This window comes from Pholcus phalangioides, unplaced genomic scaffold (assembly GCF_987345545.1).
Source record: "Pholcus phalangioides strain wild (caught in Gottingen) unplaced genomic scaffold, Ppha-v1.0 ptg000001l_1, whole genome shotgun sequence".
Lineage (NCBI taxonomy): Eukaryota > Metazoa > Arthropoda > Arachnida > Araneae > Pholcidae > Pholcus > Pholcus phalangioides.
In genome coordinates, this window is record NW_028301594.1 from 20,126,976 (window position 1) to 20,570,767 (window position 443,792).

General features: G+C 32.8%; 2 long non-coding RNA genes across 3 annotated transcripts; both read left to right on the plus strand.

Moving 5' to 3' along the window:
- The first annotated feature begins 31,460 nt into the window (after positions 1-31,460).
- Positions 31,461-253,801, plus strand: LOC149090039 (uncharacterized). The gene is made up of 6 exons (XR_016193156.1): positions 31,461-31,581; positions 162,672-162,705; positions 218,293-218,360; positions 218,919-218,997; positions 236,374-236,635; positions 252,414-253,801. It is a non-coding gene; the product is annotated as an uncharacterized LOC149090039 (long non-coding RNA).
- Positions 253,802-260,478: 6,677 nt separating this feature from the next.
- On the plus strand, positions 260,479-441,861 carry LOC149090040 (uncharacterized). Of its 2 annotated transcripts, XR_016193161.1 has the most exons (7): positions 260,479-260,610; positions 275,248-275,305; positions 291,621-291,837; positions 299,542-299,634; positions 351,093-351,135; positions 398,856-398,900; positions 441,606-441,861. It is a non-coding gene; the product is annotated as an uncharacterized LOC149090040 (long non-coding RNA). The 2 variants fall into 2 exon arrangements; XR_016193162.1 differs by lacking the exon at positions 291,621-291,837 and having other exon boundaries at positions 260,482-260,610.
- The last annotated feature ends 1,931 nt before the right edge of the window (positions 441,862-443,792 follow it).

Sequence of the window (443,792 nt, forward strand, 5' to 3'; positions counted from 1 at the left end):
ATGTCTTAGCAGATATCATCCAATACGGTATGCGTATGTCATCATCATCATTATCAAGGAGTCCCCACGTGTTCTTTCTCCATGATTCAATCCATCATCGTTAAACATTTGACGGTGTAGGTTTCAGAATTGTAATTGCGTGTCCGCCATGAGCATGATTAAATTCATTTTTCCTTGTCTTATTTTATTTTTAATTATTTTTTGTAACTCAATTAGATCAAAGGTCAAAACACCCAAACTCACTCTGCTGTCATTTTCATTTCTAACATTTTTATATCATGATTTTTTTTTCCTTTTTCTTCTTCTAAGTTTCTCCTCACGTTAAGTTTCAAATAAAATAAATGAAATTTAATTTTTTCTTGTCCTTTTTTTGTTTTTGTTTTAAGGAGAAAGTTTCTAGTTTTAATTTACGAAACCTAAATGAACACTTTTTCTTTGCTCTTATTTCAAGTCATTAAAAGACTGCGTTTTCTTTCGTGTCGTCGTAAGAGACGCAAGTTTTGTTTTTTAATTGAAGTTTTTGTGATTAAAAAAATAATAATAATAAGTAGAATTATTCGGGAATTGGAAGAAAATTCATGAATAAATTTTTTCATTGAATGAAAAATTATGCTTAAATGAAATTGGAAAGAACTTAATTTTTTTTGAGGTTTTATACGCCATAAAAAGTTGAATTTCAGATTTCAAGAGGGAATGTTCCCGATAAACATGGAATTTTCGCTATTTGGAGTTACGAATGTTTTGATCTGCGGGTTCCATACTTTATGTACAGGGTGATTATAATTAAAGTTCCCATACTGTGAGTATTTTTTCCCCAAAATTAGCTTATCCGAAAACATCCAAATTTTTAGGATATCCTAAAAATTTGGATCTTAATGAGACCATGGGAGAGATATTTATGAAATTAAAAAAAAAAAACAAAGCTCAATTTTCGACCATCAGGTGGCACTCAAGTGGCACTTTTTTATTGCATTTCTCTTTTCAACTCCATCAGAACGGGCGCTATATAGGTCTGAGTAGTTTTTTCAGTATAGTGACACTGCTCACAGACCAATGTAGCATCCGCCAGTCGCCAGTATACTAACACTACTCCGACCTATGTGGCGCAGTATTGTTTTTCACTATTTGTTCGCAACAATTTCAGTTTTTGGTCAAAAATTAAACTTTTTTATTTTAATTTCGTAAATCTCTCTCCCATGGCCTCATCAAGATATTTTAAAAATTTGACTCTATTCGGATAAGCAGTTTTTGAGAAAAACTATTCAGAGTACGGGAACTTTAATCAAGGACATCAAATTCACATTATTTTGGTTTTCATTCGACCTTCGCATTAAAGAGGTCAAGAACTTCCATGAATGCTTAAGTAGAAGTCATTATTACCCCAATAGATTTTTCTGTAGTTTTCTTGGCTAAAAACTATGAGTAATGCAATGAAATGCTACTATAATATGATGCACACCAATTTTCAATGAAAAAATATTTAATTTCTTGAATAATTATGGGTAATTAAAATCAAGATTAAATAATTATGACTAATAGTATAAAAAGTTTTATATAAAGTGTTTTTCACTCATTTTCAAAGATTTCGAAAGAATTACCGTAATTTTTTACGTGCTATCCGCGGAGGCATGAAATTCGCATGAGAAAATTTCATTCATCAACAATAACATCTTAAGGAACAAAAGAGGTTGAATGTCTGTTTCTGTACGGAAATATGTCGTGTTTTCATCTATTAGCATATATATATATATATATATATATATATATATATATATATATATATATATATATATATATATATGCGTCATTTATAATATAAAAAAATATATTTTTGAAATTTAATTTTCAAAATATTTATTTCTATTTAAACCTCTAAGATAAGACGTAGCTGCCTATAATCCGCACCAAAAAAATTTGATGTTTTTAACGCATGCATTCTTTGATTATATGCAGGAAAAAGCAGTGATATACACTTTTTATTCGTTTCTAAACTACGAAAGCATCATAAGCAGCGATATGTATCGAAATTTTATTGAACAAACGGATGAAATAGCACGATAATAATCGTTTTCTTAACTTCTACATTAATTCAGAATTTGCTGTTTTAAGAAATTAAAAAAAAGGAACAGTAATTATGGTAGATATTCAAAAATTATTTTAAAAAATGAAAGGAAGAAAGGAAAGAGCCTGAGAAGATAAAGAAGAAATGATAAATAGAATTTTATTTTGCTGAAAACATTTTGAAGGCAAAAAAAAAGGCAGACAACTCGCTGTGTTGTCAAATTTTTCCTAACATCTGGGAATGCTCTACTACTACTACTACTATTATTACCGTACATCACCTCTCGTACATATTCCTCGCAGGAATTTCTAACGAATTGGCACATGCCGAAATGTGTGTCTGAGTTGTATGTGCGGTCCGTAACGTATTTACAGTATGTTGTCAGCGTTGCGCTCGTTTCGTGTTCTTGCTGGCACTGCCATCTTCCATATTTTGAAGTAAAGCTGGTAAATGCTTGAAATTTCCCATGTAATGTAAGTATCGTGATGTAAATCTGCCTGCTCTTTGCGGAGAGACTTTTTTAAATGGGAGACCGGGGCTGAAGTTGGAAAACCGCAGAAAACAAACTTCAGCCGACCACCGCTATGCCGTCAACGGGGTTTGAACCTGGATCCTCACGATCAGAATCCAGCATGATGGCCGCAGAACGGCACAGCGGCTCTTGGAAATGCTAGAAAATATAGAAAACTAGAACGTGTACGTGAACACGCGAATTTTGACATGCTTGATCTTAGCATTCCCAAGCTGCTAGGATCAAGCATGTCTGAGTTCATGTTATTCACATAGGAGTTCTGTTTTTCTGAGGATAGACAAATACGGCATTTGGGGCTCTAGAAAGTTGAAGTCTTTTGCTATAGAATATTTAAACAATTCAATGAAAAAATTTTCAGCCATAATTTTTTTTCAATGCTTTAAGGGGTTTTCTTATATTCTTATATCGTGATATAACCAGGGCCGTCTTAAGAGCATAATAGCCCACGGGGCAAGTGATGTTTTTGAGGCGTTACCTGGAAAACTCTCAAAAATATTAACCACTTCTCATTTTTGTGAGGCCCCAGGGCCCATGCTTTAAGACGGCAATGGATATAATACTTTTACATGACTGTAATATTTCCCAGAAACATGCTCTAGGTTCTAGCATGATAAAAAAAAAAAGAGGAAGATATATATTAAAAGAGACTCATGCCGAATGAGCAATCTTTTCATTAAACTTAACGCCATCTTTCATTACTTCACCCCTTTCTATTCAGAATTCCGTACATGGCGTCTGGCGACATTTTCTCATTTATACGGTTATGTTTTTTTCTTTAAAAAAACCCTCCTCGTATCCTTTGAATCTTCTCCGCTTCGAACTTATAACTTCCATCGATTTTTTGGCGCATTTATTATACTCCCCTCTTTTTTATTTTTTATTTTAACCCTTCTGGCAAGAGAGTTGAAACTAGTAGAATGTTTTCACGTACGGACAAGACAGCTATTAATTAGTTTGGCGACTATCTGGAAAGCGGCCATTACACTTTGGTGTGATGTAGGAAAAAAATAAAAAAATTCCAAAGAAAAAGAATTGTTAGAGAATTGAGAATGGAATATTAAGAGAGAGAAAGAAAGAGTGTGTGTGTGAAAGAGGAATGTTCCAAAAGATAAGAATCTACCATGTGCATTCGGCTTGTTTTGGCAGCTTGTCAGGATGTTTCTCACCTTTGTATTAGCTGTGTGTGTGTGTGTGTGCTAAAGGGGGACTCTTCCCTGCTATTAAGAAACTCCATGGCTCGAGATGGACTGGACTGACTTGTATTGTAAGTGTTTTTTTAGGCAGGAAATTGCTTTCTGACTAAAGTGAGAGCCAAGAAATAAAGATGGAGAGAAGATTCTTAACTAAAACAAACTTCTCATTTGAAAATATACTGGTTGGGCGTTTTTCGAGAGCTTCTCGAATAATATTTAAATTAAAACTATTTTTCTTTTTCCTATCTCTTAAGATAAATAAATTTTACTTATTTTGGTAGAGTTTATTTGTTGTGTTTGAAGGAAATCCTAATTTATTTCAAAGAAACGACTGAATGTGTGTTTGATCATCTCCAAGGACAAGATATGTTGAAAAAAAAACATCGAGAAATACAGTGAAACTTCGCTACAACGATTATTCGAAATAACGCCGAATTCCTCTACCGCATTGGTGTTCAGCTTTAAAGAAAGTCGGGGGGGGGGGGGAAAGGCACACTTCAATTATTTGTGTGGGGGGTGTGCCGCGGACCACTTAAGTGATCTAGAATAGCACCGCTGGTAACATAAAGGATAGGAGAATGTGTCTCTGTTCGCTCAATCTGATCTGAAAATATGCTGTGGGCCGGTTTGGTGCTTTGGAACTTTTCCAAGGATCGCTTAAGTAGGCCTAATCTGTAAATGCGCAGCGGATCAATTAAGTGATCTGCACAAAAGTTTTCTTACCAAGGACTGACTTTCCACCATTCGAATTAACAGGAATTGATTCAACTGACATGTAAAAGGTATTTTATTTATACATTAACATTTTTTATAAACCGAAATAATCATTTTCTTCTAATTTTTGGCTTACACCTCTGACTTGAATTTCCTGAAAATGTCTCGCGGGTAACTTAAATGATCTAGGCATAGGCGTACGCAGAATTTTCTCGACGGGGGTTTCGGATTTTGTACCTTCTGAGGGGTGGGGTTTACGTTTTTCCCTGTAAAATAACACTATAATCTTGGCTGGGGATGGGGGGGGGTTAGAACCCCAACCCCCCCCCCCTCTGCGTACGCCAATGGACCTGGGAATATGTCACGGGTAACACAAGTGATCTGGTACTACACCACGGTCTCTTAAGTGATCTGAACATGCTCTATTATTTCATTTTTACAAGATTAGGTTTGAGATCGAGTGCCATATGAGAAGACCCCAAGGGCCACATTTACCCGTCAGCCATTTGACCCGCGGGACAGGGGTTGAGCATGTATGGACTAAACGATCATCGTCAAGGACAAGATATGTTAATAAAAGCATCGAGAAATACACTGAAATCTCCCTACAACGATACTCGATAGATAACGATGAATCTCTCTACAACGATACTCGATAGATAACGACGAATCTCTCTACAACGATATTTTTTTTCCTCGAAAATGTTTGGAAAATTGCCGCATTTGTCTATTGTCAATCTAATCTCGATACAGCCACGCTCTTTACTACGGTAAATCCAGTAGTAAAAAAAACTATATTTTTTTGGTTTTTGCTGAACAAAACATTCGAGTGTATGCGATTGTCTTTTACAATAAAATTAACTTCAGCAAAATAGAATATATTATTTTCTGTACTTATTAAAATACACTTGATTTGCACAAAAATAACCTGATGATGGTGTCGACAGTGTAATAATTTACTAAGCACAAGGGCAATGGAAAAATATATAGGGCCTAAAAACAATAAAACAGGAGCTTTCAACGCATGGCTCGCTGGCCACATTTGGCCCACAAGCTTATTGTTGAGGCCCGCCGATCATTTTAAGAAAATTTCTGAAAACATTGCAAAACGAATAAGTCTAGATTTAATGAAAGAAATAATTTCTCGGAATTGATGAAAGAAATAATTTCTCGGAATTGATGAAAGAAATAATTTCTCGGAATTGATGAAAGAAATAATTTCTCGAAACATATGAAAGAAATAATTTCTCGAAACATATGAAAGAAATAATTTCTCGAAACATATGAAAGAAATAATTTCTCGAAACATATGAAAGAAATAATTTCTCGGAATTCATGAGAAATGTTATGAAGGAAATAACTCTAGAATAAGTGAAAGAAGAGAGTAATTCCGGAACAAATTTATGAAAATACTGAAAGAAATAATTTTTTCAAATTTCGAAGCAAATAATTTTGGAATTAGTGGAAAAAATAACTTATTAATCAATGAGAGAAAAATTTCGTGATTTCTGATAGGAATTATTTCACAATCAATAGCTCATAATAATTCAATATATCACAAAGAATCATTTAAAGTGATTTCAGGTTAAAATTAATATCAGAATTAATTAATTTAATTAATAAAAAATGTTTTTGAAATTAATGAAAGAAAAAATTATTTCATAACTAATCAAAATTAATAATTAAAAAAAGAAATAATTTCGGAACAAATAAAAGTCTAATTATTTTTGTCCCTGTTAAACTCGGGGCCCTAGTCTAAAGCCGGGATTACACTATAAAAGTTTGATAATAGTTCTTTTATAAAACTTAAAAAATCCAACCAATAAGCATATTTGTTACATTCGAGCAAATGCAATCGATTATCTTATTGGTTGCATTTTTCAAGTTTTATAAAAGAACTTTTCTAAAACTTTTATAGTGTAATGCCGGCCTAAGAATTGCATGAGCTTGTGGTCTGCGGGCTTCGTGGGATGTTTCAATTTAGCCCGCCGTATCTAAAGGTTGAAGACCCTTGCAATAGAACATTATTATTGTTGTGTTATTTATGAATCAACCAGAGTTTGCACTTGAATACAGCAAAGAGTCGATTGATTGCTGTATATTCAATTCATGCACTCAGGTGCATATAATTGAAATTGCCTTAACTGTCTAAAGCATAGTTTCTCCCAACCTTTTTTGTCCCATCGCCCCCTTCTTCAGAAATTTTTTTCTCTCATCGCCCCCCCCCCAATGCAATCTAACCCATAGGATCCTATGTTATACCCGTAGCTTCTACCGCCCCCCCCCCTGGAACTTTCCATCGCCCCCAAGGGGGCGTTAGCGCCCACGTTGGGAATCACTGATCTAAAGCCATAACTCTCCATCAGCAAGCCACGATACTTTCAGAATGTCTCAATGAAAGTACAGTATAGGAAAGCGAAAATAAGGCAAAAAATAAACAAAATTTCCGACATTCATCGCTAGAGAGTGCTTCCGATGCAAATTGTATGGTCAAATCCCATTATAACAAACTCCAAGAGACCGGAGAAATCACTTCGTTATAAAGGAATTCTGGGTTTTTTTTGCATTGTTTCTAAGCAAACATATCTGGGAATTAGAAAAGTGTTCGCTAAAACGAGATTTTCACTATAACGGTATTCGTTAAAACGGGATCTAACTGTAGTGTGCTAGTTTTTTTGCAAATATGTGGCCCAACTATTCAAGCTTCATGGCAGGAACTGGTTGATCAAAACATCTCCAGCAGAAACATTTACTTTCCTCCTTCTTTTACTAAAAAATATGACTGAGTTTACAAGAACGTGTTGCTTTTGCAGGTGAAACTCTTTTTTACAAACACGCAGATTCCACACCATTTTTTTGGCCTAAGGACAGACAGGGCAACAACTTTCTAATTATAAGTTGAAGCGCAGGAGGACCGTAAAAAAAATATATCTTTGTATTTTGTTACACACTATATTTTCACTCTCAAAACTGGTACAGGGTAATTTTTGAACGCCTTTTGAGCATTTTTTTTAAATTGAAGCCATGCCTCTACGATGGACGATTAATGAGATAAAGGCCGCATTAGCACTTACAGGACACCCTGTACATTATTACATTTTACATGCCCGAAAAATATTATGACTGAATTTACTTTAAAAAAGTTTTAAAAACAAATTGATTCATTTTTTTGCATAAACAGTATCAAAAGTGATTTAATTTCTTTTTTTTTTGGAGAGAAAAAATGTGGTCACCAATTAAAAATCTAAAATTAGTCAAACCGCTAATTATAATTTTCCGTGCTGTTGGCGTTGGAAAAAAAACGTCGCCGAGTTGCAATCCACCTCGCTTATGGAATCATAGCCGATTTACGGTACGGAACCGGACGGTTGGGCAGGACCCAGGATAGGATGGCCAGATCATGCTACTGAGAAACCAGGACGCAACGCTAATTCACTGATAAAAACCGAGACATCTCGATTTTTTTTTGGTAGGCACTATAATGTCGAATTGTAAGACACTGGATAAAATTACCTATTGGTACTAAAAGGTAAGTAGACAAGTACTATATGAAGATTTAGCATAGTTTAGTTCAGTGTTCTTCAACCGTTTTCCCCACGGTAGACCGCTGAAATTGAAAATTCTCGCAAACCGGCATAAATAGGAGAAATTATTTGCGAACCGGTGAGAAAAAAAACTAAATCGAGGGAAATTTTTCCTAAACTTATGACTTGCTGTTTTTCATATTTTTATACTTTGCTGTTTTTAATGGTGGAAACCGCTTGAAGCTAGGACCGCTGCTGTCACCTATTGAATACAATAAAAACTATGTCTTGTAATTCTGAAAATAAACTGGTTGTTGGTTTCAAATCAATTTGAAGAATGAAAATGAACGACATGTAGTATGAAACTGTAATTTCTTTAAAATTTTAATCTGCTTATCGTGGTAAATTTTAGGCACCAAAATTACCGGTTACTATGTTTCTTGATGTTTACAAAAAGTGATTTAGAGCCTAACACAAAAACATATTAATTGTTATTTTATCACGCAATATAAAACTAATAATATATAGTATCATAGCACATTTAGTTCGTTTTCATGTTGCATATCGGTTTAAAACGAACAACAAACTTTACATTAAAAAAAACATAACAGATAGTGCAGTTTTTATTTGATAGATGGTAGCACGGACTCTATATTTTTGTGATGGATATTTTTCGTTGAAGAGAAATGCGTATAAACAGTGAAACTTTCTACCATTTTAGAGAGACTCAATATCGTAGAATTTTTATCCCTTCCGGAAACTTTATGTACTGCATATTAGACTATGGGAAATGCGTTCGTTACCGCCCATCGGGTTTCTGGTGGTTTCTGTTTACTATGACCATATGATTTATAAGTTTTTTTGAAAAAATATATTTTTACGTTTTTTATGCACTCAGCAGTCTTTTCTCTTCTTTCGTGAATACTATTGGGGATATACTATTTCGCTGGAAGTGAGATTCTCCGTTTTTCGGAACTAACTAAATAGCTCAGTTGCAGTGTATGCTTCTATTTTGAACCCAGATGCAGAATGTGAGAGCCCATGATCGCACCAGGCTGCTAAATATTAAAAACGTGAAAATAGATTGAAATACGTTTACTACACATTTGCATCACGGATACCAAAGATAGCATTTCTGTGAAATTTCAAGTATGTGTGTAGGAACAATTGCACATCATTGTTGATGAAGAAATGTGAAAAAACGAAAACGTTAATTTTTTTTTGCCTTTTTTTTTATACAGGATGTCCTGTAATGTGGCCTTTATCTTATCAACTGTTCGCCGTGGTGTGTGGTAGGGCTCTTACTCAATTTTTTTTTTCAAAATGTGTTCAAAAAGGACTCCAGTACCAGTCTCAGCAGTGGAAAATACAGTGTGCCGTAAAATAAAAAATTAACTTTTTAATTCGACCACCCTGTCCTCAAAAATCCAATTAGAAAGTTGTTGCCCTGTCTCCCCCGAGGCACAAAAAAAAAAACCTTTTCTGCAGGTATGCACTGAGATCGGAGAAAAGTTGAGAATATTTTAAATGACGGGAAGAAGCATTTTCCAGTAGTATATGCTGTTCATTTCCAACTTTTCTCAGATTTTGAATTCAAATATGCCAATGCATATTGCACTTGGATGTTTTTGCAAAATGGATTTTTTTTGTTGGGCTCAGAAAAGACAGAGCAATAGCTTTCTAATCCGAAGTTAGAGGACAGGGGTGGAGGAGCAGGTCTGTCAGAGTATCGTGGGCCCCCGGACTAAGTGATTTTTCTAATGTCCTAAACATACCACCCATGTTAACATGTTTACTCTCGAAAATTTCAACCAGATCTCATTTTTATGAGGCCCCCAGGCCGTGCCCGGGTGGGCCCATGCGTTAAGACGGCACTGTGCAGGGGACCATATGAAAATTTAGATGTTTTTTATTTTTTGACACACTTTATTTACACTAAGTTAAAACTGGCACAGAGTGATTTTTGAATACATTTTAAGCATTTTTTAAGTTAGACCCATACCTCTAAGACGAACGGTTGATGAGATAAAGACCGCATTAAGACTTACAGGACACCCTGTATATCCCCGGGGTGGGGCATGTGGTCGAAAAAAATTCATAGCGGGTCAAAGTTTTTAAATGCCCTGCGCATGTCGAACATTAGATTTGCACAGCTCTGGTTCATGGGTCACCAGTTCAGGACTCCTAGCACAAACAAACCAGAATAGATACTCATGTGAGTGTTCCTGTTGTATCTATCATCTAAAAATACAGTAAAAAAAAAAAACAAAAAAAACAATATATTTATTATTTTAATGCATTTATGGATAAGTTACTAGCAATGATCTTCTCAAGGTGCCTAGGAGTTCAATGTGACTTTAAATCAGGAGTTCAACCAACGCTATGCAGGCTGCAACTTTTACAGGAATTTCAAAATATTTTCGAAATTTCGCATTTTAATTAGATTTTCAATTCCTGGCATTCAATTCTATGACAAACAGTACTTTGTGAAAGTTTCCTTCACACTCCTGTATGCAGGGATTTCCACGTGGATACATTATATCTATTATTATACACATATATGCGTATGTACGTACAGTATGTGCAATGCAAGTTAATTAGCATAACATTCATCACGGCATTAAAGTCACAGAAACTGAGATTAGTGGACCTTTAGCAGTGCATTACCAGCTGACAGAACTCTCTCGCTCTCTCTTTAGGAATGCTCTTTTGAACCAACCAGAGTCCTCGAATTCAGAAGCTACTGCACATAATCACGAGGTGCAGCAGCATAATCACTGCTCTGCTGCTACTACATCATGCATGGCTTGATAATGTTAAGCAGACGGAGGAGACATACACACACATACAGTATATACAGTAAACGACGTTCCGAAAATGCGGGAGGAAATAATGACGGGGAAATTCTACGGATGTGTGTGCTCTCTCTCTCTCTCTCTCCTGCTACTACTACTACTACGACTACATACTACTACCGGTACCGTCGTTCCGAGAGTTCTCCTGTTCCCATCTACAAGGCACCCCCACCCCCCAACATTGAACATCGAGCATAGTTATCGATTGACAACAACATTAGATGCATATCACGCCAGAGAGAGAGAAAGATACATACTGTGCGTATAATGTACCCGACACACGACGTGTATCATCCAATCAGATGCCTCTCCGGTACCATGACGTCACGGGAGACGTTTTATTGATTTCTGCTTCTTCCAGTTTTGCGGAAATAATCAGGATCTTCTCACAGTAGTTCATATTTGGCCGAGACAGATGGCGTTAGCGGTCTTTCCTCGCCATTTCTTGCAATGTCTGCCTTTCCCCCCTCTTTTTACCTCTGATGATCATCCTAACGCGCCGTTCAACACCATCGTCACAGACAAAAGCAATTAAAAGACTCGCTTAATTAGCTGTAATTAGTTTCAAGGGCAAGGCGTTGATCCTCGGTGACAATGACCCAGTAAAAGGATGGGTGGGTGGGGGGGGGGTGTTACGTACGGATAACGCTCGTAAATTTTTCCTTCTCCTTTATTTATATACAGGGTGTCTACAAATAACTGAGCAGTTTCGCGTTCTTTTTTTAATTTTGGCAATATTGAACCGGATCCAGTCTCGCCACTCTACGCGATGCAGAGCCGAGCAGAAACCGGTTTTTGGAAGTAAAATCTCCTCAGCCACACCGGAAAAACAGGTTTTTTGGATGGCTCTGCGTGGTATAGGGCTGTAAATGGGGAACCAGCTTTTTGGAGATATAGGCAATCGGAATGTTTGGCTTAAAACCGCGAAGGACAGTGGTTTATTGCATCACCGGAGACGCTCGGCTTCCCATGGGACAATCACTTCGATGTTGAAATCACCTTGTGGGATACAGCCTGGGTGTCTCTCGGCTCAGTCGATTGTTGTATAGTCAATAAGATGGAGCGGAACAACGAAAGACCGTACGCTGTTCTTATCTTCTGCGAACAGTATGCAACAAGATATACACTCATTGTCAATTGAATTAGAGATATCTGCCGTGTTGGCGAAATGGCACTGCACTCACCCCGAAAAATTAATCGTGTGAGAAATTCGCTCTCCATATACCACTGTCCTACGTGTATCACTGGCGAATCTCCTTTGCCACCTTCCGGTCCAGGACATGAAAATTCTTAGCTCGCCTGATCTCAATCTCTTTGAACACATCTAAGATAGTATCAAGAGATGAAACACATACACACATTGCAATACTATACATACATAGATATATGTCATGCATTATGACTCCGCAGTGGTAATGGACTCATATACGCTTAAGTAGTAGTAGTATTGGTAATGGATCGATGTGATCAAATCACTAGCATCGCATGAAGACACAAAGAAATGATATCAACAAACAGGCAGCTACCTTTATTTCATCCGCTTATGAGTGTATAATAGACATGCTTGAAAATTGGCTCATGCGGCAGTTCGAGAAGGACACTATAGACCAGAGCTGGACAAATCTATTAACCGAAATGCCGAGGGCATGCGAAAGTTTTTACCGGGCATGTATTTTTTTCATCCACGTGTTCGACAACAACATTTAAAATATTGATTTCGGCATTCATTATTTCAAGTCGGGCATGTAAATTTTTGGGTGTCTGTCCAGCCTTACCACATACAGTACAACTAGATAAACATTTCTCAACCTTTTTTTGACCTAAAAGGATCAGTAAAACATGTGAAACAATTTGTAGAAAACGCTTAATTATTTGGTTACACGCTTCCATCCGGGATTTTATATAAATTTGAACTGGTTGGTGGTAATTAGTTGAATAAGTTTTTATTCAAACTGAATTTTAAGTTAATTGAATTTAAATTTCAAGTTTGATTGAGGATCGTGCCTGTGAGGACTACAGGTTGAGAAATGTTGAACAAGGTGGGGGGGGGGATGCGTCTCTACCCATTTCCATAGCGATGTTCGAGCACCACTGAATAAGTGGCATGACTCAATATTTCCGAATGAGTGAAGGCCTAGATGCGATAGGCCTTTACGGAGATAAATATGCAGTCTTTAAAAGACTTGGCTGCACAACCAAAGACATCAAAAAAGAAAAAAATTGTATATTTTATGTAAAAAAACTTCAGAAACAAATAACACTTTCTTTTCTTTTGAATTACTTCAAATATATTTATATTTAAATATTTTATAATTAAATTCAATATTTTGTACTTCAAACAGATACAATAACCAGATTTTGAAACTTAAAAATTAAAACTCATGCACACGAACACTTGGCAGTATCCCTTATATATGTTTACAACGGATGGCGTTACTATATCAACAAATAACAAAACCCTATTTTTCAACCAAAACTCTGAACCACTTTTATCAAGGTATAGGACATTTTTTTAGGGTTCAATGGAGAGTATTTATCAAGGAATCCGGCATTGAGTGTAGTTTTATCTACTTCTGAATGAAAAAAGGAAGAGGTAACCACACAGGGCCGTCCTAACTCATGATGCCGAACCCGGGAGCGTCGAGTGCTTAAGGGGGGGGGGGAGACTCCCTGACAGGAAGATATGATGTTATAATTTTGAAAAATATTTAAATTGGAAGGTTGGTATTTCCAGTAATGTATAAAAGGGGGGGGGGCATCGGAATACTGCTTTGCTCGGGGGGGGGGGGGAGGCAATGATATTGTTGAGACAGCCCTGGATAACCTCTTCCCAGTGAACGGCACTTAGCTGTTGCTGAGTAAACAATTATGACTCTTGGCATTCTAATTGAACCGTCCTATATAAGTTGCATTGAAGAGTTTACATTATGATCTAGTTTGCGTCAGATTTACCATGGGGGGGGGGGGGTTTCTTCTGGTTTTGGGGTGTTCGAGATTCACTGCGAGGAAGTGCTCGCGTAAAATGGTGAACCCCATCCTATGGCTTTTATGGCCCGATCTTATGGCTGGTAGGAAAACAATACATATATTTTTTACATTTGACATTCACAAGGTATAGTGAATTACTATATTGCAGGACCACAACTGGGAGGAAGGGAAGATGGTGGGTCTATTGTCACCCATCAGTCCGATTGGGGCTTTTTCAGATAAACGTGGGCCATGGTGGATGATACGTTGCAACCCGGAGGCAGAGAATATATATTTGTGTCACATTACGTTGAACGATTGATTAAAGAAGGTGATTTGGTGCTCCTCAATGAAGGCCGCATTAACAGCATCGTAGCCCCCCCCCCCCGGGAGACGCAATTTTTCTGAAGCCCCCTCCCCTATCTAGCTGAAGTATTTGCTTACCATTATACATGGGCCCCATGACATGGGCTCATACGTGGTCCGGTACCTGGGGCACGAGACCCTGTTGTTCGTCTTCCTCCAAGCCGTAAGTTGCGGCTTTGCTTGTGCTCCGGGTGCTGGACTTCTGGAAGTACAGAATTGCATTTCTTTTACCACTCATCCAACATTGTGAAGGGTGCTAAATTGCATGCCCATTTCAGCTGGCAAAGTGTCTGGTTGTATTCCTGTGCACATCACACCCTGTGATGTGAACAGGGATGTGCATCCACATCATCATCAATAAAACAATCTTCTTTGCGTAGAAAATGAAGCATGCGCAGATTCTTTTCCATCACATCATTTCTTCTCAGTGTATGGGTATCCCTAAATTATGGATGTTGACGGAATTGTGCTTGTTTCATTTTCTTGCTGGTTCCGCTATCTGCTTTCCATATTTTGAAGAGAAGCTGGTAAATGTGCTTGAATTTTCCTGCTATATAAGTATCGTGTGCTGTAGGTCTGTCGGCTCTCGCAGAACGACTTTTTCAAATGGGAGATTGGTTCGCATTCACGTCTTGAAGTTGGAAAACCGAAGAAAACTAACTTCAGCCGACCACCACTGCGCCGCCAATGGGGTTTCGAATCTTTATTTTCACTGTTAGAGCCCAGCGCGATACCCACAGACCACACAGCGATTATAAATTGTATACTGTAAATTAATTACAGTCGGACCCACTTATAGAAAAGTCGGGGAGAAAAAAACAGCCAAAATATTCGTTATACGCGAACTTTTATATCCGCGCTGGCATGATGAGCATAGATAAGCAAAAAAAAATTCACGGGAAATGGAAAAACTTCGTTATATGTGAAATTTCGCGATATCCGTGTTCGTTATAAGCAAGTCAGTCCAAATGTATATTTACCCAAAAATTGAAATTAATTTTTAATAATTATAAATTATTTTATTAATCATGATATGAAGCAAAAAAAAACTGGAGAGTTACACGCCACCTGGTGCAGATCCAGCGCAATATATTGAGGTGGGCAAATTAATGGAAGCAAAGGACGTACTGTGAATATGCGCCCCGCATTTTATAAGGGGGATAAAATCATTATTTTCCATTGTATTTCTGTCTTTTGGGGAGATCGCCCCATCACCCCTCCCCCCCCCCCTCTCTGAATACACACCACTGACTTGAAGATACCGAATTACATTATTTTAATGAATATTGAGATAAATTAAGATTTTCATGAATCGAAATGATGAGGAAAATTCGCAAGTTTCTAAGAAAGGTTAGTGAAAGTCTCACGAATACAAACTTATCCTTCGAGGAGTTTTACCCCCTTCATTCAAACTCTTAAACCCCTCTTTTTTTTTTTCCTCGTGCTGATCGTTAACCCTATTTCCTACGGCACTGTCCTCATTCTACAACCACCTTGAAAAACTTCTTGAGAAGAATGATACGCGATGCAAAAATGTTTTTTTGGGTAAGAAGGGGGTATATTTTCCTGAGACATACTATATACATAAAAAAAATGGGAGCGGGACCTACTTCCGTTCGATGTGCCCTACAGTGGGTCATTGCCGTTTTATGAACCCCTTAAGTCTTTTTTATTTCTCTCTCTCAGTCTAGCATGTGTGGGCCCAATTGTATTCCACGTTACCCCTTTTTTTTACATATTACATACAAGAATATTCAAGAGAAATAAGGGGGGGGGGTTTCCATCATAGGAAGGGGTGGTTGAGACTTGGGCCCCACCTGGTAGCGCACAGGAGCAGGGTCGACAACCCGCACCTTATGCGAAAATATTGCCTAAAGACGACAGGATTTTTTTTTAATGGAACAGGGAGGGTAATAATAATAATAATATACTCGATAGAGAGAGGTACCTATATCGATGATGGGAGGATTTTTAGTATTGGTTGGAGGAGGTAATAACACTAACCGTGAAAGATCACGTGGTTACGGAAACCAAACAAAGTTTTTTGCATGGGGCTTCATTCGTAAAATGTTTGTGTGAGAAACGCTCTACCTCTGGTACACGTTCTATCATAGGACGATATTTTTGTAAATAGTGTGAACGAAATTAGGATAAAATATCACGTAAAAAAGGTAAGAATTCAAATTGCTATTATATCTGTAATTTCTAGTGAATTTTATGACCTTCGTTAAACAGAGGTTTGCGGCAGGAAAGTCTCGAATTACGGTTAATACCTAATATTTTCTCATTATATCAATAACTGTCTATCACTAGTAATTGATAAATGCCGCTTTCATATATGGTGGTTTCAAATATCCTGTAATTTTTTCTCGCACGTTTGAATTAGTGGTTCTCAAAATGCTGTCCGACGACACCGCCGGTATCCGCAGGAGGTCCGCTGTGTTCACAGAAAGGTTTTTCTAAACGAAACAGATTTAGAAGGGAATTATCAAAATTGCATTTACATTTACACCACTCTCGATAGTGACTGGGGCAGGGGGGTCCCTTGAGATTCCCTGTGTTTGGTCAAGGAGTCCTCAGCTGGGTGTGTGTATTTAGGGCAGCGACTAGGTGTTTGGTCAGCCCGGGGAGGGGAGCATTTTGGCACAGGTTAAAGGGCGAAATTTGCTCCTCCCTTGGTCTGGTGCCCAGGGCACCAGACCTGCCTGTTCTTCCCCCCCCCCCTAATTGTGGCCCTGTGTGCACCCATTAAGAAAAAGCACTTTAAACTAGTTCGAATTCAAACGCTTCGTATATATAAAACTAAATTATTAGTTTAGTACAATTTAGTTCCATAGTCAGACTATTTTCATTAAAAAATATACAATTTTGATTAAAAAAAACTAAATAGTTATTATTCACTGAAGTTAACTGGGAAAGCCCGAAATGACAATAAACATCGTTATTATCAGTTGAAACTGATATATTTTTAGGGCACGTGGGCTCTATAATTCAGAGCACGTAGAATCAACTAATAATCATAATTAATATATAGTTAACTGATGATAAATATTCAATAATGTGCTATGATATGCTAGTAATGATTAATTATTAACAGATTCGCAAAAGTTTGTGCTGATTAACCACTTGTAGCACGAAATGGACTTTCACCGATTGGTTTTGTGGTTCAATAGAAGCCCAGAAAAAGAACATTTACGAGCGTTTTTCGGACATTTACCACATCGCTTCGGTCCTGTTGGAATGTTAACATGGGAACGTATATGTGTAGTTTTCAAGTCTGCTTCGGTAAATTCAAAGTTTTTCAAGTAATACCTAGGATTTACTGGTCTTCGGGCTTGGCTTTTACTTATTATATTCCAAATACGGTATATAGAATTTATCTGGAAAAATAAAATGGTTTTATTAAAATTGGAGGTTTTGCTTGGAAACTTCGAAGATATGTTTTGCTATTACAAAGATTTAGACACATTCTCTACGTTCGAGTTGAGGTATAAAGAGTTGATTTTCAATGAAGAGTCGCTATATACAGGGTGATTTCTAGAAGCGTACTTCCAATTAGAAAAATATCCAAATAACGTGTAAAACTCAGATACATTATTCATGTTGCAAGAGGTTGTATAGTTATTAAAATTAAATAAAAAAACTTTTTATACGGGGAGAACCCTGCTCTCTCTCCCCAAATCCCAATTGCAAAATTGTTGCCCTGATTCTTATATAAATTTATAAAAAAAAATCATCGTTACTTTATTCGATATTTTCAATCTGCTGCTTCGTGCTCACAGGAATATTCAAATATACTTTGACCTCAGAAGACCAAACACACCCCGCTTCCCATCTCATTCCCATCTGACCATCATTGAGATATCGAAGCGTTCCCGGAGGATGGGTGTGTCTGCAAATTTTATTAAATATCTTCAGGATAATAAACAAAAATATTATATATATACTGCACATATACATTCACACATAATCAATAATCAATGTTCGTCAATGGACGGATCATAATATACGGAGGAATAAAAAACAATCAACTATGGAATCTACGTCATAATCTTTCGAAAGTTCTTGATTATCCAAATATACTGGATTGTGCCTGATTTCATGCCCAGAAGGTATTTATTCATAGACACCCGAGTGGTTACATTAAGCACATGAAATACCTTGAATACTATTACAGAAAAAACAAAAACAAAATTGTCAATATTAAAAAAAAAAATTGGCTGTTGCACTTCACGATCCTATAACTGCAGTTACAGGATTTACGTAGATTTGAATAGTTTAAAAATGCCATATATTATACGCAAAGTTACTTTTCTATCATTGTTGGAGAATGTACAGAAATGTCTCCTCCACACATTGGTATTTCCGTTCAAAATGCGAGAGTCAAAAATTGTTCTTGCTTGATTTACCAAGAAATAGGGTGACGTTAGCCATGGTCCATGAGCCATTCTGCTGGAAATTGTAGAAACTTTATGAACAGCTCACGAGTAAAAATCGAATGTTTAGGAGCATCAGTGCCGAAACGAACGCAAAATATACGACGACACCTTTATTTGAAAAATATAAGAAACTCATGTGTTGCTTTTGAGAGCAATACTGCCAAATGAAGGGCTAAACAGCTCCATCTAAATTTTTTTTTCAAGTTTTCGCGTTTTGTTGATTTCTCAGTTTTGTCTCAGAATTTCCTTCCTATGACAGGAAAACATGGCGCTCGCCTCTCAAAATGTTTGAAGACCCCTGCCATTTAAAAATCCATTAATCTTATTAAAACGTAAACACTATGAACTCACCGTGCCATTCAGAATGCTCAAATTAAACTCTTATCGAAATAAATTTTAATGAAAATATGTTTGAATCTTCCATCAAATTTTCAGGTGGATTCAGGCACATTCCCAGCATTCAAGTTAAGGTATAAGGAGCTGATTCAATGAATAGTCGAAATATGCGCGAGCTATGGCCAGTGTCCGAAATCTAAGCAGCTGAAAAGCTTTCGGCCACTTCCTGGACTGGTCAGTGTTCAAAGTCTGAATTATTTAAGTACGAAGCTTTCAGACTCCAGACGTTGACCACAACAAACATATATGTATATATACCTAAAAAAAGTTCAAAATTTCATGAAACCGAGAAGTAACTGAAAATTTAAAACATGAAGCGAGATTTTTGTCGATGAATCATATCATATTTGTCGATGTCTCATAGTTTCATAAATTCTTTATTTGTCAAAAATTCCTTGCTACCATATACAGTTGAAGCTCGTTATAACGACACTCCATGTTATAGCGACATTCCATTACTCGAATAGGTAGACCAAGTCCCAAATGTTTTCATAGAACGATTATCATATGCGTTTTAATTTCGATATAACGACCCTCCAATATAAAGTCCGTTTTTGATGGGACAAGGGAGGAGGGATCGTTATATCGAGCGTCGACTGTAATAAACATTTCAATCCTCTGTTTGCAAGCGCCGTGGTCTAGCACACTGTGATCATCTAATTATACTGGATTGTAAATAAATAAATAAATAAATAGATTGTGCCCGATTTCATACTCACGAGGTATTTGCACATGGAAACCCTGATTATACAGGGGGCCCCCATCCTATTTATATTCCAGGGGATTTTAGTTATGATAATTTCAATTTGTGTATCAGAATTGCTATATGGTGCTCTTTTCTTCTGATGACAGGAAACATGGTGTTCACCGTCAAAAAAAATTTGATGGTCAAGTGTAAGAATCCATTAATTATTATTTATACAGTGCACAAATAACACTATAACCTCACCATGTCATTCAGAATGCTGAAATTAAAAGCCCCATTGAAATGAATTTGATTGCAAACATGTTTCAATCCCATCAAATTTTCTTTCTGAGAAAGAAATAATAATCTACGAAAGACTACAATTGTGTGTGTGTGTGTCTTGCGAATTAAGATAATAAACTCTTAAAGAGAAAAGTAATTTTTAATGGGAACTTAGAGAAGAATTACAATTACTTGGAGATAATTTCAATTAATTAACACTTAAGATCAGTAGCTTGATTAGTATATAAAAGCTGCTGCGTGTTTCTGTAATTCCGGAAAATATTCCGATGCAATTAACAAAAAATAATTAACGAACACATTAGATAGTAGATATAGAACATAGTAGATGCAGTATATAGTTCAAAAAATTTCAAATTTCAAGATCTTTCGTTTCTAATTCATACGTGCGTTCATTTTGTGAATTTATTGTTACATGTATTAAAATTTTTTAATTCCATAATAACAACAACACAAATATATAATAAGCGATTTTCACACCTAAATTCATCAAACCAATACTTAATTACAAATTACAATGTTATACAAATTAAAAATATTTCATTCCTGTCCATGGCCACCTGCAATTAATTTTCTTCAGTCGATTCCATAAGTATATTTAAAATATTTTCGTAATAAGAAGTGAAAAAAGGAAAAGTAGTATGGGATATTTATAAAATGTTTACTATTTCGAATTTATACTGTTCTAGCTATAATACCCAGCGCTGCCCGGGTTTTCTTCAATAACTGGGAGGATTGGAAAAAGTGACAAACCACTATGAAGGAATAATATGTTATAAATAATACTGACAAGCATTAAAGAAGTGACAAACCGTTGTAATGGCATATACATGTCTGAAACGCATTGCTAGCGAACCACGGTAACCAAAGTAAACATTCCGAAAACAATTGTTGAGGCTGAGAAACCATTGTTGACCGATGGTTTTTCGCCCATTTCGGGCATTTGCCCAGCTCTGACGAACTTTTGAAGTAGCCCATCGTTCAATCCGGATTCTGTTTGGTATATATATGAAAAATTTGGCGACGATCGATCTAAAAATTATAGATTTAAACAATACAATTCTTCATTTAAACAATAATTCAAAATTATCGAAATGCCGAATTCTTGTTAATATAATCACGATATTTTTGGTCGGCAAGGAAAGAATTAAATTTGAAATTACAGAATTTTTTTCTAAGAAAATAATTTTTGATAATTATGTCGAAAAAAGAAATTTCAGCATGCGAATGCAATTAATATAAAATTTTTTCTATTTTTAAATTTTTTTTTAAAGAGAGAGGGAGAGAGAGAGATTGATTGATTTTAGGTTGGTCGTGAACTAATTAGCGAAACATAATTTCTCAGTTCACTGGTTTATGAAACTTGGAGATTTGATTAATGATTCAATTAAGATGGATTAATTAGTGATTGAAATACCAATTTTGTGATTCTGATAGGTACTTGAATAGGGTCTCGAGTAAAATCGGAATTTTTTTCCCTCTTGATTCTTTAGAATTTATCCTATTTTAATTAATGTTTTCAAATTAAATTCATCTCTATGTGATAGCACTGACCAACCATACTTCGTGTCATCTGCGCTATGAATCGATTACGATGAAGTATTAGTTTATTAGTATTAGCAAATGTGTTTATGGACTCTATCATGGATTTTTTTTTTCTTTCTTTTTTTTGGTGGATTGGTTTCTTCAGAAAGTTAGGAGAAATTTTTTGGCTCAACACTATCATAAATTTTCTAAACTTTCCATGTTATTCGACCATATTGATGATTTTTCGGGTCTTCTAAAAAAACTGAAGTTGTGAAAATGATCGATTTTATGATATTGTCGGGAAATTGTTATTATCATCTATTTAAATTTTATCTATTTATATGTTTACTGCCAAAGCCCGAAGTGCGGCCAATTCGCGAACTGATCAAGAGTTTTGATTAAAGTCCGATTTTCAGAAATGATTCGAATTTTGGCGGGCCAATTCGGGAAGTGGCTGGAGATTCCAGGCGAAAGTTCGATATGTTGATGTAAGACTGTCCGGTAGGCGTGAAATCCATTTTTTCCTATTGCCAGTGTGTGATACATGGCTATATATATATTGACTGTATTGGATTAGCCATATGTGACGAGAGAGAGAAAAAAAAGATATATTTGAGAGAAAAATACAAAAATAATATTATAGACAAATAGTTTTTCGAGGGTGACTTCACTTTCCGCTATCCATGCAAAGGTTTTTTACCAGCTGGCTGATGCGAAAATATATGGAAAGAGAGAAAATTAAACTGTTCCTATGTGCGGGCAATCGAACCCACGTCCTTTCGCTTTCCAGGTGAAAGGACTAGCAAATGCGTTTATGGTCATAAATAGTTTTTCTGTCAAGTTTTGAAGAAAAAAATGATTACCGCGTCGTGAGACACCAGATAGGATGAGTTGCCATGGCTATCGTGATCATAATTATCACGAAAGAATACGCAAACTTGACGATGACTCCGAATCATGTGTTTTGTCATCGGACATTGGGCACAATATCAGGAATTCCCGGCCATTTTTAAAACTGACTGGCCAAACCCCAAAATTCGGACATTGGCCAAGTCAGTTTACAAAGCAATTGGCCAATTCACGATCTGGCCGGCCACTTTTCAAACTGGTCAATTGCTCAGGCAGCATCGGAATATATAGGCTATATATATATTATCTATTCCAGTTTTCATCTAATATATTTGATGTATTCCATTTCACTGTTTCATCAGTTAAATTAATCTATTATTTTGTCCTCCGTGCAGTGAAATCTCAATATATCGATACTCTGCGGACCAAGAAAAAATATTGTTGTAGAGGTATTATCTTATATCGGGTATAGTTGTAGCGAAGTTTCACTGTTTATCTAAAGAATGATGGTGACATTTTGTAATTAAAGACGTAGAATAATTAATAATATCTAGGGAAATCAACCGATTTATTAAATTACAGTTGGATCATCAGACTATCCATAAATATCATATATTTACGTGATGTAACCAACACTTTACAAAAAAAATATGTTTTCACATTCAATAGGATTATTTCCCTTTCATTTCATTTTTCTGCAAGATGAAAATTCATTGATTATTGAATTATATTAAAAGAAAAAAATTCGATTATCATACTTTTAGTACGAGAAACTATGTGCTGTAGTTTCTAATGAATAATAATTCAAAAAAAAAATATAATAATGGCCCATGCAATAAATTTTCATTCACCCGTTGGGGCCTTAAGGGGTTCTAATGAATTTTTATGTGCGAATTTTGTTACGTAGTATTTGTATTTGAAGTAGCCTACATGATTTTATTTGGATATTGGTGTTGTTTTAGTTCTTGAATGAAAATTACGTATAGCTTATACGAAGACGAAGTTCTGGCGAATTTTTTTTTTCCTTCGGCCATTTTTCTTAATGAGAATTTTGCATCACAGTGGCTTATTTACCGGAAATTACGGTATCTCTCAACATGAGCTTAATGGAAAATTTGTTATTATGTTTTAGATAATAATTACCGTAGAATGTATTTGATAAATCTCATTGAACTTTAGGATGCATTCATCAATCAAAATTAAGATAAAAATTGGATCACACAGGAGTTTTACTTGATCTATATATTGAAATCTGAATTTGATGTCACTAAATCTGAATAAAAATCATGATTCTAAAAGAATTGATTGTTAAATGAATTTTAATCAATAGTTTTGGATGATAAAAGTTTTTCTTCTTATACGAGTACACAGAGGAACCTCTCGATAACGGACACCCATGGGACCAAAAATTTTGTCCGCTAGCGGGGAGGGTCCGCAATATGCATAGTCACCAATCGTCTCGATAAAGAAAGTTCGATTGAATTTCCCCACATTTATCACTTTTACCGTCGATTATGCATAATTCCCAAATGAGATTGGGAAGTCTGATAAACATGGAAAAATGTACAAAATTTCTTCTTTTTCATTAAACCAATTAATTATTTTTACCCGTACAGGACACGTGATCTACACATATTATTTTGCAATAAAAAAAAAATAAAAATAAAATAAGTGTGAAGATACAAACATTCATAACAACATTATTAGTCAAACAAAATCAACATGATTATTCCAATTCACCATCCTGGGCCATATTCATGTTCAGTTAATTATTTAATTGACGATTAATAATATTTACTAACGCGAGCTTGGGATTGAGCGTGATCTTAACTAAATATGATAAATTCTAGGTTTATGATCAAAAATTAATAAATTAGAGTTTGCCTGATGTTTCTGTCTGCTATCTAGAGTGTCCGCTAACAGGGAGTGAAATGCGTTAAAGTCCTTTTCCCACGGGACCGGGGATCAGAAAAGTGTCCGTTAACGGGTAATGTCCGTTAGGGGAGGTTCCACTGTACATTGTTCTTGTACTAGAGTCGGAATTCAGACTTGAAATACAGGAAACCCTATCTGATACAGCGCTTCATTATTTTCGCATTCGGATATTTCGTGGCGTTCATTATACACATTTGAATTTAACTAAAGTAATAACCTAGATAAATTTGTTGGATATTTTTATAATATATCGCCCTTCTTCGTTATCTACCGACATAAGAGATATAACGAGCAGGATAATGTACAGAGAGGAATTCCGATGTTATTTATGGACTTGGAAAAAATTACAATCTAGAAAAATTTATTGCAATTAATGTCACACTGATACATTATATTCCAAAATCCGAATTGTTCTTCCTACTCGATTCCTCATATTTTTATTTGAAAAGAATCAAAATATTTTGTCCTATTTTAAGGTGATAATTATTTAAATCATACTTTAGAATAATTATTAAAAAGTGTATTTAAATAGTAATCGGAATCGTTGAAAAAATTTCAATAGATTTCTCTCTCGGAATTCTTCATTCATAAGACAACTTCATATTTTATTGCATGGATATGTTGCGGTAAATGCGATAAATCCAGTTAATATGAACAGCAAATCAAATATTATGCATAATCGCCGACCAATTTGGTAAGTTTGATAAATTTCCCCTAAATTTATCAGTTTTACCGGTGATTATGCATAACACCGAAGCGTCGTTGGTAAACATGATAAATCGTACTAAATTTATCACATTTGCCGGTTGTTATTCATAATCTTCTTTTTGTATTGGCATGTATGAAAAATCGTAAAAGTATGAAATCGGTCCCATACCCAAATAAGACTTATTATTTAGAATGGTTGAACTTGTGAGCTATTCCAAACAGGATATACTGAACTCCGATTTAAAGAATTTTTCCGAACATCCTCGAAATAACTTTTATAATTAGCTCCTATTTGACGAATTCTGAAATCATACCCCTATATAAGAAATTTTCATTTAAGAAATTTTATGATCGTATCGCGATAAACCTAACTCCTATCCAACAAATTGCCCGGTTATACAGTCGAATCTCATTATAACGAAATTTCGTTGTAAAGGAATTCTAGGTTTTTGCATTGTTTCTATGTAAACCTATGTGAAGGATTTAGAAAAGTGTTCGTTAAAACGAAATTTTCGCTATAACGGTATTCGTTTAAACGGGATTCGACTGTATTTATGAAACATTAGACCCATTTAAGAATTTTTCTCCCATGTTTATGATATTCAACAATTACACTAGGGCATAATTACACCCGGTGACACATAATCATTACAATAAATATTTAGTATTTCAAGTATTTATCAAATTAACCATGTACACTTGGGTAATGTGGTGCATAATCGCCTAGAAAAGTAATAATTTTTTTAGCATTTATCAAATTTATCAACGACGCCTGGGCACTATGTATAGTCGCCGGTGTGTGAAAGTGATAAATTTATAAAACTTACGGAGACGATTGGCTAATTACGCTTAATATAAACGATTTATCACATTCACCGTAACTGATACATAAACACCAGCTCATTTTACAACACAATACAAAATGATTTCAAAATTCTGAAACATATTACGAGATTAGAAGTTGAGAGAATGTAACATGTCATATTATGATAATTTTTATATGAACAAAAACAAGTAAATATGTTTAATTTCTTTAGTTTAAGGCCTTTTCAATGACATTAGGCCGTCGGCGAAGTTATTCTGCATAGCTCTCATACGACCCGCGAAAGAAATCTTGCACATGATATCGCTACAACACGTAAATTTTGCTTACCTACGTAATAATCAATAACAATTGAAAAAAAAAAAGTTAAATTTATATTTTCTGGCTAACACGGAGGAACTTATCCAGAATAAATACAGTAACACCTCGGTAAGCCAATACGTTGTCACTCCAGTTTAGTCGTCATTTTTCTTCGGTCTCGTCCAGCTTCCATAGATAACACTGCTATTGAACTCTCGATCACTCGTCGCTTTTATTTCGGTTAACTCGTCACTATGGAAAAGTTTGAGAGAGGAACAGATAATTTCTATGGCTTCCTTTGAAGAACGAGCTTGATAACAACATTGCTGTGTATGTTCGAAAGTGACCACAAACGCCTTATACACCAAAACGGAACAACTCAAACAAAGAAAGTGACACCGAGGAAAGTTCATTTTCCGAGTAAAAAGACAGAAGTTCTTGAAGCGCTGGGACTGTTCGAGCTGGACCTAATTGTTGCGTAGGACCCCCATTAATTCGAGCCTTCAAATTTAAACAAAATATCTTTGTTGATAAACCAGACATTTTTGATGTGTCTGTTTTGCCCTGCACAGGGACCCCCTCCCCCTCAAATCAAAATTTGGCCCTGTGTTCGAGATTACTTCATGTTTGTACCATGAGCTACTGATGAAGAATTCTCAAGCCACTAAAAATTAAATGTGTCATGTACATGTAAACATTTATGCGCATAATGTGCAAATTGTGATGAAAAGAAAAATGCTTACTTATTTATTGTATATAACATTTTCTCTGATCAGTGTAAATTAAAAAAAATACTGTATAAATCGTAAGTTTACCAGTGCACTTATACAATAAGTTGAATACTGAACGCCGGAAATGTTCAGAAATGCTCGTTTTGTCTTTTATTATTTTATTATCTATAAATTTTATTAATATTTATTAATATTCATATTCTGATAAATGGTATATTATTTTAAATTTATATAATAATAGTTTAAATTTATAAACATTTAAACTGACGGCACTTCGTTTAAGTCGTCACTCCGCATAAGCCGTTATAATTTCCCGATAACTTGAGTAATGACTAAGGTTTTACTGTATTTAGATTATCAGTTTATGGCCTAAGAGAAGCTCCTCTTTACAGATTTCAAGACTTTTTTTTTGATAATTTAAATATTCAGAGTATTGCCCTCCGTGTACTGAATTCCCCATCTGGTTGCCCCAATCCACATCCGAAGGGGGTTACCGACCTCTGACATCAGCTGCCCACATTATCGGCATATCCTCCGATCAAAAGGAAGTTCGCTACCGTTCATTTCCTTGTTTCTGTACAGACTTAATAGATGGCGCTTTGTACTCGATATTCCGAACTATTTGAGCTATCGATCCGTCAAAGCTGTTGCCCGTATCCAAGAAAAGTCATGTACCTCGCCTTTATGAAAATTGATTCTTTTACTATTGCTTCAAGATCTTTGCTAAATGAAACAAGCAAAAACAAATATTTATTCGGATGCGATATCCGTATTGCGCAGGGCAGAAAATCACGTATTGCTTCGATAATATAATTTTCTTACGAATTAATTTGATTTTATAAAATTTTAATATTGAACGTGGGTTACACTGAGATTGCTGCTACTTTAAACGCAACTGCAGTTTCGTGCTATCATCTCGTTGCAATTCACGCATATACAGGGTGTCCTGTAAGTGCTAATGCGGCCTTTATCTCATCAATCGTCCGTCGTAGAGGCATGATATCAATTTAAAAAATGCTAAAAAGAAGTTCAAAAATTACTCTGTATTGACTTTGTGAGTGAAAATACAGTGTGCCACAAAATAAAAAGAATCTAAATTTCTATACGTACTCCCTGTCCTCTAACCTCCAATTAGAAAGTTGTTGCCCTGTATTTCCTGAGTCTAACAAAAGAGATCCTATGTTTTTTAACTGCAGTATTCATTTGGAAAGGGGAACATAAATGAGGGAAAGAGGAGTGTAGTCCGTTAGTTTTTGCTGTTCTTTCTCAACTTTTCTCAGATTTTTGAATTCGAATATCTCATCGAATATTGCACTTGGAAACATGGAATTATTTCTGTTGGCGCCTCAGGAGATACAGGGCAACAACTTTCTAATCGGAAGCTAGAGGACAAGGGAGACCGTATAAAAATTTTGATTTTTGATTTTGATACACACTGTATTTTCACTCTCAAGAATGGTACAGGAAATCTGAACGCCATTTGAGCTTTTTTTTTTATTTTTTTTCAAATTGGAATCATACCTCCACTACGAACGATTGATAAGATAAAGGTCGCATTAGCATTTACAGGATACCCTTCGTTTCAGTGATTTCACTTATTTTGTATATTCATTTATGCCAAAAAATTATTCATCCATAGAAACGGAATTATTGTAATCAATACATTTTCCTGTCCCTTGTGTTTTATTTTAATCATATATATAGAATTCAAAATATTTACATATAGAAAAGTGAAAAATATTTAAGAGAAATATTTCAAGAGTTTTGTGCTCTTAAATCTTCTAAAAATAATAATAATTGTGAAATGATTATTATTTTTTTAAATATAATTCATAAAATTGTATTATATTCATCAATGGTATATCAGCTCTATAAGAGTGGTTTTTATTATATTAAGAAATGAATACACACACAACACAAACTCACATAGGCATTTATACCTCTACGGTTCACCCCCATAAAAGTATATTGAATATGTTTTTTTAAATACGGGTGTAAATGGGTAATGTTAGCATATTTTTAATTTAAAAATACACCAGCACAGCAATTTAATCAATTAGAGTGAATTATTTTAATCAGTTAAAATAGTTAATTATAAGGATAAAATATGCCGGTTTCCTTTATTTTGTTGTTTACTTATGAATTGATAAAATTTTGTTTAGCAAAATTTGAATAGTTGTTTTCTTCAATTTTATTTCCAATTCCCTCAATTTGGTGCGATTTTATAAATCTCAGGATGCGTAAAGTTTCAGCAGCCCAAAAAAATGGTACCAAAAGGAATCAACTCTTTCTAGATTAAAAAGTATTGTGCTTATATATATATATATATCCGTATTTGTACTGAAATGACACTAAACGATGGTTTTCTAAAACACCAAAAACATTAGGAAAAGAGATAGGCATAATAAAGGTTTTTCACCATGTATTTGCCATGTATATTCCATTATACTACGGTCCACATAAAAGGTAAAAGTCATTAGAAAGTTAAAAGTTATAAAAAAAAAGTTAAAAGTTTTAGTCAATGACTATGCTGATTTGAATTTGATCTGATTTGAATAAGCCACAATAGCTAATTAAGGGTGAACTGTACAGTTTGCCTTTATTTTATTGTTATCTATAAATCGACAAATTTTGTTTACAAAGTTGAATAGCTTTTAACATGAATTTTATCTCCAATACATACCCTCAATTTGGTACGATTTTATATCTCCGAACTCGTAATTTCAACAGGTGACAAAGATATGACCCCAACAATTAATAAACTCTTTATGGATTAGAAAAAGATATTGTATTTATAAAGCCGTATTTGGTACTGAAATTACACTATATAAAAGATGTACTTCCTAAAATACCAAAAAAAGTAAAGAAAGAGAAACTTTTAAATTTTTTTTACCATTTATTTACCATATATATTCAGATAGACACAGGTTCATAGAGTGCTCAGGAATAGAGTGATAGATTAAAATGCATATTTGATATGAATGAACATCATAGGCGGACTTCAACAGGTACAGTAACGTCAGTCCGTAAAAATGTCGAAATACTTTGACTACGTATTTTAAATTTCACTGCTTAGTGAAGCGCAAAAACTTCTATCAAGTTGTTGATATATGTCCCATAATATAATTCATACGCCTCTTTAAGAAAACTCACGCATAACATGCCTTCATAGGCATCGTAAAAAGCCCCAAAGTCATTGAATAACCCAAACTACTGTTCACACCAAAATAAGAAATTGAGATTCAATAAATATGTATTTTTAGTTTGAATTTCTTGTAAAATTAAAAAAAAAACAAATTCGTGATTTTAAAGTAGCAGTATTGTATATGAATTGTATACAAATAAATAAATATAAATATTCAGTTTCAATTTTCCATGAAATTTTGGAACAAAAATTAATTCCCAATTTTAAGTTGAAGTATCAACTGCCAGAAATGTACATGGACTTTATGTGAACTGCATATGACTCAATAAACGTATGTGTATTTTCAATTTGAATTTCTAACAAAATTTCAAAATCAAAGTTCATGATTTTAGATTAACCCTTTACATACCACGTTACAAAAAATAGAATAAAATAATGATAATAAATAATAATATAAATATAGATATATAATAATAATAATAATAATAAATTATTTGGTTGATCACATTTCAGCTCTAATTAAACAGAAAAATTTAAACAAAGTACAGTTGGTCACACAGTTACTTAGTGAATAAGAAATTATTTCACCTGGTATTTAAAGTACTATCGGTAGACAAAAGGGCAGAATTAAATAAACATACACGCAGTTTAAATCTCTTATAAAACTTTGAAACAAAAATTCATAATTTCAGATTAAACTAGCAAATTTGTTTATGAATTTATGCTAATCAAGTGCCTAAAATGTGTGTGTGTGGCCTATTGTTTGGGCATCATGAACGTGAGAAACGTAGCACGTGGGCTCGTAGAGGTAAAAGATTTCTATTTGTCATATGAATTAATTGACACCGATCTTAGGTTTATGGTTCCAACCGGTTCCTCAGCTATAAATTGTATTCTCAGCAGAGTCGGGGTTTCACATCCTCATACATTTCACGCAATTTTTTCCCACGTTATATATCACTAAATACTTTTATTACATGCTTTAATACATTAATTTCGATTCTTCCCGTTTTTATATCATACGTATAATATAGTAATCTAAGTGTGTTGGTTGAATATGCATAGCTGTACACGAGCCACAAAACCTATAATTTTTTTTTTGCTCCGTGGTTTATTGCAGAAAACGTATACTTATGCATAAAATTTAGCGATGGACACTGAATACTAAATGCAGTTTCACAGTGGTAAACTTATTCTACGATTTGCATTCGTCGAGAAGTAGGGAGGAAAAAGACTTCCTCGTCGCGAGAAGTCGCTAACCTAAATTAGCAGCCATTAACTGAGGCTTTCAGACCTTCAATTATTTGGTAATATCCTATAGTGTGGGGCATGGAAACACAGGAGCAAAAAAAAAAAAAAAATCTCGAAGAGTCAATCAAAGTCCGTATTACATCCAATTGTGTCTCACAACTGCACGGTTGTGTTCCCGGGTAAATAAATTTTCACTGGACACGTCTGAAATGTTTTTATTTATTTTTTCGGTGTGCGGAAGAGGATACCGGCTCAATAACTTCATTGGCAGAAAGACAGGTATGATTGATACGTTCGTTTTATGGCTAAGGCATTTGTGATAGTCATTGGCTTTCTTAATTATCGATCAGAGCATGAATCAAGCCTAAGGCTGGACAAATCTCCGAAAATTTACATGCTGGGTCAGGCATGTAACTCAAAATAATAGATACCCGAGTCAATGTTTTACACCATGCCCGAGAAATACTATCACTGGATTTACTTAAGTATATATTTCAAATTTATACTTCACTATTATAAATACGAAAAACTGTGTTTAGCTAAGACCCCTGCTGTCACTTATTGTGAATAAAAACAAAACAATCGGTTATAATTCTTAAAATAAAATGATTGTTGGCTATAAACCAATGACAGTATGTAAATGCACAACATGTGGTACAAAACTAAAATTCTTCTTATATTAAGCGATGGTATTTTTTCGGCCCGAAATATATACTGAGAAATTGAATTGGATATATATTGAGAAATCTGGATGTTATGCCGAAACTAATATTTGGAAAGAAAAGTAATCACTTTTCTTTCCAAATATTAGTTTCGGCTAAAAATCATAGTAACCAATATTTTGGCGAGTGAAACTTACACCTTCATGGAGCATGAAAACAAGAAATATTTTACTGAGAAATTGAATTTTCTGGATGTTATGCCGAAACTAATATTTGGAAAGAAAAGTAATCACTTTTCTTTCCAAATATTAGTTTCGGCATAACATCCAGAAAATTCAATTTCTCAGTAAAATATTTCTTGTTTTCATGCTCCATGAAGGTGTAAGTTTCACTCGCCAAAATATTGGTTACTATGATTTTTAGTGTTTACAAAATGTAATTTCAGCGTCAAACATAAAAATATATTAACCGATATTTTGAGGTGCCTAAACTTTATAGCGGTATGAGCATGAAAACTAATAATATATATACATTAGAGAATTTTTGTTACGTTAGTTTTCATGATGTATACCGGATTGAAAACAACTAAGTTTTCTTTAAAAAAAATGACAGATAGTTGATTTTCTATCTGATAGGTGGCAGCAGAAGTGACATCTTTATGATAGATATTTTTTCCCGATATTTTTGTGTAGAAGAGAAATGATAAATATTTTCTACGATTCTAGAATCGATCACAAAATTTGTATCTCTTTCGGACATTTTACATACTGTATAAAAATGTCATATATAATTTTTGCTGGAAATGAGGTTTCCCGTTTTTCCGGAAAAGCCCAGTTGTAGTATTTGGTTCCATTTCAAGCCCAGTTATAGTGCATGAGGGCCCGTGATAGCACCGGGCTGCTAATTATTAGGACCGTAAAAATATATTGAAATATGTTTCAGTATACATTTGCATCATGACTTTCACAGAAAGCATTTCTGGGGAATTTCACGAATGTGTATAGAAACACTTGTATCATCGTGGATGAAAAAATTAAAATCATTCATTTTATATGCCTGCGTCGGGCATTTGGTCGAAAAAATACATGCCCTGGGTATCTCGGACGATAGATATGCTCAGTCCTGATTAGGTTTGTGTTTGAGCCAGAGGTATTCTTAAAAAAACTGAAAATACTGTGTATAAGTAATTCGGATAAGAAAATTAAAGGGAACATTCCCTCCTTAGCAAAATACAATGAAATGCCTTCATTAAATTAGATTGCTCTAAAGTTATGTAATTTTAGTTCCTTAAATGATAATCTCTACTACAAAAATTTTTTTTGCTCATTCTGAGCAAGCTTTTGGACAAGAGAGTAAAATAGTATAAAAATTCAGTACCATTGTAGCCTGCAGACTGTGGAGACTGTAGATATAAAAAAAAGCCATTCAGTTATGCGATTTCATCCATTAAAATGTCATCCATATATCCAATACTTCACATATTATGATGAAAATTAAACTTCACTAGGAAAAAGTTTTCCCCATATAACCAGTTTTTTTCTTTTATTCGCGGTATTCAGTTAAAGAGGTTCAACAGTATTTCCTAATTTTTATATTTCAAATAGCATATATTTATGGAGTAAATCTGCGATTGCGACTGCATTTGCTGTTAGATGTTGCTAAACCAAAAAGGTTCATCTTTTATAATCATGAATTTTTTTAACAGTTTAAACGTCATATTGATTGATTTCTAAATGCTTGAAGAGAATGCAAATAAAATATACAATTAAAAAGAACATTTATTAATTCTCATAGCATATGAAATCAAATAGCTACGCATTGTAAATGTTGATATCTGAAAAATTATGTTGATATAATTCAAATTAGAGAATTTAGGTGGCGTAGGTATTTAGTTATTTTCTCTGATTCAGAAATTTTCAATATGAAACGAGTTTAATTATATGATGAGCATTTAATTCAAAATTTCACATTGCTAAGTATTCCCATTGTTATATGAAGTTTACTCGTGCTTCTTGATCATTCAATACTGTACCGAAATACTTAATTTATAAAATTTTCCTTAAAAAAATGGGTAAATATTTTAGAGTATTTCTTAATTTTTATACATTTTAGTGAATTGCGTGGGAAATTTTCATCATGGAAATTGGGTATTGCTTCTCAACAAATGAAGATATTCCCTTTTCAACCAAATTTTTGATTAGTTTTTTTTTTCATTTCAACAAGAGGCTAAAAATAAGCAGGATTTCCTTTCAGATTGTTTTGGTGAATCTCATTTTCAAAGTATTTATTAATTCTTTTTTCCCTCCCGAAATTCTAATTCCCAATTAAATGGATGTTGACTTTGGTATTGTATAACCGAAACGTTCAGGCGTCAAAACAAAAGACTTTTAGCTTGGGAATTTAATTAACTAATGGGCGAAGATGTGATGGAAAAATAAGTTTTGTGAAAAAAAAGAAGAAATACGTGACGACAGACATACTTTCTTAATTATATATGCTTCAAACTTTTGTCTTGATGAAACCTAGAGATCTTCTTAAGCTGATAAGTTCATTAAGTGCATCGCTGTGCGGCATCCCTTGTTCAAATTCAGCAACAGTTTAAGAGAAAGTGAACAGAGAAGAAAAAAAAAAAAAACAGGAGATATCTGGAATAGCTGTAAAACACGTGAACATTATACAGCTGAAAGACGATGTCTTCAAGTCCATCCTCTAGTGGGAACATGAGGAAAGAAACGGTGATAAGTTTAGACTAAAACGAACCAAAAATTGTTAAATACAACTTACGGAACGCAGTAAGAGATAGACACGTAGAACATAGCATGGGATTAATCTTAGATTTGCATGGAAATTTACATACAAGTATTGCATCTAAGGTATGGTGCTATATTTTTGTCAAAATCAGAAAATAGCTTGAAATTAATTACTTTTGCAATACGTTATGTGTAAAACGATCATGTCTCGTTATATAAAGCTGATACCATCACAACTAGAGATTATTTTGGTTGTAAATCCACATTAGTTACTGTTCCTCTTCGACACGTAAAGTTGAATAACTTGTAGGGATTTAAGTTTAAAACTGAAATTTTATGTTTATGTTTATTAATTATGAAACTTTTATGTTTAAAACTGAAACTACTCTTATCCATGAGCATTATGAAGTTTTAAATTTGAATAAAATAGTCCTTTTTTTTGCCAAAGAAAATTTTTTCAGGAGTTAATTGACTTTTCTGTGGATTTGAGTTAGCAGATCATATTTTTTCTCTGATAATTTCCAAAAAATATGTAATGTAATTTAAAGAAATGCTGAAGTTTTTTCTTTTAAACCATTTAATATGCATAATATTTTCTATTTAAAACGATATCGACCTAAAGGTTATATGTCTGAGAACTTTTAACGTTCGTTAACCACAATGTCATTCACGCTGTATCGTAATCTGTATTCGCGAAGGTTATAATACGTTTGTACCAGATAATATATAAGGCTCCAAAGCAGCTTTTCAACTCAATGAATATATTTTTAGGTTGTTCTTAGAATGAATGCCACTGCACTTGCGTTAAAAAAAAAAAGGCAAAAATTACATAAGATTTTATTGAAAAAATCACTATCCCATAGAAGTCTATAGGGAACGTTAATGAGTGATTTCAACTATTAGTTAACTACATTTCAGAATTAATTTCGAACATTTAGTATACATTTTCTAGAACATATTTGGTTGCATCACATCGGAAGAAGTAGTTTTGTGTAAGTTGATTTTTGTTAAAGAAAAATACGCCAATTCACAGCCTCAAAAACATAATTTGATGATTTTTTTCATTATCTGCGCCCGTGCTTCATTTATTATTAGGAATACGATATATTTACGTTTTTCTTTCACAAAATATAATACTTTCTTATAAAATGAATAATTTTTACAATAATTACCCATGTTTTTGCATTTTTCCTTCGTATAATATCTCCAAATCATCCAATTGTTTAATTAGTTTCACTGGGAATCTTATAGTTTTCTCTGACTCTCTACGGCATGACCGTGCGTAAGATTCAAACGATATAAACTAAGGTGAGGAGATTCGACCCATTCTGAAGATTAGACCAGTGGTTCATAACCATTTTTAAGACTTTAATGACTTCAATTGACTTTGTCTTTGACTATTTGTACGACCATCTCGTAAGCCCAAGCGACCCCAGTTTGGGTCACGATTCATAGATTAAGAACCGTTGACTATTGAACCAATGGCTCTCAACCTGAGATCGCCCTCCCACTTGCGGTCCTAGTATAATTTGAAGAGACCACGTGCGTGGGAATATGATCAAAGCGACTGTATAGAGCAGTCTATATAGCAGTATATACGGGAGCTATGGGAAAAAAATGCAGATATTAAGAAATAAAATAGATTAATTAAGAATGGGGGGGGGGGTTACTACTTTAAAAATTGGGCAAAAAAAATCATTAGAAAGAAATTATTATAAATAAATTTATCCATAGAGAGTGTCTCGCTCCTGGATATGAGAGTATTGAATAACATTTGGGAAACCTTAAGAAGAAAATATGGTCGAAAAAGGGGGGAACAGGGGCTACTACTAAACCACACATGCAACTTGTCCGTATTCCTCTGCGGAACTTCTAACGAATTGGTACATGTTGGAATGTGTGTGTTCGTGTTGTGAATCTAATGTGAAGCTTGTTTCTGTGTAATGCTTGTTGTAGTGCTGCCATCTGTCTCCCATTTTTCGAACTATGAATGAAGTGTAATGATTGAAGATTTCACTGTTGTAGGCCTGTTGGTCTCTGTGGCGAGACTTTTCAACGGGAGAGATCGGCTTGCATTCCCACCTGGGAGCAGGGTCTGAAAAAAAAGTGTGGGGTACTGGACTAAACCAGTTTTCCTTAACCTTCATAAGCCCTCCCGTTTGGACACTATCTTCTTCTCGTGGCACCCCCGTCTTATCCAAGGTCCCTAATTTTATTCATGAGCCAGACTCTTTCTACTTATGAACTGAATTTTAATCAAAACTAAATTTGTAATGAAAAAAAGTGTAAATAAGATTGATATCCCTGGGCCAGGCACGACTCCAAAAAATGGGTGATCACCCCCTCCCAGGAGCCGAATTACTGTATATGGAGAAAAAATAGGTTAGAGAAAAATACGGGACGATCTAATGTACCTACACAATAAATCCAACCTCTCGACACATCACCTTGAGTTCACGCCTACCTTGAACTAGAGTTCAGTAAGCTTCCTTCTTGTTGAAGTTTTATGCATGGCCGTCTCACCATAGGAAGTCCTCGGGCGATTTGATGTCGTGGGATCCCATACTTACCTGGAAGAAGCAGCTTACATGCTTGCATTTGAAAATCATAGTATCAGATCTCGTTCTGTAGCAACCCCCCATGAATATGAGGCCCCCAGGTCATGCCCACATGGTCCCCATAGGTTAGATGACCCTGGTTCTATGGACATTCCACTACTGGATTCTGAAAGAAGTTAAACTTTTCCCACCACCTTTCCCTTGAAAGCTTTATTTCTTCACAGCTTAGATTATTCCCCTAGATTATCCCAGTACCTCAGGAGGGCCATGTGGAACCTAGGTTGAGAACCACTGAATTAGACCAATTTCAAAAAATATCCTTTTCAACAAGGGAATAATATGAGCAAACACGGTACTTACATTAGAAACAATAGGAGGAAATTGGAATTACAAATTTATAAACAACCCGATTTTCTTCCAATTATGGCAGCTCCGTATTAAATTTACTTAACAAACATGCTTTTGAAAATTTATCGTCACGTCCGTTGACCTTTTGAAAATGCCTTAAACGAAATGAAAGCGTCCAGTAACAGGAGGAGAGTTTCTGAAGATTCGTATTAGGTCAGACGCGCTCTCTCTCTCTATAGCCGCTGTCCTTCTCTCCTCCTACTCTTTTCCGTTCACTTTTACTTTTTATTATTATTATTATCTTAATTAACGGGCATTAATTGCTTAAGCCGTAATTAGCGCCTTCATTTGGCTGTCGCTCAACGATCTCATCAGAACTCGCTTTTCGCTTCTCTCCGTGGGGGAGAGGTCAAGATAATGTTCTCACCTCCACTCCCCGGTTCGGTTCCGGATGCGAGCCAGTCTTTGGAATCTGCCGACATCGGTAAGTCGAAATGAATTTGACTTTGCTTGAGTCCGACGCGATGTACATACATATATTCGATGTTTAAATGTGTTTTGGTCGAGATTCAGGCTGAAAATGAAGATAAGTCGGTTCACAAAATGTTAACATAATGTTCTGAGCAATCGCACGTGAAATGAGTGATTTCTAAGGGCTTCAGACATCTCTTCCATTAGGGCTTGGGCTTTAGAGCTTTAGCTAAGGCATAAAGACGGTCATATTGAAAGTCTAATTGAGAAATCTCGTTCAAAATCGTCGAACGCCATACCCTCTCTAAACCGTTCGCATCTTCCATAAAGATTTGTCCGAACCAATTGCGATTCTAATCAGAACATTCGACTTCATTCGAAACGACTCGTTTTGGTATCCTATTGTTGAAATTTATTCGAATAATTTGAATAATATCAATTTACTCCATGCAATATCTAAATCAACTGAATGTTGTTTAAATTTACGTTATTTAAAGTATTTTCTGTAATTATTGCTTTTTCTTATTTATATTTCATGCACAATGTCATTCAAAAAATTCTAATTGCAATTTAAATCAGTAGTGCTGCATTTATACGTTCTTTCGCACATGTTCAGTAATTATTGCTTTTAACTTATTTAACTTCCTTATAGAATGTCATTCAAAATTTTTTAATTGTCATTTAAACGAGTAGTGCTTCAATCAATTCAATAGCTTTAGTATAAAAGAAGTAGCAAATGCAGCAGCGCCCCTATCGGCAAATTGGGGAAGGCATTTCATAGAAAAAAAAATCTGTCAATCATTTACAAAAATTTCCGACATTTTGACAACACGACACATGATTTATACCAAATATGTAGTTGCATAATTACGTGAATGATTCTCCGTCCATGTGGTAGTGAATATGTGCATAAGTATAATTAAGAAACAAGGGAATTAACAATATTCGTCAAATATTTTTACCATCGCGCTGTCAAAAAATACTTCTGATATTACTATAATTTATATTTTTAAAGCTCGAATTCTATTTTAAGCAATTAACCGTTTTTGAAAATGATTTGTCATTATTTTACAAACGTCAATTAACGAAGAAGATACCTCGAAGCATATTAATGTTTACTTAGAGATTTTTTTTCTCTATTCTTTTGAGAAAATAAAAGATACAGTGGTTTTATGACGCAAAAATCAAACCTGGGCTAAAAAGCTACTTGGGAAATTTGTTTTAAATGTGGCATAATTGGTAAATTAAGAAAAAAAAAACTAATATTTAATTGAGTTTTCATTTTCGAATGATTATAAAATATGAGATGTTTGAATTTTTTTTAATTTTAAATTATTTTAATCGTATAAAAAATGAAGTATTTCCCTAAAATTTCTCTCAAAATTATTTTTATTATAGGAAAAATAAATAAATTTTTAGTTTTTCAAGTACTAGTAGGTAGAAATAGGTTGAAACTACTGCATGCTAAGTATACAAATCATCAACATAGGTTTTAATCCTCTGTGTTTCTGGTGAGATATACGTATTAAAAAAGAAATCTTCAGCTTATTGTTTTTTCTACTTGTATTTTGATATTCATCTTTCAAGTCGAAGTACCTTTCATGTTTTTTTGTTGAATACTGATCTTTAAAAATATTTAAAAGAGTATCAAGCAATTGGAAAAAGATATAAAGCCATTGCATCGTAGAAAACGCATTTTTTTAAGGAAACGAAACCAAATACGAATCTCAAATCTGATTGTTGAAACCAAAATTACTCTTTTTATTGATTTACAACATGTATTATTTGGAAATCCTGATATAGAGGGTTTTCAATACTCGTGGAGCATTGTCTGTGTTTTTATAAAACTTACCGTACAAGTCGGATCCGGTTTGGTGCTTGCGCAATTGGGTAAAAATTGTATATTTGTATCGGGAACGAACACTCCAACAGGAAATAAATTTTATAAATGACAAATTATATCATTCACATCAACGCTAAATTTTGATGCATTAACCATCAATCGATGATTAATTCCGCATCTTATAAAAATAAATTAATCGCTTACAGCATCAAATTCGGAAACCGGTATAAGTGATGGCATATTCATATGCAGTGTGAATATGAGAATTATGATAATGTTTGCTATATATTTATGAGTGTTCTCAATATGTGTCAATTGTATCGAATATTAATTAACACAATAAATAACCAAATTTTTCAATCTGTCAAAGATTGACTTGAGGTAAGTTATAAATCGTGTTTAATGCGCTGTTGACGCCATCGTATTTAACGATGACTGATGATACTGTATCAATCAACGCGGCATTTTGCTGGTGTTCGTGACATCTACGAGGATTTCTGCGGCGAAACGAAATGCATGTGCTTAAAGAGCTTTTTTGGAGAGCTATTTCATCGACTGCAAAAATATTACTCCATTAATAACCCCAAAAAAATAAGGAAAATTTTTGAGTTATTTGTAATTTTGATACATGAGATAGTTCTTATTTGCTCATATCTTTAATCTATTAAGTATAAATTTTAATGTTTTAATAGGTATTGGTTATATATTTTAAATTGTTCTGTAATTAAACAAGCCAATTTAAAGAAAAATGTTTTATTCAAAATAATTCTGTATAATCAATCAGAACATCGAATATTTGTACAATAAATTTTAGACGTTATCAGATTTTTCATAATAAAATCCGTAACTCGTGCTTCATCTGAATTTGGAAATTAATTTCTTAAGCTGTGAAACATTAAATTTAATATTTTTGAGAACAATAATTTTTCTTCCTTTGAACTTATTCATTGATAAACACGAGAAAACGATGGAATTGTTCAAATTCCATATGAGTGAAACAAAAGCGTTTTATAGTCATATGGGTTGCATAATTTCATAAATCATTTTTTTGAGTTATGCACGTCATGAGAACAATGGAAAATGTCTTACATATTGAATAACAGCAACAACTCCCAACTTTGCTTATACGATCCTTACTGTAATTAAATCTGAGTTGAGATTCCCATTGAGTTCCATACAAAGCAAATCTTTAAAATCAAGGTAACTCAAAACATAGAATTTTGAACTGTTACTTTTGTGAACTGGACCGTCGATACATATAGTCAAGCTACATAGCTTCCAAATGTGTATGAGTTATATGTAAAGTATGATACTTTGTAGAGTCATTTAAGAAATTCTTCACAGCCGCTTTGGATGGCTCGCCTAGAAAGCTGTAGAACATTTTTTGAACTTTTAATGATGCGACACACGTAGAAGATTTCACTCGAGCTTCATTTTTCTGAAACCAGTTGTGACCATCAGAAACTGAATAAGATGTAATTTTGCTCTTTCTCAAGAGTAGTACGTTTTTTTAGAGTAGTTACCTTCCACCAATTCTTAGTGTATACTTACTTAGTATATTTTTATCGAATTTATTGCTGATCGACTAACAAATAGAGATACGCTAAGCCTTACGATATTTTTTTTGAAATTGAACTAAATGAGAGAATTTTTCAAAGGAATGAAATCATAACAGAAAAATGAGTAATACCTTTCAAACGCTATATTTTTTGGAACAAAAAAAATATAAAAATACTTGTACCATTTATCTATTGTTAGTTAGAGATCAATACATTAACACAGCATTTCTCAAACTTTCTGAAGCCAAGGGCCACTAAAATGTCAAAAATAATTCTTGCACCAATAGTTTAAAAAATGTGGGCTTAATTTATTATAATCGAACCTATTTTATACTATATTCAATATTAATTGCATGCAATTAAATAATTTTCAATTAATCAATAAATTTTCAAGTCTTCCTGCGGACCACCTGTCTTATCTTCATAACCTCCTGTTCTTGGACCATAGGCTGAGAAACGTAGCAATAGCATATATCATTAGCAAGAAGTTTTTTACATTTCTCCTGAATAACAGTAGGACGGTTTTTTTGCAATTTTCACATTGCATATGAACACTTGGCATTCAAAAATTGAATTGACAAAAAAATATGAACGAATCTTTAGGACTAGATACTGAAAAAAGAGCAGGTTCATGGCTGTAAGCAATTTTGTATGAAAGTGACATGAATTGTTTTTAGATTTCTTTTCTTTCTTCATCTCCAGTTTTTCAACTTTTACTAATCTTAACTAACTTTATTTTAAATGAATATTCAAGCTCGTTTATACTAAATTTAATGTATTACACACAAAAGTTGATTCAAGTGAAAATAATCGAGATTTTATTTTATGTTTCCTGGTCAGTTTCATCATTGTTCTCGAATGACGGTCCAGTGTTTGACTTTACAATTCGTTCACTTTCTACTCAAAAATGAATTTAAAATTTAATTTGAGTATTAATAAGAAATTTTTTGTTTAATTAAATTTCACGCAAAAATTTTTCATTACGACAGTTGTCATTGTTATGATCATAAATTGAAATAACTTTTCCAAAAATTTCGTTCTTAATTCATACTGAATTCCTTCATTTATGTTTTTGAATAAGTATGTAAATCATACTATAGTGTACATATAACATAACCCTACGATAAATCCTTTTTTCTTTCGAAATCTTAGTTTAATGATTCCGTACAAGAAATACGCACGAAACAACTTAATTTCTCGTCAAATATTATTTAGTCGATTTTAAAATGTGTAGAATTAATAAAAATGTTTATTATTATCAATTCTACACTTATAAAATGTATAATATTTGAAGATTTTGAAACAGTTCTAGATTAAAATAATGTTTAATCCTCGACAAAGAGTTTCTAATTAGAGCTTTATCCATATTTTATTTTTTAAGTTCTCTATCAATGTTATAATTTATTGCTAAAGTTTTAATTTTTTTTTCGCACGTTTATAAGAATTTTACTATAATTTCTGCATCATCTTGAAAATATTTTTCCTTTCAAATTTGATACTTTTTGATTTTTATGATTTAAAACAAAAAGTAGCATTGATCGACGCCGAAGTTTTTCACGTGAGAATCACTTTAAACCGCAGGCTATAGGAAAAAAAATATCATGCGTTTTATAGAATATATAATGTGAGCAATCTAACTTTAAAATATTCACAAAAGATTATAATGAAATTACTTTTTCCGAGGAAATTTTGTTTATCAGCTTGTCGAAAAATGTAACAGTTAGTTCAATTAAAGTGGTTTCTATAATAAAAATGTTATGAATTTCAGCAAGAAAAGTATACACGAATTTTATAAATGAAAGTATAAAGATGTAGGTTATTAAAAGAGCCAGCAATTGAGATATTGCACAATAGCATGTTTTAAAAAATTGATGGAGAAAAATTAAAATGAATTTTACAAAGCCCCATAAATACCTACCAACCTATAGACAAACAAAACCGCTTGAAATGAAAATCTTGTCTTGTGCCATAATTTTTCTTTTTGTTATGCGAGTGTCTTTCAAAGCAAAACCTCTTTTGTTTAACGTATTTTGTAACGTATGTTCAAATCAAAATATCATGCATTATTTTATACCCCAGGTACTAGGAATTTTTAAATTTAAAAAATGGATAGTCATGGTATTCAGCAAGACAAATGATATGCTATTTGCAATAATGGGTAGGGTCAGACTCCATAAAAATTTTGAGAGATGGAAACGTTGCATTGAACGTTCATATTATGAATTTATCGTCTCCACTTCTTCCGGATTTATTCAACTGGACTTATTCCTCTAGGGCTACATAAAAACATTTTGTTTACAAGATAACTCCATACAAAATCTAGTCTTGTGAATTGTTTCTGTGAACAAGATCACCACCGTAAGAGTCTATGAAAGAGTGAGACAATCCTTTGTTCACCGTATTGCAGCAACACCTTCAGACGCTATTTTGAGCACCTTTTTTTAAATGCAGATGTTGTAATGTCAAACTCTTTACATAGTATAAGAATATTTTTCTCAGTTGAAGGGGATCAACGTCGGTATGTTACTCAACTCTTACCTACCACTATGAGTCGAATGAAACCCTTCTATCGCAAATATAGTTCGTCTGGGGTGTGCATTATCAACAAAATTTTTCTTGTTAACCCTGGTCCCGTGTATATTTTAATATATATGATCGAAAAACCCATCACACCTATTTATTTTGTCAATTTATTTTAGTATTTTAGAAAGTGCATCTTTTAGTGTCACTCCAGTACAAAATACTGCAAAATAAGTACAATACTTTTCTATTTAAAAAGGGTTGATTCCTCGTTGGTATTATATTTTGAGAGGCGATGGAATTTTACGTGCTTAGATGTTTATAAAATCTCACCGAATTTAGGTGATCAGAAATGAAATTCAAGATAACAAATATTTAACTTTTCTAAGCAAAATTTTATTTGTTTAACCCTTTCAGACCCGAGCATTCATTCTTTGGAATTTTTAAGGTGTTTTTGCGTTTTTGATTCTCAAAAAATGCATTAAAATCAAATGTGAGCAAATCTTAATTTTTTCCCTTCAAATTTACAATTTTTTTTGCGAAGAAAAATTTACACTTCATCCAAATGTTTTCAGCTAAGATGATGCAGGGTATATTCATCTTCACATACTGGTGTTTCCAGAAATATTTTATAGCTAAATTTTATGTAATCAATCACACTTTCCCTGGAGGCTTTTCCTCCCCTGGAACCCATCTTAAAAGCCCCCTGAAAGTACAAATTCAAGTGCTGCCCTCTGATAAAAGACTCCAAAGTTCATATTCACCGTGTTTATAACTCAAATCGTACACAATCCTTCATGTCAAAGAGCTCAATTCCCCGAGATTTACCCTTAATTATCTTAGCCAATGAAAAATCCACTCTAATTAATTAAATTTCTGTGTCCATGTATTGTTTCAATTATAAATATGGTAATAGCACCCAGTTACACACATTCACCATTTTCCAACAAAAAATTTTCAATTTTTTTTATAATGTTGGGGGGGGGGGGGTCAACCATAGAAGGATTAAAAGCATTTATAGAATATCCCACCCCAAAAATCACACTAAGCTCGTATCACACTTGAGTAAAATCCTTAGTAGTTGTCTGTTGTAGGAAAAAATAATCTTATAGCTCATTTAGTCGCATTTATCCTTTAAACGACATAGCAAAAATCACTAAACCCCCCTGTCAAATACCATATATATTTTTTTATGAAGTTGGCTTTCTTCCGAGTTTCAGCAGATGTAAAATACGGGGGAGGCAGGGAAATGCATTCCATTGAGAAATCAGAATTCACAAAATATCTGGGGCTTGCCATTGCTAAAATTAGAGGCAAAGTATAGAAGGTGAGAGATGTTTCGTCGAGAATAATACAATATTTAATAAGGACTAATCCTACTTATTGAAGTTTAACCCTTTCCGACTCAGTGTACCCAGTCTGGAAACACCTAAAGATTGCCTTTTCTAACACTGAAAATAAACGATAAATAAAATGAAAATTATCTTAGGGACTACATTGAACACAACACCACACAAGCCGATCCATACTTTTGACTGTATATTTTTTCTGCCTGTGTATATTTTTTGAAAAAACCCTTATTTTTCAAAGAAATGGATTCAAATTTCAAAGAATTTTGTTTTTTTGATATAGAAACGATTTCCATGGGGGATTTCTATGTTATTTTGTTTTGTTTGGCTGTACACTAATTTCTTTATTCTGTACAAGTTTAAACTTTTTAAATTCAAAGTTTACCTGAAATCAAGTCCCGAATTGAAGGTTGGGCACACCCACAAAATTGAAACGGGCAAGTGCAATCTTTACGAAATTACATCCGCGTACTCCTCTATTCTTGAATACACTGCCTACAAATTTTCTTCGTGAAATTCCAACTTTAAAGGGTAGCGTGCCGTAAAGGGTTAATATGAAGGATAAGGGGAAGTATGCACATTTCAAGTATAGGAATTCTTTGTGCAGCTTCTCCCGTAGTTCTCTAGACCAGTGTATCACAAGTGTTAAGCTAATTATTCGAGATAAACGCAAGAATTAAATTTAAAAAAAAAACAAATTTTACATCGTAGTAATATGAAATACTTATAAGCGCATGTCGGCAATATATGTAGGGACACACACATAAATTAAGCAATATTTTTGCGTTGTCGTCATCATATTTTAAGGGGGGGTACCTTACTTTTTAACATGGTGAAAAACTACGCTCTAGTAGAAATGCCATTAAAAATGATAGTGATATCAATTATTTTATTTATAATATTATTATAAATAAAAATATTGAATAAAAATAATATACTTAGCTATTGATTTATTTCAAATTATACACATATACTTTTGATTGTTCATGCCGATAGAATGTTTCATATATCTCCAGTTTACACGGGAGTAATTTGGTTCCGGTAACTATAACCCCTAGGTTCCGGTGTCTATGTACCCTAGCGTAATTGGTGAATTTAATAAATATGAAAAGAAATTCCAGATGAGTCTAGCATGTGCGATGATGTAATGATAGCAAATTTTACGATCGTACCCCGGTAATGATACAATACATGTACGAATTATCACGTATAGTACATCAAAATGGATATGTAAAACTTTGTATTCTGGCAAACGCAATCAAATATGCATATTACGGTAAATGTGATGAATCGGAAGTTATACATAACAACCGGTTACTATGAATACTTACCTATCGTCTTGATAAGTTTGATAAATTTATTGCTTTTACCAGTGAATATGCATAATACCCAAGCTTCGTGGGTAAATTTGATAAATGAAAACATTATTCCTTTTACCGGTGATTACGCATAATAATCAATCGTTGTTGGTGAGTTTGATAAATCCTTGAAATTTATCACCTTTATCTATGATTATACATAACTACAGAGGCGCTGATATGAAAAAAATCATTGGGGGGGGGGGGGGCTGGGAGTCGTTGGTTGTCCCGTATAGACGTGACTCGTGCGCAGGAGAGGAAGGTGCATGGCATTGTTTTTAAGAAATGACTGGGGGGGGGGGGGCTCAAATGGCCTCAGCCCCTAGGTTCTGGCGCTTATGTATCCTAGTGTAATTGGCGGATTTTAACAAATATGAAAAAGAAATTCCAAATTATGTGTGATGTTCCTAGCATGTGTGATGAATATAGTGGGACTCCGATATAATGAGAGCAAATTTTACAATCGTACCCCGATATAATGATACAATACATGAACGAATTATCATGTACATTATATCATATAGAGTGAAACCTGTCTATAACAATAAACCTGCCTATAACGATATTTTCTTTCGTCCCGGCGGAATTCGTATCTAATACAAAATAGCGCAAATGCTTAAACTGTCTACAAAGATAACCTGTCTATAACAATATTTTTTCCAGGTCCCTGGAGTATCGCTATGGGCAAGTTTTACTGTAGTACGGTTTATCATGTTTCCCTACCACACGACGGTTGGGTAATTATGCATAATCGCCGGTAAAAGTGATCATTTTTTAGTACTTATTAAATTTACCAACAATGCTTGGGTACTACGCATGGTCCTAGGTAAAAGGGGTCAATTTAACGAAATTTATCAAACTTACTTAAATGCTCGGCAATTATTCCTAATAACCAATTGCTGTGCATAATTACCGGATTTATCGCATTTACCGTAACATACTGTATATGCCAAATTTGAAATAAATCACTTATTAAAGAATATTTCTTTCGATATTGCTAATGAAGCATAGTTTTCATTCGGTTAAAAGGTAATAGACCACCTCTTAATACAGAAAAAATATTTTTTCCAATATCATCATAAAAAAATAATAAAATAAATGTATAATACAATATTACCAGAAATCTTTTAGTCCAAATTTTCTGAGCTTTTTTGAGCTCTTTGTGAAAAGTGTGGTGAATCACTTACTCTCTCTGGACAGCAATAGCAATTTAGTTTAGCAGTAGCAACGTTTAGTTAAAACCTGTCCGAGATTTCACTACGAAAGAAGAACACGATACGTGCAAGTGAAGATTATATAAATATTATGTTTTCATATCTTCGCATTCGTGGGACATCCATTCTACACAGAGTGATTCAATCAACGACAACCTACAAGAGAACGGTTAGCATCTTCTCTTGAAGTTCCAAAAAAGTTCAATTTTTCCACGCACACATACAACAGAACAGAAAATTTCTAATTTCTCTCACGTTTGACGATATATTTTTAATCTAACATCAAAGTATAAAAATAAGACAGATAAAAACGTTTATTATGAAATGTAATAGAAAAATTGTTTATCTCTCATCCAATACGATAGCGTGCATTTAAAAAATTATAGTCCCTCCGCTTAATAAAATCACATAGGAACTCAGTTTTTGATAATAATAACCGAATGATAAATATGTCCTAAAAAAGTCAGGTTTTTAAGTACGGTGATCATTAAACGGGATGTATGGTGAACGAATATGAGTGAACTGGGACAACTGTTTTTCTTCCCACATAATTGGTTACAAAATGTTTAATCGTTCCATTTTTTTTAAAAATTTATTCTAAAACGGGACTACTTATTTTTTGCTTTTAAGCTAAAATGCTGCATTTTTTATTCAGCCTTTGTGAGGCGTTAGAATGAAACTGTCTAATCTGTATTACGAATCCCGATACTTTTTACAATGTATAATACGTTTCATAGATCCCTTGAGAAAGTCTCTCGGAAAGAGAAATTTGAATCTGGTCAAATGAAAGAAACTGATCAAGAACGGAACGGAAAATTTTTCTTCTGTCATACATTTGGCTTCACTATTGAAAGGCCAGCAAAAGCAGTTCTACACTTGCATGGACTACAGCGAATACCACGGACTGATTATGACATTTAAGTACGGGAAGAGAGAACACCATCTAGCATCCTGTATAGTCTTGCAGCCTGATTACCATAACTTACATGGGAAAAAAAGTTTTGCCTTAGCTTCAGAATACTCAAAAAAAAGGTAGCGTAAACCGGCGTCCTGATACCTATAAATGATTTTTTCCCCGTGGTCCATGATATTGGTCTATTCCATTCTTTGCAAAAGTGACAAAAATACTTTTATGATAACATTACCCACGACTATAATAAATGGCGTCGATGCTGTATATGTATACTATATATTATAACATACGCGATACTCTACACAAATGTTTCTAACATACCTGAAAATAATTATTGTAGTAATTTAAACTGTTTCAAATAATCGTGTATATCAATAAAATGAAATATCACACCATTATTGATGGGGGTTCATTCTTATTTATTTATTTCGATTAAAAACGTTCATAAAAATTCTAACATTATAAGGTTTAAAAGTTTTTGATTATGTAGATGTTTTACATGCATATGTCACATATGCATACCCAGCTATTGAGTTCTTAGTCATCGATTGTAATTGTGTGACCTTCCCCAATATTATTGAAATACACTCAAATATTTAGAAAAAACTAAAAAACAAAAAAAACCACGTGTATACATACCGTGTGGAGCTTAAATAATTGACCGGCCACGTGTTTACTTCAAGTAAACAATTTAAAGAAAACTATTATTTAAAACACACCGATTTTTTTACACCGTAATTTTAACTTCGCTGCCATCGTTTTCAAATTAGTATTTACAAAGCCACAAAGTTTACTGAACAAATTACTTTTAGAAACATAAAAATAGTCACGAAACCCCAGTTGGTTTTACCACTTTTTTTTTTTCTAAATTCAGTTTTTTGTGTGTGTTATGATTCGGCGTTGATTCTGATGATTTCTTAAAGTCACGCAGATTTTAATTTTTCAGTTTCTCGAGTTGAAAATGGCTCGTGTATAAATTGTAAAATGTTTTTGTTTTTCCAGTTTCGTTTTCCGTTGTATGTTGCTCGTTTTTTCTACTGTTTGGATAAATATAAATACTTTTGTCATTATATATATATTAAGTAGAATATTAAGTAATTTATTTTATGGAAGGGGCAGGATCTTAAGAACAAAAACTTAATTTAACTAGCCAAATGCGTCAAAAACCAAATAACTTGACATTAGATGATTAAGAAATACATATTACAATGAATTATTATTATTCATAATAACCAGAGGTCAACGGATCTTTCAGGGACCTTGGAAAGGTTTCATGGGGATCCGTGAGTGCTTGGATGGAATAAAAATCAATATTATTTTTACATTATTAACTTCTGAATATCATAGTTGTAAAGTTATTGGAAATATTGGGAGGATGGGTGTTCAAGATTAAATAATTCCATAGATTACTTACAATAGTTTGCTATACTTTAATTACTTTCCATAGGTAATTTACAAACTTAATGTCTCCATACTATGGTGAAGGTGTTGAATGTTGAGGGCGGGAATGGCTCAGGCCCATGGACAGGATACAAGTTTGCGCCTATACTGAATATTATTCTGCGGCTTTCATCTTTTTGGCCAAGGGGGTTCTTGGCCCTCGTCTCATTGACACAAAGGATTCATGGAACACAAAAGGATAAGAACCCCTGTATCAAAGGACGAAATTCTTTAATTTTCAATTTAAAAAACCCCATCTATGAAAGATGTGTGTAAGCAACGGAATGTTAACTAAAAATATGAACGTGTCTGATATGTAACTTAGGTGAGATTGAAAAGTAAAAATTTGAATTAAAACTTCACATACTTTCAAACACATTCGAATTGCGTGTTTTGTTCGGTCACCGTGCAAATAAATGCGATTCTTTTCATAGCCACAGTATTTTAGACAACGCCACTCTACTACATTATTCAATGAAGAAACAGAAAAGAAAAACCTACCATCTGCCTTATAGGCTATTACGAATGAAATAACTTTTTGAAACTTAATCTGAAATTATACTTTAATACAAAATCAGTATGTATACACTGCCTATTCACACTTCTGTTTTCTATTGGTTGTCTAGAACAGTATTCTTCAACCCTTTTCTACTTGTGTACCAGTAGTACGCGGACTGACATAAACGGGAAAAATAATTTGCGAATCGGGAGAGAAAAATACAACAAAAATTTCCTACCGTTATAACTTATTATATTTTATCATACGTGAAACGTCGTTGAACTGGACAGCTGCTGCCACCTATCAGATAAAAACAAAAGTATTTCTTATAATTCTTCAAGTAAAATTATTGTTGGTTTTAGACCGGTGGGCAACATGCAAATAAATAGCATATGGGTATGATACCTCATTTTTAATTTTTATGACGTACACCAGTGTAAATTTCGTGCGTCATAATTTCGATTACTACGTTTTCATGCAGACATTTTAGACACAAATAGCAAAAACATTAATTGCGCTGGGAACTCTGAGTGCTACTTATAAAATAAAAACAAACTAATTGTTATAGTTCTTCAAGTAAAATTGATTGTTGGTTTTCAACCGTGTGCATCACGCAAATAACAATATTATACCTCATATTTTTTATTTTCATGTTACATATCGGTGTAAATTTTATGAGCCATAAATACCAGTTACTATGTTTTTATGTTTTCCACAAAGTGATTTTGCGGCAAATATAAAAAGTAGTAACAGGCAGTATGATGCATAAGATTTTATCATGGAATGAAAAAATATTTGGTTTCATTCCATGTACTACATATTTTCAAGCTGCACACCGATATAAAACCAGTGGTCAACTTTACTTGCAGAATTTGTAACAAGTAGTTTCGTTCTTATTCAATTGGTGATTAGCATTAAGTTTTCTATATTTCAAACTGTATTTATGCGCATTTCTCTTCTATATAAAAATATCGAAACGGGAACGTGAATACAATTTCATACAGCTCGTTCATCAATGTTCTAGGCACCATAATTCACCATTCTTAGGTCAGCATTTTATTCATATAGTGTCAATATCTGCATTTTTACTGTCCTATGTTTTTAATGTAGTTCCCAAGGTGGTGGATCTGTTTACTGCTGGGATTGAATGAGTCTGAATTCTTAGTTCTTCTTAATTGTTGAACTTGAAGGGAACACTGGTCTAGAATCAGTTGTCTAAGTTCGCAAGATGTCTACACATTTTACACATCAGTGATTTCGATACTATCAATGTGCATACCTGGGGTTACCAAAAATAATAAAGAAAATAACTCTTTTCCAGGATTATGGAACTTGCGCAGCATAGAAATATTTTGAATATGAGGTCTTGGAATGCAATCAAAATTTCTCAGACGGAGATTTATTGTGGGAAAACCGTCCTTCTAAATCTCACCATTTGTAGTGACTGATAAGCTTAAAACTTTGAAAAGGAAACACTTTAGTATCAATTCTATACGACAATTTTATCTTCAATATGCGATATTTACAGGAAAAAAGAAATTACCACATTTAGTTACGAAAACATAATTACACATTTCACATCTCGATCAACGAGTTTTGTATTACCAACACGGGTTTCCTTCAGATTTGGTATGCATGTTGTTATAACTCGAAGGCAACCACCTAATAAGCATATTTGTGGAGCTACATGATATGAGCTTGAAGTTTAAGAAATCCCCTAAAATACCTAAAAAGGGACGTCATTTAATCCCCCTCTCTTCAGCGATTGCAATAAAAAGCATTTTCTATTTTTAAGACGTTAAAAACAAAAAATGCAGTAACCAAGTATACATACATATAGGAAAACAGCATAAAATACATATTTAAAAAAGTATCTATAAATTCGATCTTGATATGTTTAAATTTTGCGATTGCCCTAAAAGTTGGGTATCATTTTGTAAGGATAGGCCTGAAACCTAAGGAACCTGTTACATCCAACCTGTTATAATAGAAGGCATCTACTTACAGGGAGTTTAACTAAAGTAGGCATCAGACTTCGTTTCATGGAGAAGCCACGAGAGCTTCCAAATTTACAAAACTCTACTTAGTAATAGCTTTTTTTTATTACTATTTTGGTAGAAATGGGACAATGTGTCTCGGAGTTATGTCCGCATTTAGGAAGCTCTGAAAAGGCGTGTAGAAGATTTTGGATAATCAGGGAAGCTAGAAGTTTCAAAACATGTGCACAAAAAAGTTCTATCTGATCAATTTATTTGGCATCGCGTTCGCATAAGAAAATATATTCTTTTAAATACAGCTCTTCGAGCAACAAATCCGATTTTGTTGCATACAGCTATCACTAGGTATAATGACTCATTAGAAAAGAGTTTTTCTTGTTTTTGCTTTTATATGAATATTTCAACCATATATCACTGCATTGTTAAAACCTAGTCGGACTATGAAAATATCATGGCGTCAAACTATAGCCAGATTATTTTGTCTCATGATGTTTTTCTGCAATTTTCTTCTTTTGCACGAGATACAATTCAAGGATATAATTGGAAAAACAAGCTACAATACAGCCTTCTTTAGAAATAAGCTGGTTAAAATAATATCTGAACGTTTTTCTTTATAAATTGTAAGTTGTAGAATGACACGTGACATTGTCACACGTGACTTCTCTTAAACTAAATCATAACATATTTGACACTGCATTACCCAAACTGAGAGATTTTATTCCAACGATGATGTTACTAACCGTACATATCTTGCAATGACCGTATTATCTGTACCACAACTTGCATTTCCTGCGCTGATATATAATGTTTTACCTACTATGATGCAACTACCTACTCTTGCAACTTTATATATTTTACTCGAGTAAAATTAGAGACATTGATTTGGCATGTATCGCACCGCGTTATTATTGTTTAATAATGTGTATTTTTCTGTGAAGTATTTGTGTCGCAGTGCTTTTTAATTTATGTAGGTGTGCATATGTGTTGTTGGTTTTACTTTTTAAATATATATACAGCTCTGTATTTTTTTATACAACTATAATAGTTTTTCCGAATGGTCAGCTTCTTATAGCGGACAACAACTAAAATTAACACTCGTCAAAAAAGTGTCATCGTGTGCGGTGTTAAAGAAAGAGAGACAAATGATTGTTATACACAACTCGATAATCATTACATAAAACCATTTTTAAATTTATGCCACTACAAAAGAAACTTTACAGTTATTTCAGCTTCTATTTTATTCTGTAATTGAAGCATCACTCTATTTTTCATTTAATGCAAAAATTGCAACGCCCGATATTTTTTCTTAACTCATACTTTCGTGATGAAGATAATTGCAAAACACGTAAATGGACAGTATTTACGAAAAAAAAAAAGGTAATCCGTAAGCAATAGGAAAGCATCTGTTTGTGTGGGCAATAACCTAATATTAATTATTTTCTAAAAAAAGGAATGAGATATTATAAGTTTAATTCGGACTTCAGTTTGCTTCTTTACATTACCATTAGAAAAAAATGGCTAAAATAAAATGTTTTGTCTGAAGAACTAAAAAATTTCAATAAATGACAGAAGTACTAAATAAATTAACTGGATAAGAAAGTAAGAAAAACTTATGCTATTCATATATAACCTGTGTATAAGTTCTGACACTATAACTATTTTAGAAAGATAGAAAAGTACTCCAATAGATAGTAAGGAAAATCGAATTCTCCTGGATTTTATCATAATAAAATGATGCCTAAGTTTTAGTAAAATCCCTTAATTCTAAAATTCAGTTGAACTTTTTTAGGAACAATATATTTCAGTTATTTATTTCCTCTTCGAGAACCGAGGCAATACCCCCCATCATATCAATATCATTAATCATTAATATCAACAATTGAATGTTCTATTTCACATAGATACAGTTATTTTGAAATAATTATTTTTGAAGATTTCGGCTGCTTTAAATTCCCCCAATGCTCTTTCCTTATCCTATAGCCTTTATAAATTAGCTATGCAAATCACTGAAAATTCATTTATTTTCATACTCTTATAATTTTTATAAGTGCATCAAACTTGAAGAAAATCCGATTCTTTGTAAACTTAGATTTTTTTTAGTTTGGAAATGATCTAATTATTATAATTATTAAAATATTATATATATAACACAAAAAAAAACCCACCACTCTTCCTTCTTAAATACTAACGAAAATGGAGAGCTTTTGAACGTTTAGTTAGGTTTTTTGTTACACACACACATATACAGTAATCTTTGCAATTAAAATAAATTCACAATAATACACCCATATATTTTATAACCGTATATAAATACGATGAGTGAGTTAAGTTTATTTAATTGAATATAACAATGTGAATTTCTCAAAACTGAGTATTGACTTACAGCACTTTTGTGTGTACACACATTTAATTTGTTTTTCCTCTCTTAAAGACGTTTATATGTTGTTTAGTTAATTTCTACGAGAACTCTTTCATTCTATACATACGTTTTAACTATATAAGGACATTTGTACACATTTTTTTTTATATGCACACATTCATGTTTTTAAAATAAATTGAAATCTTAATTAGGGCAATTATATTCATAAAATTCTAGAAATTTTAAACAATAAATTTTTCTATCTTTACTCTGTTGCTCAATTCTGCTCATCTTCTATTTACTCATTGAAAGAAATAAGGAATACCTTCGAATGTTTTATAAATAATCAAATTAGTTCGTATTTTTGCATCGCATTATGAACATTATATATTTATACAAATACAAGAATACACACGATCTTTACTAGTTCAGATTTCAAATCAGAAAATAACTTTTCTTCAGGTTTATTATGAGGAATCAGAGAACACTGTCTCGTAGCGTAAACTAATTTAACAATAATCATTTTACGTCAAAGCTGAGAATTAATTATAGAAAATCTTCATATTCGAGGAAACATAATTAATAACAAGTGATAATTAGCTCTGTGGATTAATGTCCTTAATTCTATTTTTCTTTGATTAATGACAGATTAGTTGTGAAGGTTTTTTTTTTTTTGTAGATTAGTTCTGTACTGATATTTTTAGGATACTTTTATGATAATACATCATTTCAATATGTAAACAATAGGCACAGGAAACTAATTATGCTCAATTAAACCTATAGCCATAAAACAGGTGTTTTTATGTTATTTATTATCATACCAATTACCAGCAAAAGGAATATTAAATGTTTCTAGCTTCATGGTAGAAACACTATCTCTAACCAACTCCCAAGATTCGAGACGAACTGCGTGTAACAAAAAATAAAAAAGTGTACGAGGAATCATTAATTGCAATTTGATATGCTGGAAGTAAGCATGCAGCTTTAAAAAATAATTATAGTGTGTTAGAGCTTTATACAGGAATATGAAGAGTTTAAGTTTTTTGTTTCATGTCCTATTTCCGACAACACTTCTTTCTATCAAAAATTCGTATAGAATCTCATCGTAATTTTAAGTTGACATCACATTTTATCCGAAAATTTTCATTAATGATTACCATATTGAATATGGATAATTTTCTTCAGTATATAACTCGTATACTGCACGTACAATATTTTTTAAAATATGTATATAAAATCTGAAAGAAAGGTGAAATTCAGGTAATTCTAAACCAATGGTTCTTAATCGGGGCTTTGTGTACCACTAGGGGTGCGGGAGGGCATTTTTCGGGGGTACCAGATGGTAAAAAAATTGCAAGATGTTGACTGATTATTCAGGAAAGTTGAAATGATAAAAATGAATTTTTTCAATTCTTAAAAAAATATGAATCATACCAATATTTTGACGCCTCATCTGGCTTCTACTCGCAGGAATGTGTCATACGAATTTTGCGTTATAAAAATTTCTTTTTCGGTTAGGCGATCGTACTTGCTTCCCATTTCTGTTGGGAAAGAGTACCATCATTTACCTCAACTATTTCGTGGTTTGTTTACATTGGTACCCGGTGTTATTAGCATGTTGTGCTTTAATTTGATGCTGTCGTGAATATGACTCAGGAAAAGCGTCAAAAAATATAGTCAACCGTTAAAGAAACATTAATTTATAGTTGTTGAATCAATAAGTCGAGAACTAAATATTCAATTAATCTTTTTTCTTTCACCAACCATTAAAAAATGGTAACTTTTTTTTTTAGTTTCGTTTTTGAATTTATTTTAAAAAAAAGTAAAGGCAAAAGCTATAGCTACCAAAAAGCTATACCATTAGCTATAGCTGAAAAAGCATTAAACTATAAATTAAAGAATTCAAATACCAATTTAAAATTAATAAATGGATAATAATTAACAATTAACTACAGAAAAAAACTGAATTTTCTAACAAAAACGCATTATCCACGGGGTGCGTGAACAAAAAAAGGTTAAGAAACAGTGTTATAAAGGAAAAGGTCAGAAATATATGAGTATAATATTTCACTGAAATATGCAATATTTTATGCTATGCTTTGAATATTTTTTATTTTCATTTCTATTATATAAAAGTTTAACCCTTTAAGAAACATTGACGAGATATATCGCCTGCTTAAAAGCCTATATTTTAGTATTTTTGCAAGTCCAGATATTTTTTTAAAGTCGATCACTCAATGGAATATTTTTCTCTATACCCCTTAGTTTGCACTTGCTGAAAATCGGAAGGAAACCTACTACTTACATTAAAAACAAAGGCATGACATTTTGAAGGGCGGGGGGGGGGGGTCTAGTGATATCTGCTGTGTCGCTTAAAGGGTTAAGTTTGCCCCAAAAATTTCAGATTTCTAAAAATTCATCTTATCGCAGAGAGAAGCAAAACATATATTTTCAATTTTGGATATCCTTTATCTAAAATTCACTTACTTAACTCAAATTTCCAATATCCATCGTTTTCGTTAATTATTTTGTGACTACTGTAAAATCTTTAGTTCTGGATTTTTGTGGTTACTTTATCTTTTCAGCTTACAAATTTGCTTAGATGAAATCGAAGAAAGTACTTAATTAATTACCACAAATATCGAAATAAATAATTAGATCATGGGTGAACAAATTTCTAAGCTTCCCACCAATATGTTTATTATTTTCGTACATGAATATATTCGGGAGTCGAAAATGTGAACGAAAAACCCTAATGAAATCATATTTGCTCGAGTTTTTTGCCGGGGACTTTATGATTGCAGTCCAGTGTGTATTAGTGTGCTTCTATTTCTATCAATAATTGTTCTATATTTCCTAATTTCTTTATTTTCTTATACATAATTACAGTTTCTGTATCGTATTTTAAAATATCGGAACATTTTTTCATGGTATTAAGTGGCTCAGAAAACAATTCCCATATTTGCTAGAATGTAGTGCTCGAGCTGAAGTTTGTGCACACATGATTTAAATATTCAGTATCAAGTTTTATACAATTGCATTCGCACCTCTTTTTGAATAGTAATGAAGTTTCAATAAATAACTTTCACTTCTTCCTATTAATACTTGTATATAAATATTATGCATCTATTTAACCATCTATTCATCTACCTGTTATGACTCGATATCATAGCTAAATTTATTATTTTATTTTTTTTTTTAAATCCCTATATTCGAAATTTATATCGTCACGTTTAATGATTCCATGTGATTCGGTCGGTTACTAATTTAAAATACAAATTATCTTATTTCTCATTATATTTATTTTATTCTTTGGCTACCTAGATTAATTACAGTATCATATATTGCATATGTCAATCTTGCTGTATTTATCAGTTGGGGCTGAGTTCTCAAGTATAAACGGTTCTTTACATGTAATTGATAAATTATCTCATTATACCTTCAAATCAGAACATTCAACCTTTGTCGTAAGTATTCCAATTCATTGTTTGTGAAGAATCATGAGAATATACTCGAAGAAGACATGCACATTTTCAGAGAATATTTTCTAATGCAAAATAATTAATTCAAGTATTTTTTTTTCTAATAACATAATTACTTTATTATATCGTAGAATTTTTTCGCAGAGTTATTTGAGAAACTTATAATATATTTTTAGCATCACATGCAGTACACAATAGAATTTTAATTTCATCTCAACTTGATTTTTTTCTTATTGATGAAAACATGATATGTGTGTAAACATTAAGTACTCCAATCCGATACTCACGTATGATTAGGCTTCAGTATTTTGTAGAAACTAAAGTTTGATAATATACACACAAGTATAGAAAATGAAAAATTCAGAACCGTTTCATTAAGTATTCAAAAAATGTATTGCATTGGAAGTTCTTGAATTGAAAATTTCAAAAATAAAAAATTTTATTTTCAATAATATATGAGATATTGATACTTCAGTAAATATTATATCAAACCTATAAATATACAAGTCGGAAAAATTCTACATAATTTATTTCGCTTTTCCTGCAGACATTTTTCCTAATTTCACAGGGACTTTTATCTTTTCCTAAACTTACTTCACTACATACTTGAAAACATACTTCACAACAAAATGAGTAACAACACTTACGTTTTACCTTTGAAAGAGTTTATAATTAATTTACAGCGGAGTTACAATATATATACAATGTATAACAAATTTAGATTTTTATAATAAATAAATTGAAAAATTCAAAACATCAATGTCTAATTAAGACTAAGCATAAAAATGTAGCAATATTTTTTGAAACCAGATCACAATATTTTTCTGAAACAAGTTAGAATTAATTTCGAATTTTAAAAACGTGTATAATTCCATAGTATGAGATATTAAAATGGTAATATCAGCGTGATAATATATAATTATATCTGAAAATGTTTTACTGAGCACTGCACATATTCAGTCCAGAAGAGGAAAAATTCATGAACCACGTATGTTACGGTAAATGTAGTGTAAAATGTAAGTCGGTTATTATACATACCCATCGTCTTGGTAAGTTTCACCGACGAATATGCATAATACTCAAGTGCCGTCGGTAAATTTTATAAGTACTTGAAATTTATCGCCTTCATCTCTGATTATGCATAATATCTTAGTGTAATTGGTGAATTAGATAAATACGAAAAACATTCCAAATGAGTCTAGTATGTATGATGAATATAGTCGGACCCCGATATAATGATAAATTTTACTATCATATCTTGATATAATGATATAGTATATCGGAAATTCATGTATATTCACGTAATTCACATTACAAATACATTATTCATGTATGCATTATCAAGTATAGTAGGCGTATACCATATAAGTACGATTTATCATGTTTACCAACGACGTGACGCTTGGGTATTATGCATTGTCGCCAGTAAAAGTGATAAATTTAGGGAAATTTAATAAACTTTCCAAATGCTCGGCGATTATGCATAATAACCAGATTTATCAAATTTACAGCGGAACGTATGCGATACGCCTACATCGTATACAAAATAAATTCAAACTCGAATTTTTTTATCACATAATTTTCACAATTTCTTTGATGTTTACACATATATCTGTATGTAGTTTTCGAATTCATTCAAGAGAAAGTTCATGTGAAAACGCTTTGGTTCCACATTCTCTATTTTTGATAACATTTTTCACAATAAACTTATTCTAAATGCAACCGAGTTATCATTAACTCTCATGAAACGCAATGGGACTTTTACGTGTATAATCTCATAGGTTCTAAATTAATATTTTGAAAGCTTGCCATGAGAGAGGATAATATGTAACAATCCCGTAAAAATCTAAAATTTTCCTTTTTAAATGGAAGATTTCCAGTTTTATCCGAATACCAAATTTCACTTTGCGGCAACCAATTCTCTCTAAGTAATACTCAAGAAATTTCCTCGGAAATATTTTGCGCAAAAATGAATTCGAGCCTGAGAAATATACTAAGTTATAATTATCTGATTCATATTTTCGATTTTATACGCTGCGAATTTCGCTCGTTATAGTAATTTTAGGCAGTGAATAAGTCGTAAATAATGGCCGCAGCGAATTCGAAATCGAAGTTTCCTCCACCCCGATTTATATTTCAGGAATATATTCTTTCGTGTGCTTAAAAATGTCGATTTTCATTTCCATTTAGTTTAGCGCGAGGTTTCCGAACGCCTATTTTCATTCGACTGGAATCCGAAATCCAATTCATTTCCCAGTATTAGGAGTTACCGAAGCAGATAAACAAATTCAAAATTCGAACATCAGCGTTATATTTATATATATGTGTATGTATGTATATATAAACATAAGGCTTGGCTTTTGCAACCGGTCCGTTCGCTTGTCAAGCAGCTAGCCCGAGCTATATCCAAAAGGAATGAAACGGAGCTAAAAATTAACGGAGGTTGGGGGCCTCCCATTGCATCAAATTCTCACCGATACTTCATACAAAATTAGTTTAATGCGAACGAATTTCTCCACCTCATTTCACGGAATTCTTTTAACTTTCCCGCTTTCAAGCGAAATAGTTCGAGGAAACCGAATGGCGTTTTCAGAGCCGAATGAATAATTTCATGGGAAAATACTCCGGAAAATTTACCAATAATTTTCCCTTTGCTTAAACGTTATAAGGGAAGTAAGTATTCTCTGGAAGTTTAAATGATCGTATGGGTATGTGTGCGTGTGTGGCAATTAAACACCTGGATGCTTTGGTCTCATGGGGGTCCGTCCTGTACCGTTTGAAATACTTATAAGAATTACTACAGCCAAAAGTTTTCTCTCTCTCTCTCTCTCTTGCCAATCTTTCTCTCTGTCTGTTTCCTTCCACCAAAAATCTTTGTTTCCGACTGCAAAAGAATTTATGGGTAACCAACTCTAGGGAGGCCCTTACTATTCCGACCTGCCAGTTTGAAATTCCTTTTCCCCTAATATGTTTGGATTATTCTGATCGTCTCGGGGCTTTCCTACGAACTGAAACCATTGCTTCACTTGCTCGACCATTGGCTACTTGGGAGTTTTAAATCCGGCTAATTAAGTAGCATCATAATCATTTGGGAGGGAGAATTCTCTTGGAGAAACGAATTGAATATTTCCTGACTGGCGTGTTTATTTATATTTGAATGAATTGTTGTGCGTATCTCGATTCGTTCGAATTTATTGCCAGGATGCTATATGGGATAGGAATTATGCATCTGTGTTACAGATATTTGTTCATTCGTTCTTAATGCACGGGTTAAGTGAGGTGTCTATCTCTTCTTCCAAAGCAGGTATCTTCAACCTGTTGCTTATGAGCTTGGGGCATCCGATGGTGCTCGTTGGTTGTGGATACCTTTAGCCCAGAAAAACGTATTGAATTTTTTTTTCACAAATACAGATATAAATGGGTGCTGTCAGCATATTTTTAATTGAAACAGTATTCAGCAAAAAAATTAAATAATTATAATGGATTTTTTAATTAGCTAAGATGACCAATTATACAAGAATAAAACAGTTTTCTTCGATTTTAAAGTTATCTATAAAAAAAAGTCTTACTCTTCCAATTTGAATAGCAGTTTTTTTCAGTTTTATCTACAATTCCCTCTATTTAGTGTGATTTTATAAACATCTAAACACGTAAAATTTCAGCAGTTCTCAAAAAATTACACCAATAAGGAATCAACTCTTTTTAAATAAAAAAGTATTCCATTTATATGTATCCGTATTTTGTACTGAAATGACACTGAAAGTTGTACCTTCTAAAATACCAAAAATGTTTGGACAAGAAATAAGCATAATGGATTTTTGACCACGCATATTCAAATATACTACAGACCATAGATGTTAGAACCCGTTATCCAAGTTCTATTAAATGACTTGTATTATGCTGATTCAAATTTGAGAACATGTAAAAGTATATAGATGCTGTTCTCTTCTGATGTCGGGCATCACCAGTGCTGTCAAACATATCGAAACACGCGAAGAACACACAATTGTTCTTCATTTCAAACATTGTAAATAAGCAAGAAAATACTATCAAGATCATAGTCATTACGGGGGGAAAAGGATAATGTTATTAGCATTGTTATTTAACTTTCAATGAAATATTCCGTGGTTTCCATATCACAGCATGAAAATACTTTTATTTATAATATTTCATGGAGATGAATAATATCCTTCACTTTTCTTACACATTTTGTGTTTACTTTTTTCTGCCAACTATCTTATATGCTGCGCAATGTATGGGGGCAGATAAATATTCTCTTTTTGATGGAGATTGCAAAATAATTCATCGCGGCTATTTCGTGTTCGATATGTTGCATGTAAGGGAAAACATTACAGTAACTAACTTCCCAACTGATCGAAGAAAGGAACTTCATGGATATCTACGTTGAGATTAATTTTGGTATATCAATTTCAATTGGGGAAAATGAAGAAAAAATAAATATGACAGATATTTGGGTTGACAGGATAACGAATTCATAAAATCTGAAAAAAAATTAAATTTTAAAATACATATACAAACACAATGTATTAATTATTGAATTCAAGTATATCGTCCAAATGAATCAATTAAACCTAGCATAACGTATGATACTGCTCATATAATTCATTTTATTTTATCTAGATTTTTGTCAAAAAAAGTTATTGTTTTGCGTTGAACGTTATATGTATGAATAATTTTAAAATTTTAAATTTTTCTATGGATGTCAATTGCATTGGAATAAAATATCTCTCAGTAATTGAACTGAATCGTCTATATAAAAGATTAGCAACAGTTTCTTCATATAAGGATGCACCCGAACATTCATGTATTTCAAAAACACAGGTAAATGTCATGTGTAAAAAAAAGAGAAAAAATCAGGTATATTTTTTATGAAAGAAACTCGTGCAACAGTTACAGGTCAAGCAATTGTCCATTCTTCTGCACACGGGGCCAGAAATATTTAAAATAGGGAGCCTCGTAATGGTAAACGTGTGAGAAGATACCCTGAGATCATAGATGATTATAACCCGAAAGCTGATTGGAATCAAGAGGATGACAGAAGTATAAGACATGAGAAATTGCAAAAATATAGAATTCCACATTCAAATTTAAAATGATCGTTGTTGTTGATGATGATAGCATATTCTAAAATTTTTAATATCCTAAGATTTTTCTCTCTCCTATGCATAAGCATTTAACATGACTTACACAATAATTACTAACTTATCGCATTTTCAAAATTTCGGAGTTGGGATGACAATTATGAAGATGATGACAATTTATTAAGGTGACTTATGTTTTTTAAAATGCATTTAACGTGGTTACGATGAGTCTAATTCCCTTTTTCATTAGGCATTAAATGCAATTGATATCAAAATATGCCTCATCGAACTCATTAAAATTTCATTAAACTAGTTGAAATGACAAGATAAATTTTGCTACTAAAAAAAAGAAGTATAAGCATTAAAAGTATAATTCTCTCTTTAATCCTATATACCTATACTCTACATTCAGGACCAATTTTTCCAAAGTAATAGTAATGTCCCTAAAGGATAATCGCATTAAAGCTTAAAATTTAATTACGGCTTACAGCTTTCTTATTGGGATGAATTCGATAAGTTTCGATTATATGTTGTTTTTTACGTATTGTCATTTTCGGAATTCCATATAAAAAAGAATTATTAGTATAAAATGAATTATACGTAATCAAGATTTTTTTTTTGTTAGGATATAAATGCATTCATAAAATTACGTTTTTTCATTTACGCGATCGATCTAGATTACTAATTGAAATTTTCGTACACATAATGTGTTTTTACTTTTAATTAATTAAATAATTTAAATGATGTCTCTTCTTCGAAAATTGTGTATAAAAACTGTTAAGGTTTAATCTTACAGCTGAAAATTTGAAAAACTTACCATAAGATCTCGATCAAATGAGCCCAACAATATTCTAAGACAACGATAATTTATTTGTGATTATAAGTAATATTTTTAAATTACTATGATTCATTTCTTATTGAAGAATGAGTAAACAAATAAAATGGCATATAGGAGAGAATCTAGGAATATAATCACATTGTAACATAAAAACACCTTAGTGCTGAGAGGGTTTTTCCTGTGTACTTGAATCATTAAGAAGCATTTAAGAACACTGATCATCACTGCAAAGAAGTTTTAAAAAAATTCTCCGCATTGTTGAAAATGCATTGTTTAGGAACACATTTCGAAAGTCGTCATATAATACATTCAACAATATATTATATGATTAATATATTATAAGGTTAATGTATTTTCAACCTAAACTGTATTAAAATTTGAAAAAAAAATTTAAAAGTTCAGAAAAAAATTGTCTTAAATTGACATCCAAAAATGATAAAAAAATATTCCGGAAAGTATTAAAATTTTAAAAATAAAATGAAAAATATCAAGACACATTTTTTGAAGTTTGAGTCGAAAAAATTGAGTCAGTTTTAAAATAGTGCAGAAATTTTTACACCGATTCTGAAAAATATATAAGGGGAAAACTGAAATATATTTTCTTATTTCTTCTTCAAGACGTCGGCTGCTCATTTCTTATCCTGACCATATGTCAGTGAAATTCCCTGATTAAAAACCTTCTTCACTTTCCCTTATGGGGGTTTTGTGTCAATGACCACACAAATATCGTTCAACTTCCCCCTGAACCCCAAGCATTTAGCATTACACTTTTTTTTTAAACATCATTTCCCCATCCTTTCAGTGCGAACGTAACAACCCCACCTGGTTGTTGAAGGGGTCTATGACCAGATCTAGTGTCGAGAAGGTTACGAGGGGTCGAAAACCCCATGACAATGCTTTTACATAACGGGATGAGGAGCTTCGCGATCCATTCCAACCCTCCTCTTTCCCCTCTTTTTAAAGCATTTGAACCCCACAGTGTTTAACCCATTCTTCTGGTTTCCTGTCTTGTAAGAAAAGAGGGGTGAAAAATAAGAAAAGAGGATGAAATCGAAAAGAAATGAGAAGAAATTTGCTCCGCTAACCCTTTCTTCAAGGATGGGAGAAAAATCTTGTGGGAAACCGATTCCTTTTCTTCTAAGCCGTCAAAACTTTTCGCCCATGTGATGGTGGTGGTGTTCGCTTTGAAGGGATGATATAACGGGAATATATAGATTTTCTTTCTTTATGTAGGAGCGTTAACCCGCGTTCGGATTTTCACTTTCTTTAACCTTTAAATATGATGGGAAAAAGGGTTACCTAAGAAGTCTTTACACCATCAGGTTCATCATCCTACTGACCCTCAATGGTGAGAAAAGTAATATCGAGGTCTATGTTTGAGACACTGACTCAGAGAGAGAGATCCGCCGTTATACTCTTTCATTTCCAATTTTATTTTTTGATGGGAAAATTTGTACCATACATGATGGCTAAGTTCATGGCCCTTATATCTTGCAGCAGGGCTCTCATAGAGGGATCTTTGACGGGCCTCCCGGGCCCTCGGGTTGGAGTCCACCATTGAGGAGGCCATGTCTAGGTTAATCAGTATTATGGAAATTGTAAACTTTCTTACTTTTCAGGACACTGCAAATTTTTCCAAGGAATTTCTGGGAAATAAGGTAAATTTAAGAATAGACTTCACATTCCCATTACATTTTCCTCAAGTCGGGTCTTTGTGTTTTCCCAAGTTGTTCTTGGGTGAGTAGACAAAATTAGGGTCATCAGTAAGTTTCCAGTGAATAAACTCGATTAGTCCCTGTGGTGTCGAGTGGTCATATTGACGGGCTCGCTTCGAACCCCACCGTCGCCACACTGGTGGTTGGCTGAAGTTGGTTTTCTGTGGATTCCCAACTTTCGAGGCGCAAATGTGGACCGATCTCCCAGTTAAAAAGTGTCGCCACAGAAAGCAACAGGCCTACAACGATATAGCTATTCAGTCATTAAATTTCACTCATAATTAGAAAACTGTTGACAGATGGTGGCACTACGCATCACAAGCACTACACAGAAACAAACTTCGCTACACGTGCATTCCAGCGAGTACTAATTCGTTAGAAGTTCCGTAGAGTAATGTAAGCGAGGTGCATGTGCGGTTTAGTAGTGAATAAACTCGAATGTTCCTTATTTATAAGCCAATAATTAAGAAAATGTGTAATTGTCATATTACTTTTTTTTTAATTTTGAATTGTTTATAAAGTTAGATTTACAGTAAAGCCATTTTAACCGGCATAACAGAAATTTATCCATCATTAATGTTAGCTAGACTGATGCAAAGACGAACCATCTCATTGAAATCACTAATCCCTTGTAAAATGACATTCCTTTTTTTTACAGTAGTCTTTCTTCCAATTTTCAGCAGGTTCAAATTAAAAGGAATGAGAAAATGTGTTCCACTAAGAAATCAGCTTTACATAATATCTTTGCTAATGATTGCTGCCTTTTAAGAGGCGAGATATCTTGTCAATCCGGCGAGAGGGTTAAAGGGTCATCAATTTTGATCTGGAATTTCCCCCGTCTATTAGTTCACCTCTATAAATGTGTGGTCCCCATTTCTCTAAAGGACTGTTGTTTCTTCTTTTTTTGCTTTTTTTTAGGAATGAGGTGCCCTCAAGAGAAATTTTGTTGTGTTTACAGTAGGATTCATTTACGACCAAAATTAAATTTCGACACGAACTCGAATGTTTGAAACAACGAAATATTTTTCATTCAAATCTCTTTCCAAGTTATTCAAGGGATGAAATACAACTCCAACCCGTTTCGATTCATAATTTCAAGAAAACCTTCAAAAGCATTTGGAAATGAAAACTTAAAGTTTAAACCATAACTCTTAAGAAGCAAACTGTAAAATTTTCAAAAATCCTTCCTTTAATGCAACTTGAAGAGGAGCAACGTAGTTGTGTCTCGAGATGACGATAGAACAAAATTTCCAAATAAATTTCCTCCACAAAATGCTCATTCTTCACATAAAATTTTCAAAACCGCCCTCCTCTAGAGCATCCGACCCTTAATTAAGGTTTATTCCAGGGGACGAAAAAGGCATTTTTGGAGCTTTTGCATTATTAAATACGCTGGCGTTGCTTTTCTCGGTAATTAGGGTAAACGCAGGTAAAATGCACTTCGGTGCTCGTTCCTCCCTGAAGTACGGAATTCTGAGATAGTTCGAAAATTAAAAAAAACAATAATAAATAAATAAATAAATAAAGTAAATAAGATGCAAACGTATTTTAGTGGCGTTTTTTTTTTTAAATAGTATAGTTGTAGTAGTAAAAATAATGATAAACTCGAAGCCTAATGACGAGTAAGTGGGTTGTTACAACTCGTGCCATTTTTTATTTCTAGAACCTTAAGGTCGGTTGTACTGTACTGTATTATTTGTAGTAGTAGCGGGAAAAAAAAGAAGATGGTCTCATCAAAAAGATTGGTCCATTGCTTCTGTCCGTTCCGTACGAGCCAATAAAGCAGAAGAAGACGACGTACAGAGCACAGAAGAAAACTAGCCCACCTTAAGTGCTTGCCGTTAAGGAGAGTTTATCGGAAAGTAGTTGTCACGGTCCTATGCACAGATTCCAACGACGATACCAATTACCTAGTCCAATTTTTTGTTTTTTTTTAAATTCTTTAAAATTTTTTTTTTTTACCCCCGATGAAAAACATCGCAAACTTCGTCCGGGAAAAATTCCCAACGAATAATAAATATTTAAAAAAAAAAATTGGGTATAGCGAAACTTTTTTTTTTCCTCTGGGACCGTCCAAAAGTAATTATGATAATTTAAGAGACGAAGAAAAAAAAGGGTAACCACGCCCATTTTCTAATGACGTCTTAGTGGGCGGTGTTGGAATTAGGGCGAAAAAATAAACGTCCGCTAAATTCTTTTTTTTCTTCTTCTTCTATCAAGTATGCGCCAGAAAAATGCACCTGCGCATAAGGGGCTATGTAGGTGTATTTTAGTACTTTTTTTTTTTTTTGTTTTTCAATTCATCTGCAGTTCCCTTTGGATTTCACGAATCCTCTCTGTGTGCCAAGTACAGAGTACTGCGTCATCAATTTTTTTTTTATATTTTATTTTGTATATTATTATTATTCTCTCTTCTTTGCTCTTGTCTCATTACTATGATGAAGAAGAAGGAGTCGACCTCTCCTGTTTTTTTTTGCATGAATCCTTTGAAGACGCTCCGTCGGAATGGGTTTTTGTGGAATTTTTTTTCCCATTCTGTACTCCGTTGGAAAATGATTTTTTTTTCCTCATTTCTCTAGTGTTGCCATCGTTTTTCTTTTAAACTTTACTATAGACGGATTCAGCTCTTCCACCATTAATTTAAAGAGCTTTGCTGCTACGAGGCGCGTATAATTTTTTTTTTCTTTTTGACTAAAATTTCAGGTTTGCTTCTTTTCCATACGTTTTTTAATCTTTTTTTATCTTCTCTTCAACCCATTAGTTTCTATCCATAATTTTACTCGCCTTGTTTTTGAAGTTGGACAGCCGACATATGTCACGTGGGACAATGAACTAAAAAAAAAAAGAAAAAAAAAAGAGTTATTTTTCAAATTTTTTATTTTGCCCTACGTAGGGACATTAAGGGATACTTTTACAGAAGATTTCAATTTTTTTTTTATTCCTATTCCAACGTGTCTTTTTGTTAAAGTCAGAAAAAAAGTTGAGTGAAAAAAATGACGGTGTTATCTTATATATCTTTTTGAGCTATTTAATAGTTAACAATCTGAATTTAAAAAAAGAGTAACAACAAAAAGATATAAAAAAAATTACGTTCAGCTAAGTTTTTCATTTATTATTACAATTTTGAAACACGTTTTTTTTTTAACAATCAAACTATTAAGATGGGAGAAATGATTCAATATATCTTTCAGTTTGTGTTAATGGTATGAATGGGCAAAGTTCAGCTTTGTTAATTATACAAAATTTTATTTATTAAAGTATTTGTATAAATTTTTTGTGTATAGTTTGCTTAAATTTCACGTATATAATTTGTGTAAATTTGACGTATATAATTTGTGTTAATTTCACGTCTATAATTTGTGTTAATTTCACGTCTATAATTTGTATTCATTTTATCTGTATTATCTGTATGAATTTTATTTACATATGAAATTGTATTTGTATAAATTCTGTTCAATCTTCTTTCACAATTTAATAGTTCATAATGTGAATTAAAAAAATCTAGGAAAATAAATTACAGCCGGCTAAGTTCTTCATTTGCTACGAGGCGCGTATAAACTTTTGTTTTGACTGAAATTTTAGGTTTGCTTTTTTTTTTTATAAGTTTTTTAATTTTTTGTATCTTCGCTTTAACCCTTTAGTTTCTATCCATAATTTTACGTTAGATAACCGTAATAATTTATTTTAATTTTTAAACGCTATAAAAATTTTTCAACATTCAAACTATTAAGAGAGTAGAAATGATTCAATATATCTTTCAGTTCGTGCAAATGGTATGAATGGGAAAAATACAGCTTTGTTAATTATATAAATTTTATTCATTAAAGTATTTGTATAAATTTTATCTATCAATTTATTTAAAAAAAGTTATGTATCAAATTATTTCCATAATTTTTTTCTATTAAATAATTTGTATAAATTTTATTTAATCTTCTTACACAATAAACAGTTTCTAATGTGGATTAAAAAAATCTAAGAAAATCACAATCGGCTAATTCATTTTGGTAATTTTTTAATATAATTTTTAAAAGCTATCAATTTTATTTGACATCAAAACTATTTAGCTGGAAGAAATGATTCAATATATCTTTTAGTTTGTGTTAAGTTTGATTTTCGTTGAAAGCTTTTTTTGTTACTGTCATGAATATTCAAAATACTGCCATGTTAATTTACAAATTTTATTTTAATATTTGTATAAATTTTATTTATCAAGTTATTTCCAAAAAATTCATTCATTAAGTTATTTCCAAAAAATTCATTCATTAAGTTATTTCCAAAAAATTCATTCATTAAGTTATTTGCATAAATTTTTTCTTTTAAATTATACGTTTATATGTCATTCAACATTCTTGCAAAATTTAATAATTAAAAAAAACAAAAACTAAGAAAAAACCCACAACAAGATAATATGTTCATGTATTATTGTAATTTTTAAATTGTATAAGTTTTTTATAATTTTTATAGTATTCAAACTATTTAGATGGAAGAAATGACTGAATATACCGTTTAGTTTGTGTTAAATTTGGTTTTTTATGAAATCATAATATTAATATAGTATATAATGAACATTTTTATTTAATCAACTAAAGTTTTGTTATTTTATATAATTTTTGTTCATTAAATTATTTATTTGTATAAATTTTATTTCTCAAGTTATTTCTATAAATTTCATTCGTTAAATTACTTATGTGTTTATAAATTATTTTATTTTATATATGTACAAACATAAATTTTTTAGTGTCACTTATTGCGTTACGTGATAGAATAAGACGCTTTAATGTTCCACACTTTATATTGTTTCCAGAATTTACGTGATAAACTGCTTCCCGTACTCGATAATGTTTTACCGCAACTGCAAAAAATCTTGGCAAACTGTCAAGCGAATTCTTATGTAACACTCTTCGTGCATCCGGTTATAACGTTTTACTAAATATTATTCCAGGCCAGCGATGACCTTCCCTTTTCTAACCTGTGCCAATGTCAAGACCATAAATCTTACGTATGCTACTTTTCAACGCATACATTTTTACGTGTGTCACTTTTATTTTAATTATCGCTTTCATATTATGTATTTCACTGTACCGAAAATTTTTAATTAAATTTGTAGAATGAGCAAGTTTTTTCCATGTTTTTCTTAATCAACTCGTATTCTTTGAAATTTTGAACATCGTAAATGATTTATTTTTGACTTCAAATTTGTCGCTACGACGTTAATGACGGATTTACATTAGAAGATAAGCCGTTTCTCAACCTAAAATTCTTTTTACCCATTTTTGATTGACGTTGATTGCATTTGCTTTGCCTAAATTTTTTTTCAAATAATATTTATGTAAATTTTTGTATGAAGTGAAAATTTTTGGGAATTGAGTTTCCTGCGTGTTATAGTATTGTTTTGAAACATAGTACACAGAGAAATTTAATTTTTTATGACTTTCCTAAATGAAATTTTCGAAAATTTTATCCTGATTTTCAATCTAAACTTTTTTTCCATGACCATGAACAGAAATCTTTTTTTTTTTTTTGAAGACAAAAAAAATGTTTTTTCCCAAATATTTTTGCTACAAGTACATAGCATTCCTCAAAATTGGGGTGACCAGATGTCCTGGTTTTTTCGCTATTAAATTTACTGTTTCGAAAAAAGCCTTCGGGGTCGTCTATTTGTCCCGGCTTTTATTTGCGCAATCAAATATCGAATGAAATAGAATCATTTTCAAATTCAGTCAGTCCCACTTAATTGGGTGACGGATAAAATCCACTGCAACCAAAATTTCTACCATAAAGACAATGTTAAGTTTCTGACTGACTGACTGAGGTAGAAGCATTTTCCTCAGGGCGTACCGAGTCTATAGACTCCCATAAGCTCTCTGTTCGATGCTGCTCCGTACGAGCTGCACGAGATGTTAAGGTTCCCGTATATATTGAAAATTCCATGTATACGTGACGTCCAACATTCATAGACCTATCCTGATGTTTTATTTATCTTGGCATCTTTATGTAGAAGCAGTGTGATTATATTTCTGTAATGCATTGTAAGTTTGCAAATTTTATACTGTATTGTCCTTAAGGGTTTCTAAAATGTCCCGTTTTTGTCCAGGTTCTTATTTATGGATTCCGTATTTTGTCATGGTTTTTATCGAAAAATTCTGGGATTTCTCCCGGTTTCTCAGGTGCCTCATCTGGTCACTCTACCCAAAATTATAATTACTAATTATTTTTAGTAAATCTGTTTAACCAATTTGTATTAGATAAAAAAAAAAATTAATCTGAAAGTTACATTAATTACGAAAAAAATCCGTGCTAAATTAAGTCTCAATTTTTTAAAAAATCCTCAAATATGTTATATATATGTATATATATATATATATATATATATATTATATATATAATTGCACAATATATATATATATATTGTGCAATTTAATCTTAATCAAGAATTTGAAGAGCGGTCAGAAATTTTCACGAAAGTTCCTCACATTCAAAAATTTACAAGCGTATACAAGTATACAAGCTGAGTAGCATATATGTCGCCAACTAGCCCCTTTTTTGAGTAATTTTAGAAAAATGTAAAATGTAATTTTTTATCAAACGATATGAAATTTCAGCATATCTAATGACTTCTGTGCGTGCTTGTTAATTTCATCTTTCTTAATTCATGAGCTAAAATTTGCTCTTCTATTACGTTCATGTGAAGTAAAATATTTTTATATATTCTCTGCTTTCTTTATCACAAAATTTAAAACTTTGAAGCTTACTTGAAATTTTGGTAATAGAACGTATAACCGATACGCTTCTATATTTAATTTTTCACATACATATTCGAAATACAGCCCAGTTTCATACGACTTGAATCTGACTTCACTACCTCCCGTTAAAAAGCAATGCGAATAAAATTCTTCACTTCAGCTAAATGTAATTTTTATAAGAAAATTTCTAAATTAAATTATGAAATTTCGTAGTATTAAATGTAGCGTATCATCAATATGTATACATATGAAGTTAATTCGAAGTGAAATGTCTTGTGTTCCGTAGATTGGTCTGCTTCGGTTTTGAAAATATCTAATTCATCCTTGCAATAGTAATTTGGATTCTGAAAAAAAGTTTCTGTAACAATATTTCTGTTATGCAAGTTTCTCAGTGCTGTGGATGATGATTTTCAAACAATATGGTGAAATGTCACTTCGCCTGAAGGGATATTGCCTTATATTTCAGCTATTAACTCTTTCAGACTTGAGTATTTGAGGATGTTTTTGAATTTTTAGTTCTCAAAAAATTCATTAAAAACATAAATGTCAGCAAGTCTATATTTTTTGTGCTCCATAAGAAAAGAAATAATTCACCTCATTCAATATTTTTCCACCAAGATGATGCAGGGTATATTTCACCTTGACAAGAAATTTTTCCAGATCTTCATTGCTAAATTCTATGTAATAATTTTTCCAAGCGGCTTTTTCTCCTGGAAGCGATATTAAAAATCCCTGAAAGTGTTGAACTTTAGGTGTAGCTCTCTGATGAACGCCCCAGAAGTTCATATTCACCATATTTCAAACTCAAAACTCACGCATTTCTTTGAATCAAGGATTAAACCCCCGAGGTTAAAAAAAAATGTCTACAGTGGGGAAAAGCAACCACACCACATTTGTGTGCATGCAGAATCTGAAAGGGTTAAAATGTGAATAACTCAGAAAAATCTCAAATTCATGCCTGCTGATTCTTCTCATTACCATAATCAGTATCCGTATGATAATAAATAGTAATTGGAAAATAGTATAATCACATAAAAGCCTTATAAATAATAGAAGTTAAATAAACGATTGGCTATGCAATCACATAGCTTTCGGCGATGCATCTTCTACTGACACCTGAGATAATCATAATTTAGTAGAATCGGGAACGTTTCACAAATCTATAACTAAACTTTGAAATACTTGAGAATAACTATGAGGTGACTGGCTATGCAAAGATACACTGTGATCACCAAGTCGAAAGTTTCGATTTAGTATTTAGCCGATGTTTGATAACCATCAAGTGAACTGAACTAACTCTTTTGCCTCGAGCAAGTTTCGGTAACTTTTGGAGCTCGATTAATCTGATTTCTTGGATGATTTAAATGCTTCTGAAGTATTTGACCAGAAAATGATTTATCTGCATCTATATAGATTATATTCTATTCGTTTAATTAATGCATTTATTCCTAAAATCCACGTATCAAATCAGATTGTTCTTTTCTTCTACTATCCAGTCAAAATCCATTTAAACTTTTACAAGAATATCTAAGTATTTATAATAAATAGTCGATTACAGAAATTTATATCACTTATTTTGCTATTTTTAAGATATCTTATAACTTCATAAATTTTATACAATGTATTTTTTTTTTTTTTGCTAAATACAAAATTGAATGTTCAACCTATTCTCTTATTCGAATGTTTTCAAAAACAGGGAAATCAAATACTTTTTTTTGAAAACACACACAAAATGATTTATTTTTAATTTGCTACAAACTCAATGATATGAATATCAACGAAGATGATCACTTATCGTTTGAATAACAAAAATTAAATAAATCTATATGAAAATATAAAATGATATTCTTATTTATTTTTTCATTAATTAAAACTAGTAGATATAGTGTGAATCGAACTACTGATATTTTTCAAGATTGAAAAAAAAATTTCGCGTTTCAAATTTTTTTTTCAAATTTTCAATTTATTTTTTTTTTGTTAAGAAATAGTTTACTTCGTTCAAATTTTTTCATCCAAGATGATTCAAAATATATTTATATTCACATACAATTTTTTCCAGAATTTTATTGCCAAATGCTTTGTAATAAATCTCACTTTTCCTGGAGGCATTTTCTTTTAGAACTCATCTTAGAAACAACCTGAAAGTTGAACTTTAAGTGCTGCCCTCTGATGGAGGCCCCCAAAGTTCATATTCACCATATTTCTAACTAGAAACTTATCCAATCCTTTAAGTCAAGGCTTAACTCCTTGATGTGAAAAAAAATTAAAAAAATTACAGTTAGAAAAAGCAACCCACACATTTGTGGCACCAGGGTCTAAAAGGATTATGAAAATGATGTTTCGTTTGGTTAACAAATTATTTCTATGTTTTTAAGACCGTAAGATCAATACATTTGTCAAGACGAATATTTTTGCCAAAAATATTGTTACTACAGGTATTTTTCCACAAAAGATTATTACGTCGCGGGTTTTGATAAAAAATAATATAACATGAATTCAATATCACTGATAGGAAATTCGGAATCCTAAAACGTTATTCTTATTCACAATTTTTGCTATATAATTTTTGGGTATATTTTGGTAAACTTTTGGATTGTTTTGGTATCGTAAGTGAAACCTATAGAATATTTTTGTTGGATTGTCCAGAAGGCTCACTTTTATGCCGTAAATGAACACAAACATCATATAGATAGTGCTTATTAGTCTTCCTCTTCAGTTAAATATTGTTTAGTAATTTTTCGAGAAAAAAGTTGGTTGAAAAATAGCCTTTTTGAATGCGTTTCTCATAAACCTCATTTCCAAAAATACACCATAAGTAAGTGAAAATATATGATATAGTAATTAATACTATTATGTGCTTATGGATTTAGGGAAAAAATAACCTACGGCTCGAAATCCAATTTGAAATCTCGATTTCCAAAGTAAGCCATTCCATTTTAGAATTTGGTATTCCATTTTAGAATTGGTATTTTTAGATCATATAAATTTGAAAATGCATTCAAGTAAAGTGCTTTCTGTGATTCAATGTTTTTCCCCTGTCTAGTGCATTTGAACATAATTTGGCTTTTTGAGTTATTATTTGAAAATATTTTTTGACATTTTATTATCCGAATTGATATTTTTCCGAATCAGAAAGGTTTAGGGATTTTTATTTTGAATTTTTAACTTTTTGTGTAAATTGATATGCTCACAGATCCAAGTTTTGTGATCTGAAAAATATATGGAATATTAGAAATAGCATTTCATTTCGATTATTCAACTTGAGAACTTTTTATGAAAAAAATATTTAACACGATATTAATTGTACGAAAGAAACAACGATAATAATGAGCCACAAAATACGAAACCGATTTCGCTGGAATTAATTTAAAAATTTGAAATGAAATTAGGCGTTTTATTTTTAAAAAAGGTATAAGTTAGATAATACGTAAATATGTGGATGGTGTTTTGGAACAATTTTTTTTCTCTCAAAGTTCTCTATTTATTTCTCCAATTTCAAGCATGTTCTTGAAGTAATTGGGGAATTTGAAACTAGCAATTTATGAAAAAATATTTCATGTCAGGAAAAAGTTTTATCCTCTTTAAAATCATAAACAATTTTCAGTATTAGAGACACTGCAGAGGTTCTGAATAACAATAACAAGTGTTTCGAATTTTCTTGAAGAAAGATTTCAAAATGAATCGTTTTGAAAAAATTACGTATTCGTACGTACATAATAATACGTATACGTACAGCTTTAATGAAATATAAAACAGTATTAACGAGAATATATAGTTTTTTTAGCAAATCATTTCTCGATCAGAGCTGTTTTGTAACCTGAATAAGATATTTTTTTGCAAAAGTGGTTCAATCATGAAAATTTTCCCAGTACCACTAATAGGAGTGTAAGCTAAAAATCTTGTAGATATAATAAGTCGGCTAAGAGTACTTTTGCACATGCCACTTTATAAACGATATTTATTTAACTTTAATTCTTGGAAAAAATTGTGATATGTGTTTAATGGATAGAAATAAATTGTGTGTGTCTGCGTGTAATTGTATTCGCTGAAATTTCACTAATTGCGAAAAGTCATGTGAATTTTAGTACATGATTTAAAAAAAATTCATATCCCGTCATTTAAAGGGTGTAGTTTCAATTCATTTACCTTGTTGCGGAGTTGAAAAGTAGAAGTTGAATTTCATAACTAACGCAATTATTTGTTTTAATTTTAATGCACACAAATGCAATACTTTCAATTGTACTTTTTCCTCAAAATTTTTAAACTTGAGAATTATTTTAAATGAACAATTTACAGGCAACTGAAAGAGGAATATGTTATATTAATCATAAGTATTTTTCAAATTCAGAAGGATTTTGAGATAAAAAGAATGCTTTCTCTCTTCAAAATATTTAATATTCAACTCTATTTAGTATATCCGCACGCACTAAAAATGCATCCGCATTATTTCGGTGAAAAATTTTTGTTGTTTCTCCACATTGTTTCAAAACATTAACTAAAAATGCGAATTCAAAATCTTTCTAAAAATTACAGTGTACAGAAAATGTAGAATTTGGAAATTGTTTACACGGTTTCGAACTCAGATTTTGATTAGGTATGTTATTCCACTTCACAGCAAATTTAAGACATAGTTTTGTATGAAAGATTTTAAGTTTTTACATAGAAATTTCTTCTACTTAATTATACAAACACCCCTCTCTTCATTCTCCTATCTTATATGTTGAAGTTGTTATAGTTCCTAATACTTTTATTTCAAAGTTTTCCTAGAAGTTTTGAATGATCTCTCTGTGGGATAGCATGTCATAAAACTTGTAGTTCTTTTTGATACCGTTGAGACTGAAAACACAATATCCACTTGAATGGTTTATCCACTTTTACATTCAGGCAAAGTAAAGTTAAACTGCTTCATTGAATTTGTTTACTAGGTATGGAATAATAGAGTAGTAGATGAAATATAATGTATATAGTTCTGGGATGAAGTTTATTGAAAAATTGCGAAGCCAGAGCTTCTTTCCATACACACATTTCTACTGCAAATATTTTCACATATTTCGGGAAACAGATGGATGGAAGATGAATAGAAGAATTCAGTTTCCGCTCAGGAACTTTTATTTGCATTGTGCTTGAGGGTGTCAGGCTCAAAATGTAAAATTAAAATATTTTATCAACTAAAACGGCATATACTGTATTTCGCGGTTTTTCTAGTGCAGAGTTTCTCAACCTATGGTCCACGGAAATGAGACGTGTGGTCCTCAGTCAGACTTGAAAATTTAATTATAATCAAAATCAATTATTTTGAGATATTTAACTGATATTCATTAGAAAAAATTTTTTTTTTACTCATTTCAATTTTTAACCAAAATTTGAATTCAAATGCTATCTAGCATCTATCAACTTTCAATACCATCAATGTTTCTAAATTAAACACCTTATTCAACAGTACTTATTAATCTCATTAGCCTCATACGTTTTCTTTCATATATATTTGTCAAAACTCCGCATCTTGTCTTTTGTTAATTTTTCTGTTTGAATCTACAAAATCGAATTTGTTATAAATACTCAAATATATAAATTAAAATTGATTGCTTTGTACCACGAAATGTTTATTAGTCACATATTTCAATTATATTTAATTTATTTTCTAGGACTTTACTGAGAGTGATGAAAAAAAAATTAAAAAACGTGCTTAGTAGAATTTTTTTGGTGAATATTAATACTATTTATTTAATATAATTAATTATTTCCCCAAAAATATTGAATGATTATTAACACCTATCTCTCAATAACTATTGACTAGGATTTTGGAAAATTTCTCATTCATGTGTTTTCTTTGATGTATAACGAATTTTTAGATATAATCAACATCCTTCGGTATGCTAATTATCATCATTCAAATATAGCCATGCATATGTTATACAAATGACGTATTCTGTTTGTTTTACGCAAACTAAACTGTGACTACATGGAAATATACGCGATTTTTTTTGAAGCTATGTATACACAGTGTAAACGGCTGTGAATGCATATAAATATTATCCGAATATATAATCCGATTTGTAAAATACTAAATGTATATTTTTGAAGTTCGTATACTGAAATCATAAATACAGGAAATCAGATGTTTTAAGATAATAAAAATTTCAGCTATTTTACTGGTCCTCGGATTCAGAAAGGTTGAAAAACTCAGCTCTGGGTGTAATAATGAAAGGGCGGGACACGAAACGAATTATCCACTGAATGTCGGTTTATCCTCTTTTCAGGCATCCTCTTGCACCTGTTCGATGGAATGATACATATATATCAAAGTAGAAATTAAATTCTTTCCATACATATATGCTGAATCTATTGAAAAAAAATCAGTATGTCTTACATAATATTTAAATACTGTTTAATTCGGTGAAATTCAAGACTTATCATGGATATAATCACTGCCATTGTATCATGTCATAATTTTTTTTCTATTCTGTATGTTTCATTTGCTACTACTAAGAGATATTTGACTGAGATTTTACTCAACAACGACGCGTTAACACGGATTTCCTGCTATTTAACATGGTGAAATCTATTCTCTACTAGAAATATCATTGAAAATATTATTTAACCATTGATTTATTTTAAATTCGGTACATATATTTGATTTTATATGGTGTGTTATGTCAGTAAAAGTTTTACATATCTTTAATGCTTTTTTTTGCAAATTCTCAAAAATGTATTATGGACATCTGGCGGGCATAATAACATGGCATTACATCAATGCAATTGAATAAAAGTTGATTCAAAATATTAAAAAAGAAACTGAAAGAGTCCACAAAATTACAAAAAAAGTCGACGAAATTTCATTGAATCAATTTTATTTAAAACTAAATTTAAAACTAAAACCAAATTATAATATGTTTCTTTATAACCCAAGTATTTATGAATGGATATTTTAAAATATTGGATCTTGAATGGTTCTTTCAAATATATTTTGTCCTTTTATAAACTTAACAGTTTCCTTTATTTTGATTTTTTTTTCAATTACATTGATGTCATGCTATTTTATTATGCGTGCAAGGTGTTAATAGTACATTGTTTTGAAAATTTCTAAAAAAAACACAAAACAAATATTGATATATAAGATATGTAAAAGCTTTTATGACGTAAGATAGCATATACAATCAAAAATATATACACCAAATGTGAGATAGATCAATGGCTTAAATAATATTTCTAATTATATTTCTACTAAAGCATAGTTTTTCACCATGTTAAAAGGTAGAAAACTAATCAACAATATATGTGACCACATCAACAATAATTTCAAATGCATATTTGATACGTTTTCGTGCACTTCAAGACATGATGCTTTATTAAAAATTTTGAATGATTCAAACGATAGGTAAATACAATAGAACTCGATTAATTCAAATTCTGGATGATTCGAACTTTTACTAACTCCCCTTGAGTTTATCTAATTCAATGGTAAAACTTCCTTGTTTGATTCAAACTTTTTTAGAATTTTTTTGGATAATTCGAAGTTGGAGGGAAAGAAAATCATGATTTTTGTATGAGAAAAATTAGGTTTGGCAAAATTCTATAAGAAGCCAGATTTTTCTTTTCTCGGTCAAGTTAATAAACAACAAAATTTTTAAAAACTAATAAAAGTTTGAAAATTCTGTTTTTATCCACTTTTTTAAATATAACTCAATGCCCATTTTAAACGTCGTTCAGTTGGACTGCATCGAGACTGTGTATCACTTAATACTAATTATGCTTTTCAACCTATAGGATCAAGGTGCAACATTGAAAATCTAAATTTTTTTTTGTCGTCATTAAGAGTACTGAAAGTATCGGAAAGTATAGAGATTGCTATACGTTAATCCAAGTATATTTCTTTGATAGCATAACAACGATAAGAAAAACAATTTATAACGGATGATAATGAACTGTTTCCCGTAAATCAGGCTTTGAACATGGTCGAGAAATTCTGTCGTGATGCTGATTCCAGAACAGTGGAATAATGTATAGCAGATAAGATTAGTTATTGTAATTGTAAATGATTAAAATATGGGAAACATTTTCGTATTTTATGATAAAATTTTAATAATTGATAATTATTAGCCTCTGTGAATTTTGATGATTGCATTGCAATTTGTGGTCACTTTAGAGATCTGGGATAGATCAATTGGATAATTCGAATTTTTTTCTAGTGGCTTTGGACTTCGAATCAGTCAAGTTCGACCGTATTTCAATGCATCAGCCGGAAACCTGACAAAATTTCAATCGTAGGAGAGGAATTATACTAAATACAAATAATACCGAAAAATCTGAATTTATGCCTCAGATGTTCCGAAACCATATATATATATATATATGAAGAGCCTCCATATTCTTTTATTTTATAAGCGAAGTATAGCAGCAATTAATCCCCGAAGCTTTAAAACTCGTATCATGCTAATGAGAAACGAAAAATATCATCTGGTACCCACGGCACCCGTAATTTAGGCACAATCCTCCCATCATTTCTCTATAAATCATAAGTCAGCTCGAGCGGAAGGGCTGGTCCTTGATTTGCGTCCGAGATTTCATTTTGTTTTATTCAGGGCACGTCTGTCTCTACCGTCTAGCTGTCTGACAGCCATGCGTGTATTTTTTGAATAATATTTCATCTAAAAAAAACAACAAAAGAAATAGAGGAAAAGAAAGAGAACGTCTGTATACATATAAACGTCTAAAATCGTAACCATTGAAACCAATAGCCGATGTTAATTTTCTAAGGGCCCAACCCTTAAAAAGTACGTATTAAATTAATTCGGTACCCATTTTCTTTCCCCCCCCCCCTGCCTGTTCTAAAAAGGCCGCCTTTCATAGAACCCGCACGCGACGTCTGCAAGCAACAGTGTGAAAATGTTATATTATTAAGGAGGAAAAAAAAAACCCACCACCCATGGGCCAATCCTCCATTTTGAAGTGTATATTCGTGATACAGTTAATTCAGACTGTAATATAAATTATGATGCTGTTGATTTAGTTTCCTGTGGAACGCGTAGCGGTTCTTTTCTTCAAGCATATATAGAATTAAAGAAAATTATATGAAAGGTTATGTGAAGGGAGTGTGGTTCTACATAATAATAATAATAACTATTAGTTTCATGACGAAAAACGGCGGAATAAACGTTTGAATTCGAAGGAAATTACTATTACCCACTCTGGAAGTTCAATTTTCTATACTTAGTAAGAGTTTGATATCTGCGTTCATGTACAAAGGCAGAGTGTTGTGAATATTAATAAATAAAGTGTAATATCTCGCTGGTGTTCCCTACTCTTTGTTGCTAACCATCTTGTCATCTCTCCGAAAGCTTTAAGGATGTTCCGAGCATCTCAGAAGATGTTCCCCGATTGTTTGAGAACAGCATTTATTTTATTGGGAAGGGCGTGAGTAATGATGATGCTCGCGAGGTATGAATCGCACCTGGGATATTCGCATATAATGGAATTGCAATTGATGCATGAGACACAGCATCCTTAACAAGCTTTGACCAGTTCCAATGCGGAAATGTTTGGAACTATTGATGTACTTTTATTATCTCGGAACATCTGGCTCCCTATATTTACAATTTCAGTATTTGAGCTTCAATGCCTATTTATTTTTGAAAAAGACATTCAATATTTTACAATTCAAATTATACAAATATATTGGTAATTAGCATGTATTCATAATTGCTTACGCTGTGTATAGTTTCCGAAAATCGCGTATATTTCACTTTATCCACAGTTTTTTTCGTGTAATACGAACAGAATACGTCATTTATATAACGTATGCATAACTATTTTTGAATGGTAATAGTTAGTATATATACCGAAAGAAGTTAATTATATCAAACTTATATCAAAGAAAACACATAAACGAATAGAAATTTTTGAAAGTCCTTGCCAATGGTTATTGAGATTAACATAATTAATTGGAAACACTTGAGAAGGCTAATCAGTGTTAGTGAATAAACACTAAAAATGAGGTAAAAGGATCTTTTAAAAGAAGGAGGTAAAAAAATACCAAATTTTTCAGGTGCTATCTGCTTTTGTAATACAAGGATAGCGACTTGAATGCTTTGGCAACTAAAAATTTCAATAATGAAAAGGCACTTGCAATACGCAAGTCCATTTTCAGAAAATATTGATGTACATTGATTGGCTTCTAAACCCTCAAATTCTCATTTAGCTATTTTTTGAAAGATAATTATAGTAAATGAAACACATTAATATATTGATCAGAAAAAATAATTCGAAGCATGTGTTGTTGATTTTCATCATTTTTTTTTCTATCACCTATCTCTTGGTGAAGTCCTAGAAAATAAATCAGATATAATTCAAATATATGGCTGATAAACACTTCATGGAGCACTTAATTATATTTTATATGCTTGGGCACTTATAGATGATATGATTATATTGATTCAAAAGAAAATTTAAAAGAAGAATAGATGCAGATTTTTTGGATAACTGTATAAAAGAGAAATTATGAGATAAATAAATAGTGTTGAAAAATTTTAATATAAAAGTATTGATGGCGTAAAAGTTAATAAACATAAAGAAAAATAATAAACGCATTCAAAATTGAACTTTATATGAAAATTGAAATGAGTAAAAAAACCAATTGGTGCAGAATTTATATCGGCCGAATATTACACTAAAGCGAGTGATACTAAAGAAGGGTGAAAGTTTCAATTGCTTACATTAAAACTGAAGAAAAATTAATAAAATTTAAAGATTTAATTTTTTAATTTTTATTTCATCAGTCATTCAATCTTTATCAAAAGGACTAAAAATGTTGAGATCTATACGCATTTATTACACAAATGATTATTATAAAGTCTAATGATTGTTCTTGAAAAATACAAACTTAAAAGGAATATTGAATAAAATATTTTAATATGGAGAATTAAAGATTTATCAGTATCAATATCTATGTGATGATCAGAAACATCATGACAATTAACACTGATAGTATAACAATCTGAGAAAAACTAATAAAGTCTCCAAGTATGTGTGTGTTTGCACTAAAATTCAGTTGAATATCAGTAAAAAAGTCAGAGGAAAATAAATTGGAAAATTTCATTGCATAGAAAGATCTTAAAATGACTAAAAAAATACGAAAAAAACAAAACAAAAAAAATATTTCTGAAATACTAATAAATTAATTTTATTACTAGCCTTTTAAGTATGAAACAGAATCAAAATTCTGTGAAACGTACTCTGATTTTATGTTTCAAGTGGATTTGCGAATTTAAGAGTGCTCAAGATGTTCAGTGTGTGACGTATCTCACCCAAGATGAATTTGGCGGACCGTAAACAAGCAAAATTATTTCTTGGAGGGCTAAATACGAGTGACGATCGTTCATGGAATTTATACCGAGGCCTTCATGTACATCAATCTGTATTCGTATTTCGTAAAAATTTCACATCCTATATCGAATTTTAGGAAAATTAGGAATATGACGAAAGACGTCACTCTCCCCCTTGTTAATATGGGCACCCGTGAGGGCAGAGATGAATTTTCTTTTCCTGAAACATCGATATCTCCTCACTAAGCGAGTTTTGTCGTATTAAAATTAGGTATGTTTAATATTGCTTTACGGGCCCGATAAAACTTCTCCAATGGGCCAGATTAGTAGAATAGGAATTCTCGAGTAGGAATTCCTGGATGATCCGTACTGTTTGATCGATCCGACTGTTTGAACATATCGATAAATATATCTCGATTTGTTTTTGTGAATTTTTTAAATATTTCTGTATATTATACCTAATATACATTAGCCGTAACCGTGTATATTAGCATCGCTAGGTCACGGGAATTTTTTAGACAGGAAAAAAATAACTCAAAAAACAGCCGACAGGTAGCGTTAAGGTAAACAAGTCAAAGAAAAGATACGCAAATAATGAACATAACGCCTCCAAATCGTTTATTACAGCAGTATGTGGTCCACATGATCACCAACCACAAAACTTTATCTTTCGCACTCAGCATCCTTGTTCACATGCACGGTTTACAACGGTGTATTGGTTGTGGATTAGGATCGCAAGTTTTGTGTGACCTAGCGATGTCAAAAGTGCAAACAGTTTTTTATTTCGGTTATTTTTCCGGTTTTTATGAATTTTTAAAGTTTCCACGGACTTTTTGGTCACCCTGTATTCTAAGACTAAACTGTGAGATGATGAAAATGGGAGTGAACAGTCAGAGGTGTCTAAATACTTCTTAAGCCTTCAAATTGATAAGGAATCGGAACCACTGAACATTGATACATCAATTGTGCTGACATTTCCTAAGCATGAGTAAAGTTATGATGTACTGTGACAATCGCAGTGCGACACCGAATATCTTTTCCTCGAAGCACTGCACTGTCATCTGAGATGCTTGCACCTGCTGTCGCAGCTCAACCTAATTCCGAGGTGGTTTCGAGGTTCTCTCGAACTGTCTTTCAAATATTTCTCTATATTATACCAGTATTTATTCAACTAAATACACATCATGTTCTTGAATACCTAAGAGAGACCTCTGGCAATGTTGCCGATATCTGACAATCTCAGGCAGCTCTTTTGCATTGTTAAAGACGACGTCCACCTTTTGCATATGCAAACATTTGATTTCAATTTTCTGGTGTAGTATCTTTGAAATATTTAGCATGGATGAATATTTATTTAAATGAACATGGTTGTTCTCTCTCTACCGAAGTACACTTTTACACGGACTTTTTCTTTTTCGTTTAAATTGACTTTCACCGGTTTAAAATTCTTGAAACTCCATTTAATAGAGATGAAATTAATAGAAAATTATTATTATTATTATTATTGGAAAATAGTGTGTGTGTGTGTTGCAACAGAAGAAAAAAGTGAAGAGAGCTTTTGATGTATCATTTACGTATGAACTTAGATGAAATTGTTGTTTTATCGAAGAGAAGGGGCATGAAGTGTGCATGGCAATAATCGAATTCATATTCATCGCTAAAATTTTGGACACACAATCGTGAATGCATATAAATATCTCATAAGGCCGGCATTACACCATAAAAGTTTTAGAAAAGTTATTTTATAAAGCTTGAGAAATGCAACCAATAAGCTTTTCGTTACATTAATGCAACCAATAAGCTTTTCGTTACATTAATGCAACCAACAGGCTTATTGGTTTGTTTTTTTTCAAATTTTGTAAAAGACCTTCAACCAAATTTATATAGTGTAATCCCATCCTCAGTATCGATTTTTTTATACTTCACCTATTTTACATTGATTTTACAAATTTTGAAACTATTATTTCATTTCTTAATAATAGATTCCAAGCTCAAATTCAACTTATTTTATATGGGAAAAGTATTTTTTTTAATCTTCTTCAATGCATCACCAAAACGTAGTTGGTCCATAATTTCCAGCAAAAGTTCCAAAAAATTTTTTAATTATGATTATATCAAGAAAAAAAAAAATTTTAGCAGTGGAAGTTTTATAGTTTTTTGGGAAAACTGCTCCAGCGAAAATTTGATTTAAACTGATTGAAAGAAAGACAGATGGGAGAAAATTTTTATGAACCGAATAGTTTTGTGAGTCGTAGGAAATGTGATAAGTAAAAATGAGAATAATGCATAATTAAGGAATATTCAAAATGGTGGTTCACATTTATTTATTTTTTTAAGTTTTAACCCTTGAATTTGTAGTTTTCCATATTTTGCAATGCAATTTTTCAAACTCGTATTGCTGATAGTAGACACAAATTTACAATTCGAATCATGTTTTAAAAAAAAATGGTAGGAAGCATGTCATAGCACATACGTATATAATGCATTTTGATATTATTAAAAAAATTATATTTTCTCTTTTAAACCTTAACTTGGAAGAAAGATTAACATAAAATAAAAATTTGAGCGTTGAAAGGTTCAACATGGGTATCGTCAGCGAAATTTCGACTTATATGAAAATCTAGTTGAGCTACCTATAGCCTGACGGATATCCACCCCATTTATCAAATTTTATAAAGTGGATGCAAATTTTCTCAGATTATCAAATAAAATAACTTGAAAAGTAAAAAAGTCTTGTTATTAGTCTTTATAAGTCTCACTACTGGATGTTTGAATCCATGGCTCCCATAACCCTGCAGAACCCCAAAGCTAGGATCTTCAACTGATGAAAAAGCCGGAATTTGTTTTCACTGGTTCCTTCATAAAAACATTACGTGTAAAAGAAATAAGATTTTTCCCGAGCTTCCGAATTGAAACTCCATCAGCTCACTTTATATGAAAGTCCTACTTAAGACGGGAGGCCGCAAGAAAAAATTTGCTCCGAAGGGGAACCAATGGGCGAGAAGGTTAAGAAACACTGTTTTAGAAAATCATTTGATATAAAAAGCTGAAACTCTACATATCAGTTATTAGAATACCCAACGATGTTTATAAGCAAAATAATTCACCACACATAAATTGCATAATTACACACACGTGTAATTCGTACACTGTGCTATCAAGATTTAGCGAAGTGAATGGTCGACTGAGTAAGTATATAAGCTTCATCCATCTTCTACTATTATACAAGTTGGGTTGGTACCTTACATGAAGGTGTGGTAGATGGCTGAACACCGGCTACTACTACAATGCTGATAACGTATGCTGATAAAAGAATTAAATATCACACGTGTAATTTATAGAAGCTCTAAAACAAAAACGTGACTCTCGGTGAACTTGTAACATCTAAGAGGCACGAGTATATGCTCGCGTATATATTCTGGAGAGGATATTCAGAACATTTTGTCGCTTGATAACCTTTACCAGGTGGCCGAGGTAAGGTTATCCACGAGGAAGAAAGCTCCCCACTCTTGATTTAGGGCTCAGGCCTTCCGATTGAGGAGAAAAATCCTCCTGATGTGCATCATTTAGTAACAAGTGTCGAAATTCAACTATAAATCATGGAGACTTTTTTGTGTAATATGAACTTTGGTAGTGTACTATTATCACATAAATATCTCATCTGCCAGTTAATATACTCAGATATGTCAATCACAAAAGCCATCGGTTTACCGAAAATGCGTAAATCTGATAGTGAGATGTTTAACTATTGTTCAGTCGAGTCAGGTCTAGTTATGAGATCTACGGTAATGCATTTTTAAGACCATTTTGCTCAGCTTTAAGCGAAGGTTGATCATGCCGGTCTTCTGCGAAAAGAAGTATTGACTGAAAATGCACAAATGCCCATAAGAAAATCGGGAAAAAATCCCACTGTGAAAATTTTCCTTTAAAAGTAGAACTTTTTCAATTTTAATGTTAAAAATTATTCAATATAACTCCAAAAAAAATCTCATTCAATACAAAAGAAGAGCTAGATTCCTTCTACCTGAAAGCATTCCTTTAACTTTTGGGCTTAACAGTTTTAATTTCTCGGAATTGTTTACAACAAAGACACGAATCAAAAAATTATGAATTTATTACACGAAGAACTGATAATAAAATAAAACACTGCACAGTATATGTACAATCCAGTGTTTAAAATTGAAGTTTAATGAAGAGATAATGTATTTAAATGCTTAGCCCTTGAATGCATAGCTTTGCATACATGCAAAGGGCCCTTTAAATGTTCGTTACTGCAGCCAATTTGAAGATAAAAATTCTGAATATGGTGAGGTCATATGATTTCCAGTTCACGTTTTGAATTTGCTGGTTGATGTCCTAATTAACGACAACAACCCTTTGTTGCAGAGTACGTGTGGCTGCATGTAAAAATTGAGGTTTTATGTTGAGATGATGCATTTAAATGCTTAATAAAATTACAGAATGTACATGATTCCAATATTTATTTACACCATTTAATACCGTATATTAGAATCAGTTATCGTAATGATAGTTTTTGAATCAATTGCGAAAAGAAGTCTGAGAAATCACGTTCTCACTGTAGTAAATATTTCTTCCTGGAAGGCTAGTGATAGGCTTTATTCGTATAAATATGTATAATTTTGATTGCAGAAAACTTCATAAAAGTATTAATAACTAGTTAATAATGAATTAATTCGTAACGAATAATTGTTAATAATTGCTGGTTGTAATAGCAATTATTGTGTTGCGGATGAATTATTTACTTTCTTTGCGATTACGGATTATATCACACAAATACAATAGCCTAAGGTAAAAACAAACAAACATTTTAAGGAACATTTATAAGGAATTGAAAAGTGTGCCTCTGGTGTATTGGTTAGCGCACTTGCCCGGTATGCAAGGGGACAAATCACTTTTCTTTCCAAATATCAGTTTCGGCATAACATCCAGAAAATTCAATTTCTCAGTAAACAAACATTTTGCTACAATTTCGTGTATAGTTTTATATACATTGATGTTCATAGAAATTATTGAGGGAAAATATTTCATTTTCTTTCCCTGGGCTGGTTGTGAGATATATTTTCAATTTTTATTTCCAAGTCCAAGTTTCAAGTGGTTTTTTATATCATATCGAAATTAGATGTGTTTTTTTTATCAAATTATAAATTTCTGTCATATACCCTTATTGTTTTTATCACGAAATGAAAAACTTTGCCTGGTTTTAATTTATACAAAATTGCCACGCTTTTAAGACAAAAATATTTGTCTTAAAAGCGTGGCAATTTTGTATAAACTTATTGTTTTTGTTTTGTTGTTTTTAAACAAAAACTTGTTTTTTCCCCTGAAACATATTACAGTCAAATCCCATTATAACGAACTCCAAGAAACCGGAGAAATCCCTTCGTTATAACGAAGTTTCGTTACAAAGGAATTCTAGGTTTTTGAATTGTTCCTATGTAAACTTATCTGAGGGGATTAGAAAAGTGTTTTTTAAAACAAGATTTTCGCTATAACGGTATTCGCTGAAACGGGATTCCACTGCATTTAGAAATTTATGCTCATCTGCAGTGGTGTGTTTTGTGGCCACTGGTTTGTTTTTGCGGTAGGCCTACTCTAGAAAATTTGTCTCACAAAAAGTATAAAAATAAATCTCATGAAAAGTTGGTAAGAATTTGACATCAAATACTCCCAAATCGAATTGTCCCGAAAAATTCTCAGCATCTTTCTTGTGTATTTCCGAGCGATGAGAAAAAAATTAGACTTCAGTTGTTTTGTATAGAGTTTTCTTCAATTTTTGCTTTTAACTTTAGGATAAAATACTGTATAGATATTGTTTTTTCGAATAATTTAAAAATATAGAATTCAGCTTGTTTTTGAGACATGTGTGTGGCTTTTGACAGAACCAATTTAGCCAATGATTTCGCACTAAAACAAAAATTGATGACAGTGAAATAAATAAAAATTAAATAGTGCGTTTTTTGGTCAGTATGTAAAGATTGATGTAATATCCCAGTCTATTTCACGAAATTCTCTTCTGATGGTCAAAAAACAATTGGCGGGTGGTCTTGAAAATGAGCCATATTTTTTGCATTTCAGAAGCATGTCACACACTAAAATTTGGGGGGGCCTTCAACCTCTATCGAGTAGTGAGTGCTGCTTGTTCCCATTATCAAATGAACAGCGCCCTTACGGCAACTTTGACATGCGTATAATAGCCTGGAATCTGCATTAAGTGTAATCCTTGAAAGCAATTTTTACAGGGTGTTTAATTGAAGCGTTGATCAAGTGCTCATGAGCATAAAACCGAGCATGAGCTTTGAGCACTCTTGGTGCTCACGAGCAACAGGTTGAAGATGGCTGCGCTAGATATTTATCTGCATACGTTTTTCTAACTAGATTCATGTAGGGTTTCTGTACCGTGCTTTTAGGGATGTTTGTAAGCACTGCTACGTTTTGAGTCGTCAGTTTCAGTTAAACTCGATTCCCCCTTTTAACCGGCATAGCAGAAATCACTACACCTCTTGTGAAAGAAATGTATTTTTTTTTTAAGAACGCTTTCCTTCCGATTTTCAGCAGGTGCAAAGTAAGGGACCTAGGAAAATGTCTTTCATTGAGCTTTACAAAAAAGGTGAGAAGGTTAAGACCTCACATTAAGATACAAGTTCAGACATCAACTTTCATGCAGCAGGTCCATCTACTCTCTCATCATCTTCTAGACTGAATTTTTCTGATTTAAAACTTCCTGAAATACTTGAACTGTTTAATTGATGTAATTGTAGAACATTATCTATATATTATTCAAAACTATTTATACAAGGTTAAGCAGCATCATCTTCGTTTAATGGGTTAGAAGACATGAAAGTGACTAAAATTCAACTTTTTATCATCCATATTGAAGACCTTGTATAAATACCTAAAATACAATCAAACTTGGCTATAATGACATCGAAGATTTCACAAAATTTAGTCGTTATAACCGAGGTGTTGTTTTAACCGAAGTTTATGTTTCAAGACTTTTTAATGAAATAAAAATGCTTTCCGTGAAGTTTTTTTTTTCTGTATGGTAAAACTGGTTTGTCTTACTGACCAATTTATAGAGAAAAAACACGGGGAATTGGGGGAAAATTAATACGGGACATCACAAAACTTGTTACGAAATTACCAAAATAACCCTTGGAGAGAAAAAAAATTGCTACAGCAAGTGTGCTAAAATGTAATTCACAGAAAAAAATGAAACTCGGAAAATAAGTGAGACGAATAAACTAAAACTATAAAATAATGAATATTTATAGTCATATTCATTATAACACAATTTATATATAAACCATGCAAATTACCTTTATTCCTACAAAAAATAGTCGGGAAGGGCAATATACGAAAATGTTTCGTGTTGTGGTTTCGTCAAGGAGCAAGTCGGAGCATCGAACATGAAATAAATAATTTTTTACAACATTAGGTATATATTAAACAACAGACGAACGTTCCGTGGACGTAATCAGCTCTAATCTTAAGAATTTCTTAGGGTAAACGTCATTGGAACGGAAACAAAAGTGACGAAAAATTTGTTATATACGAAGTAGTTGCTTTTCATCCACTTTATAAGCAAGGCTCATTAACACTATTCTTCATTAGAATCAATTCAGTCTGCCAATTATTAACGTTATAGCCGTGGTGTCGTTATAACTGATATCAATATAACCGAGTAAGCGGGACATCCGAGTGGATTTTCTACTTCTCCGCATCGCTTTTTATTTTTGTATCATGAAAAGACTGAGCAGCACAAGTGAAGTATATGCCTACAAAAAAATTTCGGAGCATTTGGGATTATCTAATAACAAAACTGTTGATGGTGTCCTCACATTGAGCTACATCGGTTGCGTGAAAGCTTTATCTACTTAAAAAAACAGATTTTGCCATTTTAAAGTAATAAATTATACCTAGATACACATAAATAATACCTACATTCACACAAGACCAAACCAAATACAAAAAAAAAGTACTATTTTATGCGATTTTATGGTGATAAGTTGAAATTCTACCAACATCAGAAGCCATAGGACACACGCTTAAAAGAAAAAGGGAAAGAGGTGCCGGTCACACACATCTCAAGTCTCACATCAAGCACGTCCGTCTCTTAGCAAGGGCATTGCATTCCATTTCCAAAAGCCAGCCGATGGTAGAGATTACGGGTAAATATCAGGCTAGAGAATGTAGTGACATTTCTTTTTTATGGTCGAAATCTCGGGGAAGATTTACAGCTCGGGTGAAACGAATCACTACCAAAAATCTCGTGCTTTAAATTACCGAGCCGAAAAATTCTTGAAGGAGACGTGCGTGACGTCACGAACAGACCAAAAGAAAAGAGACCGGGGGTCGAAGGATGCGTTTTATAAAGCACCGAGCATGTCACTTATCTGTATATCCTCTCATATTTTATAGCCCTGCCCGAAACTTGGGGGTCACGTCGTAAAACTCATTCCTGTAATTACTTCTATTACTACTGATGTCTATATTTTCGATAATCTCTATCCATTCATGCTCGTATTAGTACGAATTGATATCAGGACGTATTATCAAATAATGAGAAGCTATTACTACGACCTCACTTGATTTTTTTAGTGGCGACATGGCGATGATTGTCGTTATGGAATATAATGGACGTGTTTTCTCAGAAAGAATTTTCTATGGTTGTCTTCTCTCACTTAACTATCTTGTGATGCATTGCGCCTTCTTTTTATCACTTCTCTGTATTTGTCAAAAATTTCGAGTTATATATGCTGTTATCTACAAAGTCACATTGAAGATGATATTTGTTTAAAAGTCCAGGCCTTTGAATCATTATAAATCAATGGGATTCTTTAAATGTAATCGGTATTAAGAACCTAACTCGGATGATAAGGATATTGCAGATTTTTGGGGGATTAAATAAATACATAACTTAAATAAAGCCATAAATAGTGAAGTTATTTTTAACAAAAGTACTGCAATGTGTGTTTATAGTATCTAAGACTTCAAAATCACCAGCGTTTGCTCATAAATGATCAATTATACAAATAATTACAAATACAAGGCCACAAGAGGCAAAATGCCCAACGAGGTGACTGCGAAAAAGATGCCCATAACAAGTATGGATGTTATATATACAAGATTCATCGAAAGACTGGTTATTTGTGGAGATGAAGATTACAAGGAAGAAAATTCATCACTGCCCCCACGGGGACTCGAACCCGTGGGGATTACACAGATGTAATCTTCATCTCCACAAATAACCAGTCTTTTGATGAATCTTGTATTGGCAAGTGGAGAGGACGTTTCTATATGCATGGATGTTATATGTTACTAAAATACACAGCAACCCAATTAAAAATGAAATTATAAAAATTATAATTGCATTTAGCAATTAAGTTGAATTAGCAATATTAATTATAATTGCATTTTAGCATAAATGATCAATTAGAGGGTAATGAAGAACTTATTGGGAATCGCAATGTAGATAGTTCATGGAAAAAGAAACGTAGAACGTAACAAATATATTTAGCTAAATATTCATTCGCAAATATCATGACAAGTGATGAAAATTATCTTCATTCATAATTTCAGTAAAGATTGTCGCTTCAAATAGACTTCGTTGAAAAAAAAAATAGAAACAAAGTTACAAACATAGTTACACTTGAACATAATCACTGAATCACATAATCACGGGGTCCCCGGCCGTGACCGGGTAGGCCAATGCGTTAAGACGGTCTTAGTGACTGGCATATGCACCTCGTAAATACTCCTTTGATGAAACTATTACGACTGCAACTGGGGAGCGCCATCGTGTTCGCTTCGTAACCATGGTATGCAATTTTTGTCTAATTCAAAATCTTAAAACCTGTCTCATCGTTGCTTTTCCCAGAAAAATAAAAATCTTATCACCCCACTCATTAACCATGTAATCCCATGTTGTATCTGTAGTTTCCACCGTCCCACTTCTCTTCCCCCCCCCCTAACGGGTGATATCGCCCAATCTTTGAACACTTGCGTAAACATCCTGTGTACTAGTTTTGTCGCGACAAAAGATATTTACGCAAATCATTTTATTACACCAAATTTTTGAAACAAGTTTATGAAAACTGCCTCGGATAACCCGAAACTCGCTTAGTCATGATTCGGATAATCGAGTCCCAACAAAATCTGAATTGTCTTTGGAAATCTCTTGATTAGTGGGCGATGACATCTTTGAAGCGCGATTAATCCCATGCTCATGTCTACAACATTGCAAGTATTTAATGCATTATAGAGAGAGAACCTATAAAACAACATTCCTATATTTATCATAGGGTAGATAATAAATATGTTCCATCAGATAACCTCAGAAAAAAACAAATCTGTTTCTATGTATATTTCTGCACAAAATCGCTCATTATCATTGTTTTCAATTAAATAACTTGACCTATAAACATCCTAATAAACGTTAAAATCCTATCGATTATGATAAAACGGTTTTCGAAAATTGAGTTAATCTCTTTCGTACATTATGCTTTGATGGGAAAACAATGCGTATAACAAAGCAACGATACTATATTTCATTTTCTCGTAAATTTCGGTTATATGTTATATGGAGGGTATAACATGGGGTATATGTATGTTTCGGTTATATGTTCGGTTGACAGGCACATTCAGATAATATGGAATACCACTTTAATTTTTTCGATTATTATAATTTGAAACATAGTAGAAATCTGAAACCTGTATTTTTCTATAAAATTTGGTTTCTCCTCTTTGCATTGACAAGTTTATGGTATTTAAAAATAAATATTATTTTTATAATATTTTAAGTAATATGGAGTTATTTAGTAATATGGAATAGGGTTGAAATTGAAGAAAAACAATTCGAATTGATCCAAAAATTTAATGAGTGATAAACAATGAAAAATGAAAATTGCATAGCTTTTTTTAATTGTTGACGATTGGGATGGTGCCATAGTACATTTACAAGAGTCCCAAATGCAATCTTCCTATTCTGCTCCAAAGCAGTCAAGGTGGCCCCACAGAGGATAGGACACACATTATTCTCCTCGAGCTTTCATCTTCTATCTTACTAATCTTACTAAACTTTCCATCTTGAGGAGATATTCCAGTCCAACTCAGATAATACTTGTAGCATGCCCTGACATTATCTATGCAAAAAAATAAAAAATAAAAAAATAAATAAAAATAGCGTTCCATCTAACCGGAGAGAATCGCTAGCTAAAAATGAGCACAGAACAATAAAATACAACACTTGTGATGCCCATTGTACTTAGTTTCAAATTATTTTGCACATATCCAGTAATTTAATAAACACTTTTGAAAATTTTTCTGAGTAAATTTCTGAATGTGGGGAAACATATTTTCCTGTAGCGGCCGTGATGATGGTGGCAATCGAGCGACACTGACTCTACTGTATGATGGAGACATTTTGAAGTTGTTTATCACTAGAGCCCGGATTATAAACACTAAAAAAAAGTGGCAAAATATGCTCTAAAAATACGCAAATACGCACTTAAAAACTGCCAAAATATACATTTAAAAATTGCCAAAATATGCATTTAAAAATTGCCAAAATATGCATTTAAAAATTGCCAAAATATTCATTTAAAAATTGCCAAAATATTCATTTAAAAATTGCCAAAATATGCACTTAAAACAAGGGTACTCAACTCTTAAGACCACTTCATTGGTTTGAAAACACATCACGAGAAATTGGTTTCAAAATGTGCCGGGGGCCACTTTAAGTGACCTGGAACTGAGCCGCAGGTAACATAAGTGATGTGGAACTGCCCCGAGGGCCACTAAAATGCTCTGAAACTGTACCACGGGCCGCTTAAGTCATCTAGAACAATGTCGCTAGTAACATGACGTAGAATTTTACTTTATTGTAGCTGCCCAGTAATACCAATAACAAAAGATTGACATTATTTCTAAAAAAAATTGTACACTTTTGACATAACTCTAGAAATAGTGTTACAATAAAACGATTGATATCTGGAAAAATACAATATTACAAACATCTCTATTAATTCACAAAATCCCACCTGCAGCAAAAGAAACCGATGTTATGAAAATATTACGAGCAATATTCATTTGAAAAATTATATTTAAAAAAGTGATCGAGCTTAAATAAATCTTCAAAAATATGCACTTATTCCGAAAATTCTTTGATTTTATGCATTAATATGCATTAATGCTAAAAAAGATCAAAGTATGCAAATGCATATGCACATAATCCGGGTTCTATTTAACACTGTTCCAATTTGGTGGCCCATACTTTGAGCAGAGGATACCTGGCATTCCACATTAACAAAAAGTACCAACGTATACTATTATTTACCAACTTATTTAGTAGACGATCTTTCTTAAAAAGTGATTCCTTTGAATCATTGTAAGTCCAAGAGATTAATTAAATCGATTTAGATAATTAATAATAATTGAATCAAATGCTTTCTGCATTTTGGTATAATTTGTTTTCTGAATACAAGAATTTTCATTCACTTTGTTCATTTCACAAAACAATATTCATACATTGATCATTGGGTGGATAATAAATATTTTTCATCATCAGATGACCATAGAGAAAACATTTGCATGTGTGTATACATAAATATTTTTTTTTCTCGAAAATGTCTCATTTTTTTATTATTTATTTGATTGCGTTATTTGATCGAATATTTAACATCATAATAAACCTTGAAATCTGGTATAATTAGAACAGCGTGTATTACGAGCAGCATATAAACATTTCTGACAATAGAGTTTTGTATGTTGTTACGTTTATAGTAAATACTACTAAAACAGTGCAGAATGTACCGTAGTTCGTTTTCTATCTGCGTGTATATTGAAAAGGAATTAATTTCATTGTTTTATTTCCCAAGGTTATTTGATGGTTACGTTGTTTTATTTTAATTGAAATAAATACCAAAAAAATATTTTTCCTATACACGCATGAAACAACTTCAAATTCAAGAAGTTTGTGATGACTCATACAATGTCAAAACTTGAAGGTTACATAAGCACAATTTTTAATTTAAAATTCGATTTTTCAAACTTTTCATAATGGTTCTCATATATTTAGGAAATTCTTATATTTCTTATAAATTCATGGATGCAATGGATATCCTAAGGGATCACCATGGCGATTTAAAAACATGTTTCCCCTCATGTTATATTTCCTTTATCTAGTAACGTGTTATTTTTTTAATAATTTCAATATGAAAAGACACAATTTTTAGAATGTTAAATGATGTAATTAGGAAATATTTGACAACTATTCTGATAAGCGAAATTCAACAAGCAAACCCTTGTGAGATTGTACATTTCACATTTCTCAGATTATTGAACGTTCAATAAGCGTTTAGTAAATAAATCATACTCATTTTTTCACATCTTATAGACAAAAATTTCACTATCAACGTCATTCAAAACATCGCTCACAAATCGGGAAAACATAATATTCATTTTGTTTCCATGTTCTTTAATAAGTTTTGGAATTTTATCCCCATCGATAAATTAGCTTAGTTATGTTATGTGCTTTCAATTCGAGAGAAAGTACCTATATGCAATCTAATAAACACGCTGATGTGAATGAAAGAAACAACGTTCCTTCATTGCGAGACTATTGAATTATGTACGTAGTGCACCGTATAAACGAACTGTACAATCTTTCCGAATTCACGTACTATTTTAAAAAGTCATCGCATTCATTGAAATATTGTCTCCTGAAATCTGTTACTCGTGTATTTTTCGAAGATACATGTTTTCTGAATACTTTTCAAAAACATTTTACAGTAGAATGACCCTCACGAAAAAGTGAACTGAACCTTCAAAAATAAAAATAACTAACATATAAGTAAATATTCATTAAACTGAGATTACACTATAAGTGTTTGATAAAAATATTTCACAAAACTTGAAAGAAAAAAAAACACAACCAAATAAGCCTATTGGTTACATTCGCGAGAATTTAACCAATACGCATATTGGTCGCATTTTCTAGTTTTATAAAAAAAATTATAATGCAACATTTATAGGGTAGTCCTGGCTTTAGCTGTGTAAAAGAACTGAAAATAAGGAGCTTTGAAGATGATATAGATTGAACATTGTAAAATATGTGAAAAAACCACCCATAGCATCTCCGCTTCTAAACCATATCACTCAAAATAAGTTCCAATCCGCGATATGAATGTTCATGTTTCTTACACGGGCATATCTGTTATATTATCTAAAATAGTCTAAATTTTTTCATTCGAGGTCAGTATCAATAAATGCGTGAAGTTCCATGAGCCACACTTCTGTCGAATAAGTTTGATGCAGGTTCTTCGATACAAGCCCCTTTGATTCATAAGTTCTTCGCACCTGTGAACCACAGGGGATGGCCACTCCCCTCTAACTGGTGACAAAACAGTGAAGAAATTATGATTGGTTAAAGTTAAATTTAGGAATTATTTTGCTAAAAATAAAAACAAATACTAATTAAAATTATCATGAATTAATAAATATATAATCACTTATTATTGAATAATTATTTAATAATTTGACAAATTTTTAGAACATGTTCACCCCTGACAGTTTAGTCCAAAACACCCAGGATAATGGATGGATGGTCTGATGCTAAAAAAAATACCATCATTGGTAATCCATCAATAATTTATTCCAGGGTTTCAGCTCTTGACCAATATTAACAAAACTTTTTCTGGTACACTTTAATAAATCATTTTCTTATTGGTTTGAAGTAGGAACTGGTCGGTGAAAATTTATGACCAGAATTTTCAAAAACATTGAAATCGCGCGCGCGCGATTTCTCTATAAGTTTTTAAAAATACCAAACTTTCATAAAAATGCAGGAATGCCCAAAATGAATAAGAATTCCAGTCATATATTCGGATTTTATTAACTAATTTCTAATCAAAGTGTCTTGGTGAGCCACTAAAATATCGTTGGTGGGCTACGGGTCGAAGACCACCCGCTCTAAACTGAAACAACATTTAATATTATAATTAAATTAAACATTTGTAGCTAATTCCGTTTCTGATAACTGTTGTATATCCAGCATCGTATACAAAAATTATAGCTGCTTGTTTTTATAAAAGAAATCAAATCAAATAATCGAATAAAATATTACATTTAACGGTTGCACACCAATCATAACATGCATGCAACAATAATATTTAAGTTTTTTTTGTGTGGATTATTTAGTTTATTGCATATACTGGATGTGTACAAAGACTATAGAGAACAAAATTTTTGATTATTACAGTAATGAAATAATCAACAATTGCACTGGCTATATGAATTTTCGATTTTCGATACCGTACTACAACAGTAGCAGGAAGCGTACTTTTTGAGATAACATAGATTCGCATGTTAGAACAGGGGTTTTTGACCTTTTGTGTTCCACGGACTCTTTATGGCAATAATATGAAATCCACGGTACCCCTTCGCAAAATAAAATGAAAACCATGGACCCGTTTACAAAATAATTTCCAGTATATTGATATGCCAAAAAAAAAAATTAGTTGTTCTTTTGTCCAAGCTCACATATCTCCTTGAAATCTCTCCAAGGACCTTAAGGGGTTCGTGGATCGCTGGTTAAGAACCCCTGTGTTGGAAACAATTTCCATATCACTAAATTGCTAATATTTTGATTTGTTTCACTTCAAAAGCAGAAAAGTGACATTTAGGTTATTTTCGTATTATAACTCAAGTAAACAGACATATAAATACGAAAATTAACACTAGATTCGTTAATAAATGAACATATTACTTTTATAATCAGCAAAGTAACGATCTCTTTGCTCATGTATTGTTTAAATAACCATTTAATGCATAGATTTCCAATTTTATACATGCAACACTACTCGATACTGAAATTAAAATTGTAAAGCGAGATTTCACGAAAAAGAAAATCTGAAGATAATAATCCAATTATGGATGTTAATCACAACTACAAGTTGAGTTTCATCATAAAAAAAAAGTAATATTGAAATAAGTTCGAAAAAGAAAAAATTATTGTTGCTTGATTGTTTTTCCCATCTTTGAAATCGTAATTTAATCTAGCAACATAGAAAAATTCATTCGAAAATGATAAAAGACGTTGTTTTTGGCAAAACAAAAATGTGAAAATGGAGACACGTATACAGAAAAATTTTCGTGAATTTTCTGAAAGATTTTCCAGAAATCTTGACAGAAGAAAGAGTATTATTTTCTGATAACATTTTTTTAGAAAAATCTCTCGGAAATTATGATTATCATTAAGTACTTTAAAGAAAACAAACGTTTTATGAACTGAAAATACTTTCCGAGAGAAGTAATAACACATAAGAGGAAAATATATAATTAATCAGAAAACGTGAATTTAGAAGAAATTTTCGATCATCTTCACAGTTCATTTGTAGATACATATTTGCTTTACTTAATGAGGAAGCATGAAATTTAAGCATTTCTAATCATACTAAAATGATCTGAAAGACAATGATTAGATTCTTCCCAAGTAGAAAAATAATTTTAATTATCAATGAATACATTAATGCATTTTTAACTGCAGCACAATGTAGGGAAAAAAATAAATGAAAAAAATCAATTCCATTGTTTGTTAGAAATTCAATAAGTATAATGATTCTGTATGGCATGATTATGCTTCTAGGTTCTTTCCATAAACTCATAATATACAAATACATGCTGTATTTAATATACCCCTGGCATACGCGACTATCTCATATTTTTCTTGAAATGAGATAAATTCTTGATTTTTCTAGCTTCATTCTGCATACTGGATTAAAGATCTGGAAATCGTCTTGAAAACTCTTTAATATAGGAATTACCGTATGTTTTTCGAACCCATTTCATTATTAGATTATTTGGGGTGCACGAAATGCTGCAGAATTTATTACAATTATCGACCAATATCATCAAGTATCACTACTGTGCAATTTCCTTATTCACGATATTCTGTCACGGAACAGTTCGTGTTAATGTTCCGTTAAATAAAATCAAGTCATTTCGTGACATAAAAAGTACTATAAGGTTTACATCCTCTAGGGGGATTCTTAGAAACTTTTATAAACCAGAAAAAGGAATTTTACTCTAAGAAATTTCGTATATTTTGAACATTTATTGTTTGAACAAGCTGTTTTCAATGCAATTTCTTTTAAAGTTTGAAAAAAACTAACTATGAAAGAACTGTAGAATTTTGTACTGGCACAAGATAACACACATAATCAAAAATATGTGGAATAAATTTTAAATAAATGAATGGATAAATGAAGTTTTTAATAAAAAAAATATCTATACATAACAAAGTTTTTTACCATGTCCAAAAGTAGGGAAAACTTTAATATATTTTGGGGGGTGGGGGAAGATAATTCGACATCCTAATAAACACACAAAGAGTTATAGGATTTGCATAGATGCTGTAAAATATTTTGATAAAAAACAGAATTTCAGAGTTATCGGAAGAAATAATTTTAAGAATTAGTGGAGGAATTAATTTCATAATTATTGGGAAAAAATTGAGAACACTTTGAGTGTACGAATACGGTAATTTCTAACTAAATGAAAAATTTTCATCATCGATGAAAATTGATAATTGTTTGAGAAAATAATTTGAAAAGAAATAAAAGAAACAATTAGTAAATAGCATTTTCAGAATTGGTGTAAGAAATAATTTGAAAATTAATGAAAATTTCTATTTGCTATAAGAAGTTTCTACTTAAAAAGCCCTGTTTGATTCGGGGAAAGTTGGCGCATCCGTTGAGATATCACTGTACATTGTCCTCGTGATGCTGGATGTTATCCATATATCGCAATATGGCTTTGTGGCCTACGGAGTTTATGGAAAGATTTAGTTTCGCCATTACGGCTGAAAGGTTGAAGGCCCGTTACTTAGAAGAAAAAGAATTTCTTCGTACAACTTTAGTAAAAGGTAATCCATTTTCAAAGTTGCTAATTATTTAACTTTAAAAAAATTATTGAAAATTTAGAAAAACTCAATTTATTTTAAGAAATATATACATTTTTTGTTTTCCTTAAGTAATTATTTTGTATTAGTTAAAATCTTTCAGGAAATATTTTCTTATAACTATGTATAGTATAATCATGGTCCTACAAGGGTACAAGCATATGTCTGACAAGCCTCCAGCCAAGAGGGAATGATTTCCATTATTCTTTTGTTTTTCACACTATGAATTTACTCTAGGAGGGTCCGTGAAAAATGTAGCCTGCGGATCTCCACAGAACCAGCTTAGAGGGCCCCTGCTGCAGGATGTGAGGGCCACGAGTATAATGTTTTTTCCTCATTAACCCTTTCAGACCCTGCACAAATGTGGTGGTTGCTTTTTCTTACTGTGGATTTTTTTAACCTCAGGGAAGTTGTCTTGACATAGAAATATGGTAAATATGAACTTTGGGGGCTTTCATCAGAAGGCAGCACTTAAAGATGAATTTTCAAGAGATTTTTAAGAAAGCTTCACAGGAGAGAAAGTGCCTTCCAGAAAAGTGCGATTTATTACATAAAATTTAGCAATAAAATTCTTGAAAAAAATTGTACGTGAAGATGATGAATATATCTTGCATTCTCTTGGCTGAAAAAAAATTGAACGAAGTGATTTATTTATTCACAAAAATAAATAAATGAATTTGGAAACAAATTAAAGACACATTGATTTATGTTTTTAATGTATTTTTTCGAGATCAAAATGCAAAAATATCTTGAAAATTCCAACAATTGAATGCTCGGATCTGAAAGGGTTATACCACTTCAAATTAAGTTGTATCAGGAAATAATCCGAGATGTTTTAAAATTTGAAAGCGTATTGGAATTTTTTTTTTTTTTGTAAATTTCGTTGACATTGAAGCAAATATTTATGTATCCGGGAACGTTAAAATATATAAAATTTTTGATGACCAGTGCTAACACGAATAAATATTCCATTACAGCTCTGCCATTATAAATAACACAGAAAATTTGTCGGTTTTCTCCCTAAAATGTAAAAGCTGCCTAAAGTAATGGAGAATCGTTGTTTTAAGTAGCGGAGATGAAGCGACATCTTAAAATGTCGAGAAACTAGTGGTTTTGTTGTTGTCATTCCACGGAGACACAATCTCAATCATCGCACGTTGCATTTTCAATTGACTTTCGTCAGAGGTGAATAATTTTGGAAGAGACAAGCGCCAGTAAAATTCTCTCTCTCTCTCCTCTCTTTTGCTAATAATTCTCAGTTAGTCCCCCGCAGATAAATCTTAATTTATTGGGTGAAGAGGCGAAAACTGGTTTGTTAGTATAAGAGTCGTAAATCGTCAATCAAGTTAAACTCGCCTTGTGAATTATAAGCGATGCTCAAGATGGTAAATATCATTTTGATATAGTTGATGATGACTAATTTTGGGTTTGCGATTTTTTTTCCTTGTGAATATTTTAACACAAATGAAAACCAATGTCTTCTTTTTCATGCACATATGATATCAAATATTACAAATACAATAGACGCCGCTTATTAGAATCATGGACAGTATTATCATTTGAGAATCGTTTTCACTTTTGCAAAGTAGGGAACCGCCTATTGTCATAAAATGAGCACAAATTAATTTATGGTTATCAGCTACAAGCTCAAAACTTGCCAGATCGAAGTTTCATGAAATAATGCTCTTTTATAAGATGAGCTCGCGATATTGATATTGTACTTCATAAACTATGCTTCAGTGCAACTGAAAATAAACAGACAAGCACAATCATCAGAATAATTGAAAACAGAGTATGCACATTTCTTTTTTCTCTGCAAATCATTTCATAGCAGTTTTATCTCACATAAAAATAGTCACTGTGCGTAATAGTAAAAATAGTCAATATGTTGTCATACGCACCTGAATTTTTAGATAAAAAAAAACGATAGCTGAAAAAATTATCACAATTATAAACAATATAGATATACATGATAAAATATTATACAGTGCCCATAAAATGTTTTTATTGGTTGTCTTATTCTAAGTATAGATAGTTTCTCGATTTACTCCAACATGTTTATCGTTTTTCTTTAAAAATAAAATACGATAAACTTAACGATATACGAAATACGATTTATACTTATATATAAATAATACTGTGTATTATTCAATCGTTTGGATCGTTATCCATCAAACTGGATTGGGGGGGGGGGTTGTCACGATTCCTAACATTAAAAAATATATCATTCAATGCAAATAAATACAACGGAATTGGTTAATGGGATAATTTTTTCTTGAAATAAAAGAATATAGGGTAAATGTATGAAAAAAAAAACCCCCACATTTTTTGGACTCGATTTTTTCTGATTGCAGTTTTTGAGATTTTCCGTAAGATTAAAAAAAAAAAACAACTACTGCATCAAAAATTCTGAAGTTTTTCAGAAATGTTTATTCGACATGTGTTATTAAACTGAACCTGAAAAAAGGATATGTGACCATTCCTTAGAACTTATGAATTTTTAAAGTTTAAAAATACATATATAAATTTGAAATATTCATATTTTTTTGAAAATGCTTCCCGTTGGTCAATTGCAAAATCGGAGGTTCATTTTACTCAGATGTCAAAATTTTAATCTTTCGGATGAACATGAAACTGCCATCAGAAAATCACATTGAAAGTTTTTTTGTTATATACACATATTTTGTCACTGTAAAATTCATTATTCCTTTCTGTTATTTTCAAAGAATGAATTAACCGATTGACCCGAATTTTTTTGCATTTGAATTGCAATTGAATGAAATATAAAAGCCATTTTTTAAAAATCGACTTCCAGGGATCGTGAAATAATGCAAATTCTCATGTAAGGCACTTACAGCAATAAACACATATTTTTATAGTGAAATATAGAGAAGTGTACAGTCACACATTATTTAAACATTTAATAAGAGAGAGATACGTTGTTTTATAAAAAAATGTCTTTGTAAACGTATCAAATTTTATTTAAAACCAAAAAAAATCAGATTTTAATGGAAAAATTATCAACATGACTTTGTCTTTGAAGCTTTTGTAAATTGTCGAAACACCACAAAGACTTTCTCTGCTTGAGTTGCATAATTTCTTAGTAAACGGATGTATCCGCCGATGCACATACGACATGTGTTAGTTGCGCCTTAAACTCACAGAACCCACACGAGAATAATCAGATATAATCTATGTGACGGATATTTATTGCTCTTCCTTTTATTTTCCTTCATCCCGAAGGAGTGGTTACATCTGCAGATGTATCTGAAATGTGATTTCGAATGTCATAAATTTTGACATGACCGCACAAGATATGACTTGAACTAGATCGAATGATAACTGATTTCATAAAAAAAGAAAAATGACAAGTCTCTTTTTAGAAAAAATATATATAATAGCAAGAAACTACGCCTCGTTCATTTGTAATTGTAATCCAATGATTTACGTTGTCGTCTATACATGTCTTGAAGGTGCAGCAGTCGCTTTTGAACTCCCTTCTTTCCACCCTTTGGGAACTTATTACGACATGTGCTGTTTTTTTTTTTAACTTGAATGTGTCAGGTGAACAAACACAACAAGTTTCAAGATTGGTATTTCAGAATTATAACGGATGATTTCCGTGACAGGATCACTTGATGCGTAAAAGGATTCTTTTTCTCTCTCAAAAACTTCATTGATCAAAGGTTCATATTTTTTTACAAAAATTTTTTGGCAAGACTGATGAAGTTTATTTTCAAGTGAAGGAATTTTTCAAATTGATCATGCTATCCGTGTAATTTAGAAAAAACGAGATATTTGAAAAAAGAATAGGGAAGTAAGCTGGATAATGAATAAAAACAAATGACCCTAAAGAGGGACATTAAGCAAGAATATCGTATTCATGGGATTTATAAATATAGCCAAAGAAATGTGTATAAAAATTATTTCTGCAGATTCTAACTATTAGTTTTAGGAAACTGGAAATGCTGAAAATCTTAAAAAAAAAATTTATAAAATGTGTAATTTCAGTGATTTCATGCGATCATGTCTTGAAGGTGCAGCAGCCGCTTTTGACCCACGTCTTTCCACCCTTTTGTAACTTATTACGATATACGCTGTTATTTTTAAACTTGAATGTGTCAGATGAACAAAAAAACAAATTTCTCAATTGGTATTTTTAAATTATTACGGATGGTTTCCGTGACCGTTTTACTTGATGTACGAAATGTTTTTTTTTTCTCTCTCAAAAACTCCGTTGTGATCATAGATTCATATTTTTTTAAAGAAATTTGTGAAATACTGATAGAGTTTGTTTTCAAGTGGGGGAATTTTTCAAATCCATCATGTGATGCATTTAATTCAAAAGGAGCGTTTTATTAAAAAAACAATAAACAACAAGAGCATGGAAAAAAATGGCACTAAATAGACGCTAATAAAGAATATCGTATTCACGGGATTTATAAGTAGCCTATAAACAAAGTTACAAGTATCAAAATTTTATTTCTACAGATTAGTGAATTACACAAATTTAGAAAAATGAAAATGCTAAAAAAAAAAACCTAAAAAAAGTGAATAAAATTATGTGTAATTTTAGTGATTTCATATGATCACGTGTTGAAGGTGCGACTACCTCTGTGAACCTCCTTTTCTCACTCTTTTGGAACTTATTACGAGACACACACACACATGCTAGTTTTTTTGTAAAAAACCCCCAAATGTGTGTCAGGTGAACAAACAATAAGTTTCGAGATTGGTATTTCTGAATTATTGCTGATGATTTCCGTGATAGGGTATCACTCTTGATGTGCAAAATAATTATTTTTTCCCAAAAACTTCATCGTGATCACGTTCATATTTTCTTCACAAAAATTTCTGAAATGCTGAAAAAGTTTATTTTCAAATGGATGAATTTTTCAAACTGATTATGTGGTCCATGTAATTTAGGAGGAGCGTTGTACTGGGAAAAAAAAGTAAGCACAAGATTATGAAAAAATGGCCCTAAGTAAGCGTCAGTAAATCTTTTACCGGCTGAATTGAGAAAAGAAATGATTTTTTTTTTGAATTTTTCTGCTATTTCATCATTCTGATTCTTAGTTTAGAGATATCGATCATAAAATTTATGAAAAAAAGTTTCCTACATGCTTTCTAGACTTGCCTAGGTCCATAGAAAGAACATTAAAATTAAAAACAAAAAATTAAATTTTATTCATCCTTATAAAAATATATTTAAAAATAGATTATTTAAGAAATTTAAGTTTGTAATACAAGTGATGAAATAAATACATTTTTCTTTGTTTTGAAAACTAAGTTTCGAATCTTACACTTTCAGGAAAAGAAATTCAAGTGCTTCCGTGTAAGAAAAATATTTTTTTCTAATTAATGAAACTGATGTTTCCTAATTCGGAACATTGGCCGTTACGGGGTTAAGAATACCATATTCATGGGATATATAAGTATGACCAAACAAAACAACTCGTATCAAAATTATTTGTGCAGATTTTGAATTCCACTTTTAGAAAACTAGAAATGCTGAAAATCCTCAAAACAAAATTTAAAAAATTTTGATGATTTCATATGATCATGCTTTGAAGATGCAGCTGCCGCTACTCAAATCCTTTTTTCACCCTTTTGGTACTTATTACATGTGAAACTTTACTGAAAGAAAAAAAAACCTGAATGTTTCAGAGGAATAAACAATTTGAAGATTGATATTTCTGAATTATTACAATGATTTCCGTGACAGGATTACTTGATGCGCTAAATGTTTTTCTTTTCCCCCCAAAAACTCCGTTGTGTGATCAGTTTCATATTTTTTTCACAAAAATTTCTGGAAGACTGATAAAGTTTATTTTAAAATGGAGGAATTTCTCAGATCGATCATGTTATACGTGTTAATTCAGGAAGAACAAGTTAGTAAAAAAAAACATTATAATAATAACAATAGTTGGCCCAGAATAGCAAGAACATCAAGAACCCATTAAGTAGGAATATCGTATTCGTATAAGTATGACCAAAGAAATGCGTACCAAAATTATTTCTGCAGATTTAATTCCAGTTTTAGAAAATTGGAAATGCTGAAAATCATCGAGAAATAAATAAATGCGTACTTTTTGTGATTTCAATTTTATGATTTATAAACATGAAATTTTCTTAATTTGGTTGATATTTTCGGGATATTTAACCTTTTATCTGTTGACGGTACATTAAAGTAGGCCTTCTAGGTTAGATAACTTATGTACAATTTATTTGGGAAACAGTGTTTTTTATTTTCATTGTTTTTGTCTTCAGTTAGAACTGAAATTACCTATCAAATAATTACGGGGTAATTATTTTCATTATTACTATTATCTTTTTATTACTTTGCATAATGTGGTAAATAAATGGGTCGATATATAACCCTGTATTTAAAATTCCGTTTGATATTTTGTTGAAATGTAAAATCATCGATGCTTTTAAGAAAAGTAGTTTATTCATATTTCGTTTGAAAGACTGCATATGACAAGGAGGGAGTAATTTTTGAGGATATTTTGATACTTTTGATTTTAAACAGAAAATGGAAGGTAAAAATTTCCATTTTATATAGGAAACCGAAAATTTTCTTTGATATCGTAGTTCGTATATCGGATGTGTTTTATTCACAAAAAGATATAATAGCTTGAATATTACATCTGAAATGATTTTTTTTTAAATAATTTTTTTAAAGTATATATCGCTTTATCAACAGCTTTATCGCTTTATCTTCAGTAGTTCCTCTGTTGTAAGTGGTAATCAATTTTGATAATCATTTCTTGTAAATGCGAAAACTTCTCGAACTCTGATTGAAATATGTTTACGAGTAGAAGCAAGAAACTTCGGAGTTATACTTGGTAATTACTGCAGTAGAAATCACTTTCCTGAAATATATTACACTCCTATATCGGTCCCCCCCCCCCTCCTCAAAATTACAGGTTCAGAACTCAGCTTGCGACTTGACACTAATAGACCCAATATATGTCTCGGACAAAAAGGGGATCAGTTCGGAATTATTTGCCTTACGATAAATCCTAATATTATAATCCCAGTAAATACTATATTGAAACTTATTGAAAATATAAATGATTTCGGTATTATATAAAACATAATTTTATAAACAAATTTTTGTACAGAAATGTAATTTTTCTTTGCTAGAAATGTAATTTTTCTTTGACAAAAATGAATTTTTAACTAAGTCCCAGCAATTCACATTCTCTCTTGCACAGCTATACAATATATTCTCTTCAATAAACCACTTTTTGTTATTGCATCTATTTATTATAATTGGTTACAGTGATATGGAAATGAATAAACAGGAAATTATGAATATATATATATCTGAAGAAAAACTATATTCTCAAAATTGTTTCCATAAGTAGTAAGACTTCATGCTCACAAAAACTATTTTATTTCAAAAAAAATAAAAAATACCACATGTAGCCAGTACAAGTGGATTTTGTGTTGAAAAATTAAAGTTTTTGTTTTTTTAAGTATTTAACCTTTTTAGTGTAGTTTTTCAGGATCGACACTAAAACAGATTTTTTCCCCTCTGCGAATTCATGAATTCTTTATGCGATATTTCAAAGTTTCGGTTTCACGCGCTCAGGGGAGTGTAAATATTTTTTTAAATTTCTCTTCTGTAAAAAAAACCCCACAAAAAAGGGAAATCAGCATGAATTTTTCTATCGTGTTTTCTGTGTTTTGAGGTAGATATATGTATATGTATGAACAAAAATACTAAATTATGACAGGAATTTTATAATGAGTACAAAAAACCACAAAATAATGTTTTTTTTTCGGTTTTTGAGCAAAATAAAACAAAAAAATTTTAAACAACTTTAAGAAATAAATATTTTACGACGAACATTTATTTCTATTCCACAGAGTCCACAGATTGGAAAATACTTTTTTAACTGAGAAAAATACAAAATAAAATGAAAAGAAAATCAGAAAACTTACTTCATCATGTGAAAGATAGAGTACGTACATTATAAAAATGTGTGAAAATGTTCATTCTGATAAAGATTAGAACAATGCATTGATTGAAGAAAAAAAACACCGCCTCACATTTTATTAAGCTTTTGGAAACAAAATTGGGAATAAATATTAAATGGTGATCGATTGTTTGGAAATTTCCCACTAAAAAAGTTAACTGATGTAGCAAGTTATCACTTGACAGACTTTGACAGTTAATATTTTTGACATTGAATTTTTAATCGATTTTTTCGAGTAAAAGCCACGTTTAATCTTGATATTTATTATTTTGCAAGTCGTATTATACCATTTTTGAAACTGACCTAATCATTCATTCAAATCTTATGAAAAATTCCATCATGAGCTACTACATTACATTCCTACTTTCATGAAAATACGTTTCTTCATGTAAAATATTCAATTAAGTTGCATGTGGTGTATACGAACCCTAAAAATTGATTCTATAGAGCTTTTAAAGCTGCTTTTTTTAGCCGTCATTGACAAACCAGGATCAAATTCTTCCAATGCATTCGTACATTTGAATTGTTAAAACTTTAAAGAAAATCATTTACCGATGTCATTAAAAGAATTAACAAAAGTTATGTTAATTTCAATTTAAAAAAATACCGATGTTAAGTATTTAATGGATGGCCACACACACACACGAAATTCAAACCTCCAACGTTCATTTCATAATATATGGAATTAATGATAAAGTGTGTTAAGTTATCTATTCTGTTAAGCTGTCCAACTATTAAATCGTATACAAAAGCCTCCTTAAATTGATTTCATAAACAACGTTTAACGATCAGCTATTATAAAATAATATAAGCTATTCTTTAATTGATCTGCACTGGGGGGGATGCAAATGAACCAGGTTAAGCGAATGATTCATGATAATCTAAAATTGAAGCTGGTATTAAATTTCCTTTTGAAAAACAGACTAAACTGCTTTGGTACCGAGGTTATTATTTCTTTATATAGTCGATCGCTTGTAATTGCTAAAAGAAGTAAATTGAATAAAAATATTTTTTTTTATCATTATTCAAGACCATTCAGTATTTTTTGGCTTGCATTTTTTAGAAAAATGTATAGTAGTTTGAAAGTTTGGGAAAATTCACATTGTATGACTGACATCCTTGAATTCAAGAACTTCCGCTATGAATGGATTTGAAAAACACGCATTTAACTTTAACCCATTAAAGACGACTTTGATTTTTGGAAAGAATAAAAACACTCTGAGTGGAACCACTCCCACCATTTATTGGCAAAGGAAAACAATTCAAATTTCGAATGGCAAATTTTCTTATCAACCTCCGTCAATGGGTTAAATCACATTCCTTTGAAGGATTGCTTAGATTTTTAAAATATTTTAAACAGTAATCCCATCTATTTGTATTTTCTTGAAGGGGGAAAAATCTGTGTTAAGCATTTAGTTGCTTAAGAATTTGATATTTTCTGCTATCGCTAGGCATTTTGTATCTGAATCATAAGTTTTGATATAAAGATTACAAATGTAGTTTTTAGAAAATCACTACGCGATTTCAAAAAAAGGCTCCAAGTGATAATGCTCATGAATTAAAAAAGAAATTTATAATGAATTGTGCAAATATATATATATTTTTTACTTATACAGTTTGAAAAAAAAATGAAGGGACATTGTATTGAATTTTACATTGTTCAGGTGTGATATCTTGAATTGAACGTCAGCCAAATTTTTTCAATAAAAGTTCTGGTGTTTAATAATGCTGCTTAGTAGTTTCTTGTGAATAACACATAACGGTACTGTAGTAGTTACTAAATATACAGTATTAAGACATCAGTTCTCAATCCGCTTTGTAAATAAAATCAAGATTTTTTTTGATAGATAGTCAGAGTTGGGATTGTTATTGCGAATCTGATGTGAACCATAATATATAGGCTACGATTATAAATACCAGAAAATATTTTGATGGATTATTTTGATTGTTGAAATATTTCCAGTTTCTGAGTATTTTTGTCTCAAAAAAAAAATCGGAGCAGAATTTGATTTTGTTTTTTGGATTACATACAACTATTTCTTTAAGTTTCATAAAATCCTTTTAAAAAATATGAATAACAAACATGTACTATATACGGCTTCAGGTTTTGTTTCGGAGAACCTTGTTCTTAATACCGCGGTGAATTTTGGCAACATGATTTTGAAGTGTTTACAGTGATTTCGTAATTTCGAGTAAAAGATGAACAATTTCTTGAGAAATCCTTCTCAATTTTTTTTGCTCTTTTTATGGTAATTTCAACTCCGTCTAATAGACGGAAATACAGATAGGATAAAGGTGTTTTCATCATTTCGCAGCGAAGTATATTGCGTATCTAATATATTAATAGCATATTATAACTATAGATTTTGTTTTTGTTAAAATTTGTAAACTTTGATGTGCACATACATATATTTCTTTCCTTTTTTTTCTCACCGAATATTTCATAAAATAGGAAATAATTATTATTCAGGGAAAATGTTTCATAAATTTGACTGTAAAAAATATATATTTAAACAAAAATAAATTACTGATTGCAGAATGCTCACAAGTGTTGAATGTATAACGCTCGCAAGAGTTGAATGTATAATACTCACAAGAGTTGAATGTATAATGCTCACACATTTATGGAATAGATACGTGATGAAAATGGTCTTGAGACCATTTATCGATAATACTGTTTACTTCATCGGTATTAACAGTATCATCCCTAAAATCTTTTCTGAATAAAATACTGAATACAAAGAAAGTTTACTGTTGGGAAAAACATTTACGTCTTTTTATAAAAAAATTAAAACTTCAGATCGTGAGTTTATAATATATAATTTCTGAATTATGTTTTAGAACAACTTTTTCCCAGTATAGTAACTTTCACTAAGAGTCCACAAAACACAAAAAAATTGGTTTACCCATATGAAAATTTTGTGACCTCAGAACTACTATTTGCGGATTTTTAAGCATTGATACCAATGATTAAGTATTGATTTAAAATATATATCTGAAATAATCGCATCTTTGCAATTTAATAAAAATAATTTTTGGTATAAAAAATGCATCAATGTATGCAATGCATCGTACATATAAAAATTTCAAACTTGAATAATATTGTTTTTGAAATGAAATTTTTTGTATTCATTCGAAACTCAAAATTGGGAAAATTTATGAGACAAGCAATAGAGCAATTATTTTCGCATGAATAACTAGGAGTTATCTAGGAGTTATAGAAGGAAACACATTTAGCCAAGTATAAATTTATTAACATTTCTTTTATTTGTTTCACGATTTCCTGTGCAGTTCTCATTTCATAAAAAAATGTTATTGATAATCACGTGTTCATAATAACATGGTCACACCATTTCTAACACACGGAAATGATCGAAAACTAGTTTGTAGAACTTAATGCTATATTATATAAGATAACTAAAATAGCACCCAAAAGATATGAGAATCGTGACGTGCTACAAAGGAGACGTAGAAAGCCATCAGGATGTCTTGTGTTAAACAGAAATCCACGTATATATTTCTTTAAATTGGCAGCTTCGAAAACCGTATTCCAAAAGATGTTAAAAAATTAGTTTTTATTGCTCTCTATAACACACCACGTCTTGAGAATGAACAAGAAAAACTATTGGTGAGAAGGGTGTTATCAACGTATGGTCTTGGAAGCTTGTTATCTGAATAATACTAACCACTATCAGAGGGAAAAAAACCCGCAGATGGTCACAATCGATGGCAAATAAAAATTGTATAATGCCAATTCCCGCAAATCGGTAATAAAATTTACTGCTTTTACGGATATTATTATTACAAAGCAAAGTCAAATTGGTAGAATCCATTTTTCTTTTATAATGCTTAACTACGTTATTGCTATGGAAGAATGATCAGCTGCTTCAAGTTGTGAAGACCTGATTTTCCGAAAACTGCCCGTTGGGCAGGATTTACGATCCTCCGTTATGAGTAAAAGTGGGGCCTGAAGTCTCTATCTAATCCATCCGGTGGACCATTAAATTTTCAAAACTCGTGATTGTTGACGGAGGCCAATTTGGGACCAATAAAGGAAACGGGAAGACATTTTAATCCTATTGAGGAGATAAGAAAATTCTCCTATTTCTCTCTCTCTCTCTCGTGAGAACCTCGGTGCCTATAAATATGCGTTTGAGGAGGTGGAGTTTTATTTTGCACTGTTTATATGTGATCGAATGGCTTCCGGGAAAAGATTCCGACCAACAAATTACTGCCGCAAAATAAAACTGAAATAACAGTGTAGAACTAATGGGCTGAGTTGTTTTTTTCTCTCCTTTCATAGCGGGTCGCTTTCGAAGCTCCGAATATACAGTCAATATCTTATTTTTAGATTTAGAAATCTTGAGAGGAAATACGAGCTGAAATAAACCCTTGAACTAAATTAGTAGATTCATGTGCTCAATTAGGATCACACGGAGGCTGCACAAAATGATCATGAAATGTCCGAACTTCAGAATTTTCAAGTCCATTATGTTTTTGCGTTTTGCCTTAAAGATATTGAAAACATATCCATATTATTATATAGATATCAGAAATTTATTGAAAAATTGGGAATACACCTATACTTGATAAATTCCTATTCAGCATGTATACCACAAATATTTTTAAATGCAAAATTCATAAAAATTTAAGTTTTTTTTTTATTTTCTCGAATACTTTTATGAAATAAAGAGTTATATAGGAATAATTAGTTTTAATACTTGATATAAATAATGTATTTATAATTAAAACTACCACCCAGTAGATATTTTTACATTTACTTCAAAAGATTAGCATTTTTATAACGTTACCGAAATAATAACTGTTAGTAATTGGTTTGCAAAATATAATTGAGTGCACTAAAATGAATTGAATAAAAATAATTATTTAGTTTCAATGTATATTTTTGATTCAATCTATGCTTTACTATAGTTTCATCCATGAAAAATTTGGTTTTCTGTGAGCAAGACGCAATTTTCATTTCTCTCCTTTTGTACATAGAGCATCGAATTTGTGTTTTGGACATCGAAACAAGTGTAATAATTATTTATTTTTATTAACTATTAGTTAAAACTTCCAGTTATAACACTGTATATAATAGGAATTATGGAAAGTTTGGTATGAAATGTATCGATGGAAATTAGGTTTGTTATCGATAAAAAGTTTATAATTTTTTTTTACAATCAGAACCAAGTGACTTTCTTGACTTATAAGACTTTCTGACTAATAAGTTACTTATTTGTGAACTTTAGATGTTGTAGGAAAAATATAAAGTTTTAGTCTGATTGGTAACACACACACACAAAATTGATCAGAAAAAAAGATAATGATTAATTTTCTGTAATTATTATTATTTTTATCTTAATTAATCACCCTTTCCTGGACCACCTTTATTTTGAAACGGAAATTACAAACATAAAAGATCAATGTGAAGGAATTCATTCCTCTTGCAATCAGGTATGGCACTTTAAGTGATTTTAATACAGCTCTCGAATGCTTGTGAAAACTTGAAATTCTTGTGATGCTATAACATTGTTTGCTTTTTTCATGCTTTATAAAAATACGTAAATTATTGTTGAAAAAATTTGAAGAAATTTTCTGGATAAAACACTAACCACAATTTAGGGACTTCTTAAGAGCTATAAAGCTCTTATTTTATTAGGAAAGTTTATTAAACAGCGCGAATAATAACCAAGGTGTATGAGATATCAAGTATCTAAATTCCACTTGAAAGAAAAATTTTCTTTCATAGAAGTTTCAAAATTCTGGCTTTACTTCAAAAACTATATACACATCAAAGATAAAAAATTTGGACACTTAAGAATATCTGAATGTGCAATTTTAAAGCTGAGCTAAATGATGCGGTTGGTCATTTCAGATCAACCGTTAAATCAGTCTCATCATTCCGGTAGACTCTGAACGGCTTCATGCTGAAACAGTGTCCGTATTTTGTTATTAACTGTTATTTCAAGTAAATTTGAAATTTCAAAATGTTTTTCGAAAATAGTTTTAACGTAATGAGAAAAGATTAAAATTTTTCGTGATTCATATAATACATTGCTTAAACAATTGAAGAAATATGTATCATTTATTTGAATTGATTTATATTTGGTTGATGTGACCAACTGTCGGGACACAACTCTTTGGGAATACCTAACAATGTTCTTTGTCAATATTTTATTAATTAAAATGTTTGAAAATCACATTCAAATAAAAACTACGTCTCTCTTTGTTTTGAGCAGTGAAATTTCATAACTCATATTATTACGAGTATAATAACTGAAAGTTTCAACTAGTTGATAAATTATAATCATTACATTCAAGTGATTTAAAATTTCTGTGAATTTAAATGTACGAAAAAAGAGAGACGGAAAATGCTTCTCATTCACAAAGAAACTAAAACTTTCATAGATGGAATTCGGTAAAAGTTAGATGAAATCGCAAAATATTTGGCCAATAGCATATGAAATTCACAAACTAATTGGATGCAAATAAGTTAATTTATCACGGAATATTTAAATTTCACAAATTTAAACTAGATGTACATTTGGAATTTTACATTCCGATTTGCACTATGAAAATAAATGTGCTCGCGTGTGTGTGTGTGTTTTTTTTTGGAAAAGTGAACACTTTTCTCAAAAGTGAGGAGATGAAACCAGCTGAAGTGATCATCTTTACCGTATGCATTCGGCATCTAAGTGCTATAAATTTTTAAATTTTTAATAATGTAGCTAGAATATAGGAACTAATTAACTACATATAAGATGAATAAATGTAATTATAAGGATGTGAACAGAAAATAATCATATGAAATTACAATGCAATATTCACTTTTCTGAAAATGAAGTTCTTTGATTTCAAATTTTTAAACTTTTAATATGGAATTTCTTTGGTTTGTTTAAAAAAAAACTCCATGTCAAAAGTTTAAAAAAACTGTTTTCCTTCTCAAGTATGAAATTTGTCTCCTATAGTTTTAGATTTCTTTTATTATATGAGATCTATTTTCAAATAAGAACCCCCCTAAAAATAAAACACATTAATTAAAAGCTCGATCTACCTATGAAAGAAAGTTTTCAAGTTTTAAAAATGCAATTGGGTAAATGTGTGTATTTCTGAAATTTCTCCAACAAAAATTTTTCTTCCTTAGTAATGATTATAAAGATAGTCCAGGTTCTTTAGTTCATTGTTCGAATAGTTAATTAACGTAAGATGCTAATGATTTTGCTTCATGGGAGTGAAACAGTGAAAAAACATATTCCACATATCTGGTATACCCTACTTCAATTTAGTATTCAAAATTTACAGAAACTTTAGTTTTTGAAAACGGTGGATTCATTAAGCTTTGAATGTTATTTTTTAAAGTCTTTTGGTCTATGTGTGTGTCACCGACAACAACCAAGGCATGTTATTTTCAACATCAAAAATAAAAAGTTTGAGAATTCCTGTACAAATCACTACTAATAATTCATTTTCATAAACAAATATTTGAAACTCTTCTGACTCAAATTCACAATCATAAAAACTTGGAATGTGAACACAGACTTTTGAACAATATGTTGTAGCGCCGATCACTGTTTTTAGTCTATCGGCGATTGATATTCAAGTTTTAAAGGCATATTTGCGGGGTTTCTTATTGAAACTAATAATTAAGTTTATATTTTTTGAGTGATCTACAGCCGTGTTTCTTTTACACTTTATACCTAGAAATCGCAATTTAATGCAACAAGTTAATATTCTAAGAAATTGAAAAGTTTTTATTATAAATTGAAAATTAAAAATTCCAAAAAAGTATATCGCTGAAGCACTCGTATAAAACAAATACGTAGAATGTGAAGTCTTGAAAAGAAGATAGCGACTCAGTAAAAAAAATCATTATTAGATATTTTTGCATATAATAAGACAGTTTTCATTATCAACATGATCTGATACTACATTAGGCTTCAAACAACCATGTATATATACCACACAAAATATCATTAAAAATGCTTATAATCATTTGAAATCTATCCTTTTCATAATTATTGTAACAAAAGTTGTCTGTGTGATAAACAAAAGGATCATTTTACGCGAAAACAAATAGTGGATTTTTTTAAGAGAATTCTGGGACTTAAAACCACATATTTTAGCAGTTCAACCTCATATCCAGTCAGGCAAAATTCAGTTAAAATTGTTCTATTAATTTTTTTCACTGTGTACTTTATTAAAAAATTAAGCGGAATAGCTTTTTTTAACCTTAATCTCTACTAAAGACAGTTTACACTTTCTATGCGTATTGTGAAAATGAGGTGGAAAAGAAAAGCATATTAGAGAAATTCAATATCTATCTAGGAAAGAACTACTTAGGTACTATTACATTAAGTTTAAAGATTTTGCACTAAATATCATTCAGTTGAATAGTTTTATTCACCGAAATGGTATCTATTTATCATGTTTGTCAACCGAATCTGGACAGGACTTAAAAAAAATGATTCCACAACATAATTTTATTCTCTTGTTCATTATTCACTTACAGAAATTCGAATATAGTTTATTCGAATTTCTGTATATATATTGTCTTTCCTAGTAAGAGATTGTCTTAGACTCAATAACATATGTATTTTTTTACTCTCGTGTAAGACACACCTAAATTTGGACACAAAAATCCACGGGAGAGAAAAAAACTAGTTCTACTGTCATGTAAAAACGGTACATTTTTAAGTGTGTAGCCATATAAGATTAATGTAAAGAAATTCCTGAAGCTGCATATAATTTAAGAATAGTGAATGGAATGGGGGAAATTATCATTATAGTAGCTATTTTTTTTTGTAACAGGACTACAAGATTTTTGAAATGGAATAAAAAAAAGATAAAATATATTAAATTAAATGTTAAATGTAATGTTGAATTAAAATGTAAACTTAATGTAAATTAATGTAATTAAATGTAAATTTTCAACTGACTAGTCGAAAGAGTTTAATCGTTTAATCAACTGATTAACCAAATTTTAACCGACTATTTTAAAATTCTAAGCATTCATAACAAACGTATACTATTCGTATATAATTGATATAATAATACTTTATATTATTAATTGATACTATAAAATTAATGTTGAAAGTGAGTGCAGAGTGTTTTTAAAACGTTTATATGCAAAAAGTATGTTTTTTATAATTTTGTAATATAAGTACATATAGTAAAGAAATTTATTAAAACTGTTTTGTTGTAACACACACACACACACACACACACTGGATATATAGATTAACCGCTAAAATGGATATCTATCTAAAGCAACCGTCTTACTGACTGAATAACGTAACACTGAAAGAATTAATAAATGGATAATATTATGGAAATTATTTAAGTTACAAACTTTTTTATATGACGCATAACACTGAGTTAGATGCAGTTTATATTATTCATTTACACTGATATCTTGGTAGTTTGATTATTTATTAAATATGATACTATGGGAATATTTAATTTATAAAATTTTAAATATACGAAACCACGAACAATATATAAAATTTGAATTATAGTGACGATGCTTGAATTAATGTTTAGTTATTTTTTCCTCAACGACTGTAAATTTAATCTGTTGTTTTATCTCACACTAATTTTTTTCGGAAATTGATGAGAAATGTTCTTAATTTTCCTTAATTCACATAATTTCGAAAACTTAATAGCTTTCATTTTAAGTTATTATGTTTTTCGGATACACTGTACATGCATATGACGGAAATGAGCAGAGTATAAGCATGGTTAGAAGTAGATGAGATCGGAATTCGGATATTAATCTATGGCGATTTTGTATTTTTCTTGATAATCTGTCTCAGGCACTGCTCTCAAGTTAGAGAACTTGGACATACAGAGATTGAAAGAAAAAAATTCATTGAAAAAAGGTGAATAAATATCGTCACGAAAAATGATAGCCAAATTTGGCAAATTCATAATGCAATCACATGGTCAACTGTACTTAGAAGCATAAAATAAGTACTTTTCTGTGCTTTTGAAGATCAAAAATCATAAAAGTTTATTTAAAATGGCAATGATACGACGATTCACTGAATGGTGCCTATTTGAACGTGCCTAAATTTTAAAAAAAAACGAATTATTTCGATTATTAGTGATTGAAATGCAAAATTTACGGAATTTTCCTAATGCAAAGTTTCGTGTTAAACTTTTGATATGAATCTGAAAATTCCCATCAAGAAATATTGAGTAATTAGGTTAATTAGTTAAAATAAATTTATGAACTTTTCAGTAAAAAAATATATCAATTTTTTCCCCGTACATAAAATTATCGATCTGTCAAGTTGCAGACACTGACGGAATTCACTGGCAGTAAATGACCTCTCTGCTTTTTCCCCCCAGTACTGACGACTACAGGGGTCAATGTTTGCCACATCGTCGGCTCCCAACATCGGAAATACAGTAACAGCAACAGGAAACGATTATCATTTTTTTTTTATATTCTGAAGTCAAATTCATTGAAAAAAAAATTCATTGGTAAGGGTAAGGGAGAGAATGTTAAAAAAAAAAAAAAGAGTTTAAAAAACTATATCCAACCCAAATACAGGGCCCCAAAGAGTTCAACTACCCTTCGAATACTAGTAATGCAACAACTACCATACGAAAAGTTGAACGCTCGCGTTGCCTCAACTCTTCCCGTGCATTTTGTTGTTTTTCCTCTGATTTTGGGGAAAACAGGAGTCTAAAGGGGGGAAGGGAGGATTTCAGAGAAGGAGTTATAGTGCCAAAAAAGTTTTCGAAGAGTGGAGTGGTGGGGGGGGGGAGGGATTCGGTTGTTCCAGGACGGGTCGTTTACCCGTTGGAGTACGTGGGAATCCACCTGGAAAAGTGTTTGGTCCCTGTTTTGGGAATTGAAAAAAATACAGGATGCGAGTTTTGGGTTCAATATACCGAAAAGAAAGGGTGAGGAGGTCGTTTTTCCTGACTTTACCCGTTAGTTTCTTCGAAAACTTCATCCTTTCTATGATTTCCTTTTTTATAAGGAGTAGTTGGATGTCTTGAGAAACCCTTTTATTTCTTTCCGGTTTTCAGTTTTATCGTTATACGGTCTTAAATTTTTTACAGGCTATTTTTCAGATTCTGATTGACTTTCATTATTTATTCTTTCAGTTTCTTTTTCTGATTTTTTTTTCTGATCTGAAGTTTTTCTTTGTGTGTTTTCCGGACTCACCCATGTTCGTAGGAAACAATGGAAATAGAATTGGAAAGAAAACTTGAATTTTGTTCTTCCTCAAAAATGAGTGATTTTGGAAAAATGAATTTATGGCTTCAATGCAGGCAAATTAATGATTTTTTTTCTATATAAAAGTTTAAATTTCATGCATTAAGGATAAAGAAAATCATGCATTGAGAATGTATAATAAATTAAATCATATTCAAAAAAAATTATATTAAATTAGTGACTGTTGTTCCAATTGGAAACATTAGTCACTAAATAATTATTTATTTTTCTAGAAAAAAATTATTTTATTTTATCCGCTAAAATTATTTATTATTTTCTATAATATGACCCATTAAATATTTCTGATAATGGAATTTACCCAGATCTTAGCTGTCTAACGTCGAATGTAGATGGACTGAAGTGAATTTTCGCAATATGCAACTACAGAAGCACTAGGACATCCCGTAAAGTAATGAGAGCCCCCTCCCCGGGGGGGGGAAGGGTTAATTTCTTCACGGGAAACTTGGAGGTAAAGCCCAAATGTCAATGAATTGAAGAAACTAACGACGAGAATACCTACCCTGCAAGTGGAAGAATACCTATTCTTCTTTCCTTCCGACTCTGCTGTGCTTGGGCAAAGTCGTTTGATAACAACCGATCGCGGGTCAAGGAAAGGGTTTTGTAACGGGCCATGGACCAAAATGAAATAAAATTGTTCTCTGTTTCGAATTTTTTATGTTTGAAATAAGATAAGGCAAAACCCAGTGTTGTCTCCTTTTTCTGTGCGATCAATTTCCATTGAACGAATAGTTGTTCAGTTTTCAGAGCAGTCTCTTTTGTTATACGTGGTAGAGGAAGTCCCGATCAAGATACACTGGATTAAATAAAGCCACTTTTAAGAAGGACTGTTTCTGGTCAAACGTCAGTGGCTCCTGACTAACATTTTTATTTAGTTCTGAATTAGCTGGTCCAAGTTAAATGGACTCAGAAAGCTACTTTTTGTGAGCGAGTCATGGGTTGAGCATGTGTGTGCGGTCTAGAAGCTGTACTGATACAAGAATTCTGCGATTATAACTTCCATGCAAATTGTTCAAGTTCTGCAAAACCTATTTAGAAAAAAAGATGTTAACTGTGTCAAGAAGTCATGGGAAATTTTATCATCATCTTTATGGAGCAATCAAGAAAAACACTGCTTTAAAAAAAATGTTCCTTCTTCATTTTCCTTTATGTATTATTTTTAATTCAAAAACTCGTAAATTCTCCGAATTTTTCTGAATATCTCCCCCCCCCCTCCCCCACCAACCGGAATTCTAAAGAGGGAGTCACTGGATACACTTGGACATCTCATTTTTTTAATATTTTGTGTGTGTTTAGTTACTTTTTCCCACGTTAAACTTTCGAAGACGAATTAAATGTAAGTTGAAAAATTTAGGTATGTCAGTCTGATACTTTTAATTACTGTTCAATTGATTCATTTAATGTTTCGGTTATCTATCATTTGTTATAAAATATAGAATCCTTACCCTAAAATAGAAAAAAAAAAACAAATGATATAGATAAGAAGAACAAGTTGAGAAAAATTTATATCTTCTCAAAATGCTAACTATATACTGCTGTATAGTAGTAGTGTTTTTTGGTATAGTTTTTAAATCAGCATTTAATAATAAATATTTAATGTTACATCTATAATGAAGAAATAAAACAATACATTGCTCCTCAACTTGCTTTTATATACTTATTTCCAGATTTATCACGCATTTGTGATTTTTGATGGGAAAATTTTCAACGGAAACTATGGATAAGAAAGAGCCATTGTTAAATATTAAATAACATAATTAATTGAATCCTAAATAGTGCCATTCAAATATTGTTGATGATAGTAATGATGGTAAAATTTTCTGCTGTGAGTAATTTAAATATTTTAAACTCACTTGATGCCCTATACAAACCTTTGAGGCTTATTAATTACTATAATTGATATTTGTAATTCTAATTATTATCAGATCTTATATACATAAAATGATGGATAAGATCAGTTTTTTCTTCGTCGTAGAGTAATTTTTATCCTAGAAAGAACACACTACCTATTCCTATTCGGCTGAGGTCAACGTACCAACTTGATCGGGGTTTGAATCCTGTTAAGGGGTTATGACCTTTTGAGTTTGGCTTTAAACTATTGGTATTATATTGGTATAATTTGTTCTCCCGTTCATAAAATGATACTTTATTCTTTACAAAATATTTTTGTTTGAATAAAATTTTTCATGATAATGATTGCTGTTTTATACGTTTCCAAAATATCAAAATATATTGAAAAAATGAATCAAATTTTTAATTAAAAAACAGCATGTTTTTAAGGGGTGGGGGTTAATGCATGATCTTGGCTTCCAATGCTTTCCTGTGGGAAAAATCTTCTTTTAAGGAACATTCAAAAATTTTCTATTCACTTTAGGCACTCAATTTTTTTCTCACAAATGCTAAAGATATTTTTATGCAATTTAACGCGACCGTTTGGGATTTTAATTATTGGTAATTTTTTTCCGGAATTTTAACTTCAACAACATGCAACTTTTTCGAAAATCAAAATTTTCCCATATTTTGTGCAATAAAATTTTTCAAAATAATTTTAATAAAAAAAATCCACATGTTAAAGTATATAACACCATTGTGTTGAGAGACACAAATTTTCAAGACATTTGAATGAGTTGTTTTTTATTTTAAAAAATGTTCTTTATCTGACAAAAAACTTAGTTTTGAGAAAAGAGCATTTTAGTAGAAAACATTAGCATATAAGTATAATGCCTGCCAGCAGTTTATATTGAAATATTTTAAAAATATTTCTAGTACAGGTATAAATAAAACTTGCATATAGTTAAAAGCAGAAAATTTCAAATTAAAATTGAAAATTCGAAAATGCATATTTTTGAAAATTTGCATGCACCAACCCCTTGAAGTCTTTGGGAGATGATGAAATTAATTTAATTATTTCTTCACTTCATTGAAAAAAAAGATAATAAAATAAGGTTTCATCTAGTATATTGATGTGCGAATACTAGAGGTTATCTCCACTTGCAATATACAAACCTCTAAATTTAAAAATGTGTATTTGAATAAATTATTTACCATTCATCAACATTGTTCAGATGGTTGTTATCCGTTGCAATGTGAATCAATTAAAGTATAGTTTAACACATATTTACATATTTATTTAAATACACCAAGATACAGAAAAAGAAATCAAAGTACAGCATGGTAAGATGTAGAAATTATGTGTTCTTTATCGATTGTTTTTATATAACGAAAAACTTTAAAACTATTTCTTTTACCTCTACAATGAGAAAATTGGTTCAAATTTGCATTTATTTTTGTCTTAAATATATATATATTTATAATTCTCCTTTTTTTTTTTTTCCAAAATAATAAAAAGCTATTTTCAGGCAGTGCACCATATAATATAATCAAGTAATATCGGAATGTTGTTAATTGTTTTTTAAAGTTATTTTAAGCTCACAATTATGATACTTCACTGACACAGTTTCGAATGATCATGGTTATGATGAAGTGCAACTTTTGTTTTTGTGTGTGTGAGATAATTTATACGTTCATTGAATTCATATTTACAATATATAATTTATACACGTGGCTAGGTCTAAATCGTAGTTTCACAAAATTTTAGTTCCATCGCCCCTTCTTCAAAAAACTTTTTTTCTTATTGCCCCCAACTCAAGTCAATCCATAGGATCCTATACTACATCCAAAGCTTCGACCGCCCACTTGGACCTTCCCATTGCCCCCACCCCCAGGGGTGATATTCCAACTTTGGGAAACACTGATCTAAATAATAAGACAAACGCAGCTATAAAAATAGCTTTTTACGAATTTTTGCCCACATTTTTTTCTACCCTTTTGCCCCATAAATAAATCTAAACGTAGGTAAGCTACTATTCATGCGAATGGTTATTAACCAACAATTTCGTGAATGCCAAGCTAAAAAATCCAAATGAATCGTACGAATTTATGTGTTTCATTCTTGCAATATGGAATTTGTATGCCGTGTTGAAACACACATTGGTCAGTCTGAATCCATATTTCCTAGTCAGATAATATTAGCCCATGCAGAGCCATCCTCAAGGGTGTTGGACAAGTGCGGTCGCACCAGGCCCCTCATTTTGGGTTAGCCATCGTACTTACGATAACAATAATTTTTTCATAAATTTTGAATTGTGAATTCTGTAATTCTGCATTTTCATTTATAAAGAAATAATATTGGAATTATTTCTTTCATAAATTCTGAATTTCCACCACTTCTGGAATTTTCTTTAAATTTTTTCATCTTTTTTGAAATTCCGGATTATTTGAATTATTTCTTTTGTTTATTCTGAATTTTATTCAGTTCTGAAAATATTTATTTCATTTGTTCTGAATTTTATTCCGTTCTGAAAATATTTATTTCATTTGTTCTGAATTTTAATCAATTCTGAAAATATATATATTCATATATATTTCTTTTATTTGTTCTGAATTTTCATGATTTTTATTTTCGGAATTTCCATGATTTCCATTTTCGGAATTTTTGATTCTCCTCTCCCTGAGAATGTATAAATTCGGTGCTAAAGGGAACCGAAATTATTAAGACACCTCTGGTAACGCTATTGTTTTTGCACAGGGCCCTGCATCCGGTATGGGCGGCCCTGAGCCTGACTATCAACTTGATACATATTAAATATACCCATGAATAAAAAAGAAATTTAGAAAATGTTTTGATCAGCAAAAATAAACTATTTGCATTAAGGCTAATTAAAAAACAATATTTTTTGAGGTCATGTACAGAATGTTGCTCCCATGGAAGTGAGGCCAAAAAATGAGATGGCAACTTATATGTTTTTGCTTCACGGATATCTGAATTCATTAGGTTCAAGGCTATATCCAAGTAAAAATTTCACACATCCCTTTCTTGATTTAAATACATTTTAGTTGCAACCTGTCATATCACAACGGTTGGAAATCAGTATCAAAGTTGTCCAGATTACTGCATCAAATGTAATTTAATCAAAAAAATATTTTGTGTCACCTCTGTCAGATTTTATGGCACCTTGAAGTGCTGCTGCACACCCACCGCTCCGGAATCAGCTATATTAACGCTTGTACTTCATATAAATTGTAAAGAAGGCAAAGTTTTTAAACTTTCAAGACAAAAAAAAAGTTTTAACCAATCAGGGCAGTTATATATATAAAAATATAGCTGGATCACCCTTATATCAGTCGCTGGGCCTAGTGCGGAAATAATTTCGGGGTTCCTTAGCCTCGATTTTATATACATTGCGGGAGGGAAGAGGAATAGGGCATCCTAAGATTCATAGAAATTATCACAGAATGTACAAGAATGCTGAAAAAACATCTACTCACCAATGAAAATTCAGAATTAATGAGAGAGAAAAATTCCAGAATTGCGAGATGAAAATTCTGAATTAATCAGGTAAAAAACCAGAATGTATGAAAATTCAGAATAAATGGAAGAAAAAAAAATCTTTGAATTGATAAAAATTCTGAATTAATGAGAAAGCTTTTCTGAAACTGTGTGTGTGTGCGTGTGTGTGTGTGATTTGATTCTGATTCAGTTGAAGCTTCGAAACTTTGTTTACTACAAAAGAAAGGTATTTGATGCTTGATGTATGCATATTTTTTTTCACTTCTATTACTAGTGTTCTCTTACTAAATGCGCCCCCCCCAAACTACTGGGCCCAGTGCGACCACACTGACAGACACCCCAAAGGGTGGCTCTGAAATAAACCATATATTTATTGAAGCTTATTATTTTAAAAATTTAACTAATTCATAATTTATTTTATGGTTTTATTTATCAATCCACCTGGAAGATTCCCTTTTTTGTCCACGCATCTGAAAAGGGGTGGGGGGGACAGGATGTGAATTCCGAGTTGAATGAACTAAAAAGAAAGGGTGAAGAGAGGAATCGTTTTTTTTCTATGATCCCGGGATCCTGGGCTATGTGGCCTCTCTTTATAATCTGCAGCGATTTTATTTTTGGGAGGTTTTCTTACTGGGAACCATGGAGCGTCTTTTTCAACCCTTTTTCCTCTATTATCCGGTCTTTACTGAATAAGAAGGAGAAGAAGGTACCTATCTCTGAGAAAAAGATTTCGAAAACTGCCTAACATTAATAAGATGTTCACATAAGCCTATAATATGATATTTGTGTAATCAAAAATGAAAACTATTCCTTTTAGGTGTTAGGGGAGGGGGGGGGGTCCCATTAACAAACATGATATTCATTGGCCCCTGAGCAAAGTGACATTCTGGGGGACCTCATACATAGCTGGAAGCAGCAGCTTATATACATCCATATAATTACTGCCGAAAATCATAGTTCCAAATCTCATTATGTAACCCCCCCCCCCTTCCTTTATGGATTTATATATATTTTTTCCCCCTTGGCTTTCTTCACCTTGGGACACAGGGCCGTCATTTCAACTTTTTTTCGGGGGGGGGGGCAAAGACGTGCTCAATGTATGTGTGTGTGTGTATATATATATATATATACACACACACATATATATATATATATACATCATTTTTAGTGTATTTTCAAAAGCCAGGGGTGCAACGCTCCCCTCCCCCCAAATGACGGGTCTGTCTTGGGATTCCCCAGGACCATAAAGGGTCACATGTACTACTTACGGTCGTGGGAGATCCTAAGGGAGCCACGGGTGAAAATCAAGTGAAAGGGGGAGCCGCGATAGGTGGTTAAAGGGGAAGGCACAGACAGCTGTGAAAAAATTCGGCTGTGAAGAAAAGAAACTTTTAAGTAATATTTAAGAAAATATGATGAGAGGAAAAATATGTTTATTTTTTTAATCCTGGAAATCTTCCCTTAGAACTTGGACTATCTTAACGAATGGGTCCATTCGGTAATTAACTGGGGACGGGTGGGGCTCACTTCCATAGGAAACCTACTTGATAAGATCTAGAGCTATAATTTAAGACTAATTGTGCATTGAGCGGTTACTTCTAGCTATGTACGGGACCCTGAACAACAATTTGCCCTGGGCTCATCGTGTAGAGCGTGCAATGCACAGAACCAGTACAAAAGGGCAGCTCACTGAACTCTAACCCGGGATAGCCGGGGATCCAGGGTGGTATTTAGGTTCGTTGGATCGCCCCGTATATTTTACCACACACCAGTTTTTCCTATATAGCGCGAACTTGGTGTCGTACAGATTGATATTAAAGCAGAAAAAGCTCCAGACTTGAACTAAACTAAAGTGTTTGGACAACTATTGGTAGATAGTGTCCGATTCTACATAGGCTCATCTGATGATGATAGTAGGCCTATATCATATCTGAACATAAATCGATTTAATTAATTTTTCCCCTTTAATTAAAACATAATTTTCACCTGAGCTCAGCTTTTTTCCTTATTTTCACCACTGCTTACAATAACGGGATTCAAACACGTTTATGATTAATATTAGAGATCAGTTGCAGAATGAATGTAGGGGTATAGATACATAGATCTATTTTATATATATTGGAGAAATCTTCCTGAGCATAAACGCTGTAATCTATCATATAAAACCAATGGATTAAATTTCAAAGAAGGAAAAAAAAAACATGCACATATAAATTAAGATTTCATGGTTCGGTTCCTTAAAACCCATAGCACAACCACGATGCAATTAAAACGAACCCATCTAGTAATTAATTTTACTGTGGGTGGTATTATACCATAGATTAACGTCCCTGTGTTTACCTATGGTGAAAGGAGCACGGGAAAAAAACTCGCACACAAAAAAGTGTAATTTTCTTTTCTCTTGAAATAAATAGTAGTCTAATGTAAAGGGATTATAGTTCGAAGTTTTTAGAGGGAAAAGACTGAAAAAAATATTTTTTTTCCCAATTTTTTTCCCTTTAGAAGATAATCCTCAGTGAAACATGAATGGTGATTGGTTGGAAAGAAAGGGCTGACTCCAAAAAAAAGAATTTAATGGAAAAAAAAAACTCTTAAATATCTGAAAGGGTAAAAACATGCTTCAATGTCATGTGACGTGGACATACCTGTATAATAAATTCGCGGGGACCTACGTAGCCATTGGATGACGTCGGAATGCTAATGTACCGTACTTTATCTCAGTACAAAATATGGTGGAGGCATAAATTAAGGAAATTAATGTTTAGGATCAATCACACACACACACACACTCTCTCCCTCTATCTCATCCCTTCTAATATACACACATACACAACACTAAAGTATACAGTACTGAATGGACACACCCATTATCCCGAGGCGTGGCTTAAATTCGCGTGGGTGGTGTCTTCCCGAACTCTCAAGTCTCACGTCCAACCAATCACAACACCCGATCCGATCGATCGTCCGTATCCATGGTGATTCCGAAAAGGAGAAGAACAAAAATTCCAAAGCATGAGGAAAAATATGCGAGAGAGAGGAGATAGAGAGGAGATAATAGTGAAAAAAAAAAAAATTGAAAAAAAAAAAAAAAAACCCTTAGAAAAACTGATGCCATTCCTTAATTACGAAATGTCGAGCTTCATATATTTTTTCCTCTATTCGTTATCTTTTTCTTTTTTTTAAATGTTTTTCTTTATTTGTTAGCTTGTATTTCTTCCTCGATTTTTTTTTTTCCTTTAAATTTTTTTTTTTTCCCTCGCTAGCGCAATTAAAGAAGAAGCGGAATTTTCTGCCAATAGCATCATGCTGCTGGAATTAAATGAAAAGATAGCGGGTCCGGGAAATGCTTTAGAATGAGACAGGGGAGCAAAGAGAGAGGAGAGAGAAAGAGAAGCTCACTAAATAATGAGTATGGAAGCGTGTGCCGCAGATCTCTCTCTCTCTCTCTTCTCTTTTTCTATCTTGCCTATCTCTCAAAGAAAAAGCCATTAATATTGGGTAAAAAAAAAAAAAAAAAGAGAAGAAATAGAAGATGTTGTCTCTAACCCTTTTTCTTGCGAGGAGAAATCCAATTACAAGAGGATGGAGGGAGAATCTTGGTACATATAGAGTTCTTTCCTCTTATTACGTACTATCTTCTATAAGATAAGAATATCTCTTATTTTTTTCCCGTTTCTTATTCTCTTTCTTTTATCTCTGCTTATTTTCATAGGACGTATTTTTGTTGAATTTTTTTTTTGTCTTTTTTCCCGTTCACATCATCTGGTTTTTAATGTGTGTGCATGTTTCTTTTCGTCTCATTTCTATCTTTTATCATTAGATGAAGAGAAGAGCTTTTTTTCCCCCCTCTAATTTTGTTTTTCTTTTCTGTATTTATTTTTTGAAATGTTGTCATAAATTTGTCATTTCTCGTGGGATGTCGATTTGATTTATTCTGTTTTTATTATTATTATTATCATCATCGTTCTTTTTTATTCACTGATTTTCAATGAAATTTTTTCCCCCCGTGTCGAATTTTTCCGTTTACATTTCTTTCTGGATTTTGTGGTTAATTTTATTTATTTTTTTCTCCCCATTTTGGTCTTTCTAATGGTTAGTGGGAAATTATTATTTTTTTTGGTTTTGTATTCACTGAATGCGGTTTTATTCATTTTTTTTTAATAATTATACATTTCTTCAAGAAAATAATTGGCATCATGCCAGTGAATTGCTTGCAAGTCATTGGTCTGGAAGAAGATATACTTTTTTTTTTTCTTCTCATCATCTCTATTCATGATTGTAGATTCTCGATGACGAATGGATGAGATTGGTTTCTTATTATCCCCGAATATTATACTTATTCAATTCATACCAATTTGCTATAATATTATTTGAACAGTGCTTCATTTTTTTTTACATCATGGAAAAAAACATGTTATAGAAATGAAATGCTAGATTGATGTCTAGGCGGCTCAATAGATGGCGCCGTGTAGCAATAATTTGATTCACGGCACGGAAAGGGGGGTGAAGTTTAGACACATTCTCATTATTACATTTGAATAATCGTTGAGAAATTTTTATTCTTTAATTTGAGAGTCACTAGAAGCAGTAGGATACTTGTTTTCATTTGAACCATTTCTAAAGGAGGAGGAGGGGGTCTGTCTTCTAAGACAGTGGTTCCCCAACAACCATTTTTTAGTCCAGGTCCCTCCCCACTTTAGAACAAATTTCCTTTATGATTGCCTTACCCAAGCTCCTCTACCCTCATCCGGGAGCGAGAAAATTTCTACTTATTAAGTTGAATTTAGAGAAAACTGAATTTTTATAATGGGAAATTTTTTTTAATAAGATCGAACTATTCCTCTGGAACCCCGGCCAGGGCACGGATCCAGAAGGAAGGAAGGAGCATCTCCCCCTTGAGTTGAATTATATGGGTAAAATGGATCCGTGTAAAATACAGGACAATCCAACGAACCAATACAATAAATCGTCCCTCCAGACACATAACTATGGGTCCGCACTTACCTTGGTGAGCTCCTTTTCATGGGGGGGTTCTATGCATGGTCGTCTCGACATCACGGGTCGTCGGGCAAAGTGATGTTCTGTGACCCTATATGCCTACTTGGGTGGAAATAACCGTAACAGGTTGCATATTTACATACTGTACTTACATTCGAAGCTCATAGCACCAGATTTCATCTTGTAGACTCCCTATGGACACGAAGCCCTCCAAACCATGCCCATATGGATACGAAGATTAAGATTTCCCTGATGCCTTAATTCTTTGGATAGCTCTGCTGCATTTTGAAGGTAGTCGCATTTTTTCCCTAACTTATTTCACTCGAAAGCATTATTTCTTCACATCTCTGCGGCCCCTTTCACCATTTGTGGTGGCTCTTCTTCCATCTGAATCACACCCGTGGCCACCCTTAGAATATCCCAGGACCACGAGGATCCCATATGGCCCCAGGTTGAGAACCGCTATTCTTCTATGAGATAAACTTTTCTCAACTCTTTCAGCTGCCATCTCAGTAGCAAGTGGGGAAAAGCAGCTAAGGAAATCCTCCAAAAGAAAAAAAAAAATTAAATGAATCGGTTACTGATCCGGGAGAAGATCCTTCATGGGAGTTTCGGAAAGTCATCTGTTACTGGCCTCAAAACCCTTTTGTTACCAGAGTGTTGAACCCAGTTCTGCATCCTGTTCTCTCGAGAAGGAAAGAGGCAAAATGAGGGGATTCCTCTGCATGTCCCATTCTTTCATCGCACTCTTCTTACGTGCAGAGAGAGAGAGAGGGTTCATCACAATACTTCATAGTTTAAAATCTGAAAGTTCTGGAAATCGAACTTTCCGAATCTCTCATGAAGGATCTTCATTTATTTAGTGATCCTACATGGTTGCACAAACTCCGATCCGTGGACCAACGAGACTCATTCGCTAGTTTCAACAAGCCTACTAAAAAAGGATTTTAAAAATATTTTATCACTTAAAAACACGATTGCAAAATTAAATGTAATTAACACGATGATATACGTAATTAAATATAAGTAAACTATGGATATTGATCGGCATTCATAAAGACCTCTACATTGATTTAAAAAAATATATGTTTAAAGTGATTACATCAGCACCATTTCGATCATATTTGGCCCTTAGAGAAGTAAATTAGCTCCTAAAATATTTGAGGTTTTGTTTTGTGCTTTTTCAATTAGCACTCAACAGAGACCGCTTTTATCAAACACTCAAAGACTTGCTGCGCTTTATCAGAATCTTTCACTCCATTTTTTTAAATTTCTACTTGGTTTTGTAAACAAATCTTTCTCATCTCTTAGCATAAGGGTGCTCAACCTTCTGAAATGGAGGGGCCAATCTGGAGCAGTGCCGTCACAGGTCGCTTATGTGATCTGGAACTGCACGTTGGTCACTTAAGTGCTCTGGAATTGTGCCGGGTCATTCAAATTATCTGTAAACATGCCGCGAGTCATTTAAGTTATCTGAGAATATGTTTCAGGCCACGTAAACTGCACCACGGTGACAAAGTCATCCTGTAATGGACCAAAGTTCATTTCTGTATAATTATGTTTCACGTCAGATGATTCCGAAGATCACATTTGGCCAGAGGGCGATGGGTTGAGCTTGTTTGTAATAGCACCTCTTGTGGACCTCTTTCCGCGTGCGAATTCGGAAGTCCTTATGTCTAGAACAATTACAAAATCTTATTTATGTGAGTCATATTTTAATATAAAAAATACATGGTGGACGAGAAGTCCTGGAGACATTTAACAAATTTATAACAATTCAACTAATCGTCATAAAAAGGCAGGGCCGCAACTAGGGGGGGAGCAGGCGGGTCTCGTGCCCCGGCCGCTGGACCAGAAGGGGTGCAAATTTCATTGTGAAACCTCTCCTTCAGCATTACAAGAGAGCGTCAAAATGCGTGCATGCCCCGGCGTGGCCAAGAATCCATTTGCGGCCCTGTCAAATTCCACTCACAGGTGGCGCGGTAAAACGAAAAACTCTACATGACACTCATAAAATGCAACGCAAACAGTGGATAATTGATGTTTGTGAAAATGTGCGCTACATAAAAAACTACCCTATTTCAAAATGAGCACTCTTCTCCACCTTTTAGGTGCAGCCCAAGCTAAAAAGGGCGTTCATATTCAAATGTGGTAGTTTTATGTAACGCACATGGTCATAAACATTATGCACTTTTATGTTGCATTTCATGTATGTCCAGTTTATCGTCTTCCAGTGCCACCTGTTAGTGAAATTTGAATCAAGATTAGTATTTCAGAGTAAACTGCACCTTTTTACGTCGATTGGTTGATTTGTGATTAATTTTAACAATGCGCTCAGGACTACTTATATATCTACCCTGTATTATTTCATACAGTGTCCCACAGCAGACTGACGGTTTTCAAAATGGGATAGCAAGAAAACGGTGGCATCTATTCTTGCGGAATTTAAACACGCGAAGTAGTTAATTTCAGCTACGCCATTTATGTTGCAAGGGGTTGTGTGGTTATTAAAGCAAAAAATTAAATTTTCATTAAGTCCCCGTGTGCCCAAAAACCCAATTAGAAAGTAGTTGCCCTGTCTCTCCTGATACCAACAAAAAAAAATTTCCACGTTGCTGAGTGCAATATTCACTGAGATATTCGAATTAAAAAAAATCGGAGGAAAGCTAGAAAAGACAACAAAAACGAACGGACAACGCTTCTTTCCAAATTTTTCTCAGATTTTCGAATTCAGATATCTCTGCGGATATTGCACTTTTATTCGGTTTTTTGGGCACACGGGGACGGTAAAAGACGTTAATATGTTTATTTTAATAACTATGTAACTCCTTACAACATGATTGACGGAGCTGAAATTCCCGACTTCACTCATTTATATTCTGCAAGAATGACTTTAATATATATGTCACCGTTTTCATGTTATCCCATTTTGAAAACCGTCCGTCGATTGTGGGACACTATCTAGCTTTAATCGGTATATCCCAAACTGGGCAATATTGGGGGAGCGGTGCAACAGTCCTAGATGGGGACGATAGAAACTGTGGGCGTAATATAGAATCCTATGGGTTTTCTTGAGTTGGGGGCCGATGAGGAAAAAAATTGTGGAATGGGGCGATAGAACAAAAAGTTTGTAAAATTATAGCTTAAAGCATATTTTATTCATTTTTCTTCCGATTCTATATGTTGAATTTTATATTTTTCTGTAAAGATAAAAACATGAGGGTGAAAAAATATAAACAACATAAAAGAAATGTTGGGGAATGTTGCGATCGTTCACACGGGATATCGTTAATCGTTGCCAAAACATGGAAGTTTTAATGGAATTGCCAATTATCGCTGAAGATATTGAAATTAAGGATAGGTGAAAATCTTATTAAAATAAAATAAAATTACACGAATTGAACTTTAAAATCTGGTGATATTACATTTTATAACCTTATTTTTCATAAGGTAAATTGGGATGCCGAATACGGCAAAAATGCGTTGCTATAAACCGGCAAATTCACCAGTTATTATCACCACCAATGGTAGGTAATTAAGGGAGATACTGGGAAATGCAGTTGAAATGCAGTTCCCCGAAAAAAAAGTATGACAACTATGTTTGATAAATATTCATATTTATGGTCTTAATTATCATAACGTAGTTCATGAAGCTATGAAAATTATCTGCATTCATAATTTCAGTGAAGATAACAGATTGTTGAAAGAACGGGGCTGAACAATTGTATGAAAAAGTCACTTCAACCAGAAACACATGAACGTCCCGTTAAAATACGGGTCATAAATTTACACTATTAATAGCGGTCTGTTGACTATTAATAGCGTTTCAGACGGTTTGCTGGTCCTTGGGTTGAAAAAAGGTTGAGAAACACTAACCTACATTATACCAGAGATTTAACTCTTCTCCCATTCGAAGCATTTAAAGAGTGTTATAGAAATATGCGTTTTGAGATCTAAACTCAAGGTAAAAACAATTAACGAGCGAACATGGCTTTGACAAAAAAATTAGTAAATTGGATAAATTAGTGAATTTTTTCTTTAAAAAGAATCAGGCTTAAAACAGCATTTAGGGGAATATTTTTCCGTTTCTCTTTCTCTAGATTTTGATTGGAAACAGATAATTCGAGGCCACACCAACATCATCCTCTTAACGCAATTACACGACCACGACTCCAATCATTAATCCTAACTCCAAATTATTGATTGAAATTTTCGGATCCTTTAATTAACTTGTAAATGCTATTTTTTCCTCGATCGATTCGTTCCAACCAGTAATTTTTTTTACTCTCGTATTTTTTGCGAATCTTGTTAATGTCGAATTCAATAGAGATAATATTTACATTGCATACAAGTTTTCGGCCTAAGTTATTGATATAGGACTATATGTTACGGTAAACGTGATAAATCCGATTATTATGTTCAATGTCCGAGTATTTTGGTGAGTTTGTTAAATTCCGTGAATTTATCACTATTACCAGTGATTATGGGTTGTACCCAAGTGCCGTTGATAAATTTAATAAGTACTAAAAAAAATTATCCAATTTTACTGGTGATTATGCATTATACCCAAGCATCGTGTCATTGGTAAACATGATAAATCACACTATACATTATACATGATAATTCATACATGTATTGCATCATTATACAATACAATACAATACAAATACAACGCCACAACAGGCAAATTGCCCAACGAGTCGTTATATCGTGGTATGATTGTTAGATTTGTTATTATTGTACCGGGGGGTCCCACTGTATTCATCACTCATACTAGACTCATTTGGATTTTTTTCATATATTTATTAATCACCATACATTCACCAATCACACTCGGGGATTATGCATAATCACAGATAAAGGCGATAAATTTCAAGTACTTATCAAATTTACAAACAGTACTTGTTTGTTATGCATTATCGATGATAAAAGTGATAATTTTTTTAGCATTTATCAAACCACGCTTGGGTATTATGCATAATCTTCGGTAAAGTAACAATTGTTCTACTATATATATATATATATAGTCCTATTTATCAAATTCACCAACGACGCTTGGAAATTATGCATATTCGCGGTCAAAAGTAATAAATTTATCAAACTTACCAAGACGATTGATAAGTATGCGTAATAACCTGTTATTATGTACCGATTCATCACATTTAGCGTAACATATATAGGCTACTCAATATTTTTATAGTAATTATGAGTAGGGGATACCTATTGTTCCGAGTAAATCGGCTTGTTTCTAATCTCATCATCAAATCTGAGACCTTAAATATCCATAAACAAACGTGTTTATTGTTTATTTGGAATTTATTTAAATAAACAATTTTCAACTGAAATTTTACTCAATTTTTATTTGAATTACTGTACAACAAATATTCCTACACTGTTGGTAAAATTAAATTTCCAAATTATTTTCATACAAAATGCATTATGTCTGTGTTACTGTGTTAACAGATTCATATACAAGATTTCCCAAATTCATTAATAAATGCGTATGAAATTTTCGACCATGGAATTTCAGTTGATCAGAAATATTAATTAAAGAACTATATATTGTGTTGACAAAAAACTAGTGTATAATTTCAGGTATTTTTTTTGAATGGTAATTATAAAATATTTCTAAAATTTTGCGAAATTAATATATGTGTTACAGTAAATGTGAATAAATCCAATTATTATTAACCGACCATTTTGGTATATTTGATAAATTTTGCGAATTTGTAACACTTACCAGTGATTATGAATAACTTCCAGCTCTCGTAAGTAAATAAGATAAATCATCAATTAATTACTTAAATTCACCTGACATTTTGCTCAAACTCAGTATAGGATGATGGATTGGATATTGGATGGATGGATATTGGATCGGTGATATTGATTACGTTTGAAAATATTGATAAATGCGAAGAAAGCTAACATTTTTTTTTACAATGCTGATAATAATTTGTTTTATTGTGACTTCAACATTTATTTTCATTTAATTTAATTTTAATGGCAAAATATGTGTAGCGCACCTATCACGTACGGGAGAAACTAAGTGATGGAATTTAAGTGATACTTCCCAGTATGATTTATCATACTTACCAACTTCAATCGGGGGCTATGCATAATAACCGGTAAAAGTGATAAAACGTCAGAAAATTTATTAAACTTACAGAAACGATTAAATTATGCATAATTACCTGTTATTATGTATGTGTGTGTGTGTATATATATATATATATATATATCGGCAAAAATTAAATTTTCATAAGGGGCCATTCAAGTATTACGTAAGCAAATTTTTAGCCATTTTTGACCCCTCCCCCTTGTCAGCAAAATTTCGTCATCAGCTCTGCCCCTCTGAATCCTAACTCATATTTTCATAAGGGGTGGTTGATGACGTAAGCAATATCCAAACCCCCCCCTCCCCCCCTTGTCATCAAAAGTCAGCAAATCGGAAACCCCCCCCCCCATCGATGATGACGTAATACTTGAACGTCCCCTAATGTACATTTATATATATATATATGATTTCATGTCGTATTTAATTTATTATTTTTCACCATCACCTACAAAAAAAATAATTTCCCATTTTCAACTTTATCTTTAGTCATACAAAATTTCAATTATAATTGTATTTCATTGGTCATGGAATTTTGAATTAACAGTATTTAAAAATATCTATTAAAGTTGATTAGATCATCGTAAATTTGAGATAGAGCAGTTTAAGAACGACTATAATTTTAGATTGATTCAGTTATAGTGATTCTTCATTACCAGTACAATAATACACGAAAATTAGCAGTAGATTGATTACACCTTAGGAATTTTCTAAACATTCTACTGCTGGTCGTAATGTGAAGTTTTCCAAAATAAAAGCTTTCGCGGAACCCTTGATCCTTGATGCGACTATTATTCGGAACCCTTTCATGAGACTGCTTCGTGGAACCTTTGATGTTTATGAAGCCGTTCCACGTACTCAAACAAATTTCAAACATTTCTTTAACATACAGGATGTTTCGCAAAGATTACGTAAGTTCAACGATTCAAAAATCCTCATTCCTTGCGGATAAAAATTTCCAGCGAATTTTTTTTGTTTTTTTCATGACTAAAAATCTCCTGTTGAAGAGGAAAATAACATGATCCATCGCACAGAGGTTAGAGCCCTGTCAGATTATTGGGAGGCATATTCACCTATCAAGAGCTTTGATTATAACCATCACCTGAAGAAAAGCTTTCCCGTACAAGAACTCTGACACATGCTTCCAACTGGATAATCGCGATGCCAATCATTTAATCATAGGGGTGTTCATTCAAGTTGCAGTGAATATCTGCAGAGTACGAAAACAAGCATTTTTAAGTGAGCACCATGTACAATAGCAGAGCAATACACGAGAGCCCAGGACAAATCTCATTATTACTATTTTTTACACTATAAGTTCAATATAGAGGAGAGCCCCACCGAAGTCTAGAGGGCCTGGCTCGAGTATGGGGGGGGGGGGGAGCCACATTGTCTTTTATTCCGCCTGCACATACCAGTGCTTCTGGTATAAGAATTAAATATTACAAAAATTCCAATAAATTACATAACGAATTAAACGTGAAAGTATCGCTGAGTAAAATGGCTGTCAGTTTCGAGCAATGGAGCACATAGTTCTCCAAAGGCTGTCAAATGTTCTTTGCTTGCCACATGATGTTACATGGCAAGTGATTTTTGGACTATTATAGCAGGAATGTGTTATCAGGGGTCCTTTACCTTTTTCAGCCGCTACGCAAAATCAACAAGATCAGCTTTGAGACCCATGGGAGTGTTCTTCGAAATTGGTAAAATCAGTGCATTTATAACAGACTGTAAGTCAGGGGGTCTTCAACGCATGGCCGTCGGAGATTTTTCTCGTGGCCCGCCGATTATTTTCAGAAAGTAGTTGAAAACATTGAAAAAGAATTGATTCTCTGTAATTAATTAAAGAAATAATTCCAAAATGAATTAAAGAAATAGTTCGAGAATTGGTGAAAACAACAACTTATAAATCAATAAGAGAAATAATTTCGTATTTTCTGACAAAAATGATTTCACAATCAATAAAAGAATAGTTGCATAGTTATTGAAAGAAATGATTTCAAGGTATATTGAGAAGGAAAACAATTTCAGAATTACCGAAATAAATAGTTACAGAATCATTTCAAATGATTTCAAATTGAAATTAATCTGATAATTAAGTAATTTAATCAGTAATTAATCAAAAACACTTTTTTTCAGAAATAATCGGAATTGATAATTAATAAAATAAATAATTTCAGAATAAATAAAATTCTTCAATTAATTTTATGCCTATTTAACTCGGGGCCAAATTGGCCCTTTCTATTAAGATGGCACTAAATCACATGAGTTAGCGGCTAGCGGACTTCGCGGAAGTTTCAATTTGGCCCGGTGTCAGAAAGGTTGAAGACCCCTGCTGTAAGTGGATTCGTGCGACTCATCTCGGGGTGCCCTGTAAATCAAGTTTGGGTCGGGACCAATAGATATAGAGCCCATGGCTGTCAGTGAATTTGAACTAAACAGCTCGGAAGCCCACGGGACCCATAGGTTAAGAACCCCCTGGTATAGTCTCAAATATTCAATTCACTCACTCACGTGCAATGATGATCAGTCGTGAGATAAACATTTTAAACTACACCATTTCATCAAGGTTGAAAATAATGATTAGCTTTAGGCTATACGGATATCAGTAACAACGCTCAGTAAAAAGTATTTCCCTTCAAAAGCTCTCAAGGGTTCCAGAATTTTATAGGGTTCAATGACGTTTCATTCCATTGGATTGACGTTTCATTCCGCGAAATCTTAAAAAAACCACTCGCGGAATGAAACGTCACTGCACCCTATAAAATTCTGGAACCGTTGACAGCATTTGAAGGGAAAACTTTTTACTGAACACTTGTTACTGACATGAACTCCGCGAATGGTTCCATCTATCACTAGAACTGTGTTTCTCAACCTGTGTTCCTCGGACACCCGAGAATCCGTGAGTACTTGGTAAGGGGTGCGTGGGATCATTTTAAAATTTACTATCATTGCATGAATGACATATTTTGACATATTTTTATGATCTCAGAGAATTACAAAAAATAAAAAAAACCAATACATTTTGGATTTTATGGGGGGGGGGTCGAAATAGCCCTTTTGACGTGAAAGGGATCCGCAAAGCATTGACCGGCACCGCGGGGAATCTGCGGTGCATTGATCTTTGCAAGGGGTCCGCGAAATCAAAAAGGTTGGAAAACACTGTCCTAGATCGCACTATATCATTACGTCTAAAAGGAAAAAATTCTGCAGTAGTTTCGCTGATGCCAATGATGAAAGATAAGAGAGACCACAGATGTCTCTTGACCTACTAATTTTTGTTATTAACCATATAATTTCCAACGCTGTGCAATATCTGATAATATACAGTCTACGCTGCTTATTAGAATCACAGATAATGTTATCATTCGGGTATTATGATCACTTTTATTAGGAACGGACCAAGATCCTAAATGATAAAAATTTGTTTTTTGTTGTCGGGACTTTGGATAACGTTATCAAATTGCGCATTCTGAAGCCTGAGGTTTAACCATTTTATTAACTTATTTTTTTCTCCTTTGAGTTATTGTTATCAGGCTACAAAAGTATGTAGGAGGCTAGAAATTATCCTCCCCCCCCCCCCCTGGTGCACAGACATTTCCGCACCTGATATCGTAAGCACTCCATAATATTCTCTGTGATCTATATACGCGTGGAGCTGCTTTTGCAATGGATCTCCTATAGTGAAGGTATGACGAAAAAAAACACTTTTCTCCAATTGAGGTTCAGTTTTTTTCAGTTGACCAGATTCAGCCCAAGTGGCGTGATAGTATAATATACCACCGTGAAGGTTGCCGTCAGGTCCCAGGTTCGAAAAGTGGGAAGAATATAGATAACAAGATATTTTCCCTGACAAACTTGAGGTGACCACCGATAAATGGCGCCTTCAATTTCAACCAAACCCGTTAACAGCAGTAAATTGCATTATAGTGATATGGCCAGAGTTGGTGTGTGGTGAAGTAATTGACTACATTCAAATTTATTTTCCCGAGATGCTTCTTCAAGGAATCTATGAAACGTATTGTACATTAAATAAAATATCGTAATTTGTGACACACATCTAAAATTACAATATTTTTCTTCTAAGCCTAACAATGGCTTCGAGTGGCAGAAGTTCTATTCTAAAGCCTAACATCACTGAATAACAAAAATGCAGGATTTTAGCGCAAAGGGAATAAAGTGGTTCCGTTTTAGAATAGAATAAAAAAAAAATGGGAAGATTGAAAATTTTTTACAGCTTTTTGTGTGGGGTAAAGAAAAATAGTTGTCCCATTTTACCAATACCCGTTCAACACAAACGGGATGCATGGTCACCGCACTTGCAAACATAATTTTTTTTTTTTTTAAAATAGTTATCAACTGATTATTGTTATCGGAAACCTAGAGTCCCGATGTGATCGCATTAAGTAGCGGGGACTGCATTAAGCAATACCATCCAAAACATTGTGAATATCAATTCACTGACCAATGAATTCTTTCACAAATTAACCCTACTGGGGGAGGGGGGGGGGACAAGAAGAAGGTAGAGAAAATCCAAAAAAAAGACTGGTCAACCTCGGTCCTCTCTACTACCATCCGTAGCACCGCATGAAATGAGACGACGGAGGCTCAGAGCCTCCATCAAGAAGATCATCAATTTTCGGGCTTGTTGCTTTAATTAAATTATTCGTGCTCGCTTAATTAAAAAAAAAAGAAGAGAAGATGGAAGTAGCAGGCAAAAAGATTGATTTAAAAGACGCGTAATGAAAAAAAGAAGGAACAGAATGGTAAGGAAAAGAAAGTTAAAAAAAAGTCGCGAAACTTTTTAATATTACACTGAGAAGAGTATTATGAGATAAGGTTAGGTGTAAGACGTATTAATGGTTCGTAAAGTTAATAAGACGACACAGAAAAAAAAAAAAAAAAGACTTTCAGTAGTAAGAGAATATGCGGTTTGTAGTTTGTGGCCCGCGGGTAACATTTCTTTTTTTTTTTTTTATTAAACAGGACCACCGCCGTGGCTTATTATTATTATTATTATCATTTTATTATTATTATTGTGTTGGGAATACTTTGGTGGTCTTGTTATCATTTTTTATTATACACAACAAGGTAATTTTTTTTCCGTTTTTGTGGTTGCCGAGTTGTAGTTAGGTGATTTTTCTTTTTTGCTGAGTTTCAAAAACTGTTGAACAAAATGCATTACCTCATATCTTTTAAAAAATAACGATGTTATAGCTAAAATAATGTGTAAAAATTTATTATAGTTTCAAGTTTTTTTCTTTCTTCATTTAATCATCAAAGAGGAATTATTATTTGATATTTTATGTTCATTTCATGTATGTAAATCATAAATTTTATTGAAAAAGGCTATCATAAATTTTTTTGGGTTCTATAACAAAAATGAATGAATCCACTTTAATGAATTATACTCTATAGGCCTACTGCGGTAAATAATAACCAATTATCAAGACAAGATTGGAACTTTCGATTCTGCATTACCCCATTCCAATTTCCATGCAAGTAAAAATACTTTGCAACATTTTTATGCATTTATTAAAAGGAAACAAAGTATTTTATAAAAGAATCTTAATCTAGTCATCTAAAGTCATCTTAATCTAAATCTATATAAACTTCGGACACACTTTAGACGTCATACTGTACAAGAACCGAAACCAAATAAACTCGTTTTCAATTTATTTTTCTGTGTTTAGAGATTCTAAAATATTTAATTCTCTACCATATAAATTTAAAATCATTATTGACAAATGACAATTTAAACTATGTTTGGCATTGGAATATAATTCTCATTATTAATTCAGTATTATTGAAATATATTTCTTTCCTACGTCGGGGAAAATGTCAATTTTTATGTTTTAGCAATTCCATTCCTGTTACCCTTTCACACATTTTCTTGAATTATATTATGTTGATTTTTTCTTTTACTTACTATTCGTACTTGCACATGTATTATTGTCACTCTTTTCAAGAACTTGGTTCCAGCTCAGCTCCCGAAACGCTTGCATTTGATTAAATTAAGAAATAAAATTTTTGAAAATGAGTATTCGCATCATATACCAATGTAACAAGTATGCCAATAACATCGAATATACTTAGAGACATGACCGTGTTTTTGCACGTACAGCACGTGCAGCTCAAAACGTTTTATGAGGTTGGGCCGGGCGGACCGAGTGGCATAAAATAAGACCGCCAGAAGGACGTTAGAAACCCTAAAATTGGACCTGCTTATGGCTTACAACATTTTATTCAACACTGGTAAGATTTATATTCACTATTAAATAATTGTATTACAAATTTTTCTCAAGTTTTAAGGATCATCTACAATTGTTTACCTACATAATTATCAACTCTTCATCATAATAGTGAACAATTGTAAAGTCATTATCTTGTATATGATAATCGTTAAAAGTTCTAGTTTATTGCATCACAAAATATTAATATCGTCATTCAACTTAACTTACGCAATGGCTTTTATTTATTAAAAATACCTTTATCTCTCCCTTTGACTACTGAAGATACTTTAAGATACCACTTATTTATTGACCGCAGTAACATCCTTTACATACGTTGTTGTGTGTTGGTATTTTGAAGTATAATGTCTGTATGACTATTTCGTAATTAACAAATATGTCCTAGTACTAATGTACTAGGACAACTAGTTATTTATATATGGTTATTTTATAAAATTCAGTTATAGATGTCTCACCCCTGTAAAAGTGTTTACAGTATTATACATATATGTAATGCAAAAAAACAGTATTTCTCCAAAACGTTCCCTAACAAATGTGCAAAACAAATTATAGCTTTTTTTTTGTAGTGGCTTTTTTTTTCTTTATTGGAACACAAAATATTGATATTGTCACTGATGGGCTATGATTTATTAACGACCTATAAACAAGAAAAAAAATTAAAAACATTTCACCACCCACTTATTCACTCATTAAATTCACACTCCTCCCTATCAGCCAATTTTGAAAACTTCTAAAAACTAAACCAGAGAATAGTGAGACTGGAGGATCCAAATTTTAATGAGACAATGCTGGAACATCAAAAATAAGTATAATCATACACCGAAATTTTCGTGAGTGTATACATAAATATAATGTTCAATCGAGATCGTCCTTCAACTCTCATCGCGAGCGACTGTCATCCAACAAGATTATGAACGATTGAGTTCTCAAGAAAGAAAATGTCTACATCTCGTGACGATGTTAAGCAAGAGAAGGAAATAATAATGAAAGCAGCAACAAAATATAATGGATTCACAATGATGATAAATCTATCTGACTTTGAGAAGAAAGCGAAAAAAAAGTGATTCATCAATTTCCAAGACGAGGGCACGCTCATGTGAATAGAAATCAGTGAAAATGATCAGCGCATTGCAGGATGTACCCACTGACTCCAGATCCTCGTTAGGAGCCATTCAAAACATCTTGACTCAAATCTTCAACGATACAGAAAAAAAGAGAGAAATCACTCTCTGATATGTAGCGTGGGACTAGCCAAGTAATGATAATTATTCAAACAGCTTGCTAAGATATAATCCTACAAAAGCATACCATTTAAAAGGATGAAAAAGACAACCCAATCGCAAAAGCTCTCCGACCATTCGTCATTTTTCAATGAATACGACAATTGATATCAACGTGCTACTGTCTTCACGCGTGCGAAGGAAAATAATCTTAGGAAAAACAGAATAACAATAAAATAATAATTTTATTATTTTCGGGACTGTAGACGGTCTTCATAATATCCTCTGATGATCTCGATAACAGCACTTTTTTTTTCTCTTTTTTCAATGGTCCAAAGAAAAGAAATAAAAGTGAAATAATTGCTGTGAAATTATTCGCGGTTAGTAGAAATATTATTTAAAGGTATATTGTGATCTTAATAAATTATATAACTCATTAAAACTCTTGAAACTACCGACGTCAGTCGATGCTACGAAGAGGTATTTTGAGTTCGTTAAAAAAATACCTGCCCCGTTACTCTGCCACAGACCTTACAAAAAATTTATCTCTCTCGCTCTCTTCCTCTTTTTTCTATATAAATTTACTCGTCATTAAAAATTATTTATCCCTATAACAATTTTTGTGACAAAATGAAGAGAATAAGTGGTATGGAGTCTCGTTTGTACATCGCATCGCTAGAGGTTTCAGTCATTGGATCACAATATATTGATATTGCCTTTCTGATTTATTAACAATCTATAAACAAGAAAAAAAATTTAAGAGCATTTTACTACTCACTCATTCGCTCATTAAATCCACACTCCTCCCTATTAGCCAATTTTGAAAACCTCTAAAAATCAAACTAGAGAATAGTGAAGCTCAGGACCCAAATGCTAATGAGACAATACTGAAATATCAAAAATAAATATAAATATACTCCGACATTTTCGTGTGTGTATGCAGGGTGTCCTGTAAGTCCTTTTATCTGATCAGACGTCCATTATAATGGTATGGTTCCAATTTAAAAAATGCTTAAAACTGTGTTGAAAAATCCCCCTGCACCAGTATTGAGAATGAAAATAGTGTGTAACAAAATAATAAAATCAAAATTTTTATTTGGCCACCCTGTCCTAAGAAAACAATTAAAAGTTGTTGCCCTGTCTCTTTTGAAGCCAACAAAAAGTTTTCAAGTTTCTAAGTGCAATTTCAGTTAAAAAATCTGAGAAAAATTGGGAAAGTTTGGTGAAAACGGAACATTTTTTTCGAATTTTCATCGAATTTTTTTTTTTTTTTGAAATGTTCAGTCGAGACCGTTCTTCATCTCTTCATCGCGACTATCATCCAACAAGATTATGAATGATTGGGTAAAATAAAGAAAATTTCTACATCTCGTGACAATGTTAAGCAAAGGAAGAAAATGATAATGAAAATAGTAACAAAATATAATGGATTCACAATGATGATAAATCTGATATCCGACTCTGAGAAGAAAATAAGAAAAAAAAAAGTGGTTCATCAATTCCCAAGACGAGGACACGCTCGTGTGAATAAAAACCAGCGAAAATGATCGGTACATTACAGGATGTACTCACTGACTCTAGATCCTCGTTAGGAGCCATTCAAAAACATCTTGACTTAATAAACGATACAGAACGAGAGACAGAAATCGCCATGTAGCGTGAGACTAACCAAGTAATGATAATTATTCAAACAGCTTGCTGAGATATAATCCAACAATAGCATGCCATTTAAAATAATAATAATAATAACAACCGAATCGCAAAAATCTCCCGGACCATTCGTCATTTTTCAATGAATACGACAATTGATATCAACCTACTACTGTCTTCACGCGTGCGGAAAAAAAATAATCTTAGAATAACGATAAAATAAATAATTTTATTATTTTCGGGACCGTAGACGACCTTCGTCATATCCTCTGATGATCTCGATAACGGCAAGAGAGAGCTTTGCGTTCTTATTCGTTTATTGTTATTTTCTCTCTCTTTTTTCAATGATCCAAAGAGAAGAAATAAAAGTGAAATCGCTGTGAAATTATATTCGGAGTTTATAGAAATATTGAATGTGTGTGTGTGCTTTAGAAAATGGCCGGAAACTGACTTTATGTTCACTCCTCTGGTTATGCACACGAGGTCCTTGATAACAGCGGGAGGTGACGTGTGAATGGTGGAAAAAAAAAAGGCTGAAAATGCATGGACCGTTAGATACACACACACACACACACACACCATATTTTTTGTTTTGTCTTTCTAATTAGCGTTTCAACCGGCATCCTGGTACAAAAAAAAAACTGTTATCATCAGTCTGATCTCTATATAGATAGATTGGCAAGTCATACAACTATGAAGGACTTTCCTGCACGCTACAAGGCTATCTATCTATTCTGCCAGAAAAGGGGGGGGGTTTGTACTTATACACTACCTGATTTACGTACATAAGTACCTGTTACGCTACCCATGCTGACTATGACGTGGTTTCGTGCACGAACCAGTGGAAAACCCAGACACTAGGCATTATTAGTTTTAATATCAACTACTGTGTTTAGGATTCGCTACTGCCGAGTTTGGCACACTGGTTTGATGCCACACCTCCGTGATTGTGATGATGACGTGATTTTTGGTTGGACAATCGCTATAAATTGTTGATATCCTCTCACAAATCCCCTTCCAACCTTTTCTGGAACTCTCCAAGCGTGCTGTCGCCGCCTTTGGTTGGTTTGTGTTAGGTTGCCACCCATATATATGTATTCTGTTTTCCAAAACATTATTTGGAATGCATCTCGTGTTTTCATAACAGTCATAACAGTCTAAGGGGGATTGTTTGGATATCATATTATATTATGTGCTGCGGCGGTATTTCGTGCAACCGGTTAGAGGGGTACTGGTTACATTCGCTTGCTGGAATTGAATAGGGGGGATTGCCAAAAGTTTTAGAGACAATAACGGTATGGTGGAAGTTAGGAGTGGATTGTGGTGATCTCAAGGGAGCACAAAGCCCCCCTTGTTGACAGTTGTGTAAACCAGATGGCGTAAATCGTTATAGTGAGGAAAACGGGGATGGTTGAGAAGGGGGGGGGTGTAGATTTCGAAAATCCGTCGTGCTAATGACGTATAGATTGTTCGGATATTTATTCTAGGTACATGTCCAGTGCGTCACTAAATTATTTAGGGAAAAATCACCGGGCACCAATCACGTGTAATTATTTTCGCGATGATTATCTCTGCTAACATACACCTGATGAGAGTTTTTGATTCAAGAGAGTATTCGAAAATCATGACCCTTCCCTTTTCGATATTAACAAAGAGCTCTCTTACTCTCTCTCTCTGACCGAACATTAACTTCGACTTTGGCCCACTTTTTCTTTTTTTTGGGTGGTACCTAGTGAGTTCAGTTACTGTAATGAGTGATCCCAGGTGTTCGAGTATAGACGTGGCTAGTTTTCTGAATGTTTCATTTCAAATTAGTTAGCAGCAATCAACGGCTTTAATTTCACATCCAACATTGTTGTTTATATATATATATATATACTGGAGTCCTTTTTTCTTTTTCTAAAATAGCTGCTATGTTGTGTGAACATATATTACCATAATTAATTGCTGTTGGTTCAACTAAGCAATAGCCATAAGTAATGGGCATTAATCAACCTTTTCATATATATTTTTTTTCTATGACATTCTCCTCTAAATTAAAATCGAAATTTTTCACAAAACTTTCAGTGGTTTTTATTTATTCGTGCTTGCTACAAATGTGTGAAGTGTTTTTATAACTGTAGATTTTTTTTTACCTCAGGGAGTTAAGCCCGGACTTGAAGGATTGCGTGGTTTTTGGGTTAGAATATGGTGAAATTTGTAGACTTTTCATCAGAGGGCAGTATTTAAATTTCAGTTTCAGGGTTTTTTTAAGATAACCTCCACGAAAAAGTGCCTCTGGGGAAGGTATGATTTATATCACAAATTTAAAAATAAATTCTGAAAAAATTCTAAGTGAGGATGAATATACCCGGCATCATCTTGACTGAAAACATTTGAACGAAATAAATTATTTCATCACCAAAAAATTTAAAATTTGAAAAAAAAAACTGAAAAGATTTTCTGACATTTATGTTTTTAATGCATTTTTTGTGACCATCGAAAATAGAAAAACATTTTGAAAAATAAGAGAATGTTTGAAAAAAAGAGAATGTTTTTATCTCAAAGGAAGGTTATGAAATAGTTTCATAAAAACCACATTTCAATGAAAAACAATTAATTACTGAATAGATTTAATAATGAAAGCGAAACTTATTCAAACAACTGAGGTATATAGTGCAGGAGACTGGAGAAAATTGATACATATTTTGATGAGATTAATTTTTTTTTTCCTTTTTCTTGGCTTCTCTGACAACTTTTATACAATATTTCAAATTCTTACAAGTTATTTCATGTCTTCAGCTTTCTAATTTTTTTTTCATATAAATATGTGGAATGAATAACTTCTCAAGAAAATATTCAATCACTCAAGTAATATGTAAAGTTGATACAAATGACGAATGTGCCAAAAAGATTGACACTAGTAAAATATTTTTGGAAGAAATATAAGAAAATCATCTTTATTACTCACTATAAACATACGACTGGCCAATTTTGGTTAAGGAAAAAAACTGGTGTTGCAATGATATGCAATGAAGAAAATATTCGTTTTTCTTTGGGTTCCATGGAACAGTATAGTAACCAACAAGGTTTACACGAGAATTAAAACATTATAAACTTCGGCAATGAATAACTTGATGTCTTTTATGCTTTCCTGTGTATTTTATTTTATTTTTTATAATTAAAAACCATGTTTTTGACGTGAAAGTTTAATTTTATTTTGGTAATTTTAAAGAATTTAAATGTGTAAAGGGATCACTTTTCACTATCATGAGAGAATGTATGGTAAGTGATGAGGAACCGTTTCACACCAAAGTTGAAATAATGCACAGGAGGAATGTTTCATAAAAAGGTTGGATAATAAATGGAAAAAAATTTCATACCAAAGCTGAGCAAGAAATTGGAAAAAATTTCCTACCAAAATTAAATAATAAATAGAAAAAAAATGTTTTATGCCAGAATATTAAACCATAAATGGGAAAACATTTCATACCAAAATTAAATGATAAATAGGAAAAATGTTTTTTTTTTACGAATGATGGATAATAAATAAGAAAACTTTTCGTACTAAAGTTAAATTATAAATAAGAGAAATGTTTCATACCAAATATAAATGACAAATGTGAAATATGCTTCATAATAAGGGTGAATGAGAAATAGGAAAAATGCTTCACACCAACATTTAGTAATGAATGAAAGAAATATATATACATATATGCCAAGATTTCACTACATAACATAGGAATTCATAATATAATGCTCAATAATACTGTTTCAATGTTCGTATCTAGTTACTTTCATGCAGTTTACTTGTACTAGCATGATTTGTTAAATAATGAAATATTATACATGACATTTTTTTTTGTAAACTAATTTTAAAATGCACGGATTTTTTTTCTCGTATACACAATCAAGCTAAACGTGCATCCGTACTTTCATATTAACATATAATTTTTATGAGTTGGAAAGAGATGAAAATTCACTCGATAAAATATTTTATAGTACATAAATCTTGATTTAACAAAGAATTTTTCCCCGAAACGTCAAAATCCCGCATAATGCATTACTGGAATTTTCCCCGAAACACGAGAGACATTATTTTGGGACAACAGCTCAACGTCAACGTAAGAATTTTATAAAGCGACTTTTAGTGTTGTATCAACATAATCTTCCAGAGTATTTCTTCCCTCCCGAAGTGTTATAGCAAGCAAACCTCCACTAGGTTCGTCGATTGAGAGATTGAAAATTCCGCTCACGGTATATATACACCATGATAAAGTAATTAAAGCTTTCTCGAGAGACACCTGAACACACACATATACTCGTATATATTTCTCCGAGTATATGTGTATGTGTTTAATACCGTGTGGCATTATTCACTCGGCATCAAAATAAACTATCACACAGCCGAAGCTCAGTTCATTAATCAATGGTTATGCTTTCGAAGTCATGAATTAACCACCAGGAAACCATAACTATCCTGGCATTCGCTCAGGCGGTAAAATAGCGAGAGAGAGAGAGAGAAGAGATAGCGGAGGGCGAGAGCAATGCAGCGAGTTTACGAAATGAAAAATTGCTTCGAAGATCTAATCCTCGGAGAGGATATGATTAACATTATTTCACAAACGGTAGCATTAAATATCGGAATTGCGAGCGAGCGTTGGAAAAAAAAAGAACTAATATTTAATAAAATATGAGAGCAAGAAGGGCGAATGTGAGGAGCAGCATTGTGTGTGATACGCATACGTAATAATAAAGGTTGCTTAGAAATATCCTTGCATATGTTCAATACGCTCAAATGAACGATAAAAAAAGGGCTGTGCTTGATAAAATAACTTAAATTATGGAAATTTTTTGTCTATAAAGGATGCTTACATTATGTTTTTTGATTTGTTATGCAGTGAGTGATTAAATGAATAATATTTTGGAAAATATATACTAGACTCTTAATAAGATTTTTAATAACCCACATATAACAATGGAATTACTGTATATTTACATGAACATGCGAAATATACCTTATTATAATAGACAGTGTTAAAAAATGATTGTAATAATAAATAAATTATTTTCATTTTGCCAGCTAAAAATAAGCACTTTTAATATAATTTTACATTTCTAACCAAGTGATTAATATATCGATCGTTGTGTCGTTTTGTTTGTTCGATTTCTAGATGTTCCAGATTTTTTTATTTCATAAATCGGAATGATATTAGGAAGGAAAAGCAAAAACTAACGCGCAACGCTTCTGTTCCTAGTTAATACTGGTTTTTCCACCAACTTTATTTCGATTTTTGAATTCGGATATCCCAGCAAATATTGCACTTAGAAACGTGAAATTTTCTTTGTTAATCTCAGGAGAGACAGGAAGAAAACTTTGGGTTTTGAAGACAGAGTGATCGAATAAAAAGTTAATTTTTTTAATTTTAATAACTGTACAAACCGTTGCAACATGAATGATGTACTGAGTTCTACCGTTATTTGATACTTTTTCTAATTGGAAGCATTCCTCTCTAGAATCAACGGTTCGCCAATAAAATGCGCGGCAAGGGGAATTAAGTAATCACTAGGGTTCGGATTTCTATGTCTGCATATATTTTTTTTTTTGCGTATTTTGCTATTTTTACGTGATCGAGCATATTTTCACAGTTTTAATGCATATTTTGCATATTTCAATAATTTTCCATAAAGAGTACATTTTTTCCTCGCTATTCCAATCTCGCTTCACACTAGCTTTTGCGGTTCCTGCCTCTAACGAGAGCTCCTATGGCTAGGATTTTTATGCAATAAAAATGGAAACTCGTTACAGAATGGTAAAAAGTCCTGAAACTCGGGGTTTTTCAACCAATAAGCAATGACATTTAATTTTTGAAGCATAAAAATACTAACCCTTCAACGACATTGGTGTGTGGCTGTAAATAGATTAATCATCTGAATCGGTAATTCGAGGGAGAAACTGGTAAAAATTGGTAAATGGGGTGAATTTTTAGCTTTTTTAGCTGGCTCACAAGCCAGCTCAGCCTCAAAATATTTTGTATCTGTATTTGTTTATCTTATAATAATCGGAAATGAGTAATTTTGGATCCCAAAATTTTATTTTTGCCAGTAATACTGAAAACCCAGTTCCTATGTACAAGAATTATTTTAACCCTTTAAGCAGCATTGACGATATATCTCGTCTCTTTTAAAGCGTTATATTTTAGCATTGACAAGCCCAGAAGTTTTGCAAAGTTGATTTCTCAATGATAAACTGTATGCTCAGATGGTAAAATGTTATAAGTAACTTTTTCAAAATTTCACAATGGCAAATTTGCAAACAATATTTCGCCAAAATGCAATGCGTTTTTTGAGTTATTACAATTTGCCTTTCTCATAAACCGGAAAAGACGAAATTTTGCCACCTTCCAAAATTTTGAAGAGTGAGAATCAGGAACCCCATAGTTTGGGAAAATTGACTTATGCCATTTTTCCATGTGAGCGCAGAACTTTTCCCAATACCCCTTACTTTGTATCTGCCAAAAATCGGAAAAAAGTTTACTTCATTAGAAAATATATCGCATTTTATAGGGAGTTTAGCGATTTCTTCTGTGCCGGTTAAAGGGTTAACGATAGCGTTCTTTTCCATTCACATCAATTCACCGAATTTCCTTCCACTGATTCAAAAATAATTTGAAATTGAAAGTCAACAAATTGTACCGAATCAAGACACAGTACAGGATGATTGTAATTAAAGTACCCATAGTCTGAGTAGTTTTTCCTCAAAAACTGCTTATCTGAATACAGCCAAATTTTTAGGATATCTTGATGGAGCCATGGGATACAGATTTATGAAGTAAATAAAAAAGTTCAATTTTTTATCCCCAGGTGAAAAAGTGGTGCTTATTTTATTGGATTTTACATTTTCCCATGGTCCATATAGTGCATATACCAAATATATAAAGTTTCAATGCAATACGTCTACGAGAACGGGCGCTACAATGGTCTGTGAGTAGTTTTAGTATACTTACACTGCTCAGACCAATGTAGTACCCGTCAGTATGCTCACACTACTCCGACCTATGTAGTGACCGTTCTGGAGGACTTATTCCATTGAAACTTGGTATATAGGCTATATGGTCCATGGGGGGGGGGGGAGGTGGAGAAGGAAAATAAGTGCCACTTCTTCACCTGGTGGTCGAGAATTGATTTTTTTTTAATTTCATAAATCTCTCTTCCATGGTCAAAAAGATATCCTAAAAATTTGGCTGTTTTCGGATAAGCAAATTTCGAAAAAAAAAAAAAAATCTACTCAGCGTACGGGAACTTTAATTATAATCACCCTGTGCATTTCCAAAGTCGGAAAAACATTAATATTCACATTTTCGAACAGAAATGAAATTTATTTCATAATTAGATGTATTATATAATTCACCATTAAAGAAATTTTCCGTCATTCAAACAAACTTTTTTGCCAAAAACTTAGCTCTCAATGAAATTACTGGAACTCACAAAAAATATATTCCATATTAATTATTACCTAATATAAAAAAACGAAACATGGGCCTATATCTGTGTAAAAACCTTAACATGGCGTGGAAATTCACATTAATTTCACCACTCAGTAATACAATTATTATATTGTAGATAATATAGATATATTGCTAACTACATCACATATATTCAACTTGAATCTCTGGAAAACGTCTATTCACCTATTTTTAAGGTTGACTACACATAAAGCATCTGCTTCGTATCCGAAAAATTTACGATTATGTCTCCTGTAGGCCCCATAATTTTTAGTTCCAGAGAATTAGAAATGATATTAATTCCTTAAGGGAATTTAGGATCTAAAAAAAAGAGGATGAGGTTTTTTTTCCCCTTTCCTCCTATTATCGAGAGAATGCGCGTATCTTTCACCAATCATGAATGAGGCTTTATTTATGCGAATTATCTTCTTGAAAGAGAATTGTATAGGAAAAGAGGAAGAGATAATGTCGAGGCTTTTTCCCAGACACTAATCTCAATTACAGCGTCTACCAGGGATTTGGAAAAAAAAATGATGATAGTAATAATCCTTCGAACAAAGAACAGAGACAGGTACTTCTGGCATATTTAAGATGGAAATTTTCCTTGTTAACTAGAGGATTAACTATTATATATTACTTTAGCCGTACATGAGGAAATCTTTGCTGCCGAGTGCATATGCGTACGTACGAACACGTGTATTTCATCTTAAAAGATATTTTTTATTACTTCTAGATCTTTATATTATTTTAATCACTTTTTCGAGCTCTCTTTCTATTGAAATTTATGTTTTTTTTATTACTAAAGATTTATATGAATTTACGTTTTTTTTAATGGATTTCTAAAAAAAGATCAATACTTTTTTTCCATTAAGTCATTTCGCAACTCATTAGCGTTTCTGAGCAAAGAATAAGAATAGATATGCGATTTGTTTTGATATGTGGCTTTTGATAGTAAATTTCAGCAAGTGATTTCACACGTAATGGATTTTGAAGGGAGCAAAACAAAATACAGTGATACCTCGACTAACGAAGATGATTCGTTCCGGAAACACGTTCGTTAGCCAAAAGGTGATTTTCCATAGGTTTCTATGAGAAATCGTTTGACTCGTTCCAGCTCCTGCCCAAAATTTAAGGATAAGCATTCTTAAAAGACCAAGGAATGTTATAAAAAGACAAAAACTGATTAAAGGCTAAAATTAACAGCTTTGGAATTGGGTAAGGGAGAATCTATAGGGAGAGAAGATATGTTAAAGACCTTATTATTTTCCCAGTATGTATACAACCAACACCACCTTTAGCTCGTGTTGACACAACCCAATCGAGTTCGTAGGTGTCCTCATTCATTTGTGATTTGATCAGCTCATTTCTGTGCTGATACATGCAGATGGAAAAGGTAATTTCCTAGAATGTCCAGACTGCTGAGCTTGATGCTAACAGTCTTGCACTGAAAGAACGTGTGCTCTGAAAACATAGGTTTTACTTTTTTGTCAATGCATATCCTATTAGCTGAATTTTTAATTTTTCATGAAATGATTCAAATAATTTCGGAAAAGAGAAGTATAAATACATTGGGAAAAAAATTCCGAGGTGGACGTGAGCTAAAATCGGGCTCTAGTGACATTGAATATTGAATGACCGGACGCACCCAGTTTCCCATCTCAGAGAGATATCGAAGCATTCCCCAACGATGAGTGTACCCTGAAATTTATTAATTTATGGGCAAATAACAAACTACAATATTTCATATATATACATATTTGCATAAAGTATCTGGAATAAAAATTGTAATCATAATCATCATTGTTCACAATTAATCAGTTCGTAATCGTACTTTTGTCCTTCTGTAGATAATCACACAATAATCTTGTCTTGTATATGATAGAATCGGGAATTGAATTTATCTAATCTATGTAGAATATACTAATCTCATTGATTTTCAGTACAAGCAATCACGCCGGAATAAGATATAAATTGCCGTCTATATGGCCGGCGCCTCCATTTCATTCACACCCGCCAGTAATGGATCAAATAGCTGACCTTTGTCTTCTTGGGTGACAAAAATTTTGATGATGATTGCTGCGAAAATTCAGCTCACGACGAGGCTATTTTGCTAGACGCGCGCATTCATACCAACGAAAATGTTCATTAGACGAGGCAGAGAAAGCATGAAAAAGAAACCTTTCGTTAGCCGAGGTATCACTGTACGTCAGAATGATTTGGTCAGTATGGTGGATGTGACAAACATTTTTAACAGCTGAAAACGATGATTAGTGATACTGAGGTTCCAATGAGTAGTTGTAACTCATTAAACTATAATATGAAGTTGGTTTTATCTGAATAAAAATATCTAAATAATAATTTAAATAATAAAATAAGTGAGGAAAAAAGAACTAAATAATAAAATACGTAGTGAAAATATCTCTCCGCAAAGAGCAGGCAGACCTCAACACGATACTTACAAAATATGAAAACTTAGGCATTTTATCATTCATTTTCGCTTCAAAATATGGACGTCAGATGACATTACCAGTAACAAAACAAAATCATTTAGTCAATATGGTATATTAGATAAGATCACGCATATACACAAATATGCACACAACAATGTGCTGCATGTAACCAATTTCATAGAAATTCCCCAGATGAATATTTACGACGTACATGTAAGGTTGAGATGCAGTTGCACTTGATAATAAACATAGATGAGTTCATAAAAATGGGTCATTTTCATTGCGTTTTAAAAGCATGTCCGACGCTACATACCGCTCCCATAATCTTTTTTTTTTTAATATACTTTCATGAAATCATTGTGAACTATATATAATCACTCATCATTCATTCAATTCCACCACGCTGAATGTTGTTAGAAAATTATATGACAAAATTTAAAATCTCTACTAAATTTTAATTGGTGAATTTTGGGCTTTCCCCGGAATTCAGCATCCAAGTCATAACCATCACCCAATGTAATAACACTAGTATTAATGGGGATCAACCATCAATGGTTCTAATTCCCATGAAAACGTATTGAAATTTTTTGAAGACAAATTCGGATATAAATTAGTGCTTTTTAGCATATTTTTAATTGAAAAAAAATCAACACAGGAGTTAAATTAAGTAGAGTGGATTTTTTAATTAGCACAACCAATAGACCCATTAAGTTAATTATAAAGTTTTCCTTTATTTTAATGCATCTATAAACTGATAAAATGTTACTTAGCAAAGATGGATAGCTATTTCCTTGGGTTTTATCTCCGATCACCTCAATTCGGTACAATTTAATAAATCTCTGAACACCTGTAAGATTTCAGCAGCTCTCAAAAATGAAACACCGAAATCAATCCTTTCTAGATATAAAAATATCGTTCTTATAATGTCGTATTTTGCTCTTGAATAACACTTAAAGATGTATATTCTAAAATATCAAATACATTGAAAAAAAATTGATGTACACTCGATCCTTATAACATTCCAACGTGGAACGTTTTCCCGGTTATTAGGGCTGATTTTCGTCGTCCCAGCTCTAACTAATTCTCATAAATATTTCTGGTTTAAAGCGTTTTCCCGCACACAACGCTTTTTCATGACAGTTTTTAGAAAAAAATAACTTTGTAAAAGGGATCCACTTAATGGGTTTTTTAACCATGTATAGCCATGCATATAGTCAAATTTACACCGAACCACAGAAGGTAAATCGACATGTTTTAGACTGTAATTGCAGGATTTAAAACCCTACGAAACCGTTTAGCTGATGATTCAAGTAAAGCCTAATCTCTATACGATTGATAACATTTAGACAGGTGTGAGTGACACTATACTTTCATTTTGGGGAAAAAATCTACATACAGTAACTAACGTGCAACTTTTAATCGACTTATTGTTGACTTTGTAAAAATAATCAAAGTATACCGATTACGTTAAAAGGCAGACTCGATATCTCAGCAAATTTCCCCCATTTATTATTATTTTTTTATCATTTTTGGCCCTGCAGAAATAACTTCTCGTGTTCCATAGAGTAGACCTATTCCATGAGGCTTACTAACGTAAGTAAAAACTAACAAACATGTGCAATTAAAGTTTCTCTAAATTGTACATGTTTGTTAGTTGTTACTTTGCGTTTGTAAGCAACATGGAATACTCTTTGAAACACGAAGAGTTGCCAAAAAAAAGAGATAAACAATGACAACATACGAAGGCCAATTTGAAAACGCAATAAGCTACCAGTAGATGCCATAAGATATCAATGCAAGTATTAAAAAAGAAAGGGGGAAAAGATTTCTTCACACGTTAGTACACTTCACAATACATGTATATACATGCATTTAAATAAAAAATAGATAGTCAATAATCCCGTTTTAAAATACCGTTATAGCGAAAATCTCGTTTTAACGAACACTAATACACTAACACTCTAATCCCTCAGATAAGTTTACACAAGAACAATGCAAAAACCTGGAATTCCTTTGTAACGAAATTTCGTTATAACGAAGTGATTTTCCCGGTCAATTGGGAATATAATGGGATTCGATCGTGATAAGAAAAAGGAAAAATAGTAGTTATAATGATAGATTAGATTAATTATTCACAAATAATGTCGATAAAAATAAGTCAGATTTTGGTTTCATATTGTTTAATTTCGTTCATGTAGTGGGATTTTGAAACTACCATATTTTCTATAACAATAAAGAATGTAGCAGACAGTGCAAAATTCCCCCCATGTTGATACAAAATTGTTATTTTAATGTCAACAGAAGAGCTTAAATATGCACAAAAGAATAGTTCGTATCTTTCAGGATGACATAATATTAAAATTATAACAACTGCTCATTTATATCCAACGAAGGAGAAACAAATACTATTAGATGCATAAAAGTGTTTAAAGCTATGGTTAATATGTATAGCCAAAATCCAGTATTGTTGTATTTCTCTCATCTTTAATGAATATATGATGATATTTTTAGTGATAGAACTCTTGTGTAATATTAATCAGAGAAATGTAGCATTTTACTCAAATTTTACTTTTATCAAAAAATTTTTTCGTTAAAAGGTTCGAGTAGGGCAAATTAGTTCTTAGAATTTAAAATTGTGCGTGATATTTATTTATAATATTCATCGATTAGCAACAGCTTTACTCAAGTTCTCCATTCTTAATTTTTAGCTATGTGTGTATAACAATATGGGAATGTTTCCAAAAACCTTATATTCGATAGAGCGTTAGGTTCACTCACTACCCAAAAATGATACATTTATATAAATGTTTTAAAACTAAAAGCTTCTCTGGTCTTTCCGTAAAAAGAAAAAGCAGTACATTTAGGATAAAAAAAAAAGAGTACAGTTTATAAAGTTTTAAATATTTTTTCAATGATGAAAAATGTGAAATGTGAGGAACATACCGGGTATGGAAGAAGAGGAAGGAAAAAATTACCACATGCCATTATCTCGGAAATGCTGGTTCAGCAAAAGAAGATGCATATCATGAAACACGTCTTGAATATTTAAAATACTTTGAATAAGTGCTAATGGCTTTCGGTATATAATCTCGCTACCAAAAACGACACTATCAGCTTAAAAAAAAAAATAACGGGAAAAGATTTCTCTGAGCTGTGAGGAAAACCCGATGAGCCAATCCAAAAGAGTAATAAGATTTATACGGTGGACATATATACGCAAAGTGAGAAAAGTGAAGCGAACACAGACAATTTATGGGACTCCATCATCCTAAGCGTTAACAGAGCCATTCTATGTGATGACCACTATAATGATGATGATGAAATTCTTCCGTTCAACTTCTTAATTCGAGAGATTTTTTTTTCCCCTTCAGCGTGGAAAAATCTGGAAAAATGTAGTTTTCTAGATTGCGTTTTTTCTAATTGGTCAAATCTGAGGGGGGGAAATTGACAACGCAAACGTTATCTATTTCTGTGAAGGGGGGAAAAAATGTCAAATCTTGGAAGTCTAATGCTATAGCATTAAACATTTTTGAGTTTACGAAGGAAAAATTTAATATTTTTCAGGAAAAGTGTCTTTTAAGGTATTGGATATCTCTACTGGTTGTTGAGCTGATTAGTTGAATCATAGAACATAATGCAGCATCAGGGCCGTCTTAACGAGTTCGAAGGAGGATGGGGAGGGGGGGGGGTGTTAACAATTTTTCGGTGCTCCATTGGATTTAAAATTCATATATTTAGACGGAGTCAGTTTCCAAAAAAAGGCGTACATTGTTGTAGAATTTACAGAAATATACCGAAAAATAGATACAATAATACATGCTCACACTGAGCAAAATTTTATGAAAATTCATTTTTAATGTAGAAATAATTTCATAATGGAAAAAAATAATTTTACAATTTTAAAAAATGTGAAATAAGTGAAAAAAGTAGTTTCACAATTTCCGAAAATGTGTAAGTTTAATTAATGAAAAAATAATAATTTCACAATTCATGCAAAAAACATTTTTAGAAGGTGAAAATTCGATGAAAGAAACAATTTTTCAGAATTAATGAAAATTCTGAATAACCGAAGGCAAAAATTAATTAAAATAGTTAAATTCATGGAAATTAGTATTTGATGGTAGAAATTATTTCAGAATTAGTGAATATAATTTTAGGATTATATATAGGATGAATATAATCATAATACATATCCTTATATTTAGGATTTATATATACATATATATATATATATATATATATATATATATATATATACATTTTTAGAATAAATGAAAGAAATTATTTAAAAATTATTGAAAATTCGAAATTAATGAAAGTCTTTACTTTTTGGGGGTTGTGAAATCAATGAAAGAAATAATTAAATAATTTTACTATTTCCTGCTTCCTTCGCGCACGCGTTAAGACGCCAATGTAAAATATATAACACTTGTTTTCCAAAAATATTTTGTTACTATGAAACACACGTGTCTATTGTTCTACTCTTTCAGTTCTGTGTTTTTTTCTCATAATTATTATCATTACTATTTTGCTCTCTGCATATAGCAGTACATATTTTATTTTTCTACATTTTTGAATATTGAAAATGATTTAAATACTGTATTTATAATTATTTTCGATAAAAAATATCGAAAGTAATTCTGAAATAAAAGACAAAATAAAACTTCAAAGGACCACGATTTAATGAATTTTCGTGAAGTTCTTTTGTGCATGTTTGTGGTTATTTAGACTTCGATTTAGTGATTTTTTTTCGATTCAATGAAGACATCGTTGATCTCGTCAGATTCTTCAAATTGCGTTCAATTGCATTTTATTTCGTGTACTAACTCTTCGTAGTTAATGAGTGTACATGCGAGGTCATACACGAGAGTAAAATATTGGTAAACTTGATTAATTGATCATGATTTAAAATTTTTCACATTAAAGAAGTGAAGAAGAATGAATGAAGGAAAGTGGAATGTGTAAAGACAAATTTCTCACGTATTCCTAATTCCAGTTATTAATGCGAATGTATGTGAAAATACATAATTAATTAAATAGGTACTCAATTCAATGTTGAGTACTTATGATTAATTTAATAATAAAGAGAGTATTCCAATGTTGTTTTTTTTTCTTAAACGGAAGAAATTAGCCAGAGAAAATTTATTATAATTTTGATTGTAATTAATCAATAGTTTTGAGTTTTAATTGAACATTTCCGAAAGATAAATAAATATAACATTTACGTCGTGAAATAATTAAAATTTTATCATGTACTATTTCTTTTGGTAAGTAACATTATATATAATATCTTAATAGGTACCTTGCCATATTAAATAAAGTAATACTGTAATAAATTATATTTTAATACTAATATACTTAATTATGAATTTAATTTGTTAGAAATATTTTATGGTAACATTAATGCAACTGCAATGATATTATTCTTGAAATTTTAAAATTTAAATTTACGGTGATGTAGTAATTGAATGACAACTTTATATTCTATCGATAATTTTTGTTTGTTTTCTTGCTTTTCTATCAAAAAGTTTTCTTTTGTTTTCTTGCTTTTCTATCAAAAATGTTTCTTTCTTATAGTATTTCTCATTTTATTGCAGATTCAACAGCTATTCCAAACAAAATGAAAAAAAGGTAATTGTAGAATGATTTTCCCTCTTTAAAAATACTGAAGATCTGTATAATTTATGTATCATTTCATCAGGAATTATGATCAATGTTTTCTGTGTGGCTTAAACCTGAACCCTGTGTGTGTTTCCTTCAATACCTGAATAAGTTGCATCACTACACATTTAGAACTGACAAATTAAATAAGTGGAGGAAAATGTGATTTTATTGATAAATGAATTTTATGTATTTATTTCAGAATTAATTTATATATTGATGCTGTGGGGTTGAATCAAAATGTAGGAGTGATGTCATTCCAAAAAGATTTTAAATTTGCCTTTCAAAAATTCATCACATTGTATTCAGATGTCTATATTTTGTTTAAACTGGAATATTAAAAACATAAGAAAGCTATGAATATAGTAAAAACAGATGTATGTTTAGTCCTTGGGGTTCACTTATGCAATTTCTTTTTGAACTTATTGTTCTTTATACACATCCGTTTAATCATTCATAAATTAATTTCAATCATCGGTGTGAATTTTGCTGGTATTTCGCACACATTTTACGCTCCAATATTTCTTTGGACCGGCAGCGGCACAAAGTGCAGCACATCCGTCGTGGCATTAATTTTATGAGAATATACAATCTCCCAACAGTGTGATTTTTCCATCAATGTCTCACTGAGATCCATGGTGGATAAAGAACGAGGAGAATGACTCCTTACATTCCTCTTCCATGAGTCTCATAAACTCTTCTCGTGGCGCCAATCCAAATGCGTGTGCTCTTTTAATCAATTTTTCACAGTTTGAAATTAATGTACCTCGACACTGGAACATACCACCGCTGTCATCTATCTGGCCATCAATGTTGATTAAGTACGCTGCGATATTCAGGTGATTTCATTCTGTTGCAGCATCGTATTACGGATCCCAGCTGAGCCGAAGAGAAACAACTCCAGATCGTAACACTTCCTCTTGATAGAAAGATATATTATTATTATTTTCTTAGCAACTTTTGGCATTACAGCTCATCAAAGAGAATTTCTAAATATTAATGTTGAAATCAACATCGGAAACATAGGCGGAGACAGACTTGAAAGTCTGGGGGGGGGCACGATGATTGCTGGGGGGGAAGCATGATGATGATGTCAATTCATATATACGTAAATACATTAGATCAGGCGGCTTTACCTTTGACGATGGGTGGCATTGCCCCCCCCCCCCGTATCTCAGCCCATGATTGGAAAGCAAAGTCTGTTCTTGCAAACTCTGAACAGAACAGATCACTGGTTCTCTTGCAATCCGGGCAAATGCACTGTAACCCAGGCAGTTTGCGAACCGATGAAAAAAAAGTTGGAGGAAAATTTTCTAACCTTCTGAGTAACGTTGAGTAACGTGAGTAACATTGTTTGAGCCCGGAGTACTACTGTCATCTATCAAATGAAAACGAACTTATTTGTCATAATTCTTAAAGTAAAATTGGTTGTTGATTTTAAACCGGTGCGGTGTGCAGCATGGAAAATGATGAATGGTATATTGTATGATACCATATATTTTTTTTTTATTTTTGTGATACACACCAGTACGAACTTTCGATGTTATAACACTGGTAACTATACTTTTATGAATTTTTTGTATAGATGGAAAAAATTGTACCAGGATATTTTGCTGTCATTTATGAAATAAAAAACAGAAACTGTGTGTGATTGCTGCAATCTTCAAGTAAAATTTATCGTTGGTCTCAATACCATGGGCAGCATGAAAATAAATAATACACCGGCAATTTTCATGCTACATATTAGTGTAAATTTTAAGCGAATAATTCCGGTAACTATGTTTTTATGTTTACCACAAAATAATTTTGCATCAAACATAAAAGTGTAGTAACCGCTATCATGGTGCATAAGGTTTATATCTGTATGCAGCATGAAAATAATTAATTTCCCGATATACTATCCATGTGCTATTCATTTTCAATCTGCACACAAGTATAAAACCAACAGTCAATTTACTTGGGGAATTTATAACGAATAGTGTTGTTCTTGTTCAATAGATGGCGGCAGATACTCTAGTGCATAGTTTTCTCTATTTCAATCAATATTTATTCATATTTATCTTCTATGCAAAAATGTCAGACTGGAAAATGGAATAGAATTCCAACTCATTCATGACTGTCTTAGTCAATATAATTCATCATTTTGACATTAGCATCATCAATTTCTGCATTCGTTATCCCACGTTTTTAATTCAGTTTTCGGGGAGGTGGGTCTGGTGACTCCCGGGGTTGAAATGTGCTTCCAGGCGTAATTCTCATTTCGTCCTAACTTTCGCCATCATTTGATGGTGTGACAAAAATTGCCATCATCGCTATCTTATTCATACTAACCATGCCTTCAATGCACTTCGCGGTTTCTGAGACGTACAGAGTTGCAATAACTTTCATTCGATTCTTCTATTTGTTTTTTGTTACTAACACGGCTGAACAATTTTGTTTGACATGAATATAAATTTCAAAAAGCATTTTTCTCAACCTCAAAAATGCAGCTTCCTGATCCTATAGTTGCTTCAAGAATTCTGTAAAATTTGGACCAGTTTTTGGTTGAAGAACACTCCACTAACCAATATAACACAACCACTTGTACATGGTTACAATACAGTATACTATGACTTCTTATTTTCGCTGCGCAGTGTCACTTCAAGAAGCAATTCAAGAAAATAGGATAATTTGATTCCTATACATCAAAAACTCAGAATCTTCAGTTCATAAAATAATGGATAATTCTATGATCATTTCTAATCAAACATTGTCGGTGATTTTTTCTTTTTCTAATTGTACAGGGTAGGAGAAACTGTCATGGATACATTTTAAAACTTAATAACAAATCAACCAATTGAGAGTGTGGTTTGCACTTAAATTTTTCACCATGACCTAGAGTTTATTTTTCTTTTGATAAATTCTGTGGTCAGATGGCAAAATGTCACAAGTCACTTTTCCCAAAAGATTTAGTTGTTCGCATTCTGGAGTCTTGTTCGTCAAAATTTTGGAAGGAGACAGAATTTCGTCCATCTCTCGTTCGGTTTATGAGAAATCAACGGAGGAAAATTGCAATAAGTCAAAAAACCACAGTATCACATTTTTTACAAAATATTGTTTACAAATTTGCTCTCGTGAAATTTTGGAAAAGTGACTTATTACATTTTACCATGTGAACACGGAATTAGACAAAAGTTCAAATTTCACACACGTGTGGCGCTGTAAAACGGAAAAAAACTCAACATGACGCGTAAAATGCAACACACACAATGCATAATTAATGTTTATGTTACTTTGCGTTACATAAAATATATTTCAGCATGAGCACCCTTTCACCTTCTAGATTTAGCCCGAGATAAAAAGAGCGCTCATATTGAAATGTACTGGTTGTACGTAAGCAAACTTCCATAACATAAATTATTAGTTCGTGTAGCATTTTATATGTTATGTAGGGTTTTTCGTTTCACATCGCCATCTGTGAGTGAAATTTGAACTTTTTTTTAAATTTATCAAAAAAAAAACAACAACCTCTAGGCCATGATAAGGGGCCGTTCAAGTATTACGTAAGCAAATTTTTAGCTTTTTTTTTACCCCCTTGTCAACAAAAGTCAGCAAAACTCTAACCCCCTCCCCCCTTGTCAGCAAAATTTCTTCATCACTGCCCCTACCTCCTAACGTATATTGGTGGGATCAGAAACGTACGCTTGCGCCTCCTCCCCCGACGAAAAAAAAAATATTTTTTTTAATGCAGAAAATATAAAATATTTGAAAAAAATTAAAATTTTGAAAGAAAATACCTTTATATATATATATATATATATATATATTATTATTATTAAAATCGCTTTCTGTTAATTTCAATGCTATTTTTGAAGAACTCAAAAATTTCTCTTCAAAAAATTCATTGCGACCCACCCTTTAAGTCATATATGGTCAACCCTTGACACGCAGGCCAAATGTGGCACTGAAGGTTATCTGATGTGGCCTGCCCCCCCCTCAAACCTAATTTTGTAAAAATGAACTAAGCCTAAGCGGCACATTTACAAATCGCTTAAATGATCCGTGGCACAATTCCAGAGAATTTAAGTGGCCCGTAGCACATTTTCAGATCACTGAAGTAAGCCTCAAAGATCACTTTCACATGTAAAGATCACCTAAGTAACCCGCGACACAGTTACAGAACACTTAAACGATCCGTGGCACATTTACAGATCCTTTGAGTTATATGTGGCACAGTTTTAGAGCACTTAAGCGGCCCCCAGTGTGGTTCTACATCACTCAGGTTGCCCGTGGAATATTCCCAGATTACTTAAGTGATCCGTGGCATAATTACGAATCACTTGAGTGATGCGTGGCACAGTTCCAGAGCACTTAAGCGGCCCGGAAACATTTACAGAGCACTTGAAGGATTCGTGAAATATTTAGAGATCATTAAAGTGGCTCTGTAGGGGACTTATCAATAGGAAGAATGTTAGTTCAGGTGCCCAATAATTATCGAAATCTTTTTTTTTTCGTTTTTGGCGCACCGAATAAGATGCCATTAAGAATGTTTCATTTCTTCATAAAGGTTGGTTGATGACGAAAGCATCATCCAAACCCCCCCCCCCCACCACCATCGATGCTGACGTAATACTTGAATGACTCCTAAGTATTTTAGTGCAAACCGCGCGTTCTCTTATATCAATTGGTTGATTTGTTAATTTTTAAACTCTGTCCAGGAACTCTCGTCCACCCACGTAGCTATATTTCTTAAACTATTCACCAGATTATTTGACGCTGATAACTTTATACAATTTTAATTTATTAACTTTTTCATGATTGTATATGAAATCACGAAGCTATTTAATATTCCTTAAACGTATCTTCGCAACAATTAATCACGTAATTTCAATGAATTCAATTTTCTGATGGCACTTGTATAACTGGCATTCCTTTAAAAATATTCTTTATTATATTTGAGTAAATGCTGATTCTTATGAGAAAATTGTCAACATTTAAAAAATTAAAGAAAAATTTATTTCCTAATTAAAAATCTCTCCCATGTTCAGATATTCAATGAGTGACACTGTGGATATGGCAGTATTGAAATAGATTAAAATGCGATAATTTTATTGCATGAATTTTAAATAAATGTCGAGTTCGAACTGTAAAAGAGATAACAACAGTTCGTGTATTTGAAAACACCACTCAAATTTCTGAAGGAAATCAAAAGTCCGCTCGAACGTGAATTTTGAAAGAATTCATTCGAAATAAACATGATTTTGCGGCGATTTATTTTCAGTCGAAATGAAACTGACTTTTAATCTCAATTTTCCAAAATGAATTTCAATATATCTCAGCACACACACACATTTTTCGGAAAATGAATTTGAATAAAAATGACAATGATAAGTGAAATCTATGTCGTACATGTCAGTCAATATTAAACAATCGTCCCAGAGACGCGCATTGAAATGATTTGGAACGCGAATTCCGCGCGAAGAGAAGAGAATATGTTCTAGTGTATATTCTACACAGAGAATATATATCTGGAGGCAGCGAGTAGGACATTATAATGAAGTACCCTTCCTGATTTCAGTTCCATTGTGCACACACGCATATGCGTACATACCAGAGACAAATATTCCATTAGAAAGGATTTGGACAGAATCAACGGTAGAGATGGAGAGAGAGAGCTAGGGAAATTGCAGAGAGAGCCACAGATGGAAAGGATTCATTCCAGAGGAACCTTAGTCCCATTCAATGATCGAGTTTTGTCTATCTTTAGAGGAAACACGACACTGTGTGATTATTCTCTGCTGTGTGTAAATTCATTCGGCATTCGCAAATGTCGAATTTCTATTGAACCTTTCTGCCATCATGTGCATCGTGTATCGCACGAAATGCAATTCATGGTCCTAAGCCTACAGGAGATTTTCCCTCTCTCTCCTCTCTCTATCTATCTATCTGCCTGTCCCTCTCTCACGACATCAAGAAAATGAGCCATTTGTGGTTACCTTCAACTAATGCATGCACATCTCATACCAGACCTTAGAAAGAGATATTATTATCATTATTATTAAAAGATTATTCGATGTTTATTGACTTTTGCATTTCGATCGTTCGTACATATTTGTGGAAATTCATCGTGGAATTATTCGTTGCAATCAGGAAATCTGTAATTAGTAGTATGGGAGCAGGAGAGAAATAATAAAATATATTAATGCATTTGTAATTTTTAATACACTCTTTCCCATGCGCCATACTCTTGCACCCAGTTCAACCGCACTTGGCTTAATCAACTTTCAAGATGCAATAGCACCAGATTGCTCGCTGCATCTCTAACCAATATTTTTAAAAGAATTGCTCCAACTGAAAATACATGTATTGATTGATATCAAATAGTATATCTTATTGCGATCTTTCTACGGGAAAGAACGGGGAAGGAGGGACTCCTCGATGCATTTGCATCTTCAGGTTCAGTCTTTCTAAGAGCCGGTCTCATATTAGACCAAGTCTTTCCGCAGAGAGCAAGCACACTTCACTCGATACTTACATAGTATGAAAATTCAAGCATCTGCCATTTTTCCCTCCAAAATATGAAAGACAGAACCTGATGGCGGCACCAGATTACAACAACCCTATATAACTCTGACAAGATAAATACTTTAGGGCATACAAATATTCGGGCATGTACGAATTCGTTAGAAATTCTGTAGAGTACAAAGTGCATGTACTGTTAAGTAGTAGTAGCTGTAGCTAGTTGTGGATTCTCGGCGCATTTTTGAAGGGGTTAAATTTGCAATTTACGAGAAAAGAACTATGGTACCAATTATCGACAAGAATATTAACTTATATATTTTTATTTAATTATGCAAACTGCATCCCGATACGTTAAATTTTTTGATTTTTTATGACTTTTTTAATCCGACCAAATTCAATTGGCCAAGCTGTATACATGTATATGGTGGAATTATCAAAGAAAAATATAAAATAATTATAGCTTATATTGTCTTGTCAAGATATAAGGTGTTGAACAATCTTTCAAAAAAATCATACTTAAAATATTTCCAAATTTATTCGTGCACAAAACTTAAAATTTCAAACGCTCCCCAATTAAAAACAATTGCTGTCTCACCACAACAATTAAGAAAAAAAGAACCAGTGAATAATCAGTTCAATCATCAGATATCACAAAAGTTAATAAAAGAAAATAATTCTAAAAATGAATTTCAGACATGCCATATGAAAACCTAACTGAATTTACTTCTTAAAATTTCCGAAATGCTTTTATCTTAAAGCGTATATAACTAGACTTTAGCTGTATTTGATGTTTAACTTTTCAGTCTCAACCTATTAAGCCTAATATATGTCTTATCCAAAAAATTCTCTAAATAGTAAAAAAAGAAATGAGAATTTTTTGAAGGAAAAAAAGGGAAATTAAGGACTTCAATAAAAAATAAATAATTCCAAGGAAGTCTAATGAAGAAATTTTTTCCTATTGGGAGATTTCTTCTTCCCGTTGCCATGTATTATAGCCTGTATATGTGTTATTATGTGATGGAATCATCAATAGAAATATAAAATAATTATAGCATGTATTGTTAAGATTTGTAGTGTTTTAAAAATCACGTTTCAAAAAATATTCACAATGTTACTTAATTTATGTCGTGCCCAAAAACTGATTTCAAACGCTCCAAAATAAAAAAAATACAGTCGATCCCGCTTATAACGTTTTTTAAAAAACCGTTGTAAACGGAAAAACACTGTAAACAGGAATACTTAAAGAAAATTAGAGTAGGTACCACGAAAATAAGCAGTACTAAGCAGGAAAACGTTCGAAGTGAGAATGTTATAAGCAGGATAGACCGTAATTGTTGCCTCGAAACAAAAAAAATGAGAAAAACAACAACAAATAATCAAGTTCTATCATCAAATACCACAAAAATTAATAAAGGAATTCTATAAATAAATTTCAAATATGCCAAACGAAACATAAATAAATTTACCTATTTAAGTTTCTGAAATACTTTTATCTCATCGCGTATAAAACTAGATTTTAGCTGTATTTGATCTTTTTAGCTACTAATTTTTTAAGTTTCTTTAACACAAGACGACCCTATCGCTCTTGGAACAAAAAAAAAGACTTGGAAATGGATTCAAAATTGGTACGCAATATCTAGGACCTTCTTTCAGTCTCAACCTAATAATCTGTCTTAACTGAAAAATTCTCCGGCATTTTTTTCGAAAAAAACTAAAAAAAAGAAGTGAAATTAAGAGTTCGATAAAAAGGAATATATACTTCAAAAAGTAATTGTAATGCAGTTTTTCCTTATGGGGAATTTACATTTTCTGTCTCTCCAATTGCCATTGATACAGCCTGTATATATATCAACGGGAAATATAAAATAATTATAATATATATCTTATTACTAAGATATGTGGTATTTTACACGCTTTTGAAAAATATTCACAATGTTATTAAATTTATGTCTTGCAGAAAAACTGATTTCCAACGCTATAAAAAATGATTGATGTCTCGATGTAAAAATTTAGAAAATTAAGAAAACTAATAGTCACTTTCAATCATCAAATATAACGAAAATTATAGAAAGAAAGTTCCATAAATAAATTTCGAACATGCCAAGTGAAACCTAAGTAAATTTACTTCTCTAAGTTTCTGAAATACTTTTATCTTACAGCGTATAAAACTAGATTTTATCTGTATTTGATCTTTAACTTTTTGAAGTTCTTTAATACGAGACCCTATTTTCTTAGAAAAAAACAACTTGGAAGCGTCTGATTTATTCGGTAAGCAATATCTAGGACTTCCTTTCAGTCTCTACCTAATAATATATATATATATGCCTTATCTAAAAATTCCCTAAAGAATAAAAAAAGAAATGAAAATTTTTTTGAAAAAAAAGAGAAATTAAGAAGTTTAATAAAAAAAAAATAAATATTTCCAAGGAAGTCTAATGGAGAAGTTTTTTCCTACGGGGAAATTTACATCTTCTTCTTCTTCATCCCGTTGCCATGGATACGGCGCCTCATCATCTCTCAAGACCGCGCCTCTTCTCTCTTCTCTGTCTTTGGTGTCTGTTTAGAGATGATGAGTCTCTCTCTTCCAATGTATGTGTGTATATTATGGAGCGTGCTATGTTTACTCAAGATCCATCCATACACAGTGAATCTCATTTCCAATTCCTTTTTCTTTCATCTTTTTAGATTTGCATTCATTTTCTTTTCCTTTTTCCCCAATTTACTCTGATATTCGGGGAATCTTTGAATTTTGTTTTGTTCATGAGCTAGATTCCTTTGGAATCCAGGAGAGGAAAAAATTTCCGGGATACTTACTTGTAATATTCAAAATTAAAAAAAATAATAATAGTAAGACTTGCTTTTAAATTACATCTACATCCTTTATTTATTCTTTATACTTCGTTCGAAAGGTTTCTTCATTATCAAGTATTTTCTGATTGAATGTATATGTATAGATAATTTTTTTTTATTAATTTTATTTCGTGGAATGACAGGCCTTGCATTTTCATGAATTATCTTTATTTATTAATTTTTTAATGCATTATTACTATTGTTATTGTTAGGGAATGAGGAGCGAATGAAAACTTTTGATGAAGTTGATTGAAAAGAACTTTTTTTTTAAATTAATATTTTTTTGTAAATGAATCAGGAAAGAAATTGAAAATTTAGAAATTTCTTGTTTTGTATTGACTTTGGTGTTTTTGTGTAATTGAAATTTATTTATTTTTCATCCGTCCTATAACAGTCTCTATAATTAAAATTTTTAGATTGAATTGGATATACGCTAAATTTTTCTCCCGTTGATTTATGATAATGTTTTCTTTTATTGATGAATTTGCCATAAACATGGATAATCTTGCAAATATTTGGTGCTGTTTGATCACGTATGTTTCAATAGTACAAGAAAATATATATATTTTCTTTATAAAGTATAAGAAGTTAACAAATAATATTCCATTAAACTCCACTCCAAGTTTATGTTATGCCTGTTAATTGAAGAAATCTTCAAATTTAAGGAAATGAAAAGCAAATATATAAAATGATGAAGAAATATATCAAGGCGTATTTAAAGGGACAGTTTTTTCCAATTGCATTTCATCGGTTATTTCTATCACACTTGTATTCATGGTATCGGTTCGTTTCGGAACCTACAAATAATATAAAACTTATCCAATTTAAAGAAGATGATCAAATTTATACGAAAATTTATACCTGTGTTTTTAAACCCTTGGCCATATGGCCCTCTTGCGGTCCAGGGTAGGTTCAGGATCCAGGATTATATGTCGGGAGAGGCAACCCTTATTTCACGAAACAAGCTAATTTTTCCCATATAATTTGGCTCTTGGGAAGGGATGATCTCTCCCCCCCCCACTTTTGAATTTGCCCCTGGTCCAGGTCTTCAGAGATCGACCTTATTTATACCGTAATATTTTTGTTCATTATAAATTTAGTTTTTACTAAATCCATTAATTTCAATAACCAAAAAGGGTCTTGCTCTTTGATGAGGGGGAGATGGATAATACGGGTGGGGTGTATAAAAGAAGAAAAATGGTGCAAAGGAGGCTGAAAGAATTCATGATTAAGAGCATGGTTTCAAAAACATTTTGTTCCATAGTTTTCTTTTTGATTTTTTTCCTTATAATCGCCCCCCTAAAAACCCAGTCCAATCCAGAGGATCCTATGCCAAACCCATAGTTTCTACCCCTGATCCTAGATCATTTCATCGCCCGCAGAGATGTTTCATTGCCCCTTCCAGGAAATATTCGAATTCGAAAAACGGTGGAAAGTTTGGAAAAAATGTAGGAAGAGAACGGTTTATCCGTATTTATATATAACACTGCTTTTTCATAATTTTTTTCTCAATTTGAATTCAAATATATCAGTGAATATTGCATTTAAAAACGTGGAATTTTTTTAGTTGGCATAAGGAGAGACAGGACAACTTTTTAACTGAGTTTTTGGGCACGCGGAGACTGTATAAAAATTCAGTTTTCTATTTTAGTAACTGTACAACCCCTTGCAACATGAATGACATATCCGAGTACTACATGTTATTTGGATAATTTTTCTAATTGGAAGTATGCCTCTGAGATCAACTGTTCGCCAGTAAAATGTCATAAGCCCTGTTACCTTTGCTCAGCAAAGGTACTTATACAGTAAAAGTCCGTTATAACGAGTACGGCTTATAACGACAATCTCGATATAACGAGTGATTTTTGAAGAACTAATGCTATACAAAACATCCGCTCATAATAAGAAGGCCGTTATAACGACAATTGTTCCCGTGATTATGAGCTGTCGTTATAAAGGCCTTCTACTGTATTTTCAAAAATCAGCAGAGCTGTCCATGGAACCAGGGACATCTTAATCAATGTATGCCATATGGGCTTGGCCTGGAGATTCGTGTTTGTAAGTGGGATCTGTATGATCAGATCTGGTACTATGATTTTCGAATGTGTGTAAATATCTAAGTTGTTACTTACAGCTAAGTATGGGGCCCCCTAAAAATGACTTTACTCGGGGATCCTTGATGGTGAGATGGTCATGTATAGAGCCCCACCGTGAAGGAAGCTCACTAAACTCTAGCTCAAGGTAGATGCGGATCCATGATAATGTGTAGGGTTGGGCGATTTATTATAGGTTAGCTGGATCGTCTCGTATTTTACACAGAACTATTCCTCCCCTCCGCCATACAATTCGATTCATTTCCCATTCTGTATCCGTGCCTGGCCCGGGGAGTGGGTCCAGAGATCGATCTTATTTATAAATTTTTTGTGCAACAGATTTAGTATCGACTAAATTCAGTTCAATAAGTAGAAAGGGTCTCGGTCCTGTAAAAGGGTAGGGTGCCCTGGGTAAGACAAGCGGCCATGAACAGAAAATGGCTTAAAGGGAGCCTTGGGCCGAATGAGGTTGAGAACCACTGGTTTAGAGGGTCGTATTTGGCCACAGGTGACACCGGTGTACAATTCATAGATTTCAAACCGATAGTTTTAAAATGCTATAAAATAATCCTCGAACAATATCAGTTCAAAACTTCATTTAATTCACCCATTTATCGAAATCTCTGTTTTTAACATTAGCAAAGATACAAAAGTTAATTTTTCTTTTTTAAATCATTAATCATTTACTGGGATTCTTAAAATTTAATGACGTAAATATTCTCTTCCAACCCAAAAATCATTTTAGTTATTTCCACTTTAGTTAATCTTCGTTTCTCGTGAATCTTTTTTTTTTCCTCTCTCCAGAAAATTAAACAAAAATGTTTTAAAATAAATCAAAAAGCGCTGTGATTGTGTCGCTCAAACTTCATTTTAAGTGTGCATTTTTTTTTTTTTTTAAATATTTCCTCTCTTTTCTTTTATGCATCGGCATCTCGATCTTTACTAAAGCCATTACATCCTTCCCTTCCAATGGCCATCAACTTCTCCTCGTTCCCATCTTCTAGATTAAAGTATTCCGTGCAAAAGTTGAATACAAAAAAAGACGGGGAGGGGGGGGGGGGCAACATTTATTTTTTTCAGAATTTTCTCACTTTTTTTCTGCCTGGACTGGAAAAGAAAGTTCTGGAAAACAGGAAAAAAAGGGGGAAATGAATGACAGGTTTATCCCCCTTTTCTTTACTGTTTTCTTCCCTTAACTTTCTATTGCTTGAATAAGACAGAGGGATGAGATGGGAACTAAGAAAAAAATAAAATAAAGTAAAAAAAAATCAAATTTATAGTAACTTCTTTTCCTCTTATTGTATATTCTTACTTTCCAACCTCTCTCTTTGTCCATTATTTCTCACTTTCCCTTGGAAGTTTCTGAAACTTTTTTTTTTTCCAACAAGACACTCTGGTAAAGATTTAAATTATTTTAAAATAAAAAAGAATATTGTGCCATAGATAGGAAAAAGGTAGTTTTTTTCCCTCTATGTTTCTTTTATTTTACTATAGCGAATTTCAGAAATCAGAAATAGTTTATACGTTCGTCAGATAATTGGCATAAAAGCTTAGATTTTGTTTCATTGTTACTCCACTTTATATGGGTAGTCCCTGAATGGTGTTGCAGCGATATATCGAATTTCAAAAATTGATGCCGCATGAAGCTATTTTCTTATTTAAAATGGATAATGAGAGAGAGAGAGAGACTACTCAGACTGATATACTACTGTCAAAAGAAAGAGAGACAATACTCTCTCTCTCTCTCTCTCTCTCTCTCCATCCTTGACAGTATTGTCAAACTAACAATTTTGTATAACGGGCGTATGCAGGATTAACTTTTGAAGGGGTCATAGCGGGTTTGGGAGTGGTACAATGAATTTATTTCAGAGAAAATTCTTGGTTAACAACCTTCAAGAAATATTTTAAGTAAACAGAAATTCATTAAGGTAGGATATAAATGTATTCTCTCTGTAAAATGATCAAAACATTGAAAAAAAAAACATTTATATGAATATTTTATTTACAAGATATTAAAAAAAATAAAAATAAATAAATAAATATATATATATATATATTTTTTTTTTTGACCATCTCTGGGTGGGAGCCTGATCCCGTGCACCACCATATGCCTCTGCTTGGTATGATAATTACTTTTGTCAAGTCCAGTTGACCCGTCCAATGTCCAAATTTATAGCTTTGGCCGGCCCCTATATATCGATCCCTATGATTCGGATCATCACCACGTTGGCGTATATTTTGTGACACAATTATGGTCATTTATAATTATGGTTAGCTATGGCAACCCTAACGATCAAAGGAATCGAAATATCGATATATAGGGATCGGCCGAAGCTCGGCAAAGGAGCGAAATTCGGACATTGGCCAGATCAACTGAACCGGTCAATGTCCGAGGCTTTGGTAGTAACATATACAAGACACTCAAAGGTCTTCAATCTATTTGGCTCTGCGAAAAACATGAACCACATTCCCAGATATATTTGTCATACATACCAGACCATAAAGATATTTTCAATAAAGTTTCTTATTTCTAACACAAGCATCCTATTCAAACTCAAACTTTAATTAACCTTTTTTAGAGAAGTTCTCCGCTATCTGAACTTATAGTGAGCAATAAAAATTCCTAATAGCTAACGTTTGAGCTTATCTTACGTTAAATTATCTAAATTTGAATTTTCTTCTTCTAATAACTTAAAAGACTAATTAGCCCGAAAAAATATTTTCCCATCTCTCATTCTCCTTGAAAAAAATCATGGAAATATCTTAGATTCGTAAAATTAAAAAAAAAAGTTATTGCAGACAAGATCTTTTAACGATCATGAGAGAAATTTCTGAACATTTTTAACCCTTTTAGAATTACATTTTTAAAAGTTTCTTCCTCTTCTTGATTTTATATACATTTTTTTTTTAATTATTATTTCATCTTTAAGATTCTTTCCTGAATAAGCAAGAGTATCCATCACTCTTTTTAGTCTAAGGAAGAAAGCCATTAGGACGGTAAAAAAAGCAGGGAAATATCTTTTTTTCCGTGATCGCTATTTCACAATTTCTGAAAACTTTTTTTTTTAAAACATATTTTTTAAAAATATCAGCCGTTTAAAACTAAAAAGTTCACTGAACTTCATGACGCACATCCGTCGATGAGGAGGGAAGAGGGTGAATTGAAAATCAATATGTGTACATCTCTCGTCAGGCTGAAGATATCTACCCGCTTTTGGTCCTGGTTCGCTCGACTGCCGGTAGAGGGAGTTTGCCGAATAATATCTGGAATAACATTAAATAGGGTTTATTATCGGGGATAGGAAAAATACACCGATGTTTTGGCAACAATTTTTTTTACTGTTTTTTTATAGGTCCTTGAACTCTAATAATGAAAATTCGAATGTTGGTTCATTCCAGAGAAAATATTTGTCATATTCGTCAATGAAATATTCAAAATTTTCAATATAGCATTCTAAGCTCATTAAATTCTCGTAAATAACAAACTTATAATTTTCAGACAAAAAAATGTGTTACAAATTAACATATTATGTTTTAAAATAATGTGATAGTGAAAACAAACGTCCTTTATATTAGTGGTTCTCAACCCGGAGCAGTATGAACCCCTTGTGGTCCTGGGATATTCTAAGGGGGCCACAGAGAGTTTTCAAATAAAATAGGTGGGAAAAAATTTGTCTACTTTTTGAATCCAGCAGAGCTATCCATAGAGGGGAGCTGCAAGGATGAGATTTGGTACTACGATTTTCAAATGTGTATGTAAATATGTAAGCTGTTACTACCAGCGAAGTATGGGGCAACCCAGAAGATCAACATACCCGGGAACCGCAAGATGGAAACTCACTGACCCTAGGGTAGGAATCGATTCAGGGTGATGTGTCAGGAGTGTCGATTTATTGTGTAGGTTCATTGGATTGTCCACTATTTTACATAGGTATAATATACTTACAAAAATAAGTCATATATATATATATATATGTATATATGTATATATGACTTATTTTTCCCTCATAACTCGGCTCTTGGGAGGGATGACAGCCCAACTTCTGGATCCCTGAATGGCACAGGGTTCCAGACATCGATCTTATTAATAAACGTTTTGTTTATTGTTAATTTGGTTTTGATTAACCCTGGAATGGTATCTAACGTCTAAGAGACGTAGTATAGGTATCATTAAGCATAGTATTGTTAAACTCAATGCGATATGTAGAAAGGGTCTCGTCTTGTATGAGGGTAGGGGTCCTGAGTAAGACTTGGGCCACGAGAAAAAATATGGTTCAATCGGGCCCTATGATTATAGCTTACCTCCGGGGCTCGTGAATTCTAATAGAATTGATACATTTAAAAAAGAAGTACCCTATATATAGTGGAATAAATCGAGAAACTATCCATACTTGGATAAGACAAGTGTAATCTTTCTTAGGGGCAGTGTGCATTATATAGTAATGATTATTATTTTTTTGGTGATATATACTTTTATATTGGATTGATGGATTTTGGTTATAATTGACATCCATATTTTTTTGGGCATAATTCTTTCAGCCACCTCCGTTGGACAATTCGTATTTGTATTTCGCAACATTGAGTTTTTCTCAGTAATTGAGCTATAATTATTGAGTCTTTCTTAGTGTTGCAACTATTATGTTCGCTCAGTAATTTATCACTAACTAGTGATTGTTCTCTCACTATGAATAGTGAATGTAAAAATTATTTGTTCGATATTTTTTAATGACAGGTGTTTTATGAGTACGCATGGTTGAATTACAGAGTATGTTCAAAAACATGTTTTTAATCTATTTTTTTATTTAAGTTATGCAATATACCATAGCAAATTTCATGAATTAAGCCTAAGATTATAGGATTACATTATAAAAGTTTTATGAAAGTACTTTTATAAATCTTGAAATAAGCAATAAACCTATTGCTATATTCGAGTAAATGTAACAAATACGCGTATTAGATAAATTTTCTCAATCTTTGTAAAACATATTTTATCCAACTTTTATAGTGTAATCCTGGCTAATGAAAACTCTGTGTAATACGAATGCATTAATATTCGCAATCAGAAATGAAATTTTCATTGTGTTTCAAATTAAACTGAACATTAATATCCAGTATATTAATAATTGGATAATTACTACTTTTTCTAATAAAAACTAAATTTATACTGTTTATTTCAGTCCTATATGTCGATGCCATAGTTTGCGAGGAAATCGCTAGATGTCAGTAGTGTACGTGAGAATCGAATGAGGGGTCTAACAATACTATATGCACAGGAGCCTCACTTCCAGGGCCTCCTGTTGTATTCAAAGAGTAATGAACCCCCGATATCCCGTAAAAAATATGGAGAGGTCTTTGGCACCGGAAAAACTGAGGTACCGGAAGGGTTTTTCATTCTAGGGGTCAAAGCCCCGATTTTCCCAGATTTCGTGTAGTGGCATCCGTTTATGTTTAAAACATTATTTTTTTAAACTTTTTTTATTAAATTATAAAAAAACAATAACAATAAACTGCCAAAAATTTTTATTAATTATTTACTAAAACCAAAACTTTATAAATTTTTAATGGGGTAAAGTATTTATTCCAAAATAAGTGATGAAAGTTCCAAATCAAGTCATGTGTTACCTTTCCAAATTAAACAAGTATTTGTTTTAAGAGAAATCATACAATTTAAGGGCATTGTATAATATTTTATCTTGTGTATATATTGTTTATAATTTTTGTGATTGTGTTTTTAATTTGGTTGCTGTATTTTTAAGATATATGACATCCATATTTGTTATGGGCATCTTTTCTTAGCCATCTCGTTTGGCATCTTGCCTGTTGTGGCGTTGTATTTGTATTTGTATAACTTTAATAAGTTACATCAAATAATTATTTTTAAAAATGTATCTGTAAACTTTGTACATTATAATCAGTTCCTTGCTCTCTCACGGTCTAACCGAAAGATACTCAGACCACATCGTCATATGGTAATATCGGATCACTGTCTTCACGGACTGGATACCTTAACAATTTATTTAAAAAAATATACCATATCACAAAATACATTATAATCATTACAAATATAAAATCATAATCTAAGTATAAATTAGTTGCAAGATCGCAATCTACGTATATAATCAGAAATCAAACATGTAATCCTATACCGCATATTAAATCTTAATTCGAATATAAAATCCTAAATCGCATATTGAAATCAATAATGAATCAGATATAAAATTCATAATCAGTTTCATCTTCAATTTAAATCGTGCAATTTCGACAGCAATTATACTATTCTTGTGCCATCAGCATACTCTCTCACCGATGGCGAATAAGTGAGAACTTATTTATCAATCCTAAAAGATTCTAAACAGAACCATATTGAAAAATGTATGATTCTCAGAAATAAAAATCTGATTACAGAGGTTTTTTTATACAAAACAATGGTTTTTCAACCATTTCTGGGGTTTTGGAAGCAATACTGTTATCAATGTGGAATCACGTCATTCATTGAGCAGTTAGAAAAAGCGAGGGGAATGGCATATTTTATATCTTATATGAGCTTTGTTATATTCGTATATTCAGAATACATGTTACTAAGGAATTAACATTTCTAGTAGTACAGGAACCGATACACATTATAGCTGACATAACTTAAAAATAATTTATAAATACAGATTAGGTCTGATGATCGCTTGTAATATCCAACCCATAATAATACTCACAAGTTACTTGCAAAAGAAAAAAAATCATGAAAACTTGTACGGATTTAAAGTTGAAAAAAATAATATATATAAGACATGCTAATTTTTACTGATCTCTGAATAATCTGAAACAAAGGAATACTGAGGAAATACCAATGATGATCATTTCGGATAAAGTTTTTTATGGAAGTGATTTATATAGCGTTTCATTTAGACGAGATATCTTTTAATTGCAGTAATTTTTTACCATAATTTTCCTGTTTTGCCTAATAATGTTGAGAAAATGTATTACGATTGAAATGAATCAAAATACATTTCCTAATGTTCTAAGGACTAATGGGGTTTTTTTTCGTGCTAAATCTCTACCTTATCTTAGTGCGAAATTGTATGGTAAAACCCAAATAAACTTTCAAAAACTGAATCTAGTCGATTGCAGTTATCGAATAAAGAGACGAAAATGAAACATTCCTGCAAGACTTTACATATCACTGTGATTACTGTCATTACATGTTGCAGATCTGTGTATTCATTAAGCTTGTTTCTACGTAGAGGCGAATACTATAACCTAAAGAAATAAGTGAAATTTTAACGCAGTTGAATTTTCACTACTTCAAACAACTAGTTGTAGGTTAATAACTTTCAGTATGGTTTCAAATAATGTTGGAAAATATGAAGGAAATTTGATTATATTAGTAAATTTACCTTTTGTGTAAATATATTGTTTATTTTTTTGATATAAATTAATAAATTATTTTGTTGTGATTTTATTTTATTTTAATTGCATTTCACATAAATTCTTTAATTTAATTTATGCTTTTAAATTTTTACTTTTACTTGAAATGTTTTAGAAAACTAATAAAAAAAATCACAGAAAATTGAATTTCTTTATTGATTAAAATATGTGTAGACATGTGCGCTGAATTATCGCCAGAACTTTCCCCACTGGACTTATCCTGTTGCCGAGATCTCTTCAGGCCCAGCGTCGTGGCAGAGTCCGGAACACTTTATTTTGTGTAAAAAAAACATACAAAGTTTTTACAACATATTTTCCCTGGACAATTGGGTACTATCGCGCGTGTGTGGCACATGTGCTGTGTGGTCAATTGGGTACATGCGCTGAAAAATGGTAAGAAATTTAAATAATTGTTATTATAAAACATCTGGTAATCTTGATTTCACTGTTTGCAGTCTAACAGTGCATTTGAATGTACAAATTTAAACAAAATTCAAGACAACTGACCAATGTTGCTATTCTATTTATAATAGCAAAAACAAAAAAAAGGAAAATAAAACTCGTAAAATAAATTTAAAAATATTTTCTAGTTATACATGAGCAGTAGAAGTTGCTCATTTTGACTTTTATGTGCCATAATGAAAACTCAAATACAAGGAATTCAAAATTTTGGAATAAGATAATGCAAATTCAAATTCTACAAAATCGTATCATGGGAGGATTGCTAATAAAATACGTATTTCCCCTATGCTACGATACCATTCTGATGAAGAAAATCTGATACAATATTTATATAACGAGATCAAAGATCTCAAATACAAATACAAAATACGACAATAGGGGGGACCCCCTATTAAAAATATGGTTGTAATAGCCTAAATACAGCAGCATTCCAAGATTAAACAAACGCATCTTAAGATCAATGTGTATTATCGCTTTTTTCTTTTTTTAGTGTTTAAAATTCATTAACGGATCAATAGTGAGACGAAATTACAAATTATGTTTTTCAATAAAACTTACCCTTTGGTATCTCTTCCAGCGATCAAAATATTTATAAAGTTTTCAACACAAAATTTTTTTAAATCTCTAATACAGTGCGACCACACTATAACGATATTTTTTACATCCTTATAGCGAGCGTTGTAAAGTTAAATACAATATTAATATTTATTTTGTACTGTATTTAACTTTACAAAAAAAATTTTTTTTTTTTTTTCAAATCTTATTGAAAATTGTGCCTTTAGTCTTTCATAAACTTCTCTCTAAACGATATCCCTCACCATGATAAATACCTTTATAACGGTATTTTTTTAGGAGATTTTTAAATCCCATCACGATTTTTTTCTCCATTTTTTGCTCAAAATAACTTTCAGTTATCAGCTGTTTTTGTACTTCCGAGGGCGTCTATAATAACATCGGTATTCTCTACTACCTGGTCCACGGAAGTATTAATAAAGTTGCGGCTATATGCTACTTTTCTGTGTAGTGTACAACAGTGTGGTGCTGTAAACCCCATTATAAGACAAAACATCTAAGTGAATTTTATTAATCATTTATAATTGTTACGGCGAAAAGATTCTTTAAACCCTCTATGGTTCACCCCTACATAAAAACGTACTGATTTTTTTCTTTTTAAATACGGTGGAAATGAGTGTTGTTAGCATACTTTTAATTGAAACAATACATCAACACAGCAATTTAAGGGGGTTGGTGCAGGATCTTGGCTTCCCATTCTTTTCTAAGTGAAAAATCTACTTTCTTTAAGGAAAATTTTTCGATTCACACTTTAGGCACTCAATTTTTTTCCCTCGCATACTATGGATAGAATATTTTTATGTAATTTTACACGAGCATTTAGAATTTTAATACCTGGAAATTTTTTCTTGAAATTTAACTTCAACAACCTGCAACATTTTGAAAAATCACCAAAATTTACCCATATTTTGTGTCATAATTTTTTTTTAAATAATTTTAATAGAAAAATCCTCATGTTAAATTATATAACACAATAGTGTTGAGACACACAAAGTTTCAAAACATTTGAATAACTGGTGTTTGAAAACATATTCCTTTTCTAACAAAAAACTTAGTTTTGAGAAAAACGCATTGTAGTGAAAAATATTAGCATGTGCAATGCCTGCAGTTAATATGAAAAAATATTTAAAAAAAAAGTTCTACTAAAGGTAGAACAAAAACTTGAACACAGACGCAGAAAATTTCACAGTATTTGAAAATTGAAATGTTCGAAAATGAGTTTTATGGAAAATTTTCGTGCACCAATCCATTTAACTAATTAAAGCGGATTTTTCTGCTTATCTAAAATAGTTGATTGATAATAAAATATAGTTTTTCTTTATTTTTATATTGTCTATAAACAGTTGAAATCTTAATTAGGAAATTTGAATAGTTTTTACTTTGAATTTCATTTTCAATCCCTCAATTCTGCGTGATGATTTTACAAATCCCTGAACACATAGAATTTCAGGAACCCTCAGAAAATAACACGAACAAGGAATTTACTTTTTCTAGATTAAAAATTATTGTATTTTGTACTGAAATCACACTAAAAGATGTACTTTCCAATACACCAAAAACACAGAACAAAAATAAGCGATTATAATGTGTGTGTGTTTTTTTTTCAAATATACAGAGGTTTAAGTGCGATTCGTAGTGGTAGTGAGAATGTCGATTTAAAGAAGAGATATCAAAAACAGAATAAACTTGGTAGCATGTGAAGGTAATGCTGCCTTTTGATACAACGATAATTCCTGTGCATCGATCTATTTGTGGTCCACTGAGTATCATTAACTCGATATTTCACTATTTTCTATACGAACGTTTAGAACAAAGATGTCTAAACTGTATTTGTTAACGGGGCATTTAACCATGATATTAAGATCAAATACCTCGCTTCAATCCAAAAGCATTTTAGTGGCAACCAAAATTGTTCAACATCACTCACAGGTTGAGGATCGGTGCTTTAACTTTGACAACTTTCAATATAATTTTATCCCTAAAATATCTCGAGACACCTCTGAGCGATCTTAATACATCAAGTATAGTGGCAAACAGTATTGGAGTTATTAGATTCGTGTTATGCGTGATCTCTACTGCTTTTGCTAAATTTTTATCATCCGTATAGTGTTTTATCATCCGACAGTGTTTCTCAAAGTCTGTGACGTGACTCCTAGGGGCTTCGCCACAGAGTTAGAATAATATATCTTTATGATATACGATATATCTTTATTATGATATATGATATACCTTTATTATGATATAATTTATTGTTATGATAATATATGAATAATTATATCTTTATTCTATGGGCTTCGCCAACCTTTGCCAAGGACGCCGTGGTGAGCTGGATATATCGATGAGTGTGTGTGTTCGTAGCCTAAAATTGATTCTTTTGTGCATACAAACACACACAATAACACATAATATCTTCTAAACCCGCGGTTTTCAACCGGAACTCCAGAGCCACTCGAAGAAAATAAAATGAATCAGCAAATTTTATAAATAAATTTAAAAAAATGAAGCCTACGGGACCCCGCCATAGAAATTAAGTAGTTTATCAAAAAACAGTTTAGAACCGCTGTTTTAAACTGTTCTGGCAGCCGCAAATAAACCATGACTACGGCGAGGAAGCCGCGGGAAAAGCTTGAAAACTTTTGTTGTAAAGCAGTGCTTCTTAATATTTTTTAGGCCATGCCCCATCAAAACTCTAATTGCCCTTGAAAAATCGGACTATCCCTTGTGGAGCGTGGGCCCCCAAATCAAGAAATGAGCAGTGATTGCACACCTCAAGACACTATTCAAACAGTGAAGAGTCATTACAGTATGATTTCTTGCCCAATCGATTTTTTTAAAGAAAATAGCGGTGTATATTGAAATTATATATTCTTCGTATAAACATTGTTATTTGAACAAAAAAAGAACTAACTAAAATCTTGTCCGATATGTGTTATTGTTTGTTATGTCATTATTTTTTCCACAAAAATGTTATTTTTCCAAAAGCCTGTTTTTTTTTAATTGCATTGATTATCATGACTTATGTGTGATCAATAGAAAAAATCATATTATTAGTAATTAAAAAGGACGATAAATAAATTTCTCTATTGAAATCTTTAAATTTTTAAAGAAACGATCTGAAATTACTCATAGGGTATTCAAACAATGTCCTAAAAATAAAACTGCTGAAACATAAAATGATAAATCTTTGAATATTTAGATTTCTTTCAGGAAAATGTTAAAAAAAGGAAAAAAAATTCCATTAAAAAAACTATTTTGTCATCATTTTAAGTACCATGGCTAAAAAAGCATATTTTTACTCTTCTGATGTTATATGTTTTGACTGGTATAAGCAAACGTATTTGAAGAAAATCATAAAAAAAAAAATTCCTATTTACAGCTTACCTACTTTATGATACGCATTTTCGAAAATAATAATTTTTTTTTTTTTCAAAAGCAAGTCTTTTGTGCATCATAGACCCTCATTAGTTCGATTAAATTATTTCTCTTTTCCTCGAGAAACATCAAATTCATCTCCAAGTATTATTATTAAAATATGAAATTTTAAGGAAAACGTACTTCTGGAAATTTTCAAATGTTCATAAAAAATCATTTCTGTAAATTTTGAAATTTCAGTATTGCTTACTTTACTGTATACCGGATGAATATTTTCACATCGGCCGAATGTAACTTCGAAGATTTTGAGTAAGAAATTTATTTATCATCATTTTAAAATTTTGATCATAAGAATTCTTCAATTGATCAAAAATCATTATTTTCTTAAGGACCTTCTATATTTTAACATGGGGAAAAGCTATGCTCCAGTAGAAATGTCATTGGAAATATTATTTAACCATTGATTTATTTCAAATTTTGGTACACATACTTTGGATTGTCAATGCTATTCTATGCTAATATAGAATATGTTTCATATCTACCTATCTCCATTACTTAATTTTTTGCAAGTTTAAAAAAAGTGCACTATTTACAAATTGTACGTATGATTAATAGCATGACATTAATTTAACTGAATAAAAATTGCCTCAAAGTAGAGGAAAGCGACTGTTCAGCTCTCTCATAACATGACGAAAAATATTTGAGTTATGAAAATTAAATTAATCTCTGCTTTAGTTTTAACAATTTAAATTAAATTTTAAATAATATTGAGTCAATGAATGATCAAAGTCAAATATTAATATTTTTCATAATTTTATGAACTAAACAATTGTCTTTATTTTACTCTTCTGATTTTTATTGATTTTTTTTTTCAATTACATTGATGTCATGCTATTTTATCACGTGCACAAGGTCTTAATAATGCTTTTTTCTTTTTAATTTCCAAAGAAGTAAGCATTGGAGATATGTGAGTTCTGGCATATGATAGCATTTATAATCATATACACGTGTACCAAATGTGAAATAAATCAATATTAAATAATATATTTAATGATATTTCGAGAGGAGCATAGTTTTTACCATGTTGAAAAATTGGAGACCTCTTAAGCAATAATCAATGCAATTTTAAAACTGTAGAGGCATTTAGAAAAACAAAATTTGGCAAAAAATATATATATGTATGTATTTTTGGATATTTCAAAAATCTTTAATTTTTCAGTATTTTTATTATTGTTTTTTATAGATTTTCAAATTTGAAGGAATATCGTAGCCTATCCACTCTCTGAATTAGAGCGATCCGGTATTTCTGCCAATATTAAGAGAAAAAAAAGGATTTTCCCACGTTATGTTCCTTATTATGGGATTATAATAATTAAATATTGTTAAAATTCTCGCTCTGGTCACTCCAATTTACTTTTTAGAAGATTAAGCTCATAATTATAACGTATAAATATAAATCATGTGCAATCTTTATGACGGCAAAGGAGAGGAGGGAATAAAGGGTTGTGGAACACACTAGTAATGACGTCACGTGTACGAAAACGCTTGGAGCGCCATCTTGTAGGAGAATCGCAAACTGATATCTGCGATAACATCTACCGCCGCCATGTGGGCGTCATCATATATTAAATGGGAACGTTTTTGATAGGACGTTTCGGGATATTGATTTTTTTTGCTCCCTTCCCAACATTATCTGGAATTTTCTTGACTTCTCCCTTTCCGTCTCTCGCCAACTTGGTAAAGACCAAATGCTGAAAAAAATAAAATAAAACGATAAAAAAAAAAAACCCCTTAATGCTTTCCGAAAAATATCTACTCTTCTCCTCCTCTTCTCATCTGGGCAGTGGCGTAGCTGAACGTTTTCCATTGCGTAGCTGGTAATGGAAGAGGCCTTTTGCTTACAGAATAATTCCCTCGCCTTTCATCTCTCTCTCTCTCTCCCTCCCGAACCCACTTCCAATCCACTTTACAGACTTCCCATCATGCTTTGCATCACCTCGTGGAATTCTGAGAACCTACCAAAGCAAAAAAAAAAAAAAAAAAAAAAAAATTAACATAGAAATTTACTAAAAATCCATCTAAAAAGTTTGCCCTTTTAAGAAATATTTAAAAAAACAAAAATTGAGGCGGTAGAGAATTTTGACGCCATACTTACCGTCACCTCATTTTTTTAGTTCCTTTTCTTTTTACTTTTACTCTACTTTGAGAGAAAAAAAAATATTCTCTCAGATTTCATTAGTCAACCCTTTACAATATGATTTTTTTACCCTTAAAAGTTAACTAATAAATAGGTTTTTTAAAGAAAAAGTTTTCTAAAGTATTCAAAAAAAAAAAATTTTTTTTGTTAAAGAAAAAGAATCCAGTTTTATTGTTCATATCAGCGTTTCTCAACCTATGTTCCGCGGACTAGAGGTAGTCCACAGGCATACTTGTTAAAATTATTTTCCCGTTGTAATCGGTATTAGTAATATCCATATGGACTCATAAAATTAAGCCTTCGGTTCACTGAGGTTTACATATATCATCGAGGAGATTTTAGCAGGGAATTACGATCCTAAATACTGGATGTCGCTAAATTTCGCCGAAAATCACAATTTATTGCTTTAAATGCAACTTGCTAATTACTGCTAAAATTGCTGAAGGGTGGTATAATAAACGACTGCTACAAATCACAATTTGAAAAAAACGTATTTCACGAAAAATATGTCTAAATGATCTGATGTCCATATATGATTGGGAAAAATAAAATTCTTTAAACCGGGATCTTAAATAACAATCCGTAAAATACGGAACATCGCATATTGCCATAAAGAACATTGTCAGCAGTAGTCGCAATCACCAATCGTAATTAAAATTAAAAAAAAAAACTGAGGACAATACGTTAAACCTGACAAATATGTGAGATGAATATTTATAATTTTTACCATAATTTTATCATAATACAAGTATAATTACAAATATAAATACAAGCGTATAATACTTTTTTTTCATTTCATGACAATATTGTGTGTGTGTGTGTGTTCACGACCTTAGCAAATATTACAAATCCAATTAAGTATCATTGAAAAAACGAGTCAAATGTATGGAACAAAATCGAACCAACGAGAATTACAGAAATGCCCCGTAATACGGGACACAATTAGTCCGTCAAATTGCTTCGGACTTTTCACAGGTTCTTGTTTTCAGAAAGGTTGAGGAAACACCGGTATGCGTCATTGAAGTGTAATTTTTATTGAATATTAGAAATTGATTTTTACAGAAAATATTCATTTCATTATTTGTTTTTATGGATTTTATTCACACAAACAATAAAATGAAAAAATCTCTCCCCACGTAGAAACTACTTTATTTTTGTGTTGAATGAAATAAATGATAAAGAAAATCACACTTTTAAAATGATGAAATTTAATTCATTTTCAGATGATCAAAATGAGTATTTCAAGAAAATGATTTAAGGACATGTGAAATACGACATTATTTTTATTGAAAAAGATAGGACATTATTTTTTATTTAATTAATTTTCACATTGATGGAGAACCAAATTTTGTTTACAGCAGCGGTTCTCAACCTTTTTTGGTTGATGGAGCTCTTTCCAGCATTTAATTTCTATGGAGGAGCAGTGCAGGCCTCTATTTTTTTATATAGAGTTGAAATTGATTATAACGGATACGGTTGTGACGACACCTCGGTTATAACGTTATTAATTGACGATTCTGACTAATTCCTATGGAGAATAATGTTAACGAACCTCTCTTATTACATCAATTGACACGCAACGACTTCGGTTATAACGGCAGAATTTTTTGTCGTTGTTCCGTTTTATCATAATTAGGGTGATAAGTACACGGAAAAATTCGTAATTTTGCCCTCCTTGACTTTTTTTCTCATTAAAAAGTGCCTTTCTTTTAAACAGAGCTTCCTTTATTCATAAACCTCACTAAAATAAAGGACGGATGTGTGTGTGATATAATTATGACCACGAATATCAATATTAATCTAACATGCCATGCTCAGTGCCGTCTTAAGGTGATTTTACTAAAAAATCAGTATCGACACCTAAAATTTTCTTTGTGTAGTTACTAAATCACAGGCTGAGAGCAGCATAAAATGTTTGAAAATATAGCGGTCTTATATCTGCCAACATAAAAGAGGATCAGTACGGCCTGAGAAAGTCAAAAGAAGCCTTATTTTGAGTCTTTTTCTTCGGGGAAATTTTTTTTTGCGCTTCCCTGTCTTAACGCATGGACTCACCCTTGCATAGTCCGTGGGCTTCACGTTTAGAAAGGGCTTCATGAAAATTAGATCTGGTCAAATTTTTGAAAGTGAGTATAAAAAATTGGACAGCAGGTATTTTTCTCTTCCTCTCTCTCCCTCCAGCCGAGTAGAGTACCCAAGAAAAATCCCTTTTCCATGAGCCTGTGATGTGGCCCTGACGTGAAATACATTTTGAATCACTGCGGACTTGCTATATATAACACTGCATTTCTCGCCGATGTTTATTTTTAAAGAATTGCCGATTTTTCTGACAATTGGCAACATTTCAGCAAGAACTGGTGATGTTCCGTATTTATGATCTCAATTTCCCGTATTTTCCTGATCAAATATGGTCACCCCAAATTTCATAAAACAACTTCATGCACAGTGCTTGATTGCATCTGATTATATTTTTCCTACTTAATAGGTCTTAAAAACTTTGACCTTGGTTGTAACGACACCTCGGTTATAACGATAACATTTCGTTAAAATCGAGTTTGATACTATTTAATTTCTTACTTTTACTTACCGGACACCACCCAGGTTCTCTCGACATTCTTCAGTTTCAGCCCTTGTCCCGGTTAAGGGGCTGGGTGGTGTCGGGGAACTTTATTTTCCATGTACATAGAATACATAAAAATTTATTTTACTTTCTTCGAGCGGCCTCAAAGCCCCTGAAAAGTGCCCACTTAGCACCGGTTGAGAACCGCTGGTTTATAGGACCATTATGAAATCACTGATCAGTTTCCGCTCACATTTCCATTCTACATTCGCAACTTCAACCATGGCATGCTACCCATTCTTTAGACAGGCATTACATTCTACGCTCAAATATCACGGAATTCCATACATAATTCTCGGAAAAACTCTGAAAAAATGTTCTTTCGGAAGCAATAGTTCCAAAAATTTAAGAGCATTCTACTTATTTCTTTGGTGGTGATAGAGGGCATCGCCGGAAAATTTTAAGCGTTCAAACTGGTATCATCTTTTCATTACAGCAGTGTTTCTCAACCTATGGTAAGCGGATCAGAGGTGGTCCGCAGGCAGACTTGATAATTCAATACAAACAATGAAATATTATTCAATTGTTTTAATTGATATTAATGACATCCATATGGGTTCAAATAAAAATTGTATATAATATTCATATTAGGTTCACTATACCGAATCAAGGAAAATGCGGAAAAATTGCGATCTTAAATACGGGATATCACCGATTGTAGAATAAAGGCAGTTTACGACAAATGCGCTATTATTGCTGAAATGGGTGAAGGGTGGGAAAGTAAATGGCTGCTATAAGTTACAGTAAACAAAAATGTATTTGATGAAAAGCATTCAAACGACAAGATGACCATATTTCATAAGAAATATAAGGGAAACTGGGATCTTCAAAAATTAGGTAAAATATGGGACGCGTGGCGATTTTCTATGAAAAACGTTGTCATAAATCTTCAAAATCCCCAATTGTAGTTAAAATCACTGAAAAATTCGGGCAAAAACGTTGGACATGACAAATATGTGAGATGATTATTTGTATGTTTGTTTATTCACAATTTTAGTAAACATCACAAATTTGAATTAGCATCGTTGAAGAAACGGGACAAATGTATAAAATAAAAAGGAACAACCAAAAAAGCAGGAATGTCCCGTAATATGGAACACAACAGGTCGGTCAAATTGTTTCATACGTTTTACTGGTCCTTGGATTCAGAAAGGTTGAGAAACACTGCATTATAGGAATGCCAAAGAAGTAGCGCCCAGATGTAATGCTTAAAAGTGTTAGAAGCTATATACAAAATGAATATATATGTTTATATATCGTGAGTTAAAATTATAAAATATACTAATAAAACAGCATTTAGTGATGTAATTACAATATGTACGTTTTCGATAACAGAATATACCTAAAATTTTAAAAGATGTGAAAATCATTCAAACCAAATTAAACCAATTCAAAATCAAATTAATTACTGTATATTCTGTGCTATTATTCTTAGGTTCAAATTTTATTTTTGAGTGAACATTTTTTGATACATGGCCTTAAAAATACCATAAATAATACCCTAAATGTAAGAAATTGTTTTTCAATATTGCCAAAACTACAATCGTCACCAAATATATTACATTAAAACCAGAAAACATTTGAAAAAAAAAACGTGAATTCGGGATTTATCGTTGTATCTGTCACAGTGAATGAGATAAATGTGGTTATTACATATAATAACCGGTTATTATGCATAATTATAAAACATTTTGGTGAGTTTGATAAATCTCCCTAAATTTATCACTTTTACCGGTGATTATGCATAACACCCAAGCGCCGCGTCGTTGGTAAACATGATAAATCGTACTACGTATATGATACATTTTAAATACTAATAATTACATGTACTGTATCATTATATCGGGATACGATCGTAAAATTTGCTATCATTATATCGGGGTCAGACTATGTTCATCACAAATGCTAATGCATAATCACAGGTAAAGGCGATAAATTTCAAGTATTTATCAAATTAATCGTACTATCTCAGTTTTCTTCCTCTCAACGACACTTGGTTATTATGCATAATCTCACTGATAAATATGTGAAGTTTACCAAAACGATTGGTAAGTACGCATAATAACCGGTTTATGACATTTACATAGCATATCGATTATTGTTGTGGGAGTTTTCACTGTACAATAACTTAATTCAATCGGAAATTTTTTTTTTTAAATCTTGAAATTGAAATTTTGACCCTTTCTTAAAAAAATCATCCTTTGAGAAAGAACAGCTTCTTCACCAAATTTCAAACATGATAACATTTCTGTCTCCAAAAACACCAGGAGGAAAAGAGGGAGGAGAATATATAAAAAGAGGGAAAATTTAGGAAAACATGACTAATAATACACATTTTAACCTGTATCTCGGAATGCGATCGAAGATCCAAAAGAAAAGCACTATTTCAGTTTCTCTGCTCCTTTTTTTATTTTTAATGAGATATGGCCTATTTTTTTATACGGCTCTCTATTTAATAAAAAAAAAAATGGCCATTGAGAAATACGAAGTACGAAGGCAGGTGGAACGACGATGTCGAAAGTGCCAGATGACCTGTAAGTTCCTGCTGTGACGATCTCTTTACACCTGCTCGGCATCGTTCAGTGCGACGCTAAAGAATCACACACACACACACACTCACTTGAGAAGTAATACATATGTGTACATACAGTATAAGAAGAAGAAGAAGAAATGGTTTAAAGAAAACAGAGACATCAAAAAAGAGAAACGTCATCTCTTACAAGAACGAAACGAAACCACCAGGAATATTAATTTCACAATCAAAGTGCCAAGCCTTAAGTTGATGGGAGTTGGGGAGTTGTCTCTTCCTTTTCTTCTCCTTGAAAGACATCTGCAATGAAAAGATATATTTATATAACATGGAAGAAAAATGAAAAAAACATTTTCTTCTCTCTCTTGCCTTTTTTGTTATATCCTACGTAGAGGCGAATTTATGGTTTTGCCGCCTGAGGACTACACGAGTTTTTCCACCCTTCGCCTATTCCAATCTGATTTTCCCAACCACTCATTTGACACCCCTGAGCTATTATAGCCCGCTTTGTCCCCGCACCTGTGATTATGCGTTTGTCTCCAAGTCACTCTTTTGGTCATTCCCACGCTCGCACACTTTCTAAGTCACTCTTTGGGTCACTCGTTGACCTGATCCCTTGCTTTCTATGCAGTCTTTTGGTCGCATGATTGCACATTGTTTTGGTCACTTACAAGCTTGCATTGGCATGCGCAGGAGGGGGGCTTGAGTCTAGATTATAGTGATATTTTGCCTGAAAAAACGTGCCCCCCCCCTTCCCAGAAAAAAAATATTAATTCCCTCACGAGAAAATCGTGTGCACGCTTATGTCAGCTTGCACACTGTTACTGTTTTGGTAACACACATGCTTAAAAACTCTCGATGTCACTCTTTTGGTTATTCACTGACTTGTTTCCTCTCTCTCTTAGTAACTCTTTTGCAAGTTCAGTGATCTGGTCCTTCCCAATGATATCTGTCACTCCCTTGGCCATTTATTGACCTGGTCCCCTCACACTCTGTCATTCTTTTGGACATTCACTGACCTGGTCCCTCGATATCCATGCCACTCTCTTGGTCATTCACTCATATGGTTCCTCGCTCTCTATGCCATTCCTTAGGTCAATCACTGGCCTGGTCATACGCTTCCTATGCCACTGTTTTTATCACCACATGCTTGTATTGGTGTACGCAAGGGGAGGCCTGAGCCCATATTATAGAGCTGTTTTGTAGAAAAAGAACGTGAAACGCCCCTAAGTCAGAAAAAAATGATGGTGCCCTCCTCACACCTTGAAAAAATTCTGCTTACACCTATGCGCGCTCTCACATTGTTTTGGTCACTCACATGTTTGCAAATTCTCCAATTCCTCTTTGAATCAATCACTCCCTTGCTCTGTAAGTCACTCTTTCGGTAACCCATGCTTACATATTTTCTAGGTGAATATTTTGGTCACTCAATGACCTGAACCCTCGATCTGTAAGTCACTTTTTTGGTCACTCTTTGACCTGATTCTTTTTCTCTCTATGTCAATCACATGCTTGAAAAACATTTTCAGATTAGAAATAAAGTATAGGATGATATCTATGATGATCTTTAGCAGTTTTATGGCTGAAAAATGTAGAAATTTTCAGTCCTTTAACATGTCCTACCAATATATTCGTTGAATACAATTAGTGTTATCTATAAACTTAAATAAAATAGAATAAATTTCAAATAGTTATTATTATTATCATACAACATACAAATATAACAATATAAAAAAGAGAGGAAAAATAAATTTACCAAAGGGTCAAGTAAGATGACTCATCCCGGTAAATGATAATTGAATTAGTATGGACAAAAAAAATTCTTATTTTTCACACTATAAATAAAAATTTAATGAATTCAAACTGAGTTTTATACTTGCATACATGTATAATACAGAATATTACAAATAGGCTTCAATACCATTTGAAGTTATTTCCTCTGAAGCCTGAAAGAATTATCCCGTCTGAACGTATTTTTCCCGGTGGTCCCATATGAAACCATAAAATCGGGATCAGACTGTTCATTGAATTTAGACAAACGTTCACTTTAATTTTCATTGCTTAACTATTTTTAAAATTCAATTTCCAAAGAACATTGAAAACTATTTCCAAAGAAACAAAACAAAAATGAAAGAAAAATTTGTTTTCTTCTACATCTGCGACCACCTACTTAAGAAAAAAAACCAGGAAAAAAAGAGTTTGTGTAGTGAGGTGGTCTAAAAGAGTTTCTTAACCTTTCTTCGCTCGTGGCCCCCTTTGAGCTATGTTTTCTTCTCATGCAACCCCCATGTCTTATCCAAAGCCCTAACATCATCCAGCCGCCCCCCCCCCCTCATAGATCGAGTTAACAGATTTTCTGGGATCCCCCGCACTTATTTGGAAGTGTAACAGCTACATAAGCTTACATATTTTACGCACTCACTCTCGAAAATAATGGTACTGTGCCCGATTTCATAACGTAATCTTCATATGGACATGAGGTCCCAAAGCGATATCTGGATGTTTCCATGCGTTATTATGGACCTGGTTCTATAGGCAGTTCTGCTGGATTCGGAAAGTTGTCACACGTTTTCCGACCATATTTTCACTTGATAAAACTTTATTTCTCAATACCGAAATTTTTTTCACATCTCTCTGTGATTCCCCCACCCCCAAGTAATAATCACCTGTGATTCCCCCTCCTCATCTACTTAAATATCACCCGTGACCTCTTTGGGACCTCCCAGGACCTCAAGGAGGTGCCATGTAGCCCCAGTTTGAGAACCACTAGTATAAAAGTTGCATAATAAGATGTCGTTAAAAAATTTCATAATAATATTGTTGCACATTGTATATTTAGATCCCAGCAAGCTGCATTTCATTCAATAGTTGCTGGAGTGTGAGTCATTTGATCATTGGTGTAGGAGCCGGGGATTTTGTTTGCGTTCGAGCGAAATCGATGTTTCACTGTTTAAAGCAGGTTTGAGCATCCCCAGAATTAATTCACAAATGAGAATTTCCTACCTAAAACGCAAACCGAGCATCCACAGCTCTAGAACACTTCCGGAACCTATTCGTAAGATCTTAAGATGAACGAATATGGTGATCTATATTCCCCAAGTGGCCCAAATCGCTTGTGTGAGTTAAAGTTTGGAGAATAGAAGGATTGGGAAAGAACTTGAATATATTGACACAATGCTTTTTTTTCTTCTGTAACTTTCAGACAATTATTTAGACCCACCCCCCTTTCCCAGGGGGTATGTTGTTTCACTGTTATAAAAGATCCCATGTTCCAAAGGAAAGACAATAAACATTTATTGGTGCATATGATCTGTAAAAAATAATTCATGATCATAATGGTTGCAACAAAGATTTGCTTACTTTTCAAAAGTCGGGGGAATCAAGTTCGGGTTTCTCGATGATCAACTTATTACAGCCCTCGGAGTCATCTGATGTGGCCCGTTACCTAAAACCTAATTTTGTAAAAATGAACTAAGAAGCACATTACCAGATCACTTAAGTGACCTCTGGTGCAGTTCCAGATCAGTTAAGTGACCCGAGACATATTGTAACTTCAATTAAGTGGCAACCACACAGTTCTAGATAACTCAAGTGGCCCATCACACGTTTTTAAACCAATGAGATGGCCCGCACTCTCTAAAAGGTTGAGCACCTTTGGTTCACAGAATGCTCTTTTATCCAGGCAACACCCGACTGAGATTTGTGAGAATAACGGTTGTCCTACTGGTACACTCCACGTCCATCGGAATGGACTACAGCAGCGTTTCTCAACCTTTCTGGACCCAATCTTCTCAACCTTTCTGAACCCAATCTTCTCAACCTTCAAGGACCAGTAAAATATCTGCAGCAATTCGACGGACCACTTCTGTCCCGTATTATACATTTCCTCATTTTTAGTTTTGCATTTTTTATAATAACTGCATATTTTCCTTTTGTGCTCATCGTATTTCACCAATTAGAGAATATATTTCAAAATATCTTGTTACTCTTAAGTCATTTTAGGCAACTGGAACAGAAAGCATAACTTTCCCAATATGAAGAGGTCCTTTAGACTATATTTTGAGACATCTATAAAAAGTCTCCATTCCCGTGGTTCGTATTTGAATTTCAAAGCATTCATTAAGCCCAAACATCATTGTAGAATGTCATCATGTCATTCCCAAAATAAGTAAGAAAAATTCGTTCCCCTTTGCCTATACTCCAATTTTTGTGTCTGGCTGCAACAGCTTATATATCAGTTAAATTAAACATGCATTGTGGAATAACTAAAAAAACTGTGCCTTATAACAAATTTACATTTTCAGTTTTGAATCTCCCTCCTCCATAAAACTTTAGAAATAGATATTTCCGTATAAGAAAATTTCTCCTTGTAGAACAGTGTAATCAGTCTCTGGACAATCGGACTGTGCAACGCAAATATTTCATACGAGGCTCACTTCATAAAATGATTGTTAAATTTAAATTTTTCGAATAAATAAGTAAGTAGAAGACAGTCTGGCTCTTGGGTTAAAGTCGGGTTACTGTATAAAAGATGGGGGGGGGGGGAGGGAGCATGAAGAAAATACGATCCCACTGGAGGAAAGGATGGCAGTCATAGGCGAAAAAAGGTTAAGAATGCTCTGATGTATGACTTTTATGCGTCAGTAATGTTCTTCGAGGTTCAAGTTTAAACTTCACGGGGCTGGGGTGGCTCAGAGACCGATATTTCTGTAGAATAAAAAGCCGTATATGTACAGAAAACTTTAGATGAAGAACAGGCCTCGTTGGTTCTTCCGTAGACCAGGAAATTCAAAACTTGAACACGTATATGTTCAACCGAAAAAAAAAAAGCGTAACAACATAAACGTAACGCTAAAATATACATAGGTTTTGTCTTCCATCTCGCTACATCGTTATCTAGTGAGTAAAGGAAAATCGTTAAAAAAATATATGAATAAGTAAAGAAACCCATGCGAGAGAAAAAAAAAAATGCAGTGAAAAGTCGGAAGAAACTCAATTATGTTGATAGGAAAACGTCAGTTATTTTGCCCGTTATGGACAGGTGATAATAAAGGCTATCGGAGTAATAGTTAGGAAATAGACGACCTTCTCTTTCTTTAGCCTCGGGTCGCTAATTAGTGATAACAACAACAAAAAAATTGTCCAACCAAGTCTTTTTTTTTTTCTTTTGTCTGTCGACGTCACTGCTTGTTTCCCTTCAGCAAATATCGTCCATGGTTTCCTGGGCCATCAAACATCAGTCAGTCTTCCGAGGGCCATCTTTTCGTCAAGCCATCTGCTGTTACAATTTCCCAAAAGAAAATCAGCATAATCATTTCTCCCACTCCCCAGAAGAAGTGGCTGGTTATTGTGACCCGTGGCATTTCTTGCTTGTTCTTTTCTTATGATAACGGTGTCGTCCCCGTTAAAGTGAATTTATCTTTTCTTCTTCTTTTTTTTTTTCGGCATCTTATTATTCTGTTCCAGACACTGGATCTACCTCCTGAGTAGAGAGAATTAGACCTCTTCTTGTTATTTTCTTTGCTGTGAAGGCCATCTTGAATTTGTACAGCGCCATTAGCACTCACCTACGGACAGATGTTTGATGTTTATTCCTGAGTAATAATTAAAATTTAAAAATAATGTTACAAGGCTTTCTGAGTACGTTTTCAATTCCTATTTTGAACAGCGTACCGTCAATCATCAAACTAAGTAACGTAGAGAAAAGTTAGCAAACTGGAATGGGCCGAACTCGATCATGACAATATCAATTATCATGAATATAACGTCAAATAAGTACAGGTATCCTTCGCTTTACGCGATTTTGAAAAGTTATTTTTAGAAATCGCAACCAGCTAAAGTTGGCCTGAAATATGATGCTAATCCTAAAAAATGGGCTTGCAAATTAATAATATGGCTTAGGTAAAATGACACCATTGGATTTTGTGATTTAGATGAGAGGAATGTGCGACAAACATTCAAATCGAATTCACCAGGTCTCACTAATCAACATCCTTTGATGTATCGGTCTATAAGATAATCTGATCAATCAGTTCTGCACATCACAAAGAGCTTCATCATGCTAATTGATTTTCACATGCGGGTATTAATATTATGAGAAGTGTGGAAAGAGTTGAAGAGATTATATGAAATATAATATTACAGTCGATCCAACTTATAACGTTTTTTTTTTCAAAAAATTATCATGAAAAGGCGTTGTAAGCGGGTGAACGCTTCAAACGGGAAAATCTCAATGAATTATTAATAAGAGTTGGAACCACGAATATATGTCATCTAAAGTCAAAATAAGTACTAAGTGGAGAAACCGTCGAAGTGAGAACGTGATACGCGGGATCCACTGTATCTTGAATTAGAAATTTTGATTCAAGATACCAGTTTTCCCTGATCCGAGATCAATAACTATATTTTAGTTCCGTAACTTCTAAGAACGAAATAAACTATACAAAACGTACAAAACGTGAGTCATTTTATTAATTTCTTTAAGATTTATGATTCACTACCATCATCAATGTGATAAGTGTGACCTCATAGAGTAAGAAATGATGTTCAATAGAAAACACCTCAAGTGCCCGAATGCCTTCATGCAGAACATGTTTAGATGAAACTATTATTGGAAAGCGTGTCGAACCATAATACATGAAAAAGATTCATAGAATTCTACACGAGTTAAAGATAAACATTAACTTGTAGGTGATAGTCACGGCTATTTTAATAGTCTATTACGAGTCACCGTGGATCTCGGATCATTCACGTTTCGGCAATTTCTGGTTCCTCACAGGGATGTTTGAAACTACTCAAAGAAAAATAATGTTCGAAACATTTATTGGTTTTTTCCATGACAAGTTTACTTCAAGTAAAACATTTATATTTCTTATTTTTTTAGTGTATCTAGAATGAATACATGTTATCGGTTGATATTTCAATTTCTCACCACGTGATAACTGCGAAAAAGAGAGGCACCCCGATGAAAAATATATAATAAATCTCAATAAGCTTCATTTTTATGAGACGTGAAGATGCATTCCATATGTCTTGTTGTTTGCGTTGTTTGCGGACGGCGCGGCAAGTCTTACATCAACTCTCATGGGACACCCATAAAAAATAAACTTCCACATAACATTCGGATAATAAATTGCCGGATCATACTCTGGAGACGTGTGATCAGTGGAGAGATCAAGACCACATGACCACGTACAACTCCTAAGATCTTCATTTTCTCCCTCAACGGCTACGACTGTTTCGAAGAACTTTTTTTTATAGGATGAATCTTACTAGCACTGTTATTGCCTCCGTCGGAATCGTTAAAAACGACTGTAGACCAGGAAAAGTAGACAGACTAATGGAATGTGAATGCAAAAAAAAAAAAAAAAAAGGATAATGAGAGATTTGTAGGCTGTGCTGGTAACATAAGAAAAAATCTCAGCTTGAAATTTCGTCTGGGAAACGAATGACTGAGTGGGGCTGAATCACGCCAACATCGCCGCTGACCTAGAGGTCATTGGAAATTGTGAATCTGTGGAGTGCAGAAAAAAGTGGTAGATGTCACCAGTTCTTTCTTACTGTTCGGAAAGATTTTAGTTCGATTTCGTTAAGCTAAGTCGAAGGATATTATAGAAAATAGAATCAGGAAAAGTATTTTCAGATTCTCTGGAAATTGTCTGATTGAAAATTTCTGTCTTTATATTTAAACCAGTGAAAGTAAAATTTCTCTGTACTCTTTTGATTAAGAGAAAAAACAAAAGATGGTTGAGAAACTCGTGCTTATGAATAAAATGTCTCGAAACTGAAACCTCATGTAATCGTGATAGTATTGGTGAAAAATCTTGATTTTTTGTTAGCCAAACTCGTTGCAATGATTCTGGTTATCGTGACACCTCAGGTATAATATATGATAAACAGGAATCCCGCTGGATCTCCATAGATTAGAATGTTTATGGAACTTGATTTATGCATAAATATTAAATGCAACTACCTCAAATATAACAGCACTTTTTTTTAGGAGATGGGGAGGTATTTTCCTCAGAAATTCTTGGAATTCCACCTGAACAAATAAGTGCTTGCCATTGATAAATGTGATGTTTAAAAACGGGATTTATTCATTACTGAGCATTTATTGTACAAAGGGGTTTTCGAATTTCCAGAAGCCGCGGATCCCTGTTAAGAGATATCTTTTCTTTTCAGCATCCACAGCAACTATCTCTTCAGCGATCATGTGATCCTAAATTCTGTAAATTCATTTTTCTTCCTAAGCTTGCTTTGGCTTTTGTCTAAAAAAGACTTCGACAGCCCATTTCAGAGCCTGCTTCAAGAGTAGAAAAAATACTTTTTTTTCATTATATCAATTCAGATTCAAAAGTGAATTATAGAGTATGTTATTATGAAATTTTTTTTTGGATGACATGGTGGGTGATTTAAAACTTTGTTCATTTCTGAATAATTTATAATTATCAGTGTGAAACAGCCACTTTGTGTGTGTGTGATAGAATCTAATAATGTTTTCATATGGCTTTGTGAATGTCAGTTTTTTTTTTATACCTACTCAGTTCCTCTTAGCCTTCTGTGGTTCACCCCCATAAAAACTAATTGATATTTTTTCCCACAAATACGAATGTAAATGGGTGCTGATAGCATATTCTTAACTGAAACAATGCATAAAAGCAATTTAATTAATTAGAGTGGATTTTTCAGTGAGATAAAATTTTGCTTAGCAAAGTTGAATAGTTTTTGCCTTGAATTTCATTTCCGATTCCCTAAATTTGGTGCGATTTTATATTCTTCTCAACTCGTGAAACTTTAGCAACTCTGAAAAATTGACACACCGACAAAGAATCAATTCTTTCTAGATTTTAAAAAAATGTATGGTACTCATGTATCCGAAATGACACACTGAAAGATGTATTTTCTAAAATACCAAAAAAATCAAGAAAAGAAATTATACTAATGGGTCATTTGATTATGTATTTGCCATCTTTATCCAAGTATACACTGGACCATAGAGATTTAAATATCATTATGACAGAGTTCTAATGTGTATATTTCACGATCATCATATCCTTTCAAAACTATGCTCTCTTCCTGGATGTAAATCTGTAACTTAAACGTATCCAATAATTTCTACTTCGCTTGAACAATATATTTCTCTTAAATTCGTAATAGTCGGATTTTTTTAAAAAAAATAGCGACTGATCAAAATCAAGCATCTGTTCAGAAATCAATTCCACGATAAATAACGAGCATTAATGAGTGCTACTACTGCAATTATGGATCCAGACAGAGGGAGATACAAAACAAAAATTTGTAAAAAAGGTAAACATCTGTTTATATTATTAAAGAATCAAAAAACAGCTGCTTGAAGTAAAGTTCCTTCAGGCATAAACAGTCTCAAAAAATACATGTGACAGTTTGAAGGGTCAGTTAAGTGCAGTTAGTTTTGATTCTATAGTGAATGGAAGAGCTATGAGTTCGTCCTAAATATCCAAGCTTATCTATCACCTATATCAGTCTGTGCTGCAAACACGTCCAAAATGAAATTGAATAGATATATGTTTTTCGTCGGGATATATAAAACACGTTCAAGTAGGGGCATTTCTTATATCAGTGTTTCACAATTGGCGTATGCAAACGAGCCTACGCCCATATGCAGATTAGCATTATGTGTGTGTATATGCAGATGTTATATAGCATCAGGAACAACACCAGGTGGTTTTTGTTTTGGAGGACGATTCACTTAATCTAAAAAAAAAAAAAAATTATAATAGATAGGAAGAGGGTGGCCAGGTGGTGACCGATGGCGAGTTGAAAGATGCAAAGAACGGAACTTGGTTTTATATTATTTTTTGTTACCGTTATGTTTCTACGTATTTTCCCTTGCTGCCTTCCTTTTTTTTTACTTTTTGTTCTAAATATGCAAACGACTTTATTTGTTGGGCTAGTGATTTAGATCTTGAGTCCGCTGTTGATTTGTTGAAGCTTCTGGAGCGGTGAGTTTATATATGTCTTTTCATGGTAATTCAAAAATTATTATTATTTTTTCGTATAAGGAAGATTTATGTTTCCCTCCCTGCATCTTTTTTCCCTTCATATTTTGAATAATGTAGTACGGTTACTTTATGTTCTAGAATATTTATATAGGTATTTATTACTGTATTATAATCGCCATATAATTCTCAAATACGGAATTTGCTTCAGTGTATTGGCCGCATATAGAAATTTCATTCAACAAAAAAAAATGAAATCTTAATACAGGGGTGCACATGCGCGACCTACGGCCCGCGCGTCAAATGCGGCCCGCCAAGGGGTTCTATCCGGCCCGTGTTCCGGTAGAAGAGTATCGACACACGCGCAACGCGATAAATACCCAGGCAACCCATATTTCCTTCTTAAAATTAAGGGGATAACCAGAAAAAAATTGTCGAATTCGCTGATTGCAGCCAAAAGTGGCTGATTACATCCAAAAAAATTGTCAAACGCAAGTAGAGTTGCCAATTACAGACAAAAAATTTGTAAAAGGCGGGTAAAGTATCCATTACACATCCACAAAATTGTCGATCATTTGATCTTTTTTGTAGCACCGCAGTCATTTTCTGCTTACGATGGGGTAATTAGACCGAGACCTACAACTTATTGCCGCTTCCGAACGGCAGCTTTATTTATTTTATTTTATTTATACTCACCGAGAGGTTGGTGCGCTAACCCCTTGATGTGATACTCCCCGCGGTAGCAATCTTTTTCTGTGGTCATGTCACCGTTTTTGTTGTACCCCTGTGCAAATTGTCGAAATCAAGTAAAGTTGACAGTTGCATCCAAATAATTTGTCAAAGGCAGGTAATATTGCCAATTATAACTGAAATTGCTGAAAATCGCCAATAAAGAGAAGGCTACTGTAAGTCGCGATAAACTGAAATGTTATCCACCAAAACAAAACGTATATATATATTTGACAAATATATGAGATGAATATATTTTATATGACTGTAATTATGATAGAGAGTCATAATTAAATCATAATATAGTCTGTAAATCAAAAATAATCTTAATACCTAATTTCAAAAATTGGAATAATAAGAAAAATCGGAACATTTTATTAAAGCTTGGACAGCCAAAATATCGGGAACGTTCCATAAACTACGGGTCATATGGTCACCCCTACACATGAAGTTTTTGACCCGCAAGTGGCAGGAATACCGTATATCCGGCCCGCGGACTGAAAAGGCTGGGCACCCTAGTCTTGAGACTTGAAGTGGGCTGTTGATGTCATTATTGTAAAAAAATTCTAATTTCTCTACTCGAATAAATAAGATATCTATATAAAAATATTTTTTAAAGTTTGATTTCTTAAAACATTTATTCCTATTCCATCTCTTAGGAAACATCTACAGATAATATGCAGTGGTGTATTTTTACCCCATTACGAATTCAAAAAATTTTTTACGTATAAAATGGATTTCACGCGCGAAAATACGGTATCAATGCATGTAATTATTTTCCATTGAATTATTTCCTTATTTTTCGCTATAATTGTTATTTATTATTTTTAAACATCACTTTTGTTAATTTTTCAAATGATCTTTTGATGCCGAGATTTTCTAAGAAACTTACGGATGTGATTCCTCTTTGTTTAAACCTAAGATCTCTTTAGATGCAACACTATATTTCTGATGATCTCTTCTATGATATAACATTTGAACTTCTTCAAATTTACATTAAACCATTAACTTTTTTGTTTTAGTTCCACTTGATTTTATATTAAAATGCATTATTATTTCTTTCTCTTTAAAATGATGAATTTCTATTTATTGTGTTAAGGAAAAAGTTGATGTCACAACGATGTGATATGCAATGATTATGACATTTAAACCAAATTTCATGAATACAATGAATGCAATACAGTTGAGTCGTTGGATAAAGAATTTTATACGCGGTTAAATTTTTACGGGGAGGCTCATATTTTTGTTTGTTTGTTCTATATTGAAAATTATTCCTCCATAATTAATTTTCTATGTATAGAATTTTTTGATACGATGTAACTTCGTTATTTAAAGACTCGACTACATTTTAATAACTGTTTCAACTTATTAAAAGCTATAGTTTCATGATAAAATACTGTATATGATTTGCAGCAGCAGACTAACATTCAATGAACGTACGTATTTCATCATATAGTATATCCCACGCTATTAACAAAAACAAAATTGTCGGTTTTCAAGAGCTTTTGAAATTAGTTGTAAATAAAGCAAAGAAAGAATGTTCATTTAAAGTGCAATAATATCTGAGGAAATAATTTAGTGTGTGGTATTTTCTTTGGAAAACAACAATATCTTAAGAGCAATTTAATACTGTACTTTGTTGAATATTGTTATTGAAGTGTATTACTGCGATATGTAAGTATATTATTTGCGATATGTGAGATGTCTTAGTCCGAATAAATATCTTTTTCGTGTTATAAGAGTAGTTACAATGAATAATAATCGGTAATAATAATAATCATCATTCGTATTTAACATGATCATTTAAATAATTTAGAATTTTATGTCTTTTCAATGAAATTCTTTCTTGAAATAATAATTATTAATTATATATATGTAATTAATCCACTGTTGAAGAATCCAAAGTTTTCATGCTTTCAATTTTTATACGTATCGTATTATAAACTAACTATACAAGTTGTTTTTTAATTATAACATTCTATAACACTTTGTTTTCTTTTGTTATTAGAATAGTGTATTCTTCTAATAAATTGTAATTATACTGCAGATTTTGAAGCTTTCGCGAATGTAAATCTCTTCTCTGGTATTCTCAACGCAAACAGCATATATAATTTTATGAATTTGACTAGATTGCATACAATGTATCAATTTTGAATCGTGATGATTAATAACAGGTGATCCGTTCAATTTCACATTTCGGTGAAAAGCTGTGTATTTTCTTGTAAGTAATTGATATTAAACAATCAATTCAAATCAACTTTTTATTATACAATTATTATACGCACACTGCAAATACATATATTCAAATGCTACATACAATATATTATATCGTCATGAAATATCTAATATTCTGCTATACTACTGTAAAAGAACTATAATAGTATATAACTATATAGTATATTACTATGTTATAGTAATCCATGCACGGTATGTCAGTTGCGTGTTCGAATGTGAATGAAATTTTATGCATGCATGCTTCCAATTACCTATATAATTCTATATATACTTTAGTTTACCTTGAAGACTACTTTCTTACACATCACTAGAGCTCAATAATATTGCTATTTATAACACGTGCTTATGTTCAAAACATATAATAATAAATCTAATGAATTTTCCAAATTACACAAATGGAAAGAGAATCAGATTGAAATTTTAAAAATAATTGGTTTTGATTATAGAATGTATTTTTGGGAGCTTTTCAGTAGGTTAAAGAAACTATTGAGAAAAGACACTACACCACTCACCTACTGCTGCAGAAGACTGACAAAATCTCTCCTGTTAGACAGTGAATTACTAAAGTTTTATACTTATATACATATATTTGGGAACTGCTTATCATTAGTGGAATGTCGTAGATAGTTTACACAAGTCTAATATTTGGCAGTCTTTTATCTTGAAAACAGTTTCTGCATCTCAAATATTAGACAGTTCAGCTGACAATATATTCTACTAGACAAGACAGTCTGGTAGGCAATATCTAATCACTGGACAAGACTGTCCAGTAGACGAAATCTCTGCTATTAGACAGTCAATAGCTAAATTTTTGTACGTAAAAAAATATATATGCTTTTAGGAACTGCTAATCATTAACTTTTTGCAAGGCCGAATTCAGATTTGGATTGATTTTCATATTTTTTTTTCCTTCTATTTCCCTTTCTGATCCTTTAGTTTATAGATATCAACCGAAAAATCCATGAAAAATGGTTTTTTTTCGATATGTTTTCTCGACTTGCCTATGTCCATAGAAACAAAAAAACAACGTCTTAGACAGTTTCTAGAACACTAATATTTGACGATCATCTTAGAAACAGTCTCTAAATCTCTAAGATTGGACAGTTTTTAGATCTCTGAGATTGGACAGTTTTTAGATCTCCAATAGTAAACAGTTCATTAGACAATTCCCTGCAACTAGACAGTTCTTTAGACAATATCTAATACTAGACAAGACAGACTGTGATAAACAATATCTACTATTATACAAGATAATCGGCGGACAAGATCTACTACGAGACAAGACTGTCTGGTGAACAAAATCACTTCCATTTGAGATTCAGTAGACATTTTCTAGATTTTTAGTATTAGACCGTTGGTAGAAAATATCTATAATTAGACAAGACACTCTAGCAGACAAAATCCCTGCTACAAAATAAGAAAATTCATTAGGCAAAATACCTATTAATAATTGATGATTGTTCAAAATGTATTGCTTCTCATAGCCAAATACTATCATGTTACTAACCATGTAAGTATTTTTCCGAAATTGCTTATCAGTTTTAGTGGTTCGAAATAAGAATTTATGTTGCATGCGTATTGCGTACCACGTACAACATGTCAAAGAACACTTTCATTGGCATTTATCGATAATGAGATATAGAATCAGGTTGTCTTATATCTCACACAACCAAAAAAAAATACCACGGATAATGTCGAGCAATCAGATGTACCTCTTACATACCATAATGTGATTTAGTAAACAATTCTATGTTTCCTGCAGACTACAAATTTTTTGTGCATAATTTGTACAAAATAGAAAAAAAAACTATATTTTTTTTACAAATTCTTTGAGTGTAATAATTTCATCATAGTTCCGACAGCTCTAACATCGTCGAGAAATTTTTCGGAACCAAACGCGGTCTCCTGTCACGAAATTATCCGAAGAAAACATTTTGTTGCCTTCGTTGCCTTCATACGAATACCCTACCATTATTTTTCAAATACTTAGTTACATAGTCTGTTCTTTGGGATATTCTCCCGATGGTAAATTAAATCGGAAAAAAATACATTCTTCTTTGAAATTTAAAAAAAAAAAAAAATTATTCTACTGTTTTCAGTGAAAAAAATCGAATATCATTTGACTTTTCTAGCGAAGTAACTGGTATTAAATTTTTGTATATAAATAAAATATACAAGTAGACATATTTGGGAACCACTCATCGTTAATGGAAATTAAATGTTGTATTCGAATGCGGTATTTATTGAATTTAATACAATGTCGTATAAAGACTTCGGAAATACTGTACTAAATACTTTATTTCCCAATTTTTTGCATATCTTGTTAGTAAACCCTCGTGGTCATAAGAATGACCTCGATTTTCCGTTGATTAACAAATTACTGGTCATTCGAGGTGCTTTTCATTTATAGATTTCGAAAAAAAAATAAATACGTAGGCTACTGTTAAACAGAACGAACCGAAAACGAGCGATATGAAATACTTTGCTGGTTTTAATCCACCATCGGTATGTACCAAGAGCTTTACGTGTTTTGTGAAAGTACTATTTCAAAGTGCGACTTTTTTTCAGTATTGGGAAAAAATATTGAAATTAAAGTAAATTACTTTATAATTAATGCATACTGCATCCATTTGACATTTTATTGAATCATATATTTTTCTAATATAATTTTTGCACAAACTATTAGCGTCTTAAGGTCCTTATTATGCGATGCGATTTTTTTTTATTATCCGAAAAAGGTCCCGGGGTCCCTATTGTATCTTTGGCATTTGCGTGATTGAATGTTGTGCATTTCTTTTTCATAGGATTTAATGCTACAAACATGCATCACTAGCATTAAATTCTAAATCAAATAAAAGAACTGCATATAATTTGGGCATTCAGGTCAAAAAATATCATCACAATACCACAAAACATCACCAAACTATCAAAAACCACAAAGTATCACAATTAAGATCAGCTCACGAAATATGGCAAATGAAAAGAAAATATCCAGTATAGTATAGCTAAAATAAAATTCCAACGTGATGTAAAATGACAGTATAAGATTTTTGCATACACAACATTGCCATACTTTCCTACGCATAATCCGCAGATTGTACGTTGAAAAATCATCTGAATTTCTGAGCGAGAATGATACGTACAACCCTACTTATTGTCTTATAGCCTTTTCCTTTCTTTTTTTTTTCAGAGAAGTTGGAATGAAATAAATATTTAATTATTTGATCATTTTTGTCGCACCACGGGTTTTTTTTTGCACATGGGGAGATCGGCTCGCATTCTATTCGCGCCTTGAAGTTGGGAACCACAAAGAACCAACTTCAACCGACCACCACTGTGGTGACGGTGGGCTTCGAATCCGGGACCTCGCGACGCGAGTCCGTCACAGCGGCTAATACACAAACTGATTTTTCACAAGAGGAATCCACTATTGAAATTCATTTTATTCATTTTATCAAGTTTTTTTAATTACCAGCAAAAATAACGGGTCGAATGATATATAGCCCCCACATCCCGTTATGCCAGGAACATGAATGTGCAAATTTTCACTTTTTTTTCCCTTCAACTGGTTGGATTCCTTATATTGCTATCCAAGAAACACCTATTGAAACATGCTACAAAGCTTTTTTTGGACAATAATCTTTACAAAGTAACATGGGTAGAGCAGAGGCGTGGACATGAAAATATTGAAGGGGGTTGAAAGTTATTGCCAGTCGTCCCGTATAAACTGGACTCAAACCCCGCATGTACGAGGGGAATCGTACGTTGCATTGTACATACATTCACTAATTATTGGGGGGGGGGAAATAGCCTCAGCCTCGAGGTTCCAGTGTCTATGACCAATAGGTGTACGGGGAAGGGGCGTAAGTCAACCAAAAATTAAGAAAAAATATTATTTCAGTAAAAAACTAAAACATCGAAAGAAAATACCACTTACATGTTATATTAACCATTTTCTGTTAATCTGAATGGTTTTTGAAGGGTAGTAACTCAAAATTTCTCGGTGAGAAAATTTTTGTGGCCCCCCAATTCATAAGATTTTTCTGTGCCTCCTCCAAATTGTGTACTCGCGTGTACACCCCTGCCTAATGGGGTAGATAGATAGATGGATAGAACCGCTCACAGCCCCGGACTGATGCAAAGCACCTTACTTCCGTTACTTCAAAAGATACATTTTACGCATGGATTCTATTTTTTTATTATCAAAATTTATAAATTTTTGATAATTTTAGAATGAATTTCTCTAATTTATAATTTAATTAACATCAATTTATTTTCACGTGATCTTCCAACATTGCAGGATTTTTAGGTAATGTCATGAAACTTATCCGATTTTTTTTTTGACTGAAAAACTAATCAAATAAGTACGTTTCAACTATAAGAAGTTTGCAACATGGATACAACATGTGTATACAACATTTTGTGTCACCTAACGTTATTGAAATCTATTACATCGACCGTTTCTTCGGGGGAAAAAAAAGATAAAAAATAGTTTTCACTTTCTTCTGCATAAACTACCTGTCACCACATAAGAAATAGGTAAATAAAAAAAATATTAAGATTCTTTATTGTAAAGGGCACCTTACCCTAGTTCAGGCCCTTATTTAAGCCTCTCTCCCACCTTCGAAAAAAAAAAAAAAGCTCTCTTTACTCACTACTTCAATGGAACTTTTTTTTAACGTTGAGTGAAAGTGAAACATTTTGCACAACATGACGGCGCCTAAGCCTAGTAACACACAGAAGGAAAAAAAAGAAGGTAAAAAAAAAAAAAATTCTGCATGCTTTTATTACCCGCTTTGCAATTCAAGAAAGGGGGTCCTAAGCACTAGTGATGCAAGTGCAATTCCCCCGTCTTATAATACTGTTATCCCAAGTTTTCCCCCTAGGGGCAAAAATGGGGAGAAAAGAAAATAAGGAATTGGGTAAGGGGGGGACCTCCCATTGTGTATGAGAAAAAAGACAGGTAAGAAAGTGAAAGTCATGGTCATGGTATATCGATACCTCAATATGTAGTCGGTGATAAATGAAAAGAACACGAGAAAATCCAAATAGGAAGAGAAGTGATTCACGTTAACTCAAAGTTTACTTTTAAGAAAATTCCTTTATTACTTTTTATTATGTGCTGTTATGAATTGTAATACCCTTCATTTTTTTTTTAATGAAAGAATCGCGTTTGGGAGGATACAAAAAATTCAGTGTTTTGTGTAATAAAATAGATACAGCATTTTGGAAAAAAAGTTATATTCGTAATTAATATTTTTCGTGAAAAGTGGTATTTTGATTTTTGTTTTTCAAGGTACAAGGTCCTATAAGGCAGTAGAAAGCCAGTGGTATTTAATCATTTCTATCTGTACAACTGTTAAATGCATCGACACCATTTATTTTATGTTTACTTGCTATATTCCATAAATAGTCGTTGAACACACAGTTCCTTGGTTTATGTTTTGCATTGTCCTAAACTAGTGTACTTATTTGTTCCACTTGTTTCTCATTTTTCTTAAACAGATCGTTTTTCTGTAAATTAATTTGATTTTTCTTGAACCTGTTGAAGTTCAAGAGTACATTGTTAGTTTGAATCGTTAGTTTTTTTTTTTCAATTTTCCAGAACTGTTTAGCTTTATAAAGTTTGTTTCATAATTTTTTTTGGAATTTTATGATGGAAGTTTTATACAAAAGAAACAAATGCATAATTAATCTGTTTTATAAATTATTTGTTTTGATTATTTCAATTATAGTGATACTTTCTGCATCGATTAAAAGCTTTAAGGGGTCTCACGACCATTGAAGTCGAATTTTCAATAATGACTTCAAAAATATTTCATTCGATTCTAAATGAAATACTAAAAATTTGGTGTTAATCGGTTAATTTTTTGTTTCATAATTAAGGAAAGAAATACTGAATTATCGTGTAAACGTATACTGGGAAAAAACTATGAACGCGATTTTCTGAGATTGCGGATTTAGTAATTGATTAATGGGATGTATTTTTTAAAAAAATGTTGAATTTAGATTTTTGAAATTTATATATTTTTTCAAACTTTAAAAATTCATAAAATTCTAACGAATGGTCATATATCAAAGTCCGAGGTCTATTCTACTAACACATATCGAGTAAACTTTTCTGCAAAAATTCAGAATTTTTGGGGCAGTCGTTTTTTAAATCTTACGGATGAGCTCAGAAACTGCAATCTGAGAAAATCGCTATCAAAGTGTTCTTTCTAGTATAAGTTTGCACTATAATTCAATATTTTTTTCCTTCAATTATGAAAGAAAAAATTAGCGAAATCGATTGAAACGAAATTTTTAATATTTTACTTGCAATCGAATTACATATTTTTTGAAGTCATTTTTGAAAATTCGACTTCAAGGGTCGTGAGACCCCTTAATTTCCTTCAATACGTTATACCTGCTAATATATAAACACACAATTGCTTTATCCAAGGTTGAAAAAAAATATATATATATATATATATATATATATTCGTTATAATTGCATACGCGTGTTTCTTTCAAAATATTAGAACATCATAGAAATTTGCAAGTGCATCTGATGAAATACTCAAGTTAGAAAGCGCAATTTCAAAGTATGTCTGAGATTTGTGTTTTAGCCTTCCCGAAGTTCTTGAGAAATACTGGAGTAGAACCTTCCATGGAATGTATTGAATGTTGACCCCCCAAAAATATCAAATACAAATACAAATACAACGCCACAACAGGCAAATTGCCCAACGAGGTGGCTGACCCAAGAACATCATGGATCCCCGAGCCATTTTTTTGGAGGCCCTACCTACTACTACTACACCACACATGTGCCCCGCCCACACCCCCCCAATGAATCGGTACATGCGGGAATGTGCGTGTACGTGTAGTGAAACCTGGCGTGAAGTTTTGTTGTTTCTCTGTAATGCTTGTTATGTGTAGTGCTGCCATCTGCCACCATCAAAACGGTTTCGCCATATTGTTTTTGTTTAAAACATTTTCTTTTTCAAAATAATTAGAGCATTTCATCAAAAACGCATTAATACATGAAAACTTTATGTGAATGGACAGCACCTAAACACTTGAATCGATGTTATAATTCTTTGATTTTATACGTAATCTGAAATCCGCCAGGCCGAACATTAAGGGGATATGAAAGGGCATTATTCCAAACATAAAATTACGAGTACAGGTGCTTCGACATTATTAGAAAGCATGAGATGATATCGCAAGAATTCGCTAAACAAGCGTGTGACCAACCCGATGCACACGTTCTACAAGTCACATGCCATGGTATCAGGAGTGACACGTGAATGCTTTTCAAAAATTGAAGAAAAATTCTATTCATTTTTCAATCAAAGAAATTCACTCCAACTTTTAAACAATCCTCCTTTCTTATGAACGATGGTTTTGTAGGCTGCCAAATCTATATTTAGTATGGTAGGCACTCTTAAAATAATAACTCTGTATGAGATGACTTTCTATCCAATTGGGTTTTTCATCTTTGGGCATAGTTTCTGGACGTCCCATGTATATAATATTCAAGATCATCCTCATGGTGGGACATTCATTGCGTAATAATGCATGACATGCATAATGGTATATGCACGTGGTAATGATTGAAGGAATTACCACGAAGTCTTGAGGAGAAGGGCTAAGCCCTCTTACAAAGTTTATTGGGTGAAGAATTGCTCGAGCACCCTGAGTCCTCAGGTTCCGGTGTCTATGCCAACATGGTGTAGGTGAGATGAACTCTTATATAACTCTTGTATCGATGATACTCTTCCGTACATACATGAGCAATCTGCATTGCGATAATCAAATTTATGACAAAAATAAAAACAATTTAGAACTCTAAAGAATGAAAAACTGAACATTTTTATTAAAATAAAGAGGACAGCCGAACAATATTTTGCAGGAACGCGGAGAATGTTCATGTCCCGTAAAAACCGGACTCATCGTCTGCTTGTTGTACGCCCCTAAATATTCATCCACCTAGATTTGTCTCATCGTCAAATGTAATGCGTATTGCTTATAGCGAGAATCTTACTATTTGATGAGCAATTTCCAATGCACCTTCAATGAGCGAATGTTGAATGATGAATGACGATTCTTATATATCTAGTCCCTAGATATAACTTTAGAAACAAAATTCCTAGGCAGCATAAAATTTATGCATTCCTTTGAAGGTATCACTGCATTTATTTGCATGATCTTACAGAAATATCATGTCTTATCATATCAATAGTCTTTTTCTAGATCATGTAAGAAAGATCATGACACATTCAATCTCTATATACTTGAATTGCTCAAAATTTATTTATTTATTTATTGTTGCGATATAAAGCATGAAGGCGGCAAATCCTACGTTTTGCTCCAAAAACTAGGATTTACTGAAATGAACTGGTAAAATTCCAAAAAAAAAAAAAAAATGTCTGTAGAGGGCTCACATCCCGGGCTTTTACCAAACTATTTATCAATAACAATAGACGAAGCCCATTTAAACAGGTCATTGAGTTTAAGTTTTCAGATTTTTATAAATTTTACTTATAATAAGTGATCGTCACTGGCTTATTTCTGGCAAATAATAACGGTAGTTATCTGCACTTTCATCCTGATATATCGGAGCAATCATTGCGGTCATTGGTATATATGACCTCCCCTCCTATCCTTCCTACAAATGAGGAATATCAAAATATTCATTTACCATAAAATTGCACTTCTGTGTAATGTACTCATACAACTTATTAGCCGTAAATAATGGAGAATACACATAAATTACGAATGTGCGCAATTTTTATCTAAATTCTACTATGCGAAAGATAAAACCAGAGATTAGTCTACAATCTGTAATTATGAGTAGAGTCCCGTATACATAGAAAAGAATAAATGTACATATGCAAATGCATGTTTTAGCCACTTTTCATAGTTAGTGCACATAAATGCATAAAATCACCGAAATTTTAGAATATGTGCGTATTTCTTAGCATTTTTTCTATTTATCGCATTTACTAATGTTTACGAGATTAATTTTTATCTTTTTATTCCCCAAATTTGATAATATTCCTTTAATTTTTTGAGGGAAATATTTCACACCATTGACTATTACATTTTTTAGGGCACGTTTTTAGGCATTTAAAAATGCATATTTTTTGCACTTTTATGTGCATGTTTTCTTCATTTTTGAGCATATTTTTCTTGTGCATAATTTTTGAGCATATTTTACATTTTTAGGTCATGTTTCTGCATTTTCAAATTCACGTTGTATCCATTTTTGAGCATATTCTTTCTCTTTATAGAGAACTTCAGCATTTTTAACACATGTGTATATTTTTTTTTATTTTATGTACATTTTTCATTATTTGTATATAGTATGTATATGTTCTTTGTGGGGCATATTTCTCATTTTATGCATATTTCGGTATTTTTTATATTTTACAAACATTTTTAAATGAATTTTTTAGCACTTTTGAATGCGTGTTTCATATATTTTTTCATTTTTCATTTTTTTTTTGCACTTTTAAGTGTGTATTTTTTCCATTTTTGCGTATATTTTTAATTTTTACTGCCATACTTCGGTAATATAAAATGGATTTGTGTGTGTGTGTTTTCATTTGTCACACATATTTTTCATTTCATGACATATCTTTCTGCCCTTTAAAATTCAGATTTGTCTTTATTTTCAGAGTGCATATTTTGTCACTTTTTAACGCACATAATCCATGCTCTAGTTTCTGAGTTATGTGATTCACATGACCCATTCATTACAAAATAATTATAAAATCTAAAAGCATCTTATCATTATTCAATTATAAGAGGCTTATAAATTCTCAATTTCTCTTACTTTTGCAAGTTCAGTGCGGTTAATCTTAGTTTAACCAATCTCCATGTCTCTACTGTACCATTTTTGTATTATGGCAAAAAAACCTATTTCTAAATGGTTAATTTTATACATAGGCTTATATGGGCAGGGTGCAAGGTAGCAGGGCGTATGACATTTTACTTATGAACCGTTGATTCTAGATGCATACTTTCAATTAAAAAAAGTATCCAAATAACGTGTAGTACTCAGATATGCTATTCATGTTGCAAGGGGTTGTATAATTATTAAAATAAAGAAATAAACTTTTTATACCTTGTTCCTAAAAACCCAATTACGAAGGTGATGCCCTGTCTTTCCTAAGACCAACAAGAAAAACTCCACGATAAAACGGTTTTCTCGCATATGTGGTTTTTTCCTCAACTTTCCTCCGGTTTTCGAATTCGAATATCTTAGTGAATATTGCACGTTGAAACGCGGATTATTTTTGTTGGTCTCAGAAGAGACAGCACAACAACTTTCTAATTGGGTTTTTGGGTATGGGGTGTGTGTATAAAAAGTTAATTTTTTTATATTAATAACAACACAACCCCTTCCACCATGAATGACATATCTGAGTACCACATGTTATTTGGATATTTTTTTAATTGGAAATATGTCTTTACGATCAATGATTCGCCAGTGAAATGCCTTACGCCCAGTTGCCTATGCGCACTATATAATATGCAGTAATTAATTTGTGATAAAAATTCGGGTAGGGAATTTAGTTTAATTTTTGTGAAATATCTCGCCAATCAGATGAGTATTGATATGTTCTCTTCTGTTGCTAAATACTGTTCGTTTTCTTTAGTTCAATTGATTGTGCTTGAACGTTTCTGACGATCATTGCATTATGTTTTATGAATATAATGATAAAAACAGACAAAAAGGTTTCATATTGTAGTTGTACGTATATACTATGTAAGAATGATACGATCATTTCCGATTGAAAAAAGAAAAGAAAAGAGATTTTCTCATCAGAAATTCAGATTCACATTACGTGCGATACATAAGAAATGTGCTCTCGAAAGGGATCATTCCGTATATAGTTAATTTGTGTTCTTTCTAATGGGGTTCTAATGTGTTTTTTATTCAGTGTATTTTAGGGGATTACTCCGCCTATTGGCTCTCGATTCCCTCGGTATACTCGAGACAGTCTTTTGACTTGTGCACGTGCTCGTGACTACACCAACGATTTCATGCTCGTTCTGACTAGCTCAAGAAAAACCTGCTATTTTGGTTGTTATTATTATATTTATTTTTTCTCATGGTCGTTGAGAAAAATCACGTTTCTCCTACCACATTTTCCAGGATTTCCATTTATCCACAATAAAAGCAACAAAAACTGTCGCCGGAAATCTTTAAAAACTTGGATGGTTAAGCTCGTATTTTTTCATGTTATTTTCTCGCTTATAGTATGTATATAAAAAATACGTGTTCTGAATGTTCAATTATATAATAAATAGTTGGGAAAAGGCAAGCTATATATATGGATTTTTTTGTTGTTAATTTTTTGACAGATATTTTTAAAGGGAGAAAAAATACGGTTTTGTTCAAGGTTTCGTTTTGTAGCCAAATACGTAGAGGTTCAACATATGCAATGTGCGCATTGCTCGCTTGAATTTGGAAACCGAAATGAGTAACGGAGATAGCATGTGCACATAATTTCATGTTTCCAAATTTATTTTGAACTGCCCCATTTATACTTCCTCCTTAGAACTATGAATAATTATTTTGAACATTTTCACACACATAAACATGTTTTTCTATTTTAGTATGTATTCACTCCTGAAAATAAAATCCCACAGAGGATTGGCATAAATGCAGTTTGCACGATATGTACTCTTTAAGAACGCAAATGTATTTATGGTGTTTCTCAAAATTGAGATGTTAGTTCGTGACACTCGTATATATATTTTTCTTAATTAAATTCTAATCAGCCTTTAGTGAAACAAAAGTTTGGTTTTTAACTTTATTTTTGTACTATTTATGAGCACCTCAAATAAAAGTGTTGTTTCCAAGTAAATATACTTACTCTATGAATCATTTGAATTTTTCTGGAAGTGATGAGGTAGAAATTTTTACAAAACTTTTCTCATGCAAAACTGATTGCAAACGCACATGGTTAATTAAATTCCACATTTTATTCAATTTTAATCAGGTATACTGATGACTTATGACAACGTTTTTGATGGCAATTGGCGACTTCCTGTAATTTACCTAATTTAAGTAAGCTTTATTCAGTTCCTCTTATTTTTCTGAATGAAATGACATCCTGTCCTTTGAATTTGTTTTTGGTGAAATACATTCTTGTTTACTGAAATTTATAGCAACTATTTATTTCCCATCTTCACCGACTTTAGTAGTAGTTGGCGCATTTGCCGTAGATTACATTTTTTAGCTAGAAATATCCCGTATTTAGGATCGCAATATCCAGCATTTTCGTTGATGCGGTATGGTGAACGCAAGTATGAGTATACAATTTTTCTTTGAACCCATACGGATATAACTAATATCAATTAAAATAATTAAATAATTTATCGTTCAGTGAGAATTGAATTCTCAAGTCTGCCTGCGGACAACCTGTGCCATCCTTGCGGACCACCAATTGAAAAACGATGTAATAGCGTATCTTAAATATTAATTTTGAAATATCAAAATAAGCTAAGTATTTATAGTTGCACTGTGTCAATTTGAAGCTGGTGTTCTTGTATATAGGACGATGGTCAAATATTTGTCAGATAAACTTGAAATATAATTATAACTATACATTTTTTGTTTGAATAGGTGAATCCAGATGACGTCTTGCACAAAAATGAACGCCATCTACAAAGATGAAAAGGGTTTCATATTTCTTGAAATGTGTGTGAGTAAGTTTTTAATTTCATCATTCGAATTTCTGACTTTTTCAATAGCTGTCTTGCAACGAATCCACGAATGTAATCTCCGTCACGTCCCTTAGCTCAAGTAATCGAAAATCCAAATAGGTAACATAAAAAATTAAACAGCATGTAATAGCTGTTCGAGTAATTATACTCCGGATGCGATAACGCATAATCTAAAAAAAAAATAAATATTAGATACGTTATCACACGCTTTTCACCACGATATCAATTCCAGCCGCGAGGCTCTACTGATGGTCATCAACTGTCACCTATTCATTGGCTCAACGACGCTCGCAAACCAGCAATTAACGATTATATCAACACGACATATGAACCTTATTAATTTCGTTTTTAATCAGTAGCTTGAACATACAGACTCTTACACTGCCTACTAGAAAAAAAAATCGTAATAAATGAATAAAAAAAACGGAATACATTCATATGGAAAAAAGGTAGCGAAAAATCGTTTTTTATAGGTGGCAAACATGAGATGGACATTTTTTTTTTCTCTTTCTCTCTCAGTCAGACTTATCTAGAGAAGTGTCTTGTATAAAAATGTTCACTCCACTCCCAGGAATCGTGATCAGAGTTATACAGCGATACCTCGGCTAACGAACGCCTCAGCTTACGAAATTTTCGGATAACGAAGATTATTTTTCCTGATTTTTCTGCCTCAGCTAACGAATGCGGATTCGGCTAATGAACATTTTCGTTAACTCGGATATGTTCGCACTAACATCAAAGTTAGTACGTAGAAAGATAGGAAGTTTGAGTTGAGAGTTGAAGTTTACCCCCAATCATCCTCAGAATTTCTGTGTCAACCGAGCTCGAATAAATGAATGTCCACCTTAGAATCTTTTTTTCAGATGTACCGCTACTACTCTTTCTGAAAAGCTGAATTTTCCCATGCAAAATGAAAGATTCAGGTAATAGGAAAAGCTTTGAAAAGATGAAAAGAAGCTTGTGTTTTTAAGACAGGTGTCCTTTCAGTGGAAGAATTATCATAAAAACTGAATACTCTGGACATTCTAGGAGCTTATCTTTTCCATCTGCATGCACGAGACACAGAAATGAGCTGTCGAAAACACAAATGGATGGCGACACCTACGAACTCGGCTGGTGTTGGTTGTGTACATAGTGTAAAATAAGATCTTTCTTCAGTGTCTCATCTTTCACAGAATCGTCATTAAATAAATTTTGAAGCTGTTCATTTTAGCCTTCGGCCAGTTTTTGCCCTTTTTAAGCTCTACATGGAATTGAAAAAATATATATAGAAAAAAACTTATCTCTAAATTTTGGGCCATATCTGGAACAAATTAAACGATTTTCCATGGAAACCTATGGGCATTCGCGTTTCAGCTGACGAAGATTTCGTCTTACGAACATGTTCCGGAACGAATCATCTTCGTTAGCCGAGGTATCATCACTGCATTTCCGAGCACAAAGTGACACTTGTGATATCATGCGAAAGATGACGGCTCCTAGAAGAGAAAACCATACATAGCCTGAGATAACATCTCTCCTACAGACGTCCACCGGTCGCCATATTCGCTTTTATATATATATATTTTTTCCTAACAGAAAACACAACCCGATACGTACGTGATTTGAGTTCTCAAACAAGTCGCCGCAGATGCTACCTCTTCCGAAAAAAAAGAAAAAAAAATTATATATATATATATATTTTTCTTTTTTTTTCCTTTTAACTGAACAATCAGGGGGTGACATATTTGCAACTTAAAACCATTAGGAACCATTACATTAATGAACTAATTCATTTGCTGTGGAAACAGAGGGGTCCATTTTTCCAAAACGTAAAGTTGCCTGACGGATTTTATTATGCCACACCAGTCTTTTTCCTATACTGATGGTCGAGAGCTGGGAGGAAGTCTTTTTCTCAGGTGCTGGTCCAAGAAAAAACGAACAATAATAATAAAAAAAAAAAGATTGCGACTTGTAACTATCGCGGGCATATTAAAAATGATCTCCTAACAGAGGTACAGATGATTGATGGACGAAGAATTGATAGTAGAATTACGTTGCCAGTGCCAAGAGTAGACGAGGAGCTGATGGTTAATGCCACCCGTACGATTTGGACCATTCTCTTAATAGTTATGTTGTAGATCTTTGGCTCCGTGTGGGAAACTGAACTCATAAAGTCTGTTCGTTCCCCCTAAAAAAGAGAGAGAGAGAAAAGAATTGTGGCCAACTATTAGATTTTTTCGTCAGATATTGCGAGAACATTCAATTAAAACTGATACAAATATGTTCTCGATTTCTTCCTGGTTTATCCAGCTTATTAAGGATCCCCCAAATCAGCAGTATCAAACGTATCTAGTAATTTACTGATTAAGAGACAAGATTATAAAGAAGTATTATGAGGAAAAAATATATTACAGCTGCCCGTTTCGGCCCCCCCCCCCTCTTATGATAGCGTCACCAAATGTCCATTTTGTGTCCTATTTCTGGAATGACATTGACGTGTTTTGAATGTTCTAAACCTTGGTACGACCAGGAAGTGTGGTTATCTTATTCCTCGCAAATTCTGAATATATGCTTTCTGTTACATCTCCAGAATATGTTCCTACCGAGCAATTAAATTCACACACGACCATGATGTACATTATTTTCATATTCAGCCAAGGTACTCGAGTGTGATAAATCTAGAGCATAGTGACAATAAGTGTTTTTTATACAAATAAAATACTATTTATTTTCCTTCAGCTAACAAGCAGTGCTTGAGAAATCCTTTGAAAAAGAAACATGCCCGGTTTTACACGTGACCGAAAATAACACATACCCGAATCGATATTTTACATGCCTGAAAAATATTACTAAATATTTTTACTGGATATTTACGTACGTATTTAAAAATTATTTATTACTTATTAAAACATTATTTCTAGTTAAAAATAATGCACAAAATAGCTTCATGTAGCAGTTATTCGCATAGTTCTCTTAAAATAGAAATCATAACGAATACACAAATTTTTAATATAAATATTATTACTACTGTGATTGTTGATGTGATGGAACCCAGCACAGGGTTTCGCAACCTTATTTGTCTGTCCTGTCATTGTCAAAAAAAAAAAATTTCCATCGCTCCCCCCCACCTCTTGTTAAGGCATCTCATTCGATTCAGGGTGATTGCCATTGTCAATTTTCAAACTATCGATGCTGATCCTCATAAAACTAATGCCGCCACTAAGTTAAAATCTAAGATCAACAATAATAATTTTCCGCGCTGTTGGTGCCTGAAAAGAAGTCGGTGAGTTACTGTTCACTTCGCTCATGAATTCATAGCCGATTTACGTTCCAGGACCGTACTTGGGCCGACGCGAGGGACGCAGCAGCACCAGGATGAAAAATATTAAGGACCGTAAGAATAAAATACATTAAAATGCACCAGTTCAGCAACAGAAAAATTTTATATATTTGTCACAAAAAAAAGGTTTTTTTTCTTTCTTATGAAGCGTGAATTGAGTTCGTTTTTCTTTTTTTATTGATATAGTGCACAACAACAAATAAAGGAAAAACAAATTCCACTTTTGTTGCGATTTTCTGAAATAAATTACACTGTATAAAGGGGGTAAAATAATAACCAGTAGGTCCTAAACAACAATTATTTAGAAGCTACCATAAACAAATCTTATTATACAGTGTGCCCAAGAAGTTCTTACCCAAACCTTTTTCTTCTTTTTAGGTGTGTGTGTTGGTGTGTACCTCAGGTCTTAGAGAAAAATAATAATTAAAAACCATTTAAAACAGTTAAAAATGTAGCACACATGGGCGAAGAGGATAGAAACACACACACACACACACTTGCCTTATTACGCATCCATGCAGTTATTTTGCAGTCACAAAATCACTGATACCGGCTTGTGGTAATTTGAGTAATATAAAAACTAGTCTTCTAAGACCTTTATTTCAAATTCGCCAAGGAAGGGATGAAAGAGAAACAATTGAATTGGCACCAATAAATCAAAACACGAAAATGTTTAATGTTTCGAGATTTTTTTTTTCTATGTGGTAGCGTTGGACATGTGGTTGAAAAACATACATTCCCGGTAAAAAATTTTTACATGCCTCGGACATTTCGTCTATATTCAGTTCAGCTAACCAGGTAGAATCAGAATTTTTCGTGGAAGGATTTAAAAAAAAACAAACATCATTACGTTAAAGATTTTGTTCAAATCAAAATATTAACGTCCGTAGAAACAAAAAAGACGGCCAATATTCAGTTGTTTTACTTGAAAATCAAAGTTATTTTCTTTTCTTTTTGTTCTTAAACATTATGCCTACATCGGGCCTACATCGAGACTTTTCTCACATCGCTGATGAACGTAAAATGCTCGAAACAATTTCATTGGAAAAGAAACGGATTATAAAAATATCAGATCGATTCCGGCTTTTTTCATGAGAATGATAAATTATTTTTGTTTTTGATCGTCTCAAGTATTATTCATTAGCAGGAGTTTTCAACGTGAAGCATCATGCGAAACCCTTGGTTGTTATAAGGCTGTTCAGTGGAACCCTTGATGATAATGAGGCTGTTATACGGAACTCAAATTTCTGAATATTTATCCAGAATAATTGTCTCTCCAGCTGTCCCCACATCACCCCCATAAAAGGGTTAGGACTGACAGAGCTCCAGCCCGCCCCCACCGAGATGAATCTCCTCATTTTTTTTGTCACTCTGTAATTTCATAATAGTGAACAAAAATTCGAAACGAAAAAAGTCTTTCAAAAATTCAAATTTTATAAAGAATCGAGTGTTCTTTTTTTTTTTAACTGGACGTTTTCACGTTAAAGAAATTTACAGGTTTTTAATGTTTTTCCCCCCCCCCCCCTTTGTCTTCGAAAACAGGAATTTTGAATATTTCGTATAATGATAAGTGAGGACTCTCTGTACTTTTTTTAATGCATGGACCCTTACCCGGTTGGGGAGGTGACGGCTCGGATGCATAGGAAGGTATCATAATTATTTGACATCCGGAAATATGCTTTTCAAGAGAAAGAAGTATGTAGGCTGTGCATTTTTTTTCAGCCAGCACCTGAACCCGGGATGCCGATGATGCTCTTAAGATGGCCCTAGAATCTATGCGTAGCTACGAGATTGGTGTCCCGTGAGTCTATTGGGAAGCATATTCTTCTTTTGGTTGCAAAATGATGGATCATTCTACAGAAATACTTAGTTCAGTAAAATAAATTAAAGGTAATTTTTAATGGTGATATTTCTTATACATATTTTCATGTATTGAATGCATTACCATAAACATATGGGGATAAATTGTGAAGTTGTCCATTCTTAGATGAGACAACCATAATTTTTTATATAGGCAGTGTATTTATATTTTATCATATTTATTAGTTTTTTTAATTGCTCTTATTGGGTTGCTGTATTTTTGATAATAATGATGTCATATTTTTTATGTCACCTCGTTAGGCAATTTGTCTGTTGTGGCCTTTGTATTTGTATTTGCATAAATAACTCAATAATGAAATCAAGCGCGATTTCAGAAACGCCATTTGAGCTATCGTTTTTCCGTCTCAAAATTCTATTCAAAATTATGACTTGAAAAATTCAGGTCAGTACAGAATTATATCTTAGAACAGTAATAAAGTCAATAAATTTTCTTACACATATTTATTAATGAAAATACTTTTTTCAATGCAGTAAGTTTTCTCGCAATGCGCACAAGTAACGCTTTTATTACGCATCGATAAGAAAACGTCAGCAAAAAATTTACTCCGATAATCTTCCCAAATCTATTCTCTGATACCCGTTCCACATACTTCTGCATGACAAAACAGAATATCTAAATTATATAGCATATTCATATAAAAGGGTGAGAACACGATCGGTAACACCTGCTCTACTATTATAATTCCAGTTATTCCGCGAGATCTTCCAAGGACGAATGTCATAAGCCTGGAGCAATGAGGAAACTATAAACAACAATAAATAATAATAAATGATAACCACAAATGAAAGAAAAAAATAGAGTAAAATATTCTCTCTTTTTTTTATCATCAGAATTATATCCCAAAGATTAACGGAAATAGAAACCGTTAAAACAGACCAAAAAAAAAAAAAAGTTATGCCAAATGTACATTTTCTTCCCCCCGGCAGGCAGGCAGGCAGGCAGGCAACAATCATTAAGGTGTGATCATTTACAATTATGGTATTATTACCCCTTGCCGTAAATAGTGTTTTTATACACGGGTATAACATTTATATGAAAGAGTTGATCACTCTCTCGAAAAACGATTTGGTGTATAATGATATTATATTGCCGGTATTAGAGAGTAATATTGATCGGGCATCTGTCTTGTCAATTGCGTGACATGTAATCCAAAACGTCACATCTAAGGTGATCGCAACGACACCGAATTCTTTCTCGTCACGTTCCCCCATCAGCAGTAGAAAGTAATAGATCATTATAATGATGTTTCTATGTATCAGTCATTTCCATTACGGTATTTTCTTCATCTATATTTTATTTTCCCACGGTGGTTCGCCATAGATTCAATTTTTAAGGGGGTTAATGGCAGACAGATGTGAACTATTCGTACATAATGTGCATAATTAAAAAGATGAAACACGTTCGAGAAGGAAGAAAATACGGGGTGCACACATCATACATACTCAACCCATGACCCATATGTGGCCATCTGAGCCATTTGATGTGGCCGTCTAACCTAATTTTGTGAAACTGCTCCGCGGGTCACCTTAGTGATCTACAAATGTGCCGCTTGGTTCATTTTGAAGGTGAGAGATTAAGTGACCCATGGCATTTTACCGATCACTTGAGTAACCCGCACACAGTTCCAGATCACTCAAGAGTACCGAGGCACATTTAACATTTACAGATCATGTAACTGACCTGCAGTGCAGTTACAAGGCACTGGAGTGGCTCGCTGTGCAGTTCCACATCCGCACAGTATTAGATCACTCAAGTGATCCGTTGACATCCAGTTTCAGATCCCTTAAATGGTATATGATGGTGTTCCAAATCACATAAGGGGGCTCGCGATAAATTTTAAAATCAATGAAGTGGCCTTCATTGTTTTGCTGCAGATTTTTTTGTATCTATTTGTTGCTGATATTTATTGATTTATTACTGATTTTACTTGGATTCATTGATTTTAGTACTTGGGATTGGTTTGTTTTGACAAATTTTGATTTGATTATATTAGCGGGAACTCACTGGCGATGTGCATGTTGCACCTTGCCCATATATAAACATTTACTGCAAGTGATGGCTGTCGATGTAATTTTAATATTCAATAATCTCCTGAGGCACGGATAATTTTTTAAGGTTCCCATGGAACAATGTGCTGAAATCACCTTGTGTGATAGAACCTGGGTGCCTCCCGGTTCTCTCGGCCCACATTCTCCTAAAGGTTGATCACTCTTGATGCACACATTCTCAAAGTATTTCTAACCTGAGTTGTCTACAGTCTTTGCAACCGGTCAAAAAATTGCAAAATTTCAGTAACGCCTCAATGAAAGGAAGGGAGAATTTTCGAAGCCCCTTTAAGGACCGAAAATCTCCACATAGGTTATGGCCTCAAATATCACCATCTTCTTAAAATAGTTTTTCCCAGCAAAGTGCATTTTCGTGAAGTCAACTCCACAATCTTTTCAGTGAGGAAATGAGAATGGTTTTTCTCGGGAGGAATGTTGCTTAGATACCCTGCCACATGAGAGAATGTTGAGCAGTTTGGTGACATGTTTGCAAAAAAATTAGCATGCGCACCACAATTTGCATAGAAGACACCCTCTACTAGTGAATGTGTGAACCTCTTTTCTATTTTTCGCCGTAAAAAAAATTATTTTCCGTCCTTTCATTAAGTCATTCTTAAAGTTTCGGTTTCTCAACTGCTATAATGAAAAAATACCGTGATTAAATGGATAAAATCCTTCGGCACCAAAATTTCTCCCATAGGGACAATGCTAAAGTTACCCGCTTAATATATATATATATATATATGATAATTTAAACGCCTTTTCCCCGTTTAGCCGAATATTACGCTTCACACGTCAACTGCTAATAACACAAAACCACTACACATACAAAGCGAAACATTTTTGGAATTGATGAAAAATATGTCACTAAGTTTAAAAAAAAAAGTTTGAGTGTAGGTTCTGGGGCCTCACAAGTATTTTTTTTGTTTTCAATACGTATATCCAATTAGTTTTTTGTTCTCTGTTGAGCCAATAGAAGGCGCTAACTTTCTTAATGAAAAGTAAAAGTCATGTATTATGATCATTGTAATTGAATACAATTTTCATTTCATTTTTGATATCTGATTTATTCGAGAACCTTTATTAATATTGACACTTCATCAGTTTTCAATATACAAACTATACTAACGTTGTAAAATGGCAATAGAATTGTTCCTGACTTCGGATACCTTGCCTAATCGGATATTGTGTACTGGAATCGGTGAGATCTGATCAAGCGGTACCCCAACTGTATATATAAATCTTCTTGATGTTGACAGATGTATATATGTTACAGACCGATTTGTTCATCCTACAAGTGGTTTTATTGTTTCAGCTCGACTGTGTATATTTTACTTTTTTGGCTGAAACCTTATAATTCATATTCTCTTCTCAAGGGCACCACTAATCAGTTAATCTCATTTTGAATATTTTTTGAATTTCTAATTTTCAGTTTCATTGTATGAATTATCTTCGTGAGGCGTCATTTACACACGACCAGGTTTTAGTTTCGATTCGAAATACCCTTTCTAAATCTTCGCTTAAAGGCAGACAGAGAATCTTTAAAAAACCCAGAACAATAACCTTATACATAAGATATGTGAAATACTATATATATACGTTATCTTTTATGCGATCAAATGATAATAAATAATACCCTATTAGGAAACTCTCATTTCAACGAAAGTTAAGCTTTTCGGTGTGAGTCGTGCATGACTAATGGAATTTGGGTATACTTAGAATTCCCAGGAAAAACTTTCTATTTCGGTACTCTATAAGCCTAATGCTCTTTAAATGATCTCCATCGAGCTTTGGAATTTTCCATAATTTCTATATTTGCTTTTAATATCTTAGAGGCTACGAAAACATTTTGCATATACGCGTACTTTTCCGCAGAGTAAGTACATTTCCACAAGCACAAACTGTTCAATTTTCTAAAAATTGCCCAGATTAGTTTTTCGCGTTTTCCTATAAATATTTACTTCCTATCTTATGATGTTATTCTTATCCATACTGATATGATCGCACACAGAAATGCTCTTCAGTTTATACATAAGCATATTACAGTCAAACTTGATTAAAATTATACCTCCGAAATAACTTCAGTATAAGCACGGATTCCCATAGAGAATAATGGCAGTAAACTTCGCTTTTAACGTCAACAAAATACAATTATCTACGATTTAATGATAAATTTTGGCAGAGCTATTCTTTTCGCTTTTGTGGTTTTTTTACTGAAAAATTTCTAAGAAAATGAGCTCATCATATTATTGAAAGTGAAGAGAGTTTCTCTGAGGGCAAAGGGCCTGTCGTCGCTGCGAGTTCATGTTCTCGACGTTTCTCGGAAGCTAGTAGTTGTCATCATTAGAAGCTTATCATCAAAGAGTAAAAAATGAGCTTCGTTCAAGTCGTACTTCTCGTTTCCATAATATATTCAGATTTCGGATGTTTGTTTTGATTTCTGTTCGCGAAGAAAATTTCTTGTCCTCGATGCAAGCTATTTTTCATATTTATTCGTTATTTGTGCAGTTGATCCTCGTTAAGACGACCTCACTTAATGGTTGAGGGGTTCATAGCTTTTGATATGAACAAAAAGCTTCAAAAATATCAAGGCTCCCATAAAAAGTATGATAAAAAAATATTATTTGACCATCGGTTTATTTCAGATATTTATTACCGATATTTTAAATTACGTGTGCTATACTATTTCACAACACAATGTTTTATTTAAATACCCCTCCAGTAATTTTTTTTTTTTTTTCAAATTTGCAAACATGAAGGGAAAAAATGGATTGTTATCATCTTTGGCTCATGATGAAACAGCATGACATCAATGTAATTGAATAAAAATTAATTCGAAATAAATGAAACTGTTATCTCAGTTTCCAAAACTTTTTTGTTCTATCGTCCGCTTCTTCAGAAAAGTTTTCCCTCATCGCCCCCGACTGAAGCCAACCCATAGTACTTCATGCTATACTCGTAACTTTTACAGCCTTCTTGGACCATTTCATTGCCCCTCAGGGGACGATATTGTCCTTTTGGGAAACACTGGTACAACTTGTCATGGAAAATTTTTAAATTTTTAAAATCTTTAAATTTGAATTTAAAATTTAGTTTTAAATAAGACTGAATCGATGAAATTTCATTATATTTTGGCCTTTTACTGAACAACTTTCTTTATTTTGAATCAGTTTTTATTCAATTATATTGATGTCACGCTATTTTTATCTCACTTAAAATTCGTCACTGGGAAAATTCGTCGACAAGAGCTCCCATAAGTGAATTAATGAACGAATGAGTGAATGAATGATCACGTGAGCAAGTCAACGAGTGAGTGAGTGAATTGAATAAGCGAGTGAGCAAATGAATCACTGAGTGAAAAAAAAACGAGTTATAGAGTGTGCTAATCTTCCAGTGAGGGAGCAAATGAGCCACTGAGTGAACTGATGAGTCAGTGAGTGAGCAGATAAGTTAGTGAGTCACTCATTATATCCTCCCTCACTAGGTCACTCACTTGCTCACCAGGTCATTCTTTCACAATGTCCCTCACTTGCTCACCAGTTCATTCACTCACAATGTCCCTCACTTGCTCACCAGGTCATTCACTCACAATGTCCCTCACTATGTCAATCGATCACTCTCTCAGCAGTCTCAGTAGGTAAGTCACTCACTTGATATCCAGGTTACTCATTTACTTTCTAAGTCACTCACTTACTCACTAGGTTGCTAACTTGCTCGCTCTGTCGCGCACATTCATTCACCGGGTTGTTAACTTACTGACTAGTCAGTACTCTGTCAGTTAGTCACTCTGTCACACACACTCAATCACCAGGTCATGCTTTTATTCACTAGGTCAGTCATTCTGCCACTCGCTCACTCACTATAGATCACTCAGTCTACCAATAGGTTGCTCACTCACTCACTAGGTCACTTACTCTATCTCTAGTTCGCTCACTGTATCACTCGCTCACTCACCAACACTTACTACTTGGTCACTCACTCAATAATTACTGCATCATTTACTGACCCACTCATTCGGTCATCTCTCGCTCACTTACTGGCTCACTGACTCGTGTCGAATTGTTGTATGTGAATTTTCAGTAAACCGATTGTGAGACCTTTTAATACGAATATATTATTTCTTATGTTGGATGCAATGAAATCAATGTTTTATCGGTTAATATAAAAAATTCGGTTGATACAAAATATTTTTCTATGTTATCTTTTTTTTACTTCGTCTTGAAATCGACTGCGTTAGAATAAAGTAACAGTTTGATAATTACATCTGATAAATATTTCAAGCCTTATGAAAGACCTCAATTTCAGTTGTATCGGCATAATTGCCGCTCTTCAATGTCATTAAATCCGAATTTGACTCTACATGTTATTCCACTACTGTTTATGAACCAGTTCATTGTCTCTTTCATGAGCTCTCTTTAAAAAATAATAATTAGTTGAAACAAACAAGCTTTCACAAAATAATAATAATCCAGAATATGAAAAAGACGGGGGCTACCTTTTTCTTTTCGTCTAGCTTGGTGTCAATGTCCAGACCACCATCGCCTTTTATTTTTCTATCCCAAGGGGCTCCTCTTTCACCCTGTATATATCTTAACTAAGCAATCTGTATTCAGTTACAGTTCACTCATGGCATCGGAGCCTACTCTGGAGCAACGAGAGATCGCTCTCTTTCTCTCTCTCTCGCCAGTAGCATGAGAGGTATTTATGTTCGAGGTATTCTTGACATTAAGGACATCATTCAGGGAAACATATTTTAAATGTTTTTCCGCTAATTTTAGACAAGCGATAGCTGAACGTGAGAAGAATACGCGACCTGTGCAGTTGTTACTGAACGGTAGGAGAAAAAATATAATAAAAGAACTGGTTCGAAGAGGAAAAACTTCACATTTTAGTTATTAAAGCTATTGTGACTACTGTAGATTCTCTCTTTCTATTTTCATTTCGTACTCACTAAGGGTATAGATGGTCAAATTAAACCAGAACTCAACCCCCCCCCCCCACTCCTTTCTGAAAGAATACTCATGAAAACAGGTAGGCAGTGTATACAGTGCACGTTGGCTACGAGAGTTGAAGTAAAAAGACATCGCATTTGCATTTTGAATGAACAACGACATGCAAACACATTCGGTCCGGTCGAGATGTGGACCGAATATTTATTTGAATATTATGGAAAATGATTCTTTTTTTTTATTGACATATATATATATATGTCGAAATATATCATCCATTGTGCATGCGTTATCGCTCGGTATTAACGAAGTGGAACAAGGTCCAAAAAATAATGTTTGTGTAATTCGATCGATTCTATTAGGCAAATGAGGTGAAGGTTGCTACCTGTTCAGTTGCTAAACCAAAAAAATAATAACCATAAATTTGTTTTTCCAGTATTAGTTGTTTAAATCATGAAAAAAAAAATGTTTTTCCGATTTCATTTATTAAGGAAATTTCTTTAATATGCATTGAAATCTCTATTAATGGGCATCATATATTCAGAAAATGGTTTTCTCACAGAGTGGCGAATTTGTTCAATAGAGGTGAGAAAATATGTAGAAAAAATTCCGGATTTTAAGGAAAAGAATGAGCCTTGAAGGGGGTGGCTCTCCAGAGAGCATTCACAAAACTTCTTGTCCAAGTTTTCTTTTTCAAGTTTTTGAATATACAGTCCACGCCGCTTATTATAATCAAGTATAATACTATCATTCGGGTATTATTTTCCACTTTTTGCAAAGAACAGAACGGACCAATATCAAAACAAGAGAAAAAATTCGCAAAAACTTATCGGGTCTTCGGATAACGCTATCATTTTTTCTCCTCAGTATGTTTTTTCGCGCATTCTGAAGTCAAGGTTCACCCAAACTTATCGTTATCAAACTGCAAGACTATGTAGGAAGTAAGGTGTTCTCCACCCCCCCCCCCCCCCGTTGATAAGCATTTGCGTACTTAATGTCGTAATCATTCCATAGTATTCTCTGTGATCCATTTACGCGTGTAGCTGCTTTTGCAGTAGATTTCCTATAGTGAGGGGAAAATGCATGACGGAAAAAAAAACGACTCTTCCCTTCACTCCTTGATCAGTTTCTTTCTATTGACCAGATTCAAATTTCTTTTTCCAAGAGACTTTCTCAAGGAATCTATGAAACGTATTGTATGCATTAAAAAAAATCGTAATTCGTCATATGCATTAGCCAGTCACAACGACAGAATATCAAAAATGAAGGATTCTAGCTCAAAAGGAAAAAACATGCCCGTTTTAGAAAATGATACAAAACAAAAAGTGGAACGATTTTTTGAACATTTTGCGACCAATAATGTGGGAGAGAAAAACAGAGTTGTCCCGTTTTAACAATACTATACGGCCCATTCTACAAAAAGAGATATATGGTCACCGTACTTACAAACTGAGCTCTTTCAGATATAGTTGTCATTCGGTTATTGTTATAAGAAAATCTTAGTCCCGATGTGATCACATTGAGCGAAGTGGACTGTAATATCAAAATTTTCCCTCAGAGAGTCGGTTCTTGAACTGGTTTCAGTAGTTATAAAAGCAATAGAGACAGTAATATTTAGAGAAATTATCCAACACGGTTGGTTGAAAATAAGAAATAATTTTATTGAATTTTTTTCCATGCAGAGAAAACTGAACAATTTCATAATAATTAGACTTTTAAAGGATGTCAATTTAAGAAATTAGGCAACTTCAGAAGTTATTATGTTGTTTCATCTTATTATTATGAAAAATAATTGATTGGTTAAACAACACAAAAACCTTAAATTAGAGAAACGAGAGTTTTGTATGCTTGAAATTTGTATGTAGCCTTATATGGTAACTTCGTGTAAAATATTTTAGAAAAATTTAAAACGCAAATCAAATAAGTCTCTTTCTTTTTGTAGAAAAAACAGCTAAATATTTGAAATCTTAGTTAAAAGTTTTAATAAATGAAATCTTAGTTAAAAGTTTTAATAAATGAAATCTTAGTTAAATGTTTTAATAAATGAAATATCTGTTCAAAATTCAGTAAGTCCAATCTCAGAATATTCCCTGATTAACTTTAATATGTGAACAATTGTTACATTTTTCACATGTATGATGGAAAACATGGGTAACTTCCATTCACCGTGAAATTTTCACAACTGGTATAATACTCCTGAAATTAGCATAAAACCGAAAATAAATAAATCCCTATTAGTATGTCATTTATCAACGATGCCGTAAAAAGACGTAAACTTGACCTATTTTGCAGAATAATTCTTCTGCTTTCAGTTATGTATTTTCTTTCTTACCAGAACCAGACTCAGAATTTTATGGTGATGCCTGGACTCCTAAAGCGGCCATATCTTTTTCTGTAATTCTGGAAATCACATACGGTGAAACTTGCCAACGTTGGACACCAACGTCTATGATTATGGTTTTCCATCGGCTTCAATCAAAACCATTCCAATGGGAAATTATATATACGTCCTGTACACGGGCGTCTAATGTGACCGATTTTACTGAAATTTCATCATCGATATTTCAAGCCTGGGTGTCTCGCGGTTTCTCCAGTTTCTCCATCGATATTTCAAGGGTGAACCATTTATGTTGTATATCATTCATTGTATTCATTCGTGGAGAGACATCTAAATATGCAAAGTTCAATAATTTATACTATTATTAGTCATGCACTTCTAAACTTGTCAACAATGAAACTGAAGTGAATTTTTTAGTCTTATAAAGTGAGTGTCCCTAAAAAAATGTAATTGTCGCTTGTATGGCTGCATAGCAACACAATCTTTTACCATTTCAGCGAAATGCCGCCTCTTCGAAATAAATCCTGCATCTCCTGCATTTCTTCCCCAGCGAGATTCTCTACATGTGAAGGTACAAAGTTATTTAAAAATAAATTACAATGTAATAAAAGCAATAAATTCTTCACGTCTCTTGTTACATATAAGACATGGAGAAATCTACAGGGGAAATAAAAAAGTACAGTTTTCACCACCACTGCAAAAGAAACGTGACTACATTCGATAGTATACCTCTCCCCTACCCCTTACCCCCAAGGAGCTGAGCTAAAGATCAGAATGGTCATCATTATTGTTATTATTGTTATTACAACAGATAAGACCGCCGCATTGTAAAAGGGAGTCGGATAATTGCGTCTGTGAAAAAAAAAAAAGCATCGCTCCATCCATCACGGATACGATTCTTATACGATCATGCGATTCCGTGCGACGTTTAGCGTTTGCCCTCAATTAATCTTGTCGTGTTAATTCGTGCGTACCTGTACATATGCTGTACCCAGATATACATAAGTTAAAGGTGGAGTAAAAGAGAAAATGAAACATAGAAAAATGCTGTCGCAATGCATCGCTGCGTTCATTTGATTGACGATTGGTAGGCGTTCCTTTTTCTTATTCTCTGCCCTGGACGAATGCGTGAAATAGCATTAGTTTAATATTATACATATGTGTATGCACAAAAAAAAAGAAAAAAAAGTAGTAGGAGGAGCGTTTGATGCACGAAAAACAATTATAAGGTAGCTTCCGCTCCTCTCAATAGGTAGTCTTTAATATTTTTGTTATCGATGCGAACGTTTGAATAGAAATTCGGTCATATACGTTGTGAAGAAAATGAAGCTCTACGGTTTACGATGATAATTATTAACAAGGTTATTGTTAATCCGTTTCTATACCAAAAATATAGGACAAGGCCAATAAAAAAATCTCAACTTTCATTAATGCATACTAAAATTATGATATTGTCGTTATTCGATAGCATACACTGTTCCTGTTTTATCTCCTGTACAGTGAAAATAAATTAAATATCGAAATATTCCGTTATAAAATCTTTATTTGGATTAGAAAGGCGTCTATAATATTGAAAAATTCCTGGAAAAATATTGGGAATTTCTAAACTGTGCAGGTCTGGGTTCGAATCCCGGTTCGGGTATGGATGTCTACTAACACTAACAAATTCCCTGGACGGATCATGCTGATCCCTTGGGAATACGTGAGGATCACGTTATTATTTAAAAAAAAAAAATTCAAAAATTATTCCATGTATAAAATTAATAAAATACTGAAACTAAATGAAATACTTCATTCCAGTCCTATCCTAAGAAATTTCACAATTACAAACCATTCAGTATCTTGTCATCGATGAGCCTCATTATCGAAGAGAATGCATTTTTTTATTCATCGACGAACGGAGTCTTATTGAAAACCGTCAACGGTTCAATCAATATCGAGCGCAGAAGCTGAGAAATATGTCTCATGGCTACTAATAAAACAACAAGAGAAAAATGTAAATGAGGAGGAACGAGTGATAGCCAAGATATCAAAGAGATGAAAAGTGAACAAGCCATTTTTTGTTTGCTCCCCACTCGTTATTTCGAACATGTGCGGCAGAAAACTTTCCAAGAAGTGGCGTCTCGTTCCTAAATCAATGGGGGAAATTATAGTGCCCCGAACAATAGGGACTCAAAAATCATTATCATGAAGTGTTTCGTGACTAGTTGAGATTCTGTATCTCGTAGAGCCATATTTGCTATGCTGCCGAAAAGAAGCAATAAGAAACAGAGTGTGCACAGTTTCCCTTCATATACGTATATAGCGTACGCGCACACACACAGGTATAACGAGATGATATCCTTGCTGTTTCCTGTGGACATTTCATGCCTCATGAAGTAGTAATTTAGCTTTTCAATGTCCCTGTTAGACATTTTTATAGCGCGAAATTACTGGCTACGCCATCAAGGATATCTTTCTCGGGACCCAAGGGCCACCCATCGGGGTTGGTGAGTCCTCCGTAGTTTTCTTCTTATGAGTCAAAGACAAGATGGTTCTTTCCTCCCTTTTCTTGCCTGACGTCGAACTAGTATTCCTGTAATTATACCTTTTTTATGTGTATTTTGTTAAATTGCGTACACAAATAGAGTGGGCGAGGGTGCATCAGGGACTGGGACCTCCTCTTGCGTGGGAAAAAAGGGACTATTTAAGGGAGAGGGGGAATGAAAATCTTGATTGTTTCCTTCCTGTTTATTAGGCGAAAGATAGTGAATGAAGAAAGATAAATGATTGGATAGAGCTATTGATTAATTTAGATTTTGATTTTCTCTATTTTTAGACAGACGGCGTTTTCCATAACGCGAGAAGGTCATCAGCGAAAACCACACTGTGGGAAAGAAAATGAATGAATATTTGCATTCGCGAAGGAAATGGAGAAACCAAAAAATGATTCGTCATCGATAAATATCGTGAATCTAAGCTGATTATGCATTCAAGAAGTCAATTTGTCATTACCGGAGACAGTGGCCTGTCATCATAATTACGACAATCATTCTGGAATAAAGATGGCGTTTTTCGAGCTCATTCTCTAACAATGCAGTGTAAGTAAGTAATATAGGTTTATGATGACCTGGCAATTATATTGTGTGTATAATGAAGACATGAATCATGCATCTCAGAAAAATACCTTTCATAAGCCTCTTTCTTTCTATTCTTCTCTGAAAGTTATGATAGATGCCTGTGAAGAAAATGATAGGTTGATACGTTCACTTATTTAACTTATATAACAATTCAGACGTATATATAATCTACCACTAAACACGATATAGAGGGATGCATCAGATATCTATCCCAATTCTAAGAAGAAATTTTGACAGATATTCGTGTTTGCAGTGCTATGAATCATGACACAGACGGGAAATGTCACCAATGTCCACGATCGGTTTAATGTTTTCTGTTGAACTGCCGAAACCACAAATTCTAAATAATGGGAAATTTAAATTTACATCAGTCTCAACTATTAAACCAGGATACTTTTCCGAGTTCATAACCGATAGGGACATTATATTAAATACAAATACAAACACATAGGCCAGGAGGTGGCTGGAAAATGCTCACAAAAATATATATGTCAAATATAACTAGACTATAGCAAACCAAAATAAAAGCATGTATCACAAAAACAACTAATAAGTAGTCATATATAATACACTGCCTATAAAATATTATATTTATCTTATTCTCGAAGTGTAGATTGCTTCTCGATTCAGTCCAATATGTTCATAGCAGTTCTTTTTTTAAACGTGTAAATAGTATCACGTGATACTGTCATATTTTGGTTTTGTGTAGGATTCCAATGATCCCTGTCAATGAATACGGCTGTGCCACTTTTAAGATACAGTCATACTCAGTTATAACAACCGTGATTGTAACGACCCTTTTCGGCTATAACGTCACTAATTGGTGGTGCCGGAGGATTCCCATAGAGACTAATGTTCATGGCATTGCTTAAAACGTCGATAAAAACTCAACGACTTCGTATATAATGCCAGTTTTTTGGTCCCACTTTTATGGTGTTTTCCCAAGAAATTCCTAGATCAGAAATGAATAATAATTATAATTATATATTATTTTATAGCCATATTTATGATTATAAATAAATCTGATAAATGTAATATGGATGCATATGACTATAAATATACAGTCGAACCCCCGATGTGACGCCCCCATTTCTCTCGCAAATTTCTGGCGCTATAACGAGTTTGACGTTGTATCGAATCACAAATTGACGTGTGTAATCCCTATATATGGAAGATTTGTTCACTGAAAAATTTTGGCGTTAAGTGGGGTGGGCGCTAAATCGGGGGCGTTACAACGGGGTTTGACTGTATCTGACTACAAATATTCATCTTATATTTGTCATGCTCAACGTGTTTTTTTAACGGGAAATACATTCTAATTCATTGCAGACTTGTGCTAGCACAGAATTTCTTGCCAAGGGTTATTCACACTCAATAATTGGTTGCTTCTCGAGCAATGGTAACATTTCTTGTGAGAATTGACAATTCCCTGAAATTATTATCCAATTTTTGTGTTTTTCTCGCTAAAATACGGCCATCCTTATAATTATGAAACTACTCCATGTAAAGTATTTGATTGTGCCTGGTAAAATTTTTCATACTTGAGAAAACGGCTTGAAAACGGGAACCTCTCAGTGATAACAACAAAATTCCGTGGAATCTTCGATGTCGTCATAATAGAGTTTGACTTCATATGAAAGTCTGTCAGAATGAACAGCCAGAAATGACTTTCAGACATTTTATTTTAGAAAGAGAACTGTAGAAATGAAGAATGTCTGTGTCTTATACTGTATCTGAAGGCTTTTTAAGTTTAATCCTTGTCCGAAAATTTTAGGACAAAAATAAGACACCCTACATCAATTTCAACTAACAGTCTTATAGATAGCTTGAGAAAATACGACAAATACCATACAAAAAATTTCAGCATCACTCAAATGAAGGAGGAAAACAAAATGCACAGTCAAACCCCGAATTTTTCAAAAACTGTTGGTCCCATCCAATTTGTGGAATCGGGAAAACACAGAGACTGATTACAGAATACAATCGGATCGGTTGTAACGAACTCCAAGAGACCGGAGAAATCACTTATAACAAAATTTCGTTATAAAGGATTTCCGGGTTTTTGCATTGTTCCTATGTAAACTTACCTGGGGGATTAGAAAAGTTTTCGTTTAAACGAGATTTTCGCTATAACAGTATTCGTTAAAACGGGATTCGACTGTATTACCAATCACAAAAAAAATTAAAAAGGAAATTAATTTTCAAAAAATGATTTTTTTCCTCCTAATTCTCATTCTCTATAATACACACCACTTTAAATTTTAAACTGAACACATTTGAGAGTAGGAGTCTTCAACCTTTCACACAGAGCGGGCCAAATTGAAACTTTTCACGAAGCCCGAGGACCACCAACTCATGTGATTTAGTGCCATCTTAATGAGAGGGGCCAATGGGTTATCGAGTTAAACAGAGACAAAAATTGATTGAAGACTTTTATTTGTTCTGAAATAATTATTTTTTATTTCTTATTAATTTCGATTTTTTTCCGAAATTGTTTTTGTCATTGCAAAAGTTTTAAGTTAATTAATAGTCAAATTAATTAAAATTCTGAGGTTAATTTCATTCACAAATCACTTTAAATTATTCTAAAATTATTTCGCTCCTCAATAACTAAATCATTTGTTTCCATAACCATGGAATTATTTTTTTTATTGATTGTGAAACAGTTTCTATCAGACATTACGAAATTATTTCTCTCATTGATTTATAAATAACTTTTTTTTCTTAATTCTGGAATTATTTCTTTCATTAATTCTGGAATTATTTCTTTCATTAATTCTGGAATTATTTCTTTCATTAATTCTGGAATTATTTCTTTCATTAATCCTGGAATTATTTCTTTCATTAATTCTGGAATTATTTCTTTCATTAATCCTGGAATTATTCCCTTAATTTAATCTAGAATTATTTCTTCTATTTATTCTAGAATTATTTCTTCTATTTATTCTAGAATTATTTCTTCTATTTATTCTAGAATTATTTCTTCTGTTTATTCTAGAATTATTTCTTCTGTTTATTCTAGAATTGTTTCATTTATTCTAGAATTGTTTCATTTATTCTAGAATTGTTTCATTTATTCTAGAATTGTTTCATTTATTCTAGAATTGTTTCATTTATTCTAGAATTATTTCTTCTATTTATTCTAGAATTATTTCTTCTATTTATTCTAGAATTATTTCTTCTATTTATTCTAGAATTATTTCTTCTATTTATTCTAGAATTATTTCTTCTATTTATTCTAGAATTATTTCTTCTATTTATTCTAGAATTGTTTCATTTATTCTAGAATTATTTCTTCTTATTTTATGTTGTAATTATTTCTTATTTTATTTTGTAATTATTTTTTCTTATTTTATTTTGTAATTATTTCTCCTTATTTTATTTTGTAATTATTTCGTCTTATTTTATTTTGTAATTATTTCGTCTTATTTTATTTTGTAATTATTTTTTCTTATTTTATTTTGTAATTATTTCTTTATTAATTCCGAAGTTATTCTTTTAATTAGTTCTAGAATTAATCATCCATCAATGTTTCCAAATATTTTCTGAAAGTGATCGGTGGGCCACGATAAAAAAACCCCGTGAGCCAAATGTGGCCAGCGGGCCACACGCTAAAGTAGACCCCTGTTTTAGAGTGTTAGGCGCACCCGTGTTTGTGATCAGCACTTTTCTTTCAAGAAAAAAACATATTTTCTCATAGCAGCTACAATAGCCAGAATTTAATATCTTTACATATAAAATACACCCTAAAAAAGGGTTCACAATTTTTTTGTTGTAAACCAAAATAATATAAAATAGGTTTGTTGCACTCCCTTATTTTTTGCCCTTTGATGCCGCGTACCCTTTGAATCCAAGTGTGGGAAAGGGCACATTTTTTTTTTTATGTTCTTTCTGTATTTTGTGATATTACGAGAAAAAAATTAACGGTATAAAAAAGGAACTTGGGTAGAATCTTACAGCTTTCTTTAGAAAATTCTACGCCATCCTTGAAGGAGCCTCCTTTTTTTATATTTTTCGCTACCACCACCAGCCTATATGTATAGTGTATGTAGAGCCAAGTGTTAGAGTTGAGAGAGGGAGGCCCTTCTCTAGGAGGGCCTAAAGGGTACGGTAAGGTGTCTTTTATTGCAGTGGAAAGGGGGCCCTAACCAAGGGAACTGTCAAGACTTTTTCCCCCCGTCTTTTGAGGAGAACTAGGTGGATAGCTGCACGTACTGAGTTCTGCTTTTAATTCAGATCTTTCCCTTGGTCTCGGGTATTTTCAGTAAATATTAAGAAACAGATGTCTTTTTATAAGGTGCATTTTTCATCTTTACGTTAAAATTGATAACCATACAGTCAAACTCAGTTACAACTATTTAGATTCCACGAAATTCTGTCATTTCGACTTAACGTTTTCAAGATCTTTTTTGACAAAAAAATTAATCACAGGAAATCAAATACTTTACAAGAAGTTTTCACGTATTCCCCCGCACATTAGCCGGCATGCTGTGAAACTCGGGGGTGGGGGGTGCACCTTTCTGAATGTTGGGGCCGGTCCATTCCCGGCATGCATGTAAAAGAGAGGTTTCATAAGGATCACAAAATGTATTGAACCAATTCAATGGATTTTTAGAATAAAGATATATAAAAGTTTTCCAGAATCTGTGTGACTTGGATTTCCCATCATGTCGGAAAATACGAGTATTCCCGGTTCGTTCTCAGGAATTTCTTGGGAAACGTCATTATATATAAAGTGGAACTAAGAAGTGGAGAAAAATGTATCGTTAAATACGAGGTGGTTGATTTTCATCGACGTTATAAGCAACGTTCCCTAACATTATTTTCCATGGAATCAGTACGGACCCACCAATTACACCAGGTGTCGTTATAACCGAGGTTCACTGTATTTGTGTGCATCCATAGCAGAATGTTAGGAATCATTCCAAAAGAAATTAACAGATAAAAATTAGGTTTTGTTACCTCATAATTTACAAATATCCAGGTTTTTATGTGAAATATGAAAAACAAAAAAATTACCATTTTTTTAATTATTAAAGTTTTCAAATACACAGTTGAACTCGGTTCTAAACGAGAGGAGAATAGGTCTCTAGCACATTAACTCGTATTACGAGAAGTCGTTACGCAAGAGATAAATTCTGTAAAAGATTAAAAACCCAAAATTAATTAGTAACATTACGCGCAATTAAAACCCATAATAAAACATAATTAATGTACCGATAAATGATGCTTAATTAGTTGATGAGCATCGTCATCCAACAATCACATATGAAATTTCATCGCAGTACAGTATATACAGTATACACCTCATTATAAACTGACAAAATTCTAGTCTCCTTATTTGAAGCTTTTCGTGGAGGAATTTCATCATTTTATAGATTTGGAATCTTTATTGTTTTTGGTGGGCTAAAAAAATTAGATTAAAAACATTTAATCACCTACTCACACACTTATCGTTTAGCCATTGCATATTTTCATTAGAAATAAAGAAAAATTCGATTTGATATGGAATCATAAATTTCCTCGTACTATCCGAACCTGAGCGATCGTAATGTTCGTGAGATAATTTTATGCAATTAAATATCGAACTAAATATGATTTTAGAAATATGGTGCTTATATTATTCATGTACTTGAACAAAGCAGATTCAAGTGCGTATGTAAATTACTTTCAAAGCTAGTCCATATCAATATCATAATCACTGCCCAACAGGATTATCGTATAACTTGTCACTTTTTTTCGATGGCTTACCGTAAGGCCCGCTTTATAAAATAAGCTTTCGTTACTTGCATTATTTTTTATTACGTATCGATTTGTCTTCGACATCAATCTTTCAAATATTTTACAAAAAAAAATGTTTTTTCTGTCCTTGGTTATTGAACCTGCAATAATCTGGCTATTACCTGAAATAATGGTAAATGCTATTTCAATATATCTGTTATAAACGTTTTATTTCAAAATTAATAGGTTAGACCTGCGGTTCTCAACCTTTTTTGATTCGCGGGGCCCTTTCTGGCATATAATTTCTACGGCGGAGCCCGTAGGCCCACTTTTTACTTATTGATAAAAGTTACTGATTTATTTTTATTATTTAAAAATATTTATATAATTATTTTTTTCCCTTCAAATTTACTGCTTTTTTATTTTCTTCGAGTGGCCGTGGAGCACAGGTTGAGAAACAACCGCTGGGTTGGACGATGCAATTCATTTTTATACACTGAACGCAGCAGGATCTGATAACACTGTGACTCGAGATTTCTGATAACAATAACCGATCAATAACTATATCCGAAAGAAATTCAGATGTGAATACGATGACAGTGCGTCCCGTTTACTTAAATGGGGCAACTCTGTTTTTCCTCCCTGCATAACTGGTTGCAAATGCTCTTTGTTCCTTCTTACTAAAATCCTGTGTTTGTTATTATTATTATTTAGCTATTACGAGGAGTTAGAATGGAACTGACTAATATGTTTTACGAATAATGCTAATTTTTGTAATACACAATATATTCAATAGATTCCTTGATTTCGGCCAAGTGACTGTGAATCTGGCCAACTTAAAGAAACTGACCAAGAACTATTGGAGAAGGGGCTTTCTCTTCAACTAATTTTTCAACTCATTTGTCTTCACTATAGGAAAGCCTTTGAGAAAGCAGCTCTACATGTACAAGGATTTTAGCGGCTACTAATGCGCGATTAGGGCTTTGTTAATCGAGTACGGAAATGACTGTGCACAAGGCAGTGGGTAAAAGTTCTGACCTCCTATATTGTCTTGGAAGTTGATAATGATAACTTATAGGGGTAAAAAATAAATCTGATTAAAGCATAAGCATCAAAATGCGCGAAAAAATCTTTCTATGAAAAAAAAGAAAGATTATATATTATCTTTTTTTTTTATAGTCCCGAAGTCTCGATAACTATAAAGGAACTTTTTCCCATGCTATGATAATGATCCGTCCTGACTTTGCAAAAGTGATAACAATACAAAATGATAACATTCTCCGTGATTCGAATAAACGGCGTTTACTGTATTTTACTTTGCATTTTTTCATCCATAAAAAAAAATATTTATTAATTTTTTTCCCTCAAGAAAAAAATCGATTATTCTAGGACTTGATGCGCAGTCTCATTCCCCTTACCGTTGTTCGACATTGTATTAATTCTAGTCATGCTTATTTTAAACTATTCGACGCTCTGCATGCCATAAACATATTATTTGCGAGGATATATTTTTAATTTTAAAAAAATTCCATTTTAGGGTAAAAAATTGGTGTTTCGTAAACACCGTAACACCCATTATGTCCTTCATTTGTCTTTTTACTTCGTGGCTCGAATGAACATGCACATCCTTGTGTTATTAGTTACATTACATATTATGCCTATTGGCTTTTTTTCAAACGTGTTCTTTATTCATGCCTGTTATTTTGTTTCCAATGGAATTTAATTTATTAACTATCTTCAAGTAGGCCTACTATTTGCACGTGAGGGAATAAAATAAAATTTTAAAAATTGAATAATCACAGTTTATATGAAGTTTATGTTGTTCCGGCTTCTTCAAAATGTGGTAAGATAATAAATATAGTAAGGAATGACCCTACAGTGCATACTGTTGCCGATTGGCAACATCTACTTTAAATATGTTTCGTTTCCCGTTGACAATTGGCAACTTCATGTGAGTTTGAGACTTTCATTATTCGCATTTTTCATTTTCATTCGAAAGCCATTGATAGATGGCAGTAAAACTCCTCAATTAAAAAAGAAGTGTAAATCGTAAATCTTCTGCAACCTGTCAAAAAAGAAAATCATGTATTGTAGAGTCGAAATGATTTATTTGCATTTCTTTTTTTTACGTTGAAGTTTGCAACCCAATTTTTTTTAGCTTTCTATAGTTTGAATCACAAAGAAGGTACTTATGTACTTGGAAAGTAATAATACTTCAATGCATTTATTTTATATGCGACTTTAAGACCCTTTATAAGGAGTACAATTCGGAATACATTTTTTTAAATATTTTTCCCGGCTTTCTATAGGCTTAATTAATTATGGAAAAAATTACCAGATCAAAATAAAAAAAATCATTCATTGTACGGTTAAGGGGGCACTAATCTTATTTTTGTCTATTTATGAATGTATTCTTATATTTTAATGTAACTACAATATAGGTACAGATTTATATAATGTGTTGATTTTGTATTTTATATATGTGTATAAAAAATCAAGTATTATTTAATAATCTACACAAAAAAAACGTGAAAATAAATTCATTTTTAAAAGCTATAAAAGTTATCGAAATCAAATTTCTTCAAAAAAAAAAAAATCTGTGAAATCTTTCTGTAAAATAAAAAAAAAATAAAGAAATATCTAAGATCGTCCCTGGAACAGAAATCTTAAAAAATATGAAAAACTGATATTTAAGGTACAGAAAACGTCTTGAGAGCGTTTTGGTTACTGATCGCAAAGAGGAAACAAAATCTCAATTTTATGGCTACTTACGTCGCATCGTCATGTGAATAGGGAAAAGAAATTATCGTAGATATTGTTTCATTCACTCTTTTTATATTCTTATAATTCAAAGCAAGACGTTAGAAATTTTTATCTATATTTTCTTCGGAATTAAGTGTCTTCCGATCTTTATTCTGCAATCTTCTTATAATAATTACAGCACCGTGGAAATCACTCACCTGAAACCACCTGATGATAAGAGATTAATTACAATGAGATTCTCTCATGGAAGAATACTTTTCTTTTTCATGCTGGGTGTAAATATTTGTACTGGAATAAGGTCAAATGAAGATTGTCTAAAAAAATACATATCCCTGTGGCAAAAGGAAGTTTAGCTTACAATGAATCCTCACTACATCGATACCCGATATAACGTTAAATCCCTATACAACGATTTTTTTTTTCGTATGTTGTTTGGAATTGCCTAGTCTTATGTTGACTCTTCTTGATACAACTATTTCTTTTACTACGATAAATTCCTCTATAAAGATATTTTTTGAGGTTAAAACTTCGAAACCGCTGCAACGATGTTTTTTATATTATACTCAAAATCACCTTCGATATATTTTAAATTCCTCACCAGAGTTTGTTCTTTCAAAGGTTTCTAATAACATCAGCATTGTGCTCATCTACCGTCCGAAAACGCTTATGAAGTTGCCGTGAAGTTACTTTCTGTGTAGTACACAGAAGAGCCGTGCGGGAAACTACACTACATGATGAACAATAAACTGCTTTTTTTTTCTTTAAGTAATCAATTAGAATTATTTGCTGCGAATTTTTATGGTTTACTCATCGTATTTTATTTTGTATTTTATGTAATTTATTTTGTATTTTATGCATTTCATTTTGTATTTTATGTATTTCATTTTGTATTTTATGTATTTCATTTTGTATTTTATGTATTTCATTTTGTATTTTATGTATTTCATTTTGTATTTTATGTATTTCATTTTGTATTTTATGTATTTTATTTCGTATCGTGCTTTTTATATCGTAGTACTGACAACGCTAGTACAGAGGAGACGCCAACATCAGCACAAATTTAATGGCACCTTATGATAATGTGACTTCTCGATATAACGATAGCTCCTCTGCAATGATATTTTTCTTAGTCTGCAGAGTATCATTATATCGAGGTTTTAATATAATTCTAGTTTGCCCTGCAGGAAGCGTAGAAAAAACTGGGCATTGCTGTATTCAATTAGATTAATGTGACTGCATAGAGTCATTCGGTAATATAGAATGATAAATAAAGGCCAAAAAGAATCCGAAATGTTATCAACTCCTACTTAATGATTATTGAAATTTTCTGCAGCAACGGTATGTTCAGTCAACCTACGTGCTGTCAATTTTTATTATCGCTATGGGCTATCACCTTTTACCATTTTTGTTTTATTTTTTAAGGTTACTGACTAATAATTTAACAAGCGAACCCTTCAATTCCATCGTGTGGCTGATAAACTACCATCATTCGATAATAATCCATGATAATAAGTTATTCTTCTCGACAAAAAAAAAACCAATTATTTTCTCGTGTTCTATTCCGTAGTGAATCTGGTGATTTTAAATTAAGAACAGTGCAAAAAGATTATAAATTATCATGGTAAAAACATGATTATACTTGGAGAATTATATAATTATAAAACTATTAATATAACTATTAAATTATAAATCTATTAATATAACTATTAAATTATAAAATAAAACCTCATGTATGAAATTTTTCTTACAATTCTTATTTAATAATATTTCACAGCATTTTTTTGCAGAATAAATGAAGAATTCCCATCAAAGGATCTTTGACGTCACATCTCACATTCGTCCGTGTACAGCGCGTTTGGGCTAAAGGTATCCAAATGTAATACAGTAGCCTACAGTGAGAGACCCAATCTTGATTAGTTATGCATTCTAGTTGCATTAAAGGGAGCAACCCCACAACTTTATTTATAGGTGAATAAAGTTCGATGTGAGCACCATTCGTTGTGTAGGTGTCCAAACGGTATTTAATCTCTTGCTAAGTGTTTAAATAAAATTTTACGTGCTATAATCAACTGCTGCAGGTGCTGTTGATAAGAATTTGGGAGACTTCACATTCCATTTCTACCACAACGTGTAAAACGTGTTACTGATTTAAATTCAGCTAGCCAAAGCACGACTGAATCTTCTTTGTAACGCCCATATTCCGAGTTGAACTTGAAATACCAGACGGATACCCACGTTAATATTCCTTACGGAACCTCTAACATAAAGGGTATCTGTTGGAAAAGTATTAACACCCTCCCATAGCCCACCAATCTATACAACCCACTTGACCAAACACGAAAACACTTTTTCAAAGTGTGTAAAAATATGAGGGTGTAAAAAGAAAAAAAAATACAAACTGACACAAAACAATGAAAAAAATCAAACACAATGCACGCCACAGTCAGAGATGAAAAAAAAAATGGAAAAGGAAAAGGGGAAACACCAGAAATGCGAATATGGTAAACATACACAACAAATGCAAACAACACGGCCTACAATACAAACACCGGTTCCCGTTCCGACTACTACTAAACCACACATGCACCTCGTCCATATTCCTCTGCGGAACTTTTGAAGAATTGGAACATGTTGGAATGTGATCATTTTTGTCGCACCACTGTCATTTTCTGCACACGAGGGCTAATTAGAGACCGGGACCTACAATTTGTTGCCGATTCCGAACAGCCGGCTCTTTTCACACTCATCGAGAGGTTGGTGCGCTAACCACTCGATGGGGGACTCCCTGCGGAAGCAATCTTTTACTGCGGGCATGTCGCCGTTTCTGTTGTACCCCTGTGTCAGGAAAGTTTTCTGATAAGGTCGGGTCTGGTATCGAACTCGCGACACCTCTAAACATCCTTTGGTACTTTAGGCGAGTATCTTTTTGACTACCGTGGCTACCTACTGGACTACCGTGCCCTTGGAATGTGCGTGTTCATGTTGCGAACCTAACGTGAAGCTTGCATCTGTGTAATGTTTGTTATATAGTGCTGCCATCTGCTACCTATTTTTCTAACTATGAGTGAAGTGTCTTGATTGAAGATTTACCGTTGTAGGCCTGTTGCTCTATGTGGCGAGACTCTCTAACGGGAAGATTGCCTCGCATTTGGCCCTCGAAGTTGGTAACCACAGTAAACCAGCTTCAGATGACCACCACTGTGGGGTTCGATCCCGGGTCCTCGCGATGTGAGTCCGTCACTATGACCACTGGGCAACCACAACGGCCGCATTCCGACTGGAAGTCAGCTACTGTGCTGTGAAAAGTGTCACAAAGCCGACAGTTGCTGAACCTTGACAGAAAACTTGGATAAAATAAAAAAAACTTGGGCAATCCCCCTATTGATGGCACAGAAATTCCATTAGCAAAGCACCCTTGGTTCTCTCATTATAAGATTTCACTTTAGAGTATCTTTAGTCCGGGGACACCCTTTTTTAATAATAATATTTATATTTTGAAATCTAGATAATAACGGTAGTGAAATTAACATTAAACATTATGTAACTTGATATAAATGGCACGGCCATTAATGTGACATACGTCGACCACTACCCAACTCTCAACTTCCCTTCTCTGATATTTCTATGGTGTTTGATCAGAACATGATACATCCAAAAAACGACTTTTTGATCTAAATGCATATTTTACTAATTATAACAAATTAAAAGTGAGATAAATGCACAAATACGTGCGTACGGCTAAGCAACATGCTGATGTATGATATTTTCATACATATATATATATGTGCTTTATTTTTTATTTTTAAATGACAATGAAAGCGCTTATATATAAGAAATGTGATTTTGCAGTTATGTTCTGACCAAACACCACAGATTTATTTCTTATTTCTCTACAGACGAAACTCGATTTTACGAACTGCGCGTTTTTAAAAATAAATCGTTTGGTCCCAAACAATATGATATCCCTTTCGAATGCCTTTCCTATTTCACGGACTAGTTTTCCACGTCCGCACGGGTGTCGAAATGCAGTCGACAACAAGCGTCGACTGCATTTAGGAATTTTAAAGATGTTGAACAAAATTATTAAAGTACGATCCTGCATTGAGAGAGAAGGATCTCATTGCCAACGAGATGCACCCTCTTTTTCGCACCTATGAATCAATTGAATTTTGAACGAAAAAGAATCGCCTATGTGAAAACACAATAAATTTCCATATATCTTACGATGAAGGAAATGATACTATTAAAAAAAAAACTTTATAATTTTCAAGGCAAATTTTCAAACATGACCATCAATCACGAAATTTATTAATTTTTACAAAAATATATCAAAATTTGTTTTTTCCCCCTGTCATCGAAAATTTGATGAACAGGTAAAAAAAAAAAAGCGCAAGGTTTGTCCAACATGCTTTGGGATTTGGTTCATGATAAAAGAGTTCCAGAGAGGGTAAGTCAAGGTATTTCTCGAAGAGAAGGTAGGAATCATCCCATTCTTCTCGATCCCTTCCTAGAAGAAATCCCGAAAAATTTGCCAACTTCCTGTTACTTAACTTCCGTTGCAGGAAAACCCTTTCCATTTCTAACGTCAGTACAATGCACGACTTTTTATTACTATTATTATTTCAAGGTTAAGGCAGTCAAAGTTCAAGTTCAGGATTGTTCCTTGGTTTTTCTTATTGTGAGAGATGTATATAAACTCTCCCAACCTATAACGGTTCCCTTTTTTTTTAAGGACCATCAGGAAGAGGTGAATATAATTTTTTTTCTCTCGCGGAACTTATTCAATTCTGGGAGATTTCGGGAGGGTAAAGAGAGGGGGAATAAAAAGCCTATTTCTCAGCTTTATTTGCCCCCCCCCCCCTCCTCCAGGGGAACGAGACTGATAAGATTGTATGTACTACAACATTAGGAAAGCGAAGGGGCGAAATTTGGGAAGAAGAAAGTTTTGAGGTGAAATTTGGGAGAAAGTGAGGATTCGTGGGAAAATCCTTCGTTTTAATGGGACCAGGAACTGCAGGTGATCTCTGGTAGGAGGGAGGTTAAGGGAACGTAAAGCAATCCTTTCCTAGTAAGATTTTGCTTGAGCTGGTTAACTCAAGATGGAGCGTCTTTTATCTGATTTATTCAGCTCGCGAATCATATTTTCTATGTTTTTATGATTGTCGAATAAAACTATCCAAAAGACGATGGATTTATTTAGTCAAGTCACACTTAATTCTTTGACGGTGAATGGTGACAGATGACTCAATAACTATACGATGATAATCAATGCAGAATTTTGATATTTTAGGTACCGATGCTTCAATAAATTGAATTTGTATTTGGGTAAATTTCACGAAATGAGTTTCGCACCCTTTGGTTCCCTCTACATTATGACGAATGGAATAATATAATTTTATTCATGTGCTTACCTATTTATTAACTATGGGGGGGGGGGGGGTAAATGTTTTCATCCTCTTATTCTTACTCAAGAGGGTCTCCATAGTGAAAAACTATCCTCCAGTAGAAATATCAATAAAAATATTATTTAACCATTTATTTATTTCATATTGTTCACACATACTTTTGACTATACAGGGTGTGGACCGACAAACTCAGAGGGTTGTTAGTAGACATCAAGAGGAACAAAAATAGCTATGGAACATGGTGCGGCAAACAACGTTGAGACGGTGAGAATCGCGGAAAACGCATGCAGGCTCTGAGTCCTGAGGAGACGAAAGGTAGATGTCAGTTGATCGCCGAATGCGTTCGTGGTTCGCTCACCATATATGACGTCTGTGGGCACACCGGAGGATCTCATAGTGTGGATGGTCGCCGCTGCGGCAGATATCAAAGCATATCTGGTATCTTCGAGTGTGTCCGGGTATCGTTTTTACGTCGTTGTAGACTGTGCAATGATATCAGTGGCCGCCACTTCCAACAACTGTTGTAATAATTAATCAAATACATTTTTTTGTAGTTATTATTGTACTTTTGTCGTTGAAGTGTGGCGTCGAAACCTGCATGCGTTTTTCTCGATTTTCACCCTCTCAACGTGGTTTGCGGCACCATGTTTCATTACAATTATTGTTCCTCTTGATGCCTACTAACAACCCTCTGAGTTTGTCGGTCCATTAACAGAACACCCTGCATATGCTGTCCTGTGCGAGTAAAAAGTTTCACATATCTCTAAAACCCATTTTTTTTTACAAATTTTCAAAAAATCAAGTAAAAATAAAAAGTAATATAATAATATATAATATATTATCTGTAAATATTTTTCAAAAATAAAAAGTTTTTTTTATCAGATTGTGCACATGATAAAATAGCAAGACATCAGAAATTGAATACACATTGATAAAAAATAAATGAAATGTTCAGTTCATTGAAAAAGATTTGAAATCCATTCTTAACCCTTTCAAGGGCAGACATTTTTTTCAAAATCCATAGAAATCATGTAAACAGGTGGTACATCATTTATACCACCGCCCTTCAAAGGGTTAAATGCTTGGGTTATAAAAAAATCATTTTAAAAATTAAAAATTTAATTTTTAATAAGATCGCGTGAATAAAATCTTTATTTTCTTTATTTTGAACCAATTTTTTTTTTTCGATTTCATTGATGTCACTAGTTTATCATGCACGCAAGCTGTTGCAAAGGCATTTTTTTGAAAATTTGAAAAAAGGATTATTGGAGATATGTAAAATTTTTTACTGCATAGTATAACGTATGCAATCAAAAATAGGTGTAACAATAAATTTAAATCAAATCAATGGTTAGATAGCATTTTAGGGATATTTCTAATAAATTTTTTCACCATTTTAAAAGGTAGGAAACCCCTAAAAAATTACAAAGTAAGAAATATTTATTGTGAGAAATTGTTTCAATATCAACAATGAATGAGCGAAATATTTTCTCGATTTCTGTTCAAAAGAATTGAATCAAACTATTTTATTTGTAATATTGGTAATTTATAATTTTTATTTTAAATTTATGTGCATTTATGTTTTAAAATGGCCTTGAATTGGTGCATTACGTTAGACCGCATAAACAATTCTATTTCACAGTTAATTGGTACATAATAAAAGTTTTTTTTAATAATAATGGTAACGATATTATACACAGTTTTTTTTTTCAATTTTTACATTCGCTGTCGCTATGTATGTGTTTGACAGAAATATTTTTGTCTTTAATTTTTATTTTACAGGTATGTGTACTGTATATTGCATGCATATTTGACAAAATTAATTTCACATTTTTTCCGTCTATTTTCAGATACTTTCGTAAACGTCTGTAAGTATTACAACCTAGTCAAGTAATCGGTGACGAAAAATTTCATTAAATCGGAAGTGAGAAGTTCCTGCTTCAGAAGAAAAATATCTTCAATATTTTCTATGTATAACAAAAAATATATGTTAAAACTTCAAAACATGTTTTTATCTGCATATTTTGATAAATTGGGGAGATCGTAAACTCCAACAAAGAAATGGAGGTGATGGTACGTGTCATGACCTGCGATATTTATAAAGGAATTTGGAACCACGTCCAACTCATCTTCAGAAAGGACATTTGATTGGCTTTCATGCTTTTCGTGGACGTTTCTACTGAACTTTCGGGGGTATATGAGAATATTAATTTAATACAATAAGGCACCCGCGAACACCATGGAGGATCTCTCATTCTGAGCATTGCTATTGCTGTAAGTAAAAAATCACCACACCACACGTCTTATGAGGATCCTTCTGCAAGTTTTAGATGAGCTTCGAAGTTATTTTGATAAGTTTTAATACGTCTCAGGGGTCATTCAAGTATTGCGTCAGCATCGACGAGAGGGGGGTGTTTGGATTTGCTGAGGTTTGATGACAGGAGGGGATGGTTAGAATGGTGAATCACCGCCACCCCTTATGAAAATATGAAATGTATTCTTAGTAGCATCTTTTTTCCATCTTTACTATCTATACCACTCCATTAATTAATGCTCAAAACTGAAAACACAAGCTAAAAATATAGCGTTCAATCTATAATCATGTGAAAAGTGATTCCCGTGCATACATAGAAAAGTTCTCAACAACGATGGCGATCAAACTCACTATATATATATATACTCTAAGGACAATTCCAATCAGGGGCGTAAGCAGGTTCCACGTTTCGAACAGTGCATAACAAATCTTGGGGGTGGGGGAGGGGGGGAATCAAAAATTATCTTTCTCAAGTGAAATTTTGAGTTTTTGGCCTTCAAATAAAAGAAATTCATTAGACAACATTTTATTATATTTTCTTTATTTTATTATTATTATTTTGAATATACTTTTGATCGTCTTGGGGAGAAGAGCCACCTGTGCCTCCCCAACACTGATCATAAGCCTCTGATTCCCAGCATGCGGTAGGGGGGTGCAGTAGTGCTTATTTAGTTTTGCTGAGAAGGAGGGGAAGGGGTAATAGTTTTGCTTTGATGACAAAAAAAAACAAAAAAAACGGGGGGGATCAAAAATGGCCAAAATTCTTCTGATGTAATGCTGAATGGCCCTTTATGTCCCATATTGTTTATCTTAATGTGCGTAATCACCTCTACGTTTTTGTTGAAAGACTGCGATCACCTACATCGATTGAATCTATATTAAGAAGAAATTGAGGTTATAAGATATGAATATTCAAAGGAAAAATTTTTGAAAAAAAGAACCAAGACAGTTTTATTTATACTTTTTTATCACATTTTATGTTTAAAAAAAAGGAATAAAAAATGTATTGAATATTTTCTGATGAAAGTTTTTAAGTTTTGGCTAAAGTTTCTTAATCAAAAAAAATTAAAACCTCATTAAGTAAAAATAATTCAAGATACTTTCTATCGACAACGATAATATAAGCTTAACACCCCCCTTATAATAGGAAAACATATGGAGGTGATGTATCATGACCTACAAATTGTTCATCAATTGCAAAAAAAAATATTTATTTTGTGCTTGGCATTCATTTTTCGTTTTTTTTTGTTGCTGATCAAAATAGTTAGTTTTGGTAAAAAAATATGTAATTAACGCATACTCATGATTATATTTACTCTTAATTCACACGCACAAAACAATCAATATAAACTTCAATATAAGGTCAGCCCAGGCAGTGGCGATATTGAAAATGCTGTACCTCTTCCAAAATTCTTTGACAGTGATTCTTTGACATAATCAGATTAAAGCAAGCCTTCTATGAAAGCTTTTCTGTAACGTCGCTTCATATTTTCAATTATGCCTTCGTCTTCCATAAGCTGCATAAGTAGAGTTGTATTCGCTGGGAGAAAGAGGCATATTATTTTGCCATCATCACCTTTGAGTACACAAGAGGGGTGTGTCGGGCATTAACAGCGGTGCTTTCTGCGGGAACTGCTTTTCTGCCACAGCTCTAAGTTGAGGCACGGAAACATTGTGGAACCATTCTGAAAAATGACTTTGGTCCATCCAAACACTTTTTTGGGCATAATGGGCGCACATGCAATGCGTTCATATTCCAATTTTTGAAAGCACTTGGTTTCTTTAGATTTGCTAATTACAAGCAGTGGGTAATCTATGATTGCCGGTGGCATTTGCACAGACCGTAACAGTGATCCGATCTTTTCAGACCTTAAAATCTGGGGCTGTTTTATCCTCATTTTTTTAGATGATGACGGATAACAGAAACTGACGGTTAATCGAAGTTTTAATGTAATAGCATTGAACAGATAGCATCGCCCACGATAGTCACTTTTTCTTAAGTTATAAGAATATTGTTGCTTTTTACACGTCTCTATTAAGTTTTCAATACAGCACATTACTACGGCTCTATCAATTGCTCAAATGTGTTATTTTTTCCATGCAACGAGCCATTCAAATTTCGTTTGAAACTGATAAAAAATTGCCATTTTTTCAAGTGATTACACACTTCAAGAATTCCACAAATGATCAAAAGAGAAATAATGTATGTATTTGTAATTACTCGACCACTTAATCTGATGGTTATGTAAAATCAGAGCTTGGTAAAAGTTCGTTGAATAATTTCATTTTCAGTATTTATGTTGATATTGAATTTGTTGTCAATAAATTATACTCCACGTTGTGTTTCTTGTTTTTCCCAACATCACACATCACATTCGAGATAACAATTCGATGAAAAAAAAAATCCCAAATAACGTATAGTCTCATGATTATATTGCAGTTAAATAGTAGTGCTTCTCAATATAAAACTAGAAACATTTTAGGCTCAATGAGTTTAATTATCAAAAACTAGTATAAATGTGATAAATCCGGTCACTATGCACAATCGTCATGAGCATTTTGGTAAGTTTCATAAATTTCCCGAAATTAATCACTTTTACCGGCGATTATGCATAGTGTGCAAGCGTAGTTGATAAATTTAAGAACTAAAAAAAAAAATTATAACTTCACTGGCATTATGCTTAAATACCAATTGGAATTATGCATAATACCCAACCATCGCGTTGGTGGTAAATATGATAAATCGTGCAATATGATATAGGCTACTATACATCAAAATTCATATATGTACTGTGTCATTATGTCGGGGATAGGATAGTAAAATTTGCTATATTATATTGGGCTCGACTGTATTCATTACACCTACTAAACTCATTTGGAATTATCTTTATATTCATGAAATTAACCAATTACACTAGGGTAATCATGCATAATCACAGATGAATGTGATAATTTTTTAGTATTTATCAAATTTACCAACAACTCTTGGGTATTGTGAATATTCGCTGCTAAATTTACCAAGGTGATTGGGAAGTATGCACAATAACCGATTTATCACATTTACCCCATAATATATATTTTCGCGAATTAGATTTTATCTTCATGAATGTTGCATTCGAGTTTTGCACATTATTTAGATACTTTTTCTAATTAGAAATACGCCTCTAGGATCAGCGGCTTACCAATAAAATAAGATGCGTGCTGGTAGTTCTATGCACCCCGTACATCAATAACTTAAAGAATACTTTCATACATTAAGATGTACCATATTTACTTGACGATACCGTGCATTTTATTTCCCAACAGCAAAAATGTATAGTATTCACAAATATTGTCACACACAATCCCAAATTAATAGATTCAATAAGTAAGTGATTAATTCGAGCAAATACGGTAAAGTATGATAGGATGCAATCGTGTAGTATTAATATTTGTTTTCGGACACATTTCACGTTTGAAAGAAATGAGAGGTCCAGAATAGTGCTTCTCAAATTGAACATATTGCCCCATGGGAGGAGATGGAATGGTCTATGGGGGCGGTAAAAGCTACGGGCAGATTCCCATAGGTTGGCTTTAGTTGGGGAGCGATGGGAGAAATAATTTCTGAAGTGGCGATGGGGGAACCAAAAGCTTGGGAAACTATGATCTAGAACCAAGAACTACACACCATTATCCACGGTTAGTTACGAAAATGCAAATAAGACAGAAGAGAGCACAAATAAAATATTATTGAGTTGAAATGAAAAAATTCTTGCTATACAGGGTGTCCTGGAAGCAAGACCGCAACTAGATACTCCACCAGCCGGAGAAAGAACGCATTTTTTTGCGCTCCCATGTAATTCAGAAGGAGCAGTGTTAAATGCTGTATTCGGCACCCTCTCTAGTCCAGCGCCCGGGGCACCAGATCCACCTGTCCTCTCCCCCCCTCCCAGTTGCGACCCTGCCTGCAAGTCCCAATACGACCTTTACTTCATCAACCGTTCGTCATAAAGGTGTGATTCCAATTTAAGAAATGATCAAAATGTGTTCAGAAACTAGAAGTTGAACTGGCAACTAAAACTTCCCCGTACTAGTTTTGAGAGTGCAAATACAATGTATCACAAAATAAAAAAAATCCAAATTTTTATATGAACGCCCTATCTTGAAAAATCCCAATTAGAAAGTACTTTCTCTGTCTCTTTTGAGGCCAACAAAAATATTCCACGTTTCCAAATGCAACATCCGCTAAGATATTTGAATTCAAAAATCGGAGAAAAGTTATGAAAGAACAGCAAAAAAGCCCATGGACACACAGCGCTCCTTTCCCTTATTTTTTATGCTGTCCTTTCCCAACTCTCTCTGATTTTTTAATTCGAATACCTCAGCGAATATTACACTTAGATGCTTGGAATATTTTTGTTGGCCTCGGGAAGACAGGGCAACAACTTTCCAACTGAAAGTAGCACAAGAGGAACCGTACAAAAATTTATATTTTTAATTTTGTGAAACACTGTATTTTCACTCTTGAAACTGGTAAACAAGTACATAGGCGTACGCAGAATTTTCTTAATCGGGGGGGTTCAATTTCTTTCTTCTAGGGTAAGTGGGGGTTTACGATTTTTCCTGCAAAAAATAACATAATCTCGGCTTGGGGGGGGGGGGGGGGTTAGAACCCCAAACTCCCCCCCCCCCCTTTGTGTACGCCAATGAAGGGGTAATTTTTGAACAAATTTTGAATTCTTTTTTTAAATTTTAGCAATTCCTCTACGACGAACGGTTGATCAGATAGATAAAGGCCGAATCAGGACTGACAGGACAACCTGTGTAATAGCTAAAGCTATAATTAATGATTTATGATAAGCAATCATTTATAATTAGCTATATTTTTTATTTAACCAATAAATTAAAAAGTATTTCAGGTAGAAACATCTAAATTACCAAAAAAATTCATATGAACACAGAATAAAAATAATGATTATTGTAATACTTTCTGCTTCACTCCAAGAAAATATTTCTTCCTTATCAATTGAATTAAGTAAATCAGTGCAAATCAATTCAATATCACTATTTGCATAACATAAAAATCAAAAATTATCAAAAAAATTTGAAAATTAGACAAGGAAGAATAAAAATTTTAAAGGAAAAAAATAAAAAAAAATTTGAAGGAAAAAAAGTAAAAGATAAAAAATTTTTAAAAGAAAATAATTTAAGGGAGAAAAAACTTTAGAAAAAAAGAAACTTTGAATAAGAAAAACTTAGAAGAAGAAGAAAAAAGAAGGAAAAAATAAAAAATTATAAAAAGGAAAAAATTTAAAATTTAACGAACAAAAATTAAAAAAACAATTTAGGGAAAAAATCAAAAATTGAAGAAGGAAAAAATTAAAAGATTAAAAATTGAAGAAGGAAAAAATTAAAAGATTAAAAATTTAAAGGAAAATAATTTAAGGGAGAAAAAAAATTCAAAAATTTACAGAAGAAAAAATTATAAATTTAAAGAAAAAATTATAAATTTAAAGAAGAAAAAATTATAAATTTAAAGAAGAAAAAATTATAAATTTAAAGAAGAAAAAATTATAAATTTAAAGATGAAAAAATTATAAATTTAAAGAAGAAAAAATTATAAATTTAAAGAAGAAATGATTAAAAAATTTAAGAAGGAAGAAGTTAAAAATTACAGAAGGGAAAAATTGTGAATTTAAAGCAAAAAATTAAGATTTTGTGGGAGTGGCAAAAAAAGCAAAAATTTTAGGGAAAAATAAAAAATTTCAAAAGGGAAAAATTTAAAATTTGGAGGAAAAATTGAAAATTACCGGGGGGAAAAAACTGAAAATTTATTAAAACTGAAAAAATTATAATTTAAGGAAGAAAGAAAATCAAAAATTAAAGAAACTATTAAAAAATTTTAAATAAGAAAAAAAGGAAAAAGAATCGAATAAGAAAATACCAAAAATGTAAAGGAGGAAAAATTAAAAATTTGAAGAATGAAAAAAATTAAAAATTTGAAGAATGAAAAAAATTAAAAATTACAGAAGAAAAAATTGATAATTAAAAACAAAGTAGTTAAGAATTTGAGGAAGAAAAATCATAAATTTAAAGAAGCATTTAAAAATTTTAAGTAAGAAAAAATTAAAAAACATGAGTAAGAAAAAATCAAAAATTTAAGGAAAAAATCAAAAATTTAAAGAAAAATATTGATAATTTAAAAAAGAAAAAAACAAAAATTATTAAATATTCATGACAATACTCACTTCAAGTAACTATTAGAAAAAAATCACTTTACAATTTTTTTTACATCACTTCAAAAAGAATGTTAAAAAAAACTCGAAAGGATTTTTAAATAAGGACGACAAATGTAAAATACAAATACAAATACAACGCCACAACAGGCAAAATGCCCAACGAGGTGGCTGATAAAAAGATGCCCATAAAAATATGGATGTTATATATTTGAAGAGAAACAAAAACAGCAACCCAATTAAAAATGCAATTAACACAAATTATAAACAATATATACACATGATAAAATATTATACAATGCCCATAAAGAATACTTATGGTTGTCTTATTCTAAGAATGGATAGCTTCTCGATTTACCCCAACATGTTTATCGTATTTTCTTTTCAAACGTGTCAATCGTGTTAGAATTTACTACCCCTCGGGTTAAGCTATTTAATTCATTAGCAACCCTATTAGAGAAAAATTCCGTGACACCATTACCTTGCATTGTCCCTCACCAATCGATACTGGTGTCCCCTTGTAAAAGCAGTCGATTGGCGGTGTACTAAAAGTTCATGGTCCATCTTATCCATCCCATTGAAAATTGTAAACACTTTGATCATATCTCCTCGACACCTGCGTTCATCTAATGTAAACATATTCAAAAAATGAAGTCTCTCTTCATAACTCAAGCCCTGTGTGCCAATAAGGACACGCGTAGCTCTTCTCTGCACCCCTTCAACCAATTCTATGTCCCTCTGTAGGTATGGTAAAAGAATATAAAAAATATGTATATTAATCAATTTTGTTTTCTTGAATTCAAATAACCTTTAACAAGGAGACTGCTCATACATGAGCATTTGGTTTTTTTTCTTTCTTTTTTTCGCTTTTCACATCTACAGGCACATCATGCAATAGACCATATAATTTTAATATGTAGTCAACGAGATTTCAAATGCAAAACGACACTATTTTTTTAGTGACTAGCGAGAGGCTCAGATCAGACGCGAGTAACTATATGGGAAGTACAATGTATCAGAAAATTTGTTTGATCTAAGATAGGTTTAGGGAGGGAAATCAATGAGGGTATATAACCTAACCTTTCAAAAAACTTATTCGTTAAACGGCACTCTACACAACCTTCTTTCTCAATCTTCAAGGTTAGTCCCACGAAGAGGCTTTTTCGAAGGGGTTTTTCGCCTCTCAGGCAGCAAACAAATGCTCAGGGACCACGAAGATCGGGTTGAACACGATTGTAAGAACCCTGAGGGAGGGTTCACTAGATGAATATTTAAAAAAAAAATGCCTTAGAAAAATATATAGAGAAAAAAAGCTTGCACTATGCATGACGCAACTTGGTGTTCACCGCGCATGCTCAATCCGAGACATGGAGAGAGATACGAAGAGAGAGAGAGACAGAGAGAGATGGGGAGTAGTCGTTTGTTTGGAGTAGATAGAAGCCTGTACAACGCCGATCGGCTCCAGCGGCAACAATATATGAAGCCGTCTCCAAATTGCATAATCATCGAAATGACGAGGTAAGCTGCAATATATATATATATATACACACACGCATATATAATTATTACATGCATTATTATTGCGGTCATGGCGTACGGGCCAGCGCTGATCCGTCTAGTCGGAAACGATGACCGCAAATTCAACCGACAGGTGTCCGTTATCCTCTGGCCGATCGCTTCCGCTGAATTTTCACCGCTAGTCGGCTAAGCCTCGTGGTGCTGGACGCTGGAATGACCTGTCACGATGATGCACGGCCCATGAATATCCAATAAAATCATTTATTTAAGATAATTCTGAAAGAAAAATAGTTGTTATACTAAATCTCCGAACTAAATTTTTTTATCGAATTACGAATCCCTTTTCGTTCCATATTGCGAAATATATTTCACTTTTATTGAAAAATACTATCAGCAAAAAAGTTCGGTATCTCCATGCTCCATCAAAAAATTCACAATTTTTTAATAAATCGATAGCTAAAAATCACGAAATTTATGTTTCGTTTTTTTTTTTCAGTTTTATAATTTTACCAAGTAATGTGATTCATATAAATCCCGCTAATTTTAAAATTCATCAATTTAAGCTCGTATCAAAATTAAATCCGGTGATAAAAAAGATTATTATCGATGTGATTGAGACTCTTGTTTATGTACAAAAAAAATGTTATTGTTCAAACTGAGCACGTGAAATGCGACGATCGATCACGGATCTGTAACGACTAAAATCCACTGAGAGTTGAAGGAAATAATTTTTTTTTTGCAAGAAAAGAAATTAATCAAAACAAGAAATTGAGAAAAAATACGAAAATTGTTGTGTGAAAAATTTTTTTTTCCTTATTTTGTTTAAATATGTTATTTGCGGATAATCCATTTTTCGAATAAATCAATATTCGCAGCTGTTCTCACCCGCTATTAAATCATAATTACTCGGAAAATAGTTAGTTTTTCATTATCACTAGTAAATTATGAAAGATATTTTCAACCGGTTACTGTAATGAGAAAACAATTACTATTTATAAACATAAATAGTAATTTCTTTCCCATTACAATCATCGGTATATTTAGTTCAGCTTAAATAAAACATAAGCATCATGATGTGAACGAACACAATGATTATACTGATGTACAAACTCAGCCACGTGCGAATTACTACTGTAATAACTACATGATTAATATTGAAATATTTTATTTATTTACGTATTACCCTGGAAAACATGAACACTGAGCATTGAATAATACACACAAAGCATGTAGAAATATGTGTAAAAAATCAACCAAATACAAATTGACAATTACTAAAAAGTGAGGCATGCTAAAATAAACAAACACGTAAAAATTTTAAAAAGGCAAAAAGATTTGAAAATAAATAAAAAAGTAAAAAGATGCTGAAGTGAATACAAAAAATATAATTTTTTTTTATAAATTTTTAAAAATGAGAACAAAAAAATGAAAATAAATAAAAGAATAAATATGAATAAAAAATGAAGATAAATAAGAAAATAAAATCAAAAAATATAATTATTTTCCCCAATATATTTATTTTATTATTTTATGTGAAATAATTTCAAAAAACTTAGCACGATATGGATATTACAAATCTCAATATTTGGAAAGCTGAATGACTGATCACAAATTAAATAGAATATGAGTGACAGAGCATTGTTTGTAATGATTCCTGTTTCTTAAAATTAAGTGATAATGCAAAATTTAGTCGAGATCCTTCTGAAACATTCCCGGAAATGGTGAACTTGGTTTTTGTATATATATATTATTCTAATAATTAAAATTATTTATTACATGATGGACATCAAAATCTTTTAGGCTTTGTTTACTTCAAAATTTTCTTTTATCATTATTTTTTTGTAAACAAAGCATGACTCGATGGATTTAATTGACTCAAAACACGGCAATTATTTTTTTAAATCATGCATCATCATTGTTTTTATGACAAATCATCATGACTCATACACGTTAAGGATGAATAAGGTAAATAAGAAAATTGGAAATTAAGATGATATATTGCTCTTCAAATTTTTCGGTACCAATTTTAGCACGTTGTTTGTTTTTTGTTTTTTTTCCAGCTAAAATGGTTTTTTTTAAATCTATTCTAAAGTAGTTTACTTCTATTTAAAGTGGACATTATTGGGAAGTATAAAAAAAATTGTTTCATAATTTTATTTTTTATCCTAATTTTATTTTTTTAACATCTCCAGTAGCACGTCAAGTGACAAATTGTGTTTCTATTTTCCTTCAATGTGTCTGTTTACATAAATCAGTTCTCATGAAAAAATTACAACGAAAAAAAACCACATTAAAACTCACATTGATCAAATATATAAACCATTTTTCCCACCTTCTTCATTTCAATGGTAAATATTTCTAATGTTTGACAGACAGATGCATTTTCAAAACCTGCTTGTTTAATATACCAATTTGATTATTCTTATTTCCGATATATAGGCAAATTATATCAACGAAATGACAAAATATAAACACACACATATTGCTTAAACTATATTATAAAAACAATTAAAATTTCTCTCCAAAATGCAATTAATTTTAAATTCAGTTGACACTGAAATTAAAGTGTGAGAATGGTATTAAAAATCAATATATATATATATATATATATATATAATAATAATAATAAAAATGACTGTTCATTGCATCGAAAAACTGAATGAGAATTAAGTTCTAATTTGAACTCAATTTCGAATTTCGGTGGCAAGTAATTTATAACCGTTGCTGATTTATAGAAAAGCGAAGCAATATAAATATTGAGCATCCTGTACTTTTTATGAAAAATTACACGTTTTTTTTTATGATTTTTCTGATAGTCTATTCTTAGTCTGAAAGCTAGAAAAACTATATTGTTTTTAGCATTAAAAAATATAGTTATAAATATATTAATGAATGTTAAGAAAATTCTTTTACGGTTTTTTTTTATTTTACAATTTATAAAAAAAACAAAAAAAAACAGAAAAACAAATGAAAGTCATGTCCTCATATAGAGGATGCCGACAAGACTTCAGCCTCCATGTGCAAAACAATCACTTGAAATTTCCATGAGCTTATTGATTATAATAAAATCAAATTTTATAGCTAGCGATTTCTGTTCTGTAAATTTTTTTAAAGTTCAAATTTGACTAAAAACAAAATGTAAACATCTCATAATATGCATGTGCTAATACGAAGAAAAATCACACATAAAAAAATAGAACTTTGATAAAATTGAATAATTCGTGATTATTTTTATAAATTTGATAATTCGTTGGTTGCAGTATTTCAAATATATTTGACATCCATATATTTTTATGGATATCTTTTTTTCAGCCACCTCGTTGGGCACTTGCCTGATGTGGAATTTGTATTTTTATTTGTGTTTGAATTAAACTAGTTGATTCATTCATTAGAAAAAAATTCCAAGGCTTTCCCCCATATATTCATTTTTTTCTATCTACATCTTATGCGAAATACTGTAGTTGTTAACAGAGATCATTCTAAGAATCTGAAAATGAATGATGATGTTGTAGCAAAACAAATCTAATTTGTCAGCTCTCTAAAACTTTATATAAAATAAGATTACAAAGATGATTTTTTTTATGGGTGGGGAGATTTTGAAGCTCTCACAGACAGACATTGATTTAAATGTTTTGTACCATATCTCAGTGATATTGCATTGATATAGTTTTCTTTAAACATTATTTTTTTACAAAATATAAAGCTCAATTCCTCTGCATTTAATGTATAAAATAAATGAAATGTAGCGTTCAGTTTGAAATCGAGTGCTTCAAAAAATAATTATTAAAATTTAAATAATAATTTTTTGGAATAAATTATTCAATATAAAATATTCAATTAAATTTGAAATTATACTTTAAAATATCAGCTTAAAAAACTGAACGATGAAAACCTGGATCAAGATAATGCAAACTGACACGTCACATACATATGTATAAATAATGTGTAAATAATCTAGCTGTGTGCACAGAATATGATAAAAATAAATTTTCCGATTCCTATAAATTATGATTAGATTATTTTTCTGTAGTTTTCAAAATGCATATTATTGTTCAAAGCATCGTAGAAGCTGTCAAAAATAAACTTGCTTAAGGGGACGAGAGACGTTCAGAAGAAAAATTACATTTCTTCAATGTTTTCAGCTAATGTGTTTTAACCCTTTGATTAGCAAGCATTGGAATATCCAGAGAAGGAAAATTTGGAGGGATGGGATTGCATTAAGCAAAAGAGGTACCCTGAATGCTATTACACGACAAAAAAAAATATTATTGTCAATATTTCAAAAAATATCGGATGTTATACTTCAGGGTACACGCTTTATTTATACGATTTATATAGTTTTAAATAGTATAAAAATGGCATTTATTGTGCTCCAACTTACTTTTCAATCATTGTTGTAGAATGCACAGCAATATGTCTCGACCGCACATGGCATTTCCCTTCAAAATGCAAAGGTCAAAAATTTTTCAAAACAAGCTCAAAATAAAAATGCATTTGTTTGAAAAAATATTACTCAGTCGCTTTTGAGAGCTAATAAAGGGTTAATGTTTTTAGTTTATGTTAAAATAGACTAAACACATACAACTGATGCATTATTGTGAATTTAAATCAAATTAATTGAACTTAATTTTGGTAAAATTAAGTGTATAATGAATAATTTATTGATAAACAACTTCAGAACTGAAATGACATATTTGTCCCCTGCATTTCCTTCTTGTTGAAACCCGTTCATTCTTTTTGTTTTGCTTCCACAGACACACACACACAAACATTTTCAACCCTGCATTTCAAGATATCCAATTTTGTGTGAGGAAAAAAAAACATTAAAAAAGAATAATGTTGCCAAATGACATAAATGACATTTTTTTCACCATTATATCACTTTTTATGCAGTAAATATAACCAATTTGAATTAAATATCGATGGATTCATAAATGGATGCGTGGATACTTCATAAAAAAACAAATGGGTCGAATTTGGAGTAAATTTAATGAATTTTGTTGAAAAAAAATATCATCTATCGACCATTTCTATGGCCTGCGGATAGGTTGACTTTACTTATGGGTAATTAGCATATAATGCAACAATTCTCGTTCAGTTACTACCTTTCTAATTGTTAACAGAATAATTATATAATTGTTTTACTACTTTTCAGTTATTAATTTTGTTCGATTATTTCATAATTTAGCATTCTAGAATGATTCTAGAAATCATTGCAATTTTTTTTAAATTTTGTATGTCTACACAGATCGTTTGAAATCTGATTCATGGTAAGTGTATCTCAAGTTGTGTACCGTATAGAAGTCTATCTTCTCACTTTTTGTCCAGTAATCAGGATTTAAAAATTTCATTCGCCAGAAAATATGTTACACTACAGTACTGGTTGTGCAACTGACTGTTGGCAGATGAAATTTCCGACTGAAGACAGTTGTAGGGAAATATACCGAATGGATGCGAACAGGATGCGAGAGGCCTCAGATCGGGTACGAAACTGGTGGAACCTCCATGAGAGAAAAGGGGTTTTTTGAGATAGGTATACACCCGTTGGGCCCACCATGGGAGGGCTTTCCCATCAGGGTACCCCTCCCCAATGATGCCCGCGTGGCTTTGGCTGAGCTGAGCTGAGCCCAAGGGTGAACGACCGGATACTGCCAGGTGAAAGACTGCCTCGTTTAGATTAAAAACGATCTTTTATTTATTATAACTCCAGTTGGAAGACTTGATACAGTGAGATTAATAACCCACATATTTCCAGCAATCTTGAAATAATTTATCCAAGATAATTGTTTCGTAGACAAGAACTTGACCTGTTGAATGATTTTAGGAACTAGTAAAAACAACAGATGATGGGAAAAAAATTAGGAGGTTTTTAATGGGATGCAGGGTAGGTCAAGCACTCCCCGTTCCCTATAACATACGATCCATAGATGCCGATCATAGCCATGAGGCCATTGACCTATCATGAAACCCACATTGGACCAAAGGGAGAAACTGGGATATTTCGATACTTCCGATCCCCCCATCCCTTTAAAAATTTAAATAAAAATACAATTTATTCAAAAGTTTAAAAAAGAAAATAAAAGCGTTGTCTATATTGTTATCAGAACAAATATAAACACGTCATCAGTAAATGCAATACAATTCATTGACTCAAATTTCTCTCATCGTTATTCCTTTTTTCCATTCTTTTGTGATACCCGAATATATTATAGACAAAACATTTTTTTTTCTTCAATATTAGTATATTTATACATTTATTCGTCCAGGCCGGAGCTGATTTAACTGAGAGCTGATTACCTGAATTAATAAAGTACTTAGTTTTTTGGCCACATCGGGAGAAAAAAAAAAGTTGACAAATTACAAAGACAGATGAATTCATGAGAAAATGATGAATTAAACAAAATGTTACAGAAGATCTGGAGAGAGAGAGAACAAAAAAAAGAGAGTATTTGGTACAAAAATAACTGACTGTAAGCAAATGCACAAAAATGAACATATATGGTATATATATATACAGATATTATATATACAGTCGAATCCCGTTATAGCGAACTCCAAGGGACTGGAGAAATCACTTCGTTATAATGAAATTTCGTTATAAGGGAATTCCAAGTATTTTCTATTGTTCCTCTGTAAACTTATCTGGGGTATCAGAAAAGTGTTCGTTAAAACGAGATTTTCAGCATAGCAGTATTCATTAAAACGGGATTCCACTGTGTATATATATATATATATATATACACAGTGATACGTATATATATATATATATATATATATATACACACACAGTCGAATCTCGTTTCAGCGAATACCGCTATAGCGAAAATCTCGTTTTAACGAAGACTTTTCTAATCTTCCATATAAATTCCCTATAGGAATAATGCAAAAACCTGGAATTCATTTATAACAAAATTTCGTTATAACGAAATGATTTCGAAGACAGGGCAGTAACTTCCTAATTGGAAGTTAGAAAACAGAGAAAACTATATAAAAATTTAGATTTTTTTTTATTTTGTGATTCTTTAACATATTTTGAGCAGTTTTTAAATCGGAGCCATACCTTTAAGACGAACGGTTAATGAGATGAAGGTCGAATTAGGACTTACAGGACACGCTGTATATACAGCAACAATTAGCAATTAGAAAATTTAAGAGCATTTCAAAAGATTGACAAAAAAAAAAAAATAGGAATGATCAAAATAATTAAAAAAAACAAAAAAAAACAACAACAACATAAAAACGATTATTTTTTGAGATCAGTATTTCAGTATTTTCCACTTACGAGAAAAAAGTCAAGGTTTCACTGCTGCCATCGAGTTCAGTTCTTAGAATCTAATTATACCATGCGGTTCATTTTCTAAATGAAAGTGGCTGTAGCAAATAAAAAGTTTTCTCATCTCCGACAATTGTTTTGGAATTCATTTTTTGCCATTTTCAAGACGCAGCAAGAGAGTGTTGAAAATATCACCATCATGAATTGGTAGAAAATATGGTAGGAAATAACATTTGAAAATTTGAAATGATATTTGGGACATTGGCAAAATTTATACCGTCTTTTAAGTTGATTTAACAACATTTTTTTAATATGAAAATTATCTGCAATCAATGTTTACTAATAATTGAGTGACATGATTTGTGAGTAATCCAAGTTACGAACAAAAAATGTTCACTAACAATTTTCCAACTTGTTTCAAATAGGCCTATAAGACTTACGAACTTGAAAAGTATTTTTTTTTCTGAATAGGATATTCTTCTACTGTGAACAGTGGTAATTTATTTTTATACGAGTAAACTAGGCTGGTCTGATTAATCGGGTTGGTTAAGCGATCAATTCCTAATCGCAGTTAAAAATTGTAGTTGAGTTAATCGCCTCGATCAATCCGATCATATAATTCGATTAAATTTTTATTGAAAGTTAAATTATAAACTTGACTTATTTAACTAAACTGATTAGATGCCTTAAATTATGTTCCTATATATAACGTTTTAGATAAATGACCATATTTGAAATTATTTGAACCAATATTTTGATCAAAATTTTCGACATGAGGAAACTCAAATCGATTCATAGAAAACTAGTGATGATTTCTAAAATTACTGATTAAAAAAACAAGATCAAAGTTAAGAAATTCCAGGACATGACAATTATGTTCAGCATATCGTCCCATTTATACCAGAGACATGAATGTGCAAATTTTCACTTTTGGGTTTATCACGCAAATGTGCATCCCCTAATCAAACACATTTTAGGAGAACAATTTTTTTAGACTCACATGGGCAAAATAAACATTCAAAAGGCGTTTTCCAAGTTCCAAAAATTTGCACATTCATGTTTCTAGCAAAGGGAGAAGACATTAAATACCTTCCAGCGAGGGTGCGGCCTTTATTTCTTAATCTTTCTGTATTTGTTTATATCCATTCAGTGAATAGGTGCGTGAGATGAATAGAATATATTTTTATAGTATTAATTGATATTATATAATTATCAGCAGTTCATTTGTTATGAATGAATAGCATTTGAAAATATTCAATCAAATTCGATTAATCGATTAAATAGTATTGATTAAGCAGATAAAAATTTTTAATCGATTCCCAACCCTAGAGTAAACTGATAGAATGTGGAACTAAAATCGTGTGGTCTAAAAGAGACTTTCATTAGCTTAAATGAAAAATATGGTTCGAGATAAAAGTAACTTTCAAGAATGAGTAACATTCGCAAGTTGAAGGGTATAATTCTTTTTTTTTTTGGGGATTTTATTTTCTAGGATCTTGTATCTTTTTCTTTTTTTTTCAGAAAACCAGTGAGTTTATGTTCATCGCTGATTCATATTTCGAAATATGTTTCAATCTTTATCTTTCTGCTTCTCTTTGTACGAAAATCTCTTAATGGAGAGGGTGGGAGGAGGGCTGGTTGTTTTTGCTCTCAGATCATGCTGTAGGTGGTACCAAACTATGAAAGGCATGCGAAAATGCAAGAATTATACTTTCAACTATTTTTGCTGACCAATAAGTACAATCAAAAGGGTACAAGACCTATGCATCTCTGTTTATGCTCGTAATTACTTTGCGATCAAGGACGTAATATTACGTCCGAACGCCAGTGGAATAAATTCAAACATGTTCTCTCTGTTTTCTTTCCTTTATCTTCATCATTATGAAGCTTTGAGGTAATTATATAATTTTTTCCCCTTCGTTTTTTCTGTACCCTGATAGTGATTTTTTTCCCACATATGATTTATCTTTCTTCTATACGCATATCAGACAGAAAGAGAACAAGTAGGGTGAGTGTGAAAAGAGAAATCTACTTTGCACCCACTCTCATCAACTTATCTATTATACTACTTTACGGTTTCATTTTTTTTTTTTCATCCTTTTCTCTTCTATCTTTTTTTCCTTCGCCTTCTTTTCCTTTCTCTGATGTCCAGTTAGGTTAGGGCAAGGTTACCATATTTATATCGCTGTCAAATATAGATCATCCGAGTTTCTTTCCAATCGCTTGTAAGCAAAAGGGTTAATTTTTAAAAAATGTTCATTCTCTAACCACACTCTATAACTCACGCATGTGGTGATGTGTACGCATGTGGTGATAAAGAAAAAATATTTTTTATGAAAAAAAAATTTTTTGGTCTATTTGAGAGATACTTTACTTAAAAGTTTCTGCTTGAGAAATCAAAACTGTATTACAATTTAAATGAACTGAATCATTTTGTTAAAGAAAATCAAGTTGATTATTAAACTTATGATGGGGAAACTTGGTCGAATTTTTTAAAGATCTTCAATTGAATTGATCGAGTCAATCAACTCGAATAAAAAATAGTTTTCTAACGATTATCGATTAATCTGTCGGATAAGCCCTAATTGTTACACGTTATTTAACTCCACGCTGAATGACAATAATACTAAGAAAGTAAATAAGAATTTATATTTAAAAACTGATAAATGTTAAATGCATGCAATACATCGGAACCTCAAAAAGTAATTTAAATTGGCATCATCTGATATTTCTTCATCGACCAGTGCATATCGATATTTCTCGCAAAAATAAGAGAATTCATGACGTAAAAGTAAACACTGATTATACACTTCACTCAAATGGAAACAAAATAAATTATTGCAACAGAACTTCACACGGAATTGTGATTTTTCATAGCATTTCTTACTCCAGCGAGGGACAAGATAAGTAGTGAACCTTCACTTCTCTATCCTACAAGACTCTCTCTCTCTTTCGTTATTAATGAGACAGATCAGGCAAAAAAAAGATTAACGAAACATTTTTTTTTCAATTACGTAACGAACATTTGCTCATTGGTCAACGTAACACCAAAACGTAACCTGTAACACATCCGTCTTAAAACTCCGGTTCATTCCTTCTTCAATTTTATCCATTTTTCTTTTTTCCTTTTACATAAACTTCAAAGTTATAACGCTGAATTTTTTTCTATGATGATGATGATGATAGTAATAATAGTAATAATAAATTGATGATTTGATCCGACACTCTACTTCAACGTGGGCGTTTCAAAGACCAGCTTTAGGGGAAAATGTTTCTAGAAAAGGTGAGAAGAGAAGAGAGAACCAATGGCCAGACAGGATATAAATGATTCCTACCTAACTATTAATAAATGCACAATTAACAAATCAACAGCTAGCCTGATTAATGAATAGTACTTTGGGCGGTAGCGCGGCAGGGATGGTGATGATGATGATGATAATGATAATTAACGATTTTCAATATCGTGACTTTGTGCTATGTTGGATAAAGTGGCCTTACTTGTACACACGAATTCGCTGTTTTGGGTTTTCGACATCTTCGACCCTAAAGTTCGAGACTCCACTTTGATTCACCATTTCTTTTATGATGAAAAATGTTTGGCTAGATTATACCAGACATTCTGATTTCCTCCTCTAATATTTTGTCTATATTTTGGTAATGGATAGAAATAACTCGTTTTAGTTTTTCACCTGCGAGCGTTCAGTGTTAAAAACTCTGAATTTACATACGAATAATTCGCTACGTTATAGAAAGCAGGTGTCTTTTTTTTCCGTGCATTTGCTATAAGGAATATTCAAAATCATTTATCCCTTTTAATTACATAGCAATAATTCTTCTTTGACATTTTATATTGTAAATTATATATTATATTATTACATTGTATATTAGAACAGAGATATCAAGAGAGAGATGACTCGTATGGTTAAGGGCTTGAATTGCTTGATATCGGTTTTTTTCCTTTTTTTTCCCGACTATCTTTCTTGTCACTTTCGTTTATAATGGTACTGAAGGTAACTTTAATTTTTTTTTTTTTTCGATATGAAGTGTCTCAAAATAGTGAAAACATTTTGGGCTACTGTGTCATTTTTTAAGCAAAATTCATGTAATATTCGAAACACGATTTAAAAAAATTTCATGAATAGAAAGTTTTATGATTTTCACAGCGTATTTGGCTAGTTATGCAGAACATGAACTAAAAACTAAAGCATTTTATGCTATGCTCAAAAGTTACACTGAAATCTGTAAATGTACATGTGAATTTTTTTTTAATTTCATTCCACATATGGTGAATATAATTAGACAAATATATATAGTATACCTTAGAGTTTGGTTCATAACTTCAACAATATATAGCAAAATACTATATTAAAATTTCCCAATGATACAATGAAAGGGTTTTCAGAAATCACGTTTCAAACTCAAAGAAAATGTCAAAAATATCATTCTTCGTAAAACACGTTTTATGTTTTTATTCACGTATTACTTGTATGTAAAAACGAAATATTAAAGTGGACGTAACTTCGATTCTAAGTACCATATAAACAAAACAAGGTTTAATTTGGAGTTATAGGAAACAGGACTATCATAAAAACTATAAAAAAATTTGATTTTTTTTTTCAAAATGACGTTTTCAACGTAGTTGTATACTTTAATGTGTAAATTATATCCAGGGTGGGATTGGGAAAATTATAAATAAAAGTTCGATGAATGATATATAGAATCGAAACGACATTTGGGTGGGAGAGGGTAACCCAGAGGAGGTTATTCACCCCAAATTTAAAAAGGGCATTAAACCCTTCTATATCCTTTGAGTCTCCCCTTATTTCCCTTTATTTGAATTTTTAAACTTTTTTCCCGCCATCTATTGATGGAGTTTGAAATATTTTTTCATATCAACAACCAACGCGCGAGCGATTAAAGAATTTTCAATTTATTTTCGACACAGAAAAATTAAAGATTAATTTTTCCTTAGTTTTTTTTCTTTGTCAATGTAGACAATGTCAGCTGAAGAAAATATATCTCAACTAGCCTAAAATGAGTGCTCGGTACTTTCAGCTCTTTAAGAGGAAAAAACTACATACTGAAATACAATAGAACCTCCTATAATGTACCCCCACCATAATGGACTTCGCTTATAATAGACAACTGAAAACGATGGTGGAAATTGTAAAATATTTATCTGATCAGTTTAAAAAAGTCGTTTTAAATGTTTAAAACAGTATTAAAAAAGTATTAATTTCGTTTAAAAAGCGTTTTTCCAAACAAGCGATTCGGCATCGACTGTCGTTGTGTTTTGCTTAAACCTAGATGCGCTGCATAACGCATACCGCTCACTAGCCTGAAATGTTTAAATCAATGCAGTGTGTACGTGCACATCTTTTTCAATTCGACCTATGTTGAATAATGTTTTTTATTTGACGCACAATAAACAATATTTTTATAGCCAACAACTGTAGGTACCTCCATTGATGTACATCATGTAGCATAATACCCCCCCCCCCCCTATCAGAATTATTTGTTGATTTTCGTTATAACGGACAATTTTCAGCTCCTATTAGTCCGTTACAACTAGGTTGTAAGGTACTTCGAAATGGGATGTTGAGAAGTTTTTATTTACTTCTTTTAATGCATTATTTACTTTTGTTCTTATGAATTCCTAGAAGTCTTCACTTTTTCTATTATTTTTGATACTTCAAATTCCAAATTTTAGCCTTAATCAAAACATTCATTAGCGAATTTAAAAATGAAATATATGGCGTGTAAAAAAAAAATTTAGCATAAATTTAATGTGAATTTTTTTTTAAATAAGGTATTCGAATTGTGAAACAATATAACAGCGTTGGGTGTATTTTACAAGAGAGGAATAATTTATGAAATTACAAATGAGGTTATATAAATTGCTTCCATTTGATAGCTTCATAAATATGTTATAATATTTTCACAAATAAAAATAAAATAGACTATGTTAGATTATCTTGAAAGATTGAAATTTTGATTCCAGAAATGTAATTTAATTTTTTTCTGCTTGGTAATACACGCATTTCCACATAGTAATTAATAACAGGAAATTTATTCATGAGATGAATAAGGAAAGGCCTCAAAGCGGCATAGTGCTGGGAAGAGACATTACATGATCCTAATCATTTATCATGCTTTCAACAAACACTAATTACCAAATTTACATTTAGCTTTAAATATGATATTCAATTTTAATATTTTTTTATAATATGTTATCAATTTTTTAAATTGTTTGCTGGTTTAGTTTGTATCATTTTAAATTTGATTTTAATTAAAAAAAACTATCTACTAAAAATTTATGTATAAAAACTTTATTTTCACAACCAGAAAAGAAAAAATTTCACTCAAACGTCTACACTACTGTTAGTAATTTAATAATTGCAACATTATGAAGAGAAATGTAATAAATAGCCCAAAATCTACTGGAATTTTAATTTTTAGAAATAGAGCAGAGCAAATGAATTTATTGCGGAAATTAACATCCATGAATTTTTTTTCTTAATCAACGTATATATTTCAGAAAGAATCGAAATAACACAATAATGTTCAACTACTTTTGAATTGTAATTCACTGAGACTCACATATTTAAAAATATGTGTCAAATTTATTTTTTTTTTTTACAGAAAATAATGAAATACACGAATATATAGCTAATGACTTAATATCAGAGCTAACAGAATAGCATAATGATAATTTCACGTTATATAAGTTACGATGAAAATCTTTGAAAGAGAAAAGATTTTTCTTATTAATTACTCTCACAGCAATCCTTATAAAAATTCCCATTCATTAGCATGCCTATAAAACCTTCATAATGATTATTATTATTATTATCATCATCACCGCAAATTTATTTTATCCAATATGATAAAAGCTTTAATTAAAGCATTATCTTCTGTTATTTGCTTAATACCTGCACTCCAATGTCAAACAAGATTCTCGAAGAAACTGGGACGTTCATTTCAGCAGGCGGTGGAGATAATCAATTCCAGTGCAACAACACTTCATTACTCCACTGGAAGATAATGAAACCATAAATCAAAGTTCAATTTCATTCACGGGGTGGCTATGTTATGTAGTAGTTGTTGTTGTGAAGAATTCTCCGCTGTCGTATACCACAAACAAACCGTTAATCCGTTTCGATGACAGCCAAAATGCATCAAAAATGAAAATCACGCGCGTCGGAGGAAGGTGTAGAAATTTTTCTTCGCCGTGAAGTAATTTTCAAGAATTTAGTGAATCGTTATTCGTATTAATCATTTTTTTCTCCCTTTCTGTTCTGCGCAACGAATCAAATTCTGTTGATTCTGTAATTTATAAAAGAATTTTTCTTCTGATATTTTAGGGACGAGTTATCAGCTAATCAAGTCTTTCATGGCGGAACCGAAACAGGAATGCTGCAGGTATGTGTAATGAGGATTGAGTTGGAGCACGTCTTGCATTATAATCATTATTACTCTTAGCATCATTTGCTAACAATTTTTCGGTGGAGATATGTCACTGATAAATTATTATCTCGTTCAGGAAAACTCCATGATGCATCAGAGATTCACTGCCGTCCATAATAAATAACGCGGTTCTTTCATAGAAGGAGGACTTGGCCTATCCTTTTCAGACCCCGCATGGCATTGTGGTGGTTGCTTTTTCCTCAATGTAGAGTTTTTTTGTTAATCTCAGGGAGTTAAGTCCTGACTTAAAGAACTCTGTAAGTTTTGAGTTAGAATGGGTGAATGGGAGTTTTAGGGACTTTCATCAGAGGAATCACTTGAAACTGCACTTCAATTATGATAAAAAAGGCTTCCAGTAGAAAGTAACTCCGATAAAGCTGTGATTTATTCCATAAAATTTAGCAATAAAATTCTGAAAAAGAATTTTGTATGTGAATCTGAATATGCCCTGCATAATTTGGCTGAAAAAGTTTGAACGAAGTGAATTATTTCTTCACAAAAAAATTGAAAATTTTCAGAAAATAAATATTTTCAGACATTCATGTTTTTAATGAATTTTTTGAGTATGAAAAATGCAAAAAGAAACTTAAAATTGCAACAAAAAATGAATTCTCGATTCTGAAAGAGATAAATTATATTTAATCAGTGACTAAATTACTTACGGAAATAAATTAGTAAGAGGAACATGGATTTTTTTCTCAATGAAGCAATAAAAATGATAAAAATCCATGTATTTGGATTTGATCGTGAATTTTTTTTTTTTACGATCACATTTACAAGTGTGCTTACATACTGCGTATAAATAAAAGCATTAATACTTACGAATTTTATAAATGATAAATATCAGATTTAAAAAAAATAGCTATTTTGGATATAAAGATATATATCATACTGATTCAATAATTACACTTAAATAATCAAAAGCATTGAGGTGAGAGAGAAAACATTATATCGACGATCCAGTTCAAAAAAGTAACAACTCGAAATTCTTTGTTCTGAGACAATCTGCATTTTAGAGATTCACTTCCTATGGAAATGAATGCGAATCAACGCGGTGAAAGCGTACGAGCAGAGTAGGGAGTTGTGGTTTACAATATGTAGAGCCACCTTCTACCATTCTTATGGTGTGCATAACTCAAAAATGCGGTTTTTTTACTTGTTGCCTTTTTGAACTGGGCCGACGATACATTATAAATGAAAATTCATTGATACTGTAGTTTTCTTTCGAAGATTTTTGACTTTTTTCCAATATTTTTGAAGCGACATGCATGTACTCACAGCCCACCATTTAAGTTGGGTTCTGTCTCAAACAGGTTCACCAACATTAATGAAAGATCCATGTTTTATTAGTAAAGAAGATCATACAGAAAAGTAATGCACGTAAATACAGTATGCACGCATATTGGCTTTTGAAAGAGGCTGTTATTTTGCAGAGATATAATATTCTCTCTAATGTGAGTGCAGCGAGTACGTTTTTAGCAAGCAAAGCTATGTATGCTAATGATACTGTATTGCTAATGATATTCGTCATGATATTCGTCATGATATTCGTCATGATATTCGTCGTTTTTCTTATTGACAAAAAAAAATGTTTTCCCTACCTGGATATATATTTCCGAAAATCTACCAAGATGGAGAGGAAGCCAAATCAATTGTCGACCCCAGAAAACAATTCAGAAACAGAAATCATGATCTTGCAATTCAAGTATTTTGTAATGAGCTATCTGTGCTAAGAGTACGAGAAAAAATAAATTTAAAAAAATCGAAGAATTCTTGTCAAGACAAGGTAGTTTTAGATGAATTTGCTGAGTCTACACACACGAGTATTGTGAAAAAAAGAAGAAAGAAATTGAATTAAATCTGTGGATAAAAAAATTGTCTGCTTACAATAAAGAAATTTCAGACTGACTAAAAAATCATGACCACTTAAAATAGAAATGTATTGAATCATTATAAAACACTCTGAAGTGATGAAAAGGACTCAACACAAAATTTAGAGAGTTTTGAATATTAGAAAAGAAAATACATTTTTTGTAGCCTTAAAGAGAAGAGTCACGAATAGAAACTGTGATAGAAACATACTCGGGGAAAAGATGAAGCATATAATTTATTACACTTCAGTATTTAAAATGAAAACCGAAATACTATTTTTATGAAAAAAATTATTGTAGGATATTTTTCAAGCAGACATTTATGCCTGGAAAGGAAAATAGTGCCAATTGTTTGGAAGAGTTCTTAGTCCATCGATGATTTCCACATTTTAACATTAATTTCATTACCTTAAAGATAAATCACTCTCAAAAACTATACCACAAAGTGTTGATATAGTTAAAGTATCATGAAAAATACTTGGATAAATTGATCAACTAGACTTTCTAGAAAGTCAAATTGAAAAATATAATTTTAATCTTTCCAAAATATGATTTCTGGATAAAAATTTGCTTATATGGTATTGCCGATTCAGAATCAAGCATATGCGTCGTATTTAATCACATTTTTAAGCTATCAATCTGATACTTTTATATGCAATGAATTCTTTTGTATTTGTATTTTGTATCTTTTATCAGGTACCATGTACGAAATTGTACTATACGACAATTTGAGCACTTTCCAAAAGCGTTTGTCAATTTCTTATTTAGTAATTTTAGTCATACTTGGAGACCCTAAAAACTTCACTTAAGGTTTTGGTCTTCGGGTCAAGAGAAGAAACGATCGATCTAAATTTGTCTTAATAGACTCACCTTTTTTTTTACATTCAAGTTTAATGCACGTACTTCGGATGGAAACGGTTTTTTCATGTACAACGAACCAAAGGTTTCCATCGAAGTGAAGCAGAAAAAAAAAGAAGAAACAATTCAGGGCAGCCCCGAATATAAGCCGATAATTACACCAAAATTACACGAATTGTTGCTTGGAACGTGACAGGGTTCGGTAAGATACATGGAATAGTTTCTTACTGGCTACTCGTTCATCACCCTTGTAAATGAATTTACCCTTGATATACTTTCATTCTACTTAATATAAGGTTTCTGTTCCATAAATATAGATCTGACACTTTTCAAACTGAGTCGAAACTTTACTTTTTGATCTTAATCTTTTAATTGATTCTCATCAATTTTTTTTAAATTGGAGAAAATAATTGATCTATTAAATGACTATAAATTAAAATAGTAATAATAATGGTGTAATATATATATATAAAAAAGGAGCTAAGATTGAAAAACACTCAAGTCATGTTTCAAGGACCTTATAATATCAAAATAGCGAAGCGTCATTCAAGTATGAATCGCGTAATATAGTTTTATACTTTTTGTGATGAAAATCCTGATTGTCATGCTTGCCAGACCAACGTGAATTTTGTCGTTCATTCTGTATGAGAACTGACTACCAAGACTTTGATAAGCATTACTGTTTATCTACTCATATATTGTTTGTCCATTTATATCGTTTATCTACAATCGTTTTCTCAGGTGGAAATCCTTGGAGAATGATTTCAGGGTTGATTAGAATTTCGGAAGGAATTGAATAATTGGGTTCAGATAAAATATACTTTTATGTGTTTTTATATTTACACACAAATAAAATCCTAGTTGTAAATGTATAAAACTTTGAGCACTGTTTGATTCAAGAATTGATGGGAAAAAATTATTTTTAAATATGAATGAAATTTATAATTTCTTACGAATATCATTTCCAATAAAGAAGAAAAATATAAGCAATTGTTTTTCAAAATTAAATTTTTTTTCGAGAAAAATTTAACTTCAAAGGACAAACCATCAGAAAATTGTATTTTATTTTTATTTTCGATGATGTTATAATGAATAGAAGAATATGATAGATCAGCGTTTCTCAACCTTTCTGAAAACGAGGACCAGTAAAATGTCTGAAATAATTTGACGGACCGTTGGTGTCCCGTATCACGGGACATTCCTGTCTTTTTTGTTGTTCCGATTTTTTTTTTATGCATTTGTCCCGTTTGTTTTTCAACAATATTTATTTGAATTTGTAATGCATACAAAAGTCGTGAATACACACCCATGGCGTTTTCATAATATAACATATGATAATTCTAACAAAAATTATAAATATTCATCTAATATATATATTTGTCAGGTTTATCACTTTTTCCAAATTTTTTTGGATTTTTTTGGGTTTTTAGTTAAGATTGGTGATTGTGTCTACTTCTGACAACGTTTTTGATTAGCGAAGTCCCGTATTTTACGGATTGGTATTTAAGATCCCAGTTAACCGAATTCTATTTTTTTTTAATGAAATATGGTCATCAGATCATTTAAATATTCTTATCGTTCAATACATTTTTGTTTACTGCTATTTGTAACAGCCTTTTATTTCCACGCATTCAGCAATTTTAGCAATATATAATCATCAAATTCCATTTAAAACAATGAATTGCATTTTTTTGCCAAATTTAGTTACATCCCGTATTTAGGATCGCAATATCCTGCATTCTTATTGATGATGTATGGTGAGTCTGAGTATGAAAGTATAATTGTATTTGAACCCTATGGATATATTACTGATATCAATTATAGCGGGTGGATAAGTTAATTATTAAGTCTGCGCGCAGACCACTTATGCCATTATCGCGGTTAGCCTCTGGTCCGCGGACCATAGGTTGAGAAACACTGTGATAGACGATACTATGTATATTATAATATCATAAAAATACGAATTATTATATATATATAGGTGGAAAAATATTTCTTCTTGTATGTTCAGATTTTTCTTTCAGAAGGCAGGTGTTTCCGAAAAAAATTATGTCATAAATGTCATCTTACAAAGGTTTTCATTGCAGTTCTTGTCAACGCGACAATTTTTTTTTATACGTAATATATCCAGAAATGAGTGTGTTTCTTCACAATTTTCTGCTGAAAAAATTGTATCTTGAGTATAATTATGACAATTTCTGAAAACAAGAAAAAAAATTTTTTTTTCATGAATGGGTGGAAACTGTACAATGTCAACGTCTATATTAATGTCTGGGTGTTTTCTTATGACATTCGAACTGTGATTTGAGAAATTTTTCCAATGGGCAATCGACAATGTCATGAATTTGATTGAGATGTCACACAAGAGGAGGCCCCCCTCAAGAGAAAAAGAGGGTATGTCTGAGAATGCTGTGGTATAGAATTATAAATGAATAAGACGTAGGGATAGGATAGCCTTGATTCATTATTTTTCCACCTGCCTTACAGAAAAGAAATGTTTACAGGATCTTCTTTTAACCACAGAAAAGCATTCAGGTCTGTAAAGAACAGACTAAGGATATCTCATTACATTCTACGGAGTAAATTGATACTGTTAACTATAGTTTTATTTGAGCATAAATGAAGAACTATTCTAATTTTTATGGAGTTTGGTAGTACTCCTTTCTATAGTTTATCCATTTATTTCCCTTTTCTTTTTTAGCGTCTAAGTTGATAAGTATAGCCCGGATTATATGCGATAAATAGTGGGAAAATATGCGCTAAAAAACGCGGAAATATACAATAAAAAAGCAGATATATGCTAAAAATAAAAGTACCTCTGCACTTGAAAATGCCGAGATATGCCATGAAATAAAAAATATGTGCGAATAATCGTTGATTACTGTTGATAATTTTCATATTTAGTTTCGAACTCTGTCTGCATTTATCCTGTGTGTGTGTGGTTTTAATTCTCAAATTTCTCCATTTATATTCTAAGAATACTATCTGAAACACTCATTCTTGACCTTTTTACTTGGTCACAGACCCTGGTGATCTTCAATTTACAATACTTTCGAATAATCAATGTACGTGAAATCAGTAACTCGCGCACACACGCACGCACGTCATGGGATTTTTTGTATCTTACATACCCTAAGATTGTTTTCTCGCATTCCCAAAATTGTGTGAAACCATTGTTAAAAACACTGGTTCTGAAACAGTGTTTTGCAATCAGCACTAATTGCTGGTCAAACACTAAGAGAAATGATAGCTTTCCTTTCGGGTGATTTCGTAAACAAGTGGCTCTCTACCTAGGGCCCACGTGTAATCTTCGAATATTTTCTAAGGGGCCAAGTGGAGCTATAATAGGCGGTTGAGTGGGTCGTGGAGAGCTGTGGAGGAAAAACAATTCAGAGAAGGAATAAAAGTTTCGAGTAAAATCTGTGGTGTTTGGTCAGAACTCGGTGTCTCCAAAAAATTACTTTTTGATGTAAAAAGTAAGTCTTGGTAATTATAACTAATTAGAAATGAGATAAATTCACAAATACGTGCATACGACTGAACGACATGCTGATGTATGATATCTTCATTTGTATTTGTGTGTATGATTTAATTTTGATTTTTAAATGACAATGAAAATGCTTATATCTCAAAACTGTTTGTTTGGAGTTACCATGTTCTGACCAAACATCACAGAAACATGGTTAAAAGCGTGTGACTGGTTCCAACATCCAGCAGAACTGTCCATGGAACCAGGGCCAACTTAATTCATTTCTCCCATCCGGGCATGTCCCCGTCGCTTCATATGCTCAGATGAGGCCTACATGGTGAGATCTAGTGCTATGATTTCCATAGCACAAGAAAATTTTAGTCACTGCTCGTGGGGCCCATGATGTTGGGGCGGCCCTCCATAGAGCCCTAACAAATGGAAGCTCCCTGAACTCTAATACCATGGTTAGCAGACCCCCCCCCCCTCCTTTTTTATTAAAAAAAAAATTCACTACCTATTTATTCGAACAATTTATGCAGTAAGTTGAAAAGTTCTCGCTTAAGATCGGAAAGGGCTAGATAAGACTGAATGGGGGAGCCACGCGAAGAAAACAGAAGCCGAATTGTTCCACGGGAGGAAAAAGGTTTTGAAAGATCACTACCACAAACCTGGGATTTCCGATGTAAATTTCCTTGCAGAACCCTTGATAGTTATAAGGCTATTCTGTGGAATCCTTGATAATAGTGAGGCTTTTCTGCGGAACTCAAACAAATTTTTGAGTATTCATCCAAAAAAAGTGTATCCCTTACTGCCGTCTCAATAGCATCATAATAGTGAAGAGTTTGAATCGGGGGCTCCACCAAAGATCTCAGCCCAGGGGCCCTACTGTAGAATGTGGGATCATGGGTACATTCGCCGGTAGAACTCATGTTGGAACTAACGAGGATGGAGCCCCGCCAGACTATTGGGAGGCATATTCACGAATCGAGAGCTTTGATTATCACCATCATCAGAAGAAAAGCTCCCGTAATGTTTATCTGAATTGTCGGTGAATATCTCCTGAGGCATCTATCCTTAATGTTTAAGTGAGCATCATGACCCCTACAAGGGTAGGGCTGGCAGAGCTATGGCACGGGGGCCTGGAACAAACCTCAAAATATATCTCAGTCTTGTTGGGGGAGGGGGGGGTGCTGGCTCCAACAGGGGAGAATGGTGATGAGGTGCTCAAGGATAAAGGAAAAATTTTATTCCAATATGGCATGTACCTTCCAACTTCATTTTTTCCAAACAGGGGCAGACATTGTATTTTATTTTATCTCCATAGACCTGTTTCTCTGCGCACAGAATTTCGATATCTGTGCGGAATGACAAAATAATATGCTATCTTATACAATATAGATTTTTTTTCTGCGCAGCAAAAAAACTGTACACCGAAGCATTCTCAGACTCTAAACGTTCCTATTTTGTAAACTTATTCACCACATGAAAAAAAAAATGTCCTTTTCTTAGCCACTTTTATCCATAACTAATAAACGGGTAAAAATAAAATTTTATAAGGAAAAGTATGTCGTCTAGAAAATATTTAAAATATCTATATAGTTCAGTATTATATTATACGTAGGTAGAAAACATCATTGAACTTCAACTCTTACTGCCACCTATCAAATAAAACACACAACTGTTAATAATTCGATAGAAATTGATATGTGACCGGTTTTCAATTAACATGTCGCATAAAAAACAATATGATATGATATTAATAAATGTTTTTTAAACAATAATATAATTTAAATTTTCAAATTTGCTGCAAAACTTTAACAGTTGTTATTTGCGTATAGTAAAACAATATTAATAAAAACCACTTAATATATAACAGCTTATACGATTCAATGATAATTTGTACAGATAGAGAACCACAGAAGGCATTGAGTAATTTACAAGAATTAATTGATCAAGTCAAAACACACGCATATATCGGTAGAGATAATGATCTGTCAATGGCAAAATGGTTGCTTAAAAACAACCACCGGTAATTTTTTTTAAAATTATCTATAACCCTTTATATATAAAATATTCTAACTAATACAAAACAATATCAATACACTGTTAACAGTTTTCAGCGGTTAAAACATCTTCTACCTCATCAGATTACACTTACTTTCAAAATAAATCTCGTCGATTGGAGATATTCTCAATATCTACAAAATATTAAACAAATCAGTTTCACATTGATCCACTTTGCCACAAATTACAAAAATTACCAATGTTTTACAACATAAGTTTACAGCACATTTTGCAATATATTTCCATTTAGACAAAAATGATATGTGTATATACATGAAAACTCCAACAATGTCACCAAAACCATTCAATGTGATTTCTAAACATTTGACAAACATACTTAAAAATAAATAACTATAAAATAGAAAAATAGAGTAGAAGGTTACAAATGGTCATTTGAATTTGCAGAACATTAATACACTCCTCATAGTCCCATCAAAATCATATTATGTAACTTTTGAACATCTGACAATTATATTAGATTAAAAAATCTATGCTGATTAGGTCACATCAAAAATGGTTATATAATTCACAAAGCGTTCATATCATATACCTTTCAATTACTTAATTTTATGAATGACTGTATTTACATAAACTATTCTCACTCTACCAATGCTAAAAATTGAATTGATTGGTAGTGATTAATATTTCCAGCATTTTACAAAAATTTGATGAAATTTATTTATAGTAATATTTATCTATACTCTCTGTGGTACATTATTAATTAAAATACAAGATCTTTTCAATCATAACTTCAGTATGATTAACCATTATTGCTTGTTCTACTACAATTAAAATTCCTTTCTAAAATTTGTAACCAAGAGATTCTTTGGTCTTAGCTGTGCTAATTTCTGTTCAGCTGGGTAGGTTGGATGCTGAGCTGATAATATCCACTTCTGAAGCATCTTGCTTCTCAAAGTACTTTTTGGCCAGTTTCTTTATATATTTGTAGATTGATGGAATTTGAAGATCAGCGTGCAGGTCGTTAGTCTGAAGTATTTTGGAGCAAATGTGAATCTCTTGAGAATATAATTTTGATGTTTCTGGAGGTTGTAAATATAGCGTCCATGCCACTTCGGTGTTTTAATTGGCATATATGCCGCTGGGTACTAAAGTGATCTGATAATGAGCAGCTTAATTCATTTCCCACAAAATTCGATTTCAGGTCGTGGACCACATCAGATGACTCCGAGGGCCACAGCTATCCTGCAGGTCATCATAGGTTGAGCTTGCATGCGATACAGCCTTCTACATAAATTCAAACAAGCTTTTATTTTGAACGTACAGAAAGAAGGCCAAATTTCGAAATTTTGTCTTGCCGTCGTTCATGGAAAAAAAAAGTTCCCTTGGCCTTCATGATCACGTCATATTTCGTGTATAGTTAATGTATAACCTCCTGGGAATAGCAACATGGTGACGAGAACACCTTGCGGGGGGAAAAAAAACTACGCTAATTTCAAAGTAACAGGCCTCTCACGGACATACGCAGTTCCAACCGACACCACAGGTATAAAATCTTAGGGTTTTCGTGCAGGTGTGCTTCTTGAAGACATTCAGAAAGAGATGGAAGGGAGGGTCCACTGTCGGTGTCGATTTCCATTTTTCTCTTATTAAGTGTAATATTATGAAGCCTCCCCTCGTCTCTGCTTGGGGCGAGAGACAATTTCGGGTACCTTTTGTACGGTCTTTCTCCCTCCTCTCATCCTTTTCTAAGTAATTATTATATAACAGGTCCAACATTTCAGTTTTCTTCGCCACCTCTTCCCTCCATAACATACATTAGAGAGAGAGGAGAGATGACACTTTCTATCATCTAAGAGCGTTTCTAAAATTCGGAAGACATATTTCTTGTAAATGTAGAGTTTCCCAGCTTCTTATGAAGACAAATTTACCTGAATTAGAACGTGGAAAGTTCAATGAGTGGGTGATTGATTTTCTTTTAAGTTATAAATTTTTCATTGCACAGCTGTCCTTGATTTTACCTCTCAAATATCGATATATTTTCATATATTTTTCGTAAGACTACTGAAGAGTCCCGATAATTCGAGTCTCCATAGTTCGAGGTTCAGGATAATCTGAGGTGCTGAAGTTTTCAAGAATTCCTTCTCAAAAAAAAAACTCTCTCTCTCTTTTGGTTTTCCACAGACAACATGCTATAACTTATTTTGTTTGATTCTTCTAATGAATGCAATTAATTCCATTAATGAATTCAATTAATAACTTAATTGCATTCATTGCTTTTCATAACTCAACTACTGTCTTCTAATGAATGGAGTTAATTTTAGTTTTAAGGGGTCTTGATCCCTATGTTGAGGTTTTCGGTGGAGCCCCCTCCATGTCAGAATTTTTCACATGCTCCCTCTATAGTAAAGTCATGATGTAAAAAAAAGCCACAATAATAAGATTTTTTGCCGGGCCCCTGTCATGCTTCCTTATAAATAGACCATCGGCTTTGGCGGCCCTAATTAGTTAAGAATAATACGTATAGGTAAGAGTGAATACAAAGAGCAGCCTAAGTACAAGAGTTAGATGCCTGAGTAAGTACAAGAGTCACTTGAGTGATCTGTGAATGGGCCCCAGGTCACTTGAGTGATCTGTGAACGCGCCGCGGATCACTTAATTGAAGTGGAATGTACCACTGCATAAACGGACACGGCTCTTCGAACGGGGTATTATCAATAGTAAATGGGGGGATTAGGTTTCGCCTTCCTCCCCCTCACCCCATCCTTGAAAATTGATTTTACTTTCGCCATAGAGCCAGTCTTTTCAAACCATTATTAACATAAAAACCAGTAAAATGCCTCATTAAAGGCACGGAATCCGATGGACCACCAACTAATAATACACTGGTCTAACCTTACCTATGTGAGTGTGTAGAATTACTAAAAATCAGGGCCTGTTTCTCGCATGGGCAAACGCATATACACAGGGCTCAGAAATTTTCAGGACTCCTAATTTGGCTGCGTTTTGTATTTTTAGGCAGAGTCCGCATGCTCCCTTCCCTTTTATACGGCTCTGTCTCAAAGAAGACAGCATATAAGCCCCCCCCCCCCAAAAAAAAATCATATTTACCCTGCGCCCAAACTTCTTATAAAGAACAGGTCCTGCTAATATTGATCATATAAAATTTCATTTCCATTTTTTTGGAATCAAATTTTCAAGTCTACTTGAGGACCCATCTGCCTGTCCCATCTTTGGGTACCCTGATCGAGAAACGCTATCATACGCAGAGTGAAAAGCTTACACTTTACATTAAAACAATCTGTTATCAACAGCATCAAGTCCAATCTTTTCAGTCTGAAAATCTGTTAATATTTTGATGTACAGTATGGCTGTTGAGATCCATTTTTTAACTCAGTTGAAATCAGAAAAACTTTCAATTACTATTTTATATTTTAGTTCGTAGAAACTAATGGTGTATATTTTTAATATAAAACATTAACATATTGTACTAAAATTATATTACGGAAATACGTAGGAAAAACCATGGTAAATTTCAAACTGTAAAATAAATTTTATGGTTAAAATATGGCTATTGCGATAAAATTCAAACGATAAGAAAAATCATCACAATAATATATTGAAAGGAAAATAAATTAATCTTTATATTTTAATAAGAACAGTTTTCATTCTATTTCACACGTTTTACCATCTTGCAGACGTTTGTGACTTGTGTATCGATATTTTCTCCCAACCTTTCCCAATTAAACTGAACCTTATTCAGCACTTTCCTTTCTATTTATAGAATTAATGCACTTTCAGTGTTTCATAAATTAAAGCAGTTTCAAATGAAAGGAAAAAACACCGAAAATCTTCAGTTCGAGAAATTGAGGGATTAGATAGTATCTTATAATATTGGATTAATATTTTCGATATTGTTTGTCAAATAATAAATGACAGTTATATCTTCTCCGCATGAAAGCTTTTCTATACTAATAATATATCGGATATATCTCAAATATGTATTCTTTTCATTAAATCTTTCATAAAACTTTTGAGGATGATATTTTCGTGAAATATTCCATGTTAAAGTTTCAAAGTCAAACATTTTGTTATTGCAAAATTGTTATTTCAGTGTTTGAGTATAAATACATCGATAAAACTAAATTTATTTTGCATTCAACGTTATTTGACAAAAATATTTTTCGCCATATTAGGTAGCATATGTGAAGAACAAGATAATTTTCTTTTTTACCGACACGCAAGATATATTTTATGCTTACTTCACATAAAATATATCTTGCCATAATTTGGAGGAACATTATTAAAATAACAATAAAAAAATCTTTCATATCGTCAACCGAAAGATTAGATGGTATCGTATAATATTAGGCTATTATTATCGATATTACATTCCAAAATAAGAAATGGCAGTTATCTTTTCCTCTCCATAAAGCTTTTCTATAATAATTATGTAATAATTTATATATATCTTAAATAAGTTTTCAGTAAATTTGCCATAAATAGGATGAGAATGAGATCATAATGAAATATTTCATGTTAAAGTTTTAATATCAAACATTGAAATGTTTTAATCAAAAATTGTGTTGTTGTGGAATTATTTCAGTGATGGAGTATAGAAACATCGACATAATAAAATTTATTTCACTATCTACTTTATTTGAAAAATCACTTTTTAATGCATTGCCATATTTAAGCATATGGAAGATGCTTCAACATATTTTCATTTTCTATACCGCGTTTATGGGGAAAAAATGTTTCTTCACACATCAAAATGTGCCCAAAAAAATTAAATTACCAAAATAAGTAAAAAACATGGTAAATTTACACTAAAATGAAATTTGTGGTTAAGAAATTACCGTTGCGATCAAATTCGAACAATATAATATTGTCACGATAATATTTTAAAATGAATAAGTTAGTCTTTATATCGACGATCCAGTCAACCAAAGCATTGTAATGAGAGAAAAAAACATTATACCAACGGCCCAGTTCAAAAAAGCAACAACTCGAAATTTTATGTTTTGAGATAATCTGCAGTTTAAAGATTCACTATCTATGAAACTGAATGGAACCAACTCGGATTTTATTACAGTAGGGAGCGTGTAAGCAGAGTTGGGAGTTGTTGCAGTTTTGCAATATGTAGAGGCATTTTGCACAATTCTTCTGTCATGCTTACCTCAAAAATGCTAGTTTCTCAGTCATTGGCTTTTTGAACTTGGTCGTATATACATAAATAGCTAATTTTTTCATTTCATTTCATACTTTTGCTATCATGCTTACGCTTGTGCGTGTCGATATTATTTCCTAATGTTCCGAATTAAGCTGAACCTTATTCAGCACTTTCCCTTCTATTTAAAGAATTAATGCACTTTCAGTGTTTTCTAAATTAAAGCAGTTTCAAATGAAAAAAATTTTCAATTCCAGAAATTGAAGGATTAGACAGCATCTTATAATGTGTATTGGATTATTATTTTCGCTATTACTTGTCTAAATAAGAAGTGGCAGTTATCTTTTCACCGCACAAAGCTTTCGATACTAATAATATATCTTGAATACGAGTATTTTTCTTTCTTTGAATTTCCCATAAAACTGGTGAGAATGAGATTTTCTTGAGATATTCCCTGTTGAAGTTTTAATGGTAAACATTTTGTTATTGTAAAATTGATATTTCAGTGCTTCAGCATAAATACATCGATAAAAGAAAAATTCGTTTTACGTTCAACGTTATTTGACAAATATATTTTTAATGCATAGCCATACTGGGTAGACTATGTGAAGATGCATCGAAATATTTTTCTTATTATAGAATGCATTTACCGACATGCAAGAAGTATTTCATGCTGGAAATTTTATGCTATTAACTACTTGCCATAACTTGGAGGAACATTATAAAAGTAATATAAAAAAACAAGAACTTTCAAATCAAAAGTGAATCAAAAGATTAGATAGTAGATCCATCTTATAACATTGGATTAATATTTTTAATATTACTTTTGCTGGCCTCTTTCCCCTCCTTTCCCATTGCCTCTTTCCCCCATAAAGGTTCTCTATAATAATAATAATTCGTGTGCATCTTAAATACGTTTTCAGTAAATTTTTTTCATAAAAGTAGTGAGGATGAGATTCTCATGGAATATTCCATGTTAAAGTTTTGAAGTCAAACATTTTATAAATGCATCATTGTTATTTGTGATTGAATACAAAATCATTGATAAAATAAAATTTACTTTATGTTGAAAATTATTTGACAAATGTCTTTTCGATGCCATGTCATATAAAGATATTTATCGACATCCAAAAAATATTTTATGTTTACTTTACTACTAACCATCATTTCGAGGAACAATGTTAAAAAAAATATTTTAATTACGAAAATTCAAGGCTTAGATAATGTCTTACAATATTAGAATATTATTTTCAATATTACTTGTCAAAGTGAGAAATGGCTGTTATCTCTTTTTCCCCCCACAAATATTTTATATTTATCAAATATTTAAATTAAGTTTTTAAGTAAATTAATAAGAGTTTTCAGTAAATTTTTCATAAACTGGTGAGAATGAGATTTTCATGAAGTATTTCATGTCAAAGTTTTTATGACAAACATTTGTTACTGTAAAATTGTCGTTTCGGTGCTTGAGTACCTATACATGCATCGGTAAAATAAGATTTATTTTACGTTCAACGTCATTTGACAAATATCTTTTTTTAATGCATTGCCATATTAGGTAGCATATGTGAAGATTTTTTTCGAGATATTTTTCTTTTTCAGAACGCATTTAGCGACATGCAAAAAATATTTTTCTAAAATACTGGTTTACAAACTACTTACCATCATTTTCAGGAACAGTATTAAAATATTAATGAAAAACTTTTAAATATTGGATTATTATTTTCAATATTAGTTGCCAAAATAAGAAATGGCAGTTATCTCCCCCCCCCCATGAATCTTTTCTACAAAAATAATGCATATATTTTGTATAAGTTTTCAGTAAATTTTTCATAAGACTGGTGAGGATAAGATTTTCACGAAATATTTCATGTTAAAAGTTTTAATAGCAAGAAGTATTTTGCTATTTTAAAATTGTTATTTCAGTGCTCGGATATAAAAACATCGACGAAACAAAATTTATTTTACATTCAACATTATTTGACAAATATATTTTTTATTCTTTGCCATATTAGGTAGCATATGTGAAGATTCTTCAAGATGTTTTCCTTCTTAAAAATTATATTTTCTTCTCTTAAACGCATTTATCGACATGAAAAAAAAATTTTTTTGTTTGCTTAACTACTTACCATCATTTTGGGGAATAATATTAAAATGAAAAAAAAAAAAAAAAACTCTTTAAACATTTTTAAATTTGCGTTTATTCCCATCTACCTATTTTCCGACCAAAAAAAAAAACTTTCGACGAGAATTTAATGGAAAAAAGCGCTATAAAAACAGTTTTCTCTTGAAAATCAAAGAAATATGTGTATATAAGTAGAGATTCGAATTTTTTCTTCTTAATACCATTAGGGGGTAGCCTATCTACCAGAGAGAGAGAGAGAACGAAAAATGAAAATGTTCAAATTTCGCGTTTAGAGAAAATCCCGGAGAAAATCGAACACTAAATCCCCACTCTCCCTGGAATCTACGGTTTTCGCTTTTAATGCTTCTGAAATAAAAACAGTTTTTTTTTCTCCCACGTCGAAAAAATTTTAATTTTTTTTTCACCCATTCTCATCCCGCTGTATAAGATCCTATCGCATCCTCTCCCACTCTCTTATAGTCCTGGAACAAACCACTCCTACTCCTATTGGTTGTCATTTAATGATGACCCACCAACTCGGGCAAGGATTGGTTGAGCGGAACCCCTTCGCTATTCCCACCCACACATCACGTGATGTTCCCCCGGCAAAAAAAAAATTTTTTTTCGTTGCAAAAATGTGGGGATGATGCATTTTTTATTTGTAATTATAATATGTGACCCACCCACTTTTTTTTATACCTCCCCCAACCCCATCATATATTTTTTCTAACCTTAACTCGTTCGTCTCATTCCAGACCCGGACTCTGAACTTCCCGGAGTCACTTTTCCCGGACAGTTTTTTTGTCAACCCTTTGAAGCGGCAATAAGGTTTCACTTTGTGACGTCACGGTTGCACTCTCTTGTGTGTAGGTTTTAAACCTTTGCTGAAAGGACTAACTGTACGTTTTTTTTCTGCTGGACAGAATGGTGCATCTTTACGATGATGCGACTAAATTTCTGCAAACATATCCAGTGAGTATCAGTTTAAATTTTTATAGAAAAAAAATTGTTAAGGTGCAAATTAGTTTTAGAGAAAATTGAAAAAATCTCTAGGATCGTTTTTAAAATTTACGCAATATATCTGAATCTGCTGCAATATAATGCAAATATATCTGAATATGCTGCAATATAATGCAAATATATCGCAATATAACTGAAAAATAATAAAAAAACAAAAAAAGAAAATTTCGATAAGAGCGTGTAAAATCATAGAATTTTTCCTAATTAATATTTCTTCCAATCACTTTAAGTTTAAAATAACAATGCATTTTTAAAAAAATTGATAAATGTTACAAAAAATACAATATTTTAAATAACTATCTGTTATGATTATAAATACTGAAATTAAAAATATTTTACGAAAATAAAATAATCAAATTTCTTACTTGGATACATAAATATATATATATTTTTAGTTAAACACCTATTTCAATAATTTCTTTTAAAAAAAAGAGTTAAATTGTTTCATGATATTAGTGGTGTAAGTATTTAAAATTAATCAAATTTTATAGGCGTTTTCGTTGTAATGTTCTTTTTCTATAACATTGTGATAATTATCGTGTGCAATTTTACGAGTCTTAATAAACGCTTAACGAACCGAGCAATGGAGTATAAAAATATATAGTTATTAAATGATAACTAAAAATATATAATTATTTTAATCACTGCGCATATGAGATAGAAAATATATTTTATCTTTCTTTAAAATCTTTTTTGCCGTGAAATAATTTCAAATGTTAAATTTTTTCAAGTTTGAATTTACTTGGAGATCTTATAAGTTAAAAGTACCACTATCTGAATCTTTTGCTTCTTACACTGCTAAATTAGAACTGACATATCTATGATAATTAAAAGGCATTAATGCCTTTTTTAATTAACCACGTAACTTACATTTTTTGTTCCAGTAGAAATTTAATCAGTTTTATTGATAAGGATAAAAATATATAACTATTAAGTAATATTGTGGAGTTTTTTTTTTTTTACTTTTAATTTATGCACAGTAATTTATTATTTTGTGCTCGAAAGCGTTTTTTATATATTTAATATTATATTATTTTTATATCTATGAGCAGCAAAAAAAAAAAAGAGACGAAAATTGGCAATGCACAAATTTGACGTTTTATTGGTCAAATGTACAAATTTAAGTCTTTATTTTATGTTGAGATTCATTACAAGTACAATAAAGAATTCGATCATATTTCATATTACTACATTCTATTTCCTGAAATTAGCTAATAAGTTTATGGCAATAGAGTTTATATGCGGTTATAATTTTAATGGTTCTCAATATAATAAAAATTTGAGAAAAATATATAAATATAAACACATACATTAAAACAATAAAATGCATTATTCACTAATAGAAATTATTAAAATTGATAAATTTGGTTTATAGATTAAATAGCATTTTATCGTTAATAAAAAAAAAAGCATATGTAAAAGAAAACATTTAAAACGTGTATCTAATTTGGTATAAAAGTGAATTGATAAGAAGTGAGATTAGCAGGTTGAAAATGCAAGTATTATTTCAACTATAATGTGGGGAGTGATTTAAAATTTTCTAAATTCTGTAAAACATAATAATTTTTAAATTCTACTCATAACGTGAATTCAAAAATGAAAGATGCATGAAATGATATTAGAAAAAAGTAAATAAGAATCATCATCATGTATTCAAATTCCTTAAAAATTGTATGAAAACTGATTAATTCCAGGTACTGAAACCAAAGCTGTTAGTATGCATTAATGCTATTTAATATGGCATTTTTAATCTAGTAATGTAAGAAGTAAAAGATGCAGATATGGATATTTTTATGGATAATTTATAAGATCTGCGAGGAAAATTAAAATTCAACTTGAAAATTGAACATCTGAAATTGTTTCCAGCAAAAAACACAAAATATATTACATAAAAATAATACGATATCATTAGTTCCCGACATATTTATACGCACAATTCTAATACAATACGAGACACAAAATTCTTATAATACTATTTTATTAAGAAGTACTTATCAGTGAAGGAACAGTATTCTCTTGTTTAAGAAGAATCCCAAAACATTTGAAGGGAAATATTTTTAAGTAATACTATGTAATTGAAGACTTCCATCACAATTATGCAAATTTTCAACGAGGGAAAAATAAATTTAATGTAAAAGAAAAATTCTAACATTAGCATTCGCAGTTCCCTCGTGGCTTCCTAAAATTTTGAATAGACGCTGATGGAAATTTATTTTTAAAAAACTATAAAAAGTCTTTCACAATGTATTTCTTTGTAAAAAGTAATTCGCGACTAAATTACGTGAAAACGATTTTTAAAAGAATCGAAGTTTTGAATATTTCTTTCTTAGGAGGTTTACTTTTATCCTTAATTTGCAAAATATAGAAAATACAAATTTTTTATTTTTTGTCGTATTATTAAATCAGAATTAATATTAATAATGAAAGTATAATAGTCCAAATTTAATTACTGTATTTAATATATTTTAAATCGGTTGTTATATATACGAAAATGTAAGTAGACAATTTTTTTTTCTAGCTCTGTTCATGGATTTAAATCAACTTTTATATAATACATGTGTGAAATAGATCACACATGTTCAACCTATATCCTGCGGCCATACGTAGCCCCTGAAATAATCTGATGTGGCATAAAACCTCAAACCTAATTTAAAAAACAGAATAAATTAAATCATTGTTCATGTATGTACTGTTGGGTTGAACATCGGTTATCCCACATGTTGCTATACAAAAAATTAAAAATTTATAAGGAATTGAAAATCTTGAAATGTTTTATTCGATTGTGACACAAGCGACCAATTACCAAACTCTACAAGTGACCCACGGTACATTTTCAGATGAATTAAAATGGCTCGTGGCATATTTCTAGATTAAATAAGCCATCCGCAGTACATTTCTAGATCACTTAAAATGGCTTGTGGCATATTTTCAGATCACTTCAGCTGACGGCGGCATATTTTCAGATCACTTCAGCTGACGGCGGCACATTTCCAGATTTTTAAATGACCCACGGTGCATCTCCAGATGATTAAGCGGCCCGCAGAACATTTACAGAATACTTGAGCGGGTCGAGGTACATTTCCAAACCAATCAAGTGACCCGTGGCACGCTTCCAAACCAATGAAATGGCCGGCACTCTCCAAAAGATTGAACACCCTTTCTTTAGATCTTGATGCATGTATTACAGTCAGATAACAACTGTTCAACAAAAAGAATAAAATTGTCGATTTTCTGAAACTCATGTCTTAAAAATTACCGACATGAAATTTTTATCATGATAATGAATCAGCTAAGGGTGTATGTAGGTATTCAAGAAGTTATTAAGAAACTATATAATACCATTAGCATCGTAATGATCTTTTTAGGTGCTCCTTAACCTTCGTATAATCAGTTCTTAAGATGATTTTTTTTTTTTTGGTCCAAATTCTATGGAAGAACATTCTAGACAAGATCAGAGAGGCCAGATAGGAAAGAACCAGAGAAAAAAGGGAGGGAGAGAGGGGAAAACTTTCGTGTTGATTCGCGGCACAAAACGAAAAAACGCTCTATACTTCCTATACACCCTACTTGAGAGCGTCTCTCGAAATTCTCTCACCACCCTGTCATTACGCTGCGTATAAAATCCAGGTAAATGATGAGACGAGACACAACATAGTATTATTATTACAGTATGACTTGCGAAAGGCCCTTTCTTCCCAGGGTGGAGTGGTGTTGAGCCACCCACGGTTAATTTTTTTTTTTTCAGTCTCCGTTCCTGCGCCCCTCGATGACACCTATAGGTGTAAAATTTTAATCTCTTAAACTTAGGGTGTGGTTCCCCCTTAATCAGCGGCACCTTTTGAAGCTTGTGTGTGTTCTGACGCCGTTAGCGTGTTAACAACACACACACACACACAGTTGTTGCCTTTATCTAATCAAAGATTCATCAAGCGCGGAGCCGTTCACTGATTCTTTTTTTTTTTCAATCAAATTTCGTGATGGAAGCGTACGAATCAATTTTAAAGATTATTTGCGTGTCCGTTACCGGACACGTCGTTTTCCTGTATTTTTTTTAATAAAAGCGATATTAATCGGTAAAATATTGTTCAGTGATTTTTCGGTTGTATGACTTGAACGCCCATCATTTATGAATATTACATAGAAACATTATTGGGTTTCATTTCTGTCCTCGTGATTGTCTAGGGCAGGAGAAACAAAAAAAGCATTGCACTTTTAAGAAGATGGCAAACTTTTTATTGTATTTATAAATAACGGATTAATTGATCATGGTGTAGATTAATCGATTTAATAATTGCTTTATTAAATCAATTTCGAAACCTAGATTTAAATTTATAAGAGAGAAATCAAATACACAAACAAGGCTTTATACTACAAAGTCCATCCCATAAAAAAAATCCTTAAAAGAGGAATAGTTTTTAATGAACGTAAATTAAGATAAATGTGATCGTTCAGGTGTAAAATATTTATAAAATAGTAAGCTTTATTATGTATAAGTTTCGTGCTTAAACTTCTGGACAACAGCAATTTCCATAAATTTCAACCTAATTTCTATTAATAAATTTGCTGCCACATTGAAAAATTGCATCATAATTACTATTTAGTGTTTATTAACTCCTAAAAAATCCCAGCGTTTTAATTTTAAAATTAATTTATTTTAATTCGGAATTTTAAGAGTTGATATCTTTAGGTTATTATAAGTGTATACTGTTCCATATTCCTGTCTTGAAGGCATGAAAAAAATGTTGAAAAATATTGATAATATTAAAATGAAAAAAACATGGTATTTATGAAAGTATTTTTCTGAAACATTATCAATTACATGCTTGGTTAATAACTTCAATTCTCTCAAGATATAAATTAAAAAGTTTAGTGTGTACTTGGGAAAAAAAACAATACCAATCTCTCATTCTATCGCTATATATTTTTGATTATTGAACATTAATTTATAAACCAATCTCAAGTTAAAGTATCGTGTATAATTTATTAAGTTTGAACATGGTTCGGTGAAAATATATTCCTTGTTAACTCTGATAATTTATAGTAATCTTGAGACTTGGTTTTATGGTTCACCACCATAAAAACCTATTGAAATCGATGTAAAACAAATCGATGTAATTTGGTGCTGTTAGCATATTTTCAATGGGAAACAATACGTCACAATACAGCTACGTAACTAATTAGAATGGATTTTTTTTACTCATCTAAAATTGTTAATTAAGGGTAAAATATACAGTTTGCGTTGATTTTAATGTTATCTATAAACATATAAAATCTTCTTCCTTAGCGAAATTGAATCATTTTTGCCCTGAATTTCATACGATTTTAAAAGTCTTTAAACACGTAATATTTCAGCAACTCTCAAAAACTGGCACCATCTAGGAATCAACTCTTTCTATACATAAAAAAGCATTGCACTTATACAGCCGTATTTCGTATAGAAATGACATTAAAAGATATACTTTCTAAAATGCCAAAATAATTGAGAAAAGAAATCGGAGTAATGGATTTCCTGACCACGTATTTACCGTGTATATTCGAAATACACTGATCCATAGAGTTAATTAGTTGGATACGTTTGCATTGCCACTTTTCAGTTTTCAAGCGCCGAAATCAAAACTGCATGAAATAATAATAAATCAAGGTATATAATGAAATTCGTTTCGATTTCTAAAAAAAAAATAGTTTTAAATTCCAAAATAATATCGTAAATCTATCATTTTGACTGAAATTTGAATTTCCACAAATGCGTAGAACAAAAACTCAAATGCATATTCGATTCTCTTGCTCCACACTTGAAATTTCGGAAATCTTTTCGCATTGGTTCCTTGCCGCCATCTAGTGTTAAACTGAATAAAAATTTGAACCCCAGTTTCCTTAAATATTTACATATTCATCGAAACCCCTACTACCATTCACCTTCCCCCTCCAAAAAAAAAAAGAATACCTCCAGCCCTACACCTTTCTTCTCGAGCACCGCACCACACATACCATGATAAAAGTGCGACACCTACATCCAGCAACTGCGGATCAAACCAACTGCCTGCTTTGCCAGCACACCCCCCCCCCCTCCTTCTCACGTCCCCTCTCTTCCACCAATACTTTCCAGGTTTTACCGCTAGATGGCACCAGGAATGATCTTTCTCTTAATGCTCGTGCCGACTTGGATTTTGCATGCTTTATTTTAAAAACCTTTTAAAAAATTTTATAAAATTAAAATCACACGTATTTTCACTGATCAAAAACTCGAAGAAGAGAATTCATGAAGCTCCTTAAAGAAAATTTATTTCAAAAAATCACATTAAAACAATATTCAATAATATATAAATCCTTTTAAACTCATAATCTTCATTTCAGAAGTGGCTTTGTGATACATTTTTATCACGCATTAGTGTATAAAAAATCGCTACAACGATGCTCGATACAACGATAAATCCCACTACAACGATATTTTTTCGAATCTTGTTTGACTATAGAACTATAGATGTTAAACTCCTCGCGATACAAACAACAATATCCTTTAATACGATAACCCCCCCCCCCCCCACCCGCGCTCATAACGATATTTTAAAAACGCTGTACAATGATATTCTTTATATTTCTCCCAAAACCACTTTTTTTATATTTTTAAATTCCCCGTTGAGATGTTTGTTCTTTCGAGGGTGTTTAATAACATTAGTATTTTGCACTATCTGCCCTCCGAAAATGTTGATGGTTCCCTATAAAGCTTTTTTCTGCGTAGTACACAAAAGTGTTGTGCAAAAAAAAAACTACATTGCAGTGTGAAACAGAAAACTGAATATTATTCATCAATTATAATATTTTGCCACTAATAAATTTTTTTTTTGCTACCTCTATGATAATGTCACCTCTCAATACAAAAGATAATCTCTCTACAACGATATTTTTTCTTTGTCCGCAGAGTATCGTTATATCGAGGTTTCACTGTAATTAAATAAATTTATTCAAAATTATTTCACAACCATGAGTGAAGGTGACACAAACTTAATAAATTAGAAATGATATAAATTCATGCACAAGCTAGATAAATGCGGAAAAATGTATTCTCATTAAAACAATTTCTACTATTTATGATCTTTTCTATTGGTGCTCTTCGTTCCAGAAACGGTGATTCATTTATCGAATTATAATTCGAGAAAGTAGAGTAAGGTGTTAAGATATATTGCTCACGTGTAATCACATGTATTTTCAGGCATACATGTAATCTTTTTTTTTTTCTTAGGTCTAAATTACCTTTTCCTTTTCAGTTCGAATGCTACTGACCTTTTCTTAGTTAAGGCCTCGTGTTCACGATCCCTTTTTTTTGTTACCCGAAAAACTGATTTTCTTTTTCTCCCTCAAAGAAGAAGAATAGAGTTTTTGTTTTTTTTTTCTTCGGAAGATAAGAAAAAAAATGTAATGTAAGAGTACATTTTAGTAACAAATTGCTTTGCTGAATGACGTTTTTATACCAGTTTTAGCTCTTCTCATTTCTCCTCTTATCCACGTCCACCTTAACCATATTTAGGGTGGTTTTTTTTTGTACTTATGAAGGGGAAGTTTGGGGGATTGTTTCAAAAACTCATCATTTGTGATGACCTAATACTTTTGTGCTTCCTGATCCTATACTTTTTTATCTTTCTCTCCCTTTCTGTGAAGGACTGTGTTCGAACTATAGTCCTGTTTGGCTGGGGTTGATGGAATATCTCGAAGTTAAGAAATGACTGGCTATCCTGAGAGACTATCCTTGAGGTGAGTTTTTTGAAATTATCAACTAAAATACTTTTTTTACCGTAACTTGCTTCTAATATTTCGCAGTGGCGGGTAATCCGCATATGTAAATTTCTCTTCTTTAAGTAAAAATATCATCACATAGTCCACAACAGCGTATAATCCGCAAGTGAAAATTCCATTCATCAGTAATAAAATCTCAAGGAATGGAAGGATTTTGTTTGTCACGTTTTTTTGCATAAAAATGTCAATTTTTCTTCTCACATCTCCCACCATCCAAAAATCTTAAAAAATTATTTTTTTGTCAATTTTTTTAAATATCTGTTTTTATTCCATCCTCATAAAAAGAAATTGCAGATGAGATGCAGTGGTGTACAATGCTAACTAAGAAACTTTGGTGTTTTTTTTTAATGGTATAATCCGCTAGTTATACGCAGGAAATATATGATGCATAACTTTACCCGAATAGCTCAATAATGTATTAATAAATAGCTTTTACACAGTGAAACTACCCCTTAACGGTCACCCATCTCTTTATAATAATTTTATTCAATTTCTCCAAATAATTTTTATATTTTAAAGGCTTCAATAAATACCCGTTTTTTCACGGTCACCCAATTTATACGGCCAAATTTTTCTGTCCCGTCAGTGTCAATGAAGAGATGTTTTATTGTATTTGCAAGACACAGATCTCTCTCTCTCTCTCTCAATAGATTTCGTAGAAAAAAATTTCTATTGTAATTACTATATCATCTCTTTGGTCAGAAATTTGATCATATTCCTGTTTTGATTTTTGTAAGAGTAAATGTAAGATAGATGGTAAAGAAGGAATAACTGAGAGACTAATCAAGCATCACTTGAATTATTCTAATGAAATACAGTAGAGCTCCCATATATATGTAACAACTGCAACAAAGTATTCTGTGTTACGAAATTTTGCCAGCACGCTCATATTTTTCTTCAGTTATTCTATATATTGAAAATTATTTATGTGCAATGAATTTTTTGATTGTGAATGGTGCGACTTCGTAATATGTAGAATCGATTGCATCAGTAGCTGGAGATATATTCCTTGAATTTGTGATAATTTAATTGGTTTGCTAGCCCCAATTAATACTGAACTTTAATCCATAATTAAACATAATGCAGAGAATAATTACTGCTAAGTTGAAAAACTTCATTGCATCCAAAATTCGGTGAACAGAATTTTGTTTTACAGGATAGCAATTTTCAATTAATTGGCAAGGTTACTTAACTACTAGATTCGATTCAGAGCAAAAATGAGTGTACCGATGAATATTTCGTTGCATGCAGACTATAATCAGTTCTTTCAGTTTGTTCAAGGAATTCTTCAAAAATTAATTTGTATAAAAATTTATATTTCATCATACATAAATAGCCACTCAGCAGCAACAGAGCAACCTCGCAAAATTTTAGTGAAAAATCTAAGTGAAAGGTAATTTCATCTTTATTTCCTTTTCTTCAGACGGTGAAATACAGAGAATAAATACAAACTTCTGTTCTAAAAACTCCATTCTATTCAAAAATTCATTATATCGAAATTTTTTTTATAAATAAGTGATTTTCAATCAGTTGGCAAGATAAGTAACTAATGTAGAGAAATTATGAGCGTGTCGATGAAAATTTCATTGAATAAAGACTACATTTATTTATTAATATTCTCACGCATAATCGGTTCCTTCAATTTTTTCACAGAACTCATCAAAAATTAATTTGTATCTCACCATTTATCATACATAAATTATCATTCATCAGCAACAGAACAACCTAGCAAAATTTGAATGAATTCTTTGTAAAAAAAACTAAGTAGTTGGCAATATCATCTTTATTTCAGCAGAAGGAACTTCTTCAGAAGTGAAAATCCGATTTTTGGGAAAGAAAAAATTCTTACAAATTCCAAGAGATTTTTATTTCAATCATTTCCTTCATTATGTGAATTTCAATATTTTTCTTAATCAAATCAGTTACTATTTTTTTCGAAAAGAATATTTTTTTTCTAGAAGCAGAAAAAAAAATTCTTACTTAAATAACATTGATTTCAATTCCCTATTAAAGATATATGTCTGAAAGAAAATGAAGAAAACTTGATAGAGAGAAAATAAAAAAAATAAAAAAACATGTGGGCCTATTTATAAGCGTATAACACGAGGGTCCAGTTTGAAACGAATGGACTTAACCTGGGAATCGGACAACCAGCAATTTCGAAATCATCACGCGGCCACCGGCCCTTGTGTACACTGGATTCCCCGAGGCAATGGCGAAGTTCACCGACAGGTCTTTCGATTTGCTTCTTGTTCGATTTCGGGTTCGGTCACCCTCAGCTAATTGATGGTTGCGTCTCGAGGATCAGGGTTTCGTGGTCATGAAGGGGTTGGCTGTGTGTGTTTATCCCATCAGCTTTGACACACCCTTACTCTTCTTCTTCTTTTTCTTATGCTCAAAATGGGAAATGCAATTGAAAAATATCCGGCGGCGGAGCAGCAGCAGCAGTCTGAATGTTACCACATACATCCTTCGGTTTGGAATAACCTCAGTGCAATAAACGAAATTTCCCATTTATTTCCAGTCCACGACACTAAAGAAGAGATTATAAAAATGCGAATTGTCGAATTCTTTCTTAATATCATGAGAAAATCAGCTTCAGTGCCGAAAAAATCTTCATATTTATGAAGAGCATATTTCAGTTAAAATACGGGGTGATAATTATTGTTTAGACAAACAAAAGAACTTGTTTCAAGTGAATTATAAGAGACAGAAATTCATATATAGTAGGCTTAACATTTGGGCCAAAATTTACATAGGCATAGAGATGCATTTCCAGAACAGAACCAGTCCCTGGTTAATTTACATAATAAATTTCTATATTAAATTGACCGTTTCGCTCCGAGATCGTTTTGGCCAGTTCTATTTATTCTCATGCACATTACATCTGATATGTTTGCATCCACTTCATAATAAGTTCTCAAGAAGAAGAACTTACAGTCTTCGATGGAATATTGTTAATTTTATGTACGTATTTGACATAAAACCAAAATCTTGCCTACATTAACGTTTCATATGACTATTACATATTGGCAAGCAAGAAGTCAGTCATATAAATAATTTAACTATTTTTCCTGTCTAAGCAATAATTTTAACTTCATATATTCGTATATAAACTACTGACAGGGTAATATATAACCGTGCTTACACCATGAAGTTTTCTATGTAACGAAATTTGTACTCACGGTTTCCTAATTTGTTTCAATGAAAATTATAATTTCTATGTCGAATTTTTTGATGGAGTGAAGTGGCCTTTTCATATGGCTATTCGACTAGACTTGTTTTATGAACAGAATCCCAAGAAAGTCATCAAAATAATTATAATTCAGCTTAATGATTCCAGAAAAGTGTACCATCGATGGTAACCCTGATTTCCATTCCAAGATCATTTTTTCATACTGTCCCTGGGGTTAATAAATGCGTGATAGTCGAATTCGGGGCTCAGAAAAAATCTCCCACACAATTTTTTTGAAGTGCAAATAAACAATCTCAAAATCGATGTATGCTGTGAGCGTTCACGTGAGCTGGTCATGGGGCCATTTTTCATCAACAAAACGAGCAAAAATGGAAAGTGCGCTGATTTTTTTTTTTTTTCATAAATTTTTTGAGTGCTGTTTCCAATTTATGTGTTTTATGAACAGAATCACAAAAAAGTCATCTAAATAATTATAATTTAGTTTAATGATCCGAGAAAGAAGATGATTCCTTAATGATTACAAGAAGTTGGAAGGGGAAAGTAAAGTGCAGAAACCGATTATAAATTGGGACATTTGATCCGGACAACCTGGGCATTTGACATTTTAATCTATTTGAAAGGTCTTCCTTCAGCTAGAGTGTCTTAACAAATTCTGAAGGTGGGGGAAGGGGGTGACCTCGAGAAACTTAAAGCCCATTTCGCCCAACTTATACGGTACATTAAAAATTGTATAAAGGCATATCTCATAAAAGAACATTAATTCGCGGATACCCAGTTTTACTCGAGGCCATATTACCGGTCCACACCGTATATTTGTTAAAACACCACTGCCTGCGACTCTTTATTAACTATACAATAGAATAAGAAACATTATAAAAACCCAAATCACAGTCACGCAAAGCAGAGGCCAAACAAAAACAAAAAAATAGCGATTTATAAAGTCATAAATCGAACACTGACATCCGACGGCAATGATCGGATATAACGCGTCCATTTTCCGTGGCTAAGAATTACAATAAGCCTCCTGTCTAAACAGATAGGAACAAAACTGTTAAAAAATTGCATTTAAAAACCAATCTGACTCCTGGGCATAACGATTAATCGAAGGGACCGAGACTTAATAATTATTATTAGTGTATCTTTTTGTGTCTCTTGGTGCCACCAAACGCTTTAAAAAACCATCACACGTTCTCTTTGCTGCAACCTTTTATTTGACACTCTCCCGCTAAAAAAAAAAAACGGTAATAATTATCTCTGGGATTATTGAGACAGCACGGAACGTTTGTGTTGGATTAGAAAGCAACAAAAAAATAAGTTCTTTTTTCTCGGGCTTTCTAATCTGTTCTTCGTAACTAGCGATTATAACCAAGTTAAAGACAGACTTTAAGGTATAGGAATGATTGATCGATAACAAATTTGGACATAATCAAGTGATGGTTTGGAAAGAATATCTGATGTATTCGAAATTCTTCCATGATGCAAGGTACATATGTCCATTCACTTTCATTTTTGTTTGGATGATTAGCCAGCGAAAAGAATAATGTATGGCATGATGTCGCTCTCCACTTGTTAATGCAAGATATACAGAAAACTAGATGTTGTGAAGATATTTATTTTTTGAGATTTTTTAAAGAAGGAAAAACCCAGGTCCCTCGTTTGCCGGACGTGTGCTCTCACCACTAAGCTACAGAGGAGATAGAGATTTGCCTTCATTGGAGCATATAAATAACTAATTTGATACTGTGTAGGAGTTGAGACTGATATTTTTAATAGTGTACACCTGTGCTTCTCAATCTGAGGGCTATAGCGCCCGAGTGGCATGGTGGTAATATGCTCGTCTTCCAACGTGGAGGTTGCCGTCAGGTCCCAGGTTTGTCTGGAAGAATATAGACAAAATATTTTCCCCTAAAGAGCTTAAGGTGGCCACCGATGGATGGCGCCTTTATTTCCAACCCAACTTGTTCACGGCAGTAAATTGCGTATAGCGATATGGCTGGCGTTTTCGTGTGGTGAAGTAGTAACCTCGGGCCATGCGTCGCCCATGTGGTAATTAGGATATTATAAGTGGGTCACTGGTGAAAAATCTGGTGGAAGGGGAGCCACAAAAAAGGTAGTTAGGGGACACCACAGAGAGCTGTGAAAAAAAAAAATTCTGCTGGGAAGAAATAAGCTTTCGAGTGGGATAAAATGTGACTACTTTCAGAATCCAGCGGAGCTGCCCATAGGAACCTGGACTATTTCAAAGCATTGAAACAACACATGAACTCAGAAATTTGATTAGTCAGAGAGAATTTTTAATTAGCTAATATGGTTGACTACGGGTGAAATATACAGTTTGTTTTGATTTTGGTGTTATCTTATAAATAGATAAATTTTTGCTTAGCAAAGTCGAAGAATTTGGAGTTGTTTAATAATTCTTTGAACACGCAAAATTTCAACAGCTCTTAAAAAATGTTAAGAACAAGGAAATCTGAAAAATACAGTTACATAAGTAAAAAAAAGTATTTGACTTATGTAACTGCATTATGTATTGAAGTGTCACTAAAACATGTACGTTCCCAAAATACCAAAAAAAAGAGGAAAACAAACCGGTATAGTAGGTTTTTAACATATATCTGCCATATACAATATATTCAAATGTACACGGGATCTAAGTCATAAATGTTTAGCAGCGAGCTTTTTTTTAATAGATGATAGTATTTATTTCTGCTCAATCGTATAGCGAAATATTCTACCTCAAAATAATGAATCGTATGTTCACAACACACATCAGTCAACGACTGACCGTGTTCATTCAGGGGTGTATATGCAGCAATTTAGTCCAATACATTTTTAACTAACTGTTTGATGTATTTCGGAATTTTTCATGCCTAGAAAACGGGCACATATTTTCAAAACCGTCATTTGTGCCTTTATTCGCATTCGCTTTCGCATGTTAGTGACTACTAAATCTAACAGGGTTTTTCACCATAGGCAATATAATATTTTCGAAATAGCATAATAAATGGGAGATTGGGCGCATCTAGTTCTTCAGGTTCCAGTATGTGCTTGCAGTATACTTGAATTATTTCTGCTACGAAAACAAATCTCACAATTATTAATAACAAAAAAAAATTTTCTTAAATTTTTCTTCAAAAAATGAAATTTGAAACCATGAAAGTGTTACAACACGCATATTTTCACACTTAAACATACCCACCTGTGTAAATATTAATGCAATTTAGCTCAGGGAGACAGCTTTTTCTGTTTTTTTGGTGCGTATTACAGAAGATGTTTTCTCAAGGTCTATTATTGCTTTAAACAGAAAAAAAAGAATGTATCTGCTTAAACGAAATCCCATGATTTGAAACATTGGATCTTTTGCTTCAAATGTTTTGGACTTTTGTTGCTTTCTAATGATGGTGAAATGAAAAAATTTTTTTAAAAATGAGTAGGTCCTCTGCAATTGTAATGTCTCTATGCTACCTCTACATTCTGCATATAATAAACTTCTATATTATGGATTTTTCGGTGCCACAATTTTTTATTAGATTTCAGTCATGACAAAAATCGTTCGTCCTTAAAAGGCCACTGAAAAAAAAGCAAAAATCGTTGAATTTCGGTTCTATAAGTAAATTTTTTTCTGGTTCAATAAATGATCAAAAACTATCTCTTTCTCAGTGTGATATCATTTTCCACTCCACACACAGTGTAGTCTATCGTCTATATTTGAATCCCTCTTATAACAGTTACTTCGATCCACAATAGAATCAGTTACGCAGAAAATTTGTTATACAGAAACAATTTTTAATTTAGTTTAGGGGTTGGTAACCAGGAGTCATTGGAGAGATTTAAGGAGGTACGTGAACTTGAATGAAAAAACAATTCATTGTTTTCATGTTGCTACATAATGAAAATTATTCTGTAAAGGGGTCCATGGCTCTCATTTCATTGCACAAGGGGTCCATGGCCTTCATTTCATCGCACAAAGGGTACATTCCCTGTTGTAAATTGAATGAATAAAAATGTGAACATTCCAGTAAAATTTTCTTTATGCAGAAAAATTCGTTATACAGAGGTTCGTAATGAAGTATGTAGACTGTAGTAGCCTGTGTAACTTGACTGCAGTTCCAATTCATTTGTTTAAAAACCAATATAAATTTCCCAAAAAAATTTCAAGTAACAAATTTAACTTTTCAAAATACAGAGTATCGTTCCAGCAGACATCCTTTCCCTCTGTCTCAAACACGAATAAGTATTGAAGAAACCTCTTTTAAAAATACAAACTAAAAAACACAATTTCTCTGATCCAAATTACATCAATACTTACACGGGCAGGTACGTTTAACATACATTAGGTAATTCATTTCTGTAGTTTTAAATTTCATTTTTCAAATAAAAAACTTGTTGTTCTTCACAGTAATCCCTCTCACAAAACGTAAATCATCATCGTCTTATCATCTTTTCAAGAAAAAAGTTTACGGTTGAGGTTTAACTCTCACCAAAAAATAATAAGCCAAGAAAACCAAAGTAGTAGGAGAAGAAGAAAAAAAGGTAGAAAATCTGGTAGAACTGCCTTTAAAAAAAAAATTATTCGGGTCCCTGAACTCTATGCATTAAAGATGAAGTTGCGCAATGGCTCCCACCCGTGTGATAATGGTTAGCAAAAGAAAAATACTAGTGGCCTAACTCTCTTCACTTTTAAACAACATATAAAAAATATATAACTTTTTCGATTTTTGTTTCTTACTCTCCCAACTCCCTCAAACTCGTTCTTTTTTCTTTTCTTTTTTTTCTATCGTTTCGAATGCAATTACAACAAAAAAAAAACAGACTGAAAGTAAAAGAATAAAATGCATCAACTAGTGAAATCTACCATCTGTGTTATTAAACTTAATTTCTCTCCCGAATTCCACCACTTTTACAGCCAGAACTTTTGGGACGAGTAAAACTTTTCCTAAAGCTCTCATTGGTTATCATTTGAGTAATTTCAGTAATTGAGTAATTTCATTATTTTCAGTAATTCCAGTTATGTATGATTATCATCCACGTGTGTGTTTTTTATGCTATACACACACACACACATGGTTAGTGTTCAGACACTAACCTAGGAATCAATTTAAGCTCGCTCTTTTTTTTCATGCAGTGAGTTGCAGATGCTTCCGAACATATTAGTCTCACTGTCCCCTTTTTCAGAAACAAAACTTCCCATCGACCATGATTGCTTAGCCAACCCATAGGATCCTATGTTGTATCTGTAGCTTCTACCGCACCCTTGGTTCTTTCCATCTCCCCTCGCCTCCCCCCAAGAAGTGCTATTGTCCACTTTGGGAAATGCTCAGTTGCAGTTGTACGAAAGAGCAAAGGAAGTATCCGAATATATATTCTAGAAACCTTGGTGTCCGAGGTGAGATAAAGGGGTCCGCCACCCGCAAAACGTCAGAAAGTGACTTTCTTTCTTTCATACCGCACATGGTCTTGGCTGTACCAACAAAATTTGCCAGTTTCAACCATTGCTCTTATGGGGAACAGGGCCATGTATGAAGTTTTATTGTATATATTGCACATTATTTACATAGATGTACATATTGCAATGTCACAACAAAGCTCAATCCTGTGTGAAAGTGACTGAAATATATGAAATCACTTGATAAATTTTACCCTACGATCAGTTCACCCCCCCCCCCTCCCCGAAAGGATATTCTGAAAACGACAATTTGAAAAAACAAGTTCTTTAGCTATTTCGTCTTTTCAGAATAATGCTATACAATCCTGCTTCTCAATGATATCATTTCGAGGGATTTGCATTTCTATCGATGTTGGCTTTTTTTTTTTCAGTTCACAAATAGATCAAATATTCTGTGCAGAAAGCTCTTTGTTCCAAAGTGAAACAAAAATCGGTGTTCTTGCATAGGCTGTTCCAACTTTGTGAACTAGTCAGTTTGACTCGCATTACACTGTATGGACTCGTGTCTAGTCTCCCAATTACTCAGAAAATCGATCGCAACCTTCCGCAAGTGCAAATGTGCATTGTGATGTAGGGAATGAAAGATTCATCTGTCAGATCAGATTTTGCGCAATTTTTTCTTCGCAAGCGTTGCAAAATATCGGAGGTGGATTAAGGTACATTAATGCACCAGGCGCAGAAGAAAATATTGAGCCCCTTAAATTAGACAAAAGTGTGAAGTTTATGTTTTACGGTGTGCCCTTTAGAAGTTGGGGTCCGAAGTGCCCGCGTTCAGTACGCCCGCCGTTAAATCCGCCTCTGATGGTGTTACATTTATTCCACATGGGATAACTATTTACCACAATGAATCCTCCATTATCGCAAGAGAAATGTATTATTTTCGTTGGACTTTGATTCTGTTGTTCTAATTTTTTTTTTTTGTATCGTGAGGATCATCGATTCCCCCACTTATTTGGCTACAATTCCACCTGAGGTGCAAAGTCTCTAATCCATGATTCATCACGAGCAGCTTTTGAACATAGTAATGTTTTACCTTCAACGTCGAATACTCTTTTCCAGTAAAATTTTAAAGTCGAGGTGGTCGTCGAGACCATCAGAGCACTTAAAGTGCCTGTACATGACATTTCTTCAATTCCATATCACGAATACTAGAGGTAATCAAAATTAATCCAATTTTTAGCCATTCCACAGTGATGGCAAGAACTTGCATTTTAGAATGACCCAAGCAATTTTATTTGCTGTAAAAAATTTAATATTTTTATAGAAAATACTTTCATGCAGTTTATAAACGTGTGTAATCTGTCATACCATGAATCGCAAAGCATGAGAGTGGCCGAAAGTTGTAAATTTCCGAATTTCAATTATTTACACATCATGTTCGAAAGTATAAAATAATAATAATAATGATTAAACCCAATGATAAATATATTATGCCTTCTTTGAAATTAAGATATGTGAAGACACTTGGACCCAGCCTAAATATAATATTTGACCAAAAAATTCGTGAACACGTTTGAGTTTTTGGCATTGAAATAAAAAGGGGGGGGGGGGAGAGAGACAGAAATGAATTATTATTGTTTTTTTCTATTTTTTGATGTAATCCTAACAAGACCCAAAGTGTTCCTTGTCATGCAAACACATTCTGGGAGGCTTGACGTCATCACTGCCTACCTACCATTATTACTACTGCCCATGATTCCTTAAATTATGAGTTATTTTCTTTCCCTTCTTCGGTTTAGTGCTTCAGGATGGTCTCGGTGGATGGAGCAAGTTTCGTCCTCCCATTGGACTCCTAACTCATGCACAACTAATATTAAGGCTCGCGCCAACTACTCTTTAACATTTTTTGAGCCTGAAATTATATGGTAAAGAACAGAACTCTTTAAAGGAGGGAACCTTTTTTTTTACTTTTTGCCCGTAGCTTGAGTCCGTGCAGGTGACAGGATAGGGTTGAAATGACACTCAACTGTTCAAGTGACCGATTCAATGAGCTGCCTGATCCGATCCGTTCCAGAAGGACGGACTCGGTTTTGCATCACGTGTGTCCAACGCTGCAACGGGAAGGGCTTAACGCTTCTCTAACTACCAGTTGGGTTTTCAAAAGCATTTCCGACGTTTTCTACTACAAGTTTCAAGGATGTTTCGCTGGAAGTCGTCAATCCATCTCGTGCATGTATGGTTATGAATCTGACAGCACTCGGTTGGTTGGTTAATCTGTCCCGTGTCAATCGCTACACCGGTGTGAATTTGTTCTTCCCTCGTATCAATGTGCAAAATATAAGTTGATTCCGTTGAAATTACTAGCAACACACTAATTTAAAAATAATAAATTCCAATTAATTATAATTATTTGCTACATTAAATATCCAGAGGAGAACGGTTTTGAAGGGGGTATATATTAAGCAAATGAGAGAACTATCCTGAATGCTATTACATGAAAGTCAATATTTTTTTTTTTAAATATGGGACGTTGCACTTCAGGAAACACGATGTATGGAAATGATTTACAGATTTGAATAGTATAAAAATATCATTTATTGTTTGCCACCTTATTTTTCCATGATTGTTGAAATACGCACAACAATGTGTCATCTCCACACACGGTATTTTCCTGCAAAATGCAAGGGTTAAAAAGTCGTTGACATATGCAGTTGTGTGTGTGTTTTTTTTTTAATATAAGAAACCCACATGTTTCTTGAGAGCAACATGGCCAAGTAAAAGGTTTAACAGTTGTATCACAAGTGAGTTTCATTCCTCTCAAAATTTCAAAAGAAACACCGTAAAAATCCAATTGCGTAGGTTTTTGGCGAACAGGCAGGAAAAGTATTCTATATAGTTGCAATTTCATAACAAAAATTATACGAAGGAGAAAAACAATTAATTTACATTTATCAATACATAACTATGCGTTATAGAGATTATAAGCACTTGCATTCAAATAAATTTTTCAGGTTTATTCATTTACTATATTTTCGCAATATATAGTTATTACATTAGAAAAAAAATGATCCTCCTCATCCTTGACTTGGCAAACTGAATTTACCATTTCTTTTTCTCTTCACATCAATAACAACGAATACCAACGAAAAATGGACGATTCTTTTCAATTTTCTATTTTATTTCCATCTAAATAACTTTCAACATGAAAATTTTCGGAAACATTTCACACAGCACTGAATGAAATTTCCGTGTGATATGCACACACAAAAAAAAAATTCAACATTCTTCAACGCATAATTAAATTGCACGTAAGTAAATGGAATGAGATTTTATTGGGTTCAGGGGTATTAAAAAGTCACGGGTAGCAAGAAATTTGTTTTTACTACGAAATTTGATTTTTGGTACGTCTTGTGCAACCGTTTTTATTAAATTTATTACGTTCTCTACACCGGTGGAAAAAATGATACTTATTTTATGTATCTTGCGGCATCCTTGATCGATCACACAATAGGGTGCATAGCTAACGACACAAATTTCACTGGCAAACCGTTGATCCTGAAGGCATACTTCCAATCAGAAAAGTATCCAAATAACGCGTGCATCTCAGATAAATCATACGTATTGCAAGGGGTTGTGTAGTTATTAAAATAAAAAAAAATAACTTTTTATACAGATACCCTGTACTAAGAAATCCAACTAGAAAGTTGTTGACTTGCTTTTCCTGAGATCCAAAAAAAAAAAAAAAAATTATCCACGTTTCTACGATTTCTAATCACGATTTATTTGAATATTTACTGAGAAATTTGAATTAAAAAATCGGAAATGCTAATTTCAGAATTGATAGAAATCGGAATTTTAAAGAGACGAATATTTTCAGAACTAAAGAAAATTCAGAAAATATCAGAATCGAAAAAAAAAATGTAATGAGTAAAATAATTAATTTCAGGAAATATACAATAATTATAATTAATAAGGTAAATGATTCGAGAACTGAAGAAAATTCAGAAAATTTCAGAATCGAAAAAATACGATTCAAAAGAAATAGTTTCAGAATCTATAAGAAAAATTTAATTAATGTGGTAAATGGTTTCAGAGCTGAAGAAAATTCAGAAAATTTCAGAATTGAATAAGAGAAACAATTTCAGAATAGATTAAAAAAACTAGAATCACCTAGATGAATCATTTGAGATATCTATGAAAATCGGAATTAGGCTAATGAGGGAAATAATTTAAAAATTCATAAAAATTAAATTTAATGATTGGGAAATAATGCCGAAATTGATGAAAATGAATGAGGGAATTCATTTCAGAAATTTTTTTTATAAAAAACACGAAAAACACCAAATTCAAAAACACTAAATATTTAAAAAAAAACATTTTAATACAAAAAAAATCGAGGAAAATTCCAGTGTGTTGTGCAACAGATACCAAAACTTTTATTTATAATTTTTCCCCCCTCTGTACTTTTTCACGAATTTCGAACCAATCGCGTGCAGCGCCATCAACAAATTGAATAAATTATCCCTTCTCAGTAATTACCGCGCACCTCCCGGAACGTTCGACTTGTAGCGTATGGGGAGGGGGGAGTGTGAAGAGACGGAGGACGGAGAGCTCATTATAACCCTCTCTCACTCTCTCGCAGTATTGATGTACACGTGTGTATGGAAAGAGGGGGCAGGGGGTTGGCGTTGGGAATGGTTAGTGAACGCGTATAGCCTTTTTATAACGAAAAAATAGTGGGAGGGGCTTCCTGTATCAACGACCCGGCCCACCCACGCTTTACCCCGTGCTGGCTGTTGCGGCCTACTACATACTTACAGGCATCATCATCGACCCACGATAAAAGGGGAGTCTGGAGGACAGGGGGGAATATAGTGAGCGACCAAGGCATGCGCGAGGCGAGCGACGCGATTCATTCGCCCCGCATCACATCAAGGGCGCACCTTTGAAATTTGCCGCAGGCATTCACTGTTGGAGAGATGGGGAGGGGGGGGGGGGGTTGCGGGGGGTCAGTCACTCACTCGTGCCATTTATTATTATCCATCGATTCTTTTATTTTAAAAAAAAATTCATTATTTTATCTTTTTTTTTTTCAGAAAAAATTCTCTGCGATTTTTCTTTTTTGAAAGAAAAATATTTCTCTAAATCTCTCCGAAAAGAGGAAATTTTTTTTTCTCTTCTTTCTTGGAAAAAGTTGTCTTAAAAGCCAGTGATTAAATATATAAAAAAATAGGGAAAGATAAATAGAATCTGAGACGTTGAGAGAGAAGAACATTTTTCAAACATTTAAGTCTTCTGGGATTTTTCTTTAAAGTGGTTTTTTGTTGTTTTTTTTCAGTTTTTTAAAGTTTTTTTTTTTCGAAAGTAAAATACTCGCCATCACATGTAATCGTAAATCAATACTGCGGATTTTTCTTTTTTTAATAATGGTTACGTAATCCATATTTGTGGCTTCGAGAGAAGATTTTCCAGCTGAAAAGTTTAAATTCTAGGTTTCAACTCTCTCTCTCTCTCTTTATGTGTGTAATAGATAACATAATATTATTGATTTCTTAAATCTATCATTTTTTTGTCATATGATTGATTTTTGTACTCCCCCCCCCCCATTTTTATATATATAAAAAAGAAAACAGCAAAAGTTCATAAGCTGCCATTTATTAATATATCCCTCGCCATTGCTAAAATATTTTATTTTCTTTAACTTGAGAATTTTTATTTCAAAAAACTATTTCAGTTAAATTTATTTTTAAAAGAATTTTTAACTTCAGAAAAAAGGAATTGGCTATAGAGGGATCGATACCGCGTTTGTATAACTCCTGAGAAAGAAATTGGAATTCCAATTTTCCGTGGTGTTCTTGCCCGATGTCTGCCTGCATTTCTATGCAGCCCAAATTGCGTTAACATTATACAAATACAAATACAAATACAACGCCACAACAGGCAAAATGCCCAACGAGGTGGCTGATAAAAAGATGCCCATAAAAATATGGATGTCATATGTTTCAAAAATACAGCAACCCCATTAAAAATGCAATTAACACAAATTATAAACAATATATACACATGATAAAATATTATACAATGCCCATAAAGAATACTTATGGTTGTCTTATTCTAAGAATGGATAGCTTCTCGATTTACCCCAACATGTTTATCGTATTTCTTTTTAAACGTGTCAATAGTGTTACAATTTACTACCTCCGGGGGTAAGCTATTCCATTTATTAACAACCCTATTAGAGAAAAATTCCCTGCGACACCATAACCTTGCATTGTCCCTCACCAATCGATACTGGTGTCCCCTTGTAAAAGCAGTTGATTGGCGGTGTACTAAAAGTTCATGGTCCATCCTATCCATCCCATTGAAAATTTTGAACACTTCGATCATATCTCCTCGACACCTGCGTTCATCCAATGTAAACATATTCAAAAAATGAAGTCTCTCTTCATAACTCAAGCCCCGTGTGCCAATAAGGACACGCGTAGCTCTTCTCTGCACCCCTTCAATCAAGTCTATGTCCCTCTGTAGGTATGGTCTCCAAAACCTTACCGCATACTCCAGTCCAGGACGAACTAAGCCTCGAAAAAGCGGAAGAATGACTTTAGGCGAACGCGAAGAGACCTTTTTGAAAATGAGACCAAGCATTCTATTCGTTTTTTTGACAACCGCTGAACAATGTTCAGAAAACTTAAGTCGCTCGTCAATGAGAATTCCCAAATCGGTGACTCTAGTTGCATCCGGGATAGTGACACCATTCAACTCGTAAGAGAACCGTGGGTTGTTCGAACCAAAATGAGCGACCATGCACTTATCTACGCTAAACGTCATGCTCCATTCATTTGCCCATGCTGCAATCTTGTTTAAGTTGGTCTGGAGCAACTCCCTATCGCTTTCATTCCCGCTTACCCCCATTAGCTTCACATCATCTGCGAATTTGCTAGTAATTCCATCGATACCCTGATCGAGTTTGTCGATAAAAAGTGAAAAAAGTATGGGGCCAAGGACACTTCCCTGAGGAACTCCACTTGTGACGTCTGTCCAACCAGAGAATTCCCCGTTCACCATAACTCGTTGCGACCTATCTCTTAACCACGATTCTATCCAATTCAGCAAGTTGCCCCCTATTCCAATCTCGTGTAAACGCTTCAAGAGTTTGCCATGTTGGACCCGATCGAATGCCTTCTGGAAATCAAGGTAAACAACGTCGACATTTTTGCTCTTACCCAAAGCCTTAGTCACGTAATCATAGAAGCAAAGGAGGTTAGTTACACATGACTTCCCCTTCCTGAACCCATGCTGATTATCCGACAATACATTATTCTCGTCTATCCACTTCACAAACTGCCTTTTGATGATAATTTCCAAAATTTTCGAGAGGGAGCTCGTCAAACTCACTGGACGATAATTAGACACCACTTCTCTACTACCCTTCTTAAATATCGGAACAACGTTAGCCAGTTTCCAATCTCTCGGGACGATACCCTCAGCAACACTACTCCTGTATATCTGTGCGACTGGCCCCAACAATTCATTAGCACCTTCCCTGAGAACCCTGGGATAGATATCATCTGGTCCTGGTGCTTTGCTTGCACATACATTTCTTAGAAGATTTAGGACCTCCACGTCTTCCACTTGAATATCGTTGAGCGTTTTATTACCCCATGCAACACCCGTATATCGAATATCATTATCTCCATTAAAAACCGACGCGAAAAAGTCATTGAAAGCACTACACATGCCTACATTGCTCTCTACCTTAGAGCCTCCTATCGAGAGGGGACCAACTGTCCCCTTACATCCATTATTGACGTATCGAAAAAATGATTTTGGGTCAGAGCCAATGCTATCTGCCAACCTAGATTCAACTTCCTTTTTGCTATCCCTTATCGCTTTCTTCAACAGTCTTCTTTTATCAGTAAACAATGATAGGTCACCACGTCCACTTTTATACTCTCTGAATGCTCTTTTCTTTTCAAGATAAAGGTTCCGCACGCTATCCGTGAACCATAGAGGGTGTGATGTACAAACACGCTTTTTTCGAACAAAGGGTATGACGTCGTGCAAAACAGAGGACAGCTTCGTACTAAATTCTTCCCATTGACTTACCACCCCTACTGATTCCAACCGGTCTTTGAAAACTTCCGCTAACCTTCCTCTCAAAACATCAAAGTTAGTTCTCCGAAAACAAGGAACCAGTCTTTTGTTATCAACCTTACCCGAGGAAAAGTTACAGTGAAATCTGACGATACGATGATCACTGGAAGAAAACTCTTCCCCCACCGACACATGTTCAACTAGATCCTCAAAACTAGTAAGAACTAAATCCAAAATAGCAGTACCCCTTGTGGCTTCTGATACATGCTGATACAAAAAATTTTCGAGCACCAACTTAAGAAAGTCTCTTTCATACTGATTTCCAGATGAAAGGTTCTCCCAATCAATACCCGGGTAATTGAAATCCCCTAGTATGAGAACCCTCTGTCGCTTACACATGTAGGAAATTTCATCATGCATTTTGGCAATGTAGCTTTGATCCCTATTCGGTGGATTGTAACAAACCCCAACAATAAGTTTATGACGTCTTTTGCTCTCAAGTTCAACCCATATGGTTTCAATATCACTTCTCTGCACGTTACACTCTCTAGCCTTCAAACAGGATTTCACGTATATCAACACTCCACCCCCTTTCCTATCAGATCTATTTCTCAAAAAAGTATCGTATCCTGAGATGTGTAAGAAAGATTCATCCCCATCGTTTGCCCAAGATTCTGTAATGGCTATAAGATCCAAGCCCTCCACAACTATCATAGTTTCTAAAAAATCTTTCTTATTACCCAAGCTCCTGGCATTTATTAACACACATTTTAATTTGCCCGGTGGTTTGTTGTCAATCGAGAAGCCATCCAAGTCAGAGGTGGGTAATTTCAAGTCAGTACTGTTGTGATTATCATTAACTAACGAATCATTAACTACGAATAAACATTCTAGTAGAGAGAATCACAGTGTCATTACTGCTTTGAATATAGGCCTACTATTATTTCAGAAAATCCTGCAGTACGATGAAATAAATTTTCCTGCCACATCACTCGAGAATCATCAGGCTAAAATATGTAAAAATACTCAAAAATAATATTGAAATATTTTGCTTTTAAGAAAAATAATGCCTGTAAATTAGCAGAAATGGAATATTGAATCTACCTACAGGAAGTCCTTTCTGAAAAACCACCTCTATAAAGGAGCCACGTCCCTTCTATAGAAGAAGGCCTCCGCGCGAAGCTCGTAAAGTCACTCAAGAAGGCCATCTCACCTATAGCCATTGGATATACTACATAAAAGAGTAAAGATGACGCATGTGTTGGCCTGATATATCAAATGGCTGCTATAGATGGTGTTGAGCGAGTTCAAGCCATATGGATCTCGTTTAATTGTACGGCTCATTTGAGTTACCCTACTGCATTTTCAGTAGTGTTTCATGGCAGAAAGCACACTGGAATCCAAATTAATCTACAATTATTTTATCATGAAGAAAAATATGGATGGAACAGTTTGAGGAAAAATAATTGTAAATGACGCTTCTTTTAGAGTATGTAATCGCGTGATAAGCCAAATAAAAACTATCGGTAGTTTGAGAAAACATATTTTGCTAATGTTCGTACTAAAATGCATGGTTCCTAATACTTTTTGAACGTTTTATTTGACGTTAAGAATTGAATCAGATTCAGACCACGTGTTTCAGACTTTTAATTTCATTTTATACAAAGAAGCATTTCACTAGTAATTCTTTTCAATGCTGTACAGAGATATATAAAGTAAGGCTATGAAATGATAAAAATCATTTATCTGTGCCTTTGTAACCCGAAATGTAATTTTTTTTCCAATGCTCCTATATGAAAGGGCTGCCTCTCTGAAGAGTCAGATAACAGAGGAACGAATGTTGTCCTGTTCTTTGAAAATTGAGTGTATGTATTTGTCTAAAACGTCTAAAAACATCTCATGTAACCTTAAAGAGAAATAAATGTTTTATTTTACCTCCAAGATTCGGAAACGCGATGAACTCAGTTAAGGAGTGTCTGTCACCCATGATATCATTCTTATAAATGTTTTTAGAAAGGTAGCGTTTTCACGGCCCATCCCTTATTGTGATACTTTCAGGGGGGCCGAACCATCTAAAACGGCTGCCTTAATACATCACCCTGAGGCGACTTTTTGCTTCCATCAGCGCATCTTGATCTGTTGCTATCTCCCCTCTGAGACACTCGAGATGCGCATTGTGATCGATTATAATCAATTAGTTATCTAGCCAAGGCCTATCGATTTTCGTCTTTTTTTTCCCCCTTGCTTCGTCTCTTTTATATCATCCATCGCAGGAAACAGTTTGCACCTGGTAACCAATTAACTTGAGACCACTCACCTATCTGTTTTTGTTTTATACGAGTATCCGGAATCCGCGGTGAAGGAGGAGTGATGGATTCTGGAATCTTAGTGACGAGATGTGAACATTAGGATGGTGTCATCTCTATTGGATTGATGCGATGAGCACGTGATCATTTCTCTATTTTTTTCTCATCATTGGATACAGATAAATAGATATTGATACCTCACCTTATGAGATTAACTGGTTCATGTAAGTTTTTCACATCCTGAAAAACAAATTTTCTTATTTAAAATTATCAGCATTCTAGTATCCATAATATCCAACAAAAAAAAATATTTTTTTTCAGAAAATTAACTTAGGTTGAAACTTATCTATTAGACTATTTCTATGGTATGTGTACGTTTTTCCGGTACCAGCATTTATAGCTACCTAACATACTGGAACCTAACATACTGGGCTGCTTGTTCAACGTGGCTCTGCAAAATCGAATAAAATCGACAAAGTTAACAACAAAAATTGTGATCGACGAAGATGAAGATATTAAAGAATGGAAAGCAGAACGACCACCCATAGCAGCCCGAGAATTCAAAGAAAGGTATAGTAAATTGATACAAAAACTTGTGTCAACGCAGAACAATGCCCTTTCTCACAAGAGCAAACTGGTCACATGCGCTGAGCCCACAAACTCTCTCTCAGGGACCAAAAATTATTCAGAATATTTAATTTCTCTTTGGTGAATTTTTCATGGTGTTTGCGAAATCGAACACTATTGTAGAGTACGTAAATGCTACAGCATATTTTAGAATCTAATTTGGAAGTATCTATGCATAACTATTACGTTACAATACTGAATACGACGCAAAAATTACTAAAAAGAACACAGAGTGGTGGGGGGGGGGGGGAAACAAATGTTTTTCTGTTTACCCAGGGCCTCTATTTGTGAGGAACAAACAGGTCCTTTGTCGTAATAGAAAGCCGGTATTTGTATGATGTCTGTTATAATTTCGCTCCGGTAGGTCTACTGGCCTCTAGGTTTTCATACAAACACATATAGTAGACCTATACATAAATTGATGTTAATAACAGAAATAATGGATTCAGAGACAATCTTAGATTGAGATAAACTTTAATATACGTAATTTGTATATAGCAGTATTTCTCATTCTCAACCTTTTCGTGACCACACTACATATTTAAGTATTTTAGTTTAAGTTTTTCTCCCCCTCCCCGTTCATCATCAGAATATACATGGTGCATAGGAAAGTCCCTGTATCCTGAAATTACTCTCGAGCTGCTGATCTTGTAAACATACTTCCGATTGCAAAAAGTATCCATATCTCGTGTCGATTCAAGATACATCATTTATATTGCTAAAGGTTGCGTGGATATTTAGAATACAAAAAAATTATTTTTTTTTAAAAATTAAATTCATTTTACCGGGCATGACCATTTCTCTGGCCACGGCAAAATACTGCTCTGTGCTGTTCTTTTATTTCGTTTAAATGTTCATTTTGCCGCTCTTTTGAGTTGACAATTTTTATTTTTGAGTCATAAATTTGATTATCGCAATACAGATTGCGTATGTACGATGTACGTACGTATATCGATAGAAGTTCATCTTACCTACACCGTATCGTGCATAGGCACCAGAACCCGAGTGCCCAGAGGATGCTTAAACTACCCCCCCCCCCCCCAAGAAGCACAGGGCTGTAGCGACTTCCAAGAGGGCTGAGCACCACTCCTTCTCTACCTCTCCGTCATGGATATGCAATGCTATTGTGTTTTATACTTATGCGGACGTTTCTCTGATACCCGAATCTCGTACGTGTGGGGCATCCAGCTGATTCTAGCCCCCAAATATGAGAAACAAAAAACAAACATTATATTTAAAAAATATCACATAATTATTACTAAGAATTATCATAATTTTTATTAAGTATGCCTACAATACTTAATATAGGTTTTGTAGCCTGCATATCTATGATTCATAAGAAAAGGATCAATCAAAAATTATCTCATCTGATTTATTTTGTACCAAAAAAGGGTAAAATTAATTCTGCAAACTGAGAATGAAATAGCTCATGTTATTACTTCACGTATTTGATACGAACGGAATAATATTGATTGAAAAGGTAATTTTTTCCCTGAGAATCAGAATCAAACGAAGATCGAAATTTCCACTTCGTTGTGAATTTCAAAGCCAATTATAATTTTCCCGAAAACCTCCTCTCTCTGTAGGAATTTCCCTCCTTATTAATATAACGAAGCGAATTTTCACGAATTCACAAAGAGAAGGCAAAAGAGGGGTAAAATAAACCTCACCGGAGCTCTTCTGTATCATTTGGTATCGTTACTCTCATGCATGTTTAATTCGTTCCGTAATCAATTCTTGCATTTGTAATTAATTGAATATTTTACCAACACAAATATTTAACCCTTACATAAATAGTCGGTAAACATCAGTTTTGATGGGAGCGGCGGCGGGGGGGGGGGGTGGTAAATCGGGTGCTGGCATGAGTAATTAAGTGGAAACACAGCGAAATGAGAGAAACGTTCAAATCAAGAGCACAAGGAGAAACGTTTGTTTTCCAGCAGCAGCAGCATTTAACGAATTTCGCAAATCGGAATTCATCGACATCAAGTTGTATCGTGTAATTAAATAATTAGGGAGGTTTAGTGTTGTGTTTAGATAATACATATATTTACATACCTTGTACGTAAACATACTCGATCGGGTCTAATGTGTAGCCTGTAGCCAGCCGGTGAAACGGAAATGCAACTAGTAGTAAATGACTTCATTATCTTCTCGAAAAAAAAAAAATATTGAAGCATTCCAATTAGACATTGATTTGATGTGTGTTCAGAGTAGCTCTATTGATGAGAAAATAATGCCTTTTTCCATTTGAATAAATTCTGATTCCCTGAAAATCAAGTCAAAGCATTTGTGACCTTTCACGAGGGGACGGTTAACTGTGCTTTCAGGATCTGTTCTGAATTTTTCGAACTACATATAAGGTTGCTAGAAAATCGATATAGGTTGCCCATATCAAGTTACGACTCCAGATTCTACCAAAAAATTAATCAAAGGGATTCCCACAATCTGGAACAGAGGTTCTTGTCCTTTCGGCTTCCACGGACTCTTTGTGACATTAAGATGAAGTTCACGGACCCCTCGTGACAATCAACAGTAGTCTACTGTGCATAACAATATAAAAACAGTAAATAAATTTTTCTCTCATCCAGGTTCACAGACCCCCTCCCCCCACTCCCTGAAATCCCTACAAGACAAGGGGTCTGTAGACCTCCTGTTAAGAACCTCCGCTCTAGAATGTGGGGCCTGAGTTCGTTCGACGTGATCTATAATTATTTCACTAATGACAATTTTCGTACTAGATTTTTTCAACTAATTTTGTCTTCAACTGTTGTTACCTTAAATAAATGGTTCCACGTAGAAAAAATAAAGTTTTTAAACAATTCCCTCTTATTCTTAACCCGTTTAGACCTGGGCATTCATCGTTTTGGAATTTTCAATTTTTTTTTTTTTTTTTGCATTTTTGATACTTAAAAAATGCATTAGAAACATAATACAAATACAAATACAAATACAACGCCACAACAGGCAAAATGCCCAACGAGGTGGCTGATAAAAAGATGCCCATAAAAATATGGTTGTCATATGTTTCAAAAATACAGCAACCCAATTAAAAATGCAATTAACACAAATTACAAACAATATATACACATGATAAAATATTATACAATGCCCATAAAGAATACTTATGGTTGTCTTATTCTAAGAATGGATAGCTTCTCGATTTACCCCAACATGTTTATCGTATTTCTTTTTAAACGTGTCAATTGTGTTACAATTTACTACCTCCGGGGGTAAGCTATTCCATTTATTAACAACCCTATTGGAGAAAAATTCCCTGCGACACCATAACCTTGCATTGTCCCTCACCAATCGATACTGGTGTCCCCTTGTAAAAGCAGTTGATTGGCGGTGTACTAAAAGTTCATGGTCCATCCTATCCATCCCATTGAAAATTTTGAACACTTCGATCATATCTCCTCGACACCTGCGTTCATCCAATGTAAACATATTCAAAAAATGAAGTCTTTCTTCATAACTCAAGCCCCGTGTGCCAATAAGGACACGCGTAGCTCTTCTCTGCACCCCTTCAACCAAGTCTATGTCCCTCTGTAGGTATGGTGACAGCAAATCTTTATTTTCTCACATTTTTAATTTTTTTTGTGAACAAGTTCAAATTTTTCAGCCAACACGATACATTTTTCAGAATTTTATTGCTAAATTTTAAGTAATAAATCACACTTTTCCCGGAAGCACTTTCTCCTGTAAAAGCCATCTTAAAAATCTCCTGAAAGTTCAACTTTAAGTGCTGTCCCCCCTCTGATGAAAGCCTCCAAACTTCATATATTAACCATATTTCCAACTCACAACTTGCGCACTTCAAGTCCGGTCGTAACTCACTCAAAGAAAAAAAAATCTACAATGAGAAAAAGCAACCCACAGGGTCTGAAAGGGTTGATATACACTATTAATTGTGCATAATGTCTGGCAGTTTATACGATATACACCAAGTTCAGACTATCAGTTCGACTTATTTCTGTCTCACCAACTTTCACTAATACTCATCGAGATTTCCAATTTGAAGCGTTTTTCCAACGTTTATTCATGACGTTTTATTGAAAAACGTTATAAGTGGAATCCACCGTATTTTCAGAAGGCGTGAACCTAATATTCGGAAAATTCGCAAAGAGCCAACTCGTGACTCGTCTTATTCCATTAGCTAAACGTAGCTAATTTCAAAAATAGGAGATGGCCTCAATGATGCAGTGTTTCTTAATCAGGGGTCCTTGAAGATTTGTATTTGTGGTATTTGGTATTGGTATTTGTATATTTTAGGGGGTCCCCATGACCTTGAATAGGGCCGTAGTGAGCTTTTTCGGGACTACGGGGAAGAGTTTTCCTTGAGGCCCTTCTCGAAAGGGTTATTGCAGTATTATGCAAAATAAGTGTGGATTTTTTTGGGACCCTCTATTCGGCTCGGGGACCCGGGGCAGTGCCCCGGTTGTCCCAACGTAGTTACTGCCCTGCCTTGAATGACAATCCGAACAACTCATTGTTTTTACATTTCTATATGCTGAATATTATTTTGTAAAATGGTTCATGGCCTTCATTTTAGTGGCACAAAGGGTCCGCCTGCAATACTGTGTCTCGAATCCGGATAAATTAATAGTGGGCAATTTCGAATCTTTATGGGATAGTTATTTGCTGCTATCTAAAACAGCAGATTTTTTTTGTCTCAGATCTTAGTCACAAATTCAGAGAAATCCCTATTTTGAACATTTTGAAACGTCTATGAAGTAAGATTGTATTTTTGGGCTTCCCTGAGGCCCACTATAGTATAAATGTCTACTCTGCACGAGTCCGGCTCGCCCAAGAAATTAATATCCTAGTTTTCCCCTACAGATTAACAGGTTTTTAAATCTGCGGGTTTTTCTTTTTCCTTGTCTAGGAAACAACGGCCCTATTCTCTCAAGTCACTTCTACGGCTATACTATATTATAGGCAAAGGGGAAGGACAGTTCCCCCCATAAGACAAGGAAGACCGTTCTTTCAGGACTTATGTCTTTAATTGGTTTTCAAGACCTCAGCCGCTGAAACATCACTCCTGCTTTGGTTCCCCGAAAATCGCCTCTAAAACAGCCAATTCTAACATCTCTTACATGTTGAATTTGGGGGGAAGAAGTCACAGTGTGTGTCAGTTGGATTCCTTCTACGCCGAAGGATTCAGTCTGGAACCTGATAGAGGGCCCCCTCTTATAAAAATGAGCATTTTATACAAGAGGAGGCCCCACGATGACGGGTGTAATCTGGTGTAACTCTCATCCACGATTTTCTTGCTTCTTCTCTTCTTTTTTTTCGGCTTCTGTATAGAAAATAAAAGGCGATTTTTTGGGAAAATTGAGGAAATTTGCTTGAGTTCGTGACTCTCTGAAACAATCTAGAGGAAAAAGAGGGGAATTCATCTTTGTTTTATTTTTTTTTTTTTTGTCTTTTACGCTGAGTTACCAGTAGTTTTATGTGTGTTTCATCCAGTGAATTCACAAAACTACGGTTTCTTCATCTGTAAAAAAAACCTTTTATTGCTCAACAGTATTATGTTTATACACGGAAGTTTAAATTTGCTTGACCGTACACACAGATTTCCTGTCTCAGATTCATTTCAGGTGCTTTCAGAGTTTATCTTCAACACTAGTTTTCTTTTTTTTCCTTGTCTTCGGGGTTTATTACTTGATTTTATGTAGTTTTACTTGGTCTTTTTTCTTTAATTTTATTATTATGGACCGTTTTTACAGTTTGAATTTCCGGAGGGATAGATGTTTTCTCTTGGTTAATTTGTATCACAAGCTGGAACCACCGAACGCGGTTGAAACTCGTAAAAGAAAACAGATGGGTAGAATTTTCATGATGTATTCCAGCTTGTTCTTGCAACGAAACAGAATTGTTACGTACGTATTTCGGTTAGGAAGCAATGAGATAAATATTTATTATCATTTCAGCTGTAGAGAAGTACACGGCCAAAATAACAATATGGGATAACAGGAATTGTACTGAGGACCTTTGTTGATCATTATGATCATTCCTAACTCATGCAACGGGCGATCTTGTTCTTTATCAATGTATAGGACATGCACGCTCCACTCACGTGGCCCTTGGAACCATCTGATGTGGCCCTCGAAGTCAAAGCAAATATTTCCGTACCTTAATAAGTATTACAGTAAGTAGAGAAAAATATATGAATGTATTATTTCAAAGCTGGTGAGACATATAAAGAATTCTGGATCCTCTGTGAGTCAAAAATTTGATGACAAGATAGAGAGGGAGGGATGTTACTAACACTAAAAATGTTAATCGTAATTAGGGCCATCTTGAGAAGTTCGAAAGCTCCGGGCCTGAACATTTTGAAACTTCTCTTTCAATCTCCTTCCCTTTAAAAATTGTCTTTCCGTGGTAACATGCTGAATTGGTTCAAATTTACATGAAATTGAAGAAAGAAACAAAAATTTGATGAATATTTAGTAAAAAATCTTCAATGATTAGGGGGGACCCCTGTTTCACTTAAGGTCTTGAGACCGGACCCAGTTTGACCACCTTCAAGAAATCATAGATCCTTATTACTATTTGAAATTTTCGTCAATGAATGAAATCATTTAATTTCATTATGACCGTGACCGGTCACAAATCCATTGAGTGGCTATCGATAGGTTGAACACCCTTTGTATAAGGCAGTGGTTCTCAAATTTTCGTCTTTCACGGCTCCCCAGTTTAGCAATAGTTTAGCAATAGTTTAGCAATGAACCGCTTCATTGTATTGAATAGACACACATTACTGAAGACAGCTCAGCACGGCACCCCTGACAATGACTGGCGGTGCCTCAAGGAACCGCGGTGCATACTTTGAAAACCACTGGTATTGGGGGTAACCTATGAAAAACCCATTTATGATTATTATGACATGAATATAATCTTGTGAAAGAAGTCTGAACCTCTAGGAGACAGTTGTTCTACGATACAGCATATCACACGACAGTCTTATCACATCATTGCGTGGTTGCGGATCTTAACATCATTGCTTTGACGGAAACATGGTATAATGTAAACATGAATTATGAATATGGTACTAAGTCTATAAGGAAGTACGAGCGCTAAGCAAACGTGAATGTTTGAGGGGGGGTCCCTTATGTGTAGCGTTCTTCGAGGTATAGTTACGTAGCATTTTTATTATATAAAAATTATGCGTAATTACTATCAAAATAAATTCTGAAGGAGGATATGCTATGGCATTTGCTGACTTATGGCATTTTCATCATGGTATTTAATTTTAGCTTAAAAATTCAACAAGTATCGCATTGTATGTCTTACTGTTGAATGTTGACACAATTTTTGTTTGAAAGGCCATCTTGCATTCAAGAATATTATTTTAGTTTCAGACGTTTTCAATTAAACTGCCTTCACCTCTTCAAACGTTTACAAGTTTGGCGATATCCTCCTAGGTAGGCCTGCTTTCGCTTATAGTTTTGGGAGAAGGCCTATTCTACGAAAAAGGCGGAACGAGACTAAAATATAAGAGACAGCCAATTTTAGAGCCCTGAAAATTTTCTGGCGATGCGTGTTCCTCTTTTTGTGCCTTGCGAGAAACAGTCACTGTCTGTGACGTGCATTTTTTTCAAGCTGAATCCATAGTTTGAAAATATTCCTGATTGACTTCTAGATGAATTCAGTCAATTTCGTCATTATCTTCCTCCACCGTGCGACGAACTTTAATTTCTCATCCAAGAAACGTCAAGTATCTCTCTCTCCAATTTTAATCTCATACACTTTTTTTAAAAATAGGTGTTCAAATTTAAAAATACTACTTCAAAAATAAACATGAACAAAATTTAGAATTATACATAGAGGAAAAAAAAAAGGTATTTAAAAAAATTTCCTATTAAAGCACTTTCTTAAATCGTCCACTGAGAAGAAACGATCAGACTTAATCACTCCTAGCACTGGAAACAGCGCTCCTCTCTCAAAAATACATTATATATTTATCCAGTATAATAAGAAGCGATTTGTGGTCTTTAGTTCCTTGACGGTGGAAGAAGCTTGTCCATGAAAACCATTCTGACAGTTCCAGCAACAAGTACACGCTGTTGTCATTACCTAACCAGCATGTCATCCACGCAAAGAGAAAAGAAGAGCGGTAAAAAAAAAATCGTTCATAATGCCTATTAAGTGTGTTGAGAACAACACATATACATTAAGCAGCTGAAGCGTTATAAATGCTTCATGTTCTACACATTATTATATGTATTTTTTTTTTTTCCATTTTGGCGGTACTTTAACCACGTGTCCAATAAAATGGGAGGAAGTAAAATAAAATAAAAAAGAAAACTAGAAGAAATGAAACACCAAACCAACGAACCAACCTCGATGCCATTGCAAATCATTGTCCAAATTTTCTCTCTCCACTTTTTTTTTTCTTATGCCAGGGTTAAAGACACGTCACAAGTTAAACCAGTAATTTCCAATGTTTCGGTCTGTCATTTACTCACTTAATGGCTCTTGAAAAAATAAAAATAATAAAAATAAAAGAATCCCGAAACGAATGGATTCCTTCTCTTCTTTTTTTTTTATTTGGTAATTGGCTTTAGCATGAGAAGTCCAGTGTTAAAAGTCTGTCATCAGATCAATGTTTTTGAAGAAATATCTACCTCTGTGTGGAGGGTTGGTATTTTACTTTGATGGTTGTGGTTAAATGGTAAAACGACTCGAAACGAATGAACCTTCGTTCTGCTATTTCTGCCCCCTTATTTCTTTTTTTTTTTTGGCTGAATGTCTCATCTGTTGGTCGTTTATAAGATATTGATGTCTAACCTCTACTACAAATTATAAAAATCGTTAGATATATAGAAATGAAACTTTTCACGGAAACTGGAACATCACTAATGTTTTCTGTATGTGCGTATTCGAGTTGATGTGTTTTTAACGAACTTGTGGACTCAATTATGATTCTATGAATTTCGTGGTATAATAGTGATGCGGAACGGACCAGGGCTCTTTCTTCCAGTCCCTCATAAAATAATATGTATTTTGTTAGAAATACTTTCAGATGTTCACTGTTTCCACTGTATGTAAGAAAAATTTCACCAAGTAATTTCACTCGAAGTTTTATTTAAGATTCAAGGGTACGCAATATGACTAATTGGTGGTTAGTCATATTGCGCTATCAAACAAGCGTACTGGGTAGGGCTCGTAGCTCTATACGAATGCTTGGGTAGACATTTGTATGTTTTCTTGTATTTTGGTCAAAATTAGGCGCCCTGCCGATATTTCTCCAGTCTAATTTTTCCTGGAGGTCGGCCACGTAACTTACATAAGGGATTAGTGATCCTTAAAGTTACGTATTTAATTTATTCTTAAAAATTACACATATCATCAAGACCTCAAACATTGAAGCGAACTTTTCTATTTGAAATGATAGTTAACTTTTTAGTTCTCTGCACATACCAGCAATACTGGTATTCATGTAAGAATCAATTAACATGATTCAGTGCAATATATTGCAAAAAAAATGAAAGTAGCTGTACGGACTAGAGAAGTACGGTATAGGCCTGCATTGTTCAACTATCACTGATGACTTCCACTGGTTACAAATGCTCAAGATTTCAAATGTATGTTAAGTAAAATGAGCTTTCTGAGCCAAATAAGCTCTTTTTCGTACATTTCAGTCTTGTAAGTCGGTCATTTGCTCAGAAGTCGAAACATTTTTATCGAATATTCGGGACTTGGATTACTCGCAATCGCAAGACAAAACAACATTGTATTTGCAATTTTAAATTCATTTGCTATTACTGAACGAAGAAACGACATCTAATTATCAGCCTTAGCTAAAATCCACTTTGAATACAAGCATTGTACCCAATACTGTATCTAAATGTACTTAAAAAACTAAAAATTAAAGCAATTATATTTTGGATATAGACACAGAAGATTATGGACAATCCGGCCTAATTATTACAGTGATGGAAAGGTCAGCCGGATAACAGAAAAACGGAACAGGCCGAGTTCTATAAATGCTCACTTCATACCCATACCCCATTCATACCATCAAAAGCACCCTTTTATATGAATGATTACGCTTCCAACTAATGGTAAAGTAAATTATTCATCATTTTATTACAGAGAATTATAGTTGTACTTTTTAACTTGGATGGACAGTACGGAGACCGGTTAGTTGCGAACCGGATAGTCGAGAGTCTACTGTATTTTTGCATCAAAGAATTAAACGTGATTTAAATTAATTGTTTTCTCAAAAAAACGTTTTTTTTTTTATGATTTCATCAAGTTAGGTGTTCTTAATCTTTTCCTTACGCCACATCCCCAGTCAATTTAAATTTGAATATTCGCGCCACTTTGAATAATACGTGAATTCAATAAGTCTCCTATCATAGAACGGAAATATAACAAACGTTAAAGTACCTAAAAGTGAATTATGATCGTTTTTAAGCATTTCAAGTCTTATAAATATTTTATTTGAAGTAGTATCCTACTCATGCGTGTCTACATTTAAATAAAGCCATAGTGTCGGTCGGATTAGAATCTTCGCTTTTGTATTGTTAACTATTTATATGTATTATACGACTTCCTTTGTTTCGTGCCATTTTCGTTTTTCTATGATTTATCAATTACCTACTCCTTTTGATATCAATAAAAAGAGGAAACGATTATGAATTTAAAATAAATAATAATAAAAACACGATCTTCAAGTGAGTATAAGAAACATAAAACGAGGAGGAAAATAAGTCACCAAACGACAGTTTTGTGCGTCAACGCGTGAAGTGACGCGTCACCTTGCGGTTGAATACATGAATTTATTCACCAAATAATCATCGGTCCTATCGCCATCTAATCTACCATCGTCATATAATCGGTGTGTTGTTGCGAAAGTGAAGTGTCCGGCTTCGCATCTGCGTCGATTTCCTGTTTCCCACAGAAAATTCCAGAAACTTTTCTCAGAAGTAAAGAAAAATACGCATACACACACAGAGAAAACAACTTCTGTTACATGTTCATCGAAGAAAAACTAACATTGCCGTATGCCCCTTCCCTTTATATTGTTTTGGATTTTTCCATCCTACACCGTGGAGAAGGAAGCATATTTGAAGCAATGGAAATTTTTTTGATCGAAATCTGTTCAGTTAAGTTACGAGTAGAAAGAATAGTATTGAACACTCTCTAAGACAAACAATTGACCTTTTTTGAACGATTATATGTTGTTAGAGAAAAATCCGAACTTATTGTTTCGATTGTTGAAAATTCAGACGTTTTGATCAACAATGTACATAGTCGAAAAATAAACAAAGAAAACATTTGTGTGGAAACTAACGATTTAATCGTTGTTATTCGGTGGTAGGCTACTGTGGCCGATATGGTAGACTACTGAATGGACAATTAAACCAAAATAATTCGCATTATTTATAGAAGACAGTAGACGTGCAAAATCAGATATGCAAAAAATTATTTAGACACTTATATTACATTTATTAGGCCTACTTAATAGCAGTCATTTTCTGTGCTATGGAAAATCATTCTTTCGATTTGATACCCATTCATTTACGATGAATGAATTAATATTTATATATTGAAACATTAAAAAATAAGGTTAGTCATTTACATATCGTGACAGTTAGTTCATGTTCTGACAGTTGGTCAAAGTAATCTTGTAAATCTCACATGTTTTCAGGGAAACAGAATGGTTCCATGCATTTAATTTCCCTCTACATTCATTAGCACCTAAATTTTATATTGATACATAAAAAAAAATTATTCAAATTATTACATCCGCAACACTATTGAATAATCATTGTTAGTCAAAAAATTGACTATATTAACAATCAACCATATTAATAATTGAACGACGTCAATGTTACGACGTTCATTTCAAGAGTTTCAGTTTACTGATGTTGTTCTAAAACTCTATATGCTAGTAGTTCTTAGTCAGTGGTGCGGGAATGCATTTTTGGGAGTGCGAGATTTAGGAAAAAAAGTGCAACATGCTGATTGATTATTCAAATATGCGATGAAAATTTAAATTTTCAATTTAAAAATACGAGAATCATACTTACATTTTGACACCTGAAATTTAGCTTTCGCTCGCGAAGAAGTGTGTTGCGTGCAGTGTGAATGTTCCCAGCTGGAAGGGATTATGAGGGGACACACTCATATATATGCAATTGTCAGATGCTTTTACCAAGTTTCTTTTTCTGTAATCCTATGAATGTGTGTGTCGATGGTAGTTTAGCGCAAGATAATTTCACTGAAATTCGAGCCAGTGCACAAATTCAAATGGAATTTCAAACTTCTGATTTAGAACAATTTTTGTGCTTTGGAACCATTTCCAATGCTAGGAAAAACGGCTTTGCATGTACTTTTACTATTCACCATCACCAACCTTTGCGAAATAGGGGGTTTTCATCACTCTGCTAATGAAAGCAAAAGCCACGAATCGTTGAATGTAAGTGATGTTACGCGGGTAGCGCCCCTTCCCTTCCAAAGAAAATTCAATATTATTGTGGAAAAAAAAAAAATTAGTCACTAAAAATCGACATGCAGAGTCATTTTAATTTTTAGTGTGGTGTCTGTGAGAACTTTTCTGCAATAAATTAGTTTTGCAATTACCTTTCAAGTTCAGATTTCTTTTAACTATTAGCTAGTGGATAATTAATTACGAAATGGTTAATTTTCAACAAATAGATAATATATCATTCAAGGGAGGGGGTGGAAAAAAATGTTAAGAACCACAAGTAAATGCAGTGTTTCCCAAAGTGAGAATAGACTACAGGGCCCCCTGGAAGACACTGCAGTAGATCGGAAGGGTCATAAAAGAAATTGGTACAACATAGAATCCAATGGATTGACTTAAGTGGGGGGATGGGGCGAAAAAATTCTGAGGAAAGGGTGGTAGGACAGATAAATCTGTGGTGTTTGGTCAGAACATGATAGTTCACATTTTTGAGATACAAGCAATTTATTTGCCATTTAAAAATCAAAAATAAAGCATACACACAAATACAAATGAAAATATCATACATCAGCATGTTGTTTAGCCGTACGCACGATTTGTGCATTTATCTCACTTCTAATTAGTTATAATTAGCAAGACTTACTAGTAGATCAAAATGCCATTGTTTGGAGTGTCATGTTCTGACCAAACACCACAGAAATATGGGAGACCGATTTAATTCACACAATTGTATCCTTATATTCCAGCCTTTCTTATTTACTCTTACGGATATTTTATTACATAACGCAAAATATTTTTTTACAGACTTCCGAATTTCATTTAGATACACAAAAAATCATTTAGACACGCTTATATTACATTCATTAGGCCTACTTAATAACAGGCATTTTCTCTGCTATGAAAAAGCATTCTTTCGATTTGATACCCATTCATTTACGATGAATAAATTAATATTTATATGGGATGCATAAGAGAGCGACGGCTCTTGACCAGGCCTGCACAAAAAATGAGGGACAAGAAATTAACATTTTTACAGGTTTGTGTTGTGGAAAATATTTTCTCGCTGATTGTGTAGAGTATTCAAACGTGTAATTCATTCAGAATTTCGGTCATTATCCACTGATCACGTTATGGTAATCATTACGCGAATCGACTGAAAAAATATTGTGATGTCCAATATTATCATACGAGAACTCGAAAAAACAGGAAGCACATAATATTTATTATTAGCAATCAGTGTTGATTCTTGATACTCTGACATGTCTTGAAATGTTTTCTCCCTCCAAGTTGGATAAGTGATTTCTCTCTGAGATAATCCGGTCTACAAAGGTGTCTAAGAAAACAACCAATAATCATTGTATGTTTAATCCTTGAATTTGTTAGTTGATTATCGAAGCGTCCGTCCATCGCTTGGAAGCATCACTTAACTAGTTTCCTGTACTTTCGCTTCCCCCCCCCCCCCAAATGTAATTTACAGTTTACAAAGCAGTATATTCAAAGGCATGAGGCATACAAAATATAAATAAATATTAAATAGAAAATAAGGTAGTGATGTTGATTTTACAAAAAGCACACACACACAGTATAAGAAAATAAGAATATTGAAGTGTTGGGAGGGTTAAGGATCAACTTCCTCACCGGTAATTTTATTTTACTTCTTTCCCCTTTTGGAAAAGGTAAGCGTGACAATCATTGGACCGTGTGTCTTAGTTGTTGTATTTTTCCATCCTTTCTCCGACCAATAGCGGACAAGACCGTTGGCATTTGTTACACACGAGTGACCGCACCTTTCGTACCTGGATAGAAAAGAAGGCCTGCCCGGAGGCACCCTATACTCGGCGAGGTTGGTGGCATTGGTAGGACGCGGACAATAGTTGGTGGATATCTTCTATCTCCACACAGGCCAATTTCGGTTGGATGGTTCGAGCCCCCCCTTTTTTTTATTTTGTAAGCGTTTGACTGCCACCCCCCCCCCCCCTTTGGTTCTAAAAAAAGATAGAGAAGAATAAATATACCCGTGGACATTTGTATTTGGGGTCGAACCCTTTGTGTTTTTTTTTTTAGTTAGAGAAATCACGATGAGTGACGGCTCGATTCTTGCTTTGTTTTCATGAGCATACCCCCGTAGTTAAATGGGAGGGTGGTACAAAAACCCTATCACCATAGATCAGGTTGAGATATTGTGCATACAAAAGCTATAGATGTTTTTTTAGAATTCTGTGGAGCATGTGCTATTTATGTGACCAGCACAATGATAAAATTCTACTTATCCAGGGTATTTGGGTATATTGTTTTGTCTTAACTGCAATTGTTTCCGGAAGGTTGTCCGTGGAACTCCGGAGGTTCGCCTGAAGGTGCTAAGGGGTCATCAGGTATGTAATGAATACATTCGAACTTGGTTAATTCGAAGTGAAAAGTCACTGGAAAGAAGTTCGAATTATCGAAATAATTAATTCTGAATCTGTAAAATGACTACAAATTGGAACTTAATCCTAAACATTCACATAGGATAATAATTATCAATTATTAAAATTTTTTATCATCAGTTACGAAACTTTTTCCCAGATTTTAATAATTTATAATTATAATAATTTATCTTAGCTGCTACATTATTCCATTGTTCTGAAATCAGCATCACTGCAGGGTTTCTTAACCATTGTCAAAGCCTGATTTACGGAAACAGTTCATCATCAGCTGTTACGAAACTGTTTCCCAAATTTTGCTTATCATTCTTACGCTATCAAGGAAATATAGTTTTATTAACGTATGTATTACAAAAAATTTGTACTTTCCGATACTTTCCATACTCTTAATGACGACAAAAAGATTCAGATTTGGAATGCTACATCCCTTGATCCTATAGGTTGAAAGCATGATCGGTATTAAGTGGTACAGTCTCGATATATATGCACTACAGCTGAACGATGTGAAAATGAGCATTAAATTACAGTGGATACCGCTTATAACGTTTTTCAAAAAACTGTTATGAAAAACGTTATAAGCGGGAAAACGCTTTAAACGGGAAAACGCTTTAAACGGGAAATGATAATGAGAATTAACTTGGAGACCACACACGAAAATAATTCGTACTAAGCGGGATCGACTGCATATAAAAAAAAAGAGTAGGGAAAAACCGAATTTAATTGCATTTGTCCTCAAAGATTTGTTGTTTAACAACTTGATCGAAAACAGCAGTCTGGTTTCTTGTAAAATTTTCTCAAACTAAATTTGCTGATACAAAAAAAATGATGATGTTTTTCCCCCCCCTCAAACTTCGAATTAACCAAAAATTTCGAAGAAATTTCGTATTAAACAAGAAATTTTAATATTAAATTTAGAAAGTTCAAAGGAGATTGCGTAAAAGTTGGAATTATCCAAAAATTCGAATCATCAAGTTGCACTGCAAACAACACTGGTCTACAGGTTTACTGTGTGACTGTCAAATATGTAAAAACATGTATTTCACGTATGGACTTGAACGGTGCTCTACGTTCTCATTAGTACTCTGGAACAACTATAATGTTTTTAAGCTATGAAATATCCATTTGTTTTAAATAAATTTGAAGAATTGTGCCCGTTGCTTCGGCAAAACGTTGCATGAGACGGGTTATTTTTGCTCACAGCTAACACATCAAGGAAATAGACTTTTTCTGAATCACGGTGGAGATCAGATGACTTACTAAGTCAGGCACTGACTTTCCAACTAAACATTAATAAAGGTCGCAAAGCACTTCCAATGTGATAACTTAAATTCTAAAATATAAACCTGAGACTATTTTTTAAATCGAAAAATTGCTCATCTTTATATTACAATAGGCTACTGTACGATTTAAAAAAATTACTTCCAGTCTGTAAACAAAACACATAGGCACATACATATGAGTGAAGTTCTAAATAAAGATGACAAAGTACGTGCGTGCAGTAGAAAGCTCAAGGGAAAGTTCGTAAAAGTTCGAATTATCCAAAAGTTCGAACTTCGCAATTCGGCATGTAGGCCCACATCATCTAAAATGAAGTTATTTATTTTTCGATTTAATTTTCTCATCAGACTGACCATTTTAAATAAAATAGTCGCTTATTAAATGTCTATGAAGCTGCAATAAAATGTACATATAGGCCTATTTATAGAGTTCCGAGTAATTTATAAATTATTTTCATTGCTTCACTTTGAGAACTACCCAAAAAGTCAAACAAAATCAATATTAGAAAATTCTACCAAAAACATATGTTACTGTGAGTGACTGCCTGAAAATTCATTAGTACTTCGTTCTGTTTGAGCAGCAGATATTCAGCCATTTATAAATACGAAATTTCAGTCAAGTTTTTCAATTATCAACAGTACCTGAATCATCGAAATCATTGCTACTTGTAGACACGGCTATTCAACAATGTAATTTGATCCTGTATAAAGCAATGTATTGTATGTATGTCTCCTACTGGCCTTTACCGGATGATTTTAATTGCAATGTTAGGTTATCATGGGTTTCCTAATGATCCTAGAACCCTCGGTATGTCAATGCTTTTTGAAGACTCGCCTATTGGATTGGGTCACATTATTGATTCCTATGAATTCTTTTTCAGAATGCATTGTAAGCACCTTGTTAAGAATTGAGAAATTTAAGTATTTTTTGAGGGTGGGGGATTTTCTTTTACTTTTATTTTCCATTGCAATACATAAAACATGTCTTGAACTGCTGTCTAGAAATGTATGTAACATCAAAATTTGCAACCTGCTCTGATTGATTATTCAAGAAATTGGAAGAAAAATCTGATGTTTTATTTGTTTAAAAAATATGAATCATATCCACATTTTTCCTGTTTTTACGCAGAAATGTGTGATGTGAAGTTTGAGAGAACTTACAGAACACACAAGTGTTGAAAAAAGCACTGCTCTAAACTGAATGAATGAACGCCAGGGTCTCTGCCACCGGACTTATCCCGTTGCCGAGATCTCTTCCAGCCCAGCTTCGTGGCAGAGTCAGGAACAAAGTGAGTGCACCTAACAGTCTCAGTGTGTAGCTAGTGTTGTGTCTGATACTTCAAATTGTGAGTGAAGTGTAATGATTGAATATTTGTAACGTTGTAGGCCTGTTGCTCTCTGTGGCGAGACTTTTTAACGGGACGATCGGCTCGCATTCGCGCTTTGAAGTTGGGAACCACAGAAAACCAACTTCAGCCGACCACCACTGTGGCGCCGGTGGGGGTTCGAACCCGGATCCCCGCGATGCGAGTCCGTCACTATGACCACTCGATCACCACAGCGGCCACTGCTCTAAACTGTAATTTCATGTAACGAGCAGCGAGAACACGAATTGCTAGTATAGATTAGCAATTTTGTAAGCCTAGTACATTATTCGCGGCAATTAAATAACCCTCAGGCTATCCATCAGTACGAAGTACGAATACCCATGAATATGAAAAAAATATTTCTCATGAAAGGAAACTCCCAAAACCCGAAAAAGACCCTCTGAAATTTTGTCACCCAGTGTCAGTCCAACTGTCGAAATGATGCGTCTAGATGCACCGCAGACGCACCTGCTTCTTGCTTAATGCATTACATACATGTAAGTTGTGTGTCTTAGTGTGTTTTGTGTGTGTGAATCGCAAATGTGGAATGCAACTCACGCACACCAAAATCACCACCACCATGTCTTTAAATCCATCTTATTATTTTTCTAGTCTTGGTGGAAATTAGTGAGAGAACAAATTTCCGAAATGATGATGATGAGAGACCGAGAGTTGCATAATATTATTGCGGTTGGTCGAACCCCGCGATGCCCGAAGGGGGTTCGATTCCTTTCCCAGAGAGAGAGAGAGAGTGTTTCAATATTGAACAGAAATAATTTTCTTTGACTTGTAACATTGCGTTCGGCGGCTCGCGCTAACACCTGGGCGATTTGTAAAACCAACATTTTTGGTTCTCATCATGTTTAAATTCAGTACGCACAAGCGTGTATGTACGTCTCGCTTATACATTAAACCAACCTGCGCAGTGTGCAATCGATGTAATCTCATCTTTATTTATTCCTCTTTTTTTCCTCTCGTTATTTATGACTTGTTTGTAATTCCTCTTTCTCACGGATTCCCGATTCCTATCATGTAAAACTCGAATATATATATTTTTTTCTTGCTTTTTTCCTACGGGGATTTTCTTTTACTTTTATTTTCCATTGCAATACATAAAACATGTCTTGAACTGCTGTCGAGAAATATATGTAACATCAAAATTTTCCAAAAACTATAAGCATCATCCCCTCATAAATACGATAAAACAAACAAAAATTCTGAAATGCGGTGCTATTGCGCACACACACACACACACCATTATTTATTGTTTACAACTGAGGGAACAGAATATAATCAATGCCTCTTTCCATCGCAAATTCTCGTTACAATGTTCCAATCGATTCTGGATATAAATTAGAGTTAAAATTACGCTGTATACATGCAAAAGATATATACAGCGAATTCCCGATAAGTCGAACTCTGTTAACTCGAATATCTCTTTAAGTCGAAATTTTGACAGCCCCGGAACCTTTTCTGTATTTTAGTATTAAAACTTTCTCTCAATTCGAAGTTTTCGAGAATGAAAGAAATTTTAAAAAATCGTATTTAGTAATATACTTTAGAATTTAACAACAGACTTTAACATTTAGCAGTAAAATTTAGCAACAGAAATTATCATTTAGCAGTAAAATTTAGCAACAGAAATGATCATTTAGCAATTAAATTCAGGAACAGAATTTAGCAATAAAATTCAGCATTTAGTAACAGAATTTAGCAATAGAATTCAGCATTTAGCAATAGAATTCAGCATTTAGCAATAGAATTCAGCATTTAGCAATAGAATTCAGCATTTAGCAATAGAATTCAGCATTTAGCAATAGAATTCAGCATTTAGCAATAGAATTCAGCATTTAGCAATAGAATTCAGCATTTAGCAATAGAATTCAGCATTTAGTAACAGAATTTAGCAATAGAATTCAGCATTTAGCAACAGAATTTAGCAATAGAATTCAGCATTTAGTAACAGAATTTAGCAATAGAATTCAGCATTTAGTAACAGAATTTAGCAATAGAATTCAGCATTTAGTAACAGAATTTAGCAATAGAATTCAGCATTTAGTAAAAATTTAGTGATAGAATTCATCATTTATCAACAGAATTCATCATTTAGCAACAGAATTCATCATTTAGCAACAGAATTCATCATTTAGCAACAGAATTCATCATTTAGCAACAGAATTCATCATTTAGCAACAGAATTCATCATTTAGCAATAGAATTTAGTTGATTCATTTAGCGGATTCGTTTGTCTGCTTGCAAAAAAATTGATGACCTTCTCACGAAAGAAGGACAAAAAAATAGAGATACACACACTCGAAAATCATTGCATTGTTTGACAGAAAATAATCTTATATATACACTTTATTTACAATTTATTCTACGAGTGTCATGTATGCGTCCGTTTCCATAATACAGTATGTACTGTACCAAAAATGCTGGTTCAAGAAATTTATTTATTGATATTAGCAGTTTTCATCAATATTTTAACGAGACATGTTGATGCAACAAATAATATTTCATGGAAAATCGAGACTGCATTTAGGGCTATTTACAGTGGATCCTCTTATAACGTTTTTCAATACGTCGTTATGAAAAAACGTTGTAAGCGGGAAGACGCTTTAAACGGGAAATCTTAATGGGAATTTGTTAGATTTGGAACCACGAAAATAATTCGTACTAAGCGGGATCGACTGTATGATGCTTAATAATGTCTATATCTTGAAAAAATAAATTCAGCCAACTAGTTTTGCAAAAAAAAATCCCAAGGTTTAAACAATTCACAAAAAAACGTGATTATTATTATTATTAAACATGCATATAAAGAAAGATTTCTTGTTAATATAGTCAAAGAATTAGCAGATTTTGATAGGTTTCCCCCTCCCCCCCCCCCCCAAAAACATATTGAAAAAAAATTGTTTTTAAAAAATGGATGTAAATTGCTGCTGTTAGCATACTTTTAACTGAAACGTTAAAATTAGAGTGAATTTTTTTAATTACATAAAATTAATTAAGGGTAAAATATACAGTTTGCCTTGATTTTAATGCTGTATAGAAACAGGTAGAAACTTTCTTAGCAAAGCTGGATATATAGTTTTTATATCTTGGATTTTATTTCCAAATTCTTCAGTTTCTGTTCGATTTTATAAAACTCTGAACCAACACGGAAACAACTCTTTCTAGATAAAAAATAAACATTGTATACGTATATAAAGAAATTTTGGTCTGAAATGACACTAAAAGATGTAGGCTACTTTCTAAAATACCGAAAAAATTGGGAAAACGAATTGGTATAATAGGTTTTTTTGGACCATCTGTTTGACATGTATACTAAAATATAGTATATATACGGATCCATAGAGGGTAATCTGCAGAATAGAGAAACATATATTAAATTATTCACAGCAATGGTTTTTAATCGTCGTGCCGAGTAGTTAGAATAAGTGTTCCAGCATTGCATCGGAAATAAAACAACATAAATGGATAATGATAAAAATGTGTTACATAATTATAAAACTTGTAAAACATTTATTTCTATATTTTAATAGCAATTCGTTCAAAAGTCCGATTGAAACGATGAAAATCGTTGATCTATAAAAAACACAAGTGAAATACCATGCTAAAATACGGAATACAGAGACGCATTTGTTAAATAAAAAAAAAACAATATATTGCGAGAAAAATCTTTTGAAAAATTCATTGTTGAAACACTCGTTAACTCCATACACGATCATTAAAAAAACAGTATACCGAAAACAAAAAAAAAAAAAAAAAAAAATTAGTTCGTATAAAAATATGAAATAAAATTGATTAGAATCAGTTCAAGTAAATAAAACAGCAAGTATAGTCAGAACAGGAAAGGAACAAATTACAGTATATTTGTATAGTTACATACGAAACACAAGAACACTGGGGGTAAATACAAAAAAAGAAAATTTAATTAGAATACATACTTCCCAGGAAGAAAGAAAACATCAAGATTTTCATTGCTGTAATAAAATTTATACGATGCCCCGCGGGGACGTAAATAGCCAACTGACTCCACAATTCATTCCCCCTCTTATCCCCTTTCATTAACAAAAAAATAAGAGGAACAGAAACAATTAACTCGACTTGGTTAATTGAGTTATTGAATGAAAGCATTAATAAATCCCTAGTAGGAAGGGAAAAAAATTGAATCTTTGCACCTGTACCTCGAGGCATAACAAACAAGAAAAACATTTTTTTTTTCCTTTATTCCTTTATGAATCCTTTTTAGAAAGAGTTTTCTTTTTTCCCTCATAACAACCTAGGATCTTCTCATTATATTCTTCTTCATTATTCATGACTCATTTTATTGAGCATCTAGTCAGAGTTGCCATGAAATCATCAAATCTATTTAAAAAAAAAAACTAATACTGTATATAAATATTTTAATCTTCAAATTTTTTTTTTTCAAAATTGATTTTAAATGATAATTAATGTTTAATCTCCGCTCTACAATGCAATTTTTAATCAAATACTGATGAAATTAATTGATAATTTTGAATTAATAATAGTGATTTTGAATTGTATTTTTTTTTTTTTGTTTGATAAATATTGAAATTTTAATTTTCTAGATATATTTAGAATAATTAATTTTGAAAGTTGATATATTTATTACTTGATTTAGGTACTTAATTTTTCTGTATATCTTGTGTAATTACGAATAATGCCAACAGCTACGGATGGGACTATCATTTTCGATGTGGGTGGAAATTTTTTTTTGAGCATTTTCATTTGAAAAAATTGAAAACTCCTTTGAAAAAAAAAGTAATACAAATTCCCCCCCCCCCCGCCTGTTTTTAGGCATGAGAAACGCGCTGCACAGACCAGCGAAACCTGACGAGTGGCACTTAAAGTAATAAAAATAGCCATGGAAAATTTCATTTATTAAAAATCATTTTGGTTTAGGGTTTGAGTGTTGAGATTGCGTTGACTGAAGAGACCTTAAATATGGACCTGCAAATTTTTTTCAGGTGGATTGTAGGTGAATTTATCGGTATGCTTTCTTCCGTTTTCAATTATGCCATTTAAGAGATAATATATCCGAGAGAAGACCTCGTAAAATTTGTTGTATTTTTAATTTTTGGGGAAAATTTTTTTTTGTAAATATTTTAATCACTCACAGCCGAAATTTTACAGTTCATTATCGCGGAAAATACAGAAAATGCCCTCATAAATACATTTAAATTACAGCATCATTCAAATTATTAATTTTATTATATGACGTAGACAATTTTGCTTGCTTTAAGGGCAGCAAAAAATTGCTTCCCTTAAAGCAAAATCATTGCTTTGCTACCACCTATTATGTAGAATTCAGAAAAGTTTGGCTCGCGTGTATGTGTGTGTTTTCATGGTTTTTTTCACTTTATATTTTCAATTGACATTCCGTTATATAACTTGAGCCATTTTATCGTCTGCAGAGAATTCATTAGTTTTTCCACAATTCGTTTTGGTTTTTATTTTTCATTGCAACGAATAAATTTGATTCGAATTATAGAACTATCAGTTAATGGTCCGATTATTATTTATTTTTTTTTTTTTTTTTTTTTTGTGAGTTGATATAAGCGACTAAATTATTCATAACCTGGGGAATTTGGAGATAAATTAGAAAAACCCTTGAATCAAAATCAAATCGCTAGTGGTCCGGTTTGACCGATGCTCGGGTCTGGTACCGGGCCACGGTCTCTCGATTGTGAAACACCAATTTATATGAAATGTATACAAACTATCACTAAAGAACGCTAGTAATAGAACCTGGTTCGGTCTAAAACCTCAAAAAAGTATGGTGTAGGCTATCAGTAAGCAGTCTTTCTAGGTTAAATAATATATGACCACTATCTTTTCTTGTTCAGAAATCAATTTCGAATATTCTAACTACAACATCGGCTCCGACCCAGGACCTAAAAAGTCTATTGCTATCTAAACATTTAAACCACAGGCGGTAAAACATATCCTTGGAGTTTTATTATACAACTCTTTACATGACAAGCACCCTTTCTTATTGTATGGGTGTAGAAAAACCAGGTTAATAACCCTAGCCTCCGATGTAGACTCGTTTCAATAAAAAGAGGAGGGGGAAATAGGATTTTTGCTAACCCCTTTCCTGCCAGGAGGATGCTGCTGCTGATCAAGTTCCGATGCAAGAACGGGGTTGAATTTTTTTATGGGGTGTTGAGGGTTTTGTACCTATGCGCGCTTGTGTAACCCCTTCTTTTGGGTGGGAAGCCACGTGTCAGACACGGGGGTTTCACCCCCGTAAAGTTACTATTTGGGTACCAGAGCCATTATTATGATTATTATTATTGCTAGGGTACCATGTCTCTGGTCTAACCCACAACGGAAGCCTTTAGACACTTTTTAGCATCTGTGTGTTGTATGACAATGGAACTATTCGCCTTCCATTGGAATGGCTTCACCCCAGACCGAACAAGAGTATCTTCCCTCGTGGTGATCGACCTATAGAAAGTTTAGTGAACTTCCTTTTGGGAACCCTTTATATATTGTATGATCCTGATTTAGTTGCGCACGTGTGCATGACGTGATTCGTGGACTTGAACATGCAAAGAAGAGATTTGTGTCAAACCGAGATTTAATAGGATTTGAAATTTTTTCGGTTCACCCATAAAACAGAAGGTGAATCGGAATATAGACCTTTATTTCCATGTTAAATAAAACAAAATGGACGTAGAACCGTCATTCGAGATAATATATATATGTAGCATGTCATGTGACACATTTTTGGTTATCCTAATAAAACGAACTCCTAGCAGTCGTATGTATTATACACCAATATCTGTAGCGGTGCATGTGTGGATTCGAATCCTTACCGGGGCATTGCTGGCTGTTCTCAGCTGTTCGAAATCAGTGCCATAATTGGAGGTCCCGTCCCATCTCAAGGCACGATATTAAATTACCATACAATGGAAAATGAACCTTATAGAATTAATTTTTAGTTGATTTTTCAATCACTGTACAATACGAGCAATCAGTTACTCTAAACATTTTACACCATTTCTGTTTTGCAGTAATTAAAATTTGGTGAAAATATGCTAAATTTCGTTTATTTCCCATCAAAATTTAAAACTTCTCTTACTGTTAATGAATCTTTTTTCAGTATAGCCATATTTCTCTAATTTTTTTCGCAAAAGGAAAGCTTCCTGGATCATATTCCATTTAATCTAATTCCAAGATTCATTTAACATTGATTTACGAAAGAGAAAATGAAGAATGATTTTAAAATTTCAAGTGTGCAAGTCAGAGTTCTTCAATCTCTCGAACATTGTGCGCCAAATTTAAACTTTCCACTTATCCCGCAGACCACCAAGTCATACCGAGGTTATTAAACATTGTTGACCAAATTATAATTTTTTAATTTAATGAGAAATTATTTTTTTTACTAAATTTCAATTTTTATTTATTTTGGAAAAACTTTTTAATGATTGTGATTTTTTTTTTTTTTTTTTGTAAATTATTTCTTTTATGAATTCTGAAATTGCTCTCAATAATCCTGAAATTATTTGTGTAGGTAGTTCGGCAAATATGGCATTTCTCTCAGTAATTCTGTAAATATGTTTTTCATTAATTAAATCTTTTCATCAGTTACGAAATTGCTTCTTTCACTGAGGTGTTTTCAGCATTTTTTCAAATTCTTACGTACATACCTTTTGGATGCTGACCTTTGCTTCTCGAAATAATTATATGAAATCGTAGGTTCGAAAAAAGTATTCTACCTCAGTGTTCCCCTGAATTCGTTACGAATTCAAATTTAATGCATCGAACGCACAGAATTAGTAATCAATCTGTAGAGTACATCCTACAATGCCAAAGGCAGTACAGGTTTGAGTGGTCAGCACGATTCAACGAATTTTTTTTTTTCATAATTTAACCGTTCTTCTATGTAAAGTATCTACTTTCGTAAAAACTCGGCGGGCCACGCAAAAAACTCCGAAGGCCACATTTGGGCCCCGAGCCATGGGTCGAAGACTTCTGGTATAGGTGAATCTTATCAGTTGTTTTAGAAATGGTCGTGAGAATGTAATTAGTTTCTACATTACCATTGATCCTTTCTGATCAAATGAAGCAATTTAACATTAATCAGAAAATCCAGTTTTGATCATTATGAAACATTCCGATAAAAAAATTTCTTATTAACAGAAGGCTTTTAATGTCGCAGCAGCCGCGAAATTACAAAATAATGTGCAATTCTTGTTGATTAATGCATTGCCCCCCCCCCCTCCCTCCATTAACGTTCTTCTCCCGCTCTTCTGTCACATCGAATTGAATTCTTTTTCCATAATTATAAATCGAAGATGATCAATATGGTGGTTACTATTAAGATTTTTTTTCTCATCAACTTTTGTATAAGGGGTTTGTGATTCGCTTTGGTCGATTCTTTTTCATTTTTGGAAATAAGAGAAAATAAATTGGAAAAATAAATATTTATTCGTTATCATTTCTTCTAATGTTGACGTAATCATTTATGACTCATTTTTTCCAATCATTGATTAGTGACACAAGTTTTAATTACTTTAATTCTTTATTTTGTTTTATGCAAATGAAAATGGTGATCCCGCTTATAACGTTTTTCAAAAATCGCTGCTAGAAACGTTATAAGTGGGAAATATCTATAAAAATTGTAAGACAGTTTTTCACCGACCATAGCTGTTTTATGCTGTTTTTGTTTTTTAAATTTATTTGCAAACATTACGGTTCATATAGAGATTTAATAGGAAGAAATTATGTATTTGTTATTCCATTAAATATTAATGTGCATTATACGGCATGTAGTTCGTAGGGAAAAAACAAAAACTATATATAGAAAAAAAATCTTACATTTTGATATTGATGTATAATGCATCTTTGAACCAAGGATGGTGTTTGACGTGCTGGGAGGTAAATTGAATTTTTTTTTCTGCTGTTGTAACTCTCGAAAGCAAAGGGTTATCATCTGGAAATTTAAGAATTTTTATTTAATCCCCTTGCACTTAGAGCTTTTCTTTTTAATTTGCTCTGACGCATTCTGACTCGAAAAATCTTACGATGTTACTGCTTCATTTTCCGAAATTCCAAAGGTCATGAAAGCATCATATTGGCTGTTCTGTGAAGAATTAAATTCGAAGAAGTACAGTTGGGAAATCCGATTTTGCTTACCTGAAAAAGCCGCCTTCTAATGTTACTTGATGCTGGTTATCTATCAATAGATTCAGAGGTGGATGAGAAGACCCACCGTTTCATTCCTTTGTTGCATGCAATCGTCTATAACACCACTATGAGAAGATTAGTTTTCTGGAAGAATCCTTTTTTTTTTGGAATCGATCTAATGAAGCGAATTTGAATAAGACCGCAAAGGAAAAAAATTGACCTCTTCTGAGAACATTTTTCTAGTTCTTATGTGTTAGTCTCCCTATTCAGTGGCATAGCTTCGATCACCCTGGTGTAAGTGAACAGTGGTAAGGGCAGTTTATGTTCTGCACACTATTGTTGGACAAAGTGAGAGAAAAAGAAAAAAAAGAAATATTAAAATTATTATGTCTAGCCCTTAAAAAAAAAAGAATGAAACGTACTTTCAGTCAATTCTTCATGCCGAAAAAAATAACCGGCTTCCAAAGAGCCATAAAAGAAAAGTCCCACCTCTAGTTTTCACATAATAGTTAATCGCTAGCACACAAATAACCACCATTTTAGTTTCTTTACCTGTGAAAAAGGCGAAAAAGTACGCTGTTTTCAAGGGAGGAAAAAGGCCGATGTGAACTTTTCGAACGTTGTAAGCTGGAATAGCAAAGAATTCAAATGTTGTATCCAGGAAAAGTCAACATTATCAATAAAGGAAAAAAGTTAAATTCTCAAAAATTAGCCGTACTAAGCGGGAAAACGTTCTAAGTGGGATCGACTGTAATTATTGGGTAGTAGGCCTTTATTCATTATTCATCACACGTGGTTATGCTCCATCTAATCTAAAATATTTTGAAACTGACACAAACTTCAAGGAACAAGATAGAACATCACACAATAATACCTCGGCTAACGAATATGATTCGTTACAGACTCACGTTCGTTAACCAAAACGTGATTTTCTATAGGTTTTTATGGAAAATCATCTGATTCGTTCCAATTTCTGCTCAAAAATAAAGCTTTTCGAAACACCAAGAGCTGCAATAAATAAGACAAAAACTGACTGATGGTTAAAATAAACAGCTTCAAAATTGGATAAATGAAAAACTACAGAAAGATGAGAGAAACTGAATAGCTTTTTACGCTAATATACACAATGTTACACCAATATACACAATTTTACACTAATGTGTACACCAGCTGTAGAAGAATTAAAAAGAAGAAGAAATTGAAAGACTAAGCTGGTGTTGACACAACCCAATCGAATTCGTAGGTGTCCCCCATCCATTCGTGATTTTGTCAGCTCATTTCTGTCTATGTTAAATGCAGATGGAAAAAAAGCTTTAGGAATGTCCAGACTATTCAGTTTGATGCGAAGAGCCTTGCACTGAAGGAACGCGTGCTCTGAAAACATAGGTTCTTTTTTTTTCAATACATTTTACATTAGCTGAATCTTGCCATTGATGTCATATAATGCCATTCTATTAACGATATTATGGTTTGATTTGGGATTTGCCTTAGCGATTTTATGGTGAAAATAGAATTAAATCAATTAAGACACGTTACAAAGCTTTAAAAGAGTGAATAACCCTGAAAAAAAAGAAGAATGAAATAACACATTTCATCGTTTTCACCTGCATATATAAAGCACTACGCATAATACTATAAAATTAAAGTCATGTCATAAATTGATATTTACAGTGTTGCTCTAACATACGAGTATTGCAAGTTGTGATTAATCCTAATCCAAATTACGGAAAAAGAAATATTAAGTCCAAGAAAACGTTATAAAACATAGTAAAGTTGGAGTGCTTCGAACAATTCAAAGTTGACAGCTATGCTACACTATATTGTACATTGTATCAAACTTGCAAGCCTGCTGTTCTACAAAGAATACATTGTAAAGTGCTATTCTAGTTGATTCTTATATATGAGTATATATTTTGAAAGCGTGCAACTATGGGGATGTCCATTAGCCTATTCTAAATGAGAAAATTTGCTTCTATAGGCCTATGCGAGTTTTCCTATAGTTGCAGCTCTTAGAAATCAATAGACATACTTTAAATGATATGCTTTAAATTCACATTAGAAAAAAGAAAAAAACGTTTTCTTTTAATATCCCCGCTATCTAGATTCAAACTCTTTTCGGCTTGCTTTCTGCTGCATTGATGCGATTCAACGAAAATTTATGCTCAACAGAATGATGAATGAAAGAAAGGAAAAGATGGTCTTCTATGTTCCTACTTGTATTTTTAATTACTCGGAAAAGAGGAAAAAAGAGTTTCATTAAAGCCACTTAGTTGTAGTTCGTTTTCTAGAGGAAAAATTCTTATCTAGAACATTCAACATTTTTTCCCATTGTCCATCTATCTCTTCAGAAGAAGAGAGGTTCCCTTTCTGGCAGGTGATTTCCTTTTTTTAATTTACCTTATAGAAATGTATGTGTGTGATCAACTCATAATTATTGTTAATTCAGAACTGAACGTCGTCTCTTTCTTCTTCGTTATTATACAATAACTCCCTTATTCGAGCCTCCTTCAACTTAATTTAATTTTTTTTTTCTCTTCCGTCGCTTTTTTCCAGCCATGATGAGTAAAAATGTTAGTATAGGAAAGCGTCTGGAAAACGGAGGATATCTCTGAAAAAAAGAAAAAAAAAACATTTTCATCTGCTTTTTTCCGATATTATCAGATTCAGGGAGAGAAAGAGTGTTTCTTCATACAACTTGCGTCATGGCCGCATTCATTCCTTTGAAAAAAATAGAGAGAAATATTATGTTTTAAGATGGAAGTGTAATCATCGAGAAAGTGATATAAGAATCATAAGTCTTCTGTCCATCCAGGTGGTGGAGATGAAAGCATATGCTTTCATTCAAAAACAAAAAAGATGAGTGTAAGTAAGTGCGTGTGTGTAGACGTTATGAAGCCGCAGCTTTCATTTTTTTTCTATTGTTTGATTATAAGAAAAAACATGGATGTAATACGTGTTTAAGAGAATAGAGGAATTAATGTTTCTCCTTTGGTGAAAAAGAGAGAGAGGATGGAGAAAAAGAAATGAGGGCATCGTATCTCAAGGTGTAAGAAGTGATTGATAATGACACCCACTGAAAAGACTTTGTGTGCTGATGAACATGAGGAAAAGAATAAAAATCTAGGGAAACATTGTATGAGTTCGAGCCATGACGGATTAACCAGAACAAAAAAAAAAGCCGGTTCTTAAAATATTCTTTTCTTGCTTGAGCTATTTGGTAGGTACACTTTAACGCGACTGTTACATTGTTCTTAGAATCAGTCGGTTGCGCGTGCGCAAAGAAGATAAAGACGTGGAAAACAGAATTAATGAAGGAAATATCAATCAACGTCTTATGGAGATAATTTCGGACCTTGTTTATAATGACCGGGAAGATCGATTTGTTCATAATAAAACTGCGTCTTTGAGTGAAAGTTCTTTTTTTTTCTGTTTGTGTATGAAATGCATGATTTGATTTATAGTTTCTGCATGTAAAGAAAGGATTTAATAGCATTTGTTTTGTCAGTGAATCATCGTCAATGATACAAGAAGAGCTTTGAAGGAAAACTAAATATGGTTGTTGAACTTGTTATTCATAATAAAGGTCAACAGTCTTTTCTGAGCAGACAGTCAACTTCTTTTATGAATGCAATAGGGCCTACTTCTTTTGTACCACTGATTGGAAATATAATACATAATAGCCCACACACAGTGCATAAAAATATGACTACATTAAAAAAAAGAAGAGAGGATTAGGGTGCTTAAAGAGTTGGTTTTTATCTCAAAAAACACACTGATTGTGTTTTTAGTTAATCCTTCAAAACTAATTTATTATGAACATCTGTGGCAGCATTTCTCAACCTATGGTCCGCGACGATGGCATAGATCAGAGATCTTCAACCTTTTTCAAGTCGCGAGCGCTGCCTGTATCCATCATCAAAATAAAAGCGCTCTTAGGCAAGTTTAGAACAAGTTTTCTTACGAAGGCATAAAATGTGACGATGATTTCAATCCTTGAATGCAATTTGTACAAAGTGTTTAATTGGAATGTTGATCAAGTTACTCGCGAGCACGAAATCGGACACGAGCATCGAGCATTATGGGTATACCTCGAGGAGCACCGGCTTGAAGATTCCTGGCATAGATGGTCCGCAGTCAAACTTGATAAAATTATTCACCCGTTTCAATTGATATCCATATGGGTTCAAGTAAAATTATATCTTCTTACCTTGGTTCACCATAGTTCATCGAGGAGAATGTAGGAAACTGCGATCCTGAATACGAGATATCACTAAATTTTGCAAAAAAAAAAAAAAAAAAAAAAAAATCGCAATCCATTGCTTTAAATGCAATTTGCTAATTACTACTAAAATTTCTGAAGGTGTGGAAATAAAATGTAATCTGCTGCAATTGTAGAGAACAAAAATGTATTTCCCGAAAGAAATATTCAAGCGATTTGATGGCCATATGCCATTGTGAAAAATTAAATTCTGTCAACTGGGATATTAAATAATAATCCATAAAATAATCGCTAATTCATCAAACTCATCAAAAACATTGTCAGAAGCAGGCACAATCCACCAATCATCATAATTAAAATTCCAAAAAAAGTTTGGGTAAAATGTTTGGGCTAAAGAAAAACAAAAACTTTTGGATTCTTTATTAAGGATGATATTAAGGATGATACAGGCTCTACTGCTGCGTCTATTTGCAGTTTTTTTTCCCCAGAGAGATTGAAATATGTATAAATGTTCAAAAAATCAATTTGTAAGAAAATATTTCTTTTGGTAATTTATAGATGGTGTATGCGAGTGTGTATATATATATATATAGAAAAGTCTGCATTTTTTTTCCTCCAAAAATGTGACAAACTTAAAATTCCATTATTGAAGAATGCAACTTTTCACGTGTGGATTATACGCCACTGTGGACCGTATGATGATATTTTTTTCTCTAAGGAACAAAATTGACATCTGCAGATTTTAAATCGGCTCAGGTTATACGTAGGAAATTACGGTAGGCCGGCCTACTCCAAGAAATACGGTAATTTGATTTTTAGAGAACTCTTATTTGTTTCTGAATTAGCTTTAGCATAAACAGCAAGCAAAGTAAAATTCTGTGTTAAAGATTTTGTTTGTCTTTAATTTCAATTAGGTTCAATTGCCGTTGAGGACCTATCCCATTCTGAACTAGCGTGGTAAGTCACTCTTTTTTATTCGATTTCAACTGACATGACACAATTTTATTGCATTAAACATGCCATATCTTTCATGCGTACTATTGTTTTTCCAAATGAATCTATATAGCCTACTTATACATAAGAATCAACCAAAAATTATCTTCTGAAGATGTTACGGTTTTTATTCATCAACTGCTCCCCCCCCCCCTCCGCCAGTACTAAGACTATTGCTATAAAAATTAATCAGCAACTTCATTTTGGAATTTTTACTTATTTCAATTCATTGCTTTCGCTGCTAGAACGAATTTGTTCATAAAGTTGGTTAGATATTTGCATTAACTACAGTTTCCCCACTGCTTTTCGCTAATGGCCATAAGCGTAAAGTTCTTAGATATATTGGGGGAGGGAGTCACTTGAACCAAATATCGAGGGCTCTCGGTTCCCATGGGTCCAATTCAAGCGTATGGATTTTTATATTTTCAGGGTATAAATATGAGTATATCAGAGTTATACAGGGTGGACGAGAAAAGTTCTGGACACATTTTCATAATTAATAAAAAAATCAGCATTTGACATAAAAAAGTGTGGTTTGCATTAAAATACTTATCATGGTCTAGACCAGCGGTTCTCAACCATTTCGGACTCGCGGAGCCCTTTTCAGTGTATAATTTCTATGGCGGAGCCCTGTTCAACTCGAGGAGCCCTTTTTAATATATTATTTATATGGTGGTACCCTTTAGGCCTCTTTTTTTTTGTTTGTTTATCAAATTTATTGATTTATTTTATTATTCTCGGAGCACCGGTTGAGAACCGCTGGTCTAGACCTTTTTTCGGTAAATCAAAAAAGTTTAAATTTCACTCACAGGTGGAGCTGTGAAAAGAAAAACTCGACATAACTCATAAAATGCAACACAGCGTTACATAAAACTACTATATTTCAACATGAGCACCCTTTCATACCCGTTTAGATGCAGCCCGAACTAAATGAGCACTGATATTGATATGTGATAGTTTCATGTAACGCAAATTGTCAAAACATTAATTATGCACTGTTTGTGTTGCATTTTATGTGTTTAGTTGAGTATTTCGTTTTATAGCGTCGTCCCTTGTGAGTGAAGTTCGAACGTTTTTGATTTTCAAAAAGAAACTCTTAAGCCATGATAAGTATCGTAATGCAAACTGTACTTTTTTATGTCAACTAGTGGATTTCGTGTTTGTTTTTAAAATGTGTCCAGGACTTCTCGTTCGCCCTGTATAATTTGTAAGTGCGAGAAATTTTTGTGGGGTAGAGATAAGTCTAACAATAAAATTCTTGTGTGTTATATGTTACGATACGTTATCGGTAATACAATTTGTCTTCTTTATAAGTCATTATTCAGATTATTAAAAAAAACTATTTTGTTTGGATCGAACGACATGTTACGAATCGAAGTCGATGTATATGTATAGATTTATTTTGCGTGCACGATAGCACTAGTTTATGATACATATGTTTGTACGTATCATGTGTTTTAGTGTAGTATTTGCTTTGGTCTGAAAAATTATGTTTCAGCGGAATTATCAATCATTTGCAAGTTGATAACTGGGTACGTCTTCCACCAGTGTACTCGTCCCTCATGCAAAATCGAATATATCATGAGAAGTGTGGGGGGTAGGCGGATAAGAGAGAGAGAGAGGTTTATGATGGAGTTTCTCCCACTCCCCCGTACACGTTGCAGTGCTCAGGGAGGGGTCGTTTCGTGTCAAAAGGGGTGGGGTCTTGTGCAGGCGAATTAACGCAACACAGCAGCTTCCCGAATGGGTGGGGTCGCAAACGCACGCGACGGCAAAACTCCCAATAGTACTCGAGAGAGCATTCCGATTAGGATATGATCAGAAGCATAATGTCGATATATTATAACCTCCTCGGCACAACAATGTCATGCACTGTGTTCCGCAGCAACCCTGGGAGCCGTGTATCAATGTCACGAGATAAATGATAAAGATTATTGCGATACATATATATATATATATTTTCATTGAGACACACACACACACACAGGGAGAGAAAGAGAGAGCACAAGGGGTAATGGTAGAGGGAGACTAGAGAAGAGTACATATCAGCATTTTAGATGTTCGTGACAAGTAGTGGAATTAGAGGACTACTTGACTTTTAGGAGAAGACTGTCGAGAAATCTGCACGCGATGGAATTTGTCCCATTAATAGTAATCTTTATTGCCTGCAATCTCTCCGTTACCCATTAGTTGCATTTTTCTTATTAATGGGTTTCTAGAATGTACTGGTAAAGGAAATTACAAGGAACCAGATACAGTTAAATAAGTCTAAATGAAGGAAAAATACAGTATACGAAAAGGTACCGTTTTTAGGTTACTTTGACCTTCACCTAAAGAATCTCTTACAATGATAGCCCGTGTTCCCTAGAACAAAAAACTCATTCACTCGTGGGCATTCGGTCTATGATTTTGAATATAAATGAATGTACACGATTTCTCTTTCCTGGAAGGTCATCTATTGTCCATTCATATTTGTGATTTATAGAAATACTGCGGAAAATATATAAACGTACTCATGGGTTTTAAAGGTTACTCGATAACTTTGAGTTATTTATTATATCACGATAAAAATCCATAAATTCAGTGGGTTTTATCATTTGACGCTGACTAACCTAGGTAATGACTATTGATGCTTTTGAATAAAATTTCCATAAGAAATAACTTTAATTTCATCAATTTCCATTAGTTAGTTACCTACACTTAGTTCTGTACAGGCATTTCGTCGTAGGATTTCTTTTTTATGCTACTTATATTGTTCATAGAATTGAAGACAAAGAAAACCCTAATATGCAGTATATATTATGTTGTTCAGTATTACGGCAAGTAATTTTGTTCACCTTTTTTGGGTGAAGCTTATAATTGGGAAAGGTGGTGCTTTTTTTTATCCATTGCTTTTTGACAATACGGCTATCGAGTAATTTTGATAATTCATGCATGTACATAATAGTCCAAATGCATAATTGAACTGCCTAATAATGATAAATATACATGCATGTTAAATATGTACAGCAAATACAATACCATATAGGCCTATTGTATTTACATATATTTAGACTGATGCGGGAAATATTTGTTGCTCTAAATAAGAAAAAATATTTACATAAATTTCAAAACAACATTGATGGCCCATGATGTAAAAAGACATAGATGTAAGTAATGGCAAGAATTCAACTTTTCAGAACCAAATATAGGGAACGAAGTATTTCATAAATTTTTAAGCGTGTACCCCTTAAAATTGATACTTATCTACCGTCAGAACATCTATATTTTGCCCAAATTAGTGTTAACGTTACCTCGGTGAAACACAGTCCTTTTTTTACACGTTAACTGGTAGGGTTTTTCTGCCCGTCACCATGACTTTTTCTGTCAATGATTATAAACTTCGTCATGCTGAGTGTTCTTTCTTCAAAGTAGCCTACGTATGAATTTCTAATAATATGGTATACAACGCCACCTCTGGAGACATAAAATTGAATACATAAGCAGGTGACTTAGAAAGTAAAAGATGTTATACTCAGGTCTGACGTTATATTCTAACACAAAACAATTGAAAGAAGAAAAAAAACTTTATCAAAATAAATTAATTTCCTCATGTAGCCGGTTATCGATTATGAAGTGGAAGTACTTAAGTCATTTTTGTCGCAAAGCTTAATAATGTGCAAAAGAAACAACTTTACGTATACGTTAAGATACCGTGTTTATTCCATTCACCGCTTCCAACTCTACCCCACACAATAGCCAAGATTACATAACTTTCCCAAAATTGGCGAAACTCTTGAAAATGAAAGATGAATTTTTAAATCAAATCATTGTGAATATATGTGTAATGAAAACATGTGGAATTTAATTTCCGTTCAAATAACCTATTTAATGCTGATTTACTCGGTGGAACAATTTTTTTTAATATTCCCAATAGTCACTAAAATGATACTGCAATTTAATATATATATATTATGTATATTATTATATATATATATATTTCGTGGCAGCTTTGGTGAATCCCGCTTCAATGTGAAGCACCATGGCAAATCTTTAGAGAATCACTGCACTATTGCCTTCGTACATGATTGTAAATGTACATTTAATAATCCCGAAATGGATGGGTATTAATTTAGTAATACTATGACTTCACAGCCGAAGGGACATAAATCTCGTAGTTTACTCAGTTTAATTTGTAGTATATTAAACCTTTATCTACCATATTATGAAACAGTGAAATAAGAATATAACTGATAATGAATAAAAATATAAATGATAATATCTATAAAAATATAAATGATAGTATATATAAAAATATAAATGATAATATATATAAAAATATAAATGATAATATATATAAAAATATAAATGATAATATATATAAAAATATAAATGATAATATATAAAAAATGATCATCAAAATTATCTGGTGAGTCATTTTGGTTCTAATTAGGAACAAAAAAAACGGAAGCTGTTTTCTAAAAAGCCAGTATATAATAAATTATCTAGCCTGATACTTTTAACTCTCTACAGTCCCGTGTAAATTTGAATATATATGGTAAATGCTGTAGATCAGTTTTTCCCAAAGTAGGCAATACCGCCCCCTCGTGGGCGATGAAATGGTCCAGGAGGGCGATAGAAGCCCTCTAGGCGATAGAAGAGGGGGTATAACATAGGATCCTATGGGCTTGGGCTATGAGCCTACACTTGACTTGGGAGGCTATGAGAGAAAAAAAATTCTGAAGAAGGGGGCGAGATGGGGGGGGGGAACTCAAAGTTTGGAAAACTATGCTGTAGATCATAGTTTCCCAACATTTTTTGTCCCACCCATCGCCCCCTTCTTCAGAAATTTTTTTCTCCCATCGTTATACCCGTAGATTCTACAGTCCCCCTGGAACTTTCCATCGCCCCCAAGGGGGGCCTTAACGCCCACGTTGGGAATCACTGCTGTAGATGGTCAAAAAAAAAAAACCATTATACTAATTTCTTTTCTCAATTTTTTGGTATTTTAGGAGAAATACATCTGTATAGCTTTCAATGTCATTTCGGTACAAAATTTGGCTACATGAGTACAACACTTTTTTTTGATCAGTAAATAAATCATGATTATGTATAATTAGTGATTTTTTATTTATCAACTAATAAAAGAGAGTATAAATACCGACTTCTACAAATAGTAGAAAAAGCATTTCTCTGTTACGTCATGTGGAAAATCTCATAAATCATGAATTTTTGGAGTTTTTTCCCCCAAAAATGTGTCTAGAATATTTATCACCCCTTTAAATAAAGAAAAAAACAATACAATATTTTTTCTTATCACATACTTTATTACAAAGGAAAAATAACTTATTACTAATTACTGATAATATTGAAACACACTCGGTTACATATGCAGATCGTGTTTAGTAAACAGCCCCTTTTGTATCGGAAATCGGAATTCATATCTTGGGAACCCTGGATGACGTTCATCCATCCATCCATCCGCAGATGACGTCACAGATAGGGCGTGTCGAGTACCGGAAGCGCTATTATAGCAATAAGATAGCTCTCGCTGGTGCCGTAATAATAGCCAGAGATAATACTAATGGTGTATTCCACTAACATCTACCACCTCCTGGCCAAGACAAAGTACATACTCTGCGGACCCTATCCATAATTTATAAAGTTAGCTTTTTCACACTATCGTTGACCAATCGAAGTTGACCACTCTAGCGTGGCCTCGTTACAGGAATAGGCAAAAAAAAAAAAAAAAACGGGAGGGAGGGGGAAAGGAACCATAAGAGGAGGGGGGAGGGCTTCGATATTTATTTGTTTATTATTGTTACTAAGATTCATCTTTTTCTTGAAGGAAGAGGGCGAAAAGTGACTTGAGCGTCCAATCAATTTTTATTGGTTTTTCGTAACTATTGTTGTATATGTGTGTGTTTATCCCAATAGACGTCTTTCTATACAATAGGGTCTTCCTTTTAGGCGGCTTGTCACGGCCATTTGCGCCTTGCTTTGTGGAATTAGGGGGGGAGAGAGTGTTATCTTTGTTTAGTGAACGATTTGATGGGTTTTCATAGACTTTCGTGTGTGTGTTTTTTACCTTCTAGAAAATTATTTATTGGTTTAGTGAATTTCAAAAGAGGTGTTTTCTCTCCGATACGGCCAAGTGGGCACAGTTATTAACGATTAATCAATATATGTACACACGAGACAAAGATTGATTTGATGAATCGATGAAAGAAAGAGATGATGACAAGCCTGTGGAAAATAAAAACATTTTACCGGAAAAGTTTACTCTAGAGATATATATTTTCGCTTTAATTAATATTACGGTGTTCAAGTTTAATTTTCGGCTATGAAGTGACACTTTTCCACGGCAAAGTGATTAAAGGCTAGTTTGCATTTTATAAATATTAATAAAAAGTTATTTGTATAATGTAGTTTTTTTTAAATTCTTTTTAATATATATATATATATATATATATATATATATATATATATATCTGTAATTCAAAATACTATTAATAATTAGTAATTTTTACATCATTTTTAAATAATTTCAGCGTTTTTTTGTAAACTTTTCTCTTTTCTGTGAATGCAACTCGTGTAGTCTGCAACATTTTTTTTGGAGTTTCAAATAGCGTCAAATGGCTGCAAAAAAAAAAAATTCTAGTTTGTGAATTCGCCGCTTGAGGCGCTGTCACTGGTTTCATATTAACGGGATTGTTGACCTGACATATTTAGGGTCTTTCGCACTGCTTTGCGCTCAAATACATTGTATCAAAGCAGCCCTACTTACACAGAGCCTGTTTCTCCGATGGACAAACTAAACACGAGCCCACGGCTGCGAAATTGGCAATTTTTTCATTATATAGACACGGGTCTCTCTCCTTTCCTCCATGCCTATGCTTGAAAGGAACACTACATATAAGGGTCCTCCAAAAATTTATATTTACCCAGGGCCGAAACTTATAAGAGACAGGTCCTGTACGTGCATACTGATATTATTCTCGGGGATAAATATCCAATAAAGTAGTGATTCTTAACCAAGGGTACAGACCCATTAGGGGCACATGGAAAGGTTTCAGGGGGTCCGTGAGCTTGGAAGAGAAAACAATTAACATTGTTTTTTCAATATTATGTGCTGAATATTATTCTGCAAAGGGTGTCCGTGACCTTCATTTTATTGGTCGAGGGATGGTTCCGCACAAAAGGTTAAGAATCCGTACAATAAATAGAAAAAACCGTTGTGTGGTCGCGTGGTGATGGCGACGGACTAGCATCGTAAGGACTCGAGTTCAAACCAGGCTAAAGTTGGTTTTCTGTGGTTCCCAATTCGGAGACGTGAATACGAGCCGATCTCTCCGTTAGAATGTCTCACCACAGGGAGCATCAGGCCTACAATGGTACAAATATTCAATCATTACACTTCACTCATAGTTTGAAACGAAATAAATAGAAGCAATAAAAAAATTGCAGGCAAAATACTAGATGAACACTCAGACTGTTAGGTAGGCCTACACGTGCACACGTCCGGCACAACTCTTTGGGCGTAAAGTAATGTTATTGTAAATTGCCCATGGCGATAGGCCAGAGTTGTGATCAGTTTGAAAGGAAAAAGAAAAAAGCATCCCCTTAAAAGTTTGAATTTTTTTTCACCTTCCGGAAAAAAAAACTTCAGAAGTATGAAGCGTTGCATTGATATGCGAATATTTTATATCGACTTGCCTAACAAGGAAAGGGTCCCAAGACGTCGTCCTCAAAATAGCATTCATTTCACTCAGAAACACATAAGAACAAAAATCTTAGCGGCGGAGTGCAATTATTAAAGCCGCAAAAAATTATTAGAAATGATAAGAACTGCTACTCATCGCCTCTCGCGCTTCTCGGCGATGTCTAAAGAAAACCTCGTTTCATTTTTTTATCCTTTCTATCCTCGTAGTTCTTTGTTCAAGAAACAAGTTATTTCTGTCTCTATTTTTCTCTTTCTTTGTCTGTAAAAAATTGCTGAAACCTGATCATGTGTTGTTTGAATGACGTCACTCTAACACTCTAGGGTTGCGGGATTTTTAATTCATTTTTAGCCTCTTGGCGTTCAAAATATAGACATTTACAATTCTTTTTGAATGACCCATAAAAATGCCGCCGGAGTATTTTGGATTTTTGTGCATATGTAAATGAGTAGAATCAGTGGTAATTTTTTTTTCTTCAAAACTTTATGAAGACGTCACCTTGAGACCCTTTCCTTGTAAGTCAGCTTCGATTGTTAAAAATTATTAAAATGCATACGAAGAAATTATTTCATTATTATTACTTACGTAAGATCTAAATTGAATAGAGTGAATCTATTATAATTCAGCGACATATTGGATAGTTTACTATACTACCCCTTGCCCTAATATAATTTCCTTATCAAAAATTTCATGAGTCATTGTTTTATTTGGATCTTCACTTTTTTTCCCGACAAAAACGTAAATCATTATCGTGTGTCCATAAATACTTCCACCTCAAGAAAATTTAATATTGCACAATATCACGAATGGAGCAATCATTACTTCAGAGAAGTTTTAGCACTTTCACAGTCGGTCGGTAATAACGTATTTTCGGGTCGAAAATTTTTATTTTGCTTCTTCTTCTCCCGCTGCCAGTCGAAACTCTTCATGTCTTCCGAAACAGCTGTGTTTTCCCCCATTTTTGGGTGTGGTCTTTGTCTTATTACAGCTCGCACAATCCTCCCCCCCCCCTCTCCACCCTCACCTCGATCTCGATCATGCACCACACGCTGCTTGCTTGCTTGCCTGCCAGCTAGCCATCAGTGCGTTCTTGTCTAACTGAGTTGACGAAGCGAACATGCTGAGAACGACGAGTTAAGTGTATATGTGCTGCTGCTGCTGCTCAGTGTTAGAAGTAGTATAATGTGTATGTGTGTGTGTGTTTATAGTACGTACTCTCTGTCCTGGACGTGGGTGAGGAAGGTAATCATATGCTAATGCTCCAAGCATACATTCGTGTCCATTTGTAGTTTCCCCTCCACTGCACTTTCCGGTGCAGTCTGGTGTGTTTCTGTGTGTCTCCCTAAAACTCATCCGACTCACTCACATATACACATACGTACGTTACCTACGAATAACACTCTGCAAATGACAGTATTGATCCACAACCACGAGAAGAAGAAGAAGAAACATTCTTTGATCTTTGACACGGTACCATAAGCATGATTCTCTCTCTCTCTCTCTGGCTCTGGAAAACCTTCTGTTTCGAGATTTTTCCTTTGAAAAGAACATTTTATGCAACTTTGCGTGTTCACTACACTTTGTCATTACCGTGGTTGTGTTGACGCATTCAATCTGGCTGGTTTTTTTTTTTTAACCTATTTTTTTTATATCCGTGTTTGCTCATAAAAGCGTCATTTTTCAACGTCTATTTAAGGTTAAATTATATTCCGTCGATTTTTTTTTTTTTTTTTGGTTATGTTATCAAATTGCGTGCTCACGTAAAGGAACTAAATTTAAGTTTTATAGAACTCAAGTTCGCAATATTTATGAAGGTGCTGTGAATAACTTATATAAATGCATTAGTAACGTTCATTTATATTATAATTAAAAGGACTGTGAAATTTTTTCCAATCCAAATTAGTGCAGTCGACGCTCGTTTTTACGAACTCGAATGGATTTGAAGTTCGTAAATAGGAAAAACCTTCAATGAAGAGTGGTAATGTTTGGGACCGAACATGTTGGTTCATAAAATCGTGCGCTGACTGTAATTAGCGTCGAATTGAATTGAAAATGGAATGCAAATACGAACACAAAAGCCACAACAGACAAATTGCCCAACGAGGTGGCTGAAAAAAGATGTCCATAAAAAATATGGAAATTAAAACTAAAGTACAGCATCCTGAAATAAGAGCAATTGTCACGAAAAAACTAATACACATTAAAATAAAAGTAATAAAAACTAACGAATATGATAAAATAAAACACACTGCCCATAAAAAGCTATGGGTGTCTATCTAAGTATGGATCGTGGATAGTTTCTCGTTTCATTCCATTGAAGCATCGTATTTCTTTTAAACTTGCCAATTGTGGTAGAATTCTTGACTCCTGGGGGTAAACTACTCCATTTATTCACAACCGTTCAGAGAAAAATTTCCAGTGATACCACAACCTGTTGTTCTCAGCAAATCGGTACTAGTGTATCTTTATCGAAATACTAGATCGACGGTGTATTAATGGTACAACGTATCAATAGTACGACGGTGTAACTCATAGTTCTTCCTATATATGCCTTTGGCAATTTTGAAAACTTCAATCATATCTCTCCATCCCCCAACACCAGTGTTCTTTCAATGTGAACAAATAATAAATGAACAAGATTTGCTACGAATGTAAAATATTTTAATCTGCGTGTTTTTAAACTTAGAAAATCATTTATTACTGTTCTCCAACCCAAGATAAAAAAATTACACGAACTTTTTATTTAATTCAATTACATTACAATTTGTTCAATAAATGAGGTACATAACTCCAACAGAGTTCATCAGCCCTGGGTTCCCGTTTATAAATTTACTAGAAAATGTCGTCGAAAAGATAATACTTTCTTCTCATTAAGAAATATACCTACAGATTTATAAATACTTTCCCCCCATGAAAAAACACGTCAATATATTCTAACATTCGAAAGAAAAAAACTACTATTTTTCCCTAGTTTTAACGCTATAAGTGTTTCACACATGCAAAAATAAAAATCTCATCACTTTTTTAAACTCGTATGAAATCAATACGCATAATTACAAATGATAAGATGAAACAAATTAGCAATATTAACAAACCACCGCGCACGTCAAAATAATACGAAAAATTAAATAATTAAACAAACGGCACTCTTCTTAACTCTCGAATGAATACTTCACTTTTGAGAATTTCTTAACGAAAGATAATATATTTTTGATGAAAACTACTTTTTTTCTTTTAATTAGTTAAGAAATAACATTTTCTACCTCTTTCTCGCGAATTTTTCTTTCCAAAAATATAAGTTCATTAAAACACACACACACAAAAAAGGAGCAAAATTTCAAGTCCTTTATTTCACTTCCTTTAACTGTCATCTTAGAATCGAGTGTTTTCCGCGCCTTTAAATTCCTTTCCCATCCTTCCGTAAAATCCACAAGTAGTCGCAAATTACTGCAGACAGACGGGCAGTAATTAGCAAAGAGCGAACATGGGGGGGAGTAGGTGCAAGAGAAAGAGAGGCTCGTGAGAAAAAGGGGAATTCAGCTCAGAGAAAATTAATTAGTCGCCCCTTCATTTCCGCTTCTTTTTTTTTTTAATGGGGAATTTTAATTCTTTATTTTTACGTGAGCGTCGTTAACTTCATTATCTTTACTAGGTCACTGGAGCAAGTTCAATTTACATAATTTTTTCTTTTAATTTTAATTTGTTTTCACTCCCTCGCTTTCTCTCTCTCTCTCTCGACATAAAACAGACCAGTAATGTTTAACAACTGTTTTTTTTTCTTTCCCAAGGTATGAGCATGTTATGCTTCCCATCTCTCTTTATTTTTAAATTTGTTTTTTTTTTTCAACGTGATTACTGAAATTGATATTAACAGGTTACATACTGCTAGAAAAATATAGATCTTTTTAAATTTTTTTTTTTAAGGATTGTTGGAATGTGTTTGTTTTCTCCTCTTTTTAGTCCTGCGGAAGAAATGGTATTTTGGATTTTTAAATAGATATTAATACCGCAATTAAAGAACCCTTATAAATTAGCTACGATAAGAGAACTCGTTGTTTCTATAAACAGAAATGTGTGTTTTGCTATGTTTTTATTTACATTTTTTAGGAAATACGTGTTTGTTTATGGTTTTCAAAATTGTTTGTTTTTTATTTCTTGATTGATGTTTGAAATTTTTGAAGGAGCACAGCCTTTCTATCGCCTCGAGGAGATTAATTACGTCACCTTCTTTGCGAAAGCGGTGGGATTGGCTTGATTTCTGTATGACGAGAGGGGGGTATAGTCATCCATTATGTTTTCTTCTCCCACGTTCTGACTGTACAGGGTGTCCTGTGAGTGCTAGCGCGGCCTCTGCCTCATCACCCGTGCGTCGTAGAGGTATGATTCCAGTTTAAAAAATGCTCAACAATCGTTTAAAAATTATCCTGTACCAGTTTTGAGAGTGAAAATATAATGCGCCACAAAATAAAAACTCCAAATTTTTATACGGTCCCTCTATGTTCGAACTATGATGTTTAAAATGTTATGGGCAAATTATTATCGGGAGTATGATTTAGAAAAATAAATAAACTTTTGACCGTAAACTATGTATATTTATTCATTCATCCTACTCTTCATTGAAATATATAATTATATTTTTAGAAGTTACTGTTTCCAATTATTTTCAAAAGATAGAAAATAGAGCTATCCAAAGACCAATAGATAGAGTTACCACATTTTAAACCTATCGGAGTGTATTTGTTTGATGCTGTTTTCTTACTTGATACTGAAATAGCTAAAGAAAGAAAATAACCTATAGAAAGAGAACATGCAAGCATACACAGGGCTAGTTTTGGATTTCGATTCCTTTTTTCTATCAATCTCACTTTATCTTGTATTTAATTTTCTCGAATTACTTCTGATATTTTTTTCTTCATGCAAAGGATTTTTAAATGAAAATTTCGCAATTTTCTGTGGCTTTCCGGTCGAGTCTTTTGGGAATTCTGGTACGTATTGCAATTTGAGAATTAGGCCTCTGTTTTGACACTCGGAACCAAGTCATGGTCATTATCTTCATAAAATCTCTGATTCATCACACCTTTCCTTTTATATATATATATATATATATATAAATAAATGCACATATATATATATATATATGTGTGCATTTATTTATTTATTTATTTTGAAGCAAGTTTTTTGTGTATGCGGTAGCACGCAATGGGAAGATTCCTGCTTATTGTTCAACCAGTAGGCTAATCATGGTTATTCACAAAAGCCAAACAAGGCCTTTTCGTGCAACTCCTTCAACAAACAAACTTTTTTTGAGAAATGGCACGAGTTATAGTGGAACTTTCCGTGCCGTGCATTGTGTGTGGCATTCATCCTCCTCTTTACGTATCTTTCCACAGCAAACAGTAGCACCAGCTGCTTCATCAGCTACTGTTACGATAGGCCCACAGTAGTTGCCAGCTTTGATGATAATGGTAACCAATAGAAGAATGTTTGGATGTAGATCGTTATAGATGGCGTAGGGCTCAACAAGGCTCGATTCGTCTGTCGACAAGGAAAGGATTAACTCGAACACGGAATTGAATGACGTTTTTCGCACGCAATAGTCTTCACTTTTGAAATTACCACAGAAAATGTGAGAAAAGAAAACCAAAATCACACAATATAAATTTTTTTTTCTTTCAAATGAGAACTCAAGTAAGATTTTAAGACAATAACAAAATCTATTTCAAAAAAAAAAAATTACAAGTATTTATATCAGAATTTTCGAAATACTATCGAATCTTTGTGAAACGAGCTCACTTCAAATATTTTCCATCAAAAATGTTTGTTAAATAGAAATAATTTCTAATACATAAAAAATTTACAATAAATATGAGCATCCGGTAAAACTTTCATTATACATATGAAAGAATATTTTGTAAATAAAAGTTCATTATGCAATTTTTTCAATCAACACTCATTGAACTACGTCAGAACCGCATTCCACATTTTCACTCTAATTTTTAATAGATACAGGCATTATATAGATCAGAGGTTTTTTAACTTATTTGCCCTACCCATCCCCTTTCCTTTTGAGAGAAAAAAAATTTTGTCTCTCAGCGATCCTTTCCTTAAGTTAACTCGTATCCAATAAGTTATAACTAAAACTAACCCATATGGTGTGATATAAGTAAATGAACCAAAAACAAGCTAATAATAACAATAAAGATAACAACAGTAAAGCTAGCTCATAGGATCCGATCTATCTATCGTCCCTTCTCCCAGTCCTTTCCAACGTCAACCGAAGGCGATATCCCCACTTTGGGAAGCATTACTATGATTTCTTTTTTCTAAAACACATCCCTTGCACACCATCCCTTAGCATGGGTGTCCGTGGACCATCTATTGGAAATCGTTATCGTGATTTCCTGTATAATCCACGGATGCCAATTTCGCTACTTCGATATTAATAAAAATATTAAAAAATAATAATAATCATATATTGCCTGCAGTGGCGTATAATTCACGTGTAAGAACAGGAGAGCATCGATTATCCGAATGCCGATCAACCGGAACATCGGTTAACCGAAAGCGTTTCAGCCGGCAAATGTGATGCTGTCCAATAATTGTTGTCTTCATATTGAAACGTTTGCGAGATATAGCGGCGAAAGAACGAGTCTCAGCTCAGAAGCAAAAGAAAATTTTGGACTTTCCTCAACTCTAGGCCTACTTTAATGGCCATTTTGAACTCGTCAAACTAGGCTATTCAGTTGTCTATGTTATTTGTAAGACGTGCACAAAATGTATACAGTTCTGTGTTTAGTATCACTGTTTCTTTGTTTCATATTGTTCCTATGACACTGGTACAATTTTTTTTTCCGTGAATGATCGGTTATCCGAAAAATCAGTTATCCGAACACCCCCCAGTCCCCAATTATCTCCTGACAATCGAATCGATACTCTACTGATTTTCATTTATCAGTAATAAAATATCATAATTAATGTAATGGAACGTCAGTTTTGTGGGAAAAATACCAACATATATTTCTATTCACATCTTACGTCATCTTAAAACTTCCTTACATACAAATTAACTTTAAAATTTATATTTCAACCCCTTAGAGGAAAACTTAAAAAAAAATTCCGGTATTTTTTTTAAAAGCATAATCCACGGTCAGAAAATACGGTAATTACGCGGAGCTACTGTAACAATTTTTTAATTCTTATTTATTTTCCCTCAAATTTCATTGTGTTTTGAAAATTTTCCACGAGTACATGATGTACACTAAATATTTATATTATAACTTTCAAATCGAATCTTTGTGGTTTTAAGAAAATCATTAATTTTCATTTATTAATTTCTCAAACTTGGTTATCCGAGTAATACGATCAATTTTCTTTTTTGACAACGGAATTTCATAATTTGAACCTGGGCATCCGTGATGGAATTTTCGAATACGGCCCCCCGTGTCTCATCTCGATGTGTTGTTTCGGGGGAGGGGGGGGGGTGAAAGAGATATGAAAGGGTTCGCCCAAGACGGTATATCAGATGGGAACGGGTGGGTGAGAGAGAATCATGAAACCCTGGATATTGATAGAGAACAGCCTCCCCCCCTCTCCCCAGCCCCGGTACATCCATAGCAATGTTATTTTGGTATGCATCGTGGAACACCGGTAACGCTATTGGCCATCACCCATGGCAACGAAGTGCTCCCCTCGCCCCCACACTCCAACCTTCGTTACATTATAGAACGGCGAATAGTTGCCTCATCTGGCGCCCCCATCAAGACAACTACACACACGCGCGCATATTTCAGAAATGTTACAGTAAACCTTTTTTTTTTCTAATCTATTATGAATTCCAAGTTGAAAACATGTAGTAAAAATGAAATGTGAATATTAAAATGCATGAGTTTGTGGAGGAGCACTCTCGAAAGATACGAGATGGGAGGAGAGACAGACAGAGAGAGAGAGAGAGAGATTTTCTCTCCTCTGTACTCTGTGAGAAAGCTGAGGGTGATTGTGGGAGGGCGTAAGAGAGCAAATGTATTGCAAATAAATTCTGGAATATTTTATCGGAATGAAAAAAAATAATAATAAAATTGGAATTTTTCTATTTTTTCCCCCCTCCATTTGGCTTTCTGCTGTCAGTTTTCTGTTTATATCATTCAGATTGTTGAAGTTATAATGCTATGTGTCGTGATATATTACTGCACTAGTATTATTAGTTAGTTGGGCTAGTATTATTACTCAATGCACTGAACTGAAATTATAAGAAAAAGATTAATGTTTTTTTTTTTGTACTGATAGAAAATAAAATTTAACTGTATATTTAAACATTTCTATCGCTCATCAGCTCTGGATATCATACCATGTAACTGTTATAAATAGGCTTATGTAGGCCTACGTTAAAATTAAGGCTAGAAATCTATCACAATTTTGAACTGGTTAATCACAATAATTTTTAAATTGGTCAGTCAATTTTTTTTTAATTTTCGGTCAGATATTTTTTTAATCGACTAATCAAAAAAAAAGAATTTAACAGATTAATCGGATTTTAATCAAATATTTTCAAATGCTAGCTATTTATATATATATATATACTATAGATCTCGCTTATAAAGTTTTTCAAAAAACCGTCATTAAGGTGAAAATTACATATTGAACTGAGATGCATTATAAATAAATTCTGGAATATTTTATCGGAATGAATAAAATAAAATTGGAGCTTTTTTTTAATTTTTTTTAAATTCTATTTGTCTTCCTACTGTCAGGTTTTGTAATATTTATACTGTTTATTGTAATAATTAATACATTCGACTGAAATTATATGAAAAAAATAATGTTTATATTAGACTACTGATGGAATAAATCTTAACTGTATATAAAACTAAATAATTTTTACATTTCTATCGCTCATCAGTTCTGGATATCCTACCATGTAACTGTTATAAATGAGCTCATGTAAACTAATTAAGCTGAGAAAAATATGACTATTTCATTCCAAATGTACTCTAAAACATTCAGCTGATTTATTTGTAAAAATTAAGGCTGGGAATCTATCAAAATGTTTAACTAGTTTATCAAAATTTTTTAGTTGATTAGTCAAAAAATTTTAATCGATTAGTCAAACATTTTTGGTAGATCAATTGAATATTTTCAAATGTCAGCAATTTATAACAAACGTGTGGCATCCCTAATAATATTAATTATTAACTTATATTAATTACTATTTATGCATTATGGTTATATTGTTTTATTTTCTATATAATTCTTATTATTGTTAAAAATTTTATAGAATATTATAAAAAATATTATTTTGAATTATAAACATTAAAAATAATTTTTAAACATCAGTACTTGCAATTTATATAAGTAATATTATTTTAATACTTTTTAAATAATAATTTTTGTCTGAACCAATTTAAGTAATTTTTTACACATGCACTACTTAAAAATGTGTGGGCCGAGAGGTATACTCAATGACCAAAGAAACAGCATATAAAATTTAGGATGTAATTTTGGTTTACTTAAAATTGTATGAATCAATATAACAAATTAAAAAAATTTTTAGCGCCTTATTTGCCATCTTGTACGTTATTTACTTATTTGCCTTCAATTTATATAAGCTCATTTGTAGTATTTGCAGTGACATCCAGAGCTGATGAGAGATGAAAATATAGGTAGATGAATAGAGAGATGAATAATTTTGTTTTGGAGTTCAGTTTTGTTGCATGAATACCAAAACTAATGATTTTTTTTGTCAAACAACAACTTCTCTCCATAATTTCAGCTGAGCCATTCATTTTAAAACTTACTATAATATCAATGCGTATATAGTATTATGATTAGGGATGGGAAGAATAGTGACTTGGTCGAATTACCGAATACCGAATATTCGGCTAATGTTTTGGCCGAATACCGAATATTCAGCTGCGAATATCAATTGTCTTAAAATTGATAACAGTTATAAATAGAATTTGTGTTTTTCAATTGAAAATACAATTATTGGTAATTTTTCAAATGATTGATATTGAATTTTAATTATGCAATTTATTATTTAAATATTAAAAAACTGGTAATTGAAAGATTTTTATTAACATGATACTGACAAGCAAAACCGATTAAATATTGTATTTTAACATTACTTACAGAATCCATTCTTTTTTTCAGTGCTTGTTAAAATTTTACATCTAATTAAGAAAATATCAACCATTATTTACTCTCAACTAGTAATGCATCATTAAAATATTTTATGACTTGTTCCCTTATTTTTCCTCATTAGCTGTTCTTTGCCCCTTTTTCCTCTTTCAGTAGCTCAATACTTAGCTTGTCCAGATACAATTCCTCAGTTAGTGAATTTGTGTAATTCATGCTCACTTTCACTTTATCGCAGTAGGATTCTATTGCTATTCAGTTATGTGTTTTCCTTATCCCAGAAATTCACCCTGACATAATCTCTTTCACATAAAAGCATATACATCACACAATAAAATAAAATCGGTATATACATTTTTAATTAATAGGAAAAATCAAATTAATATAATTTTTTAAAATTAGTTTATTGTTGTGCTTATATTTACACAGATATTTGGCCGAATACCTAAGCATTATTCGGCTAAACCGAATATTCGGCAAAAGGGCCGAATAGGCTTAATATCGAATGTCAGCTGAATATTCGTCCTATCTCTAATTGTAATGCAAGTATTATAACTGGTCTGGGATTCACCGAAGTTTGGCATTTTCTTTACCCAAGATGGGTGTCTTCCTTATTTGTAATAAGAAAGGTTCCAATATGTAAACGTTGATATATTATGTAAATTCATGACATTGCTGACGAATTTCTATAAAAATAATTTAAAATTTATTTCAATCTTATATTTTTTCTTCCGAATGGTCACCATGGTTATAATACAAGTAAATCCCTAGTCCGAATAATTTTCATGCTCCCATATAAATGTGGTTGGAGATTTATTATAGCTAAAGGCCTACTCTTTTTCCGGAATAAGTTTCGGACTACTTCATCATGTCCTCAGAAAAATCGTAAAAAATAGCTGCAATCGTAAAAACTTGAATAGATGTTATAGGCCTCTTTTTTTTTTTGCAGCATAACTTTTTTTTCTTTCTTCTTTATAAATTAACGTAAAAGGAAGATATTTTTATTAGCAGCCTTGAGTTGACTTTTATGCTGTAACCCTGCCAGTTCCACTGAATTTACGGCCTGCATTCCTCGAATGTGAACGTATCTAGAATTGTGCGCAATGCGCATAATATATATTGGAGTTCATTCTATTATATTAGTCTAAAAGCCCATAATAGTTTATGTATATGCTTTTGGATAAAATTCCACTCCCCCACAAGAATTGTCAAATATTAATTGTGAATTGAATCTACTATGCTGTTCATCAGTTATAAGTGTTTATACATTCACGTTTATAAGCATTTATTTTGCTTTGTAGGAAATCATTCATGTGTGTTTAATGTTACTTGTCTTTTAAAAATTTACTATTCATAAAGGTTAATTTAGTTAATTTTTGTGTGACGTTATCGGAGAAAAGCATTCATCTAAAAGTATTTTATTTTAATTGTCCTATTCTGTTATAGTGTACAGTGGTCGGCTGAAGTTGGTTTTCTGTGGTTCCCAACTTCAAGGCGTGAATGTAAGCCGATCTCCCCGTTAAAAAGTCTCGCCACAGAGAGCAACAGGCCTACAACGTTACAAATATTCAATCATTACACTTCACTCACAATTTGAAGTATAGGTGGCAGCACTGAAATATCATACACAACACTAGCTACACACTCAGACTGTTAGGTGCACTCACTTTGTTCCAGACTCTGCCACGAAGCTGGGCTGGAAGAGATCTCGGCAACGGGATAAGTCCGGTTGCGGAGACCCTGGCGTTCATTCATTCGTGTTATAGTGTACACAATTTATTCATTAAGTTGTAGCAATAGTTTTTTATATATATACATTTATAGACATTGATTTATTTAGATTATTGATATCCCTTTATATTATCACATCACAGACATTTTTGAAAGTCAGCTTGCCAATTGTCGGCAATGAAATTCTGATTTTTGTTTGGTCATTTGATCTCTGAAATTTTGGTCATTTTGGTGGTTCTTAAATGCGGCCAAACTCGGTTGCAACGACAATTCGACTATATCACCAATAATTCGTAGTCACTTTTGATTCCCATAGATAACACTGTTAATAAGCCTTGCTTATATGGCGTTGATGAAATCACAACGACCTCGGATATAACGACACATTTCTGACAGTGTTTGTTTCCTTTTTTTAATGGCGTTTTCCCCAAGAAATTTCCAGAATTATTAGAGCACATCACACTGAGACAATTTTTGTCGATTGTTCTATTTAAAAAAAAGTATTTATTACATATTTGATGCTCTGGCTTGATCCTTATTGACACGATCCGTACAGGAACATTATCGTATTTTCTCGTAATTTTGACCTCTCCAACCTTTTTTTAAATAAAATTTACCCGTTTTCTCAACGAAGCTCACTTTAATTCTCAATTTTCACTAAAATCATGGACGAAGCTGATTTGCATAGTATGTAAAGAATGAAAAAATTAATATGACTGTAAACATTCGCCTCATATATTTTCAATGTTCAATTTTTACCCCGCATGCAAGGTACTTGAAATCACTGTAAATTTGCTGTATCACTACATTTCTCGTCTTGGGTCGTTTATAAGCAATAATGATTTCCGCTGCCACTGGCAAAATTTTTGGCAAGAATTGGCGATGTCTCGTTTTCTCGATGACCCCAATTTCCCGTACCCCCCCCCCCTCCCAACCCCCAATCCAGCGTTTCTCAATCTTTCAGAGCCCAAGCACCAGTAAAATGTCTGAAACAAATTGACAGACCACTTGTGTCCCGTATTATGGGACATTCCTGCAATTTTGGTTGTTTCGATTTCTTTAAATATCTGTAACGTTTTTCAAGTTCATATGGATTTTTAATATTTTAATAAAGTCGTGAATACAAAGTGTTTTCATAAAAAATATAAATTGTTTTATGATAATTACGGCAAAAAAATATTAATATTCTCTCAGATATTTGTCATGTTCAGGTATTTTCCGCGATTTTTCAGCAATTTTAATGGTAATCGGTAATTGTTCCTACTTCTGGCAATGTATTTGATCACAATTTGTGATGTCCCGTATTTTCTCCCATTTAAGATCCCAGTTTACCGCATTTTGCTCAGATGAAATATGGTCATCGGAGCATTTGAATATATTTTGAATGAAGATATTTTTATTAGCAAATACTTTTTATTGTGGTTTGTAGCAGTCTTTTATTCCCCCCCCCCTCCCTTCTGCAGCAATTTCGGCAATAGTAACTGAAACTGCATTTAAGGTAATAAATTGCATTTTTTGGCAAAATTTAGTGATACCCCGTATTTAGGATCGTATTTTTCCCGATGATGTATGGTGAACCTAAGTATGAAAGTGTAATTTTTATTTCAACCCATACCGTTATTAGTCATATCAATCACAGTTGTTTTTTTTAATAATTTTTCAATCTCCAGTTAAAATTTAATTACTAATCATGTCTGCTTTGCGGACTACGTAAGCCATCGTCGTGAACCACCTTTGGTCTGCGGATCATCAGGCTGAGAAACGCTGCCCTAAAACCAAATATGGTCTCCCAAATCATAATGAAATAACAATTTTATGCACAACATTTTCTTGTTTTCCGCATCTGATTACGTTTGGTCAAAAAGGTCTTGAAAACGTCATCTCTGCTACAACGACAGAATTTCGTATAATCTTCAATGTCGTTATAACCGAGTACGACTGTATCGCCTCATGGTGCCCTCACCAACTAAAATTTTTAACTTGTATTTTTTCACTAATGAAAGTCTCTATTAATACGTCATGACATCGACTCCACGTTTGGATCGAAAGTCCTTCGTAACCTTAACATGTATGACGGTATATACGTCTGTCTCTTTCTGTGCTCTAATTAGAGCTTGAAGAAGCGCGCACACACGCGGCAGATGGCTCTCGGCCGATTCCCTTTCTTTGTGAACAGAAAAAAATGAGGTCTATATCTAGATATCAGATATTGGTAACCTGAACCCATTTTGACGTATGAAGAAACACTGGAAAGAAAAAGAGGAGAAACTAAGTAATAGCAGCATTTCTTTTTATTATATACCAGTTATTTCCGGCATTTTAAAGTGATGTAAAAGGTAGAAACTAGTGGTAATTCCTTCAAAGCTCTGCGCTTGATAAAAGGAAAAAGGTCGGCTCGGAAGATCGATTGTTCCCAGCAGCATCAATAGATCGGTTTAATCTGCTCTTATTGCGTTGCTATAAAAATCGCCCCTTTCCTTTTTTTCCATTCTGGAGATTAATGGCACTATTGTGTTTTAGCACACGTAATATGTGGATAAGGGGGGAAGAGAAGCTGGCCTCTCATTACAAGAAGTACCATAGTTATCTCTTCTCTATCTCTTTCTTTTATATTTTCCTACTTTGATCCGGGCGTTGCACTATCGAATGCAATCGCGTCTTCTATATTGACCGATTATTGCGTCTTCTCACGTGAAACTTATTTATATATTTAACATTTAATTACATGAATGCTACATTATACGTTGGAAAAGGATTAGTGCAATAAGATTTAGCAGGTAAAAACGGAAAAATCTTGATATTTCAGGCAAATATTCACAAATCATGATCTATCAGGCAAGTTTTTTTTCGCATCAAACAAGACATTCAATCTCACGCTTTGGCTTGATGAAACAGTCCTTATTTGCTTGATGCATTGTGATTTTTATAGCTCTACTCGATACACTCTGAATTTCGTAGAGTTCTACTTGATAAACTTCTATTTGACACATCAATACATAATGATTTTTATTATTTTATTTGTGTGATAAATCAATACATAATGATGTTTATTCTTTTAATTGATGCATCATGATTTTTATTATTTTACTTGATACATCATGATTTGTGCAGTTCTACTTGATGCATCATGATTTTCGCTCTTATACCAAACACATCACGATTTGTATTTTTCTGCTAGATACACCAGAACTTATTTATTTTTAATTATGTACATCGATTTGACTATTTTTGTAATTTATCCCTCAGGATTTGCATACTTCTATTCGATAAATCATGATTTGCATATTTTCTACTTGATCCATAGTGATTTACATGTGTTCTTCTTGATCCATAGTGATTTACATGTGTTCTTGATCCATAATGATTTACATGTGTTCTTGATCCATAGTGATTTACATGTGTTCTTCTTGATCCATAGTGATTTACATGTGTTCTTCTTGATCCATAGTGATTTACATGTTTTCTACTTGATCCATAATAATCTGTATGATTTCACTTGATAAATCATAGTTTGTAGTTTTAAGCACTTGTTAACGTCTTGCTCGGTGCATTGGAACTATATTCGCTCTTAGTCACAATTAAAATCAATTCACACAGATATACGTTTCATAATTTATAGCATTCAAATTCGAATATATGATGCAATTTATGAACTCGCGTAAAAAGGACAATCGATTTTCTTCAATGCTACAAATAAAAAGTAATTTTTATAATAAGGCATTCTGTCAACCTCTAATTTCAATAGATCTCACAAATATAATCTGATTTCGGTTTAAAATTCCGAATATATTCTCTCGAGTCCATCGTCTTATCCATTAGGCCACAAGGACACAGCCATCAAAATAAGGAATCAGCATTCGGTTGGTAGAAAAAAATAAAATATTCTTTCTTAGAAATAGACAAAAAAAATAAAATATTTTTATCGAAAATTCCAAGTTTCTAATTTGATTTTCTATCAATCGAAAAATCGATAATTCTTAAGGATAAATTCTATTAGCGAAAATGGTAACAAATTGATTCCCAAAAGCACAGCTGCAACAGCCTTCCTCCAAAAAAGGAAGAATTCTTTCTTTTTTTTTTTTCTATTTTCCTATGATTTTTTCCACAAATCACTGAACATAGGGTCGTTCAACTTGTGAGGGTCACGTAGGGGGGTCTGTGCCCCTCTTATTCAATCGCATGTGGTTTTTTTTTCACCCTTTCGCCACCGGGCCGAATCCCGTAAAGGAGCCTCATCTCCGCATCCGGTTCTTTTTGCCCTTTCTTCTCTGCCGTGAATAAGAAAGATCATAGGTGAAATAATTATGCAGTTTCAATATTTTCAGCAACATTTGCGAAACGCTCAACATGAAATTGATCCAAGTTAAATTTACACATAGCTTAGGCCTATCTCATAGAAACGAATGGATTGGGAATTTTTGAGGAAAAACAATTCATTCCTCAAAAATTCAGCATAACTGACGAAGTTTAGTTATTTTAAATAGTTATTTGTTTAAAATTTCCTGTATAAATATTTGCAATTCATGAATGGAATTCTCTTGAATTGGCAAATTATGTATTTTTGAAGGACCTACAAACAAATATACCACGTCAATAATTCTTCCTAAAATAGATGCTAACGTATAACAACAGTTTCTTAACCAGTTATAAGCAGTGCTATTCACCAATATGCATCCAGATGGGTGATTCCCACATTAAAAAATTTAATTTTACTTCTCCATATTTCGGTGGGGAATTAAAATATTCCTTCAAATTTTGGGGTTTCTTTTCGATGGAATTATTTCTCTGTTTTTTCATTGAAAAGTACCTTTTTTTATAGAATTAACTCTTGAAATTTTGAAGAGGAGTGACATTACTTTTCAAACTTTTTTTCGGAATTCATTGAAGTAATGATGTATTGAATACATTATAAGTAATGATATATTTTGAATATCATGATATATCTTTAAAAACAATTCTGTAGGTGAATATTATTATTACTATTGAATAATAACATAGTGCAGTGGTTCTTAACCAGGCATCCTTGAAAATTTTTCAATGTGTTCGTGAGCTTGGATGAGATAACGATTTTCCTATTGTTTTTGCATCATCGTGTGCTGAATATTATTTTACGAAGGGATCCACAGCCTTCATCTTATTGGCCGAAAGGGTTCGTGGAATTTTAAAAATCAAAAACCCCTGGTACAGTTTAAAAATCGTTTTTTGAATAATAGAGCGGCAACAACACGTTTTTACAAAAAAAGGACGGTTTAAGCAAGTTTTTTTTTTTTTTGCAACATTTTCAATACATCTAAAAACCTTTTATTATTCCGAGATTGTTCCTCGAGACCTAAATAATCATTATGATTTTATACTGTGCTGTATATATATTTTTATTGAAGTATCAATGAAAACTTTTACAGCATTTTACATGCCTACCGTTGAACAAAAAAAAAGGCTCTTGTTAAACCCCAGGGTTCTGCGGAGCACTAATAAGAAACTTATGTTCTAGTGTAGCGTTTCTGAACCACAGGGCAGTGACATAATCATACCGTAAGATAATACAGATCCTATATTAGCTTTTTTTTTTAATAAGTTGGGTGTGTTTAAATTAATGTGATCTTAGTTGATAATCATATAAATCAGAGTTTCTTCATATAATTCAGAGAATCTTTTTTGTACCATTACCCCCCTTTCTCATAATTTTTTTCATCACCTCCCCCAACTGAATCCAACCCATAGCTCTATTCTATTGTGAACTATTCCATCACTCCCTGGTGAGTTATATTGCCTACTTTGGGGAGAGATACTGGCATGAATTGTTTGTAATTATTATATCAATTGATTTGTTTATTGATCATTTATTCATTGTCTGGATCAGCCATCTTCAGCCTGTTTCTCACGAGCACCAAGAGTAGGCTAGTCAATGCTCATGCCCGATTTCGTGGTTCACGAGTACTTGATCAATGCTTCAATTTTACACCGTATAAAAATTGCATTCATGAGTTACGATTATACAGCTTTCAAGCGTATATGTATGTCAACGTTAACCGTAGAGGTGCTCTTCACATCTGATAATAAGCATAAGCAGTTCTCGCAACTCGGGAAAAGCTGAATACCCCTGGTCCAGATTTTAATTTACCGAACCACGGTCTCAAAATACTCAAACCACTTCATTAGTATATACTGTAACTGTAAATAGCACGAAAAGTATCAATATCAAAAGTAGGCTTGTAGACAATATCAGAGCTCAAGCCATTTTCAGTCAAAAATATTTACCAGCCCATACACAATCACACGCGTTAATTTTCTATGTAAGAATTTCGATTTCCGACAGATACACTCTGACTATTGTCCTACGAAAGATGTCTCCGTTTAGAAACACGTTCTTCACGGTTTCCACCTCACCTCGACTTTTACACACGTCGTGTACGTACTTGGGGCGTACCGAGTTCCTAGACCCATAGGGTTGACCATCCTACTTTGCGGACGACCCGTCTCCTTTGGTTTGATTTTTTATTTTCTTATTGTCTGGAACAATACAATCGAAATAAAAAGATTGTACGCGAGGGCATTTGCTTTATACACCAGGCACACAAAGTAATAAATCATGTCCTCGAAATGCCTGCTACACCTTCGAAGGTATACAATTTCTCTGGATTCAGGTTCAGCCCAAAAAGGCGGGGCGCGCAACGAGCTGAAACGGGCCCGAAAACGCAAAGAGAAGAAGCATCTCTCTCTCTCTCTCTCTCTCTCTCTGTATTATTGCTATTATTACATTCATTTTCATCTCTGTGGGTTTTTATTCAAGAAGAAGAAGAGCCTTTGGTGTTGGTTCGATGCCGGCCCCCCATCCATCAAAGAGCCACAGAAATTCTTCGTTTCCTGTTAATTGAAAAGCAACCCTCGTGTTCTTTTATAGAGGAAAAAAAAGTCTCCTATATATGGTATAGGAGACCATGCAGCGGTGGTCGAACAAATTATGTGGGCGGCAACGAGCTATTACATCACTGAAAATAGCAACATTGTATTGATAGTTACGGCTATACTTAAGATGGATGAAAACCATACAAATTGGGAGCTTTAGCATTTACTGGATGAATCTATTTTCTAGATTTTCATGGGCTTTTCTTATCTCATATCCCAGGGTTTCTCAAAGTGTGGACGTGGCTCCGAACGGCGTCGCCAACCATTGTCAGGGACGTCGTTTCGAGCGATATTGATTTGTGTGAATATTTATGGTTTGAAGAGGTTATTTTATACAGGGAAATATCTACCAAAATATTCTGGAGAGCAGCAGATAAACCATGAATTGGGCAAGGGAGCAAAGTTTGAGAACCACTGCCATATCCCATAGCATTAGATATCGAGAAAAAAAAAGAATTTTTTTTTTGTAATAGCCTATAGTAGTAGTCAAATTCTCAAAGTAGAAAATTATATGCATAGCTGACGTGACATAATCGTTATGATAAAATTAATGAATCGAAATCAAATTTTCACGTTAGATAAGACAGTGCAAGTAATCAGTCCAAGAGTCATCCAATACTTATATGGTTTTCATAATTCGGATAGAAATCGAGCTTCAGTATTTTGAACTAAAGAAATGACCAATTGACAAGATTATATGATTCTCAAAGTAAAAAGAAGATATAGAGGTCATTGGTTTGTATATAATAGCAGTTAGTTCTATGTCGTTGAATTTCGTAGCCATATCTAAATGCTATAGTCTACATTGTATGTTTTTATCATTGCCACTGCCTTATAACTAACTCTTACTATGGGCTTAATCTATAATGGAGCCATTTCATTCTAATTCCATACAGTGGGGCTTCTGTGATCCCTGCAGAAGAAATAAAAAGAAAAACCCTAACGGAGGGAGTCAAGAAAAGTAAATGTAGAAGTTTTCAAAATGCAAAATATACTGTTCAACACACATATAAGTTTCATAGCATTTCCCCATACTCGAAAAAATGTACACAATAGCCTACACTTGAAAAAGTTCCTTTGTATGTGCATCAGTTTTCAATAAATATTGAGAAATGCCTTCCCCCCCCACCTCCAAAAAACTTCAAGAAAATATTGAGTATCTATTCAATTATAATAAGCTTCTTAATGAATGAATTGTTACGCTCCCATAATTATACTGAAAACATCAACCTTTCAAGTGGTACAGAGAAGAAATCACTAAACACTTAATAAAGGCTCATGTCTTTTTCAATAAAGAAGGCTATATTCGGATTTTCAGCAGGTGTGAGCTAAGGGGATGTATAAGGGAAAAACGTTCCCCATTGATAAATCAACTTTACAAAATATCAAAGTTTGTCAATGCTAAAACAAGAGGCTTTTAAGGAGGTGATAAATCTCGTCAATGCCGTTTAGTGTTGAAAAAACTGTTGTAGAGTTTATGCAATATTCCAGTACAGGATTTGTCTGCATATCAATTGAACATTTTATGTTTCAAATTTGGAAAACTTAATCTCATAATGTAAAAAAAAACATTAAATCAAAGAAGAAACAGATGCTAAACATCTTGTTGATTTCTGCACATTCTGGAGAAGAACGAGAGGAGACTAATCAATTTTTAAAACTGAAATAGCAAAATACTGGCAAAGAAAATAAAAGCATAAAGGCACTCATGCCAAGAGTTATGCAACTTGCAGTTCGAAAATACCTTGAAATCTGGTCGACAAACACCATGATCTGAAATCTGCCTTCCCAAAACACCTTTAATTGAACATATGCTTTACGTTTTGGGACTTCTTGAACGACTCCGCTGGACAGGGAAAATTTTTTGTTGTCTTATACAAATGCCACAACCAACAAAATGCCCATCGAGGTAACAGAAAAAAAAAGATGCCCATAAAAAATATTGATGTCTAATATATATCTAACCTATATAAAAAATACAGCAACCCCCATAAAATCAATAAAAACCAATAACTATAATTATAATGAAATATAAATATACTGCCCATAAAAAGTTATGGCTGTATCATCTAAATATGGATAATTTATCCCAATATGTTTATCGTATTTCTTTTCAAACGTGTCAATCGTGTTAAAATTCACGACCCCACTCTTATTTTTCATAGATTCATATATTCAGAAAAAAAAAATTTCCAATACCAGACTCATGACTGAACAAAACAAAAGACTAGTATCTGGCGAAATCATTTTGTATAACTCATTTCTTAGCTTGGAGAGATTAACATCAACCCTTCAAAACTTCAAACACCAATCAAAACATGCTAATCAATCAAAATCGAGTAATTATATTCAAAGTCCAAGTGGGAAAAATCCACGGTTTATCTCTATCGATCTGAAGAAGAACCGGAATCTCTCCTCCTTGCATTCGAACACCTGATTTATAATTAAACCTTTACTCTTCCATCATCAAAAGGTCAACAACTGGAACAACTCTTGTTAATTAAACTATATTAAAAAAAAAAAGAAGAAGAAGAAGATTAAAAAAATCCAAAAAACATTGTTTTTACCTTCCGATACTTCACTTCTTTTCTTAGGATATCGTTTGTAAAAGTTAGTCGGAATCGTTCCACAATTAAGAGTAAGTTCATCCTTTATCACTTAAGAAGTGTTAGAACAAAAAAGAAAAGTCTTTGGAGGATTAAAGAAGCAGAAAAAAAATAAAGAAAAGTATAAGAAGAAAAGGGGGGAAATTAACGCCGTGAGGGGGAAAAAAATTAGATAATGCAAAAAAAAGGCGAAGGGTGAAAAACATCGCTTTCTTCTTCTCCTTTGCGTTTCTTTTAATCGGGAAAATCTAATTTTACTCTAGGGAATTTTTACACGAAGGTGATTACTAGTTGTGGGTAGTGGCGGCGGCGGCGGTGGCGGCGGCAGTAGTGTAGAGCTGGTGTTACCCTTAATTAACCTTAAAGCCATAATACCCTTTTCTGCCTTCATGCTTCGTTAGAAATCTAACACTTCATTTCAGTGTTTTTGTGGGTGTTGAAAATTATTCGCTCGCTTTCACCCTTTCTTTCTTTTTTTTTCATTTTTCACATTCTTTTTCTTTTTCGTAAACTGCTTTTTTTTGTTATTCCGTTTGACTTTTTTTTTTTCGAATTTGTGAGAACTTGTGGCAACAGTTTTTACGTTTATTTGCTAAGTATTTTTCTTTTCTTCCAGCTTTCCATTATTTTTTTTATCGGTTTTTGTCTCTCTCTCCTGAATCGAAGCCTTGATGCTTCCTTAATATGTATTTAGTCTTAGTAAAGTATTATGAGAGAAATGGGTTAGGTTTGTTTTGTTTTCTGCTTCATGTCGGTAGGTTAGAAATTCATTTTTAAAGAGAACTAAAATACTATACAGTATTATGGGTTATATAAAGAGTTTAAAATATGCACAATAAATTGTAATGATTATTGAAAGATGACTAAATATTTCTATAAGTCGAAATATATTCTCAATAGAACTAATACTGTTTGAGAAGCTTTCGCTGCTTCGAAAAATAAATTTCAATTGAAAATTTAGTAATTTTTTAAGCCGTGATGCCTTCTTAAAAAAATAGGTCTTTCTCAAATATTTTTCATTTCAAATTTGTATTTTTAAATTTTGCATGTAATTGCTTGTATTTTTTTAGTCTTGCAAATGCTAAGAAATTTGTAGGTTCGTTTTCTTTTTTTAGTTTACATATTCGTAAAAATCGTGTTCGGTATTTTGCTATAAGAGCAATAGGATGCTTCCTGGTGAGGCCAAACATACCAACAGGGATGCTGCAACTAGATACCGGTCAATCGGGGCAAGCAGGCATTTTGGAGAAAAGAGAGAAGCCATTACACTCTTTAGAAGCTATGGGTATGATGTTGGATTCTATCGGGTGACTTGAATTGGGAGACGATGCGAAAATAAATTCTGAATAAGGAGAAAAAATATAACAAAAAGTTTCGGAAACATCTAGACGTAATAACATCAAGCTCAAAATATTCTATGTTTTGAGCTATCTGCATTTCAAAAGATTCATTTTGTATGGAATTGAATGCGAATACTCTCAGATTTAATTACAGTGAGAAGCGTATAAGCAGAGTTAGGAGTTGTTGCTGTTTTGAAATAGGTACAGGCATTATCCACCGTTCTCATGGCGTGCATAACTCAAAAATGCAATTTTCTGAGTCGTTGCCTTTTTGAACTACAAATTTGAACCGTGAGATTTGCTATTACTGACCTTTTTGGAAAAGTTATATCACATAATATGATGCTGCTAATCAATGCTTTTGAAGCTAGAACAGAATCTTAAATGAAAAAGGCACACTTTAATCGCACATCCATTGCATACATAAAAAATAATTTTTTATTCCCATTAGAGGATCAATTAATTGTCGCTGTAAATTGTACTGAATTTTAAAAAAAAGTAAAATATACTCATGAGTGTTAAAAAATTTGAACGTGAAGGAAAAAGATGAAAAATTATGGAAACCAACTAATTGCAAATAAAATGTGGGTTTTCGTTATTAGTGCAAGAAAGCGGAAATGATACATTGATAATATATAGAATCTGTAATTTAATTGTTATTAATCAAAAATACTTGGAAGAAACAATTGACTCTCTCCCTGAAGAGAATAATATCTGAATGGATATTTTTGATTGATAATATATACATATATATGAATATTATACATCAATATCATACCATTGATCCCCTAACTATCGGAAAAGTTATTGGGGAGAAAACTAATTTCGTAAAATATCTCGATTCAGGGAAATCCGTCTTTTGTAGTCAACCCCCTAGAAAAATAATCCAGATAGAAAATACATCGGAAATGCGGATGTTTTAAATTAGGAAAAGAAAAAAAAAAATTGGTAGGCGATGTGAAGGGGCAAGGAAAAGAAGCCAGTTGTTGGTTGGGTTGCACGAACATGGGTGAAAAAAAAATGCATTCAACCAAGAGATAGATATAGGTGAAGCAAGGGATATAGGGGGGCGAAGGAAATAGAGGATACGTATTTTATTGTGTTCGGTGGAAAGAGCCTATTGGTCGAAGGGGCCTTAGGTGGGGGTGGCATTGGATGTCATTCACATTCGTGTGAGGGCGAATGTTCAGTTTAAAAAAAAAAAAATGGTAGTGGAAAGAGGGGCTTCCACACGGTGGGGAAGGGGAGAAGGAATTGAAGATTTACATCTCTACTCCACCGCAGTCCCATTTTTAACCCTAATTTATGCAAAAAATGCCAGAAACATTCCTGACTAAGAAAAACAATAAACCGAAGAGAAGGAGGAAAAGCCAAAGAAACCGTTTTTTTATTCTTTTTGCTCTTTTTTTGGAGAAAGAAAAACTTTCTTTAAAGAAGAAACATTTCCGTTACTTTGAAGAAGGATAGTGGTAGGGAGGGTGAAAGGAGTTTCTTGGTATGTTGGCTGCTCCATTGCTTCTCTGTTCGATTGTTTATCCTCCTCCTTCTCCTCTCATTCCTCCCTCCGACGACCATTCATTTGCATAATGCACTTTCTTTATTTCTTTCCTGCCCCCCCCCCCTCTCTCTCTCCTACGTCTTCTCCCTGTGAAAAAAAAAAAAGAATTGACTATCCCTTTCCACCGTCAGTTTGGACAGCGTTGAAGAAGGCTATCCACCAGCAGGACTGAGGGGGCACTCAATGGAATTTTCCAGGAGAAGTAATGCGAGAAGAGGGTTTTCTTCTTTTCTTTTGGTGGGTTGTGGCTTTATTCCAAAATAATGTTTCATTGTAAAATTTGACGTCCCAGAAAAAAAAGAAAGTTAAAAATTCTCTGCATTTGCATATTATCACTTGACGAAAGTAATCGAAGTTTCCTGATGAGAAAAAGATGAAGGCTGTCTTTTAGATGTTCGATGTGAGTCTGTCTCGAAATCACAATATTTATATTTTTATTCATTGAATACAAATACATATGAAGGGGAAAAAAAGCAACGTTTCATTACAATAAATTAGCTCTTTACTGCACTGTGTAGCCCATAAGATGCAATCAATCAATAATCAATTTTTCCACTTGGCATGAGACGTGGCATGAGATAAAAATTTCCTTTATATTCGTGTTTTAGTCTGTAGAAACTAGTGGTAATTTTTTACTTGAAAACAGATTAAAGACGTTCAGTTTTTCATTACAACAATACAAAATTTAAAATGTATATATATATATATATATCAATTTTCTATTAAAAATTATAACATTAGATGTGAGATAATCTAGGCTCGAAATTTAAGTCCATGTACACATATGTACATGTGAAGAGAACATGAGAACATTTGATTTGGCTAGTTCATAGTTTCCCAAACTTCTTGTTTCTTTGTCCCCCCATCTTCAAATTTTTTTGTTCTTATCGCCCCCAACCCATAGAATCCTACACTAAACCCATAGCTTCTACCGCCCCCATGAACCATCCCATCGTCCCAAGGGGGCGATATCTAACACTTATGGAAACACTGGTCTAGTTCAGCAAATTAATTTCCTTTTTTTTTCAAATCTCAAATTCGGATAATGCAGTGGAGTCCAATCTAACCTTTCTATTTTTCAAAATATTTAGAGAATGCGCCATTTTACTACAAATTGAAAATATTTCTCTTTAAAAATATTTTTTATGACAACTAATTTTTATGTAGAGTAAGTGATCCAATTACGTGGAAACTTGACTTGCATAGTTATGTATAAATACTAAAATGAGTTTTTAATTAACGTTTTTAAACGTTGAAACATTAGAAAAATATGTCGATGGAAAATAGTGTAGTCTATATATAATGAAATGCTTATCCCAACTCCCCCGTGTTCATGTTAATTTACTCTTCGTTGAAAATTATTTTTCGATAATTTGTAAATTTGATACAATTATTTTCCTCTAATTTTCGATGTAACTAGTTTTTTCATGGAACAAAACGATTTTGTTACATGGAGACTAGAGCTCAATTAATTAAGAGAAACTACTTAGAGAAAAGTTGAAGTTTGTTCCCCTGAAGTATGAAAAGTTATGATTATTATGATATGAAAAAAAACAAAACAAAAATTGCCTGAAATAAAAATTTTCAATTATTATTTCCTAATATTAAGTTTCATAGTTTTTCAAAACTGAAAATCTCATTTTCTTATTCTTTCCCTTTTGAAGTTGTTCAATAAAAGAAGGCACGCGTGCCTACTGTATTGTATTACTTTGATACAGTTGCTGGGAACTTTTTTTAAGATACATTCTTCGTGAATCTTCCTACTCAGAAAAATCTCTACTCCAGTAGTTAATAAAAATAATATAGCTAGCTATAAATCACTTAATTCGGAAATATTTTAGTATTTTATGTTTGTTTTCGGTAGCCAATATCCCAGTACATGCATAAAATAAAAATGTTTCCCCTTGTGTGTGTGCTCAATATTAGTTATTTCCCTGATGAATAAAAGAAATTGGTTCCTTTATCAGTGTAAAAGTTCCAGTTTCTCTTTAATTACATCGTATTCTCTTTCAGAACAAAATTATATGAAAATAAATAAAAAAATGTCGTGTGTATATATAACGGTAAAGCGAAATTTTTATATGCACGCATTATTTTTTTTTTTTTGTTTTTAATCGAAATTTAAAACAGTAAATTTTAAAGCGGCTATCTGAAATCTTACTCGAAGAAACTTCAAAACTGGAAGAAAAGAGGGGACCGAGAGGAGGGAAAAGAAACATTTTCGATATCTGCAGATGTCGTTTCAAGATTATTAGACTGGATTGTTTTTTTTTTAAATATATTTCTCATATAGCTCCGGGAAATGGGAGATAGGGAGAAAAAAAAAAAACGAATGATGTTGAAAACATCGTAGGTACTGTACATACATAGGAGCACGGAGAACCTAGAGTTATGGAGGTATACCCAATAACAGATAACAGGAGCTTCTTGCTCCGTGATGAAGGAGATACAGGAGAGCGAGGGAGCAGTACCTTAAAGAAGGGATAAAAGAAATAAAACTTATGGTCTGTGCCTATCTCTGCAATAAGTTGAGGGGAAATTCTTTAGTAAAAATTTTATATTTTTGAAGGTATCTATTATTATTGCTATTCTTGTTATTTTAATAGAATATGTTTTAGTTTTTATGCTACATTTATAAATTCTATTTATCAGGTGTCTTCAACGCACGATCCACGGGCCACATTCAGCCCTTTGAGTTTTCTTTCGTGGCCCCCGATTATTTTCAGAAAATGGTTGAAGACATTGTAAAACGATTATTTCTAGAATTAAAATTAAAATGATAATTTCGGAATCAATGAAAGAAATCATTCTAGAATGTCAATGAAGGAAATAATTCTAGAATGTCAATGAAGGAAATAATTCTAGAATAAATGAAAAATAATTCTAGAATAAATGAAAAATAATTTTAGAATTGATGAAATTTTATTTGGAATTGATGAAAGAAATAATTTCGAAAGTGAGAAAATTCAAAATTAATGGTCAAAAACTTTCCCGGAATTGGGGAAAAAACTACTTCAGAACCAATCAAAACTGATAATAAATAAAAATAATAATTTCAAAATAAATAAATGTTTTCAATTATTTTTGTCCCTGTTTAAGTCGGGGCTCCATTGGCTTCTTCTGTTAACATTTCACCATATTACATGAATTGGTGGCTCATAAGCATCGTATGAAATTTGGATTTGTTGGCCCATTAGAGCAGGAATATATATTATAGTCCCGGGTATATTTGATTATACATAGCAAAAACTCATGGTCAAAAATCCAATTATACCAACCACTTTTCTCATTTTTTTTAAATTTTAGAAGGTACATACATCTGTTAATGTCATTTCAGTATAAAATACAAATAAACTTTTTTTAATGTAGAAAGAGTTCATCCCTTGTCAGTATCATTTTTCGAGAGGTACTAAAATTTTACGGGTTCAGAGACTTATAGAAGTGCACCAAATTAGGGAATTGGAAATAAAACTCAAGACAAAACTATTCGACTTTACTAAGCACGATTTTATCTGTTTATAGATAACATTAACAAAAAAATATATTTACAATAATCAGTATATATTTACTCTTGATTAACTCTTTTTCCTTTAATTATTCAAATTTCTGTGTTGATGTATTGTTTCAATTAAAAATATACTAACGGCACCAATTTACATCCGATATTGTAATTTTTTTTTGAGTAGGCTTACATTTTTAGGAGTGATGTATCATAGAAGTTAAACTATTTTTAAAATGCAAAAGAATGACACGTTCCAAGAAATCAATGATTGTGATTTTTTTCATAGCAATTCTCGATCATATTTTAAAAAAACAGTAAGCATTTTACATTAAGTTTTAAATAAATTTTAGTTTATTTCAAATGAAAGTTTTTTGATTATCAATTGATTACTTCTAAATTTCCAAATGATATATAAAATAGAGCCTATATAACGATCTTCACATAAAGAAATATGTATTTACCGAATCTTTGAGCCATAATTTAGCAATTGCAGTATATCATAATAATATTCCACCAAAATAATAATATCTCTAAATCTAAACTTTTTCCTTCAAGTTAACTATGATGAGATATGCAAGCCGTAAGTTTTATTTATTTTATCCCTTCTTTAACAAATATTAAAAGTTATTCCTCTACAACAATTTTTTTGGATGAAATAAAGTTAATTCATTGTACAGTATGAAGATTCAGTTGAAGGTATATGGGGTAAGCATGGTCGATAGTGAGCATTTACGGTGAATTTCTATGATTATTTGAAACTTCAGGTCAATAATTAAATAATACGAATCTCCTGGAAAAATTCACGATTCACTCTTAAAGTACATTATTTTAAACATTTGTTATTTTCAATTTACTAAAATTTAATTGAATTGTATAAATGTGTTGTGTTTTATTTCAAAATAGAGGTTTGCGCTTTTTTTTTTTTCTTATTATCTGTATGGTTTGATTATTCTTGAAATTATTGATTTTACGAAAGAGTAATTCACTAATGGTTTTGGATGAATGAATAAAATGAAAACCATTGATAATAGTTATCATGCAAGTAAAATAATAGAAGAATAAATGTACAAAATTTCAAAAAGGATATAACCAGCTATTTCGGTAAATTCCAAAGAAACGACACGTACATCACTTTCATTATGAAATAACCGAACGAAATTGAAAATATTTTTTTCTACTCCCACATTTGCACTGCTTTTTCATACATGCATACCCTACACAAGCTCGGAATGGTATTATAACCGTTAAATTACTTTGATCGACTGATAAATGCAATATGCATCCTTATTTGTTTTAATAACTTTTTCAATTAAATTTATGTAGTTGAAAATCTAGTGCAAAATTTCGTTTGTAAAAAATTGATTTTCTGGAACTCATCAAACTTAATGAAAAAGAGGCCTGTGTGTGTGATCTTTAGAAATTCAAGTATCCCCCATTCACAAATACAATTAAAATTATTTTAATAAATGACCAATTATAATTTTCCAAAAATTCGACAAAAATACAAAAAAAAAAGAGGTGCTAAATCACAACTCATTTTAATAGTTTTCCTGAGTACCTCCTAATCACTATGCGTCAAACTGATTACCTGCGTGTAATCTACAGATAGTATGCTAAAAAAATCTGAATTTCTCAGTTCTGATTATACATCACTGCACATTATCTCTAACTTTTTTTCTGAGAGGAAATAGGAACAAATATTTTAAAAATTAGTTTTTTTAAGATTCACATAGATGCCTATAAATGTGAGAGTAGAAAAATAGGCATAGAAATGTGACCTCAGTAACCCCTTACATTCCCTAATATTTCATTATTATTCGTGAATGAAATTTGCATAAGCAGATTATGTGATTAATTTTTTTCTCATTATAGTGAATATTATATCTTCGGATTATGCACAGTAAATACTGTCTTTTTTTTTTAAAGAAAAAGAGTCAATCAAATTTCATCCAATCAACTACTTTCCCCAGGTATGGAATCTCAACTTTTTCTTTCTCATCAATTCGATAACTTTTCAGAGTTCTATATCGAACAAGTAATTAGTGTAAAACCGGTTGAACTTTTAAATTTAGAGAAAGTCCCTCGATTTCTTTTGAAATTATTCTGGTACTATTATTTTTTTTTTTTTTTTTTTTTTTGCTGATCTTTTCATCTTCTTCTCCTGACTGTGGAATTGGTAATGCGTTCGCCCCTTCCCTGTCGATAGTTCTTTCTGTGTTGCTTTCGTATTTCTCTTCGAAAGAAATAGAAGACCTTTCTTTTCTCTCTCTCCGCTTCTCTTATTCTCATCCCGAATATCCAATCTTTATACATCTCCTCCTCGGGAAAAGATCTTACATCTCCTTCTCCTTCTCCACCCTTCAGCATCATCATCATCATCTTGCTCGTGCTCTTCATCTGGTTATGACCCTAAAACTCAGAGACTCCACCTCTCTTCCAACATCTTTCGCTCTCAGTGCTCTTTTTCTTACCCCCCCCCCCCCCATTCTTCTCTGTATATCTCGCCCTTTTTTCCCCTATACATTCTGAGGAATGTTCTTGATCATTTCCTCTTTCTCATCTTCGTATCCCTATGGGAATTTTTTTTTTACCCTCTCATTGGGGGGGGTCTATAACACAGTAAATTCTTGGTGTTTAGAGATTTCATCCTATATCGAATTTAAGAATCCGGTGATATACAGTAGCATTTAGACTACTATTTTCCAGATGAATATTTGAAATTTTCATGCAGTCTGAATGAGTCAGATGCTAGCGATAAAGATAATTGATTAAATTTACAGGTTAAAATTTTGTGAAGGAATTTTCAGAAAATGAAATATGATGCAAAAATTCCTATTTTTTACCATTTAGTACTTATTAGCATTTGCGAAATGCCTGGCTACTTTTGCATAACGGCCAGATTCCTGAGCAACTGAGTATATCCACAGATGTCACAATTTTAAAATAATCAATGACTCGTTTTTTTAGATTTTCTATCGATTTTATTTAATGCATGAAAATAACTCATTGTAACGTATCATGCAATTAAGAATCAGATGTTTTTATTTTCAAATAGATTCTATTCAATTCGGATTATTTCTGCAAATTCTAAAAAAAATTATTTTATTCATTTCTTGATAATTCATAACTTTTTTTAAGTTTATTAATCTAATCGGATTAGACTAGGATTGAATAAAAAAATTGAATTGGTTTTAATAATAGGTTACTACCACGATTAAAATATATTAAAATACAGATGAATCTAACAGAAGTGTGCTAACAATTTTGTTTTTTGGTTTTTTTTCTTCCATATTCTTATTAATCTAGTTAAAGCAGATTTTTCTATCAGTTTTGCCCATGAATACAGTATAATTCTGGGGTTTATATTCAAGTGAAATAAAAAATTCGATTATAAATTGAAAATAATGAAAACAATCGATTATAAAGTATTGTATAAAATAATCAAGTATTAGGAATTGTTTTTACCAATGATTCACTACAGTGGGGCCCATGAAAAATCTGATCGGGGCCGACCAAAGATCCTAAAGTAGAGACCCTGCTGCAATAGGCCTATATGGAGACCATGTTTTAACCCTTTTAATGCTTGTATTTTTATTTTTTAATTTGAAATTTACCGTGTTTAGCCTCGTATGCGTCACGTATTTAATTTCAAATTCATCATTATTTCCAATGGAGTAGAACACAGAAATTATTGACGATTAAAATATATGATTCCTTTCATTATATTTAATGTCAATCAAGTGGGATAATTCATTTTCGAATTATTGCAGCTCATCAACGACACGATACATTGAAGGGTTAAATTTTGAGTCAGTCCTTTAACGGTTTGATTTTTAGCATCGGTTTTATTATTCGGAAAAAAGTGTTTTTTGTTCATGAAAGCACTCGATTTCCTTCCCCCGAATAACTGAGATTCAAAACTTAATGTAGAAAACAAAAATTTGAATTACTTCAACACATACGCTATGAATTTTATTTTTTTTTTAAATCATCTCATTTTGAGGAAGAATAAAATATATTTTTATAATCTGAGTCTATGGACATGAGCAAGTCCAGAAAACACTCAGGAACATTTTTTTTCATGAATTTAACATATTGTACATGTGTCTAAACCAGCGGTTATCAACCGGTGCTCCGTGTGAACTCCCCAGGAGCTCCGCGGCAGCTCGAGAAAAGTACAAAAAAAAACAGTAAATTCGGAAAAAATAGTTATAAGTATTTTTGAATAATAATAATAAATCAGTAACTTTGATGAATAAATAAAAAAAACAGAAATTGTATACCAGAAAGGTGCTCCACGAGTCAAAAAAGGTTGAGAGAACCACTGGTCTAAACTAAAGGATCATAATGGGAAATAAAATGGAAAAATTATAAAAATTAATCTAAATCTGAATTCGGCCGGTAAAAGATTAAAAGCTAAAAATTATTTCGGACCATAATATGGTTCGCAGTATTAAATATCATATTGTATTATACGTATATTATACTCTATTATTTCATATTCTATAGTATATTCTGTTATTGTGCATATTTTATATCATATTCTGTTATTGTGCATATTTTATATTATATTCGGTTATTGCATATTGTATATTATATTCTATTATTGTATATCGTATGTTATAATATCGGCAATACTATACTCTACTATACGGATACAGTACAAATACAATAAATATTCTTTTTGTTCGTAAACGTAGATGAAATTGATAACGAAGATCGCTTAATTTCGGTTGATTTTTATGGGGAAAATATATAAAACTATGAATTTTTTTCTACCGGATGCATACCGTAGTTTAGAGTTTTCCTGAAACTAATCTTTGATAGTGCTCTCGAAATTCGGTAGTAAATTTCGGCTTTTGACTTCCTGAATCTAGTATCGTAATAATGGCAAGGTCTTTCCTTCATAGCGAAAGACCATTTAGAATCTAAAGGAACGAAAAAAAAAAAAATTAGTAAGAGACTTAAAACTGCCCTCTCTTGTTCTTCTATATATATATATTTTTTTTTCTTCTCTCTCCTAAAAACTTCCCGGTCTCTGATTCCTGATACTGCTTTCAACTTTTCCGGTCCGACTTTTGCTGATAGCTTTTCGCTTCATCTACCTCCTCCTCAACTTTGCTCATTCCCATTTCTCTTTCCCTTCTAAGAAATTTTTCTTTGGTTATTCCCTAGTTTCTTCTTCCTCTTTTCCCATTCCTCATCGCCTCTCTTTCCGGTCTTTTCTCTTCAAAACCCAGATCAATTTTTTTTTTCTACTTCTTCTTTTCCCCTTAAAGTCAAGGGAAAAGATTTGAAATTAAGATTTTTTTTTAAAGAAAAAGAAGTGAAAGAGGAGTAAGAAAGAGAGCAGAAAGGCTTGAGGTATGAAGGAGGGAAGGATAGTAAGAAAAGAAGAAAAAAAATCTTGAAAAAGAAGGGGTTGACGGGGTGAAATCGAAGGGAATTGTCTGTTCCTTGGAAGCATTCGTCTTCAGCCTGATTGGACCGAAGCAAGAGCCAAACTGCTGGGGAGAAAAAGATTGAAAAAAAAAAAAGAGAAAATTTTATTATTTTCTTTTTTTATTCCTATCCTCTCATTTTCTTACTTCTATCGAAATAGGAAACGTCTTCTAGAGCCAAGAAATATTTCCTCCTCTCAAGAAGTTTTAGTTTCCTTCCATTCTCTGGAATACGTTTAAGGGATAATTTCTCTGTTTTCTGCATACAATGGAGGTTGTAAAGTATCGGGAGAAGAATCATCGTCAATGGTTCAAAATATAAAAAAAAAGTAGAGGGAAATTCTTATTTTTCTTGAAGAAAAAAAAGGGAATTTTATGCCTGAGAAAAACCAGAATCTTCATACGTGCTTGAATAATGCATGAAACGAAATCTACAATTGAAATCTAGAATTCTAAAAACAAATAAAACAAAAAACGGAATCTCAGAAAACCTATTCTGATTGAATTTCATTCGATTAAAATGCATATGTATTCCGCAAACGCATATCACTTTTATGGACCTGCAGTTGAATTTCCCAATCAAACATCACACGCATCGGCGGTCTTTTCCGAGGATAATGTTGAATTCTAGAGAATCATTCGATTTAAAACATTTGCATAACCGAAATGTAATCACATTTTACTTCTTCAAACGCTATTAGATCAGCATCGATTTATTTTTACTAATGTTTGTTATTAATTACAGTGTTGTCCTTAGCAGTTTTGATCTATAAAAAATTCAATAGATTTGATTAAAATCAATCAATGTGATCTGTCTACTCCGTTTCTACTACTTCCTTTTATATTTGATCAGGTATGACGAAAATGTTTACAATTATGTCGCAGTTGTGTACTGTCGTTTCAAACTTGCATACTAAATTCTGTTTCCAATCAATGACATTTGTGTAAAAGTGTTTTGAACTTCCACTGCTCCCCAAAGTCAATTGGGAACAATCGGTGTTCGCAATTTGTATTTGTTCACTGCAAACAATGTGAAAATAAACTATATTCGTGTCAAGATTGACAAGATTATTTTTTTTGCTGAAATTAAAAGCAATCACGTTAATATTACAAGAATATAAAAATTGCACTCCTCACATACATCATAAAACTATGCACATATATAATTTGTCACGTTTGTTTTTTTTACTAGAATTTTAATAGATCTTGCTTATTATCTTTATTCTATTTTGTGTGTCTTGTTTGTATACATTTCATGTGTGCATTTTTCTGGGGTACTTTTTAGTGTATTTTAATTATGCAAAATGTCATAGCTGAATTATGCTGTCATAGCTGAAATGATTAGGTCTTTTCAACTAATGCTTTAGTTTTGTAGTTTTGCACAAAATTTTCAGATGGTGCGATTTGCATAATTTGATTTCAAAACGCAAATTACTACAAATGATGCTCTTGAAAAAGATAAATCCTTTTAAACTAAAATAATTTTCGTTCAAAAAAAACAAATTTTTTTTCAACAATGTTTTAGAGCTACTTATAGAAAATAATTTAGTTACAACTAAACTTTACTCTGTAAAATTCTGTTTTTTCTTTCATTTCAAAACACACATAATAAGACAAAAGTGCAAAAACCCCACTGAACGACATAATGCAAAACAATATGTAATTATTACGTAACTATATACTACTATGGGAACAACACAACAAAGAGAAATAAAGAAAAATAAAATCACACTTTGTAAGCTATAGAGATAGAACAAATACTGTATTCGGATTCGGGACTTCTATTCGGTCCTCTTGCAGAATATTCATTTCAGCCGAATAATGCTTAGGTATTCGCCCGAATATCTGAGTAAATCTAAGCACAACAAACTAATTTTTTAAAAATTTTATTATTTTTTCCATAAATCGAAAATTTACTGATTATATTCTATTTTGTGGTGTATATCCCTTTCTGTGAAAGAGGCTATGCCAGGGCGAGTTTCTAGGATAAGGAAAGCACGAAAATCTGAAAATAGAATCCTGCTGCAATAAGGTAGAAGTGAGCTTGAATTACACAATTTTACTAACTGAAGGTTGTTTCTAGACAAGATGCGTATTAAGCTACTGTGAGAGATAAAAGGGGGGTGGAGGCAAAGAACAGCTAAAGAGGAAAAATAAGAAAATAAGTCGTAAATTTTTATGGCACATTTTTGAGAGTAAATAAAATGGTTGACATTTTCTTAATCAGATTTAAAATTGTAACAGACGTTGAGAAAATCGATTCTGTTATTAATATTATAATACAATATATGTACAATCACCAATAATTTTATTTTCAATCAAAAACACCAATTTCACTTACAATTGTGATGTATTTATTTTAAGAAAATTGATATTCATATTCAGCCAAAATATTAGCCGAATATTCGGAATTCGGTTATTCTGCCAAATCACTATTCATCCCATCCCTAGTATAAGCGCTGTTGAAATTTTACGAAATCCTTCCACCAGGTCTAGATGAGATATTAATTAAGAGAATTACAAATACAAATACAACGCAACAACAGGCAAAATGCCCAATGAGGTGGCTGAGAAAAAGATGCCCATAATAAATATGGATGTCATATACTTCAAAAATACTGAGAAAATTGAAGAGATGAAAATATTAATTAAGCGAATTAGTAAGATGATGCATTACTAAATAGAATTAATAAAATGAGATACTAATTAAGAGAATTAATGAGATATTAAGATGTTTGATAACTGTGTATTAAAAAAATTTAATTATTTATATAACCTATCTATATTATTACTATCCTCCACATAAAGTATGGAATAGCAATGATTTTAAGGAAGCGTATTATGCTTAGGTGAAATCGGAACGAAAAGTCATCTTGTCTCCGCCGTGACTCGAACCCAGACCCTCCCGCATACCGGGCAAGCATACTACCATCTACACCACTGAAGACACGACCCTGCTTTCCTTACTTCACGCACTGCGGCGTGAGGCTTTCTTATTTTGATTTTCTTATGATTTTCTTACACATTGCAAAACAATTTTACATTATAATTTTACATAAATTCTCACTCTTATATAACAATGTTCAGAATAACAACGGTGTATAGGCATTACCAAAAACTATCCATGATTCCCTCTCAAACATCATTAATGAAACATGTATATGCATTAAACATTGGAAAATACTATAATAGTAAAATTAACAGCAGGCCTATAGAATAAAAAAAAACACAATCTTAAATTCATTTATATCTCATTCATACAATTTTGTATTTCCAATGTCACACATAAATTTCAATACAATAGCATTGCTTGCAATACATTTTCCCCACTTCAAACAAAACTGCATTCAAGAAAAATCTAATCATTCAAAAAAAAAACCATTAACTATTACTAAATGTCTTTAATATATTCAAAAAAGTGAAATAAAAATATTTTATTAAATTAGGTCATTATTTTCCATCATATTATGTGTAAAAAATAACAACCAACGAAAGGTCGAACGATCAAATTAAGATTCTCTTTTTTGCGAGATATATTTGCATAGTTATTTTATTGTGTAACAATTAGATCTGGGGGTTTCGATTAAAAGTGTGTAAATTGACTTTATTCGCGTGGTAATGGAGCTTTCGCATATGTTAACAGTTTATAACACCGCATCTAATCCATAATCAAGGAAGGAAAAAAAAAATTGATCAAAAATGGAAAATGATAGGCCGTGTTTCCTCAGGATCACATCCGTTCTCTCCCTATTTTCTCCACTGAATATTTCTAATTTTTTTTTTTTTTTAAATATAAATTCTTCTCATCTGTCCTAATTTTGGCCATAATCCAAGAAATTTCTATACTTCTCCCAGTGTTTCCTGGAACAAGCTCATCATCATCACCACCACCATCATCTTTTGCAGACTCTGGTGATCCTCATTTTTTTTTTCTTATTTTTTTTAATTTTTAAAAATTTTTTGGTATGGGTTTTTTTTTCTCAATTTCTCGTTACTCTTCCTCGACCCTCTTTCCACAGATCGAGGTTTTTTCTCCCTCCTTAACCCTCCCTCCTTCCAAAGGAAATTAATTCTACTTCTTTTTTCTTTCCTTATACGTAATTCTTTAAAAAAAAAAAAATGTTAATCTATTTATAATGTATGGAGACCTCATCACACCCGTGGCTGAGCAATCCCTCAAGAAGATATCGGACGACTCTTTGATTTTTGTATTATAACCCCCGCTACCTAATTTTGATTCGGAATTTGTTGGGAGGACAGGGGAATATAATTCGATTTTTTTTTTTCTGGTAAAATTTTTTGGAAATATCTGTAATTTTAAAGTATTATAATTCAGTTAATTTTTTTTTGGATATTTAGAAATTGATATTCGAATTTTATAGGGTGCTGAGTGGTCATCAGTCACCTGTTATTCCGGAGAGCGGATCATAATATATTTTAAGGAATTCAGTAACCTTACGTTATATGTTCATGTCGGAAGAAATAGAATGATATACAGTCGATGCCTCGATTCCAATAAAAACTCACGTTATATTGAGCTGTCGTTATATCAAACGTTTCAAAATAATTATCTTAAAATAATTCATATCCGAACGGAATAAAAAAATATATAATAAATATATAACTTTAATAAATATATAATTTCATTATAATGTAAGCAATTGCAGTGAAAATGCATCAGGTTAGAAAATAATAATAAAATTGCAATAATTAATTACATGCACGCACCTAAAATATCAAGGGTCAAGGTAAAAAAAATTCTGGGAAACAAAATACACGGATTTTGTCTATTTCTTTGCGAAAAAGAAGCGGGGTAGAGCTGATTTCAGACGTTGTATTTGATTGAATAATTTTTGTAGGTCGTTTTATTGGGTGGAAAATAACATGGAATGAATAGGAAAAATATTTGAATTATTCGTTATAATGAAACCGTCGCAATATCGTGTGGTCGTTATAACGATCGACTAATGTATAATAAGTTTCAATTTTAGTGAAAATTTTGATAATGGTTTCAATAAAAAATTCAAAATATATCGGAATACACGTTATGTAGAGGAACTACTATACCTACACTGAACTGAATGTATATAAATTGAGCATTTCTTAGTGATTACTGAAACATAATCTTTCTCCAAGTAGGGTAGTGACGAAATTTTGAAATTTTAGAATTAACTGAAATTAAATTCTACTGTATCACTCATACGGACCCGTTATAAGGAAAGACATATTCACAATAATTATTCATGCGTAATTGAGCGTTACATATTTACAAGTAATATCCATCTCAGGAGGCCAATTTGGAAACTATTTTGAACGTAAAGAGTTTAATTGGAGTAGGTACTAAGTAATATTTCAATGGTTTTGAACAATTGAATTTAAAAAAAATAACCCATTGGAATTTATAGTCAGTATTCAGACAAAAACAAAAATAATTTCTTATAAACAATGTATTATATTTTTCTGGTATTTTTTAGTTTTTTCATGAAAATCACTTTCATTTTGGGTTACTAAATTTTTAATACATCCATAATTTATATGAACATTTTTTCGTTTTCTTTTCGCCCACCTCGTTAGATGGTTTGTCGATTGTAGCCTTTGTATTTGTGTGTAATAATCATAATCTGTATGAATATTTTAAAAAAAATTTCGCAGAACGTAAATGTTCATAAACCCTTTGTAGGCATAAAATATTATGAATCTGAAGTTCAATGGAACTGAATCAATACTGCATTGTACGGATTGATTTGTCTGATACAATACACGGTTGATGTACAGCTTGAAATAAATATCGAAGGGTTACGAATATTGCAGATGAAATTCGAAGGTTGGTGCGCTAACCTTTCGGACATCAGGCGGCCAGGTGGTATGATACCATTGTCAATACAGACCTTAAGAGACTAAGCCTACTACACAACGATAAAAAAAAAAAAAAAAAAGAGTAATGGTATCAAGATCAAGGAACAGCAGGCGTAACATGCACATCCGGGAGCTCCATGGCAAAGGGCATCATTCTTCTTCGGAGATTTATTCATTGGATATTAGTTTGAGTAGTTTTGAACTTGGAGTTCAATGTGTCCTCATTGCCCAAATGCTACTCGGGATCAGTAGCTACCAATGTTGAAAACGAGAAAGGGATGATATGGAAGGGGGAATTTCCTGTCTAAAAACATTGACCCTAAATTCGGTATATCCGAGTCATTTCAATGTTACAGTAGTCTCCATTCAAAATAGTTTAAAAAACCAACCCTTTTTACAATTTTTTTTTTTATTATACGTCTAAAATACTGCGTTATATCCTGTTAGGTTGAAAAAAAGGGAATAATATGTGTGTGAAAAAAAGAAGGGGGAACCAAAGGGGTGAAAAAATACGTTTAATATAATAAGGGATTCCCGGACCCACGGGGTGAACGGCTCCAGGTGGAGTCAAGCAACGGGTTAGAAGGATAAAAAACTATTGGTAACATATTTTTTTAACGTAACTATCAAATTTATCCTTTAGTGAAGTCTTTCGTAGGTATCACTTTTTTTTTTACCAAAACCGGGGTGTCAAAAAAAAAAAATAGGGGATGTCGAAGAGCGCCTTATACGTGCATGATTTCATCGCTAATAGTGTCATTTCTAACTTGAATCTCTACCAAGAGCACGTGCTCGGGAAAGAACTGATACATAATGTTTAAGAGTTAGTTTCGAGTTGATGTGAAATTAGTGATTCGTATGATGTTCGACTTCATGGTGATTCTCTCTCATGTAGAACTTCGTTATTTTCCAGGTTGAGAACTATTTTGCTTTGTGAATAATAGGAGAGTTGATAACGGTGAGTAGAGATTTGGATAAATACTAATTTTTTAATTTTTGTTGAATAAGATTCGGTTCGACGAGACTTGTTTCAAATTCAAGTGATGTTGAATTCGATCAGATGTATTTTGATCTTGATGCTTAAACCTCATTTGTTAGATTTTCCAATTTATATTTTTGTTCAATTTATTTAACTTATATTAGTTCAATTTATTCAATTTATATTGGTTCAATTTATTCAATTTATATTAGTTCAATTTATTCAATTTATATTAGTTCAATTTATTCAATTTATATTAGTTCAATTCATTCAATTTCTATTAGTTCGATTTATTCAATTTCTATTAGTTCAATTTATTCAATTTCTATTAGTTCAATTTATTCAATTTCTACTAGTTCAATTTCTTCTAGTTTTCAATTTTTATTAGCTCAATATTTTTCAATTTGTTTATTGGTTCAATATTTTTCAATTTCTCTATTAGTTCAATTTCTATTATCCTAAATCACTAGCAGTGAGACTCAACCAAGATTTTCTATCAATAAATAACACAATTCTTAAGGTATGTAACATTCCTTTTAACACAAAGACTTAACTTTTACTCATTCCACAAATATACAATATATTTGATGGTAGAAAGCCAGCAGTAATTTTACAAGGATAGTGACGGTGAAATAACTTTCTACTAATTTGAATTCGTCAGAGCGCTCAAAAGTCTTCTGACAACTACAAATTCGTCAGCAAATCTCGTATTTGAATTTTTTAATGAAATTTATCCTATGAAACACAAACGCGGAATCTCATTATTAGAGCCCGGCAGTTCAGACAAAATTCCATAAATGCCATTGTTGCCTTTTCAAAATTTTTTGGAAAAAATGTCATTTTTGCCTTTTCAAAATTTTTTGGAAAAAATGTCATTTTTGCCTTTTCAAACTTTTTTGGTAAAAATGCCATTTTTGCAATTTTCGTGCCAAAAATGCCTTTTTTAACATAGTTTTACGTCTATTAGTGAATTTCAGAGACCATAATCTGTAAAACTTGGATATTTTGGACATGGAGAACTTCAAAAGAATTGTGCTTTTTAAAATTTTCCAACACTCGGTATAAATTATCAGAAAGCCCTCCTCCTCCTTCCAGCCCCAATTAGACATAACCAAGTGATCTAAGAGATTGGTGCTAGAATGCATTAACTTTGCTTTGACCGGATGGTGTTAGACGTGAATGACTTTGTTTCAGATGAACGCAATCCATGTTAGAGAAGCAGAGGAAAGTTGGAAATTTGTTTCCCCCACAGTCTTCACATATGTCTCGCTCAGGCTCAGTAATATGACTGCCGTTGAATGTGTATAGTGGACCGATGATTGTCCTAAGAGGTCATCAGTTGATATCATAGCTCACACAAGGCGGGATAAGAGCAGACAGGGCTCTGGGGCCCATGTTGTTTTGATTTTTTTTTTCACCATAAATGCACTGCAAACAACCATGGCTATTTATTAAACATGCATATATAGTATTCGATTAAATTGGCAAGAGTCGCCCTCAGGGGTGTGTGACAAATGAGGCCACACAGGGCCCCGCGTTTAAAGGAGTCATACGTGGTAATATGAAAGAAAATTAATTTTTTCCTTTTACAAAAATAGAACAAGATAGTCATATTTCAACTATAGAAATCATGAGTATTCCAAATAATACAACAAATAAACGAGAATCATTCGCAGCTCGTTTAACCCCACAGATCATTTTCTCTACCGTCTGGTAATGGTGGCCCTGGAATTGGCCTAATCCTGAGGGTCTAGTAACATTTCATTTTGGACTTGAAATCAATTTAATTTCGATAATAATATAATGCAGTTATTATAAACTGTAATTAAAGCAATAGACGGATTAATTTGAACCAATGTTTGTAAGCCCCCCCTTTTAGACCCCTTAATATCTTTGTTTTTAGTTATTTTTTCTTCCTTCCAAAAATAGTAAATGCCGTTTTTAGTGCCCATTTTAGGCATTTTTAGTGGCTTTTTGGCCTGCCTATTTCAATAATTTTTAGTGCCTAAACTTCCGATCTCTACTCATTACAAAGTATTATGACCAAAAAATTGCGTATTTATACTTTGTAAAGTCAAAAAAAAAAAAAAATTTAATCACTTGAATGATGGGTCAGAAGTCTTTTGACACAAACAAACAACTAATAGTCAAATCCACCATATCAATGGGCATTGCGATGAAGTATAATAAATCAACTCTTCATTGGAAAACCTTTGGATTGCAAAACTACTTGGCAAGTCTTTGGCATGGAATCAATGCGCTTGCCCCGTGGTCAGTGGGTATTTTTTCCCATTCCCTTTTCACACAAAAGAAAAAACCATCGAATTTACATCATTTCTGACTCGGACTCGTCAATCGAACTCAATCAATGTTTCAATCACTCAATTTTTGATGACGTTCAAGTTATTGACTGACTTCATCACTCATAATACTCTAATTTTTGCCTTTCAGGTAATATCTAAACACTTTTGTGCTATATTTATGTTCAGCCAACGTTTTACTAGTGATAAATTTGCATTAACTCCGTGTTACGAATTAAAATCATCAAGTTCTTTGCCCAGTAGACACATTTCGAGAATCTCTCTTTCATTACATTTTGATTGTTCTGTCTATCCTACATATCTGCTGTCTTTTTTGGTCGTATTGAAAGAAAATGACTTTTTACAGGTTTTTGAGATTATACTAAACATGGTTCTAAAAATTATGAACTGCTTTTAAATACCAAAATTACTTGACACTTGAGCTTGACTTCACCACTTACTGAAAAGACGTTATTCACGCTTTACCGAAAAAAAATCCACCGAATATGTTCTATGTTTTAGGGTTTTCATTATGTGTTCTGCATAATCCTACTATAAATTCATGTTAAATAAGAATTAATTACTGCCACATTTGATTAAACTGTATTTGTCAAAACACTTTCGATCCACCCAGAAAAAAATAATTAGACAATAGAAAAGTTCACTACAGTTGTCGATAAATATATTCCTACTGCTTTACATATGTCAACGTCTGGGCAGTGCATGTAAATGAGTTGGTGCTACAAACATTATTTAACTTGTAAAAAGACTTTTGAGCACTACTGTATTTATAAAATGGAATGTTACAGATGAAAATAAATTTTCCTGATCTGGTAATTTTTATTTTTTTGGACCCAATTTTTTATATTTACCCAATTTCATATCTTGAATTCTGATCCATAATTTTAACTTCTTTTCTGAGAGCAGTCCTTGCTTAAATCTTTTATTTTTGTTGCCATTCTTATGTGAACATTTGAGAACATTCTTAATCAAGTATACCTACGCAGCAATATATTTATTAGATATAAGTTTGTTCATCATTTCAAATTGCTGGGCAGTAAATGAAAGCGATGGCCAGAAGGTGGCACAAAGTTTGCACATCAATCAATGAAAACTAGATTTAACTTTTAAATGTGCATGATTTTTTTTTTTTCGAGCTGATAAATTTTTCCATGTTACTGATGCGTATTGAAAGCCGGAAAAATCATTAAAAAAAATCTATTTCGAATTGTACTGCTAAAACAGGGCCTTAAAGAGAACGTACAGGACCCCCAAAAATTGCGCACAAAATGAATTGTATTGAACAATATTACTTTCCTAATATATAACTACCTTCTTTGTGATTCAAAGTGAGAAAAAATTTTGATTGCAAACTCCGAGATAAAAAAAAAACGAAATGCAAACAAAACATTTTAACAAATCGCACTTTCGCACACAAGCAAAAAGTTGTTACCGTTAATTTTGGCATCTACCAACAAATTCGAAACAACAAAATTAAATAACTATATCCTTTCAAAACTTTTCAGAGATGCTACGAAACTCAAAGTTTTAGCAATTACAAACGAACCTTAATTACTATGAACAACCTTGCGAGAATTAAATGCTTTCACTTCTGAATAATAAACTTAAATAATTCATTTTATGGAATATTTTTCTACTCAAAATTGACTATTCTAATGCTGTTCTTCTACGGGAAATCGTTCAACATACAGTAGTTGCTTATACGAGATAAATGCCAAATAAAAGAACAAATGATGATAAGAACATAAGATGTAATTAGTAAATAGTTTAATCATTTTTTCTTACCACTGTCATTTTCATACACGGGAGAAATGACGGCTACTACGACTACTACTACTACTCGACCGTACATGCACTTCGTAAACATTTCTCTGAGAGCGGTAACTGGCTGGAATCTGCCAATTTAGAGCATCTGTAGTTCCGTAATTCCCATTGGGATTAGATCCCTGACTTGAGAAGCGCTAATCACTCTATTAGATGCAATTAGTCAAGAAAGACAATAGGAAAAAAAAATTAAATGTATACGTCTTTGTAGTATGCGTAATATCGTTGGCACATGAACAAGTGAAGTCATAAATAGCAGTTGTAGCTTATATCTGAAATAAGGTGGAAATAATATTTGAAGGTTATGGACAGACTGACTTGTATTAAATCTTATTGAAGAAAAGTCTTTATGACCTAAATATGTATAGAGATTGCTTCATCAAATACTTTAATCCTTCAACGCATGAATTTTTATTTTATAGTTTAAAATTTACCACATATAACCACGTTTGTACTATGGTGATTCGCCATCTATTTTTCATTACGTTTTCAAATTCAAAATTCACTATTAGTTTCTACTGATTTAACACGAAAAAAAAAATTTTTTTTCCTGATGCATTGAAAATTTAAACTGTCAAGGTTATAAATTTATTCATTTTTAAAAAACTTTATCCAAATAGTTGAAAGGCCTAACGTAAATGGATTTAAACAAGTATGTTGTTTGATTCATGTATATTCCTGTAGTTATTCTAATAAACCTACATAGTAAACTTCAGATTCCGTCATTGTTGAATCTTACTTATCTGTTATGCTAATTATTAGCCTTGTGTGGAAACCGTACTCGACATGTTTGTTACAATGTGTATTATTCATATGTGCTACATTCATCTGGGAGTTCTATGAGAGGTTCGATTTCATGAGTACGGCATACACTTGCAAATTTTAATTAGGTTCTTAATTAGGTCATTTAGACCATATCATCGACTAAATATTATATCATGTTGGATAATTTAGAGATAGTGTGTAACCTTTGACAATTGTCCACATTACATCATTTCAGATGTTGCTTCAGGCGTTATTTTAAATTCAAATTCTTGACGTACAGATCGTTTCTTTTTTCTTAAATATTTTTTTCATCGTTGACATGAATATTTTTATTATTTCTGTTTCCTGATCAGAAAATTACAGCTTTTTAATCACGTGAGTTTTAAGTAGTCTTACTCTATAGCTTGATAACGATGTACAGCTGATAACGTTTTCAAAAAATCATCGTGAAAAAACGTTGTAAGCGGGAAAACGCTTTAAACGGGACATTTCATTAGGATTAGTAAGAGATGAACATAAAAAGTTAGATCGTACTAAATGGGAAAACGTTCTTTGTGGGAAAGTTATAAGCGGGATCCTCTGTACACCATTTGTGATATGGTTGTTTTCTCGGCTAAAATATAATTTCAACGGGAACAAAATGGGAATAACTTCATACAAAATAATTTTACGCAGCTACAAATTGCCTAAAATTTTCTGCATTTAAAGATAACTTAGGGGTTTGCAAGCATGTTAACAGAACATTTTAAGAACATGTGTACTGTGAAATCTCAATATAGCTATACTCTGCGGAGTAAGAAAAATTATCGATATAGCGGAATTATCGTTATAGCAAGAGATAATATTATCATTATGTGCTAAAACATTTATGTTTTTGTTGACATCTTTTTTTTCTGAATCAGCGTTGTTAATACCATCAGGAAAAGTATCTTTTGAGCGTTTATTCGCTTTAAAAAAATTGTAATTGGTTGCATGATCAATAAAATGCAGCAAAATGCACTGCCCCCGAGAAGAACAAAAATAAGTAATGAAATTAACATTGAATTCAAAAGGATTTTGAGTGAAATTTAAAAAATAATCTCTTCGAAAATATTGTTATAGCGGGATTTATCGTAATAAAGGATATCGTTGAATCGAGAGGAGTATAACGTGTATAACATTAGCCTATAGGTAATTCCAAACAAGATTTGAAAAAATATATTGTTGTAGAGGAATTTCTTGTAATGTCTAGTATCCTTGTAGCGAGGTTTCACTGTACATCCCAAAATATGTTTTTCTCTGAAAAATCATAATTTTAACTATTATTGTTTAAATTTAAGTTTCTGATGTTAATTTGGGAGATAAGTAGGATTTGGGAAGAGGAAATTGAAGTCTGTTACAAGGATGTCAGTCTCCGTACTGAGATCTGCGCAGCGAAAGTCTAGAACTCTGACCGCTCGACTAATGCCAGTATCAAAAATTTAATATTGGTTATATTTAGCATTCTTCCCAAAATTGATAAGAATTAAATTCAAGTTACTATTTTTGTTCAGGGATTTTCTGCTGTGAATATGAATAATCCCACGTACACAAATTAATATAATTAATTGACGAAACATTTCTGTTGTAATAAGTTAAAGCTACAGAGATTTTTGTTCAGACCAAACATTGAATTAGAAGAAGAAAAAGAAAAAAAACACAAGTATATTCATATCAATTTACGTAATGCGTTTACGAATACAGTATAAAACAATTAAAAACACTGAAAGTCTCAAAAAACATAAGAGAGCTCCTCTCACTGTAAAAAATAATTATAAAGTAAATTATGTATGCACTTTATATTCATTATCACTTTCGCCACATGCTTTCATGAATAATAGAGATAAATGGTTTCAAAATATGTTAATGAAGTATAAAAAAAGAAAAGCAAACACACATTGACTACTTAAAAAAAGCAACTCATTAGATTTTCCCATGTATTATTTTAAAAAATTATACCAGATTAAAAGCTTTATTTATTCTATTTTTCACCTTTTATTACTTGAAATGGAAGTAATTACTTCGATACGATTTCTTTTTTGTGATAAACATCGCTACATTTTTTTCTCTTCAAATATCGTTTCTTTTTATTAGACAAAGAAATAAAGTTAATTTATTAAAGTTAAATTTGTATTTGAAACAAAAAGACTCAAGTGCCGTCGTATTTTTTCAAAAAATTATACATAAAAGACATAACTATTAAAAAAGTTTTATTCCCCATAAGATATTTAAAAAAATTAAGATATAAATATCGGTTAAGAATATTTCATATTTAAGAAATTGTTTTGTTTTTTTTCTGTGAAAGTTTAAACTGTTAATGCATGAATTCATATTGTTGAATTTAACATGTTTTATATATAGATTGTAAATTCATGAATACACTACTATTTTATTTCGCAAATTTTGATTTAAACTCTACCATCATTTATATAACTGAAATAATTTAAAATATAATAATATTTATACATAACAATATTCATTCGTAATTATTTAATAATTTATAATTAATTGATCGAAGATCAGCTGCAAAATGTATCCGAGGATTGAAGTCATAAAGGTACAGTGCAATAATGATGCTAGAGTGCGCTTTTTAGTATTTATGAGAAATGCGAGTTACTTTCGCATCCACAACAAGCGATTTTAAAATATATGATGTCGATAAACAATATGTTAATTGTAGCCATATCCGTAAATTACTGAATGCCATTATTGATATTTTATGTTATTTTCCATCAAAAAAATAATATGCATTTTTGATTGTTACATAACTTCGTACAGTTCAAATTCATATGCGAAAATAATAATGCGCATGTCGGTTTAAGAAAATCCGATTACGCATCAATACTCATGACTTGCAATAATCATTTCAATTTATTATTGCTATGGTGAAAATATGATTTCTTAGTTTTTTGTGTGTTTGCTGAATATTTTAACAAAAATTATGAAATTTTATTGAATAATAATAGTTGAGTGGTCCTTAAGTTAATGCTCTGATTTCATCGATTGGAAATTACGTTTTTGAAATTTTTTTACAAACTACAGATGTTTCGAGACCATTTCATCATTATTTGACTTGTTGCAGAATAATGTTTTAGTTTCATGCACTTTTCTGAATATCATGGAATTTTCTCATTGAGTGAACTTTTTATGCCGAATCAGTAAACTTGAACGTTGGGAAAAGAATCTGGATGAAAAGAAATTTTTTTAGGTTAACACTCATAAAAAAACATAGCTTTAAAGTAATAACTGATTTCGGCAAGTTTCAGAATAATTTCTCAAACAAATCAAATTGATTTTCACATGTTCATTTAATTCATGATTATAAAAATGGGGCAATTAAACGTGAAATCAGAAAGAAAATTGTCAAGTTAGGCTTTTAATTATTGTTATTATCAAGTAAAAAATGTTTGTTTTATCCACTTAAGATTACTCATTCTATTCAAAAGCACCGACTAAAGCTCTGACGGATCATACTAATTACCCTAGACAATATAAAAATCCATCGTTAGTGAAATCACACTAACAACTTTACGTGCTGACAATAGTGTTGAAAAGATACAGCATTTAGACTGTTATGTGTGCATTAAACTCTATTTTTTTCTTCAAAATAATAATAATTTTTATTATAATTTTAGAAGAACACTTCCGTGTGCATGATAACAATTCATAAAAAATTCAATCTCTGTAGCCTTTTCGAAATATATTAATACCCACTAAGTAGGAAATCTTTTCTGCATACATCGCCAAATTAATTTCTTTGCAGAAATATATAGGCCTATTCCAGAGAAGTAAAAACGATCTCACACAGTACACTCTCTTACTGTCAGTTATTCTATTTTTTTAAGAATATTATCAATTCACAATGAAACAAGTGAAGAATGAAAAATTAATACAAATAAATGATAAATTCCAAATTTGTTGAGATAAAAAAGATATAAATACCAATAATTCAACTAATTAATTTGGTGCAAGCAAAACCCTCAAAATTCTTTCTTACTCGTGACAAAGTAATATAAAATACATATATTTACTCACAAATGCATATGCAATTCAATATGTCTATATGATCTGCTGATTCTACACATAATTTTCCTCCCCAGTTTTATAATTCTTTTTATTTCCATCTCTCATTATTTGATTTTATTTTGTTATCTAATGTTCATACCAATATCTTTTTTGTATAATTATCCATACCATCCTTTAAGAATAAATACATTATTCCATCCTTTAATTCGATTTTTACACGGATAAAATGACACTTATATACACTTTTTTTTCATCGAAAATATCGGGAAAATTAAAGTGAAAAAATATATATATACATATATACTATAGTATTATTACACACAATAAACCGTAGATTATTCATAGTACCCCAGCATCGTTTGCAAATTTCAGAAGTTTCCCTAAATTAATCAATTTACTTTAGATTATGCATAATACCCAAGCGTCGCGTTATTGGAAAGTATGATAAATCGCACTTTTACATATATTGTATCATTATATGGGGGGTACGATCATAGAATATGTTATAATTATATCGGAGTCCGACTATATTCATCACATATACTAGACTCATTTGGAATTTTTCTCATATTTATCAAATTCAATTACACTCGACTATTGTGCATAATCACAGATAAAAGCGATAAATTCAAGTGTTTATCAAATTTACCAACGACGCGTGGGTATTATGCGTATTCGCCAGTAATAAATTTATTAAACTTACCAAGGCGATTGCTAAATATGCATAATAACCGGTTATTATGCATAATAAAGGATTTATCGCACTCACCGCAACATATATATTTGAAAGAGGATTTTCCCCTTAAATGTCCATATAGTATTTTAATTTAATCTATTTAAAATTAAATTGTTGATTTTCTTTTACGTTGAATTCCAAGTAAGCCATCGGATACGAACTATTCACGTGATCTATGTATGGATGGCACGTGAAGTCATTCAACTTCCTGTAAACGCCGGGTATCGAGTTCTTTTTTTTTTTGCTAATATTTTAAAAAGCGTAATTCAAATATACATATAAAATCCTCGTTTCCCTCGTTATAAAAAGCCAAAATAGGCAGTAATATTGTAGTAAAGGAAGAAGAAGAAGGGGTTGGTTCATATAAAGCAATAGGTTGTGTTCAACGGTTTTTTAAGGGTTAAAGTTAAAGTAAAAAAAAATGTATGTATATTTTTCCACAAAAGCATCAAACAGATGTTTGAGTGGTGAGTTCATGAACCTCTTGCCCTTGCTGTTGCTGCTATGTGGGTTTGCAGGATGAGGTCTCGAAACGGGGTTGGTAAGATGGGGTTGCGTATGTGTGTGTGTGATGTTGCTGGGATCGACTTCTGAAGGGGTTGGTTATGTTGGGTGTGAAACAAAAAATTTTTTTATAAATTTTATGAAGGGTATATTCGGCGTTCTTTTCTGGATAGATAGGTTTGTAGTTCGTCCCTTTAACCCATTTTCGTCCTCTACGGTTTTTGAGGTTATCGAACTTACAGTTTTGGCGGATTTGTACGATATCGAACGCGTACATCCTGCCTGTGCCGTTGGTTTTGAAAATGGCAGAAAAAACTTGGCGTATTGCATTTTTCGGAAGAAAAATATTCATTTTTTTTTATCAAAATAATTTTTCCCCCCGGATTTTGGACTTTGATTTTATTGAAATAATTTAGAGTTTGAAGATTAATTTCATTTTGATTGTATTCAGTTCTTCAGTGCTTATAGAATAATATTTCTTAATAATTTTGTGTTACATAGTGTATACCACTTATAACGTTCCCACTTAATGTTTTCCTGTTTAGTGCGATTTATTTTCGTGGTCCCAACGGCTACTAATGTCCATCGAGATTTCCCGTTTAAAGCATTTTCCCGCTTCTAATGTTTTTACGTGAGTTTTTTTGAAAAATTTTACAAGTAGGATCCACTGTATATAAAATCAGTGCGTTTTTAAGGTACATTTCAAACTACATTTATGGCGACTGACACCTTCAAATGATAAAATTTCTTAGAAAATGTGAAAATAATTTTTGAATTATATATTTGAAATAATTTTATTCACAAAATCAAAAGCTGTTTTGTTCTTGTACATGAGAGAAGTAGAAACAAGGTTATTTACAGTTTCAATGGCAATGAACAATTTGCACGCGCTTTTTATGGAAATTCATGTTTTACGTAACTTTATTGTTCAAAAAGTATAAAATATATTTTAATGAATTTTTTCAGATAATACTAGCTGCGTACTATGAATTAAGAACTTGTCTATACGTTCTCAAATTATAGCTGTTTAAAAATCACATATTGAATTTTTGTGGAAATTCGCGAATTGTTTCATGAATATTGAAATAATTTAGAAAATAATTAGCGCAATGTAGAAACAGCACAGACAACTATCTTAAAAAATGCACAGTATCAAAAGTGCATGAATATATTTAATAGTTTTTAGTGCACAATGTCTGGTCTAAGTATTAAAGTCAATTATAAGAACTTTATACATAACAAGGCTAGAGAAATCGCACAAAAATCTATGCACGAGAAAAAATTTTCAGGCGCCAAAATTTTTTTTACTCGAAGAAAAACGTCCAAAATAATGTTGTTTTTTTTTTCATTTTTCAGGGCATAGTGATCCTCTTTCATGTTGGCAGATATGCTGCTACAAATTTCAAACATTTTGTGCTGCTCTCAGCCTGTAATTTTGAAACTACCCAAAGAAAATTCTAGGCGCCAATTGCAATTTTTTTATTCACCGTGATGACCTGATGGCTGGGATTTGTCTAGTCCTCATGTACAATAGCTCAAAAGTTATAAATATTTCAAAATTTTTACTGTAGTCAGTTTTCTGTTACAGTAAAAAAAAAAAAAAAATGCTTATGGAATGAAAAAATAAATATTAGAACAAAATATCGACGGCCGAGTTCAATAATGCAACAAAGAAAATTGCATTTATAAGTTACGCACGCTATAAGAACGACAAGAGTTCCTTCAACAAAAAAAATTCACAACAAAAATGTAAAATAAGTTAGTTTTCAAGGTTTATTTGAAAAAAGCAGATTCAAATTTTTTATTTTATATTCTTTTCTTTTCGATTCATAAGAACGAGATAAAATGTTTATTCATTCTTTTAAAATACGCGATTTAAATTTCTCTCTTTCTCTGAATTTTTAATTCTTAAAATTTTTTAATACTTGTCATAAGTTGCGCAAGCTTTTGATTTACAACGTGCAAATTTTGTTGAAGAACGTAATTGAAATCTTGAGTTCTCACATCCTCACACTGATTTCATAGTATCCTTATTACGCAATATAACTCTACCCAGTGGGAAAAAAAATTGTTAAAACTGATCGTGGGAAATGATAAAATACGTTTAAAATACGTAATAAAAATAAACCACACGAACACCTGAGAAACTTGATAAAAAAAAGAAGAGATGTATGTATGTATGTATATGAAGAGTAGAGGAAGATCTGAGAGAGAAGAGGTTTACGGGCACGTAAACGACTTTTTTATAGAGATTCAGTGAATGGCCTCGGGAATATACGACCATCGAAAGTCCCTTTAATTATCTGCTAACGGTACCGTAATCTTCCGCAACTTCTGCCCTTGCAGCTGTCACTGATAGCAGGCTCCACAAGCTACAAGATAGGAACCGTGATTTAGGACCTGTGACATTTTTAGTGCTTTCCAAGTTAGACACTTTTCCTAAAGAGTCATACGCGTACCTTTTTTCCTTTTTCCTTTCTATCTCATAGGAAAAAATATATATGTATGAAAATAAATATAAAGACAGAGAGTGAGAAGATAGCCTACCTTCACTAATCCGCCGTGAAAAATGAGCTATTAAAACCGCAACCGCCAACCCGTACCGGGTTAAGTGCACGTCGCGTCGTAAGTCTTTGGGTCAAGTGTTTAGTATGACTTTAAAGTTCGACTCCTGTGCTCAAGACCAGAGAAATAATAGAGTCTAACCAATAAATAATAAGAATGAAAAGGTTCGTGGATTAACCATCACGTGGTTGTTTGAATCCTGAGAAGAAAACAAAATGTCTTCATGGGAGCAAGAAAAAGGTGACTGAAACTTTAAGGCAAAGGTGCATAACCTCCGGTCCACTGGCCACTGTCCCGCCAAGCAAGGGCGTAACGGGGTGGGGGGGGGGACTATGGGAGCTGTTTCCCCCCCCCCCCCAAAATGTGAGAAAATGACCGAAAAAAAGGGGAAAAAGATGGCCAAATCTATTGTTCTATCAGTTTGGTCCCGACGAACGAAATTTCTGGCTACACCCCTGCCGTCAAGGGTTTCCACCCGGCCCTCGAAAGTTGTTGTGGTAGAAAATTATCAATACACACAACATTATGAATACCCAGGCTAATCATGTTTCTTTCATAAAAATACGGGATATCGTCAAATTAGTTGTGGAGTTAAGTTGGCAATTACAAAGAAGAAAATTGTCAAAGACGAGAGAAGTTGCCATAAAGCCAAAAAAATCTCCTTAAAATCAAATAAAGTTGCCAGTTACTTTTGAAAAAAATTGTCAAAAGCAAGTAAAGTTGTGATGATAATCAATCTAATTTCAAATGCAAGTAAAAGTTGCCAATTTCAACCGAAAAAATTGCCAAAGGAGAGTAGAAGTGCCAACTATCGCTAAAATTGATGAAAAATTTCCAATTGTGGCGAATGATGGGTACTTCAAATCAACATAAGATGTATTTTACCAAAAAAACGCATATGTTTGACTAATATGGGGGATGAATAGTTTTACTATAATTAATTATGATAGAGTTATAATCACCATGATGTAATTTATAAGTAATGGAATGGAAAATATATATAATCTCAATTCTTGATTTTAAAAATTCAACTAAGCCTTGTTGAAAATAAGGGAAAAGAACGGGACATTTTTTCTAAAAAAAGTGGGACGGTCAGAATTACGGGAATATTCCGCAACATACGAGTCATATGGTTACTCTTTATATACAAGTTTCTGGCCTGTATGCGGCAAGAATATCGCATATCTGGCCCGCGGACTGAAAAGGTTGTGCAGTGTGCGCCCATGCTTTAAGGGGTGTCTCATACATTTCAACACAGTAAAACTACATGCTTTTCCAGAAGTATCACTGAAAATATTAGCGATTGATTTATTTAAAATTTTGTAGACATACATTTGACTGTACAGTAGACGCCGCTTATTAAAATCACAGATAATGTTGTCATTTTGGTATTATTATCACTTTCACTAAGTACGGAATGAAACATCATAATATGGGAAAGAATTCATAAAAATTTATCAGGACTTCCGTTTGTGTTATCAATTTTTTTTCTTTTTGCATACGTTGAATCTAAGGGTTGAACCAGACATGTTTTTCCAATAAGTTATCGCTATCAATCTACTAGACTATGTAAGAGGTAAGAAAGCTCCTTCGTTAACCAAAATTTCCGTACTCAGTTCGCGCAATGTACTAATCGGGCAGCAATAGCGGCTACAATCTATGTTTGTGTAGTGCTGCTTTTACAAGGCTTTCCTATGGGGAAGGCGTGTGCGGGGGTGGGGGGGGGGGAGATAACTTTCTTCAGTTCATGGTCAGTTTCTTTCAACTGACCATATTCACAGTTTCTTGGCCAGAAGAATTTCACAAAGGAACCTGTGGAACTAACCGTACATCATAATCCGTAATACGCACATTAAAAAGTTCTGTTCTATAATTTCTTACAATTTCTAAATTAAAAAAAAAAGATTATAGCTTAAAGGGGGAAAAATATCCTCTTTCATAACAATTGAAAATAAAAACACGATTTAACATTTTGAAACCTGTTACGTAAAAATAAATCAATGGTTAATATTTTGAATGATATTTCTACAAAGGCATTCACCATGTTAAAAGGTATAATACCCCGGAATGTAATAGAGGGATCGTTATTTCCTGTGCTCTGAACGTAATATTTCTATAACATGTTCGTAATATTTCTAACTAATTTGAAAACAGCCGTTCAATGAGTGGTGCAAAGTAGGCCTATTCTTTGTGGGAAATTAGAGTTCCACTGAAATGAATGCAATTCTCAGAAATCAACATCTCATTAAACATGTTTTTCCATGTTTAATGAAGATCTTGAAGAAGAAAAAAAATTATTTAGCTTTCGAAAAATTGGAACATTAGAATTCATTTCGTACGATGAAAAATAATAGGTAGGTTTATAAGTTTGCAGTAAAATTATGAATATTAAAATATATGGAGGAAAAATTTTCTCTTCCTATAGAAATGACTGCAGTCCACGATGATAATAAATGACGTGGAAAATATGCATATTTTAACTGTTTCTCTCATTTGAAGCCCAAGTCGATATAAAATATTCTGATTCCCTCTCTCTCTCTCTCTCTGTCCGTCTGATCTCTTTCTTTTTTTTAAATCCTAGAACACGTTCATAGATGAGAGAGAGCGCAAAGGAAAAGACATCCATAATAATGATAACAATTATTATTATTATTCAGCGAAAATCGAGACATTTTCCGCGAATAATGTATAGATATATATTTTATCCACGCTTTTTTTTTTGGAATAACGGTCGGAGAAAGTATCACGTTCTTATGAAAGATAACAAGATAAATAATTGATCAGTGAGAGTTTTTCTTAAAAAAATGTATTTTTTGTGAATTTTAATACTCCTTAGTGACACCGGGAAAAGAAATTGGAAGTTTTAAAAAAATCACGCGAAAATGTAAATAACATTCGACAAGAAAAAGAAAATTATAATAAGTGCAACGTCAAAGATGTGGACTGTTTAAAAAAAAAAATGAAATTTTTGGAAGGAAAATTCGTCGGTAATTCATCTAGGTCTTCTTTTCATCAAGAAGCGTGTAAAAGTTGAATAGACTGACTTGAATAAATATGTTACATCGTTTCATTGTGATTTCTTGCAGCAGCCTTTAACGAAAAATCCCTTTTTAATCCCCCAGATGATTACACGCAGAGCCTCTTTTTTCCCCTCACAAAAATGTGGAAAAAAAAATTAGTATTTTTATTTTAAATTTATATGAAATTCAAAAAAAAATTTTTTTTAACAAAATGAGAGAGAGAGAGAGAGAATCCTTCGATTGTGTTTCGCTCGCGATAAAATTGGAGTAAAGGTGAAAATTATTACATATTTTTTTAAAATATATATATATATATATAAGAAAGAAAAATTAAATGAAGTCAAAAGACGGAATATATTACGGGGTTGGGGAGGGGGTTAGTAATATATAGGATATGTCAATGTGAGAAGAGTTTCTCTTCCCGGAGAAATTTCCAAACAATTATAAAACGGGATCTCGTTACGGGAAAGAAATTTATTTTTATTTTTTGCTTTCTTCTATTTTGCTCTTTTCAAATTTGATATTTTGGTTGTCAAAGTGCTAGGAATATAAATTACAATCTTTATTCTGCTGATTGCTCGTGTGAAGAGAATTTTGGTACGAAAACATTATGAAAAAGTAATAGGGGATGATGTTTTCATTGGGAAAACATGTTTCGTTTTTTGGAAATTGTCGTTGACATTTTCTGTATTAACGGTAGATGTTCGATTTTATTAATGCATGCACGTGCACGTACGTCTAAAGGAATACCCCATGGGTCTATGATGTGTTCATCTATTTTTTTATATTTACTTATATATATATTTTAAATTGCATACACTATGGATTTTATTATACAGGGTGTCCTGTAAGTCCTAATTCGGCTTTTATCTTATCAATCGTTCGTCGTAGAAATAAGGTTCTAGCCCCTAAAAAACACTCAAAATGTGTTCAGCAATCACTCTGTACCAGTTTCGAGAGTGAAAACACAGTGTGTCATAAAATAAAAAATCTAAATTTTTATATAGTTTCTTCCCCCCCCCCCAAGTCCTCTAACTGCCAATTCCAATTATAAAGTTGTTGCCCTGCCTCTCTTGAAGCCAACAAAATGAATTCGATGTTTTTAAGTGCAATATTCGCTCAGATATTTGAATTCAAAAAACGGAGAAAAGTTGGGAAGGACAGCATAAATGGGGGAAAGTAGCGTTGTCCGTTTGTTGATGCAGTTCTTCCCTCTTTTTTCCTCTGAGTTTTGAAATCAAATATCTCAGTGAATAATGCACTTCAGAACATGGAATTTTTTTTGTTGTTGGTGTAGCCTCTAGCGCTAGGGGACCGTTGTATTTCTTATAATATGACACTGTATTTTCAGTCTCGAAACTGGCAAAGAGTGATTCTTGAACATGCGTTGAGCAATTCTTAAATTAGAATCATACCTCTACGACGAACGGTTGATGAGATAAAGGGAGAATTAGGACTTACACGACACCCTGTACATGACATTATGAAATGACTCATCGTGAAGAATAAGAAGTACCGTAACAATGGGCTACTTTTTATCGTTTTTAAGAGTTCATTAGGAAAAAATCCTGCTATGCATATCAAATATATAAAGTGATTTTTGAAAATCATGTTGATATATTCTAATATAGTGTGAGAACAGTTTTGTTGCCACATAAAGCCAACAGACTTTTTTTTTAATTTTTTATGAATTTTTTTAAAATTGTTGCACACAAAGTAACTCTCTTCTATGGGTTACATTGCACCACAAAATATGTGTAACGATTATTTCTAAGCAAGATAATGTTTTGAAGCGCTGCTGACCTACTTAAAATTTATTGTATGATATAATATTACGGGTAATTGGAAGGAATTGGGTTTGTTTGGTCCTGTATTCAAATTCATAAAAATGTAACTGATCTCATTTAACGTGAAAAAAGCAACTAATATGAGTGAAATTCGGTATTATTTTATTATGAAACACGAGATACAAATTTGGCTATTTGTATCAATCGCGCGAGCTGAATTTAGCATGAAACCAAGTGAAAAACTACTTTGGGTTGTTTTATACGACTTCATAGGTATTATTTAAACAATAATTAGTTTCTAGATACGAATAAACAGCATTTACTTTCTAATTAAGTCGTTTTTTGACAGGAAAGTGCAGCTTTTTCTTAATAGTATTCTAGAGAAAATCAGGCAGCACAGATACGTTTAGCAAACGATGTCCAAAATATCGAATGCGCCACAAACATGCATTGAAATGCATGATTTGACCTATGAAATCTCCTGTCGGGCAAACTCAAAACTCTTTGGAAATTTTCATCAAAATAGCCGCTAGGCAACATTGAATCTTTTTTTCTGGGTTGATACAAAGTAGCCCCTGTAGGTGCAAAGTAGCCCCATGTTATGGTAGTGTATGATCTCAGTTCTCAGAATAAATTTTACCATCTTATTATGATTAATTTTCCAAAAGGGATTTCCCATCCTCCATCTAGTTTCGACTATTCGTACCGTGACTAAAGGCAGTTGTCGCGTCATTCATGAAGGTCACACACTCACGTACAAAAATCATGAAATAAAATGGCATTCGTTGCATGGTCTAATGACCATTTTTCTAGGTATGAGTTATTGTCCGAATGATGTATTTTCAGATGACGACAGCAAAGAAGATACAAAAAAAAAAAAAAATTACATAGATATGTACGTATGTATAACCCTTTAGAAACTGGTCTGAGAGGACAAGAGATGATTTTTTTAGGGGTTGGGCCACGTGGGGGTCAATCGAGACGATATGTGGTAAAAGAATATATATATATATATATATATATATAAAATGGAAACTCGCAGACAGAATAACAATAATGGTTTAATGGGTTTTTGCTCGCTGAAATAGTCATCACTGCATCATCATCACCATAATACGTTTTCTATTCCCTAGCATTTCATTCTTTTCTGACTTTTTTCATTTTATTTTTTCCTTCTTTAGTCTCGTATGACGTTTTGATGTCATAATTGAGTGAATAGCGATTTGTACTTTTTTGGACAATGAGATCCACTAGAGAAAACCACTCTTTTTTTTCATATTTTTTGTTTAAATGTTTTTCTCCTCTCATACAAGACCACTCACCGAGACGGCTTCCGCTCGGGTGAGCGATGTGGTTTTATTCTATTTTATTTTTATTTATTTTAGCAAAGACCATTATAACGTCAGGCAACAACTCACTTTCAACTTAGGAACAATTTTCCAAAATATATATATATAATTTAAATATTTAATGTCTATGGATGTCAAAACGGGATATAAGACACAAAAAATTTATTTTTTTGGTCTCATGTGAAATTTTTTGTTCATGTTCTTCTTGTTTTCAAAACATTTCTATTCAACTGCTGAAGGGTCTCATAATTTTTAGCAGGTCAGAAAATGCTGATGAACAATAATGTAATTGAGCTGGAAATAACCATACTTATTATCAATCGACTTATTATAAGTCTAACATATATATGATTCAGTTGATTATCCCTTTTTTGTTATAGTAATTGAGAGATTTTTTTAGCAAAACTTGTTTTTATTCTTATTTCAATTTTGAGACATTATTTCATAGTTATATGTGGGCGTACTGTGCGCAGGATAACCTTAAATCTGTTTCGCGAGATAGCAAGAGTTTCTGCAATCTGGTACTGGTATGTGCAATTAAAATGAGACAAACAAAACAAAATAGTTTTTTACATCATCTTCGAAGTTGAATTTGAAATCAAATTTTCAAAAAATTCAGGAAAAGTTCAATTGAAAATTTTATTAATGAAAAACATGAAAGACATACCGCAAAAACGGATATCGACGGTTCCATCACACAATATCCTACTAATCGGGGTATTCGATTGTCCGGTAACAATGAAATTGCTGTCTCACATCGTTAGTGAGGTTCGGTTCGTGTGTTGGGAGCTGATGAATGATCAACATTAATAAAGCTTCTGGAATAAATCAAGCATCAAAAATGAAATGAGAGAATTTGTTTTTATTTTATTTGAATAAAACTGTATATGAAGCCATGTCGTTGTGCAGATTTTCACTCCCATCGAAAAAAGTTTGCGCCACCTATGATCGAAATAGAGAACAAAAGCAAAAAATAATAATAATCAAATGTACAGGAACCAGATTCGGCAATAGGAAGCCCTTAAATCTAGGTTTCTTATAAATTTTGATTTGTAACGTTAATTTTTTAATGTATTATCTGATAAAAAATAAAATTCATATTGGTTAACATGTATTTACAGTTATAGTGCAAGTTCCTATGTTCGGTTACCATTGTTAATTTCTCCGTTACCCGATTAAGGCAGACTGACTGTATCAGAAATATTTTTCTCATCGTTTTACTTTTTATAATAATTTAGATCAGTTTGATAAATTCCATGTAAATCTGTGGATTAGATTTTAATTTAACTTACGAACAGTGCACGCAACTGTGTGAAATTATTAACTAAAATTTAAATTTCTTTAACCTAAATTTTTAAAGAAGCATTTATCATTTTCCCAGCACGCTTTCTCCAAATTTAGTTTTGATACAGCGGAACAACAGGGTTATGAGGTTTTTGAAACTGTTAAAGCTAAATGATGTTTAAAAATGTTTTAGCTTTTTCGGGTAAAAGGAACTTGTCTTTATTTTTTGAACAGAATCTTAAATTTAAAAAAAATGAAATTATATAAAAAAAGGCAGCTCCTCAGGTTAAAACGCTTTGCTTGCATTGATAAGCCGTCCGCTCGAGAATCGATACAGCCATAATTTAAATGGTTTCAAATAAACTTTATAATTCAATGTGAGCTCTCTCTCTCAAATTCTCAAATTTTATGTAAATTGTGCAGATTAAGTGGAGCTAAACTTTACATGGATGAGTGTATTCATTGCATAGGATATGTCAATGTGACAAAACAATGTTTGAAAATCTTTATTTTCCAAATAATCTTCAAATTTCTTTGGACACACTCACGTTCCTCAAGTTAGCCATCACCCGGCAAAACTTCACAAATTTCGAATAAATTAAAATTGATAAAAAAAATCATCTCAATAATTTATAATGAATATTTCAAATTTATACAGACACGTTTTTAACGTTGCAATGTCACATCACGACATGAAAGGACAATGAAATTTTGTAGAACAATGAAACTTCTTTTTTTTTCAATAATAACGAGATCCTCGCGTACGAGTAATTTTCCCAAATTACCATATTGTATTTATTGCGTGACTAAAATACGGTTCTTTTTCTTCCAAGATAGCAAGAAAATATCAGAATTCATTCAAGTTTATAAGCCATCATTGTTATATATTGTTATTGAAGATATGCTTCGCCTATAATATATTATCTCATTTACATAGTAGTTAATATAAGTTTATCTCTGGCAGTGTGTATAGATAACTATTATCAATATTTTCCCCCTTCTGGTTCTGTCTCGGCTGGTACCGGTCAGTACAGTAAGCTATGTATGTTTCCAGTAGTCGAAAATGCCTTTGTTCATTAAACATAGTTTGGACTATTTCACAATTAGACTGCATTATACATAAACTTCTGATATGAAGCTTATTCTAATCGGATGTAGATTGATCTAATTCACTATCCGTTCTGTCGCTCTGCATGCAAATGAGGGCCCGCCACTGCCACCCCTCCCACTACCAGAAGCAATTTCCTCTTCTCTCGGTGCATGTGTACAATTGTTCTCTAATGCTATTACGATAACCTGCTCGCAGGCACGCACGCTCGGACCTACACCCATGTTTCCGTTTGGCTACTGCCCATCCACTCCGCTGCCGTCTCGAAATAATTTCCTGAGTTTGGTTAATTCAAGGCAGGGGAGGAGTAGTCCGTCCATGGGTCACTTACTAATTTCATTTTGCTACTGGACTTTTGTCACGGTATAAGACTGTACTGGTGGTGGTGGTGGCAGTGGTGGTCACGTGTTCGATTGCGGACATCCGTTCTAACGAACGCATGTTTCGAAACAACTTTATAAATTGTTTGTCGTAATATGGGACTCATTGATCTTTTGATCAAGGTCCGGTGTTTCTATTAAATCTAATTTCTGGATTGATGCCAAAAAATAAAACTGATATCTGTGCCGCTATTGATTCTAATATCTGAGAGCTTCTTTTCATTTCAGTTTCAAAAGAAATTTAAAATTGATAAACAAATTGAATTAATTTAAATTTTGAATGTACAATTTTAACTTTGTTTCAAAGAAATTATTTTTTATAGATTTTCTCGACTGAATTGTTGAACAATAAGTACAACGGAGAAAGAGCAAATAAGAATTTATGGTTTCATTTATTTATTTTTAATGTGATCCTCACGTATTCCCAAAAGATCGGTAAGGTCTGTACAGGTACATTGTTAGTGTTAGTAGACATGCACGTTTGTGCCCAAACCGGGATTCGAATCCAGATCTGCACAGTCAGAGGCTAGCTCCCTAACCACTGGACTGCCAGGCTGCAATTTGTTCTTACTTCTATCGGATTAATTGTTTAACCCTTTTCTACCTGATTATGAAAAGTAGAATAAGAAGAAATATATAATAAATATATGTATAAATATAATGATAATTATAAGCAATCACATTATGTGAATTATTTGATTAATTTTTTTTTCATTTTAGTTGTAATCAAAGATTAAAAAAAACAGATTCTGTTTTTCTTACAATTAGTTAGTACGTAACAAATTATTTAACCTGGTACTTTAAAGTGCAGTCAGTAGGTGAAGAGTTAATAAAGGGATGATTTTTTTATCAAAAAATTATTTAGACCAATTTTTTTTTTCAATCGTAGTAATTTACTCAATTTGTTTTTCAAAATTTTCATCTCGAAACAACTTCTTCATGGGAGCAATTCTCATCCTTGACGTAATTGGTGAAAGTGTGTCCCGAATGCTTGAATTTATTCTTTACACTATCTGTTTCCAAAAGAGCCTCTCCGCAGAGAGCATGCAGACCTACAATATAATACTTACATGACAATGAAAATTTAAGCATTTCCATCTTCACTCCTAAATATGAGAGGCAGACGGCAGCACCAGCAAGAAGGTTACTATCCATCCTACTTTTTGATGTCATGTCAAGCGTGCTCCTACGTTTCGGAAAATTGGTCTTTTTGCTCTCTTTTTCAGGTTTCTGAAATTATTTTTTTCTTTTTTTCTGGGAAATTTTTTCCCCACTCTGAAACACGTATTTCTTCATTGATATAAGTGGTTTTGCCATTTTTCCCCCATATGTATTCACCATATTTTTCAATAGTAATGTTTTCTGATACAAGAAGTTCTATCTATTCCGGTACCACATGTTAACGCCAGGCCAGAACTGTTAAAATATAGTTATGAACTTTCGGTATGACCTCTTTTTGCTTCATAACTGAAATATTCACTACTATAGTATAAATCTGTGTGATAGACCTACTCTGTGTAAATTATGAATTAAATTAAGGTTTTACACTTTTTTTAAGAGACCTTTTTGTCCGTTTACTAACCGTTGTTTAGAAAGTCATTATAGTGAAATAATATTCAGAAGTAAATTCACGAATTATCTTGGCGCAATTATAGTATTATTACCAAATGAACAGGATTTGATTTTTTTCAATGAAAATACATGCAAGAATTTTGTTTTTAATTTTTTGAAAATACGAATTGCTTTTGATGAGAGAGATACACACACACAATTATGCTTGCTTTAGTGCGTTTACCTAAACACTCGGTAAATGAAATGTATCTTGTAAAGTAAAGGGAGCGCTCGCTAGCTTGTGTGTATGTGTATGCGTGCGGACATTTTGTGGCTTGATTTCATGCTTCCTTAATCGTTTGCATCTCTCTTAATTCATTTTCATCATCGTGTCCTTTATGAACGACAAGCACTTTCATCTCTGTTCCACCCAATGTCCCATGTTAACGCCACAACTGCCAAGATATCGTTAGGAACTTTGCGACGACCTTCTTTTCTTCACCCGTTCACCCCTCTTGCATTTTCTAGTCAGTCCTAACAAACCTACAGCCATCCGTGCTTCCCAGCACGTACATGTAAATGAGCAAAACTGCAAAATTTGGCATCGCTTATGTTTTCTTTTTTTCATTCATTTTTTTTTTTAACCTCTTCTTTCACTGTTGTTTATATTAGATAGACCAATTTATCTTTCTCAGCGAATAATGAATGCATTGTTACGTGAAAAAATATTTATGATGGCTAAGAATCCCCTTATCGGGCGAGGAGATTGGCTGTCATCTTAACTACAAGAACGTGTTATGAGTACTAGTAAGTTTACGGAAAAAGGGGGCAAAAAACGAGTCTCAAAACTAAAAAGATACCCCTTCTTCTTACTACCTTAGTACAGTGTTTTAGTACAGACATCCAGCCAACTATGCGATGGCAAAATGCCCGAGTACACTTTTGAATGATAGGCGGAACGCCTTCGGATGTATGGTGAAGAATATGTCTATATTATTATTATTATTATTCACATACGTATTTAAATAGTATTAAGTTGACGGAGATGACGACGATGCGGAATACTATTCCCTGCATTTTAATAGAGCTGATGTACTTGGCACGACTGACGAGAGCACGATACTTTAATGCGATGAAGATGATGTTTTTGATGAAGGATTATAATAATGCATCATCAGTCACTAAGCAAGAATGAATGGGTTGCTCATTTTCTTATTGTACTGACATTAAAGTACCGTGGGAAAATTGAATCTCTACAGTTTTTTTTATTAATTATATATTTTCATCTCTACATATTCATTTTATACCGAGGAGCCTAAATCAGTTGCCCAGGTAGAATTCCTCTGTTACGATGCATTTATTATGAGGCTACTGATTCTCAAACTTTTGTCACCTGCCCCTTATCATATAATAATATAACTACTACTATCAGGGCTACAACTAGTTGATTGGTCAGCTGAGGAAAGCCCCCTTGTAATGTTGAAGGAGAGGTTAATAGATGAAATTTGTGGCTTCCTCTGGTCCGGCGCCCGGGGCATCAGTTCCGCCTGCTTCCCGCCCCCTAGTCGCCGACTTGACTACTACATTGTACACACACACCACGTAAAAATTCTTCTGGGGAATTTCGGATGATAATAGTTTAAATAGGCCTACTTATAAACTAAAACTCATCAATTTTCTCGGCTCGGCAATCTTTATGTGGCGCCCTTAAGAGCCACGAAGAACACTTTGAGAACCACCGCACTTAGTCCATTGTGGTGAAGATTGCATGTACGCTAACGGTTTGGTGGAACGAAGGTCACTTACACTACTTTCAAAACCCTTCAATAAATTTGAAGGGAAAATTGATCAGTTGGAAGTTGGGAAAAGAGCTGTAGAACAGCGGTGTGATTCGACCATTACCCTAAGCCTGCTTCCCAGCCCAGCTGACCCATACCTGTTTGAAATCCATAAAATATATACAGCAAATGTTCAAATACTTATTAACTTTTTTATATAATTAATCTCATTGATTAATCAAATCAAACCTATTTAAATCAAAAAATTTCGTAAAATACCGAGAATGAGTTATTTTAACTTTTAGTAAATTTTTCTTGCATTTAACACACACACACAGACTGAAACATTGACAATACTAAAACTAAATGCAAGTAATGATAATATAGTCCATATGATTAATATAAAAAAATCATTTTTTTTAATATTTATGATGAATTAAAATCACAATTAATACAATTATGCAAGTTTAGTAAAAACAAAGAAAATAGTTCAAAGAAAGCAATTTGAGCATATTCTTCAGATAAAATTCTGCTTTTAAACGTAAAATTCTACATCATAAAAGCATCACAGACGTACTTACTTACTTAGCGAACATGGCCTGGCTCTGTCGGCAGTTTAAGTACATTGCCACGTAGGGCTTGGCCGCTTTGGAAAAATTGTATCTATTTTTACATAGCATTTTAGAGTCAGCAATATTCCACCGAAATATTACCGACAAACGATAAGAATGGCACTTGAATATCATTTGCATCACTTCACAAAAATTTTCGAAAACGGAAAACCGTAGTAGAATTTTTTCAAAATTATAAATACCGTTAAAAGAAGATTAAGAAAGATTATTTGGAACCTTATTTTGCTAAAAAAAAAGTGTTAAATGCAAAAATACTACACTGTAAAGCCAAATTAGACCCATCTTGGGTACGCAATAATGAATTATAGAATACCAAATTTTTATAGATTTCTTCTAGTATTTTGACGAGTATTCACGGTAGCAACAATTTATGTAACTTCATTGAAAGCATTATGAAGTCGGTTCTTTGACCCTACTTGGACTCCAACATGGGCGAGTCTCAGTATAAGGTCGAAAGGAAATGCTCTTATATGGTGCGGCGATTAAGAAGAATGAGCTACAATATAATATACCGCGGGGAATCCCATTTTCACAGAGCTTTTGTTTCTAGTGCTTTTTTTTTTTTGCTAGTCTCCGAGGAAGTAATAAAGACTGCTTGCCATTACGATTGCGAAGCAGGCATCCGTTGCGACAGACATACTCTGAGCATACTCGCTGTGAATCACGCATCGAGAATTATGGTAAATTGTGATCTCGTCTCTTGTCAACAACATGCATTCAACTCCTTTTCTTTGGGGGGGGGGGGGGGGAACCATTTTACATTGTATATTGGGTCAATGTGTGTCACAAAAATGGATAAGAATTTTATTTCTTGTGAAAACGCTCACGACGAAAACTCGGAAGTATCAACATTCCCTCACACACAAATAGGAAAAACTCTAGTCCCCGTTTCCCAACGTTGGAAACACGCCCCACGTGATTAGTGGGGCTATTTCTCAGAATTAATGAAATTCATATTTGTTAAGGAAATAATTTAAGAATTAATTAAAATTCTCATTTAATAGAAAATGATTTCAGAAGAAATAAAATTCCCCAATAATGTAGGACTCCTTATTTGACCCGAAGCCCTGTGGTCTTTTTGGATCCACCAGTTAAGACGCCACTGTGTGAATGGAGCTACCACGTTTTATGACTTGTTGGCCATTAGGCTTCATGAAAATTTTGTTCTTATCCCGCGCACTGTCTGAGAGGTTGAAAACCCCTGCTTTAGATCTCCCTTGACGGACACTCCTCTTTAGCGAACAACTCCAGATAACGGTCAGTTTTTTTTCTTTACAATTTACATCGATGGGCCTCATTTTGCTATCTATCCATTAACAGTCTTCGTTAACGGACACAATTTTCTACCCCCATGGTTATCCGTTATCGAAAGATGGATAAGTTTTGCTAAAAGTTAATCTCACGAAGAAGGATTTCTTTTGATACAGAAAAAAATTAAATTTTTTGTCGATAGAGGGCGCTATGTACGAGCAAATGGCTGGAAATATGCAAATCGAAGTCCTATAAAAAGCAGGGCGACCGATTAATAGCTCATTTCTGAACTTTCCTGCTACTCGCGCTTCATAAGGTTTTCATTGTGACGGTGACATTTTGTGGATAAAGCACTATTGGTGAAGTTTTATGTAATTCACGAATCGCCGGCTGAAGCTTTACGAACGTTGTAGACACAGGAAAGATAGAAGAAAGGCTCAGTTCCAATTTATCTTGATTTGTTTTCGTGCTGCACCCTCTATCAACGAAAACTTGAGCCTTCCTGTTTTTTAAACAGAAAAAAATCCTTTCTGTGGGAATAACTTTTAACTATAAATTATAGCAGCATTTCGCCAAGTTGTCGCCCTCAATATGAAATATTCGATGATTTGGTGCTCATTGTATTCAAACAAAAAGCTTCACATTTCCATCATTAGTGTTGAGCCTCGTGTCGCTTTCACCGACATGTGTCAATTCAATATAATGTATCTTTCGCGTATACAAAGACTACTTTTTATCGTTATTATTATTTTTTTAATCGCCATGTTTTAACACAACGCAAATATATGTACGGACATGTCTGTCCATACAACTGAAATACATCCAACTTACACGCAATTAACACCGTCCATAAACCAGTAGTCCGTGAAACCATTAGCCCGTAGGGTCATTCCATTGAGAATGTGGACCCCATTGACTAATAATAATAATACATAAAAAAAAAATATTGTTAGAAAAAAAAAAATTATCGCGAGGTATATCATAAAGAAAAAAATGACGCTACACGAAATTACAGGGTACCAAAAAAACGTAGTGTGCGTTTTTTTCTGCGCTTTCATTTTTTCTTTTTTACAGGGTATTTTTTCATGTCGAAGTGCTTCACGCAAGTACTACCTTATGCTGTTTTTTTTCGTTCATATATTTTTTTTATCTTCATTTGTATTTCAGTAATAGCCACTGACCAATGTTGGCTTGGGTGTGTTTCGATATTTTTTGGGTGATTTATGGCGCACATGCACACACATAAAAATAAAAAAAACTCTCTCACTCTCTCAGTAGAAAGCGTTAATGAAAAATTGTTTCTTCTGTATTTTTTTGTTGTTTCTGGCCACGTGAACGCCCTGAGTGATGGAAATGTACGAAACACGACACTAAAGCTTTTATTCACTACTGTAATTATCCCGCCTCCAGTGATTTTAGTGTGATTTCCAATGTCATTGTCAAGGTTTTTTTTTTTTATACTGTGTGATTTTGTGTTTTATAAATTGATATGCTATATAGCTTTCGACATTTGAGTATTTCTTTGGTTTGAGTGTCATGCTATGAAAAATCTGGGGTTTTTTTTTTAATTCCACCAAAAATCGCATTTGCTCTGTGAAAGTACCTATAGCAGGTAGTTCAGTTATAAATACGTACAAAAACTGCAGCCACAACAGGCAAATTGCCCAACAAGGGGGCTGGGGGGGGGAGGGGGGGAAGAGAGAAATAAGAAAAAGTTTAAAAAATCCTCTTATAACGTTTTCCGAAAACTCATCATGAAAAAACGTTGTAAGCGAGAAAACACTTTAAACGGGAAATCCTAATGAGAATTATACTTGGAGACCACGCACGAAAATAAGTCGTACTAAGCGGAAACCATTATAAGTGGGAACGTTATGAGCGGGATCGACTGTATATGCAGTTAGACTTCACTTTTAATGAAAATGGATATTACGAATTTTTCCAATTTCCTGCGAACTTCATATTGCTATGCTAATCAAACCGGTACGGACATAACGAAATTCGCTAATAACGAATAGTTTCTCTGTTTTCTTCGTTTTCGTTATAAGCGGGCCCAACTGTATCATGTATATAATAAAGAGTAACACCATTGCAAGAGCATCAGTAGCATAGTAGCCTACTGGTGCAAAAGATCTGCGTCTAATCTTGCAATTTCATAAAGTTGGCTGGTGTTTGTCGATAAGACAAATGCAATGAAGTTTGATTCTAAGAGTTTCCTAAAGGTTCTTATGAGTGTGGTGAATAATTATAGTTTCTTCATGCAAATATTTTAAGGGCACTTTTTCACATTAAGGGTACGTATTGAATTATTCTTAATGTTTGAATGATATCCACATTTTATATGGGACTTCCCGACCTATTAGCTACCTTGGTGGGTTTTATTGAAATTACGGAATTTGTTTCTTCTACTTGTAAAGTATCTGTAAAATGATGTTTTTTGTACGGAAAAATGAAATAATAAATAAAAAGATATTTGACATTTCTAAAAATTTCATCACAAAATTATGGAAATACTGCTCAAAAAATGAATGATGTAAAAAAATTTAATCTTTTAATTTAAAAAAAAATACAAATATGAAATGAATTTAAAAATATAAAATATAGAAAAACAAAAATATATAAATTTTGAATAAATTAGGAAATTTACACATTCAAAATAAAAATAAATATGAAAAAAAAATTTAAGAAGCTTTTTTTTTATGTGTAAGAAAATAATTTTACGTTAATTTCGAAGCCTAATATATAAAAGAAATCGAAAAGTAAAATATTTTAATTGGCATTGAATATTAAAATTTATCATTCCCTGACATGCATAGTTTTGTGATTATCTTCTCAGATTTATATTTGCATAAATAATCGCGAAATAATATGACCATATGTAGTCTAGACATACGATTATGTCATTTTCCGTATTTAAAAAAATATATGTATTTAATTTTAAAGAGAAATTTGAGAATTAATGTTCTAAGTTGGTCGAGTGAAAAGAAAATTTTTTTCGTAGAATTGAATTCACCAGTTACAAATGGAATCCTAAAAAATATAAATTTACAAAATTTTTCTTCTTTTTTTTTCTATATATTTCATTGAAATTCTAAAGCTATATCAAAGCCATTTTTCTTCTTCTTCGGTGACAAATTTAAGGATTAAAAGTAGTATCTGATAGGGTATTTATCACCGCACCATTGGTTCGTCCATAGTTGCTGTAACTTTTTTTTCCCATTAAACGGTGTATTTGATATGTGCTTGTAACAATATTATGTGTGCAACTACGGCAGTCCCTTAATCTTGATTTATAAAGATTTATTATTACATGAAATTTCTGATTGTAGTCGATAAAAAAACTTCATTTTGGGTCATGTTGCAACCAAGGAGGTATATTCATATATAATGGAGAATGAAGAGCATTGATAATAATAATAGTGATTGAGCTAACCTTCGCTATTGTGTACGCCACTTTACAGATATTTTTTTCCCACGATAGGATATACATGAACTGTACAACTCAAAATTTATCATCTTTGGTAAAAGCTTATCATGATTTTAGAGAATGAGGATTTCATATAATCATGTAGTTTCTTAAATTATTTAAACTGCACTGACACATCATGTATTTCAGATCTGTGTATTATCATAGTGTGAGAAAACTAGAAATGGTTTAAACTATTAATCAAGATCAGTCTTTTGTTTTAATCTCCCTTAAAGGTAATTTCATGCACTATGACTTTTACAGTGTAGAGCAGTCAGGCCCGTAGACAGAAATTTCGCTCGGGAGACCACTTTCATTTCGGGGGAACTAGAAGATAAAAATTGCAAAAAAATAAGCTTTTTTTTGCTGCCAGATTTCTTTGTCAACGGTTATAGATATTTAAATTTTGAATTCACTCCTCTAAGCCTTATTGACGAGATATCTCACCTCCTTCAAAGCCTGCTATTTTAGCATTGGTGGGTCCACTTTCCCCCATAACTCTTACTTTGAACCTCCTAAAAATCGGAACGAAGTCAACTTCATCATAAAAAGATATGACACTTTATCGGAGGTTGAGTAATTCTTCTTATCATGCCACGGAAAAGGTTTAACAGTATTTAAAATTCAAAAATACAACATGTTTCGAAATTATATGTTCAAATAAGAAGTCAAACTAGCGCGGATGAAGGTCAGTACGCTATTCAAGGATGGTAACAGTTCAAGAATAATATAAACGATGGTGAATAAGCGTAATCATATAAATCATACAAAATTTAATAACCTATAATCACAATAATAAGCTACAAATACTTAACGAAAGTCATTTTTGACCTACGAACAAAAAAAAAGGTTTAATAAAAATTAAAAATAATTTTTAAATTAATATTTTTTCCATAAAAAATATAGTATATTGTTTAAATTTATTTACATTACATTTATAAATAAGCACATTCGCCTGAATTATTCAACTTGAATCAAGGTGAAATGTATGATCACTTCAGAATGTTATTTTAAGTCTCAAAGGGCACTTTATATGCAGGGCCCGACAAAAAATGATTTCCGTAGATGGTATACGGGCGTATCTTTCATACTTTATAACCTTTTTTGGTAAATATACATGCACACAGATGACACTTTTTCTTCAGAGTTCCACGTTTTTACCAACCGGTTTTGCTGAAAAAAACAACACAAGAGACAAAAAAAAAAGATAAAGGACATGCCATCACAAACGGTGCTGTTGTTGTAAGAGTGGAAAGAGAGAAACCGAACAAAGCGCTGTAGTTTCTTTTCCACAAAAGAAAGAGGATAATGTAAATAATTCATGCAAATTGGTTGCACAGCGGAAATGAACAAAGACAGTCATCATTTATACTAATGGTTTCGCTCACGCGAAGAAAGACAACGAACATCTCGCGCGCGCGCGCACACACACACACACAATTCCTCTCCTGTATGAATGTATGTGTGTACAATTTTGGGGTTTTCGCTCTCAGGATTAAGTATCAGACACTTTTGTTGCTCTGCGTGTCTGAATGTGTCGTCGTCGTCCGACACTGACATAAATGGGCCGCGGGTAACGTAAACCCGACCATTTACTGGACGATGTTTTCTTTCCGTACATCGAGCATTTATTCATAATCATCCGAAATGGTTACATGGGCATTTTTGTTTTTGCCGCTAATCCTCTCCACGTTATAACTACCTTACAGCTTAGACGTGCGCCTACTGCAATTATGTAAATTGGAAAATACAAACAGAGTGAAATTGAATAGAGTATAGGGACTCGAAAGTTTGAGGTTTCGGATAATTCGAGGTACAATAAATTTTCGAAATTCCTTTTCAGAGTCTCACTCTTTCCGTTTCATTTAGTCAAAACCGCGTTTTGTTTCATTTTTCTTCTTCTTACAAACGCAAGCGATTTCAGGTTTGAAGGACACTTGCTTGGGTCTGCAGAAGTCTTGTTCATTACGCTGGAGTTTTCGTGGGTCCCCAAGGCCAGAATTTTTTACTTACCCCTCTGTTGTAAATCTAGTGTAAAAAACTAAAAATAATCACTTTTATACCGGGGCCACAGGGCTGGAGCCTCTGTCATCCTTCCTTATAAAATGGCCATGGGTCTTGACATCCCTAATGTAATGAATAGAGCCCAGATTATATATATGAGATAAAAACATATGCGCTATAAAACGCTGAAATAGCATTAACAAAAACGCTGAAATATGTACTAAAATAAAGGTAAGTCTTACTTAAATATGACGAGATATGCGGTGAAGTAAAAAATATGTACAAAAAATTAAAACAAATTCTTCAATTAATGCTGAAGTATGACACAAAGTAAAAAATGCATTTAAAATTTCCGAAAAAAAGAAAAATATTCATAAAAAATCAATTTTATAAATTTTTTCATCAATTCAATTTTATGAAAATTTATCAAAATCATTTTAATTGTTTATGCATAGCTCATTACAATATAATTCATAATCAACATAATCACACATCATCATCATCACACACATCATCAACAATAACACATTCATATTATGAATTTATATTATGAATTAAACAAATTCACATGATGAATTTGTATAAAACTTGTAAAAATATGCATTTAAAAATTCCGAAGTATGCATGAATGATTTCCATTTGCAACTTTAACTTTAATCAGAATGTTACTGTATCCATTAAAATTAAAACCATTTCATAAGTGGTAGGAGAACCAGACCGGTGGCTCAGGGGATTTTGATGGCCTGTATTTTATTTATTTTTTACTACAAACTGTAGAGAGTATATTTAACAAAAACTAAATTGAAGAAGGTTCTCCCTGCCTCTGAAGGTCTTTTCTATTGTTTCTCGGATAATCCTAGTTTTCAGTAATCCAATGTGGTCTCGGTCCCGTTCACCTCGGATTATTTAGACAACACCCCATACACACACACACACACACTGTATCTTTTCTCCTTCTTTTTACAAAATTTCAGGCAAATTTTCAATCAAAAATTTTTTGAATTGAGAGGATTTTTCTCAACATTCACTATTTTTTCGGTATTTCGTGCACATCAAAGTTTCTATGAAAAGTTACCATTCCATAGAATAAAAGCCTAACATATCCATTTTCTTTACTTTCTTTCAAACTGAGCGCGCGCGCACACACACACACAAAACTCTGGTCTGTCGCTATAGGAAGTTTAATACCTAGTGAGTTGGGCGGAAGTGTAAGTGCGTGTACCTAACAGTCTGATTGCGTATCTATTGTTGAGTCTGATTTTCAGTGCTGCCATCTGTATTTTAGATGTGAAGTGAATGAAGTGTAATGATTGAATATTTGTACCGTATGTAGGTCTATTTCTCTCTGCGGCGAGACCTTTTAAAACGAGAGATCGTTTTAAAACTCATTAGCGCCTAGACGTTTGAAAAAAACACACACACACTCATCAACTTCTGCCGACCACCAACCACTGTGGTGACGGTGGGGTTCGAACACGGGTGCTCGCGATGCGAGGTCGTCACTTCGACCACTCGACCACCACATCGGCGCCTGTATCTTCCTGTAGGGAAATTTTTTTATGACTTATTATGGTAATTTTATCTCTCTCAATTCACCTCTATTGAGGGGCCACCTCTCTCGAAGGCCGGTTGTTGCTTTTTTTTTTTTGGAAGGAAAGACAGGTCTTGAATGGTTTTTAATGCATTTGTGCTACAATATTTCATTTCTTCTGTCAAAATAATTGTTTCTTAAGCGATTTTTTGATATTTTAAATTTGGTTTGATCATTTTTTTTGATCATTTTTGTCGCACCACGGTCATTTTCTGCACACGAGGGCTAATTAGACCGGGACCTACAATTTATTGCCGATTCCGAACGGCAGGCTTGTTTTTATACTCATCGAGAGGTTGGCGCGCTAACCCCTCGATGGGGGACTCCCTGCGGTAGCAATTTTTTGCTGCGGTCAAGTCGCCGTTTTTTTGTTGTACCCCTGTGTCAGGAAAGTTTTCTGACAAGGATGAACCGGGTATCGAACTCGCGACACCTCTAAACATCCTTTTGGTACTTTAGGCGAGCATCTTATCAACCGGGCTACCGCGCCCTTTAAATTTGGTTATGTAGGCCTATGCATATAGATAGATATTTCCTGAATCGGGGGTGGAGTTTACCTTGGGGGCAGTAGAAGGCATAGGATCCTATGCGTTCGCTTGAGATGGGGGGGATGAGAAGACATTTTCTGAAGAAGTTCGGGATGGCAGAAACTGATATAGATGATATAAGTGAAATTTTCAATATTCGGAAAACAGTTTAGACTGCAATTTTTGCTCTGAATTTCTTTTTTGTTTCTAATTAGTAAATTATCGGTATTGTTTTCGGTCTCATAAAAGAAAGGTTTTAAAATATTTTCGTAGTCGAGAATGTTCTTTTTTTTTTCTTCAGAGCGTTTAAAAAAAAAAAAAGAAATGGGGGAAAGGGACGTATTTTTTTTTTTCTTTAGCGGAAAAAAAAAAAAACTCCCGTAGTAGCAATAATCTGCAGCAATGCTAACGCCCTCTATCGTTGGTTATCGTGGATATTCGATAAAAGCTAGTCTGAGCGCCATCTATTGAGTGAATTCACCGGGAGACATCGTAGAGGTATTCGATATGAGTTGGGGAGAGAGGGAGGGGAAATTATATAAAGATCTATATGTGTGCGTGCTGTTATATACTGAGGTGGAGGGGGAAATATCCAAATGGCTTTTAAAATCCGCATTGAATTATTGGGTTGATATCCTGTAACATTGAATATGAGGTGAATAATTTCGTCTATTAAATTTCATCAATTAAATCAGGGGTGGCCAACCTTTTTACAAGCCATGGCACAATCAAGGTTTTCGTTGCACGTGCCCCTCTACTAATTTTACCACGCAAAACATACGTCCTGTTTTACGGGACAAGAGCATTCTTTCCGTTTCTTCAAAATATTGTTCGTCCGTCCTCTTTGTACTTTCGTAAAAAAATTTCACTTTGTCACTCTTTTGAGTTCTAAATTTTTTTAATTTTTTTAGAATCATGAATTCGATTATCTCTCAATGCAGATTGTGTATATATATATCGGTGGGACTTAATTTTACCTACAGCGTGTTCGGCATAGACACCGGAACCTGAGGACTGAAGGTGCTTGGGTTCTCCTCCTTAATAAACTTTGTAAGAGGACTTAGGCCCCCTCCCGAGAATTCATGGATATGCAATGCAATTGTATAGGGGCTAGTACTAGGCTATAGCCCAGGGCGGCAAATTGGGAGTCGAATTTGAGGGATGAGTAGTCAAGAAAATTAATAGAATGACAGAAAAGTGACAAAATTTGTATATCCCACGGTGGTGTATATCCTCCGCTCCTCGTAGAAAGTGAGGGACTAGGTCAGTGAGTCACCAAACGAGAGACTTAGAGAATGTGAAAGAATGTCAGTGACTTACAAGGTAAAAACCTAGGTCCGTGGGTGACCGAAAGAGCAACCTAGAGCATTTGCAAGCCTCTGACAGCTCAAAAGAGTGACTTAGAAAAGAAAGGGGCGGGTAAGGAAGTGACCAAGTGACTTGGAGAGTTTGCAAGCATGTGAGTGATCTCTAGTGCAGGTCCCCCATGCAGACGATCTTGAAATTCGCACCCATGGGGACGATACCTTGCCATGCCACGGGTTTGCCACCCCTGAATTAAATGCAATATGTATTCGGAGAAAAAAACTTCGACTGGTCATGGAAAACAAATGCAACCAACCACAGTAGCCTACTGGGGGAGGGGGGGGGGGCGGTTATCCAACATGTAAAAAAAAGTTCCTCAGTAATTATTATTGGGTGATCTCATTATTTTTTCCCCCTCAGAAAATGAAATGCAACTCATCAGAGAAAATTTTGAAAATAGTTTTGAATTTTTGCTATAATGAGCAAGATTTCAGTCATGAGCATTGCTATTAAGAGATAAGGGATTCTGATTTTATATTGGCATTTCGGTGCTAGACTTCTTCGGAAATTTTTGAAATTTATACAAATACAAATACAAATACAAATACAACGCCACAACAGGCAAATTGCCCAACGAGGTGGCTGCATCATGGATCCCCGAGCCCCTACCTACCTACTACTGCTACACCAAACCCCTCCCCCCACGCGGAACCCCCCAACGAACCGTTACATGCGGGAATGTGCGTGTACGTGTAGTGCAACCTGACGTAAAGTTTTGTTTTCTGTGTAATGCTTGTTATGTGTAGTGCTGTCATCTGCACCCAGTTTTACTAACTATGAGTGAAGTGTTATGGTTGAATGATTTACCGTTGTAGGACTGTTGCTCTCTGTGGCGAGACTTTTTAACGGGGAGATCGGCTCGCATTTGCGCCTTGAAGTTGGGAACCACAGAAAACCAACTTCAGCCGACCACCACTGTGGGGGTTCGAACCCGGATCCTCGCATCACGAGTCCGGCACTATAACCACTCGACCACCACAGTGGCAAGTTTCTTGATCGATAGAAAAAAAAAAAAATTCTAAACGAGAATATGCGTTTTCAACTCGCTTCGTATTAATATGAAGCACCAGTTTTATAAATTTAGGGGTGCAAAAATCATTTCGGTACCTATACGAGTGTGTTGTTAATAAGGCGGGAAACTATATAGTTTCAAGCTGAGGTTTTGTTGAGCTATCCGAATTTACTGTACTTAATACATGTATTTTGTTACATAAAAATTGGACCATTCAAACCTGTCTAAAATCAGTCCACTATCATTTATATACTTTACAATTGAGAATTATGAAAGTAGGAGTGGTGTCTAAACAAATCGGCTAACAGGACCTGGTTTCCCCCCCGCCCCCCCGAAAAAACCAGAAATTTCAGAGTTCAGAAAGGAACCCCCAAAAATTCTTCGATACCAAGCCACACTGAACTCATTAAGATCGGGTACACACTAGACTAAAGCTGCTTGAACTCTTAATGCAGCTTTGCGCTGGACCGATACGATAAACCAGTATTTTTCAAAGTGCACGTCGTGACTCCTAGGGGCGTCGCGGAGAGCTGGAGGTATTTATTTGCATGCTTATTTATCCTTTAATGTCATTATTTTATAAGTGGAAATATCTACTAAAAAGTATTCTGGGATTTTGGCGAGGGAGTCACGGGCGACAAAAGTTTGAGAACCACTGAGATAAACGATACAACCTGCAACACGAACGGACTGGTTAAAAAAACCTGAACTGGCTGGCCTTAATTGAGTGCCCCGTACATACTTCCGTACTCGCTCTACGTACTTTCAGGCTCAGCGAGAGAAAGATTGCTACGCCATCTGTCTGCGTGCTTCAAAACTTGCGCATGGCCTAGTTTTTAGGGGAAATGCTTTTAAAATACATTTAACTGTACTTTTCGATCAATGAGCTAAAGCGGTTGGGGAAGCAGGCCAGCATAGAAAACTCTTGACTGTTGTTCTATGCCAGGGCCCGATTTTCGCATGGGCAAATTGGGTATTTGGACAAAAAAAAAATCTCAGCATGGCCCAGGTCTTTCACCAACTTATTATCTCTTCGTTGAGACAGAGCGACAGACCATGTTAGGAGGACGAAGACTAACAAAATAATTGGTCCTTGGTGAATTGGGTATTTTTCCTCAAATTTAAAAAAAAAACATATATTCACTGATCAACCAAACATTAGCAGAGACATCCAAATCCCCACTTTGCCCAGGGCACCCTCGTGTCTGTGTCTGGACCTGTTGCCAAATCATAGTAAATTTGTGTGAGTAAAGTTTATGGTACTTTTTTGGCGGTTATGGGCTTGACTGTTATGCCATGACTGTTATGGCTTCAGTCATGGCAGAAATCTTCTAAAAATCTATGTGTGTATCTTTTGAAACGTATTTCAAACTGAATTATATACAAATATAGTGGAACCTCGCTGCAACGATAGACCTACTCGATATAACAATAAATCCCCCTACAGCGATATTTTTTTCAAATCTTCGTTCCTCCCGATACAACGATAAATCCTCTATAACGATATATTTTGAAAAAGCTAAAAAGATGCACTCGCACAAATGCATTTATGAATACACCAGTGTTTGTTCTTTCGAGGGTTTTTAATAACATCGGTATTTTACGCTACCAACCCTTAGAAAGTGTTAACCCATTTATGCTCATAGAAGTTTAACTGTGCTTAATGAAGTTTACGTGAAGCTACTTTTTTGTGTTGTGCACAAAAGTGTTGTACAGGAAACTACGTCACAAAAGGTTGAACAACGAACTAAATTTTATTCATCAATTCGAATTTTTTGCTGCGAGTAAATACTTACAAATACATTTTATCGCGCTGCTTGACAGTGCCAATTTTGAAGAGACTCCAATAGAAGCATAAATGACAACGCGCCTGATGATAACGCGACCTATCGATATGACGATAACCCCCCTCTACAGCGATATTTTCTCTTGTTCCACAGAATATCGTCACATCGAGGTTTCACTGTATCATGTTTCGTCAAGCATTCGACGAAACATGGTTGAAAGCTGATACGTACCCTGATGCGTATTTGACTTGTGACTTTCAATAAGCACCCGTAAATGAAGTACCTGAAATTTACGGGCATTTAAAGTCATATTCGTAACATATCCCGTGATTTTCCACAAGCTCCCACTTTTCATTACAATTCATTAAATAATACGCAGTCCCTTACAAAACTTCATCCACTATGTAATACGTATTGTGTGTACGGGACTTCATCTTTGTCCTTCTTCTTTCCGCATGAATTCGAATTCATAAATATTTAAAGCAAGCGTTGCCACCACCGCGACCTTGGAATCCACCGCGTGAGTCTACGTACTTGGTATTTAACATGTAGATTGGTTTTCTTGAGGTGTGGATGCCGTAGAAGTAGGATTCGGATCATCTCTTTCTCCACGATATACACATTATGATACCTCCTTTTCTCGACAGAAGTAGCCTCTAATATTTTCGTGAATCTCAAGCACCCCCCTCTTTCACTCTGGGCACCGTAATGATGGTTATAATAGTAATAGTAATACGTAACCTTTACTTATGGAAATTCACTCTGCTTATAAGAATCCATTAGGATATCAGAATAAATTGAAAGCACCGTCGAAGAGTATGGTTACGTAGATGCAAATTCGATATTATGCATTGTATTTCGCCCCCCGCCCCCTCCTTTTAATATCTTCCAGCAGCGAGCTCGCAATAAACTTCGAATCTGTTACCACTTTCGCAGTGAAATTCGAAATTTCGTAGTGATGATGAAATTTCGAATTCGCCTGATTTCTCTTAGGTCAAGTGAATATTTTGCGAATTCTCTCATGGCAATGACTGAAATCGATGTAAAACGTGATTTTGAAATAAGTTCGTAAATTCATTCTACCCATTCCATGGTAAGGTGATTGAACTGGCCCTGGTTGCATTGCGAATCAGCACTTGAGTTTCACTAATGCATGACTTTATACTTGGTCTTGAGTCTACGAAATACGGTGAGTTTGTAATTGTGATGACCCCGGAAGTGAGATCGATTTCAGTTTATGGAGATACTTATGCTGCTTGTTTGAATTTTTGTTCATAGCATTCATTCAGTTTTTCAACCTGTGGTTCGCAGAACCCCGGGAGCGGGATAGGGGTTGTGTGAGTACTTTGCAAGGGGTTCGCGGGATCATTTTCATTTACTGCCATTGAATGAGTGACACATTTTGTGCTGTGAAATTGTAATTTATTCAATTTTTTTAATGAGCAATATTTATAAAAAATACAAATTTATAAAAACAATACATTTTGAGTGTTATACAAGGAAGGCTTCGAAATTGAGCTTCTGACGCTATAGGGGGTCCACAGAGCATAGGTCTGCACTGCAGGGGGTTAAATAACATCAAAAAGTTTGGGGGCACTGCGCTAGGATATGCTCATATTCCCAGAATATCTCAGAAAAAAAAAATTGTTTTCCCATCAGTGACCATCTCCTTGAGCGATGATACAGGAATGTACTATGTAAAGGAAACCGATTCGGTCTGTGCAGTGCTGTCTTAACGCATGAGCTCACTATGGCCGGGCCCAGAAGCCTACAATGCAGGGGAGGGGGAGCTCATGAAAACGAGATCTGGTCGAAATTTTATATAGTAAGCATGTAAATATTTAAGTAGGCATTTATAATCAGGAAAATAGCCTCGAAAAAAATCGATTCGCCCGGGGACCCACAAAGCTCTTAAGACGGTCTTGGGTCAGTGAGCGATCAAAAGCGTGAGCTTGAGCGTGTGCAAGCATGAGAGAGACTAAAACAGTGTGCAAGCATGTGAATGACCAAAAGGGCGACCCAAAGAGTGTGTGAGCATGACAGTGACCAAAAGAGCGACATAGGACACAAGTAGTGTAAGGACCAAGCGTATAATTTTATAACAGATTTACCAACGACGCTTGGGAATTATGAATAATTTCCGGTAAAAGTGATGTTTTTTAGTGTTTAGCAGTATTAGCACTAACGATATGCTTGGGTATTATGTATAATCACTGGTGAAAATGATAAATTTATCAAGCTTGTCGAGACCATTGGCGATAACGGATTTAGTAAATGGTTATTACACGAGTAATAACCAATTTATCACATTTACCTCTACATACAGGTAATTCCCGCTTATAACGTTCCCACTTAGAACGTTTTTCCGCTTAGTACGACTTACTTTCGTGAACCCAGCAGCGACTAACATTCTAACTATTTAAACTATTTTTCCCGCTTACAACGTTTTCCTCCAGAAGGATTTTTGAAAGACGTTATAAGCGGTATCCACTGTTATATACTCGTACAGTATTCCTGTGCGCATTCGTTTTTTCAAGTATCGCAGGTTCCTTCGAAACACGGGTGAATTTTTAAACCCTTCTGTGCGTGTGTTTTCGTTTCCCAAGGGGTGCACGAAGACGTTTTTTTTTTTCCTCCTTGGGGTGGGGATGTTACGGGAAAAAAATGTAATAAAAAATGTCGGCTAGTGGGTAAATGGGTCTCCTAATATTTTCTGACCTACTCCACAAGTTACTGCTGTCTTCTGTGTCAAGGTTAGAAGCGTGAGAAAGTGAGGGGAACTTCTTATAAAAAGTAAAAAAAAAAAAATGGGGTGTTCTTTTTTTACAGAAAAAAAATACTTCAAGTGAAAGTAGATGAGGAAGGGGGTCTTGAAGACCCCCCTAAAGAAAAAAGTCGTTTCATTTTCTTAATCCTGTGACAGGCATCCCTTTTCCGATTTAATTTTTTTTGGAATTATAGGATGATTTTCTCTGAAAGCATCAAAGATATTTATCTCAGTTGATTATAATTACAGCATGGAAGTTTTTATGAAGAATGCCATAAATGCCTATTTTTGCATATTTCGCAACTTTTTTTTTTTTTTTGTACATAAGCCTTTTTTGAATTTTTCCTGCTATAAATCCTTATTTGAACATTGTTTTATGTTTGAAATGGAGTTCTACCTCCGTGAATTTCGGAGGTAGAACTTCGGGAATTATGCATGATCACCGGATAAATGCAGGAAAATTTATCAACTTTGCCGAGATGGTTGGTTATTATGCATAATAGCCGGTGATTATTGATAATTACTTACTTATCACATTTACCGTAACATATACAATAGGTACTTAATAAAATCTGAGTCTCCTCGTGTGACGGGATTGTCTTTGAATATCTGAATTCGTGGAATGTTCTTCCAATTATTTTTCTTCGAATATTCTTCTAATTGTTATTTTTCTTCGAATATTCTTCTAATTGTTATTTTTTTCGAATATTCTTCTAATTGTTATTTTTTTCGAATATTCTTCTAATTGTTATTTTTTTCGAATATTCTTTGAATTTTTCTCTTTGAATATCCTTTGGATTTTTTCCCTTGAACAGAATAATATAAATATAAGAACTGTATTCATCTTTAACTCTTTTATTTGAATATATACATTACATTTCTTTGAAAATTTTCTCTTGAATATTTATCATGCTAAATATTTATATTCCTCGAATTCTTGACTATGAATATCTATAGTCAGAATATATGAACATCTATAGTCTTATATGCTTGGAATATCAATAGTTTTAAAATCAAAGAATTTTTTGAGAATTCTGAATATCCGCAAGCCTTTGAATAAGTTAATTCAATCAATTACATAAGTTTGTGAATCTTCCTATAAAATATTTCGTATGAAAAATTGTTGATAATAGGTCTTCTACATATACGATATGAATGGATAATAACTTATCTCATTAAATGCCATTATATTATATATGTTATCTGATATATATTCTATATTTCATCCTGGGAACTCAAAAGAATCTGTATGTTGTTTCATTTCAGATTATGGAAAAATATCCACGATTCCTGAACGAATACAATCAGATGCAATTCATTGAATGACTGGTAAACAACTCCGATAGAACTGTTTAAAAAAATTTAATTAGTGATATAATACGTATATAGAATTTCGAATATCGGACTATTTATTATTGTTAAAGTTTTGGAATATTTATATTATATTTACATTGTTTTTGTAGAAACAATAAAATATAAGTTAGATTTTTTTTGATGCAATAAATTTATATTTGAATTGGAATTTCTTTTTGATGTTCTTGTTCTTTCATTATATGTGAAATATTAATTTCAATAATAATTAATTGTGCAAAGGGTTTTGTTTAAATTTAAATAAGTATGGGCATGTGTTTTTAACTTTATGTTGAGAGAGAGAGGAACGGTTTTTGTGCGTAAACTTATTTTTTCTCTAAGCGTGAATGTGTTCATTAACTAACATGAAACAAAACATACGTGCTGAGATCATAATCCGAGATTTCCTTGGAGTCTTTTCGTCTTAGAGGAGAGGAGATATATTACCCTTATACCTCCTCTAAGGTTTCCATAGAGAAGAGTTGACGCCCTTTTCTTTTATGTATGAATGTGCCTTTACTTCAAAAACACATGATTATAACCATAATAAACTTCGTGTTTATTCTTTTTTTTATTCTGGTCATTTTTTTTTAAATCTTTATATACTTAATGATAATTAACACACGTGCGCATTTTGGTCCTAATGCATACTCGTTTTACTTTAAGTTTTAATACGCACAGCTGCGGATATTACGTCCTGTGATGAGAGCTTATAAATTTTTTAGCTTATCAGAGATAGAGTTTTATAGGATGATGCTTACTTCCAGAATAATAACTTCACCGCACAACACATGATTATTCCAAATCTCGTAAACAATGAGGTTGAATACTAAAAATATATATCATTCATTCCCTAATTTCAATGAATGCTGCTATTTTGTATGTGATACCGTATATCAAATCTCGATTTATAAATTAATGTTTTTCTTCAATTTAAGTTATATTTTAAACATAATTCCTATAAACATTCCAGGAAGGAATATTATTTACTATCAATTTATATATATAACAAGTATTATTTACTATTTTACAATTTACAAGTATTATATATTTGGTATTTATAATTCATAATAATTTATACGTAACTTTTCAGTATGTATGCCTATTGGTCAGTAATGGAAATCATGTTCCTTTATGTGTTTATACGTAAATTAACTGATTTCATACGGCATAAAATATTTTAGTTGCTATGAAATATTTCAATGAAATTTATTTGAAAAGTTTGAACAACGCACGAGGTAATACATTTGATACCGAAGGTGAGTGTTCTTTTGTTTCAGAATTTTAATTATTCGAATTTATTACACGTTTTCTTGAATTAAGCCTTTTGTTTGAAATAAATTGTTATCAACAGAAGTCGTTTTATTGTGAATGTGTTCGTGCTGTTTTTATATATGATGGTGAAATTTTTTTTTATAATTTTTAAATTCATTCGAAATGTTTGTCATTGCAAATTTCTGTCAGCACGAATTGTTTTTATTTTTATCTATTTATTTATTGATGTGAAATGTATTTTCATTTAATTATTTTAAAGGATTTAACATGCCAAACTATGTGTGAAATATGTTAGTTATTGACAATAACCATGAATATTTTGATCATTCCAAATATATTTTTGTATCAGAAAACTTGTTAGGGAAAAATGTTTAGGAAAAGATTGATTTCCATCTTAAAAAAACCATTGTTAACACTCTGCTCCAGCATTGCTTTATAGATTTCATCTATAAACAGATGAAATCTTGCTCAGCAAAGTTGAAAATAGTTTTTACCTTGAATATTATTTCCCATTCCCTCATTTGGATGCGATTTTATAAAACTCATGAAATTTCAGCAGCTCTTAAAAAATGACACAGACAAGAAATCAACTCCTTCTAGGCAAAAAAAAGTTTTGTACTTTACAGCTGTATTTCGTACTGAAATGCCACTAAAAAATGTAGTTTCTAAAATTCTAATTGAAAAAACCGCGAAAATAAATTGATACAGTGGGTTTTTGACCATGTATTTGTCATTTATATTCTAATATACACGAGACCAGAAGGTTAACGCTTTGACTCTGTCAAATCAATTCAATTTAAAAAAATTAGAAGGATCACGAAACATTAG